Raw genomic sequence first — 500950 nt, forward strand, 5'->3', positions numbered from 1 at the left:
ATGGAGGAAAACTTCGTGTCCGCTGCAAGGGAGAAAGCGTCCGTAGAGGTGTCACAAAGGGAAAATTAAATCGCTACAATATTTCAAAAGTAGGATCAACAATTCCTGCTAATCGTTGCCCACGAGTGTAACTTCGATCAGCCAGATTATGATTTGAAGAAAAACAACAATATGGAAATTACAATGAAAGCACACTGCAACCCAAAAGACAAACCAGTTGCACGTCGCTCTCCAGCAGAGTCGCCAAAAAACTGCTCGGTGAATATTTTGTCACCAACATACTAATGACAAAATATATAATTCACACAATGCTATGCTGAGAAATTAATCTCTCCTCTCATCAAGGGGAGGTTCCCTATGAAATTTCTCCTCTAATTAATAAAAAATTAAATTTGCGAGTTGGTGTTGGGCATATAACTCTCTTTTTCAGAGTTTATGTATTCTCCCTTCACCTAGTTACAATTTCTCTACCTCTTCCGATACTTAAAGAAAAGAACTATTAATCTAACAAACTACACCAAGAGTTACTATTAAGCAGCACAAAGTCTCCTTCAAGGTAACACTAATTCACACTGATTGTTACAAATTAAACAATTATAAAATTAGCTTAAAGCTCAAAGTCTTCAATTATAGATTTCTAATCCATTAAACTACAAATAACTGCAACAATACAAAGCTTACCACAAGTTACTTAATTTATCAGCAGATTTCTCAAGTATGCTTAGAGCACAAAGTTTGATTTGCAAGATTTGAGAGCTCTCTAACCATGTAGCAATATCTTAAAGATCAAAGAAGTAAAGATAATATAGATTCAATGGACATAGGAACATTAAATTATATAAATGAGTTTCTTGATACAACACGCAGTTGCATGTCGGGCTTTAAAGTCTGACATGCAACTTATGGACAAATCACTTGCAGTCGGACTTTAAAGTCCGAACTATAGGCTAAGACAAACTGCAGTTTGGGATTTAAAGTCCGAACTGCAGAGAAGAAAACCAACAAATACGCATCAGACTTTAAAGTCTGAAGTGTATTTAGCAAAAAGAACTCTAAAGTCCGAACTGCAGGTAAAACTGCAAACTTGAAGGAACAAGGAAAACAATAAAAATGGAAAACAAGGAACAAAACAAACTAATCGACCAAGTCGATTAAGCTCTCCTGGAGACCATAAGGTACGAAACGGACCAATTTCGTAGGGTTGCCTCACGATTTTGGCCGTGCTAAAATCGAGAACAACAATATCTAACCCTTATATGAAATAAATGACAATAATACATCAGTTATTTTGGAATAGGTTAAACCTGAACCTAATTTTTTATAAACCTAATTCATCTTGTGTGATTTGGCAAAAGATTCTTTGTCTAAACCTTTTTGACCGTTTCATGATATTTGAGGTATTTAAATATTTAATGATGAATTTATTTTTATTTAAAATAAATATAAGCAAAGCAACACAAATTTATTCTAAAATTACACTTGTGTGAATGAACTTTTGGTTTGCTTGTGAAGTTAAATAATTCTTAATGAGTCCATTAGGGATCAAGGCTTCCCCAATGCAAATCTCTGACATCATCAACGATGAGATTGAGATGTTGTCTTGGACAAATTTGGAGGAATGTATACCCCTCAGTCCTTGGCTCCATCCTAAGGCTTGTGCTCCCATTTTAGGTAGCTAAAATGATTTTGTGGATGAAAAATCCTGCATTAAAAAATAAATTTATACTAGGAAACAACAATTACTCTCCCAAAAATTTGACCTCCTACCCTCCCACCTCGTCAATCAAGGGCTCCACAATGATAAAAGAGATTTTTATTTTGTAATGAAAACAATTGAATTGCATAGATAATAATGATACCAACATTTCTCCTTAATTTGTCCAAATAGATTACAACATAAAAAGTAGAAATTATCTATTGATTCAATTATCGTCAAGAAAGAAAATCCAACCTATAAAAAACAATGAATAATCCAATCAACCCAATTATATTTATCAGAAGATTTGAACCTTATAAAATGACCAAATCAATTTTTTAAAATATAAAATGGAATCTAAAACGGTCTTCAAAAGAAGTCGGTATGAGTCAGGACTGACTCATGACTGGCAATTGCAGACAGTCCGCTTTCAAATCGCTGCGAGCCGAGCGAAAATATGTTCACCTGCTAAAATGATTCGGTAAATGACAACAATGTACGTTTCTAGGCAATGGATCTGCGCCAAAATTTGAGCGGACAGTCAAAATTTCCGAAAGATTGCAATTTTTCTTTCGCGTAATCAGAACTTTGAAGGGCAGAAAAAATTCACACGGCAAGGAAAGCCAAATCTCGCATGTGATTTGAAAAGGTGTACGATTTGAGATCTTGTAGTTGAAAAAGTATTAATTTTTGACACATGTTTGACGTAAGGGCAGTGCTTCTAGAAGAGGCGTTGGTGGATTTACAGAGCTTTTAAACCCTTTCCCAGTGCTTTCTGTTTTCGTTGCAGAAGATATTTTTGGTTGGAGATTGTTGAGGTGGACCACCTACAGAGTGACAGGTGTAGTTTTATGGTTTGTTTTGATTGAAGTTATCTTTTAAATGAGGTAGGGAAGGGGAGTCCGACTAGTAGTCATTATAGCTAACTTCACACTCACAGATTTTAAACAGTACATCAAATTTTGACAAAAAGAAAATTGTTGTCTCTTAACTGCTTATAGCTATTGTGTTGGCTTCTCGGTAATAATGATGCATGCTGTGGGATCCATCATGTGCACAAGGGTCAAAAAGTAACATTTCAAAGTGTTGTCCAATAGTTATAACCATGCACTTAAAATTGGCAAAACTTGTGCACATATGCCCCACACTTAAAATTGGCAAAACTTGTGCACATATGCCCCAGTAGTCATGCACTATGAGTATGAATAAAGGTTCACAAATTGCCAATTATGGTCCAAAAATGCTAAAAAATGAGCCGCTATAGGTACATATGAAATTTATTAATAGGCTTTTAGTTATTTGTTTTCTAGTTTTTTTAAAGTTAGTAATGGGGAGGTTGGGTGTGGAAGGAATTAACGGTTATTGGAACATGAACATAACTGACACTCTTCCCCTATGAAATATTTCTTTAATGGCATAGAAGTAGATTTGATTTTTTCAACCTTTAGCAACCAACTACACTCTGTACTTCTCCATGTTACCATCATAGCCAACTATTTTTTAAAACCTGTTTTGTAGTCAATAGGCTCTATCCATCAAGAAACTTTACTTATTCCCGTGTATCGTTCTTCCTAATTCCAACCATTTGTTCATCCATGGCCAATTTTTAGGACTCACAATCATCCATTTTCATTGTTCTTTTAACTATTCTAATCTCATCAATGCTAATCAATCGATTAAATATACATCTAAAATTAGGTCGGACTATACATTTTCAACCACATGATCCCAAATCGTACACCCTTTCAAATCACTATCATAATTAATGGAGATACATCTAGTAGCCTTGTTATCCAATTTCAATTACTTCTCCAAAGCCATATTAGGACCTGTCTCACAACTAAATATACAAAAAAAACTGGAAAGCCATTTCATATCCAAATTTTAGTGGGTGTTCATCTGCAGGTGCTAGTGTAGGGGACATTTTGATCATGCAACATGTAGTAGAAAATTATTTTTCTGAAAACAATTTTAATCTAAACTCACTAAGCATACTTATCCCTTGTATCCATCTTCATCATTGTCATGTTCATGATTTCTATTGAAGGTTGCTTGAATTTGTCTTATGTCTTTCTATGTCATTCTCCTTGTAGAATTTGGTAAATTCTATAGAATGATATTCACCACCATTATTAGTTTTCAACACCTTAATCTTTCTATTGGACTAGTTTTGTAAGAGGGCCTTAAAGTGCTTAAACAAATTAAACAAATTAAATTTCCTTTTGAAAAAATAATCCATGTCCTTCTAGAATAATCATCAATAATAGTCATCTAATACAAATATTTTGGCAAGAAACATGTAAGCTTTTTATTTTCAAGATTTGTAGATCTTTCTCACAAATATTGCTCATCTACTAGTGCAACAAGATTATATTCTTAGTGGGTAACTTGTTCTTGGAAGTAAGAATATGCTTAGGTACCTGGAATGCATCACCACTAGAAATGGATACAAAAGATCTCTTTATTATATGTTTTGATGATTACAGTGTGTAATTTACATATATCTTCATCAAATATCTTGAAGAACTACTGTACTATATTAAATTTCATGCACAAAATTAGAATATAATAACAACTGAATTCCTTTTATGAGCAATATTGCTTCTTGAACCATTTTACAACCTCCATTGTCGAAGATTACCTACACACCCACATCATTCATTTTACTGGCAACTAATTTAAGGCTCATGTAAAATTAGTAATGTGAAGAACTCTAGCAATCTCTTTGATCCTGCCACCAAAGAATTGAATCGTGACTGTCAAGTGACAAACAAAGTTGAGATATCAATTATTGCTAAGGTATGCCTTGCCACCATCACAATTCTTATAATTTGAAACCACTCTAGATGGGGAGTTATATAAAAAAAAGCATTGGAGTCTATCATACATACATCCTCACATGCATGCATTTCCAAGTTTAAAATAAGAATCTCATGCATTCTCTTGAGTTGATTTATGAGAATCATCATTACATTCAATCTGTTTCTTCTTTGTCTCCTCCTTGAAGTTTCTTCATAAATGGAATGTCTTGATGTAGCTCCAACACACTTCCTTGGACTTTCCAAGAGAATTAGATTTCCCATGAGATTTAGTTTTGATCTTGTCCTTCTCCTCCATATTTTATTGCCTTTTTATTTTTACCATCCCTAAATATCCAAGGCTTCCTTGGTCAATTTAGTAGCCCTCCACCTCATCTCCTCCAATAGAAAATTAACCAAATTCTTGTCAAGTACTATTTTTTAGACAATGCTTCAAATAGTGTTTACTTGGTTGTCACATGAGTTTGTAAAAAGGATTTAGAAGAATCATGCATTGATATTTCTCTATCTTCACACCTATAGATTATAATTGGGTTATAATCACGTTAAATGCATTTGGGTTCTTAGAAATATAATTATCATCACCCATCCTCAAAGTGTACAACTTCTTCCGTAGAAAAAGTCCATTAACTGAAGATTCAGTCTTGTAAAAATATTCGCATATAGTTTTTGTGGAGGATTCTTCATAAACATTTAATAACATAATTTAATAACAAAATAATATTCACAAGGCTTCACACTTTTCTATCCAACATTTCCCAATCATTCGATGACATTGGAGCTAATTTGTATCTAGATATTACAATGTGTAGATCTCAGTCCATACATAAATTCTCCATTTTGAGCTTTCATAATTCAAAGTTAGAATCACTTGTTTTTCCCATCTCTACTCTAGATGTGCTTTCCATCTTTCCTAAAATAAAGATATTCTCTATGTACACTCCCAATAAAACCATAGTTAGTACAAAAGACATTTTGGCCACCACTAAGGACCTAAGTTAATTAGGCTTTACTACCAAATAAAAAAGAAGCAAATGTATGGAAACATTTTCTACACAAATCTAGTATGATGGATGAACATAAAATATGAATGTAAAATAATGTGTTGGAAAGAAAGTATGCAATAAAATCATTCATCGTAAGACAATAATGTATCATAGGAAACCCTTTTAGGAAAAACATAGCCTCTAAACTTTGAAACAATGTAGTAATCAACAACAATATAAGTTATAATATAGTTTCGGCAAGGATCCTTCATAGTAGACAACAACAACACTTAAATTTGAAGTGATAACGAAAATAAAATAATAAATACAAAATTAATTCTGCAAAATTTTGCCTGAGCACCTAGAAATAAAGAAATCGATATACAACACCAAAGGTGAATCATGAGACTTTGATTTAATACCATAAAAAAGTGGTGGCCATACTCCCTAGTCAAATTTCAACCCTAAATCCCAAGAAGAGTTCTCGTGTTGAATATATTATATTCCTTACACCTATCATAAGAATATGTTGAATAACATGTTAACTTTATACTACCAACTTGGGGTGCTCTAATTATCTTATTCAAACCCTTGAAAGATGCTTTATCAAAATAATAATGAAATTGCATAGGTTGGTGAATGTTCTTGGTCAACTTGTGTAATCCCTCTTACAACTCTCTTATGCATCATATATGCTCTTGCATTTTATGATGTTTGGAACCTAACTTCTAGAGGTCATAAATTTTGATATGAGAAATATATAGAGCTCACTTTTTTAATTGAAGGTCTTAGAGAGCTCTATGTCACCACAACCCACTTTAGCGTTTTCAATAATTTTTGGAGCAAAAAAAATATCTCTATACCATAGAAATTATATGTTGGTGTAGACACCTAAAGTTGCACAATCAATTAAATAAATTTTATTCATTTCTAATTCCTCCAATTAATTAAATTAAGGTTTAATCAATATCCCTATTCCTCTAATTATCCCATTAATCAAATAAAACATTTGATTCAACCCTATTCTTCTAGCCTAAAAGTTCAATTAAGTACTCTTAGCCATTTAATTGAATAAATTATATTTATTTAATTAAAATCCCTTTCCCCCTTTTTGATTAAATTCACATTTAATTAAAAATCCCCTTTACAAATAAATAAATCCATATATATTTTTGAATAGTAACCCCACTTGCAAAATCCTACATTTTCCATTATTCTTCTAAATCCCCTTCTAGAAGTCTTCTAATCCCTTCCTAATCATGTTTTATCCCTTAATCTAGTCACATCCCTAAATTTAGGGAAGTCATTTCACTAAAAATGGGGAAAGTCTTCCAAGTGTGTGGAAGACTCTACCTTTTTCAACAAGTTAACTTGTTGAGTATTCCAAGTTTGTAAGGCTATGACAAAACCACTAGACGTTTCCCTCTTTGGTCAAGTAACCTTACAAAAGCCTTCCCAAGGCATTTAATGCCTCTTGCAAGCCCACACCACCCCTTAGCCATCATAGTTGTCCCTTTGACCATTTTCCATGTTGCACAAGAGTTTACCTCTTGGGTAATAGCATGCCTCCTTGGTTACTGATAGTATCCAATGATGTCACTCCTTGAGTTTACCCCTAAATGTTTAATTAGCATATAATGTTTTCTTAGCATCCCCTCAAGCCATCTCAAGGTGACATTTGTCAACTTGGGATTGGATTGAATTCCTCCCATGGATTGATAACTTTCAATCATATCCCTTGTTGAGATTATTCAATCTCAACCATCCATTTCTCCAATTTCCCTATAAATAGAGTCCATTTCTCTCCCAATTGATCAAGTCTATTGTGCATCAAAATTATAGTCACATTGCAGGTTAAGGAGCTCTCTTTGTCATCACCAAGCATCAAAGTCTTCTTCAAGCATCCAAGCATTAGCATCAAGCATCCATCTCATAGCATTTAGACTCATTTTAGTTCATCTTTTAGCTTAATTCATTTCTTTTACAAGTCTTGCATCCTCATATTAGCTTAATTAAATCACATAGCATCCTTAGCTTTCAATTTGGAACTCATATTTGCATCCTAATCATCTAGCTTGCATCCTTCATCTTCATCTCTTCATCTTAGCATTTTTTTAGAATCTTAGTTGCATCCATTTAGATTCTAGTTGCATCTTCATAACTCGTTTCTTAGGTTGACATCTAGAGGATCAAGCTACTCTCCCAAGTGAGGGCCAACTTGAATCCAAAGATACTTAGGGATAGAAGACAATGAGGCGATTTTAGAAAGTTTTAACTCATTTCTTGTATTTTGATTTCTAACAATCTAGCGCAATGCTTCATTGGTGTGTTTGAAGTGTTTTCCTTCTTGTAGGTGGAAGACCACATTTTTCAACATACAGTTGGTATTCTCAAAATTAATATGCAATGTCGAGACACCTTTCCTAATAGGTAAAAGCCTAGTATTTAAAAGAAGTGATTGATGAAACTAAATAAATTAGATGTATAGGTACTTAGCTCTTTGATGTAGATGATCCTATCTAAATGTTAGGAATGCATTCATCAAGGTATTAAAATTTGGCTCTCTATCAAAGGTTGTAAATTTGATTATACACCTTCCTAGCTCACTTTGATGAGTGTGTAAATGAACTTTTTGTGAGTGTGTACATTATCACAATGTATGCAAACCTATAATTCCTAGTTATGATTTATTACACTTTTATAAACTAAAACCTATTCACATCAATTTCATTATCTTAATTTATGTAAGGATGCATTTACACAAACCTTTAGGGAATCTACTAGATCACGAGGATCAAATTCTATTCAATCAAACCCATAGGTGGACTTATTCAATGATAGTGAACCAACACTAAGAACAACAAACCAGCATGCAATATGCTCCTACAATGATGATGTGGAGCTAATATAATCCATCTTATCCATTTGTAACGAAATATTAAAAATGAACTTGAAAGATTTTTCTCTGTCTTATATTTTTCATTCTGATTATGGTTAGTTTTTAAATACACTAGATCATCATGTAATTCAGATTTAATTTTCACTTTAATTAGCTCATAACAGTCAAAAAGAAAAAGGTTACAATATTTTAATTTTTAAAATTTGAAATTAATCATTTTAGGGTTTTAGATCTAAATGAACATAATTAATATAAATTAGATGTGCAGTCAAACATGCAAACCAAGACTAGAAAATGAAATATTTAGGGGTTTGGATGAACTTTGGAGCATGAGGGATAACATTTTAGAATGGATAATGCTATTTTTATTCAATGAAAAATATATCATCTTAACACACCAATTAATGCATTAAAACAACCTAATTATTATAGACTTGAAAAATATGGGAAAAGGGAACGAATATGCAATTTTCATTGTCACACATAAGGAAGAGAAATTGGGTATGACTTCATGACCATGTGATGCTTACATGGAATCATGTAGGACCTATACTTTTTATATAACTCTTATCTATATGAAACTAAGGTTTGGAGGTGTGACTCATCACATAAAACTTGCCATATCAAAATGAACTTAGTGAGAGGTGTCCTCAAAATGACATTTTAAAGATATGACTAGAACTTTATTAAGGAAGACCTAATAATTGAACATAAAAGTACAATTTGTTCAAAGAACTTCATATTCTCATTTAAAATATAACTTATATGCACCAAGTTAAATGATCCCAAACTTTTTAATAGCCATCATTATTTTTACATGTCTACCCCTTTTATTTAACATAATATTTTCAAATTTCAATAATTGAACACATAAAACATCATTTGTTATTACAAAAATAACATTCTTATTAAAATATAATTAATATACAACATGAATAATCATTAAACAATTTTAATAAACTTATATATTGTTATCTCTAACCCTTATATATAAAATAAATGACAAAAATATTTTAGTTATTCTGGAATATATTAAAACTTGACCTAATTTGCATAACCCTAATTCACTCTTTGTGATTTGACAAATGATTTTCCCTCTAAATTCGATTCCTCTTTAAATTCTTCATGGTATTCAAGGTATTTACAATTAATCTAAAATAAATTATAGAAGTAAAGTGACTTTATAAGCTAATTGCAGTTGAGGTAGTTGGGAAAGTGAAGGGAGAGCTAACTGAAAGAGATATCTTGTTGTGCATTGTATAGGACTAAACATTCATTTTTCAGACTAGTTGCAGCAAATTTAATGATTATAGTCATGTTATTAGAGGATTTTGTATTTGAATTTATTTGGGAAACCAATTTTTAATTAAATTATTTGCTCTCCATTCATTGTTAGGAATTTTTTATTGTAGCTAATTGAGTATACAAAATTTAATAAGGAAACATGCTTATTCTTTTTAAGTTAGGAATCTATATATCAAATCATTTTCCATTTTTTAAGCACTAGAAAAATGAAGATGAAAATAGAGGGCAATTTTCCAATAGAATATGGTATTGCTTATCTCTTCAATCTAATATAATATCATTTTTTCTCCATATTTTAAACCTGGGATTTGTTATTGTGAGGATCCGATTATTACTGAAAAGGGGGGGATGAATCAGTAATGATAATAAACTAAAATCTTTTACCAATTTGAAAAAACCTCTCAAAAACATTACATAACCAGTATCGGTAACTGCTCAATCAATCACTTAAAACATATTTACCAAACTACTCATTCATGTGTTCATCAACATGTAAGAAATGTAATGATATCAAATCTACAAATAAACAAATCAACCACCATATGAACACAAAGTTTTTTCACATGGAAACCCAAATGGGAAAAACCACGGTGGGAATTGGTGCCCACAAAATTTGCACTTTTTCGGAATGCGCCTTGTTAAAGGCCTAGCCTAGTTAGGAGTTTTACAATACTAGCCGGTTAATAGAAGACCCTGTTAGGAGTCACCCGATGAAAGGATTTTAACCTCAACCCTGTTAGGAGCTATACCCTGTGAGGAGTAACCTTGCTAAAGGATTTAAACTCAAGTTAATGAGTCACGTGGTTAAGGGATTTTAATACTGCTGCAACTATTAGGGAACAACAGATAAATGATCTGATCAATGCACTCTCTGCTTGCTAGTATAGATCCATTTCAGCTCCATTCAACTTCTCACATGCAGACATCTCAATCTAGTTCAACACACTCTTCTTCTCTGATCACCGACACACTAACCCTTCTCAAACTTACCTAAATACACTTTACAATTAGGTCAGTTACAAAACCCTAGCAATATTCAAAATACATTGAATTTACATTGTAGATCATATCAGATCATTACAAATCATTACAGATCATTACAATAAATTTCAAGACAATTACAACTGTTAAATGATCATAACACATCACCGCACATCGATCTGATAAGTTGCCAAAGCCTTTAACACATTCTGCTAAGCACTTCGATGTTTCCCAAGAAATTCGCTCTTTGTACGTGCTTAAATGCAATTTTATCATCACACATGATTTCTGACACATCATCACTAACTTATCAACATGATAAGATTCACCGCCAAACCACAAAACATCACTGGTTAAAGATCTTATCATCGGTTCCCAAACCCTACACTGAATATACAACAGTCAATTACAAACATGACTTCTAATTCTCCAAACATGATGTGGTTCTAGTCATAGACTCATTATAATGTCATAAGAATACATTCCAAACCGCAAAACCTAACTCAACATGGATCTCTACTGCAACCATCTCCTTCTCGGCTCCTGCTTACTGGTTGACTGCAACTTAGCAGTTTTGCTGTCCAACTCAATTCATTACTGGTTAGGATATACTGAGATAACTTAGATGATATACCAAACATCAACAAACATGGTTTCCATCAATGACAACACAAATAACTGATCATAGAGCATCATATCACAATTATATCATTACCAACAACCCATCAATATATCATCACTAATAGTCTATGAATATATCATCATCATCATCATTAGTTATGCCAATATGCCAACAAGATTGTGATTCTCTGAGTTCTGGATTACTATAGTTCATATGAGTTATATTTATATTGGTGACCTTTTTTAGTTTTGAAACATTATAATGTGTTTCATGAGTAGCATACATTTTTAGTTGATTTGCATACATATTTTAGGATTCAAAGCTTTATAACATATTTTTCATAAGTAGAAAATATGTTGCTTGATTTTTCTTGGAAGATTACATCATCCTTGTGTACAAGCTATCTTAAGTTGTCTTTCATCTAGTTGGTTTTTTAATGAGTATCATACATTTTAAGTTGATCTGCATACATTCTTGGAAGATTACATTATCCTTGTCTATAAGCTATCTTAAGCTATGATAGGGAGATTGCTAGGTAAGTGCTCAAAAGGCCAATTTTGGTCAAGAAGTTACAATAGGAAACAAAAGTATTGTTTATGTCTGCTCCTTATGTTTGCAAATATCAAGTTTAGTTACAATAGTCAGACCTCCCTACAAGACTTCACCATCAACCTCCCTTTTTGGTGAAAGCTCACACCATTGCTCAAACTTACTCCAATTCCCCACTTCACCCATCTACACATTTCTCAATCCCTGGTTCTCTTGACATTCAACTTATTGTTTTTAGTGTGCATTAGGCAATTCTCACATGGTCATGTAGAGGCAACAAGGTTTTACTCAGAATTTGACAACCAACTTAGTTTAAGGCTCATAGCCATTAGCTTACTCAACTCACCAACCAAAGGTCAAAATTCCCAAATGAGGCTACACACTGTCCACGGTCTCAAATGTCACATGTTTCACTATTTTAGAGTGATCTCACAAAGTGTCATAAGTCCCAAATTCCTCCTTGCAATCGGGTTCGTGTTTTTTGACAAAAACAGTCAAAAAGGGCTACTAGCCCGTGGAGGCCTAATTGGCCTAGTTTTGCTCACCTTGCCAAACGATGGCCAAATCCTCCCACAAACTTGTCTTGGATGCTAATTTAGAGGTCTAGGCTCAAGGATTTTTTAGTTCTTAGGCTCCATCAACCAGGTTTAGTGACTGACCACAAATTTGGGCTTAAAAGTAGGGTTTTGGAGTGTAACCACTGTGTTTGCATCCATGTTCACCACTACAAGTGCCTAGATATTCATAGGACCTTTGTCATGTCTTCAAAATGTGTCCCCTACCTCTTCCATACAAACATTATGCCAAACACTTGGCAAACATCTGAGAAAAGAGGTGAAATGCCACTGTCACTGTTAAAACACTGCCCTTTTACCAGTCAACTGCTGCTACATCTTTGGACCTACATAACAAGAAGTTTGAACCGAAAATATACCTCGATGAGGTCTGCAAAACACTAATGAATCTTCCTATTACATAGCCTTCATAGTTACAAGGCTTGGTAAATGCTCTTGAAGCATTCCTTGAGATATTTGACAATGCAAATCACAAAACAGTGAACTTGCTGCCAGTTACAAAAATTGACAAAACTTGCACATTACAAACTTGTCAACTATTGAAGTTGAATCAAGCTAACTTGTAACACTTCTCAGACTCCTTGCTTGGCATCTTTAACACTCTGATGCATTTGATTACAAGAATTTGAGTTTTCAAGAAGGATATTAGTCAAGTTCCAAAACTTGTCTAATCTTCACTCAAATTTGTCCTCCAACCATAGCTCTAAAACAAAAAGAAATATATAAAAAATGTGCATGCATAAACCAACTTGAACCAATCCATTTTGTGGGATCCCAAACCTGGATTAGTCAAGTGGTGGCATTTTGAAACCTCAAACCCTTGACAGGGCAATGAGCACACAAAATGAAAGATTTTTTTATTTCTCCAACTTGTAAAAAGAAAACCAGTGCAATAATCAATTGAATAGTATTAGGAAAACAATATGTACAATTCCCAAAAGGTACAGTATGGACAAAGAGTGTTGCAATACGGATTGTTACTCCAAGGAAGGAAAAAACAGTGAGAAAAGCCAAAATTTCATGATTTCTATTAGGATTCTCTTGTTCATACAATCACCAACATTTCTTAAGGAAAAGGGAGGCCTTTTTATAGTATTTCCAATTAGTTACCAATCCCTGTACGGACATGAGGCTTCCACAATTGCATTTTTCTAGAAAAACCCAAAAATGACAACTTTGACAACTTTTGCAAGCCCAAATGACAACATTTCTTGCTCCAAAAGACATTTTTGACAACCTAACCTCATCAACATGTCTAAACACCTAAGACATGCTTAAAACCACTTAGTAAACATGTTTCAATGCTTTGGAAAGCATTTGGAGACCTTTTAGGCAATTTTACACATTTTTGCCAAAATTGTCAACTCAAAGCCTGAAAGGCAAAACTTGACCTGTTGAGCCCAAAGTGAGACCAAAACCACTAGAAAAGACACATAACAACCTAAAACAAAATTATAAACCTAACACAAGAAATTACAAACATGAAAGCATTAAATAATCAAAAAGGAGAGTTTTACTCAACTAGGTGCTCCTGCACCAAGTTATCTTTCATCTATTTATTTATTTTTATTCTTCTAAGGAGGTTCTTAAAAGCTTGTGATGTATATTTGGAAGAATATTTATATGTTTTGTTTCGTTCCCTTATCTCCATTTTTATTTCCTTTGATATTTTGGTTAGAGTTGGGTAGATGAGATCAAGATCTTCTTTTCATAAACAAATGACTTACTAATTTTAGATGATCACACCATGCACATAGTAATAGGATCCACTAAGCATAAATTTTTATAATGGACCTTGAGGTCACCTAAGCATACCAAGATCTATCGATATAAACCAATGGAAGTAATTTCCTCGTAAGAGGGAAAGATGTGTTCCAACTGAGTCGATGTGTTTAATTCAACATGCCATCAAGATGGTTATAGGCATCAAAAAGATAAATTCTTCCAAGTAAGTTGAGGGTCATAACTTACCCTTTAGCCAGGTTTAATGTATCATGAAAGAAAAGAAGATTGAAGGAGAATGAGTAAGATGCTCCATTGGAAGACTAAAAAATCATCTTTGTAAGATAAATCAATTGGCCAATGTTTTTTGTAATATAAAGGCTAGCAACATTTATTCAATTTAAATAATGCTAGAGTATATCTACACTACATTGGAATGATTGGTGGAAAAACTAGATGGGATTTTATTTATCATTTTGGATCCTAATTTATTACTTCAACTTTTTTAAAAATTGACAATATTTTTTAGGGAATTTTGACTCACACATCTGATTTGACAACACTTACTTTCATTGTTAGGATTTTAGAGGACTTGTTAAACAAGGTAAAAAATAGACACATCTCATCCTAGCTCAGACGAGACCATCCAAGTGTGCATCTATTTTTCCCTATATAAGATAGATTCGGGCACACTCTTTGTTGACAAAGAGACTTGATTGAATGCATAAATGTGAGGAGAAGGCAAAGTATCTCCAACAAAATACCTATGTTTCCACATATACCATGAAATATTAAGCATCAAAATTGGTTTTATGGTCTTGATAGGGAAAATGAATGTGACAAGGATCACTCTCAGTATAATGAACATTATTTTGATATGGTTGATAGCACAAAGTTTGGGAACATGCAAGATACTATTGCAAGCACACAAAATTTTATTGAGAACACATAGGATAGTGACATAACACTTGTTTAGTTGTGTACTATAAGAATTTTTAAGACGTTGGAATGCTACAATGTTATTTTAGGCATCTTATAAACATAATTCAAATGCACAGTTAATATCCAATTAGTCAAATTGGAGGATATTGAAAATTATTATAGTGAATATGACTGTATAAATTTTTATGTTTATTTTTTTGATGTATGAAACCATTAGTCCTCTCAAACCTACAGAAGTGATTTATGACTATATTTTATACGTGACTATATTAGCATTAGGTCTTATTTAGATATGGATTCTATACTATCACTAGGTGATATACATGTATTGTATGACAAAGGTCAAGTTTAAGGTAAGGATATAAGAGGAAATGTTTATTGATGCAAAATTGTATGTATTAAGATTGAAGGGTACTTACTTATTGATTTTGAAATACTTTAGTTGAATGATTGTTTGATCATCTAGGAAGCCTTAGAAATGTATTTATAAAAATTCTCTTACTGATGTTGTAGAGTATTTTTACTATTGTAAAGAGTTCTCTTAGTGATGTTTTGAAGAGCATTCCCACTATTGTCAATTATATTATTGATACAATTTGTATGTACAACATTCTTGAAGAAATAATCAATGTTTGTGCATATTTTTAACAACCATAATCAAAGGTTTAAAATATAAAAACTTATGGTGATATACATTTGGTTAATGTTTGGTAGCATATGTGGTTTTTTTAAATTATGGCAACATATATCTTTTAGTATATTAAAAATGTGAAAGCTAATAACTATTTTGATGCAAATGAGTAAGATACTGCATAATGCGCATGCATGGGTATCTAGTTGGTTGTCCAATTACCACAAACATCTTCCATGGAATGTCCTCCTTTGCTTAGAGGAATTGAGAAACCCTTACTGTTTGAGAGAGAAGATAGTGAATAGAAATAACAAAAATGGCGAAGGACAAGTCAAAAGGAATTAGGTTCAATTACTCTATCAGATTCAAGTTGTATCATGTAATGCCATCATTCAAGTTCTTACATGTGTGTACTACAAGATACCTAACTTGTATGCTAAGAAGTCTAATATGACTATCAAAGTGTAGGCTATTCTTTATGATAGTGATAATGAAGAGTTGTTGTACCGACATCATTGCCACACAACAATTATCAAGACTATGATGGCGTTGGAGAGGAGGAGGAGTGGTGATAGAAGGGGACATCTTGTGTGGAAGTGTTTAAAAATTGTTCATGAAATATTTTTTTGCAAATGTTTAGGAATTTTTTTTTACAATGTTTACAAAGTAATGATAAATTTGAGTTTGAAAGGATTTACAAATTTTATTGTAATAGTATTGATGGGCATGAAAATATTTTCTAATTTTGTCTGACAAATGTAATCTTTATACTTATTTATCTAAATCAAATGTTTACATATCCATGTGTCATTAACCAATATTAAACACGTATATCTAAGCTCGTTCACTATGTGCATCCCCTTGTTATATATGGGTGAACACACAAGATTTTCAAACTAAGAGTGTTGAATGTAAAGTTTGTTACGTGCATATATACATCTTGAAAGTAGATGTAAAACATGAAACTCTAATGTTGATATCTAAATATTTGTTGTGGAAAATAATATATGATAAATCCATTTTGTTCATAAGTTGCAATCAGTGAGAAAGTGTGTAATTGTGCGTTCCTCATGCTTGACGTAAGGGCAGTGCTTCTAGAAGAGGCGTCGGTGGATTTACAGAGCTTTTAAACACTTTCTTAGTGCTTTCTGTTTTGTTGCAGCAGATATTTTGAGTTGGAGGTTGTTGAGGTGGACCATCTACAGATTGGCATACGTAGGTCTAGGGTTTGTTTTAATTGAGGTTCTCTTGTTAATTAGGTATCAGATCTTTCTTTAATGGCGTGAAGGTAGATTTGATTCTGTTAAAATTAATAATAAAAATGTTCAGTGCTAGTCCTCCAATATAAGGGTAGAGGGTCATGTCCATCATTGGTTGTCTCACTTTTTAATTCAGAGACGCTTGACAGTTTCTATGGGTTCCAAGTCATTGTGAATAGCAACTTCTCATTATTTAAGATTCCTCTATGTCTAGTCATGCATAGTATTTTGTAGAGATGTAGCCAAAGATAATTGAGGAAGTTTTCTTTGATTTGGAAGGACCCAATAATGCTATTGAGAGGATGCAAATGAGTGAAGTGGGGTTAAAGATTAATCACCCTAGCAACCAACTAACAAAAGTGGTAGATGGGTCTAGTTAGAGTGTTGCCTTATGGGGATGTCAGTGGAGGAGTAGAAGCTCTTTGATGACTATGAGAATTAAAAGAATTTAGAATGGTTTTGCTTTTGGGCTAGGTAGGTGGATTTGTTATAGGGCAACGAAGAATGCAAAACTATGGTCATAGTGCAAGGGGCATTCCTCCGATGATTAAGAAGGATTTGAAGATGTTACGCCTTCAAGGTTAGTTTGCTAGCTTGATTTGAATCTATGTGAGCACATTAGGAACCACCAATGATTTGGAGTTAATAGCAAAGTTATAATCCATGATAGTATAAGAAAAAAATAGTAGAATTTTTATCTTTCCACCTACAAAAAGAATTTCCAATATAAAAGCATGCAATAGTTGGGAGAACTTTGAGTAATAGTTGGCCTCAATACAAAAAGGATAATACATCAAGTAAAGAGTTAAGGCCTTAAATATGGAAACTGATCATGGATATGTTGCTAGGTATAAATTGTGCCCCAACACAAAACTAGAAAAGATATCAGGTTTTTGGTTGCTTACAAAACAAACGTCTTAGGTTAGAAAAGCCAAGATGTATCAACCAAGTGCCACTATAAAGGCCCTAGTAAATCAAACACCATGCAAAAACAACTTTGGGTCCACGAAAATTTTCAAACTTAGCCCATATATAAGAGATCACTTGATATTAAGCTTTTGAATCATGGGAAAATGAAGCAAAATATACATGTATTCCTTCAAGTATTAGTTTAAATAGAGAAATGAACATCTATTTCTAGTAATTTCACGAAGGCTTAGTGGAATGCACAAATATTTTGTGTAGATGTTCTGAAGACACAACTTTAAGAATCATTTGGAAGGTATCTTAGTTTGCCTGGCTTAAATGAATCCTCACTTTAGCTTGGGACCAAGAGAGCTAAGTAAAACTTTCCTTGGAGTAGACATCATATTGTTGCTTAATTCCTCTTATGTAGAACTTAAGAGAGTGCATCTAAGAAGTAGAGCTAGCATCTCATCTTGAAATAAAATGATGGGAGACCACCATATAGATGAATAACATTGTAAAATCTATCCTACTTCAAAAGCAACCAACACTTAAAAATTCTGAACACCTTCCAAATGCTTTTAGCAGCAAAAGTGTCATTGAATTTACATATATCTTCATCAAATATTGTGAAGAACTATTACACTATATTAAATTTCATGCACAAAAAGAAGATAACAACAACTCAAGCCTCCTTAATGAGCACTATACCTCCTTGAACCATCTGACAACCTCCATTATCAAAGATCACCTACACACCCACATCATTCATTTTACTTATAACTAGTTTAAGGTTCATGGAAAAATATTAATGTGAAGGGCTCTAGTAATCTCTTTGATCCTTCAACCAAAGAATTGAATCTTGACTCTATCATGGCGAACAATGTTTAGATATGAAAACCACTCTAGATGGAGAGGTATATAGAAATAAGGGTTGGAGTCTATCATCCATGCATCCTCACATGCATGCATTACCAATTCTATAATAGACATCTTGTGCATTCTATTGAGTTAATATATGAGAATCATAGTTATATTCAATCTTTATTTCTTTTATTCAATTTAGACATCTTGATCTTGTCCTTCTACTCCTCAATTTTCTTGCCATTTTTATTTATTTTAACCATCCATAAATATGTAATTCTTCCTTGGTCAATTTAGTAGCCTTTCATCTCATATCCTCTAAGAGAAAAACAACCACATTCTTTTCAAGTACTATTTTTCAGACAATGATCTCAATAGTCATTACTCGATTGTCCCGTGAGTTTATAATCATGTTGAATGCATTTAGATGCTTATAACTATACAATTATCATCACCCATCCTCAAAGTGTACAACTTCCATTGAAAAGGTTGATTAACTATAGATTTCATCTAGTAAAAAAAAGTTCATACGATTTTTGTGGAGGATTCTTCACAAACATTTAATAACATAGAATTTAATAAGAAAATCTTCATAAGGCTTCTCACCTTTTTGTCTAGCATTTCCAAATCATTTGATGAAATTGTAGCTAGTTTGCATCTAGAGAATACAACTCGTAGGCATAAATCTCAATCCATAAGCAAATCCTCCATTTTGAGCTTCCACAACTGAAAGTTAATGTCACTATTTTTTTTCATCTCTAGTCTAGATGTTATTTTTGTCATCCTTAAAATAAAGATATTCTCTATTTGCATTCCTAGTAAAACGATAATCAGTACTACAAAAACCATTTTTGGTACCACCTATGACCTAAGTTGATTAGACTTTATTACCAAATAAAAAGGATGCAAAAGTATAAAAAATTTCCTACACAAATCTAATATGAGGGATGAACATAAAATATGATCTAAAATAATATGTTTGAAAGAAAGAATACAATAAAATCATTCATCATAGGATAATAATGTATCATGGGAAACCCTTTTATAAATTTAGCCTCTAAACTGAACCAGTGCAATAATCAATAACAATATAAGTTACAATATAGTTTAGGCAATGATCCTTCATAGTAGATAACATCATGAATCACAAAACCATAATTTAATACCACCAAAAAGTGTTGCCCATATTCCCTAGTCAAATGTTAAGCCTAAATCCCAAGAAGAGTTCTCATGCTAAATATAATATATTCCTTACACTTGTCATATGAATACATCATTATTATTAGTTTTATGCTCCCAATTTGGGTGCTCGGATTTGTCTTATTCAAACCCTTCAAAGATGCTTTATAAAAATCATAATGAAATTTCATAGGTTGGTGAATATTCTTGGTAAACATGTATTATCCCTCTTCCAACTCTCTTATGCATCGTAGACACTCTTACATTTATGATGCACACAACCTAATTTATGAAGGCTATAACTTTTGATATGAGAAATCTATCGAGCTCACTTCTTTTAATTGAAGGTCTCAGAGATCTTTATGCTGCCATAATACACTTTAGCCAATTAAAGTCCATTTCAATAATTTTTGGAGCAAAAATGACTTCTATAGCCTAGAAAATAAATAGTGCTCTCAATATTAATATGTGAGGTTGAGATACCTTTCCTAATAGGTAAAAGCCTAGTATTTAGGATAAGTGATTGATAAAGCTAAAAAAAATAGATGTATACATATTTAGATCTAATTTTTATGTAGAAGATCCTATCTAAATGTTAAGAACACATTCATCAAGGTATTAGAATTTTGACTCTCTATTAATAAGTTGTAAATTTGATTGTACACCTTGCTAGCTCACTATGATGAGTGTGCAAGTGATTTTTGTGAGTATGTACATGATCACAATATGTATGTGTAAACCTATAATTCCTAGTTATGATCTATTACACTTTTATAGACTGAAACCTATTTGCCTTAATTTAATTATCTAAATTTATGTAAGGATGTGTTTACAAAATCCTTTAGGGAATTACTAGATCACGAGGATAAAATTCTCTTTAGTCAAACCAATAGGTGGACTTATTGAATGATAGTGGACCATGTTACGAACAACAAATACGAATGTAATAAATGCTTCTACATGAGTGGTGTTTAACATATTTGTAGTCAATTTATTAATATTCATTATACAAATAAGATTAAAAAAGATTTTGTAAGCTTCAAATGAAACCTATAGTGGCATGCATAGGTTGTTACTTTAAATGCATCACTTGTAAACAATTTGGATTTAGAAGCAAAACATAAAAAGCTAGCATTTGGATATTATGCATCTATTTTTTAACATTTTCTTATATTTTATTGTGGATGTGGCCACCTTTTAATTTTGCATAGCACAAACACATATGATAAAATACTTCATACTAATCTATTGTCACTTCATTGAAGGCGGTTTTTTGTTTTCTTATGAAAGAGACATGTTGATAGTACATGAAAATATAAAACAATATAATTTATAACAAAAAATTTACATTTGAGATTTTATGTTTATCTGTTTAAAATATGACATTGAATACATAAATTATTTCATAGATGATCATAAATATTAATACAAAGTAACTGCAATTTATAATCAAAATACACAAATTGAATCATTAAAATATAATTAATATTCAACATGAATAATCATAAAACAAATAATTATATATCTTCTTATATCTAACCCTTATATGAAATAAATGACAAAATATATAATTTTTTTGGAATATGTTAAACCTAAACCTAATTTGTATAACCCTAATTCATCTTATGTGATTTGGCAAAAGATTCTCTTTAAATTTGATTAATCTTTGAGTGCTTCATGATATTCGAGGCAATAATTAATCTAAAATACATTGTAGAAGTAAAGTAATTGTGTAAGCTTCAATTGTAATCTATAATGACATGTGGGGTCCTCATATTTAAGATTACAGTGAATCTTTATCCCTCTTTTGTGATTAGAGAAAAACCTTACTCACTAAATTGAATTCAATTCCTCTTCAAATACTTTGTGATATTTGACATATTTGTAGTCAATTTAAGTCAATTTTAAATACATCATACAAGATAGATAAAAGAAGATTTTGTAAGCTTCAATTGAAACCTATAATGGCATGTATCAATTGTTACTTTAAATGCATCACTTGTATTTACAATTTGGATTTATAAGCTAAACAAATAAAGTTGGCATTTGGATATTATGCATCTATTTGTAACATTCTCTTAGTTTTTATTATGAATGCAGCCACCTTTTAATTTTGTATAGCACAAATACATAAGATAAAGTACTTCATACTTATCTATTGCCACTTCATTTGAAAGTGATTTTTTTGTTTAGTTATGAAAGAGATATGTTAATAGTACATGAAAATATAAAATAATACAATTTATAACAAGTTTTTGACTTTTTACTTTTTACATTTGGTATTGAATAAATAAATTATTTTCTAGATAATCATAAAAATTAATACAAAGTAACTTCAATTTATAATCATTAAAATAGAAAAAAAAACAAATCTCTTATATTTATTAATAAATATGTTTATAAGTTTTTACTTTATATTGATAAATTTTCAAAATGTAGTTGGAAGTCTAATAAAATTAAATATTTAAAGATGAATTTATTTTTATATAAAATAAATATCAATTAAGGGACATAAATTTATTCTAAAATTACACTTGTGTCAATGAATCTTTGGCCTGCTTGCGAAGTTAAATGGTTCTTAATGAGCCCATTAGGGATCAATCTTGTTGAGTGCAAGGCTGACACCATCAACGATGAGGCTGAGATTTTGCCCTTGACAAATTTGGCAGAATGGATACTCCTTATTCCTTAAGTCTTAGCCAAAGAGGGTTCAGCCTAAGGCTCGTTCTCCCATATTAGGCAGCTAAACTGATTTGGTAGATGAAAAATTTTACATTAAAAAATAAATTTATACCAAAAAACAACAATTACTCTCTCAACAATTAGACCTCTGAGGCCCACCCACCCCTAGTCAATTAGGGTCTCCTCAATGGAAGAATATGGAGTTCATCTTAATTAGGGGAAGATATTTTTATTTTTTAATGAAAACAATTGAATTCCGTAGATAGATATCAACAGCTCGTTAATTTGTCCAAATAGATTACAACATAAATAGTAGAAATTATCTATTGATTCAATTATCGTCAAGAAAGAAAATCCAACCTATAAAAACAATGTATAATCCAATTAACCTAATAATATTTATGAGAAGATTTGAACCTTAAAGTATGACCAAATCAATTTTTTTAAATATAAAATGGAATCTAAAACGGTCTGTAGAGTATGAGTCAGTCCTGAGTCACAACGCGTCATCACTGGCAATGACAGTCACTCAGTCCGCTTTCAAATCGCGGCCAGGCGAAATTTCTTCGAAAGCGAGCGAAAATATGTTCGCCTACTCAAATGATTCGGTAAAAGATAACAATGTACGTTTCTTGGTGATGGATCTGCGCGAAAATTTGAGCGGACAGTCAAAATTTCCGAAAGACTGCAATTTTTCCTGAGTCATCACTGGCAATGGCAGACAGCCCGCTTTCAAATCGCGGCGAGGCGAAACTTCTGCGAAAGCGAGCGAAAATATGTTCGCCTGCTCAAATGATTAAGTAAAAGATGGGAATATATGTTTCTAGATGATGGATCTGCGCGAAAATTTGAGCTAACAGCCAAAATTTTCTAAAGGCTGCAGTTTTTCTTTCGCTTTACCAGGACTTTGAAGGGCAGAAAAAATTGACACGACAAAGAAAGCCGAAGCACGCAGAGATTGACTGTAATATCAGTCAGAAAGTGACTTCAGAGGAGGTAATTGTGCGTTCCTCATGCTTGACGTAAGGACAGTGCTTCTAGAAGAGGCGTCGGTGAAATTACAGAGCTTTTAAACCCTTTCCTAGTGCTTTCTGTTTTGTTGCAGCAGATATTTTGAGTTGGAGGTTGTTGAGGTGGACCATCTACAGATTGGCATAAGTATCTTTAGGGTTTGTTTAAATTGAGGTTCTCTTGTAAATGAGGTATCAAGTGTTTCTTTAATGGGCCATATATTTAAACTAGTATATCTATATTTAAAAAATAGAGGTAAATTATGTCAAGAGATATCTTATAATAAAAAAAGAATCTGATAATTGCAACAATATTAGTAGTATATATGAATTTAAAAAATATGGATAATAATTTTTATTGATTATTGCCTTTCAAATATTATGGCACTCTTAAAAAAATATGGATAATAATTTTATTGATTTTTCCCTTTTAAATATTATGGCACTCTTCCACTATCATTTGAATGTAAAGGTTTCATATAGTTGGAGACAAGTGGTGAGGATTCTATTTTATTTGGAATAATAAAATAACACTTCCATAAAAACCAAAAGATGACATATTTCATGCATTTGCCCATCATTTGCATGTCAAATTGTTTCAAAATTGAATTTTTGTTTACAAACATTTTGATGTCATTATAGATGCCTCTCGACACAATTACTAGTATACTTATATTAAGAAAATATATGTCAAATATGCCGAGAGATATCTTATAATAGAAGAGAATCATTGTAAAATAAATGTTCTTCTAAAACACTAAACACCGAGAATACAAATCCATTAAACTACTGCATGCAAAAAGTTGTGAATCTAGTTGGAGACAAGTGGCAAGGGTTCTATTTTATTTGGAGTAATAAAATAACACCTCCACAAAAACTGAAACATGACATATTTCATGCATTTACCCGTCATTTGCATGTCAAATTGTTTCAAAAATGGATTTTTGTTTACAAACATTTTGATGTCATTGTAGATGCCTCTCGACATAATTAATAATAAAAATGTTTAGTTCTAGTCCTCCCAAATTCCTCCCATAAAAGGGTAGAAGGCCTTGTCCATCAGTGGTTGTCTCACTTTTTATTTCATAGATGCTTGACATTTTCTATGGGCATCAAGTCATTGTGAATAGCAACTTCTCATTCTTCAAGATTACTATATGGCTAGTCATGCATAGTCCTTTGTAGAGATGTAACCAAAGATAATTGAGGAAGTTTTCCTTGATTTGGAAGGACCCAACAATGCTATTGAGAGGATGCAAATGAGTGAAGTGGGGCCAAGGATTAATCACCTTAGCGATCAACTAACAAAGGTGATAGAGGGGTCTAGCTAGAGTGCTGCTTTAATGGGGATGGTAATGGAGGAGTAGAAGCTCTTTGATGACTATGAGGATTGAGAGGATTTAGAATGGTTGTGACTTTGGGTTGAGTACGAGGATTTGTTATAGGGCAACAAAGAATGCAAAACTATGGCCATAGTGCAAGGGGCATTCCCTTGATGATCAAGAATGATTTGAAGATGCTACACCTCCAATGTCACTTTGCTAGCTTTATTTGAATCTGTGTGAGAAAATTAGGAACCACTAATGATTTGGAGTGTAGCAAAGTTAGAATCCATGATAGTATAAGGAAAAAATAGTAGAATTTTTATCTTTCTACCTACAAAAAGAATTTCCAATATAAAAGCAAGCAATAGTTGGGAGAACTTTAAGTAAAAGTTGGCCTCAACACAAAAGAGGACATTATGTTAAGTAAAGGGTTAAGGCCCTAAATGTGGAAAACAATCATGGATATGTTGCTAGGAATTTTGTGAATAAACACAAAACTAGAAAATATATCAAGTTTTTGGTTGCTTACAAAACAAACATCTTAGGTTAGATAAGCCAATATGTATCAAGCAAGTGCTAACTATAAAGGCCCCAATAAAGCAAACTCCATACAAAAATAACTTTGGGTCCACAACAATTTTCAGCACTTAGCCCAAATATTAGAGATTACTTGATATTAAGATTTTGAACCATGGGAAAACAAAGCAAAAGCTACACGTATTCCTTCAAGTATTAGTTTAACTACAAAAAGGAACATTTAAATTTCTAGTACTTCAATGAAGGCTTAGTGGAATGCATGCATATTTTGTGTAGATAATTTGAAGACACAACCTCAATAATCACTTGGAAGGTATCTTAGTTTGCTTGACTAAAATGAATCCTCACTTTAGCTTTGGACTAAGAGAGATAAGTAAAACTATCCTTGGAGTAGACATCATGTTGGTGCTTAGTTCCTCTTATGTAGAACTTAAGCGGGTGCATCTAGAAGTAGCCACTAGCATCTTATCTTGAAATAAAATGACACGAGACCACCATATAGATGGATAACATTGAAAAATCTATCCTAATTCTAAAGCAACCAAGACTTAATAAATTTGAACACCATCCTAATTCTAAAGCAACCAATACTTAATAAATTTGAACACCTTCCAAATGCTTTTAGCAACAAAAGTGTCATTGAATTTACATATATCTTCATCAAATATCACGAAGAACTGTTACACTATATTAAATTTAATGCACAAAATTAGAAAATAATAACAACACAAGCCTCCTTAATGAGCACGATACCTCCTTGAACCACCTGACAACCTCCATTATCGATGATCACCTACACACCCACATCATTCATTTTACTTAGAACTAGTTTAAGGTTCATGGAAAATTATTAATGTGGAGGACTCTAGTGATCTCTTTGATCCTCCAAACAAAGAATTGAATCTTGACTTTGCCATGGTGAACAATGTTGAGATATGAATTATTGCTAAGGTATGCCTTGCCACCATCACACTTCTTATAATTTGAAAACCACTCTAGATGGAGAGTTATATAGAAATAAGGGTTGGAGTCTATCATCCATGCATCCTCACATGCATGCATTACCAATTTTATAATAGGCATCTTGTGCATTCTATTGAGTTAATTTATGAGAATCATCATTATATTCAATCTTTTTCTTCTTTTATATTCAATTTAGGCATCTTGATCTTGTCCTTCTACTCCTCATTTTTGTTGTCTTTTTAAATTATTTTTTTTACCATCCATAAATATGTAATGCTTCCTTGGTCAATTTAGTAGCCTTTCATCTCACGCCCTCTAAGAGAAAACCAACCACATTCTTTTCAAGTAGCATTTTTTAGACAATGATTCCAATAGTCATTATTTGGTTGTCCCATGAGTTTGTAAAAAGGTCATAGAATAATCACGTGTTGATGTTTCTCTTTCTTCTCATCTACATAGATTATAATGGGTTTATAATCATGTTGAACGCATTTAGATGCTTATAACTATAATTATCATAACCCATCCTCAAAGTGTACAACTTCCGTAGAAAAGGTTGATTAACTATAAATTTACTCTGGTAAAATAAATTTCATACAATTTTTGTGGAGGATTCTTCGCAAACATTTAATAAGAGAGAATTTTATAAGAAAATTTTCAAAAGGCTTCTCACCTTTCTGTCTAGCATTTCCAAATCATTTGATGATATTGGAGCTAGTTTGTATCTATATACTACAACTCATAGGCGTACATCTCAATCCACAAGCAAATCCTTCATTTTGAGCTTCCACAACTGAAAGTTAGTGTCTCTAATTTTTTTCATCTCTAGTCTAGATGCTCTTTTTGTCTTCCTTAAAATAAAGATATTCTCTATTTGCGTTCCTAGTAAAACCACAATTAGTACTCCATTTTTTGTTTTGCTACCACCTACGACCTTAGTTAATAAGGCTTTACTACTAAATAAAAAGGAAACATAAGTATGAAAAAATTTCCCACACAAATCTAATATGAGGGATAAACATAATATATGATCTAAAATATTATGTTGGAAAGAAAGAATACAATAAAATCATTCATCATAAGATAATAATGTATCATGGGAAACCGATTCATTATTGTGATTTAAAGTGGAGGAGCGAAATGGCGGCACTGGACGACAATAGGAGCGGCGCTGGCGAACGGAACAGGGTTACCAATCTGAGGTATTCTGGCTCCCAGTCCACGAAGGTTGTTTATTGGAGCGATGAAGCGAACATTGCTTTTCCCATTAAGATTGGTAGAATGCAACTGGTCCAGGAACCAGATAAAGAAGGGGTAACAGATACGTTTCAGGGCTCCAAATATTCCAGTCCACGGTTAAACCATGGAAATCCCTACTCAAGTGGTAATATGTGCCCTATTGACCCGCACAAGTGGAAGGGGAATGGTTTCAGTTGGAACAACAAATGCTGGTTCCGCAAGGCTAACCATCTCGTATCCAAGGGCCCCAGAAATTGGTATCCACTGCCTAAACCTAACACTTTTGATGTGCTGCTCAAGAGAGACATCCCTTATACTGACTCTTTTTTGGCTCCCCTGACTGATCATGGTAATTTCCAAAAATGGAATGGACGCTTCAGGCAAGGAAACTCAAAGGCGAATCAAGCAAGGTTTTGGAGATCTAACTTCCATCCGATTAATCGGAACCCTCGACCGAATCTAGAAAGACGCCTAGATTTTCGGAGAGCAGGCTCTCTCTCTCAGCGACCCCGTTTTCATAAACCGGTAAGTAAAACCTCAAGACCCACTATCTTTCTGGATGAGAATAAAATTAATTCTTCTCGATCAAATTTGCTTGAGTCTTGCATTTTTATCAAGTGGGATGGTGGAAAGCAGGTTAAGGACAACTTTGAATCCTGGTGTAGAGCGCAGTGGGGAAAGGATATTAATATTAATATTCTCCCGAACGATTTCTATATGATTGAATTTATGAGCAATAAGGAGCAATGGCAAGCTAAAAACAGAGGTCCATATATCCTAGATGGCATTGAAGTTCACATCATCGATTGGCAACCCAATTTCAATCCCCAGACATATGTCTTGCCAGATAGCAAGGTATGGATAAGACTGTATAATTGTCCCTCAGATTATTGGCACATTGATTTCATTAAGGACATATGCAAAAACCTTGGTACCTTTGTATCGGCTGATGATATCTTGGAAGATAAACTATGGGGAAGCTTTCTCAGAATTTGTATTAGCACAAATCAAATCAACAAGATCCCTGACGAAGTCAAAATTATTGGGGCTGGAAAGATCTGGATTGAAAAGATTGACAGGAGATCAACTTCTCCTTGGATCATACTGGTATTAGTTGTGATGTCTCGGCTACGATACAACGAAATTATTCCTATATGCAATCTCCTATTGAGGATAAACTGCAACCAAAACCTCTCATTACTGATGACTCTGAGGATGCCCTTTGCAATGATACTCTTGAGAAGGAGAATGTTACGCTAACGGAGGCAACCCCTTTGATCATAGTCCCCCCTCCTCTGGTCAAAGCAAGAGCCAACAAGATCTTCTCACACTACTAGAGAAGACCAAATCCCTATAGGCAGACATTGAATCCAAGATTGCAGACTCTCTTCCACCCTCCCCCTTTGTGCCTAGGAATCAATTGGTAATTGAAGATGGAAATCCACCCTCTCAAGATATGGAGAATGACACTATAGGGGTGCTGGGAGGGCAGACTCGCTCTCCGATAGGTATTGAACTAGAAGATGGCAAAATTGAAACCTCCTCCTCCGAAGGGGAGGAGGACTTTGAACCTGACTCAGAGCTTATAATGGAGGGTTCCTTAAAAGGTTTTGGAAAATCAGATTCGACTATTGACAAACTAATTTTTAAACCAAAAGGTGTGCGAGGGCGCAAGTCCAAAAAAGTCATGCTAGCAGTAGGTGGTGCTTCCTGTGGTCAAACCAAACTTAATTTAGGGAAGGGAAATGCCCTTCCCCAGGAGTCATGAGACTCATATCTTGGAACGTCAGGGTCATTAATGCCCCTGACAAATGGTGTTTGATTAAGCACCAGATTGATGACACCAAAGGAGATATTTGGCTACTACAGGAAACTAATTGGAGCAAGGTTGAGATTGAGGCCAAAAAGAGAGTTTGGAAACAGTGGAATGGGTTTTTTAGGCAATTGGATGGAGCTTCCGGTGGCTTGGGAATTATTTGGAACCCCATGAATGTTAAGATCTCACTTGTGGGAGAAAATAAGTATTGGCAACATTGCTTGGTCACTATTCTTGGACAAAATGAGTGTATATGGTGAAAATGGATAACAATAATAACAATATTGAAAGGCTAAATGAATTCAACCACAAAACCCTAGCCTAACAATCAACAAAGATCCACCATAACATATGAAGATTACCTAAGACAATGCAAATCACATGAAATCACAAAGATTATACCATCACATGTCCAATAGGGTTTTGATCTCCATTCTTCCTATCTCCATTGATCTTGCTTGATATATTTGCTCTCAGATTTTATATGCACAAGAGCTCAACAAAGAACGGAATGTGGTTGCAAGTAGGATCGTAGTGTAGTCAATTGATCAAGTCATTAGCTCCTTAGGGTTTGATAATGAAGGAAACATCTCCTTATATAGAAGACACAATAAGAAATGGAGGGATAAGATTGAGAGGTGTAAAAGGAGGTCGGCTATGATTAGAGGGTAGGTAAAAGAAATAATAAAATAATGAAAGGGGTAGGTAGTGTATGAATTAAGAGATGAATGACATGTGTCATGGGTAGAAAAGGTTAATGAATTAATTAAATAAATAAAGATTTATTTAATTAATAGAAGAAGTGGGATAATTTAATAAATAAGAATATTTATTTAATTTAGGAAAAAGATAATTTAAATAAATAAATGTATTTATTTAAATGAGAAATAAGGCTAGAAGAGGATAAATGAATTAATTAAATAAATAAAGATTTATTTAATTAATAGAAGAATTAAGCTTAGATAATTAAATAAATAAAATATTTATTTAATTAGACATGACAATTTTAGGTGTCTACATTTACAATGCGGCTTGTCGCGTTGTTTCAAAGAAGATAAGATGAACTAATACAGAATTGCCCCAGAATGGGAATGATATGCCCCCTTGAGAGATTGGATGAAAATGTCTGAAAAGATTGCAGACAATCTCTCGATAAGAAAGAAAGGCTAGAATGGACTGACCGGATAAAGTGACAAAGTCACGGGATAAAGAAGACTGACTCGGGAAACGAAGGCGAAGGCTAGGGGTAGTCTATAAGATAGACCACGGGGAAAATACATCCTCATTGTCATCCACACGTCCACAAGAGCATATTACAGAGCGAAAACAGAGTAGGAGCAGTCAGCAGCGATGGCCTTCATGCATAGATTCGACCGTGTTCGCCGATTTCAGAGGCCAGCAGAGGCAGGAGAGCCGGTAAGTACCACCAAACCTCCTCGTACTTTGACGCATTTAATTTTTGTCATTAATGCATGTCGAATAGGGCAATAAATGCGCTTAGAAGTAGAGTTGAAAAATGTCAAAAACCGTCTAACCGCGTCTGCGTCGGTGCCAGGCGCGTCTATGTCCGCCAGGCGCGTCTATGTCCGCCAGGGGCGTTTGTGTCGGTGCCAGGCACGTCTGTGTCTGGAACCGCATCTGCGTTGAATGCGGGCGCGTCTGCGATGTGCAGGGGCGTATGCGTAGTCTAGTCGCGTTTATGCCCGGCACAGGCACGTTTGTGTTATACAGGCGCGTCTGTGTTGTGCAGGTGCATCTGTGCAGTCTGTAGGCGCGTTTATGTAATGTAAGCGCGTTTGCTTTGAAAAATGCAAGTTTTGGTCTTCTAGGTCAAATCGGCAGTTCTGTGATGAACATATGCTGTCGATTGGATAAGCTGCTGAGAGGATACACTCAAGCAGGTCCTCTAGGAAGACTAGGATAGATCAAGGCACTTTGTGATGAACAGTGAGTACCAAGATAGAGTACTTTGTGATGAACAGGGAGTACCCAAAGTATGAGCAGCACTTTGTGATAAACAGGGAGTGCAAATGTGAATAACACTTTGTGATGAATAGTGAGTGTCACACACGTAGTACTTTGTGATGAATAGGGAGTACCATTAGGATAAATAGCAACACTTTGTGATGAACAATGAGTGTCACTAGGGTAAATAGCCATATGCATTTAGATAAAAAGTAGCATTTTGTGATAAACAGTGAATGCCACTATAACTGACATGATTGATTTGCTTGACTGCAGGAGTATTTGCCAATGCTGGAGTCATGGGAGAGATTCCCGTCGACACAGAGGTTGCGACCAGAGTTGTCGCTCGAGGACAGAGCTGCCATCGAGGAGATGGGCTTGAGACATGTACTATATGTGCCTGAGTTTCGGGCAAACATGGGTTTGCTGACTGTGCTTGCTGAGAGATGGCACTCTGAGACGTGCACGTTCCATTTGCCTATGGGTGAGATGACAGTCACCCTGGAGGATGTATACAGGATACTGAAGATACCGATCGATGGGGAGCTGATTCCGTACGATCGAGATGGCGACAGAGAGGCCCTGAGATGAGTATTCCAGGACCCTGGATTAGAGATGAGGGTAGGACACGTGGCATGGGATACCATGACAGCCACCGGGTTAGCATTGCCGACAGTGATCGGAGGAGCTATCAGTGGGTTCCTGTGTCCAGACAGGGCGACACGGGGGTTGGCTATGGGCTGGGGGGAGCACTGGAGACGCTGATGACATAGCATACCAGATATGCCTGGGGACCGTGTGTGCTGGCACACTTGTATTACGAGCTGCATTAGTTTGTTTATCACAGGTCAGTGGGATTGGGCTGCGGAGTTACATTGCTGCAGGTATGGGCTTACGAGCATCTGCCGGTTACCCGACCGATACACTTTCAAGGTAGAGGTCATGGGTGCAGCTTCATGCATTTATATGATATGATCACTTCGCAGCCACGGATTGGCAGGCTAGAGTACTGACGGCGAGTGATTAATGACATTGATGAGGTCATATGGCGACCTTATCTGGGCTACGAGCAGTGGAGGATGACGCAGTCGAGCTACCGTACACCTTTTCAGAGCAGGTACCTGATTGGGCAGACGCCCTATGTGCTAGAGAGGTAGCTGGTAGATAGGATTGGCTGATAGTTTGGTCGGATTCAGAGGATGCCGCGGGGCTCAGGCATGTATGCCCGTATCGTGAGAGATCAGACACAGTTTGGGCCGTTGCTGTCGTATGATCAGGCAGTGGCATAGCTGGTGGAGATGATACCTCTACCCTGGGACATGTGGCCAGAGATCGAGGATGCCGACATGGATGCCGAGTATACATCTTATTGGGCAGAGCATCCGTTCCCACGGTTGACAGATCCAGGAGAGGCACTGGAGGGAGATGGTGGGGGAGATGATGATGACGGTGGAGGTGATGGGGGTCGAGGCCGACGGAGGAGGAGGGGAGTAGTTGGAGAGAGGAGGGTTGCACCTCGGAGGGAGGGTGATGAGGAGAGACCGGCTCGGGTGGTGAGGGGTCGCGGTGGATTGCCGCTACAGGTACCAGCAGCACAAGGTCCCAGACAGGGACAGGCATAGGGACAAGGATAGAGACAAGGACCAGTACAGGTACCAGTACAGGTACAGGTACAAGGATAGGGGGAGCCATAGGCAGAGGCAGAGGGGGTTGACCTAGTGGAGGTTGAGCTACTGGATCTGAGGGAGATCTGCCAGGGACAGGCAGATGAGATTCAGGAGCTGGAGAGGGAGAGGGATCGGCTCAGGACGAGGCTCAGAGATACTGAGCGGGAGAGAGATCAGGCGATCCAGCGCTATACGGAGGTCGAGACAGCACTGAGGGCAGGGAGACAGGCAGCAGATGACACAGGGGCAGAATATGCATATGTCCTGCGGGTAGGAGAGGAGATAGGCTACTGGAGGGACCTCTACTATGGTGCAGTGCCAGCAGATCAACGGGCGAGGAGCTTCCATAGACCGTTGCGTATAGCGATAGCTACAAGGGGAGCCGGAGGAGACAGACATCGAGTGGTGGGGTCATGGGTCCTCCACCACCACCAGATAGAGGGGACAAGCAGGATGATCCTGGGGCGGGTCCTTCAGGGGCTCAGATTCCACCGAGGCCAGGCGGCTCTGAGGGAGGGAGTTCATCATAGCCTTAGAGGGCTCCCTTTGTATCAGTTTTGTACCATTTTGTATAATGATGTAGACACCTGCAGGTGATTGTAGCCATGTGATTTTGACATCATTGTATCATGACACTTTATATATATATATATATATATATATATATATATATATATATGAGATGATGCATCTTTGCGGCAGCTATATGCATGTGTACCTATGTGATGAGATGTTCTTATGTGATGCTTATGATATGGATGCAAATATGTATATGATGCAATGCAATATTATTATTTTTTGTTTGTTTATGTTTTATATGTGTATGCATGATGCAAATATGAATGTAAGTTGATGCTCTGCAAAAAGGATTAGAAAATCTGTTTGATGGCAACACACACAAGAGCACAAGAAACAAACGTTAGTGTTAGCAACAAAAGATTATCCTAAACAGGCATATCAAGAGAGATATTAAGCATGAAATAGAAAGCATATAAACATAAAATGAAATAGCTAATCAAGATGCTCATAGTTGCTCCTCCCTTGTTCCTCTCCTCTCCAAGTCCCAAATGAGTGTAGCTCTCAGCAGCTTTTTGCACTATGGATGCTTATGGAGGATTGAGATTTAATACTAAGCTTCAAATATGAAATGAAAAGCTAAATACTATGCTAGAGTAGATAGTGATGCTATGAAAAAGCTCTATGCTAATGCCAGTATAACAACAATACTCTAAAATGCTTCTCCTTTTGCTTGAGGAGAAGGGTTCTATTTATAGAAGAAATGGAGAAATGAAGGGTTAAGATTGAGTGGTTTAATCAAGGGCCAAGTTTGAAAGTTGGGGATCCATGTGCACAATTGGCACCAATAAAATGGTGACAAGTGTCAACATAGGATTGGGTTGAGAGAAGAGGTTGGAGGCATTAAAGGCCTGAGAAGACCTCATGGTTATCTAGAAGGTAAGGGTCAAGTCTAAATTAAGATTACCCATTGGATTAAGAGTTAATCCAAGGATAAACCTTTGTGCAAATGTTTAAGAGATAATCATGGTCAAAGCATTAATGGCCTGATGAGACCTTTGGGTTGGGTAGAGGTTGAGTCAAAACAAATGTTTTAACCATGTGGGAGGGTTGAATTAACCATTAATGGTTATTGGAGACTTTGGGGATTAAGTGGTTGAAGGTTGAAAGCTTTCAAAGGTTATCCAAGACTTTGAGGGTTAATTTGTTGAACACACAAAGCATTAATTGCTTTTCAAAGACTTTGGAGTCTTTGAGAAGTGACTCCAATTTGCTTAGGAATGTGACAATATTTAAGGGATGGATTTAGGCTAATTAGGAAGGGTTTAGAAGAATCTAGAAGGGGTTTAGGCATACAAGTGGATTTTGTAGGAAAATGCAAGTGGGAGAAATTTTGGTATTTTCAATTAAAATAAAATCATTTATTTCAATTAAATGGTGTAAGTTGAATTTGGATAAATATTTAAATAAATATTAATTTATTTAAATGAGAAAAAGAAGATAAAGCATTTAAAATGCTTGAAGACTTTGAGGGAAACCATTAAAGGCTTGAAGACTTTAAGGAAAACCATTAAAGTCTTTAAGAAGACTATAGAAGGAAGCCATCAAGTTTGAATACTTTAAGGGAAACCATTAAAGGTTTCAAGTGGGTGAGGATAAATAGGATTTTAAATAAATAATTTATTTAAAATAGTTGTGCAACTTGCTTTTGTAGGAAAATACAAGTGGGTGGAGGATAAAGGTGATTTAAATAAATGATTTATTTATTTAAATGTGAGAGGTGGGATTTTGGGGGATTTAAATAAATATTAATTTATTTAAATGTGAGAGAAGATTTAATTAAACAAATATGATTTATTTATTTAATTAATGGTATGAATTTGGTTAAGTGAATTAAATCAAATAAATTGAATAATTTATTTAATTAATAGGAGAAGAGGGTTAAGATGAATTAATTAAATATTAATTTAATTAATTATTAATTGATGGTTAAATAATCAAATAAATACTAAGTATTTATTTAATTAAGTGGACAGATTTATGTGACTACATTTGCCCCTCTTTGAGACGGTGCAGTTTATCGCATCGTTTCAAAGAAAGAAAAATAGGTGTGAAGAAATGCCCCATAAAATGTAAATTTAATGGGTGGTATGCCCCCTCGAGAGATGGGCCGAATTTTTTTGAAAAAATCGGGCGATCTCTCGAAAAAGAATGAAAAGTGGAGGGGAGGTAGAATAGAAGAAATTAGAACTAATGATGAAAGAATGGGAGAAAATGGAGTGAATATGAAGAAACAACAAGCCAGCGAGTACCCTGAGGTCATGCAAGAGATACATAGCAGATGTAGTGTGGGGTTTTGATTGATGCTATACAATTGATCAAAATTGGTTGGACAATCTGGTGCAATCGGTTTAATTGCCCCGGTCAAGTCAAAGCGTGACAGTTGATGTCAGTTGGTTGCTTGGACATGATAAAGTCTGAGTAAGTGAATCAAAGTGACCTGATGTGACTTAGACAATTGATGTAATTGCCCGATGAAGTCAAGGTATATGAAGCAAAATACTCGTTGAGACGTAGACAATTGATGTAATTGTCCGTTGGATTGTGTTTGATTGGTTGATCAATTGATAGTATGTGCGTGTGATGGATGGTTGTGGGGAATCATGGCAACCCCGTTGAGACTAGGTCATTGTGATAAATGCCTGATGTAGTCTAGGATTACCATAATCGATTACCTGTTGAGACCCGAAGATACTTGATCAGAGTATCTGTTGATAGTCTAGGTGTGTGGGAGTCGATGTATCTGTGTAGATAGAGTAACTGGCTTAATTTTGTGGATGAGTGAGGATGGGAAGCGATGAAGGGATTAGGATGATGTTGATGATCAAGATAGGGAGGGTGAGGGGGGATTTGATGTTAGATAGAAGATATGGAGGACTTATGACTCATTCCTATGGAAGAAGAGGAAAATAGAGTATGCATTATTATGACTATGTATGCATGATATGCAGCTATTATGAATGTATGGATGGGTGGAATGCAACGAAATGCAATATATACAGATGAGATGGAATGACGATCCATGGTGCTTTATTTTTCATCATTGAGCTTTAAAATGTTGTAAGAAAATACAAGCAACTTGACATAAAGATTCAAGATGACCAGAGTATTTCTTACATGGATTTTATATAGCAAGTTAATACAAGCAACTTGATATAATGGATCAAGTTGACCGAAGTATTGCTTGCGGAACAGATAAGGATTATCTCCTTTCATGCATGACTTGGAACGTCCTCCTTGATCTTAGGCTGATCATATCCTGAGACAAGTGCATACCGTAATAAGAGATAAAACCTTTATCCAGTTTGGATGAGGTAGGAGGAACCAAAGAAAGAGAATTGTACCTGCAAACAAACAATATATACATAAAGAATAAAGAATAAGGATCCTTGGTAATGGTTCATGCCCATATGGTCGAGGTATACGCTGTAGTCAGCAAGCCATAGTGATCTATGACTGCATTTTGCATAAGATCACGTAGCTTGGTGAACTTCCCACGTAGACACCATTAGTACATGCCCCAGAACTTCATCGGAAATAATGCGCAAACGATACAAAACAATGCTGAAAGATCCCGATACAGATAAACAAATGAATTACTCACGAATCAACCAAGCATTTGATAGCTTAACATAATTTTCTTGTCAAAGAAAACGTCACTTTTGTCTTTATTTTGGTAAGGAAGGATGCATCCTTGTTTTTAAAGACAGTTTCTGATTTGTTGATGTGGATTGTGTGGTCGTTTGGTAAGTGGTCATTGTGTGAGTATTTTGTCAATGTTTATTTTGTATCTGATCGGATAAATATGTACAAGGTGTTGCCATGTTTTTGTGTGATTTTTGATGGGTTTTCCGATGTTTTTTGGATTTTGTGAAACAATTTTGAATGTTTTTGGTATTTTGAGAGTCATTTTTGAATGTTTTTGGATTTTTGATGATTGTTTGAATGAAGAACTTAATGAATCATAAGACAATGTAGAATCTACTTCCATCACGAGGGTAAGGGTATTGCCCCTAGTTTGTAGACCTGACTATGAAAAGGTGGGATGCTAGACGCATGGAGTATTTTCTTAATTGCAGATCAAATAACAAGCCATGGTTTGGATGGATGGATGTATGTGTGCATGAATGTGATCGCAATGAGCCTGAAAGATACTGGAGCCATTGCCTTTACGAGTGGCACCTGTTTGCCAGGTTTTCACCATCGCACTTACCCAAGGTGCCACCGGAGTGGTTGTTCACCGTTTGGATGCATGATTTTTCTTTACTTTTTTGAATGTTTTTGTATTTTCTTCAGGACATTTTCTGAATGTTTTTGGTATTTTCTAGTATGCAGGGGACCCGGATGCTCTGTACAGCTTAGGTATAAAACCGTTTGAGGTGCATGCTGTTGATTGGATCTGCAAGCGGTTCTCCTTCTGATGTAGCCAACTGATATGCCCCGGACCCGAATACAGCAGTGACAACATATGGGCCCAGCCAGTTTGATTCAAACTTGCCTTGATGTTCTCTATTTGGTTGGTTGCGAGGATTTTCTCGAAGAACAAGATCACCTACCTCAAATGTACGAGATCTAACTCGGTGATTGTAGCTTCTACTCATGCGCTGCTGATAGGCTTTGAGGTGATTGTATGCAGCTTGTCGCTTCTCATCAAGTAACTCTAAGTCCTGAAGGCGTGAGACTCTGTATGCTTCATCATCAATGAGATTATGCAAGGAAACTCGTAATGATGGTATCTCAACCTCAATAGGTAAGATAGCTTCGGCACCATAGACCAATGAATAAGGAGTTGCACCTGTAGGGGTCCGAATGCTAGTTCGATATGCCCATAGCGCTGGATTCAATTGAACATGCCAATCACGACCGGCATCATTGACTGTCTTCTTTAGGATCCTCAATATGTTTTTATTGGATGCTTCGGCCTGACCATTGCCTTCTGGGTAATAGGGAGTGGAAAAGCGGTGTTGGATATGAAATTTCTCACAAAGCTCACGAACATCCTGATTTTTGAAAGGAAGACCGTTATCTGTGACAATGGACATGGGCACACCATACCGGCAGATGATGTAATTGAGGATGAATGAGGCGATCTGCTTGCCGGTGACTTGGGTAAGTGGAACAGCTTCGATCCACTTGGTGAAATATTCGGTGGCGGTAATAATGAATTTATGGCCATTGGATGAAGATGGATGGATTTTACCCACAAGATCAAGACCCCATTGACAAAAAGGCCATGGTGTTGTGATTGGTTGTAGTTCCTGTGCTGGTGCATGTATCAGGTCGCCATGAACTTGACATTTCTTGCATTTCCTGACAAAGTAGTAGGAATCCTTTTCCATAGATGGCCAATAATATCCAGCTCGCAAGAGTTTCTTGGCGAGTGACGGACCACTTGAATGAGTCCCGCAAATTCCTTCATGTACCTCTTCCAAAACCTTTGTTATCTCATCTTGTTCCAGACATCGAAGGAGAGTACCATCAAGACTACGTCGGTATAAGATTTCGGCAATAATGGTATATCGAGCAGTTTGGCGAATGAAGGTTTTTCGTTGGTTATTCGATTGGTTGGGAGGAAGGGTATGATCGCGAAGATAGGTGTAGAACTCACTGTACCATGGGGATTCAGAACCAACAAGGCGACATATCATTTCAGATTCAGGGATATCATAAGCGGGGATCCAAAGCTGTTCTACCAAGAACTCGTAGCGTGTTGAATTTTGTGGAAGATCTAGGAGAGATGCGATGGTAGCCATGGCATCAGCAGCTCGATTCTGATCTCTTGGTATCTGCTCAAAAGTGATAGTAGTAAATGATGCCTTTAGATTGTCCACCATTTGCTTATATGGCATGAGTTTAGCATCTTTGGTCTGATATTCATCTGTTGCTTGTCGAATGACTAGTTGGGAATCGCCATATACTTGTAGTTCTTGTAATTTCCATTGTATGGCTAATCTGAGTCCTGTGATCAAAGCCTCATACTCTGCTATGTTGTTTGTGCATGGAAATGTGAGCCTGTAAGACTTCGGGATGCTATCACCTTGAGGTGTGATAAACAGAATGCCTGCCCCCGAGCCATGCCTAGTGTATGAACCATCAAAATATAGTTTCCATGGCTGTGCTTCTGTGATCATGAATATCTCTTCATCTGGAAAATTGGAAATGAGAGGATGATCGCCTATGAGTGGTGCATCGGCCAACTGATCTGCAATAACTTGCCCTTTGATAGCCTTACGGTCCACATACTCAATATCAAATTCACTTAGAATCATCACCCATTTGGCTAAGCGACCTGTCAATGCTGCTTTGCTGAGTAAATACTTGAGTGGATCAATTTTTGCGATGAGTTGTACCTTGTGTGTTAACAGATAGTGCCTCAGTTTAGTGGCTGCCAAGATTACTGCTAGGCAAGCTCGCTCAATAGGTGTGTAATTGAGTTCATAGCCCACCAGTGTGCGAGAGATGTAGTAAATAGCACACTCTTTTCCTTCTGCATTATGTTTTGCCAGTAGTACACCCAATGCTGTACTTGTCGCTGAGATATAAAGTAACAACGGTCTACTTGGATCTGGTGGCATCAACAATGGTGGATTTATGAGATAGTCTTTAAGTTCCTGAAATGCTTGCTGGCATCTGTCATCCCACTGAAAGCGGATGTTCTTGTGTAGCAGGTGTGTGAATGGGTGACACTTATCGGCTAATTGTGCAATGAATCTGCGGATGGATTGAAGCCGTCCTTGTAGTGTCCTTAGCTGACTGATATTCCGTGGAGGTGGCATGTCCATTATTGCCTTAACCTTTGCTGGGTCGACCTCAATACCTTTGCTTGAGACAATGTATCCTAGAAGCTTCCCGGAGGTCACTCCGAAGACACATTTCTTTGGGTTGAGTCGAACATGGTATTGTTCCAGTCTATCAAAGATTTTATCTAAGATGTGAAGATGTCCTTCTCTAGTAAGTGATTTTGCTAGTAAATCATCCACATAATCTTCCATTATAGTATGCATCATGTCATGGAAGATGGTGGTCATTGCTCTTTGATAGGTCGCTCCTGCATTCTTTAGACCAAAAGGCATTACATTCCAGCAGTATGTGCCCCATGGACATGTGAAGGCTGTCTTATGTTGGTCCTCTGGTGCGATCTTTATTTGATTGTATCCTGAAAAGCCATCCATGAGTGAAAGCATGGCATGTCTTGCTGTCAAATCTACTATGATGTCGATATTTGGTAGAGGGAAGTCATCCTTAGGACATGCCTTATTCAGATCTCTGAAGTCTGTACAAATGCGGATGCCCCCTTTTGGTTTGCCAATTGGTACAATGTTGGAGATCCATTCTGCATAATCAATTGGTCTAATGAAACCAACATCCAGGAGTTTCTTGAGTTCTGTTTTGACTAGCACGGCAATCTGAGGATGCATCTTACGAAGCTTCTGCTTGACAGGTTTGGCTCCTTTTGCTACTGTGAGATGATGCATGACTAAATCAGGATCAAGCCCAGGCATGTCTGCATATGACCATGCAAAGTTGATCTGACGCTGTTGGAAGAACTCTATAAATTGAGGTTGTTCCTCTGGAGTGAGAAGAGATGCCAGATGTATGATATGAGGGTTTTCAGGAGTCCCCACATTGTATTCTTTAGTCTCCTCAATGAGAATCGTCGATCGTTCCTGTTGTGTACTAGCAGGGAGAATGTCAAACCCTTCATCCTCAAGTGCCTCAGAGAGGTTTTCACCGTTGGATACGCTCTTTCTTTTTACTTTTGTTGGATCAAACAGTGCCACAGTGTGGTTTTCACTGGAAGATCCATGTTTTAATGTTATATTTTTGCAGCTGAAGGGTTTGGCATCCGCCCCGAAGTATGCTGCGCTATTAAGTTCAATGGCGAATCCAGCTTTGTGATCCCCGCTTGGTAGATTATCCCTTAATTCCAAAAAGTCAATGATAGCCTCATCATTTTGGAAGAGGTCAAGACATGGGGGATTTGGTTGGTTCCATTCGATGAGTTCAGGGTGGATAATGGGCATTACTTCATCGATTAAGTTAAGTGCGGGAGATGTATCAGTGAGGGGTAAGACAGTGTGGTGAAGGTCGTTGATGGTACTCTCCCTGTCAGAATCAGGCGTAGGATGAGACGTAGGTTCTGTGGAAGATGTTTCTAGCTCAGGTACCCAAGTGGTCTTTATCTGTGCTTCTCCGTAAACAGGGATGTCTTTGCAGGGTGGAGGTGGTGATGTGTCTTCCTCATCTGAAGTGTTAAGTTGCACTGAATCAAATTCCCACTCATGTGAGTCGGTCTCTGAATCACTTTCTAGCATCCGATTGCTATACCATACTGGGATGTCGCTGGAGTTGAATACTGCAGGTGTGATTGGTTCATGTATCCTTGTAGTGATCGGTGTTGCAGGAATTGTGATGGGGTTTAATGGATTTGTCACTGGAAGTATCGGTAATGGTGACTCAGTGGCTTCTGCTGGAACTACTGGTGCCATAGATGTTGCTGCGGGTTCTGATACAGTTGCTGCTGCTATTGGTGTTATTGACGGGATTACTGGTTCGATTGGTGGTATGTTTGGCACTGGTGATGGTTGCGGTGGGGTTGTGAGCCTCGATGGGGCAATGGCAATATTGCTTGATGGTGCTTTGATTATGAAAGGTGTCCTCTTTACAGTAGGTGGGCAAAATGGTTTGCTAGGTTTTCCTTTAAATCTGAGTTTAGGAAGGATCTCTTTTTCAAAGCCTAGGCCTGTATTACCTTTGGGCTTGAACTCTGGCAGCAGCGGTTCATGTCGTCCTTGTTTGCAGTATCCCAAAGCACTCTGACCATCATATCCCATTCTTTGCATAATGAGGGGGCCTTTGCCATACTGTTCTGTAGGAAGTGTAACTCGCGGTTTGTCAGTGGTGATGGGATCTTTATAGATCCATTCCGCTAGGTCCTTATCTTGTGTCTCTTCCTCTTGACTCTTTCCAAGGATGAAAGGCATTAAGGCACATGCAGGCGTGTTTAGTGGTTGCTGGAGTAACTGCTGTGGTTTACCATGTGTTCTAGGAGAAGTGGGCATTTGTCCCACACAAAAGAGCTGACTCAAGTTATATTCTCCAGGACCTTCCTCTGCTACTTTCATCTTTAGCTTTTCTTGCTTGGGCATAGGGGTGTTTGAACTGGCAAGAGAGGCGGGATTTATATATGATGTGGAGGAAATGGCTTCTCTATTATTAGGAACGGTAATCTCTGGTTGATGGCTGATATTATGGCAAAATGCAAAGGGATTTGCATCGCCCAGGATTGTGATCTCGACCCCGTTATGTGGGAACTTGATACATTGATGGTAGGTAGATGGAACAGCTTGCATGGCATGTATCCAAGGTCTCCCTAATAATAGATTATATGGCAAAGGAAGGTCCAGAACCTGACAAATTATGTGTTTTACCACAGGGCCCACTCGGATGGGTAGTACCACAGCTCCTTTGGATGAACGCTCTGCATCATCATAGGCCTTGATGGTGATCTTCTTGCGAGGATCCACTGATTCTATTGCATATCCCAATGCTGTGACCAACTGTAGTGTACAGATGTTTAGGCCTGCTCCATTATCAATCAAGACTCGCTTGATCCTGTGTTGGTTGACAAAGCCTTCAATGTGGAGTGAGGCGTTATGAGGTTGCTGGAAGGAAGAGTTGTCACTTTCGGAAAAAGTGAGACAAGGTGATGACTTTAGACTTCCAACCATGGCTTGAAATTGGTCCGTGTTCAGGTTTGCAGGGACTGACGCCTCTTGGAGTGCTTGATCCAAGATAGTTTTATGAGAGGGTGACAGACGCAATAGCTCCAAAATGGATATAAGCGCAGACGTTTTGTCTAATTGTTCCACAAGATTGTACTGCTTTGGGATGGAGGTGGTGCCTTGTGGAGCTGCCTTGATGGTAACTTTGCCGCGACGCGTAACAACATTGCAATTTGAGGTGGGATTTTTGAAGGTGATAGTTGCAATTTGTTCACTGGCATCATACAGGTGATTGACAGTGTAATTATACGCAGCCTGCGTATAATCAGTGGTATCAGGACCTTGTCTGGAAGTGGAAGGACCCCTTTGATCTTGTGATGGAAGTGGATTCTTGAACATCTGATGATCATTATTGGTTGTTTTTGGGTCATGTCCTTCAATTTCAATTTCTCCTCGGTCAATAAGATCCTGAATGAGATCTTTCAATCGGTGACAATTACTTGTCTTGTGTCCTCTTCCTTGATGGAACTCACAGTGTTCAGTATCTTTCCACCATGCTGGTTTGACTTGAGGCTCATAGTTTGATAGCTTAGGTAGAGTGACCAAATTCTGAGAAATGAGTTGTCGCATCACTGTTTCAATGGGTTCCCCTAAGGGAGTGTATGTGCGTTTTTGTTTTTGTGGACGAGGTCTTGGTTCATCATGAGATGTGATGCGACCTTGATTAAGAGGAACATTTGTGTTATTTTGAGGTGGAGGATTTTTTCCTGCAAACCGAACCACAGGTTGTGCATTTTGGACAGTCCGAGCATCCACAACCCCATCGTTGACGATATTCTTATTCTTGTTCCAGAAGTTTGGTTTATCACTATTGAAGCGCGGGCGAGGACCATCTTTGGGTTCATTAAAGATTTTGATGAGTCCTTTTTTGATGAGTGCCCGTTCACACTTTATACCTTTGGTGATCATATCGTTAAAAGAATCGGTATCTTTGACATCCAGGTGAAATTCCATTTCTTCGTTTAAGTTGGAAATGAAAATTTCCACTAGTTCTCGTTCAGGTAACTGAAGAGAACGTCTGCTAGACATTTGGCGCCATCGTTGCAGGAATACTGAGAATAATTCATCTGGTTTTTGTTTGGTGTTACATAGATCAGCCATGGTGATGTCGCGTTCAATATTATAAGAGTAATGAGATAGGAACTTCTGGATGAGTTCCTCAAATGTTCTTATGCCACCTGGTAGTCGGGAAAACCATGATGTGGTTGTTCCTCCCAAGCTTTGGGGAAAAAGGCGCATTAAGTATGTGTCTTCATATGCAACTTCGAGACAAGCGGAATGAAATTCTCGGACATGATCGCGGGGATCTCCCTTTCCTCTATATTTTTCAAATTTTGGTGTTTCGAACCCGCGTGGAAAGGGTGGCATATAAAGATTCCTATCAAACGGATAGGGACAGATGTCGTTAAGTGAGAATTGATTGGTCTTAACACCACTATGAAGTTGTTGGGCGAGATTCTCGACTTGTTGCCGCAACATCTCCATTTCATTAGGAGGAGGAGGTGGTGGGTTACCTCGAGGGATGTTATATCTGATGTGATTTCTACCTCTTTCCTCCTCATGGCGACTTTGTCTTTCTGATGCTTGTCTTAATTGGGCAAGATCAAAGTCAGAGGGGAGTTTGGCTCCTTCTTGAGCGAGTCTTAAAAAGTGAGCATCCGCATTGCTCCTTAATATTTCATCAAATAATCTGTTAAAATGAGGGTTATGCTGAACCCTTTCGATTGTTGAAGGAGTGGGAGTACTTGGGTTTTCATCATTCCCATTTCCTCCAAGTGCTTCTTGAAATTCATTGAGGTTGTCCTCTTCTTCCTCAATTTCCATTTCTCGTTGCCTTGATCGTGATCGGGTTTGAGCCATTTTGTTTACAAGTTTGGTTTTGAAGTTGATTGAAGATGATAATGAGTGGTGATGAAATGAAAGATTGATTGGTTGGTGATTTGTGTTGTATGTGGATCTCTAGCACTTTAAGGTAGATGTAACCGAAATTCCTTCTTTGAATTGCTTGTTTGTTTTGAGGAGTTTGGATGTGATAAGGTGTAGAGAAATCTGAGATGTGTTACAGATTTTGACTACCTAGCAATGAGAGGATTCACTCATGAACTAGTTTTAACCTGCGTAGATGTGTCTCTTAGGATGAGCTTATCCTAGATGTAGAAACAATCTAAAAGTGATGTGATGTGTTTGATTTCAAGCAATATCTAAAAGAGAACTTGGGACAAGAACCTCTTAATGTTTTGAGAGTTTTGGGATGGATTGATGATGAAGTGATGATGTATGAGTGAGATGATAGATGTTTTTTTGTTTTCAACTTCAATCTTTCAATAAAAACTTTGTGTCACAAATGGGACAAACTCTATCTCTTCCCTTTCAGGCGTTGGTGGCACTTCTCGAGCCGTGTTGTAGGTGATACAGATGTTTGGGAAGAAGTTGGGATTAATCTTTCCTCCTTGATTTTTGTGATAACTCAGAGCTCTATATTGCATAAAAGCTCTGCGGTTCAGTGATTCTGAATCAAACTCGTTTGTTTTACCTTGAAGGTACAGACGCATGTGATGTAGAAAGACTCTATGTGAGACAAAGATTTGTCTATTGAGATAGAAAAATTTCCTTCTTTTGATCAAAGCCTTTGAGCTTAATGGTCTTCTTTTCAAGGTAATATTCTGATGATTCTTCTTCTTTCGCAAGATGTGAAGAATGGTCATAAAAGTTGTGACTCTGTGTTGTTTGCACTTTGTTTTTGGTATTTTTGGTTGTGTTGACAGATGTTGGATGAATACTTTGTTTTTGGGATTGATTTTCTGATTTTTCTTTGACAAGAAAACAAAGCAAGCACACACAAACACAAGTTTGTAGCCTCAAAGGCTCAAATGAGTATGGGTCTAGATTAACCCAATCCTTGGACTTGTTTTTGACCCTTCCTTTAGATTTATTTTAAGGTGTATTTCCAAAGCCTGAAGTCGGCTCAATTCGCACTAGGTCTGTAAAACGAACACACTTCAAACACTTTTTATCCCTAAGGTCAAATGGCCAGTTGTGATAAATTTAGCCCACATCTTGATATTTCTTCGACTTTGGTACTACATACCTTATGAATCCCGCCATGGCAGGTAAGGATGTGATATACTAAGTCTTGCACGAGCATAACAAATAGATGATCCCTATGATGGGGGAGTCACCACTTTTATCAAGCCACAAGTGACTTTTCAAAAAGCTATGTTTCTACTCAAGGAAATATGTATGGTGAGTATCTTGGGAGCAAAACCATCTATGCTCTTGCACTAAATTATACCTCAAATATCCTCAATCAATAGAACGGGCGGGCTACTACTTAAAAGTGTTTAGTCATGTTCGATGTTTTTGGACATAAGTTCATTCTGCAGTGACTCACTTAAGAGCCTTGTAACTGGTGGTGGGGCCCATTTGTCCTTTCGGCCAGTTACACTGTAGGAACAGCTATACCCAAGGCTACAGCTTTCGCTCTCACCTGATTTCTATAGCGGCTCGAAGGATTTACCGCTCGAGGTCGTTCCCAAGAGTATCGATCCCTTGGCAGGCCTCTCTTAAAAAGATAAAATGTGAGTGTTACTAACACTTTTCTCTTGCACCTAGGACCACGAAAGCCAAGGGAGAGGATAGTGTGTGTTAGAAGTAGGACCACTCGACCAACTCTTTGCACAAGTGTGCCAAGCACGAAAAACACCTGTTCTTTTTAATCTATCATTGCAATGTGATCTAACTATTTGGAGATGTTGCTCCAACAATCATGGTGTTCTTTTTAATTTTCAAAGGCAATTGTTTGAGTAAACTAGAATTTGAAAATCCTGGTCAACTTAATGAAAAACACGTTTGCATGAAGTAAAATTGCTTTGAAAATGAGACAAGTTGATTGTGAATTTTATTTGCACCAAAAATGGAAGTGTGGATTGTGAGTTTTATCTTGATGCAAGAAATAAAATTTGCCTTGTTGATTTTAAGCACCAAAACGAAGTTTGTTTCCTAACTTGCAAAAAAAATAAAGTTGTTTTTGTATAAGTTTGTGGTTCTTTTTACCTTTGAACAATGAAATTCTTTTTAAGAGCCCCAAACAAATGTGTGATTCTTTTTTAAAAGCCCAAATTTGAAATGTGAAGTTAATTTTAAACCAAAATAAAAAGTGAATTCATTTTTAAAACCAACTTCAAAAAAAACAAGTTAGTAAAAAATATAAATCTACTTTTTAATCTAATTTAAATCTGCACAAAAGAGAAAAATAGTTAGTAAAATCCGCCTATTTGGTGGGCTTCTACAAGCCTAAATTTTATTTTTATTTTTTGGTTTTTTATTTTTTTTGGTTACAAAGTGATTTGTACAACGTTTTGTTACAATAGCGCTAGTCTGCGTTTGAACAGAGGCACTATTTAACACAAACGTATTAAAAGAAAGGGAAAGACAGAGAAGGGAAAAGCACTGAAACAGGGGGAATAGCGCCAAAATAATGCCAAACGCACCAAAACAGTGTCAAAATCGCAACCTGTGTGACATTTTCAACATTCAAACATGTTATTGGTTAAAAAAAAAAAATTGATCTTTTTGGTGTTTGGATTCACGTCGGGTTCACCAAATGATGCTCTGCAAAAAGGATTAGAAAATCTGTTTGATGGCAACACACACAAGAGCACAAGAAACAAACGTTAGTGTTAGCAACAAAAGATTATCCTAAACAGGCATATCAAGAGAGATATTAAGCATGAAATAGAAAGCATATAAACATAAAATGAAATAGCTAATCAAGATGCTCATAGTTGCTCCTCCCTTGTTCCTCTCCTCTCCAAGTCCCAAATGAGTGTAGCTCTCAGCAGCTTTTTGCACTATGGATGCTTATGGAGGATTGAGATTTAATACTAAGCTTCAAATATGAAATGAAAAGCTAAATACTATGCTAGAGTAGATAGTGATGCTATGAAAAAGCTCTATGCTAATGCCAGTATAACAACAATACTCTAAAATGCTTCTCCTTTTGCTTGAGGAGAAGGGTTCTATTTATAGAAGAAATGGAGAAATGAAGGGTTAAGATTGAGTGGTTTAATCAAGGGCCAAGTTTGAAAGTTGGGGATCCATGTGCACAATTGGCACCAATAAAATGGTGACAAGTGTCAACATAGGATTGGGTTGAGAGAAGAGGTTGGAGGCATTAAAGGCCTGAGAAGACCTCATGGTTATCTAGAAGGTAAGGGTCAAGTCTAAATTAAGATTACCCATTGGATTAAGAGTTAATCCAAGGATAAACCTTTGTGCAAATGTTTAAGAGATAATCATGGTCAAAGCATTAATGGCCTGATGAGACCTTTGGGTTGGGTAGAGGTTGAGTCAAAACAAATGTTTTAACCATGTGGGAGGGTTGAATTAACCATTAATGGTTATTGGAGACTTTGGGGATTAAGTGGTTGAAGGTTGAAAGCTTTCAAAGGTTATCCAAGACTTTGAGGGTTAATTTGTTGAACACACAAAGCATTAATTGCTTTTCAAAGACTTTGGAGTCTTTGAGAAGTGACTCCAATTTGCTTAGGAATGTGACAATATTTAAGGGATGGATTTAGGCTAATTAGGAAGGGTTTAGAAGAATCTAGAAGGGGTTTAGGCATACAAGTGGATTTTGTAGGAAAATGCAAGTGGGAGAAATTTTGGTATTTTCAATTAAAATAAAATCATTTATTTCAATTAAATGGTGTAAGTTGAATTTGGATAAATATTTAAATAAATATTAATTTATTTAAATGAGAAAAAGAAGATAAAGCATTTAAAATGCTTGAAGACTTTGAGGGAAACCATTAAAGGCTTGAAGACTTTAAGGAAAACCATTAAAGTCTTTAAGAAGACTATAGAAGGAAGCCATCAAGTTTGAATACTTTAAGGGAAACCATTAAAGGTTTCAAGTGGGTGAGGATAAATAGGATTTTAAATAAATAATTTATTTAAAATAGTTGTGCAACTTGCTTTTGTAGGAAAATACAAGTGGGTGGAGGATAAAGGTGATTTAAATAAATGATTTATTTATTTAAATGTGAGAGGTGGGATTTTGGGGGATTTAAATAAATATTAATTTATTTAAATGTGAGAGAAGATTTAATTAAACAAATATGATTTATTTATTTAATTAATGGTATGAATTTGGTTAAGTGAATTAAATCAAATAAATTGAATAATTTATTTAATTAATAGGAGAAGAGGGTTAAGATGAATTAATTAAATATTAATTTAATTAATTATTAATTGATGGTTAAATAATCAAATAAATACTAAGTATTTATTTAATTAAGTGGACAGATTTATGTGACTACATAAGTAATGCAGATGAATATGATAATGCAAATTTTTATTGTGCTAACAGGTGTTGTGTGCAGGATGTGATGCAGTTGTGATATCTATATGTATGTATGAAATGCTTATATGTGGTAATGTAGGTGCAACTACATGAAATGCAAATGTTTTTGGTGTGTCATTATACTCAGTCATGTGATAGTAGGCTACGCGGACTCGAGAATGATGATGGAAGTCAATCAAGAAAGGGGGGATGAAAGATAGAAGATATGAAAGTGAAAGAGCTTCTTGTGCATTATCATCATTGAGCTTTATTATGGCAAGTAGGTTATGACAATCGAGGCATATGTTCAACCCAGAAAGTCATTGTACCTGTTTGCATGGAGATAAGACAGTCACAAACAAGGAATGCCCCAGTTCATACTAGACTCACAGTGTCCTCATATCCTTGGACAAGTCATAGCATTACTAAGAGACAATCCACAGACAAAAAATACAAATAGGTGACGATACCCCATCCTCGCCTTTCTAGTCAAAGACATCCTGGAGATAGAATCTCTAGTCAAAGACATCCCGGAAAAGCTAAAAGACATGTCACGAAAAAAGATGAAATCAAAAGAAAACCAATACTCAACACCAACATCCACTGTAGTCCTCAAGTTTAGTGTCTCTTGTCACTTGTATAAGTCATGTTTGATTGTGGTCACAATGTTTACTTTCACAGAAAGGATAGATAGCACTGAACCATAATGTTGTCTAAGTCTGTTGAAAGATTTGATTTGTTGAAGCCCATTGTTGCTGTTGTGTCTCATCTGAAACTGACTGAATCCATGAAACTGATACCTTATTGCGGAGAAGACGAAACCTTATTGCAGATTGGTGATGCAGATGCTGCTTTATTGCGAATTGTGCGCGGATAGACTGAAGGAAGCTGGAAGAAACTGTACTCCTTGAAACATGTGATGTTCTTAGTTCCACACCCATCACTAGACGTAGGATTTGCCTTAGCCACAGATAGGATCTGATTTATTATGGATGGAAAGGGATGAAAAGGAATGTTTATTATGAATGGCTAACCAATCTTGGGTAGATCAATTAACAAGCCATGATGGGAATGGGTAAGTTTATTATGAACGAATAGGTTGTGAGTGTGTGCAAAGTGAAATGATGAAAGAGAATCCTGAAGGAGGGAGGAGCAATGTCTCTACGCATGGCGCTGGTGACCCAGTTTTCACCATGGTACTTGCCCAGGGCGCCACTGAAGTGGTTTTCACCATTGGACAAAATTATTTCTCTTTACTTTTTTCGATTTTTTCAATGTTTTTTGTGTCACAAGGCGCCTGTTTGCCAGGTTTTCACCAAGTAACGATTTTTTTTGTTTTATAAATTTTTTTGTATTTTTTTATTTTTTTATTTTTTTGTGTTTTTGAATTAGGATACTCTGAAGAGCTATGTGTAAAACTTGCGAAGGTGCATGCTATTGATAGGATCCTCCAAAGGTTCACCTTCTGTAGTTGAGAGCTGATATGCACCAGATCCATATGCTGTTGTAATAATGTAGGGACCAAGCCAATTTGGTTTGAACTTGCCCTTCTTCTCTCTGTCTTGTTGATTTTTAGGATTTTCTCTGAGGACTAAGTCACCTACCTCAAATGTGTGAGGCTTGACCTTGTGATTATAGCTGCGACTCATTCGTTGTTGGTAAGCCTTGAGATAACTATAAGCAGTTTGTCTTCGTTCATCCAATAGTTCCAACTCTTGTAAGCGAGAGACCCTGTAGTCTTCATCACTGATGATGTTTTGCAAAGAGACCCGTAAAGAGGGTAACTCGACCTCGATAGGCAAGATGGCTTCAGAACCATAGAATAGTGAATAGGGTGTAGCTCCTGTAGGTGTACGGATGCTTGTGCGGTAGGCCCAAAGTGCAGGATTAAGTTGAAAATGCCAATTACGACCAGCATCGTCGACTGTCTTCTTTAGAATTTTAAGGATTGTTTTGTTAGATGCCTCAGCTTGGCCATTACCTTGGGGGTAATATGGTGTGGAGAAATGATGAGAGATATGGAAGCGGTCACAGAGTTTGCGAACATCCTGATTTTTGAAGGGACGCCCGTTATCAGTGATAATGGAAACAGGAATACCGTATCGACAAATGATATAGTTAAGGATGAAGGTAGCAATTTGTTTTCCAGTGACTTGTGTGAGAGGCACGACTTCAATCCATTTTGTAAAATACTCTGTGGCAGTGATAATGAATTTATGACCATTGGAAGAAGGAGGGTGAATCTTGCCTATGAGATCGAGTCCCCACTGACAAAAGGGCCAAGGAGACGCAAGTGGTTGAAGTTCTTGTGCTGGCGCATGTATGAGATCTCCATGAATTTGACATTGCTTACATTTCTTGACAAAATGATATGAGTCTTTCTCCATATTGGGCCAGTAATATCCAGTTCTGATGAGTTTCTTGGCCAAGGTAGGACCACTAGCATGTGGACCACATATCCCTTCATGCACTTCACGCAACGCAATCTGAGCTTCGTCGCTTTCTAGACATCTAAGAAGAGTGCCATCTATACCTTGCCGGTATAGGATATCAGCTAAAATGACATATCGAGAGGATTGGCGAATGAAGGTGCGGCGTTGGTTATTTGATAGATCAGGAGGTAGGATATTGTCACGAAGGTATGTGAAGATGGAACCGTATAACTGGGATTTAGGACCAACAACACATATCATTTCAGTAGGAGTGATCTCATATGAAGGAACCAAAAGGTTATCCACCAAGAACTCATAGCGGGTCTCATTTGGAGGTAAATCGATCAATGAAGCAATTGTAGCCATGGCATCTGCGGCGCGATTCTGCTCTCTTGGTATCTGCTCAAAATCTATCCTTGTGAAGTATTGTTTCAGATCATCCACCATTTGTTTGTAAGGCATTAATTTTTCATCTTTTGTTTGGTAATCATCAGTTGCTTGACGGATGACAAGTTGAGAATCCCCAAAAACACGAAGTTCCTGGATCTTCCATTGAACTGCAATCCGTAATCCAGTTGTTAATGCCTCATATTTCGCTATATTGTTAGTGCAAGGAAATGATAAACGGTATGATTTTGGTATAGAATCCCCTTGAGGAGTTATAAAGAGAATACCAGCTCCTGCCCCATGCTGTGTGTATGAGCCGTCAAAGTACAGTTGCCATGGCTTTGCATGTGATACTGTTAAAATGGATTCATCTGAAAATTCTGAATTTAAAGGAACATCATCAATCATGGGGGCATCTACTAACTGATCTGCGATGGCTTGTCCTTTTATTGCTTTTCTGTCCACATACTTGATGTCGAATTCACTCAGGATCATTACCCATTTGGCCAGTCGTCCAATAAGTGTTGCTTTATTGAGAAGGTATTTTAATGGATCAATTCTTGCAACCAACTTAGTCTTATGAGTGAACATGTAATGTTGTAATTTCTGTGAAGCAAAGACCATAGCAAGACATGCGCGCTCAATTGGTGTGTAGTTTAGCTCGTATCCCACCAATGTGCGACTGATATAGTATACTGCTTTTTCCTTGCCTTCAGCGATTTGTTGTGCTAAGAGTGCCCCTAGTGCTGTTGGAGTAGCTGATATGTACAGTAACAGTGGTTGATCTGGAACTGGTGGCATCAGAACTGGCGGATTTAGAAGATAATATTTGAGCATCTGGAAAGCCTGTTGACAGTTGTCATCCCATTTGAATTTGATATTTTTATGTAGCAGGTGCTGAAAAGGATTACACTTATCTGCCAGTTGTGCTATGAATCTTCGAATGGATTGGAGTCTGCCTTGTAAGGATCGAAGTTGACTGATATTTCTTGGTGGTTGCATTTCCAAGATAGCTTTGACTTTTGCTGGATCCGCTTCAATTCCTCTTTTGGATACAATGAATCCTAGGAGCTTCCCGGAGGTTACTCCAAAGACACATTTCTTAGGGTTTAATCTTACTTTGTACTTTTCCAACCGATCAAAGGCAACTGAAAGTATGTCCAAATGTGTATTTCTGTCTATTGATTTGACCAAGATATCGTCAACATAATCTTCCACAGTTACATGCATGAGATCATGAAAGATAGTAGTCACGGCTCTTTGATATGTAGCACCTGCATTTTTTAGCCCAAAAGGCATGACATTCCAGCAGAAAGTTTCCCACGGACAAGTAAATGTTGTTTTATGTTGATCCTCGGGTGCAATTCTTATCTGATTATAGCCAGAGAATCCATCCATTAATGATAGCATTTCATGACCTGCTGTGAGATCAACAATCAAGTCAATGTTTGGTAATGGGAAGTCATCCTTTGGACAAGCTTTGTTGATGTCTCTGAAATTTGTGCAAATTCTGATGCTGCGATCTGGTTTACTGACAGGTACCAAGTTAGAGATCCATTCCAGATAATCAATTGGGCGTATGAATCCGACATCGAGTAATTTCTCAAGTTCTGCTTTGACTAGTAATGCCACTTGTGGATGCATTTTTCTTAATTTCTGTTTTACTGGTTTTGCCCCCGGTTTAACTGTCAGATGATGCATTACCAAATCCAGATCCAATCCAGGCATATCAGCGTATGACCAGGCGAAGTTGATTTGTCGCTCTTTGAAGAAATTTATGAATTTTGACCTTTCAGACTCGGTCAATGATTGAGCTAGGAATATGTTGTGTGGAACCTCTTCTATACTGATGTTTGTTTTGATAGTCTCCTCTACCAACATGGATGATTTTTCTTCATATGATGATGGGAGAATGTTGAGCCTTCCATCTTCGGGTGCCTCAGAGAGGTTTTCACCCTCAGATACATCCTTTCTTTTTACTTTTTTGGGGTCAGATAGCACCACAATGTGGTTTTCGCCATAAGACCCTTGATTTGTTCTTATTTTCACATTTTTGCGACTGGAAGGTCCGACACCCTCACCAAAATATGCCACGCTATTGAGTTCTATGGTGTATCTCGCTTTATGGTCTCCAGGGGGAAGATCGTCTCGTATGCCTAGATAATCAATAAAAGCTTCATCGTTTTGGAATGTATCCAACTGTGCAAGTACTTCATGATCCCGGTCAATGAGTTGGTGGTGAACAAGGGGAAGGTCGTTAATGTCTTCGAAGTTAGCGGGGCTAAGAGTGAAGATGTGGTTATATTCGGGTATGTAAAGGTAATTATCGAGGTCATCGATGGCACTCTCCTCATCAGTCTCGATCACGAGCGAATCCAAATTATCATCACTAGTAGCGCATTCTGGAACAGGTGTTTTCATCCTATGTGATTTCCACCTAGAACCTTGAGACAAGGACTGTATAGACTCCTCATGGGTTGTTTCTTGACCAACTCTGAATTTGTTATAAAACTCCTCCTCTTCTGTGGGTTCACCTGGCTCTTTGAATGTCTCGGTGAGCTCGTAGTCACTGGACGGAACCCCATTCCCATTCGTTGGAATCTATGGAATAGCAATTCTCTTGTTGAATTTTGGCAGCTTTGATTTGTAAGGCTTCTTCTGTCCTTTGGGTGTGGACCTTGGAAGTTAAGAAACCAAGTCCTTTCGAGCGTTCCTTCTTGAAAGTCAATTTAGGTTGTAAAGGTTCAATGATGCCTTCCTTTCGTAACCCCAGAGGGCTTTTTCCATCATACCCAAATTTTTGTAGAATTTTGAAGCCTTTGCCATATTTCTCACATGGTAGATTGACATGATCTTTTTTTTCCTCTTCATTATCTCTGAAAAGTATTTGGTATAAACCTTCCTCTTCTAGTTCACCCCATCTTTGAAAGGTAGTAGGGTCCCATTTGAGCATCATGATGGAGATTTGCTTGTTAGGATGTGGTCTTCCATATTCTTTTGGGGAACTCATGACTTGTCTTAAGTACATGGTCTGATTGAAAGTATATTCCCCCATGCCTTTGTCCTGAAACTTGCCTCTAAGCTCACCTTGTTTGGATGTTGAAGGTTTTAATGACTCAGGATCAATGTATGTCGACGAAGGAACAACCTCCCGATTACTAGGAATGATGGTCTCAGTCTTTGATTTCAGGTTATTGCAATATATGAATGGATTAGGATCACCGTTAACTGTTACTTCCACTCCATTATGAGGAAATTTAATGCATTGGTGATATGTGGATGGGACTACCCTCATTTCATGAATCCAAGGACGTCCTAGCAATATGTTATAAGTGAGATTTAAATCTAGGACTTGACAAACCACATCCTTTGTAACTGGTCCCACTCTGAGAGGTAAGATGACTGTACCCTTGGATGAACGCTCTTCATCATCATATGCCTTAATGGTGATCTTGTTTGTAGAATTCATAGCTTTATCAGAATATCCCAATTGTGTGATAGTGTTTAATGTGCAAATGTTTAGACCTGCTCCTCCATCTATCAGGACTCGTTTTATTCGATGTTTGTGTATGAAGGCTTCAATGTGTAATGGTGCATTATGTGGCTGACTTACGGAGGCATCATCGGCTTCTGTGAATGTAAGGGAGTGTGGAATGGAAAGGTATCCCACCATGGCTTGAAACTGGTCCACGTTCAGATCAGTAGGAACATCAGTATCTCTCAAGATTTTATCAAGAATGGCTTTATGTGCGGGAGATATGCGTAATAGTTCAAGAATGGAAATGAGCGCGGGTGTCTTCCCTAACTGTTCTACAAGGTCATACTCAGGTTTGGTTGATGAAGAGGCAGTGTTTTTAGCTGGAGCACCTTGCAAAGTAATTTTACCTCGACAGGTTGTAACGTGACATTCAGAGGTAGGTTCAGAAGAAGATCCAACACCTTTTAGGACAATCTTGGGTCTCTGAGTAGAATTCTCAGATGCTTTGTCCTTGATGATAATAGTAGAGACGTAACTGTCCATCGAGATATTATTGATAGTTGAATCATAGTTGTAAGGTGCTCTAGTATAGTTGGCTTGGTCATCTGTGGCTTTAGCTTTTCCCTTGTCATGTTTTGGGAATGGTTCCTTAAACATCTCATGTTCTTGATTAGACGAATGTCCCTCAATCTCAATGTCACCTCTATCAATGAGATCTTGTATGATGTTCTTCAGTCTATGACAATTTCCTATCTTATGACCCTTACTCTTATGAAATTCACAATATTCATCATCATTCCACCAATTTGGTTTGACCTTTGGTTCATATGGCGGGAAATCTGGAATTGTGATCACCTTGTTTGCCACTAACTTCTTGAAAACTGACTCAAGTGGTTCTCCCAATGGGGTGTACTTCCTTCGTGATCTGGAAGTTGTTTGAGTATTCACCTGATTGTTTGTAGAATTTGATCTAGAAAAAATGAATTTGGGTCGCACTGTATTGGCATCAACAACCCCATCATTGACTGTGTTCTTGTTTTTATTCCAAAATCTTGGCTTGTCTTTTCCTTTAAAGTCATCTTTGTTTTCCTTGAATATTTTAATGACTCCTTGTTCAATTAGGACCTTTTCTGTTGCTAAGCCTTTTTCGATAAAGTCCTTGAAGGTAGACAAACAAGCTTTCCATAGATCATAGCCAATGTCTTTGTTAACATTCTGGGTGAACATCTCTACCATTTGTTTTTGTGAAATTTCACAAGAGCATCTGCTAGCTAAATTTCTCCATCTTTGTAAGAATGATGCAAAAGATTCTCCCTCTTTTTGCTTGGTGTTGCACAAAGTAGTGACTGATATGTCTGTCTCTATGTTGTAGGAGAAATGTTGAATAAATGCCTCTGCTGAGTCACCCCATGACTTAATTCCTGGTGGAAGTTGGGAGAACCATTCCATAGCTTGATCACCTAAGCTTTGTGGGAATAATCTCATCAAATATGTCTCTTCTGCTGCTACCTCAATGCAAGCTATGAAAAATTGTCTTATGTGTGCCTTAGGATCCCCTTTTCCTCTATACTTGTCAAATTTAGGCGTCAAAAAGTGTGTAGGAAAAGGAGGCATTGGAATGCTCTTGTCAATTGGATAAGGACATATGTCTCTCATTGTGTATGTTGGCTTCGGTGTATTTATGTCCTCCATTTTCTTTTGTACGTCCCTGATTTGTTGCTCCAAATTGCTCTTAGGTGGAGATCGACTTCTTGGACCATATCCTATGTTTGAGGTACCCATTGGAGGAGGTGCATGCTGCATATATGGATGATATTGATCATACACATGTTCATATGGAGGAGGTCTGTAATGATGCTGTGTATATGGACCACTTGGTATAGATTCATGTTGAGGAACACCATATCTATTTTGTGCATGTATACCATACTCTACAGGCATGTCATGTTCTATTGTATTGCCCCCAAATTTGACATGAGGTTTCCTTGTGTCCAAATTTTGAGCATGCCTTGGAATATCCCATTGCTTTGGTGGTTGATCCTTAGCATTGATATGTGATTGGGCATATTTTTCTCCATAAGACTTCCATAATGGTCTGCGAAGGTGAGTATCATATGTTTGACCATGTGTATGTGGGATCTCTGGTTTTTGAAGCAAAGTTGATGGTGATTCAGGTACCATATGTGGTGCTCTATTTCCTCCACTATTAGGTCTCCTTTGATCCATGTTGGAGTGAGGTTGTTGCAAAGGTCTATGTTCCATTATTTGAGACATGTCAAAATCATGAGGTATCTTGGCTCCACTTTGTGCCATCATTTGTAAGAAGTATTGTCTATCCCTCCTCATTATTTCCTCAACCAATCGATTGAAATAGGGATTCATGATGGATTCTTCCACATCTGCTGAATGTACTGAAAAGTTGTCCACATTGTCATTGTGTATGGCATTGTTGTTTATAGTATCCATGTTCTCAACATTTGGATTGTTTCTATAGACATCCATGTCAGGTAATGTAGTATGATCAGAATTGAAAAAGATCTCATTGTCATACTCATAAGAACTTATGTTTGCGGACTCTTGAGCCTCTTTAGTTTCTCTCCTAGATTTTTGAAGATGGGTTTCAACCATGAACTAGGTATTGACCAAGATGTGTGAGACTAGATGAAAAATGGAAAGAGTATGGAAGACCAAGAGTTGAATGGAATGTAAATGAGTCTGAAGTGTACTTGCAATGTCCAAAGTGTAAGACCAAGTATGTATGTAGTAGAGTAGGTGTGACTTCCAAAGAGAGGATAGTTTCTCTTGATGAGGTAAGTTGACCTTGACTCTAAGTAAGACCAAATGAGACCCAAAGGTAAGAAACCTTGATGAGGGACCACTTAGCAAAGTGTTGTTGTATGTAGTGTGTTGACAAAGTATGATGAGGACAAGCAAGTGACCTTTTGACTTAAGTTTAGACAAGTGTGAATGTAATGAGAGATGTAAAGCAATGATGGACTTTGTGAGACCCAAGGATAGGTTGAATGCTAAATGAAACCTTAGAGAGATGACCTAGGAAGCTCAAGATTTTCGAAACCGACTGTATTTGCTTGTTGGACTGTAACAGTTTTTCAATTCTAGACACAGACGCGACTGTATACTTCACAGACGCGTTTTCCTGACACAGACGCTACTCTGTTTAACACAGACGTGCTTATGAGATTTTCTTGTTTATGTTTGCTGGACTGTAACAGTTTTTTCAATTTTGGACACAGACGCGACTGTATACTTCACAGACGTGTTTTCCTGACACAGACGTGTTTATATTCCACACAGACGCTGTTATAAACACCGACGCTATTATGCCCTTCACAGACGCGCCTAGACAACACAGACACGGTTAAAACAAACACAGACGCGTTTCTGTAAAATTTGTGCAATTTTTTCCAATCTGTGAAGTCGTTTTGTTGTGACTCAATCTGACTGTTTGACTGATTTTCGTGACAAGAGGACACAGTGTTGATGAAGACCCAATGTTTGCAAGTGTCTAGACTCAAAATGACTCCAAGAAAAGTGTGTTGTTTGATGTAAAATTGTTTTGCATACACTTGAAGACACAAAAGACACAATGTTTTGCTGTTTGGTCTTGAATGTTTGAATGTTTAAAATAAGTCAAGCACAATTCTTATGGCTGGCCAAGACAATAGTTGTTGATCCCACATAGGGTTTTACCCTCGAGGCTACGCTATTCAGAGCGGATACTTAGATGCTTGACCTCATTGGCTCCACCCTCAGCACTCACTTCTCGGGTCAGCCAAGCATCAGTCGCCATGAAAACTCCCCATGGCGAACTTTGTATCTCTACTAAGAACCGTATGTGTGTGGGCTGCTACCAGAGGTCCGACCTCCTGCCCCAACAACTAGAAGAATTTGGGCTTTTAACACAAAAAGGTGCTAGTAAGGGCATCCGCTCGTGTGGCCATACATGTGGCACTTTCAGCTCTGTAAATACAGAAGGCTCCCAGCCGGTAGGGGTTACGCCCTACAACTGATCAAATAAATTTGATCAAACGGGTTTATGGGGAGACATAATATCGGTATGAACTAATTAGCACACGTTATTCATAGTTTTCACCATGAATACATTTGTTTATAGTGGTTCGGAAGAGGTGGGTTTTCCTCGCTACCACTTGGGTCGTTCTCTTCTCACTAGTAGTCCTAATGACCACACAGGAAGACAAGCCTCTAAAGATTAAACAAAAAGAGCCTATTGCTCAAGACACAAAAGACAATGATTCAATTTTAGTGCACCAATTGAAGTGTTTGCTAGTCTATGAAAACAAGGCACACAATAAAAATCCAAAAACCCTTGCCAAGGACCTGCAACAAAGAGTTGTTAGTAGTTTGGATTGTTTCAAATGATTACCCCATCCTGCAAGCACACAAATTAGGTAAATTTTAAACCCAAAAGACTTTGTGAAAATAGGGGCCTTCAACCAAATGATTTAGCCTTCAAGACAAGCTGCACCAATTTTGTTAGCTAGATCTGAAAATGTTAGCTCAAAATAAACTAGATCTGAAACCCTAAATGCAAAATCCGAAAACTGAATCAATAAAATTTCAAAATTTTGAAACAGGCAATACACAGACGCGATTACCCCCTACACAGATGTGACTCTGAGACACAAACGCGGTTTCGTGAGACACAGACGCGAGTGAAAATCACAGACGCTCTTTCCCAACATAGACGTGGGTAAAAATGACACAGACGCGCTTCTGTAACACAGACGCGCCTCCCTGGAACCTGCAAAATGAAATATTGACAAAACACAGACGCGGATCCAGTTGTCGCAGACACGCCTGAAAATCAAAAACGCAATCCGAAAGTGCGCAGACCCGAAAATACTGAAAATGCTGCCGAAAATGTCCGATCTGCAACTTCAAAAATACAAGATCTGCAACAAGGAGGTTAAATGCAAAGGGACAAGTGTCCCACCGGGCGTGCCAAAATGTATATGGTGAAAATGGATAACAATAATAACAATATTGAAAGGCTAAATGAATTCAACCACAAAACCCTAGCCTAACAATCAACAAAGATCCACCATAACATATGAAGATTACCTATGACAATGCAAATCACATGAAATCACAAAGATTATACCATCACATGTCCAATAGGATTTTGATCTCCATTCTTCCTATCTCCATTGATCTTGCTTGATATATTTGCTCTCAGATTTTATATGCACAAGAGCTCAACAAGGAACGGAATGTGGTTGCAAGTAGGATCGTAGTGTAGTCAATTGATCAAGTCATTAGCTCCTTAGGGTTTGATAGTGAAGGAAGCATCTCCTTATATAGAAGACACAATAAGAAATGGAGGGATAAGATTGAGAGGTGTAAAAGGAGGTCGGCTTTGATTAGAGGGTAGGTAAAAGAAATAATAAAATAATGAAAGGGGTAAGTAGTGTATGAATTAAGAGATGAATGACATGTGTCATGGGTAGAAAAGGTTAATGAATTAATTAAATAAATAAAGATTTATTTAATTAATAGAAGAAGTGGGATAATTAAATAAATAAGAATATTTATTTAATTTAAGAAAAGGATAATTTAAATAAATAAATGTATTTATTTAAATGAGAAATAAGGCTAGAAGAGGATAAATGAATTAATTAAATAAATAAAGATTTATTTAATTAATAGAAGAATTAAGCTTAGATAATTAAATAAATAAAATATTTATTTAATTAGACATGACAATTTTAGGTGTCTACAATGAGAACTTCAATCTCTTCAATGTGTACGGACCTTCTTCTACTGGTGATAAGTGGGCTCTCTGGGATCTCCTATCCATTAAGCTAAACAATATTACCGATTGTAGTAGTGTGGTAGTTGGGGATTTTAATGCGATCCTTTCTGGCACTGAGAAAAGTGGGGGTATTCAGAGGACTAGTACATCCCAAAAAGACTTCTTGGACATTGTTGAGAAGAATCACCTCTTATACATTGTCCCGAAAAATGGAATTTTTTCACTAATATTGTTGAACGGCTTGATCGGTTCCTTGTTTCTGATGATTGGCTAGGCCAAGATATAGCCTTAGAATCATTGATTCTATCACTCACCAGATCAGATCACTACCCGATCTGTCTGGAGGTCGCCTTGGCTCAAGCAGAGGGAGGTACTCTATTTCGGTTTGAGAAAATGTGGCTCAGAGTGGTTGAATTACATGATCTTATAGCAGCTTGGTGGAATGAGCCGGTATTTAGGAATCATTCGAGACTTCTCATTCTCAATAAAAAAACTCAAGTATATTAAGGTTAAGATCAAGAAATGGAATAATAACCACTTCAAGAACATTCATATGGAGAAATTAAGAATTAAGGTTGAACTGGTAGATTTAACCAACTCTGTTACGTCTTTAGGAATGAGTGAGGAGCTATTCATCAAAGAAAATTCTCTCAAATTTGACCTAAATGAAATCCTTAGATGTGAGGAAATCCACTGGCGACAAAAATAAAGGGAGTTATGGTTAAAGGAAGGAGATAAAAACACAAAATTCTTCCATCGGTCGGCCATTGCCAATTGAAATAGAAACAAAATATTGGAGATTATGAGATCAGATGGAGTCACTGTCAAGAATTACGAGGACATTGCACAAGAAGCTGTAAGATTCTTTGACTGTCTACTGAATGGTGACCATCAGATCGATCATGAAGCAAGAGCCAGAATTCTGAACTCAATCCCATCCATCATTTCTGCTAATCAAAATACAGCTCTCTGTACGCCTATTTCTATTGATGAAGTAAGGAAAACCACCCTCTAGTTGAAACCGGATAAGACTCCTGGCCCGGATGGCTTCCCTGCCGCATTCTTCCATTATTAGTGGGATATCATTGCTCAAGATTTACACCTTGCTGTAGAAGAATCAAGAAAGAAGTTGACTATGTTAGGGGCCATCAATCACACCTTTTTGACTCTAATTCCGAAGAAGTAGATCCCACAACAGATGAGTGACTTCAGGCCTATCGCTCTATGCAATACTGTATATAAGATTGTAACAAAGATCATAGCTAACAGATTGAAGTCCCTCCTTAAGCACATCATATCAGAGTAACAAAGCGGGTTTGCCCTTGGAAAATCCATTGTAGAAGGTATCATTGTTGCTCATGAAACACTCCACACAGCTAGGAAAACTAAGGACTCTTGTATGATTTTAAAATTGGACATCTTGAAAGCTTATGACATGGTGGGCATGGATTTCTTATTTGATGTTCTCAGTAAATTTGGCTTCTACAAGGAATGGCTCACTTGGGTCACGAGTTGTCTCTCTTCCCCCAAATTCTCTGTTCTGGTCAATGGTTCATCCCACGGTTTCTTCTCTTCAACAAGGGGTGTTAGACAAGGTGATCCATTATCACCCTTTTTGTTTATCATAATGGCTAAAGCTTTAGGTCGATCCATAAGAGCTCTCCAACAAGATGGTCATTGGGTTGGAGTTAATGTGGCAACAAGGGTTGAAAAAATGACTCATCTTTAGTTTGTTGACGACACCATTCTATTTGGATCGGCCTATAGGCGGGAAGCCAGATCAATCAAAACTTGCCTTGATGATTATTGTTTGGCTTCTAGACAAAAAATCAACTGGCACAAATCTGAAGTGTTTTTTGTCAACACTCCGCTCAACTTGCAAACAGTATTATCAAGGATTCTCAATTTCAGAGTTGCTAATTTCCCAGGGAAATTTCTTGGTACCCCGCTCTTCATTGGTAGTAACAGAGCTCACAATTGGAAGCACCTCATTGATAAGTGCAAATCCAAGCTTGCAACTTGGAAAGGCAAGTGGTTATCTTCTGCTGGGAAACTCACTATGATAAAGTCGATCCTTTCAGCGCTATCGATTTTTTCCATGGCTTGCCTACGATTACCAGTGGTAGTTGAAGATGAATTGATTTCTCTAATGAGAAATTTCCTTTGGAATGGGTCAGATGATAAAGGTAAATATCCCCTGATAGCTTGGAAAAAGATCTATCAACCAAAAATGGGAGGTGGTGCCGGTATTCGCCAAATATCAGTTATGAATTTAGCAATGGGTGCTAAACTGGTTTGGGAAATCTGTAGTGGCAGGAAGAAAAAATGGGCAAGGCTCCTGAAACATAAATATCTAGACTCCCTAGAACCTAAGAGGATTCTGACTATCAACAACCCTCCCAGGGGTTCGACTATCTGGAATTTCACTTTGGACAACAAGGAAATCATAAGCGATCAGGTTACTTGGGAGGTCAGGTATGGTAGGGATGCCTCCTTTTGGTTTGATTCTTGGTTGGGTGAAGCTGCCCTATGTCACAACCCCTCTCTACATCTTGTTATGGAGGAAACCTATTACCTTTGGGGGCATAATATCTGTGATTATGGTTATCCGATCCTAGAAAATGGTTTTTCTATATGGAAATGGAACTCCTTGGATGAGCTGGACTTGGATCAGTTTCAGAAGGACTTATTTACTGACATTCTCAACAAAAGGATTATTTTCCCTTCCCCTGATAAGGATATTATTAGGTGGTGTGGCTCCTCTGATGGAAAATACAAGGTATGCTTTGGCTACAAGCTGAAAGAAGCGGCTATAGACAAAAAAGACTGGTCTGTTAATCTATTTTGGCATCAACACCTCCTTCCCAAAGCGGGTTCCTTTGCCTAGTTGGCATGCCAGAGGAAAATCTTAACTCAAGAAAGGCTCCATTCAATGGGTATCAATGGACCCAGTAGATATCCTTTATGTCTAGATCAGAAAGAGACTGTAGATCATCTTCTTCTCCATTGCAAATTCTCCAGTCATTGTTGGTGGTATTTCATGGGAAAACTGAGATTATTTGGCCCCTTCCCAGCAGGGCTGGACAAATGGTTTTTGCAATGGCCTAAACCGGTAGGAAAGGCGGTTTTTTCTGATTTGCTCTTCATCCTCCCATCACTTCTGATTTAGGAAATTTGGAAAGAAAGGAACCACATAATCTTCCAGGGTAAAGATATGGGCCCTTAGTCTCTTTGTGTGAAAATTGAGAACCACCCGACTAAGCTCCTGAATGTGGTGGCCCAATCCAAAACAAGAAAAATTTGTTCACGGACTGGGATTGTAAGATTAAGATGGCTCTTCCTAACCTACTCATCCTCTGATTTTCGGTCTGGGCTCTCCGGTGGATCAGACCAATCCAAGAGCGGTGGTGATTTGGGACGCACCAGCGGTTGGGTGGAGCAAGGTAAACTTTGATGGTGCTTCTGTAGGCAATCCGGGCCAAAGTGGTATTGGTTGCATTCTGAGGGACTCTGATGGTCTCTGTATAAAATAAATCTCTGAAAAGATTGGAGTGGCTACTAATAAAGAAGCAAAATTCAGAGCGGCATTAAGAGGTCTTCAGCGACGGAAGGAGCTTTAATGGTTCTAATACTTAATGTTAAGTACAGATGCCAAGCTAATAAGATGAGAGGGGGGGGGGGTGAATCATACAACCTTAATCTTCCATAAAAACAACAGATTCAACCTCGGTAACATAAACTTTAGTAATATAACCAAAACTGCTAAACATGCAAACTCAAAAGCATATAAACATCATAACACCCATAACACCAGATTTAACATGGAAACCCAAATAGGGAAAAACCACTGTGGGATTTCGGACCCACTAAGAAATATACTCTTCTAGAGTATGCTCGGTTAAAAGAAAATCCTGTTAAAGATTACAAACACATTGCTAGATGTGACCCGGTTAAGGGATTTCCCTCAGATCTGTTAGGATCTTCACCTTGTTAGAAGTGACCTTGTTAAAGGATTTCAAACACTCAATCAGAATGTCACCTTGCTAGAGGGTTTTACAAATAAGACTGTTAAGTCCACTCGGTTAAGAGATTTTCTGTCACTTCAGAAAATAACAGTAATAAAAATCTATCTGCAACTTCACATCAAAAATGCTAAAGCAGATTCTTATTTGCTCAATACAATCTAGGACTTATCTTGTCCATCTTCTGGGCTCTATACTCTATTATTCAAGCAGGTCTTCAAGCTTCTGTGCTCGGTAATCACTATGTAGCATCCCTGTGCATACACTTGCCCGCATACATTGTTTATCAACAGTTCCTTATTTATAAACAATTCGCCAACCGCTTAATCTCCTTGATCACATATCCCATGATCAATCATAGCCATCAGATCTTCAAACTTGACCAGGTTCAATGTATCCTTCGATCTGAAAACGTTTTACCCCGCCTTGGAACTTGCATACATTTCTTGGAACTTGTGCTAGGGTATTGCGGTTCAATCTGAGTTGTAGATCTTCCTGCTGATTTTCCTTTACCATAGATTCTTTAACAAACTTCATGCACGACATACCAATCATTTAATCAGTTCCAGCTCATTAGCTTCCTTCATTAAATAATGCTTTTATTCATTCAATGCATTCTATTACTACTCGGTTGCAACTCGGTAAATACTAAACTTTACTTGGTAGACATTCTGCCTTCATTAACCGATAACGATAACCTTAGGGTTTACCGACTAGGTTCTTTGCTCGGTAACATAGTATAGTATTAACCTTACAATCAATAACATATGTAGGATACCAAAACAATCTAAACATCATGATCTCATCATTGTCTAACTCGGTAATAGTTGCCCATTGAATAACTTATTCCTCCCCTTATTCACACATTCTTTCTCTGTCTTTTACCGACATCTTTATACTCATCAAATCATACTTCTTAAGATATGGCAACATCATACTGAATTAGAAAATCAATTTCTTGACATCAATGACAAAATAATAATATTAAGACAGTAAACATCCTTAATCAGTTATATCCATAATCATCAACAACCTTCTCAATATCCTTATTAAAATGCCAACAATCTCCCTTTGTTTGTTATAATGCCAACAATCTCCCCCTTTGGCATTGATGGCAAAACCAATTGATTTGACCTAATTGATTCGGATTGCTGTGAGATTCTGAAATGCTGAAATGGCCTCCCTGTCATCAGTCTTCTCCCCCATACATTAGTCTTCTCCTCTTTTTCTTCAGTCTTCTCCCCCTTTGACAACAATGCCAAAAAGTAAAGAACTAAAACGTAATTTCTTCCTGCATGAAGTGATTTCCTGCTGTTATGTGTCAACTTAGTCTCGGTCAGAGCATTTTGTCTTCAATTCCTGTTCCCTGTATTTGTTTCCTGCACACCTTTAGAAAGCATCCTAAAGTGTGTAAATCAGCATCAACTCCTAAAAGATATTATGTAGAGTCATCGAATTGATGCTTTCACCGAACTCGGTCAGTGAATGGAAGATAGGGGTAGGACCCCTAACTTACTTCTAAGATACTCAAAAGAGTCCCTTGGCAGTGGCTTGGTGAAAATATCTACTATTTGTTCCTTTGTGCTAACATACTCCAACACCACTTTCTTCTCTTGAGATTCTTCTCTAAGATAATGATATTTGATAGAGATGTGCTTTGTCTTAGAGTGCATAACAAGATTCTTTGAAAAGTTAATGTCATTAGTATTGTCACAGAATATAGTTACTGGCTTGGTAACTTTCTCATTTATACCTTCCAACAGTTGTTTGATCCATGCTATGTTGGTACAATTCAATACTGCAGCAACACATTCAGCTTCTGCTGTTGACTGTAAAACACATCCTTGTTTCTTGCTAAGCCAACTCACTAGTCTTTCTCCTGAAAAGAAAGCTCCTCCACTTGTGCTTTTTCTGTCATCAATGTTGCCCGCCCAATCAACATCAGTATAAACTTTTAAATCAAAGTCATTTCCTTTTTGATATACTAAGCCATAATCCTCAGTGCCTTTCAAGTATCTGAAAATTATCTTGATTGCTGTCATGTGTGTTTCCTTAGGATCTGCAGAGAATCTTGCAACTATACCTATTGCATGTGCTATGTCTGGCCTGCTGTGAACAACATATTGTAGCTTTCTAATCATGGATCGGTAAAGTGTCTCATCAATAGATACAGATTCATCATTCTTTGATAGTTTACAGTTGGTAGTCATAGGAGTACTTACTGGTTTTGAATCCTCCATTCCAAATTTCTTCAAGATTTCCTTTATGTACTTGGATTGAGTAATGAAAATTTCATTTTTCATTTGCAGTATTTGTAAACCTATAAAATACTTTATCTCACCGATTAATGACATCTCAAATTCTTTGCTCATTTCATTTCCAAAGTTCTTGCATAGAGAGTCATTTCCACAAAATATAATATCATCAACAAATATGGCTGAGATCAGTATTCCATTTTCATAATTCTTCATGTACATATTGTTGTTTTCACTTGTTCTTATAAAACCAATCTTGATTAAATACGAGTGCAATCTTTGATACCATGCTCTAGGTGCTTGTTTCAGACCATATAAAGCTTTGTTCAATTTACATACCTGATCTTTATTCTTGTCTTCAACAAATCCTTTAGGTTGTTCAATAAAAACTTCTTCTTCTAATATACCATTCAGAAATGCAGATTTGACATCCATTTGATATACCTTGAAATTCTTGTAAGCATCATATGCCAACAATGTTCTTACTCCTTCAAGTCTAGCCACAGGTGCAAAAGTCTCACCATAATCAATTCCTTCTTCTTGGGCATAACCTTTGCAGACTAGTCTTGCTTTATTTCGAATGACCTCACCTTTTTCATTTAGTTTGTTTTTGAAAATCCACTTTGTATCGATCATATTTTTGTCCTTCGGTCTTGGGACCAATGTCCATGTGTCATTCTTCTTGATTTGATCAATCTCTTCTGTCATAGCATTTATCCAATATTCACTGTTAAATGCCTCTTTCACTATTCTCGGTTCAAATCCAGATATCAGACATGTGTTCTGTCTCAGTTTGTTCCTTGTCATCACTGGATCATCCTTATCTCCTATAATTTGACTTGATGCATGATGTCTTCTGACATACTTTGCTAATATAGGCTCGGTAGGCTCTGTATGATCTTCTTCATCACTCGGTAACTGGACATTCTCTTCATTTTCTTCAACAGTTCTCTCGGTAAGACTTGTTGGTTGAACATAAACAAATTCATCATAATCTTTTGGTTCTTTGGAGTTTCCTTCATCATTTCTTTCTACAAATTCATCAATTTTCACATTCACACTTTCTACTATTTTGTTAGATGATTTGATTAGACATTTAAGTGCTTTACTTCTAGAAGAATAACCTAGAAATGTTCCTTCTTCACTTTTCTGGTCAAACTTTCCATTTCTATCATCTTTGTGTACATAGCATCTACTTCCAAAGATTTTTAAGTAAGTTACATTAGGTTTCTTGTCATACCAGATTTCATATGGTGTCTTCAAAGTTCCTTTCTTCAGTTGTACTCAGTTTAGGGTGTAAACTGCTATGCTTATTGCTTCTCTCCAAAATGTTTGTGGCACTTTCTTTTCAATCATCAGGGTTCTAGCACAATCCACAATAGATCTGTTTCTTCTCACAACTATTCCATTTTGCTGTGGAGTTCTCGGTGCAGAGACTTGTCTTTTTATACCATGATCATTGCAGAATAAATTAAACTCATCAGATGTGAACTCTCCTCCTCTATCTGATATAAGACATTTTAGTTGTCTTCATGTTTCATTTTCAACTCTTGCCTTGTACCATTTAAACATTTGAAAAGCTTCTAATTTTTCTTTTAAAAATATAACTAACATCATCCTTGAGTAATCATCCACAGATAATATGAAATATTTATCACCATAATAACTTTGAACTTTCATAGGACCACAAAGATCAGTGTGCACAAGATATAAAATTCCCTTAGAAGTGTAGGACTTACTTGTAAAGCTTGATCTTGTCATTTTACCCATTTGGCATCCTTGACACATAGCATTCTTAGGTTTTTCAAGACTCGGTAGACCTCTTACTCGGCGCTTCTTGCTTATTTTGATCAGATTATCAAAATTTACATGACAAAACCTTTTATGCCATAACCAAGTATCATCTATCTTTGCATACAGACACTTATTTCGAGTTGAGTCAAGATGAAATGTATTACCTTTTGTTTGTGTCCCAGTAGCAGCTAACTTTCCATGCTTGTCATGAAATTTGACAATTCCTTTCTGAAATTCTATTCGGTAACCTGTATTGTTTAGCTGTGCTACACTCAATAAATTGTATTTCAAACCTCCAACCCAATAAACATCATTGCATCTAGCATTGTCAAGAAGTGTTATAGATCCTTTACCTTTTACTGGACATGGTGCATCATTACCAAATCTTACATAGCCTCCATCATAATCTTCTAACATAACAAACTTGTGTTTATCACCTGTCATGTGATGTGAGCATCCACTATCTATGATCCAAGAATCATTAGTATTTATGTGAGATATTAGGGCTTTTTCTTCATACCTTTCTTCATATGATCCATCTTTGATAGCCACATAAACTACTTCCTCTGTATCAGTTTCATCTGATTTATCATCATTGGATTCCTCATCGGCTATTAAGCATGACTTTCTATCTCTTCTTCTGAAGTCTCGATGTCCTTTGTAATGATTATCTTTCTGTCTGCCATCACGATAATCTCTCTTTTCATTAGAATCTTTGTCAGGACAGTTAGAAGCCATATGTCCTATCTTATCACAATTGAAACATTTCAAAGGTAGTTTTCCTTTATACTTACCTTTGCCTCTCGGTAACCTTTTGGCTAATAGTGCTTCAAACTCTTCTTGCTTTCTGATTTCCTCATACAGTTGTGTACTTCTTCCATGTTCTTGTGAAATCTTTCACTTGCTCCACTGTGATCCCCTTTAGTGTACTTACTCATTCTATCATTGTAATCATCAGATTCACCAATATGAAAAGAACTAAATGCAGACTCAACTTTATTTACCGATGACCCACTGTTATCAAAGTTACTTAACTCAAATGCATGTAGCTTACCAATAGTAGCATCTAAAGAAACTGGCATATTGGGTACAAACCTCAGTTCATTGATTGTAGAGACTCGGATTGCATACGCTGGTAGAAGGGATCTTAACAACTTACTTGTTATATCCTTTTCTTCAATAGTTCCACCTGCTTCTTTGATTTGATTGACAATCTCCTTTAGTCTTGTACTGTACTGGGTTATATTCTCACCTTCATTCATCATCATAGATTCAAGTTGTCCTCTTAGACTATCCAGTTTTTCTCTTTGAACATGTTCATCTCCACCATACACAGATATGAGCTTGTCCCCCATTGCCTTTCCATCATTGCAGCCTTCTAGATCATTAAACTCTGAGTCGGTCAATGCAAATGTTATTTCAATCATTGCTTGAATATGTTCTTGCTTTGCCTTTATCTCTTCCATTGTCAATCGATAGGTGCTCGGTGTAATGAAATCATTCTCCAAATAATATACAACATATTATCCAACTCCTGATAGGTGCAGCTTCATCCTTTTTTGCCATGTAGAGAAACTTGACTTGTTCAGCTTCGGTGCATCCCTCTTATACATCTTTGGATCTTTGCCTCAAGTACCTTTAAACTTTTCCTTCCGGAGTCCAAAGCTTTGATACCAATTGATAGTTCTGATACTTAATGTTAAGTACAGATGCCAAACTAATAAGATAAGGGGGGGGGGGGGGGGGGTGAATCATACAACCTTAATCTTCCATAAAAACAACAGATTCAACCTCGGAAACATATACTTCAGTAATATAACCAAAACTGCTAAACATGCAAACTCAAAAGCATATAAACATCATAACACTCATAACATCAGATTTAACGTGGAAACCCAAATAGGGAAAAACCACTGTGGGATTTTAGACCCACTAAGAAATATACTCTTCTAGAGTATGCTCGGTTAAAAGAAAATCCTGTTAAAGATTACAAACACATTGCTAGATGTGACCCGGTTTAGGGATTTCCCTCAGATCTGTTAGGATCTTCACCTTGTTAGAAGTGACCTTGTTAAAGGATTTCAAACACTCAATCAAAATGTCACCTTGCTAGAGGGTTTTACAAATAAGACTGTTAAGTCCACTCGGTTAAGAGATTTTCTATCACTTTAGAAAATAACAGTAATAAAAATCTATCTGCAACTTCACATCAAAAATGCTAAATCAGATTCTTATTTTCTCTATACAATCTAGGACTTATCTTGTCCATCTGTTGGGCTCTAAACTCTGTTATTCAAACAGGTCTTCAAGCTTCTGTGCTCGGTAATCACTATGTAGCATCCCTGTGCATACACTTGCCCGCATACATTGTTTATCAATAGTTCCTTATTTATAAATAATTCGCCAACCACTTAATCTCCTTGATCAAATATCCCATGTTCAATCATAGCCATCAGATCTTCAAACTTGACCAGGTTCAATGTATCCTTCGATCTAAAAATGTTTTACCCCGCCTTGGAACTTGCATACATTTCTTGGAACTTGTGCTAGGGTATTGCGGTTCAATCTAAGTTGCAGATCGTCTTGTCGATTTTCCTTTACCATAGATTCTTTAACAAACTTCATGCACGACATACCAATCATTTAATTAGTTCTAGCTCATCAACTTTCTTCATTAAATAATGCTTTTATTCATTCAATGCATTCTGTTACTACTCGGTTGCAACTCGGTAAATACTAAACTTTACTCGATAGACATTCTGCCTTCATTAACCGATAGCGATAACCTTAGGGTTTACCGACTAGGTTCTTTGCTCGGTAACATAGTATAGTATTAACCTTACAATCAATAACATATGTAGGATACCAAAACAATCTAAACATCATGATCTCATCATTGTCTAACTCGGTAATAGTTGCCCATTGAATAACTTATTCCTCCCTTTATTCATCACATTCTTTCTGTGTCTTTTACCAACATCTTTATACTCATCAAATCATACTTCTTAAGATATGGCAACATCATACTAATTAGAAAATCAATTTCTTGACATCAATGACAAAATAATAATATTAAGACAGTAAACCTCCTTAATCAATTATATCCATAATCATCAACAACCTTCTCAATATCCTTATTGAAATGCCAACAATCTCCCTTTGTCTGTTATAATGCCAACAAGCTTGGGGTGCAGAAAATTGATTTGGAGGGTGACTCATTAAATGTCATTAACGCGATCCACTGTAATAGCACCCCTTGTTGGTGCCTTAACCGGTGGCTTCAACCAATCTTGGTGCTACTAGCTACCTTTGATGAATTTCGGGTTAGCCATATCTATAGAGAAGACAATGGTGAAGCCAATAGACTTTCTAAATTGGCTATAACCGTTAGTGACCCCCCCCCTCGAAGATCCACCGATGATGTTTTCTGTTGGGCCAATTGACATGCTCTCCTCACTCATGTTGGGTTCTTTGAAATATGGCGTGTGCCGGTGGGTCTCCTGATAGGTGCGCACTCTCTATTTCTATCTGCCCCCTCCCCTCTCCACCTTTTGGTCTTGTTTTCGGTGGAAAGATCGATCGACTACCTTTTTAACCGGTTAAGGTCTCCTCTTATCATCGTGATGTGTCACATTGCCGACACTATTGATTAGTGCCAGCTTTTGGCTTGTGGCTATTAAATACAAGTGTACTTGAGTATCAAGTTACGACTGCATCCTTTCAAGATTTGTTTATGATCACTTGATTCTTAAAGTCGGTCGACATCAAGTTGAGGAGTTTTTCGGATACTGGCAGCTCACGCGTGTGGGCATTTATTGGAGACGCAGGTGCAGGGTGTCGTATTCTCTGGTTCGATTCCTTGCTTTTTAATAAAGGAATACCCCTTCTTTCCATCATATTTTGCTTTCCTTTGTTGGCAAATCGGTATGGAGACCCCAATCCTCCTCGAAGCTACTTGTTGATAGATGGCTTTCCTGGGCAAAATCACGGACATGCGTCTACAAGAGGTCCTTTTCTCTCGACATCCTCTCATTCTCTACAACTTAAAGAGGATCCTAGGAAAGGAATTTCTTATGGCTTACCACAAGTACAAAGCCAATGTTGATATTCCAGCCTTTTTTCTTGCAATATTAATCTACATGGGGACTAGTAAGCAGCAAGCAAAACTGCTAACCCAAATGATGTTCAAGCACCGCCTGTTGGGGGAAATAGATGTTGTATTGGACAATATTGATGCCAATCTCAGAATTTCGCTTCCCCAAAAGTACTATATGTCACTTAGCAATGGAGCGGAGGTGAAGAAGCTTGTGATTGTTAATTCTCTAGATTTTGAATCCTTCCAAGCAACTTGGCCCGTCATCTCCAGGAACATTGAGTTCCTTTTGAAAGCGGCTGGTATACAAAGCGGTTTCATGTCGAATTGGAGGGCAATTTTTCTCTGTGGTGAAGATCTAGCGGTGACTGATGACCTCAGGATCCTTGAGAATGGTGATCTGGTGGATGGAAACGACTGGGGGTTTGGGCTAGGTGAAGAATGGTATCCAAACGACTATTGACTCCCTAAGGAGAAGGCAAAATCAACATCTCATTTGAATTGTGGCCCTGAATGTCCCATTGTCTTAGATGTAGCCAATGCGCTCATGGATGATGCTTTTGATGGCTCTCTGTGACTCCGGTTGACTCTAAGCCCTCTGGTCTCTCTGCCTTTTGAGATTGTCTATTTTTGTCTTATGACCTCTGCGTCCTTAAGAGGTCGGTATATTGTTGTCCTCATCCAATCTTGTGTTGATTTCTCTTTTCCATTGATTAGAGCTATGGTAGGGGGTTTTCTTCCTGATTATTTCCCCCTACTGCTCTTATTGAACTAGGCCTTGTATTCTCCTTCTTGTTTAATACAAGGGTGCTGCCCCTCTGTAGCTATTTACTTATTAAAAAAAAATGTATCATGGGAAACCCTTTTAAAAACTTAGCTTCTAAACTTTGAACCAGTGTAAAAATTCAGCCTCTAAACTTTGAACAATATAAGTTACAATATAGTTTAGGCAATGATCCTTCATGGTAGACAACATCAACACCAAGATTTGAAGTTATACTAACAAAAAAATAATAACTACAAAATATATTGTGCAAATTGTTCCCTAAGCACCTAATAAATAAAGAAACCAATATATAACACCAAAGGTGAATCACCAAAACATGATTTAATGCTACCAAAAAGTGTTGCATGCCTATATTCCCAAGTCAAATGTTAAGCCTAAATCCCAAGAAGAGTTCGCATGCTGAATATAATATATTTCTTACACCTGTCATAAGAATACATCATTACATGTTAATTTTATACTTCCAGGGTGCTCTAGTTTGTCTTATTTAAACCCTTCAAAGATGATTTTTAAAAATCATAATGAAATTTCATAGGTTGGTGAATATTCTTGGTAAACATGTGCAATCCATCTTACAACTCTTTTATGCATCATAGACACTCTTACATTTATGATCTGTATGTAACCTAATTTATGAAGGCCATAAATTTTGATATGAGAAATCTATTGAGCTCACTTCTTTCAATTGAAGGTCTTAGAGATGTTTATGCCACCATAATCCACTTTAGCCAATTAAAGTCCACTTCAATAATTTTTGGAGTGAAAATGACCTCTATAGCCTAGAAATTAAATTGTATCCCAAATATTGATATACAAGGTTGAGACGCCTTTCCTAATAGGTAAAAGCCTAATATTTTGGAGAAGTGATTGATATAGCTAAAACAATAGATGTACAGGTATTTAGATCTAATTTTGATGTAGATGATCCTATCTAGAAGTTAAGAATACATTCATCAAGGTATTAGAATTTGACTCTCTATCAATAAGTTGTAAATTTGATTGTACACCTTGCTATCTCACTTTGATAAGCGAGCAACTGATTTTGCAAGTATGTGCATGATCACAATATGTACGTGAAAACCTATAATTTCAAGATATGATCTATTACACTTTTATAGACTAAAACCTGTTTGCCTCAATTTCATTATCTAAATTTATGTAAGGATGTGTTTACAAAAACCTTAGAGAATTACTAGATCATGATGATGAAATTCTCTTTAGTCAAACCTATATGTGGACTTATTGAATGATAGTGGACTAATGCTAAGAACAACAGATAAGCATGTAATATGCTCCTGCAATGGCAATGTGGTACTAATGCAATCCATCTTATCCTTTGTAACAACATTTCATAAAATGAGCTTGGAAGATTCTCCTCTATCTTATATTTCCCATTTCAATTATGGTTAGTTTTTAAATACACCACATCACCATGTAAGGAAAAAGGTTACAATATTTTAATTCTTACAAAGTGAGATTATCATTTTAGGGTTTAGATCTATAAGAACATAATTGATATAAATTAGATATGCCCTCATGTATGTAAACCAAGATTAGAAAATCAAATATTTAGGGATTTGGATGAACTTTGGGGCATGAGAGATAACATTTGAGAATTGATAATTCTTTTTCCTTCGATGTAAAATAAGCCATCTTAACACACTAGTTAATGCATTAAAAAACCCAATTATTATAGAATTAAAAAATATGGGAAAAGGGAATGAATATGCAATTTTCGCCATTACACATAGTAGGGAGAAACTAGTAGTCACATGGGTTAACTTCATCACCATGTGATGCTTACATGGAATTATGTATGACCTCAATTTTTTATAGAATATTACATTGAGTCTTATCTATAAACAACTAAGGTTTGGAGGTGTGACTCATCACATGCAACATGCCATATTAAAATGTTTAGTGATCTACATGTCCTCACAATAACCTTTTAAAGATTTGAGTAGAAGTTTATTAAGGAACACCTAATCAAAAGTACTATTTTTGTTCAAATCTAAATCTAATTTGCATTATCTTAATTGATCTTTTATGATTTGGCAAAAACATTTCTTTGTAAACTCAATTCTTCTTTGAATACTTCATGGTATTTGCAGTATTTACAATTAATCTAAAATACATTGTAGAAGTAAATAAATTTTGTAAGTTTCAATTGTAATCTATAATGACATGTAGTGTCCTCATATTTAAGATTACATTGATTCTTCGCCCCTCTTTTGTGATTAGAAATTAAACCTTACTCTAAATTAATTTCAATTCCTCTTCGAATACTTTGTGGTATTTGACATATTTATAATCAATTTAAAATACATTATACAAATAAGATTAAAAAAAAAGATTTTTTAAGTTTCAATCTAAACCTATAATGACATGCACAAATTGTTACTTTAAATGCATTACTTGTAAACAGTTTGGATTTAAAAATTAAACTTAAAATGTTGACATTTGGTTATTATGCATAGATAGATATCAACATCTCTGATTATTTTGTCCAAATAAATTATAACATAAAGAGTATAAATTATCTATCGGTAAAATCCAATGTATAAAAACAATGAATTTAGTCCAATTAACCTAATTATATTTAAAAGAAGATTTGCACCTTAATAAATGATCAATTCAATTTTTTATTAATATAAAATGGAATCTAAAACGGTCTAGAAATGAGAGTCACAACGCGTCATCAGTGGCAATGACAGTCACTCTGCTTTCAAATCGCGGTGAGGCGAAATTTCTGCGAAAGCGAGCAAAAATATGCTCGCCTGCTAAAATGATTCAGTAAAAGGTGGGAATATCTGTTTCTAGATGATGGATCTGCGCCGAAATTTGGGCAGACAGTCAAAATTTTGTAAAGACTGCAGTTTTCCTTTCGCATAAGCAGGACTTTGAAGGGCAGAAAAAATTGACACGGCAAGGAAAGCCAAAGCACGCAGAGAATGACTGTAGTATCAGTCAGAAAGTGACTTCAGAGGAGGTAATTGTGCGTTCCTCATGCTTGACGTAACGGCAGTGCTTCTAGAAGAGGCGTCGGTGGATTTACAGAGCTTTTAAACCCTTTCTTAGTGTCTTCTGTTTTGTTGCAGCAGATATTTTGAGTTGGAGGTTGTTGAGGTGGACCATCTACAGATTGGCATAAGTATCTTTAGGGTTTGTTTAAATTGAGGTTCTCTTGTAAATTGATTCTCCTTTTTTAATGGATCATATGTTTAAATTTAAAATAAAACTGTACAGTTCTATTCCTCCCAAATTTGGGTAGAGGGTCTTGTCCATCATGGTTATTTCACTTTTTTTTATTTGGTAGGTCCCTGTCAGATTGTATGGGCTCCTAGGGACCAACCCGAATAGCAACTTCTCCTTTTCCAAGAATACTAATTTATCAAGATTTTTAAATTTGTCTAGCCATGTACATAGTCTTTTGTAGAGATGTAACCAAAGATAATTTGGACACGTCTATTCTGGTTCCAAAACGGCAGTACGGATTGACTAACATGTGTGTTAGTCACGCGTTTTACATCGTCGATTTTGCAATAAACGGTTGTGATTGACTAACACGTCACTATCACGCTGTACGAAAGGTCTATTTTGGAGCCAGAATAGCTTCGGCTAGATAATTGAGGGAGTTTTCCTTTATATGGAAGGACCCACTTCTGCTACTGAGAGGATGCAAAAGAGTGAAATGGGGTCAAGGATCAATCATCCTAGCAAACAATTAATGGATGGTAGAGGGGTCTAGTTAGAGTGTTGTCTAGTTGGCAATGGTAATGGAGGAATATAAGTTCTTTGATGATTGTGAGAATTAAGAGGATTTAGAATGATTGTGCCATTCGGTTAGGTTGGAGAATTTGCTATAAGACATCAAAGAATGCAAAACTATGGCCATAGTGCAAGGGGCATTCTCCTAATGATCGAGAAAGATTTGAAGATGCAAGACCTCCAAGGCCAATTTGCTAGCTTGAATTGAATCTGTGTGAGAACATTTGAAATCACCAATGATTTGGAGTGAATAGCAAAGTTAGTATCCATGATATTGTTAAATAAATAGTAAAATTTCTATCTTTCCACATACAAAAGGAATTTCCAGTAAAAACACATACCATGGTTGTGAGAAGTTTGTGTAAAATTTAACCTCAACACTAAAAGGACATTATGTTAAGTAAAGGGTTAAGGTCTTAAATGTTGAAAATAATCATAGATTTGTTTCTAGGTATTGTGTGCATCAATACAAAACTAGAAAGGATAACAAGTTTTTGGTTGCTTACAAAACAAACATCTTAAGTTAGGTAAGCCAAGATGTATCAACCAATTGCCATTATGAAGGCCCTAGTAAAAGAAATACCATGCAAAAACAACTTTGAACTTTACAACAATTTTGAAGACTTAAACCAAATATAAGACATGGTTATAATATAGATATTTGATTAAAAATTAAAGTTACTCATGATTTTCATATATCGATCTTAAGAAAAAATCAATATTATAAGAATATCATCTTCTTCCAATTATCCAAACTAAGACATAAGATCTACAAGCCCAGAAGACAGTAAAATTTGAACCTTGATAAACCATATGTCACATTTTTAACCATCATACCATATGGGACCCAGCCTGCACATCTTAAAAATTGATGTTTTATTATTTATAGTAGAAATTGACTCCCTGCATATGTTTTAGATTTCCATTCTTCTCCTCGTGATCTTGACTAACATACACCCAATCAGTCGAATATACAGATGAGAAATACAGCCAATCAATAGAATGTACAGATAAGTAATACAGAGCATCACTAATCATTAAACTATATTTCTTTTATTTTCAGTTCTCTGGCAGTTGGAGAATTTTTGGTTTTGATCAGTACTCCACCGGTGCATACTTTTAATCAACCTACGGAATTAGAAACGTGTAAGACCAGCAAATCAATGCAAGTGCAAGGAAAGAATGCTATATTTTTCATCTTCTTAGCATGAAACTTCTTCAATTCTCTATTGGGACGGTAGAATCATTTATTGGGTATTGTAATATAAAAGGGTTTCATATAACTCTATATGATTCATCCTTTTCTCAGCACTGTACATGAATTTTATACATGGGATTCATTGATTCAATTCTACTATGTAATCATGTTGTCTGTTGGCCAAATAACTCCTTGCAGAGATTGCCCATAACTTATATGACAGGAAAAAATTGCAGCTTGAGTTTGAAGAAAAGTGTAAAACTCAGAGTAATATCAACGCAGAGAGAAAAGAGAAATCTGTATCAAGTTTTGGGGGTGAGTGAAGAGGCTAGTGTAAGGGATATAAAGAGTGCATACAGAAAGCTTGCAAAGCAGTTTCATCCTGATACTGTTTTGGATGAGTACTTGAAAAACATAAGCATTAAGCAGTTTACTGATATTAAGGAGGCATATTCTACTCTGGTGGATCCACAGAACCGTGCCCAATATGACTTCCAGCTAGGGTTGAGAATTAAAGTTGCCACTTCTGACAGGGGATGTTCCTTTAAGAAGCAAGGAAGGAATTGGGAAACAGATCAGTGTTGGTAATGGAGGTGGCTTTGAGTTTATTTTGCTATTGGGCAATATGACACAATTTCAGCTTCATCTCTTGTATCATACTTTCAAAAATTTGAACATTTATGTATGGCAATACTATTTGTTCTAAATCAATTGCGTTACAATTTCTTGATCTGAAATAATTTTAAGTGATGATTGTTTTGGAGGATTTGCCTTCAAGAGGCATACAATTGTACGCTTTTAATATACAATGGAAATAAAAATGAATAATATGTGTATTTTTTAACTTATGAAAAAATCTATGAAGAAATAAAGATATTAATGAAGGCCATCTTACAAGCATAATGCACAAAATTTAGAAGTCAAATTAAAGTGTCTAAAAGCCCCTTAACATATGTATATGCAATTGGATTGTATTTGGTTATTTTTATATTGATTAAAAATTGTTAAGTAGATTTTTCTGTTTTTCTAATAATTATCAATATGTATAATTGTCTATGTAGAAATTAAACTAGTATAGATGATTAGTGATATATGGATAGATGAATTTGATTTCATGTCTAATTAGAATGCATGGAATCCTTCAACATTTAATGTACGTATACAAGAAATTAGCTTATTTTAGTCTTAATCTCACACTAATTATAATTGTAAGTCAAGGATAATTTATAAGATATTGAATGTTCTAAAATCTTTGTTAAGAGGATAAAATGAGTATTGAGAAGTTCTTTTGTATCGATCAACTTCTTTTTATAATTATTACAAACAAATATAAACAAGATAAAAAAAATGTCATTAATGTACATTAGGAACCGCATAATGACTTAAACTTTTGCATGGCTTATTTTTCATATACACACATAAACTAAATTACTCTCATTTCTTTCTTTCTACACTATCAATCTCCTATGTGATCATGCTTTAGAACCTCCTATGCTCTATAATAAATTTGATTGTGATTTCTATATAAGAAGTTGGGTTTCTTCTTCTTTCAATTCTGCTTTTAGTTTTATTTATATTTTCTTGTTTTTCAATTTGTTGATTTTATTTTAAAACTATTCTAGCTTCTAATATAGACAACTACCTTCAACTAATCTCCACTAGAGAATATAAAAGAAATAAAAAATCTTCTAATAGGTTTGCTTGAACCTCTAACCTTCTCCGTAAAACTTCTTGAAACACAACTAAATTTTTTTATAGTGTATTGGAGAAACAATGAAACAATTTTTTGAGATTTAGGAATTGACAAATACATAGTATTGCTAATTAGCTATATCTTAGAGTCTATTTTTCCTTAGTTTTTCCAATATTGATCAAATATACAGGTCGAGGGTCTATAGTTAAGATTGTTGGGAGTTTTATGCAAGAGGATCTATCATATTATTAGGTAAAAAATAATAATACTATAAAAGGAAAATACACACCTTTTAGTAACCTAACCATCCATGCACCTTTGGCATTAAATTGCAATATTTTATTTTATTAGTGTGATCATGTAATATACTCATGGATAAAAACACAATAGTGTATCTAGAAATCAAAATTATTGGCCCATCAAAATAAATAATTTTAAATATCAAGTTTATGGAACAAATGGTGAAGAATTTAAGAAATATGTCAACTAATCAGTTGTCAATATTTCTATTTGGATTCAACTCAATAATTTTAAAAAATTAAGGAAATACTTTTCTATAGGGGTCTCTAATATGGAATTTAAATTTGTGACTCTTGGTCTTCTAATGTTAAAAAGATGTTGACATGGCTTGTAAATAGGTAGTTTTATAAGTAGTGATTTTTTTGTTTGATAAATTAAGAAATAATACATCAAATTTTACATCAGACTCAAAAAACAACAACACAAAAAAATATGATTACTATCCAAAGAGGCGGTTTCACACAACTAACAAAACAAAAGATCATGAGCTAAAATCCGTTCTCAATGGACAAACACCCACAATAAGCAAACAATCTTAGAGTCTAAGATACAAACCTTGTGCTCTTAAACAAAGGACATAACATCCATGAAACAATAAATATACAATCTTGGAGACATTACCTGCTCTACCCTCATCCATGGAAGTTTTGGAGAATTAATTCATAACTGAATTATAATTATTTCATGTACATGTCAATAATAAACAACAAATATGTCTAGTTGTCAATAGTTATAGTTTATCTATCAATTAAATTTGCTACTCTGTAAGAAGATTGTTGGATTTTTTTCACCTATAAATTTGTATTTTGTCAATGAATAAGAACAACTAGTCGAGTCTTCAGAATACCACGAGCTTCCAGAATCATCACAGGGATCAAGGGTTTCATAATCAGAATGATAAGAACCATTCCTAAACTAGATTCCATCCAAGACTTCCTTCAAAGAGTTCAGTCTTCCCTCATCGTTCTATCGTTATTCGACAGGCCTCTAAGCACCAAAGTTTATATTCTTGGGCCAAGAAAGTAGCAACAAGCGCAAATAGTATCCTTATTCCTTCAAAGAAATAGATCTTCGTTCCGCCCAACCAAGCCTCGTCATACCATCATCAGACTCCTCTTCAGCCTTGGAAAGCATGATCTCTTGCTCCATCTTCGCGACCCCTATTTAGGGGCCAAAGGGCTCTGGGTTTCAATAAGCCTTTCCCTCCATGGCAAATCCCTCCCTTTGACAACAAGGTTAAAAAATGGAATAGGAAATCCACGGGAAGCAAGTTTTTTGTGCTACCCTCAGACTCTTTAAATCCTACGATTGCCCATTTCAAAGAAAATGCCTTCTTCCCACAATGGTGTGGTAGTGGAGGGAATAACAAAGAGATTATTGCCTGATGGACTTCCTCCTTCCCAGGTTTGATCTCAACCAGATCGTTGCAAAATGATTTTTTCTTCCTAGAGTGTGTGGACTCAACACTGAAGAATGCAATCGTAAATGGCAGTCCATTATTCTTTCAAGGCTCGACCTTTCACTTCCTGGATTGGAAACCAGGCTTTGATTCGATGAAACATAGATTTGAGAAAACTCCAGTGTGGCTTTCACTAGTGGGTCTCCCATCTGAGTTCTGGTGCTCGGAGGCTCTGTTGAAGATTGGTGATGCTTTAGGATCTCTAGTTGGGATTGAGGCAGACTAATGGTCTCAAAGGGGATGTAGCTAACATATATGTTGAGATTGACCTGAAACAAGGTTTTTATAGCGAATTAGAAATCATTTCAAAAGTAGGTAGATGGAAATAGAAAGTGCTGAGAATGGGAAAGGAAATCCTTGGAAAATGTGTCCTTCGAAATCAAATAGTTAAAAATTGTTCATTGACAGCCACCATGGGAGGTCTGAACCCAACACGCCCAATATCAGAGCCAAGCATTGATGGATTAGATCAACAGAGGGTGGACAAGGGAATGGTAAGTCTTTCGGTCCCACCTATATTGGATGTTGCCCCGACAAACAAGGATGCTCCTCGACAGTCAAAAAACAGAGTCTTAGCTCCTCGGCCTGTATCTCCTGCTCTGGTAGGCTCTCAGCACCTTCACACCCCAAGACTGAATCAACTTCCAAGAGAAAAGTCAGGTAAGCTGACTCAACCACTTCCAGGTCAGGGATCTCAGCCTCTTCCAGCACCTCCCTCAAGTTGTCATCCCCTTATTTTATCTCCGATTGTCAAGATCCATCCTTAGAAGACAGCCAAGAGATTGTTTGGGCATAACAAAACTTCTTCTCTGAGAAGAGGTGCCTTCAATATTTTCTCTCAACAACCTGCAAAGGTTCCCAAAAGAAAGAACAAACTTAGGCGAAACAAACCAAGAGGAGCTCCAATGCAAATTGAGTCTAGCAAAGGTAAACCCATACCCCTTGCTAACATCTTACAGGAAGAGGAAGTTATCGCCAAAGACATTGAAGCTGATTTGGAGGAGGAAGATGAGCCACATCTATTTGAAGGTGAGATCTATCCCTTCTCAGAACTTTTTCCAGAAAAACCAAATTTTAATCTATCAATGGAAATCCCTTATCCACTCCTGTTGTCCCCCCCTTATTGCCACAAGACTTGGATTTGTCTTTGGATCAGAATGCCAAGAAAATATTCTAGGAATTCATGAAAGAGGATGAAGACTTGGACTCAGTCTTAGAAACCCCTCTAGCAGTATTGTATTCTCAGATCAAGGAGAAAAGGAAACTTGGGATGCAATAGAACCTAGAGGGTTTGGAGAAACCGAACTTTGGTTCTCCCCCCCCTAAAAAGGGCCGCAAATCCCTCATTGAAGCAAGAGCACAAGATGGAGCTGCGGAGAATCAATAAAATTACCAAACCTTTGGAAAGTAGGGAAGGGAATCCCCCTTCCTGAACAACAATGAAAATCCTATCCTGGAATGTTAGGGGTCTCAATGCCCCTAACAAACAAAGGGTCCTGATCAAAAGAAAGATTCTTTTGGTCAATGCAGACATCATCCTCCTACAAAAAACTAAATTGGATTCTCAACAATCAGTCTCTTTTGGTAATGGAATTAGCTCATTGTTCCATGCATCACTTCAATTGCTAGTGGCCTCAGAAGGGGCTTTTGAGGGCCTAATGATTATCTGGAAGCCTTCTCAAGTTCAAGTGGAGGGCATCGCTTCTAGCAGAAGTTGGCTGCTAGCCAGAATCACTCATCTTCAGTCAAATACTTCCTTTTTTGTCATCAATACTTATGGTCCAATGTCCCCACTCAAAAAGAGAATTATATGGATTTCTCTAGATGGAATCATATCTCAATTGGTCGATGAACAACTCATAATAGCAGGTGACTTTAATGCCATTTAGAAAGCATCATACAAAAGGGGAGGCATCATCCGCTTAGGCAGATCTCAGCAGGATTTTAATGATTGGATTGATAGGAATGGATTATTAGAAATAGATTCAGGGGACTCTTTAACATGGACAAATAGAAGGAAAGGCTTCAACAATATTGCAGAAAAAAATGACAAATTCTTCTAGCAGGGTGATTTTAGTTATTTTCCCTTTTCCTTTGCCTGTGCTGTCCTCCCCTACTCAGGATCAGATCACTTTCCTATTTTTATTTCTCTTCAAGGGAACCAAGCCACCTCCAGATCTCCATTTAAGTTTGAGAATATGTGGAGGAAAGACCCAAATTTTCTAACTTTGATTGAAAATTGGTGGAAGGAAGAAGTATTTGTAGGATCAAAACTCTTTTTCTTTATTTCAAAGTTGAAATTAGTAAAGCAGAAACTGCTTCAATGGAATACCCAACACTTTAAAAACATTTTTGCAACCAAAAAATCCTTTGGAAGAGCGATTGGCAGCTCTAAATGACAAGATCATCTCAGTGGGTATGGATCAAGAATCCCTTGATCAAGAAAATAATCTCCTTTTGGAATATGATGATATCCTTTCAAAAGAAGAAATCTTCTAGAAATAAAAGTCTAGAGAGAATTGTCTTAGAATGGGAGATAAAAACACTAAGTTCTTTCATAATGTTACAAAGCTTCGAAGGAGCAAGAATTGGATCTCAAAACTAGAGATAAAGCAAAATCAAACCATAGAGGATCCCGAAGAGATGAAGAAAGAGATCATCTCTTATTACTGCAACCTATTAAACAATTCTGAAGGCTCTCAATTGACTGAACAGGAAAAATTTCTGGAAGTGATCCCTAAGATTATATCAGATGAGCAGAATCAGAAACTAAATGAGGAAATCAATCTGGAGGAGGTTTTTCAAGCTCTAAATCAGCTTCCCTCAGGAAAGGCTCCTGGCCCAGATGACTTCCCTGCAAATTTTTTCAAGAAGTGTTGGAACTTACTAGGTCAAGAGCTTACTGAAGCTTTAGAATGCTCAAGAAGATCAGGCAAAATACTTAAAGAAATTAATAACACGTTTATTGCCCTCATTCCAAAAAGGAGAAAGCAATAAATCTAGGAGATTTTAGACCCATCTCTTTATGCAACACATTTTATAAAATTCTTTCAAAAGTCATGACAAACAGAATGAAGCCTCTCATGGATAGCATTATATCAGAAGAACAGATAGGATTTGTCCTAGGACGTTCAATTCTTGATGGGGTTATTGTGGCGCAAGAAGAAATCCACACTCTTTAAAGCACGAATAGATCAGGTATGATAGTTAAGTTAGATATTTCAAAAACTTATGATAATGTAGATTGGCGCTTCCTTTGCAAAGTAATGCAAGCCTTTGGCTTTGCCAAAGAGTGGATTAACTAGGTCTATGAATGCATCTCTACTCCAAAATTTTCAATTCTCATAAATGGAAAAAAAGCAGGATTCTTCTCTTCCTCTAGGGGCATCCGACAAGGAGATCCTATATCTCCTTTCCTCTACATCATAATGGGGGAAGCTCTAGGAAGGGAAATTAAAACAAGACAAGCTAATAATCTACTAGAGGGAATCAAGGTAACCTCAAATTTTGTAGTCACTCACCAACAATTTGTAGATGACAACCTCCTCTTGGGTGCAGCTAAAGTAAAGGAAGCATCTAATCTAAACCTTCTATTAGATTCTTATGGAAAGGCCTCAGGATAAATAAGAAACAAAGAAAAATCCAAAGTTTTCTTTTTCTCCACTCCAAACCACTTACAGGCTAAGATTCTAAGAATCCTGGATTGTAGAGCAGGATCTCTCCCATGTATTCATCTGGGCATCCCAATAGACCGAGGACTAAGGAATACCAAATTTTGAGACCCTCTAAAGTTAAAAATGGAACATAACTCAAACTTCTAGAAAGCGAAGTGGCTATCATGGGCTGGAAGGCTAGTAATGATTCAAGCAGTGATCTCGTCCCTACCTATCTACTTATTATCCATCTTATCTCTAACGACTAGTGCAAATTCCTTCATAATTAAGAAGATGAGAATTTGTTTTTGGCAAAACATTGAGGAAAAGCACATAATTGCCTTAATTGCTTGGGGTAAAATAATCAAACCCAAGACAATGGGGGGATTAGGTATAAAGGATCTAAAATTGCAAAACAAAGCCCTAGGGAGCAAAACTAGCCTGGAAGTTTATTAAAAACCCTAACTCAACATGGGTAAGAATGCTGGCATCCAAATATTTATCAGATCAGGATCCACTGAATTTGTTGAGAATAAACAATCATCTGAAGGGATCTAGAACTTGGAACTTTATTATCTCTTGCAGAAAACTGATTTCAGACTCAATCTCTTGGGATATCCATGATGGATCATCTAGCTTTTTTTGGGATGACTCATGGGGTGGATATCCCTCCGTTGCTAATTCTCTCAATATTCCAATAGCAGAGCACTGGTTCAAACAACAATGGGGTGATCGAGTCAGTGACTACATAGCAGTGGATAGCACATCGAATATTCAAAGTTGGAGGTGGAAACCGATGGTAGGATTGCCAATCCCAGGAGAAGAATTAGAACAACTTTTAGATCACTTAAAAGCAAGAAATATCAACCCCAGAAGAGGAAAATATACTCTAGTTTGGGCAGCCTCCAAAATAGGGCAGTATAATTCTAAAGATGGCTACAGAGTCCTAGTCAGTAATTCTAATCAAGAAAATTAGGATATCCCAACTAAGCTATTTTGGAGCAGTAATATCATCCCAAAAGCAGGGATTTTTGCGTGGTTAGCATTCCAAAAAAAATATTAATAACATAAAAGGTCACCAAAATGGGATATGAAGGGCCATCGAGATGCATAATGTGTAAAGCTCAGGCAGAGTCAGTGGATCACCTCCTCTTGAATTGCCCCTTTGCTTCTAAATGCTAGCATTGGCTCTGTGCTAAACTGGGGTGGATCATAGCTCTGTCGAATGACACTATTTCTCTTTTAAAATGTTGGCCTCTTCCAATGAAAGAAAGCACTTTAAGCCAAATAATGGAAATATCTCCATCATGCCTTGTTTGGGAAATTTGGAAAGAAAGGAATTGAAGGCTCTTTGAAAATAAAGCCAAAAGGTTTGAATCAATCCTAAACTCAATAGAAACGGAAATTGTAGACATATTAAACTGCAAAATAGCTTTCTCATTGGAGTCTCACAATATCTTCTCTTCTTGGGATAAATGCATTAAGAATAATTGGCTGGGAATTAGGATTCCCCCCTCTTTTGGGCAAAAATTCAAGTCTAGAAAGGAAGCTATCTGGTCCCCCCCAAAACCAAGCTGGTTAAAGTTAAATTTTGATGGTGCCTCTAAAGGCAATCTAGGCCCTTCAGGTGTAGGATATGTGATTAGAGACCACTCAAGCTCAATCATAGGGAAAATAGCAAAGCCAATGCCACCAGACACTGATAATATTGCAGAATTTAAAGCCTTGCAGCTAGGACTGATGGATTGCATTAAGCATTGTTTAAAAAACATCATTGTGGAAGGAGATTTAGAGATAGCAATCAATGCAATCAAAAGGAAAAAAACCCCAAATTGGTGGCTATAGGCAATCTTAGACAACATTTCAGAAAATTTTGTGAAATTGGAGCAATATGAAGAAAAGCATATCTTCAGAGAAGCAAACTTAGAAGCAAATGCCCTCTCTAAATCAACACCATAGGGAATTTTATTCATTGGTGGGCCCAGTGACTCTGGTAGCTTGGTCATCCAGGACAGGTTAAAAACTACAGATAGTGTCCCTTGGTTTTGGTGAGCAATAGGCAGGGCTACAACTATAAGTGAGTAGACCCAATAGAGGCTCTGTTTGTCAATTAAAGTTAAGGTTTATCTAATGTGCTCAACTGGGGAACAACTACATTTTTTGAATTCAAATCTTTATCTCATTTTGACAATAAAGAGGGCCCGCTAATAGTGACATCATTACTAAAGCCATCTCAAATCAAGGCTTACATTTTCCGCTTCTCCAAAACTAGCTGGATAGCAGTCATTTCGTGTTTTAAGGCATGCGTTGTCAACAGGATAACCACCATTTAGAGTCGGGGAGATTTGGCACGTTCTAAGACAAATATCCTTCGCCACCTTTGTAGGTGAATTTAATGCAGGCAACTCCTCATTATTAGGCGTTAAAGAGAGTGCCCGCCAGGCTCTTCTTTACATAGACTACAAGCCTTCAAAATTTTCTAGCTTGCTAAAATCTTATCAGTTAATCTAAATTATTTTCTCCTCCTACCCGAAGCATCTGCAATATTCAGTCATGTCTGAGAGGAATCGTATGGGTTCATCATGAGTGTTTGCCCAAGGCCTACTTCTCGCTTTGGAGCAGATACTCCTATTTCTCTATCGGCCTCGATGCGCCAAGTTTCGTTTAGGAAAATAACAGACCTAAGGTTGAAGCGACTCTTACTTATCTCAAAGCCTTCGGTCATCTTGGCAGTTAAAATGATCCTAGGCAGTGGGCATTTGATCAGGGAAGAATACTCTCGAGACAACACAAGTATATCATCCAGGTTCGTCGCCTCATTGCTGGACTTGAAAATGGCCAAACAAGCCATATGGAGCCTTACAAAGAAACTATTCCTAGAGGAAATCCTGGAAGAATTTCAAGAAATTCTTAACAAGGCGCTGCATGATTTAGGGGCCCCTCTGCCATGCGAGAGAATTATGTTTAATGTCCCCAGGGAGCTAGTAAAGTATTACCCTTTTCTACTAGATCTAAAAGGTAAGGAGCTGGACAAACATAGAGCATTTGTCGAGGTGGGGCTTAGATTGCTCAAGTTGCGCCTCATGTGCGAGAATCCAAAAGACTTAGGGAGAGAGGAAGAACTTATTTCTTTTGCAAGGTTGAACGAAATTCTACCTCCTAAAATGGAAAACAAGGAACCCCAGGTTGATCAGGGTAGGGGAGGTGGTGGCAGAAGAGTAGGTTGTGGGACTGGTCAAGGATGAGGTAGACCTCCGTATAGAGGTCGAGGTCGAGGAAGAGGAAGACCTTCGACTCCCCCTGCCGTGCCCCTGGATGAAGTTTGAAAGCTAGGTGTCATATACTGGTTATGCTTTTAGACATTTCGATGGTTTTTGATGATATTGGCGTTGTTAATGTTTTGGCTAATAGACATGTTTTAACTTTATGTTCAATTAGCGGATTGAGATTCAGCAACATAAAAACTTATATCTGATAGTTAATTTTGATCTTTGATATCATAAATGTTGATAGTCTTTTTGAAATTATGGAAGATGATGTATAGGGTTTGCTCTGTTTTGAAATCTATTCTCGACAGTGCAGAGAAGGGTTTCATTTGCATATATCTGGTTTATGATCTCTCATCTCTCATGTATGTATACACCGTTTTTATCTAAAATCAATATAATTCGGCTCTGCCTTTACTGATAAAAAAAAAAGATATTTTGTTCTTCTGCTATTTTCTTCTCTACATTTTCAGCTATTTATTTTTTTTGATTTGGTAACAGAGCGAATGAGAGTCATACCTATTTGAAAGCAAGAGTCTTTCACAAGTGTTGAAAGCTTGAAATTTTTGTTGATTCATTTAAGCACTGTTTATGAGTGTGTCATTCTTGTTGTCAAATATCCTTTGGGTCTACAATATAGATTTTTTTGAATACTGTGTGTTTGAGACCATCCAAGCTGAACAAAAAAAGAAGCAACGAATTTTTCTTCTACTAATCTATTATTTGTGTCTATTATACTATGAGAGAAAAGATTCCAATAGCAATCCCATAGGTTGAGCTTGTTTGAGAATGATATTTCTGTTGGTGAATTTATCATTAGAGGAAGTATGGTGGTCCAATGAACTTCTTGTTGCAAAGTCAAAGATTATTGTGAAGAAGATTGTTGTGATTATAAGAAAGGATGTAGTAGAGGTTAGATAGATGTTCAATAGTCTGAGGTGCTAATAGATCGAAGAAAATATATTTCATTGAGGTTATGAGATATATATGTGAAAATTGGTGTCCAATAGTTTAGAGTTGATCCGAAAATCTAGAAGTTTAGCATCATACCTTTATGAGGATGATGAGACATTATACCAACGGTTGTGTGCAGCTTGAAGAAGTCTTATGAATCCAATAGCTGTTTTCAAAGAACAATTTCTACATTATGTATTTTCTATTGTTTTGTTTTATGCTGCTAGTCAGTTTAGTCTCCAATATCTACTATGTAGATATATGTTAGATGTTCATAAAAATTTTGTTATTCATTAAGGGGTAGTGTTGGAGAATTTAATTCATATCTAAATTATAATCTATATAGATATATGTTAGGTGTCCACCAAAATTCAATTATTAATAAAGGGGGAGTGTTGGAGAATTTAATTCATAACTAAATTATAATTGTTCTGTGTACATGTCAATAAGGAGGAGATGTATCTAGTCTTCTGCAGTTTGTAATTGTCAATAATCATAGTTTAGCTATCAATTTAATTTGCTATTTTGTAGGAAGATTGTTGGATCTTTTGCACCTATAAATTTGTACTCTGTTAATGAATAATATATTGAGTTTTTCTTCTATTTTCTTCTCTACATTTGGAAAGCTGTTGTTTATTTTTCTTGATTAAAAGAAACAAATTCTTGTCTTTTCTTAAGAAAACTTCACAAGCTCTGAAGATCACCTCCCCTTGCGGGGGACGAGGCTATTGACGAGGTTGGGCCAGAAAATGTGGTCCAAGTAGTGACAGATACAACCTATGTGTGTAGAGCAACAAGGAGACTCGTTGAGCAACCTATAGACACATTTGGTGGACCCCATGTTGTGTGCATGCCATGAACAATGCACTCAAGGACATGGGGAAGATTGACTGGATTAGAGGAGTGGTCACCGATGCGAGAGATGTGCAGATGTTTATCTGCAACCACCACACTTCACATGCACTCTTTAGAACCTTCACGAAGAAGGAGTTCTTGAAACCAGTTGAGACTAGATATGCATCCTATTTCATTCTCTTGGAGAGAATGATTGATTTGCAAGAGGCATTGCAACTCATGGTTATGACTAATAAGTGGAATAGGTGGGCTGAGGCCAAGACAGAGCAGGGGAGAAGGGTGAAGGAGATAGTGAAGAGTGATGTGTTTTGGACATGCGAAATGCATTGTCTCCATCATTTCTCCAGTATTCCAAGTGATCAGATATGGGGATGGGGATGCACCTAACCTTGGAGAGGTGTATGAGTGCATTGACTCTATGCTTGGGCTGCTGTGCGAGTGAAGGACCCCTCTCTAGCATTCTACAATGAGAAAATCCGGCCTATCATTCAGAGTAGATGGGACAAGTTGAACACTCCTTTGCATAAGGCTGCCTTTGCCTTGAATCCTAAGTGGTACAAGGCTAGACCGGGTAGAATGACACCGATTCAGGATGATGAGGTGAAGGCAGGTTTCTTTAGGTGCATAGAGAAGATGTTTGATTCTAGAGATGCCGACACAATGCGCACCGAGTGGGGAAGATTTGCCACTCTTAGAGGTTATTCAGATGCGGCAAAGATGGATATAGACACTATGGCACAGGAGGACCCACTTTTGTGGTGGAATTGTCATGGCCCGAAATCTTTGACCACCACTCTAGCCATCCGTCTGCTATCCCAGGTTTCCAGTTCTTCAGCTGCTGAGAGGAACTGGTGTACATATAGCTTCATCCACTCTCTTAAGAGGAACAAACTTACCTCTAAGAGAGCAGAGAAGCTTGTGGCTGTACACAGTGCTTTGCGTCTCATAGACCGCAAGACACTCGTGTACAAGGAGAGTCCAGCAGCACGATGGGATGTAGAGCCAGAGGAGCCTTCACAAATTGATGAGGATGATCCTACCACTTCAGATTCAAGGCTAGTTGGTGTGAGCTTGAGGGACCTTGATCTTCAGGAGTCCAGCAGTTCCAGTGAGGAGGAGTTCGCAGATGATTAGAGGCCTCCATTAGCTACATTTTGTGTTTTGTCATTTTGTCTTTGACTCTAGTCTCTTTTGTAATGCTATTGCTACACGTATTTGTATTTGGCTACTCATTGTATTGATGAATCATGTAATCATCTTTATTATTATAGACTTTGCAATGGCATCAGATATTCGTATTTTCGTTTTCCTTTTTCGATATTCATATGATAGAAATGAGAAATCTCTAATTTGACAGTTTCATTTGTCAAATTTTATTTAGCATTTAGCAATTAGTATTACTAATCTAAGTAATCTTGGTATTTCCTATAGTTTCATTTGAAATCTAATTCTTATACTGTTATACATCTTTTCAAAACTAGTTTTTCAAGTACTATATGTATATGTATAAGTATATGAGCACCACCACCCCGTTGCCGTCCCGCCGCCGTCCCCAAATTTAGGCCCTTGGTCCCCCCATCCCAGAAACGCGTCCCCCCATCCCCCCGTCCCCCACGCCCGTAGAACACTGAGAAAGAGTGAGACAAGGCAGCTTGACAACAGATCTTCCAGATGTTTTTTTTATTATAACAAGGGAAATGAAAAAGGGTGGGTAAGACTGCAATAAGAGTTTTCCATAACAATTTAATATTGAATCTTAATCTTTCATAAATAATATGTTTTCTAAGAACAATCTTATATTAGTCTCTACTGTAATAAATGTATTAAATTGCAACATATATATCTTATGTTAAAAAAATTGAAATAAACAGAAATTAATTGGAAGCTCAGTTGATTCAAAGAGCCCTTGAACCTCCCACAGGTTCTTGTTCCTACAAAATTGTTTATAGATTCATTCCTTATTTTTTCAACAAAGTTAAGATTTCATTTTGAAGATTAGCCAAAAAGATGCCTATAATTTGATTTAATAGAAATTGATGAAAATTTGACTAAGTTATAATGAATAAAAGATTTGTTCCATATCTGCTTCCTACCAACAACTTCAACACAAGATGGATTTGTTCCATATCTGCTTCCTACCAACAACTTCAACACAAGGTGAACTATGTTTTAAAGGTGAAAGAAGGTGAAATATGGGCCTTTACTGTGGGACGCAGCCTGCAGGTCTTATAATTGTTTTTTTATTATTTATAGTAGAAATTGACTTGCTGCTTATTTTTAAGATTTCTATTCTTCTGTTGTGATCTATGATGCCAATCAGTAGAATGTACTAATCAGAAATACAGAGCATCACTCATTAAACTATATTTCTTTTTATTTTTAGTGCTCTGGCAGTTGGAGAATTTTTCGTTTTGATCAGGGCTCCACCGCTGCAGAATTTTAATGAACACATGGAATTGAAAACGTGTCAGAGCAGCAAATTAATGTAAGTGCAAGGAAAGAATGAACGCTGTCTGGAGTGCTATACTTTTCAATTCTCTATTGGGACAGTGGCATCCTTTAGTGGGTGTTGTAATATAAAAGGTTTCATATAGCTCTTTATGATTCATCTTTTTCTCAGCTCTGTATATGATTCTATACAACTGCAAAATCTAAATGGGATTCATTGATTCAATTCTACTTTGTAATCATGTTGTCTGTTGGCCAAATAATTCCTTGCAGAGATTGCCCATGACTGTGACAGGAAAAACTTGTAGCTCGACTTGGAAGAAAAGTCTAAACCTCAGAGTAATAGCAATGAAGAGGGAAAAGAGAAATCTATATCAAATTCTGTGGGTAAGTGAGGAGGCTAGTGTAAGGGATATAAGGAGTGCATACAGAAAGCTTGCAAAGCAGTTTCATCCTGATACTGTTTTGGATGAGTGCCTCAAAAACATAAGCAATCAGCAGTTTGTTGATATTAAGGAGGCGTATTATACTCTGGTGGATTCACAGAACCGTGCCCAATATGACATCCAGTTAGGGTTGAGAATTCAAGCTCCCACCTCTTCCAGAGGATATTCCTGTAAGAAACAAGGGAGGAGTTGGGAAACAGATCAGTGTTGGTGATGGAGGAGCCTTTGAGTTCGCCTCTACATAGGAGGTGGCATGATAGGTATTAAGAACCACATTACGATTTTATATTATCTATGAGTTTGTTTTGCTATTCAATATGGCAGTATGAGATTGAGAGGTATTCATTCTGTTAAAGTTGTCTGGGATACAATTTTGGCTTCATCCCTTGTATCATACTGTTGAAAATTTGAACCTCGATGGATGGCGATACCATTTGTTCTCAACCAATTGAATTACAACTCCTTGATCTGAAACAATTTTTGATGATTTGCCTTAGGATGCATACAATTGTATGACTAAGTGTGATATTTCTGGTGCAGTGAATCCTAGTGATGTGGATATTTTAAGAAGGTTGAGTTTCTCTGTTTAGAGGGACTAGTAATTCTATTGGTGAAAACTGTCAACAGGCTAAACAGACTAGAGGAAATTTAAGTGTGTGGGCTGATGGCTTCCTCCTCCTCAAGGAGCTCTAAAGATAAATAGTGATGGCTCATTTTTGGGGAATCTTCGTCATGGTGGTATAGGTGGGATTGGTAGGGATAGTTTTGGTGATGTGCAGTTTTTCTTTTGCATTTATAAATGGCTTCACACAAATAACTTCATGGAGGCTTTTGCCATCTTGTATGCTATGGAGAGAGGTGGTGCTCTTAGTTGGAAATGGATTATTTGTGAATCGGATTCACAATCGATGATAAATATGTTGAATGAGAAGCGATTGGATGATACTAAATGACATTTAACAGTTGTTATTAAACAAATTTTAAGTTTGAATAAGTCTTTAGAATTTGTTACCTTTTCTCACATTCCTAGGGAGTGGAATAGAGCAGTAGATTGCTTGGCCAAATGGGCATCTGAACAAGTGCAGGCTTGGAATGTTGTGGATAAGAGATATTTACCTTTGGACTTATCTCGTATGTTTGAGCAATTAGTTGTGGAGGATAGAAATGTGTAATTGGTTGACCTTTGTTGGGCCATTGGCCATTCTTGCTTTGTAACTCTCTCTTGTGATTAATAAATTTTTACCCTTTTTGGATAAAAAACTTATTAAAAAATCTATGAAGAAAAAAAGATATTATTATAAATGAATATTAATGAAGATCATCTTACAAGCATAATGCACAAAAATTAAAAGTCAATTTAAGTGCCTAAAAGCCACTTAACATATGCATACATAATTGGATTGTATTTGATTATTTTCATATTGATTACAAATTGTTCAGTGGATTTTCCTTTTTGCTAATAATTATCAATACATATAATTATATATGTAGAAATCAAACTAGTATTAGTACACATGACTAGTGATGGAGGAAGGATGAGTTTGATATTACTCTTAATCTTGCACTAGTTAGAATTAAAAGGTAAGAGGTAAGGATACTTTTTAAGATATTGGATGCTCCCAAATCTTTGTTAAGAGGATAAAGAAAGAAAACCATGTAGCAATGAGTATCGATCTTTCTTTATTACAAACAAATTCTTAGATGTTATTTTGTACTTAACAATTTTCTTTTATAATTATTACAAACAAACATAATCTAAGTAAAAAAATGTCATTAATATAAATTAGTAAATAATGACTTAAAACTTGTGCATGATCAATTTTCATGTGTACATAAACTACAGATTTTTTTTAACAACTTTCCTCCTATTTTTCTCATTCATTTCTTTTTATACTAGCACACCTAGCACTCTCCAATGTGATCATGCTTTAGATTCTTCCATGCTCTTTTGTCAATAAATTTGATTGTGATTTCTAGAAGAAGTTGGCCATCTTCTTCTTTTTCCTATTGTACTTTTAGTTTTATTTATATTTATTTGTTTTTCAATTTGTTGATTTTAATGTAAAACTATTCTAGCTTCTAATATAGACAGCTACCTTCAACCAATCTCTAATAAATAAAATAAAATAAATAAAAAAAAAAAATCTCCAAAAGAATTTGCTTGAACCTCAATGTAATGCCCCTCCCTCGATTAGACTCTGTTTAACCTAGTTTGACTTTAGTTGACTTCCCCTGTTATTTATGTGACTGGTGATACTCTCTAATGTAATGACTTTTATCGTGATTCTAGGATATGTTGTTGGTTATGCATTTTATCTCTATGGATACTTAGATGTTAGACTATATGATTAAGTACTAACCTTGGACTGACTTATCGACTTTATGTATATATATTTTATATTCATTTTCTTGTATGGGTTGGAGTTTGTATGGGGTGCGAAAGGATGATCCTCCGTCACCCACTTCGGAGGGACACAAAATGCCACGACTCTCCTCCACCGGTGTGCTTGTATATGTTGGAGAAATATATGCGTGTTTTCTCGGTGATGCAGCTACAGGTACTGAGCATCGACTCCACCTGAATCTTCAGGTTTGAGCGTGCTCTACAACCCAATGGTAAAGTGGAAGTTGGAGTATCAATCGGACCCTAGGCATAACCATCCTTCCTATGGAATGAGTCTTCTGTTAGGTATCCTTGTGGTCGTTGTTAGTTTTTGTTCATTGTTGTCGGTCATGTTAGTGTTGGCCCTGTTGGTATTTCACGTTATTAGTCTCAGTCTCTTACCCTTGTGTTTAGTTTAATGTTTTATTAACAAGGAAGTATTAATATTAATATTTTAAAGGTGATTAAATATTAAGGATTAATTAATTAATAAAATTGAAAATTGTTGCATCAATATATTAATTTAGTTTGTGGAACTAGAAGGTTTAAATTATTTAACTATTTCGAAAATGGTTATTTTAAGGGAGATAAATATTTATTTGGTATTTAATTTGTGCTCATAAAATAATCTATTAAAAAGTAATTTCTATTTAATTATTTTCAAAGTATATTTGCATGAGGGGGAGTTACAAAAGTAATTAATGAGCAAAATTAATTAAAAGTTTTCGCATGCATTGGGGAGTTACATTTTGGGGAAATTATTATAATCTTCTTTTTGAAGAAAATGGGGGAGGCTCTTGTTGGTTTTTTTTTTTTTTTTTTTTAGCGGGGTGGGTGGGGAGGGGGGAAGGGGGGGGGGGGGGGGGGTGAAATATGCAGGGAATTGCTGGTTATTGTTTTCTGAAAAAGGGGATTTTGGAAAAAATTTGGTTGGAAGAAGAAATTGGAGAACAATGGAGTTTGTCTTGGGTTTTGCTATGGATTTGGTGAAAGGGGTTTGCGGGATTTGTTGAATCTATTAGTATTGTGTGTCTACCATATTGTGTTCGATGGTCATGAATCTTCTGGAGGTCTTTGGTTCTGCCTCTGTGCATGGTTACTAGATAGTGTTTTAGAGGTAGGGTTCCAAATCCGTTTCTCGCATGTAGAATTTCTTTTAGTTTGGTTGAAATCAACTTGTTGTTTGTTTGAAAAGAGAAAATAAAATGGATTGTCTGATAATGGGGGTTATTAGGTCAATAAAAAAAATATCAATGAATCTTGAGATTTTGGATACTATGGGTTTTTGGGTTTAATCTTTGTATGCGTATAATTTTTTTTCCGCATTGTGAATTTTTTTGTCAATGCTGTGTTGCGTGCCGTGGGTTTACCCACGGAGGTGGGGAGTCCACCCATGGTGGTGGGAAACCCCACCTGCCCATGGTGGGAAAAATCTCCCCCCCCTGTCGGTTCTTTTAACGGTCTGTGATTTAATTTTATTCAATGTAGAATATTAGCCTAATAAAAAGATTTGCAGTTTATTATTATTTGAACTTGTGGAATTCGATTATATATATGTGTGTGTATGTACACACACACACACATGTATACATGTACATATACATGTATATGTATACATATATGTATATGTATATGTGTAGTCACATAAATCTGTCCATTTTAATTAAATGAATATTTTGTATTTATTTGATTAAAAATCCACTAGCCATCAATTAATTAAATTAATATTTAATTAATTCATCCCCAAACATTCTTCTATTAATTAAATAAATTATTCAATTTATTTTAATTAATTCATTAAACCAAATACAAATCAATTAAATAAATAAAATCTATTTATTTAATTAAATCCCCCTATTCCTCTTTTAAATAAATTAAATAAAACATTTATTTAAATCATTATCCCCACCCCACTTGCATTTTCCTACAAATGCAACTTGCACATATTTATTAAAATAAATGAATTTTTATTTTAATAAAATCTTATTTTCCCTCACCCACCAAATCCACTTGCAAAATCTAATCCCCTTCTAGATTCTTCTAACCCCTTCCTGATTAGCCTAATCCATCCCCTAATTATTGTCACATTCCTAAGCAAAATGGAGTCACTTCTCAAAGACTCCAAAGTCTTTGAAAAGCATTTAATGCTTTGTGTGTTCAACAAATTAACCTCCAAAGTCTTCCAAGACCACTAATGGCTCTTACATGACCATTTATGGCTCTTACATAACCATTTATGGTTATTTCAATCTTGTCTCCCCAAACATTTATTGTTTGACCATATTCATCCATTTCACATTTGCACAAGATTTTATCCATTGGATAAAAGCTTTATTCTTTGAATAAAGAGTTTATTCATTCAACCAACCTTGACTCTAAAATCCCAGAGTCATGTCAGGCATTTAATGTTTATTCCCTCTCCTCTCAACCTATCTCACATTGACACTTGTCATCTTGGGATTGGGTTGAAAGCCCTCACATGGATTTGAAATCATTCAATCCTGACCCTTGTTGAGATTACTCAATCTCAACCATCCATTGCTCCATTTTTCCTATAAATAGAGCTCATTCCTTCATAATCCAGATCCTGAAAACTTGTATGCATTTAGACTATAGACATTTTAGAGAGCATTTTAGCATAAACAATCTAAATCTTGTCTTTTTGGTAAAATACTTCATTTTAGCATTAAAATAGCTTTTTATTTCACATTTAGAGCTATTCTATAAATCTCAATCCTCCATAAGCATCCATAGTGCAAAAAGCTGCTGAGAGCTACACTATTTTGGAACTTGGAGAGGAGAGGAACAAGGGAGAAGAAGCTAGGAGTATGTTAGGAGGTATTTGGAGATGCCTCATCATGTTTGCTTTGATAGTTAAATATGCTTGCATGCTTTTAGTCTCTCTCTTGGTATGCCTTTTTAGATTAGTTTTCGATTGACTAACGCTAACTTTTTGTGTGTTTTGTGTTGATTGATCTTGGACTAATCTTGTGCCATTTAGGAGGGCATCATTTGGTGAACCCGACGTGAATCCAAGCACCAAAAACATAATCATTTTTTTTAACTAACATGTCTGAATGTTGAAATTGCCACACAGGTCGCGCTTCGGCGCTATTGAACGCGTTTTAGCGCTTTTGAAAAATCTATTTTAGCGCTATTGATACTCAAATAGCGCTATTGACAACATTGCAGCGCTATTGACGACATTTCAGCGCTATTGTTCCAGTTTCAGCGCTACTGACACTATTTTAGCGCTTTTGTTTATTCGGGATTCTGGTTTTCTTTCAGCGCTACTGTTTAAATTAGCGCTTCGGCTCACACAGACTAGCGCTATTGCATAAATCAGCGCTTCTGAAAAAATACAGAATAGCGCTATTGCGACAGAGTGTCGCCCAACTAGACTTGTAACCGAAAAATCAAAAAAAAAAATTAGGCTTGTGGAAGCCCCCCTTTGAGCACTAATTTTACTAACTTGTTTCTTTTCTTTGTGCAGGTTAACAACACAACAAAAAAAAAAATCACAATTTTTTTTTTATTTAGTGCTTAAAAAGAACTTAAAAACACAAAAAAATAGTTTCATTGTTTTTTTAGTTAGGGATACATTTTGGTTTTGGTGCTTAAAATCAACCAAACAAACTTTATTTCTTGCATCAATTGGGACTTAAAAATCACAATCCACACTTCAAATTTTTGGTGCAGTAAAAAGAACAATCCACTTGTCTTCATTTTGGCAAAAACAAATTTTCCTTCATGCAATCGTGTTTTTCATTAAGTTGACCAGGACTTTCAACTTCTAGATTACAAAACATATTGCTTTGAAGTTAAAAAGAACACCATGGCTGTTGGAGCAACATCTCCAAATAGTTAGATCACATTTGCAAATGCTGGATTAAAAGGAACAAGTGTTTTACGTGTTTGGCACGCTTGTGCACAAAAAGTCAGTCGAGTGGTCCTACTTCTAACACACACTATCCTCTCCCTTGGCTCTCGTGGTCCTAGGTGCAAGAGAAAAGTGTTAGTAACGCTCAAAATTTTATCTTTTTAAGAGAGGCCTGCCAAGGGATCGATACTCTTGGGAACGACCTCGAGCGGTAAATCCTTCGAGCCGCTATAGAAATCAGGTGAGAGCGAAAGCTGTAGCCTTGGGTATAGCTGTTCCTACAGTGTAACTGGCCGAAAGGACAAATGGGCCCCACCACCAGTTACAAGGCTCTTAAGTGAGTCACTGCAGAATGAACTTATGTCCAAAGCCATCGAACATAACTAAACACTTTTAAGTAGTAGTCCACCTGTTCTATTGATTGAGGATATTTGAGGTATAATTTAGTGCAAGAGCATAGAAGGTTTTGCTCCCAAGATACTCACCATACATATTTCCTTGAGTAGAAACATAGCTTTTTGAAAAGTCACTTGTGGCTTGATAAAAGTGGTGACTCCCCCATCATAGGGATCATCTATTTGTTATGCTCGTGCAAGACTTAGTATATCACATCCTTACCTGCCACGGCGGGATTCATAAGGTATGTAGTACCAAAGTCGAAGAAATATCAAGATGTGGGCTAAATTTATCACAACTGGCCATTTGACCTTAGGGATAAAGAGTGTTTGAAGTGTGTTCGTTTTACAGACCTAGAGCAAATTGAGCCGACTTCAGGCTTTGGAATTACACCTTAAAATACATCTAAAGGAAGGGTCAAAAACAAGTCCAAGGATTGGGTTGATCTAGACCCATACTCATTTGTGCCTTTGAGGCTACAATCTTGTGTTTGTGTGCTTGCTTTGTTTTCTTGTCAAAGAAAAATCAGAAAATCAACCCCAAAAACAAAGTATTTATCCAACATCTGTCAACACAACCAAAAACATCAAAAACAAAGTGCAAACAAACAAAGAGTCAAAAATTTATGACCATTCTTCACATCTTGCGAAAGAAGAAGTGTCATCAGAGTATCACCTTGAAAAGGAGACCACTAAGCTCAAAGGCTTTAATCAAAAGGAGGAAATTCTTCTATCTCAATAGACAAATCTTTGTCTCACATAGAGTCTTTCTACATCGCATGCGTCTATACCTTCAAGGTAAAACAAACGAGTTTGATTCCGAATCATTGAACCGCAGAGCTTTTATGCAATATAGAGCTCTGAGTTATCACAAAAATCAAGGAGGAAAGATTAACCCCAAATTCTTCCCAAACATTTGTATCACCTACAACACAGCTCAAGAAGTGCCACCAACACCCGAAAGGGAAGAGATAGAGTTTGTCCCATTTGTGACACAAAGTTTTTATTGAAGTTGAAAACAAAACATCCATCATCTTACTCATACATTATCATTCCATCATCAATCCATCCCAAAACTCTCAAAACATTAAGAGGTTCTTGTCCCCAGATTCCTTTTTAGATATTGCTTGAAATCAAAACACATCACATCACTTTTAGATTGTTTCTACATCTAGGATAAGCTCATCCTAAGAGACACATCTACGCAGGTTAAAACTAGTTCATGAGTGAATCCTCTCATTGCTAGGTAGTCAAAATCTGTAACACATCTCAGATTTCTCTACACCTTATCACATCCAAACTTATCAAACAAACAAGCAATTCAAAGAAAGGAATTTCGGTTACATCTACCTTAAAAGTGCTAGAGATCCCCATACAACACAAATCACCGACCATCAATTTTTCATTTCATCACCAACTCATCATCATCTTCAATCAACTTCAAAACCAAACTTATAAACAAAATGGCTCAAACCCGATCACGATCAAGGCAACGAGAAATGGAAATTGAGGAAGAAGAGGACAACCTCAATGAATTTCAAGAAGCACTTGGAGGAACTGGGAATGATGAAAACCCAAGTACGCCCACTCCTTCAACAATCGAAAGGGTTCAGCATAACCCTCATTTTAACAGATTATTTGATGAAATACTAAGGAGCAACGCGGATGCTCACTTTTTACGACTTGCTCAAGAAGGAGCCAAACTCCCCTCTGACTTTGATCTTACCCAATTAAGACAAGCATCAGAAAGACAAAGTCGCCATGAGGAGGAAAGGCATAGAGATCCCATCAGATATAACATCCCTCGAGGTAACCCACCACCTCCTCCTCCTAATGAAATAGAGATGTTGCGGCAACAAGTTGAGAATCTCGCCCAACAACTTCATAGTGGTGTTAAAACCAATCAATTCTCACTTAACGACATCTGTCCCTATCCGTTTGACAGGAATCTTTATATGCCACCCTTTCCACGCGAGTTCGAAACACCAAAATTCGAAAAATATAGAGGAAAGGGAGATCCCCGCGATCATGTCCGAGAATTTCATTCTGCTTGTCTTGAAGTAGCTTATGAGGACACATACTTAATGCGCCTTTTTCCCCAAAGCTTGGGAGGAACAACCACATCATGGTTTTCCCGACTACCAGGTGGCATAAGAACATTTGAGGAACTCATCCAGAAGTTCCTATCTCATTACTCTTATAATATTGAACGCGACATCACCATGGCTGATCTATGCAACACCAAACAAAAACCAGGTGAATTATTCTCAGTATTCCTGCAATGATGGCGCCAAATGTCTAGCAGACGTTCTCTTCAGTTACCTAAACGAGAACTAGTGGAAATTTTCATTTCCAACTTAAACGAAGAAATGGAATTTCACCTGGATGTCAAAGATACAGATTCTTTTAACGATATGATCACCAAGGGTATAAAATGTGAACGGGCACTCATCAAAAAAGGACTCATCAAAATCTTTAATGAAACGAAAGATGGTCCTCGCCCGCGTTTCAATAGTGATAAACCGAACTTCTGGAACAAGAATAAGAATATCGTTAACGATGGAGTGGTGGATGCTCGGACTGTCCAAAATGCACAACCTGTGGTTCGATTTGCAGGACAAAATCCTCCACCTCAAAATAACACAAATGTGCTTCCTAATCAAGGTCGCATCACATCTCAAGATGAACCAAGACCCCGTCCACAAAAACAAAAACGCACATACACTCCCTTAGGGGAACCCATTGAAACAGTGATGCGACAACTCATTTCTCAGAATTTGATCACTCTACCTAAGCTATCCAACTATGAACCTCAGGTCAAACCAGCGTGGTGGCGAGATACTGAACACTGTGAGTTTCATCAAGGAAGAGGACACAAGACAAGTAATTGTCACCGATTGAAAGATCTCATTCAAGATCTTATTGATCGAGGAGAAATTGAGATTGAAGGACATGATCCGAAAACGACCAATAATGATCATCAGATGTTCAAAAATCCACTTCCATCGCAAGATCAAAGGGGTCCTTCCACTTCCAGACGAGGTCCTGATACCACTGATTATACGCAAGCTGCGTATAACTACACTGTCAATCACCTGTATGATGCTAGTGAACAAATTGCAACTATCACCTTCAAAAATCCCACCTCAAATTGCAATGTTGTTACGCGTCGCGGCAAAGTTACCATCAAGGCAGCTCCACAAGGCACCACCTCCATCCCAAAGCAGTACAATCTTGTGGAACAATTAGACAAAACCCCTGCGCTTATATCCATCTTGGAGCTTTTGCGTCTGTCACCCTCTCATAAAACAATCTTGGATCAAGCACTCCAAGAGGCGTCAGTCCCTGCAAACCTGAACACGGACCAATTTCAAGCCATGGTTGGAAGTCTAAAGTCATCACCTTGTCTCACTTTTTCCGAAAGTGACAACTCTTTGTTCCAACAACCTCATAACGCCTCACTCCACATTGAAGGCTTTGTCAACCAACACAGGATCAAGCGAGTCTTGATCGATAATGGAGCAGGCCTAAACATTTGCACACTACAATTGGTCACAGCATTGGGATATGCAATAGAATCAGTGGATCCTCGCAAGAAGATCACCATCAAGGCCTATGATGATGCAGAACGTTCATCCAAAGGAGCTGTGGTACTACCAATCCGAGTAGGCCCCGTGGTAAAGCACATCACTTGTCAGGTTCTGGACCTTCCTCTGCCATATAATCTGTTATTAGGGAGACCTTGGATACATGCCATGCAAGCTGTTCCATCTACCTACCATCAATGTATCAAGTTCCCACATAATGGTGCAGAGATCACAATCCTGGGTGATGCAAATCCTTTTGCTTTTTGCCATAATATCAGCCATCAACCAGAGATTACTGTTCCTAATAATCGGGAAGCCATTTCCTCTACATCATATATAAGTCCCGCCTCTCTTGCCAGTTCAAACACTCCTATACCCAAGCAAGAAAAGCTTAAGATGAAAGTCGCAGAGGAAGGTCCTGGAGAATACAACTTGAGTCAGCTCTTTTGTGTGGGACAAATGCCCATTTCTCCTAGAACACATGGTAAACCCCAGCAGTTACTCCAGCAACCACTGATCACGCCCGCATGTGCTTTGACGCCTTTCATTCTTGGAAAGAGTCAAGAGGAAGAAACACAAGATGAGGACCTAGCAGACTGGATCTATAAAGATCCCATCACCACTGACATACCGCGAGTTACACTTCCTACGGAACAATATGGCAAAGGCCTCCTCATTATGCAAAGAATGGGATATGATGGTCAGAGTGCTTTGGGATACTGCAAACAAGGACGACATGAACCTCTGCTACCAGAATTCAAGCCCAAAGGTAATACAGGCCTAGGTTTTGAAAAAGAAGTCCTTCCTAAACTCAGATTCAAAGGAAAACCTAGCAAACCATATTGCCCACCTACTACAAAGAGGACACCTTTTATAATCAAAGCACCATCAAGCACTATCCCCACTGCCCCATCAAGGCTCACAACTCCACCGCAACCATCACCAGTGCCAAACATACCACCAATCGAACCAGTAATCCCATCAATAACACCAATAGTAGCAGCAACTACATTGGAACCCGCAGCAACATCTATGGCGCCAGTAGTTCTAGCAGAAGCCACTGAGTCACCATTACCAATACTTCCAGTAACAAATCCTTTAAACCCCATCACCACAAAAGTACATAAACCAATCACGCCTGCAGTATTTAACTCCAAAGACATCCCAGTATGGTATAGCAATCGGATGTTGGAAAGTGATTCAGAGACCGACTCACATGAGTGGGAATTCGATTCAGTGCAACTTAACACTTCAGATGAGGAAGACACATCACCACCTCCGCCACGCAAAGACATTCCTGTTTACGGAGAAGCACAGATAAAGACCACTTGGGTACCTGAGCTGGAAACATCTTCCACAGACCCTAAGTCTCATCCTACGCCTGATTCTGACAAGGAGAGTACCATTAACGACCTTCACCATAACGTCTTAACCCTCACTGATACCTCTAACGCACTTAACTTAATCGATGAAGTAATGCCCATTATCCACCCTGAACTCATTGAATGGAACCAACCAAATCCCCCATGTCTTGACCTCTTCCAAAATGATGAGGCTATCATTGACTTTTTGGAAATAAGGGATAATCTACCAAGCGGGGATCACAAAGCTGGATTCGCCATTCAACTTAATAGCGCAGCATACTTCGGGGCGGATGCCAAACCCTTCAGCTGCAAAAATATAACAATAAAACATGGATCTTCCAGTGAAAACCACACTGTGGCACTGTTTGATCCGACAAAAGTAAAAAGAAAGAGCGTATCCAATGGTGAAAACCTCTCTGAGGCGCCTGAGGATGAAGGGTTTGACATTCTCCCTGCAAGTACACAACAGGAACGATCGACGATCCTCATTGAGGAGACTAAAGAATACAATGTGGGGACTCCTGAAAGCCCTCATATCATACATCTGGCATCTCTTCTCACTCCCGAGGAACAGCCTCAATTTATAGAGTTCTTCCAACAACGTCAGATCAACTTTGCATGGTCATATGGAGACATGCCTGGGCTTGATCCTGATTTAGTCATGCATCATCTCACAGTAGCAGAAGGAGCCAAACCTGTTAAGCAAAAGCTTCGTAAGATGCATCCCCAGATTGCAGTGCTAGTCAAAACAGAACTCAAGAAACTCCTGGATGTTGGTTTCATTAGACCAATTGATTATGCAGAATGGATCTCCAATATTGTGCCAGTCGGCAAACCAAAAGGGGGCATCCGCATTTGTACAGACTTCAGAGATCTGAATAAGGCATGTCCTAAGGATGACTTCCCTCTACCAAATATTGATATCATAGTGGATCTAATAGCAGGACATGCCATGCTTTCACTCATGGATGGATTTTCAGGATACAATCAAATAAAGATCGCACCAGAGGATCAACATAAGACAGCCTTCACATGTCCATGGGGCACATATTGCTGGAATGTAATGCCTTTTGGTCTAAAGAATGCAGGAGCGACCTATCAAAGAGCAATGACCACCATCTTCCATGACATGATGCATACTATGATGGAAGATTATGTGGATGACTTACTAGCGAAATCACTCACAAGAGGAGGACATCTCCATATCTTAGATCAAATCTTTGATAGACTGGAACAATATCATGTTCGACTAAACCCAAAGAAATGTGTCTTTGGAGTGACCTCCGGGAAGCTTCTAGGATACATTGTCTCAAGCAAAGGCATTGAGGTCGATCCAGCAAAGGTTAAAGCAATCATGGACATGCCACCTCCAAAGAATATCAGTCAGCTAAGGACACTACAAGGACGGCTTCAATCCATCCGCAGATTCATTGCACAATTAGCCGATAAGTGTCACCCATTCACACACCTGCTACACAAGAACATCCGCTTTCAATGGGATGATAGATGCCAGCAAGCATTTCAGTCACTCAAAGACTATCTCATGAATCCACCATTGTTGATGTCACCAGATCCAAGTAGACCATTATTACTCTATATCTCGGCAACAAGTACAGCATTGGGTGTACTACTGGCACAACATAATGCAGAAGGTAAAGAGTGTGCTGTATACTACATCTCTCGCACACTGGTTGGCTATGAACTCAATTACACACCTATTGAGCGAGCTTGCTTAGCAGTAATCTTGGCAGCCACTAAATTGCGGCACTATCTATTGACACACAAGGTGCAACTCATTGCAAAGATTGATCCACTCAAGTATTTACTTAGCAAAGCAGCATTGACAGGTCGCTTAGCCAAATGGGTGATGATTCTAAGTGAATTTGATATTGAGTATGTGGACCGTAAAGCTATCAAAGGTCAGGTTATTGCAGATCAGTTAGCCGATGCACCACTCATAGGCGATCATCCCCTCATTTCCAATTTTCCCGATGAAGAGATATTCATGATCACAGAAGCACAACCATGGAAACTATATTTTGATGGTTCATACACTAGGCACGGCTCGGGGGCAGGCATTTTGTTTATCACACCTCAAGGTGATAGCATCCCGAAATCTTACAGGCTCACATTTCCATGCACAAACAACATAGCAGAGTATGAGGCCTTGATCACGGGACTCAGATTAGCCATACAATGGAAATTAAAAGAACTTCAAGTATATGGCGATTCACAACTGGTCATTCGACAAGCAACTGATGAATATCAGACCAAAGATGATAAACTCATGCCATACAAGCAAATGGTGGACACTCTAAAGGCATCATTTACTACTATCACTTTTGAGCAGATACCAAGAGATCAGAATCGAGCTGCTGATGCTATGGCTACTATCGCATCTCTCCTAGATCTTCCACAGAATTTAACACGCTACGAGTTCTTGGTAGAACAGCTTTGGATTCCCGCTTATGATATCCCCGAATCCGAAATGATATGTCGCCTTGTCGGTTCTGAATCCCCATGGTACGGTGAGTTCTACACCTATCTCCGCGATCACACCCTTCCTCCCAACCAATCAAATAACCAACGAAAAACCTTCATTCGCCAAACTGCTCGATATACCATTATTGCCGAAACCCTATACCGACGTAGTCTTGATGGTACTCTCCTTCGATGTCTGGAACAAGATGAGATAACAAAGGCTTTGGAAGAGGTACATGAAGGAATTTGCGGGACTCACTCAAGTGGTCCATCACTAGCCAAGAAGATCATGCGAGCTGGATACTATTGGCCCTCTATGGAAAAGGATTCCTACTATTTTGTCAGGAAATGCAAGAAATGTCAAGTTCACGGTGACCTAATACATGCACCAGCACAGGAACTGCAACCAATCACAACACCATGGCCTTTCTGTCAATGGGGTCTTGACCTTGTGGGTAAGATTCATCCATCTTCATCCAATGGCCATAAATTCATTATTACCGCCACCGAATATTTCACCAAGTGGATCGAAGCTGTTCCACTTACCCAAGTCACCGGCAAGCAGATTGCCTCATTCATCCTCAATTACATCATCTGCCGGTATGGTGTGCCCATGTCCATTGTCACAGATAACGGTCTTCCTTTCAAAAATCAGGATGTTCGTGAGCTTTGTGAGAAATTTCATATCCAACACCGCTTTTCCACTCCCTATTACCCACAAGGCAATGGTCAGGCCGAAGCATCTAATAAAAACATATTGAGAATCCTAAAGAAGACAGTCAATGATGCCGGTCGTGATTGGCATGTTCAATTGAATCCAGCATTATGGGCATATCGAACTAGCATTCGAACCCCTACAGGCGCAACTCCTTATTCATTAGTCTATGGTGCTGAAGCTATCTTACCCATTGAGGTCGAGATCCCATCCCTACGAGTTTCCTTGCACAATCTCATCGATGATGAAGCCTACAGAGTATCCCGTCTTCAGGACTTAGAGTTACTTGATGAGAAACGACAAGCTGCATACAATCACCTCAAAGCCTATCAGCAGCGCATGAGCAGAAGTTACAATCACCGAGTTAGATCTCGTACATTTGAGGTAGGTGATCTTGTTCTTCGAGAAAATCCTCGCAATCAACCAAACAGAGAACATCAGGGTAAGTTTGAATCAAATTGGTTGGGCCCATATGTTGTCACTGCTGTATTCGGGTCTGGGGCATATCAGTTGGCTACTTCAGAAGGAGAACCGCTCGCAGATCCAATCAATAGCATGCACCTCAAACGGTTTTATACCTAAGGTGTACAAGGCATCAGGCTCCCCTACATATCAGAAAAATACCAAAAACATTCAGAAAATGTCCTGAAGAAAATACAAAAACATTCAAAAAAGTAAAGAAAAATCATGCATCCAAATGGTGAACAACCACTCCGGTGGCACCTTGGGTAAGTGCGATGGTGAAAACCTGGCAAACAGGCACCACTTGTAAAGGCAATAGCTCCATTATCTTTCAAACTTGTTGCGATCACATTCATGCACACATACATCCATCCATCCCAACCATGGCTTGTTATTTGATCTGCAATTAAGAACGTACTCCATGCGTCTAGCATCCCACCTTTTCATAGTCAGGTCTACAAACTGGGGGCAATACCCTTACCCTCGTGATGGAAGTGGATTCTACATTGTCTTATAAATCATTACGCTCTTCATTCAGGCAATCATCAGAAAATACCAAAAACATTCAAAAAATATCTCAACACAAAATCCAAAAAACATTCAAAAATATCTCGCAAAAATACCAAAAACATTCAAAAACAATTCAAAATCCAAAAACATCGGAAAACCCATCAAAAATCACACAAAAACATGCCAACACCTTGTACATATTTATCTGATCAGATACAAAATAAACATGGACAAACTACTCACACAATGACCATTTATCAATCAAACCAACACAATCGACTTCAACAATCCAAACTGTCTTAAACAAGGATGCATCCTTCCTTACCAAAACAAAGACAAGATGACGTTTTCTTTGACAAGAAAATTATGTTAAGCTATCAAATGCTTGGTTGATTTGTGAGTTCAATTGTTTGTTTATCTGTATCGCAATCTTTTAGCATTGTTTTGTATCGTTTGCGCATTATTTCCGATGAAGTTCTGGGGCATGTACTAATGGTGTCTACGTGGGAAGTTCACTAAGCTACGTGATCTTATGCCAAATGCAGTCATAGATCACTACGGCTTGCTGACTACAGCGTATACCTCGACCATATGGGCATGAGCCATTACCAAGGATCCTTATTCTTTATTCTTTATGTAAATATGCTGTTTGGTTGCAGGTACAATGCTCATCCTTTGGTTCCTCTTCCTCCAAATTGGATAAAGGTTTTATTTTCTTAGTACGGTATGAACTTGTCTCAGGATCTGATCAAGCCTAAGATCAAGGAGGACGATCCAAGTCATGCACGAAAGGAGATAATCCTTGTCTGTTCTGCAAGCAATACTCTGGTCGACTTAACCCTTATATCAAGTCGTTTGTATTAACTTGCTATATTAAAATCCATGAAAGAAATACTCAGGTCATCTTGAATCATTGTGTCAAGATGCTTGTATTTTCTTCCAACATTTTAAAAGCTCAATGATGAAAATAGAGCACCATGGATCGTCATTCCATCTCATTTGTATATATTGCATTCTGTTGCATATCACCCATCCACTCATTCATTCATATGTAGGCTTTTACATGCAAAAATGACTAATAAAAACTGGTCTTGGATACACTCACGACCGAGTACTCTGATACATCATCAATGCATTATGTAAAGTCTTAAAACAACCTTGCATTCCTCATAATCATATCATCCTTGCATTTAGGTGCATCTTGCATTACGTCCATTCATATCATTTTTACACATAAACATTGCCTATAAGTTCATTATTGACATTAGTTGCAGTAAAATCATTTTCATCATTGCATCAATCATCAATAATTAGATCCATTCATGGGATTACATTATCTTTGATTGTATTAAATCATTTAATAAGCATTCATCTTATATCAATTATCCATTATCATTTTATTAAACTTTTCATCATTTATCCTTTGCATTCATTTCTTTATAGATAAAAGATGCATTCATTTTATCTTATAAATGTTCATTATAGGATTCATTTACATTGCATTTATTATCATTACATTAAGGTGCAGTTATTATCCCCATTAGTTATCATATCATCCCATTATCATTTGCACTTACCAACATATTTAAAACGCATTTAGAATCATTCATTTAGGCATTATCATATAAACACTTGTACTTTACATTTGTTTATCCATCTGCATTCATTTCGGCATCATCATATAAACATTTGAACTTTACCTTTTGTTTATCCACATGCATTCACTTAACATTTTGTTTATCCATATTACATTCATCTAAACACATCTAGATGCATATCCATACATAAAATCATTCATCTAACCATTGCATTGACATCATCACATAAATCATCTCATCATTACATCGCAAAAGGAAACATCATACAATCTTGTTCATCCATAAAAAACATAAGCATATATCATCCTAGTATATTTATACATAATATCATTTATTCAACCATTGCAATAAATCAGCTCATCATTACATTGCAATAGGAAACATCATCAAATCCTGTTCATACATCAAAGCATGAGCACATATCATCCTGCATTCATATGTCAGTATCTCACATCATAACTCATCATAAAATCATATCAAACCTGCATTCATATGTCAGTATCTCACATCATAACTCATCATAAAATGATATCAAACCTGCATTCATATGTCAGTATCTCACATCATAAATCATCATAAAAACATGCATGAAAGAAACATCTCATCAAATGCATACATGTACACATATACATCTAAATAATAAATCATCATCATGCATAAACATCCATACATCATCACATGCATATCATCACAAAATGGGATCTCCTCATATATATCAACTCATATATCAGAGTACAATGAAGTCTACAAAATCGGCTACCAAGAGCCATCCAAGATACAGTCCAAAACATAGACAATGATACAACACATATATGCAAAAAAATGCTCTCTCAGATGCCGCTCTGGCCAGATGCTGTACCTGCCCCACCCCTACCTGCTCCACCGCTGGTACCGGCACCACCTGATCCATCCCTCTGTGGAGGCCTCATCGAACCCCCACTCCCTCCTGCATCTCCTGATCTATCCTGCCGTAAAGGACCCATCACTCCCCCACTGCTCTGCATCCTCTGTGATCGCTCGGATCTGGCCTGCCGCATCTGGGTATAGCTGAGAGCTCGTTGGCTAATCGGTACCACCTGGTCATATAACCCACGCCAGTACTCTATCTCCGCCTGTGCTCGCCGTATCTCTCTCATAATCTCCCCTGACGGCCCCTGCGCACCAGTCCGAACTCTCTCCTGCAGCTCCGCTAAACTCTCCACCGCAGTATCTCTCTCCCGCAGCACCACTGTCAGCTCTGCCTCACGTGCAAATAGCTGCACATCTCTAGCTGCTACCTCCGCCTCTAATCTCTCTACCCGGGTCTGCAAATAACCTATCATGTGCTCCCGCAGATCCCCTGCACCACACTCCCCTATATCCATGGCTGCTGCACCTGTATCACCCCCTCCACTAGGTCCCTCCTCTGCACCACACTCCCCTGCACCACCCTCTCCTGCACCTGTATCCATCGGGATCTCTCTCTCCATCCCCCTCCCACTCAGCTGCACTCCTCCCTGCATCAACGGTCCCTGTGATATCTGCAGAGGTAGTCCCCCTCTCCCTCTCCGCTGTCTCGGCATCCCCATCCCTCCTCCACCTCCTCCACCACCACCACCTCCTCCTCCTCCTCCTCCTCCTCCTCCTCCACCACCACCTCCTCCTCGACCTCCTCCTCTCCGTCCTCGTCCCCTCTCATCCTCAAACGCTGGGATCGGCTCCGCTGGATCTGATATCCGTCGGATCGGGTGCGCCGCCCGATACTGTGTATACTCTGCTGTAACCCCTGCATCAACGACCCTCGATCGTAGATCCCATGGCCTCGCCTGCAGTGTACGGAACTCTGCCAATGCCTGATCATACGGTAGCACTGGACTCCATGCATACCGCTCTCGAATCACTCGAGCATACTCTCCCGATCCGCTCGGCAGACCCTGCTGCCGTCCAAACTGCCTCATCACCCGTCCTGGCACCTGTCTCTCTACGTGATAAGAGGTCCTCCCAATGAGGAATCGGGTCATGAAGACATAAGGTAGTGCCTCCGCATCATCCTCCCATGGCTCACACTCCAAGTATGGCCGCCAGATCACTGCATCTAGGTCATCCAATGCTCGCCTCCACCACTCTAGCTTCCCCAAGTGGGGCTGGCTCATCATACCACTATACATAAACATATAGGGCTAGTCCACGGCTCGAAATCTCAGACTCACTGGTCGAGTCACTGGTAGGTGCTCCCATGCCCACACATGCAGCAACGTCATGCCCACTGCTAGAGACCCCCGCCCTCTGTACACTACCTCGTGTAACTCCTGATACATGTGCGCTAATACGCACGGCCCCCAGGCATATCGGGTCCCCTCTGTCACCATCATCTCAATAACCTGTCCCCATCCGACCGCCAATCCATGTGACTGCCTATTTGGACACGGAAGCCCTCCCACGATCCCTGACAATACTGCTGGCAGGGGCTCATATAGTGCCGCTATATCCTCCCAGGCAATCGACCCATCATTAATGAATACGTCCTCATCAAAAATCCTCTGGCAAGACACTGTCCCCCAGGATCGATCATACGTCACCAGCTGCCCTCGAATCGGAATCCGAAGAATACGCCACACGTCCTCCAAAGTCACCGTCATCTCGCCCTGAGCCAGATGGAACGTGCATGTCTCACTATGCCATCGCTCTGCTAAAGCTGTAATCAGGCCGTGATTCATCCGAATCACGGGCATATGCATCACCTCATAGAGCCCAGTAGCCGCAATACAATCTATCTCGATCTGAGTCAAACGATCTCGCAACCCCTGTGTCGCAGGGTGACGCTCGCGTAACTGCAAAACGCGTAGATCCTCCTGCACATAGACGTTCATCCAAACACCATCAGTTGTTTTGTTATCAAACTTTCTTAAGTTTAAACCTAGGCTATCATCAGATACTTTGATCAAGTATCTTCGAGTCTCAACAGGTAAGCAATCATGGCCGCCTAGACTTCAACAGGCATTTCTCCTAACAAATGACCTAAGTCTCATCGGGCTGCTATGGTTCAAAACAACTCCCACTTCACCTCGTCATCCATCAATCGTTAAGGTATCAGGAGATTTGTTTTGTCCGAAACTGGGGCATCTTGTACCCTAAAGCAAAAGCGCTATTTAACCTACAAAAGCACTCATTATGAACAATAGCGCTACAACAATGTCAATAGCGCTCAAACAGCCCTCCAATAGCGCTACAAAAACGAAAGCGCTAAAACCACTCCACAATAGCGCTATTAAAAGACAATAGCGCTCAATTAGCTACACCATAGCGCTACATAAACAAAGGCGCTAAAAACACTCTACAATAGCGCTATTACACATCAATAGCGCTCAATTGACCCCACAGTAGCGCTAATTTATCAACAGCGCTCAAACTTGCCTACCAAAGCGCTAAAACCATTCAAAAGCGCTACAACTAGCCTACAAAAGCGCTATTGCGGCACAATGGCGCTAATTTATGGAGCAAAAGCGCTAAAAACATAGTTCCAGCGCTCTTGCTCCGACTTGACTTGGACTTAGCTAAAAACATACCAAAAATGCATAAAAAGTGAGTTTTCGAATTTGCGTACCGCTGGTCCATAGTCGGCTGGGCGCTGGTACCGGCGGACTCGCTCAAATCGGTGCTCGGTGATCGGAAACGGCATCGTCGCTCCTCCTTGCTCCTCCAAATGTCACTGTCAGAGCTATAGTTTTCAACTGGTCGCGGTCACAAATGATCCTATTTTACCCCCTTTCACCCCATTTATACCCCCCGCCGTCACCGTCACTTCGCCCCGCTCATCGCCGTGGTCCCCGTGAACTTCCCGAGCCCCCCATTTCTCCATGCTTCCCCCGATTTCTTCTATTTTTAACCAGTATACCTAACTTCTTCTCTTCTATCACCTCGCCAATTTTCATTCTTTTTCGAGAGATCGCCCGATTTTTCAAAAATTTCCGGCCCATCTCTCGAGGGGGCATACCACCCATTAAATTTACATTTTATGGGGCATTTCTTCACACCAGTTTTTCTTTCTTTGAAACGATGCGATAAACTGCACCGTCTCAAAGAGGGGCAAATGTAGTCACATAAATCTGTCCATTTTAATTAAATGAATATTTTGTATTTATTTGATTAAAAATCCACTAGCCATCAATTAATTAAATTAATATTTAATTAATTCATCCCCAAACATTCTTCTATTAATTAAATAAATTATTCAATTTATTTTAATTAATTCATTAAACCAAATACAAATCAATTAAATAAATAAAATCTATTTATTTAATTAAATCCCCCTATTCCTCTTTTAAATAAATTAAATAAAACATTTATTTAAATCATTATCCCCACCCCACTTGCATTTTCCTACAAATGCAACTTGCACATATTTATTAAAATAAATGAATTTTTATTTTAATAAAATCTTATTTTCCCTCACCCACCAAATCCACTTGCAAAATCTAATCCCCTTCTAGATTCTTCTAACCCCTTCCTGATTAGCCTAATCCATCCCCTAATTATTGTCACATTCCTAAGCAAAATGGAGTCACTTCTCAAAGACTCCAAAGTCTTTGAAAAGCATTTAATGCTTTGTGTGTTCAACAAATTAACCTCCAAAGTCTTCCAAGACCACTAATGGCTCTTACATGACCATTTATGGCTCTTACATAACCATTTATGGTTATTTCAATCTTGTCTCCCCAAACATTTATTGTTTGACCATATTCATCCATTTCACATTTGCACAAGATTTTATCCATTGGATAAAAGCTTTATTCTTTGAATAAAGAGTTTATTCATTCAACCAACCTTGACTCTAAAATCCCAGAGTCATGTCAGGCATTTAATGTTTATTCCCTCTCCTCTCAACCTATCTCACATTGACACTTGTCATCTTGGGATTGGGTTGAAAGCCCTCACATGGATTTGAAATCATTCAATCCTGACCCTTGTTGAGATTACTCAATCTCAACCATCCATTGCTCCATTTTTCCTATAAATAGAGCTCATTCCTTCATAATCCAGATCCTGAAAACTTGTATGCATTTAGACTATAGACATTTTAGAGAGCATTTTAGCATAAACAATCTAAATCTTGTCTTTTTGGTAAAATACTTCATTTTAGCATTAAAATAGCTTTTTATTTCACATTTAGAGCTATTCTATAAATCTCAATCCTCCATAAGCATCCATAGTGCAAAAAGCTGCTGAGAGCTACACTATTTTGGAACTTGGAGAGGAGAGGAACAAGGGAGAAGAAGCTAGGAGTATGTTAGGAGGTATTTGGAGATGCCTCATCATGTTTGCTTTGATAGTTAAATATGCTTGCATGCTTTTAGTCTCTCTCTTGGTATGCCTTTTTAGATTAGTTTTCGATTGACTAACGCTAACTTTTTGTGTGTTTTGTGTTGATTGATCTTGGACTAATCTTGTGCCATTTAGGAGGGCATCAATATGTATATGTAGATATCATATATATCTATATATACATATGTATATATCTATGTGTATGTGTATACACACACACACACATATACATGTGTGTGTGTGTGTGTGTGTGTGTGTGTGTGTGTGTGTGTGCATATACATACACACACACACATATACACATATACACACACATACACACATACATATACATATATGTATGTATATGTATACACACACACATTCTGACCAATTCTTTATTATTTACATGTTAATACATTTGTGTATGCATATTGATGTTGGTCATATATATATGAATGACCAACATATGTATATGTATGTGTGTCTGTGTGTATATATGTATATGTATGTGTGTGTATATATATACATATGTATACACACACACATACATATACACACACACATACATATACATATACATATACATATACATATACATATATATGTGTGTGTGTGTGTGTGTGTGTGTGTGTGTGTGTGTACATATACATATACATATACACGCATATATGTATATGTACACACACACACACACACATTCTGATCAATTCTTTATTATTTAAATGTTAATACATTTGTGTATGCATATTGATGTTGGACTTACATCAATATGCATACACAAATGTATTAACATTTAAATAATAAAGAATTGATCAGAATGTGTGTGTGTGTGTACATATACATATATGCGTGTATATGTATATGTATATGTACACACGCACACACGCACACACACACACACACACACACACACATTCTAATCAATTCTTTATTATTTTAATGTTAATACATTTGTGTATGCATATTGATGTTGGTCAATTTTATATATATATATATATATATATATATATATATATATATATATATATATATATATATATATATATATATATATAAAATTTGGAAAATGTTGTTTATCTTGATAAGCTAGTATAATCGATAAATATAGTTATAGTTTAAACAAATATAGCTAGGCATTGATAAAGATAGAATAAATTATTAAATTAGATATTTTCAAATTCATAGATTTGAGTGCAGAGTTACATTTTGTGAATAAAAATAAATACGTATATTGATATATTTGGGAATTAGTTATATTTTTGAGAAAAGTATAAATGTTATTTCATATAATCAATCAATTAATCATGTGGTTGAGTTTTGTTTAGGATTAGTTATATGTATATATGTTTTCATATGTACCTGGGTAATCTCCTTTTAGTTTGTCGTTGAACAAATATAATGAAAGCAAATTTGTAGGAATGGATTACTATGTTTGTCAAATAATATGATGTCAGTAAATTGAGCTAATGGCACTAATACATTTGGGGTCAAATTCCGACGGACAAGGAGCATTGTGTGAAAATTTGATTTTAAAAAAAAAAATGCCCGTGTTCGTCGGAATTCCGACAACCATGGACATTTTATTAAAAAAAAAACACAACGCCATTTTCATTTTGAAAGCAAACCGAAGCAAGCGGCGACAGTCTTGCCTCCCTGCCCCCCCCCCCCCCCCGCCAGAGCAATCTCTGCACAAGCAAGGTAAGGTTTTTGGCTCGCTTTTGTCCAGGTGAATTTTCTATCAAGGGTTTAGAATGTTTTTGGCCGCAGTAGAGCGATCAATTCTCAATTTTGTTTGGTAAATCATCTTCGATTTGCACGCAAAGGGCGCGTTGAATACTTGTATAAGCTGTAATGGAGGTTATAGAAACTTGTATGAAGCGTCTGTTTCTTCCTGAGTTTCTTCCTCTCTGTCTGTAGATGATTTTTGTGCTTGTATTGAAGTTTCTGCAGTGAAGCTATCTATATTAAGAACTCCTCTACATATTTCAATCTGTCACAAGTTTCCTTGTGTCCTGTCATTCGAACTTGACTAACATTTAAAATGGACGTCTTTCGGCTTTGATACTCAGTGGTCCACTTTCCTAGAACATAAAGAACACAAAGGAGTAGAGGTAGTTAAACTGACAACAATCTATCATTAAATGTTGATTTCATCAAGCAGGGTGTTCGAAGGATAAAGGCCATTAAAGGCATTTTGTCCTTTTAGCTTTGATCGTATCATGAACTTCTACGATCTCCTCATTCTCCTGCATTAGGGTATAATACTTTGGTTTCAACTTAATTTTGATTAAAGCTGCGTCTTGAAGTGCTTATATGCACATCTTTCACAGAGTAAACATGCAACATACACTACATGTAAAGGTCACTCAAAAAGGATGGAGTACCATATCTCATCAAATGCAACTCAATGGGAAAGAGGACTAGATTCTAGAGAGGTGGTAAAGAGTTTTATTGCAATGGCCTAAAGTATTGTCGAAGATGAATCAATTACACCCCTCACAGAAGATGAGGTTACTCAACCATACAAGTCTTAGTGCTCCAAGAGCGAGCATGTCTTCCACACTCATACCAAGTCCATATGAGCACTCCAAATATAATAGTGCACCGTTATCTTGGTTCATTTTAATTTCTCATGTCTTTCTTTAGTTATCACTTAGTTAAGAGATTTCTACACAAGATATCCTTAGGCCCCTTTGTGCCCGAGCAAATGTAGGAAGCTATTACATACTTCTCTCTAACACCTATGTCCTTACTTCATACTCACAACATCAAGTGTGGCACAAAAAACAAGGCAAGAATTAAAATAAATCAAGTGTGGCACAAATTTGGATCAATAATTTTTTCAATAGTCTTAAAAGGCATATTATGAAAAATCATGGAGTCTTCAAATAAAACATTCAAAAACATTCAAATTCAATTGCAAAATTCAAATTTTCTTAGATTTTTTCCAAACGTAAAAACCAAAAATTTTATGCAAACTTTATTAATGAAGGTCAAATTTTCTCAAATTTTGAAATTCGAAATACAAAGTGTCCCTTTGGTTAAAATGTGAACATCTAATTCAAGCAATAAACTTTGAATTTCAATCATTTTAAAAAAAATTGTCATGGTGAGGGCACAAAATGTCATTTTTTTAAAATTTAAATAAATTAAATCCTACTCTATTTTCTTCAAATTTCATTCTAAGAAATAATTCCAATGTTTCCTTAAGGGTGAGCATGGCATCCATTATGCAAAAGGACTCAAATACAAAGATAAAGAATACAATTACCCTCATTTTCAAATCTGAAAAAATGGCTTTCTTGTAATTTCCTCAAAATGGATGAAGTTGAATCCACGCACATATCAAGCAATCCTTTGTCATCCTCAATCCAATTCACTCCCAAGCTTTTACAATTGAATTGAGTCAAATCTCTCAAAATTTTAAATTTTCAAATGAACGCTTTTGAATAGCATTTTTCTTTAAAACCTCTATAGCCAAGTGGAGAAATAACCATGTACCTATAACTACTCAATGCACATGTCAAGAATACCTATTCAATACATATATAGTTGAAGCACATCATAAACACCCAACAAGACCAACATCATAAAAATATAATTCAATGCATCAAGATATCATATAATCAACGAACAAATTTAGTAAAACATAAATAATTTTATGCACATTTATGAACTAAAGCATTCAAATAAACGAGGCATATAAACATAACATAGCCACCTCAAATCATATTGAACACCAACAATCGACATGTTAAGGAACCTCATCTTGAAACATGGGGATGGTCCAAACACACCATTCAAAGCAAGGACAACAACCACAACTAAAACTCACAAAAAACAATGAAGCTAAAACATCGTTCAACACCCAAGACAAAAAACACAAGAACAACATATGCATCCCCTAATACATAGTTGAAGTCTAGTGATGTTGAGATCTACATCTCAACAATAGAAATGGGGTGTTACAATTATAATGTATAATGGTTGATATATATGCTAACATGTGGTACACATCCCCCAAGGTAGTTATATTCTTATGCTTTGTAAGTCATCCCACTAGCAAATTAGATTAAAACTATGTATCCCACGTGTGGGGGAAGTGGTAATGGTAGTGTTAGTTATTTGAGTGTTATATATTGTGGGGCTCAGGAAAGAGAAGGGAAGTGAAAAGTATTTGTGTTTAGGATCTCATGATTTTTATTAAAGCTAAATAGGTTTTAGGTTATAGACTCCTAAAACCCAATTTAATCAAAATATCAATAAAATAGCCACTAACCAATAGCAAAAAATCAAACTAGATGATTTGAAAGGGCCTAGAGTCTTGTCAATGTCATTTCCAACCTAAAAAATGTCATTTCCTTTTTTTCAATACGCACACCCTTAGCTTGACAATGGGATTTTGAAACAACTCTTTGAACAACCATCCAAGACACCATTTTCAAGTTCCTTTGATCAAGGAGACTGGAGGGAATCCTCAACCAAAGTCACTTCATGCAATGAGGAAGAATGCCTACCCAAAGATGTTGTATGTTGTATCAATTCCATAGACTAGGTGAGTGCATGACTGCTTGCACACTCTTCTACCATGGTAATAGCTCGTCGATTAAGTCCACTACCCATCCTCAACCATCAAGACAACATCCTCATTAGTGGTGCAGGGGCACCTCATGACAAAGGAAATCATGACAAAGACCATGAAGTTTTAAAGGAATAATGATGTGATTCATCCATATTTGCAATAAGATAGGTTATTTTGTTGATTTTTGTAATAAACCCCACCTTGTTACCCAATGTCATGGATTTGGCAGGATGATAAGCCACCATAGGCATATGGGCCTAGGGGTATTGAATTGATTATTTTAGGTGTCTTAGGATGTTTTAGACATGTTTTAATGACACTAATACCATTGGATTCAATAGGTGTCAAATTTGGTTAAAATATGTCAAAATTATAAAAATTGTCAAAGTTGCTAATAACCATTTTTGGTTAAAAAGTGCAAATTCTTTCCAAATGGTTCCCATAGTTCAAAAATTGGTTGATGACTGATGGAAAGGATATAAATCATGATTCCAACCACCTTTTGGGGGTTGTTGACTCGTTTGTAATGATTTGGCATCAAAAAAGCAATAAAATTATGTGATTTTCCTATAATTTTGCTGCTATAATCATTGTACCGTAATGTACGGCCTTGATAGAAGCATAAAAATGGTAGGATGTGTTAGAGGAGTGAATCACATTTCAAATGAGACTATTCTGAGGTCTTTATTCATTCTTGAAGTGGAGATATCTGTAATTTACTGGAAGTTGCTGGGTTAGGACAACGTTCCCTAGGTTTTGGCATTAAATGATCAGAAATAAGTCAGAGAATTAAATATTTTAATCTTTAATTAATTTTTGTTCTCATATAAATGTAATAACCTTTCAATACCGGATTGTCTTTTCGACTTCCGATGTAAACATAAATGTGGTGGCTGTTCAGCTTCTTTGAAAGCTTATAAATAAGCCCAATTCAAATCCAATTGCAAGGAGTTGGAGAGTTATGGAGTTACAAAGTTATAGGCATACGCTCCTTCGCAAGATTACCTAAATTGTACAGGCTCAGGCATACAACTCTCTTTTACAGAGTTTGCCCAAATTGGATACATTCCAGGCATACAACTCTCTTTTACAGAGTTTGCCCAAATGGGATAAATTCAAGGGCACACAACTCTCTTTCACAAAGTTTGCCAAAAATTGTATGGTTCTTACAAATTTTCAATGAAATGAAATTTTATATGATTTGTTATGTGTTTACAATACCACAAATTCTGCTTTGGGTATTGTCCTTTGAATTGACAAAATAATTCAGATCAGTGGTATCAGAGCGGGAACGCTCCTTTATGCCAATTTACACAAGGTCTTCCTACCAAAGATTAGGATTGGATACACAAGATTTGTCAAAATACCCACCTTTGAGACGCACACAATCGAAGATGTCAGACAATGATGTTAAGAAGTTGGTCGAGGAAGCTTTAAATAAGCAATGAGAGGAGATGATGAGTCAATTTTCATACCTCCTACAGAAGCAAAAACCCTCTGAATCTGAAACACCATTTCGTGGAAATACCCCTTTCAAAGTGCAGGTCAATTTCGACATCCCAAATTTTGAAGGAAAGGTCGATGCTGAAGCTGTTGATAACTGGTTATCAAAGTTGGATAGGTACTTTTCTGTAAATAATTTCTCAGATGCTGAAAAGATAACATTTGCTCTCCTCAAAGCTGAAACCCATGTGAAATTAGCATGGGAAACCAAAGTAGCAAATAAAGAACAAGAATCAGTTGCTGAAGATGGTTTTATACTATCTCTTGATAAGAAGCCCACATGGGGAGAATTTGTGGAATATATCAAAGAAGCCTACCTCCCGGAGGATGTATATGAACAAAAATACATAGAATGGCAGCTTCTTCGCCAAAGGAGGGATCAGTCTGTGCAAGATTACACCAATACATTCCATTCACTTTCAGCAAAACTCGGTATTAATGATTCAGAGAAGCATAGAATTTTGAAATATCGGAGTGGACTTCACAGGTATATTCAAACAGAGATGGATTTTTTAAATATTGAGACATTGGCAACTGCCTATAAATATGCTACAAAAATTGAAGAAAAATCCAAGCAAAGAGGGAAGAGGGACTACTTTGCAAACAACAAGCCAAGGGTTGAAGGTGGCAATAAATTTGCAGGGAAACAGATGACCAAGGAACCTCATTCAAATTCACCCAAGAACACATGGTGGTCTACTAAAAAGACAGACACAAGCATGTGGTGCGAGATGCATAGGTCCCCAACCCATAATACAAAGGATTGTCGAAGTATTAAAAATTTGATGACAGAAATACGAGGGGAGGAAGCTGAACCTGAATCGTCACCAATAGATAATTCTAAGAAAGAGGAGAATGATTCCATCATAGAAGCAAACCCATATGCCGTAGTTGGAACTGCTAAAGTATTTCCCCGTGAAGATGAAGAGAGACTTTTTCATTCACAGATGTGGGTTGATGGAAAGCCTCTACATTTTATTGTTGACAGTGGGAGTCAAAAGAATTTGATCTCTAGGGAGGCAGTCAAAAGATTAAATTTGAAAGTAACAAGACACCCACAACCATACTCTATGGGATGGGTGAATGAGGGACAAGATATTCAAATCAATCAACAATGTCGTTTGCCATATTCAATCAAGCCTTTCAAGGATGAAGTGATATGTGATGTAGCACCATTGGATGTATGCGATGTCTTGCTGGGGCAGCCATACATGTATCAGAGGCATGGGGTGTATGAGTCAAGGCCACGTAGTGTTACAATCAAGCTTGGTGATAAGAGGTACCGAATACCAGAGGTATGTCCAACACAAACTACATCTTTAATTAGTGCTAAACAATGTAAACGCTTGATTGCTCAAACTGGAGCTTTTATTGTACTCATGATTCGCCTTGAACAAACAAAGTCAGTTGTTCTTAATACACATGCTAAGGTAACAGAGAATCAACAAAATCAAATAGATATAATTTTGAAAGAATATCACAGTGTGTTTACACCACCAGTGGGAGTACCAACACACTGTCAAGTCAGGCACTCTATTGATTTAATTCCAGGCACACTGCTACCACATGAGCCAATATATAGGAGGTCAGTTTTGGAAAATAATGAGATTAAGAGACAAATTCAGGAGTTGTATGCCATTGTTCAGGCTTGCAAACAATGGAAACACTATATACTGGGAAAAGAAACTGTTATACATACAGACCATAAACCACTCCAATTCTTGCAAACACAAGGAAAGCTACAGAATGATAGACATCAACGGTGGTCAGTCTATTTACAACAATTTCACCTCAACATTCGTCATAAAAAAGGAAGCAGTAACAAGGTGGCAGATTGTTTGAGTAGGCCTCCAATTGCAGGTTTGACAATAGTGTTGGATTCATGCGGTCATCAATCATCCACTTGGGAACAACTATATAGTACTGACCCTGATTTTGCTAACATCTATAGTAATTTGGTAGAAGGAAAATCTGTCTCTGATTTTCACTTGCAGGATGGGTTTCTTTGCCATAATGGTCACATATGTGTACCCACCGAAGAACGGAAGAAAATGATATGGGAAGCTCACTACAGTCGTGTTGCAGGACATTTTGGTATTGGTAAGACTACTGCTATCCTTCAAAAGTATTTCTATTGGCCAAAAATGAAGCAAGATGCCATTTCACATATACAAGCTTGTGCAGCCTGTGCGATTGCAAAACCAGCAAACCGTAAGTTGGGTCTATGCTTACCATTACCTATTCCTGATAAGCCATGGCAGTCTATTTCAATGGATTTTATGTCTGGGCTTCCAACTACCAGGCGGGGGCATGATTGTGTATATGTTGTGGTAGATAGGTTTTCTAAAATGGCTATCATGGTGGCATGTAAAAAGATGATTTCTGCAGAAGATACTGCCAAGCTATTTTTTGAACATGTGTGGGTTCATTTTGGTTTGCCAAAAACCATTATTTCTGATAGGGATAGCAGGTTCATCAACAAATTTTGGTCTGCACTATGGGCTAAAATGGACACGAAACTGACAAAGTCCACAGCATTCCATCCCCAAACAGATGGGCAGACAGAAGTGGTGAATCGAATGATTATTCATATTTTACGGATGTATCATTCAAAACATCCTCACACGTGGGATGAAAGCTTACCCTATGTGCAACACAGCTACAACCGTGCACTCCATAGTACTATAGGGCACAGTCCATTTGAGGTTTCTCTTGGGTACCAGCCATTGGCACCTATGGATGTAGCAATACCATCTCTACAGTCTAGTAGTCCATTGAATGGTGACAAGGAGGTAGATAAAGCAGAAAAATTCATTGATAACATTAGACACCTACAACAACAAGTTTATGAGATATTGGAGCAGAGTAATCAGAAGTATAAGGAAAGACATGATAAACATAGAACTCCCCATCAGTTTCAGGTTGGTGACAAGGTATGGTTACATCTTCAGAAAGAGCGCCTGCATGGACCAAATAGGAAGCTTCGACCTCTTCGTTATGGATCATACACTATTGTGAAACAAGTTGGTGAGAATGCTTTTGAACTTAATTTGCCATCCTTTTTGGGACTGCATCCAGTTTTCAATGTGGAGTTGTTGAGACCCTATTTTCCTCCTTTATTGGATATCTCCCAAGCTACTGAATACATTCAAGCTGCAGAGTTAAACCCCTCTACTACTGCTCCAGTCCAGTGTGACCATGTTACTGAAGCCATTTTAAAGACTTTGAGAAATCAGAAAATCCCTTTGTATCGGGTGGTTCGAGCTGGTCAACATTCTCATCAAGGCAAGTGGCTTACTAAGGAACAAATTGAAGAACAATTTCCTCATCTGTTGCAGCAGATTAGTGCAATGGGACCCATTGCCTCTTAAGGGGGGAGGAATGATCAGGATTAAATTGGGAAAATATTGAAATCTAATTTTTCCAAAATTTTATATGTTTTAGTAAATTGCAATTTTGAGGGTCTTCGGTGCATTTTTGGACAAATATGGTGCCCGGAAACATGATGAGACATCATTGATGTTTCCGAAACATGATGAGACATCATTCATGTTTCCAAAATTTGGTTCTAGATTATTTGAGTACCTTTCCAACGCATCAAACGGTTTGTAATTCGGAGCTAGGATGAGAAAGTTATGCCTTCTCAAAGTGGACTGAAATTTTATATTTAGTTTTTTTGATAATTTTGATAGTTTTAATAGTTTAATTGTAATAAACATTATGATGACTCTTCATTTCAAATTCCAAGGGATTTGTGTGACCCTTGGGATACATTCGACTTGTATAAACTCCAATTTTGAATAGAATGGAGACAGTTTTTGGTTTGCAATCTTCTTGTTGTCAATTTCTTTTTTTTGTGTTGAAATCTACAATACCGCAAGTATCACACTAGGTATTGTAATCTGGTTTTCATAAATCAGATCAGAAATAAGTCAGAGAATTAAATATTTTAATCTTTAATTAATTTTTGTTCTCATATAAATGTAATAACCTTTCAATATCGGATTGTCTTTTCGACTTCCGATGTAAACATAAATGTGGTGGCTGTTCAGCTTCTTTGAAAGCTTATAAATAAGCCCAATTCAAATCCAATTGCAAGGAGTTGGAGAGTTATGGAGTTACAGAGTTATAGGCATACGCTCCTTCGCAAGATTGCCTAAATTGTACAGGCTCAGGCATACAACTCTCTTTTACAGAGTTTGCCCAAATTGGATACATTCCAGGCATACAACTCTCTTTTACAGAGTTTGCCCAAATGGGATAAATTCAAGGGCACACAACTCTCTTTCACAGAGTTTGCCAAAAATTGTATGGTTCTTACAAATTTTCAATGAAATGAAATTTTATATGATTTGTTATGTGTTTACAATACCACAAATTCTGCTTTGGGTATTGTCCTTTGAATTGACAAAATAATTCAGTTCAATGGTATCAGAGCCATTTTCGATCGCTGCAGGTGCATCTACAGTCAATGAGCCGCTGCCTATACTACGCCAAACTCTTCCTTGTCTTTGTCTTTAGTAGAAGGAAACGAGGAAGCTATTGCAACATCTACCAAGGAACCAGTAGCTGCTACGCCTCAAGCTGACCAGGCTCCTGTGCTATAGCAGATCTAGAAGAAGTGATTATTCTCTCAAGAGTCTCATTAGCACTTTCAAGTTACATGGCAGAATTTTATTTGGAAGATGATCGAGCAATGGGGCCCATTGCCTTTCAAAAAAGGAGTAATGATCAGAAATAAGTCAGAGAATTAAATATTTTAATCTTTAATTAATTTTTGTTCTCATATAAATGTAATAACCTTTCAATACCGGATTGTCTTTTCGACTTCCGATGTAAACATAAATGTGGTGGTTGTTCAGCTTCTTTGAAAGCTTATAAATAAGCCCAATTCAAATCCAATTGCAAGGAGTTGGAGAGTTATGGAGTTACAGAGTTATAGGCATACGCTCCTTCGCAAGATTGCCTAAATTGTACAGGCTCAGGCATACAACTCTCTTTTACAGAGTTTGCCCAAATTGGATACATTCCAGGCATACAACTCTCTTTTACAGAGTTTGCCCAAATGGGATAAATTCAAGGGCACACAACTCTCTTTCACAAAGTTTGCCAAAAATTGTATGGTTCTTACAAATTTTCAATGAAATGAAATTTTATATGATTTGTTATGTGTTTACAATACCACAAATTTTGCTTTGGGTATTGTCCTTTGAATTGACAAAATAATTCAGATCATTAAAATGGTGAAAACTTGCTAATCCTTCTTATTCACTCAATGGCCTTGGAGGAGAAGCAAGGTTTAACAATTTAATTTAATATTTTGAAATACTTTTTCAGGTTTGGAGTGGAAATGAGAAAGGGTTTGATGCACTAAGGTGGGCAACTCCATGTGGCCACCTAGTGAAGGCATACAAGAAGGTTCCATATCTGGAGTTTGGGGTGTCACCAAGGTCTGAAACCTGGTAGTTTGTAGTTTTTCCATGTAATTGAGAGTTACATATGATTAATTTTCTTTGGCAGCACTTTTGAAGGGTACTTGCTTTGTAAAATAGACCTAATTGGGGCTATTAGGCCTACTAGCCAAGGGTAGGGTTAGGTCCTTTGCATAATTGATCAGACTGAACCCTTGGGATATGTGTTAGTACTCAATGGTAGGGGTATAAATCCATTTTAATCCTCAGGTTTCCTTTGGCATGATTGGGAGAAAAACAACAATTCTGGTCTGGCAGGGCTACGAGGGCTTGTAAGCCTCTAAAACAACAACTTTGCAAAATTACCTTAAGGGAATCAATCCAAGCCTGGGATAAGGTCTCTCTAACCTTGAAACCTTCAAATCATACCATTTTTAGTCACATTTTCATTGGGAAGAGCTCCAACCATAGTTGGACCAATTTGACCTAGTGAGTCTCTTGCAGCCATTGGGAGCTTTGGGGGGATAGAACCCTGCATAGAAGCAAACAGGTTGGAAGTGATATGGAACCTATATATCCAAGTATTGAACACCCCATGAAGTTAGTTTGAAGTGCCAGGGTCCTTTGTTGGAGGTTTGAGTAGAAGAACCTATTCCACACCTTGCCTTGGGCTCTGCATCAATTAGAGTCTTGGAAATCTCAATGTCCACCAAGATATAGGCAAAAGTAGAGTGGTTGGTATCAAAGGTTGTGGAATCTACCTTCAAAAAATAACCAATAACATTGTTGATATCTTTATAATAGAAAGCATCTCATAAATGAAAGAGAAGGTTAGGCACCCTCACCAAAGTGACATTATATTGAGAGATTTTCATCAAAAGAATGGAAAACTCAAGAAGCTATGGTGACATATTGTGGCATTAGTAGGGATTATCTCTATTGACCACACCTTTCAAAGATAGTATCCCCTAGTTCTCCTCATAGAATGGACCATTGGATGGCTCATAGTGGTATCCTATCCTACATTTATCTTGATGGCATTGCTGATAGTTGGTATGTGGTTCTTGTTACGGGTTTCCTCTTACCCTATTATCTTATTTATATCTTTGTTCCAACATGTGGAGATTGATTTTTTTCATGCTATGATTATTTTCATGTTTGCATGTGTTTTGACATTATGCAAATAGGATTGTGAAGTTTCCTTCAATTATTGATGATCTCTCATCTTTGTTGCATGGGCCAACAATTTTATTTTATCTTGTTTGAATTAGTTTAATCACTATTGTGAGTTTTCTCTATTGTGTAGTTATTGTGGCTATGTTTGATTTGCTATTGGAATTGAACACATTTATTTGACTTATTATTGGTACTATTTTTTCTTTCTTTCAATATTTATGATCTTTGGTAGTTTAGTGAAACTCTTGCTATTTTTAAATGTTGCCTTCTTTGTTGTGATGTGATTCCTCACCAAGATCGACGTAGATAACCTTGGATGAGTGTATATAAGGAATCAAACATTGGGAAAATTTTAGGATAGGGGTAAGTGTTTGTTGTATGGGTAGCTACGATCCACTTGTACATTCTTAGTGATTATTGACGGCTATGTCTTGGAGGCTAATCCCATTAAACAAACAAGGGGGAAGTCATACATAATCGTATGGATCCTCCCTAGTTGTGTGTGGATTCAAGACCATCATTTCATATGGTTCTTGGTTACTTTGTGAGACCATGGCATCCTCTTAGACCAATATGTGAGCCTTGTATTGTTATCCCTACAATGTGGATGAATAAGTGTATGTTAAAATAAATGCTTTGCTTAGAATACTAAAAAATGTCTCTCAGAAAGTCTGCAACAGGCAAGCTTTTAGTAAGAATTTGCAGACACAATGCTCAGAAATTCACACAATCAGCTACATTAAATACGTTCTCTATTAGGTTCAATGTTTTAAGATGAAAAAGAAGAGTTAAATGGTTTTGGTTCGATTTGCAATTTTTGTGAAGCGTTTGCACTGAAGTTTCCATAGGCTGATTTTTTTGCCTGTGAAGAAAGACCATGTCAGATAATATCAGCAAAGAACAAAATAAGGAGACAATTGCTAGATTATGGTCTAACTTGAAAAGAAAAGGTGATGGGAAATGTTATTGTCCCTGCACAATTTGTAAGGGCTTAAAGACTAGAAGACTTCTAATCAAAACAACTAAGAAACATTGTAGGTAGCATGGTCACATTGAAGGGGGGCATGATTATCATCCACTAGTAAGTTGTTCATTATATCGTTTTAACAATTTATATAAATAAGAAATCACTTGATAATGAGATCATGATCACGGTTTATTTATGTATATCAATTTTATATAGGTGGAGCACCCTGGAGCACATGGTATGGATAAACAAAACCCTGAGAATATGGTTTTCGAAGTGGAGGAACATGGAGGTGTGAATATCCAAACTGAAGATAATGATCCCATGGAAGATGACGATCATGTACCAGAAAACACAATTGAAGATGATGGTACAAATACATTGATCCATGACACATTTAGTACTGGCACAGCTGATCATGATGATCAGGATGACCTTGATGTTCATGATTTACCTCTTCTTGAGAAGGCATATGAGCCCCTTTACAAAGGCTCCCAAACAACTCTTCTCTCTGTTGTATTGTTGTTGGTGAACTTGAAGGTTATGAATGGTTTATCCAACATAACAATCTCACGTATGTTAAGGTGTGTCATACATGTCATTACAGTTAATAAATGGTGAATCATGTACCATTAATATTCTTTATATTAACACTTCAAACTTTTTTTTTTGCTATAGATTGATAGGTGAGTTTTTCTTACCACCATCAAATATTCTACCTCGCTCATATCGAGAATTATCTGCCATTATGAAAGATATTGGAATGGAGTATCAAACAATAGATGCTTGTCCCAATGATCATATTATATAGCATAAACAACATGAATTTGGAACAGAATGTCCTGAATGTCATATCAGTAGATATCGAACAGATCAAATAACAAAAAAGGTGCCTCGCAAGGTTCTTCGTTATATTCCCATTATTCCACGTATGCAACGATTATTTAGGTGCACTAGCTTGGCACAATTTATGGATTACCATGCATGCAATAGAAGTTGAGATGACATTATTCGAATGCCTACGGATGGTTCAACATTTATGGACATAGAGGAAAAGTGGCCACACTTTAAAGAAGAACCTCGTAATCTCAGGCTTTCATTGGCAACGGACGGTGTCAATCCATTTGGAGAGTTGAGATCTGTTTACTTGGTGTGGCCTATTTTTGTTATCAACAATAATATTCCTCCATGGATGTCAATAAAGAGGGAGCACATAATGTTGGCAATGATTGTTCCAGGTATTTTATCATTTAATAGTCATCTACATTTAATTATAAATATTGCAGTAACATGGTCATAATAATTATGTAATGTTTTTGTTCATTCCACTAGGCAAGTACCAAGTTAAAGATATGAATGTATATATTGAGCCTCTTATCGACGAGTTGCTGGAGTTATGGAATGGTGTGACCATGTATGACATCTCTAGACCAATAGGACAAAGACAATTTCAATTCCATGCAATGCTTGTATGGACAATACATGATGCCCCAGGGCTAACACATTTTTGTGGTACATTATAGTGTTCAAGTTGCGCATGATAATTATAATTATAAAAATTAACAAATTTAATATAATTATACATTATCTTGTAGGTCTTCAAACAAAGGGAAAATTTGCATGTCCAGTTTGTGTTCCAAAGATGAAATCCCGTCATTCAAAAAGTTTAGGAAAGCAGGTGTTTGATGAGTATAGGCACTTCCTTCACAAAAATCATAAGTACCGGAATACTGAAAAACATCTTTTCAATGGGAAAGAAGAGACTACATCAAAGCCACGAAGAATGACTCCTCACTTATGGAAGTTGGAATATAATAGAATTAATCGTCAAGGTAATGTCATTCCATCTAATGGTTTATGTTTGGAATTTGAATTTTTCTATTGTGTTTTGTTTACTGATGATGTAATTGATGATATTGAAGGTCGTCAAGGCATGGATGGCCACCTTCCAAAGGGACTAAAAAGTTATCCCAGATAATTCAGTAGGTTGCCTTACTACGAGCAGCTACAAATTGTGCATTTGTTTGATACAATGCATATTGGAAAGAATATAACAAAGACATTATGGAAAATATTGGATGGAAGGCGTGACAAAGAAAAAATTGTCAAAATTTGTAGTAACATTGTGGAATCCAATCATGCAATGAAAAATGTCATTCAATCAAATAGAAATGGAGATCAGATTAATATAAGTGCCCTTCCTTGGTTATTAACGGAGCAACAAAGCAATTCTATAAAAGAAGTCATACGAAAAATTCGATTTCCCATAGGATTTGCTACGAACATAAACAATCTCATATCAAAGAAGAGTGAATTTGGGCAGGGATGAAAATGCATGATTGGCATACCTTCATTAAGGTAATTTGTGTTCTTGTGTATTTACTATATATTTGTATACTGCGCATGTACTTTTCATTGTATTATGTTAGAAAACAATGAAAAGATCATTTTATGATTGTTGCAGTACGTTCTACCTCTATCTCTCCTAGACCACTTCGACAATAATATCAAGCAAGCCATATATGATCTTGGAAAATACATGAGGTAAGTAGTGATGTTTGTTCAATTTGTTGTATAGATATTATATTTGCCATTTGTTTTACTTGTTATGCAATATATTGTATATTATTTTGTAAAGTCTCGTTTATATATTTTTGCGTCTTCAATCTCTTTTAGGTGGTTGTCATCTAAAGAAATCCACAAGGAAGATATAAAATATTGGAAGAGAAAAATCCCTCATCTAATGTGTGAAATGCAAAAGTGTCTACCTTCAACTTTTTTCAATGTACAAGAACACTACCTCATACACCAAGTTGAGGAGATCGAATTGTGTGGACCTGTACACACTAGGTCAATGTGGATGGTTGAGAGGCACTTGAAATTTTTGAAGGCTTTGGTTCGACAAAGAGCACATCCCGAGGGTTCTATGGTGGAGGGATATATGCTATACCAAACTATGGTGTACATTACTAAATATCTTCCTAAGTTTGCAACAAAAATCCACGTAGATCGCATTTGGGATCCCAACCCCATTACTAAATTCGAAGCGGAGCACTTGATGGGGAAAGGTAGATTGAAGAAAGTGAGAGGTAATTATAAGATGTTATTGTAGTAAATTAATTCTTCATCTTCTAAATAAATCAATTGTAAGTGGTCTATTAATTATTTGTACAGTTGGTCAGGAGTGGGATGCACTACATTTGTATATTGCAAACAATCTTGATTGGATGACGGTGTGGATTGAACGATGTCAACATTCTGGTCGCACATTAACATGGGATGGTGTCGCTTCATTGGTTAAAGAAGCTCATCGTAATGGAGATTCCAATGTTACACAAAGGGAAATTGATTTAGCATATGGTTTAAGAGATCAACAGGTACGTATAATTTTATTAATCACCCGTATGTTTATCAACTCATGATGCAATAATTTTAATATTTTAGACATATTGCGGGTCAAACACCACAAGGCTATGTGCTGCAATGGTCATAAATTTCACATCAAATAGCTGGATGACACGAAGAAAACTTGTGATTCTGGGATAACTGCAGTCTTTGAGGTGACCAATATTTCATCTCGAAACGACATACATCCTCAAGTGTCTCAAAATCGATACTATGGCATTTTGGATGATATACTTGAGTGTGACTTTAATTCCTTCAAATTAGTTCTATTCGTCGTCAAATGGTATAGGCTACGACTGAATAAAAATGATCCTGATAGAACTGTTATCGAACATGATAATGGATTTGTAATGGTTAATACAAGGTCGTTTGAATGAGTTAGGGATGGGCCCTATGTTCTTCCAAGTCAATGTGAGTAGGTATTTTACTCGGAGGTTCCACATAAACCGGGTTGGTCATTTGTTGTTAGACATGATCCAAGAGGAAGGCTGATAATGTATAATGTGATGGAAGAAGAAGATACCGAAGAAGTAGAAGATGATATAGATGATGATCACGATCGATAGTTACTCGATGATGTTCCTGATGGAAATGTACACGAAGAAGAAGCTGATGATGATGATGGTGCTACTGCTGATGGTGATGGTGATGGTGATGGTGATGGTGATGGTGATGGTGATGGTGTCGATGATGGTGATGACGATGATGATGACGATGACGAACACAATGACGACGACGATGACAACGACGACGACGACGACGATGATGATCATCATGATGGTCATGATGATGAGTTGGATGAAGAAGAAGATCAATGACATGAATGAAATGTATGAGATGCGATTATTATATTATCTATTTAATATTGATATCTTGATAGAAATTGATTTGACTTATATGGTTACATAAATAATTCATATGTTTTGAATTCTAATGCCATTACTTAATTAATTCATGATGCACCTCTAGCTATGTGATAGATGGTGATTTAAAATACATATGTGATGGATTACATGCTTATGATGATACATGTGACATTTTTTGAACTTTGTGTTTATTTATAGAATGTGGACTACTTATTAGCTATGTGATGGATGGTGATTTATGATACGTATGTGATGGATTACATGTTTATGATGATACATATGTGATTCTTATGATGCTCAATTACATATATGATGATACATATGTGATGCTTATGATGCTTATGATACTGCAGTATTTATTGTTTATCAAATTACAAATGTAATGCTTATGATGCTCAATTGTTGGTGCAGGAACCTAAACCCCTTTGATGAGGATCCTGCACAGTCTCATGGATCGACAGGTATAAGTCAATACACCTTATAGAAATAATATATTTTTTAAAAATTACAAGAAAAACAAACTTCCTCAGTTTTTCAAATCTCAACATTAGTAGCAAATCTAATATAGTTATCAACACTTGAGGCCCCAGTTGGACTTACTCAAATTTTAATCTCAACATCAACTTTATGGCCGACTTCTTCATCAATATTACCCTCATTTGCAAAATATCTCTCTCATTACCAACTAACTCTCTCATTTGATGGTGCACAAGTATCACCAAATAGGTATTTGTCAGATGTGTCTTCCTTGAGTGAGGGAAATGCAGGAATAAAAGAGGAAAGTGAGACATGTAGTAGATCTCAAATAGGGAGATCAACTAGAGGTCAAAAGATTAGAAGAAAATTCAATAAACGCATGGAATTTTTTCTTGCTCAAGGGGGGTCATGTTCTTATGATGATGAGACCAAAGGCGACATTGAGGTGCCCTTGAGGTACAAACATCTACTGAAACAATGTGTACCCAAGGAACTTCCTCCAATAAACACTGATTTTTGTGTTAATGAGAGGATATATCACATAGCACCTTCGTCGTTACATGGTTTGGGCCTATTTTCCATGGACAACATAAAGGTCTGTTACAACAAAGTTGCTGAATTGATGGAGTTTGTTGGACCTTGTTACAATTATAATGATTGGATGCAGATTGTTCGATATAAAAAAAGTATGCGTAGGTATGCACTGTCAGCCAATTATATACAACAAAAAGATAATGATCAAAGTAAATGAGTGGTTGTATACATTGATGGAAGGCCAAAAGCGACAGGGAATATTGTAGGTTTTATAAATAGTACACCACTTGGGTCAACTAATAAGCAACCCAATTGCATATTTGAGGCACGTGAGGGAAATTGTATGTTTGTATGTGCGATAAAATCAATAAGTTCAGGGGAAGAGCTGCTAATCGATTACAATTTGAATCATATAGATACAAACAAAGTTACTATCATGGGGGTGGTACGTACTATATATATACCATTTAAGCCAACTTCCAATTAATGAATCCAATAAACCATTGTATTATTAAGTTTTTTTGCTAAGTCTATTGGTTTCATTTCGCTAATGTTTTTATATTTTTTCTCTGTCACAGGGCCACATGGATCCACCACATAGCACAAATAGGGGTGTAGGTCCCCACACTTCTACGGAGCAGGTAAACCTCATTGTAACTGTACAAATTAGATAGAAGAAAACTATTACATTATGATCTTTTCTTGAGTGTTTTGAAGTAATTTTGATAGTGTTAATTATATTCTTGTCACAAACAGATGTTCGGGATAAGGGAAAGAAACCTGCAGTACCTCAGCACCTCCATAGGGATGTGGGGCGCTCGACAGTGTTATGTGTTGATGACATCGCGCTTAGCACAAACTCTATGCAATTTGTACAAAAGAATATTAGAATAAATAGGCAAGAGATTGTTGATTTGGCAACCATAAGCCCTCAGATTGATGAGATAACAAAGAGGATGCAACTATTGTTGACGACAATGGAAAACTTGCAAGTAAGCAGTAATGAAAGCTTTAATCATAACAAAAGTTCAATAATGGTTTATATTTTTTTCTCTTTTATGTCATTAACTAAAATATGTATGTGTTGTTTTTACAAAAATTTATAGGGCCTCATCATCCTGGTGGCGATGACTAGGGTATTGCGAGTAGTTCAGGTGATGACCATGTTCTATATATTAAAACCACTCCTTTGGACTTGTGAACTTGCTTTTTTAATGTTTTACATATTTAATGTATTACTCTTCAGGTGCTAACATGGGTCTGAGGTCGAGCCCAACCATACCACCGACTGCAATGTCGGCAACACATAGCATGCAGACATCGTTTGTTGCACCGGCTCGTGTTGACCCGCCCACTGGTGGTAGATCTCTCTTTTTCTCTCTCTTTCGTTATGTGTTTATTACCCTTGAAGTGTTCTATCTTGGAGGCATTTCATAGTGGATTCATTTACTGTGGCAGGAGATGCACATGAGGATGCGCTAGAGGCAAGTACTACTGATAACATACCATCATTTCTTGGATCTTCCCATATTGCTAGTACGGGAACGTTGCAGGCCACATTGGTGGTGAGCGATGAAGAATTGATTCCCTTGAAGATACAGAAGGTTCCAAGTACTTTAAAAATATTATTATATATAGTCTAATTGTAATTTACTTACTGATCACTCATTTTGGACTAATGATCCCATGTTTTTTTTGCAGGAAATCATATTTTTTATAAACTCTTAATGACATTACATTGCAGATATTTGGGCCCACCATACGTAAAAGGTGGAACATCATATGTGAACTAACCCTTATCCACTATTTTGATTTCATATCATTGCTAGAATAGTTTTCCTTTTATCCATTTCTTGAACTATATCAAAGGTAGCTTCAGTTTCTTTCTAAATCTAACAGGTTTGTTTTTGCTTTAAAGGTGGAATGACCAAGAAAAAAAGTTAAAAGATGAACTCACAAACCGTATGGTAGGGTTGTTTGGAAATGACACATTTGACAAGACTAAGCTCCTGGAAAAAGCTGGCACATATCTAAAGTATGTGAGGGACCAATACAAGACACATTTAGAGAAGAACGTAAAGTATGAGCGTCCCCCCATGATTCCAGAGAGGGAGTGGAAGGACCTGATTTTGGATGCAAAGGAGAGAATTGAAAGGAAAAAAGGAAATACACCACCAGATGCCAGAAGAAGGTATGTGATACTATTAAGAATGTGAATATGTACTAATTATTCATTATATTTATATAATCTAACATATTTCAAACTTTTCATAGATTGAGTGACACGTCAAAGGCAACCAAGGCAAGACAAGAAAAGCATGGGCAACACAAACTCAGCTCTGGTGGTTATATGAAACTTGCCGCACGAATTGTAAGAATCAGTAAATTAAGTATCACATCAAAATATTTATAAATTGTAAACAATTTTTTTTTGATCAAACAATACAAGCAAAATTCACAATACTAAGCAAAAATGCAAGGCTCTGCATTCAATAGAGCGCCCACGGAAGATGACAAGAGAATTGGCTACCAGCAAGGCTATATAGTCGTGGCTGAACGGCTACAAGAATTGAGTGGGCAAACACGAGATTCTGATGCATCTGTCACAACGGTAATTAAGCTAAATGAAAATTATTTCAAATTGAATACTTAACCAATAATCTATTTGATGTTAAGTTTCAACATAAAGTGACTATATTTTTTTTAAATAAGCAAGCAATGATAACACTATGCGTGACATTGGAATGCAACATGATAATCGTGGAACAAAACCTGTACATGAAGGTTTGGATGTGCATCCTAGTAGTGGAGGTATTCTTTTGCTATTCAATTTTTTTATGTAATTATTAATACAATTAAACATCTTAAATTGAAAATTAGTGTAGTAATTAATGCAACCTTTATTGTTAATATTTTAGAGCATGTAGTCGGTGGTGACCAAGTGGAGCATGATCCGGGTAGACAACATCAGGAACGTGATGTTCCCCAATTAGGTAAAGAGGACCACTGTTATTCCTTTAAACAAATTTAATTGCAATTGGTGTATTGATTAATGTAACATTTCGTATTTCAACTCCAGAGGATCTAGAGGGTGCTCAACATGTCGAGGTTGAGGCTAGACAAAATGATGTGAAAGATGATGTGGCCCCATCAGGTAAAGAGTGTAACGGTTGTGTTCTTTAAATTAATGAAATACTTGTAACAATAACAAAAAAATGTTTTGAATTTAACCCAATTCTTTGTTATTGCAGAGGACCCCCCTTTGGTTCAACATCCTCGTCCTTTGTATAGGACTAGGCATACATCAAGAGCACGAGAAGAGGGTAGAACATCCGAAGATGGGGGAAATGATGAAGAAACCGATGTTCCACTTAGTCTTTTCATAGCTTCAAAGAAAAAACAAAGAAAGAAATGATTGTAATCTAACTTATTTGATAACGACTGGTTTTTATGTGTTAATGAATGTAATTATGTGCTAATGAATGTTCATGAATGATATGTGTTGATGATTATTGATGAATGTTGCGTTTTAATGAAAGTTAATGAATTTTATGTGTTAATGAACGTTATGTGATAATGAATGAATGTTATATTTTAATAATGGATGAAAGAATGAATGAAAGAATGAATGAATGTTAGATGTTAACGGGGAATTTAGAGTGATCTTGGGGGGGGGGGAGGGGCCAAATGAGCTTCCACCTTCACGTGGTTGGCCCTGTTAAGTAGAGAATATTAAACTATTCTCGAAACAAAGAGAAGCTCGATAAGATGTGAAATGTTTGAAAGGTGAGAGTCCACAAACAGATGTGAAATGTTTAAGTGGGCCTCCCAATGAAGTGGATCTCATAGACGCGAAGAATCCTATATAGAGAATCATTGAGAGCCCTTGAAGAAGCAAATTTGAACTTCGATGAAGCAATACATGATGGAGGAATATCTTGCAAGAGGAAATCAAAGTCATTATGGTGTCATCTAGATCTGAAATGTGGTCTACTTTTCAAAAAAGTAAAGATGCTTGATATGAATGTGTCCTAGTGGGGTGAATCTAGAAGACATATAATCCTATTGCAAAGAATCATGGAAAGTTCTAGAAGAAGCAACTTTTAATTATGAAGTAGCAACGTGTACAAGAGATGTTCTCATTTGTAGATGGAGTATCAAGAGGAGGATCACTAGTCCATGGACCATGTCATTGTTGTTAAATACCTACGCTTTTGTTCATAGTCACTTGGTGTAGGAATGAATTCAACGAGATAGGGTAGGAGATCCTACATAATGTAATTTTTCACTATCCCTTGTTTCGAGTACAAATGGTTCTCTGAATTTATCTTGACAATAGAATGTTGGAATTTAATACCATAATCCATGATGAAAACTGCCAAAAATGGAAATTTATCTTAGTTCGCAATTACAAGATGCTTTTGTATAGGCCTCTCGAAGATTAAGTACATCAAATTGAGACTTTATAAATTGAGTGTATGTATTAGCAATCTCCCAAATTGTTCAATGGTCTCCAAACCTTGTGAATTTTTATTTTTATTTTAACTCAAATATGTATGGTATAAGCATATCATTGGTTGTGTGATTTTTTTTTCCTTAAATGCTTCTACGACCAAAAGAGACAAGTTTTAGATGAAAATGGGGTCTTATGGGCCTTTTTGACACAATGGTAGGTTCTTTAGACTTGAAAATTACATCTGCATCAAGGAAAGTAGTTCAATCAACATCAGCACTCATAAGAGCAGATCAACTCCTAATATATATATCAGCAATCAGGCAAACAGATCAGATATGAAATTATTGTTTACTGCAGGCAATAGTAATCTTACTCCATTTTTGGTATGCAACATAATAGTACTCTTATGATTAATTATTCTTATATAGACATAGATAATAATATGCAATGCAATATTATACTTGATACATAACCTCCCCTACATTGGATATGAGAAATAATATTGAATATCTGATTCTTAAATTGCTGCAATCAATCATGAGGTGGTTAATAGGGGAATACAAGGAGGGGAAACTGTGACGAGGTCCTCTTCTAAGTACACTACCCCATGGTGGATGACTGATGTGTCTGCCACATGTGGGCCAAGGGGGGCAAAGGTGTATCCTGCCCTTGGGCTTAGAAGGGATGGATGCTCAAGACACCCTATTGTGGTTTCCCCATCAACCTCTACCATTGTGATTAAAGGGGTCTCAATCATAGAAGGGTGGATAAGGTAGCATGGATAGGGAGGGCATGTACAAGTTTACCCACTAAGCACACCACCTCATATGGATGGTAGACTGCCACATGGGGCCAAGAGGGATGGTATATCCGCTCTTGGGCTTAGCATGTGGACAGCTTCGGGTGCCCAATCATGTTTCTCATCCAAGCCCTATTATGGTTTAACTCCAATTATGCATTATAGATATTGTGTAGTTCACATAAAATTGAAATATTTATGAATATATGCTATCTAAACCTAGTTGAAATGGTTGCTCTATGAATTATACTTTCAATACTTGTCTAACATGATTGCAGGTTTTATCTTGATGAAAACATTTTATTGATAAAAATCTGAACGAGGTGAAGCACACCAGCTAGAGGAATATGTGGACTGAAGAAACAAACCTGTGGATAAATCCAAACATAGCGGAATCCTTGCTGCAGCTTTTGTTCTCTGTAAACATTCAGAAAAAATGTTGAATTTGTGATCTATAATTTACGTGTTTCTCAATTTGGTTGACATTTTCAAAATAGACTCAAAAACTTATTTTTAGTACTGTGTGTTATTATACTTACCTTTTAATGTTCTTTAAAAAAAGAATGGTTGCAAATAGCTAAGTTCCTTGCAAATAGAAGAAGCTTGGTTTTGCTTTTGTGACTTTGTCTGTTATGTCTAATTGTCAACAAAATACAGAGACATATTGAAGATGATTATGGTTCGTGGTTGTTTTTTTAGTTGAAACCATTATTATGAATTTTATGAATTTTTGTTTTAACATTGACATGGTCAAAGCCTTAACTATGCATGCTGTTCTCTTCAGATTATTATCTTACTCCACCTTTTCCATTTTAATTCATTTTAGTTTGATTCAATCTTTTAGTCAAGTTTAATGATAGTTTCTATTATGCCTTTTTAATAACAAAGATTAGATGTAGACATTTGCTTGTCCTTCTATGTTAGTGTGTTCTTACGAGGTCAATTCTTTCTTATCTCAAGAAACCTCATTGACCTACAAATTCTTATACTACGCTACTTACTACCACTGATATCTTAACAAAAGTACACAAACATGTAAGGTAAAACTCTCTCCAGAGAAGCTTGAGAAACACTGTAACTAAAATGCCTTGACCTCTTGCCAAGCATTCGATATTTAAAAGTCTTAAATACTGTCCAAATCATAGGATAGACATTCAAATCCTAAGATCATTAATTCCCCTAACAAATGGAGCCATGGTAGAAGCCTATAGAAAATGTGTTCCACAACATAAAGGCAGATTCAAATTCAATTTTGACATTGCTCCAAAGGACAACCCATGTATTGCAAGAAGTGGAGGACTCATTATGGATAGTGAATGTAAAGCCCTTCGCATTATTAAGCTTTAGCCCTCCACTTTGGCATTAGGGGACTAGAGATAGAAGAATGCTCACTCCTTGTGATCAAAGGAATGCAAAAGAAGGGAGTGACCAGCAGGAGGCTATATAATATTAGAACAGTATCAGTGCTAAGCACAGACATAACTTTTGCACATTGTTATGAATAGGCAAAGTTGGCAAACAAACCAGCAGAACTCCTCGTCTCCAGAGGAACCCTTTGAAGCAATCAAATAATTTACTAATGTCATTACAGAACTATCCAAAAGCAAACACTGGATTTCACTTATAAGACAAATACTTTCAATAATTTGAGCAAACAGTCGTCTGACATCCCATGTTTAAACCTTTCCCGCTAGCATGCAAATATGTAAACTAAGCTCTAAGGATCGGGAAAATAAACAACTATAAGCAATATGTTCTGTACAATAGAAAACTAGGATCATATAGAACCTATGTTTTTGTTCTAATTAATCAGCCCTGAACAAATAAAAGAATGTGATAACATAGAACCTATTGTTTTATGCTCAGAAATGACAGTGGAATTCAACATGCAATACCGTTATTTCCAGAGTTTACAAAAATTCTTCCTGACTTGTTTAGATTTTGATGTTCATGAAATATGCAGGGTTGGGTGTTATTAACAGTACAAGCACATTTTCCTTCACTAAAGCCTTTGGCATGTGACATGGGAAGTGCATACAAAGCTGGGATTTGCAAGCAGGTGGAAGGTGGACAAACTATAATACTCTACACTGGTCTGTATGTGATGGCTCTTGGTGTTGGAGGCATTAAGGGCTCTTTGCTTGTTCATGGGGTAGAACAATTCGATGAGAATGATGGAAAGGAGAGAAAGCTGATATCAAATTTCTTCAACTAGTTTTTGTACAGTATAAGCATTGCACTTGTATTAGCTTTCTTTCTATCATATACACTATATGCAAAATTAACTTGTTGCCTCAGATCAAATAACAGTTTGTTTGCATGATGACATTTCATAATGTACAATAATGGATTTATGCTTTCATCAGGCTTTAATTATTAGCCATTTTTCTACAAAACCTTCTTTCTGCAATCATTGACATATTTTTAATGTTTATTGTAAAATTTGCATAGTGTGGCAAAGTTTTATTTACAGTTGTTTTACTTATTCTATACACATCCTTTTATAATTAATTTTTTAAGTTGTATATATATTTGCATCCCACCCCGCCCCCTTCGTCATCCCCCTGTCGTCCCCAAACTTAAGCCCTTGGTATGTTAAGATATGAAAGCTCACAATAGTTTCATTTGATATGTTAATTGAGGAAAAACCTACAATATATAGCTTCCAAGATTCCAAATCCATGAGGATCATGAAGAGGTAGAAAACCAAAAAAAGAAATTGCTTATCCAAGTTTCCAAATTTGTGACAAGGAAAAAGTAGAATCTCAATCAAAGAAGGAGAATGTGCAACTCATTATCTTATTCTACCTAAGTAAAAATATTACCTAATTAAGCTTTTTAATAGTGGAGTATCACACTTAGGATAAAACATATCCAAGGTAAATAAAATATTACATTGATAGGCTTCTTTGGTTGCTCTAAAAGTGGTGCCTTATGAATTATGTTCTTGGATACTAAAGTTTCCAAATTCTAGGCACTCTTGATAGCTTCTCGTAGAGATTGTGATTCGAAGGCTTTAACCAAACCTTTCAATGGTTTCTGTTGACGTGTTTTTTATGCACTATGCAGCACAAAATAAAATACTAAGTATTCTATCCTCTTGAACAAAATCCTCTCAAGTGCTAAACTACGTGATCAAATGGGATGACTCCAAGATTCCAATAGTCAGGTCTTGACTTTATATTGCAGATAGACTCAATGATTGTGATGTGATATCTGCTAGAATCACAAGGGGGACTTATGTTGCTTGGGTCAAGACCTATCCATTCTCATGTTTCATGACTGATTTACACTCCATGATTTAGGTCGTCCTTGAGCAACATCTCGACTTAGCCAAATTTTGTTTTTTGTACCCTAATTCTTTAATTTTGACCCCTTACTAGCATTGCCTTAGGTTTTATTGGAATTCTTGCTTCTCTAGCATGGGCACATTTCTAGGGTTCATTCACACAAATTGCTCTTGATGAGCAAGCTAGTATCATGACCATGACTTAAACAAAATTTTAACTTAGTCAAATTATCTCCTCCAAACTTCTATGAGTTCATCGCTTTCATTCTTCATCATTTTGGTGTCTTTTGTACATTGGAAGGTAATTCTTGACCACCATACCTCAATCTTGACCTATGCTACCATAAAACCCTACAACCTAGTCATGTTTACAATTGAGATCTTGGTGACTTGATCACTTAATACAACTTAATCATGCAGGTCTCATCTAACTCCGACTCCAACACTTAAGCAAATCAACCCTAGCAACCAAGTACTTTGGGAAATATCTTGCAACTTGACAACATGGGTAATGGTGGAGGAATGGAAGGTGAGACCTATAGATGTGAGAGAGAGAGAGGGTGAGAGGAAGAGATAATGACCTGGAGAGGGTAGAGAAAGAGAAGTAGAGAGGGAGCGAAGAAGAGAGGGATGGAGAAAGAGACCTAGAGAGGGGAGAGAGAAGAGAGATAGTAGAGAAGGATAGAGAAGAGAGATAGAAGAGAGATACCAATGTCAATCTTTTTCTATAATTTTTTTTTTTCCAAAAAATTGGCCTACTGTCGGAATTCCGACATCAAAGGGTAAAAATTCCAACAGAGGAGTGCCGTCAGATGCACAACATCCTTGTCGGAACTCTACTGGAGGCCGTCGTAATTCTGATACAAAAGGGTTAAAATTACAAGGCCTCCAGGAGAGTTCCGACGAGGATGCTTTGCATCCGACGACACTCCTCTGTCGGAATTTTTACCCTTTGATGTTGGAATTCCGACGATAGGCCAAGATCGCGACGATATTCTTTCTGGGTATGAGCATCCATGGCGGCCGTCAGAAAGGTTGGAGCTGATGTTGGAATTGCAACGACCACAAGGATAGTCAGAACTTCTGACAAAAAGTTTTCGACGACTTTTTTTGTCGGTAGTGTGACGAAATTGCGTCGGAATTCTGACGATTTGTCGTCGAAATTTTGGACCAAATGTACTAGTGTGGATTAATGGAATCAATGTTGATTTGGAACTTTTTTATGTATAAGTGTTATTGTGGTCTCTTTGGTAGATTTGAATGCACTCTCTTATTTTTGCTTTTGGATCTTGTCTTTCATTGTGGGGATACTCAGACCTGTGGTTTTATGTGTATGAATTCTAGAGGCTTATAAAGGGAGTTTGTGGATTTTTTATTGTATAGTCATGCTTCTCTTTTGATGACAATTGTTCAAGTCTTGTATGATTATGATGTTGGATGGTGTTTTCCTAGCCTACTTTGGATACTTCATGTATGCTATCTTGTTCTAGCAAGCCAACTACCCTTGCTATGGTAGAGGGGTCTAGACTCTTGGTGTTTTTTTGGGTGTTTCAGACCTTGTGATGTATTTTGAATTCCTAGGTGCAAGTCAAGGGGAAGTGGCTCTCATTGGGGGTTGAGACCCAAAGTGGTCGCTAGGGTAACTCAATGAGAGTTTTGTAATCAAGTGAAAACCTAATTAATGAAACTTGGGTGGGTAGTTAGTTCACATTAATAAAGATTAATTGTTGCCTCTTTTACTCACAAATGCTTGTTTAGGTTTGGGGTAAGTAGAGAAGGCCTGGAATGGCATCCGCTAATCTTGTCCCTTTGAAAGGTTGGTGTGGTCAACTAGTGTTTGTATGGGGGCCGAGACCTAGTGAAGACCTACCAGGGTAACTCATGACAACCTAGTGATGACACTCTTCCCTATTGCATACCTAGTGGTAACTTATGTCTTTTATCCTCTTGTGGGTTGCTTCGGCCTCTGGAATGTGGTTGATTTGTTTATGAGTCTCTTGTGGTTATAGCCTTGTGAGTCTCTCATGTGTCAACAGTCTTGTGATCCTCTTGTGAGTACAATCTTGTTGGTTCTCTTGTGAGTCATGATGGTACCCTTATTTGCTTGTCTCCGTCTTGTGGGTCTGACTGATGCCTCCTAGCATGGGGGTGGACCTTATGGTACCACATGGTTGGGTGGAATGCTATTCGCACCCATTGGGTTTTTGTTCGTGAGGAGATTGAAGACCTTCATTATGTATCGGATTTATGTATTCACTCCATTGCTTGTACTCTTGGAGATTATGTCCTTACAGATACCTTGGTAACCGATGATCTTATGTATATTCTCATGGCAATGTATTACGTACCATGTACTATGTACATGATAGTGTTTTTTTATTTGTAAAAGTTTCATTGTTCTTGTATGTAAAGTTATGTTATTTTGAGTAACATCGTTTTGGGGCCTTGATGACTCTTGTTTGATATTAAATGTTCTTTTTATCATTATCTTGTATCATCATGATACTCATTACACTTGTATGGTTTAATTCTTTTATAAAAATTTTTTATTTTGTCACGAATCGATTTAGATCCTAGTTAGATTTACTTTGATATGCCAGATATTGATACTATTGACATTTTGCACGTGATGACTTGATTAGCTTTTTTAACGATGTTAGATGGTATTTTGTTGTTTAATGACATTAATGATGGTTAGTTGTTTTTATGATGATGTATAATGTTATAGTGTTGTTATTTAATGATGATTTATGTTGTTTAGTTATGATGTTTAATGATATTAATGCTTTTATTAGACTTTAAATGTGATAATGCATTTTATTTATCGATATCTTACAACTTTTCACTGAGCAAGAGGTGGTTGCAGGTTGACCGTCAAAGGTAGACATATGACCGAGGATGAGTTTTTCTAGCTTGTTGGCAGTGACCTACAGAATGAGACCCTATGCAAAAAACACAAATAAGATAATAATTAGGAAATTAAACCTTGAAATTTAAAATAAACAAACCAATGTTACAAATTAATTGAACAATTAAAATATAATAATTATTCGATAGTTAAATTTATAAAAAATAATAATAAACAAATATTAGTTAAGAGATGAGGTATTTAATAATTAAAATATTATATTGGAGAGTTAAAATTTAATAGATAAGAATAATCAATTTATTTAGTAGAATAATGGTAAAATTATAAAATTGATATGCATAATAATTAAATCAATAGATAATCAACAAATGGAATGTAAGGGAGCTATCCCCTTTTGATAGCACTTTAAAAAAAATAAAAAATAAAATCAATAGATAAATAAATTATTTAAAGAGTTAAATGGGTAAAATATAAAATCGATTTCAAGACTTTTAACTTACAAATTTTAAAGATTATAAATTGCATGCGTAGTATAAATAAATAAAATATATTAATTAATTTATTCAAAGGTTGAGTTATTAAATAATAATAATAAATAAAATTGAATTTGGATTATAGATTATAATATTGCATGCATGAGTTAAGAAAATAAGTTGAGGAAATTGTAATACAAACATGCAGAGTAACAATTAAATAAAGCAATTATTGGAAATTAAAAATATAATCATGCGAAATTAATCTATTTTTTAAAAAAAACCCAATGCATGAGATATGCAATTGATAAAAAAAATTGCAATTCAATTTGTAATTTAATTAGAATTTAATTAGCCATATTCTATATTAGGACTCAATATTTCTTAATTTTTAAAATGAAATAATAACATCCATTCTTCATGCATCATCTTCAAAACTTAGCCTTATAGTTTATAAATATAGGATGAATTCTCATATTTCAATCAACCAAGAACTGGCTGGTAGTAATACTAGCATATATACCTTAAATTTTAATTTAACCTATATAAAATACGCCGAGAGATATCCTTCTCGAGGCGCCTATTTGACTTTAAGGTGTAAATTAAAAAAAAAAGGATTAGGCGCCTTGACAAGGATATCTCTCGACGTATTTTATATAGATTAAATTAAAATTTAAGGTATATATGATAGTGGCAGTCGTGCGCAGTGCAACATGGAAAACATAAAAGAAATCAATATATAATTATATAGTATCTTTTTATTAAAATAAATAATATTATTATATTATTACAAGAGATATGAAATTTTACATCTATTTAGACTATTTTCAATACTATATATGTGTTGCAAGACCAAAGCAAATACTAAAATCTAAGATATATTAAACTTTATTTAATGGTAAGTATTATGGTTATGGTTAGAGTTAGGGTTAAGGTTACTGTTATGGTTAGGGATTTAGGGTTAGAATTAGGGTTATGGTTCAATTATATTAAGGTTAGGGTTGAATTAGTATTAGAATTCAATTAGGATTAGGGTTCGAGATGGATTAAGGTTAGGAATTTAGATCAGGATTAAAGTTAAATTCGGGTTAGGGCTATGTTTAAGGTAGGATTATTGTTATGGTTAGGGTCATAGTTAGGATTATGGATAGGGTTAGGGTTTACATCATACCTAGGGTTAGGATAAAGGTTAGGGTTAGGGTTAGGGTTAGGTTCATGATTAAGATCATGGTTAGGGTTAGGTTTAGGCTTATAGGTAGTATTTATATCATACTTAGGGTTAGGGCGAGGATTACAGTTGGGGTTACGATATAAGATTAAGGTTAGGGTTGGGGTTTACAATTAGGATAAGAATTATGGATATGATGTAATCTTAGGGTTAGGGATAGGTTTTGAGTTATGGTTAGGGTTAGGATTATGATTAGGATTAGATTTTATGGTTAGGGCTAAGGATTATTATTGGGCTTAGGGTTTATGGTTATGGTTAGGTTAGGGTTAAGGTCTAGAGTTATGGTTAGGGTTATGGTTTACACCATGGCTAGTGTTGGAGTTAGGGTTAGGTTTATGGCTAAGCTTAGGGTTACAATTATGGTTAGGATAATGGCTAGGGTTAGGGTTTACATCATGGTTAGGGTTAGGATTAATGTTAGTCTTTATATAATGGTTATGGTTATAGTTAGGGTTAGGGTTAGAGTTATTTCTTGGGTTAGGGTTATAGTTAGGTTTAAGGTTATAATTATGAATATGGTTAGGGTTAGGATTAGGATTTACATCGTGGTTAGGATTAGGGTTTACATCATGGTTAGGATTAGGGTTTACATCGTGGTTAGAATTATGGATAGGGTTAGGGTGTACATCATGGTTAGGGTTAGGTTTAGGGTTATTTTTAGGGAAATAACTATCTAGCCCTTAGGATGCACCAAGATAATAATACCCTTCATATATTATTAATATATTGTGATAGATGATTGGTGCATCCTAAGGGTTATAGAGTCATTTCCTAGTTTTAGGGTTAGGGTTTAGGCTTATGATTAGGTTAGGTTAGGTTTACGGTTAGCGTTATTATTAGGGTAATGGGTTAGAGTCGTGGTTAGGACTATGGTAAAGGTTATTGTTTACATCATGGTTTAGGTTAGGGTTAGGGTTAACATTAGTATTATAGCTAGGGTTATGGTTTACATCATTGTTAGGGTTAGGGTTAAGGGTTTAGGGTTTAGGGTGGAGGAAGATACCGTAATATTCTAAGTGAGCGATGGTGATTAAACTCAGTAGCGAGATTTAATCTGACGACGAATAAAACTTTATGACGGATGACTGCCATTGTAGTGTTACGCCTCTCGACGTAATTATCTTTTCTCAGTAATCTCAGAGGTCTGAAAATCATTTAGGTCGAATTCCTGTTAAAGGCTTGGTTTCCTTTGAAGTGCTAATTTTATTATCTCTTTCTTACTTTCTGTTTACCATCCACATATGTATTTTTTCTTGTATCAATCTGCATAATTAATTAGATTGAGGATGAATGTCAGGAAAGTCTTTTGCTTTTATTTACCTCTAATATGCAAGAATTAGATGACGTGTTTCTCACAACCAAGAGGCAAGGTTTTACCCACAACCAAGAGACAAGGTTTTGTTGTTCGACTGAGTAAAGCAATTTGGTAGGGAGAAAGGAATGACGATGTTACTAGTTTAGCTATCACACCCTCTTTGTTATTCATTTCCTTCATCTCCGTGCCCCTTCGTGGTTTGTCGATACTGAGATTTGAACAAAAGCAACAATGGTTTATTTATTTATTTTGTTGAAGATTGTTTAAGAAAAACCTAGGTGACTGTTTCCAAATTGGTTTGCATGATAAGTAGTGTGAAGTTACTATTGTTGACTAGTATTAGTTCACCTTTGAAGTAAATATAATAGAAATTATTAATTGACTCAAATCTAGATATAATATGGGAGTTTGAGGTTTATTTTAAAACTCAAAATTGTGGAATAGGATTTGATTAACTAGGATCTTTTATTGAAATAAGGAAATTAATTTTTGCTGGAAAAGGAAAATTAAGAAAATTAAAAATATAATAAATATTATTTCTTATATTAATTTGGGAGGGGTTAATTTTTTTGTCTATGAGGGATGTTTATGGAATAGGGTGCTTGTTATGGGCTAACCAGGGAAGGGTGATTGTTCTTCACCTCCCCAATAGGGTAATGATGGCCATCAATTTTATTTATTTTTTACATGAATCCATATGGTTCCATTCTCGCCAGTTGGTATTGGCTTGCTAGGGAACTCCGTCGTAAGAGACGGGAGCTTATGGGCATCTGGGAAGCGTAAGCTTCATTTGGTTGGGCAAATAAAACACCTGGGTCATATGTCCATCATCCAATTTGCAGATGGAAGTTTGTCCAGGGCAACAGAGACGACACATCCAGAGACAGAGAATCAGAGATTCTAGATAAATTTTATGTAATTATATTGTATCTTATTGCAAAAGACCAAAATGGTCACATGTAAAAGTTATGTAAAAGATCTATAAGGTCTATGATGTAATAGAAAGAAAAGAGAGAAAAAACTACTAACATGCTAACCCACTAACATGCATGATTTATTTTCCGTAGATTAGATTTCCTTTTCGCATGCATGCATGTTCATATTTAATTTTTAATTACATGATTTAATTATGCTTTTTGCATGCTAATTTAACTCGTAATAACTCATGCACATGATTTACTTCTATGCATGCGCGCTTAACTCGATATCGTAAATAATTATGATTTATGCATTTTATCTATTCATCATGCACTCATACACTTTACTTTTGTTACTTTAACTGCATGCATATTTAGTTCCACATGTTAGACATGAATTGCATGGATGTTAAATTTCACTTATTATTTGCATATCAGTTAACATAAACATCGCATGTGCATTAATGATAATCTAACTTTATCCGTGAGTTATTAAGATGGTTAAACTAGGGTCAGGACAAGCGGGCCCTTACATATTCACATTTTTGTTGTTTATTATGTTTTTGTCCTCTGGGCCTCATAGCGGGGCATTACACTCAACCTTCCCAAAGAACTCCTTCAAACACAACTCAATTTTTTAGTGTATTGAAAAAATGAATTTTTGAGAATTAGGAATGGACATGTACCTTTATAGATTTTATATCCACAAATACATAGCATTGTCAATTAGCTATATCCTAAGTCTATTTTTGCTTAGATTGGCTCCAATATTAACCAAATATATAGGTTGAGGCTAGGCTTGTTGAGAGTTTAATGCAAGAGGATCTATCATATTATTAGGTAAATAATAATAATAATAATAATAATAATAATAAAAAAAGAAAAAATATATCCTATTTAGTAATCCAACAATCCATGCAACTTTAGCATTAAACTATAATATTTTATTTTATTAGTGTAATCATGTAATACTCATGGATACAGATACAATAATGCATCTAAAAATCAAAATTATTGTCCCATCAAAATAAATAATTTCAAATATCAAGTTTATGGAACAAATGGTGAAGAATTTAAGAAATATGTAAACTAATGAGTTGTCAATTTTTCTATTTGGATTCAATTCATAATTTTAAAAAATAAGGAAATACTATTTTTCCTTTTTTTTTTTAATTGATCAAAGCTGAAAAAATACAATATAAATAAATAGCATTCCAAAAGGACTACGCACTAAAGGAAAGAATAAGGACAACAAGACAATACCACTATTTTAACCAATTATACAACTAGTAAGAGCTACAATATATTAAAAACTTTATAATCAACTGATCTAAAACAACACATGAAACATAAGAGTATAATAAGTATTAACTTTGAAATTTGAAAAGGTTTTGCAGTTGTCTAGTGCATTTTATATCTCCTTCATGTAGTTGTGAAAAATGGTATTTGATCCAAACACTTGTTGTATTGTCCTTTCTTTAGTTGCAAACATAAAAACATGAATTGAAACAAAATGTCACAATAAAACTTTAGAATATCTGCTTCCTTATATAAAAAATGATTAGAAAACAATTCACCAATCACATTCTTATGAAGTCTGAAATAAAAAATCACTTCTTCTTATTGTAAAGCATAATAAAAAATAAAAGAAAATAACTGTATATAATATCCCATTTCTTGTTTAGCTCTCAAACAATCTTAGAAAATATATTTTAAACTTTTCTATAAGGGTTTCTAATAAGAAATTTTAATTTGTGACCTTGGTCTTCTAATGTTAACATGGCTTATAAATAGGTAGATTTATAAGTATTGAATCTTGGTCTTTCATAGATAATATGTTTTCTTAAAACAATCTGGTAATTGCCTCTACTATAATAAATATATTAAATTACAACTCGTGTATCCTGTGATATCCTATGTTAAAATATATGAAATAAACATACATTAATTAAAGGTTCATTGGTTCAAAGAGCCATTAAAACCTCCCACAAGCTCAAGAGGAGTTAAAAAGATGCCTATGCTTTGAGTCTGATAGAAATTGATGAAAATCTAACCAAGTTATAATGAATAAAACATTACCACCAACAACTTCAATAGGAGGTGAACTTTGTTTTAGGGTGAAAGAAGGTGGAATATCGACCTTTACTATGGGACCCAACTTGCATGTTTTAAAATTGATGTTTTATAATTTCTAATAAAAATTGAATAGCTGCTAATGTTTTAGATTTCTTTTCTTCTTGATGTGATCTTTAATTCTCTCTTGAATAAAATACAACTAATTAGTAGAATGTACAGATTAGATATATAGAGCAACACTCATTAAATTATTATTTTTTAGTGCTCTGACAGTTGGAGAACTTTTTGTTTTGATCAGTGCTTCGCCGGTGCATACTTTTTAATCGACCTATGAAATTAACGGTCCAACCTTAAACCACACACACTAAGCAACGCATAAAGCCTAGAGAATGTTAGTCAAACTCTGAGTGTAACATTTTTAAGCCCAAAAGTGTATTCTTAGTGTGACCACACACCTTGAGCAACATATTAAGCCTAGAAAATGTCAATTAACTCTAAGTGTAAAATACTTTTAAGCCTAAAAGTGTAAGCTTAGTGTGCGTGATTTAAGTTGTTCTGAATTAACGTCGTGTAAGACCAACAAATTAACATAAGTGCAAGGAAGGAACGATGGTTGCCTAGAATGCTATATTTTTCATGTTCTTAGCGTGAATCTTCTTCTTTTCTCTATTGGGATGATGGCATCATTTATTGGGTATTGTAATATAAAATGTTTTCATATAGCTCTATATGATTCATCTTTTCCTTAGCTTTGAATATGAGTTTGTACAACTTCATAATATAAATGGGTTTCATTGATTCAATTCTACTTTGTAATCATGTTGCCTTGTGGCCAAATAATTCCTTTAAGAGATTGCCCATAACTTTAATAGGAAAAAAAATGCAGCTTGAGTTGGAAGAAATGTATAAAGCTCAAGAGTAATAGTAATGTAGAGAGAGAAGAGAAATCTTTATCAAGTTTTGGGTGTGAGTGAAGAAGCTAGTGTAATGAAAATAAAGAGTGCATACAAAGAACTTACAAAGCAATTTCATGCTAATATTGTTTGGGCTTTGGAATGTGTATCAAGAACCATCTTTATCTATGGTTGTGAAGTAATTTTTTTATGGAGGATTTTATATTATCTGAGTTTGTTTTGCTATTAAATATGAGAGCATGAGATTGAGGGATATTCATTTTGTCAAAATTGTCTAGGACACAATTTCTGCTTCATCCCTTATATCGTACCTTCTAGAATTTGAACCTATGAATGGAATAATAAGGAACATACCATCACCCTTATCAATTATCCTCAACTAGTTGAATTACAACTCCTTGATCTGAAACAATTTTTTAGTGATGATTGTTTTTGAGGATTTGAATGACATTCTCTCGTTCAACATCCCATTCTCAGTATTGCATTCACATAGATATCACCACTATTTAACTTTGAAAAATTGAAGTTGGTTATAGCAAAATGGTTTGATCAAAGAACAATTATCGCTCTCAATAATTTAATTAATTTTATCATGTTGATCATGGATCATATCACTTAGTCCAATCTATATTTTATCCATTAAATCTACTACATTACCCATGAAATATTAAATCTAAATCTATTTTATTGAAAAAATTGGGTATTATAAATTGATACCTAAATTAATTTCCCAAATGTGAGGGGCCTGTTGATAGGATATAAAATCTTCTACATAAATAGATTTTTTGACTAATCTGAATGCTACACCATAGAGCTTAGAAAAAATAAATCATTTTATAATGCAAAAAGCAAAAAAAAACTTTAAAGATAAAAATAAATGTTTTTTCATTTTAAAAATATTTTTAAAAAACTGTCATAAATATTTTTTAAATATGGATTTAAAAACTTAATTTAATAATGTTGAGAGACATTCTACACTAACAATGCAAAGTGGATGTATGTAAAATCTATTTTTAGGAAGAATATATTATCCATTGAATGATAATTTTATTATTTAATATTTTAAAGAGAATTTGTTTTTGTGGGAAGGATATCTTTATCCAAATTATTCATAGTCTTTTACATAGCTCAATAATGATAAAATAATATAACATAATTTTTAAAATATTGATAAAATATTTACAATTTAAATGAACTTGAGGCAAAAATCTATGAACATTTATAAACATATTATCATATGCAAAAAAAAATAAAAGTCAAATTAAAGTGCCCAAACGCTACTTAACATATATATACATAATTGAATTGTATTTGTTTATTTTCATATTGATTAGAAGTTGTTAAGTGGGTTTTATGGCTTTCTAATTATTATTAATAAGTATATATAAATAAAAACTAGTATTAGTATAGATATGAATGTAAAATCATTCAACATTAACACATTTACACAAGATCGATTTATATTAGATTTAATTTGGCACTAATTAGAATCGTAAGATAACAATAATTTATAAGATATTGAATGCTCCAAAATATTTGACACTAATTAGAATCATAAGATAACAATAATTTATAAGATATTGAATACTCCAAAATCTTTATCAAGAAGATAAAGGAAGAAAAATCCATAGTAGTGAGTATTGATTCTTCCTCATTACTAACAAATGCTTAGTTCATTTATACTAAGCGAGTTCCTTTTATAATTATTATCAATATATACAAACAAGGTAACAACATGCCATTAGTAAAAATTAATGACAATAGAATGACAAACTTTTGCATGGCCAAATTTTTAGATATGTACATCACTTTGTTTTCTTCCTATTATTCATATCTTTTTACATTTGCATTCTTGTATGTAATCTTGCTTCAAAACCTCCCATGCTCTACTACCAATAAATTTTTAATTTTATTTATATTTTCTTGTTTTTCTATTTTGAAATTATCTTCAACCAATCTACACTAGAAAATATAAAAGAATAAATAAAAAAATCCAAATGCCTTCACTCTAACCTTTAACCTTCCAAAAAAACTCTCAAACACAACATTTTTAATGCATTGGTAAAACAATTTTTTGAGATTTAAGAATAGTAAACTGTAGTACCCCTTTTCGATCGGACTTATTAGACTGACTTTGTGTTGCAGTTTACTATTCAGTTGACACTTTATTGCTCGACATTTTGCAGACGTATTTGATATTATTTCATGTTTATCTGGATATTGGATGCATGAGTTATTTTCAGTATTTCAGTATTGGTGATTTCTAGTATTTCATGGATTATTGCTTGTACTGACATCTTACTTTATCTAGGCGATGTGTCATATATATGTTGCGTGTTTGCTATTGTATTGGATGCAAGGGGACGATTTTCCTTCACTCGTTTCGATGAGACAGGGAACGTCGCGATTCTCCTTCATCGGTGTGCGTGCCGTGTATTCTATATTTATATGCATGTATGTGTGCTTCAATGATGCAGGATATTGCAGGTACAAGTACTGGGTAGGTACGGGGTATCGTCTCCACCTGGCTTCACAGGTCTGAGCGTGCCTTATATGTCCGATGGGAGTGGAGGAGATAGCTTTTGACCCTAGTCCTTACCTCAGTCTATTATTGTGAGTGCCGTCAGTCGGTCGTTCATCCCTTTTGTTCGAAATTCGAGTCTTTTTGCTTTTCCTCGATTTACGTGCCATAGTGGTTCGGTTATTTATTTAAAGTATAAGTTGTCATTATTTGTTGGCTTGAGCGATTTATTCCTTATTATGTCTTTATGTCTTGAATCAAGCTTAATTGATTAGTTTATTAGATTTTAACTTTTAGTTGTTTATTTTGGAAAAGTAATCGTGTTTAGATCCAACGGAAGAAGTAGAATAAATAGAGCTAATTGCTTTTAATATATGCAAATAAAGCTAACTCATTGTTTTCCTATTTAGTTGAAAAGTTGATTTAATCGCTATATATGAAAAATGTAATTTTCAAAAAAAGGAAATTCTCATTTATTTGTTTAGAGGAATATGAAAAAAAAAAGAAAAAAAAAAAAAACAAAGTCAATTGTTGGATTTTAATGTTTTTTTTTAATAGAAAATTTTGCAACCTAGAAAATTAGGTTAAAAGATTGTCTTACTAATTTACCTTGGAGGAGATTTTGGGGGTTATGCTTGTTTTGGAGGAGGAAAAAGAAATTCTGGAAAAATTGCTTGAAGGGTGGATTTGGGTTTTGAACTAGCTGGGAATTCTGCTGAAGCATACCACTCCTTCTTGGAAATCTTAGAGGTTGGTTGAATCCTTGTTTATTTCAACAAAAAAATCCTTGCTTTCTTCCAATTCTCTGTTATTTGTTTAAAAGCTTGATTTATGAATTTTGGGTGTTGAGTGTTTGCTTGTCATGGGTTTGTGGAAAAAGGATTCTATCAATTTGTTATCAAATTCAAACTTAAGCTCTCTCCAAGTAGTTTCATAACTTAATTTATGTTGTTTCATTTTTCCTTGTGCAAGAAATTCTTGGTTTGTTTTGCTGTTTGTAATTGGAAATATTGTTGGGTTTTAGTAGTGTTATGCTGGCAAAATTTTGCCAAGCATTCATAAAATACCTCTCCCTCGTAATTTCCAATTTTAAAATGATGATTATGAGTTAATTTTTTCTTGTTCATGCTTGTTGGGAGCAAATAAATTCAATTGGGGATTGGGGATTAAGTTTATTCCCATTTAATTTAATTTTTAGAGTGAACTGGGCTGATTTGGATGAAAATTTTATTGCCCCTGTTTTGTCTCAGAAGATTTGTATTTGCTGGTAAAATTGGCATTACCAGTGACTTTTATAATTTATCTTTTTGGTTGTATGTTTGTTAAAAATATGGTGTGGCTGGGGAATTATTTGTTAATTTTGTTCTAACAGAGATTTCCACCTCTGTCTCTGTTAATAACTTCTTTTATTTTGTCTCAGACGTTTTTTTTTTAAAATGAAATTTAAATTGTTATTAAAACAAAAAAAATTGAAAACAAAAAGTAAATTTATTGGTGTTTGGGATTGGGGGCGGTGGCGGGGAGCTGGGCTCAACCCAGCCCACGCAACTCCCCTCTCCCTGTAGCCTCGCTGCATTCCCCAGCTTGGGGTTAGCAGCAAGCGCTGCTTTCCCCAAGTCTGAGGATGCAGCAAGCGCTGCATTCCCCAATTTGGGAACAACAGCACTCGCTGCCGTGGGTGCTTTGGGCCCCACGTTGGTGGTTTAAAATTTGTTTTTTTTTTATATTTTTTTTTTAGTTTTAAAAAAAGAAAATAATAGTATAATTTTGTTAGTGGTTTAAATAAAATCCATAAGTGTTATTTTGTGTTTAATATTAAGTGATAATATATTGTTATTTAAACAATAATAACAATATGTTATTATTTAATATTAAATAATAATAATATGTTAATTGTAGTTTATAATGATGTTAGATTAATTAATAATTTTTCGATTTAGTGATGAGGATTATTTGCCTGGTATTGTGAAAATAAATAAAATGATTTAGAGGTTAGTATTAATGTTTGGAATAAAGGAAAGATTAGGTTAAATTTGATATTAGTGTTTGTTGTCCAAGTATTGTAAAATAATCGTATGATGATTGTATCCGACGAATAGGTGTTTTATTGGAATCATTCTATATTAGCCGATATATATATTTGTTTAAATTGATTTAGATGTTGACTTGGTCATAGTCGGTTTGAGTAAATTGTAATTTTATCATCATCAACTGGTTGGGAGTTTAAAATTGTAAATGTGGTTCCAGTTCAACCTTTTTAGACATGTGACTGCATCATTTCTTTATGTTAAATAGATGCGATGTCTTTCATTCCAGAAATTCTTATTGCGAGCATTTTATGCTGTTTACTGCTTAAAGAAAGATTGCTTGTGTAGGATCTTGTGTTTTAATAATTGCAGTCTAGTTGTTTTAATGTCGTCGCATTATGTTTAAAATTGTCATTATGTTGTCGATGTTTACCCTTGGTCAGGTGTCGATGTTTAAACCTTAAGGAAGTGAGCTATTATGTGTTATGTCCCTAATGGTCAACTCTGGGTTTGTGACTGTGAGTCCTCCACCGGTGTTATGTCTGGATAATTTATGGTTGTCAGCCCCACCATAGAGTTCTCATAGATAGTCTTATCCAGTTAGTGACCTAGTAGAGAGAGTGGCTTTCGGGCGGGGGCCGCACCCGAAGTGGATGGCAGGATAACCCCTCGAAAGTCAGCTATTAAGTGATAACCTAATAATTTGTTTAGGGGGTGGGTAGTTATTAATTTAATTAAGATAATGTACCCCGTACACGGTTGAGTGCTTGTATAGGCTCAAGGTGTTTGGGAAGGCCTGGAATGGCAAACCTATCACCTTGTCCTCACGAAAGGATGGTAGGGTCCGCATGATGCTTAGATGGAGCCGGGGGTTCGGGAGAGGTTACCAGGATAACCCAAGATGGGGGCCGGGACCTATGGAGACCTACCTAGGGTAACCATCTTAAGCCATGTGATGACACTCTCTCTCTAGGGTCGCTAGTGTTTTGTGAGTCGAGTCACTTGTGTACTGCGGAGTCATGTGTACTGTTGTACTTTTCTTGCTTGCTTGAGGGTCTTCTGCTATCTCCTAGCACGGTGGGGTGGTTCCATTATGGGATCACATGGTCGGGTGGTAGTGCCACTTCCCATCGGATATCTTGTTCCTACCTTCACGCGAGGATTGGCTTCGCCGGTGCATCTTGGTTCTTGCTTCGTGTAGCACTTATGTTCTTGATTTTGTACCTTTGAGGCCCGTGTGGTCATTGTATCTACAACTTGTAACCTTTGTATTTTATTGTTCTATGGAAGCCATGTAATTTATGGAATATTGTAATTTAAGTTCATGGGATATATGTTGTTTCAATTATCTTTCTTATTATGTATAAATGAATCATTGGAAGTATATATATTGTAATTCTTTAAAACTATCTTTTGGAGATCAATTTATGAATGTGAGTCATTTAATCATTATTGACTTTCCTTAATTTAAATGGATGATTGGATTAATATTGTGATGTAGTTTTTTTCTAGAAGTAATCTTCGTTGGTAACCCTTTAGGATGTAAATGTTAGTCTTCCGCTTATGTTAATTATTGTGCAAAGTTATGATTAATTCATTTAATCTTTAAAAAAAAAATTATTGCGCCCTTTAGTTGCCTTGTTGTGTTGCTATCCTTTAGGGTTCCTGGCGGGGCATTACATAAACACAACATTTTTAGTGCACTGGAAAACAATTTTTTGAAATTTAAGAATAATAAACACATTTATAGACCTCATATCTTCAAATACACAATAATTATATCCTAGAAACTTTTTTCTTCTTCTTAGATTGGCTCTAATATTAACCAAATATATAGGTGGAGGGCCCATAGGTAGGCTTGTAAGGAGTTTTATACAAGATGATTTATCAAATTTTTAGGTAAAAAAATCATAATATTATAAAAAGAAAATATGCTCTATAGCGACAAAAAATCTATGATTCTTTTACATTGAATTGCCATATTTTATTCTATTGGTGTAATCATATAATACTTATGGGTAAAGATACAATAACGTTTCTAAAAATCAAGACTATTGGGCCATCAAACCAAACAATTTAATTATCAATTCTATCGAACAAATTGTAAAGAATTTAAAGATGATGTAAACTAATGAGTTGTCAAATTTTCTATTTGGATTCAATTCATATTTTATTTTATTTTAAAAAAGGTAAATTTGTCTAGGACTTTCTAATGTGAAATTCTAATTTGTGACTCTTGGTCTTCTAATGTAACCAGGTAAATTTGTAAGTAACGAATCTTGGTATTCCATAAATAATTTTTTTCCTTAGAACAATCCTGTGTTAGTCTCTAATAACTTCTTACAACGTGGACTTAAGTTGGTGTCATGTTGATGCTTATATAAGTAGAATATATGTAAATACTTTATATGATGATGAGAGTAAATTCTATTAATTGTAAGTAGGAACGAGCAATTTTTAATTGTTTTAGAACATATTTTAATGTAGGACACCATAGTGTTCTTTCGCTAAGGTTGTCTTCTAACATTTTCAAGTAACTCATCTCGTATAGTGGTACCCTTTGCATAATTTTCTTAAAGATAGAGTTGTAACATTATTAAATATGGCTATAATAAATTGGTGCTATTTCCTTGAAGTTTAGTGATCTAAGGTGATTTACTTGTTGAGAGAAGAGATTCTCATTGAATGATGGATTGCACATACATATATGTTGTTGATGTTTCTATCTTCCAAATGGTGCTAAGTACATATAATTTAATATTAAATTATGTGTTTGTTTAACTCTTGTCTTGTTTGTTTAGTGAATGAAAACCATTTGGATTAAGTTCTCCATTGATAAGATAGTAGATAGTAGACATTGGGATTTCAACTTTAGGGTTAATGTACACCAATCCTTATAAGTTTATAACTTATTCAAATAAAATTATTTATATAATTATGGGTTTCTTTAATTTTTGTTATAAGAATCTTATTTCATCTTGTTTTATGTTATATTTTCTATATTAAAAAATATGTTGTCATTATGTCATTTTTTTATATGATAGAATTCAACTCCATTGATTACCTCTAGCCCATCACGTGGGTCACTCCTAGGTGTTTTTTTTCTTTTTAAATCGACAAAATCGACAATTAACAAAGATGAAACTATATTTGAAATATATTATCTCTTATTTGAAATTTTATGATTTCCTTATAAAAAAGTTATTTTATTTGATTATACATGGGTTATTTAATTTGGCCTAATAAATAGATGTGTCATCTCTTTCGGCATACACATCCAACAATCCAAACCTATGAACACGATAGCCTAGCTGAGGAACATGGCTCATGAGCACACCAACCCAATGAGGGTATGGAGCAAATGCATGAACACCTACAAAGCACTAGCCCAATGAGGGTATCGAGCACAAGAATGTCAAATAACATCAACACTGAGACTCAAACCCATGAGCACATTGGATCAATGAAGGCACAAGCTTGTGATCACAATAGCCTAGTGGGGGTTTGAATCTTGGTGGCCACAACAACACTACTACTTAACCATCACATTATGGGATGAACACCAAAAAAAGAATATTATTTATTTAAATATAAGGATAGTTATCTACCATTTGAAGTGTAGAAAGTTTAAAACTTAGAAGATGAGGAATGAGTCAAAGGTAAAGATGTTATATGACATATTACCAAGTAAGTTTTTGATGATCATTTCAAAATTATCACTTATGTGACTTTTAAAGTGCTTATGTATGTTGGGTGTTGGTTGGTTTCTGGTATATCTATGTTTAATATTTGTTTTTTAAATTAAAATATTAAAAAAATGATAGTTATATTTTATATTTAATTTTTATCATTTTATTACAAAATATATTAATAGTTTAATATTAAACTTTATATACTTCACATTTCATGCTAAGAATAGAGAAAAGTTTCTCTAGTCTACAATATGGGATGTTAAAGAGGTGTTGAAGGTTATGATAAGGTTTTCATTACATTTTTCACAATCTTCCACATGTTAAATAAGTTTTTTTTTTTTTTTTTTTTTTAATTTTAATTTTTTTTTTCTTCTTTCTTCATATAATGCTCTATTAATGAAGTTATTCAATAGAACAACTCTAAAGAAATTTGGTAACTTTTGGTTGGGTGAGAAAAAATTATGTGTAAATGTATATTTTTCAAGTAAGATAATTTTTGAGCAATCAGCAAATGCCCTTCTTAATTATGTGAATACCCTTTTGTAGCTTTCTTAAATGCAATTTAGGGAGTAGCTAAAACATCTAAATGTAAATGCATCAAATGCAAAAGATGGGTCTCGACAACTAGGCCTAATGAGGCACACACGTACAAATGACAAATCTCTCACAATTAGAGATGAGAAAAATCTCATGAGAAAAAACTTGTATCCCAAAAAAGAGAAACACAAGTAAACTAAGAAGCCTCAAAAAAACAAAGGAAAACAATCTAATAGTCAAACATATAGATTTGACATGAATATGTAAGAGTGATCCCCATGACACTACTCAACAAGCAAAGGAGCAAGAAAAACATATAGGTGCCAATAATATAAAGAAATAGCTTAACTAATGATGGAAGATCACTTCTACAAAAATAGGCATGCAAAAGTGTCTATAGCAAGTTCATTTCATCAGAATGCAGGGGTAGCCAAACAACTGCATCAACCTACTACATAAAAATAGATATGAGATACATAGTTCACTCTAGTGCACAACCAAGGAAGCAATAGCATCAATAGTATTAACCCTCCATATTGTGAACAAGGGAGAGGCATGGCAAGTCTATTGAAGTTATGTGTCACCATGTAGTGCATTAAGGTGAAGAAAGAACATCTAAATGTGTACATGAAAGTACCTATAATTGAAAAGGGTTGTGCAAACCAAGGCACACATGTCATGGCTGTGATTGCAAATAAAGCAAACCTCAATGGTGCTTTATAAATCAATGGGTACAAAATAATGCACAACATGGTGTGAAAAATCCCAAAACAACATACGCAAGATTGACACTATCTTAGTGCATCTACAAATGAGAAATTACATTCAAAAGAGGACTATAATGCCTAAAAAGGACAACAAATTGAAAATAAACATAAACTAGCTCAAATGACGTCATCTCATAAAAACAAAATGGTTTAGGTACCAAAACATCCAAGTAATCAACCACATTGTTAAAACATGACAAACTAAATAAAATGTACCTGAGAAAATTATAGAAAATGTGCATGAATATCTTTGAAGAGATCTGAAAGAAGTTTTCAAAATTACAAGAATCACAAAAAAACGAAGGAAATGGCCAAAAGATATGAGCTTGGGAGATGAAAAAGAAAATCTAACTTTGATAAACAATAAAATGAACTTGCAACAAAATTTGAGAAAAAATATCATCACTGACAATCAAATGTCCAATGAGACCCCATTTACCAAACTTTAGTATTGTATGCCCAAGTTATACCAAAAATTAAAAATAAACTTCTTTAGGGAAAAACTAGTGTTAGGGGCAAGGATCTAGGATCTGTGTACTGCTCACATCAATGTGATGTCATGTTGACATCATCAAACGATCTATGCGATAAGCAAATGGTTTATTCCTTGCATCAATGTTCGATAGACAAAATATTCTGTTGTGCCTAAAAAAGCACAAGTTGCTAGAAAATATCAAAAATTAAAGAGAAGTGCTGAAAATTTTGTGAAGGTAGAATACAAATCAATAGTCGCTTGAATGATTGAGAAAAGGATGGAGTTAAAAATTTGCAAAAATTGGATTTCATTGGCGTGGAGATAAAAGAGACTCTTGTCTATGCAACAATCACACTACACATTCGATCGTATTTATTAATTAACTAAAAATAAAAAAGCCATTGTTTTTTAATTAATTAATAAGGTGAAATGTGCAATCTGATGGCTGCATAGATGTTGCCATAAAAGAGCCATCTGGTAGCAAAAGGGATGTTGATTGGTAACATAAGCTTGATGCAATTAAAAAGTGGTCTACAAATAATAAATTGCCTCTCGTAGAGTGTAGATCCCTCATGAAACAAAAGAGATCCGACTGTTTGATTATGAAGAGCGAGTAAATGAAAAATGAAAGTGCAGAAAAACAGAAAGGAAGAAAGAATGAATAAAGACACAACACAAGATTTTATCGTGGTTCACCCAAATTGGCTACGTCCACATTAACAGGGGAATTCTCTATTAATCTCTGTTCTCTTGTTACATTTTAATAATACACAGCAGCAAACATATATAATGGCTCCAATACATAAGGCTCAGGAAGCTGAACAGCCAAGTGAATTGGAGGGAAGAAGACTATTGGTGTTTCATATTCCACAATCTCCCACTTGAAACCCAATCGCTGCTGCAGAGATTCCCCTACTTGCCCTGCTATCAGAGTTTGACAAGGCCGAGAGAAGTCCGACAGAACTCGAACTTCGCCCTTGTCACAGCTTTCGTGAGTGCATCAGCTGGATTCACCTTTGTATCAATCTTAGCAACCTGTAGCTTGCCTTCTTCAACTACATGGCGAATGAAATGTTCCTATATATCAATGTGTTTAGAACGACGATGAGATGAATGATTATGAGCCATAAAAATGGCACTGCTACTGTCACAAAAAAGAACATAATCATTCTGTTTACATCCCAGCTCACTCAATAAGCGCTGCAACCAAATCATTTCTTTGGCCCCTTCGGATAGAGCCATATACTCGGCCTCAGCAGAAGAAAGAGCAACTGACTTTTGTAATCTAGAGGCCCAACTGATTGCTGCTCCGGCAAATTTGAAAACATATGCTGATGTAGATCGGCGTGTGTCCAGATCACCACCCAAATCTGAATCAACATAACCCTGTAGCTGAAGTTTACCTCCACCAAAACATAAAGAATAATTGGAAGTTCCTTTCAAGTACCTCATAATCCACTTAACAGCATCCCAATGAGCCTTGCCGGGATTGCTCATAAATCTGCTAACAACTCCCACTGCATGAGAGATATCTGGTCGGGTGCAAATCATGGCATACATAAGGCTACCAACTGCAGATGAATAAGGAATACATTTCATAAAGTCTTGATCTTCTTGTGTCTTAGGACACATATCGGAAGATAGACGAAAATGATTAGGTAGAGGAGTGACAACAGGCTTAAGATCCTTTATACCAAATCTGTCCAAAACTTGATTGATATATTTTTCTTGAGACAACCTGATTTCTTTGTTCTTCCTATCCCTGATTATATTCATTCCAAGTATACGTTTCGCAGCCCCAAGATCTTTCATGGCAAAATTGCGAGCTAATAGTTGTTTCAAATCACAAATAGTTTTCATGCTAGAACCTGTAACCAGCATATCATCAACATAAAGTAGTAATAAAACAAATTCACCGGAATCAAGCTTCTTGTAGTAGACACAAGGATCAGCCTCACAACGAGTGAATTGATGCTCAGCCATGAAACGATCGAACTTACGATACCACTGTCGTGGGGCTTGTTTGAGCCCATACAAACTTCGTTTCAGTTTACAGTATAAGTGTTCCTGACCCTTTTTGATGAAACCTTCGGGCTGTTCCATATAGAGTTCTTCTTCAATATCGCCATGAAGAAAGGCGGTTTTAACATCCAACTGTTCAAGCTCAAGATCATTGGCTGCGACTAAACCCAACACAGCACGAATGGAAGTCATTCTCACAACTGGAGAGAAAATTTCATTGAAGTCTATCCCTTTTTTCTGATCATAACCCTTTACAACTAGCCTAGCCCTGTAACGTTTCTTACCGCCTTCTTCTTCCTTTAATCGATACACCCATCGATTTTTCAAAGCTCGTTTATGAGGAGGAAGTGACACCAAATCCCAAGTTAAATTGGTCTGCAGGGAATCCATTTCATCTCGCATTGCCTCCATCCATTTTTCACTGTAGGGATCATGACAAGCTTGTTTAAAGGTAACTGGCTCTGTCTGATCAGTGAATAATAATTTTGGACATTTAGTTAGCAATAATTCATAATCTTTAAATTTTTCTGGAAGTCTCCTCTGCCTGGTGGATCTTCTTAACCCAGTAGTTGAATTTAAATTTTGAGACAAATTTCCATTTCCCTGTCCATTGTCAACATTGTTTGACAAAGAATTCTTTTCATTAGTGCAGGTATGTTTCTGGTTCAAATCCACAGAACCCTCCTGCATTATCTCTGACAAACCACGATCTGGGAGTGTCTGTTCAAAACCGCCCCCTGTGCTTGAAGACAAATCTGTTGGCTGGGGCAAATTCGCTGGAGGAGGCAGAGGGCGTTGCATTTTATTACCTCCCACGCTAATATCCTTAGAATCTGCGCTGCGTGAGACTGGAGGCAGAGGACGTTGCACTGTATGACATCCCACGCTAATGTCCTCAGACCCTGCGCTGCGTGGGAGTGATGATCTGCGCGATGATGAAGACGCAGGCAGAGGACGTTTACCTTTATTACATTCCACGCTAAGTTCCTCAGAACCTGCGCTGCGTGAGATTGGTGACCTGCGCGATGGTGAAGATAAAACATCCTCGCTAAAATTCCTTTCTAAACCTGCGCGGGAGGAGGCAGAGTCATCTGCGTTTTGCTGTGATGTTTGAAACCCCACGCTGCCAGAGACTTGGCGTGAGGAGCATGGCAAAGATTGTGAGTTTGCAACTAGGCACCATGGAAAATTTCCAGTCTCAGGTAAAACTTCATAATCTCCTTGTAAAGGGTGTATAACTGTTCTCAAAGATTGAGATTTTTCTTGTGAAGTGACTTCATTAAGCTGGGAATTATCAATCCCAAAGGAATCAGATTCATTCTGACTGGAGACATGTGATGAAGAAACAGGTCCAGACCCCAAGACAGAAGTTGGAGAAGTAATCGAGGTAGGAGACGATCTCAAGGGCTCCTGTGAAACATTGTTATCAAAAACAGAGAGGGGAACATATTCTGTAGTATCAATGGGCTGTGCTAGCATTGCTGGAAAACAGTGTTCATTAAACACCACATCTCGACTTCGAATTATCTTTCTTTCAAGCGGATCCCATAACCGAAAACCATATTGGTTTTCACCATAACCAACAAAGATACATCGTCTTGATTTGGAATCAAGCTTGGAACGCTTTTCCTTAGGAATGAGAGCAAATGCTTCACAACCAAAAATTCTGAGATAATGATAACTAATTTTCTTACCCAACCAAGTCTCCTCTGGAATGTCAAAGTTCAAACGAGATGAAGGCGCTCGATTAATCAAATATACTGCTGTATTACAGGCTTCAGCCCAAAATTCCTTACCCAATCCAGCATTCGAGAGCATGCAACGAGCTCTCTCAAGAATTGTACGATTGAGTCTTTCAGCTGCACCGTTCTCTTGAGGAGTAAAGGGAACAACTTTAATCCGACGAATACCATTGTCAGCACAAAAACTATCGAACTCCGAGGAGCAAAATTCTCCTCCATTATCTATTTGCAAACACTTAATTTTGTGGCCACTTTGATTTTCAGCGAAAGCTTTAAATAGCTTAAATTTTGAAAATACTTCAGATTTTCTTGATAACATGTAAATCCAAACTTTCCTTGTGCAGTCATCAAGGAAAGTTACAAAATAATTAGCACCTCCAAGTGATGTTACCTCCGTGGGACCGAAGACATCAGAATGAATCAACTCCAAGGGCACGCTCTTCTTCTCATGACCAGTCCTTAAGAAGCTAACCCGCTTTTGCTTGCCATAGAGACAATGTTGGCAAAAATCCAAGTCAATTGATCTTAGACCTGGTAGTTGTTCTCTCTTAAGCATAATGGAGAGTCCCTTTTTACTCATGTGACCGAGTCTTTTGTGCCAAAGTGCAGTCCTGCTGTCTTCAATTGTCATAGCAGCTCCCACTTGATCATGATTATTAAAGACATATAAACGACCAACTTTATTTCCCTTTGCTACCACAAAGGCCCCTTTAGTTATTTTCCAAGAATCAGAAGTAAAAAATACATGACAGCCTTGATCATAAAGTTGACTTACAGAAATTAAGTTCCTCTTGAGTTTAGGAACATAACGAACATCTTTCAAGAGCCATTTGCTTCCATCTGCCAGCTGCAACAAAATATTACCTTTCCCAATAATTTCACATGCTTTATTGTCGCCTAAGAACACTCTTCCAAACTGCCCTTTTTCATAATTAGTGAAGGCTTCTATGCAAGAAGTGGCATGAAAAGAGGCTCCGGAATCAAGTACCCATGAGTTTGATGTAGTGTCGGTTGTAGAAAGAATTAAAATACTATCATCTTTATCATAAACTGCATTAAGTTCGCTGTCCCGCACTTTTTCTTGTGCTTTCTTGTAAGACCGGCAATTCCTTTTTGTGTGTCCAGTCTTACCACAAAACCAACATTCGCCATCATGACCTCTAGATTTCGATCTCTTTGCAGATTTAGATCTATTTCTGTTATTATACTTGCCTCTTTCTTGAGGCCTTCCTCTTTCTTGATGCCTTTTAGTGCTTACTACCGTCAAAGCTTCTCCGGAAGAAGGCTCTTGATTCTTTCTTCTCATATCTTCACTGAGAAGAGTACCTGCAACATCATCAGAATTCAACTTGTTTTGGGCTGCCACCGAAGTGCTGACAGCCATTACAACGCCTTCCCAGCTATTAGGTAGCGAACATAATAACAAAATTGCCTTAATTTCATCATCTAAAGTGATGCCAACTGAATTTAATTGATTCACTAAGGTGTTGAATTCATTCAAATGGTTTGACATAATTCCACCTTCTTTCATTTTCAGATTATAAAGTTTTTTCATAATATATACCTTATTAGATGCTGAAGCCATCTCATACATTGATGAAAGTTTATCCCACAAATCTTTAGAGGTTTTCTGCGATGAGACATTAAACAACACATTGCTGGACAATGAAAGAAAGATCGTGGCTCTTGCCTTTTTGTCCATTTTTTCCCATTCTGGGTCAGATAGAGTGCCTTGTCCTTTGGCCTTTCCTTCCAATGCTAATGCAAGATCCTGCTTAATCAGCAGTGACTCCATCTGCACCTTCCAAAGTCCGAAATTCTGGCCTGCGAATTTCTCAATTTTCCACTTGTCCGCTTCTTCCATAATTCTGGAAATTTACACCGAATTTCCCAACCAGCTTCACCACCGAGCTCTGATACCAATTGTTTGATTATGAAGAGTGAGTAAATGAAAAATGAAAGTGCAGAAAAACAGAAAGGAAGAAAGAATGAATAAAGACACAACACAGGATTTTATCGTGGTTCACCCAAATTGGCTACGTCCACATTAACAGGGGAATTCTCTATTAATCTCTGTTCTCTTGTTACATTTTAATAATACACAGCAGCAAACATATATAATGGCTCCAATACATAAGGCTCAGGAAGCTGAACAGCCAAGTGAATTGGAGAGAAGAAGACTATTGGTGTTTCATATTCCACACCGACCACCATAAATATTACAAACTAGCAAAAATAAAATGTTTACCTCCAAATAAAGAATCGTCGAAATCGATAAACCTACAGTAGCCCAACAAAATGCAACTACCCAAGAAACATGTAGAAGTTTGAATAAATTGCCAAAGGCAAAGATGACCAGGGAAAGTTTGACCAAAACAAATTCATCTTAGAGTTTAAAAGACACCAACTACAAAAACAATTGATGGGAAACATGAGGGTTGCAAAAACAGCACCCTACAATAAAAAATCATTGGGTAAACCACGAAGAAGCTACTTCCTAAAATAAACATCGAACACCAAAAAAAGAAGCACCAACCAAAACCGCTGAAAAATCATCGGAAAAACAATTAAAGTCACTATTAAAAAACACAGACCGTTGAAATTGTACATTGAGTAATGATTAATACAAATCAAAATAAATGAAAACCATTAGTGTTTTCTTATACCTGGGAATATTTCTTAGACATTGATGATTAAAAGAATGGCCATGACATCAAAGATACCTACCATGATACTATATATAGTGAACTTTAAAGATATGTAGTTACATTAAACAATTGAATAATACATTTTAAAAGCCCTTGAAACAAATTTGATTTGAAAGATCTTAAAAGTCATCATCATCGTTGTCACCATCATCATCAGTTCTTTCTTTCTATACACTAGAAATGAAGGAATATAGGTCACAAGCCTATACTGCTGACATTGGGATGTTTGCAAAGTGAGGAGATCAAGCAAAAAGGAATTTTCCTTTAGACAGATTGAGAAGACAGAGAATCATGGAAATCAGGGCGCTCTGAATTTTAGAGTTAGTGGCTCCAAGCTGCCTCTTAAGATTAGAGAATGAAGACCATATTTTGATTTTTGTGTTCTCTTTGGTCTATTATTTCTTTTTTTTTATCTCTGTTTCTTGAATCCTCTTGCTATCCTTTTGCTGTTATTTGGTATCTTTTGCTGATGGCTTTCAGCCTTTGTGAAGTTGAGCTCTTTGATATGCTCCTGTTTGTTGTATCTCTATAGCTGCTTGTGCTTTATTATTGTATCACTGTTTGTATAAAGTATCAGGCCCTTTCAAAAAAACCCTTTTGTCTTCTAATAAATGATATTATAGGGTACCGGTAAATAACCTCAGTAATCTAAAATGAAATCATAATATTACAATGAATGCGAATATTAGTGAAATTAAATTTATTTATAAACATTACTTATGATATGATTTTTGCATTCTACCACAAATTCTGATACCGGAGAATCTCCATTTCTGACTTTTCAAGAATAATATTACAATGAATGCGAATACTAGTGAAATTAGATTTATTTATAAAAATTATTTATGATATGATTTTTGCATTATACCACAAATTCTGATACGGGAGAATCTCCATTTCTGACTCTTCATAGGTACATAAAATACAACACATTTGTATATTCTCATTGAAGATCATGAACCGTGCACCTGAAGCATATGGTGTAAAATCAAGGCTAAAGAAAATTTGGAAAAAACGGCTTTAGGATTAAAAATGAGGCAATGAGAATTTTACAGAAACCTCATCGAACCTTGGAGGAGATTAAACACATATTCTTTCTTTCCAATGCAAACTTCGACTCTATAAAATCATGAGCAAACACCCAACGCTAAGGTTTCATGTTTCCCAAGCATACGTATTTTACCTGCAAAAACAAAATGGTGAGCATATGCATGTAAAGAAAATGAGATCCATCATAACTAGCCTTATGTTAGTTGCATTTTCTTCGTTCAATATTATTCATCAACGTTACATACAGTAGGTGTTACGAACCAAGTTATAAACCCCTGAATTGGATCAGAGATTTAAAATTTAATTAGTGAAAGAACCAGAAATCTGGAAATATAGAACCAAAAAGAATTGTGTCTGTATGATCAAAAAGCCAAATCTTAAAGGTATCACACTCTCAATTTCATGATGTTTAACCTTCCAGGTTTTTTTTTCATTCAAAATTTTATGAAAAGAAAAATCCCATTCAATATACTTAACTTTGTCCACTTCCCACCTTATTAGAATATAGGAATTGATCTAGGATCTATCGGCGGATCTAGGATCGGGAGGCGGATCGCCCCGGTTATATAGAGAAGCTCACCTCCTTAAAACATCCTAAGCTATCTTTGGCCTTGCATGGCTACTTTATTTTTAAATTCTATCTGCTTAGTTTGCTTCCACGAGACTTGTGTTATCTAATAACTTAGATAAGAACATGTAATTATGAGTAAAATCCAGCTTGTTAACTAAACTAGGACAAATTCTATCTCTATATCATGTTAATTGTGCCAATAATGGCATAGTGTGATGGCCAAATTGTGGTGGTGCGATTCTTGCCACCAAGGTTCAAACCTCTACTCGGGTGTTATTGCTGATTGTTCTTATTGGGATGAGGTCCCCTGTATGTGGCCTCACCCGTTCATAGCTCCAGTCAAAAGTGTTTACCCTCAATTTTTTGTTAAAAAGTTATCCTTCATTTGCAAAGATCTTATCTCTAATAACTGTATTCTTTTCTGCAAGGCTATAATCACTAATGCCCTTTACTTTTTTCTCTGTAGATATTGATAGGTCCCTAACCTAGTAAATGATGAAGGATGTTGATGTGTGTCAGGTCCCTCCCACAAAGTATAATCCATGAAATATTTTCATTAACCAAATAGTCTCTAAGAACCTAGTCCCTTAACCTTCTATCTCTAATTGCCAGATACCCTCATGTACTAAAATAAACTTCCATTCCTCATCCATAGGAGGCAATGCCTGTGGAGATATCGAAATTCAACCAAGTGCCTTTTAAAATTAGAGAAATGGAAGTGTTAAGTGTAAGTACCCCTGTCCTTTCTGCACTTATTTTTTCAGTTTGTGTGGTTTGACATTTTGTCAAACACTTGGCATGTATTCTTCTTAGGACTGATTTCTGAGTTTTGATTGTATTTGATGTATGTTTACAATGCCAACATAGAAGAACATACAAAATTGAAAACACAAAGTGCATAAACCAAAACAACAATTTATCACTATCAACTCCACTTTATTATCATCATATCAGATCTGAGTACAATGTTTATCAGGTCTGTTACAATAATTTTTAGACATATAAAAACTATCGAAATGTGTCAACAACATGCAAATGCATTACATAGATGGATCATCAACATACCCAAAGTTCAATGTGTCCTTTAGGCACAATTTGATGACATGAATGGCTGAAGATAATGTCTGAAACTCCTTATGTAGGTCTGATATTTTCTGCCCTTTGTCTGAAGATTATGACAGCTAAAAATAATCCCACTCCTCCAAAGATATGTGTCCAAACCTAGGAATAGGGTGCCGAAACCCTAGATGCAAGATGTGTCAATGAAGTGCCAAGTAGATCATCAAAATCTTGTGGACAACAAACTGATGTGTCACTGTAGCAACACAATTCACATCACTGTTCATGGCACTGTAGCACCCAACAATGTCCAACATGCAGCTCAACGAGTTTGGCATCCAAACTCTTTCACAATATTCAAACCCTAGCAAAATGAATAGTAGAAACAGAAAAGGTACCTTACAACAGCAGTACCTTCATTTCCAGAAATTTGAAACACAAGTGAGATACCTAAATGATATCGCCAAGTGACAATGGGTTTTCGTCCACTGCCTCCAAGCTCGAGGGTTTCCGTCCTACCTACTGAGAGCCAAAGCTCCCAAATTCTCCAAGAGAAAATAATAAACCAAGCATACTAAAAATGAACTTTCAAGAGTCTTTTATAACTTTCTTGGGAGAGCTCACACACTTTTCTAGCCAATGTGGGATGAATAAATATACTTTTGTTTTAACTATTCAAGTCTCCAAGTACTTTAGTGAAATGGAACTTTTAATTTTTAAATAACTTTTCCCTTTACTTAAGTTCCCGCATTAATAAAGTTAAATATTTAATTTACCTTTATAACTTGACTTTATTGTTAAATAAATTAATAATTGCAAGCGATTATTAAAATCTCTAGTCAAAATCAACACTATCATCAATAGGATATTATTCATGAGTTCTTTATCGATCCAAACCTGGCCCAGCTGACTTATTATAAATAGTAAGTATCCCAAAAGCACACCAAAACACCTCAGAATCACTTGCAACTAAAACTGTTTAGGCCAAATATTCTCAAGATCCCTTAAATGTCCCGGTTAGCCTACAGGACTATGGAGAAATAGGCTAATGACAACCTCATACAATATGTGCTATAAAGGGGACATTACATCATGCACCTAGAAACAAGTGGGTAATTCTAGTTTATAGCCTACAAGTCCAACTTGTTAAAAAAAGGCAAATGGATCATAACTCCTAGGAGAGTTTTCTCCAATGCCTTCTGAAGAAGAATAGTTTGCCTCAGATGCCTTGAAGAATGGTTTGTGTATACCACTACAACTGAAGCAAAAATTGGTATCCAATTGCAAATTCCCTTTTTGAGAAATGCTAAACTGCTTCTTATTTCACCTATCTTTAGCTGTTTTAAGACTATCCTTTAAAACTTGTGAGATCTATTGACTTTTCATAATGAAATCTTGAATTGCTGTTACTTTGGTGTTATAGATATCTTGTTCCTAGATGAAGGTGGTTTAAACCCACAAAGCTGGCGTCATTCCTATTCACATGAGATTGATGGTCCTAAATCAATTTTCTGGTAGGTGCAAACAGCAAAAGCTTGTAATTTTCTACATAGTTCAGTAAATAACCATCCAAGGTCTTGTTCAGAATTTACTTTTCGTATTACGTTGACATTGGTAGATACTAGTAAAAGATTAAGAGGCCAGAAAACTCAAAAAGTTTATTCCATAAATTGCTAGTGAAATTTGGATCCTTATCACTCACAATTGTATTGGAAGTCCATGAAACTAACAAATGTTTTTAACAACACAACTGCAATTTGATGGGATTTATGAGTGTTATCAATAGGAATGAAGTAAGCATACCTGGTTAAGCAACAAAAAAACCATAGCGCTACAATAATTTTCACTTCTTTACTGAGAGCTGTGATAAAGTCCATTTTGATATTCCCACTTATCACTGGGGATGGGTATCAATAGAATAGTTTAGTTGAGAAAAGGAACCATAGAATCAAGGAGATGGCCCAATGCATGTTGGAGAACCAAAGTATTCCAAAGAAATTTTGGGAAGAGGAAGTTACGCTGCAATGTACCTTCTCACTAGACTCCAAGAGTCAAAAGTTGATGCTCACAAGTTACAATGACAATCATATAACCTACTGGTTGAATGATGTTGACACTGACTGTTTGACATTCGACAGGGATGCAGTGATGGATGAAGAAGTTGGGCCTTTTCAGCTCTCTTCTGACATCAAGAGTACTGATGATCAACTTCTGAAGGCTAATGATTTAGGTGTCCAATTTCCATAACCTACACGTAAAAGAGGGGTTCTGATGATTCTAAACAAGTGGAATCTCCCAAGCAAGTACCAATACCTATAGCAAAAGATTTTCTTTAGAAGAACTTGGATAAACATATAGATGATTTAGTACCAAGCAGCCCAAGTCATGATGCCCAAGCAGAATAGACTCAAAGGTGATTAATGAGTCAACATTCAAGCAACTAGTGGGCAGCCTTATCTATCTTACAACCACTCGACCTAACTTAGGCTATGTTGTGAGTTACATTTTTAGATTCATGACAACACCTAAGGCAGAACATTGGGTTGCAGCAAAAAGGGTGCTGAGATATGTGAAAGGGGACACTCAACTTTGGCATTTTGTATAGCAAAAGATAAGATTTTAGGCTAGTCGGATTCACAAATTTAGATTGGGAAGCTTTTGTTGATGATATGAAGTCCACTTTTGGGTTTGTTTTAGTCTTGGTATGGCTGTAGTCACATGGATCAATAAGAAGCAACAACTAGTAGCTCTTTCCTCCACAAAAGTAGAGTATTGGGGAACAGTCAAAGCAACATGTGAGGTAGTATGGCTATGGAGGATACTTTTAGACATGCAAATGTCTCAAGCAAGGCCTTCACCCTTGCTTTGTGGTGATCAAAACATATGGAGCTTCATTGTCGGTTCATACAACAACTTGTAGAAGATGAATGAGTGATGTTGAAGTACATTCCAATTGAGGACTAGATTGCAGACATTCTTACCAAGTCCTTTAGTCTTGACAAATTTGTAAAATTTTAGGATAGGTTTGGTGTAGTTCACAGATTGGCCATTAAGGGAGGGCATTAAAATAATATTATTGTACTTAGTTATAATGGTCAATTAAGTTGTTAGGATTGGCTTTAGGAATATTCTTTATTATTTAGTTGTCATCTGCTTTTCTTAGTTGGCAATCTTATTCTTATTAGATAAATCATTTATATCTCTTATTTAAGGAGACTTTCACTCCTTCGTTAATATTGAATATCTTGGCAATCATTCTCTATGTCATTTATTCGTGTAATAAATAAATGGGGAAATTACAATCAGGGTTTGTTGGTGGTGATCAAAATTGACCATAATTGGAAAATATAATCTCTATTGAAAATAAAAAGGCAAAAATATATAAGTGATCTGAGGAATCAAGGAATAACTGACAAAAAAGCATTCTTTGAATTCCACCAATTCAAATTATATAGAATGGTGGCCAAAGAAGAGTGATCAAGGCCCCTTGGAGCTAAATGATGTTGAAGTACTTCCAATTGAGGACCAGATTGCAGACATTCTTACCAAGTCCTTGAGTCTAACAAATTTGTAGCACTTTGGGATGTCTGATGTAGTTCACAGATTGATCATTAAGGGGGGGTATTAAAATAATATTGTTGTACTTAGTTATAATGGTCAATTAAGTTGTTAGGATAGGCTTTAGGAATATTCTTTGGTATTTTAGTTGTCATCTGCTTTTCTTAGTTGGGGATCTTATTCTTATGAGATAAATTATTTATCTCTTATTTAAGGATACTTTCACTCCTTTGTTAATATCAAATATCTTGGCAATCATTTTCTATGTCATTAATTTGTGTAATAAATAAATGGAGAAATTGTGGTTAGGGTTTGTTGGTGGCAACCAAAATTGACCATAATTGGAAAATATACTCTCTATTGAAAATAAAAAGGCAAAAATATATAATTGATTTGAGGAACCAAGGAATAACTAACGAAGAAGCTTCTTTGAATTCCACCAATTCAAATGATATACAATGGTGGCCAAAGAAGAGTGATCAACGCCCCTTGGAGCCAAATGTCAAAAGAAACTTGGGACTGAATCTGTGTTCTAAAGATGAAACAAGTCACCCTAGTCTTTTCTATTGGAAAATGGATCACCAATGGGTGTCCCAGCCTGGTTTACTTTGTGGATATCAAGGAAATATAAAAAGATGAGGGGAAGAAGCATTATGACTCTATAGGATCTGCAATACCAAGCTCAGAAGGATTGTTGTACATGCATCCTAGTTATCCTCTAAAATTTATAGAGAACATGGTGGGTGATGCCAAACTAGATGAGACACATGTATCAAATTGGTAGCATTAAAGACATGAAATACAAGGATCTATCCACCATCAAAGAACCCACAACTGGGCAACCATGTTTAGCCTTCTAGGGAGTCCATTGTACACTCTGATTGTCTGATAAATTGCTTGTACAGTCCACAACAATTGATTCAGATTGTACGGTTATTGGAAATTACATTCAGCATACATCCTCCGAAAAACTCCACATTCAACACAATGAAATCAGCAACTTCCCTTTCTTTTCCAGCTGAACAATTTTTTTTGGCTAATTCTGTTCTGGCTGAGCACAAGAAAAAATCAGCAAGTAGGATCAGCTTCCTCTTCTATAGTGTCACAAAAATATGGAAAAGTTTCCTTAATATTACATGATATGACTCATTTTGTTCTTTGCTTGGTGGCTAGGAATTCAACTTTTCTTAATTTGTTCCAACTATTATGTTAGTTCCTTGTTGGCTTTTGATAGTTGTTAAGGGACTATTGTTAAGTGGTTGACAACAGTTGTGGTCTAACAAGCAGCTGTCCACACTTAAAATAGAATTCTCATAATCAAGGAAGACAGTCTGATATATGCATAGTCCTCCATGTTCTACATGATTGTATCAAACACCACCTTGAAATAAAGCAATTACTGTTATTCATCTGCAATCAATTGGTATGTTCAGTTACGTTTTGTTTATATAATGCAATTGGTATTGTAATAATTTAGCAGTAAACAGTATTTTTGTCTGATTCGTTTCTCTTTGTAAGTTTGTTACTTGTTTGAGTATTCCTTATCTTTCTAATCTGTATCCCTCTTAACTAATTAGTCTTAGAAAAAGGATTAGCAATTGATTCCCTTGTATTTAGATATAATTGTAACAAAAACATGTCATGTCCTCCCATCAAGCCCAATGTTTAGTAAATGACTGGATCCTTAAAAGAGTTTGGACCAAATAATGTAATGCATATCATCATTGACAATGTAGCAAATAATGTTTTGATAAGGAAGATGATTGAGGATGAACATCTCAGAATGATTTGGACAACTTTTGCAAGACACTACATAATTATACTGCTTAAGAATGTGTACAGAATTTCTTTGATCAAGCACATGATCTAGAGTACTAAAAATGTTTCAATTTACTACCACTCATTATATATTTCACGTAATACACAAAAAAACAGTCTTCATGCCCCCGCCATGACACCAGTATTCGCACCATCCCTAAGTGAATTAAGGCACACCCTAAAATAATGCTATGCGTTGATAAACAGAAAATGGTCTTATTAATAAGACTTCACCTTTTTCTATTTTCCTAAATCAATCACTACACAATCAAGCCCTCTCCCTAATCGGCAATTTGTGAGGTTAACAAACCACTTAACTAGATCGGTTTCCAGAGGCCACGTAAGGAAATGGCATAAGATGCAGCGATTACCTTGAAGAGACACAATGTTTTGGTGAAAGGGTAAGGGAGATGTCTATTCATCTTCCTTAAAGGATATTTAAGGAGAAGTTTTATTTGGACGAAGGCACTGAAGAAGAAAGGATTTCTCATATGCTAATATATCTGAGTATAAACAGCAGATCAGATTGATATAAGGCAAACAGAAGACTTGTGCATTGACAAGTATTTGGTATGCAACAGGGATAATGTTATTATGCATCTAATAACATGCAATAGGGATAATGTTATTTTGTTTGTAGAGGCAGCTTGATTGTTTGGCCTCTTTCTATGACCTAAGGCAATTGACAGTTAATCTAGGGAAAACTAAGGTGATGGTCTTTAATAGTCTCAAGACCTCTCATCTTCAGTTCTCCTTTGGTGGTTCCAATATCGAGATCGTCTCCTTATATGTATACCTGGGGGTAAAGTTCTCAGGCCCTCGTTTCAGCATGAGACCTGCCATCTAGCCGTGCATCAACAAAGGGTATGGTTCTTTGGCCCTTCTTGAGAGAGAATGCTTCCGCCATCACTTCCAGGACACCTCGTCCAAGATGACTCTTTTGGACACTCTCATCCGACCTACTGTACTTTATGGTTCTGTGGTTTGGGAGCCCTCCCTTTTGGAGTTTGATTGGATTTGTATCAAGCGGGTCTAGATCCTTCTCCTTCGGCGCATCATCAGGTGTAAGCAGTCCACCCCCCACAATATCATTTTGGCTGAGTTCGGTGCCCGCCCCTTCAGATTGAGGCCATCTTTGATCTTATCTGGTTTATTCACCATATTTGTGGCTTCGCAAACTCCACTGGGCGCCACAGGTACCTCTACCTTGTCTACTGCTCCTCAAAGGCTATTGCTTCTTCGTCCTCTTCTGGGAGGACTCGCTGTTGGTTTGTTGGGGCTTCGGCCCTCCTTGGCTCTATCGGGATCGAAATTGATCGTCTCCCCCCCTTCTAGTATTCTCTTGATGCCCCTCTCCAACTTCTCCCTTCTAGGCAAAAGTTGAACAGATGCATCCGAGACGACATTTACAGACAATACATTCATACCACTCCGGTCAACCCCCACGGGGGCCTTCGCCCCAAGATGGCATTCTATGCGGAGCATTTTCTCGAGATGTAGGACAAACTCATTGTTCGTCCCTCTTACATTTCACGCCATTGGTCTCACTCCCTCCGGATCCCCCTCGGTTCTTTCAAGGTGGGGTCACACCGGCTTCGAGTCGATGTTGATCACCAGTTGGACAAGATTGAGAGAGTTTGCCGTCTTTGCAACACCGGTGAGATGGAATTGGAGGAACACTTTATCTTCCGATGCCCTATTTACTATGAGATCAGAGGGAGGTTCTACTACCTTTTTAGAGAGACTCAGACTCTCTCCTCCTCCTTCAGGTTCACTGATCAGAGATGCCTCGCTCTCTACTTACAGGAGACTCTTAGACTCCGAGATCATTTGATGCAATGCCCCCCGCGCCCTCCATCCTGCCAACTTATCACCTCCTTCTCCGGGCTTCACCCTGCTCGCGGTACCAAAAGACAGTTAGCTACCTCTCCTAGTCACTCCAGATCGGTGAAGCATCGCAGAATGACCATGCATCGTTCCCCTTCCTCCAGTCAAACTCGGATCACTCAGAGGCATCGCCCTTATCCCTCAGTGTTGAGGTTTTTCTCCTATGCTGCAACCCCCTAGGGTTGCTCGGCTGGTCTCTGCTCTCGGTGTTGTGATTGGTTAGCTTTTATTGTGTTTTTTGCAGGCACCGTTTGGTGCCCTTGCTGGTGGCTGCTTTCCTCGTTTATAACCTCCAGTCCCTTTGACCCGTTTGTGGTCTTCTATTGGACATTAATAAATTTATCTTATCTTATCTATATTCTTTAATATACCTTCTACCAAGATACTAGTAAAGTTTGTAAATTTATTATGTTTCTTTAATTAATAAATAAGTTTATCTATTCTTTATTCCCACAAGTAATCATATGGGAAAGGAAGGAAATATGTTAGGGAGAGGCAATAGACTGGTTCCCTCGAATTAAGTAGGCCACCCCAGGTGGATGGAATTGTCTTAGTTGGATGTTCTTGCCATTTGTGGGCCAAGGGGCGAGTTGTCTTAGCCAATTGGATGTTGTGCGCTCTTGGGCTTAATTGGGCTGGACAATCTTCCTCAATAACCTGGGTTCCCTCGAATCCAGTAGGCCACCCAAGTGATGGAATTGTCTTAGTTGGATGTTCCTACCATTTGTGGGCCAAGGGGCAAGTTGTCTCAGATGGATGCTGCATGCTCTTGGGCTTAATTGGGCTGAACAATCTTAGGGTACCTTTTGTGGTTTTCCTCTCCAAACCCTACTATGGTTGACTATGGGAAATGGAACTATTGATGCTTATTTTCTAAAGTTCAAAAGGCTTTTGCATGATTTATCTAAATAAATTAAGATGATTATTGATATATACACACTTATATTTGTTGTTGGGTCCCTAACCCTAATAGAAATATTTGGTCTTATGAATTATATTGCAAATATTGTCTAACATGATTGCAGGACCTAAACCAGGATTTATCTTGATAAAGAAATTTTATTAATTAAGAAGTGATTCTAACTATATTACATTTCTTATTTTAATTGAACTTGTGATTTTAGGGCAAAATTCAGGATCATCCCAAAAAGGGGACATGACAATTAGTATCAAAGCATAGTTCTTGCCAGCCTAAGGGACGAAAGATAGTTGATGTAACATAGCCAAAGAGCTCAAAGGGCCTGGGAGAGAGAAAAGAAGAAATTTGCATCCACCAATAACTCCACTCAGAACAATACAATGAGTGAACAATTGAGAAATGAACTAAGGGCCTTCATGGAGCGCAACGAACAAACAACTCAAGCTCTCAGAGAGAAAAATGAGAAAACAACACAACTACTTCTTCAAACCCTCCAAAATATGAACAATGCTTTCAGTAATCTTCGAACCAACCTAACTAATGGGAGGGATGACACCTCTAATCATTCTGCAAATGATAGAATTCTGCTAGGGTCAACACCAAGAATAACTAGACCCTCCTTCATACCTAGAGAAGGGTCAACTAGAGAAGAAGAAATTAATGCACCAAATCATAACTTAGAGTAACTTGCCAAATCATATTCAAGAGTTGACCCTAAAATTAGGAGAAACATTCCATTAAGAGAATTTTGTGAGGCCAAATCAAGAATTAACCCTAGAAGAGAAAGGTGTCAACCTAATAAAATCTTACATCATATATTAGGCAAAATAACTCTTCCTAATTTTGATGGGGCAGGGAAGGTCATCGCTCATTCATGGATCAAAAAATTGGACACCTACGTATCTCTTAACCCCATGATAGAAAAAGATGTCATCAAATTCGTATCTTACATTTAAAAGGGGTTGCACAAGATTGGTGGCAGCACCATGGCTTGATTACTCAAGGCCATCAAAACATAACATCTTATGATGATTTCACTGGAAAGCTCATTGAAAGATTTGACCAAAAGCCCCCCAAAGAGGTAATTCAAAGAATTAACTCAATTAAGGCAAAATGGACTGTTGAGGATTATATAGCAGAATTCCAAAGGATTTTCATCATGATTCTCGATATTACCAAAAAAAGACTCACCTGCCTATTTATAGAGGGACTATCAAAATCTATTTGTGGCCTAGTGGGTGCCTTTGATCCTACCACCCTCCAAGATGCAAGCTTAAAAGCCATATGATTGGATTCCACTAAAACAAGGGATAAAAGCTACTCTAAAAATATGACATCAAAAGGTAAACCCTTCTATGAGAAAGATGAGCATAAAACTTCGAAGGAAAAATTTGTGTTTCAAATGCAAGGAAAAATGGGAGCATGGACATGTGTGTTAGCAAGAAAAGCTTCAAAAGAACGATTTGTGCTTCAAGTGCAAGGAGAAATGAAAGCCAGGACATATATGTGGGAAAAGATGCCAAGTACACAATATAGAGGCATTATCCAACAAAGAAACATGGGAAGAAGAAAAAGAAAACCCAAGCAAAAGAAAGTGTGATAAAGAAAAAATATGAAATCCCAACAAAGTAGTAACAAATCTTTTAATTTGGCTGCTATTTCAAATGTCTGACTCCATCCATAAATTGCTAACATCACCTCCAACTAGATTCAATCCCATGCTATCTCTAAATTTGACAAAAGTCATCTCTACCAAGTGAGTTAGTCATGTATTTTCAACATGTCCCTTGAAGAAGACAATATCTTCATTATTTACTGGCTTATGGATATAATAGTGATGAATTTCAATACACTCGATGGGCATGATAGACAAGATTCTTCAACATTTTGTGGACCATTTTAAATTTAGCAAGGAATGGAGTCATTGAAACAATGTGTGTTTTATTATTCTCCTAATAAGAAAAAAGACAGCTATATAATCTCATTTGCCATGAAATTACTCTTGGTCATATCGCCTTATAGACATTTAATCCAACCCAACTAAAGTTAAAATAATTATATACCCGAATGGTATGGAATTTGGAAAACATTAACTAAAGTTGCCAAAGGTAAGTGTTCCTTTGACATATTGAAGAACAAGTTTTGAAAATTGTCAATAATTCCTCTTGAGGCTTGGACATGAACATGAAGGGCTATATAGATGCCAAACAAATAAATCAGACTTGTCCATACATAACTAAGAGACAAAATTTGGATTTTTCAATTGAATGACAAGCCTCAGTCAAGATTATCCTACCATGGTAACATGACTAATCTAATACAAGATCTATCACACCCTTGTCAAATCCAATCAGGCAAGCAGACAATATTGTGAAATGAAAATACAGTTCTCAAACCCTTCATGACAAAGAACATGGCATACATATGTGTCATGCTTCTAATCCTCATCTTGATATGCAAGTCCTTGCCTTAACATTAAGAGATATCTACAATATTGTGCAAACGTTGGGACAACCTAATCGGTTCTTTACATTTACAAAGTGGTGCGAAATAAGGATGAGAGATACTTACGAACCTAGCCAACTCTAGATTCTGTTATCATGAGTTTAGATCAAATTTGCAACTAGGGTAATATTATAGTTGAGCAGCAGAAGCTAATTACACCATAAACTCTAAGGGTTGATTTGGGGATCAACATAGTAACAAAATATTCAATGAAAACTAACTTTTCTTGAGGACAAGCAATCTCAGGAAGGACGGATTGTCATTCCACCACCATGACACCAATATTCGCATCATCCTTGAGTGAATTAAGGCACACCCTAAAATAATAAAATAATGCTATGCTTTGATAAACATAAAATGGTCTTACTAATAAGACTTCACCTTTTTCTATTTTCCTAAACCAATCACTGCACAATCAAGTCCTCTCCCTAATCGGAGATTTGTGAGGTTAACAAACCACTGAACCAGATCAGTTTCCAAAGTCCATGTAAGAAAAAGGCATGAGGTCAAATGGTAAGAGGCAGCGATTACCTTGAAGAGACACAATGTTTTGGTGAAAGGGTAAGGGAGATGTCTATTCATCGTCCTTGAAGGATATATAAGGAGAAGCTTTATTTAGAGGAAAGCATCGTAGAAAAGAGGATTTGAATTTCTCATACACTAATATATCTGAGTACAAATAACAGATCGGACTGATAGAAGGCAAACAACAAACTTGTTCATTAACAAGTATTTGGTATGCAATAGGGATAATGTTACTATGCATCTATACTCTTTAATATACCTTCTACCAAGATATTAATAAACTTTGTAAATTTATTATGTTTCTTTAATTAAGTAGGCCACCCCAAGTGGTGGAGTTGTCTTAGTTGGATATTCCTGTCATTTGTGGGCCAAGGGGCGAGTTGTCTTAGTTAGATATTGCACACTATTGGGCTTAATTGAGCTTAACAGTAACCAGGTACCCTTTGTGGTTTTCCTCTCCAACCCTACTATGGTCGAATATGGGAAATGGAACTATTGATGCTTTTATTTTAAAGTTCAAAAGGCTATTGCATGATTTATCTAAATAGATTAAGATGATTATTGATATATATATATGCAGTTATATTTGTTGTTGGTTCCCTAACCCTAATGGAAATAATCGGTCTTATGAATTATATTCCAAATATTGTCTAACATGATTGTACGACCTAAACCAAGATTTATCTTGCTAAATACATTCTATTGGTAAAGATGTAATTCTAACTATATTATCGTTGTCATTTAAAGACACCCTTGGTCCATCAGTGAAAATCGGTCAGAGATATGTTCCATGGACTAGTGCTACCCCAGTTGATCAAGGACAAAACCAATGGAATCATGAAGTGTTAAGTGTTGTCTTGTCAGGAGGCGAGGTTACCTCGGGATCCCATAATTCCTAGGTTCCAAGCCTTTTTCTTCTTGAACCTGGAATCTTGGAATTCCAGGGTTCCAAGCCTTTTTCTTCTTGAACCCGAAATCCTAGAATTCCCAATTTCCAAGTCTTTTCCTCCTTGAACCCAAAATCTTGGAATTCTTGGGTTCCAAGCCTTTTCCTTCTTGAACCCGAAATCCTGGAATTCTCGGGTTCCAACCCTTTTCCTTTTTGTACCCGAAATCTTGAGATTCCGAGGTTCCAAGCCTTTTCCTTCTTGAACCCGAAATATTGAAATTTCGGGGTTCCAAGCCCTTTCCTTCTTGAACCTGGAATCTCGGAATTTCAGGGTTCCAAGCCTTTTTCTTCTTGAACCCAAATCTCAAAAATTCCAAGGTTTCTTGATCCTAGTTTCCAAGCCTATTCCTTCTTGAACCTGAAATCTCGAAATTCCAGGGTATTAAGCCTTTTCCTTCTTGAACCCGGAATCCCGAAATTTTTCTTTTCCTTCTTGAACCCGAAATCTTGGAATTTCTGGGTTCCAAGCCTTTTTATTCTTGAACCTGGAATTCCCAGTTTCCAAGCCTTTTCCTTCTTGAACCCGGAATCTCGGAATTCCCAGGTTCCAAGCCTTTTTCTTCTTGAACCCAGAATCCCGAAACTCTGGGATTCCCAACTCTTCTTCCCTTGCAATAGGGCCTGACGTCTTCCTTCCAATGACTTGCGACACTTCTAGATGGCATGATCAACACTCAAGGTTCTTAATGCTCCAACGCCCTTGCAATTGGTCTACTTTCATTTATGGAGCTACAAGGGCGCATTTAATGCTTTTTGCAAGATTGACATCAAGTGGAGTCCAGGGCCATGCTTATTTATCGTTACTTGATAGCCTTCATGTTAGGTCTGCATGCCCTGACCTTGGAATGTCAGACACTCCACCTTACAGAGGTACTTTTCTTCTTGGGATTGCCTTGTCAAGGTATGGCCAGGTTGCTTGCATCCACACCATGTTAGGTTTGTGCACTTCCCTACCTTCCCTGACTTACATTCCTTTGTGCATGCCAGGGTCAAGGTTTCCTCTCCTTGACCATTGGTCTCTCCTCTACGACCAATTTGCTATATATAGGTTGTTAAGCCTCATTGTAAAGGGTTCTCTCCCTGCTGGCTTGAGCTACCTTATGCTCTTTCACTTCTTTTGAAGATATATATATTTTCTTGCATTTTTGCAATAGTAAGTTTGGCCATTGGCTTGAGAATGAATTGAAATTATCATTCTGGCCTTCCTTTAACTTATGCATGTTGTGTAGTATTTTCTTACCTTCATTGTAAGTGTATGTTTTGTGGCTTTCTCTCACGTATATGCTATATTAACTTGTTTCTAGGTGTGACTTGTGGGAAATCTTGTCCCCTTTGACATTCAACAAATTCTAACCTCCATACATGTGTTTGGGGTCATTCCTGCAATTGAAGTTTGTGCATCTCCAAGGTATTTCGATTGATTCTTTGTGTCATTTCAGGGTGGCGAGAGGAACGCATCTTATCTTGGTGTGTCACCTCCTTTCATTTTAGCATTTCCTTCTTCCCTTTGACTCTGCAAGCTGTTAGGATAGGTTTAGAAGTAGAATTTGGAGTGTTGAGTTGGTTCAACACCTACACTTGGATTGAGAAGGAAGCCAGCCTTCTTTGGAGATTCAGGCCCTTTGCGCAAGGTCCCACACTTTGGGGTTGTTTCCATGTTTCACGAGGTTGCTGAGTTGATAGCTCAGCAAGGGTGCAAACTTTTGTGACAACAATTACATTTCTTATTTTGATTGAACTTGTGATTTTAGGGAAAGATTCAAGATCATCCCATAAAGGGGACATTACATAGTCTTTGCAACTGCTTAGTTGGCAATAGACAAATTTAGCTTTTATTTTTATCATTATGATTTATTTTTGAAAGTGGAGCTAATAGTTTGGGGCCAATAGTAGTGTCTAATTATTGGGAGACATGAGGAACCAACCATGTACTGGCAATGCACCAAGTGAGAAGATTGATCTCATTACTAGAAAAAACAATTTCTTTTGAAAACATACTCAAGACTCTATGAAACTCAGTAAAACATTACAAAGGTTCTTTAGTATGATAGTGACAATCCATTTATTGGGAATATTACATCATTCTTGTAGTTGTTACTGCAAAAATCATTAATTGTGGAGTGTTTGTTTGAGTTGTTAAAAGTTAAACAACTCCTATACATAGGGGAGTTATTATAGGAGATTTCCTAGGATATAGGAGATGAAACTCCTATAAATATGTAATATGAATGAACGAATATGTGAGACAATATAATATTATTTTGTGTGTTAATCTGTTCATAATTCTCTCATGGTATTGGAGCAAATGAGATTTTGAATCTGAAGGAGTTTGGCATTTTTTTTTGTTTATTTGATGCTCAAGCAAAGGAAGTTTATGTAACCATAGATCATATTCATGAATGTGGAGATGTTTCATATTGTAAAGAGGGTCACCTATAATCTCATATCACAATTGTGAGCCTAAAAGCATAGGAAAATTCTATCCATATGACATTAAAAAAAGCTATATGCAGCATGACCAGCTAGGAGTTCAAGTTTTCTGCCTCTTCACAAGTTAGTTTTGTTGAGAATACCATAGTTTCAATTCCAAAGGCAAATGGTCATGTCTATGTCACATCGCACGCAGAAATCTCTATGAGAATTGCATTAAGGTGAGTGAGATTAAAAGGTGCCTTGGGCATAGAAACTCATTTGACTCCTCAACCACTATTCTACACACTCAAATCTTGAATAATTGAATAGAGAATGTGATTTGGCATTGTGTTAAAACTTGTGTTTGCATCCACATTGGAGTATACTATCATAATGGAATTGATAAGACTTGAACCTTGCAACTACTTCAACACGCAAATTAGTACTTTCTTGTGGGACAAACCTTGTAACTACTTCAAGATGAAAAATGCCAGTCCATAATTTCTTGTGAAGCTTCTTCACTACAATTCTCCATCACCAAGGTTTGAGAGTGTTTTCATGCTAGAGGAAGAATGTAAAAGACAAAAAATTCAAAAGCATTAGAAAATTCATTGCAAAGGTGAAATTTTGTTTGGTTCATCGACATCCCAAATAAGGCATTAGGTTTGTCAAGCTATATTCATTAACATCACGTGATCTGTTCCATTGGTCATCACAACATTATTTGAATTATGTGGTGTGTTATGCTATGTCTATAGAGAGATCCACGAGGCACTTGATGTCCACAATGGCACTAAAATCATTTTCAAATCAAATGTGATGTAGCAAACCTCAGCCAAATTCCCTTTTTACTATGGCATAGGTACTTCAAAAGCATTCAACATTTTAAAATATTTGGTGGGGGTTTAATTAGAAAGTTCTTATTGGTAATTTTATATTTGCTTAAGGATTAATGTCAATATCAAGATATAATAGGATATATGTGTATTAAAAAGAGGAAGGTTTATGTGTTCAATTTTGTAGTAATGATCAAATATAGATGGGTTATTGCCTTATTGGTGGAGCCTTCCATCTTATTTGGATTATAGATGGGTCATACACTTCTAATATGGAGAAAAATAACACATTTATTTAGAAGTTTGAAGATAAAGACTTCCACACATGTAATGTCCCCTTTTTGGGATGATATGGTTTATGATTGGATTAGCCTATTATTGGCCCTCATAGGCTAAGACTAATGGTTAGAGGGTCCCAGTTGGCAGTGCAGGAAGCTTATTCCCATTCCGGAGGTCAGAAGTGTTCAGGATTGCTCTTCGTTTGGTTCAGTTTGGCACACTTACTATTTATAGTAAGAGACTATTTCAGGAAAGTCAGGGTTACTATTTATAGCAAGGCACCTGAATAGGGTATTGTTGTCCTCATTTTTGGATTTTCAAAAATGTGACAACCCCTACAAATTTTTGCTTAAAATGTGTCAATTTTGTTTCCAAGGCACATTTTACGAGTGCAAAACTCACATTTGTTAGTGTCAAATTATTGGGGGGTTGTCTTTGCCATCATTGTCCAAATTTTGGTGAGTTTTGGTCTTCTTTTTCCTATCTTTTTGTGCAAATTCGAGTTTCAAAGCAGTCACTGCAGGTTGAGATTTTACTCTTAAGGCACACTTCCCGAGGCAAAAAATTGTTTTAGTTGAACTGGACTGATCTTCGGTCCATCCTTGATTCATGTTTCAAATTTCATCACGTTTCGAGTTCATTTGCTATGTTTTTTCTTCAATTTTGGGTTTTTTTCTTCCTGACTGCAGGTGGAAAATTTTCCTTTGATTGCAAGTTTTATTTTTCTCTTGTTTTAGTGTTGTAGGGAAATTTTAAAACAATTACAAGTGCACTTTATTTAAAACTTGTCACTTGTAACTTACTTTTTATTTCCCTCTTGGTTTTTATGTCTTTTAAGTCATTGAAGGAACTTTTTGGACAAATTACAAGTGAATTTAAAATTATAAGTTTAAGAAGAACTTGTAATTTCTTTTAAAAGTTTTTATTTCCCTATTACATGTTTTATGTCGTTTAAGTCATTTTAAACTTGTAAAGGGGATTTTATTTCCCTATTACAAGTTATTTTGACATGTCTTTTTGTTCTTTCTTCCCTAAAACCCGAATTTGCCTAAGTGATGAAAAGTGAAAGATTTAAAACTTGTAGAAGGGTTTTTAAAACCCAATTACATGTCTTTTGCAAAGCATTTTAAACTTGTAGTTTCTTGCCAAGAACTCGACTTGCCTTTCCTTCCAAGGAGTTCAATTTTGGAAGAGTTTGACTCCAATTTTTGTGGGAGAATCCATGAAATGAGGGAGGCGTGTCATCTTTGAAGCGTTTTTGTTGTATCTTGGGCCACACTTTTTGCCAAATGGAAGGCATTTTGCTGTTCATTTGCCACATTTTTGCCTCCTTTCAATCCGTTTTTACAGCATGTATGGAGGCATTTTTGGTTTCCTAACCTAGGCAATTCATCTCTTTGCTTCCATACGTGGGTTTGCTGGGCATATTGATCTGTTCTTTCTCCTCCTTGGATGTCATTTTTGAAGGAGGTTGGATGAAAATCCATTTTTGGCTGCCAAGGGTTTTCAACATGTCTATTTATTGAGCATTTCAGTTCTTCCCAAGCTCATTTGTTTTGCTCTAGGGCCTTTTTGACCAAGCAAGGATTTGGGTTTCTAAGTGATCTTCCCAAATGGATAAGTTCTTTGAATGCAATTTGTAAATTTGCATGATTTTCCCCTCTTTCAGATTTTTCCCATTCATTTGATTTCGGGTTTTACAAATTTGATTGCAAACGAGAGTTTTTCCCATTTTCCAAGTTTGCCATTACCGGTTGGTAACATTCTTTCCATTTTCCCCTCATGTCAAGACCCCATTTCATCCATTTATTTCACCTTCATTCATTTTTCCCATTTAAAGTCTACTTGCAGTCAACCTTCCACTTGAAAATGAGTCTCTAGTGTCCAATTACAAGTGCAAACTTGTATTTTCCCATTACACATATGAAGTTGCATGTTTGTTCTCCACAATCGCAAGTTAATGCTCTTGTTTTTCCACACATGTAATGCAGTTTCTAGAACCTGAAATTGAGCTTTGACCCCACTTTTGCAGTCCCTTTGTTTCACCCATGTCAGTCCTGTTTGCACACATGACCTACCAAATCAATAAATTAAGGCATGGGCCTTATTTTGCAAGCAGATTTCAAGATTGGAGGATGATACAAAGAAGAGATACAACAACAATTCATGGATGCAAATTATAGAATGCTTTCAAGATAGAGATGGTCATGACATGAAAAGAGCAAGGCAGCCCTTTCCCTCTTGAATGAATGGTACTACCCCAAGCAAGAAAATAAGATTGAAGTTCGTTGGCGAAAGACTAAAGACTATCAAGGGTGCAAGTTCTTGTTCCGATTTGAGATGTCTTCGCCGATCCAGAATACTTCAAGTTCTAACATCTTGTAGCAGCATGAAGATTGTCACAGACAAAGGATGATGTAGTTAGAGTTGTGTCTTCGGACACAAAATAATTTCAATTATGCATTTGTAATTTTGTTTTGACAAGTTACATTTAAAAAAAAACTACTTTGTAATTGCAAGTTAACTCATCACTTGCACTTTTGTAATTACATGTAAAGCAACTACAAGTTGAGTCCAATTAGGACTATAGTTAGAATAAGTCATGGTGGTTGAGAGAATTTCTCAAGTTAGTTAGGATCCTCCCACCTTTTCCTCAAGGCTCCTCTCCTATAAATACTTGAGGGGGTCTATTGTAATTGATATCTTTTGGCAATGCAACAAAATTCTACCAATTTGTATGTGCACTCTAAGACTTTGAGCTTAGATGTAAATGAAATTGCTTTCAATAAAAGAGGCAAGTTGTGTTGAGACTTTGTACCAATTCAAGTTGTTATGTGACGACATTTTCTGAAGTTGATTGTGATTTTTTGTTCTATTGTTCAAGAGGGATTTAAATTCAATCTTGCAGACTTTGAGCTGCTAATTGTATTTAGAGTTATATGTTTGGTTTTCAAACTTAGTCTTGCAGACTTTGATCTGCTTATCATATTTGAAGCTAATGTGGAAAGCTCAAGTGGGAAGATAGCTTGTAGACTTTGCGCTGCTTCTATTTTCAAGACTTGTGCATGAAAGCTGAAGTGCATCATATAGACAAACTTTGAGCTGCTGTGTGTTGTACATTGTTATCATTTTGAGAAGATTGATAGGACAGTGGAAGTGCTAAAGACTTTGTGCTTTCATTTCTGTTTTCCCATCCCGGGGAAGTGACAAAGGTCTTTGTGCTTTCATGGAAACTTTGCTTCCCTTTATGTTCCAAAAATCCTACAAAAAAGTCTCATTTCTGTATTTGCTGTTATTTATTTCCAATTGCTATTACTTTTCTAGTGAAGAGAAAAGAGTAGAGTTTTTCTTGAAAGAAGAAGAAAGACTGTTGTCCCACCTATATTAGATTAGTTTAGTTTGTAGATAGGGGGAGCCTTGCCTAAATTAGGAGAGTATCATATTCACACACTGTGGTTGAAACCACAATTTTGCACATCCCCTAGGTGTACAAAATTTTCAACCAACAACCATGATTGCAACGCACAGTTGGTTTGATTAGATAATGAGGGATTTACTATTTATAGTAAGTTAATGGTTGATAGAGAGGCACCCTTACTATTTTTAGTAAGGCAGTTGGGTACACAGTGGACATAACGGTTAACTCCCAGGTTCAAACGGAATTGAGAAATAATGATTATTTGTGGAGTTATGTTATTTAATTATTAATAAAGTGATTACTTTATTAATAATTATTTATAAAGTGCAATTATAATGTTTTAAGTTCACTTTATATTCAATGGGGCCATGACCCTTCATTTAAGTGACTTAAAGTGCAATTAATGGATTATATTTTGGAGGCCAAATATTAAAGTATTTTATATAAAGTCAATGTGCAAACATTTAATATTATTTTAAATGATATTAAATAATTAATAAGTCTCTAGAAGGGATCAACCAGCTTTGAGAATGCTATAAAAGCCTTAAAGCAAATCGAACTCATTATGGTTGTTGATCATTTTGAATAGTCTTTTGGGGATTTGTGTCTGTGGAAGAGAAACCAAGGGTTTCAGCATTTAATGCTTTGAAGAACAAAAACTCTTCACTGTAATTGCAATCTTGAGGCTGAGAGATCAGCTGAATCATTGCCATAGTGTGGGATTCATCCAAGAGTCCAATCTGAGCATAAGGAGCAGATTTGTGCAAGGGTTTGAAGCATATTTGAAGTCTCATCTATTGCAGACTTGTAGCTTTATCATTTCAGCCATTGTTGATCAGATTTCAAGGTTTTTTCTTGCTGCTACAATAACACGTGAACAGTGAAACGCTATGGTACATCAGCTGAAAGGTTTTATTGAAGTATATATTAAATTCATCATTTGCTGTTAAAGTTTGAGCAGATTGAAGGAAATCACCAAGGGTTTCAGGCATTCATTTGCAGCAGATCGAGCCCTTCTACCATTCATATTTATCACTGCAGCACCCAGAATTTTGATATCAGAAATTCTCTTCATATCCGGGTATGCCCCTTTGTTGTAATAGGCAGATTAACGTTGTTTATTAAGAATAAATGAAAGTCCATTTCTATTTGTCACTTGCAGCTATATTATTCTCAAAGTCTTTGGTTATTTCCTTCCTACATTTGTTATTCCTTAGCTTTCTTTATACTTGGCATCAAATTGTGAAAATTCAAAGAAAATTCAAAAATTCATATAACTATCAAATTTCAAGACAAACATATCATTTGCACAGAAAATCAGTGGGTTGGTGAAGTTAGAACCTATTGGGGTTTAGCACAGTGGTATCAGAGCGGTTCCCTGCCAGCCTGTGATATCAGAGAGTTTCATGAGTGAGGGTAAAGAATTTGTAGTTTATACCAGAGATAGAGGTCAGTGGCAACCTCCAGTTTTGGGTGAAGGTGAAACCGTTTCAGGTGTTCTAGGTTTACACAAGAGTTCATCTTCCCTTTCCATTAGTGACAGTGAGAGCACTCTGGGTACCATGGCTAATAAAGACAAGTCACGAGCATGTTCAGTTAGCCCTAACATGGAGGCTAAGTGGAGGTTTGATAATATGATGGATATGATGTCACAATTGATGGGCACTATGAGATAGTTTGTTCCACCGCAACAAACAGTTAATTAGGGACAGTCTAGTGGAACCCAGAGTATAGAGCAGCCTAGAGCAGTTGTACAACAGGATTTTCCCTTTGTGGGTTCAGTACTTAGGCCTAATCAACCTACCTTCCTTCCCAGAGAGGAGCCACAGGTGCAACCAAAACCATAGGTGCAAGGGCCAGATCCACATGTTGTGACTACAGGATACATCACTAGACACTATGTTGAGTATATGACATTGGCTTCTGAGATTAGGGAACTACTGACTCTCAATCAGTTTCTGGATCAGAAGAGGCCTAGAAGTGGCGGTGCATGTAGCGCAGATTACAAGGTGCACCAAGCGCCACAAGCAACACAAGATTTCCAGCATGCTTTGATGGCAATGATAGATGCACGGCTAGAGCATGGGTCCAGAAATTGGACAACCACCTTTCGTTGAGGCCGATGAGGGAGGATGAGGCAATGAAGTTTGCCACATTACACTTGGATGGATTAGCGCATGACTGGTGGCATCACGACATGCTTACCCTCCAGCATAGGTTGATAGAACGATTTGATCGCAAGGATCCTGAGTTATATTTCAAAGAGTTATCTCAACTTAGACATGTGGGTAGCTTGGAGACATACATTGGTGAGTTTCAAAGGCTTGTAGAGATGGTGCCTAGCATTACTGAGAGGAGACTTGCCATTTTGTTCATAGAGGGATTATTGGAGCCATTGAGAGGAAGGATCAAAGCTTTTGATCCCCCTTCGATTCAAGAAGCTATGAGGAAGGCCAGAAGCATGGAGTTTACAGCCCCGAAAAGCAAGCCTACTCCTAAAGATGTTACTTCTTCTAGATATGAGAGTCCTCAACAATTTGCCGATAAGAAAAAGAAATCAGCAACCATGGTCAATGAGGAGACATAGGAGTTAAGGAAAAAGAAATTGTGTTTCTGGTGCAAGGAGCCTTACAGCAAAGAGCACGATTGTCATTTGAGGCCTAAGGGCAAGACAAATTCTAAAATGTGGGCATATTATGAGGATTCCGATTCTAAAATTTCAGATCAGCCAGCTGCTTCAGAGGTTGATTAGGGTGGAAAAGCCTCTGCAGAGTTTGAGCCTGATGGGAATCTATCCCCTATGGCATTATTTGCTAACATGCAGGATGAGATTTCATTTCGATTCAGGGGAACAATCAACAGACAGCATTGCATTGCTATGCTTGACACTGGAGCAATGCATAATTTTATCGATGAGGTTTGTAACCAAATGTAGACTTCAGTCAGAGGACTTCAATGGGCTTAAATCTTAAGCATGATAGGAGCCAGAAAAAGGCATGCTTGTAGACTTGAGCCCAGAAATTTGAATGTCACCATAGGGAAAGAGCCTTCAAAGCCTGAGCTGAGAGTTAAATTCCAAAGCCTTCCCAAATTTTGGAAGATGTCCTAAGAAATTAAACCCAGGCAAAGATGTGAAAAGTTCGGTGAAATCCATGGTGCACTTGGCTTATTTTCTTATCAAACTCCCCCCCAAGCACTGAGATAGTACCCAAGTCATTGCCTTAGAGCATTTAAAAAGATAACCTCTGAAACATGACTCCATTATTTGGTGACAGAAGGCAAAAAAAATGAAAATGTTTCATTGATAGCATGGTTGAAAACGCCTAGCAAAATATAGAAATAATGCCGAACTTCATCTTTAGGCATTCAAAAGTTCAAATTCTAAACATGACTCAAAATTCAGTATTTCTCCAACAAGAGATGAAAATGTCTTATTGCCAAAGTTTTGGCAAATGCCAATAAAAACACCAAGTCTCGTTTTAAGGCATTTAAAAATCTCAGTTTTAAAATATATGAGCTTAAGCTCAGCTTCAACAAGCACTTAAGTCATTGTGTTTTTCGACCTCCCTAGGTCCTTGAAAATGCCGAAAAAAGCCTCGAAATTAGTTCTAAAACATTTAAATTTTCGAAAAAAAAGCGGTCAAACCAAATTTGGCTATCATTACCCAATAGACAAAGCGCTTTGTTTCCAAAGTAGTGGAAAATGCCAAAAAGAATCTCGAATTCCAATTTAAGTCAAAAAAATTTAAAAGTTTGCAGCCTAAGTTTAAAACGAAAGCCCAAATTCGGCTTTATCAAACGACTTGAAACATTTTTGTTTCCCCGCCTTCCTTGCAAATGCCAAGGTTCATTTTTTTCAAACATTGAAAAGGTCATAGTCTCAAAAGACATAAGCAAAATGAAATTGCTTTTTTAATGCCCTTGCAAAGCCCGATAAAACACCAAGTGTAGTCCAAGTCATCTAGAGTGGAAACTTTTAAAAAGTAGATTCGCCATTTTTCTATCAAATGGCGAAGTAAAATCATTTTTTTGCTTCCCCTCGACCTTTGAAAATGTCGATAAAAAGCCCAAACTTCATCTTAGGGCGAGCAAAATCAAAATTTAAAAAAAATAGAAACTCCAAGCAAAGTTGGCATTAACCAAAGTGAGAGAGTAAGACGTTTCTTGACTTGCCAAACACCGATAGAAGTACCAAAGCTTGCATTTAAAAACGAAGACACTACTAGCTCGAAGCCCATTCACCAAAACACATCACCAAGGAGAATCACGCCATGAGAAAGGGTAAAAGTGTTGCAGAGGCATTGCTAAAAGGGAGGAACAAAACAGAAATCACTCTTAGATGACGTATTTTCCATCATTTCTTCTAAGCTATGCCCTAGCTGAAGCTACACATTGTAGAGGTTAGCAGCATTCAAATCGTTGCTAAAGGGAGAAACAAAAACAAAAAATGGTTCCAGCAAAAACGCTTTCAACTTATTCGTAACACAACCTCCCAAAAATCGCAACAGTAAGGGCATTATAGAGAAAGTGGGGAAGAGTCATTGCAAAAAGAGGAGCAATTGTTGTAAAGGAGCAAAACGTTTTCAGCAAAGAGTAAACAAGGCACCACATCAACCCTCCCAAGTTTGTTTTTGTTTTTTGTCCTTTGGTTGTCTTGGCAAAGCAGTTTATAGTTTGTGTTTAAATTGATGATGAAATGTCGCTATCAAACCCTAGGTAGAGAAATCAGCACCTGTGGTTTACATCTTTTAGAAATTTTTATTCAAAACTAACCTAGGTTAAACACAAACAAATCAGTCACTGAAAACAAAATTAGAAAGAAACACCTCACCAACACAAATTCGGGAATTGAACAAAAAGTGAAATTAGGGCTCCCACAAAACCTGCCAACTCCAAACTTTTTCCCATGTTTCATCAAATTCAGGGTTTTATATTGTAATGCATATTAGACTCTATTTTAGAATTTTGCTTAAGTCCTAGAATGTACCCAAAACCAGAAACTAATAATTGTTGTCTGTCAATTAAATGCTTAAAAATGTCTCTTTGCATTTGCATGCTTTAAATTGAATCGTTTTCATCATTGCGCTAACGCTTGTATGCTAATGTCGTCTTTAGCAAAGCTGACCCCTACTCTTATTCATCGAAAAATCCATCGTAATTCACATCCATGTGTGCAAGGTAAATGCCTCCTAAGGCAACCAGCTATTCCAAGGCACTCGAAGCACAAGGTACCTCCCAGACGTCTAAAGAAGAGAATTCCCACAAGCTAGATAAAATGAAGTACGAGTACCAAGGAGTGTTGTAGGACTCTAAAATTCTGAGTAAGTGGGAGAATGTTGGGGATACAAATTTTGGGCAAATCGACATCCAACAATTCAAGGATAGGATGTATGGATCGAATCCAACTTGGAGGGCACAAATGATGGTACAGAGTGGGATAGCACAAGTTGCAGGTTTTCCGTAGGCTATCCAAAACTATGAATTGATCGTGGAGTGCGGTAGGCACTACAAACCATTAGAAAGGGTGGTCTTCGTCAACAAGATGGTGATAGCTGATTTTACTCGCCAGGCTCTCACAGAGGTCTTTGGCATCCTTGTGCATCAGGATGCGATAGTCGTGCATATGGATGAGGCCCAAGCATTGTATGACCAAAACCCAACCAAGTGCAAAAATAAAATGAATGATAATTGGTTCAAGAAGAAGAGGCCCCACAACTCCAAGATCCTCAAAAAGATCTACAGAAGTGAGTTCAACAAGGAATATGGGGATATGGTCACCCTCCTCAGTTAGGTCATGGGATTACCCCACTCGAACTTGTTCAAGGAGTGGATGTTCTACTATGCAAAGGAGGTCTTTGGGGGCAAGCTCATGTTAGCCTGGGCTCAAATGATTAGTGATAACATCCATGAGCAGCTGGTGTTGTTACCAAAGAAGAAGATGTTCACCATGTCTTCTTATGTGGTGTACATGCTAGCTCGGCATTCCAGGCTAATGGGGCTGATCTGCCTTGGTGATATCGGAAACGGGGAAAGGCAAATGAAGGTGCATGGTTGCTACCCCAGCTGCATTATCACAACATAGGCCAAAGAGAAAGGAACAACGTAGCATATGCAGTGGGCCAGTATGCAAGGGTGAATGATGCCTTTACCATGCGGATGGTTAGGATAATGCAAGAAGGGCTGCAACAAAGGTTGTCCAAACAAGCGATAGCATTGGTGAAGCAACACAGAGCCTAGTTTATATAGTTTCCCAGATTCTCTTGAGAATTTTTGGATTTGAGGGCTCACCGTATAGTCTCCCTTTGTATCCCACAAACAAATTGGTCCTACTAGAGGTGGCCAGACAGGCAAGTGCAATAAGGAAGATCCTTAGAGAAAAGGTCACAGGGGTGTCCTTTCTAGTGGCCATTGGGGACAATGATGTGTATTTGAAAACTGCTACCTAAGTAGATCAGTCGACAAAGGAGTTGGCAGCATATGGTTTACAAGAGCACACTAGTAGGAAAAGCTTTGATCCTACTGGGCTGGGACGAAAGGCCTACGAGAGGCATTATAGGCATAAGGTAAACATAGAAGATGATTGGGCTAACTACAACGATGACTTCGAGGTCCAAAGAAGGGAGTGTTCTTAGTTAAGCCTGTACCAAATCAAGATATATGAATATGCTCGAGTTCTTGATCAGATGGATGATGATGGGGATTGCCTACATCACCATGTCTATGATTCTATCAAGGATTGCCCACAGGCCTTAATCAATTGGTCTCAAGATCCTATCACTGGTTTGGAGGTGATAATGAGAGAACCCAAAAAATTCACCGACACATGGATACAATAGCGAACCGAAGAGCTAGTATGTGACAGTGTGAAGTTTACATATAATTTGATGGAAGGTATTGAGTCACAATCCTCTAAAAGTGAAGAGAAAGCACCAACTGTAGCTCAAGGGGATGAAGTGAACGAAGATAGTGAAGTAGAGCCTCAAAGGAAAAATAAGTGGAAAAAGGCCAGCAGAGAGCCGAAGGCATCCAAGAAGTCCAGAAGGAAGAAGAATTCGTCATCTAAGGCCCCTACCTGCAAGAAACTAAAGGTGACCTACTGCAACCACCTCTCAAGAGGACTCTACTATTGTAGGAGATGCGACTGACATAGAACGCCTATCCACTCCTCCCATGCTGCAAATGGAGTCAGTCTTCATAGAGACAACCACCCTAGAGGAGTTGAATTTCCAACAAGAAGGGATACAAATTATTGATTTAGAAGTTCTTGCAAATCAAATTGAGGAAGGAAAAATCTTGCTTGTAGGGTCGGATGATAAAGAGGAGTTATACAGAGGTGCAAAACAGAAAGAAACCAAGGTACATCAACAACCACTAAGTGAAATTGGACAAAGCTCAACCAGAGGAAAGGAGCAAGATACTGTTGAGGACCAACCTCTTTCTATAGGTGGGCAAGAGGATGTGAAAATTGGATCAGTTGCAGCTTCTGAAGAGAAGGGGAAGGAAATCGTAGTCACTTCCCGCCAGCTTGCACCTCCTATATGGTTGCAAACTCGAATAGAAAAGAAAACAGCAGTAAGGGCATCCCTAAGTCTTGAGGACTTATTTGCTAGAGTAGGACAACCTCAAACCAAGGAGAGGAAGAAGCCTAGAACCTACTCAAGGATAACTAGGGATGCACAACAAAACAGGGTCATGTATGTTGCTGTTCCACCATCAGACAAATCAGCTGAAGATGCGACCCCTGCTGATTACCAAATTTTATCAATAGAAATGGGGAAAGCAACCAAAGAGCAAGAATTTGAAGAATTTAGGGACTCCTCCGAGGCAATATTGAGAAGGTTGGAGAAGGAAACTGAGGAGAAAGAGATATATAAAGCCAAGTTGAACAGGCTGAGAAATACACCGCTCACTTGCTCAGGCTATTACAATAGGAAGAAGAATCGAATGTCCCTCATGTCATACTTGCACAAAGATCAACATTCGACTTTGAAAAGATAAGAGCTTGTGCCAAGGCAATCAGAACATGGTTCCAGAAACTAACTGCAAAAGGAAATGATGTGCTCAAGGGATTGATGATGCTACAACAAGGGATGGATCGAAATCTTCAGTCAATGCAAAATCTCAGGGACCATTATGATCATATCACCAAATCAATCAATGTGGCACTTCCTCTTTTGACCAATTTGGTCAGAACCTTCATTAAGATTCCCACTAGTAGGCATATCATAGAGCTGCATGAATTCAACACCATCATGGAGTGGTTTCAGACTCTAACATTCAAGAGGGATGTTATTGTCACTATTAATCACGACTGGGAATTATGTGAGGATGCCATTGAATATGTCAAGGAGAGTTGATCCTTACTCCTAGAGAAGATGATTGGTGATAAGAACCGACAAATGGACAATGAAAATTTGAGCTCTAAGATGACAAGGGCCCATTCTCTATGACCAAAATGGAAACTACCAATAGACTGCGCACAGCAATGAGAACATATGAATCGAACAAGCTAGATTGGAACAGAGAACTCATGAAGGTGGATAACAAAATTGAGGCCAATAAATTCTAGTTCAATAACATTATTGTACCCTCTAATCAGGAGCTCATGGCAGTCTAGTGAAAAATCTAGAAATATATATAGGCAGAGCGGGCAGTGGACTGAGATATTTGGAAAAACTATTTGGATGGTGATAAAGATTTTACATTGTAAAAGAAATATCTATTTTGGGCAAAAATAGAGATAAAACACGATGTCCAAACATAGTTATTTCCTCAACAAGAAAATCACCTTTTTCTATCTTGAGCTCCACGCAGTTCACTTTTTGAAGTGAATTAATTGTTGGTAGTTGTAGAATCAGCTGGGATGTGAAATGTATCCTTTACTAGGTATGGGGGATGTTTTTGGGGATGAATTTGGGCCATTTAATGGATTAAATCCTGGCCATTCATCCCATTTTCAAAATCTATAAAAGGGAGCTTGCTCTCTCCCATTTTTGTAAGAAGCTTAAGGATTGTTGCTGAAACTCAGCCAAAATTAGTATAGAGATTGTTTGCAGAATAGTCTATGTATGAATTTCATGTGAGTGCATGGTTCTCCTTCTTCCCATTTATTTATTTTTGTTTATGCATGTTAATATGGAATGGTTTTCTTGAGTTAGTATCTAATAGAATCTTTTGTTCATACCATTAGGAATTAGTTGAGTGTTATTTCTTGTGCATGGTTAGGCTGAACATTTATGAATCTTAGTTCGATTGCTGGATGTTGTATTGGAAATGCTATGTATCTTTGGAATTCAATGTATGCATTGTAGAGATTTGAAAATCTTTTTTAATCCCTTGAATATTGCACCAGCCTTTGTTGAGTTGTGTCAAAAACTAGCAAAGCAAGGCTTGTTTCCTAAAGACTCTATCTACAAACTTGAAAGTTGTTTCATCTAGGATATATTAATCTCTTTAACCCTTTTGCTATTTATTTTCAAAATCTGTTATAAAGTATCTAACATAGCATCATGAACATTGAATATTTGGTGGATGTAAGGCCTATGAAGTCGTAAAGCTGCCTGCATAACATGTTTTGAAAGTCTATCCTTACAGCAGGCATAAGTCCCTTCATGTTTACCAGCAAAACACAGCAACACTGAGTTTTCTTTAGCAAGTCAAGACTTGATGACATGAGCCTTGAGGTTATCTCCTGTGATCAACCCAAATAGCACTAGGGATATCCTTATTCAAGAGAGAGTAGGATACGCTCAACATTCTATTTTGTATTGATTGAAAGTGCAAGCTTTCGCCATCAACAGTATCCCCACTTGGAGAATAATGTAATACAAGGGGGTAATGGGAATGTTACATCATTCCCATAGTTCTAAGTACAAAAATTATTAATTGAGGAATGTTTGTTTGAGTTGTTAAAACAACTTAGTCTACATAGGGGAGTTGTTATAGGGGTTTTCCTAGAATATAGGTGATGAAACTGTAATGTCCCCTTTTTAGCGCAACATGATATGGGGTGTCGTTAGCCTATTCTGACACGATCCCGAAGTCTAACAAGGACATTGGTGGGATCCTGAGGTGTTTTGGCCTAGGTGTTTTCAGTTTCAGGCCAATCGGTGCTGCTTTGACAGGGTTTCTAGACACTTACTATTTATAGTAAGTTAGTCTCCAAGCAGTGACTTGGAATTTTTAGTGTTTCCCTGGTTGGCATAATTATCAGTAGAAAATATTTGAAGGCGACAATGATTTAAAGGGATTATCAACAAGGTTTTAATATTTAACGATAAAGTGTAAAGTTAAATTAAATATTTAACTTTATCGTTATATTATAAGGTTGGGAATATAAAGTAATGTTAAAAATATTAAAAGTTCCCTTTAATGTGTACATTGTGGGAAATAATATTTTATTCTAAAATGTATTATCCCACATTGAGGAAATGAAGTGTTTGCATCCAGGAAGAAGATATAAATGGAGGTTGAGAGCTCTCTTTTGGGATATGCTGGGATGAATTAATGTTATGCTGTTGGATTTCGTAGAGATCTGATTATTGGGCTTGGAGGACGGAATCCCTCTTTGCTAGCATTCTCTTCGCTGTTGAAAGACACAGTCAGGAGGATTAATGGTGTTTTCATTCAGGAAACACATTGGGCTTCATTTGGTGCTCTCGCATGACGTTTTACAGGGGTTTGAAAGTGCAGATTTGAAAATAGTGTTTTTGCTACAGTACCGCATGAATAGTGTTTTTGCTACAGTACCGCGTGAATAGTGTTTTTGCTACAATGCCGCGTGAATAGTGTTTTGCTACAGTGTAATGTCCCCAGCTAAGTTTAGGTCTGTTTTAACCATAATTAATCCATTTGAATATATTTATGACTCAAAATAAATATATTAGGAGACAATTCCACCTTGACATGGATCAAATCAGTGATAACATAAACTTCTTTCAAATATTGAATTGATAATCCAACTTGATTTATAATCTCAGCTTTACTTGTTCTTTCAAATTACTATTTCCATATATATATATATATATATATATATAATCTTATTGATATTACATCTATTATCCTTACTCTAATTTATTTCCATATTTATTAATTATTGGTTATATGAATTATTATATATTATTGCAGAACAGTTTCTAAAAGATATTATAATAATTATAATAATTATATTAATATCTATTATTATATCACTATCTATATTTATAACCATTATATTAATATCCATATTTATATTATTAATTAAATTCTGCATACGATCATTATTGGGCTTCAAATCTTAATCATCATAATGAGCACATCACCGTGCATACTACCAGGAAAAAGGATACTGCCTGTCACTTAATAACAGTCATGTTCTGAGCTGTTCGATTCCCTTCAAGCTCTTCCCGACTGGGGTAAAGGAACAATATCTAATATCCTCCTTAATTCTGAAAACTGTATTCTCACATGTGTATTCCTCTTTTGACAATCTTCTACTTAATGAGTCTGCTGATAATCTTCTTATATTCATGTAAGAGTCTGATATAATTCTCTTCTCAGCATATACTCTCTTTTCTGAATTATTTTCTCTGCCTTTTTTCCCCATCAACCTCTGATTGGTTCCTTTATACATATATCTCACTTAACCTTTCATAGAAAGGTTGTATCCAATCAACCATTGAATGTGACTTTTGTTTAATTAGACCATAAACATATGATTTCTTCATAACCTTAATTATTATAAGGAGTAAGACAAATCGGTTTTTATTATAGAAAGCATTTTGAAAAGTCAGCCCCTTTGGTTATCACAGTATGTCTTAACAAGTCATAATGAATCGTATTTTGAAAACAAAATATTCCTTAATGAAGATTGCACCATTTGGAGAGCATGCGACTGTTTTTCTTCTAATCATACCCGTTTCCTTAACAAAACATATTAATTATATATTAACATTCTATAATGTAATATGATCATCATCGTATTAGTTTGCTATCGTTTCTGATAAAAATCGTTGGTTACTGCTGCCACCTGGGTGTAGATCGATGCTAGTTGTTTTAATCAAATTGCTGCTTGACTTATGAGTCTTCCATGTGGAGTCTTGCTGCACTCTTTCATATCTTCATCGTTGACTTCTTCAGGATGTAAATCGTAGTCCAATCATGATGCCAAAACTCAAACAGATTCCACCATTCCACGAGAATCTGATTCTGTTTATCAATAATCTTTATAATAAAATCGTGCCACTTGTTAACTGCTGTACATTGTCTTTCAATCACTGCTTGTGTATATGTGAGTTATCGCTGCTCTTTAATAAGGGAGTATAACATCAGTTAGCAATATTAAGTGTATAAATTATGTTTATAATAAAATAGTAATTTATTTTTATTTAAATAATGATATTTAATAAATTAATAAATTTCAAATAATCATTCGTTGGTAAATAATAATTTCTTTATTTACAATATATATACGATCAAGGGGGCAACATGACAATCTTATTATAATATTAATATTATTTTTATATTAATGAATGATTAATATTACTATTAATATTATTGATTACATAATGAATGATAATTTATTATTATGATGAAGAATCACAAAATCTATTATTGATTACATCACCAGGATGTGGGGTTATGACAACCCTCTCACTTTAGAGGAAAATTGTGAAGTCTCATAAATGAGACGATTTTCCCATATTATTAAATGTTAATTAATAAATGTTTTAATTATCGTATACAATAATCTAATGTCCAAAGAGGGGTTATGACATACAGTACCGCGTGAACAGTGTTTTGCTACAATACCGCGTGAACAGTGTTTTGCTACAGTACCGCGTGAATAGTAAAAATGCTACAGGGCCGTGAATAGTGCAGCTACAGTGCGTGAACAGTGTTTTCAGCAGGTTCTATACTTGTGGAGTCCAGGTTTGAACTTGTTTATTATCTTATGGTCTGTAATATTCTTCAAATCTGATTTGTATGCTTGGAGTGGAATTAAATAAATACCATCAGCATTAATCCTCTTGTTTTGGCATTTGATATGTCTGGTTATTTTTATATTGAATAAAATTTGAAAGCTTTACAATAAATATCAGTTTACCAAATTTATCCTATAGCAAAACAAGAACCAAAAAAATCCAGTAGTCAGCTTGCACGCCAACTGTTTGACAAAATTACACTAAGTAAAAAGGACATAAATTTAGTACCGAACAGGGGGTGCCCATTACAGTGGTATCAGAGCAGAAGATTCTGCCATCTTGTGGGAAACTTTCACCAAAACATATTGCAGAAATAAAACAGGTCCAGAATGTATGATTGAGCATGCGACAGGGGCATTATAATTTTCGCAATACCAGGGCCAGACAAAATAGAAATCCGGATAGTCAGAGTGAGCAGTCTAGTTCATCCGTGCAGGTGGACATAGAATCCAGTCATACAGACATAGAGGAAATATTCTTCGATCAGGACAGCAGTATGGGTGACCGAGATGAGAGGAATATCGTTCCAGATCAGGGGGAGGTGATGTTCAGACAGTTGCTGGGTACGTTAGAGCAGGGGCAACGTATGCAGCAGGAGCAGAATAGGCGAATGGACATGATGTTGCAGCTTATGGCTAGACAGATGGGCATCAATATTAATCCAGGTGATGCCAACAATGGAAACAATAACAATGGGGGAAACGATAACAATAGGGAAGATGATAATAATGGAGGCCGTGGCAACAACAATGGCCCTGAGAATAATATTAATGGTAATAATGGACATGGCAACAATGGGAATGAGGCGGATAACTTTAGACACGTTGCACGCCCAGCTCGAACAGCGAGCTCGAGACCTCTTCTACCCACCTTCCCACCTAGGGATCCGGTTCAACCAGTGAATGAACCGCAGATTACTGAGTTACAGGGTCAGTTCAGGAGGGACTGGGAGGCCAGTGGACCCGAGTTTCAGGCAGATATTTCCCTCAGAGATTATATGGACTTGAGGATGAGACATATGCCTAGAGCAGGAGGGAGGAATCAGAATTTTGAGCTAAGAAAGAAAGTTGGAAAACTTTCCTTGCCTTATTATGATGCTTCAGGGAAGATGACTGCACGAGCTTGGGTGCAGAAGATAGATACATACTTGCAGCTAAATCCTATGCCTGAGGATGAGGCTATCAAGTATGCGGCTATGCATTTGGACGGCGTTGCGCATGAATGGTGGCATCATGGCATGGTGACTCTGGGGCATAATCAGATTACATCCTATGAGGAATTCACAGAAAGATTGATCGAGAGATTTGACACTAGGGATCCCGAGTTACATTTCAAGGAGCTAGAACAGTTAAAACAGTCAGGTTCAGTGGATGCTTACATCGCCGAGTTTCAGCGTTTGTCTATACTTGTTACTGATATCTCTCCTAGGAGATTGGTGGTGTTATTTTGTGATGGGCTTGCTGATCCGTTACGTGGTTGGGTGAAGGGACATGATCCACTCACCTTAGCAGAAGCAACTAAAAAGGCACGAGATTTAGCCCCTTCGGTATACAAAGGAAAATACCATTCAACAGATTCTCCCTACCGCAAGGACAAAGACAAAAAACCATTTCAGAAAGAGTATAACAAACCCAAAGAAGGATCAAAAGGACTAGACAGTGAAACCTTGAATGAACTACGAAAGAAAAAACTATGCTTCCAGTGTAGAGAGCCTTGGGACTTATCTCATAAATGCCCTCTCAAGGCTAAGGCAAATCAAATGGAGTATTTTTCAGCAGAGGAGTCAGAGTCAGAGGGGGAGGATCAGCACTCCGATTCAGATGAGGGTAACACGATAGAGGAGAGCAGCATTCCTAAGGATGATAGATCGTTGGCACGCTTGACAGGGGCCCAAAAGGCAATCACGTTTAAGGTCAGGGGTACTATCCAGGGGCAGAAAGTGATATCTCTCATTGACACTGGGGCTACACATAACTTTATAGATACACAGTTGGTAGCCAGGAGAGGTTTACAGACAGAGGAGCATGATGGTTTTAGAGTCATGGTGGCTAATGGCCAAAAGCTATTATGTACTCAGAAGGTTTCAAATCTTCACATTAGATTTGGAGATGGCTATGAGTTGGAGGATGATTTCTATGTTGTGGACATGGGAGATTACGACGTCATCCTCGGTATGACATGGATGGCATCGCTGGTTGAGTTCACTTTCAACCTAGCGAAGTTGGAAATGAGGTTTCAGCATGAGGGTAGGACTGTTGTACTCAGGGGACTTTCAGATGGGAGTTGCAGGGTAGTCTCTTTGAGGAGAATGGAGAAACTTTTTCGACATAATGACATAGAGTGGGCAACAGAGTGCTTAGTTATGCCAACTTCACCAGAGCCTCGAGTGAAGAGTCATCCATCAGATATACAGGAGATTCTTGACAGACATGCCAAGGTATTCAGTGATATCCCTCATGGGGTTCCTCCTGACAGGGGTGCAGAGCATGTTATTGAGCTCGAGGAGGGAGCCAAACCAGTGATGATCACTCCCTATCGTCATCCTAAGAAACATAAAGATGAGATAGAGAAGGCAATTAAGGAATTGTTGGAAATGAGGCACATCAGGCCTAGCAAAAGCCCCTTTGCTTCAGCTGTAGTTCTGGTAAAGAAGAAGGATGGGACAATGCGCATGTGCATCGATTATAGGGCATTGAATAAGAAAACAATAAAAAACAGGTATCCCATTCCTAGGATTGATGAGCTGATTGATGAGTTGCATGGGGCATGTTTCTTCACCAAAATTGATTTGCGATCCAGATACCATCAGATCAGGATGAGAGCAGAGGACATTGAGAAAACAGCCTTCCGATGCCACTATGGCCACTTTGAGTTTATGGTTATGCCATTTGGACTAACCAATGCACCCGCTACATTTCAGAGTTGTATGAACCAGGTATTCAGGGAGCAGTTGAGGAGATTTGTTTTGATCTTCTTTGATGACATCTTGGTCTTCAGTAAGACCTGGGAGGAACATTCACAGCATCTGGAGGAGGTATTATCTATCTTAGAGAGAGTCTTTATATGCCAAGGAGTCTAAGTGTGAGTTTGGTATGGCAGAATTACTATACCTTGGGCATATTATTAGTGCAGATGGAGTTCGAGTAGACCCTGAAAAGATTAGAGCTATAGTAGATTGGCCTACTCCCACGAACCTCACACAGCTTAAGGGGTTCTTTGGTTTATGCGGGTTTTACAGGAGGTTTGTTAAGGGGTTTTCACAGACGGCAGCACCTTTGACAGACCTCACTAAAAAGGGAGCCTTCGTATGGACAGAAGCAGCGCAACGATGTTTTGACCACTTCAAACAAGTGATGTCATCTTGTCCGGTTTTAGCTCTACCAGATTTCACGAAGCCATTTGAACTTCAGTGTGATGCTTCAGGTGATGGGATAGGGGCAGTATTGATGCAGGAGAAACATCCCATTGCATTCGAGAGTAGGAAGCTCCGAGGTGTTGAGAGGAGCTATTCTATCTATGACAGGGAGATGTTGGCCATAATGCATGCATTGGCCAAATTCCGATCATATTTGGTAGGTGGGCGTTTTGTGATCAAAACTGATCACAACAGTATTAAATATTTCATGAACCAGCGCGATCTTAATGACCGACAACAGAAATGGGTTACTAAATTGCAGGCTTATGACTTTGACATAGAGTTTGTCAAAGGTAAGAAAAACGTGGTGGCTGATGCCTTATCTCGGAGACCTCACTTATGTGCCCTGGAAGAGATTTCAGGAGATTGGAGAGATCAGATTATAGCAGAGTATGTCGGAGATGCTTGGGCTTCTGGATTGATTTCAGGTACTATACAGGATGATCACTATGAGGTGATAGATGGATTGATCAGAGTTCAGGACAGGGTTTATTTGATTCCGTCATCACATTTGAGAGAGGTGATACTTAAGGCATTTCATGATGCACCCACAGCTGGGCATCCGGGGATCTTCAAGACCTACAGGCAGATCCGAGAGCGGTTCACATGGAGAGGGCTCAAGGATGATGTTCAGAGGTATGTCAGGGAGTGTGCGGTTTGTCAACAGAATAAGGGAGAGCACACATTTCCTGTAGGTTTATTACAGCCCTTGCCCATTCCAGATAGGAAATGGGAAAGTATTTCGATGGACTTCATCACTGGTTTACCACGAGTGCAGGGAAGGGACTGCATCTATGTGGTGGTGGACCGCTTGACGAAGTTCGCTCACTTCTTTGCTATTCCGTCCATTTACACAGCAGCACAGGTGGCAGATCTTTTCTTTAGAGAGATATTCAGGTTACATGGGTTGCCCAGATTCATTGTCAGTGATCGGGATTGTAAGTTTATGAGTGTTTTTTGGCAGGAGTTGTTTAGGTTGTGTGGTACAGATCTTACACCTAGTACTAGTTATCATCCGCAGACAGATGGGCAAACAGAGATTGTGAATAAATGGGTGGAGGGATATTTGAGGAACTATGTAACTGCACAACAAAAGGCTTGGGTCAGATGGTTGCATATGGGAGAGTATTGTTATAACACCACTTATCATATGTCCATCAGGATGACTCCTTTCATGGCACTCTATGGTTATGACGCACCTAGCTTCATGGATTTAGTTTTGGGGGACAGCAGAGTGCCCAAAGCCAAAAACTTATTGCAGGATAGTCAGGACATCCTGAAAGTGCTCAAGGAGAATATACAGCAGGCCCAGAATCAACAGAAATTGTATGCTGATCAGCACCGAATAGAGCGCAGTTTCGAGGTAGGGGATATGGTTTACTTGAAGCTACAACCATATAGACAGTCATCACTCAAGAAGAGCGGAGCTGAAAAATTGAAGCCTACATTTTATGGTCCCTACAGGGTGATTCGCAAAGTGGGCGAAGTCGCCTATGAGCTTGAGCTTCCAGAGGGCAGTTGGGTGCACAATGTGTTTCATGTGTCTAGGCTTAAGAAAGCCATTGGTCAAAGTGTAGTGCCTTCTGCAGATTTACCCCCTTGGATGAGGAGGGGAAGCTTGTGTTAGTACCCGAAGCTATTCTGGATGTCAGGGAAAGGACACTCAGGAACAGAATCGTTAAGGAATACTTGGTGAAATGGAGAGACCTGCCAGATGAGGATGCTACATGGGAGAATGAACAGGTATTGCAACATTCAGGACTGAATTTGCTTGAGGACAAGCAATTTCAAGGGGGGCGGACTGTAATGTCCCCTTTTTAGCGCAACATGATATGGGGTGTCGTTAGCCTATTCTGACACGATCCCGAAGGCTAACAAGGACATTGGTGGGATCCTGAGGTGTTTTGGCCTAGGTGTTTTCAGTTTCAGGCCAATCGGTGCTGCTTTGACAGGGTTTCTAGACACTTACTATTTATAGTAAGTTAGTCTCCAAGCAGTGACTTGGAATTTTTAGTGTTTCCCTGGTTGGCATAATTATCAGTAGAAAATATTTGAAGGCGACAATGATTTAAAGGGATTATCAACAAGGTTTTAATATTTAACGATAAAGTGTAAAGTTAAATTAAATATTTAACTTTATCGTTATATTATAAGGTTGGGAATATAAAGTAATGTTAAAAATATTAAAAGTTCCCTTTAATGTGTACATTGTGGGAAATAATATTTTATTCTAAAATGTATTATCCCACATTGAGGAAATGAAGTGTTTGCATCCAGGAAGAAGATATAAATGGAGGTTGAGAGCTCTCTTTTGGGATATGCTGGGATGAATTAATGTTATGCTGTTGGATTTCGTAGAGATCTGATTATTGGGCTTGGAGGACGGAATCCCTCTTTGCTAGCATTCTCTTCGCTGTTGAAAGACACAGTCAGGAGGATTAATGGTGTTTTCATTCAGGAAACACATTGGGCTTCATTTGGTGCTCTCGCATGACGTTTTTACAGGGGTTTGAAAGTGCAGATTTGAAAATAGTGTTTTTGCTACAGTACCGCATGAATAGTGTTTTTGCTACAGTACCGCGTGAATAGTGTTTTTGCTACAGTGCCGCGTGAATAGTGTTTTGCTACAGTACCGCGTGAACAGTGTTTTGCTACCGCGTGAATAGTAAAAATGCTACAGTGCCGTGAATAGTGCAGCTACAGTGCGTGAACAGTGTTTTCAGCAGGTTCTATACTTGTGGAGTCCAGGTTTGAACTTGTTTATTATCTTATGGTCTGTAATATTCTTCAAATCTGATTTGTATGCTTGGAGTGGAATTAAATAAATACCATCAGCATTAATCCTCTTGTTTTGGCATTTGATATGTCTGGTTATTTTTATATTGAATAAACTTTGAAAGCTTTACAATAAATATCAGTTTACCAAATTTATCCTATAGCAAAACAAGAACCAAAAAAATCCAGTAGTCAGCTTGCACGCCAACTGTTTGACAAAATTACACTAAGTAAAAAGGACATAAATTTAGTACCGAACAGGGGGTGCCCATTACAGAAACTACGATAAATATGTAATATGACTAACAAATATGCAAGAGAAAATATAGTATCATTTTCTGTTATATTTGCTCATAATTCTTCACCATTATCAAGGTTGTCTTTGAGAGCTTTGTCCAAATAGGTGAGAGACTAGACAAGACGATTAAAGTTTGGAATGCCTTTAAATGATGAGAGAAAAATGATTTCCTAGACTATTCTATCTCAGACGTTATAGATGCTCCTCATGCCAATTTTTGCTTGTTTCAAAACAGTTCCATAAAATACCATTGATATATGTAAAAAGTCGTAATCATATTTCCCATTCCTCATTTTTGGCAACATAAACTCTATCCCACTAATCAAGAAGAACAATTTTCTCATGTTTTTCAGCACCATCCCCTTGGAAATTTCTTTGGATTTGTGCCATAATTTTCTTTTTGTTTGTTTGTATCTTTAGAATGGAAATTAAATAAATTCATACATGAGAGTTAGGGACTTCGAGGGGATACCCCCTTTTTCAGGACATGATAGCCTGCTACATTTGGTGCATGGAAAAGTTAAAAATATAGCTTTTTAATACAGCACATTGTACTTAATTTTTAAAATTACCATTACAAATGGAATCAATTGTATTAATTGGAATCAACATCATCCATCTCACTCAAATCAAAATACTCACTAATTCATTGTATTTGATGTTTGGAGAAGAAAACTTAAGCCACTGTAGTAGTGGCAGTTTGGTGGCTTTTCCTCATCATTATATTCACCATCAAGAAGGAGATTAAAGGTTACTTCGAGTTTCATCAATGCTTTTTCCCAACAGTATATGAGGTCCAAAAACACACAAATGCAGTGAATTGCTTTCAATGCCCACAAGCCTTGTTTTTTAATTAGTTGCAAAACTGACCAGTACTTGTTCACATTTGCACGCCAGCACAAGATCCATTTGGACTCACCATTATGATCATTCTTGTGTAGGTTATCAATCTTTAAGTCACGAATATTAAAATCTATCATATTTTACCAGCAAGTCACAGCTCTTCAACAGATCTACAAACTTTGATCAAGAAATAGCATTTTGCACATATAATGACCTTCCAAAACAACACATCAAGGACAGGTGGACAATTTTTTTCATATAATAGAAACAAACACATTACTAACACATTAGATGGTAAGGTATAAAATTTTACACATTGAAAAATACTAAAAAACAGAGAATTTGTTTTGGCACCTTTATTATATTTAAATACATTAAATGGTCATTTTATTACAAATCTTATTTGATATAATAGAAACATACACATTACTAACACATTAGAAAACCAATATGGTAAGGTATAAATTTTTATAGATTGAAAAATACCAAAAACAAAGAAAAATTCTTGGCACTTTTAGATTATTTAAATTCGTTAAATGATCATTTTAATACAAATCTTATACAGTGCACAAGTAAATAACAGACCTCTAAATACTCATCTATGCCATATTTCGAACCCTCGCGCCCAACACCCGACTCCTTGACACCTCCAAATGGTGCTACCTACATCAAGACAAGGAAACACAAAGGTTACTAGCATACTACATTTCAAATGAAACAATGAAAACAATTGAGAAATACACCTCACTGAAAAATAGGAAATAAATAATTATCAAAACCTAGCTAACAACGTTTTGACCAGTGCAATACTTGTTAGAAATATCTAAAAATGAATAAAAAGGTATGTATAAGGTAATAAGTTGTAGTGCTTTATAGTAACTATTCTTAACTAATATCAATTATGTATAGAGCATGTTATCATGTGTTGGAAAGTGTTATAAACCTAATTAATCTTGTTTAAGTTTTGATGGTCGCTACTAAGAGATATGACCTATCACCTTGATGAGATGCATGATATCAAATACACCCCTTATATAAATTAGCTTGTCACCCTATTCCTCGTAGACATATCTACTATCATATTCCTATTCTACATCCATTATGTAGATATTATATATTTTTATCGTATATGTTCTTGATAGATACATGATAGGTAGTATCAAAGCTAACTTTTTTGGAACACATGGTTTGGAAGAATGCTATTGACTTTTCATATGGATCATTTCAGTCCACAAACAATTTTGCATCACGAAAACATGTTTGTTTCTAGGTTTTGGTTGTTTATCTAGTAGACATTTAATGTTAAACATGCATGCTTAAAATGCAATTATAGGTTGCCTACACATCACGTAATATTTTACTCTAAGACCACAAATATACCTATAAATATGGTACAAGTCTATTCTAAGTTGCTATAGGTCTTGAGTTTTGGCACCAAAAGGTTTAAAATCTCTTTAAGGTTGTGTTGATGTGCTTTTTATGCACCTCGAACACAATAAAATACCAAGGTATTCTATCCTCTCTTAAACAAAGAAACTTTGAATGCTAAACAATGTGATCAATCAAAGCAACTCCAAGGTTTACAATGCGAACTTTTTGACTTAAATATTGTAGATAGACTAAGTGATATGATGTAATTTTGTTGGAATCACAAGGGGGACTTAAGTTTTGCTTGAACTCTGTTGGAACATGGACTCTAACTTAACTTACTTGAAACATACAGATAAAAGAGACAAGGGTTTAGAGATCCTATGCTAATCCTAAGAATGCAAGAAATGATTGTTGACTTGGTGCAACCAAACCAAGCTTTGCTTCGCCATGTGGGAACAACTACACAAAGAAGGTGCAATCTCCTAAGTATAAGCAGATGATTTTCATATCACACATGCACACCAACATTATGGACAATGAGCATACAATGATTGAAGTTAAGCTTTTAATCAAGTTCACTTTGACCACGCACTGCAATTTGCAATCAACAAACTCCAAGTGCTATGAACATAGGTTCACCATTCATCAGCAATAATGTCTTCCATTCATCTAATTAAGATCTTCGCTATGAGAAATAGCGACCATGTGACAAGTTGAAATAGCACACCAAATTCACAATAACTTCAATGAAGAAACTATTTTATTACAAGTCTTGGCGACAATCTCCTTTTCTCCTACTCTACTCTACTTTTAATTTCTAACTATCTACTATTAACCTTTACAATGAGATATTCAAGCCTTATATAGAGGACACTACATTCCAATGGCTCATAGTGATACACAATCAACGACCGAGTTCTTACAATAAAACCCTAATTAGGGTTTGTTACAACTAATCCACTCCAGCCAATGAGAAGATTACAGTTAGATTGGACATATGTCCAACAACTCTCTCTTGTCAATGCAGAATAGAATGCTAAGTATCCTATCCTCTCTTGAATAAGGAAATACCTAATGCTATTTTAAATTATCAATGGGGACAACCTCAAGGTTCCAAATGTCAGGTCTTGACTGCAGGATAACTCAACGGTTTGATGTGTTTTGCTGGTAACACAAGGTGGCTTACGTTCACAACAAGCTGGCCTGTATCCAACGATGTTGCGATTCTCGGATTGCGGAAAAATAAACGCAAAAGGAAGGGTTTAGGAAACCTAAGTACAGTGGTGGTAATGGCTGGTGCTGCGAGTAGACAGATTTCAAATAACTAATCCTTGTTTCGCCAGACACACCCTCACAAATCAACAAGAACAGCGCAAGCTCCAAAGGATAAATTGATTTTCAGACTATGGGGATTCATCCAGGCACCCAATTCTGGCGTAGCCTGAGACAAATACCCACAGTTGAACTAAGCATAGTTTTGGGTTCAGACTAACCATACACGGTGACTTGCAATCAGCAGGCCCCCAATGGTATGAACCAGAAACCTCATTAAATACCCTCACACTTTGCTATTAAAACCATTGAACTCTAACTCCTAAAAACCTAACAAATTCTAACCACTAAAATCTAACCTTTTACAAAAGACAGGTACTGCCTTTTATAGATTTTACATTTCAGATTAATGGCTAGGATTGAATCGATCCAATGGCTCTGATTGGCCCTCTAGAAGTCTGGCAGCTTTAACCCATACCTAGTAATTTTCAGTTGTCCTCCCAACCACCTCCTCAGCTACCGACAACTATTTGACATTAAATCGGTCAATTAGGTAGTTGAGGCATAACTGACCTGTGTCCCCTTGTTTTAAATGCATTAATGGGGACCCACACGTAGTTGTTTACATTAAAATAGTTCAGTTTTTATAAGAAAAACCACTTTTTGGAATTTTTTGCTGTCTAATTTCTGAGTGTGCGTGCCTGCAACATTCTGAGTGTTGCAACTGTCTTCAATCTTGCTGGGGGATTTCAACTTGTTGTCCGGTGGTGACGCGTATCTCCGTGCTTTGATTGTGATCATGTCTTCAACTTGGGCTTTAAGTTTTTCATCGTGATTCCTTGCAGTGGCATCGATCTACAAAAATGAATTCAAATTGAATCAATCACCTTGAAAAATTAAAGCAATTTTGATAAATATTAAATGTTTTGAAGGCAATGCTGGGCTTCGAAAATGAAAGATGTTTTCTTTTGAAACAATTTGAATCCCTTTTCCCTCATTTTACTTTTTGATTTAAAATCACGCCACTTAAAGGGAAAAGTTAGGCTTTGAGAGGCAAAATGCGAAAGACACTTAGCAACTTTTTAAATGCCTTTTAGCCCTTTGTTGAAGAAACTCGGCTTTGCAAGCCAAATTGCGAATTTGAACACCCTTTTATTTTCTTTTTCGCCCCACCATTTCTTCATTTCATCTTTTCACTTGTTTGGGAACTAAGGGAGAATGAGCGAATTTAACTTTAGAAAACATCTCCTTGCAATTTCACTTTTCACGCCCTACTTAAACTTTACTCATCACTTCATTACTTGGTCACTAAGGGAAAATTTCGGCTTTTTAGAGAAATTGTGAAAAGTCGACTCCCTCTTTTCTTCTTTTTCTTAGCCGATTCGAAAAAAGGGGGGAACTCGGCTTTGTGAGGTAAACTGTAAACATGAGCCCTTGCGTTTTAAAACGCTTTTCCTCTTTATCTTTTAACTTGCTACTTAGCCATTGAACAATTTATTTTACTTGGCTCACCTTTCACGCTTTGAAGGGGAAATGCCAGCATTTCAAAAAATAATTGTGAAGTTCACCAAAGTGCTCTTCCTCTTTTCATACTTTATCGATTCCCCCCTTTCTTTTGTTTTATACTTATCTCAATGGGTAAAAGTTCGGTATTTTTTCGCCCGATTTGGAGGGCATAATAGCAAAGTGATTTTGGCCTTTAAATACCCGAGCTTTTCTCTTGTATTGGCCTTTCACAAACCCAAATTTGTTTTACTTTGATATTTTTTTGGCTTTGACCCAGCTTTCGTATTACACGATGGTCACTTCAGGAATTTTTCGGTGATTAGAGGCTTGATTCTTGACAAATTTTCGGCCTTTGGGGCGAAAAATGAAATAAGCAAATTTCATCAGACTTAAAAATGCCAAGTTTGGGACTCATATTATGCGTGATATCCATCAAACCTTATCCCGGATGGATTCGGCCTTTGTTCGGCATTTGTGAAGGGGATTTCTGTCCGCGAATGTGAGAAAAAAAAATCGCGATTTTTCCCTTTGCGTTTTGACGCCTTGGGGATTTCACACATGATCACTATGCATTTTCAGGTTATTGGCGACTAAAGGAGTCAAGGGTTATTTTCGGCAAATTTGGGGACAATTTTCGGCCTTTGAAGGCTCGATAACCAGGCAACACCCACATTTGTAGAGTCGCGACCTCACCCTTTGCGTATTTGCCCTAAGTATTTTGTGCATGAATATCTTGCTCGGGGCCTCTATCAAAAGTTGGAAGGCGTATGAAAGGTTGGGAATAATTTCATTCAACGAAATACCCGCGTTTTGATATATATTTCAACCTCTCACTGCGTGAGCCTTCTACTCCTTTCTCTACACGGGCTGGCAAACATGGGGTCCCTTGTCTCAAACAGGGTGTGGCGTACATCGCACAACAGGTATCTCGAACTTTGTGCCTCCATAGGATGAGTCAGGTTCATTGGACTTGGTCATTTTAACTTGGAACCCTTTGATTGGTTGAAAGATGACTAGGATGCCACTTCAACTTGCATTGTAGACTTGATACTTCATCATGAAGGAGTGTTGATACCTTGGGCAATATCTCTTGATACTCTAACATCTCCAAGCCCAGTGTGATGTGATGATGATCATATTTCCAAATTGCATCATCTTGAGAAAATCGATCTTGGTTGTCCAGCTTGCCTTGCTCCACTGAATCTTTCACCTTGAAGCTTTTCACCTCAATGAGAGGTCTTGGTATTGTCCTTCATGATGTTGAGACCCTCAAAATATAGTTCTTGTTGACCATTTAACCTCGATCCTAGCCTCCTTGGTATCCTAGTGCTTGTTGGTGAAGTCTTCCTCTTGAATTTGTTTGATGATATGGATCTTGCAATCTTCTTTCTTTGCTCCCTCAATGTAAGAACCCACACCTGGTGGACTCTAACCAACCACAATTTTCTGCCTTTGTTTGATTTTTCAATGTTTTCAGTGTTTGGGTTTTGCATGAGTTTTCAATGATGTTTCACCAAGGAATAAAGAAAGTGCAAATAACATATGCTGCAAACTAGAGTATGGAAATGAGAGCTACAGCCATAAGCATTTTATCGAACATTTGCCATGCAATTCCTATTACAAAATGTTGACTTTCAGCTAGGGACATTAAGACAAACAGTTATCTTGCAAACTGAAATAAATAATACAAATATATCATATGCAACTCCTTTTTATTGATGTCCCAATTACCACAGATATGAAAGGGCCAAGACTCTTGGCTGACAGCTGAATATGATATGAAACAAAATACCCAGGTCTGAGTACAATGGCAGCATACAACCAACTTCGAATGTCTATTAAATACTGAAATTAAATGCAAGAGAACCTGATCCAATGAAGCGCCTACGTTGTGGGTAATGTAGCAACTCAAATACCATGTAAATTGTGAAGCAACATGTGTGGCTGCTGCTGCTATAGTACGACCTCCAACAATTATAAATTCTGCCCAAATTCCAATGTCATGACAGCAGCAACTAATCTGGAAATGAGCAGCAATTAAAACCCTTGAAGAACCCTTGAGTAGACTCAACTAAGATGCAATATACTGTAGCGATTTTACTATTCACGTATCACTGTAGCGTTTCACTATTCACGAGTTACTGTTCATGTGCACTGTTCACAGCACTGTAGCAGTGGATGAAATAACTTGCAATCTGCTCTTAAAACCTTGAATAACTTGTTGATAATCTCTCCCAACAAGAATGATATAACTCCATGTGCCAAAGAAGGATGATTCACAACCAACTATAAATGTTCTTCAACAATAAACTTCAAACCCTTGTAGAAAACTTCACCAATTTGCAAAAATGAAAGAACTGAAGTATTCTTTCCCACAATTGCAATAATTCAGGTGTTATTTCACACCTTCAAAATTGCTATCAATAGGAAGTTTTCGTTTCCTATGATCAAAGAAGAAAATTGCGAAAGCCCTAGGCTCCACAATAAAAATCAATCAAAATACCATTCATCAACTGGATGCCGAGAATGAACTCTTGCCTTTCCTTTTATTCTTTCCTTAAGAGAGCTCAAACACCTTCCTAGCCAATGTGGGATAAAAGATTTATTCCACATTAAATTATTCACTTAACGCACTTTATTATATTAAAGTGACTTTATTATTATAAAGTTACTTTAGAACTTTATAATAATATTAAAATATTAAATAAATCACTTAAGTCACTTAAACTTTAATATCTCTTGATGTACTTGTCTGATTGCTAAACCGTCTGAGCCAGGAGTCGACTCTCCCTGTTCTCCATGTGATTGGATGCCTGTCTAAAAATAGAAACCCTGAATAGTGACTTACTATAAATAGTAAGTATGTGGAACTGAGTCTAGAAATAGCTGCAAAGGCCCAATCAAGGTCGACACTGCCAATAAGCTTTGCTCAGGTGTCTTTCCATTAATAGGAACCCTGACTCTCCCAAAATAGTAACTTACTATAAATAGTAAGTGTGCCAATCTGAGTCAAAAAAACCTGTGCAAAGGCCAAAACCTGAATCCAGCTGAAGAGTAATGTCTCTAATCACCAAGTAACTGCCACACGAGGCCCTCTATCAATAATTATTAGCCTACGAGGGTCAAATGATAGGCTAATTCTTACAAACTCTGATGCTCGCAAAATGGGGACATTACACTCAAGATGTTGTTTGCAACCTGCCCTTTTCACTTTCTACCTTAATCATTGTTGTGACCATTTCACACATCGCCCCATTCCAAATGGGGACCCCTGCTTTTTTGCTTTTTAGGGTTTGTTTTCTAGGTCTTTTAGGGTTTTGTCTGTTAGCCTTTAGCTTTCGAGTGTCGCCAAGGGGATCACCTGGATAGCAGGTTTTGCTTGAGTTAGGTCAAGTTGGTGAGTGATGAAGTCTGAAAGTCCTGATCCTGAAATTTGGCTAAGTCTGAAAGTCCTAATCCTGAAATTTGGCTAAGTCTGGAATGTCCTGATCCTAAAATTTGACTAAGTCTGGAAACTGAAAATCCTCTAAAAACAAGATTTTGCAATATAACTCCTGGAGGTTTGAAACCACTCTCAAACATCCTGAAAGTATATATGGAATATAACTTAAAGTATAAGAATCTTTCTTCTTTCTTATACTTAAATGTTATATTCCATAAAATTATCCTGACGGAAAGTTCAAAAAGTCAAATTTCGCTCCTGACCCTTGCTGAGGATCCAGAGCGAATTTCGCTCCTGACCCTCTCAGGAGGTCCAAAAAGAATCTCGCCCCTGACCCTTGCCGAGGGTCCAAGGCGAAAATCAACCTAGGACTCATTTCTAGCCTTATTCGACCAAATTTTGACTTACAAGGCATTTTGTCTGGACTTTGGAGTTGATTGAAAACCTTGAAGAAAATGATGAATTTTGGCCAAGATTAGGAATTTCGCTCCCGACCCTTCCTGAGGGTCCAGAGCGAAATTCATTATGGGCTTCATTTGCCACCTCGCTTGAATTTGAAACCTTGTTCCTAGCCTTGAAAATGATCTTACCTCGCCCTGTGAAGTGGTTTGAAACTAAAAGATTGAGCAATTTACCCTAGATTGTAAATTTCGCTCCTGACCCTTGCTGAGGGTCCAGGGCGAAAATGTTGTTCAAGTTTATTTCTCGCTAATTTTGGCTAACTTGTTTTGTGCAGGGTTTCCCGGAGAGAAGATTGGACGTTACTGGATGCATTTGAAAGTTTGAAAAATGGTGAATTTTGGGCAACAAAGAGAAAATCGCTCCTGACCCTCTCTGAAGGCCCAGGGCGAAAAACCTAATATCCAACCTTTTTCTCCAAAATTGAGCAAAGCTAAGCTTAGGCACAAGTTAGAAACAGTGTTTGAAATGCCTTGAAGTGGAATTGAGATGCTGAGAGTGCAAATTTTGATGACAATAGGGAAAATCGCTCCTGACCCTCTCCAAGGGTCCAGGGCGAAATTTCCAAGAGTTCTCACTTCCCTTGTATTTCGAGATAGTATTTTAGTTTCCAAGACTCAAAATGGAGTTAAGAATGATATTCTACGCCTTGAGGGTAATTTGAAGTTGAAGTGATCAAGAATTTGTGCAAAAAGACTCAAAATCGCTCCTGACCCTCATTGAAGGCCCAGGGCAAAATTTGTAAAACCAACAACTTCCCTTCAAGATTGTGCTAAGGCAAGGTTGTGCTAAGGTGGAGAGGTCCTCCAAAACATGATGAACAAGGATTTACCTCCAAAACTTGATGATCCTAGCCTAAATTGCAAAAGTCGCTCCTAACCCTCACTGAAGGCACAGAGTGAAAATCTTTGAAGCCCCTATTTTGCATTGCAAAAGCAAATCAAGCATGCATGGAACGAGTAAAGGAAATCATTGCTTACCCCACAAGGAGAATTGACAATTAAAAGATGAAGGATTAAGAGCAAAATTGAAAAATCGCTCCTGACCCTCTCTGAGGGTCCAGGGCGAAAAAGTCCTAATAGTACTTTCCTCCTACAGATCAAATGAAATCAAACTCAAAACTCCAGTTAAAAATGCCATTTAAATGTCTAGATGAAGTTTTGGGCGAAAAAAGGGAGGTATGCAAGGTCTAGATTGAAAAATCGCTCCTGACCCTCACCAAGGGTCCAGGGCGAAATTGGTGATATCCTTCATTTTTACATTGTTTGAGCATTGATATTCTTAAAATTCACCAAATTTGCTCACTTCAAAGCCTTTGGAAGATTAAATCAAATTCACATTAAATTAAAGGCATTTCATTTTAATAAATTAATTTTGTACCTTGAAATAATCAAAATAAACATCTTAGAGGTATTAAAATTAATTTAAATAATTAAAAGATTAAAGGTTGAGCGCACAAGGCATTATTTTGTCTTTATTTATCAAGTCGGCCTTCTTCTTGGTGGTTTTTTATTTTATTTTAAGGCTTAATTGCTAGGTCGGCCTCAACAAGAATCAGGGTAAGCGCTCTATATAATGGGAGAAGTTCTCTAGCAAATTCAAATCATTCTTGCATTATCTCTCATGTGAACTTGAAGAGCATATTTTGAGGAGCGAAATCCAGAAGATTGAAGGTGAAATTAAGGAAGTTTGAAGGTGAATTTCCAGATTTTGGAGAAGCTAGTGGAAGGTGAAGCTCTTTTGAAGGCTAAAGGAAGCGTACTTCATCCAAGGGAGGACTATAAATCTTGCCCAACAAAATCCAGTCTTCTTCCTTCATTTTTCAAGGTTTTGTAGTTAAGTACTCAAGGGAAGGTATGAAGAATTACTTTTTTCAAGATCTCATTCAAGACTTATTGTGATCCCATTGCAATTTTGTAAAATCTAAGTCTTGAAAATCCAATTTCCATTCATGATTAATTTGAAAATGTATAATTCTTGATTTATCATGACTTTTTTCAAATTAATATCTTAAGTTTTACCTTTGAAAGGTCTTAAATTTCATGCTTTGAGGTTTGATGCTCAAAAGACTAACTTCAATATTTTGTGTAGGCATCAAATGGAGATCCCGGAGTTGGAAGATCAAGCAAGGATAAGGGCGACCTCCTCCAGTCTAGCATCGACAAGGACGGCCTTCTTCGGTCAAGCATCATCAGGAATAACTTCTTCCAATCCAGCATTCCAAGGCGAGGTACATCATCATCTTGCACATCAAAGACAAAATAAGTCAGAGCAAGGGTTCGTTGAAGAAGCAGATAGTTTCAGAAGAGTTAATTAAAGCTAGCTTCTCAAAATCATCGAATTGGCATCAACCAAGTGTCAAGCGAGGTGGCATCCCAATCATCACTTCTCCAGTCGGTGTGGTCCACCTCAGCGTGTCCAGATTCAATGTACCTAACTCATGGGAGGTGGCACAAACTTCGATGTACCTACCCCAGTTATCCATTGGTCGAATTTTTCAGAGAAGACATGTGTCCTAAAGATGTAATTTTATCATTGGTCAAGCATTAAATGTTATGTAATGGTTGTAACAAACCCTAATTAGCGTTTTCATTATTGAATCTTGGCCATTGATCTCAAATTGATCTTAGCCATCGAATTGTATTAAGGACACTATATAAGCCCCGACTCTTCATTTTGTAAAGGCAGTTAGAGAGGAGTTAGTGAATAGAGAATAGTTAGAAGGTGATTAGTCAGTTGATAGAATAGCAATTAGAGTAGAGTAGAGAGAGAAGGCAAAGATTGTTGCCAAGATGTTGTTGTAAAAGACTTGTAAAACTTCATTGAAGAAATGGTGAAATTTATGGATCGATTCAACAATTTGCATGGTCTCTATACTTCTCATATTTGATTTCATGTTATTCGATGAGTGGAAGAAATGTGCTTGATTGATGGTGAAATTCGTATATCCATACTACTAGCAGTTTGTTGATTGCAGACTTGCCTTGTGTAGTCAACTGGAATCATTCAGCTTAAGCTTAACTTCAATTGTCGCTTCTTCATTGATATGCATCAGCCTGATGGTGTCTATGCCTGTAGTGATGATTTGAACATCATAAAGCTTTCCTTCGAAGATCGCACTAACCTTGTGGAGATGGTCCTGGGATGTCAAAACAAGACTTAGTTAGAATTTCATCAAAGATCATTCATTGCTCTTACATTCTTAGTGTTAGGATTAGATCCTTTCCTTGCCCTCGTCTTTTTTCCTTTTTTTTAACATCTAAGGCAGTAAAAACCTGTGTTCCAGCAATATTCAAAGCAAATCAGACGTTCAGTCATCAAGTGTAAGTCCCCTTGTGATTCCAGCAAATCACATCATACCACAGAGAGCTTATCCACACGTAGAGATCCTACAGCAAAGAGCCTTGAAGTCACCCTGATTGATCCTTTTCGCGATATCTTCAGCATTCAGAGACTTTATTCAAGAGAGGATAAGGTACCCTTGGGTATTTTATTCTGTGTTTGATAGTGTACAAAATACACGTCAACAATCACCTACAAGACAACAAGGAAAGGATCAAACATACAAGATATATTATTTACTAATTTTACAACTCTTTTCATCTCTAAGTTCTCCAATTTATGTCTGATCAAACATACATGCTCAAAATGTTCTTATAGGTTGCCTACACATCACCCACACGTGTTTTATTGGGCGGATATAGGTTGCTGCAAGTATTGAGTTTTGGGACCAAATGATTTAAAACCTCTTGAAGGTTCTTTTCCTTGACTTCCTACTAGTTTTTGGGGTACCATTCTTCTGATAGGGTCATGATTGGGAGGATTTAAACTGCTTTCAACAATTGACAAGTCACTTGGGGAAAAACATGGAATTTCTTATAAGCAAATGAATATTCTTGTCTTGATGAGTTTGCTCCTTTTGTGCTAATGTGGTGACAGTGGTACTTCCTTTTTCCTTGGCAAGATCATTATGCTTTCTTCTTGGTGGCCAGTTTGATCTCTTCATAGGCCTTATTTTATTCCTTTCCTAACTCGATGGTGTTTAGAGAATTTAATCATTTCCATTGGGACAGTTGTTCACTATCCTACTTCCAGCTGTCTGCCTCGTTTCCTTCATTGAGAACTGTTCCTATTTTCTTCAGGTGATTTGGAGGGGTGGGACATAGTTGTCACTTCTTGCTTGGGCACTGTTAGCTGTTCAAGGCACTGTTAGCTGTTCAACATTCCTGAGTAGGTATTCTGTCGGTTGCTTAGAGGTGGCAATTATTGTTTATGATGGGGCAGCAGGATTTCCTAGTCTTATCAAAGTAACCATCCCTCTTTCAATAGGGATCCTTATTTAGCAAGGCAAAGTTGTTTCCTTTGAGGGGAGGACGTGAAGAAGGAAAATATAGGGGCTGACTGGCTTCGAAAAGAAAGGAATAACAAAGGAGATAATTTTTACTCTCTAGGGAGAGAAGAGGGCAAAGGAAAAAAGATGTTTCCCAAGCAGAACAAGGGGAGATGAAGGATATGAATTGATCTTCTAGGACAAAGAAATAGTCTTGTAGTTCATTCCTACCTATTCTAGGCAGAATTTGCAATTTAATTCAACTAGTGTTTTTGTATTTTCTGTCATTGGATATATGCACCTGCTAGCAAGTGTTAGGCTGCTAGGTTTATGCTGTCCTTCATTGGACCCCATACCTAAAATGCATCACTTTTGTCCTTGAGCTGCAAACTTATGGTTTGGCAAAATTTTGAATCTAAAACTTCAAAAAAAAAAATCTTGCTTGTGACCAATTTCTTGGTGTTTCATTAAAGTTTTAAAACATAATAAAAAAAAGTTAAAAAACATACAATTCAAAAAAAAAAAAAAAACTTATCCTAACTGTGAGAATTATAAAAATTAAAACATTAAAAATATAAAAAACCAAATACAGAGTAGAAAAACATGCTTATTTTTTATTAAAGAAGAAACACTTAACAAGACAATATTAAACTTTTAAAAATATCATTTCCTCAAGATGTGTTCCTAGAAAAAATGGGTTGTTTCACAGAACAAGGATGCCCCAAGAACATGTCATGTCCCCTCTTTAGTATGACATGACACTTTACGTGGATTTGCCTATTCCAGACTCTCGTAGGCAGATGGTTGTGATGAGAGAGTCATTTTGGCGTTTATTTGGTGATTGGATGGTTCATTATGCTCTTGGAGACATTATATTTATTATATTTTATTATTACTTTTTATTTGGGGCCAAAATGTTATTGAGGTGCACTTTTTATTTTATGAAGTTACTTTTTATCTAAAAAGTGCAATGAAGTTTTAAAAGACTATTATGGATACTTCTAGAAAGCTAAGAGGCTTCTAGAAGATTCTATTATGGATACTTCTAGAAAGACTAAGAGGCTTCTAGAAGATTCTATTATGGATACTTCTAGAAAGTTATGGATACTTCTAGAGGAAGATTCTAAAAAGTGTATAAATAGACCCCATGGGTCTCTCATTTGGTATCGAAGTCTATTTTCTCTAGTGCATCTACTTGAGCATTTGTGGAGCTTGAAGGTCTGCAAATATCATTGATCTTTGGGAACGATAACTCCCTTAGATTAGCATAACTGAGGAAGTGAAATATCTTCTGAAGGGTTGCGTTATTGGAGATGGTACTCAGCCATTTCATGTTGGATTTCAATTGAAGGTTGATTTGAGGGCTTGTATTTGGTGAATAAGGGTTTTGAATTCATCCCAGCTCAAAATTTGGTACTGCAGCCGCACAGTATGACCCAGGTACGGCTTGCAGCAGGGACAGTATGGTAGTGACAGCAGGGCATTCTTGGGACAGTCCAGTCCTCCTTTCATCAGCATTTCATAATCGGAGTTCAAGGAGCGATTACCAGGTTCCATTGCATGGTTTTGTTGTCAATTTTTATGATAGAAGTGCACAGTTGTAACAGTCATATATGTATTCAGAAAACAGTCCATTGTAATCAGACATTGCTATCTTGTCGTTGGATTGATATAGTAGAGAAGGTGCATTGCAAGGTCATTGTTCATGTGTGATAGTTTGTACATTCTCTTGTCATAAATTTAGTGCTCATGTGTAAGAGTTTGTAACAGTCATACATTTTTAGAAAATTAGTCTACTGAACAATGCAATCAGAATTTGGGAAATTCATGATATATTAGCATTGAAGTCCTTGCATGAATATTTAGAGTTTCATTATTGTTTATTGTGTTACATTTCAATATTGGTATTGTTATCTCAATTGTACTTGATGCTCAAAACAACTATCATATTGAAACACTACATCACAAACAAAACAATTCAGTGCATGCCAAGTGTTTGACAAATTGTCTCAGTTCAGATTTGGGGTTTATTAGTGGCCTTTATAGTAAGGGTCATTACAGTGGTATCAGAGCCAAGTTCTTGCCATCCTGCTGGGTAAGAAACATTTATGCATCCATCAGCATTGGGGCATTACAGGTACTACACACGCAGAAGAGCAGCACTAGAGGGTGAATAGGAGTACAGAAACATTCTTACCATGGGTGAGAGACAGTCACAGAGTCCACCTAGAGTTCCCAGGAATGAGGATGATGAGGCTAGGGACTTTTTCAGAACCATGGCTACTGGACAGCAGGAGATAGTCCAGTCATTGCGTGCTTTGACCACTATGATGGAGAGAGTGGTTCAGCCCAGAGTTCAGGAGCAGGGTAGAGTTACACCTGATCATGACAATAGGAGTGTAGCAGGTTCACAGGGTGCTCCTAGGCACAGGTCTTGGACAGCGGATAGACCTACTCGTCCTACTTTCCTTAGAGAGGAGGCTCAGGAGGCAGGAGAGGGCGATGTACAAGATGAGTTTCAAGATGATCTTAGAGCTGCTACTGCAGAGTGGCAGGCATTACCACCACATGTACGTGAGTTACTTAATTTTGATCGTTACCTGAATCAGAGGAGAGAGCACATGAGGAGTACTCAGCAGAACAGGAGACCTAGAGGCCATGACAGTGAGTTGCAGCGAGCCGCTAGCAAGCTCACTTTACCTTCCTTTGATGGTAGTGGACGGATGACAGCACAGGCATGGATACATAAGTTGGATACCTTCTTAGCATTGAGGCCCATGTCAGAGATAGATGCCATCAAATACGCCACCTTGCATTTGGAGGGCGTAGCTCATGACTGGTGGTCACATGGTATGGTTACTTTACAGCACAACCAGGTGACTTCATACCAGGATTTTGTAGACAGATTGGTGGAGCGTTTTGATAGGAAGGATCCTGAGATATTCTTTCGTGATCTTGCACAGTTGAGACAGATAGGCAGCTTGGAGATGTATATCAGTGAGTTTCAACGGTTGTCAGTTATGGTACAGGATGTATCAGAAAGATGGTTGGTCATACTATTCACTGAGGGATTGTCTGAACCCTCAAGGGTTGGATCAAGGCATTTGAACCATCGACATTACAGGAGGCCATGAGGAAAGCTCGCAGTATGGAGCTTACAGCACCTTCTAGCAAATTCACCCCTAGGAGTTCTACTTCTTTTAGAGATAATAAGAAGTTTGATAAGGAGAAGGGGAGGAAGGTTGATACCAAGGGGAAATCCACCACACCCTTGGATACTGAGGCACTTAATGACCTACGCAGGAAGAAGCTATGCTTCTATTGCAAAGGTCCTTATGACAGGGATCATGACTGTCCGTTGAAGCCTAAGGGGAAGGCCAATAGTGTTATGTGGGCATACTATGAGGACTTAGATTCAGATAGCACAGTACATGAGGATGATCACAGTGACACAGAGCCGGAGGTAGAGGCAGAGGCTACAGAGCCTAAGGATGAGCCGGAGCTACATTTGCAGCAGGCACGCTTGTCTAGTATTCAGCAGGAGGGGTCCTTTAGATTGCATGGAGTTCTAGCAGGACAGAAGGTGATTACCCTAGTTGACACAGGTGCTACACACAATTTCATTGATGCACGATTGGTTGAGCGCCGTGGCATTGAGACAGAGAAGTTTGAGGGTCTCCGAGTACAGGTTGCTGATGGTTACACTCTTAAGTGTAACAGGATGATTAGAAACATGCCTCTATGCTTGAACAATTATGAGTTCAAAGCGGATTACCATGTAGTTAACATGGGTGACCTAGACATTGTATTGGGGATGACTTGGTTACATTCATTGGGTGAGGTCACTCTCAGACTCAGAGACATGGAGAATAAGTTTGAGGTTGATGGGAGACAGCATGTATTGAGGGCTATCAGAAATAGTGATGTTAGAACTATTTCTTTCAGGCGCATGGAGAGGTTGGTTAGACACGATGGGATTGGATGGGCAGCCATGTGTACTCTCATGCCTACACAGGAGGAGCATCAGAAGGCAGAGTATCACCCTGACATTTAGAGATTGAGAGAACGGTATGATAGGGTGTTCAGTGATATTCCACCTGGTGCACCACCTGACAGGGGAATAGAGCACATCATTTAGTTAGAGGAGGGTGCTAAACCCGTGATGATCACACCATACAGGCATCCTAAGAGACTCAAGGATGAGATTGAGAAAACCATCAAGGAGCTGCTTGAGATGGGGCATATTAGACCGAGCAAGTCTCCTTTTGCTTCTTCAGTAGTGTTGGTGAAGAAGAAGGATGGCTCGTTACGTATGTGCATTGACTATCGGGTGTTGAACAAGAGGACTAATAAGAAAAGATACCCTATCCCACGAATTGATGAGCTGATAGATGAGCTTCATGGGGCATGCTACTTCAGCAAGATAGATTTGAGATCAGGATATCATCAGATCAAAGTTAGAGAGCAGGATGTGGAGAAGACGGCATTTAGATGTCATTGTGGAAACTTTGAGTTTGTGGTCATGCCATTTGGGTTGACCAATGCACCAGCTACTTTTCAGTCTACGATGAATAAGGTCTTCCATCATCAGTTGAGGAGATTTGTATTGGTTTTCTTCGATGACATTTTGGTATACAGCAGATCATGGCAGGAACATCTTGAGCATCTGGAGACAGTATTGAGCATATTGCAGAAGGAGTCCTTGTATGCCAAGGAGTCCAAGTGTGATTTGGGTATGACTGAGCTCTTGTATTTGGGACATATTATCGGTGCAGAGGGAGTAAGGATGGATCCTGATAAGATTCGTGCTATAGTAGAGTGGCCTATTCCTAAGAACTTGACACAGTTGAGAGGGTTCCTGGCCCTATGTGGCTTCTACCGCAGATTCGTTAGTGGATACTCATGACATGCAGCCACTATGACAGATTTGCTGAAGAAGGGGGCCTTTGTTTGGACACCGGAGACACAGGCTTGCTTTGACAGGTTCAAGGAGATCATGACCTCATGCCCGGTGTTAGCCTTGCCTGATTTCTCGAAGCCCTTTGAGCTTCAATGTGATGCATCCGACGATGGTATAGGTGCTATGTTGATGTAGGACAAGCACCCTATTGCATATGAGAGCAGGAAACTCCGTGGTCCAGAGAGATCTTTCAGCATCTATGACAAGGAGATGTTAGCCATCATGCACGCATTGGCTAAGTTTAGACAGTATCTAGTGGGTGGTAAGTTTTGTATTAAAACTGACCACAACAGTTTGAGGCATTTCCTTAGTCAGAGAGATCTCAACGATAGACAGCAGAAGTGGGTGAGTAAGCTACAAGCTTACGATTTTGACATATCATATGTGAGAGGGACTCAGAATGTGGTAGTGGATGCATTGTCACGTAGACCACATCTCAGTGCATTGATTGAAATATCAGAGGATTGGAGACATATGATAGTGGCAGAGTATGCTAGAGACCCATGGGCGTCAGGGATAGTTGATGGGTCAGTTATTGATACCCGGTATACACTTGTAGATGATTTGATTATCTACAAGAGCAAGATATTTCTAGTCCCAGGATCGAAGGTGAAGCAATCTATATTGAGGGCTCTTCATGATTCAACTACAGTTGGTCACCCCGGGTACTTCAAGACATATAGACAGGTTCGGGAGTTCACTTGGAAAGGGCTTAAGTCAGATGTTTTGCAGTATGTTTGTGAGTGCCCTGTTTGTCAGTAGAACAAACAAGAGCACACCTTTCCAGCTGGGGTCCTACAGCCACTTCCCATTCCAGATTAGAAGTGGGAATGCATATCTATGGATTTCATTACGGGCTTGTCCAAGGCTCAAGGGCATGATTGCATCTACGTAGTAGTGGATAGACTGACGAAGTATGCACACTTCTTTCCCATCACTACTACTTACACAGCAGTACAGGTAGCTGAGGTCTTCTTCAGAGAGGTCTTCAGATTGCATGGGATACCTCGCAGCATAGTGAGTGACAGGGATAGTAGATTTTTGAGTCACTTTTGGCAGGAGTTATTCAGACTTTGTGGCACTGAGCTTACACCTAGCACTAGTTATCACCCACAGACGGATGGACAGATGGAGATAGTGAACAAGTGGGTGGAAGGTTATTTGAGGAATTACGTGGTTGGTCAGCAGAGGGCATGGGTGAGATGGATTCATTTGTGTGAGTATTCTCACAATACCACATTCCACATGTCGATTCAGATGACACCTTTCAGAGCTCTATATGGGTATGATGCGCCTAACTTCATTGATTTGCTGATGTCTGATGTTAGAGTTCCACGTGCTGGGGATTTGCTTCAGGAGAGCAAGGACATTGTTGATGCTCTCAAGGATACCATGGCCAGGGCACAGAATCAGTACAAGCAGTACGCAGATCAAAAGCGGATTGAGAGGAGTTTTGAGGTTGGTGATATGGTTTACCTCATGCTTCAGCCCTACAGACAGTCTACTCTTAAGAAGAGTGGGTCAGAAAAGCTTAAGCCGCGTTATTATGGGCCTTTTAGGATTATCAGGCGGGTAGGAGAGTTGGCTTATGAGCTTGAGCTTCCAGCAGATAGCAGGGTGTACAATGTGTTCCATGTGTCACACCTCAAGAAGGCATTAGGACAGCATGTTGTGCCTTCCACAGTGCTACCACCCTTGGATGATGAGGGGAAGTTGATATTGGTGCCAGAGTCTATTTTGGATAGCAGGGAGAAACAGCTCCGCAGGAGAGTTATCAGGGAGTATTTGGTGAAGTGGAGAGATCTACGCTTGAACAATTATGAGTTCAAAGCGGATTACCATGTAGTTAACATGGGTGACCTAGACATTGTATTGGGGATGACTTGGTTACATTCATTGGGTGAGGTCACTCTTAGACTCAGAGACATGGAGATTAAGTTTGAGGTTGATGGGAGACAGCATGTATTGAGGGCTATCAGAAATAGTGATGTTAGAACTATTTCTTTCAGGCGCATGGAGAGGTTGGTTAGACACGATGGGATTGGATGGGCAGCCATGTGTACTCTCATGCCTACAAAGGAGGAGCATCAGAAGGCGGAGTATCACCCTGACATTCAGAGATTGAGAGAACGGTATGATAGGGTGTTCAGTGATATTCCACCTGGTGCACCACCTGACAGGGGAATAGAGCACATCATTGAGTTAGAGGAGGGTGCTAAACCCGTGATGATCACACCATACGGGCATCCTAAGAGACTCAAGGATGAGATTGAGAAAACCATCAAGGAGCTGCTTGAGATGGGGCATATTAGACCGAGCAAGTCTCCTTTTGCTTCTTCAGTAGTGTTGGTGAAGAAGAAGGATGGCTCGTTACGTATGTGCATTGACTATCGGGTGTTGAACAAGAGGACTATTAAGAATGGATACCCTATCCCACGGATTGATGAGCTGATAGATGAGCTTCATGGGGCATGCTACTTCAGCAAGATAGATTTGAGATCAGGATATCATCAGATCAAAGTTAGAGAGCAGGATGTGGAGAAGAGGGCATTTAAATGTCATTGTGGACACTTTGAGTTTGTGGTCATGCCATTTGGGTTGACCAATGCACCAGCTACTTTTCAGTCTACGATGAATAAGGTCTTCCATCATCAGTTGAGGAGATTTGTATTGGTTTTCTTCGATGACATTTTGGTATACAGCAGATCATGGCAGGAACATCTTGAGCATCTGGAGAAAGTATTGAGCATATTGCAGAAGGAGTCCTTGTATGCCAAGGAGTCCAAGTGTGATTTGGGTATGACTGAGCTCTTGTATTTGGGACATATTATCCGTGCAGAGGGAGTAAGGATGGATCCTGATAAGATCCGTGCTATAGTAGAGTGGCCTATTCCTGAGAACTTGACACAGTTGAGAGGGTTCCTGGCCCTATGTGGCTTCTACCGCAAATTCGTTAGTGGATACTCACGACATGCAGCCCCTATGATAGATTTGCTGAAGAAGGGGGCCTTTGTTTGGACACCGGAGGCATAGGCTTGCTTTGACATGTTCAGGGAGATCATGACCTCATGCCCGGTGTTAGCCTTGCCTGATTTCTCGAAGCCCTTTGAGCTTCAATGTGATGCATCCGACGATGGTATAGGTGCTGTGTTGATGTAGGACAAGCACCCTATTGCATATGAGAGCAGGAAACTCCGTGGTCCAGAGAGATCTTTCAGCATCTATGACAAGGAGATGTTAGCCATCATGCACGCATTGGCTAAGTTTAGACAGTATCTAGTGGGTGGTAAGTTTTGTATTAAAACTGACCACAACAGTTTGAGGCATTTCCTTAGTCAGAGAGATCTCAACGATAGACAGCAGAAGTGGGTGAGTAAGCTACAAGCTTACGATTTTGACATATCATATGTGAGAGGGACTCAGAATGTGGTAGTGGATGCATTGTCACGTAGACCACATCTCAGTGCATTGATTGAAATATCAGAGGATTGGAGACATACGATAGTTGCAGAGTATGCTAGAGACCCATGGGCGTCAGGGATAGTTGATGGGTCAGTTATTGATACCCGATATACACTTGTAGATGATTTGATTATCTACAAGAGCAAGATATTTCTAGTCCCAGGATCGAAGGTGAAGCAATCTATATTGAGGGCTCTTCATGATTCACCTACAGTTGGTCACCCTGGGTACTTCAAGACATATAGACAAGTTCGGGAGCGGTTCACTTGGAAAGGGCTTAAGTCAGATGTTTTGCAGTATGTTCGTGAGTGCCCTGTTTGTCAGCAGAACAAACAAGAGCACACCTTTCCAGCTGGGCTCCTACAGCCCCTTCCCATTCCAGATCAGAAGTGGGAATGCATATCTATGGACTTCATTACGGGCTTGCCCAAGGCTCAAGGGCATGATTGCATCTACGTAGTAGTGGATAGACTGACGAAGTATGCACACTTCTTTCCCATCACTACTACTTACACAGCAGTACAGGTAGCTGAGGTCTTCTTCAGAGAGGTCTTCAGATTGCATGGGATACCCCGCAGCATAGTGAGTGACAAGGACAGTAGATTTTTGAGTCACTTTTGGCAGGAGGTATTCAGACTTTGTGGCACTAAGCTTACACCTAGCACTAGTTATCACCCACAGACGGATGGACAGACGGAGATAGTGAACAAGTGGGTGGAAGGTTATTTGAGGAATTACGTGGTTGGTCAACAGAGGGCATGGGTGAGATGGATCCATTTGTGTGAGTATTGTTACAATACCACATTCCACATGTCGATTCAGATGACACCTTTCAGAGCTCTATATAGGTATGACGCGCCTAACTTCATTGATTTGCTGATGTCTGATGTTAGAGTTCCACGTGCCGGGGATTTGCTTCAGGAGAGCAAGGACATTGTTGATGCTCTCAAGGATAATATGGCCAGGGCACAGAATTAGTACAAGCAGTACGCAGATTAGAAGCGGATTGAGAGGAGTTTTGAGGTTGGTGATATGGTTTACCTCATGCTTCAGCCCTACAGACAGTCTAATCTTAAGAAGAGTGGGTCAGAAAAGCCTAAGCCGCGCTATTATGGGCCTTTCAGGATTATCAGGCGGGTAGGAGAGTTGGCTTATGAGCTTGAGCTTCCAGCAGATAGCAGGGTGCACAATGTGTTCCATGTGTCGTGCCTCAAGAAGGCATTAGGACAGCATGTTGTGCCTTCCACAGTGCTACCACCCTTGGATGATGAGGGGAAGTTGATATTGGTGCCAGAGTCTATTTTGGATAGTAGGGAGAAACAGCTCCGCAGGAGAGTTATCAGGGAGTATTTGGTGAAGTGGAGAGATCTTCCTGTTGAGGATGCCACTTGGGAGACTGAAGCCATTCTGCAGCATCCTGCATTGAGATTGCTTGAGGCCAAGCAATTTCAGGAAGGGCGGACTGTCATGTCCCCTCTTTAGTATGACATGACACTTTACGTGGATTTGCCTATTCCAGACTCTCGTAGGCAGATGGTTGTGATGAGAGAGTCATTTTGGCGTTTATTTGGTGATTGGATGGCTCATTATGCTCTTGGAGACATTATATTTATTATATTTTATTATTACTTTTTATTTGGGGCCAAAATGTTATTGAGGTGCACTTTTTATTTTATGAAGTTACTTTTTATCTAAAAAGTGCAATGAAGTTTTAAAAGACTATTATGGATACTTCTAGAAAGCTAAGAGGCTTCTAGAAGATTCTATTATGGATACTTCTAGAAAGACTAAGAGGCTTCTAGAAGATTCTATTATGGATACTTCTAGAAAGTTATGGATACTTCTAGAGGAAGATTCTAAAAAGTGTATAAATAGACCCCATGGGTCTCTCATTTGGTATCGAAGTCTATTTTCTCTAGTGCATCTACTTGAGCATTTGTGGAGCTTGAAGGTCTGGAAATATCATTGATCTTTGGGAACGATAACTCCCTTAGATTAGCATAATTGAGGAAGTGAAATATCTTCTGAAGGGTTGCGTTATTGGAGATGGTACTCAGCCATTTCATGTTGGATTTCAATTGAAGGTTGATTTGAGGGCTTGTATTTGGTGAATAAGGGTTTTGAATTCATCCCAACTCAAAATTTGGTACTGCAGCCGCACAATACGACCCAGGTACGGCCTGCAGCAGGGACAATACGGTAGTGACAGCAGGGCATTCTTGGGACAGTCCAGTCCTCCTTTCATCAGCATTTCATAATCGGAGTTCAAGGAGCGATTACCAGGTTCCATTGCATGGTTTTGTTGTCAATTTTTATGATAGAAGTGCACAGTTGTAACAGTCATATATGTATTCAGAAATCAGTCCATTGTAATCAGACATTGCTATCTTGTAGTTGGATTGATATAGTAGAGAAGGTGCATTGCAAGGTCATTGTTCATGTGTGATAGTTTGTACTTTCTCTTGTCATAAATTCAGTGCTCATGTGTAAGAGTTTGTAACAGTCATACATTTTCAGAAAATTAGTCTACTGAACAATGCAATCAGAATTTGGGAAATTCATGATATATTAGCATTGAAGTCCTTGCATGAATATTTAGAGTTTCATTATTGTTTATTGTGTTACATTTCAATATTGGTATTGTTATCTCAATTGTACTTGATGCTCAAAACAACTATCATATTGAAACACTACATCACAAACAAAACAATTCAGTGCATGCCAAGTGTTTGATAAATTGTCTCAGTTCAGATTTGGGGTTTATCAGTGGCCTTTATAGTAAGGGTCATTACGGAACAATAGTGTTGATGTGGCTAAAGTCGTGTTACCAACTCTCCGATCAACACAGAATAGAATGCTATGTATCCTATCCTCTCTTGAATAAGGAAATCCCTAATGCTATTTTAGATGATCAAAGGGGACGACCTAAGGGTTCCAACTATCGGGTCTTGACGGCTTAGGATAACTTTGTGGTTTGATGTGTTTTGTTGGTAACACAAGGGGGCTTACGTGTGCAAATGCGTTAATTCCCCTCAACAAGACAATCATGGTCTTCAGGTTCCCCTGTGATAAGCTACGTAGTTCGTCTAAACTCCAAAAGCATCCTGGATAGAGCCTCGCTGCCAGTCGGACGTCCATAGTCCCGACGAGGTTATCGCCGCAAGCTCACGAACATTGCTCCATTGCCAGTCAGGCGTCTATAGCCCCGATGGAGTTACTCGTAAATTCCCTTTAGCCAATTTTGATATTTCTTTTTAGCTCATCTTCTTTTCTTTCGATTTTTTTTTTTTTTTTTTCATCTTTTCTTTTGATATTGCTTTTCAGTTTCGTCAATTCTTTGGCTCGTGAGTAGTGAAACTCACTAGGGTTTGAGGATTGCAGTGGCGCTGAAGCTAGACTTTAGATTTTTCACTGATTACAGCTTCGCCTGTAAACCATAATGACTCGGAGATTATAAGTGTGAGAAAATATAATAACTGAAGGACAAAATACGCGAGTTCAATAAGCTAATCTACTTCAATGCAAATACATCCTGACTCAAAGCTTCATCAAAAGAAACTCCCTTTGTAATTCCAAAAGACCTCATGATTTTCCAAATGCAACCAACAATCTAGTGGGAAGTCAGAGCGTTACATAACAAAATCACCCAATGCCAAATGGATACCCCTCAGGACAAAACAACTAACCTAAAACAAAACACCTAAACTAAGGACGAAAACAAAAGGCAAACCAAAGCGAGAAAAACAAACAAACGGAAAACAACGAAAGCAAACTAAACTAACTATGTACAAGGGAAGGCCTTGGGCATTTTAGGATTGGAAATAATGTTTGAGATATCTCCCATTGACAGGCAACGGGATGTCCTCTCCAGTTAAAGTCTGCAACCTAAATGCGTTTTCTCCCAATATCTCTGAAATTTGATAAGGGCCCTTCCAGAGCTTATCAAACTTATCATGTTCTCCTCTTTTCTCATGTGCTTTGTCCCAATACAGGACGAGGTCTGAGATTCGGAACGCCTTGACTCTTGCTTGTCAATCAAACCATCTCTTCACCACTCCTTGGTGTTTAGCAAAGTTCTCTAGTGCTTGATCTCTCTTTTCTTCTAGGTTCATCAACTGTGTCAATCTGGCCTGCACTGCATCAGTGTCTTCCATGTACTCCTGAATGAATCTCAAGGTCGGAATCCTGAGTTGCATGGGGAAGACTGGGTCTTGGCCATAAACTAGAAAATAAGGCGAAATGCCTAATGCGTTCTTTGTTCTGATTCTGTCTGCCCATAAAGCAAATCTCAATTGGGTGTGCCATTCTCTTGGACTTCTCTCTAATAATTTCTTGATGACGCTGAGCAAATTTTTGTTTGTGGATTCTGCTAACCCATTACCCTGAGGATAATAATTTGATGAAAACTTGAGGGTTACTCCGTACTCAAAAGCCCAATTTGAGAATCTTAATGATGTGAATGCCGATCCATTGTCGCAAACCAACGCATAAGGGCATCCAAACCTTGTGATTATGTTCTCCTCTAGAAACTTGATTACAACTTCAGTAGAACAAACCTTAAGTGCTTGTGCCTCTGACCATCTGGTACAATAATCTGTAGCTGTAATGATGTACTTGTGTTGTGCTGAGGATGCGGGGTTGATGACACCAATAAAGTCCATTCCCCATTTGGCGAATGGTCTGGCTTCAATCACTGGTTTCAGTGGCATGGCAGGATTTCTTTCTCTAAAAGCTGCGACTTGACATGTGTGGCAAGTCTTAATGTGATTGAATGTATCTTTGAAAAGCGTAGGCCAATAATATCCTGCTCTTAGAATCTGGTGTGCTGTGGCGAGGTTGGCTCCATGTCCGGTTCCAAACTTGGAATGGAAATGTTCAATTATCTGCTTTGCTTCGTCTTTGCCAACACATCTCAGGTATACTCCTTCATAGTTTTTGCGGTATAAAACAGATCCTTGAAGCATGTAATGTTGACACTTTAATCTTAATGCTCTCTTTTGTGTAGGTGTCATATGAGCAGGACATCTGTGATTAAGCAAATATGTCACAATATCTTTGTACCATTCATCATGAGTGACATCCTCTAATTCATAAATTTGTTGAACTAATCCTGGCCCATCTATTGCCAATGTCTGCGCCAAAGCTTGTCCTCGGACAAGTTTCATGGGCTGGATCTCAATATCAAATTCTTGGATAATGGCGACCCACTTTCCTCTTCTTTCTCCTAATTCATTTTGCATGAGAAGAGTCTTGACGGCTGCATCGGGCACTATTGCATAAATTTTGGCTCTCAGGAGGTAATGTCTGAATTTCTTCACTGCCTTTACTAATGCGTATGCTTGCTTTTCAACATTTGGATATCTCAGTTCTGCATCTTTCAACGGAGTGCTCATGAAAGCAATTGGGTTTTCGTCCCTCTCTTCACTTCTTTGGGTGAGAATGGCGGCACAAGTGTAATCGGAGGCGAAAGAATATAAATAAAAAGATTTGAGATAATCTGGACTGATCAACACTGGTGCTTCTGAAATTGCAGTCTTTATTTCTTCAAATGCCCTTCTGGCTTGCGGAGTCCATTCAACCTTTGCATCTTTCTTTAACATTTCATTCAATGGTCTGACAATCTCGGCAAATCCGGTAATGAACTTTCGGACGAAGTTGATCTTGCCGAAAAATGACTTGAGCTCTTTCTTGCTTGCTGGTAGATTGATAGTAGATATGGCCTTCACTCTTTCAGGATCGATAGATATTCCTTTTTCTGAAATGACATGTCCTAAAAGCTTTCCTTCTGTGACTCCAAATATGCATTTCTTTGGATTGAGGGAGACACCGTATCTTCTGCATCTTTGGAAGACTGTTCTCAAGTCGTCCACATGATCTTCTCTCTGTCTGGAGAAAACTGTGATATCATCCATATATATAATAATGCATTTACCAATTAAATCTCTGAAGGCGATATCCATAGCTCTCTGGAATGTGGCCCCGGCGTTTATGAGTCCAAAAGGCATTCTTTTATAGGCAAACGTTCCCCATTTGGTAGTGAAAGCAGTCTTCAGTCGATCTTCAGGTTCGACTAGGACTTGATTGTATCCTGAATATCCATCTAAAAAGGACATCATCTGTGATCCATTGACGATCTGCAATACTTCATCTAATGATGGGAGCGGATAATTATCTTTCTCTGACGCTCTGTTGAGATTTCTAAAATCAACACACAATCTGATCTCTCCATTTTTCTTTCTAACAGGTACCAGGTTGGCGACCCACGTTGAATGTCTTACTGGGAAGATGATTTTAGCTGTGAGTAACTTCTTCACTTCTTGGTATATCAGTGGTTCCAACAAAGGATTAACTGGTCTTTGTCTTTGCCTGAATGGCTTGCTTCCTGGCTTCAACGGGATTGTGTGAGTGATAATTGCAGTGTCGTAGGTCTTGAGATCTTCATAGCTCCATGCGATGACATCTGGGAAGTCCCTCATGTTTTTCAGGATTCCATCTCTTTCAGTCGCTGTGCAGGACTTTCCAATGAAGACATTTTTAACTTGTGTCTCATCACCTAGATTGATTGCATCACACATATTGCCTTCTACATTGTGATTTTTCTTTTCTTTTAGCTTGTCAGGATCAAAAATCCTTTCCAATTCTACCATTCCTTTTGGAATAGTGTTTGTCTTTAAATTCAAGACACCTTCAGCGTCAAACTCTGCTTCACCTACCTCTTCTTCATCTATGATCTGTGTTAAGAAGACGTCCGTGTTGGTTAGGAAGTCCAGAATATGCTTGTCATCTTCGAAGACTTGGAAGTTGGTAATGTTGTCTGGGACTGAAGGAACTGATATTAACTCGATTGTAAACTTCTTCAATCCATCCATGGCCAATGGTATCAATGAACTGGCGGCCTGTGCAAGTGAATTGGCCACTTGATTCTGATGTCTATAAATTGAATTGATATTGAAAGCATCAAAACTTTCAATTAGATCCCAGACTCGATTCCTGTACTTGGTTAATCTTTTATCATGGCAAACATATTGCTTTCTGATTTGCCTTATTGCAATTTCTGAGTCTCCATATACTTGCAGTATCTTCGCCCCCTTTTGGATGGCTAATAGTAATCCATGAACCAAAGATTCATATTCTGCTACGTTGTTGGTGCAAGGGAACTGCAATCTGTGAGCGGCAAGGTATGTTTCTCCTTTTGGACTAATCAATTCATAACCAGCTCCAGATCCTTGTTTGGATTTAGATCCGTCGAATCTTAATGTCCATATTTGATTTTCTTGATTATCTGTTTCTGGACTTTCACGACTTTCATTTGATGTGTCGGACGAAACTTCATCTTCTACAGAACTCTCAGTCTCAGTAGAGCTTTCATTCTCTGAATCTTGAATTTCTTCTACAAGTAGTGTCTGTGGGACTCTTTTGTTTACTTGCTCTAATGCGGTCTGGCATAAAGCACAAGATAATTCTGAGTGGACGGCATTGTGAATTCTACACCAATTCGGAAGAAGCAAATCTCGGACGGAGGTTAGGTTGCCAAGTTGCACACTTTGCTGGATGTTTCTTTGTACGAACCTTCTGAAGTTTTCAAACATGCCTTCGTCCTCTTGATCAGATCCTTGATCACTTTCAATGACGACCTCTGTTGATTCCATGGCCTCTTGCTGGGTATCTTCATCTTGTACATTTTGTATCATCAAGACTTCCTCCACTTTGGGCTTGTACGTTCCCAGGTCGGATTCTAAAAATAGGACTTCATTGTCTTCCCCATATTCAGTTATCATCAACCTCAACCTTGGAGTGCTATCAATCTTAATCTGGTTCGGGACTCCTCTCCATGGTAGCCACATGTGTGCGAAATCGGTCGATACATATCCATTCAATTTTCAGGACCAATCTCGACTTAGGAGCATTCCATATGAATCTGGAATATCCACCACTGATATATCTATGAAATTTTGGACTCTTGGATCTGCGGCCAATTGCATATGTATGTTGTTTAATTCACCCATGACTGGAACTTCTGTCTTATCAAGCTGAGTGACTTTTCTCTTGGTAGGAGCGGGAGTTATGCCTAGTCTTTGACAAACAGCCAGGGGCATCACGTTACTGGAAGCTCCGGAATCATAAAGGCAATTGTGGAGTAGCTTTCCAAATATCCTGACTGATAGCAGGAACGGGGCTGGTTCGTCCTTTCCTTGAGAAGGGACTGAAGTTTCCTCACTTAATTCTTGATGTTTGACTTGATTAATCTTTGAATGATCATCCTTTGCTGGGCTCTCCTCTTTCGAGTGACTGGCTTTGCTTGTAGATTTTCCTTTTTTAACCACATCTTTCTTGATTGCGACTTCCTTTTCGGGAAGAACCAAGTTAGTGGTGAGGTTCTCTTTGACTGTAGGCTGAGCTTTCCTGGTCTCGCCCCTTTTGAGTAATACTTTTCCTTCCAACATATCTTCCTTTTTAGCTGGGAAGGTTATAGTTTGAACCATGCACTCATTTTGTTCGGATTGTTCTTGGGAGTCGGCTTCCTCTTGAGTCACATTGATAGTGGCTTGAACATTTGACCTTGTTGTACTAGGTTCACTCAAACTATTGATCACTGCATCTTTGATTTCTGACACTTTGAGCAACTCGTAGAGTGGTAGACTTACTTTGACTTTCTTGAGTTCATCCAACACAAAGGCGGCCAATCTTTTCATTTCATTTCCTGCGGGAGGTGTAATATTTCCTTGTCTGTATTCTTGAGTGTTTTGCGGATACTCTGGAACGTTACTAGCTTGGGGATCCGGCGGAGTTGAGAAATTGTTTGGAGGGATCGACGTTGTTAAAGGTTCAGGATTCCTCTGATTCCTGTGATAAACTCTTTGGTTCATTCCTCCTGATGATTGGTGGAATACCTCCTTTATTCCTTCTACTAGGACACTGTCGTTCAATGGTGGGAAATAGTACTCTGAACCCTCTACAGGTCCGTTTGCCGATGCTGGCGGAAACTGAGATCCTGGTGGTACCATCGGTCCATTGGCTGACTCTGGAGGAAATCTCCCATTTTGCACTTGACTAATTTCTTTTTGTGAATATCTGCAGGTTTCAACGATCATGGCTTGACCATATTGCGTGGTTGGAACAATTTCATATCCTGTGGTGGGAGGATTTTCAGGTGGATTAGAGGTACGCATCTCTTGTTGGAAAATGTCGGCTGCAATCTTGAACTCAGGACACTGCAACTCGGAATGTTGGTTTGTGTTGTGGAGTCTGCACCAACTGGACAAGGCTGCTTCGGCTAAAAACACTTTGCTTGAAGAGGGGTTCTCTTGACTTTGCGCATTTGGTGGATTGTCCAAAGGCGTCACCACATTTCCATTGTTCGGAGCTGTATTCCATGGTCTTCTTTGGAAGCCTTGGCTGTTATTTCCTTGATAATTGTTTCTAAATCCTTGATTATTGTTTCCTTGGAAATTTTGGTTGTGATTGATTCTTTGCATGCTTTGGAGTTGATTATTCTAGTTCCTTAGGTGAGTGACCTCAGTTGATAGCTTCTTGACTTGTTCGATCAACTCTTTCATTTCATCCTTTTCCTCTTGTGTCCTTGACGAATTTGTGGCATTTTGCAGGTACACAGGTTGAGCGGGTGGGGCTTGAGAAATTGGAGCTCCTGGGTGAAGGACCAATTGATTCGTCGGCTGTACGCTTGGATATGTCGCTTGCGGGATTGGGTTCATGACTGGAGTTTGGTTGGCCAAGGCCGTGCCAACTGCCTACATCTGGTTCGGTGCTGCGACAGGTCCCATGTGTAACAGTGGTCCGGTGATATTTTGACCCATGTGCTTACTCACTTCGATGGCCTTTGCATAGGCCGCATTTAGATCATTCGGAGTTGGATGCGTCCTTACGAACATAGCTGTGAGATGGTCTAAAGCACCATAGTAAATTTCTCTTGGATCTGCAATAAGATAAGGAGGACGTAGCATTGTGTATGCTCGGTGAAATCTGTTGTTGAAGGAAGTAATAGGTTCATGCTCTCTCCTTCGAACTTCAACAAATTGTCTGTACAACTCTGCTGGTGTAGTTGGGATGCCAAATTTGGCAATGAATGCGTCTTTCATCGCGTCCCAAGTCCTGATGGACCCTGTAGGCAAGTGAATAAACCAAAAGTATGCCTCTTCTCCCAATGAGTAAGGAAAAAGCCTACATGCCACATCTCCATATTCAATTTGTCTGTTACGAAGAAGGTCTTCGAACATCTTGATGTGATCTTCTGCCGTGCGATGGAAATCACTAACATTGAACTTGGAACAAAAGTGTTCTGGATTCTTCGGCATATCATGATAAACTGCAAATTCCAACGGTGACGGATTGTTGACTAGCCACGTTGCACCATTAAGTATATGAGGAGGAGGAGGAGGAGGTGGAACACGTTGAGCCATTGTACTCTTTGAAGCTGAACTTGATGAACTAGCTTGGCCCTTTGTTTGTGAAATTGCCTGGATACTAGATTGGATCGCCGCTTGAACTTGTTCTTGAAGAACTTGTGATGACTCAGGAGATCCTTCCAACCTTAGTTCGAACTCTTTGGGAGTGTCCTCTTTTTTAGCTCGCTTCGCCTTAGAAGTAAATTGAAGTTCACTTAGATTCTTGACGCTTGGTGTCGACCTCAACAACCTTTGATGTTTCTCGGGCGAGAAAGAACCAATGCGATCCAGCGTGAAGTCTTGCAAGGATTATTGTGGGTTCCTTTGATTGCGAAGATCTCTAGCTATGACCCTTTGATGTTCTTCGGCTCTATCTTCCTCTTGCTCTAAGATGATCCTGACTCTGTTATATTCGACTTGACTTCTCCTTGCGTTCCAAGCTACTTGATTCAATTCGGAAATGATGTCCTCTTGGGTATTGCCTACTTGCAAATTGGGTTGCACTACTTGATTCAATCCTTCATTCGGCAACACCATTGTACTTCATGATCATGCTTGCAATGTATTTCTCTTTTCAAAATCTTCGGACTTCGAACTTTCGGAAACTAAGAGCCCTCCTTCTAGCGCCAATTTTGTTGACGTGTATTTTGTACACCATCATACACAGAATAAAATACCAATAGGCATCTTATCCTCTCTTGAGAAAATAGTCTCTAACTGCTGAAGATCTGCAAAAAGGATCAGTTAGGTAGACTCCAAGGTTCTTTTAGTAGGGTCTCTACGTGTGGACAAGCTTTTTAGTGGTATGATGTGATTTGCTGTTTCCTCCAAGGGGTCTTACGCATTCTAAAGCTCGAAGATTTTACTAAACTAAAAGGAACTTTCAAAAAATAGCAAAAAGATAGGGTTTAAAGAGGTCTAATCTAGCCTAACCCTATGAATGACTTAGTATAGACGAGATTTGGCAAGACTCAACCAACTTCAATTTTGCCATAAGATAACAACTCAATTGAAATTAGTGCGATCTTCTAAGGTAATATAATGGTGTTCAATGCATCAAAGATCAAGGACACTACTACGAAGGTACATATCCAAGACACAATGATAATTGAAGATTAAGGACTCAAAGTGTTCTCCAGTCGACCACACAAGGCGTTCCTACAATCAGCAAGAAGCTAGTGGTTTGGATTACGAATCCTACCAAATATCAAATCTCACACTTAGTCTTTCAAATTAACAAACTACTTCGATTGAGCACGATTCAAGTGTATCAAACAACCATGAAGATAACTCAAGAAATTTGCAATAAAACACCATAACTTCAATATTTTATTGATTTCCAAGTCATCATGTACAACAATTGCTTGAATTTCTCTCTTCAAGACTCAATCTTGCTACAAAATAAAATTGCTTCTAACTCTAATCTCTCTTACATCAACTATTGACTATTATCTGACTATTACTCTATTATCTATTACCCAATGAAATGAAAAATGGGGGTATAAATAGCATCCCCAGTTACAATGAAAGGTCCAGATTGAAAGTAAATCAACGGACAAGATCATGACACCTAAACCCTAATTAGGGTTTGTTACAAATGACCTCCTTTTTACTGAACAATATTAAATACATAGCCAAATATTAAATTCGGCACAAAAACCTAGGAGGTATCAACCAATGAGAAATAAGATGTCATGTCATCTGTAACAACCTTTCATCTAGAATCTTATTCCCTTTCCAATTCTCTTTCTTAGCATATGCAATGAATTTTGTCACGATTCCTTCGATTTCTGTGATTGGAATCTCGGGAAGATTCTTGATACTCTCTTCTAAGTGGATGACCTGATCGAATGCATCTAGAAGAGCTGCGTCCCAAGTAGGTTCAAGTTCCTTCGTTCTATCAATCAGGAGCATGGTGGCAAACATCTGATCATACTACTCATCTGTAACATCTGCGTCCTTGCGAAAGATGATCTTGATTCTATCCTCAAATTCCTGCATATCCACATCTGTCTCGAACTCGATCCTTCTGCCAAGAATGGTACGAAGTACCTCAAATACTCTGTCCTGGATCGGATTGATCACCTCCTCAACTTGACCACATCTAACACTGATGTCCTCGAAGAGAACACTCTTTATATGGAGTAAGGTTGACCACTGAAATAAACTGTGAGAATCACCTTCCAAGATCCTCTCCTGCGCTAAAATTCTTCTAGATGTATGTCTTATTACTTTCAAGACAGGGATGATAACGTCCTTGGTATGGGCAAATGCAGCTACTGTTACCATCAATCTGTGGATTATCTCAAGAACTTGGATAGCCTGATGAATAATCTTCGTTATCCTTGTAACAAACTCTATGGCCACTGTATGAGATCTATCCATCCAACTACATGTACGCTGGACCAGGTTCCTGAATCTTTCTGCTTCATTGATCGATTGAAGGGGCAATGCCTGCACTGGTGATCTAACTGGATCCTGACGTCCCAAAGGTTCATTGATGTGATTGAAATATGTCCTCCATGCACCGACCTCTCTCTCAAGCTTTCTATTCTTTTCCACTTCTTCTCTAAGCTTGTCCTTCAATGCCTCAAATGTGTCGGTGGCATCATCTAAAGTCTGCTCTGCTGTGGATGGTCCTAACTCAATAGTCTGTATATCATAATCCTCTGCTAGGATCTCACCCTCATATTTATCTGCTGCCGGTGTAGCTATCTGCAATTTCCTAGATCCAGTCTCATCTCGAATCATCTTGGACATCTTGGTAGCCTTCTTCTTCTCTGTTATCACATGTGAACGTCCAACAAGGCTCTCTAAATCAATTGCATTGTCCTCGTCCTCAACTACGATCACCCTAGTCAATCTTTCCTTCAACCAATCTGGGATATTCGATCTTGTCTCTTGAACTTGAATTTCTTTATGTACTATTTCTTCTTGTCTGGGAGGAGATGTTATTTCATTATCTTCTTCTAAATCATAGTCTTGGAGAGATCCATCTGATGAAACATGCTGTGCCTGTCCTTCCTCCTGCCTGTCATTCTGTACCATCGACTCCATGGACTCTTCCACTCGAATTGTTCTATCCTCTGGTCTGGAAGAAGTACCTGGTGTTTGATCTTTGTTGGCACCTTGCTTTTTCTTGGAAGGCTCTTTCTTTTCTGATCTTTCCTTTCTCTTCGAACCTCTCGGATGGAGATTGCCCTCACTGGCACATCGAAGGTTACCTTCACCTGAATTCCTAGGATTAGGATTGCCTTCACTCACACTTGCTCCACCTTCGGCTGGTTTCTCTTCCAAAGTAAAAGACATAGCTATGCCTTGTTCTCTCAACTTCTGATGCTGAACGTCTACCCATCTGCGAGTACAAGACAAGACTGGTGCCATCAAATCATCTAAATCCACGACCTCGGGCTCATTCCAATCCAACCTTATTGTTTTGCTTTCTCTATCATAGGAAGACTGGATGTGCCTGCCATTGTCCTGAGCTTGGTCGGCCACTCTGTAAATCCTGCATTTCCTGATGAAATCCAAAGGCAATCTAGAATGTATCTTTCGTTTCACTTCAAGATCATCTAGGAGGTTCATCATAAAATCTTCAATTTGGTGCTCATGTTTAAATCTTCTACCGACCGTCTCCTCTAAATGTCCATGTGGATCAAAACTATTTCTCCAAGCAAAAGATGAAAAAGAATACAAGGCTAACTCCTTCTCTGCGTCATCCATGGCTAAGACATTAGGACATACCTCAACTGAATTACCCAAAATAATAGGTACCTGAACTCCATTCTGATGTCTGTGTCTGAATGCCTTCACATATGCCGCCAACTGCCTTGTTACCTCAAGTAACACAATTCTGTCTGTCGGATACCTCGGCAACATGTATGGAGGTAAAGGACATCCATGCACTCTAATGAAAGTGAACTTGGGAAACTGAATGAACCAAGCACCGTACCTTTTGATGAATTCCTGGGCATCCTGAGATAATCTATTGTGAATCCGTCCTTGCAACGTCCTTGTGATGTTCATCGTGAAAGTATCATTAACTAACTTATAGTTTTTCCCTGGCGGATGATGCAAGTAGGCATAGGAATCACAAGCTCTGACCTCGCCGGGTCCTCTTCCAATCATTCCTCTGTGAGGTAGTCCTGCGTACTCAACACTCCTGATCAAAGCATAGATGACGTATGAACTCATGTGGAAGGACTTAGTAGCCCTGAGTCTCCTCAACTGTACGTCTAAGCAATGGCTAATCATCCTAGCCCAATGTATCGTACCCTTTCCTTGAACAATCACCTGGATGAAGTAAAACATCCACTTCTCAAAATAGAAGGCATGAGGTGCTCCTGTAACTCGGTTGAGCATAGTAATCAAATCTCTGTACTCCTCCTGGAAATCAATCCGGTGCGGTGTGTTCGGTACCTTGCTTAGACGGGGACGACTCTTGAGTAGCCAGTTCTTGTTGATTATGCTTAGGCAAGCATCTAGATCATCATCGTACACTGATCTGACTCCTTCAATGCTCTTATATATCATGTCCCTGTGCTCTGGAAGATGGAAAGCTTCACTTATAGCTTCCTCTGAAAGGTACGCCAAAGTGTTTCCCTCATTGGACACAATTGTCCTGGACTGTGGATTGTAGTGATGGGCACACTCGATCATCAACTCGTGGCACTGAATAGCTGGAGAAAAACCGGCCGCCTTGATGATGCCACTCTCTATTATTCTCCGGGCGACAGGTGATGGCTTGCCAATGTAGGGGACCTCTCGAAACTTCTTCGTGCTAAAGTTCCCCAAGTTTGTATCTCCAATGTTGCTCCATTTCGACACGATCTTGGTCTCCACTTCTTCGGTCTTCTGATCTTCTTTCATGAGAGCTGAGCGACTGGTGGATGCTCCCGCCTTTGGGGTCGCCATACCTACACAACATTTCATTATGAGAACCATATTTTGCAATGAATAACGTTGATTAGAGAGATAAAGTTTTTAGGAAACCTCATGATAAGTCTCTAGAGTTATCATTTCCTAAAAACAAAAGATTGAGCAATGAAATTCAAAATTCAAAACTTCAAAACTTAAAATATGACGATGAATAAATAAAGCAATAAAATCAAATCGCCATACCTCAATAGAGAGCTAGCTCTAGAATGCAAAAAGACAAAAGATCGCCTAGGCAAAATTGATGTATAAATGATCTTCAAAGTTATCTCCTCAAAAGATCAACTTCGCCACCTTTGGATTGAACGTGATCTTCAAATTCACCTTTAACGTGGTCTTCAACTCTTATCAAATTCGCTCAAATGAAGGTCTTTAAGTATCGCACCACCTTTGATGTAATAGCGCCACCTTGGATTTGAATGGAATTCGCACCCCACACTTCGCACTTCCTTCCTTCTCCTTAATTCGCATGTAGAGGGATAAAAATAATGATGTGAAAACAATAGTTTTCACCCTCCATATATAGCGCTTGCACCTCTCCATGCCCTTAGGCCGACTTGGAGATAAAACAATTTTTTAAAATGATTTTTTAATTAAATAGCAAGGCCGACCTCCATATATGAGCGCTCAAATTCGATTTTTTATTAATTAATTGATGATTAATTAAATGCCTTTCGTTTTAATTTATAAATTTCGATTTTTTAATAAAGGCAAAATAATTAATAAATGATCAACGCCATATTAAATGCTAATTTAAATAGGATTTTCAATTTTATCGAACTTAGCATTTAAGGAAAATTTGAAATGTTTATTTGGCGCCAAAATTATGAAAACGAAAGGGACGTACCTCATCGCCCTGGTCCCTTGGAGAGGAACAGGAGCGATCCATGATTTTATCATGTTTTCAACGTTCATCTCCTTCCTTTCCACGTTCAATATCGATCATTTTGATGGGTCCTTCGAATTTGATTGCCTTGCATGTGCGCATAAGTGCCTTTGGGTGTTCATCGCCCTGGTCCTTGTCCAAAGGACATGAGCGATCTCCATGTTTTCACGTAGACCTTGCATTTTTGATCTTCGATCCTTCATTGTAGAGCGAATAACATCTTTGTTCGTTCTTTCTATGCTCGTTCCATTTGTTTGCATGTGGTGTTTGGACATTTAGAGGGATCATCGCCCTTGTCCCTTGGAGAGGGACAGGAGCGAACTATGTCTTTCTCCATAATCTTAGCAACTTTAAACTTCAATCTTCGTTGTGATGTCTTCCAAACGCCGTCCTTTACCTTGTTCATCTTCGCCTTGCCTTGACTGTGAAGGATTATGAGTGCTTTTGATGGGATCGCCTTGGTCCTTGTTCAAAGGACAGCAGCGATGTGAGCATTTTAGCATGTTTGACGATGTTTGGACGTTCAAGACTCTTGCATGTGATCTTCAAACGATGTCTCGAACCTTGTATGATCTTGTGGAGTATTTGACTTGGCATGAACTCGAAACAAAACGAAGAGTCCAAGGCAAATCGCCCTGGTCCCTTGGAGAGGGACAGGAGCGATATGGTCCCTATGTACATCTTGGTGATCATTTTACGTTCAAAATCTTTGTGTATTACCTTCAAAAGGCACCATGGACCCTCTAAGACCTTGCAAACCCTTGATCTTACGTAAATCTTGCATGGAATGGCCAATATATCCAACATCGCCCTAGTCCCTTCCTGAGGGACAGGAGCGAACTAGGTCTTAGGGTGCAAATTTCTTCATTGTGATGACCTTTAAGTGCTTGTGCTCGATGAAGATGCCTTAAGATGTTCTTGCCACCCTTCGTCTTGACTTAGATCGATTTCAAACTTAAGTAAAAGGCAATATAACCATTGTATCGCCCTGGTCCCTTGGAGAGGGACAGGAGCGATCCATCTCTTGTGGCCTTCATTTCATTTTGTCAGGTTCCAAATTTATATTCAACGGATTCGTCATGCTCTACTCCATTCATCCATGCCTTGATATCGTCTGCAACTTGGCAAGAAAATTAATTATAACAAAAATCGCTCTGGTCCCTTCCTGAGGGACAGGAGCGAACTGGACATTTTGGGACCCTTGTGGACGTTTAAAAATCTTCAATTCGTATTCAATGAGTTCATCTCACGCTCTTCCTTGCCTTTGGACGTAAACTTGTCTTGATTTTTGCCTGGATTTTGCCCAATGAAGGACATCGCTCTGGTCCCTGGGAGAGGGACGGGAGCTATAAGGTACTTCGCCCTGGTCCCCTGGAGAGGGACAGGAGCGAACTTTGCATTCTGGACCATTCTCCTTTGTGTTAGCACTTCAAATTATATTCATTTGGTAAAGCATCTTCCTTTGGACCTCTTCAAATCATCAAGTCGTCGAAATTTGACAAGGACAAGGCAAAATTTGATTTGTAGCTCCGGTCCTTCACTGAGGGACAGGAGCGATTTTCCTCCTGGAGGCGTTTCGGTGCTCATGAAAATCTTCAATTTATATTCAATGGAAAGATTTCGCCGTTCTCCATCACTTCCAATTTGAAATTCGTCTTGACTCTGCAGGAATAGTGAGATATTTGAAAATGAGCTCCCGTCCTTCACTGAGGGACAGGAGCGATTTTGCTCCTACAGGCCAAAATAACATGATTTTTCACATTTTAACACTTCACAAGGCAAAAACAAATCATTTCCAATGCCCAGGATCAAAAATCAAAAAGGTCAAAATTTAGTCAAAATATTCAATCGGACAAAAGTTCACACTTCACTCTCAACACTTGGACAAATTTAAGCTCTGCATCAACATTCCAATTGAACATTAGACCATTCTGGCGAACTCATTGCATTCAAAATTTGCATCCTAGAAAAGGAAGCTCAAAAGCTCTTAAAAACGACTGGATTTTGGCCTGAAAAGACAAAAATAAAAACCCTAAGGCTTGACCCTAAATCCAGACAAGTAACTGACTAACAAAATCCTAAAGACGAAAGCGAAAACGAACAAAAGACAAGCAAAAAGAGGGGGTCCCCATTTGCGATGGGGCGATGTGTGAAATGGTCACAACAGGCCCGCAGGTAGTTAATTTACAATAATGCAATTCAGTTTTTACAAACTGATTTTCTGAAATTTTTTGCTATGCATCTCGAGTGTTCCGTTGATGCCTTTCAGAGACTCACATTAGCATCATTTTTGTCCACACTTTATGGCGCGTTGTTCAATCTCGGTGGTTACCATTTTGATTTTGTGCGCTACATCTTCATCCTCCGGCTACGATTGCGATCATGTCTTCAATCTGCGTTTTAGGTTCCCTTCTGACTCCTTGCAGTGACATCGACCTACAAAAGTGAGTTCAAAATGAATCAATCACCTCAAAAAAATGAAGTCATTTTGACAAATATTAAATGTTGTCAAGGCAACGCTAGGCTTTGTTTCGGCGAATAGGAGGGGAAAATGAAAGATGTTTACTTTTTAAAACAATCCAAACCTCCTTTCTTCATTTCACTTTTGACTTAAAATCACGCCACTTTAAAGGGAAAAGTTAGGCAATTTAGAACAAAAGTGCCACAAAATTCCCTTATTTTAAAATTTTACATTTCACCATTTAAGGGGAAACTTCGGCTTTGAGAGGCAAAAATGCAAGTAGACGTTTTGATCTTTTAAGTGCTTTTTCACCTGAATTTCCCTAATTTTCCCCTTTCTTTCGTTTTGCACTTCGCCTAATAAGGAAAAACTTAGACATTTTGAAGGCAAAATTGCGAATATAAACCCTTTACAATTTAAAATGCCTCCCCCCCTTTCATTTCACTTAATTTAATGTTTCATCATTTGGGGGAGAAGTTAGCCATTTAGAGGCAAAAGTGCCCAAAAATGTCCCTTAAAAACTTCACTTGATGTTTTCCTTTTTAGGGAAAACTTCGGCGATTTGGACCAATTTGTAGAAATGCTTTTCACTTTTACCATTCTTTTAACTTAACATTTCGCACTTAAGGGGATTTTTAGGCAATTTTAGGTGAAAGTGCAGAAAAAGGCGATTGTGAAGTTTTGTCTTTTTGAAGCCTACAAACTTATCGAACTCTCCTCCTTGGCTTTGTCTTGACATTTTAATAAACCACCTTTGGCTTCTTATCGGCATTTCCCTATGAAGTGATAAAAAAGAACCACCTTTGGCTTCTTATCGGCATTTCCCTATGAAGTGATAAAAAAGAAGAAAGCTCGAATTTAATACTTTTGCCTTGCCTTGATTTAACATCAGTATTTTATCGGCGAATGAAGGCATGATTAAAAAAAAGGCGCTTTGTTTTTAAACATTTCAAATTGTTGGCTGAAAATTTTGTACACCTCAACAGTTGTACAAAATTGTGGATTTCAGCCATAGCGTGTGAGTAAATACTCTCCTAATTCCAAGGGAAGGTTCCCCCTATCTAAACTAATTTAATACAAACAGGACAACGTTTTTCCTTCTTCTTTCAAGAAAAACTATATTCTTTCCTCTTCACAAAAGAGAATAGCAATTAAAAGCAAATATCAATAATAACTTGTACCATAAAATGAAAAAGAGGAAATGAAGTTTCCTGAAAACCCAAAGATTTCCATCACTTCCTCTGGGACGGGAAAACAATATCAAGCTCAAAGTCTAGAATATCTGCGATCCTATCAACCTTTTGTAATAATAACTTTCAGAACCAAATTCAATATACAACAGCACAAAGTCTGCAAATAGAATGCACTCTAAAACTAATCTATATGAGAATTTATCACAAACACAAAGTCTTGAGATACTTCTCAACTTTAATTGTAATTCTTAAACTAATTCCACTCCCAATAGCTGCAACACAAAGTCTGCAATTAGATGAAGTGAAACTCTCTTTAGCAGCCTTCTACAATCTTCAAAGTAAGCACAAAGTTATACCCCAAAATGACATAAGAACACAAAGGGACAAAGCAAGACTTCAACACAAAGTCTGAAATTCCTCACTTCTTTTGTATTACTCAAAGATGACAAATTTACAACTATAAAGCTCAAAGTCTTTATGAGTAGAAAATCCTGCAAAGTTTTCTTGTTTTCCAAAAAGATAAAAGATACAATAGACCCCCTCAAGTATTTTTTATAGGAGAGAGGTCTTGAGAAAAAGGTGGGAGGATCCCAACTAACTTGAGAAATTCTCTCAACCACCATGACTTATTCCAACTACTAACTAAGACTTATTCAAGATTACAAGTCCTATTCTAAATTGTAATCAGCTTACTTGTAATTACAAAAGTACAAGTGATCAACTTGCAATTACAAAAGTGTTTCTACAAGTAAACTTGACAAAAGAAAAACTACAATTCTGAAATTACAATTCTAAAATATAAACTAAGTGTTGAAAACACCTATACAGTAGCATGTTTGGCCATGTATTCTTCAAACTTCTGAATAATACCTTATAGCTCATTAGGTTTTAGCTCATGAGTGTTCTTAGCAACAACCATTGTTTTGACAATGGTATCACTACAACTAAGAATCGTAGAATTATGTTTCTAAAGAGTAGCCTGGATTTCCTATAGAAAGATTTGGTACTTCACCAAGGCTTGGATTGATGCAAATGAAAATTGTTCATCCTGCCATTCCTGTTGAATCTTCCTTCTCAAATCTAAAGGAACATCTTCTTTTGGAAACAACTCTACATTCTGATTTACAATTTTGCAAGAAACTTTCTCACAATGAGAAACAATATCTTGCAACACTTCCATGCGCAATCCCAAAGCATCCTCAATTTCTTCATTAAGTGATTTCAAGACAAGGGACTTATTTTCTAGAAGTTCTCCAAATTCTAGATATATGGTTCTAGTAGGAAGGATGTCATTCTCCTGTAGAACATTCAACTTTTTCTGTGGCATCCTGTGCCAAACTTTCAAGTCACCTTCAACCTTCTCCAGATTCTGTTTGAACATTGCAGAAGTCTGATTCAATTTCTCTTTGATCATTTCCAGCTTGACCATCACCAGGAAAACCTCCTCCAAGACTTGAATACATAGATTAGTAATTTGATCTACCCAAGAATCTAGTGCTTGCCCTTTCTAAACAACTCTTTCAATTTCCTGAACTGATTCTTTGGTATTGAAAGAAGTGGAAGAATTTGTCTCTTCTTCAGAACACTTGATGATCTTCTGAATAACTGAGATGAGCTACAAATTCTCTTCCTCTAGCTTGTCTTTCTTCGTTAGGAGCTCATCATATCATTGCACCAATGAAGTCACCGGATGCTGAGCATCATGCATGACAACTGCATGTGTTTGTTTACCAAGCTCAACCCTGGTGATTTTGTAGTCAGAAGCTTGCATCTCTTCATGTGGCTTATCTACCATTGGTTCAACAATCTCTGCAACTTTCATCTTGTTGCTGTCAACTGTCACTCTAGAAACTGCCTTATCTCTTTTAGCAACGTTGGATTTAGTTTGTTTGAGCTGCTAAAAATCAAAGATGTCAGGAGAAATCTACTGCTTCTTTCTTTTAGGAGTGAAAGAGCTCAGCCATGGAGGTCAGGCCATTGAATTTGCTTCAGAAGCAGCTAAAGGTTGGAAAGAAGCAGTTTTTGTTTGAGCTATAGTGGTCACCCTGGTAAAGGTTTTTATCTGAACAACAACCATGGCCCATTTAGTCACTGGAGGATGAGATGCCTACAACATAAATTTATCAAAATCAGATGTAGAAGATCAATCTCCAATAATGACAAGCCAGGCAAAGAGACATGGGTAGGATTATTCTCAAAGATATTCAGCAAATCCTCCTGTGTGTGATCAAGAGATGGTTCTGCTGCTGAAATTGGAATGACACTCTCTGCATTCATATTTCAAGGAATAGGATAAATGTGGATGGTGGAAAAAGAATCCACATTTGTGTCAAATGGATTTGAGGAGGAACTTCGTGAAGTGACTCTGAAGTTGTGGACCTAGGAGCATCATCTTCTTGCGGCTCTTCTTCTGGATCTCCTAGATCAATGACGTGAATATGAAGTCGTGGTTTCTTCTTCCCTTTCACTGTCACTTCTTCGGGAGGAATTACCATTGCTCTGTTGACTCTCAATTTGATCCTTGTAGTCGAAGAGGAAGCACCTTCCTTGTTATCAACTCTGATTTCAAACTTGCATCCGATAGCTCCTGTAGAATCATCTTCTTTTCCAATATTGATTTTAATGAGTCTAACGCCATTGCTTTTGAGCCAAGCATTGGTGTTAGCTAAGACAGGCTGAAATCTATCAAGAATGGAAGAGCATTCCTTCTATGACCATTGAACCGATGGAAGTGGTGCTTCATTGACTCTTTTTTCAACATACTCGGAATCGACTACATTCCCATCATCAACCATTCCTTCAAGAATACTAGCAAGATTCAAATCAACAATTTGCTCAAGAGTGAGCCTGCAATAGACCATCCAACGGATCTCCTCTTCTGTGCGAAGATCAATCCAGATGTCCTCTATGCGATGCACATGGATAAAGGATCTTTTAATCTTTTCCTTCATGCCCCTGTAATCAAAATCTGCTCTCGCTTTGAACCTTTTGAGTTTGATCTCCTGCATCTCAGTCTCCATTGCTTTGGCCTTCGTGGATGTCATGAGAGAATATCGACCAATCTGCAATGGGTTGTTAGAAGATATCCCCATCTCAGCCCTATGTCCATTTGATTGTTGTGCATGAACTGCTATGAGTTGTCTTCCCAATTCCATAAGAATGATTTGGTCAGTAGGATATCTTGGAAGCATGTATGGTTGCCCACTATAGCATCCAACTCTCAAATAAGTAAATGTTGGGAATTGAAGGAAAAGACACCCATAGTCATTTACTTTCTCCCATGCAGCATTTGACACTCTTTTGTTCTTCAATGTTCTATCAAATAGACACATGTAGTGGCCATAGAAAGCATCTTGGACTCTCCTGTAATGTAATCTGCTAGGTCTCAAAGGTAGCTGATCATAGTAATCCCACACAGGCACAAGCGAGCGATCACCCTTGGTAGAAAGATCGGGAAAGTGTCTGAGTGATGCGTCTATATACACCAAGTATGAGTTCATGTAGAACGCCAAAGTGGTGGGAACTCTAGCAAGCTGCTCACACAAAGCATCACTAATAATTTCACCCCAAAAGATGTGCTGAGACTGTCTAATAAGTACGATGAACTAGTACATCCATGGTTCAAAGACATTTGAATGCTCTAAACCCATGATTCTTCTCAAAAGGGTAATTGTATCACTAATCTCCTCTTTAAAATCACAGCGAAACAACTTAGCCCATCGAGTAAGACATTTTTTTGGTTCCTTGTAAAATCCCTTAATTATTATTAGACATCTGCCCAATTTATATAGCAAAAATTCCCCGATATAACTAGTGAGATGTGACGAGACAAGGATTCACATACAAACAATAATATTTCTCATTCATAGAAATGCAATTCCCTTCCTATTTGTTGTTATTCCAGTAATTGAAAGAACTTAGGCAAAGTATATGTAGTGCATTTACAAATAAATACTTTTACAGAATGCACCTGTTATCTGTTCTACTATCGTTGCCACTATGCATGTGTCGTTGATCTTCAAAGAATGATTCGCTGAACATAAGAGGAGACCAGCCTTCTTAGCCGTGTGTTGTCAGCAACAGCCCCTACTGCGATTTCAACACTCCTGATATGCAGTCGAGAATAATCGATCCACTATATTGAAACACGTTCCACTTCTCTACATCCTTGGTTACGTTGCCAACACGATTTACAAGGGGAGATGTATGCACACCCGATATTGGGTCTTGACCTGGTATTAACGGAAGAAGTTCGTGTTTGACTTTTCACCCGATATCGGGCTTTTGGAAGGAATATTTGTTGAAGTCTTCCCGCTATACTCCGGATTAGCTTGTGCTTGGGATTACAAAGGAACCGATGACATGAAGAGTTCACGTGTTCCTGTTGCGTCGTGTTACAACACCCTCCACATTTTCAACCCCTATGCATTCCATAATGTGGCATCTGAATCCGTAGTTAAGCATTCTCCATTCCGCTCCAGATATCATCGGAACTTCATTCTGAGACAACTTGTGATTTCCTCTTCCGCAGTGTATGACCAATAGGCCAGTCTAAGAGACTGACGAAAGGTTGAGAAATTCTGGGTTGTGTTTTTCACACACATAGACTTCCACTAAACTTTTCCACAAATTGCTTTATTCCAAAAACTATATATCTCTTTGGGTGTCACCCCTCCTTTTATTGTCATCAATTAGTTGAGAATCCCGTAATAGTTAGAGTTAATTATGGTTGTAAGCAAATACATGAAAATATTAATTATTTATATAAATGAAAATGGGGGAATTTATATAAACTAATTAATATATTCTATACTTTCATTATTAATATATTAGGGGGACATGACATTCTTGAATCTACTTGTTGATATGACACTTACATTCCTTCTCCCTCTTCATGTAGTATTCTGTTGCACTTTCCTTTGAAATTTCTACATAAACAGGAGCTATGGGTATTTTGAAAATCTTTTCAATAGTTTCAACGTCAAGACGGATAACTACCTCACCCTCGTCACCCTAATAGTTCTGGTTTCCTAATCAAAGTGAGCGGCACAAGCAAGAACGAATTCTGGCTCTAGGGCAGCCACTGGGAATGAAGAGGCAAGATGAACATGACTATCCAGCAAGCGCTGCATGCTATGATCCACTAGATTTTTAACCCTCTTGAGAAAGGCTGACATATCCACGCGCCCAATCTCTATATCTTTTATCTCATCCAATGAAGAAGAGACTTGAGAAGGAGGGATCTCGTTCTGATACTTGACGTATTTGTATTTCATCTTCTTTTGGGAAGATGATGCTGGCAAATCAGTCATCGAACATGAACTTGTAACACTGCGATGAAAATCCAAAAGTGTTAATACAACATCACGATCCGCTGCAAGAGACATATGATCTTCTTGAAAGGGGAAAAACTCAACTCTAACCCTAAAGCTTTTGAAGATGGAAGGATGGATAGACAAGAGGTTTTAAAGACTGAGCTTTTGACCAATTTCGGATCTTGGGAGACGTATTGCAAGTATGAAAAACGGAAAAACTTGTGGAAAGACATAACTGCAATCGGGTTTTAAAATCCGGACTACAAGTAGACTTGAAATGGAAAAAATGAGTGAATGTGCGATAAATGGTAAAAATGGGGTTTTGATATGAGGGAAAATAAAGTTTATGACCAAGTGATGCAGAGCATCCAACAATCTCAACCAATTAGGGAGATTTATTTCTACCAACTTACCTAATCAAATAGGTGATTACTCTTCACAAGTGACAGGAGCCTGACAAGGTTACTAGCCCCTCTAGTGGCTTCAATGTCCCAAAGTCACTTCCATGCTCATCTACATGTTTCCAACTATTGACACAAATCATCCTAGGCACATTCATCTTGCCAAATTCATCTTGAGATCTTTCAACCCTTGAATCACACCAACTCACAAAATCTCATCCCCACAAGTCCTTGTCCAATTAGGAATCTTAGTTGCTTGTAGACACAACTCCCAATACCAATTAGGCACACACCAACCCAAGGGTATTCAAGGACACATCAATGTCTCTCTCTCCCATAGCCAAAACACAAATCTTAACCCTCCCATCCACCCTAGAAGGCAACATAACACCCTTCTGTCTCAACACTGTTCACAGAGACAAAAAAACAACTTTAGGACAGTCTTACTTCCATGTATCAATCCTTCTTCAAGACCCTTCCAAACATTAGCACTGATGACGGTGAACCTTCCTAACCCCCTTTCCAAAACCAAACTCAACAACACACCCCCTCCTAAGGCTTGCAATGTGCAGTGTCCTTTTCACTGTCAAACTGTGAACACACCCCCTCCTAAGGCTTGCAATGTGCAGTGTCCTTTTCACTGTCAAACTGTGACAGCCAAGCATCAGATTTTAGGACAGTCAAGGGTATTAAGTTTCTTTAGCTTGTTCCCGGTTACCAATGTTGGGAACATGTCATTAGACTCTCCATACACCCTTCTATACCTTCACTACCCTTCCAAGTCCCTCACTTTGCATTCACCCCCCCTGCCACAACTTCAAATTGCTGTCAATCACAGTCTGAGACACAAAATCAGACTTGTGTCATCCTCAACACGTGCCAAAACCTTCATGGAGTCCTGCAACCATTAAGATAGGAAAGAACATGGTATTTTACAAGTTTTCACCCTTTGGTGAGATTATTCAACTTGGAAATAAAACAAAAATCATATTAGCACAGTCTCGGCTTACCCTAGTTTAGGTTATTGACAGTTTTTACTAGATCTTCTCTAACTTTGTCAACAATGAATGAAAATGAAGGAAACCAAATGGAAATGACAGAGAATCCTCTCATCTAACACATCCAATGGATTTGTGACTTCAATGTGTAAATTTAAGCACCGAAACACTCAAAATAACAGGCTGCACGTTGAATAGAACAGTAAATGTTACAGAAAACTCCAATTTTATTGATCTCCTTCACAATACAGCGGCCATCAACCCCGCCACCGAGGTTTGACAGGCTTTTATAGACCCAAAAAACCACCATAACCATACAAACTGAATTTCAAACTCCTCATGACCGTTGGAGGCATAATTACACTTTTCCTTGTGTGTTATTGACATTTCGACAACTTTTAATGATAACTTTTGCATTTTGATATATAATGACTCCAAACTTTGCACAGATGCTTCAAATGACTTGAACAAGATTAAAACATGAAAACCACCTTTACTACATCAACAATAATGCCATAGAAGGCCTATTACATCTTGGAGTCCTGATGACAACATAAGTAGGACTTTTGACAATTGTTGGACTAATGACACCAAATGACTTCCAAACACACAAACCTAACTCAAACCCATTAGAAATGGTTTATTACACCTTATTCATGACCTTACTACATATCCAAAGCATGAAAGACTCAACTTGGCCTCATTGAGGCATAGAACCAATTAAGTGCTCCTGCACCACCAAGGATGGTAACCATGAATGACTATGAATGGAATTTGGAAGAATATTCTCATTTTGACCACATGTGAAATGGGAAGAACTTAACTTGGAATCAGGTTTATAAACCCCGATTTTGAATGGGTAGGCTTTTAAAACAACTTTTTTATTTTGCAAGTTTGGCAAAAGAGTGTTAAGTCTTTTCAACCAAAGGGGAAAAACCAACTTCTCAACTTACTTGCAATCGGATTTTAAAAACCCGAATGCAAGTAGATGGAAATAATACAAAGGGGAAAAACATTACAATCTCCAAATTGCATTCAAGATTTGGGTAAAATGGGAAGAACTCTCACAAACCCGAATTCAAGCAAGATAAAGATACATACAAAGCAAAAGCAAAATAGAAAAACAAAAACAAAACTGAAAATCACATACCTTGCTTGATTAAAAAGCCCTTCAAAGAGATTAATAAGCTTGGGAAGAATCAATCAGCTCTATAAATAGAAGATGAAGGAAACACGTTGAAAACCTTTTTTTACATTCAAAACAAATTGATTTTCAACCTCCAAGCACCCAAAACGGCATGGAGAAGAAGAATGTTTAGTCCTTATTGTGGGTTGGTAAACCTCATAGATAACACAGTGTTTTCCACACGTACCAATTATTCATGTACCAGTACATTCATATATTCACAGCATAAGTAATAATGATAAACAACTAGACCAGAAGAGTTATATCTTTATTGATTTATCTAGAATATATCCACACATAATCCCCCCCTTGCTGAGGTTCCATCCAAACAATATATAGACCCGACGATTGGCCAAGTTGCCAACCGTCACCAACTCCCAACTACCCGACGGGAACCTCTCGATGACCAAACATAACCACAAACACAACATAAACACACTTATAAATATTATTCTTACTAACATACGTTATTTACCCCTAACATTAGCCCCCCCAAAAACTTAGTCGTCTTCCAGACGACTAAGACAATAAGAGCTGAAATATAAAACATAAACTAGGATTGAGAAGAGGGAGGAGGCATCCCTGTAGTGGTCGGAGAAGAAGGTTGTTGTCTGGTGTGAAGTCTTAGGTTCTTTTCTGCCAGCAGCTGCCATTCCCGTGCCTTCTTTACCATGTGAGCAGCTTCCAAGAGTTTCTTATCTTTTTGCTCCATCTGCGAGGTGAGCTCTGCTAGTGATCTTTCTGGCCCGCTGCTCTTTTGGTCCTACCCGCCACTTCCTGGGGCCTGATGCTCTCGGTCAACAAACATCCCCTCATCCTGGTCTGAGATACTAATAGTTATTTCCGGTGTCAGGCACGCCTCAATGGCCATGTTGTGTGGTGCAGGGGAGGGGGGAAGGTGCGGAGTGAGTGCGAACTGCCCCAACCATCCATCCAGCGAGGCATCTATATCTTCGTCCGTGAGTGTCTCCAGTGCTGCCAACGCCTCCAAGCCATCCCCAGTCATCAATACATCCCCTGCCTCATCCTTCTCCGCTAGTACCCTACTAGCACCTAGCATACTAGTACCTATTGGTACCGTACCAATTCCTGTTGGTACCATACCAGTGCTCGTCGTACCAGTTCTTGCTGGTACCGTGCTAGTAACTTTTGGTACCGTACCAGTTCTTGATGTACCAGTTCCTCTTGGAGTCATACCAGTACTTGTCGTACTAGTTCATGTTGGTATCGTACCAGTACATGTTGGAACCGTACCAGTATATGTTGGAGATGTACCAGTACCTACTGATGTTGTACAAGTACCTATTGGAGTCGTACCAATACATGTTGGAGATGTACCAGTACCTGTTGGAACTGTACCAGTACACACTGACACTGTACCAATACATGTTGGTACCGTACCAATACCTAATGATGTACCAGTACCTATTGGTACCGTTCCAATGTCTGTCGTACCAATTCCCTGCTCGGCCATTGTGTCTTTTCCTGGTACGGCCTCCCCTGCCACTGTTTGGTCTACCGTACTGGTACCCTCTATGGCTTCTGCTGCAAGTACAACCAAGCTGATTTGTGGTAATGATACCCGCCGCTGTGCTGGTGGTTCCCCTTTGTTTATTTTTCGGAACAACACCCCTACTAGTCGTATGTCTCCCACAGGGCTGGCTACCGTAAGCGCTTCCTGCGGTACCAAGTGTGTCCAGGATAATTTAGGAGATGTGATCTTTACCCTCGTACTCTTCCATTGTTCCTCTTTGAGGTCATCCCTGCATACCGAATCCATCAACCATTTCTTTTTTTCCTTGGTGAGTTCCTTGGTTGGTTTTGCTGCAAATGCCCCCTTCTCCGGTATGCCAAATACCCTCCTGAAGTCCTCTGGTTTAAAAGAAACTCGCATCGTGCACCCCTGAAACTAAATGATGGAAGCTCATCCCTGCGGGTTGTATCCGGACACCATGGTCCGCAGTACTAGCTCAAAATCCTTGATGCTGAATGTGGGCATTTGGATGGCATGGTTTGCCTAGGCCTTCATGGGGGAATCCTTTATCACATGGTCCGGGGGAGTTTCTACCAACCGGGTATGACATTCACTGCCGGTCACGCTCTCAAATGCTACATTCTCTGCCTTGATTCCCTCTGAATCCTTCTATACCTTTGGCCTAGTTCTGACTTTCTTGCTACTGTTGGTCGGCTCTGTGGTAGTCATGGTTGTACTGTAAATATTTTGCTCTGTTCTCCTACCTCTATCCCGTCCTTGGTTGTTATTATAACCGTCCGAAAGTGTGGCTCGCCAATTGGTACGAACCATTAGATCAAGTGCCACTTCTCTAGCATATTAACTAGCTTGTATACTTCCTTCCCCTGACCCTTCAACCGTTTTTATGCACGTTGATTCCAATTCCGTACGGATAGTACAAGAGGCCTCCTTTAGCGCTGCTTGCTGTGTACGGAATACCGTACGTGTTGTTATGTAGCTTTCTTCCAATACCGTACGGAATTCGTACAGTGTCCAGTATGTTCCATATGGTGTACTCTTTCCTCTTCCTTCCGTACCTTCCTTGACCGTATGGTAATTGCACTATCAATGTTGGCACCCTGTACGAGGTGCGTACAGAATTCCGGTCTGACTATCGTTTCTGTACAACCCTTGGATTTCGTACGGTATCTCTTGTTGGTGTGTGCTTGTGTACCGTAGGAGCACACCATATAGTTTTGCTTGGAGATGTAATCATACAGGCCATATGGCTCCACCGTACGACTTGTCCTGAGGTAATGGGTTCTGTACAGATCTCCCGTACGCTTTGCAAACTTCGTCGTACGGCTTACTTCGACCTTTGTATGGCCCACTTTGTGACGCCTTCTGACTTGTGATCCGTATGTTGTACGGTTTTTCCCTTGTTGTGCCTTCATCTGAGTTTGCTTCCTGCCTCTGTTGTCCCCTGTCCAATCTTGCCTGTGAGCTGTATGGAAATGAACTTCGAGGGGGTTTTTATAACCATTCACTCTTTTCAGGGTTAGACTCAAATACTTTATTAATTTTTTACAAAATAATTATCTTTTTATCAGTGGTAGTTTTTCCTTATTTATTTCCCTTTTGCCTGGTACTTAAATTTTTTAATATTTGTTGACCCTGGCCTTTTTCTCCTTTCCATATTTTTCCCTTAACCTTTTCCACACCCCTTTCCTCGTAGTTGATGGGTTTGTCTCGTTCAAACTGGTGGGCTAGCGTGTCATCCACTCGTGCCATTCCCTCCTGGTACCTGCCATACTCTGGTGGAAATGACTGTTCCTCCATACCGCAACTTGATTCCCCAATCTCGCATATTTGCAACATGTGGCGCTCCGGGTGGAAGACCTCGTAGTCCTCCATCTACCAATGGAAGAGTCCAGCCAACGAACTAGTTCCATCCTCAGAGCATCCGTCTAGTTCCAATACTCCCTCCTCGTTGGGTTCCCTTCCTCTGTTTCCTTCGGAGCCCCACTCCCATCTATTTGAGTCTTCCGAGTCGGAGTCAGACGACGCAAGCTCTTCACTGACGAACTGATTCCTCAGGTCAATCACATACTTATCGCCTTCGCTTTCGATTGAGACTGTATTCTTCTTCCAATTATGATTGGCTCTAGCCATGATCAGCCATCCCCTTCCCAAGAGAGCGTCGTACGATTTTCTTCCCAGTGGGATGACTACGAAGTCCAGAAGGAATTGTTGTGTCCCAATCACTACCTTTTGTGGCATGAGAGTACCGAGAGGTTTGATACCATGTTGATCCGCACCGACCAGATGAAATGTTGGTGGCCGGAGAGTAGGCTTTACAAGGCTTCTCCATGTTTCCTCCTGTAGTATGTTGACTCCGGACCCGCCATCCACAATAGTGTTTGTGAGCTTTTGTCCCATTATGTCCATCTCCACCACGACAGGTTTCCGTCCAATGCTTACTGTGAGTAGCATAGGGTCCATGCCGTCCGTACCAGGGTCCTTCATCGGAGTCGTACTATGTGGTTTTGTCATCGCTCGGTGTTCCTGGCCGATGGTGGTGTCACCGGTTGCATTCGTCAAAGCCATCCTCAACTGTGGCATGGTCTGTAGGAGGTCGGATACCCGTACAGGTATTGTGGTCTGTAACATCTACTTAATGATAGTTTTCTCCGATCCTGACCGGAGTGGTATACTGGCAGCCGGGTGCGAGGCCCTCCGCTCTTCTGCCATCGCATGCTCGATATCTACCCTAGCTTCCTGGAGTCTTTCCTTTTCCGTGCGAGGGTCAGGGTACATGGCTTTTTTGTTTTGCAATCTTGTGATTGCCGATATGGCTTCCCTCGGTCCTTCCACTTCCAGCATATTTACCCCTTTTTGCCTTGGGCAGTCTATGTACTCATGATTCCTTGGACCGCGCCATTTGCACAACAAACTTCCTGCGTCACCCCCGTTTTGACATTCCCGCGCAAAGTGACCCCATTCGTTGCACTTTCTGCATTGAATCATGGGTTGTCCCTTCGCGTTGTATTGAATTCTGCTCCTTGGTGTGTTATAATTGGACCTGTTGTTACCTCGCCGATTGTTTTTGTATCCTCCAGGAGAGGCGTCAAAGTTTGATGTCGGCTTCAGAGGTGTCGTTGGCGGTGTGACTTGGTCGGGTTGGGCGTAGAGCACTTGTGTGCTCCGTGTTTTCAAGTTGTACGGGCATTCCTTAATGGAATGTCCCATTACTTGGCAGATGTCACAGAAGGCCTTGCAGGGACAACTCCCCTTAGTGTGTCCTTTCGTCTTGCAGCCGGTGCACCATAGCTCTTTTCATTCCCTACCACCTTCTTTGTCAACCTTTAGTTCTTTCATCATTCTCATCATATCCCTTCGGAGTGCTTGCACGGTTTTGGACTCTCCATCACTGTCTTCATCCGTACTATCACCATCGCTCACCTGTCGCTTCCCTCAAGATGTCTTATTTTCGCTTTCAATATCCATGACACGGTTATATGCTTCATCATACGAGGGCGGGGGAACCACCTTCATCTTTCGTCTAAGGGATGGTACCAATCCTTCAACAAACCACCTCCTTTTGAGGCCATCAGCTGGTTGGTTCTCCATTTTATTGAGCAGCTCCCTCAGCCTTCTACTATATGCCCGCACACTTTCACTTTTTCCCTGTTTGGTATTGTAAATCTCCGCCACAATTTCATTGTCGTCCCTTAGGAGTTTGGACTCCTCTTCGAAAGCCTTCTTCAGACTGTTCTAGGGCGTTTTATACTGGGCATCCAGGTTTGTATACCAGTCAATGGCTATTCCTCGCAGAGTGGCTGGAAATGCCTTCAACCAGTAATCCCGATCGTCCTAGCCATTTGCCTCCCAAATGGTCACGCATGTCTTACAATGTCGTACAGGGTCCTCCGACTCGTCGCCCATCAATCTTGGAAGCTTTTGTTTCTCCGAGGTGTGTGCCATTGTTCTTGCCTGGAGGGTTTTATGTAGCGCTTGGAAATGACTATATGCCGGAAAGGTATTCTGTGTTCGGGAGGTACCGTACGCTCTTGGTCTGGTTGGGCCCTTTCCGCAGGGCTTTGGTCACCCTCGCTCCTATAGTCCCTCCTTCCCAGGGTTTCTGGATCTAACCCTCCTATTTTGATACCCTCTGACAAGGACAAATTCCTAATGCCAGATAATGTTGTTTCAAAAATAGTGGCGATCTCTTCATGCAGGTCTTGTACCGCCTCCTCTCCTTGTTTAGAATATTCTGACGGGTTGCTCTGTGACTCAGCTCCGGAGTCCTCTTCACTTGACGTCGAGTGTGGGGCCTGGTCAGCGAGATCTCCCTCCGCTACGTCTGGAAGTGGCAGGTTCTTGGCGACCTTAGCCAACTCCTTCCACGTACACGGCCTTTGTCTCTCCTGACTACGACTCCGACTCACACTCCGACTTCTGCTATGTTTCTCCGGACTCTTCGAGTCAACAACCTCCCTTAGCCGTCATCTCCTTTCAGCCTGTTCTTTTATGCGGAGAGATCTCCGTACAGTTCCCTCGTCTACTCCTTTGGTGGCAGTGGTACGTTTGTCTTTGTTTGGCCATAGGGGCATCAAGTGCCAGAGGTACGGCGTCAACTAGCCTCCCTCTCCTCTTCCTCCCTACGGCTCCCCTCCTTGTATTTGCGGAGTACTTGTTGTCGACGAAGTTCTCGTGCAGTTTCCTCCCTTCGGCCTTGAAGTGTAATCAAATTTCTGGCAAGTAACCTTGGAATACTTCCGAGCAGGTCAAAGACGAGGTGCTGACGGTGAGTTCACCACGTACCGTGCCTTCCGAGACGGCTCTCTCCCGAGCCTCTCTCTGCACGTACTGCGTGACCGACACGTCCCACAACTCTACCAAGTCTATCGTCAACTGATCCTCTCGTGCCTCTTCCGCGGTACTTTCTTCATGCATATCGCTGTCCACGACAATTAACTGTTGGTTAAATGGTCGGCCCATAAATTCCTTCCGCCTATCGCCATAGTTATCTCCAAGCTTGTTCAGGCAACGGCGCCAAAATGTTTAGTCCTTATTGTGGGTTGGTAAAACTCACAGATAACACAGTGTTTTCCACACGTACCAATTATTCATGTACTAGTACATTCATATATTCACAGCAAAAGTAATAATGATAAACAACTAGACCAGAAGAGTTATATCTTTATTGATTTATCTAGAATATATCCACACATAATCCCCCCCTTGTCGAGGTTCCATCCAAACAATATATAGACCCGACGATTGGCCAAGTTGCCAACCGTCACCAACTCCCAACTACCCGACGGGAACCTCTTGGCGACCAAACATAACCATAAACACAACATAAACACACTTCTAAATATTATTCTTACTATCATACGTTATTTACCCCTAACAAAGAAGAAAAAGCGTACTAAGCACATTTAACCTCCACGTTTGAGAGAATGGAGGAAACGCGTCCAGCCAAGAGAATCAAAACGTGGCAATAACCAAAAAAAGACATATTTCAAAAACGTCTTTAAAACGCCTTCAAAAATGCAAAACGTGCTTGCCCAACTCAATTTTGGTGAAACACGTGGCAACAAACATTCATTCCCAACGATTTTGCATGAATGTAGGATAGATTTAGGGGAGAAATGTGACAAACGGATTTGGGAGAGCAAATGTGCAGGTTGGGTTCTTCATTTGCAAATACAAGTAGCAAATGCCTTCAAAAAAGATGCAATCGGGTTTTTGAAACCCCTTTGCAAGTTTTAGTTACTTCACTTTTCTCTTCCTTGGGCAAATTTGGGTTTTTAGGGAAGAAGAGCACAAACATAAAGAGCAAATCGACTTGTAATTGGAAAATAAAACACCCATTACAACTAAAAGGAATAAAAAATTAAAAACTTGCAATACGGAAATAAAATTCCCATTACAAGTAAACATAAGACATAAAATCACTTTAAAAACTTTAAAAAGACTTGTAATATGGAAATAAAACCCCTATTACAACTAAAAGCACAAAGTAGGAACTTTTATGAGAATTTACAAGTTCTCATTAAACTTCTAATTTTAAATTCACTTGCAATTTGTCCAAAAAGTTCCTACAAACAACTTAAAAGACAAAAAGGGAAAAGGGAAAATAAAAAGCAAGTTAGAAGTTAGAAGTTTTTAAATAAAGTGCACTTGATGAAGAAGAAGAAAAATAAATTATTTTAACGTCCACGAGGCTAAGTATAGCCTATGGGACAGACCCCTTCAGAAATCAACTTCTGCATTAAACCTCTTTTCTTGTGCAACGTAATGATGAGAGTCCCTAGCTTCTCCACACACCCCTCATTGAATAAATTATCCCAAAAGCAGTCCACAAGAGTGGTTTCATAACTGTCTCTGCTGTCCTTGAAAGCATCACATACTAGAATGAAGTGTTTTTCTGTTTCAACCTTACCCGAAGTGCAGAAAATGCATACTCTTTTCTCCCAATTTTCTTTTGGTCTTTCCCAACACCCAATTTCGCATCCATATTGGGCAGTCCGTATTGGGCTTTGACTTAATTAACTGCCTCCATGCATAGAGAGCAGATGAACTTTGAGAGTGGGATGCGGTGAATTCTACACCACCAAGGTGACAACACGCTTTCTAAGCATAATTCTTCTTTGAGACCAAACCGGTTCTCAATCCGGTCCTTAAATTGTGTAAACTCATCAGTGCTGGATAGAGGACTGGGGATATCCAGCTGTATGAACTCTTCTAACTTGGGGATATCCCAAAAGAATATCTTCCCCTGCAATGCTAACTCAACTCTTGACAAAAATGTCAAACAGTTCAACTCCTTGTGCTTTGCTATGCCATGAATCCTGCAGTGACTTGCTAATGTGAATTCGGATAACTGCTTGGGATATAGATGCAAACTCAGCCTTCGCTGGATTTGGAAAATGTCGGACTGCAGATAGTCTTCATGAAGCGGCAGACCTGACATTTTGACTAAGAAATATTTTGGTATTTTTAGATTTTCTGATTTTTTGGGGGGTTTTCTAGTTTAACAGGGATCTTGCATATCCCAAATATAACATTGAAAATGGCATAATAAACTAACTTGCTGCAAGGAACCTAATAGGAGGAGGGAGGCAGGGGGCCTCCTTCTAGCATAAATTATGTTGAGTGTGGGGAGGGTAAAAAGGCTATAAGGTTACTCCTCACAAATATGGATTGATATGATTTGGGTTTAGTTGTTTAGACATTCATCATATCATGCCCTCCTTCTAGCGCCAATTCTATTGACGTGGCTAAAATCATATCATTACAACTCTATCCGGCCAACACAGAATAGAATTTACTCACTGAGTATCCTATCCTCTTGAAGTATCTCAGACCAATTTTTTCAATTTTTCAATTACAAAAAGTAATGCAACACACATTCGTTAGGGTTAGCACTTAAACCAAAACGATGCGGAATACAACTCTAACCTAGAATGTACACTAGGATCCCCGATTGGGCAAGGCGTGAGCATATGGTCAGAGGGTCTTAAAGCATTTTGAAAGTGACTCTAACCAAGAATGTGCCCAAAATGGACTAACATATGGTCAGAGGATCTTAGTGCATGCTGAAAGCAACTCTAACCAAGAATGTGCCCAAGATGGACTAACATATGGTCAGAGGATCTTTACAATTACAACTGCTGAAAGGAAAACTCGACACCAAGCATGTGCTTTCAAACCCAGGGTGGGAATGGAACTACCATATGGCGGAGATGCTAAGAACTTAGAAATGGAATTAAATGTAAATAACAAGCGTGAAATGAAAATGAGAAGAAATGCTGCCAGTACTACTGTTCAGCTTACAATTTGATAGTGAATGCTTGCCAAGATCATAAGATTAAGACTATACAATGCTACAACAATATAGAAGACGCTCCCGGGCTTAACAAAAATGATAAGTCCAAAAAATTCTTCTTAAGGATCAATCTTAATATTCTGATTTATGATAGACCTGCACTTGAAATGCTTAATCAGCAACACCATGGAATCACTAAAATGCTCATTACTCTCTCAATACTAGTCCGAATGACCCAAAACCAAAAGCAATGGCTTCCTATGAAGGAGGCGACCAAACCAATACCAAGAAATTAGACATTAACCCAACAGATTATTTAACACGAACCCCAAGGCAATTCCCAGCAGTGATGCCAGGCAAGAATGGCGATTCTTCTCTATAAAATAAAACACTTCATATTAGAATCTGCAAATTTGCACAAAGGAGCGCCCAGCCAAAACAAAAGGAAATATGCAATACCCAGAATGAATATGTTTTTGTTTTGAAATATATGAGTGAAACTACAAATCTGCCTTACTAACCGCGACTCCCGAAAATGAAATGATATGCAAATAACTGAACTTCCAGCACAACTCAAGCTACAATGCAATCCTCACTACAAACTCTCACAACTACACTAAATCACCACTAGTTGCTATATTTCAAGCAAGAAGCAATGCCAAGGCTAGGAGGCATTCATTCCTCGAAGCAACCCCAATACCATTCCGGCAGAGTAACATTATAATAGACATAAGATGCCCAAATGAAGGGAAGAGGCCTCCATTTATAAGCTTAACAAGGAATCCCAAGAGGCTTCTAGAAAGTGCGCCCTAATTTCACATTTGAATTTCCCTCCAAGAGATGGCGCCACTTTTAAAAGCTTTAATTAACCTTTATTTTAATTCACTTCTCTTCATAAAGTTGGCACCCCCTTTTCATAAGCAAGATTTTAGACCTTAGGAAATATTAAATCCCTTCCATGATGCGTCCACCCTTGAAGACCACCTTTTAAAACAACTTGAAGTGATGAAGCTAGGCCAAGGGATCAACTTTAAAATATAACATTAAAACATAACATTATTTAAATGAAATGAACTTATCTCTCCAAAAACATCCCAAGGCCAAAAGTGACGAAGCCAACTGAACCAACTGAAGAAGAGAACCAACTGTGCCGAAATAATCAGGACAACTCCAAGAAATAGAATTTACTAAAAATAGTAAATTCCAAAAAGTGCTCGGAACGCAAAGCCGGACATACCACTGTGAAGCCCTCTGAAAACCCAGAAAGAATCCGTGATCCAAACTCTAATTCATGAGCAACAACAACCTCCAAAACTGGAAACCCTAATTTCACCCATTGAGTAGCCTACGGGTCTCCGAAATAGGCCATCGGTCAACTGAAACATCATGCCTGAGAAGGGGACATTACACCTCTCTTGTATAAGGAAGCTCTAATGTTGTTTTTAATCGATCAAAGGGGACAACCTCAAGGTTTCAAATGTCAGTTCTTGATTGCGGGATAACTCAACGGTTAATGTGTTTTGCTGGGAGCACAAGGGGCCTTACGTTCGCAACAAGATGGTCTGCTGCGATTCTCAGACTGGGGAATAAAAGCAAAGGAGAAGGGTTAAGAGACATAAAATTAACAAGGCTGGTGTGTGCGTAGACGGATTCAACATAACCAATCCTTGGTTGGCCAAAATAACTCACAACCTCACAAGAATGGTGCAATCTTCAAGGGGACTTGGAAGATTTTTAGACTGCAGGTGCATACCTAAGCACCCAATTTTGGCACAGCTCACACAGACATCTACAATTGAACTAAACACAATTTTAAAGGCTTAGATTAACCATACACAGGGATACACAATCAGCATATCCCCAATGGTATGAACCCGAATCCATCAAATACCTACACACCAAAAAGGATCTATCTAAACCTGTTGAACGAAACCATGCAAACAAAAGAAAACAAAGATAACAAACACCATTCTTCAATGTTCATATATTGATTTTGGCTGCATTACAACAATTTCTGCAACAGTTCTACTCTATTCCTAACTACTAAAATTTAACTTTCTAACAATCTAACTATCTACAAAAACTCACCCTTTAAAACAGAAAGACTCCTGCCTTTTATAGATTTTATAAATTTGAACCAAAGGCCAGGATTGACTGCATCCAATAGTCCCGATCTGCCTTCTAGAACTTGGTAGCTTTAACCCATGCCTATTCAATCCTCAGTTATCCCCCCCAGCCATATTATCAACTACCGACCACTATTTGACATCAATTCAGTCAATCAGGTAGTTGGAAATAACTGACCTGTGTCCCTTTGTTCTGAATACATTAGGTAGGGCACACAAGCAGTTATGTACAATAAATTATTTCAGTTTTTAAACTGATTTTCTGGAATTACTTCCAGCCTTGCATTTCTAACTTTGCACATTTTGAGTGTTCTTTTATTTTCAGTCTTGCTGGGACTTCAACTTGCGATTCAGGTGGCGTGCTTTTCCATGCTTATCGTTTTATGTTCTGCAACGCACTCTTCATTAGCAACGCCTGGCTTTGTCGTTTTGATCCTACGCTCCACATTTTCGCTTCTCGACGTCAATCGCCATCTGCAAACAATCAATTTTGACTTGAACCAATTATTTTTGAAAAAATAAATAAATTATTTTAACAAATATTAAAATTTTCAAAGTTCAAAGGGAAAAAATATCCACTTTCAAACAAATCTCGAATCCCCTCTTTTAAATTAGGCTTCTAGGAATAAAATGCGACTTCTAGACAAATATGTCAAGATTTGTTTTAAACGTCCCTTTGTCACACGTTGAAAACCTTGGCCATTTCACTTAAAAGTGCAATTTTGATTTTTTTTAATTTTAAGTGCCTAACCTCGTCCACTTTGGAAACTTCGGCCATATTCACTCCAAAATACGCGACTTCACGTGACTTTGCACTGAAACTCGGCACCTTTCAAAATGCGTGATTTTCTTATGCTTAGCAAACTCGGCATAATCATCCAAAATGTGCGAACTTGATGTTTGATTTTCGGCCTTACTAAGGCAAACTAAGCGAACTTCAATCTTCCTTTCTCATTTTCGGTTCATGGGCTTATTATGCGAACCTTAGGCTATTATGTAATTTCGGCTAAATGAACCTTTTTGCTAACTTTTAAGTTTTTCGGCCTATGAGCCGATTTTGTGAACTTGGACTTTATGATTTTCAGCCTAATGAGTCATTACGTGCAATTTGAATCCATTGATCATTTTTGGCTTATTCTTCTTTTTGTGCGCTTTACCTCCTTTTCGGCCCTTTTGGAGATTTCGCATGAATATGATTTGTTGAAGCCTTTTCAGCCTAAGAGCTCTTTATGCGAATTTACCCCTCCTTTTCACTTTTTCGAGCAAATAGGGCGAATTGCATGATTTTGATCTATTAAGTTTTCGGCCAAATGAAGGAAAATGCACGATTTTGAGAGTCGAAGGCCGACAAAACTATCGATGTCCGGCAATAAAGAAAGATCATCACGCCATGATTAGGGTTCATTTCGAGCATTTGACACAATTTTGAACTTCGCGATTTTGGTTTGTTTTGACTCGGGCCTATAGAGGAAAATGCGAGTTCGGGGTGTATTTTGGCCTACTCAAAGTGATGGCTTTTGGACGCAACGTAGGGGCTTTTCTCGGCATTTTGAGAGGTCTTGAGAGAAGTTGCAATGTTATTCGGCTTTGCAAGGCGATTTGAGAGGAATTAACAAGATCATAAAAACGCATTTTATTGCAAAATGCTGAACTTTTGTCTGAACTTTGCCTTGAGCGGCTCCGAGTTCGTGAATCTTGATACAACTTCAACAAACCTTGGGTTTATTTGCCATTCACGATTTGCGACTTTGACGAGATTTTTGTTTCTTCTTCATCCTTGTCAAACATTCCTATTTTTCTTATCGTTGTCATTGTTTGTCAGGGTTCCTTACGTGTTTGATTGCATCAACTAAAAATGCAACCCCATCCCAGGATTTTGATGACTTATAGAGGATGCTAGCAGAAGTGACTTTGGACTGGTCCCTCCCTTCCTCATTCTCTCACGCAAATCAAGCAAACTTCAAAAATGACGAGGGTCCCCTGAAACAGGGGTGTGTGTGCAATAAGCACAACAGGAACCCTTGTTGAATGATGCTCTTGAAAGTTTTGTGATGTGAGGCGCAAGAATATCCATACCCCACTTTAGATACTCCGCTTGAAGTTCAACTAAGTATTTTACTTTACCAACACCTAACTTCTTGATACCCATTTTGATCTCTTGAACAGTGAAAAGCTTAATGGTGGTGTTGACCAAAGGGGTGGAGGCAACCTGTGAATCCTACTCATAAAGCTGCTTTGCATAATCGAGCCATTGAGATGAAGTAATAGTGTTTTCAGCTTGCCTCTTCTTCGATTGAAGCTCCTTCCAAAAAAGTTTGGGGTTCCTTTTTCCAAGGAAGATTAACGCTTCTCTCGTTATGACCATGAAATCAACTTTTTTCTTTCTTAAAATCTGCTTATAAACTTTGAGATTAATACGTTTATTATTTCTCCTTTCTCCTTCAAAGTTCTCCTTGCCTTTTTGCATTCTTCATCAAACCAAGCATTGAACGGAAAGCAATTTGTTTGCGCTTTTCTATTATTAGCTCTTTTACATTCTGCAAGTGCTCCATGGATTATATTTATAAGCTCATGACTACGAAGCCCATGAATAGGAATGTTCTCCTTCTTGACAACTCTTTCAAGCGCTATTTGGAAGGTGTTACAATTTTTTTGAGTTAACAAAATTATGCCCTTTAGAGGAGATTGCGGAATACACGTGAAATTCTTCCCAAGCTGCACGTTTTCAATCCAAGAGAATCTTAAATAAAACAGTTTATGATCATAATTTAAATCCCAGAGTTGTTCACTAGTCAAAACTTCCTCCATTTTGTCACACAAGCTATGTGAGCAAATGGCATAATCCACTACACTTGCACCATTATATGTATTACAAGTGAAATTGTCAGACCTCTCCCATCTAGCCAAACCATTTCAAATGACTAAATTGAAAGACCCACACAAAGTAAGCAGCTGCTCTCCAAAAACATTCTAACCTTTAATGTCTTATGAGACCCTTGTCCACTGATGAAAACTTTCTTCTATGAGTCACATGGGATTGCAATCTTCTTCAAAACAAGGAATGTTGGCTTGTTCACTTGTTGTCCTAGCATTAAAATCCCCCACCAAAAGAACTTCACCAAGTTGAGAATATTTTGCTATATCCTTTTTTAAAGCTGCAAAAGGATCCTTGTGGTCAAGGCGACTATTCTTGTAAGGTTTTGAAACTTGCGGAGCAAAGTAGCATGCTGCAATACGAATGAGATTACCATTTTCTTCGATTTTGAGCCAAATGAATTGTTTATTTGTGTCTTCTCTTTCAAGCTGAATCAAATGGCCTTCTTTTTCCTTCACTAAAATCATGATACCCTTCAAAGATGTCACCCTTCATGCTCATGAGTTTCAATGAGACAAATAATGTCTCGATCTTCCGCAATAGGCCCTAACCCAGGTCTACGTCTCCACGGGTAACCTCTACAATTCCAACAAACTAAACTTAGGAAAACTTGGGTAGGACTTGATTGCTATTTGTGTTGACATGTAAGGCTCAAAGATGAGTCTAGCTCCTCATTAGCCCATATTGATTTGCTGGTACACTTTCTACTAAAGAATTTGCTGCCACTTCCTTACTACAAACTTGTTGTTCTACTTTGAAATGAGGCCCAAAAGAGGTTGTGATGTCCCCGATATAATTAAATAATAAATTTAAATACTTTATTGTAAGGCCCAAATTTAATAACACATCTTTCGGGCCCTTTATTTAATTAGATTAGTCAAGTCTTAGTTTGGTCGTGTCGGCCCGTTTGTAACCCTTCGGGAAAGTTCCCGGAGCCCATATTTATGGCCGAGTCTGTCATTTGTGTTGTATGCGAATTTTGGTATTTTTTCTCTATCGTGCGAATTCCTGTTGGAGTTCTGGTATCCCCCGTTTTGGAGGTGAAAGACCCTCCCTATTTCGTATTTGCAGTTTCGGTGAGATTCACCCCTCACCCTATTTTGTTTTGTGTACTTGTTCCGGATCTGGCAAATCTTGAATATCATCATTGTTTACTTTCTCCAGTTGCATATTTGTTAATCTGATTTACATGCATAAAGGATTCCTAATATTTGGAATTCATTACTTGATACGCTTGCGAGAGACCAACCCCTTCACAGGTTGAAGTCCACCATACCCCCCCTTCCTTCACTGTACGGTCACACTCTCTCCTCACCACCGTACGACCTGCTTCCCACACAACCATACGACCCAGCCTCACACTACCGTACGACCTTCTTGACACTACCATACGACCCTCTCTTGACAACCGTATGGCCCAGTCTCACATCCACCGTACGGCCTCTGCTCAACACCGTACGACCATGCCTCATACTACCATACAGCCTTTGCTCAACACCCTGTACGGCCTTGCCTCACACCCACGTACGGTCCTGCTCCAACACCACCGTACACCCTTGCCTCCCTCGCCAGTACGGTCAGGGAACATTACAGAGGTAATAATTGCTTTGCCTTTGTATAGCCAAACTTTTTTGTCCTCATCTCTAGCTACTCTAACTATTGACATTTCCACCCTCCTCTCTTCTAGTTGCCTGATAGTTCAATCTTCATCTAAAAAATAGCGAGAGCCCCTTAGAAGTTGTTTCTTATTTAGAAAGACTTCCTTGTCCCATAGGTTTGACAAGATGATTCTAATGGGTCTTGCTCTTTCAGCACTAAGCTTACCCACTCTCCATGCCTGGCATATTTGCCCTTGCCAACTCAACTTGTCTTTTAAGAAATCGCTAACCAGCTCAAGAGTGCGTTCATTTCTCCCATAGTCCTTCACCCCTTGAATGATTAAGTTTGCTGCTCTAACTTGCCTTTCTTTGGCTTCTTTGTATTGCATACTGTCAACCCGAGTGTTTGTCTCTACTACTTTATCATTGGAATTGCTAATAACTTTTAATTGCTTGAAAAAACCCCTACAATCTGAATGAAAGAAAGATTTTAATGACATCCACGAGACTAAACAGTCTATGGGACCAAGGTATCCAACTTTAATTTCTCTTGAAACTCTGCTCTATGTCGGATCTCTTGCTATTAATCTTAACTAGTAGGTTGGCTGTCTGATTAATCCTATCTTCTTCAAAAAGTTGATGCATGTTGTCAACCTTCAAACTATCTTTGTACTGATTACGAATATCCTCATAAGTCGTGCATTCCAAGATGAAATGCCATTCCGTTTCCACTGCTCCCTTATTGCAGAAAATGCAAACTCTTTCTTCCCAAGTTTCTTTGGGCATCTTCCACCTACCGGTTTCACATCTAAGATGATGTGATCCCGTCCTCAATTGTGCAAACAACAACCTCGCTTTCCCTTTAATAGCTGGCCCTAGATATGTTTTTTCACCATGATCTTTTGTTGGGTTAAACTCTTTGATATAGTATGTTTTTTTCCGCCCAATCTAATTTGTCCACATGGCAGTCCTAAATTTATCAATAACATAACTTTTTATTCCATCATTAGTGTTAGGACATTCTTGCAAATTGACGCCCCACTTGTTCATCCATTTGTTGTTCTGCTTCATCCACTTTTTTTCCAACTTAGCACCCCTTCCATAACCATTTTGGGCCAGCGATGGTTATCCATGTTTTCAACCTTCTTTAAATAGCTTATTAGCCGAATTATTGCCGATGCCTCCAATGGGAAAGTTCCTGCTTCAGCCAAAAGGATTTCATATGGAACTATGGATTAAACTTTGAGATTGTTGGTTATTAGATGCTTTCGGATTCTTTCTAGTTGTCTCCAACAGCAGTTTGACATGCTGCTTCCCCACACTTCACAACCATAAAGGACAACCGGTCTAACTAGCAAACCAAAAAGAATTTTCTTGGTCTTCCAATCCCAAAGCTCACCTTTTCTGCACATACTTTGGAGTAAGTATGAGGCTTTCCAACCTCCTTATATCCTTTTTGTTCTACAAGTCTCCCAATTGAGCTTATAGTGGAAGTCAATCCCAAGATAATTGCATTCTTTTACAGTTTCTAGTGGGTTGTCTTCAAAGATAAAGGTAATTTGATTATCTTTTCTACAATAGTGAGAAAATCATGATTTTGGTCTTGGAGATGTTCACTTGCATCCCAACCTCCTGACAAAAGTGTTCTAAGGCTTTCAGATGTTCTCTCAACCCATGAGTTGTTTTTGAGATTAGGATAAGATCATCTGCATATAGGAGTAGTTTCACCACATAACTACCAAATGAATACCATCTCAATTTGTTTTGTTTAACCACGCTTCCAACTTATCAATAGAAAGACCAAAGAGTGTAGGAGATAGAGGGCAACCTTGCTTAACTCCAATGTCACCACCAAAGCATTCTGACATACCTTCACATGTTCTGATTTTCACACTAACCTTCTCATATAGCCTATGGACAGCCGCTCTATAGTCATCTAGAACACCTAATTCTTCCATTCTATGCCATAGTTTGTCTCTAGGTACCATGTCAAAAGCTTTCTTAAAGTCTACAAAACAGCAATAAGCTTCTTCACCTTGACTATCCCAAAAAATTTCTATCAAGTGTCTAAGGGTGATGCAGTGGTCAATAGTAGAATGTCTAGACATAAAGCCAGCTTGTCCTTTTGCCCTTTTTCCTTCATTTTCTGCCCAATTGCTGATCCTTCGTTCTATCATGCTCCCAAAGAGCTTGCCAAAGAGGGGATTAACCATAATTGTGCGATAGTTAGATGGATCATTAATATCCCCACTTTTGAAGAGCGGGATAACCACACTGGTTGTCCACTCCTTTGGAAAACCAACTTGATTGACATCATTGAAAATTCTTTTTATGTGAGAGGCAAGAGTTTCGCTCCCCCATTTTAAAAATTCAGCCTGTAAGCCATCGATGTTTTGTGCTTTACCACTCGCTAAATTTTTTATTCCCTGCTTAATATCATCAACCATGAAAAGATCCATGGATGTGTTAACCACAGGTGAGAGGTTCTTCTCATGAATCCGTTCATAAAGGAGCCTAGCATACTCTAACCATTTGGCATCTGCGATATTGTTTTCAATTTTCTTTATCTTTTCCTGCAATTCCTTCCAAAAACCTTTGGGATCATGTTTCCCAAGAGAGATTAGTTCTTTCCTTCTTTCATTTACAAATTCTGCTTTTATAGACTGCACCAATTTTTCATATTTTTTCTTGTGTTCCTTGTCCATTCCACTGTCTTTTAGCGATCTCTTGGTTGCTTTACATTCTTCATCATAACACGGATTTGCTGGAAAAGTGTTTGCAACCCCCTGCTTGGGGTGAGACCTTTTGCATGCAATTAGAGTCTTATGAATTATCGGGATTAGCAAACTGCTATGAATGTGGACACTCACCCCATCGATTGCTTTATCCTCTATGTTCTTAGTTAGATAATTGAAATGTTGCTTAAGGGCAGTGCTAAAGATTTCTCTATTCTCTTGATTTATGATGACTTTACCCTTGGGAAGGATCTTCTTTTGCATGTCTTGAGCTCCTTTATTGTGTTGACTGCTTGAAGAAATGCTTAGTTTAACACGAAGAGGTAAATGATCAGATTTCATCTCAATAGGGATGTCCCCAAAATCAAACTCCAGCACTCTAGATATAAAACTTTGGGAGCAAATCACATAATCTACCACACTTTGACCATTATGAGTTTTGCACGTGATACCCCCTAACCTTGACCAAACTCTTATGCCATTGCATATAACCATGTCAAACAAACTACAAAGCCCCAATAATTCTGCCCCAAAATGATTTACATTGCCAATACCATCTTGTGAAGTTCTTTCCCAATGACCACCACCTTCCTCCGACCACAGAGGGTCGTTTTCCCCTCTTTCTTGATTGTTCAACTGGAGGGACTGATTATTAGTTGTTATTGCATTAAAGTCACCCATTAGCACAATGTCTCCAAGTGTGCTAAAAATAGAGATATCATTTTTTAATGAAGCACATGGATCTTCGTTATCTAAATTCCTTTTCCTATAAAACTGAGAATTTTTCGGAGCAAAGTAGCAGGCAGCCAATCTAAAAGTTACCCTATTTTCTATGATTTGCAGCCATATGTATTGTTTATCTGCATCTTCTTTTCAACTCTTACTATTCCATGCCACTTCTCATCTATTAGAACCGTAACCCCCCCTTGACTTTTGTCTGTATTGCTTCCTTTGTTCCATACTGATACTTTTTTATATCCTTCGAAATCTGGAACTTTGCAACCATCATGTTCATGCGTTTCTGTAAGAATGATAATGTCTTTTCCTTTTGGTATGGGCCCCAATCTAGGTCCTTTTCTCCATGGATATCCTCTGCAATTCCAACTTACAATATGTAAGTATTCCTGTGGGGCCCCTAATCCCTATTTCTTGTTTGAAAAACGATTGTTGATTTGGGCTTTCCCATTTTTCAGCCATGCCCACTTTCCCTCGTTTCAAAGGAAAAGAGAGGTTGTTGGTTGCACAACTAAGGACAGGGTCACATCATCTTAGATATGAGACCGGTAGGTGGAAAATACCCAAGGAAACTTGGGAAGAAAGAGTTTACACGTTTTGCAACAAGGAGGCAGTGGAAACGGAATGGTACTACATAATGGAATGCTTTGCCTATGAGGATATTCGTACCCAATACAAACATAGTAAAAAAATGGACAACATACACCAGTTATTTGAGGAAGACAAGATTAACCAGACAGAGAGCCTTCTCGTCAAAATCAGCAGTAGGAGATCGGACATTGAAAGGAATCTGAAGATAATTTAGGGTGTTCATCTTGGTCCCATAGACTGTTTAGTCTCGTGGACATCATTAAAATCTTTCATTTCATCTTTTCACCTCCTTTTAGGATTATTTGAAATGCTATCAAGTTTGATCAAAGCCAAAATTCGGCAATATTTCGACGAATGAAAGGATTCAAGAGAAATAAAAACGATTTGCTTTGCCATAAGAAATACCGAGGTTGGAATCGCGTTGCTCTGCAAGGAGGATACTCGACATTTTAAGATGTGAACTTCGGCTTTGATTCATGCCCTAAGTGCTTCGGTTTTTGGCATTTTCATAGGGAAACAAGGAGACACTGCATTCACCATTCACCTGAGCATTTCGAGATTTTATTGGCAAAAATAGGGGCTTTTACAAGTCATGCGAATTTCATATTGTACCTTGAAATATTTGAACCCCCCTTTCTCAGGATTTACTCTGATAATTTCAAAGCGAAAATAAGATGAAATGCACAACTATGGGCAACAAAATGCTGAACTTCGGCCTCTGCGATTTTCGTTTTCGCCCTATGCATTCACTCTGACCTCTTTGTTTTGCATGGGCATTTCGGGATTGCAGTTGGCTTTCACAAGTGGGGCTCTCTCTTTCACCAGCAGACTACACAAAAATGAGGGTCCTATTACAAACAAACGGGGTGTGTGTGCAATAAGCACAACAAATAGGACTGACAAAATGCTAATAAGTTGTATTCATTGAGTATGGGCTTTGTATTTGGCCCTAGTGAGTCAATATAAGGGTCCCCACCTAGGTCTAGCTTGGTTTTGTCCATGGCACGATCTAGGAAGCCCAAGTACCCTCGAGTACATCTCAAGCACACCCCTAGACTGCCCAAGCCATTCCCTAGGTGAACCTAGCAAGGACCCACAACAATTAAAAAAAATCTTTTATTAAAAGACTTTTTCGTAAAAAACAACTAAAATTGAGATTTAAAACCTTGATTCAACCTAACATGCCTCAAAAGCCTTCATTTCATAAACACAAAACATATGCTAACATTCCAACTTACCATTTTTCATTCTTCAAGCTTGCTGATTTTTTTCTTAGTGGTGAAGGATTGTGAAGGTTTAAAGTGTACTTGTTAAGTGCTAAGGGATACAACCAGTTTCAACAAATGAAATTTATCAATCAAAGATAAGTTTGTTTTGAGTTCTTTCCAAGTTTTCCAAGTTTTTTTCTGACTTTTTCTCAAATTCTTTTCCAAGCTTTCGAGTGCTTATAAAAACATGTTGAATGTTTTATTTTGTAATTTTTAACCATTTTTATTATACTTAAATGTATTGTAGGGCTGTATTGTTGTTCTTGTTTTGTTTGCTTTTTATTTTTTCTCAGTTCATGTATCCTAAGGTTACATTTTCTTTTCTTTTTTATTTTCATTCTCCTTATAATAGTAATCCAAAAAAAAAAAAGGTAAAAGTTCTAGTTCAATGGACCTAGGGACAGATACGCCATTGAAAATTGATCAACCATCACCTCTATGGATATATGTTATGATAATTAAGCAACTTCCTAGAGACGGAGGTTTTCTTTGACCTTGAAGTCAATGGCACAATGGATATAGGCGCTCATATAATCAAGTGAAAGCTCACATATGTGCTATGACCAGCAATGGAATTAGAGTTTGTTAACCACAATTCATATGCGAAAATCTCTTTGGGTGTTAACCACAATTAGCAATTTCTTAGGATCAACGCTATCTAGGTGTTTTTTTTGTACGGTCTTTGCCTAGTGCATATTAGATTTGGAATACATACCACATACCAACTTAGCAGCAAGAGCCATATTCTATATTTTGTTGTCGTGTAATCATGCCCCACCATCTATCTTTGGTTCACATACAAAATCCCAAGCAATCAAAGGGAAGCATCTATGCTCATTGTTTCCCTACCATAAGAAAATTCTATTTTTGCACAGATCCACTAGGGGGTCCCACAAGACTAATTTGTTTGTATCAACAAATAGGGGCACTCCCCAAATGTTTGTTTGGCAGCCTACCATTTTTTAATCCCAACACGTTGGTGATTAGTTGCCAAGCTCTTGATCGACCATTGAAGAAAAATATATCAAATTTACAAGTGTTTACGATTTGTCCCAAGGCGTTGAAAAAGGTAGAGAAGATGCTCTTCCTTTGATTTGCCTCACCAAGTGTGGCTTCCCCAAAAGGACTACATTGTCTACAAATTGTTAGTGAGTTATAGCATTGACACCTTTTGTGATTTTTACTAGCATTGACACCTTTTGTGATTTTTGCTAGCAAGCCTATTGACCCTTGCCATCAAAATAAAAAAGGGAATAGTGGGTCCCCTTGCCTTAAACTTCTTGATGGTACAAAAACACCTATGAGAGCACCATTAATTATTACTAAGAAGTAGTGGCTTCACATGCACTAAAAAACTCGATTCAGCCAATCTTTGCAAAATCCCAGTTTTTCCTTTATTTTTTTATCAAGATCTCCAGTCAACCCAATCATAAGCCTTGCTTATGTCCAAATATATTTATTATTAATATATATAAATATATATTATTTATTATACATTATAGTTTAATAATTTACTAGTAATTATATTAAAATATTTAATATTATTCCAAAAGTCCATGAAATTATGTTATTGAGCCTCCATATCAGAACCCGAACTGATAACTTTGATTATATTTATTTAACTTGTCTCCATTTCAATTTCATTTACAATAAAATGTTCAACATTTGTTTAATTTCCTTATCGTCAAAATAAACTTATCAATAATCATTTGACTGTCAACCAACATCATTTCATGTTTTCACAAGCTATTTTTCTATAGCTTCAAATATGTATCTTGATTTAAAAGAGATTCACTGTGATTTCAGCATCTTTTATAAATAAAAGTTCATTTAAAATGTGTGCTTTCTTTTTATTAATTTAAACATTTAATTAAGAAATTGTAACATGTGTCTAACAAAAGTGTCTTAAATTCTTAATAAGGGAATGCACGTCTGACAAAAGTATGTGCTTTCCTCTTATGAGTCCTAAGCATGAGTTCATCCATTAATACTTTGTCTTATAAATAGTTTAGTCTGATGTAAAATATATGTATATATACATATACACGTCAATATTTTACTAAAATATGGCTTTACTAAAAAAAATTGAACAAGGACATTTTCCTTGGAAATACAATAATATTTTTCCTAATAATAATAAAATATATTTCTACAATGACAAAGTATCAAGAGATGAACAAGCAACAAGATTCTTCAATATTTGAAACTTCTCATTTAGAAAATTTACCTCAGTTGATATGATCCCCTCATTGATACCAACCAATCCATATTCTAAAGCTTCTGCCACACGCCAAGCTTGTGACACATTTTCTGTGAATAAATATGAAGCTAGTCCTGCAAAATGTTGAAAATAAGAAATGAGTAACATCTTCACATTTCCATACTCTTCATTTTCAAAGTGATAATTGTTAATTTAAGAATCACAACTATAAAATTTTAATATGTCACATCAATATGCATTTTAAGGAAAGGGGTTTAAGGGACTACATATCCTTCTAACAAATTATCACCTCAGACTAAATTTGAACTTAAGGATACATGTGAATGATATGTCTTATAAAAGCAAAGCAAAAAAATTGAGAGCTTACATGCCAATCATAATTTTAACAAAATGTTAAAATTTCTTTGCTAGAAGAATTTGGCTTTATATTTTCTCCATTTATAGAGCATGGTGGTAGCATTATCAATAAAAAAAAAGGAATGCATAAATTGATGAACTATGGGTCAATAAAGATTTACTAAAAAACTATACAGTTGAATCCCGAAGAAAAAAACAAATATCTTGACACACTAAAAACACACTCCTACTTCAAAACGCACAAATTGATTTAAAAAATCATGTCAATGAATCATTGGTCTACATCATAGTTACAAGGAGACGTGTACCCTGACTGTCAGGGAGACCTCTATTACCTGCACTTTCTGTTTCCTAAGTCCTCGCAATTTATTTTTGCTTTGTGTTCATGATAATTACTTTTGGTTTATCTAAGTGTATTGTAGGAAGTTGAGCTGTCGAGGGATAGCTATCCTTTCGTAGTAGTTCACTTTTCCCACTCTAAAAGTACCTACAATCTCAAGCTTGAAGAGATCTAATGAGTGCATCGATAGCAGGTTTGGTCATATGAAAGCTAGTGATTTATGATAGAGAGCTCACACTGCCATTCCATCATGGCCATATTCATCACATCACCCCTTTAAACATGGCTGAATATGCAATGAATCCCAGATATTTCATGGAGAGGCATAGGCAAGTCATTACTAGTGATGATGGGGAAGTGAAGGGCTTTAGGAAGGCCCTCAAGAAACTATATATGTAATGTGCCCTGCTCCTTAGTTTGCTGACATTCGTGGGATTGGCCTATCATTTGACCCTCGTAGGCCAAGGAGATTGATTAGGGGGTCAACTCGGCAGTGATTTGTGGCTTCACATTTTATGTCTACTTGATTTTATGGTGTAATAAGGAGATTACACATATGACAAGACGTGTGCACTTTAATTATAATGTATTAAATTATTAATATTCTAAAGTGCAATTAAATTAATTAATGTGTAAAAAAATAATAAAGTGTATGAGAAGAATCTTCTAGAAGGAACCAATTGATTGGAGGAGAAAAGAATAAATAGAGGAGGTTGGTTCATTGTTCATCATTGGTTGTTTGGATATCTTCTCTTGTGTAGACTTGTGGAGCCAAGGGTTTTTGCAGACTAATCATTTGGGAACGAAAACTCCCTATGATTTGCATAACTGAGGAGGTGAAAGATCTTCTAAGGGGTTGCAGCTGAGAGTGGGAGATAACTCAGTCTTCCATATTGTGCCTATTGAGCTTGTTGCATTTTCATGGTGGTTGGGGTTTCATGGTGTTTTCAGCTTATCATTTTGAATGTCCTAAGTGCATCGATTTTCATTAGAGGAGAAAGGCGATTTATTTGGAAATCATTTGAAGGAGGAAATTGGGAGATAGCTGCCCTTATTGCAGGTCTGAGAGAAATCGAACTTCATCCTTCATACACTCGATTTTGCTAGTATCTCCTAGTTGAAGCATCAAGGTGAACATTGGAGGACAGCGCTAGCCTTGGAAGCATAAGGCGATCCTTTTAGGAGTATTTTGAAGGAGCAATAAGAATAAATCAGTGTCCAAATCAGGTCTGAGGAACAAGTCGTACCAGTCTGATGCATCCCCATGATTTTGCTCTTAGTCCCCATTCTTGGCATCGAACTTATCATTTAGTAATGGCGATTTGATTGGGATATGACAGAGATCATTTTAGGAGATGAGGAGAGGAGTTTGATGCTGGAAATCAATATTAATCAGACTCTAATAACAGCAGCAGGGGCGATTTGGAGAGGAGGACGATTTAGTTCATTGGAGGCTTCATAATTCATGATATTGCTTGCTTCTTCAATTATCCAGCTAGGTGATTCCCTTCAGGTTCTTTTGGCACCATTTTTCATGTACTTTTCAGATAATCGGTTAATGTTCATGGCTGTCTAATGTCCTCAGAATTTCTGAGAAGTGTACGTTAGAAGATTGGTCAATTGTGAGAATATTGTATGAACTTATTTGATCATTATCTTTTGAAATAAAGGAGAAATAAGGTTGCATTTCAATTGTTTATGAATGTCTGAAGGTTTCATGGCAAATGTATGATGAAATGACAGCAAGCTGTAGGAATATGTTTATGAATGTAATGGCTTTATAAACTAGTTCCATCATCATCCTAGGCAATAATTCTATCCATTAGAAGTCATTTGTAATTATTCATTAATTGGAATATGTGATTGATAACTCCTACACAAGTCTGAAAATTCTGAGACAACAAATCAGCATAACACGCAAATTAAATAAACTGCATAACATGCAGTTGACAACCAAATATTCCTTGCACATTCAGTCTATCTATCGCAGGGGATATTTCAATATAGTGTGGAGGATGCTAAAAACATTTGGCATCTATAGACCAAATCTACTTGTCAACAATGCTACAAGACTTCACATATCACTATGGCACAATGATACTTGATAAAATAGTAACAGCTATATGGCAGATTTTCATTGCTGCAAACAAGTACCATTTGCCTGCTTTCACACATTTCTACTTCCTCTATGTTGAGACAAAATGGTCTACAAAATTTTTATCCACTATGCTAAGAGAAATACTTAGACAAAGATCCCAAGGGACCTAAATAGGTTAATGAGAACCAAGGTGTGCAGCAACTATTAATTGAAGTCCTACTGCCAAGTCCAAATGAGTCCAATAGTTACAATGACAAAAAGCAACATAAAGGATTTCCATATGATGATTACAGTTCAGCTAAGTACTGTCATTCTGGCAGTTTGAATTTCCATGTACAAGTTGTAGCTTCAGATTTAGAGGTTATAACCAATTATTCAATTCTCATTATTATTCATTTTCATTGCCACAGATGGTCATTGGTATGATTTTAAATTACAATACTGTATTTGAATTTTACTCTTGGACTTCCAGTCCTATGTATGCTAGGTCATGGATGCTATTTATTCCAGCTTCTTTCAGTTTGTTTGAATTATGTATTCTTGTTTTGTTTTTTATATTTTCTGGTATTTGTCGCAATTTGCTTTCAAACATTATTTTATATACATTTTGGTCACCATCCCCTGCTATCCCCATAATCCAGTTTTTTGCCCTTCCCAGAAATAAATCCCGCCATACTAGAAACTCGAAGAAACATTGGTTGCAAGATGGCAGTACATTGTAGTAGTTAGACAGGTCCTCTTGAACATGTCCCTCCTGCAAAACTGACAATGACATGAAACTTTTTTGGCCTTAATGCACAGAACTCTTGTATCTTGACCTCTTACCCATAGTCTGCCATGGATTTTATGCTAAAATTGAAGTTGTACTTGCACATAAAATTAAAATCTAAACATATTTTCATGGTTTATTTGTATTCACAGTTTTCGCATTGGTGGTATTCATAAAATTTTTATGTGAATAATGCCAAATGCTGGCTAGAGTTGGCAGGGGCAAGTGTTGCGCCATTTGGCATAAAGCCCTTTTGAGCAATTTATGTATCAATGCAAGATGACAGGTATCAATAAATTCAGACTTTGCCAAAGCTGGCTGGTGGTCTCTGTTGTGAGTTATGCACACCTCGCCCCTTTGCTTTGCAGGGGACCCTCATGTTATGTGTTTGTCTGCCCCAATGGAAGAAATAAGTTCACGTATCCTCAGTTTGAATCCCAAGTTTGGTCGTAAAACTTCAAAATCGGCCTAATTACCCGAATTGCAAGATTAAAACTCTCAAACCTGACCTCTACAAATGCCTCCCAAAGCCCGAAGTCCATCAATTGAGGGGGAATTTAAATGAAGTTAATATAACCTAGAAGGCCAAAATGAAAGTTCCAAAAGTTCACAAATTGGTAAAGAGGGCCGAAGTGTAAGGAGAAGGAGAGAATCTCGCAAAACCTTCAGTTACCCCAAAATCCAAAACAAAGGCATTTTAATGCAATATGAAAATCACGCAATAGAGGTCTTTTGGCCGAAAATGGCCAATCTCGCGAAGTTTCACAAAGCCGAAAAGACTCAAAACCTTTCAAAATAACCTTATACATAGAAACTCATAAAATCACACAAAGTCTTCATCAGCTGCAAATCACTTAAAGCTGTCAACAAAGCCTTTAGAATTCCAAACACGCAATTCATTCAAAAGCTCACGAAATGAGTCAAGGAGCCGAAAAACACTAGATTCGCACAAAATGAACTTTGAAGCCGAAACTGTGAAGATCTCACAAAAAGACTTAAAAACGCGAAGTGAAGAAGCTCACAAAATGAATTGAAATGCCGAAATCGCGCGATTTTATTAAAAATCCCGAACTTCATCCACGGGGTCGAACACCAAAACTAAGTCGCACATTTCGGGTCAATGTGCCGAAAAAGATAAAAATCCAATCTCGCAAAATGGCTCCAAAGGCCAAAATTCACAAATTCGGCCTTTAAGCCGAAAAATTAGAAGGCAAAGGAAAGCTCACATGTACGCTTTGAGCCAAAAATCATTCAAACAACCTAATCTCGCAAAAGAAGCCTTTCGGCCGAAAACCAAGCCATTAAGTGAAAATCGCTCATTTCAGGGTTTAGGGCCGAAATTCATTAAAGCTCGCAAAATAACCTCTAGGGCTGAGAAACACAGAGGCCATTTGACCCGAAAGTAGAATGAAGAGAAAATCGGCTAATATGCCAAAAATAACAAAGGGAGCCATTTTGAAATGACTTAAACTCTCAAAATCTTCATCTAAGCCGAAAATCAAATTCCCAAGGCAGATCTCACATTTCGGCCAAAGGGCCCGAAATTCATTAAGGACGTTTTAACTGGAATTCAAAATCTTGCCAAAGGCCTCTACGGCCTGAAAATTGAGTAGGCAAACATTGCGATTTTAAATAAACCTTGAATTTCACCTGTTCAACCCGAAATTGCCAAAAGGAAGGTTAAAACTTAAGAGGTAAATCTTTCAAAGCCTCCAGTATTCCCGAAATTCCAGGACTTAGGTGATTAAAAGGTGAAATCACACGAAATTTCACAAGGATGGCGTTAAAATGGAAAGCCAAAATCTCACATTTTAGGTAAAGCGTTCGAGAAGCATTTAAAAGATACATCTCACAAAGAGCTTCTCAAACCTGAACTTCACCAAAACGAAGGAGCCTGACATCGTTGAAAGTCAAATTTAATATTTGTCAAATTAATTAATTTTTCAAATGATTAATGCGAGTTAAAATTGATTGTTCGCAGGTCAAAGGCATCGTCCGGAAGAACTAGGCGAAAGCCTGAAACGACAAAGCCGGGCGCTGAAAGATGTAGGAACACAGTGCAAAAGCACGAGATCGGAACCATGCATTGGGAAGCGTGTCACTGAACAATAAGCTAAAGTCCACCACTGGGACCAAAGAACACTCTAAATGTTGCAAGTCTATGCATTCTCGAGAAATGCACAGCTGGATTTAATTCCAGAAATTCAGCTCTAAAAACTGAAATTGTTTTAAATGTAAAACTACCTGTGGGTCCCACTCAAGATATTTTAAAACAGAGGGCACACAGGTCAGTTATGTTCAACTACCAGATAGACCTAAATTAAAGCCAAATAGTGGTAGGCAGTTGAGATAGTGGTTGGATAGATAACTAAGAATTAAGTGGGCATGGGTTAAAGCTGCCAGCTTCTAGAAGGCAGGTTGCAACCCTTGGATGCAATCAATCCTAGCCACCGGTTCGACATGTAAAATCTATAAAAGGCAAAGAGAGGCCTTTCTTTTGTAAAGAGTTAGGATAGGTTAGATTTTAGGCATAGCATAGAGATGCTGCAGAAATTGTTGTAAGGGCAGCTGAAGCAAATATATGAACATTGAAATATGGTGTTCATTGTCTTTGTTTTAGTCTGTTTGTATGGTTTCTTTCAGCTAGTTAATTTTAGAGTGTAGGGATTTTAATGGTGAAGTGTAGAGGGGTATTTGATGCATTTCTAGTTCATAACATTAGGGGTTTGTTGATTGTAGGTCACCGTGCATAGTTAGTCTGAACCCAAACTGTGCTTAGTTCCACTACAGGTGTTCGTCTTAGGTTGTGCCAGAATTGGATGCATAAAACGAGTGTCTCCGGACTGAAAATCCTTCATCCCTTGGAGCTTGCACCGTTCTTGTCTAGTTGTGAAGGTGTCTCTAGCAAAACAAGAACTGGTTTATCGAAATTTGTCTACCCTCTGCATCAACTGTTATCATCCTTGTCCTTAGGTCTCCTAAACCCTTCCCTTTTGCTTCTATTTCCCAGTTCGAGAATCACAACAGACCAGCTTGTTGCAAAACGTAAGACCCCTTGTGCTCCTAGCAAATCACATCGAGTGTTGAGCAATCCTGCAGTCAAGACCTGAAAATCGAAACCTTGAGGTCGTCCCCCATTGATCAATTAAAAACAACATTAGGGATTTCCTTATCTCAAGAGAGGATAGGATACTCAGCGAGTACATTTTATTCTGCGTTGACCGGATAGAGTCGTAGTTCCACGACATTAGACACGTCAACAGTCTCCTTGGAAGGTTTAACATAAGCGCATTAGGAGGCTTTCAGCCAAATAGTTGTGTTTCCCTTAAGTAAGCTTGCATTGCTTTTCCCTTGTGTTTGCATTTCACTCTTCCTATAATGAAAGCTTCAATCCATAGTTGAAAAATTTGGACTCAGCAAAAACTTGGCAAGGCCCGAAAATGTGACTATGCAAAAATTTGGCAAAAACTCCGCAAAAATCTTGGCAACTTAAACAATTTATTAAATTTCATTAGAAACACATTTTTTTTGCAAAACTCAATGAGGAGATGCATCCAATGAGTACATAAAAGAAACAAGATAAATCTAGTTATATTTGATTGATTTAAATGCAAAATGGGTACAGAATGGCATCCTCATGTCAAATGTTGATGGCCGATAGTCTAAAACAAAATGAACATAGAAAATTGTTTTTGTAAAACTAAAAGTAAATACTACATCAAAACATTTTACATCTTCCTCTCCCCAGTTCTAGTGAAAACTAGGGAAGAGGTAGAACTAGAGGGTCTAGTCCTAGGAGTCTGTTGTGGCTCCTCCACCTCACCAAAACGAGGTTGGGGGAAGCACCCCTCATGGGAGTCTGAGGCTGTGAAAGAGAGAGAGGTAGAGAGATAGGTCTAGATCTTTAGGGAGAGAAGAGAGAGTGAGATAGAGAGCAGTAGAGACAGAGGATACACGAAGAGTGTGTCATAACCCCTCTTTGGACATGGGATTAAATAAAGACGATAATTAAAACATTTATTAATTAACATTTAATAATATTGGAAAATCATCTCATTTATGAGACTTCACGATTTTCCTTTAATATATGATTATTAATATTTATTATTTGTTATGATTATTATTTATTATTATTGTTTTATTTTAATGTAACGTTCATATTTCAATTATTAATATTATATTAGCTATTAAAGAAGTTTTACCATTAAAACATAAAATAGATATATTGAATATATTACACTGACCGAGTCAACTTAGTTCACTAATTAATATACATTGTATTATGTATATGAATCAACTATTATATGATTCGATTCTATGAGGTAATTAATATGAATCGATTAATATATGAATCGATTCTATGTAATGCTTAATATATATGACTTGGTTAATAGATAAATCAGTTCTATGTTATGATTAGTAAGTCAACAATGGTTACCATAACTATTAATTTAATAAGGAAATACATAATTGTTACCATTACAGGTCTTAACGATGTCCCAAGGGATGCGACTAATAGTTGTATAAAAAAAAGTATTAACGGACATGGGACATGTCTCTTACTAACGGGTTCATCATTCCAAACACATTATATAAGAAGGGGACCCCTTCACTCATTCAGAAGGGGAGGAAAAAAATAAAAATAAAATATTACCTCTTGTCTTCCCATCCTTTGGCTAGCCTATCGGCTTTATTGGTGCAAGTAGTATAGAGACGGCATCTAAGGAATCATACACTCTAGATTGTGCATCAGATAGAGCATCCATTGAAGTGCAAGTATTTACTGACAACCAGACACTGTGCCAATCGCTTCAAGCAAGGACGTTCCATTGCTTAATTTCATTGATATACTAGATGCCGTAGCATTGCTATAAGCAAAGGACATAACAGGAACACACGGTTAACTAACAAAGAAGACGATCAAAAAATGACAGACATCTTTCATGTGTGTTTATTCACACAATCCTAGAGATTACATTTTGAAAACAACGGCTGTGTATATATAACCCAGTCACTCCTTCATAAACAAATTATATTTCTGGTCTAATCCATTATAGTTGTACTAAAAGAGGATAGGTTCGCAGCAACACCTGGTAGATTTATATCATACCATTAGTATTTATATCAGACTTCTTAATTGCCGAGTTCCTAACAATCTTATAAGGTTTAGAGGTAGTACTATAAGCTTCTTTACTAAAACTTTCTAATTGACAATCAGAGAAAGAACATAATATATATTTCATATATCAATACGTTTCAGATCAGATCAGAACCATTATTATTAAGTTACAGGCAGTAACATCCTTGTCCTTAGAGATAAGCATAGGGACGTGCTTAGATGGTATGCATGGAGAGGTCTTTAATAAGAATGCTTACTATATTAAGCTTGATAATGTTTATGCAGAATTTAATATTACTGTAGACTGCAATATGTATGACAGTCATTCCTAATATCATATGTAGTGGCAGACCAGATTCTGACGCATGTTAGATCTGTCTGCCCTTACAACCATTAAAAATAATTAATACCTTTAGGCAATAAGGTTTTAATAATTTATATAATAGAACTGAATATGATATAAGAAAGAGAATTATATGAAGATAGTGGAAGTAATCAGATGATATATATATATACACCAAACTGAAAACTAATCTATAAGAAGATCATATATACCAACAATTTATTAAATCGAGGCATATATTTTAAGTATACAAATCAGAGGAACCTATCGAGGGTTAAATAAAGGAAATTCCCAGATAGGCAAATTACATAATATTAGCATAAGAGTGAAATATATGTAAAGCCAATATATAAGAACATAAGAATGGCAGACCAGATCTGTTATGTGTCAGATCTGTCTGCCACATTACTATATTTACTTATTTATGTATCTATATGATTAGAATGATCAATGGGGATAACATAAAGTTGGATAATAATAAATATTAAAATAATAGTTATAGTTAATATTAATATTAATATAATAAAAAGTAATTATTAATGAGTAAATTAATAAATATTTATTAAATCACCAAAACAAAGTATTTATTAATTGATTGATAATAATAAGTATTTATTAATTAAAAATTAATAAATGCGTAAATGATTTATAAATCAAAAATAGGATTAATTATTTAGTATGGTGAGATAGCTAGTACTTGATGGACTTAAGGAAAGGTAGAACATCCTAGGTTGGATTCATGTTAAGATAGTTTTGTCTCTTAATCGATTTAGTTAAGTTATAAATATATTGGAAATCAATTAATTACAGTTAAAACTGTCTTGAATCAAGTAGGGGACATTACAGGGTGATAGGGAAAGAGATAAGTCTAGAATCCAAGGCAGATAAAGTGAGTGAGATAGAGAGAGCGAGAGGGTCTGTTGTGGCTCCTCCACCTCACCAAAACGAGGTTGGGGGAAGCACCCCTCACGGGAGTCTGAGGGTGTGAAAGAGAGAGAGGTAGAGAGATAGGCATAATCTTTAGGGAGAGAAGAGAGAGTGAGATAGAGAGCAGTAGAGATAGGGGATACATGAAGAGTGATAGGGAGATAGATAAGTCTAGAATCCAGGGCAGATAAAGTGAGTGAGATAGAGAGAGCGAGAGGATGCTGATAGGAGCCTACTGATTACTGAAATTTGACTAAGTCTGAAAAATTATAAGATCTTCTAAAACCAAGAATTTGCATTATACGTTATAACTCCTAGAGATCAGAAACCACTCTCAAACATCCTACCAATATATAAATGAAATATAACTTAAAGTATACTTAAATTTAGATACTTTTTTGATGCATCTAGGCCTCTTTTCTCTATGCAACCAAGTTGTTGCTATAGACTCACCAAGTCTATGTGAAGAACTTACCAAAAACTCAGAGAGCTTCTCTGCAAGTTTTTAGCTGGAAAATTCGTACCGAGTAATCTGAGTCTTGCATCTATGCTTCAATTTATGTTTCAGGTTGCACAGACTGATCTTCTCATAGTAAGGGCAGCAGATGTGAATAATGGGCACGTCTGTTGAATGTTTAAAGAAAAAACTGAACATGAAACTCTGATGACAGCTTGCAAGTGTGCATCAGTCTATTGTAATTTATAGGTTCTAGTGTCTAGATCCACATCTGAAACGTCAACATTGGTAGATATAAAAAAAGGTCCTTGTCTATTGAGAGGCTTGCATGAGATTGTTTATCGACTCACTCCTAATAGAATTTCTAATCTCTTCCCTGGTATTTATAGTTGGTTATTTAGTTTTCACTTGAATATAAAAATTAATATATGCCCCAAGTTCCAATGAGACATTAGTAGCATTTATGATGAGAAAGTGGAAACAATTATTCAAATCTAAAAGTATTAAAGAAACAATCCAACATCGTCTAACAGAAACTAATATCCCTATAGAAAACAAGAAGATAGTAGAAGCATCTTATTTGATTAGTCTATTTTACATTTTAGAACTGCAAAATGTAAGAGCTTCACTCTCATAGGCATACATACATATTGACACTTTCACCAATTATAGCAAGCTTCTGAACCATAACCTGAGAAGTTGTCTGTTTAATTAAACTAGGCACATGAGAGTTTCTTTCATTTTCATTCTAGTGAAGAAAATTTTAAATGTTTTCCAAAATGTATTTCAGTTAAAGTGTCGATGTAATTAAAGAAAAGGTCTAAAGCTCGCAATTTTGATCAGGTGAAAGTTCAAATTAAAAAGTCAAATCCATTAAACATTACTAAGATGAATATGCTGATTAATTTAGATTTAAAAAAGGAACATTTTAGTCATCAAAACATTTCAAAAATATTCCATGTAGTTTAATCATAAAAGAACATATCGATAAAAGCCTCATATTATCAGCAAAAGGAAATAGTACCAAATTGTGTATCATTTGCAATTTGGATAGCTTCATCCTCAGTCTTGAAACGGAAAAGTGGTGCAACAGGACCAAAAACCTCCTCCCTGAGGTGTAATCATTTTTTTTTACCAGCCAAGGAATAAGGCAAATGTATTAGTATAAAAATTATTGCAGTCAATATTTATATAATGCAGCAATTCATTCTTAAATTTCTCATCAACAATTACCTGGAGATCAGCATGCTAGAATTTGCATCTCCCAGAACTGTAGGCTCATAAAATGTGTAGCCAAGGTTATGTTGTTTACCACCAACTAATAGCTTTGCTCCCTTTAGCATTGCAACAAAATAATACTTATCATTGATTTTAATATAATCACAAAATTTTCAATCAAGTTTATGATAAATTTGGCATGTAATCTATCTCTATACATAAAGAAGTATTAAAGATCCATCTATTAAATTAGCAATGTGTTAAAAGAAACTCCTGCCACTTTTAAGTAATTAAAAAAATTCCAATGCGTTCAAAGAAATTCCTGCTACTTTCAAGAAATACAAAAATTTCAACATGTTAAAAGAAACTCCTGCTACTTTCAAGAAATACAAAAATTTCAACATGTTAAAAGAAACTCCTGCCACTTTTAAGTAATAAAAAAATCCAATGTGTTAAAAGAAACTCCTGCCACTTTTAAGTAATAACTCTTTTTTTTTTCAATGCAACTAGAATTTTCCTTTTGATGAGATTGATAAGATGTCACAATGTGTGCGTTGAAGTAAATAATTAACCAAAAACATGTCAGTTTATGGAACCTCTTCAGAAAAATTAATTCTATTAACTGAAATACTGGAAAATGTATCCTCAGTTCAAAGTGTTTTGAAAATGATATTATTAATCAGGAATATGCCCCTGAAGACTTCAGTTTATTTTTTAATAGAACTTATTGTTCAACAGCAACCTCCACAATTTCCCAGACAAATGACATCTTTAGCTACTTCCTTTTAATTTACTAGGTTGGGGTGAGTTAAGGCCCCATTAGACATGCATAGTTGGATGGTGGAACCACTTTATAGTTACACCCAAACAACTACCTTTAAAAAGAACATTACAATCCCTCCTATCCCTCTTCCCTACAACACATTGTATGTCAAGTACATGCGTACACTAGCATTCATACCTACACATGCATACACCCAACATAAAATAAAGACAGAGTATTCTTGATGTTTTTTTCTTTTCAAACTCCTCAATAAATGTAATTAGAGATATTGATCTCGTTTTGCATGATAGAGCTAGCTTGTCAAAGCTATGTTCCATCAACTTTCTAGGACAGGGACAGCAGGGGATGAGAAGACAAGTTTCAAGGATGGATTGTTTTGAGGCCATTTTAGGGGATGACAAAGGGAATGGCTAGTAAAAAATAGTGAGAATTTAAAAAATATAGGAAAATTTCAAATCTTGATATGATTAGATTGATAAAGCCATAGTTCGCAAACTTGGCAAGTCGTTGTGTACTCACAAGTGTTTTTGGTCTTGAAGTACTGACTTTTTGTAATGTCCCCTCCTTAGTCCTCTCAGATTTTTGGTGGAGGTTGACCTACTTTTGGGGTCCCGTAGGTCAGCAAGGTAGTTTGGGACCCAACCCAGGGTTGTGGAATCCAGTTTGGGAGCTTCGCAAGTCTTCCAGATGGTTGTGGGGAGTTATTTCTATGGTTAAAATTGAAATATTAAAGTTGGCTTTATGTGAATAGTAAAAGATGAAGAGTAACAGAGAAACATAAGGATGAATAGTGAAAAGTGACCCCCCCTACCTAGTAACTCAAGTTGTTTTTAAAAGGGGGCCATTTTGTCAATGAGAAATAGACCCTCAAACTCAATTTTAAGTTTTTAAGGCCAAAAAGAACCCCTCTCATGGATCAAACTTCTTGGACAGTTATTGAAAGTGAATTTCATAACATTTGGGCTCATTCTTACCTCTTCATTTTTCAGAACAGCAGCTTGCATGAGAACTTCAGCAGCTTGGGCTTCCAGGAACGCCAACTCTTGGGAGAATTGAGGGATTTGGACGAAAACCCATTTCCCCAGTGTCAGTTTCCATCATAATACAGCTTTAGTGTGCATATGGAAGCCTCTTTTGGGAATCTTTGAGCAGATTTATCAGTTAGAAGGCAAGGTTTCTTCAATCAGTTGCACGGCTGACCTTTTAGAGCTCATTTCCATCTTTTTCCAGCTCTATTTCAGCTTGCCGCTCTATTTTGGGTAGAAGGATTTCAAACCGTAGCATGTACTTAGGGTTTTGACATTAATCGGAGCTGATTTCCATTTTTCTATGGGCTGGAAGCTTGCATCAGACTTATGAGTTCATATTAATGGTATGTATACTAAACTTTTAAGCAAATGACAATCACTTATTGACCTTCCTTGTATGTTATGCAATGTATTAGTTTAAATCAGCAATCTTTTTATGTTATATTCAAGAACCTTGCATAAAAAACTTCAAACCCACTCAAACAAAAACAAAAACCAGTCAAACCCCATGCAAATATACATTGGCCAAAGATTTATCAGCAAATAAACACTGCACATAAAATCCTAATTTGGGTAAAATTTGGAGTAGGGATCTTTCAATGGTATCAAAGCCATGACCCTGCCAGCCTGAGGGTCTTGTGGCTTCTTACATGCAGCATAGACAGTTTGGTTCTTACAGATAATACACCCGCAGGAGAGGACCCTATCATTTGGCCATTAATTTCGATGTCCCAGCAGGTGTAGAGATGGGTGATCATCAGGAGGGTAGTAGGAGCCCTAATCACAGACAGAATCGTCCAAATCCTGATGCACTACTAGGAACTCTTGTCGAGTCTCAGCCTAGGATTGTGCAGGCACTTGACAGGTTACAGGACACATTCGACAGATTGGACTTGGGGTGCAATAGGGATAGGCGTGACACGCATGACAGATTGGTATCTGCAGCTGGCAGTCATTGTACTAGTAGAGCCCCATCATCATTTGACAGTGCACGTGGTTCACATAGATATGAGACGGCTCACACTCGGACAGTAGATAGACCCCTGCAGCCTTAGTTCCCTCCTAGAGATGAGCCGCATGAGGGCATTGCATTTCAGGATATGGTGATGGTGGTCAGTGATGAGTGGACCCGCCTACCTGCTCATGTGAGAGAGGCATTCCCTCTTCCCCAGTATTGTTCACAGCGCAGAGACAGCATGAGGAGGGATAATAGACATCCTCATCAGTAGGGTAACGGTGACCTACAGAGGGCTACCAACAAGTTCTCTTTATCTACCTTTGAGGGCAGTGTGACGATGAGTGCACGAGCTTGGGTGCACAAGTTGGATATATACTTGTCACTCAAGCCTATGCTCGAGGACGAGGCCATACAGTTCGCAGTGTTGCATCTTGAGCGCGTGGCCTATGATAGGTGGCACCATGGTTTGGTCACCCAAAACCATGGAATTATACACTCCTATACTGAGCTTACCGAGCGACTGATTTCTAGATTTGACCGCAAGGATGTGGAGTTATATTACAGGGATCTAGCACTATTGAGACAGACAGGCCACGTTGAAACTTACATCAATAAGTTTCAATGCATTGCAGTGATGGTTCCTAAGATGCTAGTTAGACATGTGGTGATGTTATTTGTGGAGGGATTACATGACAGACTACAGGGATTAGTCAAGGCTCTTAAGCCTAGCACCCTTCAGGAGGCCATACAGATCACCTTGGACCTAGACACCACACCACCACCCACTTCTCATCACTTGGATAGGAAGTTTTCCAGAGGCTCTAAGCCTACTCGGCAGTCTTCTTCTTAGCATAGAGGTGCTCCACCTCCTCCTAGGATGGATCAGGAGACGTGGAATGAGTTGAGGAGGAAGAAGCTTTGCAACTCATGTAAGGAACCTTGGGAGCCCAGTCACAAATGCTTTGGGAAAAGCAAAGCACATCTCATAGAGGTTTATTCAGATGTGGATGATGAGCATGCACAGGACACAGCATCCGAGGGCAGCCACAGTGAGGATGAGCAGGAGGTTCCACAGGTTGAGATTGGAGAGGATGAGGCTTTAGATACGTCCAAGGTCACTATTGCCACCCTTTCAAGAGTCCCTAGGATCCATCCCTTTCGTTTGAAAGGAGTGATTAAGGGACAGCATGTGATTTGCCTCATGGATAGTGGTGCCACTCATAATTTTGTTGAGGGGTTGGTTGCTAAGCGTGGGCTACAGGCAGAAGATTTTTCGGGTTTTAGTGTGACAGTGGCAGATGGATTTTCTATGCATTGCACTAGGAGGGTCCCACAGCTCAGTATTCAGATGGGTGATTACACTTTGACCGATAACTTCTATGTGGTGGGTCTTGGTGAGATTGACACAATGCTTGGTATCCAGTGGCTTCAATCGCTTGGCAAATATGTTCAGGATTTTAGGCGGATGGAGTTGGACTTTGTAGCAGATGGCAAGAAGGTTGTGCTGAAAGCTCTCTCTGATGGTGGACCTATTGTAGTTTCAGCACACAGGATGGAGTCTATCTTCAGGCATGGAGATGTTGCTTGGGCGACACAGTGTTTCATTTCGTCCAAGTCACCTTCTTCAGATGATAGACCAGCAGTGCATGGAGATGTTCAGATGACATTAGACAGACACAGCATAATGTTTGGAGACCTTCCTTCGGGTAGACCTCTTGACCGTGGGTTTGAGCATGTGATAGAGTTAGAGGAGGGCGCCAAGCCTGTGATTACCGTCCCTTATCATCATCCTAAGGCATTTAAGGATGAGATAGAGAAGACCATCCAGGAATTACTGGACATGGGATTCATCAAGCCTAGTTCTAGCCCCTTTGCTTCTTTTGTGGTGTTGGTGAAGAAGAAGGATGGCACCATGCATATGTGCATTGATTGTCGTGCACTCAATAAGAAAACAATTAAGAACAGGTATCTAATCCCGTGCATAGATGAGTTACTAGATGAGCTCTATGCGGCAATGTATTTTTCGAAGATTGATCTTCGGTTAGGATACCATTAGATCCGTATTCGTGAGGACATCCATAACACCGCATTCAGATGCCACTACGGACATTGTGAGTTTTTTAGTGATGCCATTCGGTCTCACTAACGCATCTGCTACGTTTCAGTCATGCATGAATCATGTATTCAATAAGCAGTTGTGTAAGTCTGTGCTTGTATTCTTTGATGACATCCTGATATACAATAGAACCTGGGAGGAGCACATGAGACATTTGGACGAGGTTCTTGGTATTATGGAAACTCGGTCTTTGTTTGCCAAAATGTCCAAATGTGAATTTGGACTTGCAGAGATATTATACTCGGGTCACGTGATTGGTGCAAATGGAGTGAAGGTTCACTAGGAAAAGATATAAGCAATGCTAGATTGGCCGCCACCTAGGAATGTTTCAGAGTTGCGGGGTTTCCTTGGATTATGTGCATATTACAGGAGGTTTGTGAAGTGGTATTCACTGTTTAAGCCCCTCTAACAGATCTTACACGAAAGGGTTCTTTTTGCTGGATAGATGAGGCTCAGGGTGTATTTGATAAGCTTAAGCAAGTTATGAGCACATGTCTCCTCCTAGCTCTTCTGGATTTCTCTCAGCCCTTTGTTCTAGAGTGTGACGCTTCAGGAGGTGGTATAGGGGTGATACTTATGCAGAACCGCCATCCCACTGCATATGAGAGCAGGGAATTGAGGGGCAAGGAGAGACTGTAAGCCACCTACGATAAGTAGATGCTCACCATCATGCATGCTTTGGCAAAGTCTCGGCAGTATTTAGTGGGTGGGAAGTCTGTGGTGAGAACCGACCACAACAACTTGAAATACTTCCTGGAACAGAAAGAACTCAATGAGAGCCAGTAGAAATGGGTCAACAAGATTTAGGCATATGATTTCGACATTGAGTTTGTCAAAGGGAAGAAAAATGTTGTTGTCGATGCACTTTCCAGGAACCCTTCAGTTCCTGCCCTTTGTTCCATAAGTGAGATTTCAGTGATTGGAAGTCTCAACTTTCAGCTGAGTATTCCAAAAATCAGTTTGCATGTGAGATTATAGATGGACAAGTCCAGGATGACAGGTATGTGGTGATTGATGATGTGATATACTATAAGAATAGAATCTACTTAGTTCCTGGATCAAAGTTGAAGGAAAAGATTCTACGTGCCATTCATGATACTCCACTAGCAGGACATCCTGGGTACTTTAAAACTTACAGGCAGGTTCGCAAGAGATTTCCATGGAAAGGACTCAAGGATGATGTCCTACGCTATGTTCACGAGTGTGTCACTTGTTAGCAGAACAAGTCAGAGCATACTTTCCAGCTGGACTTCTACACCCATTGCCTATTCTAGAACAGAAGTGGGAAGGTATATCGATGGATTTCATTACAGGTCTTCTAAGGGTTTAGGGAAAGGACTGCATATTTGTGCATTATCAACAATGTCTGCTCCATCTAAACCAGTTGCTTCCTAGATTCGGTGCTACCCTCCCCATAACATAATTCAAGGATTTACATAGCTTTAAACAAAACGTATTTAAAACAAAACATGACCAAATTAAAAAGTGCTCTGTATTCATGAAACAGAGACTATCTCCTTGCCTTTACCACTAGATGCCTCGGCCTACTCAATCTCTTCTTCCTCTTCATCGATGTCGTCATCGTTTTCCTTGGGAGGAAACCCAATCCACAGTGTGCATCTGGTCTATCTTTTCCTTACCTTCCTCAATCGTCCCCTTTTGCGCTTGGTTGGAATGGAGCTTCCCGATTGGGAGGGTTTGAACTCAACACCTCCCCACTTTGACATTTCCATCCTCAATTCTTGCTTCACCCATGACCTTAGAAATTCCTTGACACCATGCAGCCTTATCTGTGCAGCGGCACGTCTGTCCTCCTTGTTACAATTTGCACTCCACAAGAAATAAAGGCGCAGTGGAGGTTTGAGGTCGCTTGCAAATAGCCAAGCATCATTCGGACATACAAATCCCACGCCATCCTGGTCATTCGTAGAAAGCTATCCAGGCCACCACACCATTCTTCTCGCACACACACCCGAATTATCCACTCGACCTGCTCTTTACTCTCCAATTTCAAACACCAAGCAACGAACATGGAAGCGACCTCAACGTTCGTCTGATATTTGAACTCACCCCGCATATACTCATCTCCAAACACAATCTTCACACGCGTAAGAAAAGTTTGTTCTTTGAAGAGGAAGATGTTAGTCAGCCTCCCATCTGAAATTGGCCCCCAAAACGCCATCACCGATCTGTTGCTCTGAGAGAAAAGTTGGGCTCCATGATACAATCTTTGCTTCCAATTTGCTAGAGATATGTTCATGATGAGTGAATTCTCATCTTCCTTCAAGTGTCTCTTTTAAGTTAGGCTTGCCAAAGAAGCTAACCCAACCACCTTCGTATTCTATCAAGGCAATTGAATGCAATGTTGCCTTCAGGCTGGCAGAAATAAATGTCAGAGACGTCTTCTCCCGCATGTGTGAGTAGGTGAGCATCGCCACCACCTTCTTGCTTAACCTACTCAGTTTAAAACTACCACCAAAATCAATGCTGGTTTGAGGCGATATCGTATTTGCTCACGTCCAAATTGGCCATCTTTCGTCCTTTGTATTGATGGTTTCTGCACACCCGCCTTTCCATGTCATTCTTACCATTTGAGTTGGTAAGGTTGAAAAGACATTGACATTTTCCACCCATTGGGAGGGAGTACATCCCACTTGACCTTGCCAACTTGGAGTTCAATGGCTCGGTTGGCACATTCGTCAGCTTCCATGTTCCCTTCTCTTAGAGTAAGGGAAATTTTGAAACTTTGGATGTCATTGAGAAGGCTTCTAATCCACTTGATCTCCTTGTCTATTCTCCAATTCTGAGCTTCACCTCGGATTAGAGCTTGCGTGATGATTTGGGAGTCACCTCCCAAGTGAAGCCTCTCAACCCCTAATCTTTTCCCTACTTCAACTACCAAAGAAGCATCTTTTACCTCCGCTTCATTGTTTGTGCCTTGAATTAAACATTGTGTGCATCTAACCAGTAGCACTCCATTACAATCTTTGGCAACACACCCCGCACTAGGTGGTCCCAGATTACCCCAAGATGTGCCATCAAAGTTGATCTTGATCCATCCCGATTCAGGTGGAAGACAGATAGCAAGATTTGTTGACAATTGGGAAGGATTGACCCTTAATGATCCATTAATGGCAAAGAATACGAAAATTGAATCTCTAATAGTTGGTAACAAAAAAAATCAAGTGTTATAAAAGATGGAGAAGAGAAGGCCGCCTTGAAATCTGAAATCAAACTTTGAGGGTTTATAACACATCTTTTGCAAAGAAGATTTCAGCAATTAATTACGAAAGTTCAACAGGTGGATAATACGTAAAATTTGGCAAAGATCATAGTTCATAATCAAAATGAGAAAAAAAATAGAGAATTTTTGGATATTGACTTTAAAGGTTGAGCACATTTTTCAAACACAAATTGCTCAATCGGATTCAGTATTTGTGCACGGAGAAGCTAAGGTCGATTAGTTTCTTCAGAGTCTTTAGAAAGGTGCTTCAAAATCAAGGAAATCTACTGGGGTTGTGTTTCTTCAAAGTCTTTAGAGAGGTGTTTCAAAATCAAGGAAATCTACTGGGGTTGTTGAATAGCTATTGTTAGCTATCTCTAATTTTATTCTAGTGCACTTTTGAAGAAACACTAATTTTAAGATAAGTATATTTATAGATTTCTTTACACGCAAGAGATGTTAACTCTAGAAAATCTTTTGATAACTTTGTAGTATTTTGTATCAATAGTCTAACTAAAAATCACGTGTTCAATTTTAGAATTAGTGGATAGGAATTTCTAATGAAGAATGCATTGCATACAATCAAGTTATTCCTAGAATATAAGTGTAGTTAGTTCCTTTAATTTATTTTCATATAATATTTAGTAAACCTTATAAATAGATGTCATTTTGCACTTATATTCTTAATAGTGATTTCCATGCCTACTTGTTGCAGAATTTCTTATTCATTGAGTTATTGGCTTCCATATGAATTTTTTTGTGAATTTAGTAAATCTAATAACTAACACAAATTTTATATTGCAGATTTTGTTAGAGGAGGTGTTACGGCTTTGTATGGAAGTTTTCTACTTCATAGCCCTTTGTATTTATATTCTTCAATCCCATCCCATTTTACTTATAATTTTCACTCAACATTTAATTGGAAAGTGTAAGCATTGATTATTTGTGTTAAATCTTTTTATGAAATAGATAGTCATGAAGTGCAAAATCTTGTCTCATGCAAAAATGCTGAACTCCATTGTGCCCTAGCTTTAGAACAAAATGATAGGTTTTAATTTTATTCTGTTTGTATTGCATACTTGAAATCCTTAAGTTATAGGTTGAAAAAGGAGCTTCCCTCATAATTTGGAGAGCAATTTTACTGTACATCTATTATGTTTTGTGTCACATTGAAATCTGTGAATTAAAATGCTAACATGTATTAAGATCTAGGACGGACACTGTTACAACTAGGCTTCTATGACATCATTCTAATCATGGATTGACTCCATTAGCACCAAATTTTGGTTGATCGGTGATGCAGGTACACACATTTCCTAAAATGTGTACTTTAAAGATATTTTTAGGATTGTCTCTTTACTGTTAATAGTTTTTGGTCCCATAAACAATTGTCCAATTCTCACGAAAAATCAAAGTGAGTTTCAACAATGACAAAAATGTCAAAAAGAGTAAAGCAGCAAGTAGAATATTTTCAGACAGTATAGCCCTACACAGCAACTCTGAACAACCAAGGGACATAAGATATCAACTTGAGTCTGATTTCCTATAATCTCTTTAATAGACTTTTTTGAGACATTTAGAAACAATCAATAAATGCGATGAGATGCTTTATTATCCATAAAGACAAAGATAGTTGTATTTGGAAAATCTCCTGTTAGCATGAAGTAATAACAATTTACCTTGGACACTGCATCTTGTATGTGTTTTTCCACCTGCAAAGGATAAGTGCAAAATATAAGATCTGCCCATGGTCCAATAAGGGAAACCAATAATTTCACAAGAATTAAGTGTTCACCTAAATAAAAGAGAAGTAATATAGATTACTAGGATACAGGGAAATAAAAGGGTATCCATAAACAGTTAGTACCTTTTGCACTGCAGCATGGGTAATCAATGGCCCCTGTTTGCAAGATGGAAAATCAAACTTTGAAAAAATATAGAATTAAAAAAATAAAAGCAATCTTAAACTCTGGTTCTTCAATATAGTTCTATAGGGGAGGAAATATTTAGATTTCCTCAAGAGGTGTAATTAGATGTAGAGATACCTCATAATATCTTAAGTTTTCTTCTGCTGAAAAACTTTGGAGTATGTTAATGATAAAAATAGTAAAACTGCATCACTAATTTCAACCAAGAGATTCCTGATAGTGATTACAAATAAAATAATGTGAATTGACCATTCCAATGACTTGTTTCTAACACACATACAAAAATTCAAAATTCAACAGCTATTAATTAACTTCAAAACAAATTTCCTTTGTACAAAACAATCAATTATTTTACAACATTAAATAATTGTCTCTGAATACGCAAATGTTAAACACTGAAGATCTCGTTCCAAATTAGAAATATCTATGTAGTGACGCTTGTTTGTTTTAGAAAGTAAAATGCATTCTATTTAAAAGTCCAACTCGTAGATCACCTGCAGAACACCTTCCTCTAAACCATTTCCAACTCTCAATTCCTGTACTGCTGTACTAAACAGCTTTGCAAATTTTTCATAGATACCTGCACACAAAGATAGAATTGAGCCAGGTAATATTAGATGCTGAGCTGGTAAAAATTCAGAAAATAACCTACAGGTGATTTTGATCGGTACTAGAAATCACATGTAATATATAAAACCACTTCCATATGGCAATGTAGAACTCTAGTCAATTTTTCAAATCTTCAACCTCAGGTAGCAAAATCAGTTTAACCTTTGGATACAACATCAACTTCAAGAGAAGATATCTATTTCAAACCTAATGAAGTAATCAAGAACATAAACCTAACAGTATAAATTTAATTTTGGACAAAAACATTTAATGTGTATTATATCATCTGCTGCAACAGCAAAGAGCTTGTACAGGCCAGTTGTATGTCCATAGAAAGAAGGGAATTATTTAAAGATAACCAATCATAAATTCCTTTGTCAAATTGTGGTCTTTGATCTCCAAAACAGTGCTTTAAACAATAAAAAGGATAAATTAAGGAAATAAATAAATGTTGTGCCTGTATGTGGCCATGTGGACCTTGACAAGGAGCCTGATATTGATGGTTAATTGCATGAAACCTTAGATAGAATGGCACACTTTCCAACAATGGGAATTAGAGACCATGAAACCTGTCGATATCCCTCCAAGACGTCAGTTATTCATCATCAGTTCACAGTTTTGCATTAGTTCATGTTGTAGCCTCCTCTTAGAATTAGTAATTTCTCTTTTTGTATGGGTAACCAGTCTGATGTTTCCTTCACAGGTTCAATATTTATTAGATAAGATGAAGCTATACAGACCAATATAACAGTAATATCTTACTAGACTACTCAGAATAAATCTCCATCAACTCTCTAGTGATGCTCGATGAAATATCTAACGGCTGATTTTATTAGATTCCAAAGAATTGTTATTTTCTTTGCTCAGTTGATTGGCTTTGTGCATGCATTTGTTTTTTCCGTATTTTCATTTTTGCTTCTTCCAAAACATGTTTCTTAATCCTTACAACTTGAAGTTGCAAGACAACTTTACTTTGATCTATTTTCTTTTAAAAATAACTTTCTTTCTTGACTGAACATTACTCTCTCATATTCCAGGATACTCATTTCAGTTCTGCTTTCCATTTTTGTAATGTTACAATGCTTGCTGCAATTTCAAATCTCATCACACTCCTTTGAAATTTGTCTAATGCGTTAGAGTTTGTGTACATTTCAGAGGACCACTATTGCAGCCAGCTCCATGTTTTCAATTTTTCTAGGTTTTTATTTGTTCACACATACAATAAATTGCGTCTGGTTCTGGTTAGTTCTTCCTTACATTACAAATCTTTATCCTGATTTCTTTTTCATTTTAACAAAATGCTGATCTTGTTTCATTTCAATTGGATTTTCATCTTCCACGTGTGCTTACTTATTCTAAAATAGAATATGGTTTCAACTTCAAATTGCATTCTTTGGCTGTAGAGGTCCTGCATTTTCTGTTGTATGCTTGTGTTTGATTGTCCACATTCTGTTTTCCAGCTGACGCATAGTTTTTTCTTCCTCTTGGATCATATTGTCTCTGCTCTCCTCTTTTTCTTCCTTTTTTTTTCATGTTCGATTTCTACATTGCCATTTCTTCTTAGTTGCAGCATAGGGTATCCTTTGACCAGACATCCATTTTGATGGCAGCTTCTAAATCTTAAGGCTATAAAATCAATGTTTAATGGCTGTTCTCATGTCATTTCAACTAGTTTTAGTTCAATCTCACATGCAGAAGCTTTTTTTAATTCTTTATTAGCACAAACCTTTGCATGGTTCAAAACTTACTGCTTAGAAGTTAATACTGAAGCTGTCATCTACTCTCCAATTAATTAAAGTAAACCTGGTAAGAAATGATGGTGTACCATACTGATAGTCCTTATGGTAATTATCTTGAGGGGTTGAAGATGAAACCCAATGCTTCATGAGCAATTTAAATGTAAACATGAATATTGGCCCACGCCAACAGACTGCATTATTTCAGATTGTGTGGAGAACACAACCGTAAAGTGTTCTCTTATGATTGTCATGACTCATTATATCTGTTGGTCCTGATGGTTTCCAGTATGTCTATCGGTATCCACTTCTTGAGAGTTTTATAACCCTAGAAATGAACTCAGAAATATACATGTTCTCTAGTTCTACTTTATTTCCTTGAATTAAATTCTCAAATAAATTCATATCACTTCTAACATTTGAACAGTGTAATGTCCCCACTTTGAAATAGAATTTAATAATAAATAATAATAATAAAATTAAAATAATCAACAACATCATTGTGGGATGGCATGTGAGGAGGTTCGCTGCAGGGTCGCAGAGCAGAGGAGAGATCTCCAATGGGTACCGGAGCAAAGACTCGACAATGGCAGGAATGATCCAGGCCAGGAGCAAGGTCGATCAAAGAAGTGGGGTGACGCAATGGAGCGGGAGATTCCTCTGCAAGTATTCAGTAGCAAGGTCTCCAATGGCTGGAATGCATATGGATTCCAGGGAGATGTTGTGTTGATTCATTCCAGGCCGCAATGGGTGTACGAATCAAGAAGGTGGATCGATAAGGCCAAGAGCAATCTACCCAGGCAACTTAGGCAATTCAATCCCTCGAGAAGCGGGAACAGGAGCTACCCTAATCACCATTATAAAAATAACCAGCGTTTCGGCATCTGCAGCAAACTCAGAAACCCTAGGCGCAACAATAGATAGTATGGGCAGTACGGGCAAAATTCGGACTCTTCAAACAATTGGCGGGAAAAAAATCAACCAAGGCCAAAACATCAAAATTGTAACCCTTGGATCCCCAAACCCGCGGAAGTATCAGAGCAGATGGAGCAACTGGATAATCAAGCGTTGCCTGCCCTGCCAAAGTGTGTTCCGATTAAGCTTAGATTAAGCTTAGGCAGGTACACATCAAACACTCAATCGACAAATTCCACGACACTGGGCTAATCTTGAAATGGGGTGGGGGGAAAATCGAATTGCGCAAACTGAGCAACTGGTTGAACACGAAATGGGGTTTCGACATCCAGCTCCATAAACTGTCAAATAACTTCTTCTTGTGGAATTTACCTTCTACGCTTAAAAGAGAAGAAATCTTAAGCCAAGGAAGTCAAAGTGTAGATGGCCATCCGCTTTGGCTGGATAAATGGGTACCGAATTTCAATCCTTGGAAATTCGAATTTTGCAAGAAAGCAGTGTGGATCAGATTATACAAATTACCGACTGAATACTGGGATAGAGAAGTGCTGAAAGAAATCGCCAAAGGGCTACGTGAATTGCAAGAGATCGATTGTATAGTTGCAAATCAAGCGTGGGGAGACTATGCCAGATTTTGCATCAGGATCCCCCCCTTTGACCTAATCCCGCGATCAATTGAGATACAGTCGGATTGGGGAACATGGACTTAAAGAGTCTGCCAAGAAAAAATGACAAGTGCCCAATCAGACGGGTCAAAGAGTCCAGAGGCAAATCCAGTGAGGATGGATAATCCGAACATGGGGCCTGTTTCCACCAAGGAAACCTTGAATGGGGAAGCTTGAGACATTTGCATGTCTAAAAGCATCCCTTGAAACCATGTTGAGTCAGATGTTTGTTTGCCCTCTCGGGTGAATAACTTAAGACATAAAGAACATAACGCAGAATAATGTCGTAATTATCAGACAAAGTATATTAGATGTTCCATTCATAATAAGTGTCTGCTACAAGTTACATTCCGAAGTATAAAAGGGTACGGAGGGGGTGCAAGCGCCAACCGTCGCACCACAACTTCCACCCCTCGGTTGCCAACTAACCAAAACAATTACACATAATTAACTAATATTATTCCCGTGTACAATAATCCTGCCAACATCATCCCCCCCAAAAAGAAAAGTCGTCTCCAGGCGACTTACAAAAATGAAGATAATGCAACCTATACAATATATCTAAAAGACTAGGGAGGGGGCTGAGAAAGCGTCCCTGAAGCAAAAGTGTGAGATGTCGGTGTCTGGGTCGCCAAGCGGGCACGGAGCTCATACACCTGCTGAGTACGTGCAGCCACATCCCGTTCCGCCACCAGTACCTTCTCTAAAGTTGTCTTCACCATGTGTGCGGCTTCCAGCAACTCCTCCTCTTTTGTATCCACTGCCTCCATCGCGCAGACCAACCGTGTCTGCTCGGCTGCCAGGCGGGTCTCTACCTCGGCCTTCGCTGTCCGGATCTCAGCCGTCTCTGTGCGGGCCATCTCTAGCTGTGCCAAAAACTACGCCCTCTCAGCTACCCATGAGGCCTGCTGACTGGCCACCTCTCTCTCCAACGCTACTCGGGCAGCCTCCCTGACTGCAGACTCCTGCTGTGTACGCCTCAATGTATAATAGGCATCCCGGTAGACCTGCTCGATCTCGCGGACAACTGCCGTCACTAGACTCTCCACAACGAGCTGACGAAGCCTCCAAGCCAGGAGCATCTCCTCTGTCTCCGCAGTCGGCCACCCCTGAGACTCAAAGCAGGTAGCAAAGGCTATCGGGCAGCCCACCCGCATAAACTGTAGGACCTGCTCTAGCTCCACCACCACCTGCTGCAATGCTTGCGTCTGGGCGGCGGCCACCACCCGCCTACCCCTTGTTACCATATCAGCCATGTCAGCGAGATAGGTCTCCACATCCTCCCTCGTCTGTGCCGAAGACTGGGAAATCCCTGGTGGAACGGTCACTGCTATATCCTGCTGTGAAGGTACCGCCTCCGCCACCGAAGGTGCACCATCTCCTGGTGCCTGCCCAGCAAAGGCGACCTCTCCTGCCTCGTTCCCAACTATGAGTCCATGTGCCTCCCCTGATGAGTCATCCAAGTCGACTACCTTTGCTCTAGTCTCTCGACACAGTGAGAATACAATAGCTCCCTCCGGCTGTGCCAGTGTCATCTGAAACCGCTGTGTGAGCCAACTCTGCATAGCCTCGAGGTCAGCCTGCATCTCCGTGACCGAGGGATGGTTCACTGTCGTCGGCTCCTCCAACAACGAAGCAGAAACAGTCACCACAGCGTCACTACCCACGACGTCCAACCGCACGTGAGGCTCAGTCTCCTCCACCTCCGTCGGCCCCTGCTCCTCAACGACCACTACCCGATGCGATGACTCCTTCGTCCCTGACTCTGCCATGTCCTTGTAGGTGCCGCTGTGGTTGGGCCCGATGGTGCTCCCTGGTGCTCGTGCTGGAGGGGATCAAGTGTAACAGGCGTATGGCTCTGCCCGAAGGCCGGAATACAGGTGCCGCCTACTCTAGATGCTGGCACAGTCGAGCCCATCGGTAACAGAGGTGGGGCAAACCGGACTCATACAGGCTCCTCCATTGCCTGACTGCTACCGTCCTCCTCATCTTCCGCCTCCGAATCCTCCGTGTTGCTGGAATCCCTCCCGCTGTCAGGCTCCCCTGAGGCCGAGGCCCTATCCACCGCCCGTTTCCGCTTCGCGGAAGAGTGCCCAATGTCCAAGTGCCTCCAATAATGTATTGGAGGCTCTCCCGCTGTCAACGGTCCCTGCGGCCGTACCTCCAACTCGTCCTCCGGCACTACTTCCCGCGTGGCCTCCAAGAATAACCCTATAGCGTAATGAGGCATATAAATGTGCGATGCTGGAGCGTCAAAAACTCATACATACGCTCTGCCAGTAACGCGGCCCAGTCATATACGATGCCATTCATCAGCCCATTCATCAGCATAATCTGAGGGAGGGCAATGTCCGACGCCCTACCCGACCCTGTCAATCTGCTCTTGATGACATCCATAATGCATCTCCAGTGGCCCTCCGCAACAAAAGTCTTACGGATTCCACGACTCTTCGTGGCTCTAGCCACGCTGTCCAACTCCGCCGTCGTCAAATTCCGGGAGACTAATTTAATCCACCGCTCCTCCTCCTCCTGTGTCATCTTTTTGGCCTTCAAGTCTATTTTCTTTCCCTGGCTGCCCGGAATGCCGAATACCCTCGTGAAATCCCCTACTTTGAAGGATATAGTGACATCCCTCCGGAGGTATTCAAACGTGCTGGTGCATGTATGCCTGTCGAAGGTGTCCACCATGAAGCGTAGGGCACCCTCATACTCTCGGATAGGGAACACGGGCATCCGAATAGCCCACTCTACTTGTGCCTTCCGGAGGTTTTGCTTTACCAGGTCATTATCAGGGGTGTCCTGCCACCATTTTCGGCATTCCAATCCATTCAGGCCTTCAAAAGTAACATTCTGTGGCGTCACTGTGTTTTTCGCACTTGCGGCAGCCTGTGGTGCTTTCTATTTTTGTTTTTGTCGGGCACTGGCATCCATGGTGCCGCCTGCAACACGTACTCCTAAAGCTAAAATCCTGATATTGCTACCCCTATCCCTCTGGCTGCTACTGGAAGAAGCGTGCAGCTGTTTCTTCCAACTCCTCTTCCCTACTGAATCCATCGATCTCCCTGTAACTGATTTGTTTAGAAAAAATCTACCCTTCGTAACGGCCCTCTCTTTTTCTTGGCTGCCGCCGTGCGGCGGCTTCTTCTTTTTCTCCCCTATGCGTGGCCTGTGTGGTGTCTTTTGGCATGGTTGCGTGGGGTTGTGCAGGGCTTGGTCTGGCCGTGCGCTGCTTGGTGGTCGGCCCGTGCGGTGCTTGGTGGTGCGACTGCTGCGCGTGTTGATTGGGCCGTGCGGTGCGCGACGCCTCTCCCTTTACCCTTCGCGTCGCGTGGTGATGTGCCTTAGGCGGTGTCCGGTGTCTTCTTCCTCCGCGGGGTTTTATTGCCAGGGTCGAGCTGTGCGGTGTGCGGTGTGGTGTCTTCTTCCTTTCCTCGGCGGTGTGTGGTGTGGTGTCTTCTTCCTTTCCTCGGCGGTGTTTTAATCTTCCGCAGCTGCTTGGTGACCACCTTCGGTGGCCCCACCGTCGGTGTGATCACCGCACGGTGGTTCCACCGCACGGTGGTTCCACCGCACGGTGGTTCCACCGCACGATGGTTCCACCGCACGGTGGTCCCACCGTCGGTGGTCCCACCGCACGATGGTTCCACCGCACGATGGTTCCATTGTACGGTGATGCCACCTTCGGTGGTCCCACCGTACGGTGGCCACTTTCTTTTTCCCCACCGTACGGTGGCCACTTTTTCTTCTTTTTCTTTTTTCTTTTTTTCAAATTTTCTTTTATATTTTTTTTTTTGTCAATTTTTCAATTTTTTAGCGGGCTGACTGACTGGGGGGTCTCGGTTCCCTCCGTTCGTGATAGATCTTTAACTTCGACCCATTGACTGCGTCTGGTATCTCCTTCCCGTCCAGCATCCACAACTTTATCGCCCCGTTCGTATTGACCTCACGTATCTGGAAGGGCCGTAACCAGCGGACTTTGAATTTCCCAGGTTTAATTTCGTTTTTCCCATTGAATTTTAACACCAGCTGTCCGAGAGTAAAATTCATTCGCCGGAGATGCTTGTCGTGCCACATCTTCCGTCTTTGTTGGGCTGTTTCTGTCGCCCACTGAGCCATCATCCTTCGTTCGTCCAATTTGTTCAACGCGTACAGCCTCTCCCTCAAGCTTTCCATGTCGCCAAGGCGATTATCGATGGCAACCCGTAGACTCGGCACCATGAATTCAACTGGCACCATGGCTTCTTGTCCATACATTAGCTGGAAGGGAGTCTATCCAGTAGTTACCTTGTAAGTTGTTCGGTATGCCCAAAGTACTGACGGTAGGCGCTCCTCCCAATCATCCCTCTCCACTCCACAAGACTTATATACCACCGACATTGTTATTTTATTTGTGGCCTTCGCCTGGCCATTGGCACGTGGGTAGTACGGACTTGAGAATGAGTGAAAAATCTTGAAGTCTGATGTCAACCGGCGTATGACATGGTTCACGAAGTGGCCTCCCCGGTCACTGGTCAACTGCATAGGTATACCATATCGCGTAATGATTTGTTCATAAATAAATTTCGTTGTGCTTACTGCCGAATTATCCTGGAGAGACCTTGCCTCCACCCACTTGGTTAAGTATTCTGTCGCCACTATAATGTACCGGCACCGTCGTGTGCGGCTGGCCTTAAGAGGACCCACAAAGTTGAGTCCCCATCGCTCAAAGAGTTCTTGTGCATGCGACAGGTTGAGGGGCATGAAGTCCCACTTCAGAGGTTTGCCCGCCTGTTGGCAAGTGTCACATCTCACGACCCACTCCCTGGCGTCGTGATGTACCGTTGGCCACCATAGTCCTGCGAGGAGCACCTTTCAGGTTGTGGTGTCTGGACCCATATGTCCACCTGCGGGCCCTTCGTGTGCCTCCCTTAGTACACTCGAGACTTCTTCCTCCATGACACAACGCCTTAATATCTGGTCCGGCCCCATTTTGTAGAGTGACCCGTTAATGAGCGAAAAAGTCCTGCTCCTTGATACGAGCTTTCTTCGTTCCCCTGGAGGCATACCCTCCAGAAATCGGGACGTCGATAGGTACTCTCCAATCTTCCTGTACCACGCAGGGAGTACGGCTATTTGGAACAAGTGTGCATCCGAAAAATCGTCATTTACTCCCTCTGGAGGTTCCCCCGACTTAATCCGGGACAGGTGGTCGGCGATGACATGGCTTCGCCCTGGTCTTACCACAATTAAAAATGTGAACTCCTGTAGTAGCAATAGCCAACGACTTATCCTCCCCTGGATAATGGGCTTATTTACTAAATACATGAGTGCCTGGTGGTCTACGTAAAATGTGAATGGTGTGGCCAAGAGGTAATGACGGAATTTCTGTACGGCATAGACCATACCAAGTGCTTCACATTCTGTGGTACTGTAGTTCTTTTCCGCCTTCGAGAGCAACCTGCTGGCAAAATAAACGGGGTGGTCCAGCCCGTGTCCTCCTACTTGGGCTAATGTAGCCCCGATGGCATAGTTTGAGGCATCCACGTGAACGTGGAATTCCTTATCCCAGTTCGGGTATGCCAGTATGGGCGCTCCCATCAACCTTGTCTTCAGCTCTTCGAAGGCCTTGCTCTGTGGCTCTGCCCAAATGTATGGTTCCCCTTTCCTTGTCAACTTATCCAACGGGTGGGACACCTCAACGAAGTTCTTGATGAACCTCCTGTAGTACCCCACATGACCAAGGAAGGACTTTACCCCCGTGACGTCCGTAGGAGGTTCCATTTCTACTATTACCCGAATCTTGTCCGGGTCCGTTTTCAATCCTTCTTTACACACAATGTGTCCTAGCAATCTTCCCTGTGGTACCATGAATCTACATTTCTTCGGGTTGAGGGCCAATCGTGCCCTCCGACACCTCTCCAGGCACTCTCCGAGAGTTTTCAAGTGGATGTCCTGTTCGCTGTAAATAGACCAATCATCCAGGAATGCTTTGAAGTTCCCCACAGACATCTTGTCGAAGATGTGCAAGATGATGCGCTGAAAGGTGGCAGGCGCATTGCATAGACCGAAGGGCATTCGGTTGTATGCGTACACACCGTCCTCCACCACGAAGGTTGTTTTCAGCTTATCTTCCTCCGCGATGGATATCTGGTTGTAACCAGAGAACCCATCCATGAAGGAATAGATTTCATGTCCAGCTAGTTCCTCCAAGATGCTGTCTCTGAAGGGTATGGGAAACGGGTCTTTAACAGTGACAGCGTTTAGGCACCGGAAGTTTACACAGATCCGGATCTGATTGGCCTCTTTCTTGAGGGAAATCACAATGGGGGACACCCATTCGCTCGTCTGCACTCTAAAGATTATGCCCGCTTCCAACATCCGCTCAATTTCGTCGTTCACTCGTACAGCATAATTTTTGTTCATTCAGTACGACCGCTTCCTCACTGGCTGGGCTCCCGGTACCAATGTTATTCGGTGCACACATAGCTCTGGGGGTACGCCCTTCAAATCCTTGTATGTCCATGCAAAGACATCCTTGTATTCAAGGAAAATTTTGAAGCCTACGGCCTTCAACACTGGATTCCAGTCATCTCTAACAAGGATGATCTTGGGGTCACTTGTCTCCCCGAGATTCATTTCCTTTAACTTGGCTTCCTGATACTTAATAGGCTCCCCCTTCAGGAATTGGTGTGCCGGCGTCTCATTCACTGCTGCCTCCCCTTCCTTATACTCGCCATATTCTGGAGGAAATATATCTGGTTCTTCTTCGATGCTCAATACGTTGCACGAGGGTGTAAATAGTTCATAATCTCCCATTTGCCAATGGAAGAGGCTATTCAAGGAGTCCCCATCGTCCCCTGAGCATGCCTCCAGTTCTAGTACCCCTTCGTCACTAGGCTCCATGCGGCATCCATTTCCACCCTCCACTAACTGGTTTCCCTCAGATTACGTACTTCCTCCTGATATTTTCCAAAGAAAGGGTATTCCGCTTCCAGTTATGGTTCGCTTTTGCTGCAATGAGCCACCCCCGCCCCAGGATGGCATCATATCCTTTTTGCTTCAGGGGGATTACCACAAAATCCAGCACGAATGGCTGCGTGTCGACCATCACCTGTTGGCCCATGAGGGTACCAAGGGGTTTAATCCCATGTTGGTCTGCCCCTAGCAGGTTGAATGTAGGGGGCCACAACGTAGGCTTTCCCAATTTTTTCCATGTCGCTTCTGGAAGTACATTTACTCCTGACCCACCGTCCACAATAGTGTCTGTTAAGGTGGTCCCTAGTATACCCATTTCTACCACCGCCGGGTGGCATCCACTGTTGACTACCAACAACATGGGGTCGACCGCGGGGCTCACGATCTCCCTAAACCCGGGGTTGGTTGTGGGGCTCACGACCTCCCTCGTTTTTACTTGTGGGGGTACAGAGTTTAAAATAGCCGTTTTTAGCTGCGGCATAGTCTCCAGGAGGTCTTGAATTCTCACGGGTACCTCTACCTGCAATATTTGCCGTAAGATTTCCTCTTCTCCCTTCGTCCGTGGTGGACTTGCTGTCTGGTGCCTGTTCTGTCCTTGTGAGGCCATTTCCTTTGTGATCTCGTCTCTGGCCTCCCGCACTCTCTCGGTCTCCGTGTGGGGATTTGGGTAGGCAATCTTTTTAGCCTGTGCCCTTGTGATTGCCAATACTTCTGCCTTCGTAGGTTCTATGTTTAGAAGGTGTACACCAAGCTTCGGGCAATTTGCGTCCTCATGGTCGCCTGGCCTGCACCATCGACAGAGGTGCTGAGGGTCGGCTTCCTTCGTGCAATCGCGGGCAAAGTGTCCCCACTGATTGCAGGCCCTACATTGAATCATCGGCCGGCCCTTGGCATTGTACTGGATCCGGTTTTTGTTGTTGTTATTATTATTATTTCTTCCGCCGCGGCGTCTATTATCCCGGTATCCTCCAAATGATGTCGTTGTGTTAGTCTGCTGGTGCGGATGTTGTGGCCTGCTCCATGAACAACACCTGGTTCATGCTTCGAGTTTTCATATTGTATGGGCACTCCTTGGTGGAGTGTCCCATCATTTGGCAAATCTCACAGAATGCCTTCTTCGGGCAAGTACCCTTTGTGTGTCCGTCACTCCTACAGTCTATACACCACACTTCATTTTCTTCCGTCTTACTTGTACTCCCTTTCATGGCTTTGAATTCTCTCAGCATTCGTTCCATGTCCTTCTCGAGCGCGTGCACCTTTTTACTCGATTCGCCACTGCTACTGCTCTCTCCGTCAGAATCTTCATCATCGTCAGATGAATATTTATTACTTTTCTTCTTCCTTGATGTTTTATATTCGCTTTCTAGATCCATCGCCCTGTTATAGGCATCGTCATATGACGTCGGGGGTACAATCTTCATTTTTTTCCATAGGGAGGATTTCAATCCTTCCACAAACCATCGTTTTTTTAATCCCTTAGCCGGCTGGCTCTCCATTTTACCCAACAATTCCTTTAGTCTCCTGCTGTATGCCCGTATTGTCTCCTTAGTACCTTGCTTGGTACTGTATATCTCTATTACAATTTCGTTGTCATCACGGAGCAACCGAAACTCCTCCGTGAATTCCTTCTGTAGGTTAGCCCATGTGGCCACTTTTTGCTTATCTACATCGAAGTACCAATCTATGGCGACTCCACCTAACGTGGCTGGAAACTGCTGTACCCAATCATCCTGGTCTGTTACTCCGTTGGCAAACCAAATGGTTTCACATGTACGGCAGTGCCGTAAGGGGTCTTCCTTGCCGTCCCCTGTGAACTTTGGTAATTTTTGTTTGCTCGCCATCCCTGGTCGTCTTCCTGGAGGCGGTTGTGTCTGTGTTTGTGGCCCTGCGCTGCTACCTCCGGTAGTGTTGGTGGTGTGTCCTGGAGGTACGGTGTTTTGCCTGTCGCGTGTGGCACCTACACCCGTACTGTTGCCCTCCCCTTCGTTCTGACACGCTCCTACTCTTGCTTCCCGTTGGTGATCTTCACTCCATGGCGTAAGGGATAAGTTCCTAAACTGATCCCGAGTCTCCTCAACTAGATTTCGCCGTAACCTTGTTTCTTCTAGAAATTCTTCGTGGCTCCGCGTCCTACGATGATCTGGCGACACGTAGAAATTTCCGTCGTCCTCTGCACCTTCCGTGACACCTCCTTGGTTCCCCTCGGGCCCCCCTTCGACAAGTCGTCCTTCGGCAAGTTGCCTCAGCCTCCGTTGACGTTCTACTTGCTGCTCCAAAATCAAAGCCCTCTGCGCGGCCTCCCACTCATTCGTTTCCGGTTTTCTATTCCTATCTTTATTCAATAGGTTTGGCATTAATTGTCGCACATTTCCATAACTCTCAATTCTTAAATCAAAACATGTCTTTATTAATTCATCTGCTCAAGTACAACTCATGTCAATGACACTTTTATTTGAAAATAAGTTCACGGTTCAATTCCCTCCTGGCCTGGCGCCATCTCTTTTCGTGTCCCGTCGGCTGTTCTCTTCGTAGCATTGCAGGATTTGTTGTCGTCGCTCTTCCTGGGCAATCTCCTCCAGGTGGGCCCGCTGTGCCAGCGATGCTTGTGCAAGCAACCGGGGGAGGTGGTTCATTAACCGGTTTCTTGCCGGGCTAACCTCCAGCGCTTTCCACACGGCACTTGGTGGGATTTCTACCTCCGCCGCTTCTCGTCGAACGTATGTCTGAATGGCTACCTGGAGCAAAATTGAAAATTCTCGCGTTGCCGTGTCTTCTCCTGTATAAAGTTCTGTCCGCACGTCGTCGGCCTCCGGGTTTACTTCACCAACGGGTAGGCCCATTGTGTCTGTGCGCCATCTGTGTCTTCCGTTCCCGAGTTCATCTAGGCAACGACGCCAAATGTTTGCCCTCTCGGGTGAATAACTTAAGACATAAAGAACATAACGCAGAATAATGCCGTAGTTATCAGACAAAGTATATCAGATGTTCCATTCATAATCAGTGTCTGTTACAAGTTACATTCCGAAGTATAAAAGGGTACCGAGGGGGTGTGAACGCCAACCGTCGCACCGCAACTTCCACCCCTCGGTTGCCAACTAACCAAAACAATTACACATAATTAACTAATATTATTCCCGTGTACAATAATGCCGCCAACAATGTTCCTTTTACTATTCAGTATTCCTTGCCTGTTGCTTCTTGCCGGTCCATGTGACTCCACCCCAAGACTAAAAACAAATCCAAAAGTTGAATTTTTGTCATTAATAGAACCTACCCAATCTGAATCTATGAGCACAACCAACCTAGGATATTTGCTTCTGCTATAAAGAATGTCAAAGTCAAGTGCCCTTTCACATATCACAACACCCACTTTGTTGCAACCAAATGTTTTGCCTTTGGTGCTTTCATGAAATGGAAAATGTAACTCACAACATAGCTCAATCAAGTCTAGTGGCCTTAGAATAGATAAGGCTTCCCACTACTTGCCTTACCTTTTGAGTTTGTTTTGACTGAAAGCTTCAACCCTTTCTCAATAGCTGTAGACAAAATTTTGCAATCATCATTCTAAACTTGTCAAGCAAACTCCTAGCACATTTAGATTGAGAAATAAAAATACCACCACCTGTTTTCCAAACTTCTACACCTAGGCAATAATGTAGAAGACCTATGTCAGTCATGTCAAATGCCTTACTCAAATTACATTTGAATTATCAATCAAATGTGCCTCACTACTTGTAAACATGATATCATCTATATAAAGGACTAGTAGAATAATCTCATTAGCTATGCTTTTGATGTACAAATTTCGATATGAAGGACTTCTCTAAAATCCTTGTTGAACCAAATGCCTATCAGTTTTAATGTACCATTCCCTGGGCACCTACTTCAAGCCACATAGAGCTTTAATCAATCAGCATGCCTAGTGCTCCTTACATGCAACCTAAAAACCCTAAGGCGGAGTCATGTACACTTCTTCCTGTTGTCCTCATTTTTGTAAATCAAAATTGAGAGCAACCCCTTTGAATTTTTGTTAAAATTCATCTTTTAGTCTTTTGGCACACTTCCCAAGGTTGAAGTTCATTTCAAATCTTGCCTATTTTGGGTGTGTGCCTCTTTTCGATCTTTCTTGGTTAGTTTTCTTTTGTTTTTAGTCTTCTTTTTTGCACTTTTTGTGCAAAGTCGGGTTTCAGGCATAGCATTGCAAGTTGGGGGTTTTCTTAGTTGCATTACAAGTGAAAACATCACTTGTAGTCAGGGGTTAGAAACCTAGCTACAAGTATATGGTATTATTTCCAAGTTTTTTTTTGTTTTTTTTAACTTATAATTGAGTTTGTGAACCTCGATTACAAGTCTTTAGGTGCTTTTTCTTTTTAAGTCACTTGTAGTCGGGGGTTAGACACCCGACTACAAGTTTGTCATTTTGGTTTTATTTGCACTTGTAGTGCTTGTGGCAAAACCCGACTTTCCCTCTCTCTCAGCATGACTTCAAATTTTCGGCGCTTTCTTTGGGAGCATTCAAGGCGATAAGGATTTGGAATAGGAGTCTTTTCATTGCATCTTTTTAAGTCTCCTCTTGAGGTTTTTCTTGTGCTATTTCAAGCTTCTTTCATCTTGGGATTGTGGCGATTTTGCATAAGGGTTTCCTTAGCTGTTTCAAGAGTTTTTATTGGTAGGTATTTCTATCTTTCTCCGTTTTTGTTCATGCTTTTGTAGATGTAAAGAAAATCACTCTTATGGTTTTTCATGTATGAATATGATATTTGAGAGCTTGTCTCTTGCAAAATCGAGTTTTTGAGAGTCCTTTATGCCTTGCGTGTTCATCTCATCTCATATCCGTCTTTCTATTTTTGCAAGTCATGTCTTGTTTATGCATCTTGTGGTTTTCATATCAATCTTCCCTAAAAGTTTGTGGTCAGATTTTGCCAAGCCAAGTGACAAATATGTGAGTTCAAGTTCGCCTTTGAGTCTTTCTAAATCCGATGTTTGAATAACTCATGACTAACAAGTCATTGGTCATCAAGGAACTCATCAAAGATGTTCAGGTTACACTCGAAATGAGTAATGAAGTTGAAGAGGACATTCTCTCCAATTTTGACAAAGTATCTTGCAAAATCCTAAGTCATGATGGAGAGCTGCTCACTGAAAATATGATCCTGGAGGACTTAGTGACAAGCCTTCGTCAAGAGTTAGAGTCGGAGCAGTTTGTTGTAGCTTCGATTCACAAGTTTGTGAATTACCAGGTGTTCTTTGATAAAATGCAAACCACTCTCGAAGAACACAGAAAAGCAACAATGAGGTATTTTGATGTCATCATCAAGACTGTCGCGGTTGCCAGAAATGCAGTAGGTCCAGATCCGGATGAATTGTAGAGATCCATTAGGAATTTCCACTCTTTTAGGGTTGGGAATGTAAAGGAATAAAAAGTATCTCATGACACTTACTTTTTGTTTTATGTTTTTTTGTTTTTGACAAGTTACATGTAAAGACAAATTTTGGAATTGCAAGTGTTACTTTTACTTGCATTCTTGTAAAATGTAATTACATGTAAAGCAACTACAAGTTGAGTTAGATTAGGACTGTAGTTGGAATAAGTCATGGTGGTTGAGAGAATTTCTCAAGTTAGTTAGGATCCTCCCATCTTTTTCTCAAAGCCCCTCTCCTATATATATTCGAGGGTGCTCTATGTAATTTTTATCTTTTTGCAAGCAAGTAAATTCTGCAGGATTTCATATTCATAAAGACTTTGAGCTTTATAGTTGTAAGTTGTCATCTTTTGAGTAATATAAAGAAGTGTGGGATTTCAGACTTTGTGTTGAAATATTGTTTTGTTCCCATTGTGTTCTTGTGTCATTTTGGGATATATCTTCGTGCTTACTTGAGATTGTGGAAGGCTGTTGAAAAAAGCTTCACTCCAAATAATTGCAGACTTTGTGTTGCAGATATTGAGGGTGAAATTAGTTTTAGTTTGCAATTTGAAGTTGAGAAGTGTTGCAAGACTTTGTGCTTGTAATAATTCTCATATAAAGTAGTTTTAGAGTGCATTATATTTGCAGACTTTGCGCTGCTATACACTGCACTTGTTCTTAAAGTTATCATTATAAAAGGGTAGATAGGATTGCGGATATTCAAGACTTTGCGCTTGATATTGTTTTCCCATTCTAGAGGAGGTGACGGAAATCTTTGTGTTTTCAGGAAACTTCATTTCCTCTCTCATTTTGCTTTATAAGTAGTTGTTGTTATTTATTTACAATTGCTATTACTTTTCTATGAAGAGAAAAGAATAAAGTCTTTCTTGAAAGAAAAGGAAAGATTGTTGTCCTACCCATATTAGATTAGATTAGTTAATAGATAGGGGGAGCCTTCCCTAAATTAGGAGAGTATTATATTCACACATTGTGGTTGAAACCACAATTTTGCACATCCTCGCGGGTATACAAAATTTTCAACCAACACTTCCCACAAGTCACCCTTGAGGAAGGCCCTCTATACGTCCATTTGATTGACTTTCTAACCAAATTGTGTTGCCATAGCCAAAACTAGCCAAATAGTGCTCACCTTTGTTTGTAATGTCCAATTACCAAAATCCAATAACTTTACCTAAAAGCATAAATTACATAAATTAGGGTTAGGGTAACTCACCAAACAATATCTTGCTTCATAAAATGAACTCTTATTTGTAGATCCCACACACAAGCCTAGAACATCTATGAATATACATATATATTTATCTCATCATTAGGGTTAGGTGAAATGCATAATTAAACTACTATTAATGCTACAACATATTAGAGTTGGGGAAGAAGATAGGAAGGGCTTTCTTAGAGCCATTTCTACACCAAGCCAAGAGAGGTTGCCTCTTTCAACCCTATTGTTCCACTTGGCAGCTCATGCTAGCTTACCCCTCAAATCCTCTTATCTGATGCTCACAAGTCTTAAGTTTAGGAAGAGATTGTACCTGGGTTAGATGACTCCTCAAGGTAAGGGCCCTCAAGGTCCTAGATGCCACTTTGGGTCATTCTAGAATGGCCTACTTACGAGTCACTCAATCACCCCTCCATTACAACTCATAACCCTTCCCTCTCAACTAAGCATCTCTATAAACACTCTTAGTCATCTTTGGAAAATACACAGCATACATTCATAATAAATGGAGCATGTTTTAATATAGACATATCTGAATCATATTTAACTATCCTAAGACAATCATTCATGATTAGATTGCATAATTACTTGCTAATCCAATGATAAAGGCTGATTCTTCATGTTATATTTGAAGTATTATTGCTGAGATAAATAAGAATAATATGGCAGTCATATGTAAATTGAATGATACTTAAGTTAGGAAAATCAGATAACCATGAAATGATACAGTGATATAAGTCTTATCAGCAATAAATCTTTGAAGATAATTTCCTGATTGTAGCTTACCCAAAGGTGTCCAAAGTCCAATCTATGTGGCCTGATCCAATGGGATATGCTGACAATATAGCCCGCTGACTCTGTGTGTTTTCCTTTTTGTCTGATCGTAATTAATCTTATTGCCCTTTTCTGTTCAATGATAATGCTCAGATCAGATCCTACAAATTCTCTGCTTTATTTCCTGACTTGCTTCTTCACTTCATGTGTGGTCTGCGATTTCTACTCCTTTATTTCTTCACTTGATGATCGATGCTGCTGTTCCTGATCTGACTATGTGAGCTTACAGCAATAGTGGTGCTCCCTCTAATATTGATCCTGAAGTATAGACAACAGGTTCTTGACACTTAAGCCAAAAATGCTCAATCAAGCTATCCAAATAGTATATGTTTTCTGAGATAAAAGATTTGATGATTGTCCCCTTCATCTTATACCTTGCATGTTGGAATGGTTCGTTCAAAAAGGACATGTCTTTCCTTAATTATACCTTCCCATAATTAGATTGCATCTCTTCATAACAAGGTAAATCGATTCCTTGACTTAATCACACTCTTTCTCTAATTAGTGATTGCTAGCAACTTTAATTAATCTTCCTTAAAGGTGGCGACTCTAGTATTTCTTAAGCCATTAACATCTTTATTGTTGTTAAATTAGTTGTTACCGCTGCTATTAATAATGGTTCGTAATTACAAATTTGTATATTATCGACTAATCATTATGAACTAAGTCTCTTTATGAACCTTATGCCATGATCATATGTCTTCCCTTAGTCGATATCCTTGAGTCTGCATATGTGATCGATCTTCATAGATCTTCCTCAGCGATAATATTATTGGGCTCGATTCCATGATTGTCTAAGTCTTCCTTCTTGCTCATACTGTTTCCTTTCCATGAACGAACCAAGCTCCTCTATAGTGCAAGAATTAATTCGAACCTCCATAATGTTTGATGTTTATATTAGCCATCGTAAAGGTATTGCAGTAACATATATATCACCGACATTCTAATGCCCAATATTTTGCAGCTTTGTCATTTGTCGCAGAAACCATATGATTTGCTCCATATATTCTTTTGACCGGTCCATGATAACAATATATATATTACAATTGAGTCCATTCTAAACAGTGTCTAAGCAGAAAGCTACTTTGTGAATCTCCTTAGAGTGCTCAACCAATAAAAAAGCCTCTTCCCTCTGCAAGGATTGCATATGGAGATCTCCACCACGATAATACAAGGCCCGTTATGTCTTTCATCATGATCGCTGTCTATATGATTATTGCTATTATCAGCAATGCTTAATATTAATATTGTAACACTAACAATTGATTGATTGTATTGATGGTGTAATTAATATGGATAGCCTTCATATATGAAGGGTATATATAAGAGTATGATTGTGATATATCATTCACCTCTTTGGCATACATCCTCGATAATAACATGATTGTAATTGCTGCATATGATACTCCATGAATTGCTGTTTTCTTCTTATAGAGTCATTACATTGTGATAATCCCTGTCGGCTATATGAGTTGTTGTCTTAATAAGGTTGACTCCTTAACATTTCAATATTAGTAGTTCTTCGAGTATGGTGGGCTAGCACAGTCCGAAGTTGTTCTTTTATCACTAGACAACGTTCTACTCTTCAAATCGTTGTCATTAAGGACTCAGTCATTGTTCTACTGATCACTAGCTGTCTTGGTAAAATCCTGCCTTACTTGAAATACCCATTATGGATTATTGCACATAACAAATTATTCATATTCTTTAATTGCTTCTTATCTGCACTTTTATCGTCCTTTCTCATCCTTGCTTTATTAAGTCTTCCATTTGCTATCTATAAACATAGTTATCTTTCCTTATGCGATCACCTATATTCTTCATTGTCCTTTGTTGTATGGCCTTTGAATGCTAATATCATTTATAAAGATAAGACAAGAAGCTTTCTCAAGACTATTGCCATATATCAGAAATACTGAAGACATACCTATCTAATTATTGTTTTTGCTATTAGTCTGCCCTGCTTGGACCGCACCATGTTTGGTATTAAAATTGGGGACAAGACATTGTTCTAGGAGCAAAGATCTCCTCATAGTCAACACTCTTTGAGAGAACCCTTTCTGACCAACCATGCTTTGTACTTGCCAAGTGTACCAACAGGTTTGTACTTGACTTTGTACACCCATTTGCAGCCAATGTTTGTCTTCCTAGTGGAAGATCTGAAAGAGCCCAACTCTTATTTTTCATAACATTCTTATGTTTGATTTCCATGGCCTTTTCTCATTCAAGTTTGCCTTTTTCCTCTACAAATTCATAGAGCTCATACACTCCCTAAAGATTGGCCATAAGAGTGAAGTTAACTATGTTCTTGCTCTTGCCTTTAGATGATCTAGCCTCAATCATTACATCATCCCGAACATCACCAATAGTGATTTCCCATCCCTCAGGACTCTTTTTAGAAACCTCTTCATCCAAATCAGCATTGTCATCATGACTTGGGCTATCTATTTCTATTGCATCTAGTTGCTGATCCAAGTTCTCAAGAATATCTTTTGAAACTAGTACTTGCCTGGGAGACTACACATGTTCAGAATCCTCAAAGTCACCCCTAAGCTTGATAGACTGTGCTTCAATAAGCTTGATGTCAGTAGAGAATTAGAAGGGCCCGACTTCTTCATCGATCACAACATCCTTGCTGAAAGTTAAGCAATTAGTGTCAACATTAATGAGCCTGTAGGATTTATGATTGTCATTGTACCCTATAAGCATCAACTTCTAGCTCTTCGAGTCCAATTTGGTTCTCTTTGCATCTGAAATAAAAACAGATACAGTAGAACTAAAGACCTTAAGATGGGTCACTTTTGGTTTCCTCCCACACCAAGCTTCCTCTAGGATCAAATGCTTCACTACCTATGTCGAACACCTGTTGAGAAGATAAATTGTAGTGTAAACTACCTCAACAAAACTTCTTGGGAACACTCCTATTCTCCAACATACACCAGACCATCTCCCTAATAGTACAATTCCTTCTCTCACCTACTCCATTCTGCTGTGGAGTATAGGGTGTTGTGTATTGCCTCTTGATTTTGTTTCTAGCACAAAAGTTATTGAATCTGTTTGAAAAGAATTAACCTCCATTATCAAATCAAAGAGTTACAATGTCACATCCTGACTCTTTCTCTATTCATGATTTTAACTTTTGAAATTCCTTAAACACGTCTAATTTTGACTTCAAAAAACACCCACATTTTTTAACTAAAAACATCAACAAACAAGAGAAAATACATGGCACCAATGACCAATGCCATATTTATTGGTCCACAAAAATTTGCATGAACAGCTATAGGATTCACGAGGCTCTCCAAGCCTATTTGTTTGGAAAAAGAATTTTGTGTTGCTTCCTTGTTTGGCAAGCTCTACAAGCAACCTGTATTTGTTGTTGTACATAAGGTAAACCCTCTACCAAATTCTCTCACACCAACTAAGAGAGGTAAGTTAAGTTGAGGTTCCCATACCATTGATGCCATAGTGTACTGGTATCTGATGCACTCTTGGCTACCAATGCACGCTCCTAAACCTCTTTAATATCAACAAGTCGATACCAACCATGATCTTCAATACCTACAACAATGGATTTCTTAGATTCCTTGTTCACAGTATCGCAATTGTGTTCACTAAATATGACATCCAAATTGGGACAATGGTTCATTATCTAACTCACTAATAGTGAACTAAGATCCATTTCCCATACATAGTACACATTGAAGAAAATAAGATTTTTGAATTTTTCCCTCTAGAAGATGTCCACACATTCCCTCTACCAACAATTGTGTACACACCACCATCGAATGTCAATGAATCTAAGAAAGTCATGTACTCTATAAACCAATATTTCATGTGGGTGAAATGTTGACATGCTCCAGAATCAACATACCATGCAAAAGACATTGATTGGTCTGTTGGTCTTTTGGCCATGAAAGAATAGAAGGTCCAATCTTTCTCGGGAAGCTCTACAACATGAGCCTTTGGTGCAAGCCCTCCCAAGTTGGATTTCCTATCACTCAACCTCTTTCTACAATGCATCTTCATATGACCAAGTTTACCACAATAGTGACATGTGATATTTTTTAGATATTTGCCTTTGCCCTTGTCCTTGGCTACAGAGGCATGTTCCACACAACATATCACTGCTGCTACTAAATTGATTCTTCCATTTGTCCTACTACAAGAGCTTGTTGCACAACACTTCAAACTTCAAGTTAACATTGGTAGATGTGATGTTGAGTGTCTCAATGAAATGTTCGTAGGTCCATTGAAAGCTTTTCAACATTATAACCACCATATCTTCTTCCATCTTGCGACCTATGGCCTACAATTGATCGTGTCTTTGATATTCACCAAATGCTCCTACAAAGACATCTTCTCATCCATCATTATTAAGAAAAGCATATTTTAAGGAAGAAGGCCCTACCTTTATCTGAAATTTCATGTAAATCTCACAAGCTCTTCCAAATCTCAGCAAAGGTTTTGTATGTCTGAACCTCAGCAAGCATTTCATCTATAACTGATAACTTCATCAGCATGATAGCTTCTTGATCACACTCAACAAACTTGTCTTGGTCTTTACCTAGAATGAAGCCATCCTCCCCAAAATTTGAGATTATGTAAAACATCAAGAAACCCTTTTGTTGTTTGAAATAAGACCAAAAAAATTTTGGTAAACTTTGTGAAACACCCACTACCTTGAAAGATCGCAAAAATTATTAAAAAAAATAGAAAACCCTAGGTAGCAAACAACACCCACAATTTTTGCAAAAAAAAAAAGTTTTAAAAATGGCAAACCTTATGCCTTGGCCATGGACATAAAACTAATGAAAATTTTGAGGCGAACTTCGCTAACGTTTGGAAACCCTAGCCAGCTCCAAAGACCCATGATTTGTTTTTTAAAATCACCATAAATCTCTTCACGAATACCATTGTGCGCCAAAAACATGTCGAGCAGGTCTATGAATCACCAAAAAAACCCATGATTTTTCAATTGCAGAAGACCCTAGCAGCTGCAATTTCTACCCAAAAAATGGTATGATTTTCAACCAAAGAACACCCATGGCTTTGCACAAAAAAGTGATGTGATTTTCATGAGAAAATATGACACGATTTGCTCCCAAAATTGGCACAATCAGCAAACAAAAATAAAAGTTGCAATTTTTAGCCATAAAAAATCCACGATTTCCACTTAAAATGGCACAATTTTCCTGAACCGTGTCGTGCAAAATTTCTGGCCTTAACAATTTTGTACAAACTCTTTTGGATCTTTTTGTGTCACATACATGGGATTCATCACTACTGACAACAATCCATAGAACTCCACGTGTTCTTAGATCCTGAAACTTGACTTGGGCTCTAATACCATATTATGAAAAGTTGAACATAAAATGATTACCAAGATATTCAATATCAATAAAGAAGCAAAAGACTCCTAAATAAGAATTACAAAAGATCTATCCACAAAGGATAAGATCCAAAACTAATAAAGCAAATAAAAAATTAACTAAAATAATAAAAGAATATTCCTAAAGTCTATCCTAAAGACTTAATTGACCATTATAAACTAAATATTACTTTAATACCTCCACCTTTTGCGCTTTCGTATGCACAAAAATTTGTTGTAGTACAAGAATATTCTAAAAATTTCATAATTCCACAAATTTTGGAAAGGCGGGGAGGGTTTTGGGATGGCGGGCTAAGGATGTAAATTTAGAGATGGCGGTGCACACAATATATAGTAATAATAAGTATTTCAATATAATTAATAATGAATTATAATGTATAATATATGATATTTATTTATTTTTATTTTTATGAGTAAATTATGGTCTTACAGATCATTCCCTTTATATTATATTTAACAATAAAAACTACTCATTTTAGTTTTTTAGCAGTTATGGATTATAACAAAAACCCAAAAAACATGTAAAATGGTGCAAGATTACAAAAAATACCTGATAAAGAGGGTAGATATTCTAAGGCTGGAGCACTTAGAGTGGATCTAGAGACCGATGTGCATGGAGGCTCCTCCGCACTAGGGCACAACAGATCGTTGGGTGGAGGAGGTCATGCCTCCTCCACATGGTTGGTTCTTGGGTGTAAGTGCCCCGTGTTCCTAGTAGATTATCCTATCATTATTGCCTTCAATTGCCTTGTGTTTTGCCTATGTGATATGCTTGGCGGGAATGTTGCTTGGTCTTCTACGTTTGTACTTTGACAGACACTAGATTCTAGAGGAAAGATGGACAACGGTATAGACCCCCCGTCGGCCCTACAAATGGGCAAAATGAGGTTAATTTGGTTCAAACTACGTCAAAACAATTCACCTAATTGCCAAAGTCCATCTTGATTTACAATTCCCACATTAGCTATTAGAGTCTCCAAGGGATTTCTAAGCCACGAGATGCACTAACAGATTCCAACAACATATTTATCTTCATTTGCCCCATAGCCTCCCCATCCTTAATGCAATGGCCCCACTTTGAAATAGAATTTAATGGTAAATAATAATAAAATTAAAATTCAAAAGAAGAAAAATAAAATTAAAATTAATATATAAAAGAATATTGTAATGTCCCCTACTAGGTTTAGTCTTGTTTTAACCATAATTAATCCATATCAATGTACTTATGATTAAAACCAAATTGATTAGGAGACAAAACTATTTTAAACATTACATTTTTTTAAGAGACTGATAGTCATAACAAAGAAACATAACCTTCTAGTTGATATCAAATTGATAATTCCATCTGATTTATAATCTTATATTTACTTACTCATTCAATTTCTATATATATATATATATTTATATAAGTATATTTATTATTTGTTATTTATTTTCAATTAACATTAATATATATATTCAACTAGAGAACATCCCTTATAAAATATTATAATAGTTACAACCATTATATTATTCTCCATAATTATATTATTACTTATTTTAAATAGTATTGTAATATACATTGTAATTCAGAGCAGTTCTTATAAACTATGATAATAATTATAATATTATTATTATTATAATTATATTATTATTTTTATCTAAATTTATACCATTATTAATTCTGCGTAAGAATGTTATGGGATTTCATATATTAACATTCATATTAGGTTATGTTAGCAGTGTTAATATTAACAAAGTCAGATTTATTATTAGTGTTAATTATATTCTTAATACCAAGCAGAATTAACAGTCCCATATATTCATACTTATCAGTCCGTATAGCTGCTGCATTAATAGTATTATATTTTATTAATAGTATGATATTATGTTAACAGCATCATAATGTCCTTCAGTTGAATTGATGTTAAGCAGTCTTAATTACTTATCGTTATTTATAACCATTGCTTCCTTCATCAATCAAAACGTTACCATCATTATATATCCTATTTCTAACCGTGATAATCTTTTTCTCCTCTAAAGGAGTCAACGAATCCGTGTCATGAATTACCTTAAGGTTTGTTGTTAGCAGGCATACGTTGTAACTCCTATTACTTATATTGCCCGTGTTGTTGGTCAACTATCATATGACTATGTAAGTCGGCTTCAAAAATCATCTGATCAATGTTGCTAAGGCTTTTGTAGCAGTGTTGATTTCACGCTTTGTTTTATTGATGTTTCTTCAAGTATATATTATTCTCCTTATGATAGATTCACACCCTTCATAATGATCGATTCCCCCTTTTTTTTTTAATCCCTCTCTTATACCATCCAAGAGAGGTATTTGTTCCTTTACAAGACATACCTCTTCAAAAACTCTTCATTACACCTCTCTTTCGATAATTAGAGATCGCTGTCTTATGGGTTTCATAATGCATCCCTCCGCATAGTGTTTGGTTGCCATTTCCCTAACATATACGAATAGCATAGATCACCCCCTTTTTGGATAGTCTACAATGGTTATAGTCCTTTTGAAACTTATTATCCATTTCTTAATCGTCTCCTCATATAATTGTCTCGCTGCCTATTACTAATTACTATGCCAGGAGTATTTTAAGAACAATAGTAGAATTATGAAATGTAAACAATAATATTATTAATAATATAATATTATAACATTGTTTTAATAATAATATTTTTATTAATATGTAATGCTTATAATGATAATATTGTTTTCCTCTATTTGAATATTTTCAGAATATTATTATTAATGAATACTAATTAAATAATGGTATCTAATAAATAAACAACTATTTAATAATTTCAATTAATCTTTCATTAATAAATATTAAATTAATAATAATTATTTAATTCAGGTTTTATATTCGCTCTTCTTAAGTGTGGTTTAAGGAGAGCATAAATAATTTATATTGTATATCGGTTCTATTAATGGCATTGTATTAATACGATATTATTCCAAATAATACTTATAATGTATTTTGACAATTCATGTTCATATTTTATATTTATTAAATAACACATTATATGGTAAGTGTACTATATTCAATTTATCTATTTTATGTTTTAATAGTATTTTATGGTAAAACTTCTTTAATAGTTAATATAATATTAATAATTGAAATATGAACGTTACATTAAAATAAAACAATAATAATAAATAATAATCATAACAAATAATAAACATTAATAATCATATATTAGAGGAGAATCGTGAAGTCTCATAAATGAGACGATTTTCCAATATCATTAAATGTTAATTAATAAATGTTTTAATTATCGTATTTATTTAATCCAATGTCCAAAGAGGGGTTATGACAAATATAATTAATTTTAATTAAAATTTAATTAAGTTATTGAATGGTCAAAAGAAATGGAATGAAAAGTTGCAACTCCCTCAAACATGAGATATAAGAAGGGAGAAGAGAACCTCATTTGAAGGGGGATAATTTGGGAATCATAAGTGTAGATCTGATTTAAATAAGAAGTGCAGGTCTGATCATGAAAGGTTGTGTCCCTTTCAAAGGGCAGAAATAATGAGGAGTTGCACCCTTTGAAAGGGTGTGTCTCTTGCCAAAGGGTATACATGATGAAGAGGTGTAACCTCTCCTTCACATTGAGAGATATAAAGAAAAGGAATCAAAGCATCCAGTGACATCACCATGGATCAGATCAGATCAGAATTGTTATTAAGTAATAGGCAGTCACATCCTTGTTCTTGGTGGTATGCATGGGGATGTGTTTAATATGTATGCTTAATATATGAAACCTGATAATGTTCTTATGCAGAATGTAATAGTTATATTAATACAGACTGCAATATGTATGACATTTATACTTAATTTCATATATATTCATAATACATGAGAAGTTAGTATACTTATAGTCTAGTTCTTGTTGCTACTGTCAGTATCTAAGAAGAAGAGACTGAATTGTTTCCAGAGAGGGGTGGTCTAAATTCAATCAATAGGATGATTCCCAAGATAGGGTAAGGTTCAGCATCCCGTAAATTTTGAGGGCATGGTCCCAAGATAGGATAAGGGCTTGGATCCATAAATTTTGAGGAAGCCTATTGTATTTTGGTCTCTAAGCGCTTTGGTAACAAAGGCATCCTCTTCTTCCTTAGAACTGAAGTAGTAACAAAGGTTGACACTTGCATTAAATTAATTATCTAGTATGGTAGATGAACAATTTACTTATTAATAATTGATAAATTAATTGAACTATGGAATATCACAGATTTGATTCATGTTAAGATAGATTTGTCTCCTAATCAATTTAGTTTAAGTCACAAGTATATTGAAATAGATTAATTATGGTTAAAACAAGCCTAAACCTAGTAGGGGACATTACACTTAATGAGCAGTTCCTTGTTAGTTATCCTTCTTTTTCAACTATGTTGACCTCGCTAGTTATCTATGAGTCATATTTGAAGTGGGCTATTTGTTGGCGGCAATATTGTACACGGAAATAAAACTAGTTAATTAAGTTGTAATTGTGTTGGTTAGTTGGCAGCCGAGGGGTGGTAGTTGCAGTGCGACAGTTGGCACTCTCACCCCCTCAGCATCTTTATATACTTCCGAATGTAACTTGTGGACAACAACGACGACTTATGAATGGAATAACATCTGATATATTGCATCTGGTATCTATGGCATTATTATTATGCATTATGTGTTTTATCTGTGTGCTTTAAGTTATTCACCCGAGAGGGCAAACACTATTTTCTATTATTGCCAATTCTTTTTCTTTAGATGTTTCCTTATTTCTATTTTCCTATTGATCTCCATTCTCCTTTTCCTTGGGAGAAGGAAAGTTCTTGATATCATTTTTTATTCCAAATAGATCCAATGTATTATCAAAGGCTCGCTAGTTACCCATCAATCATATTTGAAGCAGGCTATTTTCTATTATTGCCAATTCTTTTTCTTTGAATGTTTCCTTATTTATATTTTCCTATTGATCTCCATTCTCCTTGTCCTTGGGGGAAGGAAATTTCTTGATATCATTTTTTATTCCAAATAGATCCAATGTAATATCAAAGGCATTGATTTTCTAGGAATTCCATGGATGATCCTCACAAGGTATATGTAGGAGTTGATTGCTGACTCCTCAACAACCCCAAGAACCCTATAAGACCAAAATAACTTCCACAAGAGAGAGAGAATGGCAACAATAGCTTGCTTCATTATGAATCAAGAATGGGCATGAAAATGTACATGAGAGGCCTTGCTTATAAAGGTAAGGTGAGAGATAGCATTAGAAAGGATTGTGACATGTCTTAATCCTATACAATAAGACAACTAAAGTGGGGACCTAGGTAGCTAAAAGCAGTTGTCAAAAGATAAGATGAGATCATGTGACAACTAACCACTCTTCTAGGACACCTAGGACCTAAGTAAACCAATGTTCCACGGAGTTTCCTGACTAGGGGACATGGGGATGCAGGGACGGGTTTCGGGGACGAGGGGACCAAGGGCCTAAATTTGGGGACGGCAAAGAGACAGTGGGGGGACGGTGGCGGAGTGGTGGTGGGGGGAGGTGGTGCTGATATAAAAAATAGAGGTGAATTGAAATTTTCAAGGCAAAATCTGCAATATAACATCTCTATGAGTGCCCCATGAAAGGCCAACTAGTTTTCACAAAGTTAAAGGTTGCAATCAATATGTAACGGCAGGTAACATATAGCAAGGGACCCAACAGTGTCCCTGCCAAAGGTGGCGAAGGTAGCAGAAGTGGTGGTGTTGTGGGGGGACGTTTCCCCCAAGTCCCCAAGTCTCGGAAACGTCCCCCTACAGGAGACGCAGGTTTTTTTGAGGGGGACGCTTCTCCGTGGAACACCGAAGTAAACTTAAGTCATGAAAATAAGTCCCCTGCTAGGAACTAGCAAAAACACTAGGTACAAGACCTTTACTAAGTCCAAAACCTTATTCCCACCAACAAAATACTCATGTTCTTCCCATACTTCATTTCTATCAAATTATCCTTTGTATTTTGTGGAGTATGTTCTTTGTTCATAGGAGTAGGTTCCTCATTAGGGATTGGTATATCAATCACTTTATTCTTCTTTTCTTTAGATTGTTCCTTTGAATACCCATAACTGGGGAAAAAATTGAGGGCCCCTCAACATCTATTGTTTGGCTTCTTACCTCTTCTTTAGTTTGGGTATTAATTGAGGAAGGAAAATGTTTAGCTTGATTTAGATAAACACATATACACACACATAATCTAAATTTATTTTCTATTGTATTTCACCTAGTAATGTGAAGGTCCCAATGAAATTACTAATGTCCTTTACTATCTTAGGGCTCAAATATTTTAAAGGAAAATTATAAAACCTTATCCACATCAGGGTTGTGTAAATTTTATGTTCCATAGAATAAAAATCCATCTCCCAATCCTTAATTTAGAAGCCTACTCCATCCGTAAGCTAGGGACCTCCATTAAAAAAGTCTCCTTTCTTTTCTTTGGATTCGTATTCAATTTGGAAAAACACTCTACATAAGTTTTAAATTTTAATTGTCTAACCCCAATTTTCCTTTCACCATTTTTGAATGTGTTCCCTTGTAGAGAAAGGATTTGCCCACTTCAAGAAGAAGGTGGTGTTCTATAATGTCCTCTTCTTTTTCATGATCACATGAGAGGCAAGATTAGCCCATTTCCACATTCCCATGGGTTGATTTGGTGCTTGGGAATGTGTTTTTGGCTTAAGGAGATTTTATGAAGGATTATTTTGATCATCTATGAAAATTTATTTTATAGGTTACTTTATTTAATATGTCAACTTTATAAAGCAACTTTATAAAATAAGTTTATATTTTAAAAGTGAGTGGGGGGAAAGTCAATGAAGTGAGATTATTATGATTTCTCCTTGCTAGCCTTTGGTGGTCCCCATATTTGGAGTCCGAATATATTTTTCTTATCAAATTTTATGCTTGGGATTTTGGGATTGAAGCCTTTGCACCCTTTTATCATTGATGGGGTTCACATTTTGATCATTATGTGATATTATTTTCATGAAAACGGAGTTTGGTGACTTTCTTCTTCAAGGACAAAACCCCTTTGGGATGTGCAAAGATTGGACAAAAGCCTAATCTTCTGGATGAGGCCGATTCACTCACAATTCGTGCTGTGCTAATTGCAGAAGTATGGTTCAATATTAAAGTCTAACAGCAGTGCTGGAGATATTTGTATATACAATTTATTGGGGTCCTCTTCTGAAATTTGAGTGGCAGCCATAGCAGATTTCATACTGATTCCAAGGCAAAGCACTGGTCACGTGAGGAACTCCAACAATCACAGTTCATCGCCTTGGACGAATTCCATATGTATTTGGTCGTGGAGGCTATTCATTACGAAGTATTCAGTAGCTACTAATCAGACTGCCATAAAAGCTTGGGTTATGTTTGCAAACCCCGTGGCTTCCTTCCTGTCCAAGTTTCCTTTCGGGTTTAAATATCGAGGTGCTGTGTGTGCTTTTTCTTTGGTAACACTATGCAGTGCAAACAGGTTTCAGTCCCTACAGAAACAGTGAAATGAAACGGCTCCTATCAGAGACCTCTTATTCACATGAATAGAAGCATGGAATTAAGGCTGCGTGATAAGCTCTAAAACTCTCTGTCTGAAAATATTTCCAGAATTATATGTTACTTTGTGCTCTGTATAAAACATAAATTCATGTGTAGATATAAAGGGCGTGCTTGTTGATATTTTGGTAAAAATCATAAGTATGGTATGTTCTTTCAGCACTGGTGAACCTTGTTTCTATTAAAAGCATTTGTTTATATTTTGGCATTGAAGACAAACAACACACAAACACAAAAATCAGAAAATCAGAAATCAGAATTCAGACCATTAAATAGCCAGGTGTGTGACAAAATTTCTCATAATCAAAATCAATAACAAAACAAACAAAAAATCTATATCAGTTTTGGTAAGGATTCTTACATGTTCTTCAAATGCAATTTTGATTTTCCCAATTCCAACTTATTTTGAGTTGTTAATGCCCTATGATTTTCCTCCTTGACTATTTGACTTCCTAATGGTATTCAATTTTCCCTTGTGACAAAAGATGGTAGCACCTTTTTTCTTCATCCCTAATTGTATTTTCTTGCCACATTTCGTATTGAGGATGAGACTGATTTGATTGTAGGTTATTTCCCTAATTCATTGGTCCCTATTTTCTTGTGGTTTTTAGAAAATAACTTCTTGCCTACTATAACCCAGCGGCAGGGATAAAAGCATACTACCACACAGAGTCATTTTTATTTCCCCCTACCAAAACAATCGCCTTTCTTTTATTCTACCTCTGTTTTTCCTGCTCCTTTCTTCTTCCTTCTTCCTTCTTCCTATATTCATCTCACATTGTCCAATGAATCAGCCCGAAATTTCTTGCTTGTTTTGTGTTTCTACTAGTATTCATTTAATTAGAACTTAAATATTCTATTTCAATTTTTTTATTAATTACTCATTGATCTTTGGATAATATATAATATTTATTTTTATATATATTAAGAGGGTATTTTTAGCCTTGTGGACATATATTCTTTTCTGTTCTATATTATTAGTTATAAGAAATTTAAAATTTTGATTCATAATTTAAAATTTAATATATCTTATGACTCCTTGTCTCAATAAAATTATATATGGACAAAAGGATCCTCATACTATAATAAAGCATCATTTCATCAGCATTGTATCTTGTTTCCAGCTGCTACAGTTGAAATAAATTCAATTTCAGGGGTTTCGTATTGCTGTTATAGTTAATTGTGAGTATATTTGGCAGCCTAAGTTTTATATCACTCATAATCAACAATTGTATTTCATGTATCTTGACTTAAACAATTCAAATTTTCCAATAATTGATGTACGTGATGTTGTTTGTCAATATTTGAGGGTTTGATATGAAGATTCCAGCTTGTAGTTGTCGTCAACATAAATTTCCACTTTCAGTTTTGTTGTTACAGTCTATGCTCCTTGGGGATGTGTCCTCTTCCCTAAATGCCCCCATCCCCTATAGGGATTATTCTGGGGATGCTGGGAAGGGCACGACACGTCCCCTCCCCATACCCCTTTTTCTACAAAATCAAGAAACGTAAAAAAGAAGGGGACAGCTAGTTGTCCCCAAGACAGCTTGCGAATGTCCAAACTGTTCCAGGGATGGCTAGCTGTCCCTTGACGTGACCAAGCACTTTTTTTGTCTTTAAAACAAAACACAATTTCGATTCAAAAAAGGGGATGAGTGGGGTCATGAAGGTTAGTGTGGTTTTGAAGGTCTTCATTTGGGCTTGGTGCTACCTCTTGACCCGGTTGGGGGTGTTTCCCCTAGACCAATGATTAATCATGATCACAAAATCTACAAAATGAAAATACATATCCCCTGTTGCAGATCTCTACATCTTCACAATCAAAGTCACAACCAAGGATTAAATTGTACATTGGACAACTTGTTCAGTATACAAGGACTATCACAAACAAAGTCAGCATGCTATAGTCATTATACTGCTGAATACAAGTTACATCATGGTCGATAAGAAATGCCACTTTCATATTGCAAAACTGTATCAATCATGCTCTGTACAAACAACTCCTAGAATAATCCCATCTATTAGTATCCCAAATGAGGTCAAACTAGAATATAACCAATTATCATTTTACTTAATTTTTCCTCTTTGTTAATGAGTTTGACAACATAACATGTAGTTTTGAAAGTGTCATGAAAACATCAATAATATATCCCACATGAATATACACATGCACAACAACCAGGCATGTCTTTGTTAACTCTGCTAATATATATATATAAAGAACATCATGATTCCTATTCAATTACCCGTGCTCACAAAGGTTCTTTAATGTCTATGATGAATGCCTTATCTATCTTACAATAAGAATATTTGAAATTTCCCTATGTTATCATTTTACTTAACTGTTTTTGTTTGTTAATGAGTTTGAGTACATAATGTGTAGTCTTGAAGGCTTCAGGGAAAATTCAATAATAAATCCCACCTAAATGTACACACCAGCCAGGCATGTCTTTATTAACTCGTGCTTATATATATATATATATTGAGAGAGAGAGAGAGAGAGAGAGAGAGAGAGACATAATTCTTATTCATTTACCCATGTTCACAGAGGTTCTATAATGTCTATGATGAATAATTGATCATTGTTATCATATGAATATTTGAATTTCCTTATATTTAAATTTTTCCCTTGATTTTTAATAGTCGTCCTCTAAAAAATGGCCTTGCAGAAATCCATCTCAGAAACACATCCACCCATTCCCTATTGCCCCAATCCCAAAAACTTGGAGGTGCATAGGTTACAATTCATTTTGTTTCAAATAAATCAGATATTTCCAAAAATTCTAAAAGGGGGGCATTACATGATCCCTCAGCATGCTTAATAAAATCTCATTGCGGTAGCATAGCTTACACATTCACAAGGGATAGAACTTTCTGCTCTGCAAAACAGTAGACCTTTGCAACAGGGCTGCCGGATTCATTTTTTCAAAAGTTGAGAATCATAAAATATAGTTATACTTGGATTGTCTGCATACTGCATACATCAGATCAATGTTCAATTATTTTTGGACCTATCTACATAAAGGATTCACCATTACGCCATTACCAAGTGAGAAACTATAATCATAAGAGATCATAAGATGTTATATTGTTTCCTACAATAGTATAAACTATCATTCAAATAGAAGATGTATTGAATTTATAACAAATCAAGAAAAAGTTGAGACTGGAATGTCATACCTTCTTGTACTAATATTCTATTTACACAAACACAAGTTTGTCCAGCATTACGAAATTTAGCTGCCAGCTGTATAGCACAATTAAAGGTATTAAAATGTTAAGAAAAAAATATTACAGAGTCAGTGAACATTAATTAAAATTACAAAACAAAGTACATTAACTTATTATTTATAACTGTAATGCTCCCATTCCACCTATGATGCTTTAAAATTCAAGATCTTCCCCAGAGTTTTCAGAAATTCTATAATTTATATGGTCAACGTTTCCTTAATAAAAGATGAAATATAATGATATAGGAAAATTAAAGTTACGAAACATCAAAACCCAGCAACATCACTAGAAGATTGAAATAGGTAAAGCTGAATACAGAATATCATATTATACATGTTGCGTAATAGTCATCCAAGTAAAGAAGTTAGAAGAAACCAACCGGAATAGCAAGATAATGAAATAAAAACTAACAATGCTGATGAGCAGGTATTAGGATAGTGTTGGTAACTATGTTCCTATAATATCCCTTGCCCAAACTGACTGATTTTGGCTCAAGGAATATTGTCAAACACTTTGTATGCTGTCTTTCTCTATTCTGATTTTTGTATTTCAGATTGTTTGATACACTTTGAAAGTTGCCAAGAAATTTAGGAAGTTCACCAATGATGTTGACAATACCTCTTACAATGAACTAGTATGCGAGTGCAGTTCTTTTTGGTATTTTCAATGCATATACATGAAAACTAGATATGGAATGCATACCTACAGCCAACTGACATTTCGACAAACAACTGGCATGCAACTATTATGCTGATCATATATGCTATTAAAAGGACATTTCGTCAAACAAATGGTATGCAACATATATCTTCTTTATTGAATTCATCCCTAAGTACAATGCTGCTATGGATTTGCCAAGACTAATTGGCTTACAAAATGACTACAGCAATGCCAAATCTGATTTTAAGTTATCACTTACAACAGCAAAATTATATGCCTAAGATTTCAATACTAGCTACTAATAGTTGCAAGAGGAAGCTGATAATAGTGATGCTCGATGATGGAGATGAAAGTTGCAATCGGAATCAAGCACAAATACTATAGCGCGGCACTGTTCACGCGCACTGTTCATGCGCACTGTTCATGGGTACTGTTCATGTGCACTGTAGCAGCAAGAACAAACTTTAAAAAGAACAATTACTAATGGCTGCCAATGAATCTTCAGGTCTGCACTCGATAGTCCTCAATATTCTTCAAACCCTTTCTGTTATTCCTTTACTTTAAGCACAAATAGAACTCCAAAGTGAAGCTCTCCTGAAATGCCAAATTCAGTGGATATTTCACCACCTCAAATGGTTGCAACACTGAAGAATTGACGTTCTCCAATGGCTAACTGAAATCAGAAACCCTTGGCTTCTTCTCCCAATTTCATATCAAATGCAATTGACAATAATCCGATGATAAGAAAGAACCTCTCATGTTAATTTATTCTTTCCTTGTAGGAGCTCACTTACTTTTCTTCCCAATGTGGGATAAAAGATTTTCTTATATTTGCACCTTATAATATTAAAGTGACTTTATTATTATAAGTTACTTTATAACTTTATTATAACATTAAAATATTTAAATAAATCACTTAAGTCACTTAAACTTTAATATCTCTTGAAATACTTGTCAGATTGCTATGCCGTCTGAAATAGGAATCTCTCCTCATAATTCCCCGTGTGACCAAACACACTTTCTAAAAATAGAAAGGGTCCATCTCTATTACCCCTGACTTACTATACATAGTAAGTATGGCAAATGGAGTCCAAATGATATCGAACAAAGGCCAATTCCCTGAATGTTGGAGAAGAAACAATCCTCAGAAGACCCTCTAACCATCCACATTAGCCTACGAGGGTCCAATTATAGGCTAATCATTGGCTAGCATGATGTCACTAGCTAGAAGGGGACATCACAGTTCCCTTTGGAGTTTAATAGTTTTGAGATTCATCTGAGAATAATGTAAAAAAGACTGGACTGCGTATTTCAGAATCAACAGTGATATATACGAAAAACTAACAGTGCTAATGACCAGGTGCTACAATATTGTTTGTAATTTTATGCAAAAACGACTGCAGATTTCAGAACCAACAGTGATCATAAACTAAAAACTAACCATAATAATGAGCAGTATTAGGATAGTGTTTGTAACTTAGTTCCCTTCAAGGTTTAATGGTTTTGAGATTCATCTGAGAACAATGCAAAAAAAAACTGCAGGATTCAGAATCAACAGTGTAATAAACTAATAACTAACTGTACTAATGAGCAGGTATGTAGATAGTATGTTTTACTTTGTTCCCTTTGGAGTTCTATAGTTTTCAGATTCATCTAAGGACAATGCATAAAAGACTGTAGATTTTAGAATCAACAATGAAAGTAAACCAAAAACTAACAGTACTAATGAGCAATTATTAGGATAGTATTTCTAACTTTGTTTCCTTTGGAGTTTAAAATTTTTGAGATTCATCTGAGAACAATGCAAAAAATACTATGCAGATTTCAGACTCGGGATTTTTAGGGTAATTTTACAACAAGAGAAATCTTGTCAGCATAAAGTATTGCTATTATGAATCATTGACAGTTCTGCAGAACCAGAACCACTGTTTCAGCTTATCGTTGTATCTTTCTCAACATAGCATGTCCAATCACTTGTGGGAGACTCAGGTTGTGGGTGATGAATCTGCTGTGAGTTTTCTTCCCCATGCTGAAGCACTGGGGCAGGTTGGTAGGTGTCAGTGTTGTGTCTTGTAAAGGACAGCATGTTCTCGCCCCTTTCCTGGATAATCTCAGTATAACTTCTCTTGCCAGCATCCTTGTAGACGATATCTTCAATGGCAGCCACTTGATGCTGCTGATATTGATTACAAGCCATTAACAATTCATTGCTAGAAACCAGATACAAATGTAAAACAGTAAAAGCACAACCCATCAATCTGTTTTACTTATTGTCCTTTGGCATACCATTAATTGTGTTACCAAATTCTTATTACCTAAAATATAGCTTTTGAGTGTGCAAAGGATCAATTTCCTGAAATGAGAGTGAGCAAATAAAGTTTCCTGAAAGCACAAAGACTTCTGTCACATCCTTCGGGACGGGAAAACAATATCAAGCGCAAAGTCTTGAATATTTGAAATCCTATCTACCCTTTTATAACAATAATTTTTAAGAACAAGTGCAAGGTACAGCAGCACAAAGTCTGCAAATATAATGCGCTTCTAAGACTAAAATGAAAATTATCAAAAGCTCAAAGCCTTGTAATGCCTTCTCAACTTCAAATTGCGAACTAAAACTAATTTCACCCTCAATATCTGCAACACAAAGTCTGCAATTATTTGGGGTGAAGCTATTTTCAATAGCCTTCCACAACCTCAAGTAAGCACAAAGATATATCCCAAAATGACACAAGAAAACAATGGGAACAAAGCAAGATTTCAACACAAAGTTTGAAATCCTACACTTCTTTATATTACTCAAAAGATGACAACTTGCAACTATAAAGCTCAAAGTCTTTATGAGTATAAAATCCTATAGAATTTAATTGCTTGTAAAAAAAAAAAATATACAATAGACTCCCTCAAGTATATATAGGAGAGGGAGTTTGAGAAAAAGGTGGGAGGATCCTAACTAACTTGAAATATTCTCTCAACCACCATGACTTATTCCAACTCCAATCCTAATCTAACTCAACTTGTAGTTGCTCTACACATAATTACATTTTACAAAAGTGCAAGTGAAAAGTACGCTTGCAATCACAAAAATTGTCTTTATATATAACTTGTTAGAAGCAAAATACATAAAACAAAAACCAAGTGTCATGGGACACTCTTTATTCCTTCTCATTCGCAGACATGAAAGACTAGAAACTGCTGATTGGCCTTTGCAATCTTTCTGGATCACGCCCTGAAGTATTCTTGGCAACTGCAATAGTCTTGATAATCACATCATAATACCTCACCATTGCTTCCTTATGTTCTTCAAGAACAGTTTGCATCTTATCATAAAATACTTGACAACTCACAAATTTATGGATTGAATCCACAGTAAACTGTTCTGCTTCTAGTTCCTTACGGAGTCTTGAAACCATCTCTACAAGTACCTCATCTGCTACAAGTAACTCTCCATCTGAATTTAGAATCTTACAAGACATTTTATCAAAATTAGAAAGTATTTCTTGTTCAACCTCACCACTCATCTCAAGTGTTACCTGAACATCTTTGATGAGTTCTTTGACAACCAATGATTTGTTTGTCAAAAGTTCATCAAATTCTATGTACTGTTTTTTGTCAAATATAATCATATGGTTGCACAGTACCTCTAACTTAAACTGATCCATTTGATGCTAGATCTTCAAATCTTCTTCAATTGAGCTAAGACTTTGCTCAAAAACTTCCAAATTCTCATTCAATTTGGTTTTTGCTGCTCTAACGCTGCTCAAAACATGCAACACCTTTTTCACTACTTGGGTAATTTGATCAATCAAATGATCAACCCAAGTATCAACTGCTCTGGCTTTCTGAACAACCTTTTCGAATCATTTAACAGATTCCTCAAAAGTAGAAGAAGTCAATGGGTCAACTTGCTCTAAAGAATTCGTTATTTTCTGAATTATTGTAATGAGTTGTGAATTCTTCTCTTTAAGCTCATTCTTCTTCGTCAGTAATTCATCATAATTCTGGACCAAGAGGGCTATTGAATCCGTGGCATCATGCTCACCTCTATGCATCTACTTACCAAGTTCTATCCTGGTAAGCCTGGAATCTGACAGTTGCATCTCTTCCGGTGGCTTTTCAACTAGTGGCTCTGCTACTTCTGCATACTTTATCTTATCCTTATCCACCACCACCCGCGAAACTGTCTTTGCTTTCTTCACGGCTCTGGGCTTAAGTTTTGTAACTTGCCGAAAATCAAAGATATCAGGAGAAATTTCCTGCTTCTTCCTCTTTGGTGTGATCAAACTCAGCCAAGGGGGTAGGTCTAATCAACTCATATTTGAGACAACAACTATGGTTTCTGAAGGAACAGGCTCTACCTGTACCACAGTTGTGACTCGAGGAGAATTTTTTGTTTGAACAGCAACAATTCTTTGCTCATGTGATAACGCACTACTTGCCTCTATCATGAACTTCTCAAAGTTCAAAGCAGAAGTATCAACCTCCGAAAGAGAAACACTGGACATGGCCACATAAGGATTTATCTCAAAAACATTTTGAAGGCTGCCATGAGACGTTTCAGCGGATAATCCTGTGTTAATACCAGCAGATATACTCGGTTCCACAGGATTTACATATACAGTGGAAAATGAATCCAAATCTGTGTCAACTGGAGACATCGGAACATCCAATGACAGTTGTGGAATAGTCGTATGAGAAGAATTTGAACCAACTAAAGGGGGTAATTCTGCAGCATTCTCATCATGGGTTTCATCCTCAGCATCAACAACATGGATCTGCACCTGTGCTTTCTCCTTCCCTTTTAATGACACTTCTGATGGAGGAATAACCAAGGCCCTACTCACTCGCAGCTTGATCATTGTGCCAAAAGAAGAAGCACCTTCCTTAGATTTGATCCTAACTTCAGATCTTCGCCCAGCAAGCCCAACCAAGTTACTTTCATTCTCCACCTTTATCTTTATAGTCTTGACCCTATCATCCTTCAGCCAAGCATTTGTATTTGCAAGGATGGGCTGAAACGTATCAATGATAGAGTCACATTCCTTCTTTGAATATTGTGGAGAAGGAAGTGGAGCTTCTGTAACTCTTTGCTCGACATAGTCAGGATCGAGGATCTTTCCATCATCTACCATGCCCTCTGGAATTCTAGTTAAATCAAGATCCACAATCTGCTCCAGAGTCAACCTACTGTAGTCTATTCTCCTGATTTCTTCTTCAGTGCGGAGATCAACCTAGATGTCTTCCAAACGATAGACATGGGTGAAGGGCCTTTTGATCTTGTCTTTCATGCCTCGATAGTCAAAATCTTTTCTGGCTATAAACTTCCTCAACTTGATTTCTTGAAGTTTTGTCTCCATTGCCTTGGCCCTCGCTAAGGTATTCAATGAATATCGACCAATCTGCAGTGGATTATGTGAGGAAATTTTTATACCAAGTTTATGATTAGCAAGTTGTACTGCATGAGTTGCCATCAACTGTCTTGCCAATTCCATCAGGAGAACTTTATTTGTAGGATATCGAGGTAACATGTATGGTTGTCCCTCAAAACATCCAACCCTCATATATGTGAAGGTTGGGAACTGCAAAAACAAACATCCATACTCACTTAACTTCTTCCATGCAGCCTCAAAAACCCTCCTATTCTTGAGCGTCTTATCAAAGAGACACATGAAATGACCAAAAAATGCGTCCTGCACTCTTCTGTAATGGGCCTCAAAGTCAACTGATCATAATATTTCCATACTGGCACTCAAGATTTGTCACCCTTGGTAGAAAGACCAAGAAACTGTCTAAGTGACGCTGCAATATAAACCAAGTAGGAATTCATATAGAAAGTGGGAGTGTTATGAACTTGTGACATCTGATCACACAAGTTGTCACTGATAATCTCTCCCCAGAAGATGTGAGATGCATTCTTCCTCATGACCACGATGTACTTGTACATCTAGATTTCGAATACATTGGAATGTTTCAAACCCATGATCCTGCTAGGAAGCGTGACCATGTCACCCACTTCTTCAATGAAGTCACATCTATACAACTTAGGCCATCTCGAGAAACAGGTCCGAGGAGTTTTCAGCCATTTTGCATTAATGTGCCTAATACATTTTGATCTCCTCTGATTATAATGATCCAAGGCACTCTTCATGGTTATGTCAACATACACAGGAGATACGGGAACTTTGAAGATTTTATCTATTGTTTTTGCATCCAACCTGATAATTACATTCCCATCTTCATCTCTGATTGTTCTCGTTTCTCAATCAAAATGAGAAGCACATCCGAGAACGAACTCAAGTTCTAAGGCAGGCTACTGGAAATGAAGACACTAGATGAATATGACTATTCAGAAGCAGCTGCATCACATGTGTTGGTGAACACTCGGTTCTTTCCAAAAACTCAGACATGTCAACGTGTCCAATCTCTGTATCCCAAATCTCATCAATTAGAGAGACCATCTGTGTGAGGGTAACCTCATTCTGGTACTTGTCATATTTGTATTTCATCTTCTTGTTTGGTGGTAGATTAAGAAGACTTCAAACGCATATCATCCGCTTGACTTGGCAAAACCCAATTTTAGGGAACATTAATATGAAAACCAAGGCGTGACTTGAAGTATGCAAAGGGCAATATGATATAAGATGGACATTCAAACTTGACTTTGCAAGACACAAGCTTTCAAACAATTCATCCATATATGGAAAACCAAAAGAACGAACTTCTATTCAAAACATCCACAAATGCATGAACAAAAATGATGAAAAGGAAGTACCTATCAAAGGAAACCCTTGAGAGAGAGAGCAAAACACCAGAGTGACTTGAATGAGATTTCAAAAACCCTCTCAAGGAACATAATAGGCGATCCAAAAGATGGACACTCCTTGAAATCAAAGACTAAAACATAAATGAATCCCTTGGAAAACGTGGAGAAAGAAAGAAGAATCGGGTTGTTTGAAGCTCAATACAAGTTCAAAGAAGAACAATGATGCTTGAACGCCCAATAACACTTGAAGTCGGGTTGCTATTTCCCAATTGCAAGTGTTTTAAAGACTTGAGGTTGGGTTATTTTTCCCCGATGACAACTGTTTTAAAAAAACTCATGATATAATCCCCGACTACAAGTGACTTATGATCAAAAGAAAAGGGCTTTATGTGTAATCGGTTCCTAGAGACCCAATTGCACATGTCAAAACAACTAAAGACCCTATCCTACTTGTAATCGGGGAATTTTTAACCACATTGCAAGTGAAACTAGTCCACTTGTAATCGGGTCCTAGAGACCCGACTACAAGTGGACTAGTTTCACTTGCAATGTGGTTAAAAATTCCCCCAGCTTGCAATATAGTCTTTGAAACCCAATTTTGCACTAAAAGTGCAAAAAAGAAGACTAAAAACAATTGAAAATTAACCAAAGAAGATTGAAAAGAGGCACAAACCCAAAATAAAGAAGATTTGAAACAAATTTTAACCTTGGAAAGTGTGCCAAAAGACACAAAGGATGAATTTTAACAAAAACTTCTTATCTGACTGATAAGAAGTGGGTGGTGGTGTAGTCTCAAGGTCCAGGGTAGTCTGAATAGCCTCATGAAGGGTCCTAAGCTTAAGAGCCTTAACCAATCCCTGTAACCTGTCATGAAGAGCCTCAATAAATAACATCACTGCATGTCTGTCTGGCATCTAAGTTTCAACGTGTCTAGTCTGTCCCAACAGTGCAAGATCTCTATAGTACAACTCAACATCCTTACGGTTGAATCTAGCAATCAGCCGCTCAGTAAACTCAGTGTAAGAATGTATGAGTCCATGCTTTTGGATGACCAAACCATGGTGCCACTAGTCATAAGCCACGCTCTCTAGTGAGTCTGCTAGTGGTGGCTCATCTCTCGGAGGGAAACAGGGCTGCATAGGTTTGTCAGTTGTCCGTGTATGAGCCATGTCACGCCTAGGAGAAATAGATGCACTATCCAATGATGAAGGAGTCCTGCTACTACCACGGCTCCCAGCTACAAAAACAGACCTGTCATGTCTGCCACGCCTATCCTTGTGACGAGTCAAGTCCAACATATCCAGTGTATCCTAAAGTCTATCTAGTGCCTACAAATCTTAGGCTGAGAATTAGCTAGAGTTCTCAACACTTCATCTAGATCAGGAGGATGTTGCCTCTCCTCCTACCAAGGACTCCTATTATCCAAGGACTCCTATTATCCTCAAGTCTATCACCCATGTCAAAGTCCAAATGTCCCTGTGCTCTTCTGCATGCAGAGTATCTATAAGGTCCTGTTATTCCAGGATGCATAGAAATAATCAAAGGACCCTCAGGCTGGCAGGATCATTGCTCTGATACCACTGAAAGATCCCCAACCAAGATTTTCGAAATATTTTCTGATTTTTATGATGCTGGTTGCTTACTGATTGGTGGTTTAAGATTTTTTTAATTTTTTTTGGCTTTTGCTTGGTTTTGATACCAATAGTTGTATGAAGGTTTGATCATGCAAGAATGCCAATGTAGCAATACTTTTCAACTTAAAATACTGAAATATAATTGACTGATAATAAAACTCAAAATTCTGAATTTTGGAGCAGCAAAATGATAATTTCACAATGAAGAAATCTATTTCACTAGGACAATAGAATTGCACACCAAGAGTCCCATGCCATGCCTGGAATGCGTTTTATTAAAGAAACTGAAGCAAAATACAATCTAAGAACACCCAAATGCTGGAAGTGGCTCCAATGAGCTTTATTTGACAACAATAATTACCAAAAAACAATTCTTGGAGAACTATTGAATTCCACGCCTAGCTCCAAGGTAGGATTATTCCATCTATTAGCAAAATCAATAAATGAATGAGAAATGTACTCCTTCCGCCTGTTGAATTTATTGATATACTGATGTATAGTGCTGCTAACCATAATTCCATGAAAGCTAAACCCTCAATAGGCTGAATCGAACAAGTGTAGCAATCTGGGGGGTTGCAAATGGTACGGCTGCCTGTGGAAGTTCTACGGCTGCTGCAAATGAGGTTATGGCTGCCTTCTGAAGTCTCCAAACCCTCTCCAATCTGCAAATAATTCTCTGAAACTGCTGAAACAAGTCTGAATTGAAGCACAATTAGGAATTCTAAATGAATCCCTCCATTCTGTGAATTGGGGTATCGTCCAAATCCACTTGTCTTCAAGGAGTTTTCGTTCCTCAAAGCTGCCATGCTGCTGAAATGAGTTGCAAAGAACAATTCCCAAAAAGCTGATTGTAAAAATGATTGAAAGATGCCAAAATAAATCCACCTTCGTTCTTTTAATGACCTCCAACCCTAGCAATACCAAATAGGGTTTCTTTTATTAAATTTCATTGAGTTTATTAAAATAAACTCTCATTTAAAGAGTTTGACCCTTTGAGGGTCTTATTCCTCATTAAATAAGAAAAACCACCTTTTTAAAACAACATTAAGTTGTCTAGGTGGGCGCCAAGGGGGTACTTTATGTTTTAGTTTGACTTTATAATTCTTCCTTATAAACTCACTTTATAATATTTCTATTTTTAGCATAAAAGTGACTTTATGATAAAATAACATAAAGTACTGATAAAATAAGCCATCCAGGCCTAGAAAATGGCTAGGTGTAAAACCCCTTGCTAGCGCTGACATCTCCTAACCACAAGATTTGTCTACGGAGATGGAAATAGACAAATATCTGCAACTGACTGATCATCTAGGAAAGAGGGGGCATTACAGTGGTTTTACTTTTAAAGAAGATATTGATCAATCTAGTAAAATTTTAGGTGTTAAAGTTCTACTAGAGAGTAAGCATAGTTTTTTGTGATGTTTATTGAAATTTTGATACAAAAGCATTAGTTAAATATAGAGCTTCTAGTTTTTGTATGGTTCTAAACAATGTATTTTACCTAGCATGGATGTTATGTGATATTATATGTGTGGCTTCAGTTTTAACTATACTTATATATGCATATAGGTTACAAAAATGTAACTCTCGCTAACAACATACAATTAGGTGCCATAAAGTTGGGACCAGGGCCTATTATAGGAACAATTGATAGGAGGTAATCAATTCCCTTGATTGACCATAACAATGATCCTTATATTTTTTGCTCATTTTAAAATTAACACTAATTTATGGCCATGAGAAGTCATAATTAAGTTTGAGTACTTCACATATCTAGTGCTGCTATCATGAGGCTTATTTATTACCACAGCTGTTATGGATCATCCCTTTTTGATACCTGCACCAAACAACAAAATACCAGAGCTTGCAAAACCTATTAAAAAAAATTTAGGGAAGTCCTTGACATCCTTCACCATTATGACCATCAGCCTACCATATGCATGCAAGAAAGTCACTTGGCACTCTTCACCATTATGGCTCCCCAATCTGGACTCCAACCAACTTCTCTCAATAAATTAACGTTAAGGGTACTCGAAAGCTTTAAGAACCTTAAGTTTATGGCCAGAATATTAGTTAAAATCTGTTTTGCATTCTTTAGCTTAACCATGGCTTTGTCTCAAGCAAGTGCCCTAGTCATTAAATTCTCATTTGAGGGATTTTGTCCTAAGGTAAAGACAAGAATAAATGCATCACTGACCTAAGAAGGGAATTTGTTCCAAGTAAAAAATATTTTCAGACCTTGACCATAACAAACAATAAGCTTCATCTGAAGTTGAAAGTTAGTTAAATAAATTTGCATACAGTAGTAACAAGGAAATAAACTATATCGACGGCCACAAATAACCAAAGTAAATCAATGACACTCAAAGGTACAACAATTACAATAGCTGAATGGTGTAGAAAAATCTCTAGCACCTGAAAAATAACTTCACTGTAATGATTGTTTAGGTATGGAAGCATGACTACTCATTTGATGTTGGGCTGCCTAGTAATGCACAAAGATTAGCTTTCAAAGCATGGTTGAGCATTGTGTGTATTGCAGACACTTTATGCACTACGTATAAGAAAGTGGAGACAATAAATCATGTCTTCCAGAATTTCTCAACCAGTATAGGGTTTAAGGGATGCTTACGAGATGAACCCAGTTTCCTCTTTTCTGTCCCTTTCTCTCAGGAAAGAGCTCTTCCAAGGGATTGTTGAATGATCATGGACAGTTGCAAGAGCCCATGGCATATATTCAGCTGATAAGGATCATTTTCTTTAGGAGGACAAGATAGAAGCTACTTTTCAAGAAGATACATCCCCACTTGATATTGGAATGTTGGGGATTTTTCAACAAGATTTGGCTTTTAGCTTTGACAAGATTTGGATTTGATATGGAAAGGTTAAGAATTTTTCAGCAATTAATAGCATACACCTTTAGATGCATATTAACTTTTTTTTTATACTTCGCAAGTTCAGTGGAAATTGAATTCATACACATCATGAGATATTATTGAAACATAACATCAGCATGATCAAGATAAATTGTTTATATTAAGATTTACTTACAGTGCCTTTTACTGCAACTTCAAGGTTTGCATCATCAAAGATTATACAAGGTGCATTACCACCAAGCTCCAATGACACCTGCAGACACAGAAAAATGATCATGTTTGATAGAAGATTATAATCAGATGAAATTATCCTCTAAGACTATACCATGTTGATTGATAACACTAGTCCAGGAAAAGTTTGTTATCCAAGACAAATTCAAGGAAGAATCCAAAATTATAGACTAGACAATTTAAGGATTTCAAGGCAAATGACTACCAAGAGTTCAGTATCTCATTGAAGATGTGTGCTGTTCACAATTTTCACAGATGAGTGAAAATATTAAAAAAAGTCAACATTCTGTATGAAAATCAAGGGACCAACATATACAAAAGGCTTCAGATGTAATCTGCGGATTAAATTTATTATTTACATAACAATCAAAACATCAAGTCCATTTGTTTAAACACTTGGCAACCAATTGAACAGAGTTCCATAAATCAATTCTAGAAGAACATGATTTGATGAAAGTTTGGAAATAGATTCTCTTTCATGTAAGACACATTCCACAATTTATAAATATATACATGGGAGTTTAAAAAAAAGAAACTATAATAGATCTTGATATACAATCACACTCACAGAAAGAAAAAAGAAACAAAAGAGTGAATATTAACACAAAAATAGATCATGATCTCTTCATTGATTTAAAAGAGAAAGGATGACTATTGGAAGGATAAGACCAAGCACGTGCAGAGTACTCAAAAACTACACATGAAAGATTCACCTCATTCACCTACGAATGGACTTAGAAAGGCTAAATACTCATACAAGCATACAAGGATGTTGAATGGTCGTTATAGAAAATGATTCCCCTCAATAGTTGTTGGATTATAAGCAATGGTTTGCTTCTTTCTAGTGGTGCAAGTCCACAAACTCAAGCAAAATATATTTTTGTTAATGGTGATCAAAATTCAATTATTGTAGCCTTGAGATTACTGATGGGAATCTCCAAGTCAGATAGCTCATGTAGATTGAAATTATCAAGCTAAAAGATATGTTACCGAATTCCTTGCATTTAGGTGCCATTGTAGGACTGAATGGAGTGGTTCCAAAGTGGGGTCAAGAGCGTGGATAGGACAGTTTGGTCATGGTCTTGCCACCCCAAGCACTCTATGGTTACGTCCCAGACATAACCACAAAATAGTTGAGCATATAGGAGCATGCTCAAGCCCTTTCTTGTGTATTTTCATTTTGTGACTCTTGTATGCCCTAAAAAACAGCTCAAACTCCCCCTCATGACTATAAATTCATGTTTTTGCCCTTCACAACATTGGGAAAATGTGTCTCCAATAGTAAATGAAATCATGGAGTTGTTTGCAACTACAAAATGCAAATTCAAAGAGATTTTTCCTGACTACATTCATACAAGCCTTCAAAAACACAGAAAAAATTGTATGCTTCACATAGCCTTCAATGGACAAAAAAAGCAGCTCTGCTTTTTCACACTAGTTTGGACACTTTATTATTTTATTGTATTTATTAGCACTTGCAATGGAAAGAGGTGCAATGGTTACACCGATTGCAATTTACATAGAATAATGTGTAGAAATGTAAACTTTCCTCAAAATATAAAGGATCTAAGATGTCATATCTATGTAGTTCAGTTATTCTATCAAAAAAAAAATCAACATACTACTAGAATTAATTATGGTATCCTATAACTTTGACATACTATTAGAAATAATTGTGATATCCTATGGATAAAAAAACATAATTTTTAATATTTATATTATAAAAACAAAAAGCTATCGTGATTTAGGAGTGATAGGTTACAATGAATATATAAAATAGCTGGTGTAAACGGGACTCGGACTCGGACTCGGGACTCGAAGTCAAACTCGGCTTCAGACTCAGCTGGACTCAGGAAAGTGAAAAATATCAAGAAATTTAGAGATTTTTAAAGATTTAAAACTTGTTTCATGCACCCTTTATTGAATACACCTTAAAGACACAATAACATCATCAAACTTGGCTCATTTGATTACATACACAAGTATACATCAATCACATAAGCATAAACGCAAATTGTAGCTCAAGGAAATAACAAACATAGATATATAAATATTGTCAAATGTATACAATATTACAAAACTCATGGAATAAAAAATCCATGTCATCATATGATCATCATAAAATGTTCCATACAAATACCAAAGCTAAATACAACTACAAGCCTATGGCTCAGAGCAGCGTGCATCCTCTGGCCCTAGCCCCCTGCAAAGGCATCTAAGGTAGGTCCTGGATGATTCAGCAGCAATAGCCGCTCCCCCTGACACCATGCCATGCTCACCAACATCAGGAACATCTGTGTCGCTATCTGTCTTTGAATCTCCTATCTCTGCTCATGCTCTCTGCTCCTCCTCTGCCATGGCTACAGCCTCAGCCTCTATATCTACCTAGTCGATCCAATCAGTGTCATCATCACTAAAGACAGCCACAGGATCTGTCTCAGTGGCCCACTCTGCATCGGGATCAATCTCATCTAGAATGATAGGAGAGATGTCAGTTAATGCATTCTTTCTCATTCTCAAGCGGAGGTTGTAGCGAACAAAGACGAGATCATTCATCTTCTCCACGAATGATCTATTGAGCCTCTTGGAGTGTATGTGCTCAAACATACTCCAATTGTGCTCACAACCAAATGCATTGCATGGTTGGCTCAAGATGCCAATGGCCAACTTCTGAAGATTTGGTGTCATTGGGCCAAAAAAGCTCCACCAATTATCTGAGTTTGAAATGAGAAAAATAAATAAAATCGATCTCACTCATAAATTCAATTAACAATATACAATAAAACTAAAATTAAGCCTTACAATTTATTTTTACCTGGCATCATAGTTGTCCTACTTTCTTTGGCGATAGGACGAGAGAAGGTCTCCCCTTGTGCATTTGAGAACAACTATAGCTCTCGAATAAGCTCTGTCTAAGTAGAACCAACAGGTGCCATCTTCTCTATGATTGAGTATAGCCCATTAAGGACCTCCACATCAGCCTTGAAAGTAGGCTAAACTGGAATGTCGGATTCAGATAATAGGTTGCTGCATGGATGGGCCTATGAAGCTGATGATGTCATCTCCTATCAATGATCTCCCAAATGGGACCATACTTTCTCTCATCTCCTCCATAGACGGATTTGATGCCCTCCTTCACTCTATCCATCCCCTCATATATATAGCCCATTGCGGGCTTTTCTCCATCCGCAACTCACAACAAAACCACCAAGGGCTTAACAAACTGCAAAATTGAAAATAGTGTAATTTAGAAAAATGAGCAAATAAGAGAATATGATGAATAAGTTATAAAACAAAAAGTTAAATTGTTGAATTTATAAAAAAATTTACCTTCACTGTCTCATCACAAGGGATCCAAAAGTCTCGCTCATCAAAAATGCAGTCTGCCATATCTTTCCTTGCAGGGGTGGCAGCATAGGATGAGGAAGACCACTACTTATCAACAATCATACGTCTCAAGGCCGACTTACAACGAAGCATGGACTGCAATGTGATGAAGTTTGTGGCAAATCTTGTGATTCCTGGAGGAGCTAACTCCTGCTTTGTGCATTGTCTCATAGGAGCCAACACCCATGAATGTTTATATACAAATTTGCACACATTTCTCACCCTTTCTACACATCTCTTGACCCATGGGAGCTTTCCAATATCCTCCAACATGAGGTCAATGCAATGGGAGGCACATGGAGTCCAAACTATAGATGGGTGCCTCTCCATCAATAGTCTACCTGCATCAACATAATTTGTTGCATTGTAATTAATGAAGTTACAAAATAGTAATTAATTTGCAAACAAAATTAGTTTGTAATCAAAAGTTTACCTGCAGCAACATAATTTGTTGCATTGTCAGTCACCACCTGTACCATTGTTGCATACGGACCATTAGTGAGGAAATGGGGTAGAGCAATGAGGTCAGCAGATGTTAGGCCTTTGTCAGGTACATCAACCGCTATGGCGATTGTAGGTCTACCATTAGTGAGGCCAAGTGGGAGTATTGTAGGTCTGCCATTAGTGAGGCCAAGGGGGAGTAAACCACTCTTGGGCCTGATAAGCGCTACGGGCATCTCATTGCGTCTAAATCCTTTTGATCTCACTGAGGAAGTGAATACGGAGAAGGCTAATGCATACACAAATATTTATTGAAATTACAAGTCATTATTGAATTGCATTATTAATGTGATTTCAAGATGACAAGGATTAGTCCCATAAAGAAACCATGGATTAATTAATAAGTAATGATGAATGGATAAATTGCATACCCAAACCCAGTAAGATACAAGGGAATAGGGCCATGGGATAGCAGGAACTAGGCCTCTGTCAGGTAGGCAACCCACTGTGGATGACTAAAGATCTGCCACAAGTTGGGCCAAGGGGGAGTGTACCGCTCTTGGGCCTAATAAGCACTACGGGCATCCTATTGCACCTACTTCTCCTTGGTCTCACTAGGGAATGAGTATGGAATTATCTCATTGATAATAGTATAATCTTAAAGAAATTGACTAATAATAGATGTATACTTCGCATTCAACACTAGTGTGGGAGAGAGATAGAGCAATGAGGTCAGCAGAAACTAGGCCTCTGTCAGATAAGCAACCCGCTGTGGATGACTGAAAGTCTGCCATCAGTTGGGCCAAGGGGGAGTGTACCGCTCTTGGGCCTGATAAGCGCTACGAGCATCTCTTTGTGTCTAAATCTTTTCTCTTTCATTAATGGCGAATAGGGAGTTAAGCCATGTCCATTTAATTAATACTTGAGGAAAGTATCCAAACATTGTGCTATCTATCCTCTTTGTCCATATGGCTAATCAAACTCATTATATTTACTCCATTTGAAATTCTTAAATACTCTACTTGAGATCACAAACTAGATTGAGTGTTTATGTTTTTTTCATCAAGCTGGTGTTGATTTGTGTTTCTACTCATAACAAGAAAGAAATTTCACAATGTGTGTATTCACATGTATACTCCGTGTTTGCATATATGTATGCTTCGTGTTTTCCATGTGCATGCTTTGTGCCTTCCACGTGTATGCTTCGTGTTTCCCATGTATATGCTCTGTGTTGTTTAACTCATGTTGGTAGATGACTTAGTTGAGGAAATTAAAATAAACATTTGCTTGAGGACAAGCAAATTCGGGAAGGACGGACTGTCATGTCCCCTCCTTGATCATTATTTATAATCTAAATGAAACAATTATTATTATAAATTAATATAATCAACAAATGATTATTTGAAATTATTAATATTTAATTATTAAATATTATTATTATTATTCACAAATTAATATTAAAAATTATTATACACAAATTATTTATTAATATGTGAATCACATTTTATTATTAATAGAATTATTCAGGATTTATTAATGTGTGCATTACTTATATCAAAATTTGTTTATTCGGAAAGCACCGATCAAATTACCAATGCATTAGGCTGTGTTTAAGAATAACAAATTTTAATCAGAAAAGGCACGACTCAATGGGGAGTCATATTCTTTAGGAAGGGTCATAACCAGTCAAAGAAATTAAATACCTTTGACCACCTTCCTCCAAACGGGATACACACAGAAGAATAAGAGAAAAGAGAGTACGGAGGAAGAGAGGAAATAAGGGAAGTAAGAAAAGAGGAGACAGAAGGATTGGAAAAGGAGAATACGAAGGGAAAAAGAGAATAAGAGGTGTATACGGGACAAATTAAGTGGTATCAGCAGCACCTTGTCTGGTAATCATTACGGGTATGAGGAATATTGATAATATATCATGCTACTATTAATGCAGTTTAACTTCACTAATACAACCATTAGTTTGGATATAATTTAATATTGTTAATGCAATTAAATACAATTAAAACTAATGATACAATTTGATATTATCATTAATACAACTAAAACAACAGTCATTAACAATCAATTCTAAATTTATATAAGAGACTCAAGAATATAAAAACCTGGATGTACTACTTAATTAAGGAAAACATAAGGAAAGACATCAGCAATCATTGCCTGAGAAATACGTACAGTATAAATATGGGAATATAAGATTGTTGTCAATACAATATGATGCTATTAATATAATATGATATCATTAATACAATATACTGCTATTAATATAATATAATATTGTTAATATAATAAGCTGCTGTTAATATAATAGTATTGTTAATACAATATGATGCTGATAATATAATATAATATAATATTATTAATTCAATATAATTAATATGACATGGGGGGATAATTTGGGAATGGGAAGTGCAGATCTGATTGTGATGGTTGTGCCCCTTTCAAAGGGCAGAGCTGCAGGAATAATGAAGAGTTGCACTCTTTCAAAGGGTGTGTCTCTTGCCAATGGGTATACATGATGAAGAGGTGTGTCCTCTCCCGCACATTGAGAGATAAAAAGGAAAGGAATCAAAAGCATCCAGGGACATCACCATGGATCAAATCAGATCAGAACTGTTATTAAGTTACAGGCAGTAACATCCTTGTTCTTGGTGGTATGCATGGGGATGTATGCTTAATATATGAAGCCCAATAATGTTCTTATGCAGAATAAATAGTAATATTAATATGGACTGCAATATGTATGACAGTCATACTTAATTTCATATATATATTCATAATACATAAGAAATTAGTATACGTATAGTCTAAAACATGTTATTACTATCAGTATTTAAGAAGTGGGGAAGGAGATGTTCCTAAAAGGGGACATTACAATTGGTCTGATACTTACATTAAGAACTAGGGATGTTTGATGGACGAATAATTTATTTATGAATATTTAATTGATTGATTTGCGAAATATCATTGATTTCATGCATGTTAAGGTGGAGTTGTCTCCTAATATATTCAGTCTGAGTCATAAGTATCATGAAATTGATTAATTATGGCTAAAGCATCCCTAAACCCATAAGGGGACATTACACACTCCCACTACCACTAGCAGTGCTAGGAACATGAGTAGTGGCACTTGCAGAAGATGGAGGCATGGAAGAAGGCCCTCCAACACAACCTAAAGTTGTCCCACTTCCAATGGCCGCGAGATTATCCTTTTGCTTCTTTTTGTTTTCAATTGCTTCAACCATTACATAGCACTCGCGTATGGCCTCAGTTGTTGCTTCAATGCATCGGTCGGCATCATGCCCACGCACACCAGCAATATGGTATTTCAATCTATATATGCCTCCATGGAATATTGTTTTGCAAAAAAACACTGTCTGCCCCTTTTTTTGCCCTGGAAAATCCTCATGAAATTTCCAAGTAGGGTCTTTTTAAATGGGGGGTCTAGAAGAACTAGAAGACATTGTATGATAGTTATGTGAAACTTGAGGCAAATAAGAAAGTGAAGGTTGCTGCAATAAAACATTACAAATACAAAAAGAAATTAATACGTTCATTCTTTGTTGTGCATTCATTCTCATTGAACATTTTTTCAAAAAAACTATGGTAGGGTTTGTAAATTTTTTTTTAAAAATGTAGGGTTTGTCAAACCCTACTTTTTTTTAAAAAAAATTGCAAACCCTACATAGTAAAATACAAATGATTTTGGAAGAAAATGTAAAACTTTCAAAATAAATGAATAGAAAATGGAATTTTTGCATACAAGAAACAAAAAAACCTCAAAAAAAACAATCTTATTTCTTACAACAAGCTTGAGTTGAGCTGCAAACTCTTCCTATCCAACTCTTGATGCACCAAATCCAAACACAATGCAGCCCCAATGTCATAAATGGAAGCAATCTTGAGCTTCCTTGCTGGTTTGTTTGTCTTCAATGCACCCTTGTTATTCTTCACAACTCACTTTACTCCTCCTATTTTTGCAAGTGAATGAAATAAAGTTCACTTTTAGGGGCTAAGGATAAATAACAAAAAAAAAAAAGTTGAAAAAACTTTTTAAAATGTTTTTTTTTTGTCATTTTGTTTAACCCAGCCGGCGGCCGAGTTTCGGGCATGGGACTCACTGAGTCTGGCGATTTTAGGCCACCAACTCGGCAAGTCTGGCGAATTTGCCTCTTGGACTCGGCCGAGTGCGAGCTCTGCAGACTCAGGAGGCATGACTCGGACCCGAACTTGCCGAGTTTGGGCGAGTCCGGCCGATTGTCGTTTCTCTAATATAGTGTGACAGATATTTTTCATTAATATATGTATCATAATTAAATCTGCATGATATTGCATGATTACAATCTACAACTGATAAATTTTTATAATGATATTCCATTATTTCAATCTACTACTGTCTAATATATTATACCCATGGATCATGAAAAATAATCTTAAATTTTAATATTAAAAATCTACCACACAATTTGTATTAAAATCTGTAGAACTCATTTTAAAAAAATATATTGACATAAATACATGCATTCCAACTTAAACCTTCTCACTCACAAAGATGATTAGGACAAGGAACGGGCAAAAGTTGTGGGGTGTAGAATCAGATCGAACTGACTTTGATCTTTCTTTTGATGCACAGTCTTCAGTTTTTGAGGAGTTGAGTAGCCAACATACCTTTAGTCCATGTGGTAATGAGGTTCCATCATCTCATGTTAATATCGATGGTGATTTTGGTCTTGATGATGACCCATATGATGCTAACTAATGAAGTGATTACTAATTGTATTATTTAAATGTTAAACAGAAATTATCTATTATGGCATTCAAGTTTGATCCTTTTGATATTGAATGTTGAATATAAACGTACCCCTCATACCCACACCCAGTTCGCCAACTTAGCTTATAATAAATCGAAAAAAAATAATGAAAAAATCCTTTTCTGATATATATATATATATTCAAAAACCCTAAGCCCTTTTTTCTATACGATTTTCTAGGTGAATTGGAATGATTGTTTTAGATTTTCTTAAAGTTTGCCAAATTTCAAACTTCAAAGATTAAAATCGAAGAACCCTGTGGCATAGCTTGTACACATACCCGAGAACAAACATATAGACAATTTCTTTAGTTTGTTGCAATATGTGCTCAAAACCCAAAGATTTAACATGTACATACTCGAGAAAGAAAGAGGTTGTTTCCTTAACTTTTAGGGTTCAGTATAGCTTTTAGTTAGAAGGGACCTCTCCCTTCTAACTTGAAGAAAGCTTTGTCCTTACATGCTGTTCCGTTCTGAGTTATTCTCAAAGGGGCAAACTAAAACACTAACAATGTGCATACACAACTTCATCTTTGTCAAGTACCATTCCCTAATGCACATTTGAAGCAAATAAAAGACTAACAAAGTGAATGTAACTTTAGTAGGTAAAAACAACATAACATATATTTCAAATCATATCACTTAAGAAAGTTACTGTATTGATCATCTATGTAAATTTAAACACATACATTACGATTGTATGCATGTATTAAAATTTGAGTTCAAGAATCAAAATATAAAGCAAAGCAATTTCAAAAAATAATCTGCAAAAGTAACCATCTCCTGTGATGACAATTTTCTAAAGCTACTACTTATACAGCTACATTCTAATTTTTAGTTATAAAATTAAGTGCTTCAACATAATGGCTGGTCAATTTTATCTCTCATAAACATAATGTACGGCATCACTGTTAGGGGTAAATAACGTATGTCAGTAAGAATAATATTTATAAGTGTATTATGTTGTGTTAATGATTATGTTTGTCGTTGAGAGGTTCCCGTCGGGTAGTTGGGAGTTGGTGACGATTGGCAACTTGACCAACCGTCAGGTAGTTGGGAGTTGGTGACGGTTGGCAACTTGACCAACCGTCAGGTCTATATATTGTTTGGTTGGAACCATGGCAGGGGGATTATGTATGGACATTCTGGACATTTGAATAAAGATATAACTCTTTTGGTCTAACTGGTATCATTGTTATTTATGTTGTGATGTATGACTGTTTTGTTACATGAGTATTTGGTACGTGTGGAAAACACTGTGTTATCTGTTCATTCACCAACCATACATTAAGGACTAAACATTCTGGCGTCATTGCCTGAACGAACCTGGAGATAACTATGGCGGCAGGCGGAAGCAATTAATGGACCGGCCATTCAAACAGGAATTAATTGTCGTGGACAGAGACACGCACGAAGAGAGTACCGCGGAAGAGGAACGAGAGGATCGGTTGACGGCAGACTTGGTGGAGTTGTGGGACGTGTCAGTCACGTAGTACGTGCAAAGAGAGGCTGTTGACGGGAATAATCATTATGTTATGTTGGTATATTATGTTTATGTTGTCGTCAGTAATAATGAGTTACGGCGGTCAGTTAGTTAGCCGATGGGTAGGTAGTTGGAGTCGCGACGGTTGTGTCGCACCCCTTCGGCTGTCATATATTGTACCACCTCCGGGTGTTGGAGGACATGTAATATTGACGACAGATTATAATATGAACATCTTTTGACATTTATGGCAACCTTATTCTGGTACTTCTTTTGTATTTGCATTGTGCATTGCTGTTCGATTGTTGTATTCTTCCTGTTAACCCAGTGAGGTAAACATTTGGCGCCGTTGCCGAAATTATTTCGGGAGGGATGGGAATATACTACATGGCACAGGGATAATGGGACAACCATTGCCCGAGGGGACGAGCAGTAACCCTGACGAAGATCACCAAGAACTGTTCAAAGGAGAACAAGCACTCACAAAAGATTTCTCTTGCATCCTTCAGGCGGCCATCGAAACACACGTACGGAGGGAAGCCACCATTGAGGCTGTTCCAGAGGATGCTGTGTGGAGCACGCTTGGTGTAAGCCCAGCGGTGAATCGGTTGATGAGCAGTTTGCCTAACCTTCTGGCTCAAGCATTTTTGGCTCTTCAAAACCGCAGAGAAGACACCTACCGTGAGAACCGACGACAACAAATCTTACAAGAATTTCATGAGCGCCAGGATGACGGACGTAGGGAAGACCGACGAAGGACAAATAATCCTTAAATTGTGAAGGGAGAGAAATAAAGAACACTATTAGAAACAGAAGAATTATGTTGATTGTATACAAAAGAATGAATTAATAAAGACGTGTTGTGTTTTGATTTATGTGTTGTGAAACATGAAATTGTACCACAATTAATGCCCAATTTACTGAATAAAGACAGAAATAAGAAATTAGAAACCGACGAGTGGGAGGCTGCGCAGAAGGCTTTGATTCTGGAACAACGTGTAGAACGTAGACGGAGGCTGAGGCAACTTGCCGAAGGACGACCTGCCGAAGGGTTGCCCGAAGGGAACCAAGGAGGTGTCACGGAAGGTGCAGAAGCCGAGGGGAATTTCTACGCGTCCCCAGACTACGGTAGAGCGAGAAGCCTCGAAGAGTTTCTGAAGGAAACTAGGTTACGGAGAGAACTAGTTGAAGAGACTCGAGATCGGTTCAAAAACTTATCTCTCACGTCACAGAGGGAGGATCACCGAAGGGAGCCGAGCACGAGTGACGGCGAAGGGAGAGTTAACCGCACGGTAGTCACTCTCACGCCACAAAGGGAGGATCACCGAAGGGAGCCGGGCACGGGTGACGGCGAAGGGGAAGCTAACCGCACAGTAGTCGCTCTCACGCCACAAAGGGAGGATCACCGAAGGGAGCCGGGCACGGGTGATGACGACGAAGGGGAAGCTAACCGCACGGTAGGTACAAGGCAAAACACCGTACCTTTGGTCACCACCACAAGAGACATCAGCGGCATCGGAGGGAGCAGCGCCGGAGGGCAGACACGGCCACAACCACCTCCAAGTGGACGACTCCCATCAATGGCGACCAAACAGAAGTTGCCCAAATTCAACGGGGATAGCAAAGATGATCCCGCATGGCATTGCCGTACCTGCGAAACCATCTAGACAGCCAACGCGGTGACTGACCAGGATGAATGGATGAAGCAGTTCCCCGCCACACTGAGAGGAGTGGCTATTGACTGGTATTCAGACTTGGATAAAACCGGGGTAACTACGTGGGATGAACTGAAGAAAGCATTCGAGAAGGAATTTCGGCTTCTCCGAGATGATAATGAGATAGTCTCGGAAATCTATGGAACAAAGCAAGGAAAGAAGGAGACCGTACGGGCATATGGCCGCCGGCTAAAAGAATTAGTCGGAAAGATGGAAAGCCAACCGGCTGATGGCTTAAAGAAGCGGTGGTTTGTCGAGGGTCTGAACTCTAAGCTACGACGAAAGATGAAAATTGTGCCTCCGACATCCTACGATGATGCATACAACCGGGCCATGGACTTGGAAAGTGAAAATAAGACGGCCAAAAAGAAGAAGAATAGATCTTCGTCATCCTCTGAAGATGATACGACGGAAGAAGAGAGTAGCAGTGATGAGAAGCCGAAGAAGAAAGTCACGACCCTTCAAAAGGATATGGAACGGATGTTAAAAAAGTTTAAAACAATGAAGGGGACCACAGGCAAGGATGATAAACTGTGGTGCACGGATTGTAAGTAGAGCGGCCACACAAAGGGTGCCTGTCCCAAGAAGGTATTTTGTGACATATGCCAGATCATGGGACATTCTATGAAGGAATGCCCATATAATCTGAAGGCACGTAACCAACAAGTGCTCTTTGCACATGAGCAGCCCTCCACATCGGATTCAAACAATAATGCATCTTCCGGAGGCTACCGAGGAAACCAACGAGGCGGACGGGGGAATAATAATAATTCCACCAAAAACAGGGTCCAATACGACGCGAAGGGACGCCCGATGATTCAATGTAGGGCTTGCAAGCAATGGGGTCATTACGCACGAGAGTGTAATAACAATGACACCGCTCAAAAGCTATGTCGGTGGTGTGGCCCCGGTGACCATGAAGATGCCGATTGTCCGAAGTCTGGCGTAGGGGCCAATCCGATTGATATCGAAGGCAACACACGAGGTAAAGAAGCCATCCTTGCTCTTACCCGAGGGCAGGCAAAGGAAGCCCGATACCCCCATCCCCGCACCGAGAAGCAGAGAATGACGGAGGCAAGGGAGGAAATAGAAAGGGCCATGAAAGCCCAACGGGGAGAGACACACGAGTCATCTGGACCCTACTGCACAGACGCGGAGAGGAACATTGTACGACAGATGCTCCAAATGGAGGTACCTGTGAAACTGGAAGACCTCCTACACACCATACCGCAATTGGGGACAGTGTTGTTGGGCACAAAGGCTGATAAACCCAAACCGCGAGACATGGACGCTCCCATACTAGGAAGCTCAGCAACAAATCCAGTTGTACTTACCGTCAACAATGGCCAACACCCAGCCGTGGTGGAGATGGGTATCCTCGGCACCATCCTGACGGATACTATACTAGACGGCGGTTCCGGAGTAAATGTCCTTCCGGAGAACACATGGAAAAAGCTAGGAAAGCCCACTCTGTGGCCACCTACGTTTAATCTGCTAGGTGCAGACCAGCACTGGATTAAACCCCTCGGCATGTTGATGGCACAGCAAGTCACCGTGGGTGCACAACCTTTTGTACTCGACTTCGTGGTCATTCCATTGAAACAGAAAGGGTATGACGCCATACTTGGAAGAGGATGGTTGGTGGCAGCGAAAGCAAACCACAACTGGAAACGAAATACACTCTCGATGGAGAGCGGAGGCAAGAAATTCACTATTGATCTCCGGACGCAGTTGGTGAGCGAGGAACTTGCCTCTTCCTCGGGATCTGAATCCGAGAGGGAAAATGACCCACGAGACGAAGGGAGAGAGGGGATGGACCCAGATGCCGAAGGCATATTAAAAATCGGAGGTTGCTGTTCGGAGGATGACACAGATTCACTAAATGGATTGTTCCACTGGCAGCAGGAGGACTATGAGATGTTCTCACCCTCCTGTAACGTATTAAGTGTCGAAGTAGAGGAACCAGAGCAACCAATAGAGGTGTACTTGCCAGAATACAAAGAATATTGGAAGGGAGACGCCCCAAACCCTGGCGACGTAGATAATCCGAAGAGTGTTGGCAACGATTGGAACCCTATGTGGAAGACCGCAGTCTTCAAAATCTTCATTATTCTTCTTCTTCTTATGTACGGGAAGGAGACCATGGTTCTTGTAGAATTTGTAGTTCCAGGTCTTCGGATGGCCATGGAAAATAAACTTGCCACCGATAGGTTCAAATTGAAACCCTACCACGAGAAGCACGTAGGGGACCCGAGAGGCCGGAAGGACACCCGGGAGTCCGGAGGGGGACCCGAGAGGATGGAAGGGGACCCGAGAGGCCCGGCAGGCGACTCGCCAGGCACAGGACCAAAACGGGAGACTCTCGGGCGAGGCAAACCGAGAAGGATGAAGGGCGATCCCAGAGACAGGGGACCCGAGCCGAAGACTCTCTAGACAACTAAATTAGAAAATCGAAAAGAAAAAGAAAAAGAAACAAAAAAAAAAAGAGAGAGAGAGTACCGTATGGCCGTACGAATCAGTACGGCAGGTGACCGTACGGCTGAAAAGTTATATAAAAAAAATTTTAAAAAAGAAAGTGGCCACTGTACGGTGGGACCACCGTACGGTGGAACCACCGACGATGGCACCACCGACGGTGGAACCACCGTGCGGTAGGACCACCGACGGTGACACCACCGTGCAGTGGACCCACCGACGGTGGAACCATCGTGCGGTGGTCACACCGACGGTGGGGCCACCGAAGGTGGTCATCACAAGCAGTCGCGAAACATTAAAACACCGCCGACGAAGGATAAAACACCCCCGCGCAACATAGAAGCCGCACAACGCCAAACACCGTCGAAGGCACATCACCGCACAGCAAGGGATAAAGGAGGAGGAAGACGCACCGCACGGCCCGATCAGGGAGGTTGTATGGCCGGGGTGCCATCGGGGATATTACAGTGCAAAAAAAAGAAAAAAAAAAAACGACGTGGACCAGATTTAAAATGATTCGTTGGAGTTTGAAGCCAATTTCCTGAAATTCAGAGTGGAGAAGAAGGGTTTTTGGCATCTTAAAATATCACAGAAATGTTGTGCGCCATGGACTTTCGTATGGTTCTGAGTGCTGGCCCCAGACCCCCAGTTTATTTTGAGCTACAAAAGACCACGGGAAGTGTTGTGGTTGTCCGTATTGTGCGAAAGAAGCCCACAGCTAAGCATTGGCAGGGAAGCCATAAGCCGTAGAGGGAGACGGTTTGGAGGTTGCGAACAAACAGAGTTTGAGGGAAGGCATTGCAGGTCCGCGCAGTTGTATGACACCAGGGAGTTATTCAGTTCAGTTTTTAGCCTTTGGGGAGTGTGATGGAGGATTTGAGGTGGCTCCTAGCATTTGTGCCAACGGATTGTGGCCACCTCCAGGCATGACTGGTACGCTTTGAGGAACTCGGAGTATGTCTCGGCTGGACGTGAGGTTGCCTTGGTGGATGCACAGAGGGCTCGGGAGGAGCTGACCACCAGGTTGGAGGCAATAGTCGCGTGAGACTTAGTTCAGCGTACCCAGGAGTTGGATGCCGAGAGAGCAGCACGGGTGGCTATCGAGGACAAATTGGCTAGGGAGATAGAATCATTTGAGTAGCAGTTGGTGGAAGCTGAGACTGAAAAACGTGTTTTGCAGACAAGTTTGGGTTAGGCCCAGGAGAATTGTGATGGCAAAGGAAGCAATATTGGTGAAATCCGCACTTGAGCATCGGATGGTAGCAGAAAAGGGTTTTCAGGCGAGGACGCAGGAAGTGTATAAGATCCGGGCCCGACAGGCGTCAGTAGTTCCTGCCGTTCATCTCTATTTTGTATTAAGTCGTCAGAGTCGACTTCTTTTCTTGGGGGGGATGATGTTGACGGGAATAATCATTATGTTATGTTGGTATATTATGTTTATGTTGTCGTCAGTAATAATGAGTTACGGCGGTCAGTTAGTTAGCCGACGGGTAGGTAGTTGGAGTCGCGACAGTTGTGTCGCACCCCTTCGGCTGTCATATATTGTACCACCTCCGGGTGTTGGAGGACATGTAATATTGACGACGGATTATAATATGAACATCTTTTGACATTTATGGCAAGCTTATTCTGGTACTTCTTTTGTATTTGCATTGTGCATTGCTGTTCGATTGTTGTATTCTTCCTGTTTACCCAGTGAGGTAAACAGAGGCTCAAGAGAGAGTCGTCTTGGAAGGCACGTTACGTGGTGAACTCACCATCAGCACCCCCATCTTTGACCTACTCAGAAGTATTCCATAGTTACTCGCCAGAAATCTGATATCACTCCAAGACCGAAGGGAGGAGATGGCACAGGAACTTCGGCGGCAACAAGTACTCCGAAGGCACAAGGAGCGGAGCCACAGAGAGGAAGAGGAGAGGGAGGCTAGTCGGCGTCGTACCTCTGGCACTTGATGCCCCTACGGCCAAATAAAGACAAGCGTACCACTACCATCGAAGGAGTAGACGAGGGAACTGTATGGAGATCTCTCCGCATAAAAGAACAGGCCGAAAGGAGACGGCGGCTAAGGGAGGTTGCCAACTCGAAGAGTCCAAAGAAACACAGCAGAAGTTGGGGTGTAAGTCGGAGTCGTAGTCGGGAGAGGCAAAAGCCGTGTACGCAGAAGTAGTAGGCCAAGGTCCCCAGGAACCTGCCACTTCCAGACGCAGCGAAGGAAGATCTCGCCAACCAGGCCCCACACTCGATGTCAAGTGAAGAGGAATCCGAAGCCGAGACGCAAAGCAACCCATCGGTATATTTTGAACAAGGAGAGGAGGTGGTACAAGACCTGCACGAAGAGATCGCCACTATTTTTGAAGCAACATTATCTGGCATTAAGAATTTGTCCTTGTCAGAGGGTATCAAAATAGGAGGGTCGGATCCAAAAACCCCGAGAAGGAGGGACTATAGGAGTGAGGGTGACCAAAGCCCTGCTGACAGGGGCCCAACAAGACCAAGACCGTACGGTACCTCCCGGACACTTAATACCTTCCCGGCATATAGCCATTTCCAAGCATTGCATAAAACCATCCAGACAAGAACAATGGCACACACCCCAGAGAAGCAAAAACTTCCAAAATTCATGGGTGATGAGTCAGAGGAGCCCGTACGGCACTATAAGACATGCATGACCATTTGGGAGGCAAATGGCCAGGATGACCGGGATTACTGGTTGAAGGCATTTCTAGCCACTCTGCGAGGAATAGCCATTGACTGGTATATGGACCTCGATGCCCAGTATAAGACATCCTAGAGCAATCTGAAGAAGGCCTTCGAGGAAGAGTTCAAACTTCTACGGGATGACAACGAAATTGTGGCGGAGATTTACAATACCAAACAAGGAAAAAATGAAAGCGTACGCGCATATAACAGAAGGCTAAGGGAACTACTTAATAAAATGGACAACCAGTCGCAAATGGCCTCAAGAAGCGATGGTTTGTGGAAAGATTGGTACCGTCCCTCAGACGGACGATGAAAGTGGTCCCTCCGCCATCGTATGATGAAGCATACAACCATGCGATGGATATTTAAAGCGAAAACAAGACATCCCAGGGGAAGCAATGGGTGAGCGACAGTGACAGTACGGATGAAGACAGCAATGGGGGGTCCAAAACTGTGCAAGCACTCCAGAAGGATATGATGAGGATGATGAAGGAATTAAAGGGTGACAATGAAAGTGGCAGGGAAGGAAAAGAACTATGGTGCACCGACTACAAGATGGAAGGACACACTAAAGGAAGTTGTCCCCGCAAAGTTTTCTATGACATCTGCCAAGTAATGGGACATTCGACTAAGGAATGCCCGTACAACTTGAAAGCACGGAGCACACAAGTGCTCTACGCCCAACCCGACCAAACCACACTGCCGGCGACACCCCCGAAGCCAACAACAAACTCTGACGCCTCCCCTGGAGGGTACAGAAACAATCGGCGGGGTAACAATAGATCCAATAATAACACACCAAGGAGTAGAATTCAATACGACGCGAAGGGGCGACCCATGATCCAATGCAGGAAGTGCAACGAATGGGGTCACTTTGCGCTGGAATGCCAAAATGGGGGTGATGCAGAAAGTTTGTTGTGCAGATGGTGCGGCCTAGGGAACCACGAGGACATAGATTGCCCAAAGCAAAAAGGGGTGAATATGCTGGACGTGGAAGGACCGGGAGAAGACGTATTGGCAATCACAAGATTGCAAAACAAGAAAGCCATGTATCCTGACCCCCACACGGAAAAGGAAAGCCTTCAGGAAGCCACGGCGGATATCGAGCAAGCAATGGCAGAAGAGCGAAGGGCCTCGCACCTGACTGCTTGTACACCACTCCGGTCAAGACCAGAGAAAACTATCATCAAGCAAATGTTACAAACCACGGTACCCGTACGGGTATCCGACCTTCTGCAGACCATGCCACAGTTGAGGATGGCTTTGACAAATGTAACCGGGGACACTACTCTCGGCCAAGAACACCAAACAATGACGGAACCATGTAGTACGGACCCGGTGAAGGGACTTGGTACGAACGCCAATGCTACTCGCGGTAAGCGTTGGACGAAAGCCGACAGTGGTAGAGATGGATATAATGGGACAAAAGCTCACAAACACCATTGTAGATGGTGGGTCCGGAGTCAACGTACTACTGGAGGAAACTTAGCAAAGCCTCGGCAAGCCTACACTCTGGCCACCAACCTTTCACCTGGTCGGTGCAGATCAACACAGTATCAAACCCCTCGGTACCCTCATGGCACAAAAGGTGGTAATCACGACGCAGCAATTCCTACTGGATTTCGTAGTCATCCCACTGGAAAGAAAAGGGTACAACGCCCTCCTGGGAAGGGGATGGCTGATCATGGCTAGAGCTAATCATAACTGGGAAAAGAATACGCTCTCAATCAAGTGTGACGATCATAAGTATGTAATCTATCTAAGGAACCAGTCCGTCAGTGAAGAGCTCACGTCATCCGACTCTGACTCAAAAGATTCAAATAGATGGGAGTGGGGTTCTGAAGGAGATAGAGGAGGGAAAGAGCCCGACGAGGAAGGAGTGTTGGAACTGGACGGATGTTCCGAAGATGGAAATAGTTCACTGGCCGGACTCTTTCAATGGCAAATGGAGGACTAGAAGGTCTTCCACCCGGAGTGTCACATGTTGCAAACATGTGAGACAGGAGAATCAAGTGGCGGGATGGAAGAACAATCCTTTCCCCTGGAGTAAGGTAGGTACCAGGAGGGAATGGCGCGGATGGACAACACGCCAGCCCACCAGTTTGAACGAGATAAACCCATCAAGTACGAGGAAAGAGGTGTAGAGAAGGTTAATCTCGGCAATGAGGAAGAACCACAGATGATACTTGTAGGGGATGACTGGAACCCCGTGCTAAAGGCAGCAGCCTTCAAGATATTCTTGGAATATAAGGACATCTTTGCCTGGACTTACAAGGACTTGAAGGGGGTATCGCCGGAGCTATGCGTACATCGCATAACCCTCGTACCAGGAGCCCAACCGGTACGAAGGAGGCCATACAGGATGAACAAAAACTACGCAGCCAAAGTAAATGAGGAGATCAATAAAATGCTAGAAGCAGGGATCATATTCAAAGTGGAAACTAGTGACAAGGTATCCCTAATAGTCATCTCTCTTAAGAAGGAAGCCAATCAGATAAGGATATGCGTGGACTTCAGGTACCTGAATGCAGTAACCATCAAAGACCCATTCCCGATCCCATTCATTGACAGCATCCTGGAAGAAGTCGTCGGGCATGAGATATACACATTCCTGGATGGATTCAACGTGTACAACCAGATAAGTATTTACAGAAGAAGACAAGCTGAAGACCACATTCGTGGTGGAGGAAGGGGTGTATGCCTATAATCGCATAGCCTTCGGACTGTGCAATGCACCTACAACCTTCCAGGGAATAATTTTGCACATTTTTGACAAGATGTCCATAGGAAACTTCAGGGCATTCCTGGATGACTGGTCGATTTTTAGCGATCGGGACACCCATTTTAAGGCTCTGGGGGAGAGCATTGAAAGATGTCGGAAGGCTAGGTTAGCCCTGAACCCAAGGAAATGCAGGTTTATGGTACCACAAGGGAAGCTTCTGGGCCACATCGTTTGTAAGGAAGGTCTGAAGATAGACCCAGACAAGATAGGAGTGATTGTCAACATGGAGAGCCCAACAAACGTGATAGGGGTGAAATCATTCCTCGGCCATGTCAGCTACTACCGGAGATTCATCAAAGGCTTTGCGCAGGTGTCGTGGCCCTTAGATAAGCTGACAAGGAAGGGAGAGTCGTTCGTGTGGGGTACGGAACTGGAAGAAGCCTTCAAAGAATTGAAAGATCGGCTGGTGAGTACACCGATATTGGTATACCTAGACTGGAAAAAAAGAATTTCACATACACGTCGATGCCTCCAACTTAGCAATTGGTGCTACCCTCGTGCAGGTAAGGGCACAAGAACTAAACCATTCCATCTTTTTCGCAAGCCGACTCCTGTCAAGGGCTTAACGGCACTACAACACAACGAAGCGAGAGGCACTAGGGATGGTGTACGCTGTACAAAAGTTCCGGCACTACCTGTTGGCTATACCGTTCACATTTTATGTGGACCATCAAGCACTAATGTACCTGGTAAATAAGCCAATCATCCAAGGTAGGGTAAGTCGATGGCTACTACTCCTGCAAGAATTCACCTTCACCATTATCGTACGGCCAGGAAAGTCCCATGTAATAGTCGATCAACTCTCAAGGATCAGATCAAGGGAACCAGCCGAGGGAGTGAACGAAAACTTTCCAGATGCACACTTGTTCCAAATTGCAATACTACCAGCCTGGTATGAAAAGATAGGCCAGCACCTATCTACCTCCACATTTCCAAGAGAGATGCCTTCAGGGGAACGGAGGAAGCTGGCACTGAAGAGCAAGACCTTCCAACTAATTAATGGGCTTCTATATAAAATGGGTCCCGACCAAATCCTAAGGAGGTGTGTCACGAAGGAGGAAATTCACGGCGTATTGAAGGAGGCACACGATGGATTAGCAGGCGAACATATGGGACCAGATACAACTGCCAGGAAAGTGCTTATGGCTGGTCTATGGTGGCCAACTCTACACATCGACGCTCGAGAGTGGGTGATTGGGTGTGACACTTGCCAACGGGCGGGAAAACCACTTAAGAGGGACTTCATGCCTCTCTTTCCTTCGCAGCCACAGGAGTTATTCGAACGGTGGGGTCTGGACTTTGTGGGACCTTTGAAGCCAAGTAACATGCACAGGTGTAAATTTATTGTAGTAGCCACGGAATACCTCACCAAGTGGGGAGAAGCTAGGGCCTTGCCGGACAACACGGCTCTGAGTATGGCACGATTCTTGTACGAACAGATTGTCACAAGGTACAGGATACCCCTTCAAATCACCAGCGACAAGGAAGTGCACTTTGTCAATCAAGTAATTTCTACCATGACCGTAGAATTTAAAATATTTCATAACCTATCTAGTTCGTACTATCCTCAAGCTAATGGACAAGCAGAAGCAACCAACACGGTGTTGGTATCAATAATCTACAAATCGTGTGGGATGGAACAGGAAGACTAGGAGGAAAGACTACCAGTCGTGCTATGGGTGTACCGTACAACATACAAAGTCACTACCGGGCATACCCCGTTCCAACTCATGTACGGGTAGGAGGCAGTGGTACCAACTGAGTACATCGTACCGAGCCTTCGGCTAGCGGTGGGGAACAAACTCGGGGACAAAGAAAGCTTGAATGCAAGGCTTGGTGGCTTGATAAAACTGGATTAACGAAGACTGATGGCACAATGGGCAACGGAGGTGGCGCAACGCCGACAGAAGCATTGGCATGACCAGCATCTACGGAGGGCCAACTTCCAACCCGGGCAGTTGGTTTTGAAGTATAACGACCGGAACGAACTTTGATTAGGGAAGTTCAAGGTCCGTTGGCTCAGACCCTATAAGATCAGAGAGGTCGGTAGGAACGGGGCAATAAAGCTTTCAACTCTGGACAACAATCCGATCAAAGACCCAGTAAACGGTTCCAAGCTGAAAATCTACAAAGAACGAAATAAACCTGTGATTGAGATTAACATGTTGGGATACGCCACCAGAGGGCATTGGACTATTGGCCAGAGCAAGGAAGTCGAAGAAGACCCGATGGTGAAAGGAGAACCCTACCGGAGAGATGACGACTAGGCGAAGCCTTTGGCGGCCGTGGAAGAACAACTTGTACCGAAAAGGGTGGAAGGTGTGGCAGTTCCCAAGATCCACAAGCACCTCACGAATGCATATTTTGGGGACCAAACTGTGTGGGTGCGGGTTTCAGGACATTGGAGGAAGCGGGCCTCATACGAAGGACTTCGGGAAGCATACGTAGCATATGATATTGATGAAGAAGCAGAAGCCCGGAGGAGAGCAGAGAACACAAATAAAGAGGAGGAACCGGTGGACCTGGAGAAGGAGCTCGACTTAGAGGTATATGGGGCAACCCTAGGTCCCTGTTTAAAAATGGTGTTGAAAACATAAGATCTATTTGTCATCACTTCCGAGACAAGCGAGATAGAAGACGGATCCAATTCATTGTACTGAGTAATCCCTAACCCCGCTGGACCACCGGAGGTTGACGGAGAGAGAGTAAAATGGTACCAACAATACGAGGATCGCTACATTGACAGTCGATACAAGGGTGTGGGACCCGCTCCATTGGTGGACAAGATATGGGATCTGGAGTACGTAGGGACGTGTTGTGCACAAGAATGTTATAGGAGACTCCCACACGTATGTATGTGGTTGCACAACTCAGAGATAAGAATGAAGACGTCGAACGATGCCTCAGGGGTGAAGAGGAACAACAGTGGGGGTGAAGACTCCGAACAGGAACCAAACAAGAAATGGAAGGAAGACAGGACGAAGAACAAAGGAACGGTGAAGAAGGTGAAAAAGAAGCATGGTATCTGGCCAACAAGGAGAAAACAAAGGAGGTAGAAAGATCATTCAGCAGCAAGGGCAGACGAAATAAACTGGCCAATGGCCCCCAAAAGACCAATTAGAAGGCACAACCTGACCAAGGGATACCTGGGTAAATTAAAGGTACGGAGACTGATATTTAAAAAAGCCTTGTCAGATAAAGGAAGTAAAACGATTGTTAAAAAAGGGGGTCCTAAAGCGTAAGGAAGAGAAATACGGAGAGAAAGAAAAAAGTCTGAGTTGGCGAGTATTAAAAAATTGGAATGCCAGGCAAATATAAGCAAAATCATTAGGGAAAAATTACGACTCCTATAAAGGCATTTATTTTAAATCAAGTTAATAAAACATTTGCACCTAACCCTAACCCTGACAAGGATAAGTGATTATAAAAACCCTCAAGAGACCCCATTATGCACAGAGCAGGGAAGGCAGCAAAGTGAACCCGACAGCCAAGCGGAATTGAGAAGACGGAGGCAGATAACTGTACAGCTAAGCAGAGGAAGGAACTACAGCCAGTACACTGTACGAAAGCAAAGTCGGGTAGAGAAGTAGTGACAAGTCCGTATGGCGTACGGATTGCATGAGCAGGGAAGCAAGAGCATCGGAGGTCTACACCGTACAGCATACAGCCTACACATACCAACGCGCCAGAGGAAGACGGACTATTGCATAACCCGTACGATGTACGGTGCACGAGAAGCAGAGCAGTGTCTATACCGTACGACATACGACCTACGCGTACGGACACAACAAGAAGAAGCCACCTATCGAATAAACCGTACGGTCTATGGTATAAGGGGAGCATATGGAGGGAAGGTGTGCGGCATACGGTGGTCGTACTTGGTCCGTACTATGGGTACCAAGGTCGACGGAGTATCTCATACGGCAGGCAACCTCAGCACCAAATTCCGTATGGAGCTCAACACATACCGTACAGTCAGCAAGGAGAAGGAAGTTGTACGAACAGGAAAACAAGTACCGTATGAAGACCAGTATGCAAAAGTCTGTGCAAGCAGGCAGCAAGCAGATATAAGAAGCAAGTGGGTCGTCTGGCAAAACACATTAGGGAAGTTGTACGGCAAGAAAACTGTGGGTGGTACAATGGGCCGTACAAACTGGCGAGACACTCTTTCCGACAGTTATAATAATGACCAAGGATGAGGCAAGGGAAGAAGAATAGAACAAGGTAGTTGCAGTGCAGCCATGACTGCCATAGAGCCAACCAGCAGCAAGAAAACTAGGAATAGGCCAAAGGTACAGAAGGATTCAGAGGGAATCACGGCGGAGAATGTAGCATTTGAGAGTGTGACCGGCAACGAATGTCGTACCTGGTGGGAAGAAACCCCTCCAGACCAAGTGACAAAGGATTCTCTCAAGAAGGCCCAGGTCAACCATGCCATCCAAATGCCCACATTCAGCATTAAGGATTTCGAACCAGTTCTGCGTACCATGGTATCTGGATACAACCCACAAGAACGAGCTTCAATGATTCAGTTTCAAGGGTGCACAGTGCGAGTTTCATTTAAACCAGAGGATTTTAGGAGGGTATTTGGTATACCCGAGAAAGGGGCATCCGCGGCCAAACCAACCAAAAAACTCACCAAGGAAAAAAAGAAATAGTTGATGGATTTGGTATGCAGAGACGATCTCACGGAGGAACAATGGAAAAGTGCCTGGGCCGACGGCAGAGGAATGAAGCGTGCGTTTATCGCACTAGGAGAATGGAGGATGTTAATGGACCTAGTCAAAAGTCACCTTACCGGAGCCAGCCGAGCATCCAACATAGCTATCTGGATGATAGGATTAATGAATGGGATTAAATGCAGAAAGGTGTACAATTGGGGGCAACTCCTGGCAAAACGAATCCATGATTTCCTAAGACTAGAACACAAGACGTTCTACATGTGCCATCATGCTATCAGCTTATTCCTGGATGTCGTACGCCTACAAGTACCACCAGAAATATGGGGAACATTTGAACCACGCGGACGGGTGGAACCGAATAAACCCACTATGTACGACTATATCCATTTGGACACACTAGGTAACACCGCGCAGCCGACCAAAAAGAGAAGGAAACTGGACACATCCATTGAGGTCAAAGATGTCAGTAGCGCAGAAGATTCGGAGCAGGAGGTGGAAGAGACTGAAGAGCAGGAAAGTGGTGATGAGGGGTTCCATCTGGCAGGACACAGCTATAGAGGAGGAAGGGGAAACAGAGTCGCAGCAGCAGGAAGAGGAGGAACAACATGGAGGGTTACGGGCCCAATGGAAAAGTATGAGGGTAAAGTTCACACCTTCGAAACTATCCTCGGCACACTTGGTACCACAGGAAGCGCTTGCAGTGGCCAGCCCCATGGGAGACGTACGACCAGTAGGGGTGTTATTCTGAAAAATCAACGAAAGGGAACAACCAACACAATGACAGGTATCACTACCACATATCAGCTTGGTCGTACTTGCAACAAAAACCACAGAGGGTACAACAAACATGGGTATGGCAAACACTGGTACGGCAAATATCGGTATGGTACCAACAGGTACTTGTACAACATTGGCAAGTACTGGTATGGTACCAGCATGAGCAGGTACCGATACGATCCTAGCAGGAACTGGTACGGTACCAACAAGTACATGCACTGGTACATGTTCATCAGATATTGGTACGACCCCAGCAGGTACTAGTACGGCTCCACAAGGGAAGGAGACAGGGAATATACGGATGATTAAGGGTGACTTGGAGGCAATGGCAGCACTGGATACTCTCACGGACAAAGATATAGACGCTTCGCTGGATGGATGGCTAGGGCAATTCGCACTCGCCCTGCACCTTCCCCCCTCCCCCGCACCGCATAACATGGCCATTGAGGTGCGCATGACTCCAGACAAAGATATTACTATCTCAGACCTGGACAGAGGGAAACCCGCTGACCGAGAGCATCAGAACCCAGGGAGTGACAAGCAGAGCAGTGGACCGGATGAAGCACTCGCAGGACTCCACATCACCCCACCAGATCCGAGTGATCCAGCTGGCTGAATCCGACGATTCTTGGGAGAGCTACAAGGGCTCTCCGATGTTGCACGTAGCATGGCACAGCTTACTGGACAAATGGAGGCCGGCAATTCAGCCGACGCTGCATAGCTATGTCACTTCATGACTATGGGGTGTACAGAGGAGTTCGCACGCCACTTCGAGCAGCAAGGGTGGTCGGACCATAGTACACCAGAGATGATTTAGAATTGGACCTACAGGCACTTGGTGGGAGGCACAGGCACCTTGGGCACCACCTTCTGCAACATAGAGAGGGCCTTCCGGGATGTGTACTTACAGATGCGGCAGCACCAGGTGGAGCAAGAAGCTCAGCATATGTACATAACAACACTAGAGAAGGAAGGCGAGAAGCAGGCACAATTAGCTACAGTGGAAAGGAACCTGAGGAAGGAGATGGAAATGAAGATGACCACCTATGAGGCCCGTTGCAGCATACAGGAGAAGGAGGCGCAAGCACTAGCAGCCCAAGTGGCAGAGCTCACCTCACAGCTAGAACAAAAAGATAAAAAGCTACTGAAAGTTGCTCACATGGTAAAGAAAGCACGGGAACGGCAGCTGCTAGCAGAAAAGAACCTGAAACTTAATGCCGGACAGCAACCTCCTCCTGTGGCCACTACAAGGACGCCTCCTCCCTCTTCTCGGTCCTAGTTATGTTTTATATATTTCAGCTTTTCTTGTCTTAGTCATCTGGAAGACAACTACGTTTTTGGGGGGGCTAATGTTAGGGGTAAATAACGTATGTTAGTAAGAATAATCCCCCAATGTTAGGGGTAAATAACGTATGTTAGTAAGAATAATATTTATAAGTGTGTTATGTTGTGTTTATGATTATGTTTGTCGCCGAGAGGTTCCCGTCGGGTAGTTGGGAGTTAGTGATGGTTGGCAACTTGACCAACCGTCAGGTCTATATATTGTTTGGTTGGAACCTCGGCAGGGGGATTATGTATGGACATTCTAGACATTTGAATAAAGATATAACTCTTCTGGTCTAACTGGTATCATTGTTATTTATGTTGTGATGTATGACTGTTCTGTTACATGAGTATTTGGTACATGTGGAAAACACTGTGTTATCTGTTCATTCACCAACCATACATTAAGGACTAAACAATCACAAAAGAAAACATGCTTATCAAACAAGCATTACAATCAGAAAGTGATTTTCTTCTTGAGCAAATTTCACATACCTTTTTCACAGTTCCTGCAGCAGCAGCCATTAGCTTTTTTCCAACTGCTGTCGATCCAGTAAATGATATTTTCTTCACCTATAGGTGTAATGACTCAATACTAGGAAATATGTTCAACAAAATTCAAAATGACACAGTAAATTATCCATATAACCTAATTCCTACAGGAAATTATTATTGTTCAAAGCCAATTTGCTCCACTAAGAAAACAGAAATAAACCTGAGAAGATGCAAGCAACGTGTCTCCTATCTGTGAAGCATTGCCCATGACAACGTTTAGAACACCCTGCATAAAATCGATTGCTAATAGCATAAGTAGCCTAACGAACTGACTTAATAATACAGACTCTAAAGCTTATTGTATATTTGGATTTTGTTAGATGATGAACTGGTTTAATCAGACCAACTATAAAGCTTATTGTATATTTGGATTTTGTGATATGAAAAATATCCATTTTGATATCTTCAAAGCAGATTTTTTCTATTATGAGCCAAGAAATGCTTGAGAAACATAGCAATATGCTTTTTCTTTTATACTTTAAGAAGGAAAAGAATATACAGTTCTGGAAAAAACAAACGCCAAGAGGCAAGAGGATGGTAATAAGCGTTATAACTTCATGCACAAGATAATGTCATGAATAAAGTGCACAGAAAAACCTTTTCAAACACACAATCACATTCACATTTGTTCACATCATTTCTATTTAGTAAAATAAAAATTTCATAAGATTAAGAGCCACAGAATTTTTCCATATCCTTGGATATACCAATATGATGAAAAATTCATTGTGATCAATCTTGCCAACTGGACCATCATACTATAGAGTATGCACTAACGACATTGCTCCAGGTGCTTGGTGTTCAATCTCAAAATGCCATGAGACCACTACTCAAGAATCACAGAGCTCATTCCTTTCTTGAAAGGAAATTGAGAATCTCCCCAAGGTCTCTGGGGCACCAAGTCTTGGTGACTAGATGACTTAAAGAAAGAAATATTTTCTATTAAACAAGGGACTTTGTGAGAATTTCCTATGTAAGTTTTGCGAAGGTCAGGGTCAAACCTAAGCTTAAGGGGTCTTTTACACATCTGATCGGTTCTCTTAAGTATAGCATTTATTTTTCATAGTCATCAAACATTCATTGCTCTAAAAAATCACAATATAGCTCATAAATCAGCAATTATTGCACTTGTACATATGATATTTCAACTTTACGACAACAAGATGCAAGTTTTCAGTTTTAAACCACTCCTACCCTAATCACATGTACCAAAAAAATTGCAAAAGAAAGATAAGGGATTGAGTAGAAAGGGCTGAGCTGCTTATGAAGGGATGACAAGCTTGCTCCAGCACGAAGAAATCATCTCCCCTTTGAAACCAATCCCTGTGTAGCAAGCATACACTCAACCATGCAAACAAGAACAGTGCAGAAGTCTGAGGTTAACCAACAAAAGGGATGATTCATTAACTACCATGTACATGCGCAAGTTACATACAATCAACCCTCACAGACTGAAATGCTAAAAATATTTCATGAAAATCTTGTACAAATTGATTAACATTCATGTGAACAGCAGGAATCCATCAAAACATAGCAGCCATGTTCTGGAAACAGAGGAGAACCAGAAAGAAAACAGGGCAAATGTCTATAATTTTATCGAAACCAAGAGTTTCTTATAACTGATTCCCAACTGAATTTCCAACCATTATAAAGGCTTCATTCTTCCTATTTATAGAGGAAAGCCTCAAAGACAATCCCTTTACACGAGTTACAAATCTACTTGACTGGGTGGAGGTTGCATGGGTGTTTGAAAGTCAATAAATGATATCAGTCAGCATGTTCATCTCTGGGTGAATTACCCCTTTCGATCAGTCGAACAGCCCTATGGGATGGAGAGAACACCTTCAAGTGCCAATTTGTAGTCTAGACAAAGCAGGTCATCTATCAATGGTGGATACGCTTCATGTCCTTCACAAATGCATGCCCTAGCACTTCAATCCACGCTTTTGAGGAACCCACGCCTACCAACAAGCTTTTGAGTGTTTCTCCCAAGCCGGATCACTTTCCAACGAGAACATTAATGGCGTCTATGTACATGCAGGGGAGTAGGCACTAACCATTCCTCAAATGGAAGAGAATCAAAGTTGAGGTGCAACTAGGGTTGCACATGTGCATGAGAAGTCGAAAATTCTGCAGCATAAACTTGGCAAGGATTGGAATTTAGCGTGCATCAGAAATTCGCAATGGGTGTCAAAAGTCCAAACAGCATGGATAGAGTGAAATGACGAATATGCAAAGGGTAAGCTGAAGTTAGTTGCTATGAAGAGTGTTGGTATTTTTCCTATTACTCAGCATAGTCTTGGAACACAAATTATGTCCTCTACTCCTATGTTACCTTCTCCTACTTCTCCTCCTTATACATCCCCTTATCCATTACCTATTAGACGGTGTTCTCCTAACATACTTATGGATGTTGCTTTACCATCCATATAACAAGAATCTCATTTCCTCCTCCCATTTCATCTCCACCTCATTCCCGAATTCCACCATCTCCTATTAATACTATTCCTATTTCCCAATATTACTCAGCATAATCTTGGAGCACAAATTATGTCCTGTACTCCTATGTTTCCTTCTCTTAATTCTCCTCCTTCTACATCCCCTTCTCCATTACCTATTAGACAATGTTCTACTAACAGACTTATGGATGTCGCTTTACCATCCATCTAACAGGAATCTCATTTCCTCCTCCCAGATCATCTCTGCCTCATTCCCGAATTCCACTATCTCCCATTCATACCATTTCTTTTCCCTGATTACCCACTACCATTAATATCCCTTCCTGCAATAGAAATTCCCCAAGAATGCAAGATAAAAGAAAGGAAGCTACAAAGGGTGAAATCAATGGTTACCAAAAAAAGCAAAATATCACCTTCTTATCAAATCAATTTTGCCAAAGTCTCTTCCATCATTTTAGCATCAGCTCACCAAAGAACTTGAAGAGATAGTGTAGGATGATAACGACTACACATGGTCATTGCTTATAGAGACTCTTATTCCTCCACAAGGGAAAAATCCACAAGATATTGCTCCAACAGATATTTTGATGGCCAATGCTGACTTTGGGGGTTAGTACACCCCATAGTGATGTGAATATGTTGGAAGTAGTCACCACAAAAAATCAAGGTCCACAAGGACGGAGAAGACAAGGCAACCTTTAATGCTGAAACCAAAACAACTCATAAGGTTTATTGCTCACCTCTTACAGCCTATTCCTATCCCTATAGGATTCGTGCTTCAAATTGTAGAGTGTGAATGAGTAGAGGCAACCAGATCAACTAGTTGCACATGACAAAAACACTAAGCAATAGATTTAGAAGATATATCAGCAAGGTACTAGGCTGTTGGGAAAGTTATCTGCTTTGATAGTCAAAGCAAAGTAAATAAAATACGAAATCATAAAAATGGAAGAAGTGTTGCTAGTCATATTTCAATTTATGAACAGATTGTAGAAAAGTTTAAGCCTACCAACACCCTAAGAGTAACTAAGTTACAAGAAAAACAGGCTTTAACATGAAAAGGGCAACACAAATTTTATATGAGGATGGTTGATGAGGCCATTTCTAATTTTGCATAGACAGAAAAACAAATTGACTGGCATAGAAGAGCTATTCCTTGTAATCATTTTGATGAGGATGGCATGATAGTTGGTTTAGGTTAGGTATAGGAAGATTTTAGCGATAAGTGAAGGACAAATCTGGAAGTGCACATGTGAGTAACATGTATGAATCAGCAAAATTTGCTGTAGACATCTAGCAAGGCCATGAATAATCAGAAAAATTGGAGGCATCAGTGTCAAAAGTTGGATATACACTACAAATACAGATTGTGCAGATGAATTCAGTTGTAGTGCTTGATGAATCTAGAGTTGATAAGTTGCTTCCAAGTATCCAAGTTGTCGTTTTTGTACCAGGACCATTGAGTTGGATTATCGGTGTAATGTCCGATTTTAGGACTTTTAGGAAATATATGATTTTTTTTTATTTTCTGAATTATAATAAGATATGAAATTCAAACCCCATGCTAACGTTGAACAATGATATGTAATTTCAGACTGAATCTTAGTTGATACTGAATATAAACTACTAAAATAATGCTGGTTTGCAATAGGGATGTAAGCATGTGATTTTAATTTGTTCTAAGATGTGATATCTAAACTGGAAATGAAAGGATATGCTGCTGATACCAGTAAACTAGATCTCAGTTATCAATTGCTGTCTAACATAAGGTGATGCTAGATTGGATCAGTTATAGAATATGCAAGTCACTGAAGGAAAACTTATTAATTTTCATCACCCAAATATTAATGGAGGTACTAAAACCAATACAATAGTGAACAGCAAAAACAAATATCCAGTGACCTAATAATCAGGAGAATGAATATAAAACAAACAGAAGTAACAATTGAGGTGCCAAATATAGAACATTAATCATAAAAATTGCAATATAAGTTGTTGACTGTAAAGTAGTGGGTACGGCAGAAATGGCTCAGCAAAACAATGATCATTTACTTGCTTCACAAAGCTGATGACAACAGGTGTAGCAATGAGACAAATGCAGATTTGCTTGCAAATGATGATCATTTCTGGCACAATTATGATTCATGTGTAGAATCCCCCAATTAGAGATGGGGGTTTTCATTCCCTTATCTAAGATCCTTCCAAGAGGGGTATCCCCCTCTAAAATGGCCAGCCAAAAGTTTCTTCCTTGAGAACTTTAATTTTGAGATTCAAATTTGAGATGCCTATAATAGATGTTGACTATAAATCAAAAAAACAAAAGTAACAATTGAGGCACTAAATATTTAACATTAATCATGAAAATTGCAATATATGTTGTTGACCATACAATAGCACATACAGCAGAAATAGCACAGGAAAACAATGGTCATGAACTTGCTTCACAAGGCTGATGAGAACAGGCATAGCAAAGGGAGAAATGCAGATTCGCTTGAAAATGACAATCAATTCTAGCACAATCGTGATTCATGTGTAGAATCACCCAATTAAAACTGGGGTTTCCATCCCAACATCTGAGATCCTCCCAAGAGGGGTCTCATCCTCTAGAAATAGCCAACCAGGGGTTTCCGTCCTTGAGAGCTCTAATCTTAAGATTTGAATTTGAAATGCTGATGATAGATGCTTTGCCTTGAGAACTTGCTTTGCATTTATAGGCATACTCATTCATGCCCTCAATTACATTTACCTGTCCAACTAATGTTCAAATAAAACTGTTAGAACATAATGTTATTAGGGGTCACATCCTCATAACATTTATATATAATGTTCTAATATAAGGTTATAAAACCTTATAGATTATATGATTTATAAGTATATCCCATTTGAAATAATTATAATCTAATAACTATTAGATTATTAATTATTTTTGAATTGGGGTTATTTAAAAGGTATGACTAGTGAAGAAGTCACCCTTCCTCCAATATTTAAGGAGGTTCTCTCTCATTTGAGAGGTGAGTAAATTTGGAGATTTATAGTGAGTTACATCACTATGCACAAGAGGTATTATTGGCCATGTGGAAGTATTGGAGGAGTATCCTCAAGTTCAAGTCTATTTTACAAAGTTGCATGGACACAGATACAGTATTGGATACGGATATGGCCATTTTTTAAGACCCCGAATATGGATACAGCTGGATACGACATTCATAAAAAACATATACACATATACATAACACAATTTTCTAAGTTATTAGAGGAGACTTTAATTACTCAAAAAGTAATATAGACACATAGTTGCTACATAAATAATTATAAATTGATTTGACGATTTACAATATGCAAAAATAATAGAGTTGCACTGAAAGATAACCCAAATAAATGGTTTGCGGAAATAGAAAAAATTCCATTTGTCTTTCTCTTTTCGTGTAGGTTTTGTTTGCACCAATTTTTTTTTTAAATTGCATGAATGAAGGTTTTTTAAATTATTATAAAGATTTACGTCAAATTTTTAAAAAATCAAATCACATGGTATCTGGCATGGTTGGAAAATCAAGGTTTTTCGGGCACAAGTGGGTACAGTATCTGACGTGTATCCCAGTCGTATCCGATAAGTATATGTTTCGGATACAGGGATACGCGCACCTAGGGAGGGACAAAGGAGTATCCAGCTACTTGGCAATTTTATGATAGACTATATTTGTAAGTGTTTTAATAAAATGATGCTTTAGGAGGTTTTTTACCCAAAATGGTTTTCCCCTGTATATCTTGCATAATGTGTACATTTGTGCATGTATGATTCTCATTTCATTTACTTTATAATCTTGTTAATAATGATTAGTATCCTAAGATCCTAATTTCTAACCAAAAAACTGTTATAAAATAAAATATTACATAAACCTTATAATTTTCTCGTTTAAACAACCAACAACAATAACATTAAATCGCCATTTTTATGATTTTGTCCCTTAGCCTATGGAAATAAAAATAGGCTACAGGTCTTGAATTAACTCTTATTTTTTAGAATAGGACATGACAGCCGGATAGCTACTTCTTCTTGCTGCTATTTTTCGACCAGATGTGCTTTTAAAGATTTTTGAGTTTCTCCTATTCTTGGGATCCTATTTTTAGATCTTTTATTTCAAGATATGAAGTTTCAAATTAATATCTAGAGATAGTTATCAAAATTTTATTTCTGATTTTATAGTGCTTTTCTAATTAGATAAAGTTGTATCATAGGTTTGCTTTGTGTGCAAGTAAACTATTCCTACCTTAAAAGTTCTAGTTAGCATTTTATTTGTTTCATATAATATTTTGTGAACATTGTAAATGAGGTCATTTGCACTTAAATTTTCAATAGTAATTTTTATGTCTACTTGCTGCTGAAAATGTTATTCAAAGATTTCTAGCAATTTTTATCATCTTTGTGAGTTAAGTATAATTTAATAGTTATTAGAAACATTGTATTGTAATTTTATTAAAAGAAAAAATGTAACTTTATAAGCAAATCTTAATGGCTATTTGTATTGTTGTCCTCATTTTTGGAATCCAAAAATGAAGGCAACCCCTATGAAATTTCTCAAAGAATTTCATATTATTTCTTCTCTAATGCACGTTTTTCAAGGTCAAAATTCGTCTTGAGTGAGGTCTAGTCGCTTGGGCGAGTTTTGGTCCTCCTTGTTCAAGTTTTGGTCTTTTCTGGTTGACTTTCCTTTTCTTTTTAGAGCAATTTCGGGTTTGGAGACTTAAGTTGCAAGTGGGAGGAAGCTAGCAAGTAATTTCACTTACTTGTAATCGGGTCTTGAAGACCCGATTACAAGTAAAGTGATGTTTTTTATCACTTTGATGTCTTTCTAGACATGTGGTCAGGTCTTTAAGACCCGATTACATGTATGATGCACTTTTTATATTTTAAAGTATCTTACTTGTTATCGGGTTTTAAGAACCTAATTACAAGTGTGTGAGTCAAAGTTCAAAAAAAAAAACACTTTCTTGTCTCCTATGTCGGGTTCCTGAGAGTTCGGTTCATCTCCAAGTCTCATCAATGAAGGGCATCATGCACTTCATTGCATTAATGATGCAGTGATTGTGTTATGAAAGGAATTCTCTTTGCAAGTCACTTATATGAGCCTTTGGGGAGTTCGTTCTTAGCTTTCTTTTGTCTCTGTGGAGTTATTTCTCAGAGAGTGGGTGGTTTTCATCTTTTTCAGGTATGTGTTTCTGCATTTTATTCTCTATTCTTCCAAAGATGCTTAGTTGTGTCTTTTGTTTTCCATTGCTTTGTGTGGTAGGTTTTCTTCATGCGAATGTCATCTTTAAACACCATTTTTGTTTTTTACCCAAGTGTATTGTGCTTCCCATTCATCCTTGTGCATATTTAAAGTCGGGATTCACGGCTTGTGTTTCATCCTTGTGCTTCAAATAAGTTTCTTGCAATCGGGTATTGATGACCCGATTGCAAGTCTCTTTCCCTTCTAAATTGTGTTGGTGAAGATTTACATTTGTATCACCAAGATGCGGCTGTAAGTTTGACATATTAAAAGTGCAAGTTGTATCTTACTTGAAATAGGGTCTTTTAGACCCAATTACAAGCTTATTCATGAGCAAGTTCTTCCCCATTTCACTTAAAGTGATTATCAGGTCTTCCTTGCATAAATGCAATTCTTACTGTTCTCAATGCAAATAGACTCACTTGTAGTCAGGTCTTCAAGACCCGATTACAAGTGGTTCGTTTACATATTAACTCCCCAAAGCCGTTGATCTAAGGTGAGCTATCAAGCTTTACTACGTTTTACAAATACCTTTTACTTGCAGTCAGGTCTTCAAGACCTGACTACAAGTATAAATTGAATCATTCTACCCTCTTTGCACACTTGCAATCGGGTCTTCAAGACCCGACTGCAAGTAGAAGTTTATCACTACATCTCAACTTGGCAAATATATTCCATTTACAGTCATATCTCTCAATACTCAAATGTTTTCCAAGTAGTTATATTGCATTTTGGTTACTTGTAATCAGGCCTTCAAGACCCAACTACAAGCATTCATCACCACTTGCTCTCAATCTTTACACTCACACTTGCAGTCGGCTCTTGAGGACCTGATTACAAGTGCGAGTTGGGATGGTTCCCTTGCTCGCAGTCAACTCCCCGAGATCCGATTCCTCTTCCTATCGCTGTCCAAGCTTATCCACAAAGCATCTTTGGGTCAGTTCAAGTTGTTCATGATAAAACCCACCCAAGTCTTGGTGTGAGCATTGGTTTTCAAAGGTTTGGGCATAATGGAACCCCCAATAGCTGCTGAAGATGTCTTACTCTTTTGAGTTTTCACCACAATGTTGCAAATTCTTGTTCGATGACAGAAGAGCCGGCATCACCTTCAAACAAGAAGATGAAGTATAAGTACGATAAAAACCAAAATGAGATTGCTCCCACTCAGGTGGTTTCTCTCATTGATGAAATCTAAGACACAGAGATCGGACATGTTGACATGTTTGAGTTCTTGGAAAGAATAGAGGGATCACCAACTCATGGCATACAGTTGCTCTTGAACAGCCATATCCATTTGGTCTCTTCTTTCCCAGTGGCTGCCGTGGAACTTGAGTTTGTGCTTGCATGTGCCTCTCATTTTGATAAGGAAACTAGAACAATCAGGGATGATGAGGGGAACGTCATAATCAGGTTAGATGCAGAAACCATTGACAAGATCTTCAAACTTCCTGCAGCTCCTGTGTATGCAAATATCACTATGAAGATTGCTCTGGAGTATTACAACCAGAGAAGGTCAGACTGCATTAGACACATCAATGCTAAATGGCTTAACACTCCCAGAACTTGTTTTCAAGATGGCCTAAGTTGCATCGTTGTGACTTCATTGAAGAAGTTGGCGATATGATCACTCTTCTCAGTAGGATAATAGGTTTGAGACACTCTAACGTGTTTGAAATTTGGATGTACAAGCATATTGTGATCATGAGGAAAGGGCAATCTCGCATTTTCCAGGGAAAAGTTTTCAGTGATAACCTATGTGAGCAGTTGTCACAAGTCCCCACTACCCTCACTTTCTACATGAATTCATACTTGGTGTACATCGCAGCGTCACTTAGACAATTTCCCGGTCTTTCTACCAAGGGTGACAAGTCGGTGGTGCCAGTATGGAAGTACTATGAGCAACTTACTCTAAGGCCCAGCAAAATTCATTATAGAAGAGTGTGGGATGCATTCTTTGGCCATTTCAAGTTCCTTTTTGACAAAACACTCAAGAATAGAAGGGTCTCTGAGGCAGCTTGGAGGAAAGTGAATGAGTACGGGTGTTTATTTCTACAATTCCCAACTTTCACTTATATGAGAGTTGGATGCTTTGAGGGCCAACCATACATGTTACCTAGGTACCCTACTGACAAAATCATCCTGATGGAGTTGGCCCAGCAGCTGATGGTTGTTCATGCAATACAACTTGCCAATCACAAGCTAGGTATCAATATTTCCTCTCATAATCCATTGCAGATTGGTCAGTATTCTTTGACCACCTCAGCAAGGGCCAACGCAATGGAAACCGAACTTCAATAAATTAAATGGAGGAAGTTCAAGGAGAGAAAAGATTTGAATATTGAGGGATGAAGGACAAAATCAAGCGGGCATTCGCTCATGTTCATCACCTTGAAGATATATGGGTTGATCTTTGTACTAAAGAAGATATCAGAAGAATGGATTACAACAGGCTTACCCTAAAGCAGATAGTAGATCTTGATTTGACCAAGATCCTAGAAGGAATGGTGGATGATGGGAAGGTCCTTGACCCAGAGTACATAGAACAAAGAGTTGCAAATGCTCCTCTTCCTTCTCCTCAATGGTCAAAGGAGTGTGATTCTATCTTTGACAAAATTCAACCCATTCTTGCGAACAGCAATGCTTGGCTGAAGAACAATAATGTCAAGATCATAAAGATTAAAGGTGGAGTGGAAGGTGATTCAGCTGGACCTATTGGGCAAAGATCTGAGGTCAAATCAAGTCCAAAAAAGGTGCTTCCTCTTCTGGAACTAGAATCAACTTAAGAGTCAACAGGGCTTTGGTTATTCCTCCACCAAAATTGTCACTGAAAGGGAAGGAGAAACCGCAGGTGCAAATTCATGTGATTAATGTTGAGAATGACATTCATGAGGAGAATATAGCAGGATCACCCCCTTCTATAGGCTTAGATTCTCCTCAAACAGTTGTTCCCCAACTATCATTGGATGTACTCATGTCTCTAATTGATAGTGGACTCTTTCTCCACCGTTCATGTGGACCCTGTGAAACTAAGCACATCTGCTTGTGCTAGCATGGAAGTACCTATTGAGACCTCTCATGGTGGTTTGGAGAATGTTTTCGAGGTGAATCCCTCATATGCCATCTTGTCCAGTGTATCTTTTCCTGAGGTTGATACTTCTGATATGAGTTTTGATAAGTTCATGACAGAAGCTAGTCATGATTTGTTGTCCGAACAGACGCTTGTCGCTGTCCAAACAGAGACTCCTCCTAGAGTGACAATTGTGGTACATGCTGAACCTGTTTCTTCACAAACAACGGTTGCGATCTCAAATGTGAACAAATTAAAACTACCCCCTTGGTTGAGTTCAATCACGCCCAAAAGGAAGAAGCAGGAGATCTCTCCCGACATATTTGATTTTCAGCAGCTTAGGAGACCTAAGCCAAGGGGTAGTAAGAAGGCGAAGACAGTCTCACAGGTGGTGGTAGATAGCAACAAAATGAAATATGTAGAAGTGGCAGAGCCTCTAGTTGAAAAACCGCCAGAAGAAATGCAATTGTCGGATTACAGACTCACAAGGGTAGAGCTTGGGAAACAAACACATTCTGGTCTCATGCATGATGCTTAGGATTCGGTGGCTTTGCTGGTCCAAAGTTATGATGAGTTACTAGCAAATAAAAACGAGCTCAAAGAGAAGAATTCACATCTTATCACGATGATCCAAAAGATCACAAATTCTTCAGAACAAGTTGATCCTTTAACCTCCTCCACATCTGAAGAATCTATCAAGCAATTGGAGAAAGTTGCTCAAAAGACCAAGGCAGTTGATTCTTGGGTCGATCAGTTGATTGATCAGAGTACTCAAGTGGTAAAGAAAGCATTGCATGTAATGAGCAATGTAAGAGCAGCAAAATTGAAGCTGAATCAAACCTTAGAAACTTTCAACCAAAGTCTAGTTTCAGTCGAGAAAGATTTGAAGATGTAGCATGAGATGGACCAAATCAAACTGGAAATTCTACGTAAAAAATGGTAATTTGAAGCAGGGAGAGATACATAGAATTTGAAGAGCTTATGACAAATAAGTCCTTGGTCATCAAAGATGTGCAAGCCACTCTTGAAATGAGTGATGAAGCTGAGTAGGATATCCTCTCTAGTTTTGACAAAATGTCTTGCATGATTTTAAGCCATGATGGAGAGTTGCTCACTGAAAATTTGATACTTGTTGACTTAGTGTCGAGCCTTCGCCTAGAACTAGAATCAGAGCAGTTTGTTGTAGCTTCGATTCACAAGTTCGTGAATTACCAAGTGTTCGTTGATAAGATGCAAACCACTCTTGAGGAACACAGAGAGGCAACAGTAAGATATTTCAATGTTATCATTAAGACTGTTGCAGTTGCCAGGAATACAACGGGTCCTGATCCTGATGAGTTGCAAAAATCCATCAACAGTTTCAAGTCCCTCATGGCCACAGATGGAAAAGAATAAAAAGTGTCTTTTAACACTTACATTTTGTTTATGCATTTTGTTTTCGACAAATTACATGTAATGTCAAGATTCATGATTGCAAGTGAATTTTCACTTGTAACTTTGTAAATTGCAATTACATGTAAGCAAATTACAAGTTGGTTAGCAATAGAACTGTAATTTGAATAAGTCACAATTAGTTAGTTAGTTGTGGAAAAGGTCCTAGTTAGCTAGACTTCCCACATTTTACTCTTAGCCCCTCTCCTATATATACAGGAGGGTGCTCTATGTATTTTTTATCTTTTTGGCAAGCAAGAAAACTCTGCAAAATTTTGCATTCATAAAGAATTTGAGCTTTATAGTTGTAAATTGTTTTCTCTCGAGTAATATCAAAGAGTTTGGAATTTCAGACTTTGTGTTGAAGCCATACTTTGTGTCCATTGTGTTCTTATGTCATATTGGAACATTTCTTTGTATTTGCTTGAAGTTGTGGAAAGTTGTTAAGAAGAGCTTCACTCTAAATATCTGCAGACTTTGAGCTGCTAATATGGAAGATTGAACTTGTTTAGTTAGTGGTTAAAATTTGAAAATCGTTGCAAGACTTTGTGCTTGTGGTAATTCCCATTTAAAATGGTTTGAAGGTGCATCATACTAGCAGACTTTGTGCTGCCATATGCTGCATATCGTTTGTATTTTATCATTCTTAAAAGGGTAGATAGGATTGTGGGAACTAAAGACTTTGTTCTTAGTTGTTGTTTTCCCGTCCCGGAGAAGGTAACGGAAGTCTTTGTGCTTTCAGGAAACTACATTTCCTCTCTTGGTTTCGTTGTTGTTATTATCTCTTAAAAAATTGTCGTTTTCTTTTCTATGAAGAGAAAAGAATATAATCTTTTCTGAAAAAAGAGGAAACGTTGTTGTCTTACCCAAATTTGATTAAGTATTTAGTTAGTATTAGTAGTAAAGGGGGAGCCTTCCCTAAATTAGGAGAGATACTCACATGCTATGGTTGAAACCACAATTTTGCACATCCTCCCGGGTGTACAAAATTTTTAACCAACATGTATATATGTTTTATTCAATCCAATATTGTTTCTCATAATTTTCAATCTATGCAAGTAGCTAAAAAATGTGAGCATTAATTAGCTATTATAGTATTTTTCCTCAATAAATAGAAAATACACAATATTTTGTCTATTGCAGAAGTGTTGAATCACCTTGTGCCCTAGCCCAAGAACAAAAAAGTTTGTAGGTTTGTATTGCATACTTAAAATCTACACAAGTTCTACATTATTATAAATTTTGATGTTAAGAAACATATCACTTCCTTCACTCTTCTGAAAGGGGAGCTTTCCCTCCCAATTCAAAGAAAGGTTTTCCCTTACATGTTGCTCTATTTGTGTTGTACAAAAAGGTGCCAATTAAAATTCTGACGTATGAGCGAGTTAGTATTTCCATCTACTGTCATGATATTAGTAAAAAATTCTCTATTCAATCATACTTCCAAAATGATGAGTAATATTCTGAATTCTTTTATTATTATGTTTTATCATTTGTCTTCACGCAACTAGTCATTTATAATGTCATTCCTTCTCACCACCCAGCATATCTAATCATTTCAATCAACACTAGCTTAGTTGAATATTTTCCCCTCTTAAATAAATGGCCATAAGAAACCACAAAATGCTTCACCATGTCTACTAAAATCAACATACCAAATGCTGCCAAGTTAAATAAAGCAGTCCAACCAAAAAAAAGTTAGATTTTCCTTAAACTTCCTCACGTTATTGAAAAAGAATAAATCCTAATCACTCTAGCATCAATTTTGGGGGAAGTGATTCCGTTCCACCTGTCCTTTATGTGAATATGTGTAACTTATTTTTGTATATTTTAATATAGAAATGCACTTTTCATCATAAAATTTGTTTCATGGCACAAGAAATTTTACATAACATAAATTTAGGATTCTGAAATCATTAACTGAAGCCTTATTGATCATAGGAACATTAAACAAATACAAAAAAAACTGAAGATTTTTTAAATCTTACTGATGGAACTCCAGCTTGAAGTGCAAGCTCAGCAGCTGCCAGCGCTGTCAGAGGAGTCAACTCGGATGGTTTGACCACAACTGTACAACCACAAGCAAGAGCTGGGGCAACCTGGAGATCACAAGAGGACATAGTAAAGCAGATTATAATGTCCTCTCAAGAATTACAAGCCAAGAAACATATTCGTTACATAAATAATTCTGAAATATTCTCTAAACATAATATCAAACAATGAAACCAGAGCATCAGCATTTGTTGAGCATTGTATTTCAATTGTTAGTCTATTTTCCTTTTACCTAGAAAAACATTGAAGCAATCTCACACGCACACAAACACACACAGGTAATTCAGTATGTACCAATGAAATCTACAGTCTGAATTACCTGTAGATTTCACAATAAATAAACCCAAGAAATTCAAAGATTTGAAACAATTTTAAACTTCTTTCATGCATTTTTTAATAAATGAACATTAAAGACACAATAATCTCATCAAATAGAAGCACATACACAAGTTTACATCAATCACATAAGTATAAATGCAAATTTTAGGCTTGCACTGAAGGAAATAAGCTAAACTAAATAACACATTAGAAATATAGATAGTGTCAAATGTCTAAAAAATTCACGGACTATGAAATCCATGTCATCAAAAGTTCAAAACATATATCAAGTTCAACATAACAACTAGAGCCTAGAAGTCTAAGGCTTAGAGGAGCCAATATCAGTCAACCCCGCAACTGTCCTACGTGTGCATCTAAGATAGGTCCTAGAATGTTCTGTAGCCATGATCTCTTCCTGTGTCCGAGGCTCAGGCTCACGCTCAGTGACATCCATATCCTCATCCACATCATCCTCGAGGTCCTCCAATGGGTCTCCTCGTGCTCTAGACCCTTTTTTTCATTTAAAACTAATATTTTAACTTTTTTTAACTTACTATTTTCTGCTTGCGCGGCAGAGTCTGACCCACGAGACTCGGCAAGTCTGCCAAAACTCGACCAGACTCGAGCAAGTCTGAGTCCAAAGGCCATGGACCTCGGCAAGGGCGACCCGCCTCTGGACTATGCAAATCTTGCCAAGACTCGTAGAGTCTTGTAACACTACTGAAAATAGAGGATTTTTCTGTAATGTCCCTGGAGGGAGTTGTCTATTTGAAGCTTAAGACCTGTAAATCAACGTTAGTACTTCTAAAAAGAATATGCATGATAAGTAAACATGTGTGTTATTTATACAAGTAGTAAAGATATATATATCTATTATTTTACTTATTCAACAATTAAATGCTCATTGATTGGTTGCTATACAAAATGGAAACATTCCTTAGGTTGATCTTACCTTGACTGACCCAACCCTCTATTGAGAATTCTTTCTTGGTTAGGACAACCCAAGTAATATCTGCCTAAGGTCTCTATGGGATCCCTGTTAATGAGTAATCTCATCCATGCTCTCATAACCTGGCAGAGATCCCACCTCTATCCAAGTTTCCCTATCTCTGACATATGCATATGGTTAACCTCTACAATATATATATATTGTCTCTAAGGGTTTCGTTATGAATCCCCCCTCTGGATCACGCTCGTTATATTTGTCGGGTATACTCAATACCAAACCCAATATAACACTAACTTTTGATCCCTCATATTGAATTTATCTTAAAATTAGGATTATAATCTCGCACTAGCCATTATTATAATAGTGCTAAGGGTTTTGTAAAAATTAACATTTAAAATGTATTTAATTTGTTTTAACTTATCTATATGTATATGTGTAAGACCATTGCATTAAAATTAAAAACATCTCAAATATAATAATTTATTAACACTAAATTACCTATGGATCCCGTAGACTGCGTATACCCTCTGCTCTGGGCGTCCGCACTGGGGTCTCTTTCTCTGTCGTCTATCGTGCAGGGGCAAGGCGTTGCAATGGCACCGCCCTTCCTATTTGCCTGTGCGCGGGGGTTACACAGGCGTCCGAACCCGACGGTGACTGCTTGCAGCGTGGTCAATCCTCTATGTTCGCGCTTCCTTATACTCCTCCGCCCTCTCCTTTCTCTGTCCTCCCTTTTTCGTGTCTTCCAAACGCACCATTTATATGCCGCGTGGGGTGCTTCTTCGGCAGCCATGACTCCTAGACATGTCCCTTGGTTTACACGCATATCCCTTCTATGCGTTTATACGCCTTTCAATTTGTTTTATTTTCCATTCACTACTTTTATTATTATTATTATTATTATTATTTTTATTTTATTTTCCTATTTAACTTTAATTTACATTTTAGTATTTAATTTTTCTATTTATTCATTAGTTACTCTTATTTAAAAGAAACTTGATTTATAACAATAAGTATTATTTGTCATTTTTTTATTTATCTCTAAATAACAATTTATGATCAATGCTTTATTATTTATTTACTTGATAATAATTTATTGTTTATCAATTATTATTATTTATAAATAACAATTCATAATTAATGATTTATTATTTTTAATTGGTCAATGATCCATGAGTTTGACAATTTAAGTACCAGGGTCTATATATTCATTAATCGGGGGTTATTGCATTTTCATGATTGTGTGTAGACTCAAAATTAAAGGATTGGTGCGGATTCAAATAAGCATACAATGAATAAAGCCTAGACTCCAAAACATAAGTGGGACATGTTCTTGCGTGTTGTATGACACACCGAACACAGAATAAAGATGCCCAAAAGACACTCTATCTGTTGACGGCAATATTGTATAAAACTAGTAAATTAAGTTGTATTTGTCTTTATTAGTTCGGTAACCGAGGGATGGTAGTTACGGTGCGACGGTTGGCACTCGCACCCCCTCGGTACCTTTATATACCTCGGAGGTAACTTGTACAGACATGATTATGAATGGAATAGCATCTCTTATGTTTTATCTGATATCTATGGTATTATTATTCTGCATTAAGTGTTCTATCTATATGTTCTAAATTGTTCACCGCATATGCTAAGCCTACAAAGAAGATCATATGGCAATTCCAATGTTTTTACTGCAAACTAGCGACTTTAGTGTTGGATATAGCTTGTTTGGTGGTGTATGCTAGTAATCCAAGGGGAACTTGAGAATTTCATTAACAATGAAAATTTTCAGCTATGAGAACTCTTTATTATTTTTTGGATTTTCGATTTTGGACTTTAAAAAAAGATAAAAAAAGAAAAGGATTCAGGAATTCTATACTATTCCTAAGAATTTAGTAGACGGTGGTGATTGGGTAAATCCAAACCACGCTTTGGTTCGCCAACTTAAACGACTAGACAAAGTGGGTGCAATCTTCAAGGGTTGTGCTTATAATTTTCATCCTATGAATAATACCATCAAAATGAACAATATTTATTCAAAGTCGAAGCTAAACATCCACAGAATATGCTCAGGCTAACTTTGCACAACGAACAAAAATCATTTGTTCATTAAAAATATGAGCAATGATTTCACCAACCACTACTATCAAATCTTGCATTCATTTAACAACTTATAGAGCAAACTCTATTTTATGTTGAAGAAAATATGAAACCATGCAACCACAAGATAACATAGAAATTCAAGGCAATGCAAATGAACTTTATTATCTTAGTAATCTTAAGCAACAATTTCACCAATCTCTCCCATACAAATGAGAGTAGTGAGGTTTATATAGAGTTTTCAAAATAGATGAAATGTCTAGATCAAACATAGATCAAAGGCTGAGATTAAAAGATAAATATCCCAACTAGGGCTTGCAATAGTTATCCAACAAGAGCAAATAAAAGAAAGACAAGTGTCACAGAGAACTTTCTTCTAGAAGAATGCATCCTTATCCTCTTTCTGTGGCATCATATTCGATGAACCTGGACACAAGAGGATTAACCTCTTCCATCATGACATGTGGCAGCATCTTTATCTTGAATTCCATCATGTCCAAGTCATCAGCATAGGTGGCAAAAGCATTCTCCAAATCCAATTCCTATTTATGAAAGGCATCCCTCATGGAAAAGAAGTTTGATGCCTTAGTCAAATTTTGTTTAAGGATTGGCCATGTGACAATGAAGAAATTCTCTTGAGCTTTGATTTTTAGATTTTCCACGTGCATTTCATTTTCTTGAATTGTTTCCTTCCCAAGTACATCAGCAGCCACAAGAAAAATCTTATTCTGAATTTCTTGAATCAGCTCCTCAATTTTGACACTGTCAACCTTTACCTTTTCAAGAACTTCATTTCTTGCTATTAATGCCCAATACCATGTGCTGAAATCATATACATCCCCAGCTGCAATTACCTATCCATCTATTAATTCTTGCTTGGGAATTCCTTTCAACACTTTTAAGCATGGGATTACTTTGTCCTGAATATCTTGAAGATCCTCCCACACTTCTGCCATATCCTGAATTCTAGAGAGTAATGAAGAAGTTTGCCCATATGCTAACATCAATTTTTCCACGAATGTGACAGCTTCCTTACTGTTGTTTGCTATCCATACTTTAGTCATTCCAATTGTCACTTTCCCTTCTTCAAAGTCTCCAACTATTTCCTATGGAGGAGTCAAGAGTGGAGGAGCCGGTGCATCTCCTTGATCAATGGGTTTAATCAAGTGTTGGATATATTTGTTCAACTACTCGTTTTCTTTCTTGAACTCTTCTTTCTTTCTTATTTCTTTCTCCAATCTTGCCTTGATGGAAGTGATTGAATTATCCAACTCCTCAACTTCCTACCCCTTGGTGGCTGCCCAAGTTTATAGTTGTTATTTCATACTCCAAGGAGTAATATCTTCTTTTGCCTTATCAACTTTTGGCACACTATTTGAACTGAACAACAATCTGCTTCGTCGATTTGAATCAATAAAAACCTCTTGGTTGTTTTCTTCCAGACCAAGAAATCTGTCGTATCATCTTCTTGCTAAACTTCCATAAGTGTTTTTACTTGCATTCTCTCCTTTAACCAATGAGGAATTGTGAGTTGCTCAATACCTTCTTCCTCTTGATTATTTTCGTCCCCTGGATTATCCTCAACTCCCCGAAGAGCAGAAATCATTCCCTCGTGGAATCCTCCATCAAGGATATCCATCTAATCATTTTCTAATTCTATTATCTCTGTATTTGAGCAGATGGTTGTTCTTGAACTTCCTATGGAATTGATTCCACAATTCTTTCTTCATGAATTGGGGAAGGGATTTTCATTTCGCCTAATGGTTTATCCTCAAGAATTGATGTATTGTTTACATTTCTAGATGTGGCACTAATGGAGGAATGAGATGGCCCTGATTTTTGTTTCTTTCCAGCAGCTCCTTCATTTACAATTCTCTTTCCTTTTGATTTTGTGTTTACCTCACTGGGTAAACAGGAAGAATACAGAAACTAAACAGCAATGCACAATGCAATTACAAAGGATGTAGCTTTCCATTAATGTCAAAAGATGTTCATATTATAATCTGTCGTCAACATTCCATGTCTTCCAACACCCGGAGGTGGTACAATATATGACAGCCGAAGGGGTGCGACACAACCGTCGCGACTCCAACTACCTACCCGTCGGCTAACTAACTGACCGCCGTAACTCATTATTACCGACGACAACATAAACATAACAACATAACATAATGATTATTCCCGATAACATCATCCCCCCCAAAAAAGAAGTCGACTCCGACGACTTAATACAAAATAGAGATGAACGGCAGGAACTACTGACCCCAGTCAAGCCCGGATCTTATACACTTGCTGCGTCCTCACCTGAAAACCCTTTTCTACTACCATCCGATGCTCAAGTGCGGATTTCACCAATATTGCTTCCTTTGCCATCACAGTCCTCCTGTGCCGAACCCAAACTTGTGTGCAAAACACGTTTTTTCAGCTTCCACCAACTGCTACTCAAATGATTCTGTCTCCCTAGCCAATTTGTCCTCGATAGCTGCTCTCTCGGCATCCAACTCCTGGGTACGCTGAACTAAGTTTCACGCGACTAGTGCCTCCAACTTGGTGGTCAGCTCCTCCCGAGCCCTCTGTGCATCCACCACGGCGACCTCACGTCTAGCCGAGACATCCTCCGAGTTCCTCAAAGCGTACCAGTCATGCCTGGAGGTGGCCACAATCCGCTGGCACAAATACTAGGAGACACCTCAAATCCTCCATCACACTCCCCAAAGGCTAAAAACTTAACTGAATAACTCCCTGGTGTCATACAACTGCGCAGACTTGCAATGCCTTCCCTCAAACTCTGTTTGTTCGCAACCTCCAAATCCGTCTCCCTCTACGGCTTATTTCTTCCCCGCCAATGCTTAGTTGCAGGCTTCTTTCTCACAGTACGGACAAGCACAACACTTCCCGTGGTATTCTATAGCTCAAAAATAAACTGGGGGTCTGGGGGCAACGCCCCCAGCGGGGTCGAGGGGCAGCGCCCCCGCGGGGTTTGGGGCAGCGCCCCAGTGGGGTCGAGGGGCAGCACCAATTTACAACCTTCAGAACTTCACGAAAGTCCATGGCGCACTGCATTTCTGTGATATTTCAAGATATCAAAACCCTTCTTCTACACTCCAATATTTTCAGTGTCTAAGCTCCAGATGTCATCGAATCATTTTTCAATCCGTCGTCCTTTTTTTTTTTTTTTTTTTAACCACACGCTGTTCTTCCTTCTACCGCACGGTAGCTCCTTCTTCGCCCAAAATTCGACTTCCTTCCTTCTATCGCACGGTAGCTTCTTTCTCTTATGCTATTCGGCTGGTACATCGGATTGGGTTCACCTTCTGTTCGCCCATACAAGTAATTAATCCTTCATTTCAATTTTTTTGGCGTTTGACTTCCTTCATTCCCCCGCGGCATCTCCTTCGTGCGGCGTTCTTATCGTGCGGTGTCGTCTTCCACGCCTTTATCTCCCACGGCCTTCGGTTTCCACCGCACGGTGGCTTCTTCTTCTTTTTGGCCATCTTATTTTCACTTTCCAGGTCCATGGCCCGGTTGTATGCGTTGTCGTAGGATGTTGGAGGCACAATTTTCATCTTCCGTCGTAGCTTAGGGTTCAAACCCTCGACAAACCACCTCTTCTTCAAGCCATCGGCCGGTTGGCTTTCCATTTTCCCGACTAACTCTTTTAGTCGGCGCCCGTACGCCCGTACGGTCTCCTTCTTTCCTTGCTTTGTTCCGTAGATTTCGGAAACTATCTCGTTATCATCCCGGAGAAGCCGGAATTCCTTCTCGAATGCTTTCTTCAATTCATCCCACGTAGTTACACTGGTTTTATCCAAGTCTGCATACCAGTCAATAGCCACTCCTCTCAGTGTGGCGGGGAACTGCTTCATCCATTCACCCTGGTCAGTCACCCCGTTGGCTGTCCAGATGGTTTCGCATGTACCGCAATGTCGTGCGGGATCATCTTTGCTATCCCCGTTGAATTTGGGTAACTTCTGTTTGGTCGCCATTGATGGAAATCGTCTACTTGGAGGTGGTTGTGGCTGTGTCTGCCCTCCGGTGCTGCTCCCTCCGATGCCGCTGATGCCTCCTGTGGTGGTGACCAAAGGTACGGTGTTCTGCCTTGTACCTACCGTGCGGTTACTTCCTCCGATGCCGCTGATGTCTCCTGTGGTGGTGACCGAAGGTACGGTGTTCTGCCTTATACCTACCGTGCGGTTAACTTCCCCTTTGTCGTGACCCGTGCTAGGCTCCCTTCGGTGATCCTCCCTTTGTGGCGCTTCGTCGTCACCCGTGCCCGGCTCCCTTCGGTGATCCTCCCTTTGTGGCGTGAGAGATAAGTTTTTGAACCGATCTCGAGTCTCTTCAACTAGTTCTCTCCGTAACCTAGTTTCCTCCAGAAACTCTTCAAGGCTTCTCGCTCTACCGTAGTCTGGCGACGCGTAGAAATTCCCCTCGGCTTCTGCACCTTCCGTGACACCTCCTTGGTTCCCTTCGGGCAACCCTTCGGCAGGTCGTCCTTCGGCAAGTTGCCTCAGCCTCCGTCTACGTTCTACACGTTGTTCCAGAATCAAAGCCTTCTGCGCAGCCTCCCACTCGTCGGTTTCTAATTTCTTATTTCTGTCTTTATTCAGTAAATTGGGCATTAATTGTGATACAATTTCATGTTTCTCAACACATAAATCAAAACACAACACGTCTTTATTAATTCATTCTTTTGTATACAATCAACATAATTCTTCTGCTTCTAACAGTGTTCTTTATTTCTCTCCTTTCACAATTTAAGGATTATTTGTCCTTCGTCGGTCTTCCCTACGTCTGTCATCCTAGCGCTCATGAAATTCTCGTAAAATTTGTTGTCGTCGGTTCTCCGGGTTTACTTCACCAACGGGTAGGCCCATTGTGTCTGTGCGCCATCCGTGTCTTCCGTTCCTGAGTTCGTCTAGGCAACGGCACCAAATGTTTACCTCACTGGGTAAACAGGAAGAATACAGAAACTAAACAGCAATGCACAATGCAATTACAAAGGATGTAGCTTTCCATTAATGTCAAAAGATGTTCATATTATAATCTGTCGTCAACATTCCATGTCTTCCAACACCCGGAGGTGGTACAATATATGACAGCCGAAGGGGTGCGACACAACCGTCGCGACTCCAACTACCTACCCGTCGGCTAACTAACTGACCGCCGTAACTCATTATTACCGACGACAACATAAACATAACAACATAACATAATGATTATTCCCGATAACATTTTGCAGAACTCTCAGTTGTTTCCTTTCTCTTCCTAGAATTTATACTTTCTAGTGGCTCAGCACTTTGGGATGCTTCATCATTATTGGAAGAATATCACTCCATAAGGCCCATCAAATTGTAAGTAAGAGGCATATTTCTTCGTTTCAGCTCTTGGACTTGTTGATCAGCCCACCATTGTGTATATTTAACAACTGGCCTCATCAGGGTGGCCAAATCTACTAGATCAGGATCAGACTATCTCATTGTGGAGAGTGGTTTGTTTTCATCATATCTTGGTTGTGTGTACTCTCCATCATCTTTTAATTGGTCAGGCACACGGAAAAGCTCAATTGTTCTGATTAGATTTATAGGTAATCTTGACCACAACCTTTTCTTGATGTAAAATTCGTCTATTGCATTAGCCCAAAAGTCTCCAAGATCCATCATGTGCTTGTTTTTTTCTCCATTCACCAATCCAATATGATTATGGGGTTCGAAGTTAACTCTGGATCGGTAGAAGATAAATGGATAACACTGCATTTCCAACCTTGCACCTTCAGTTGCTTGTGTTGTCGAACGGGATTCTAGCATTTTTCCAATGAAAAATGGAAAAGAAATTCTAGTCGTGCATTGCTCTCTCGAAGCCTTCATATGTTTCTAATTGCCTCAAAACTTCAAGCAGTACCATTTTGTTGGTGGGATAAATTCGAAGTCTGTAAGGACATCCAATAAATCACTACACCCTCAAATATGTGAATCTTGGATATTGAATGAACCAAGATCCAAATCTGCCTATCAAGCCTTTAACTTCTTGAGTCAGTCTCTGATGAGTTCCTTCCTGCAATATTCTAGTGATATACATTAAAAATGCATCATTTATTTGCTTGAAATGAGACTTCTCTTGGAGCTGCAACTGTGGGTAACAATCATATGCCTTGAATTCATTTTCACCATTTCCCACTATACCTCTACAAATTAATCCTATGTATCTATAATTTCTGGCCAGTAGATAAATCATGTAAGAACACATGTAGAAAGATTTCGTTTTCTCCAAGTTTCTCAATTGTTCATCTAGGGTATTGCTGATTATCTTTGCCCGATTGAACATCTTAACTCCTGAAGTAATTTCATCAATAAAATAATACATTCAGGCCTCAAATGGCGCACCCTAAGGGCTGCCCATTACTCTATTAAGTAGCAAGATAATATCTCTATGATCTTCTTTGAAATCAGTGCAAAGAAGGTTCTTTGGCATCCTCTTATAGGTAGGCCTGGGCTTTTCCAGCCATAGTTTGTTGATATTTGTTGCACAAGGTTCAAGTTGTTCTTCATAAATCCTTGTGGTTTCTTCCTTGATTTTGAATGTGGTTTTGTTGTAGTTTGGAATCCCAAATGCCTCTTGGATAGCAGTTTCTCCAAGATATGCCAATACTCTCCCATCAAGTGCAATAATCTACCTTTCTTGGACATTGTAGTGTATGGTACATTCTACAATTAGCTCACTACACCATGCTACTAGTGGAAATCCGGTTGCCTGGACAATACCATTCATCATCATCCTTCAAGCAATTGTTGTTGGTAAATATCCTTCATGCCCATACATTCTTCTTCTGAAGTCTTTGAAATCAACATGGCCAAGGTTCGTGTATCCAATCTTCTTCCATTTCAAAGTAATTTTGGATTTTGGCTGTGTACCCTTGTTGGCAAACTTCATTTAGGTTTTTCTTTAAAGTCCTTGAGTGGTCATCAGTCACCTAAAGAAGACAAATAAATCAAATTAATATCACTTTCAATGTTTGAATTCTAAGTCTTATGGGATTTTATTCCTGATTTCAACTTCTTTTGTCTCAACTTTTCACCTTCAGCCTGTCATGAATTTAAAATTCTGTGAAAAATCAAACTATGTAAGAAGAGAATCTGCTCAACACTAAGTAAAAAATTGTGAAAAATTAGTCCTTGAGACAGAAAACTGATGAAAAATCAGTCTATTGCTCAAATTCTGGACTGAAAATTATACTTTAACTCCAAAATTTGATGGAAAATCTGTCTCTTCTTCTGAAAGAAGATGAAAACCTTTGACCAATTCATCACAAAACTCAAAAATTTCTAGTTTTCTTTAAAAATCTTCTTTCTTCTTGAACTTGATGGAGAGAGCTGACAAACTACTAGTTGCCTGTGAAAACAATGATGGAGTAATATCGTGAGTCAAATCACAACTCTTTGGTGAATCTCGCAGTGTCACAGTAGAACACTGTACTGTATCTGTCGCTGATGATGTCTGTGCCACTCTCAATCTATCAAAAAGCTCCTCCAATCTGGAGTTGGCTTCCTGAAGGGACAACTGGGTATCCTCCCATGCAACAACAGTCGCCTCAAGCTCCTGAGAGAGGATATCAACTTCCTCCTCTTCCCTCAACAAAGCACCATAACTAATAAAATCCCTCTGAAGGAGATAATCTCGGTCAGCCACTAACTATAAATTATCATGCTTCAGTATCCCAATGGCTCCATAAAGAGCATGAAACTCTGGTAAGGAAAAATCACTGCTGCCCTGCTCATTAATCATGAGGGTGCTCCAACTATGTGTAGCCAACAACTGGCGAGCGACATTGAAATGCTCAATAACTGTGTCTATACTCCTGTCATCAACCTTGAGTTGTCCAATCAAGTGATGAGGAGTCCGAGAATGTTGGCTCTCCTGTAACTGTACAAACTCAAAATCTACATTGTGGAAAGAAGTTGTATCTGTATCTTGTACCTCTCTGTAGTCAACATCATGTATGCACTCGGCCATGGATACAACCTCATCCAAAGTACTGTTGCTCTGTGCCTCTGAGAACACCACATCCGTCAATGATGATACTGCTGAAAATGCACTGTCATCACTCTCTTCTGCATCCCATGTGTCCGCACAACCCACTGGCTCACGATCCTGGGGTCCAGTGCTACTAAGAGAACATACTGGGCTGGATTCTAAGGTCTGATCTATAAAATCAGAATCATCATGATATGAGTTCTCAACATTCAAAGCATCATTGGTACCCGAATTTTGAATACCTTCATGTGACAGCCCATTGGCACCATCTTGTACAAGTGTAGACATTGATACCTCAAGCTGATGCAAAGGTATTTCACTGCTATCATGAAAATCAGAATTGCTAACCTCTAAATCAGTTGCCTCTTGGGAAATTCCCTGCACAGAAGGTGAGGACAATTCATTATCCAAAGCTGTCCTAATGTCTCCTTGAGTTGAATCCACATGTCTAACAAAACCATCACATAAATTCTTGTCCCACTCATCGGAACTTCAGGGCACCAAAACATTCTTATGTAGAGGTATATTACCCCTAAATGAAAGTTCTCTGTCCGTTCCTAATTCCTGCACCCTTGATTCTTCTTTCCTTCTTTGCCACTGATCTGAACTTGTAGCTACCAAGTTATCTTCGTAAGACTGATGATAGCTACTCATAACTGTATCATTAAATATCTTGGCAGGAGGCATCCTACTTTTACGTGTTGGAGAAGATGAAACTTTTAAGTGCCCAATTTTAGTTCTAGCCATGGTATTTAACTGTAAATAAACTGATATCCCAATGGATCCCGGAGGTCGAAATAAAGTTTGTTCTCCACAATTTTGGGACTTTGGCCAAAGTATTGTCTTACCAGCTGTCAACTATAAGCATAAATGTGTACGCTGACAACTACCCAGTTGCTGATATGAATTATCAAATACCCAGATGCTAGAATGAATTATCAAAACTTTTTATCAACTACCCAGATGCCGAAATGAATTATCAAAACCTTTTATCCAGTACCCAGATGCTGAAATGAATTATCAAAACTTTTTATCCAGTACCCAGATGTGACAATTTCTCATAAACCCTACAGGCTGGCAGGATGTAGGCTCTGATACCACTGAAAGATCCTTGATGGATCCCCTTGCTGATCTGCTGTAATTTTTAAAATAATAAACTATATTTTTCCTGTGATTTTGCTGATGGTCTTAAAGACTAGAGAGAAGTTGCAGAATGTTTGGTTTCTTTTTGTATTTTTTTGAATATATAAGCAAGTAATGAATAAAGAACAACAAATAAGGAAGGAAGCTGAAACAAGTAAGAACATTCAATTAAATCAGAATTGATACAAATCATACCAGGCAGATTTCTGATTTATAACATCCAGATTATTCCCAACGCACTAGGGATGCGCTTACATCCAATAATGGTGCCAACTGAAGCGTAGATGATAAACAAAAACCAAGAACACCAGCTATGGCTGAATGAAAGTCTTCACCACTTCCAGCGTAAAGTGTACCTGCTGTAATGGTGGTATCAAGCTGACACAATCACGCCCCAACTGGGAAATTCAACCACCCTGCTGAAACCCTCACCAAGCAATCTGAATATCCACAAGGAATAGCGCATACACTCTGACCAATAATGCCAATGCCAAAAGAATCCACTACCAATCAATAGCTGAGGGCTATGTCCCAGCCAGTACCAATCATGGGGTTTGCGTCCCAGATTGAAGAATTACTCTACCAGAGCAATATCGCACTGTAATGTCCCCTTCTCAAGCGTAATGTTTCAGTTGACCGATGGCCTATTTCGAAGACCCGTCGGCTACTCAATGGGTGAAATTAGGGTTTCCAATTTTGGAGTTTGTTGTTGCTCGTGAATTAGAGTTTGGATCGCGAATTCTTTCTGGGTTTACAAAGGGCTTTGCAGTGGTATGTCCGGCTTTGTGTTCCGAGCACTTTTTGGAATTTACTATTTCTGGCAGTGCTCCTGATTATTTCGACACAGTTGGTTCTCTTCTTCAGTTGGTTCAGTTGGCTTCATCACTTTTGGCCTTGGGATGTTTTTGGAGAGATAAGTTCATTTCATTTAAATAATGTTATGTTTTAATGTTATATTTTAAAACTGACCCTTTGGCCTAGCTTCATCACTTCAAGTTGTTTTAAAAGGTGGTCTTCAAAGGTGGTCTTCAAGGGTGGACGCATCATGGAAGGGATTTAATATTTCCTAAGGTCTAAAATCTTGCTTATGAAAAGGGGTGCCAACTTTATGAAGAGAAGTGAATTAAAATAAAGGTTAATTAAGCTTTTAAAAGTGGCGCCATCTATTGGAGGAAAATTCAAATGTGAAATTAGGGCGCACTTTCTAGAAGCCTCTAGAGATCCCTTGTTAAGCTTATAAATAGAGGCCTCTTCCCTTCATTTGGATCTGATGTCTATTGTAATGTTACTCTGTTGGATGGTATTGGGGTTGCTTCGAGGAATGAATGCCTCCTAGCCTTGGCATTGCTTCTAGCTTGAAAGATAGCTACTAGTGGTGATTTAATGTACTTGTGAGAGTTTTTAGTGGGTATTGCATTGTAGCTTGAGTTGTGCTTGAAGTTCAGTTATTTGCATTTCATTTCATTTTTGGGAGTCGCGGTTAGCAGGGCAGATTTGTAGTTTCACTCATATATTTCAAAATAAAAACATATTCATTCTGGGTTTGCATATTTCCTCTTGTTTTGGCTGCGCGCTCCTTTGTGCAAATTTGCAGATTCTAATATGAAGTGTTTTATTTTATAGAGAAGAATAGCCATTCTTGCCTTGCGTCACTGCTGGGAATTGCCTTGGGGTTCATGATAAATAATCTGTTGGGTTAATGTCTGATTTCTTGGTATTGGTTGGGTCGCCTCCTTCATAGGAAGCCATTGCTTTTGGTTTTGGGTCATTCAAACTAGTATTGAGAGAGTAATGAGCATTTTAGTGATTCCATGTGTTGCTGATTAAGCATTTCCCGTGCAGGTCTGTCATAAATCAGAATATTAAGATTGATCCTTGAGTAGAATTTCTTGGACTTATCATTTTTGTTAAGCCCGGGAGAGCCTTCTATATTGTTACAGCATTGTATAGTCTTGTTGACGTGGATGAAATCGCATTGCTGCAAACTCCATACGGCCAACGCAGAATAGAATAGCCGACTGATTATCCTACTCTCTCTTGAGATAAGGAAGTCTCTAATGCTGTTTTTTAAGTTTGATCAAAGGAGACTACCTCAAGGTTTCTTTTGTCAGGTCTTGACTGCGGGATCTCTCAGTGGCTTGATGTGTTTATGCTGGAAACACAAGGGGACTTACGTTTGATTGGCAATTCCATGTATAAATTCCCGGGGACCTTTTACGGTTTTCTTTTAGGTAACATTGGTTAATTTGAAGCTGATTTAGCAGGACCGCAGATTTCTAAAAAAGGGGATAAAATTGGGAGGAAAGAAAGGAAGGATAGGGAGAGAGAGAACTGTAAATTCTAACTAGGACAACAGATTCACTCAAGCAGACAGACACCTCCAGGAAACCAAATTAAGCATCATCAGTCATTCGGACACAATGTTTGCATAAACTTAGTGCAATCTTCAAAGGAGAAACCAGATTTTCATATTACCAAATACAATATTAGAACTTCTACATTCATGATATGTATATATTTGATAATCGAACTGAATCATAAAATAGCCCGAATTAACCATGCAGAAAGGAAAAAAGCAATCAGCTATCCTCTAATGGTATGGACTGTGGAGGTTCTATCAGATGCTTGGTAAAAACTGTTGTGCAAAATAAACAGACATAATTAAAAGCTTTCTAAATTAAATGAAGAAGGAGACCATGCACTCACAAGGAAACTTGAAGGTAATTTTAATCCATTGTATTAGTTCCTGCAAAATTCCTTCAGAGCTTTCGCAACAATCCAAGAACTTCCTCCTAAGTGAGGGAAAACAGTCCCCTTAAAAAGGTTTCCAAAAATGGATGAATGGCCAAGATCTAATCTAGACAAGCGGCCCAGATTCATCCTTACAAAAAGGGGGACCCACAGCCATAAATGGGGGGGTAAATATCAACAACCACCCCAAAGGGAGCAATAACTACCAAAAAAGGATAATTACAACAATTGGAATAATCCAAAAAAGGAGGTGTACAAAAAACTTTACAATATGTTGACCAGAAGTCAACTGTCACCTTTTTGGGACAAAAGTGCACCTTTTAAGACTTGGAGGGAAAAAGGCATTTTTGAGAAACTACTTTCTCTATTTTGGTTTCACATTCTTTCTATAGAAACTGGTCTTCGCCATGCAGGTATTCTCGCCATAAATCACGACCTGCTGCCCGTTCCTTGCGGACATATTCCTGAAACTTGATGCATAATTGGAAGAGGGGACTAAAAGGTGGCATGGGAGGGTGGCGAATTTTGTACTGCATGCCTTCGAGATACTGGTCCACGTGCCTTAAACCGTCCTTCCAGCTGGAGCGATTACGCTCGAAGCACAATATGTCTGAATGGAACTGACCAGCAAAACTCAGGTCTTCAATGGAATAAGAAACCTTATCTGCTCCCAACCTTTCCTCCCAATCCGGCTGGATTACACTGTCGGATAGGTCATTTATCCACCCTGAAACCATTGATCGGAGGATGGTCTTGCCTAGTTCTTGCATGTTCCCCAGAATTGCCTCACATGCGTCATTTTCTTTGTCAATAATTTCCTGGGCGTCGTTCTTCATGGTGACGGTCCAGTACCATTCCTTGAGAACACTGATGCCATGGGGATCTAGGATGTCAGGCAGTGTGGGAATCTGTGTATGTGTCCAGAAAAGAGCTCTTAGGAGGGGAAGGGTAGAGGCCGCTACTTCATGCATGTGAAGGGATTCCCTCTTTACTTCCAACAGCCTGACTAGAGTGAGCTCTCGATGGAGAGCCATTTCCTTTACTTCTCTAAGGATCTGTTCTCCCTTTTTCTTGATGTCCTGCACCCATTCCTTGACGGCCTTTGCGGTATCCCGAATTCCTTCAAATTCAGTTGTGGTCCTTTGCGCCAATGCTATTGGGGGAATATGGGATTCAGAGGGGTTGTGTAATGGCCGCAGGAGCTTATCGATGTATCCCTCGGCCTGTTCAGCACGGGCCCGATACATATCCTTTTCGGCAGTGATTTCCTCGAGCTGTCTAAGTATGTTCTGCACTGAGTCCTTAAATTCCTCCTTTTCTTGCTCTTTTGTAGCTCGTCCGATGGGGACAGTCGTGATGCTATAATCTGCCAGTGTTATTTGATCTGCTGGCTTGTTCGCGGGCGGGGTGGCAATATGAAGAGTGCGGTTCCTTTGCTCATCCCTGGTTATCTTAGAGTATGTTCTTGGTTTCTTCTTCCCTTTCGCTTTTGCTTGATCCATTCGTGAGAAGATGTCCTCTAGATCGATGGGTGCCTTAGTGGCGGCCCTGCGCTGAGCTCTGGCGATCAGCCACTCTTGAGGCACCGTCTGGGTTGAGGATAGGGTTAAGTTGGCACCTTGTTCTCCCATGCTCTCAACCGGCTGATCACAAATTAGCAGCTGTCCCGCCATCGGAGGGGTGAAAGAAGGAGGAAGCTCCTTGTTTGCATCTGAGTTCTCCCCTATTTCACTGAACAATTGTCTGACATTTTCCTGTGACGGTGGCTCCTTGGTTCCCTCGAGCTCATGAATCTCGTCTGTTCTTTGTTCCCCTTCGACAGTCGAGTCGTCCTTGGCTGCATGGAGGAGTAGCAATTCGTGACGGCTCTGCTGGGTAAGTTCATGCACTTCGATCTCCTGGGTGGATGGGATTTCTCTTTCCTTTATTTGATCACCCGGCTTGGTCGAATTGGGACCCTTTTGCTCGATGTCCGGCATATCTGGAGCAGGAGGATCATTGGCTTGGAATGCCTCTATGTCACTCTGGGAAGGCGGGGGAGGTATGCAATCCAAATCTATGGCGTCGTCGGATGAACTGGGGTCCTTTGAAGATGAAGTGGTCTCTGGCCTCCTTATGGGAATCTTCTCCCTTCTTGTTCTTTTGGACGTCCGAGTCCCTCTGCAAGCCTTAGCTTTCTTCCTTTTCTCTGGTTTTTCAGCTGATGACCTTTCGTCTTTGGAAGACTGAGAGTCGAAATTGCCCATCAGATGGTAAGTAAACTGGACCCCCTCATGGACTAGCCTCTCGATCTGGTGATGTAACCATTGATCTGTGTATCTTGCCGGGGCTGCCATAACTGCTTCGAAATCCGTGATTGGGTCTTGAGACCAATCAACGCCTGGCAAGAGGTGCCTTACTGCCTCGAATTCTCAGACTTGGAGGCAATTCCCCGAGTCTGTGAGCTGATCCGGGACCTGACGGTACTCAAAGAGTCGCATTTGCTGCACACTCAATCTAGAATATTCCCGTCGCCTGACTTCGTAGTCATCGGAGCAATTTTTCCAATAATCTTCAATTGACTCCTTTGCTCTGTAGTGCCTACCATAAGCTCTCTTTGCCAAATTGTCATGATCAAAACATTTCCTTGGGAAATGTTCCTGTAGGCCATAAGAGGCTAGCTCTGCAAGGGACTCCTCTGCTAGGGTGGGGGTTCTTAATTGGACATCATGGCTGTCTATGATCATTGGAAATGCGAATCCAGCCTGCTTGCTCTCTCGTAGTAATACGCCAGAAGGGCGTGATTGTCTTGCCACCTCCATGAGGACTACTTTATCGGTTGGGTACCGCGGAAGTCGAAGGGGGGCACCTTCGAACCAGCTATTCGGATGTAGGAGAACCTTGGGAACTGAATGAACCAGGCCCCATACCTCTGCACTAAAATGGTAGCTTGCTCCGAGAGCCTTATGTGTAACCCTCCCTGCATTAGCCTGACTAGGCGCATTGTGAAGGCGTCGTTGACGCGTTCGTACTGTCCAACCGCGTAAGCCGGGCTACTCTTTTCCCTTTGAGCTATATCCTGGTAATGCAGCTGCGGGTAGCAATCATAAACCTTTACCTGACCAGGCCCATTCCCGATCTCACCTTTCATTAGTAATCCTGGTAGTGGCTGGTTCTTTGCGAACATATAGACCAAATAGGAGGTCATGGTGAAATACTTCTTTGTCTCGAGCTCAATCAGCTGAGCGTGGATGTTATCACTTATGATTTGGGCTCAGTCAAACTTAGACTTTCCGGTAAAGACCTGCTCTGTAAAATAGAACATCCACTCTTCAAATTAGCTGGACTTAGGAAATCCCATGACTCGGCTAAGTAAGGTGACCATGTCCCCATGTTCATTATGAAAGTCACTCCTGGGGGTCTTTTTCACAATCCTGGTGCTTGAAGACCTTTTCTCCTTGAACCATTCTTCGTTAATCAATGCCCTGCATCGGGCCGGGTTCATATCATATGCCCCTTGTGCCTCGTCCATTGTTGTAGCTATGGGATTATTTGGAAAGGGGATATCGAATGCATCACCAATAGCCTTAGGGGAGAAGTCGGCGATGGTCATATCTTCCAGAAGCACTAATCTGGACTTTGGTTCGTAATGCCTAGCAGCCTCCACTACTAATTCATAGTTCTGGATTGCTGGAGGAAAACCTGCTGCTTGGGCGATGCCACTTTCCACCATTTGCCTAGGCCTGCCATATGCGTTGGGTGAGAAGACCCGATCCCTGAAATCCTGAATATCAATGTGGCCAAGGTCGGTGTCACCAATGTTATCCCAGACGCTCTGGACCTTTGACTCTCTTAATCCTCCCCTCTGATATTGATACTTCATTCTTTCAACTTTCCGCGGGATGTCTGATTTGGATGCTCGTGAGGTTTCGGCTGCAGCGGGTGTTTTTGATGATTCTGCCGCCGATTTAGGCATTTATCCTGCACAGCCAGACACGGATTACAAGGTGATACAAGAACGATAATGCGGGTTAGATAATAACAGAAGTGCTTCAACAGACCGGGATTAGTTTAAACATCATTTTGGCTAACAATTTGATTAACTCTAACAGCATCATATTCCTGAAGATTTATGACTATGCATTCTCACTTTCGAATTTTTGAATTAATTTTCAACAGGGGCAAAACATGAGAAATTTGAATTTGAAAAGAGATGCAGTTTCTGGCTAAACCTCGGGAATGAATCTTAAATTTCGGATGTTCGAATAACGTTTTATAAAAAGGAGATGCGGACTCCAAGCATGTCAAATTTTGCGCATTTGCCTATTTGATTTACACATTTTAAATGACCATACGCGTTAAAGCGTACTTACCTGATGGGAGCGAATGACGAGAGATTGCCCAACCTCGTTGCGCGAAGCGAACGGACGATCCTGCAAAATTTGAATCCCAACGGTTATCCTTCCTATTTAAATTTTCGCGGTTTGGAGGATGAAAGAAGATTTATCAATTTCACATGGCTCTATCCCTAGCAATCTGAATTTTAAATGGTTGACGGGAGGGTACTGCGGCGTCTTACCTCCTTGTTTTCGGATTTGAGAGCTCTTTCAAATTTTGAATTGCATTCTTTCTAACTTCGAATTTTGACAAAATTGGAGGCTTCGGATTTAACCTTCGCGGACTTCGGACCTAGGGTAAAGGGTGTGGTTTGCGCTGAAGGCTGGGTTTTGCGTTAAAACTGTGCCTTCGTTGAAGCTTTGGCTCTCTGTTACAAACTGCGTTAAAACCTTCCGGCTTCGGTTTTAACCTCGGACCTCAAGTTGGAAATAAGTTCTGCGATATAACTGTTATCTTTGTTTTTAAAACTTCGGACCTCAAGTTGGAAATAAGAAACTCGGACTTTCGGACCTCAAGTTGGAAAAGATGAGCGCCTTCGGTTGTAAACTTCGCTGTTTAAAAGAACTTCGGACCTCCAGCCCGAAAGTGAGCGCATTATATTCAACTTTACCTTTGCGTTTTCTTCGTGTTTCCGCGTTAAAACTGGCTTCGCGTTTTAACCTTGCCCTGGCCTCTGCGTTTTTCCCTTTGCTCTCTGCGTTTTAGAACTTAGGAGCTTAGCGTCGAAAGTGATTGCCTTGGCCTCCGCGTTTTCGTTTTAACCTGCCAAAGTTTGCGTTTTAACTCGCCGAAGTTCGGAGCTTAAGCCCGAAAGGTAGATCGTGTTACGTTTTAAACTTTCAACTTGACTTTCGCCAAGTTCGGAGCTTTAGGTCCGAAAAGTGTGATCGCGCTATGTTTTAAACTTTCAACTTGACTTTCGCCAAGTTCGGAGCTTTAGGTCCGAAAAGTGTGATCGCGCCTTCGGTTTTGACTTGCCTTTATGTTTTGACTTTGCCTTCGCAAAGTTCGGACCTGGAGTCCGAAAAGGAGCGCGTGAGGTTTTTAAAACTTCCACTTCGGACGAAGTTCGGACGTGGGGTCCGAAAAATGAGATTGCATTCGGTTTAAACTTTCACTTTGGACGAAGTTCGGACGTGGGGTCCGAAAAATGAGATTGCATTCGGTTTAAACTTTCACTTTGGACGAAGTTCGGACGTGGGGTCCGAAAAATGAGATTGCATTCGGTTTAAACTTTCACTTTGGACGAAGTTCGGACGTGGGGTCCGAAAAATGAGATTGCATTCGGTTTAAACTCCGCTTCTTTTATCTTCGTTTTTTAAAGTTCGGAGCTTAACGCGTTAACAAGACACCGCAACCTCGGACCTAAGCGTCTTTTCGGGCTTTCGGACCCTATGCATCCTTTTCAGAACATTCCGCCTTCATCAAAAATTTCGGACCTGGGGTCCGAAAATCGTTCTCCTATATTGGTGATCTCGGGGGAGGGGGAATCTGTTCCTTAGAGAAAATTTGGAAACTTACACAGAATGTCGGACCTCCCAGCAACTTCGCCAGACTCCACAAATTTGGACTTGGGAGGCATCAAAATACCCAGGCGCTGGGCCGAGCAATTTGATTCTTTAGGAGGCAAAAATCGTCTTTTGCCCGTTCTTCGCAAGGGTCGAGTAGCAAACTTTATGCAACTGGCCTTATAGCTCTGGGTTGGCGGGGTCTGTTGGTTCTTACCATCTTACGCCTATCCAAGGCAATCTTTCAAAATTTTGGAACAAAGCTTTCGGCATTTACGCTCGAAAGCCAGATCAGTCAGGAGGACTCATTGGTTCATTATTCCAACGTCGATCAGCTTATGGACTGGTCACGAACTCGCTCGAGGAGACACGAGAAACTCTGCTTGGATCCTCGGGATAACGATCAAAAAACTCAAAACAGGAAAGGGGGACCCTGTCGGCGACAGGGAGCGTGTGCAACGCACAACAAGTCTTAATCCTATGATCTTGGCAAGCATTTACTATCATATTGTAAGTTGAACAGTAGTACTAGCAGCATTTCTTCTCATTTTCATTTCACGCTTGTTATTTACATTTAATTCCATTTCTAAGTTCTTAGCATCTCCGCCATATGGTAGCTCCATTCCCACCTTGGGTTTGAAAGCACATGCTTGGTGTCGAGTTTTCCTTTCAGCAGTTGTAATTGTAAAGATCCTCTGACCATATGTTAGTCCATTTTGGGCACATTCTTGGTTAGAGTTGCTTTCAGCATGCACCAAGATCCTTTGACCACATGTTAGTCCATCTTGGGCACATTCTTGGTTAGAGTTACTTTCAAAATGCTTTAAGACCCTCTGACCATATGCTCATGCCTTGCCCAACCCAGGATCCTGGTGTACATTCTTGCTTAGAGTTGTTTTCCGCATCATTTTGGTTTAAGTGCTAACCCTAACGGATGTGTGTTGCATTACTCTTTGTAATTGAAAAATTGGAAAAAATTGGTTTGGGATATTTCAGTGGTATCAGAGCCTCGCATCCTGCCATCCTGTGAAACAAACCTTCTATGAGTGACAGAGAAAGAAGATACTTAGCGAGGGAAGATAAGAAGGCTGCAAGTCAGTTTCAGTTTCAGTGGTATCAGGTTCCTGAAGGTCAGACAGCATCAGAGCTTTTGAGGGCTCATTGGGAGTCTTCTCCGGAAACAGAAATGGGGGACAGTGAAAGGCCAGTGGGTGGTACTGACAGGTTTACAAGCAGTCGGGATGAAAGTGGAAAAGGAAGGGAAAGAACACCAAGTCCGGGAAGGAGGTTCCAGAGGAAGATGGATGCCTTATTGGATATGGTATCTCTCATGATGGGGAAAATGGGTCAGAGTTCTAATTCACAGAACAATCAAGGGCACATCGGAGAACACAGCAGCTCCAACCAGCATAGTGAACATGCTGCTCCGCATACCTCAAATAGAACAAACATTTCTTCCAGGCCTTTTAAACCCACCTTCTTGGCACCAGTAAACCCTCAACCCGATCTGGGAGAGAATGCATCATTTGTGGAACAGTTGAGACTTCATCGTGCTGAGTATGAGTCTCTTCCTGATGAAATCAAGTTAGACATGTCTTACAATGATTTCGTGGACCATAAAAGGAAGAATAAAGGACATGGGAGACATCGTGAACATAGGGAAGCAACAATACAGAGGGATTTGCATCAAGCAATCAACAAGGTTATGCTTCCACATTTTAACGGGAGTGACAGTAGTTCAGCTAGAGCTTGGATACAGAAGTTAGACAACTATCTAGCTCTTAGACCCATGACAGAAGAGGAGGCAATCAAGTTTGCTACACTTCATTTAGATGGGGTAGCACACGAATGGTGGTACCATGGTCTAGTCACCTTGGGGCATCGGTCGATCACTACCTATGATGAGTTCACCAATAGGCTCATAGAGAGATTCGAGAAAAAGGATCCAGAAGTGCATTTCAGAGAATTAGCACAACTTAGACAACATGGCATAGTCGATGCTTACATAGCTGAATTTCAAAGGCTTTCAGTAATGGTCACGGGAATCACCGAGAGGCGGTTGGTGATCCTATTCAGTGAAGGGCTTATGGAACCACTCAAGGGTTGGATTAAAGCTTTCGATCCACCCTCCGTACAAGAGGCAATGAAAAAAGCAAGAAATATGGAGTGGGCTGCTCCTAAGGCAAAAATTCAATCCAAGCCATTATTTCACAAAAAGGATAAAGGAAAGGGACCTCACCATAAGGAGTTCAAACATCATAACACTCATGTCACAAGGTTGGATCCAGAGACACTTAAATAACTCCGAAGAAAGGGGTTATGTTTCCGATGTAGAGAAAAATGGTCCCAAGATCATATTTGCCCAAAGGGAGTCAAAATTCATCAAATTGAATACTATTCAGCTGGAGAAAGCGATTTTGATTCTTCAGACCAGCAATCAGATTGTGATGACAGCGAAGTGGAAAGAGTTCCTGAAGAATCTGAAGGTGAAAAAGGAAGTGGGGGTACCTTGGCTCAACTTTCGAGCTTTCAAAAAAATGAATCCTTCAAGGTTTGAGGGATGATTAAGGAGCAGCGAATAGTTGCTTTGATTGATACTGGAGCAACACATAACTTCATTGATGAAGTGGTGGTGGCAAAGAAAGGGCTGCAAACAGAAGATTTTGAAGGCTTCAAGGTTATGGTTGCTGATGGGTTTCACATTTCTTGCACCAAGAAGATCCCAAATATGTCTATGCAATTGGGCAACTACGAAGTCAAGGATGACTTCTATGTAGTCAACATTGGAGATACGGATGTCGTCCTAGGCATTCAATGGCTACGTTCACTTGGAGAGATCTCCCTAAATCTATAAACCATGGAGCTCAAGTTTCAATCCGATGGGAAGAAGGTGGTGTTAAAAGGAATGTCTAACGGTGGACCTCGGATCGTGTCATTCAAGCGAATGGCAAAGTTGATTCGGCATGATCAAGTTGAGTGGGCTGCGGAATGTATGATTCTCCCAGCTAGTCCGGTTGAAACAAAGAGGGACTACCCTCCTGATATCCAGTCCTTACTCACCAAGAAGAGTAAAGTGTTTGCTGATTTACCTCCTGTGCCACCTCCCGAACGAGGCTCAGAGCATGTCATAGAGCTCAAGGAAGGGGCTAAACCAATTATCACAACTCCATATCGGTACCCTAAGAAGCAAAAGGATGAGATTGAGAAAAACATTAAGGAACTCTTGGAGATGGGCTTCATTCGTCCAAGTAAGAGTCATTTCGCTTCAGCAGTTGTTCTTGTGAAGAAGAAGGATGGTACCATTCGCATGTGTGTGGATTATCGTGCTTTGAATCAAAGTACCATCAAAAATCGATACCCCATTCCAAGGATAGATGAGCTCATAGATGAGCTACATAGAGCCAAGTTCTTCTCAAAGATTGATCTGAGGTTGGGCTACTACCAAATTCGGATGAGAGGGTCTGATGTTGAGAAGACAGCATTTAGATGTCACTATGGTCACTTCGAGTTTTTAGTCATGCCATTTGGGTTGACTAATGCTCCTACTACCTTCCAATCTTGTATGAACAGAGTCTTTCAGAAGCAATTGAGGAACTTCGTGTTAATCTTTTTTTATGACATTCTGATCTACAACAGGACATGGGAAGAACACCTCAAGCACGTAAAGGAAGTGCTTAGCATCCTTGAATCAGAAAGTTTGTTTGCCAAAGAATCCAAATGTGAATTTGGAATGAAGGAGCTACTTTACCTTGGTCACATAATCAGTGTTGGTGGAGTGAAGGTTGATCCCAAAAAGATCAAGGCAATAGTTGATTGGCCACCCCCAGAGAACTTGACTCATTTGAAAGGGTTCTTGGGTCTTTGTGGTTTTTACAAAAAATTTGTGAAGGGCTGTTCACGGAATGCTTCTCCTCTTACTGACCTCACGAAAAAGGGAGCTTTTTGTTGGACAGAAAAGGCTCAAACTACTTTTGATAAGTTTAAGAAGATCATGAGCTCTTGTCCAGTTTTGGCAACTCCAGATTTCTCCAAGCCCTTCGAGCTACAGTGTGATGCATTTGGAGAAGGTGTTGGGGCTGTTTTGATGCAAGACAAGCATCCCATTGTGTTTGACAGCAGAAAATTAAGAGGTGTTGAAAGGACCTACTCCATCTATGACAAGGAAATGCTTGCAATCATGCATGCATTAGCTAAGTTCAGACAGTATTTGGTGGGGAGGAAATTTGTGGTCAAGACTGACCACAATAGTCTCAAGCACTTCATGCATCAGAAGGATTTGAACGAGAGACAACAAAAGTGGGTGAGTAAGCTTCAAGCTTACGATTTTGACATTGAGTATGTCAAAGGGAAAAACAATATTGTGGCTGATGCTCTATCTAGGAAAATTCATCTGAGTTCATTGTGTGAGCTCACTGCTGATTGGAAGGACATGTTGCTCGCTGATTATGCCAAAAATCAGTTGGCAATCAGCATCATTGAAGGTACTTTTCATGATGAAAGGTACAAGGTGGTTGACGGGCTGATACACTACAAGGGTAGAATCTTTGTGGTGGCTGATTCTAAGCTAAGAAAGAAGATTTTGATGACATTCCATGACATTCCACTTGCTGGTCATTAGGGTTTCTTCAAGACATATAGGCAGACTCGGGAAAGATTTGCTTGGAAAGGGCTGAAAGGGGAAGTTCAACGCTACATCCAGGAATGTCCTACTTGTCAGATGAACAAGAATGAGCACACTCTACCTACTGGTCTGCTACAACCTCTTCCCATTCCCAACCAAAAATGGGAAAGCATATCAATGGACTTCATCACTAGGTTGCCAAAGGCCCAAGGCAAAGATTGTATCTATGTTGTAGTGGACAGATTGACAAAGTTTGCTCACTTCTTTGCCATCACGAGCTCTTTTTCAGCAGCTCAAGTTGCAGATTTGTTTTTTCATGAGGTGTTTAGATTGCATGGGTTGCCGAAAAACATTGTGAGTGATAGGGACAGCAAGTTCCTAAGCACCTTTTGGCAAGAAGTCTTCAGAATGAGTGGTACGGTGCTTACTCCAAGCACTAGTTATCACCCCCAAACAGATGGACAAACAGAGATAGTGAACAAGTGGTTGGTAGGCTATCTGAGAAACTATGTTTCGGAGCAGCAAAGAGCATGGGTGAAATGGCTCCACATAGGTGAGTATTGTTACAATTCTTCCTTTCACATGTCAATAAGGATGTATCTCTTCATCGCTCTCTATGGTTATGAGGCTCCTAGCTTTGCTGATTTGGTGTTTGGTGATAGCAAAGCCCCTCAAGCCAAGGATTTGTTGCAGCAAAGTCAAGACATCTTGAAATCTTTGAAGAACAACTTGCAGATTGCTCAGAATCAGCAGAAGATGTACGCTGATCAACGACGCATTGAGCGCTCTTTTGAGGTTGGAGATATGGTTTATCTTCGACTACAACCATACAGACAGTCTACTCTCAAGAAGACTGGAGCTGAGAAGCTCAAGGCTCGTTTCTATGGGCCATTCCAAGTCATCAGAAAGGTTGGAGCAGTAGCTTATGAGTTGGAGCTACCTTCGAGTAGTAAAGTGCACAATGTCTTCCACGTGTCTCGCCTCAAAAAGGCACTTGGACATAATGTTATTGCTTCTTCACAATTACCACCTTTGGACGAAGAAGGGCAGTTGATTTTGATTCCGGAGGAGATTATTGATTCCAGAGAGCGTTCTTTGAGAAGGACAATCAAGGAATACTTGGTGAGGTGGAAGAATTTGCCCTTGGAGGATGCAACTTGGGAGAATGAGGAGATTTTGCAGCATCCAAACTTGCAATTGCTTGAGGACAAGCAATCTTGGGGAGGGCGGACTGTAATGTCCTCTTCTCAAGCGTAATGTTTTAGTTGACCGATGGCCTATTTCGGAGACCCGTAGGCTACTCAATGGGTGAAATTAGGGTTTCCAATTTTGGAGTTTGTTGTTGCTCATGAATTAGAGTTTGGATTGCGGATTCTTTCTGGGTTTTCAAAGGGCTTCACAGTGGTATGTCCGGCTTTGCGTTCCGAGCACTTTTTGGAATTTACTATTTTTAGTAAATTCTATTTCTGGCAGTGGTCCTAATTATTTCGACACAGTTGGTTCTCTTCTTCGGTTGGTTCAGTTGGCTTCGTCACTTTTGGCCTTGGGATGTTTTTGGAGAAATAAGTTCATTTCATTTAAATAATGTTATGTTTTAATGTTATATTTTAAAGTTGACCCTTTGGCCTAGCTTCATCACTTCAAGTTGTTTTAAAAGGTGGTCTTCAAGGGTGGACGCATCATGGAAGGGATTTAATATTTCCTAAGGTCTAAAATCTTGCTTATGAAAAGGGGTGCCAACTTTAAGAAGAGAAGTGAATTAAAATAAAGGTTAATTAAGCTTTTAAAAGTGGCGCCATCTCTTGTAGGAAAATTCAAATGTGAAATTAGGGCGCACTTTCTAGAAGCCTCTAGAGATCCCTTGTTAAGCTTATAAATTGAGGCCTCTTCCCTTCATTTGGATCTGATGTCTATTGTAATGTTACTCTGCCGAATGGTATTGGGGTTGTTTCGAGGAATGAATACCTCCTAGCCTTGGCATTGCTTCTAGCTTGAAAGATAGCTAGTAGTGGTGATTTAATGTAGTTGTGAGAGTTTGTAGTGGGGATTGCATTGTAGCTTGAGTTGTGCTTGAAGTTCAGTTATTTGCATTTCATTTCATTTTCGGGAGTCGCAGTTAGCAGGGCAGATTTGTAGTTTCACTCATATATTTCAAAATAAAAACATATTCATTCTGGGTATTGCATATTTCCTCTTGTTTTGGCTGCGCGCTCCTTTGTGCAAATTTGCAGATTCTAATATGAAGTGTTTTATTTTATAGAGAAGAATCGCCATTCTTGCTTAGCGTCACTGCTGGGAATTGCCTTGGGGTTCGTGATAAATAATCTGTTGGGTTAATGTCTGATTTCTTGGTATTGGTTGGGTCGCCTCCTTCATAGGAAGCCATTGCTTTTGGTTTTGGGTCATTTGGACTAGTATTGAGAGAGTAATGAGCATTTTAGTGATTCCATGTGTTGCTGATTAAGCATTTCGCGTGCAGGTCTGTCATAAATCAGAATATTAAGATTGATCCTTGAGTAGAATTTCTTGGACTTATCATTTTTGTTAAGCCCGGGAGAGCCTTCTATATTGTTACAGCATTGTATAGTCTTAATCCTATGATCTTGGCAAGCATTTACTATCATATTGTAAGCTGAACAGTAGTACTGGCAGCATTTCTTCTCATTTTCATTTCACGCTTGTTATTTACATTTAATTCCATTTCTAAGTTCTTAGCATCTTCGCCATATGGTAGCTCCATTCCCACCCTGAGTTTGAAAGCACATGCTTGGTGTCGAGTTTTCCTTTCAGCAATTGTAATTGTAAAGATCCTCTGACCATATGTTAGTCCATCTTGGGCACATTCTTGGTTAGAGTTGCTTTCAGCATGCACCAAGATCCTCTGACCATATGTTAGTCCATCTTGGGCACATTCTGGGTTAGAGTTACTTTCAGAATGCTTTAAGACCCTCTGACCATATGCTCACGCCTTGCCCAACTCGGGATCCTGGTGTACATTCTTGGTTAGAGTTGTTTTCCGCATCGTTTTGGTTTAAGTGCTAACCCTAACAAATGTGTTTTGCATTACTCTTTGTAATTGAAAAATTGGAAAAAATTGGTCTGGGATATTTCACGCACCAAACAAGTTTTCAATATGTAAAAGATAATGAGAAATTAGGTTTCCTTCTCCTTATATCTCTTTCCTTCCAAATCGAACCCTAAAGATATATGCTTTAATATAAAGTCATATTTCCCAATATTGGGCGCCCAAGTATAGAAAAAACACCACTTTTTCAATATAAAATAACTCCAAGTGCCAAAAGGACCCTAGCAAACGAAAATCATTTAGAAAAGTTCAAGACCTTTCCAACGAGCTATAACACATGGGCATACAAATCCAAATGAAGCCAAAAACCCTTTATTACTCCGAAATGGCTATAGACAGCCTTATTTAAAATATTAAAATGCTAACTTAGGAAATATTTAAATATATTAAAAATATAACCCAAATAGCTATAGAAAGCTCGAAACACACTAAAAGCCTGAAACTGAACCTGTCAGCTATCTGTGACTGATGTCGGAAATCATGGATCAACTGGCAATCTCATCCCTAAAATCTAGGGATGCTCCTAAAAATTAGGAAACACACCCAAATCTCCTAAAACTGAAACTATCTGAAAGGTCATGAATAACCTCACGACTCGCAACTGTCACGACCTCCTAAAATTTAGGGATATCCCCTAAAATCTAGGAACTGCTCCAAACTGGCTCCAAACTGCCTGCAAAGCCAAAATCCAGTCACTATATGCACTGAATGAGTCCCAATCAACCTCTGCTAGCCTACGAGACTCCAATGATAGGCCAACTCCTCCGTCTCTGATGTCCACTCTAGAAAGGGGACATGACAAATATCCCCTAAAATCTAGGAACTGCTCCAAACTGGCTCCAAACTACCTGTAAAGCTAAAATCCAATCACTATATGTACTGAATGAGTCCCAATCAACCTCTGCTAGCCTAAGAGACTCCAATGATAGGCCAACTCCTCCATCTCTGATGTCCACTCTAGAAAGGGGACATATGTTGGGTGGAGTTCATGATGTCTCAGGACGTTGCTTTCTCCATGATGGGCGGACTTCAGCATGGCACAAGACATTGCCTTCTCCTTGATAGGTAGACTTCAACATGGCACAAGGCATTGCCTTCTCCTTGATAGGTGGACTTCAGCATGGCACAAGACATTGCTTTCTCCATTTAGAAATTTTCTCTTTGCCATAAACACTTAGTGGATTTTCTTGCTCATCATCATGTTCATCTGGAACTTTCTAGATCAACGTCTTGTATGGAGATTTTTTCCTTGCTTTTCATACTTGGAGCTAAAAACTTTTCATTTCGAAGACAAGAACCTTTTTGCCATGACCCAAGTGACCCAATCCTAGGTCAACTTTCAAAAAAGCTGAAAAAAAAAAGCAAAAAGCAAAAAGCAAAAGAGCAAGTGAAAAAGCTACTTCTTGGATTGGTCCCAAAGTGCCAAAAATAAAAAAGCAAAAAAACAGAATCCCACAAAAATAGGAAGTTGTCAAAATTAGCCCTAAGTAGTTGCGTTTTTCGTCCTTTGGTTTGCCTTAGCACTTTTGTAATGTCCCCTTTCTAGGAGTCAGACAAATGAGCATGGTTGACCTACTATTTAGGGTTCCCGTAGGTCAACAGATTGGTTAGGGAACCCATTCAGGAGTCATGGAGCCTTGTAGGGGGCTTTGTGAGCTGATTCAGACATTCACTCGTTAGTTCCTAGTTTTTAGGAGGGATCCCTATTTCATAGGGAATGACTCAGAGTTGGTCTCGAGGTGCCTGGGAACCATTCTGGATCATTTGAGACCATCTCCTAAATTTAGGGAGGGGTCCTATTTTTTAGGGAGGACTACCAGTTGACTAGTTGACCACCCGGAGGGCCACAGAGAAGAGCAGGATCGCTTTTGAGCATTCTCGGATGTTTGGAGACTGTTTCCTACTTTCTAGGGGGATTCCTACTTTTTAGGGGATCACTGTCAGTTCACCTGCGGCATTGGGGTAACATCCTCGGTCAAGTATCTTCAGTCAGATTTCAGTTCTGAGACCTGAGGAGCATTTTATGAATTACTTGGGAAATATTTAATATTTCCTAAGTTGGATCTTAGTAAATAAATTAAATAATAATAAAGTGAATTATTATAATCACTTTATACTTTATAATAAAATATAACGAAGTATCCCTTGGGCACACTTCCCTAGGAGTTATAACTTAAAAAGTGTTCTTTTATGCCATGAGGATAATACCCTCAATTTGATCGAACTTCATAGAGGGGGAATATTAATGAAATAAAACATTCTAATTTGCTAATGTGCATACAAAGCCTCATGAAGTCGATTTATTGAAGGGGAATGAAATTGATTAAAGTTTATTAAATTTTATAACTTGGTGCCCTAAATTGGTCGAACCATTTTGGAGATGAATAAAAAGAGAATAAGACTTTATTTTTTATTCATTCATTCGATCATTCTTTCCATTTGGCTTCAGTGTCTGGGTTTGAGCTCTCTGAAGGGTTTGAGCAGCAGTTTTGGCTTCCAGGAACGGAAACTCTTGGGAGAATAGGAAGTTGGACGAAATCGTAGCTTGCCTGGTTACAAATTTTACCACAGGTCAGAAGGATTTAATCAGATTGACAGAAAATTTTGGTGATCATTCTTAGTTTCAGATTGGCAGAGAACAATTGTTTTGTACAGAATTGCAGATCAGAAAGATTTGGCAGCACATTCTACACATTTCTAACACCAAATCCCAGTCGTATCACTTCCAGCAAGGAAGACGTCTTTTCCAGCTAGGCGTGAGGGTTTTATAAGGGCTGATTTCATCAAATTTGGAAATTCTGAGACACCATCAGCAGATCAGCAACCACTGGGCATAGATACAGAGGACAGCAGGTTGGAAGAGTCCCATTTTGGAGTTGTTAACTATGTCTCAAACTGTACAGCCTGGTACGGGTATGTTGGAGAATTATCCTGAATAAAAGTAAGCAAATCAGAATTTATTTCCATTTCATGATCTATTGTGTGTGTATTTGTATATTTCCTTTCAATGTTCTTTCAATTCATGTATTGCAAATTCATTATCAGCAAAAACCCCCCAAAAAATTCTAAAAAGTCAAAAAACCAAAAAATACAAGCAAACAAGAAACCTCCTTATTACCTGGTCAAAGAGAAATCAGTAAAACAAAAAAATCAGAAGTTGAGTCAGAATCAACAGAAATTGGGTAGATATATGGCAGGGATATTACAACTTCTGAGATGTCAAATTGCCCATATGATCATAAGTGGTCCAATTGAACCAAGGACTCTTTAGAAAAACTCTTTGAATACCCCTAACTCTATACTTGCGAAGATTGGCGGCTTAAAACCCTACAAAACAAAAAACTGGGGGTCCCCATTTGCAATGGGGCGATGTGTGAAAAAAGGTCACAACAAGACCCAAATAAACAAAAGAGATAGTTCTGATCATAGCTCGCAAACTCAAATTTGATTCAGACTTGGTAGACCAAAAATTTCCAACACAGCAATCTAATGTCCCCTTTTGGAATGATCTTGTATCTTGCCTAGAATCGCAAATTCAATTGAAATAAGGAATGTAATATGGTTATCATCATAAATCCTGGTTTATGTCCTGCAACCATGTTAGGTAATATTTGAAATATAATTCATAAGACTATTCATTTCTGTTAGGGTTAGGAATCCAACAACAAATATAAATGCATATGTATGTCAATAATCATCTTAACCCACTTAGATAAACCATGCAACTTGCTGATCTTAGAAATCAAGCATCAATAGCCCAATCCCCTTAATCAACCATAGTAGGGTTTGGAGAGGAAAGCCATAAAGGGTGGCCGGTTACTATTCAGCCCAATTAAGCCCAAGAGCATGCAGCATCCAAATAAGAGAACTTGCCCCTTGGCCCACAAGCAGCAAGCTTTTGATGATTCCATCCCTTGGGGTGGCCTTCTTAATTCGAGGGAACCCAAGTCATTGAGGAAGAATATTCAGCCCAATTAAGCCCAAGAGCATGCAGCATCCAACTAAGACAACTTGTCCCTTGGCCCACAAGCGGCAGGAACATCCATCCTTGATGATTCCATCCCTTGGGGTGGCCTACTTAATTCGGGGAAACCCTGTCTACTACCTCTCCCCTAATCCATTTCCCTCCATTCCTGTAATGATTGATTATAGGAATAAAGAATAGACAAACAAACTTGTTAATTAAGAAACATAATAAATTTACAAGGCTTACTAATATCTTGTTAAAAGATTTATTAAATAAATAAGAACATCACTATCTATATTGCATACCAACACTTGTTAACGCACAAGACTTCTCTTTGCCTTAAGACAACTTGATCAGCTGCTTATGCTCAGGTATATCTGCCTATGAGAAAATCCTTATTCTTTGATTTTCTTCTTTCATGCCTTCCTCATGAGTAGACCTGCCCTACTTATAACCCTCATAAAGGAACAAAGAGTCACAAGTCTGCAACTCTTTACAAGGGATACAAACCCTGCGAGAGAAGTGTCCCTCCTTAATCATTCCTTTTCCAAACTCAATTCATGCCCTTTTCAATTATGTTCCACCTTTTCTTGATGAGTAGCTGCCCTAAACCTGTCATGTCCCCATCTTTGACCCAAAAAGATAACAAACAAAGAACAACTGTGGGATCAAGACTGGTAACCTTGGTAGCGTTTTCAAATGGTTAAAGTAATAAGTTACATACTATCAATAATAGATGAAAGGGAAAGTTTAAAATATCTTATCCAATTAACATCCATATGGTTACAGAAGACAAGTGATTCATTGAAGTGATTAATCTCTTATATTTATATGAGAACACGAAGGTGACAGCTTGATCAATAAAGATAGCAATGATATTAATTTGGATGCAGATTGGAGACTTCCTTAATGGACAGCCGACTTCATTAAGAAGCTATCAGACTTTCGCTAATCACCGAACCATTTATTTAGAACAGAAATTATTATTAAGAGCGACGATTGTATGAAAGAGGCAATGATTTAATTATAGATGATGGAAGCGACTTTATAAGCAGCGGATAGAATTCATCATGATCAGTTACCTACAGGGATATGATGTATTGATCAGATCTTAGTGGCAACATGTTAAGAAACAGAGATTCATTATATGTATGGATTGATTGGTGGCAGTGATATGGATTACTGAAGAAGAATAGAAGTCAGCGATATTGGAGAGTGGCGATTAACATTATACAATGACAATCGATTAACACTACTCAGCAATCAACATAATATCATTAATAGATCACTGCCTTGAAGACGTGCTATAGATTAATTGATAATAGAGGTGTGATTAACTTCAAGGAGCCCAAGGCTATATAATGTGATTTGCTTTGGTGAGGAGGATTAAAAGACAGCACTTGATTACACTACCAATATACAAAGGGATGATGTGAATTAAGAGCTTGAGAAAAGTGTGATGTCACATAAGGAAAGAGCACGATTTGTTATACATATCAATCATTCTTATAACAAGTGCAACTATAGTTTTGAGAAAATGCTTTTAAAAAAAACCACAACCATCCGATAACTTAAAGAAACGTGACTTTTGTGAAAGGACACACAAGAGATATAAAGGAGATTAAGTTCATTGTTTACAGGGGAATTAGGAAAAGGCTACTGTAGATATACATGTCCAATACATAATCAGATTTAATTATTCTATTTGACTCAAGCAGCACTCAGAAAACATATATTAATTCAGCATCATTTGTAATTATCTTGTAATGTGGAAGCAGATTATAAAGGAAGGAACTCCACGCGAGGGGTCTTTGATCTGACTTAGGTATCAGAGTTAAAAAAAGAGGACTTCAGCAGAAATTCAGATTTTTTAGTTTTAGAATAACTTGCCAAAGTGCTTTGTGGGCCCCACACAATTTATTCAGAAGAGGATCCTCAAACAGTGATTGCAGCAATTAGAAAAGGTTTTGGAGATTTCCAATTATTGTTGTGTTTTTTGCAGCAGCTCCACTAAAGAGAATGGAACCCACTTGGAAGACTTTGAAATATTGGTTGTGGTTTTTATTTCAGCCTCACCTAAGCCTTGCAGATTATTGATTGTGATTTGAACAATCATCATTACCAAAAGGTCAATGATGGTCTAAGAGGAGTCAACAAAATGTTGAAGATTGAAGATTTTGTTTGGGAAAATTATTTGTGTTTTTACCCATTCTCCACTAATTGTGAGATATCAATCAGATGGCCTAAGGTGATGTTTACAATTTAGATACATATATCTCAAATCAAAGAATCTATCAAGATAAGTACTACTTTTCCAAAATAGCCTTAAAAATTTAAGTCGAATATTATAATGTACTATTGACAAAATTATATTTATTAATATATTACCACTCTCATATTAAGTTGGAATTATTGTCTCAGGAATAAATATCAGCAAATCCCAAAAGGGGACATTACAAAACCTTTCATTGCTTAGCTTGCTAAACCTTCACATGTGTTTCTGCTCTAAACCTGCTTTGCATCTGCTCTCAATGTGCCCTTTATGTCTACTCTAAATAGAATTCTATTGTCTTGTGTCACCTGCTGTTCTTACCACATTTTATCTCCTTTCTACCACATCAAAAGGGTACAATTTCTCCAAGAGAGGCGACCTCTTTAGGAGGGATTGGCCTTAGAGACAAATGTTTGATTTATTTAAGTGAGTCAACCCTAGGAAATTAATCTTCAGTCGACCTCTTGTATTTTATTAAACTACATCGCCTAGGGTTATTGGGAGGTCGGCCTCCTTTGAGTTTCAATTGATATTTTTGCGTAAAATTTATTTATTAAAGCTGCAATTTGATTCACAGGAGAAGGGCATGACAAGCAACTTCAACAAGGACTTAAATTTCTTTAAAAACACAATATTTTTGCAAAATTGAGTTATAGAATGTACTACATGAACCTAAAAAATCATGAGTAACTGTTTTCTATTAGATTTGAATACAAATAGAGTACAAATTGCATCATCATGTGAATACAATAGCTAGCTGAGAACTATTATGAAATTATTGTATTTGAAAATCATCATAGTAAATTGCACATCTAGCCAAGATACAAATTACAAGTTTTTACAATTTTCTCTTCCCTGTTAGATTGTAAAATTGTGGGAGAAAGGGTGCAATCTTTGCACATGACTACAACTCCTTGCTTGCCCTACAAGGTTGTGCCTTCGGCCCCACCCTACTACTAGATGACAATGACTCCTCTGCCACAGCAATGTCATCCTAAGCAAAAAGCATTAATTCAAAAAAGCAATGAAAAAGAAAAAAAAATCCTCTCCTAAAATATCTCTAAAAAGGTTATAAAAGGAGGTTGGGTTGAGATGAAGGGTTATTGAGTTAATTTTCATTTTCATTTGCTCCGAGCAAGAACTTGAGTTCATATCTCTCGAGGATGAAAAGCTTGTTGAAATTCGAGTTTTGGGGATAAAAACCCTCCTAGCTAGATGTGGCGATTTCACCGTGTGATCACATCGGTCATGCAATTTGAGTTCTCCATATAATTGGTAAAATGGAAATATTTGATGTATTTTGATGGAGTTTTAGTTTCTAAAGTTACTAATGCAATTTTGTTGAAAATTATAACATGTTCTAACAGAATGTTTGAGGTGTAAGAACCCTGTTGGTTCTAACTCTCCTGTGATGCTATTACTGATTTTTTTGTGTGTGTTTTTCAAAGGATTTGAATTATTTTAAATAAAAAATAACGAGTATGCCAGGCAAGAAATGCACATTAAATTGAATAGATAAGTAAGGATCAACTGCAACTATATTAAGAGTCTGGTAAGTGCCGCAAATAAATCTAATACAAATAACATACATGGAGGTCCTCAGCTTATTTTAAATAAAGAATTCTGGAGTTTGCCAGCCAAAACTAGGAAACTGACCAAACAAGGCGTACAAGTCCAGAATCTATAATATCCCCACTTCTCTAGTTGCTATCCAGATACTTAAATTCACCTATCACCCATCTCCACAGGTGAAGTTCGGTGTTGGGAGATGATGGGTTAGCCAAAGGGGACTTATACTAGGAAAAATTTTGCTTTGGTGGGCCTTAATAATAAAACTTTATAATATTAAGCTATAAAGTTACTTTTTCAAAATTTGGAAAAAGTATATAAAAGTGACTTATAAGTTACTTTATCTTTTAATAAATGACTTTATATTAAAAGTCCCTTGCACACTTCCCTAGATGATAAAACCTTTTTTAAAAGTGGGCCATGTTTAATGAGGAATCAACCCTCGGGCAATTCGAACTTATGAGGAGAGAAAAGATCCCAACGGAATCTTCCTACGATGCCCAAGGTGGATCGAATTAGGGCAAGAAGCATAAAAGAAGACTTGGAGGCTCACTTTTGCATTGTGTGATTGAGAATTTTTGAGAAGAAAACTATTTTGCATGGTCTGCAACGAATTTTGCAGGTGTGTGGATTGGAATTGGGGACGTAGACCTCCATTTCTGAGAGAAAAGACGAAAACCCTCTCATATTTTGTCAATTTGGAATGCTGGGAATTCTTATATCTATCCACAAGGGGATTAATCAGAAGAATTTTGACAATTACAGCAGCAATTGAATATGAGAGTCAGATCTGAGCAGATAGAGGGCAGATTTTGGTGAAATAATGCAATTTGTGGCCAGCCATGCCTCTCCTAACCTAGTCGTACACTTCTAGCTTGCCTGGGGTTTCAATAAAAATAATTTGGAGGGTTTACATTTGGTTTTTTTGTGCAAATTTCATTGTCAGCATTAGGAATAAAGAATAAAATCATTCTTTCAAGTTTATGATGTCCTTGGAGTGAGTTATGAACAAATCAGTGGGGAAAATTGGTCGTTTTCAGTGAAGTCTCTTGGGAGCCTGAAGGAAATAGCAGCAGTTTCATCTATTCATGCAAGATTTGTTTTTGATAATTATTAGTTAGGAGAATAAAACTCATTGGAGCAGTTAGGACTCATTGGAAGCTCCTATAGCAACATATGGATTCATTTAAGTCAATAAAGCAGCCCTCCGAGCAAGGTGTTGGACTCCTGGTAGGCCAATTTTGGCATATCATTGTTGAATTCCACTATCTATTGGCATTTATTAATTATTGTTAGAAAATCAGTCAATCTGAAATTTATTTCCAGTCATTAATTTATGCTTTTGTTGCAAGGTGTGCGCCCTTGGTCTCCTTGTGTTGTGCATCGCAGCACTGGGGTTTGTGACATGGCTTAACCGCCTCATGTGGATTCTATAAGTATAGTGGTTGTATTGGGCATTAACAGGTCGATCTTTTGGTGCAACGGCAACCACACTTGTAACAAGTGGTATCAGAGCTTGGTCACAGGTTCAAACCCCTCGCTTGCGCAAGGGGGGGGGGATTGTTGCAAAGAGTGCACCCTTGGTCTCCTTGTTTTGTGCAACACAGCACTCGGGTTTGTGACATGGCTTAACCGCCTCCTATGGATTCCATAAGTCTAGTGGTTGTATCAGGCATTAACAGGTTGTAATGTCCCCATTTTGCGAGCATCAGAGTTTGTAAGAATTAGCCTATCATTTGACCCTCGTAGGCTAACAATTATTGATAGAGGGCCTCGTGTGGCAGTTACTTGGTGATTAGAGACATTACTCTTCAGCTGGATTCAGGTTTTGGCCTTTGCACAGGTTTTTTGACTCAGATTGGCACACTTACTATTTATAGTAAGTTACTATTTTGGGAGAGTCAGGGATCCTATTAATAGAAAGACACCTGAGCAGAGCTTATTGGCAGTGTCAACCTTGATTGGGCCTTTGCAGCTATTTCTAGACTTAGTTCCACATACTTACTATTTATAGTAAGTCACTATTCAGGGTTTCTATTTTTAGACAGGCATCCAATCACATGGAGAACAGGGAGAGTCGACTCTTGGCTCAGACGGTTTAGCAATCAGACAAGTACATCAAGAGATATTAAAGTTTAAGTGACTTAAGTGATTTATTTAATATTTTAATATTATTATAAAGTTCTAAAGTAACTTTATAATAATAAAGTCACTTTAATATAATAAAGTTACTTTAATATAATAAAGTGCGTTAAGTAAATAATTTAATGTGGGAATAAATCTTTTATCCCACATTGGGCAGGAAGGTGTTTGAGCTCTCTTAAGGAAAGAATAAAAGGAAAGGCAAGAGTTCATTCTCGGCATCCAGTTGATGAATAGTATTTTGATTGATTTTTATTGTGCAGCCTAGGGCTTTCGCAATTTTCTTCTTTGATCATAGGAAACGAAAACTTCCTATTGATAGTAATTTTGAAGGTGTGAAATAACACCTGAATTATTGCAGTTGTGGGAAAGAATACTTCAGTTCTTTCATTTGTGCAAATTGGTGAATTTTTCTACAAGGGTTTGAAGTTTATTGTTGGAGAACATTTATAATTGGTTGTGAATCGTCCTTCTTTGGCACATGGAGTTATATCATTCTTGTTGGGAGAGATTATCAACAAATTATTCAGGGTTTTAAGAGCAGATTGCAAGTTTGTTCTTGCTGCTACAGTGCGCATGAACAGTGTGCATGAACAGTGCGCATGAACAGTGCCGCGCTACAGTATTTTGCTTGATTCCGATTGCAACTTTCATCTCCATCATTAAGCATCACTATTATCAGGTTCCTCTTGCAACTATTAGTAGCTAGTATTGAAATATTAGGCATATAATTTTGCTGTTGTAAGTGATAACTTAGAATCAGATTTGGCATTGATGTAGTCTTTTTGTAAGCCAATTAGTCTTGGCAAATCCATAGCAGCATTGTACCTAGGAATGAATTCAATAAAGAAGATATATGTTGCATACCGTTTGTTTGACGAAATGTCCTTTTAATAGCATATATGATCAGCATAATAGTTGCATGCCAGTTGTTTGTCGAAATGTCAGTTGGCTGTAGGTATGCATTCCATATCTAGTTTTCATGTATATGCATTAAAAATACCAAAAAGAACTGCACGCATACTAGTTCATTGTAAGAGGTATTGTCAACATCATTGGTGAACTTCCTAAATTTCTTGGCAACTTTCAAAGTGTATCAAACAATCTGAAATACAAAAATCAGAATAGAGAAAGACAGCATACAAAGTGTTTGACAATATTCCTTGAGCCGAAATCAGTCAGTTTGGGCAAGGGATATTACACAGGTTGATCTTTTGGTGCAATGGCAACCACACTTGTAACAGTTTTATCATTGTTATTCAATTGCATTGTCAAAATTACAAGGCATATATATTGCAAAAAACACAAAAAAAGCATAAAACCACAAAAACAAACATATGAAACCAAATTTCCCTACCGCTGGCCAAAGAAATCAGAATCAGAAAACTAAATCAGATTGCTACATTCAGTAGTGGGCATCTTTCATAATGCTAATTGTCCAAGCCAGAAAAGACATAATATAGCCTGAATATGCTAGGCATTGAAGATGAGGCAACCAGAATGCAAAATGGGAAGGCGTTTCAACCCTCCAGGTCAAACGCCCTTCTTCAAGTCCACATGTACCAGGAAAAGGTTGTACGGCCAGCAAGGAGAAATAGTACGGCTGCTTTATTGAATGAAAATTGCTACTAATAAAGGTGTCTAAAACAGAAAGCCCTTCCCTTACTGAAAAATCTGCAAATAACTGAATGAATAAACCTCTAATGAAGCATAGTAAGACTCCTGAATGAAGCCCTCTCAGTTGCAATAATTTAACTGATCTTTCACAGCCTCAAAATCATAGATCCATGAAGAATTATCGTTCTTCAATAGAAAACCCTCTGAAACCCTTGTCTTAGAAAATCCATAGAGCAAAAACCAAGCAATGTCAAATAATCAATAAATGTTAATGATTTTGACTTGCTTTGCCTAATATCCCAAAAAAGGCACGAATTCCAAGAAAGTACGCCCAATTGCAATTTTAAATACATCAATAATGTATTTAACTTGCTTTTCCATAGTTATAAATCAACTTGGGCACACTTTATGATTTAAGTGATTTAAAATCACTTTATAACATTTAAGTGGCTTTTCAATTTTTATAAAGTCACTTTATGACTTTATAATATTCATATAAGTTAATTAAATAACTTAACCACTAAAATATTAATATGTCCATCAATATTCAGTCTTTTGACGTGTTGTCTGAAGCTGGGGTCAACGATGTATAACTCCCATGTGTCTAGATGCCCTGACTAAAAATAGCACCACTGCCAAATAAACTTACTATAAATAGTAAGTCCCACAACTAGCCCATATACTGACTCCAAAAGCCTGGAACTGAACCCAAGACTGAACTGAAGAAGTGGAACTGCCACTGAGACTCTCTATCCAAACATGTTAGCCTACGAGAGTCCAAATAATAGGCTAACCCATCAGTCACTGATACTGACTAGAGTGAGGACATTACATGAGGTTTTTGTGGGTTGTACCTGTTGTTCCAGCAGCATTAATCACTATTTCAGACCTCCAGCAGTATACTATGTCTTATTAGTTTGATCCACATCAATTCTAAGGAGAAATAAGAATGTTTTCAGTAGTAATTCAGTTTGGTTGCATTGGTGTACATCCAGGTAGCGGCTACAGTTGTATGGGTTGTATTTCTACAGTGTTATCAGTAATGTATCAATCTTACTTTTGTGACAGCAGTGTTCTAATAAGCATATATTCATCTTTGTTTGGCATTGCAGAATTCCATTGCCCATTGTGAGCTTGTATTTCATTGTTATATGGTTTTTTAAACTGACTGAATGTATTGCAGCAGTGTTTATTTATGATCAAACCTGATATTATAGTTGATTACAGCAGTTTCCTAACTTTGTCACATCATAATGCATTTCCTATTCACTTTGTAAACTTCAGATGATAATACCACTGAAGGGTTATCGTTTGCATGCATTTCATATTGTAGGATTGGTCAATTTACCACCAATTATTATAGCACTATCATTCAACCCGTTTTGACATTGAGCAAGCTGGCATTATCAACCATTTTAGTCCAAGTCAAACTTAGACATTCTATTAGTAGCTTACATCGCATTCACACAATCTGCCGAAGAGGTGTTGATTAGGCCGGCTCAGCCACTTGTATAATCTGGTAAACTTGCTGCCATTGAAGCACTATATGCTCTCACCTTACCCATTCTAAGATCTAGGTGATCAAAAAATGTGGAGGCATTGCATTTGCATTTCTATATTGCTAAAAAAATTAAGTAGGGTTGATAGTTATGTAATCCCTACAGATAATCACATTAGGGCAGCAGGGTCACAGCCTCTAGGGGGATTAGTTCCAACAAGACAACTTCCACTTGCAAAGTCAAAAACATCCAAAACTAACACAAAGCAAGATGCCATTGTATACTAATTTGCAATGTTAATAAAAACATAAAATAGTGCTTAAGAAAATATAGTGATTTGAATAAAAAAAAATATAATGATGTAAAATTTAAATGCATTTGAAAAATTGAAACACAATACACTAATATGGTAATTTAGTCAAATTGAATTAATGAATGACAAAAATAATATGTTCTTTCGCTAAAATGTAAACCCTGTGATCAAAGAAAACAATTGATTGATATAAATTTGTGTAAATCAACAAAAATAATTTACATAAAATCAATTCAATGCAATAAATTTGCAAATTTTACATGCTACTAAATTATAAATATTTTATACTCTTGAAAAGAAAAAAGAACTAACCTACAAATCTGAAAATTTAGAAAATCGCTCTTTGAATCCCTTTTATAAAATCCTTCCAATATGCTCTACAATGTTGTAATGCTTGTGTGTTTTTCTACATGGGCGAATAGGACTTATAAAGCCATAAAAACACATTTTTTCAGCATTTTGCACATTTGGCACATGGGAGGATAGGGCTTATAAAGCCACAAAACACATTTTTTCAGCGTTTTTGACACCTTTAGCACATGGGTGAGTCAAACCCTCGCACTTGCTGAATATTCGGCAAACAAAGTTGCACAAACTCACCAAAAACTCTGTGATTTTACTTAAGCAAAATTCAAGATGTGAAAAAAATGGCAAGTACTTGACGATTCATTGAGCACTTGGTGACCTTGCAATCTATGGTTTTGATTGTAACTAGTCACAAAAGAAATATAAAAGATTTATATCTTAACTGAAAATCCAAATTGTTCATTGTGAATACACAAATAAAGGATGTTACCTAGGCCACATTAATAGAGGCAACAGTATTTTCAAATAATGGTCAAAAGACACAAAACATATATTAATAAGAGTATTACATCAGGGCTAGTTTTTTAAATAAAACTCAAAAGAACCAGTGTTGATTATGACTAGACCGACAAATAAGAGGGCCAGAGCTGACTGTGCCTGGACTAGAAATCATTCCAGAATCTATTAAAGGATACTCAATGATGACAAATTATCAAGAATACCACATTAGGAAGGTAAACAGTAATGTTAGTAAAGGGTACTAATTATGTCCTTTTGGATGAGATTGTTCTTTCCTGACTTTTGTTAGTGTTAGGAACTTTCATATTACTATTCATTGTTATTCTAATAGATTTTATATAAAATCTACTACGACAGCCTCAAATAATTGCAATAATCATTCAACAGCAATGTGATGATGGTCTGTAGATGGGTTTGGTGATGGTCAGTCTCTATCATGTTTGATTTAATTTTTATTCTATGAATTGATGCAGTCAAGGATAGGCAATCAAATTAATAACAGCCTTCTCCTGGCAGACAAACCCAGAAACCACAAAATACGTCATTATTTTCTGCAAAGATTATTGAGGAACAACACCAAACTCAGATTTTATTGCTGCTGTAAAACTAACAAACAAAAATTACAGGCACATTTTTATTGCTAACGAACAAAGAATGTGATACAAACCAAGGTTTTATTGCTGCAAATTTAAAGTTACAGGCAGAATGAGCAGAACACCACAGATAAGATATGATGCAAAACAGACACTAAAAGCTGCTCAATTTTTCTAAATTTAAAACAAACAGATAGCTACTGACAACTACAATACTTACTACCATGGCTATGGAGCATACTACCTTCAGCCATGGAACCTGTTGTTAGTGCTACAGAACCTACTACAACATCTACAAGTCATTTTACTCTTTTTTCCTTAGCGAATAAACACCCTTAGATGATTCCAAGAGCCAATGTAATGATTTGGCTTTCAGTGTTGGATATGTGACTATCCATTTTCTATTTTAACCTTTCATATCATGCTGACTTCTCAGTTGTCTTCAATTTCTGAAGTGCAATGGCTGTAAAGCTCTCCATTCAAGTAATGATGAGCACTCAGACTGTAAGTTCCTCTTTTTGTCTTTTCTATGCCATCATTACCCTATCCACAGCACTTTCATGATGCTAACCTATTGGAAGGGAGAGAGTTTTGCATGACTGACTTTTCTGCAGAAATTGTGTAATTGCGGCAAATGACTTTCTGTAGCAGCTTTGCAACTGCTGCAAACAATTTTCGAAGTGTGCTGGTCTAATTTTCCCTACATTTTGATAAATATTTGACACAATGCCGCTTCTAGTACTGTGGTATTTATTTTTGTTCCTTGTGAGTTTGTTTCATCAAATGTTTGACAGAATGTTCAATAAACAAAAATACAAAAAAAGAGTTGTTGCTCAACCAAGAACCACAAATAAATCACTATTGACAGGTCTTTACAAATACTCGGCATATGATTTTTAAACATTCATAGTTATGACTACAAATACATGGATAAAGTAATAAATGTCTGACCTTTGATTGGCTACAGCTGTATATTGCATTTTACATTCCATTTACAATAAAATTCTGGTCGTTATGTTTTTCCAATGCCAAGGTGCTGAATCTGCCATTTGGACAACATCACACCCCTTACAAGGCAGCTCGAACCCTCCCTTTCTGGTCAATACTGACACCTAGGTTTCATTCCCAGGCTGGTGTCCAGATCTGCAGGTGGCAACTGGGGTCTTTTTGCATTAAATACCTAATTTAATGTGCTGGGATACCCTGTTAATTCCTCACACTTTCAAAACTCGCCCAGCAGATGAATATAGCCAATGGCATCAATAAACACCTTCTTTTCAACAGAAACTGTTATTGAACTTCCCACATTCCCCTACAGTTTTCCCGGCAAAGAATATATGATAAAAATATTAATAACAATTTTTTCTTCAATACAAATCAGTGTTACATTTCCCATGACTTCTTAGTTCTTCCCAACACCCTCAGCAACAAATACTTAATCGCTGAACCTTTTAAATGGCACAGCCAACTTGATTATTGGTAAGGCTGGTACCATTTATTCATTCTTGAAAATAAAATACTAATTCTGGATTGTTCAAATAGCAATGATCCCTGCAATAAAATATAAATAAATATTTTTATTTTTATTTCAGATCTCCACACATTCCTGAATCAGCACAAATTTGACCTCTGATTGAAGCCAACAATGAGAACCAGAAGGTCTCTATCTTCCGATTCCTGAATAAACTGAGAGAGTTCTCATCCTTAGGGTAAAAGCAGCACCAAAGCTAATGCTCTCCAAAATGAGGGTTTCTAGAAATTGATAAAGAATAGAATATCTTCTTTTTTCCCAATAATTCTCTTCTATCATTTTACATCCAAACCCTATAGGTGATTAACATTTCTTTTAAGTAAATATTCTCTTTTTTCCTCCAAACTTAAATAATTACCTTTTAAATAATTGATTATAAGTTAGTCTTTTAATTTTCCACTTCACGAAAACTTAAATATCTAAACATTTGATCACTTAATTATTTTCCACACAACCTTCAAAGTTACAGAAAATATTAATAAGGCCATGAATTCTGACCACACCACCAATTCCTTAAGTGCATATGAAATCAGTCTATATGAAGTCTGGTGTTCTCCCAAAATGACAAAATTCTATGAAAGTGTGGAGTGCTCCCAAAATGCCGGGCCCGAAGACAAAAAGTACCATTGCACTGATCTTGGCTCCAAGAACTCTACCATTGTCAAAATGCCTTTCCGATGAAGTTGTTCCTCTCCAAGAAAGTTGGAGTTTCCAAGAATGTTGGAATGTACCAAAAAAGGGACATTAAATTTTCCAACAGCTATACCATGGGTACAACTAAATTTTTGCAGTAACTGTGTGAAATGTTGTAAATGGTTTTCCACAACAATTGTAGAACTGTTGCAAGCAACTTTCCCCAACAATTGGATAGCTATTGCAGGCAACTCTTTTGCAGAAACTATAAGGTTACTATAAAAGGATTTTCCATAGCTACAATCAATGCCATGGAATTAGGGCAATCAAGCGATGGATGCATGCACCAATCAGGCTTTTGATCTCCAAGATGGTAAAACACGTGTATTTATTTGGCCCTATCGGTCAATTTGTTGAAGAGTTTTGAATGCAAAAGGATCTTTGGAGTAGGCTTGATTTTTTGATTTGTAAGGGGTTCGAGAATATTCTCTTCCTTCATTACTCTGCTTGATTTCTCAAGCAAATCCCACTACAATCTCTTGTAGTACATGCAACAATGAATGGTTTGGTTGCCCAAGATGGAATGACGGAGCTCTCCACTAATGGTGTACGAAGTGCAGTCGGTAGAGGTTTTTGATTGGCCGTCTTTGGAACTTGCTTGTCCAGATATGTCATGTCCATTAATGGACCTCGACAAGCTGGAATTTACGGTCTCGGCTGAGTTGGAACTTTATTTCCATGTGTTTTGGCATTATTTTCTCGGGTGGCAGAATGTACGCTATGCTTAGCGTCCTTAAGAAGATGTTAATCGAGTTTTTTGGTGCTGCATCAAGGCGAAGTCTGAGAATTCCCACAGAGATGAACATCCATCAACTTCGCACTTATGGAGTCGAACTTTTCACTGACGGCATCGAAGCCGATGGTTGCATTTTGGGGGGCGATTTCTAATGAGAGGCTCTCCAAAATTTTCAGTTTCGAAGACAAAGATTTCTTGACCCGCGTGAATATCGTTTTTGGAGACAAATACTTGAAATCCCCGTTCAAGTATAGATGCAACGCAGACGTGGCCTCCATGTTTGTGGCCTGGTGTTTTGATTTGGAGAAGAAGGAAATTGTATAGTGGTTGGTGGATAATTGCCTTAAAGAGGAGTGGTGGGGGGTTTTGAGAGTTTGATGGCAATGGTGCATGAAGGGGAAGGTTTTATCTGCACGGGGGGTGCGTGGCTAAAGGTGAGTGAATTCACTCCACCCCGGTGCCCCTTCCTTATCTGGAGCGCAAACTGTAACAAGGAGGTTTGAAGAGCCTCAGCTCAGGTGGGCATGACGGGAATCAAAGAGTATTTGAAGGCCGTGGACGCAAGGAGACTACGGTGGGAGCTGGAGAAATGGGGTCCTCGTGAAGAATATTCACCCCCTGCTTCAGGTGCCTCCTCTTCGCATTGTAAACGGGGCAGGCCGAGGGGTTCTAAGAAGAAATCGGGCAGAACCTTATGGATTGGTTTCCCACCGGAGCAGAGCGTGGAAGCAAGGTCACCCGTGGCAAAGAACGAGCAAGCGGAGTCCCCTCGTGGCAAAGGCAAGGATATTGTGTTAGCAGACTGAATTTTGTTGATGTTATTCAGCTTGCTTTACATGCCATAATCGCTTATGTAAAGATGGTTGTATATGCGAAGGTGTATATCATTGTATATGTTTTAGTCTAGAAATTTTGGGGTGCTGTATCGACAAATAGTTGGCGGGATAGGGATGCATAGGTATAGTTCCTTTTTGCTTCTGATGAACTGATGGGAGAGGTTTAGATTCTTTTTGCTCCCGAAACAATTTTTAAATGCTTTTCCTTATCAATACAAATATCACATTTACCGATCAAAAAAAATCAGTGCCATGGAAAAATGTCACCCTTAGTCACTTCTACAAAGTTTATCAATGCCTTTGCTTGTGACTCACTAATTTTTGTGGTGATGCAAGATTGTTGTTTAACCCAAAAATGCTCCTACATCATGTATACCATCAAATTGTATTTGTGTTTTGTATGTATTTTCAGGAACAAGAAATGGAGAAACGGGATGATCTACAGCAATAGGCCATGAGTTGTACCGAAGAGCTATACCTACAAAGTAGGCCTCTAAATAGCTTCCACCACACTCTCCTTAAAACGAATATTCAAGGAATGTATCCCATTTATAAAATAATTTCACTAGAGCACAACTTGTTTGATGTCGAAATTTAAGTATTGCAAACAAGGTAAATTTTGCTCAAGGCCAAACAAGACAAGAAAAATTAAAATATTTCTTTAGAACTTCAATTATGTAAATCACATAGGACATGTATATGACATAAAGTTACAAACATTACTAAGCTTTGCAAAACGTTAAAAGGGATTAAAATAACATATGAAAAACAAGTTGGTCTATTTCTATGCAAACAGCCTAGCACTCAATTTCAACACTTCAAGCTAATCAGTACCTCTTTGTGACGTTCTCTAATGCTGGCATTTACTACATACTACAATAGTAATAGCAGAAAAAAATTGTTATATCCAATAAAATTAAATTTTAATTAACTAGCTATTGTATGTTTCCAGTTCAAACAGTATGCATTTACAAATTAAAGAAACAAATACACTCAAGACTCCTGCAATGTACCTTGCGTGTGATCATGGCAAGTGGGAAGTTCCATGGAGTAATGGCACCAACAACACCTACAGGCTGTGTATGAACTAATTTTAGTAAACAGCAAAACAAAGTTTATGAATTTACAGAAACTATACCTTTCACATCTCAATTTTTCCATGAAAATGCACCTTTAACAGCTATTATTCACACCCAGATGTCTTAATGATAAGAAACGAAAAATACATCTCAGGCTCCAAAGCAATTCTTCAATCAATCCATCTATTAAATAAGAGCTAGGCCTTTTCATTCCACGACTATAAATTAAATATAAAAAATTTCGAACATTGAGCTTTTACAAACCAGAAAAAAATGATTGGTTCAGTACACGATAATAATAAATGTTGAAGAGCTAATCCTTGTATCTAAAACTATGCATTAAGACCGTTACTAACACTTCTTGGAACCATGTCTTTCAATGAATGAAGTACAAGCCCCTTGAGGAGCAAGAGCACTAACCTAGGGCAGGTTTAATGAGCATATAGCACGAATGATGTCACCAAATAGGTTGGCTTGATTGTAAAAGGACGGATGTGGTACATCATGAGTCAACCCTACTAAGGATTAGGCCATGGATACAAGACTTGCCCAAACATGGCAAGTCCCAAGGTGGGCAGACCCAAAAGAGTCCCAAGGGCTCGTGACTTAGGTACCCATCAAGCCTACAGAACATGCCAGAGCCAACAAGTCTTGCTAGGAGACTCAATCAAGTTAGGGAAAATCGAACAAAAATAAAGAGAATAAATAATTGAAAACATAAAAGCATGAAAATCAGGTATTTTTTGAAGGGTTTGGAGGACCTTTGAAGGTTGGTTAAAGGCGATAAAATTATGAAAAAAAGGCATGAAATTCAAGCATTTTTGAAGGGTTTGGAGGACTTTTGAAGGTTGATTAAAGGTGATAAAATTATGAAAAAAAAAGCATGAAATTCAAGCATTTTTTAAGGGTTTGGAGGACTTTTGAAGGTTGGTTAAATGCGATAAAATTATGAAAAAGAAAAGCATGAAATTCAAGCATTTTTTGAAGAATTTGGAGGACTTTTGATGGTTGCTTAAAGGTGATAAAATTATGAAAAATGGCATGTGCCATGAGGATTTGTTGCCCCTTGAATCCACTAGGGGTGCTACCCACAAACCCTCACTCTAGTTAAAAAGAAAAAAATTAAAATCATTTTAGGCCATGCTAGATGTAAAAGCAACATTTTTTTCATTTTTTCAACTTTTCCCCAATTAAATACCAAGTAAAAGATTTAAATATATACTTCTCAGTTGCTCAATCAGTCCCTATCCTAAGTGATGCTCCCATGTTTGTCGCGGCCTTTGCAAACTTGTCTAAGATACAAGTTGCATGTGCCATGACTTCACATAGAGTTAGCAATGTCAAGCAAGTAATACTCTACCATAGTTCATGATTCCATATTGTGACTTTTGTTTTTGATGCCAAGGATAGCATAATCAATGATGTTTGTAATCCTAAAACACGTGACAATATTTATATATTTAAAAATGTTGTTTCCATTAGAAAATTCGCTTTTATATTCATGTGATTGTTGTATACTTGCGTATGTGATCAAGGTAGCTTTTATTTGATTAATTGATTATATTTTTAAAGTTTATTTATATAAGGGTGCATGACAAAAGTTTTAAAATCCTAAAAAATCTCTATAACTCGTGGTATTTTCAATTTATCGAGTCTTGGCAAAGTCTCAACACCAAGTCTAAGTTCAGGCCAAAAATCAACTTACTAAGTCTGAACTGAGTCCCAGTCTTGTAACACTAGGTTAGGCAACTATTTTAGCTCTTAAGGGTTCAAAGGATGGCACTATGCATATAACTTAGGAACTTCTTGTCCTCTCTCCATCTAGAGCACATTTCAAATCAAATAGTGAAGTAGACAATCAAAGTATTTGAAGAAGTTCATCATTATTATCAACATAACGTTTCGTATTTTCTAAAACCTTGGGTTAATATTAATTTATAGCAGTAAATTAACGGTGGATAACCACCTAAGTTACCTCTATATGTTAATTGGCCCCTCAACAATATAGAGGTTCCAATGACTTATTGTCTTTACCTTCACTACTCATTATAATTTTTACATACCTTTCTTTCCAAATTTCTATAATTTCAGACACAACTTATCAATTTCACCTATCCAAGTTATCCTCCCTCCCTCATAAAATATTATTCACACTAATTATTTGCTTGCTCAACCCTTTTCATGTTGGGAAGTCAGTATGCACTCCATCAAAAACAAAACATTTAAGGGAATGTTAGCTCAATGGTAAAGCATTACGCACACCGATGAGTGTTAGGAGGTTTCAGTCCTAGCAGATCCATACTTTTTAATATTTTACTCATGGCATCTAAGCCAAGCTAGGTGAATCAAGCCAATAAGTTACTTTAAGGGGACTTGTTAAAAGGTCAATCCACACTCCACAATCATAGAACTAGGTTCAAGTCCTAGCAAATCGTTGTGTTTCAATAATTCTATTAAATGGTGACAAGGTGAAATTTAAAGTTAATGCACATTTATAACTCCATTTGCAAGAGGTCCCTTACATTCATAGATATATCTTCTTAATTGCCTTCACTTTCATCCCTAGCTACAAATGCCCTTGGTAGCATCTCCTACTAATATTAAGCTTTGGCCCTTCAACTTAATTTCATTGCTCTTTAACTCCCTAGTCCCTACCCTTTTGTATTTTTTTAACGTTGTATATTCCTTACTTCACACCTCAACATGTGCTAGCTACCACATTTGCATATGTAACCCTTCCCATGATATTCTTTTGTAAAGAGATTAATTGTGCGTTATGTTTCTTTATTGTTAGCATTTTTATTCACTGTTGAACACACAGATTAATTATAAATAGCATCAACTAATTAATTATAAACAGATTAATTTGGGCATCAAAACAGATTAATTATAAACAGCATCAACTAACCTAGCAATAACACATTAATCAACAACACATAAGCATCAACCATCAACACATGAACATCAGATCTACATGAAAAACCCAAACAGGGAAAATCGACGGTGAAAATCTAACTCACAATATGAATAAGCATGATTACAAAGTTTTAGGCTCACTACCAAGGAGCAATGGCACCTGAAAGACTTGCAAAGCTAAGGCATACTACCTTAGGGCAAGATACAAGGACTTGCACAACCAAGGCTCACTGCTTCAAGGCAAGATACACATTGTTGCCAAAGGACTCACTGTCAATCAGCAACAAAGGATATAGCTGAATTGAAACTGAGAAGGATTCTCCTGAACATGAAATTGTCCTTGAACAACTAGATCAAGCGGCCAACAACATGGAAAACATCTCTGATAACCACTACTATCACAACATACTATCTTGCTGAATATATCACCTTCAAAGCTCTGTCTTTCTCACTTCTGCAATCTCAAATCTGGTTGCATATCATTCGCATACACTTCTCATCAATTCACACATACTCCACTTCATGTCACATACCACAGTACCATGTCACATTCAACTCATACATTCACACTTCTTAAATATGAGATAAATCAATGAAAACTTAATTTGGGGTTGGCCAAAACAGAATAAGCAATATTACACAAAATAAGCCACCCGAACCAAAAATCCTCAAAGTGGTCCACTCCGAGAGAAAGGGGGAACCAAAACATATTACAATACGTCCTCCCAAGATTAATCCAATGATCTGCACACACTAATACATTCTCCAAAGTCATCGTCAAACGTAACGTGTAGATATAGCAATCAATCGGCCACAAAACATCTTTCAATGCAAAATACTTCATGCGGATCTCCAGACACCATGGTGAGACCCATAACATCTCAATACAACTTCCAACTCATATCCAAACCAAAAGAATATGATCCAATTAAGATAATTTAATCAGACACACCGAGTCATAACATAACTGAATATCTCAAACATAAATCAGCAAAGCTCTCTTCCAGAACTTCAGTACAGCAAGATGTTGTTGCAACGTATTTTGCTTCTGCAGTAGATAATGACATTGATTCTTGCTTCTTATCCATGAAACCAATCTATCTCCCAAAAAGAATGCACCACCACTAGTACTTTTCCTGTCATTAATGCTTTCGGCCCAATCAAAATCTATATATGCTTTCAACATGAAATCTCCATGCTTCTTGTGATCCTAAGTCCCTTTTAGATACCTAAAAAACCTCTTCATTGCTTGTTCATGAGTTTGCTTTGGACTAGCCTGAAATATCACAACTAAGCGTACAACCTGCGGTATTTGGTCTAGAGGCAGTTAGATATAGCAGTCCTCCAATCACAGATTTGTACTTATCTGATCAACATTTGGAGATGTATCATCTTTGCCTAATTTGCAACCAACAACTAAAGGGGTAGTAACTAATTTACAATTCTCCATATCAAACTTCTTTAACATTTCTTTGACATATTTAACTTGAGAAATAAACATTTCATCATCCAGCTGAGTAATTTGTAGACCATGAAAGAATGACATCTCTCCAAACATAGACATTTCAAATCCCTTTTGCATCTCCTATGCAAATTATTAACAAAGACCATGGCTTCCTCCAAATATAATATCAACATAAACAACAATCAACAACTTATTACTTTCAACCTTAAAATAAAGATTGTTGTCTGCAGTACCTTTCCTAAAGTTTTGTTGTAACAAATATCTATCCAATCTAGCATACCAATCTCTAAGTGCTTGTTTGAGTCCATACAATGCCTTCTTTAACCTACAAACCATACCCGGATCCTCTAACAATCTAAATCCATTTGGTTGCATAATGTACACTTCTTCCAGTTCTCCATTCAGAAATGTTCACTTGACATCCATTTGATATACCTTGAAATTCAATCTCACCTGGTTCCTTGTAACATGTCCTTGTCCATTCAGTTTGTTACGGAACACCCACTTAGTTCCTATCACATTTTTGTCTACTAGTCTGGGTACCAGCTCCCAAGTCTGATTCTTTTGTATCTAATTCAATTCTTCTTCCATTGCTTTTACCCAACTTTCTTCTTTGCTTGCTTCTTCATATGATTTAGGTTCTATTAGTGAAAGAAAACAATAATTTGCTTGCTCATTTACCTCTGCAATACTTCTTGTTTGAACTCCACTGTTTTTGTCTGCAATTATCTGGTCTTCTGAATGATTCCTTTGCACATATTTTGTTGGGGTCTTGATCACTTGCTCTTGTTCTTCTTCTTCCTGTTCAATTTCATCGGTCTCTTTCTCATTGTTGTCTTCCAAAACTGTCTTTTCTTTTGTAGCAACAGGAATGATCTCAAATTTAGTCTCTTGTACGGGTTCAAGGGCAATTTGATCCCATGTCTCACATACTTTCACATTTGTGCTTTCTACTATCTTGTTTAGTCTCTTATTGTAACGCCAGTAGGCTTTTGTTGTTTGTAGCATATCCCAAGAATATTCCTTAATCTGCTATGGTATCAAACTTTCCAAGATCATCTTCATCTCTTCTAATCTAACACTTACTCCCAAAGATTCTAAAATACTTCACATTAAGAGGTCTTCCATTCTACGGATCATAAGGTGTCTTAGTATGATTTACTCTTATTTGTACCCTGTTAAGAAAATAAACAGCAATATGCATGGCTTCTTTCCAATACACATTAGCCACATTAGCATCCTTCATCATAGTTTTAGCCATCTCATAACAGTCTTATTCTTTCTTTCTACCACACCATTCTATTGAGGGGTTCTTGGAGCAGAAAAATGTCTTATGCTACCATATTTCTCACAAAAATTGCCAAATTCATTTGAGGTAAATTCTCCACCTCTATCAGATCTCAAATATTTGATTTTAGCATCAACTTGATTTTCTACCATTCACTTGAAAACTTTAAATCTTTCAAAAGCTTCAGATTTTCTTTAAAAAATGTAACCCATGTCATCCTAGAATAATCATCAATAAGTAACATGCAATAACTTTCTACATAAAGTCATTTTGTTCTTGTAGGTCAACACAGATCTGTATGAATCATATCCAACGTATATGAAGTAGAATACTCCTAATTGACATTCCCTGCACACAGTATCAGTAGGCTTGATAATCTTTGGTAAATCTCTCACTGCTTTAGTATTTTTGATCTTCATCATGTTATCAAAGTTAACATGTCCCATCCTTTTATGCCATAACCACCATTCACTGCTTTGAGTCAAAAAGCATCTTCCTCCACTATTGTCTTTAATGTAATAAGCATTTCCATTTGTTCTAAAACCTTTTGCTACCATTCTTCTGGTATTTCCTTTTGATGCAGTCAAGGTGGGGAGGTCCAATGAAGAACAGCCCTGCCTTGCAGCCTAAAACACAAACACCATGAATAATAGAGGGACCGGTTTACACAACACAAGGTACAACCGGAGAAAACAAGGAAAAGGAGCAATCTTTAAAATAATTTGATGAATTACATATGCCCTGAGGCTTTATAGATGCTAGGCCGCAGCCCAAGATAACACAATGGTTCAAACAACTCAATTTCTTGATCCAGTAGATCATCTGCCACCAATTCTGTCTTCTACTATCTGCTAATCCGGACCTCAGTCTGCCAAACCAAAACAACTCTGCGCCTCCGAAATCTACATCTTTTCTGATTCTTATCTTCCGCGGCTCCTCCCCCCTTCAAGTCAATCTCCATACTTCCCCTTTATACCATTCACAAGCCTCAACAACTTAATCAAGTCGACCAAAATGCTTCGGTTTATGAAGAAACATGTAAACACAAGCTCGTCGGCCAAATCACTAAGAACACCTCCAAAAATGTTTAGAACTTCGAGCGGATCTCCAAGAACATCAGCCATGTCCAAAACAACATCTCCAAATGATCCGCAAGTCACGGAAACAATCTGCAACCCAATTCACACTCTGCCAGCTCAACACAGAAAGAACAAGCCAATCTGGACCAATACAAGAATCAATATCTCACCGAAATCAAATCCAAATGCCATGAATCTCGAATATGTCTAAGTCAGCGACCTCAAGATGCCAAATCCAAAACTGCAGCTCTGAATTCACAACTATGAAGAAACGCAACAATCTCCAAGGTCACCTCCTCGGTCTTCAACAACTTCACTGCTAACAGCTCCAATCGGATGAATTACTCAGATGCCCCTGCATCACCTTTATTGATTATACATCCTGTCTTACTGAACACAACTTCATAACCCATGTTGCACATCCGACTAACATTCAACAAACAATGTCTCAAACCTTCTACATAATAAACATCGTCAATTTTATGCTTACCATCAACTAAGATGCTTCCTATTCCACAAATAGGTGCACCTTCCTCTCCTGCAAACTCTATTGATCCACCATCATACTTCTTGAGATTAATGAACTTGTTTTTATCCCCTGTCATGTGATTTGAACATCCGAAGTCAATGATCTAAGATCTTGGTTCAACCTAGCATGCAGTGCAGTCTTCTCTTCCGGTCTTCCAAACCTATCTTGATTCTTCTCTACTATTGCCAAAAATAAAGATTCTTCATTCGAGTCATCACCATCTTCATCCTCAGATGAATGTGTCTCCATAGAACAAAAGTTCTTTTTCCCTTTATCTCTAAAATTTATCATTTTTTTAAGTTCATATCTTCAATATCTACTTTTCTTTTCATCATCATCAATTTTTTTGTAGTCTTCTTTACATACACATTTAGAAGCATAATGACCAATTCTTCCACAATTAAAGCATTTTAGGGCAACTTACCTTTGTACTTTCCGATTCCTCTCTTCAGTCTTCTTACAAAGTTCGCCTCCATCTCATCCAGGTTTTCACTTGTTTCCGGTTCATCTCCTCATATCCTTGAAACATTAAATGCAGCTTCTTTCCGATAGGTTTTTATGTCATCCATCTTTCTAATTTCGTAGGCAAATAGTAGTGAAAAAATTCAGTTCAGACTGGTTGGGGATCTTTCCAGTTGAGGTATTTGATCATTCTCTTGATGGTGATAGTAGTGAAAAAATTCAGTTCAGACTGGTTGGGGATCTTTCAGCCTGAACTGAATTTTTTCTTGTTTCCAAGTTGCCGTAATGATGCTTTATGACTGTTTTGCTGAGAGTTTTTGCTTGGGTTCGTTTTCAGTAGTTTGCATAGTGTCTATTCAAGATCAAATGCCAATAAACCAACACTAGGAAAGCAAGATGCAAGAATACAATTGACTGATTTTTAATTTCAGAATTCCAATTTTAAGAACAGCAGAAGAATAATTTTCAGAATTAAGAATTCTAATCCACCAGGACAGTAGAATGGCATACCAGGTGTCCAACGCCCAAACTGGGGAAAGCTTTATTGAAGAATTTGGTGCAAAATAAAATCTAAGAGCACCCAAAAGCTGGAAATGGCTCTAATGAGCTTTATTTGTCTCAACAATAATTACTGAAAACAAATATACTGAAACTGCTAAGAAATGTGCCTGGCCTCCAAGCCAAATTATTGAATTTCCTGAATTTTCCACAAAGAAGCCTTGATCTAGATCCCAATTGACATCTATAGCCTGTAGAATGCATCAAACCCTTGTAGGAAAGTGTTGACAATGAAGATGATAACAATTTTCAGCCTTCAACTGAATCGTATGGCCAAAATGGAGAAGCCAGAGGGCTGCAAGTACAACTAGCACAAGAAATTGCACGGCTGCCTTTGGGGGTCTCCAAATCTTCCTAAATCTGCAATACAAAGTCTGAATCTGCTGATAATATTCTGAGTATGCTGGTATAACTCTCAATTGAAGCACAAACAGGAATCCTGTATGAATTCCCCACAATTATGAACTGGGTGGACATCCAATTCATTGATCCCCAAGGAGTTTTCATTCCATGGAGGCTTGTCTGCTGCTGAAATCTATTTGCAGAGCTCAAATTCCAAATAGCTCGTGTAAAAAATGAAGAATGAATCCCCAAAGAATGCCCGAGAAGTCACTTTATTTGCCTCCAACCCTAAATGTACCTTTTAGGGTTTCCATGCTTTATTTTAAAAAACTTTATAATGTTCTATTAAAATACTTTTGAAACTCAACGCCACATTCTAATTTTCATTAAATTTTCTTTCCCCTCCAAAAGTGGTGTCGAAGTCTAGGAATTATTATAATTGCACTTTATTACATATTTCCTTAGTTTATTTGTGCAATTAACTTTATAATGAAATATTATAAAGAAACTTTATATCTCAACTTTATAAAGCCATAACTTGCATTTTATTAATAAAATCTCCTCTATTATAGAAGTTCGATCCAATAAGGGTCTTATTCATCATTAATAAAGTGGCCCCCTTTTAAAACAAACTTATATCTATCTAGGAAGGCGTGCCATGGGGTCTTTTATGACACTTTATTACATTATTAGAAAGTTATATTATAATCACTTCACTCCATTTTAACTAAATATTAAAGTCAAAACTTTAATATTTAATTTAATTCAAATTCCAACACCTAGCCTCCCCCAAACTGAAAACTGAATGCTGTCACCTATCCAAGGATGATGACTGGATGTGGTAGTGCAACTGGTAGTCTCCTTCTAAAAAGTAGGAACTGCCACCAAAGTTCCCAAAATGATCCTAGAGGTTCTCTGATGTGTCCTGGTCAACTCCCAGTCAACCCCTAAAAACTAGAGACCCCTCCTAAAAACTAGGAAACTGTCACAAACTGCTCACAAAGTCCCTGCAAAGCTCCATGACCCCTAGATGAATCTCCTAACCACTCTGCTGACCTACGGGAACCCAGATAGTAGGCCAACCATGCTCATTTGCCTGTCTCCTAGAAAGGGGACATTACAAAAGCCCACATCTAAGTCTTTTGTTAGGACTCAAAATTGATATTCACACTTATAGAGGGATCAATAAAATTCAAGGCTAAAGAAATGTCGTTCTTGGAGGGTGGATAGATCGAATAATCAACAAAGAGTGCCAATTGCTAAGAGTGGATAATCTCTCCTTCACTTTATAATCAACTGGACTTAGAAGGGTGTTCCTAGAGGTAATCTTTGACAACAGTTAATCACAGCTAAAAATAATAAATATACAAACTGAAACAGCTGCTATACTATCCAAACACTTAGTTCCAAAAGTTATCACTAGACCGAGGACTAACCTACTCTACACATAACCTCTATTGAGTTGATGAAGACGTCATTGCAAAATTACAAGATGTACGATTCTCTTAGGTAAAATCCTTTCAAGTTCGCTATAAATGTTTTCTTGGAAAATCATGAAGTGCATACAAACTACTTTTACTCATAAAATACTTCTTAAAGATATTGTTCATTTTAAGGTGCATGGAGGGTCAAGTACTTCTAGGACTAGTGCCTATTTAGAGGTTTGCAGAGTCATAGTTACTAGAAGACACAACACATAGAAATGACAAGAGATATGATATCAATAACTGAAGATACTTAAGCATACCTCTCCAAACTTCAAAAATCCATATTAAGCAAATTTCACTAACATTCTTATACCAACTTGTGATTCCTGAGGGAGAGAGAGACACACAGAGAGAGAGAGAGAGAGAGAGAGAGAGAGAATGTTGAGGTATAAACATCAACCCTTTAAACAATGATTTGAGTTTGGTAAGAAAGAAAAAAATTTATGGTTAAAAGGCTTAGTATTTATTAGGTTGTTATGATTTGTGTCTTTACTCATTGATGTATGGCAGATCTGATGTAGCATGAAAAGGGGCATTAGGAAGCAACGAGTTCAGGCTGACTCATCTTTGCTAGAATAATAGCTGCATGACCGAAAATAATACTCACACGGAATGTTGAAGTCCCTGCAATTGAACTAAGTCAAAAACTAGGAGGTTTAAGTTTAGCGACCTATATGATATAGAATTGTAAAATATTTCTAATTGTATTTGAGAAAAAAATTACAAATCAAAAGCAGCATGTTGTAGATATTGTATTAGACATGATGATGTAAATTGGAAGAAAGCAAAATTTACAATCTGCAAATATAGTCAATAAAGCATTTATCTTGCCTGTTTTAGAACAAACAGTCGACGATCTCCTAAAGGAGGAGGAATTATATCACCATACACCCGCTTGGCTTCTTCAGCATAAAATTCCACAAAACTCGCACCATACACAACCTGGCCCAACATTTTCAGTAAGTGATAGGCATTATGTGTATGTCACACCTGAATGTCTTACTAAGGGGAAAATTACAGTTTATTTCTGTTTCTGAGTCTATGAGTAGTTTGTCACGTCTCAAGATAATCATAAAAAGAGAAAGAAAGATGTATGATAAAGGAATTAAAAAATTGTACAGAATTTCATTACCTCTCCCAAACCCTCTTTCAGAGGTTTACCATTTTCCAAAGTCATAAGCTGCCCCAGCTCTTCTTTGTGTGCCATCAATAATTCATACCTAGATAAATAATTCACCTTGCCCAATTCAAAAATTCATACCTAGAAACAGAATATTCTAGCAACCCCTGATTCAGGTAGTTCTTCTCATAGTTATCATATATGAAAAGCCACCTATCAAAGACTATTGGAAGTCACCAGTGACGTTTATCATGTAGGAAAATTCTCACAAAACCTTCTTATCCATTGACTACTGCATAGTCTGCCAAGCCCTTACTACATATATGCCATTTGTATCTTCATTGCAATCTTTTATTGAAATAAGAACTAAATAGTAAAAGAAACAAATAAATGTTATGTACTAACCGATATGAAATTATAATGTATCTAGGTTAACGGAGATGCTATATAGTATATACAATATAATATCATATTGGTTGGTACATAAAATTAAACACGATAATTGTGAAAAATCCTCCACTAGGCATTTTACAAACTTTTCAATACATAATGAATTGTTTAAATTATTAACATGTGAAAAGGAAAAATGTAATTGCTAATATTTCTTTTCTCAACAACAGCAGAAGAGAGAAAGAACTCAGTAAGTTCTAAAAAGCTAATGGTAACTAAGGAAAGGTAAACATTAACAGCATCAAAATTCAAAACACCAATACAAACAGCCAAACATGGAAGACACCACCGCCCACGTGTTAACCCCTGCACAAAAATTCCTACCCCATGCATTAGATTCATTGGATATGCTTGATCAGCTAAAGTGCTAGTTTCAAGCTAATTTAGAGTTTAGTAATACCACTGACTCAAAGTCCCATGAATTCATAGCTTTGGCTTATGGCGTCCTCCAGTAACACCATGCAAGGATTTATGCTAATATATTACTAGCAAATGAATTTTAATATGTGCATCACTAAAAGATAAAAAGGTACACAACGACGTGTCCAGTGGAGGGTGCATGCATATTGAGGAGAAGTCTATATATACATACAGAAGCATCTTTGTGTACACATTCATTGTGTTCTGGAGGATTTTAAATGGCAGCTGTAAAAGGAGTGGTGGTAGTGACTTTCAGCTTGCTCTCTTTCTCTCCACGTGTTGCGGATTTATTACTAAATTGAGCTCTATGTATTGTGTTGTGCATGCGTTGGTTTCCAGACTGTGTTGTATATTTATGCTTTAACCTTCATTAATGGTTCTTGCAAGAGTTTCCTGGTAAACCTGGTTTTTATGTTTAATTTTGGTAAACATTTGAGTAAAATCTGTGGCAGATTTTCCGTAGGTTAATAGGTAATTTCTGATGTATTTATGGATTTATTAAGTCAATAAGTTTGTATGCAGCTTACACTGAGCTGTGTGCACCCTGACACTGTTAACTAAACAAAGACAACTAAACCCATATTGTCTTGTGTAAATTCAGCTAACGAGGGTTTCCTGGTAAACCCAGTTTTATGTTTGATTTTTGGTATACATTTGAGTAAAATCTGTGACAGGATGTTCTGTAGGTTAATAGTTAATTTCTGATGTATTTATGTATTTAATAGTAAAAATAAGTCAATATATTTGTATGCAGCTTACACTGAACTGTGTGCACCCTGACGCCATTAACTAAACAAAGCCAACTAAACGCATATTGTCTTGTGTAAATTCAGTGATTCACCTAACTAGTTGTTGCAAAGAGGTAAGGACATTGGAATCAATTCAATCTGGGATTGTTGAATAAGGCAAGTGAAAAATTTATTATTGCTATTGATGAAAACCAATACTTGTTCAAAGACAGATCAAGAGAATTGAGGCAAGAGATTTCAAAAGCAAATGCCTACAATAATTAATAATTCCCAGGAGCAACTTAAAAGCAACCTGTCAATTCAACCAAATAGTTGTGACACAAGAGGTAACAACATTTGAATTAAGTGAAATTCAATCTTAGATTGGTGGATAAGCACAGCACAGATTGCGGTTTACCTCCTATTAGGGAAGAATGCAAAGTTTGTAAACATTTCATAGGAGGCAAACAAAATATGTTGAGCTTGGTAATAATAATATGATAATGTCCAAGGAGTTGAGCTCAAGTGGTTAAAGCATTGTCTTTCGTTCAAATCCCCAAAGTGAGATCTAAGAAGGAAATTTCAGTGATGGCTTTTGGTCTTCCATTATTTGGCTTATGGTAGGAAATTCAAAGTTGTTATCTAAATGTTAATGCTCTTAATGAGCTAAGTATTGTATTGCTCATAAGGAGCTAAGTATCAGTATCAAATGGCTCAGATGCTAGTTTAAGCTATAATTTTAGACTATCAGAAATATAAATGTTAATAATATTACTTAACCAAACTGGGACTCGATTTAATTCATGGCCATGTGCATGGACCAACATAAACATACCTTTTGATGATTCAAAATATTATGTACCTTCCATTGATGATTTTTTTTTTAAAACATGGGTGCGTTTTTATATACTAAATGCCAAGATTTTTAAGTTTACAAGACATTCAAAGCTAGGGTGGAAAAGGAGGCTGTCAAAAGCAGCAAGATATTGCATACTTGAATGCTCCAAAAGACAAATATTACATCTTTATATACCTCAAAATCTACCTTGGATGGATCATTCTTGATTTTATGACCCCATTCTGTAGAAAGTCATCATGATCTTCTAGGATAGTGTCTTTTAACTGCACTTTAAGGTTGAAGCCTCTCCAACAACCAGTGCATTTTATATACCTAACTAATTACTATCAGTAGTATCCATATAGGTACTTGACCTATCGTACATGTCCCTTGGCTTATACTTTCATTTATCTATTCATCCTATTCACAACTTAGTGATAAATTTCTATTATGTATGTCATATATAGCGAATATTAATTCTTTCAGTATACAATACTACCCTTTTGATTGCATTACAGCCTAAGGATACTCTTTGCTGTTCAACTCTGAATGGGCAATATACCATAGGTGCAGACACGATAAAGGGAAAACTATACAACACAGATTAATCTAATCAATGAAAATAAGTTAATCCTAAATGTTATATGCCAGTCATATTTGGACACTAAATAACATTTGGCACCTTCAACTTATTCTTGCTTTATTGCATTCCTCAATATGTTCTAAGCAATAAGAATGTTTTCAAATATTTTGTTGATCATTGTCGATCACCTTGAAGCACAAACTGATTTTTTCTAATATTGAAATACAGTGAAGAACAAAGTTTTCAGAGAGATGAGAAATAACAAAGTGTTTTTCAGAGCTCAATGTGGCAGGTTGTCCATCTGAAAGATGCTTCTACCAATAACAATGCACTAGTTATGTATAGATAGCGGATCACTTTTATATAGGCAGTTGTATTTCTTCTTTCCATGTGGACTAGAATCTATCCTTGACTTGCCTTACTCATAAAAAACACATAGATATCATATAAAGGAACTGATAAAAAGTGTATCTAAACAACAAGGAACGTAGCACTTTAAAGCTACATTAAAATTAATCAAAATAAAACCAACCAACAAGCATAGGAATAAATTTAATCATCAGCACTTATCACACTTCACAATTGCCAATTGTAATAATACTAGTAAACCATGATACCATTTACGAAGGATTTTGCTTCTCTCTGCAGCAGTAAGAATGCTCCAAGCTGTTAACATTAACATAAAATAAAAAGACAATATTTTTGTCAGCTTCAGCACATCTTTTGAATGAAAAATCAAGAGAAAAGTGTTTGTATATAAAATTGATGGAAAATTGGCTATCTATCATGGCCCCAAACAATTAAGAAAGAAAGAAAAAGTGTTTTTATATAAAAATGCTGGAAAGATTGTTCTCTCGTGGCCACATTCAATGAATTTAACTGAATTGTCAAGGTAATTTAAGAGAAACATAATTCCACACACTAGAATTGACACTAACTAAAGATAGCAATTCAGTACTCGATTTCATGTGTATTTTTTTTAAAAAAGAGACTTCACAAATATTATTTCTGGCATTGCAATCAAATCTGCAGCTGGAAATAGATCTTTTTCCTTAACTTTGGAAGGAGAGATTAAAAATTTAAAACTTGTCTCATTGTTACCTAGCTTGAAAATCAAGTAATTATTACCATACCTATCAATTTTTTGAAACTTATGGTTAACATCTAAAACATTTTTTTCCTATGTATCATACGAATCTACTGCTCACTGGGCTCTTTAATACGGTAGAAAATAGAGTATAACAGATAACCCTTTTAGAATCTTACTTAGATGGTCTTGTTCATCGTTCGTGTTTCAGAATCAGAATGCATTGTCATTAGAGACCAACATGTTTGGGAGTTGTTTCTGGCCATTCTTGAAAGACAATGATATTTAGAAAGCTGAGAACAGGAACGTTTTATGCATTTTCTTCTGTTTTTAAAACCCATCTGTCTTCAGTTGGAGAAAGACATTTTCTTGAGATCCCTCCCATTTGTTCTCCAAAGAAACAAGGATCCTTATAAGAAGAACATGAATGCAATGAGCAGGAATCAACCAATTGAATTTATATTCTTGTGCTAAACCTAGTGTATACTTCTTTAGAGATAGACTTTCTACATTATAGCTTTCATTCTAAAGTTTATTGAAGTTTATCTCAAACTATATTGTTCTTATTTATTTAAATTAATTCTTTTGTTTACAGATTATTGTCAGTGTTTATGTTCGTATTTTATAAGAATCCTTATTGGCAGTATGTTGATCCTCATCAGGGTTAACATATGCACCATCAGCCAGAGTAAATTGCTAGCATCCAATGGCTAAGCGCTAGTGTTTGTAGAGGTATAACAATCAATATTAGTTTTGAATAATAGGTTAAGTGGCTCTATTCAAAGATGACAGATTTCTATCTGAAATTTGAAAACAACAAAAAGGAATTACTAATTTTTAGCACCTTCTCATCTGCAAACCACATTTACTTACAATAAAAGGCATTATTTGCAGATGTAATTGCTTCCTTTGTCTCTTTTCCACCCACGCAAGCGACATTGGCTAGAAGCTCTTGGGTTGCTGGATTATATACCTGAAATAAGACATGACTTCATTATCTCCTAAAATCATTCCTTGAAAAGTTTCAAGACGGAATACAAAACACTCTATACTCTGCATTCATCATTGAGCAATTAACAGATTCTAATCTCCCCAAAAAAGATAAATGAATATCATTTTAGATTTGACCATGCATCCACTTGGAGAGATAAAAGATATTGTTTGTCTAAGCTTAGCTCCATCATGTCAGGTTCTACCTGTAGATGGAAAATGAGTTCATCACTACCCTGATGTATGTACTAGAGTAGCAGTTTGGGAAATACTTCGGCACCCCAAAGCAAGGAATGAGGAAAGACTTTGGTGGCAGAAACACTTTTTCAGATTTAATTTTTCTGAGTTTTTCTGCAAAAGTCTATTTTCAGCCTTTTGACTTATTGCTTTTCAGTTCTTCGGTATTTTATTTACCTGCCTCTTTACGACCTCCCTCAGCAGCAGGTTATGTTGAGTTTGCACTAGTCAAACCCTGCTCTATTAAAGATATTTTCAAGCAAGGAAGAACTTTGTCATTCCAAGTGAACTGTGGCATTCTCTCTAGGATTGAAAAAACCTAAGCACAAAAACTTACATTGCTGAAAAATACCAAGAAACTGGATTCATCTCAACCAGATGATTAATTGCATGCATATATGTTGGAATGCCATCATCAACCCACTCATTAGTCTCAAGGGAGAGGTGCCATCAACAATAGCAACCCTAAAACTTTAATCATCTCACATTACAACAGCAACCAAAACTGGTGGAAAAAGTGTTTGTACCACTTGCGACAATCATTTATGTTATGCCATATCAAATCTTCTTAAGTTCCAATATTTGTAACAAGAGATGGAAGGACCACCAACTAGCAACTATCACTCCCTTATTCATCTCACCACAACTTGAAAAATGACAGAAAAGCTGTTTGTGCCACCACTGCAATAAGTATCCTAACTCCTACGGTACAAACTTGTATGGACAAGTTCCCCATGATCCTCGAAAAAGCAGTCATCAGAAAATTTGACGAGGAAGAAAAAGCTAGAAAAGTCTCCTCAAACTAAAATTTCTTTAAAAAAGAAAAATTACCAAAATTGATCAATCGATATGGTTGGGAAAACAGCCTCCCTATCATTCATGTCTTACGGATGCTATTAAAAAAGAAATAAAAACTCAAATATTCTCAAGAATTACCAACGTGGCATAAAATTGTTTTATTGGTTTTGGGAACTAGTTTAGAGAACGGACCCCAAGAGTTCAGATTGTCCTAGTGCTAATTTTCTCAAACATTATTATGTTAAACTCAAAATTGTAATCGGACAACATGCTTTATTGATTCAGATTGTATGGGTGCTAATAAAAAGGCTCTTAAAAGGCCCAAATTTCTTTGAAAATGCCAAGGTAGCAATAAAGAGTAATTTAGATAATGCAATGGTATTAAAACAGCCATAAACAGTAATTTAGATTATATGGGTGCTATCATACAGCAGTAAACAGTAACTTAGATTATATGGGTGCTATTAAACAGCAGTAAACAGTAATTTAGATGATATGGCTGCTTAAAACAGCAATGTAAAATAACTAAGATTATATATTGCTATTAAACCGGTATTAGACAGTAATTTAATCATTTTAGAGCTATTCAAATAGCAATAAGAAGTAATTTAGATGAAACAAGTGCTATTAAATTGCAATAAAAGGCAATTTAGTGTATAGGTACTCTTAAAACAGCAATAAAAGGTAATGGAGATAATGTAGTTGTGTTAAAGCAGCCACAAATAGAATTCAAATAATATGAATGCTATTGAACAGCACCAAACAATATTTAGATGATATGGGCGATATTAAACCAGGAATAGAAAGCAATTTAGATTACATGGATGCTATGAAAACAGTAATAAACCGTAGTTTAATGAAATGGGTGCTATTAAAACGGCGATAATCAGTAGAAATGAGAATCAGAGTACTGACTGGTAAGGTAGTGCCATCCTCAGCATCAACCCATTTTCCTGCAATGAAAGCTTGTGATCTCAGTAAACCCTTCTCTTTCAGCCTCCCTAATATTGCCTCGCTGCTCATCTGCATTACATGTCATCAGCCCAATATCGTTAACTGAAAGTAAGTAGTTGTTGTCAAACAGTGCAGACAATAGGGTTAACAAGAATAATGCCTGGCGCTGCAGATGAGCAGCATAGGGAATGCCAATCCTACTCAAGTTTCGTAAGTGGGTACGGAGGCTTAGTTTTAGCATCGCCGTTGGGATCGCCATTTCTAGTAACTGATCATAAAAGTGGTGGAATAAATTAGAATAGTCACGATCGAAGCGAGATTGTGGCGATGGCTCTTTATCGGGTGTTTCTAAATTCAGTTGATTTTATAGCAAACGAGAGAGTTCATGTACAACATTCTGTAAAATGTACTCGATCAATGATATGTCCTGGCGATGGTATTTCACGGAGTGTGTCTGCGCTAACCCAATTTCATTAATTAAAATTAAACCTCGGCGGCATTCTCGTATGTTAAAATCCTAAATCTTAAGGATTAGGCCGTTTAGTGGGCTAGATTAATAAACTTATACATTTAGTTTTGTATTAGTTGTGTCCTTTTATGTTTAAATGCATGCGGGATCTTTATGTTTAATTATTTTTTTGGTTTTTAATTTTTTTTAAAGAGAAGATTGAATTCAGTATCATTCAGGTTTACACCTTATACATTTTGTTAGTTCCTGCCTATGGTAGGAATATTTATGCATCCACCATGGTCTTAAATGGTTATTAGTGATTGTCCTTGACAACCAATCAAATTTTTAAATTTTTCAATCTAAAATAAATTTTTAACTTTTTAAAAGTCAACATGTAAAATTTTTAACAAAAAATATTTACAAAAAGATTTATTTATCATTTGATTGGTCTATGCTAAAAGCATAAAATATAATTTTCCTTAACAAAAAATATAGAATTTCTGCACAATCAAATCAACATTAATGCACAATCAAATTATTACAAACATTAATTACTATATAGCATGCGGTTTAGAGTGGTTTTTACTCAAAACCTGTCTCACGTGGGAAAGCTGGAAATCCATCTTGTACCTGGTAAATTCAGTGGGAAATCCATCTTGTTATACAATCTTTTTCTCTCTTCAACTACTTGCATACAATCTTTTGTGGGACACGCCATCAGCCGAGAGCTTAGGAATAGGCTATGGACATCCATCAAGCACGTGTCGACTATTTGACACGATTGCAGGATATTTCTACATAAACAAGGCACGTAAGTATGGTAGGAAACGAAAGTTTGTCAAAATACCCATTATTTATTTAGGAAGCTAATGTGATGTTAGAATACTACATGTAGGGACTAGAGTATATTATTTAAATCATTAATTTTTTTAGATTAAAAAATGATATTGTATGTACTGAACATATGTTTTTATGTAATATTAGTCTTACATCTTAATTAATTTGCTCGAATGGGAATTAACTACTATTACATGAGTCTATTTGTTCCAGACATCTATCTTAAATTATTAATTAATACAAAATAATGTAAGCTCTATCATTTAACGGGGACTATTTGCTCTCTAAATATTTTATATATTGTATTCATTTCATGGTTAAAAGAATGAATGTAATATTTTTTTCAAATAATTGAAATGTTATGTAAATATTTTATATATTTATTAATTCTATGGTAAAAAATGAATGTAAGTAATAATTTTTTTAATAATTAGAATATCATGTAAATATTTTAATATTGTATTAATTTCATGGTAAAACATGAATGTAAGAAATACGTTTTTTAATAATTAGAATATTGTGTAAATATTTGAATATTGTATTAATTTCATGATAAAAAATGAATGCAAGTAATAATTATGTCTAATAATTGTAATGGATTACACTTACTTTTCAAATATTAGCACTTTAATTTTACAGTTTGGTCAATTTATTTTATTTTATATTATTTATAAAAGTGTTTTAATAAATTAAATATTTTTTATGTATGATTTTACTATATAATTTGATTATTTCAATGTACTTATTTTGTTTTTAATAATTTGTAAAAGTATTTTAATAAAATAAATATTTTTAATGTATAATTTTATTATTTCAATGTACTTATTTGATTTGATATATTTATCTAGTATTTTGTTATGTTACATCATTTTTTTTAGAATGTGTTGAGCATCTTATTAGTCTATCTATTTTGAATTGGATAATGCTTGTGATTGTCTCCTAGACTAAATCATGGACACGATTGTGTCATTTTTACTAAAATTTAATTTCGTAATTTCAAGACCAACAATATCAAGATTTACTTGTTACTAGTCAATTTGACACCAAAAGTTTGATTTGTGCATATGGGATTTATGTATAGATACATGTATATAAAAATAAAATGGATTTTGGAGATCAATTAATATTATATAGTAGTTACTATTAGTTGGGTGCATATGTTTTGTAAGTTATCCCACTAGTTAGTTAGAATAAAGTTTATATCTCATATGTATGGGATAGTGGCAACATTGTCTTTAGGAAAAATATGTATTGTAATAACTTTCAAGTGGAAAGTGTGAACATATAAAATTAGAACAAATAAAAATTGAAATTGTATTTAAAAACTTATTATTATAATTTAACAACATCTACCTTTCCAACTAATTTGATGAATTTATTAGTTGATCCCACTCCCTATATACTCATCTACCTATCTCTCTTTTTCTCTATCTCTCTATATTTATCTCCCCCTCTACCTCTTCCTCTCTATCTATCTATCTATCTATCTATCTCCTTATCTCTCTCTCTTTCTATTTTTATCTTTTCCTCTACCTTTCTCTATCTCTCTATGTATTTCTCTCCATCTTCCTCTCCCTATATCTTTATCTCTATTTTTATTTACTCTAAACTAATCATACTAATGGAGGAACTTGACGCTTTGCGTCCTTGTTTTATACTGAAATTCATGTTAGATCATATAAGTTTTTTTTTAAATATTTAGAAGAGTGAACTTAGTAGGTGTTTACAATATGGATTTTGTCATTAAACAAAATGCTCTTCAACAATCACATCTCATAAGTTTATGGGAAAGTTAGTTTTGTCTTTTTTATCTTTTATATTTCAAATAAATACTAGCACTTCTACCCAAACCGGTTACGTCGATAGTAGAATATATTTGATAATATATTGAAAGATACAAATCACGTATGTAAAAGGTCCATTACAAATATCAAATTTGAATTATAAATGAACTTTAGGGAGACTTGACTTTTATATTAAAATATTGAATAATCGCAATATAATAAATTATTATAATATTACTATTATTATATTTTAATTATATTATTTGTTAATCATGAATGTATTGTCCAAGGGGTTGTGTTCTATTGGTTAAAGCATTGAGTTCTCATTGTAGAGATCAAAGTTCAAATCCCAAAGGGACATCTAATATGGAATTCAAAGTTGTGACTCTTAGTCTTCCATCATGGTTGTGGTTGTTCGATGTGAACAAATATTAGTGTCATGTAATGGTCTCAAGTTGATGCTCGTATGAGCAAAAATATTTGTAAACGATCTGGAATATAAAAAAAATCATGAACGTATTATTTTGATATTTTGATATTTATTTTTCTTGGTCGGTAACGTATTTTTATTAATAATATTTAAAAATGTACAATAAAGTATAATTGCTTCGGCTTCATACCAGCGCTGTGAAGGAAAATATCATAGCCATAACCTACCATCTACCCCACCAATCCATAGTACTCTGTACAAAGCAAGTATCGGACAGAACAAAAAAATTCCCTGGTTCATACATCAATGGCCTTAAGCCATTAACCACGATTCAACCATTAACACCCGCTACAAAATTTGTCACATAAGTGACCCCCATATCACCTAACCCTATTACATACTCGACAATACAGAGACAGAGCTTCATTTACAAACACCATATTGCAACCAAAAAGGAAATTCACAGCCCAAACAGAGGAAGACATACAAAAAGGCACCTTGCCATGCCATCCCCTACACCACCCACCACTCAGTGCTTCCTCAGCTTCCTTCCTCACCACTTCCTTTTCTACCTCCCGTCATTTTCACCACCCACGCCATCCACCACCACCAATGCACCACTGCCAACCGCCTCCCTCTACCTAAGGAGATTCTTCAAAGAATCCCAAGTGATGAGGGCTTCTACACGACTTTCATCACGGTTAAAACCAGTCGACCACCTCATGAAAGGGACGAGCTTGTGTAATTCTGCCATCATCGGGTCCTCAAAACCCTCACTCACATCAAAGACCGCACCAAGAACTGCCCATTCAAGCACAAAGTTTAAACCCACCAACCATTCATCATCAATAATCGACCTCACCACCCATAACACATTGCCCATGGTATTCCCCAATTGCAGTCCCCACGCAACCACCATAGTAACAATGTCTATATTCATTCGGTATCTATGTTTTGCATCTAGAAAAACCTCCCCCGATAGCATTTCCATCAATCGTATGAATTCGCCATCCCCCTATTTGAAATGTCGATTCATTCTCTACAGCGTAACCATCCCAAATAAAGCAGCTTGGGGTCTAGATGTAATTAAGGGGAAATTTGCCTCCATAATGGCTCTGCCACCCAAGATTACTGCAGAAAAACTCAGAGAATGACACGATTGAGCGACAAACCACCGATTTATTACCACTCCCACATTCCCAGTCACCATCCTTACGCCTCATAAATGTCATTATTATTGAACTGAATGCCAACGCATTTAATCATCGAAGGGAATGTTGTGAAAATCTTCAAATTGTACTTCCCTGATCACCTCAAAATTAACTGCCCATTTTCACAGGGTGTCAGCCACATCATTCACGAAACGCCTCACATGATTGACTTGATAGCATCATACTGATGCCAACTCACTACAAATTGTCGATATAACCTTCTACAGATGTCACGTCCGAGTTTCACCTGAGATGATAGCATTGACAATAATTAATGAGACCCCTTCCAAGTACATTTTAGCAATACCCAATCTCTTGCCAAATCGGATTATATTCAAAGTCGCCAACGTCTCCGCTACATTGTTTGTCCCATCATCAATTCACTGAGCTCCAATTGCCATCACATTCCCTCTCCAATCCTGTGCAACGAAACCAATTCCTCAAGGCTCGGGATTTCCCTTTGACACAAAGTCAAAGTTAATTTTCACCCATCCTTCCTCCAGACTAAACCAAACATCCCTCTTTGATCTATCAACATTCGGATTCACCCGATGAAGCCCATGCATGAGCCGATATTTTATATTTTAATTATTATTGCATTATTACTTTCTTATTCTATTAATTTTATTATTATATTTTTTAATATCATTATTATTTATGGGGTTCACTTCACAATGTGATGATTGCCACGAGCCCTACTGAGGGCAGTTCCTTGTTTGAATCTCGTCATCGACAGCTTTTGACAGTTGCAGGTTCTCTCGTGTTCTGATGGTGGTGTGCGGTCTTTCGGTCAGCAGCTGATGATGGTGGTGTTTATACTGATTGTTTGATGCTGACTCAACGTGTGTTATTCGCCCTACCCACACCCCCTCATTTGATTGTTCCGAAGTTAGGCCCTACAAATGGCCCCATATAATTGTAGGGATTAACTGCAGGCTGGCTTCAAAGCCCCCTACTATTCTAAAGGATGCCCATAGAGTTATAGGGTGTGTTCTTAAATAAGAAGCTCATTCATCATCATCATTACTTAATACAACTCAAGTAAAGTGCCTTAAACCTACCTACCAGCCCATAGAGGGAAGCCAATCCTAGCCCCAAGGTCTGGATTCAGTGTGTGGTTAAAAGAGTGTAAGGAAGAGGTCTGGGTTGTGGGCCGACAGGTCTGGATTTGGACTCTCCTCTCTCCCACCCGAAAGGGACTGGTTGTGCTAGAGGAGAGCTCCTCTTGCTTCTGTTGGAAGAAAGGCCTCTCCGTAATGGGTGCATAAATGGTTGGTAATATCCACTATTGCTAGGAAATGGTAGGTATGGCACAAATGGCTAATCAATAGGCCACATACACTCCAGGAACATCCATTGATGAAAAGGAACTAGAGAAAGAATGAAGGTTGTGAGGGGAAGCACCCACGCAGTGTCTAAAGAACATAGTGATGGGAGTTTGAATTGATCGCAGGAATTGACTGATGTTTGAGGTTCATGGTCGACGGTGTTTATACCCTCGTCGATTGGTGGCAGGTTGTGTCTAACTCGCACACAGCCCGTGGTGACGCTCGGGAGCTTACACATTGGAAGGTGATGGCCCGAACAAGGCGGAGCAGAGTTGAATGTGTGGAGTGATAAGGAGAAAATGGAGAGATAAGGTGAGTTTGGAGTGATAAGGAGAGGAAAAAATGGAGAGATAAGGAGAGCTAGCAGAGTGATAAGGTGTGGAGAGATAAGGTGTGCTTTCAGAGATAGGTCAAAGATGATAGGACTAATGCTTAGAGGTGTTCATACCTCAGATATATGTTTGGGGATGAGGCCCCCCGGTTTGTGGCCTCATTTGGCGATTAGACCAAGCTAAAAATCCATGTCACTGATCGAAAAAATATATATCATTTTATTTATAATATTTGTATTATTATATTATATCAATATTATCTCCAATGATAATCCTAACTTCAAATTTAGCAATGACTTATTATATATCTATAAAAAGAGAGAGTGCTTAATGAAATATATTTATTTACAAATATAACATTTGGACTAACAAATGTTGAAAATTTTGCTTCGAATCTAGAAGCCCAATCTCAATATCTTTATTATAATATTAATATTACTATTGTATCTTTATTATTATTATTTTTTATCAATAACAGGTTAAGTTTTAAATTGCTTGAAAGGAAAATATACATCCCTTCAGTTGCTCTGCAACTTTCCACATAATGGGGTCTCGCCCCTACAATAACAAAAAGAATCTGAGACAGAAACCACACCAACAAAGCCTACCATTCAGGATACGATCCTTACAATAGGGACTCCCCCCAAAAAACCAACGACCTACAAGAAACCAACCTACCCGAACCAGCCAAGGGCTTCCTCCCTGGAGAAGTTGGGGATGGCCTGACTAGGTCTTGCCTCGAACAACGCCATCCCAACACATGTCATGGTTCCCGATCGTCTGCCTCGTAGGTCACTATGTTCCACTACTTTCGCACTCTTCCGCTGGATTTGCTGACCCACCAGCGGCCGCCCATCTTCACCAATCGAAGCCTGCGACTTCACCGGGGTCTGCTTGCCACACAATTTCTCTCTCTCCATCGGTCCCAACATCCACACAAAGTCCAAAATTTCCTGCCACCCATTCCTTGCATCCTCCAACTGTGGTTCAACCGAGCGAGAAGCCGACCACACCACTAGAGGTTGCACTGCATCATTCCGCCCGCCTAAGCACCTCCATGACCCTTGCTCCATTCTCAGACACATTCCAATCTCCGCGCATGCCACCACCTCCGCCAAGCCGCCCGACCATTTTGGTCTCAGCACTAGCGATGCCACCTGCAACACCTCCTCCTTTAAACTTCCCACCATCAGAGCTAGAGCCACGAATAGGGATGAAACATCCAAATTTGTTCACGGGCGACAGTCAATGTCTAGGAATTCATCCCCAAACATCAGGCGAACAACCCTCCAGAAATCTTCCTCATCCACTCTAAAAACATTCTTCAGGTAGTTGCTTGAAATTGTGCCTCAAAATGTAGGCATTTGGCCCTATGTAAGAATCAAAAAAATTTCTTCCATCCTTCCCCTATCACACAGCGAAAACACAACACTCACAAGATCAAATGCAATCCTTTGCACAGTGCCAAAAAGAAAACGAGGACCTAAATAAACAATCTGCAGCCACCCCATCCATTTATTTCATCGCACGCACCACCTCATACCACATATCACCAGCGATCCAAAATTCCATACACTAACATCATTGCACCTACGCCGCCATTACGCAACTTGCTGCCATTGTGATGAACACAAACCACGTGAGCCATCCCCACCCCTCATTCATGCGTATCTAAAACGGTTCACGCAAATATCAACACCACGTCTCAGGTTCCCCTTTCAAACTCAAATCACCTTCATCCAAAATCTAAGGGACCCAAATCCCTTAAGTCTTCAAAGAAATTAAAATGTTCGGCCAAGGAACCATTTGCACCTACGTTCAATAACATATCAGCCTCAACATTCGCTTCCCTTAGAACATGCGATACTTTAAAATCCTTGAACCCATTCAAAAGGTTATTCATTCTTCTGATATGTTTATCCAAGTGCCAAGCCTCCATCCCACCCCTAGCAATGTCATTCACCACTAGCTAGGAGTCCCCTTCAAGATGTACTTTTTTCACCTCCAATTGTTTTGCCAAAAGAATTGCTTCAATTGCCGCCTGACACTCAACTTCGTTGTTAGTAGCATCCACCAATCTTTTTGCTCCAAGAGCAAGAATACTACCTTTCTCATCACGAGCTATGACTCCTGCACCGGAGATCCCGAGATTCACCCTTGATGCCTCGTCAAAGTTGATCTTGATCCATCCCCTGTCTGGCAGAATCCACACATGACTTTTATCGCCAACCCTAGGAGGATAAGCCCTCAAAATCCCATTAGCACGTTGTATCTTTATTATTTTATTCCTACAGTAATTTTTGTTATTAATTTTATATTACTATATTATTATTATTTATATTATATTAATCAAAAAATCTAAAATCCGATTTCTACAGTTAAAACTATATTTGTAACCTGCATTTCTATTCCTTGTAGAAAAATTGGCACAAACACACCTCAAAAAAAGGTAGAGAGATTACCAAGAATAAAAATATGAAAATTTGATTCTTCACTAATTGAATTTCAAAACTCAAGGTGAATATTAACTTTATTCCATGGTTAGTAGATAGACTGGTAGATTTTGAGGGTGAGCGATTATGAACAACGAAAATAGAATTTTTTATATTTATCATGGTTTGGACCCCATATTCGTTGCTTTTTCTGAAGTTCGAACTTAGGGGCATGCTTGTTATGTTTCGTTGTCTATGGGATAAACATAAACTTAAGATGATTCAGATGCTTCCAAAGGAGAAACCCATCTTATTTTCCCAAAAATTAATTTTAGTTTTTTTTTATTGGTTAATGTCGATTTGTATTAATAGATAGCAAAAAAATACATTCATCGACATCATTCATAGTCTCATACGCATACTCCAACCCAAAAAGTTAGTAACATGACACTTAAACCTCTCTATGAAGTTCGCCATCCCAACACAAAATACAGTCCAACCAGTAATACAGATATACAAAGTCTAAGTAAGTAGAAGAAATGGTAATCATAAAGCAAAACACCAAATCAACTCGCAACTGCGAGTTCCTTGCCTCTCCCTTCATCGTTATGGTCATCATCATGTGGTTCGTCAAGGTCATCCAGGTCATAATTGTCCTCCGGAGGGAAGTCAAGTCATGGGGTGCGTTTCACCAATCGCTTCTTCCAGCCCCTTGGTCGCTCCCGCTTCCGTTTGGAGGATGAGGCAAATCCTTCTTTTGTATATTTATGGTCAATGGGGCCCCATTTTTCCAACTTACGACTGATATATTGTCTCTCCCAAGCCCTTAGATATCCTGTTATCTCGTGTTTACCAATTTGTGCTGACACCCAACACACCTCCTTATTGCAATTCACACTCTAGAGAAGGTAAGGGCGTAATGGGGGTAGACCTCGCTCACATGGAGCCAAACACCATCCAGACAGATGAAGCCAAGTCTGTCACGAGACATTTGCATGAAACTCTTGAACCCACCGCACCACTCCTCTTTCATGCAGCTCATAACAATCCATATCACCTTTTCCTTTCTTACTACTTCAAAGCACCAGGTTGTGAACATAGAGGCTATGTCTGCGTTCGTACGGTATTTTTACTACTCTCTCAAATATTTGTCTCCCAAAACTATCTTCACCTTGGTAAGGAAACTTCGTCTCTTCAAATCGAAAGACGTTTGAGAGTCTTTCATCTGATATATGACCCCAAAAGGCCACCATCAGTCTAGAAGCCTGCAAGGAAAAGTTTGCCTCCATTATCCGCACGTCACAAAGGCTGATACTCACACACAAAGTTGGAAACTCCTCAAAACCCGATCTCAGAAGTAGAAACTTTGCCCACCTCGATTAGCTCCAAGCATTTGGCTTGTTGAAAATCTAAGAACGATACAAGTAGCGGGAGATTCACGTATAATATTAATGAAGCTCAGATAGCCAAGGTGGCAAACATGTGTGAAGGTTAAATGGCATTAATATCCTTGCGTCTGGTACATTGTCTTTGATGGTTGCCGCCACCTTTGCCAAAAAATGAACGGCCATCCACTGTAAAACATTCCCACCTAGATATGGTTAAATATTTCTTTGATATGCGTGGTACTTGGGTTACGTATTCATACACCCAAATGACAAAGAATTTAAGGCTCTTTGCCTAATCCCAAACATCACCCCTTACTCCCCCAACGACAAGATTTGCATCTATTCAAGTTTGGGCTTTGACCACTATCCCTTAATTTAGATGGAGCTATTAGGCAAGTCAAATTCAAATTTGATTTCGCCAACTTGTAGTTCTAAAGCTTCGTTGGCACATAGGTCCACTTCCATATTGCCCTCCCTTATTACATGAGAAATTTTAAAGCTATGGAAGGAAGATAATAGTTCTTTTATGTCTCATATTTCCTTGTCAATTTTCCAATTTTTTGCTCCACCCTGAATAATGACATGAGTAATGACTTGAGAGTCTCCTTCTAAGTTTATTTTTGTTATCCCAATCCTTCTCTCCAATTGAACTACCACCAGAGCCTCTTTCACTTCGGCTTCATTATTTGTTCCTGAAGGTTGATGTTGCTTACCTTTTGCAATAACTTTATCATAGCAATCCTTAGCCACACAACCCGCACTTAAGAGGCCTGGGTTACCCTGTTCTACTCCATCAAAATTAATTTTGATCCAACCAAGTTCCAAGGCAATCCAAGTAGATATCCTTTCCTGAGCATGCCTAGGATTAACCCTTATAGACCCATTAACGGATTGGTATTTGATAAGAGGCCAATGTGCCTGAGTTTTACTATCCCAGTTGTTATAGGGATATTTATGCACATTAACTTTCCTTGCTATTGTGATTACCAATTCTGATATTGAACTCTCAATTCTTCTCCATAGACGCAATTCACTTTCTTTGGTTCCTTGGAAAATGTGCCTATTGCGCTCCTTCCGGATTTCCCATACTAGAGTTGATGGGGTGATGCACCAAATGCTAGAGTATACTAATTTTGATTCCCTTGTCCTCTAGCTTTGCAGCCAATCTTTGAGATCTATCATGATTGGGGCATGCCATTCCATTTTGCCCAAAAATTTCCTCGAACACTCACTTGCTATTGGGCATTGGAGAAGAAGGTGGTCAATTATCTCTTCTTCCATTTTGCACATCATGCATCTGAATGGGCCCGTGAAACCCATCTATTTCAGTTGATCTCCAATCAAAATTTTTGCTCTCAAGGCTAGCAACATGAATGATCCTGCTTTTGGGAGACACTTCCCATTCGACCACAGATGTGTCAGCCAATTCTCCTCTGAGAACTATGCATCCAACATGCCATAACCATTTTTTAACCGAATACTTTCCTCTCTTCACACCACACCAAATAACTTTATCTTCTACATTTGAAAGTTTAATTGTTCTACGTTCTAACGTTTCTCTCATCCTTTTTTCTAGATCAGGAGGCAAATTAAGGTCCTTTGGGTCACGCCATAACCAATTCACTACTCCCTGGGTATCTTTCTTCACGACATAATTATGCCACTTTAGAGCCCCGAATGCTCTCCACCTTTCTTCTAATTTTCTGCCATGAATCATCCTCACTTAGTATAGAGTGACCATCCCATGAATCAATCCAAAATTTGTCTTTCAGCCCATTTCCCACTTTCCAGAAGATATGGTCCACAACTATCTTCCTGCGCTCCAGCATTAAGTTCTAAATCATTGACCCTTTACAGGGATTTCTGATTGTTAGGATCCTTTCCTCATTCTAATTGTCAATGTATTTTTGGGAGAGAATCTTCACCCATTTTTTATTTGGGTGACTATACATTTGCCAAATAAGTTTAGCACCCATAGCTATGTTCATAAGACTCCAATTTTGAATTCATGCCCCTCCTATTGATTTAGATTTGCATACTTTGTTCCATGCAAGCAAAAGAATTTTATCCTTCTCCTGGGTTCTGTTCCAAAAGAACTTTTTCATTCCCTTCTCAATAATATTCAAGATTTTGGGCGAAATCTTTAAACATTGCATAGAGCAAACGGAATGGCTGAGATTACGGATTTAAGCATGACAATTCTCCTAGCCAAGAAGAGCCATTTCCCTTTCCAACTTTCCATTCTGCTCATACAGTTGTCCATAATTCTATTCCAGAAAGTGGGTTTATTGAACTCTTCAAAGAGTGGAATGCCAAGGAATCTTCTTGGAATTTTTCCCAGATTGATACCTAGAATTCTTGAGATGTCTCTTTGAATCTCCAGAGAAGTGTTAAAGCAAAACATCTCTGATTTGCTCCGATTAACAGCTTGTCCTAAGATTCAACAATATTTATCTAGGACTAATTTAATGACTCTTGCTTCATGGATAGTTGCCTCACTCATTAACAAGGTATCATTGGCGAATTGAGTGTGGGTTATATCATCGACACCCCTCGAGATTTTGATAGCTTTCCAACAACCTTCAATCCTGCTCCTATTAATCATGTGTTTTAGTGCTTCTACAATAATGATGAATAGGAAAGGTGATAGTGGGTCTCCTTGGCGGATACCTCTGGAAGTGGAGAAGAAGCCTTGAGGAGAGCCATTAACCAACATCGAGCAATAAGGCGTGGAGGTACAACTCCAAATCCAACTTATCCAATTAGGATGAAACCCAGATTTCTCCAAGACTTTTAAGAGGAAGGATCTATTAACATGATCGTAGGCTTTCTTCACATCAATTTTAACCAAAATTATATTTGTTTTTGCAAACCTTACTGAGTGGATCACCACATGAGCTATGATAATTCCTTTTGTAATGGATCTATTGAGAGTGAAACCACTCTACTCTTCTGATATGATCATTGGAAGGGTACCTTTTAATCTGTTGGCTAAGACTCTGGGAACAATTTTATACGTTGTGTTGTAAAGTGAAATCGGTCTCAAATCATTAAAAGAATGAACCTCCTCTTTCTCTTCCTGGCCAGTACAATGAACATGTTATTTATCTCCTTAGACATATATATCTTCTCTCTTGATTCCTCTACCATAGCCAGTGGATCATCTCTCAATATAGCCCAAAAGTTCTGGAAGAATAGAGGTGGAAATCCATCTGGGTCTGGTACCTTGTCTCCTACCATAAAAAATAAAGCTACTTTAACTTCTTCAAGGGATATCTTTTGCAACAGTCAGTCATTTTGGTTCTTTGTAATGGTTCTTGGGATGAAGTCTATGTTTTCAACCACCTCGAGAGCATTGTTATTATATTCATTGAGTAGATTAGTGAAATAGGTTACCGCTACCCTATTAATATCCTCAATCTCGAAAACCATATGGCTCTAGATACTCCTAATATGATGAATTCTATTATAACATCTCCTAGATTTAACTGATTTATGGAAGAAACTTGTGTTGTGATCTCCTGCCCTAAGCCAACATTCCCGAGACTTTTGTCTCCATAAGACTTCTTCCCTTGCCAGTATCTCAGATAATTTTGGGTGCAACACTTTCTCTTGATGGAACTTCATCTCTAACATGCCTTTCTCCATCACTTAGCCATTAAAATTTTCCAACTCTGATTCTACTTTGTTTCTTTCTATGAAAATGTTCCCAAAATGGGTTCTATTCCATTCTTTCAGTTTCTCCTTGTTATACTACAATTTACATACCACAATCACGACTTTTGTAGTTATTGGAAAATAAGGTTCCTTCCACCATGTTTTGACTAAGGCATGCAGGATTTCATCCCTAAGCCACATCTTCTTGAAATTGAAAGGACATCTAATTGGAACAAAGTCACGTTGGAGAGTCAAGGAGATCAGGAAGTGATCTGAGCTTGTGAAAGGAACGATGACAACTTCCCATAAAATCTACACATTGTTCCAATTATCAGATAACAAAAAGTGGTCCAGTTTTTGGGATATGCATTTATTGTCACTTTGTCGATTTGACCAAGTGTAGAGACCATTTTTTAAGCTAACATCAATAATATTGTTACTTGAAATAAAATTTTCAAAGGCAATGTTCATCCGGTTGTAACCTCCTTGTAGCATTGAAATCCCCTCCAAGGATCACAAATTCATCGTTTAAAGATAATATAAAGGATGAAATTCGATACCATACCTCGTCTTTTTCCTTATGATTTGTGGGACCGTAAACATTCGGGATAAAAAATATCTTCCTTTCTAACAAAGCATTCGCCTTGGTTGCTATCTAGAACCTGCTCTTCGCAACCAGCTCCCCTTTAACACATTAGGATTTCCACGTGATTCCTAGGCCTCCAGATGCACCCTCTACCTTCATAAAGACTATGTCCCATCTTGACCAAGACTATCTAAAGTTTGATATGTCATTCCCTTCAAATTTAGTTTCTTCAAGCATGATAATTTTCGGTTTCACTTGACAAACTCCTCGTTTAATCGGGTGTTTTTGTTAGGGGCATTGTAGCCCTTGACGTTCCATGAGAGGATCTCCATTATGCTCCAAGAAAGGTAACGCCCTTCCTAGATCTTAGCTTTCTCCATCCTTTGGCACTACCTACCACAAGGAGTAATTCTTTGTTAGACCTTTTCCCTTTCTTTTTTTTCTCTCCATTTAGGGGCTTAGTGGTTAAGGATTCAGATTGTTCAATTGTCCTTTTCTCAATAATATCATCCTCATCTTCCTTGTCAAAGGGATCTTCCTCCTTTTCTGCATTGTTGGGGCTCTCAAAGTTGATCCTTTTGGGTGATTTACCTCTCATAGTTGTTTTGAAGTTTTCATCTTCTGGAGACTCAAAGATCACTCCTCCATTTTCCTAACTTTTCCTTGTTTCAGAGTGGCTTTGCTTCAGAGGGGATCTTCTGTGTTTCTAGGTTCTCATCTACCTTACCGGAACCGGTCTCCATTACAGTTGCAAGGGTGACCCCCATGAACGAGCTATCAAGGATCATCCCCATGTTATTTGTTCTCTCTAGACTACTAATGTCATTGATCAAGAACACATCTTTACCCGCCTCTAAGATGTTGACTTTCAGTACTTCCCCATTTACTAAATTGTTTCGTATATAGGTATTCCCATTGTCCTCTTCGTTCTTATCCAGGGCCTGAGTCTCTTGTATTATTTCCATTATACCAATCACCTCTCGATTCTTCACTGTATCTTTGATAATTTCTTTGGCTAGTAGCTCTTGAGAGTTCCACGAAGATTCATTAGCTAGGTCCAGGGGGAAAGGGGCAGATGGGAACTCATCTCACCCATCTTTTGTTTTCCTTTCCCATCTCTCAAACATTCTTCAACCAAGCGACCATATCTCTTACAAACTTTTTAGGTTTCAATAGTAGACTCAACTTCTACCTTTTGTATCCAAACTCCTTCGTTTGTGATAAGCTCCATCTCTTGTGAAAATGGAGGGATGAGTCTCCACAAAATGCATATTTTTGTATACACACTGGAATCCATTCAGTTCATTACTTAGTCAAATTTAATGTAACTTCCAGGGTGTCCTCTTCCCAATACTCCCTGGAAAGGTTGTAAAGACTTATCTAGATCGGGAACTCATCTACCTTAGCTAACAGGGGATCAAAGTTTGGCTCCCAACTTTTAATATACACCCCCCTTCCGCCCATAATATAAGGTCCTCCATTCAGAATATCCTCCTTCATTTTGTTGTCTCTATAAATGACCAAAAAGAAGGCATTAGGGAGGGATTTAACAATGCATCCGTGTCCCCATACATCTTCACACCACTTTATGACTTTCGGTAGAGCTGGCCAGTCCCCGACCCATTTGACAAAGATGCTTCTCTCTCTAAGATTTTCTACCGCCAGCTTCCATTCCTCATCCTCTATATTAAAAGAGACTCTTCTGCTAGCCTCAGTTTTCACCTTAATGATTTTTTTTTTATCCCATTTCGGTTTCCATACTTTCTGGGTAGTGCGATTTGCATGCTCTCCTTTTCGTGGTAACCGGTCTAGGGTTTTTCGTCTGTTACCTTGTACTCTTCTCCTATTGAAATTTTCCAGGCGTCTCCATCTATTCTCAGCAAAGACTGAGCGAGGAGGCATATCCTCCCAAACCCTTTGGGGTGGTCGCCATGGAAGGAAACGTCCTTTCTGCAACCCTCTACCACGGCCTTGAAAGGATGAACGTTGCAGTCTTCGACTCTCCATTTCTTAAGGTGAATGAACAAGTTCCAAAAATTAAATTTTATTTGATAGAAATGTAATTTCTATATCCGTTCTTTGAAAAAGTACATTGAAATAACATTGATGCTCTTGATGAGTGAAATCATTCAATTGGTGAAAGTCACTTAAAAATTTAAAAGATAAATAAGCAAATGTTTCTTATCTACACCAATTAACTTAGCATAGAAAGCAACAAGAGATGAAATGAACTGGAGTACACTACAAGATGAGCTATGTGAAGCCTACAGTTGTCTTCAAACTTCTTTAAATGTTGAAGAGCTTGACATTAACTTTAGACTGCCTCTAAGAGGGAGAATCGTTGTGTATTATTATTGACACCATAACAATGTCAAAATGTCAACCAAATTACCATGAAAAGTTGCAACTTTGTAGCTTTTCAATACTTGTAGAAGCAAAGCTATGGCCTTAAGACCTATTTTTCAAGAGACGTGTATAAACCAATAAAAAATGCCTAGGAAACATTTTAGAAACATCCAAAAAAAAATGGAAATTCTTTGGAGAAAATTTAGAACCTATTGAGTAGAAATAATGAATATGAACATTTCTTGAAACACTTAACTGAAGCTTCTTTATTTTCTTTTATTTATGTTATGAGAAATCATTTTGAAGTTATGCCTTTGTAACTTGAAACACAATGAGATTGTGAATGGTGAAAGAATGCGATAGTGAAAAATAGAAAAATCGTTGTTGCAAGATTCACTTTTTGAGAGGATGAAGTTATTCCTTTATTTTCTATGTAAAAATCAACCTAAGTGTTTAAGTATTTTTTCTTCTTGATGAAGCTCTAAGATGTTTGGAAAAGCCACGAGCATTGTTTCAAAATGCCAAGATAACTTTGTGGATCACATATCAAAATGTCATTTGTCATCCCCTTAATTTGATCGCCAGTAGTTATTTTATTTTTTATTTTATTTAACAAGGACATCCAACATAAACAAGGGGAAAGATATCATTATAGAACAAATAAAACATTAATAGAAAGAAATGTAGTTATTGTATTTATGGAACATGCAATATGGCATGTCATGAACCTGAAGACATTCTCAAGTTCTTCAAATTACATAAAACAGACTCAAGATACTACCCTGCTTTGGACACTTCACCACCCTGATATTGCATTCAAATTGTTAACAATTGTCATTTAAAATAAATAAGGGACCATAAATAGATTATGTGTCATACAAATACAGACATAAATACTGCCAAATCACTTACAACTACAAGTAATTATAATGAAAAAAATCAATTTATTTGAAAATTTTCCATTGTACATTCTATAAGAAATACTTGAATGAAAAACACCAACAAACAAATCATATTATATTGCAATAAAACTACCCTGGAATCCTCAATAAATAAATATTTTTATCAATGAAAAAAATGTATTATTATATCATTAAACCATATTATCAATTTATCAAAACCACCATTCAACAAATAAAACTCACTTTGTCAAAAATAAAAACCCATGGGAATGGATTAAGAATTTTGCAGTTCAAGACCTAAGTAGTCATACTCTCTAGACTTTAATTGCATACTTTCTCATACCTAAGTAGTCATACTCTCTAGACTTTAATTGCATACTTTCTCATAGGGAAATACTTGTCCTTTTTTTTTTCTCTTTGTTTTCAATTGAGCATGAAACAAAAATTTAAGAAAAATTAAATTAATCTATTTTAACAAAAATGCATACTAAATGTAACTAAGTCATAAATAAAAAAATTAAAAACTATTAAATGTACATTTAAACAAACAAGGATAGCCATGTGTATTTAATAATAAAAAATTATTAATTGGAAATAAAGGAAAATAAAATGATAATATAGTAAACATAACATGTATTAATGAAAATGGAATACACCTTACCTAATCCTACGCACCATTCATTTCCAACTCACACACATAACTTGCATGCCATTACTTCTGGTTGCATCGAAGAGGAGAAACATCAAATCGACAGAGGGGAAATGCCTAATCTACACGCCTTTATTCTACCTTACCTGGAAAGTTGAAGGAGAGACAACAACACTGTATATCATACCCATTTTTGTGGGAGGTTCCCAACAGTGTAGAGGCATCCAAAAGGGTGCAAAATGCCATGACAAGACCCGTCTTACTTCCTATGAATAAGCAAACATCTCTATTTTTTTCAACATCATATTGTTATATTTTATTTTTCTATGTTTTCTATTTTATACTTACATATATATACACATACACATACACATACACATACACACATGTGCATGTGTATATATGTGTGTGTGGGCACACACACACACACACACACACACACATATATGTATATATGCATGCATATGTATACGGATGTGTATATATATATTATATGTATGTATGCATGTAAATATGTATGTATGTATGCATGCATATATATGTGTGTGTATGTATATACATATATATGTGTGTGTGTGTGTATATATATATATATATATATATATATATATATATATATATATATATATATATATATATATATACGTGTATATATATATATACATACATGTATATATATGTATATACATACATGTATATATATACACACACACACACACATATATACATACATATGTGTTGTATGCTTAAATTGGAAATAAGGAAAATCACGAATTCCTTAACTATTCAAGCAATCCAAACATAAACCAATGAAATAATGCAAATAAAGAAATAAAGATGTAAAATATTAATCAAAACTACTTATTCCATGATTGCACATGACTTCCATTGTTCTTCTCTTCTTTGTGGTATGATAGCTCTCAGATACTGTACTGGTAACCTGCAATTGACACAAAGATTCAAAGTTCGTGATTGTTGAAAATGGAGAATTGATCCTGAATTTATAGATTTTTGGGTGAGATTGAATGAGAGGTGGAACTCAAGTGAGCTCACATGCTGATTGATAGTTGAACTGCTGATTTGGAGGTGGAACTCAACTGATTGAATAAATAAATGAGTTAACTAATTGAGAAAAAAGCCAGTTGAAAGATGAAAAAGAATGATTGGAGGAGAATTAAAGAATGATGTAATTAATCAATTAATTGAAATAATCAATTAAAATAGATTGAATTGTTAACTAATTGATGATTGATTGAGAGATTTTTGGAAAAAAGCAAAGTGGAAGATAGAAATAGAGATTGGAAAGATAATTGATTTAATTAATCAATGAATTGAATTGATTAATTTAACATATGCTTGAACTTGATTTGGATTTTCAATTTTATCTTTGCATGAGATTTAATTCAAATATTGAATTTACTTTAAATTCAATTTATTATTTGAATATATTTAGGAGTTGACTTCGATTTTCAATTTGATTTTTGAAATCATACACATGTATTTGAAATTAGAAGAAATTGGGAGAATGTGAATTTGAATTTGAATTTGGAGAATTAATAAATTTAAATGAAATTAGAAGAATTAATGAAATTAAATGAAATTAGAATTTGGAGATTTGGAATTGGAAGAATTAATTAGCTAATTAAATTGTAGTCACACAAATCTGTCCAACTTAATTAAATAAATATTCGCTATTTATTTGATTAAAAATCCACTAGCCATCAATTAATTAAATTAATATTTAATTAATTCATCTCCAAACATTCTTCTATTAATTAAATAAATTATTCAATTTATTTTAATTAATTCATTAAATCAAATTCAAATCAATTAAATAAATAAAATCTATTTATTTAATTAAAATCCTCTTTTCCTCTTTTAAATAAATTAAATAAAACATTTATTTAAATCATTATCCCCACCCCACTTGCATTTTCCTACAAATGCAACTTGCACACATTTATTAAAATAAATGAATTTTTATTTTAAATAAAATCCTATTTTCCTTCAACCACCAAATCCACTTGCAAAAATCTAATCCCCTTCTAGATTCTTCTAACCCCTTCCTAATTAGCCTAATCCATCCCCTAATTATTGTCACATTCCTAAGCAAAATGGAGTCACTTCTCAAAGACTCCAAAGTCTTTGAAAAGCATTTAATGCTTTGTGTGTTCAACAAATTAACCCCCAAAGTCTTCCAAGACCACTAATGGCTCTTACATGACCATTTATGGCTCTTACATAACCATTTATGGTTATTTCAAACTTATCTCCCCAAACATATATTGTTTTGACTATATTCATCCATTTCACATTTGCACAAGAGTTTATCCATTGGATAAAAGCTTTATTCTTTGAATAAAGAGTTTATTCATTCAACCAACCTTGACTTTAGCTCACAAGGTCATATCAAGCATTTAATGCTTATTCCCTCCCCTCTCAACCTATCTCACATTGACACTTGTCATCCTAGGATTGGGTTGAAAGCCTTCACATGGATTTGAAATCATTCAATCCTGACCCTTGTTGAGATTACTCAATCTCAACCATCCATTGCTCCATTTTTTCTATAAATAGAGCCCATTTCTTCATAATCTAGATCCTGAAAACTTGTATGCATTTAAGCTATAGGCATTTTAAGAGAGCATTGTTAGCATAATTAACTAATATCTTGTCTTTTTGATAAAATCAATCATTTTTAGCATCAATAGCATAGTATTAGCTTTTCATTTCACATTTGAAGCACAATACTACAATCTCAATCCTCCATAAGCATCCATAGTGCAAAAAGCTGCTGAGAGCTACACTATTTTGGAACTTGGAGAGGAGAGGAACAAGGGAGAAGAAGCCAAGAGCATGTTAGGAGGCATTTGGAGATGCCTCATCGTATTTACCTTCCTAGTTAGACATTCTATCATGCTTTTGGTATCTCTTTTGATATGTTTGTGTAGGAAAGTATTTTGTTTATGATTTCTAACACTAACAACTTGGCTTTTCTTCTTATTTGTGTTTTGTTATCATAGACTAACCTTCCCTTTTTGCAGAGCATCATAAATAATTTAAAGAAACTATTTAATTATTTAGAAATTGAATTTAATTAAATAATATCTTGATTATTCAATTAAAGGATTAAAATCATAATTAATTAAATAATAAATATTTAATTAATATTTAGAAAAGGGTTGAATGATCAATTGATTAGAATAGAAATTGAAATAGGATAATTAGTAAGATGATGAAGAAATATGAATTTAGACGAATAAAATTAATTAAATTAATTAAAGAATTATTTAATCAATTAGAGGAGTTGTCTTCTTACATGTAGTGTTGCGGTTAAAACACTTCGTTGGTGAAGCGGCCACCAAGGTTCAAACCCCTGCTGGGCCATTGTGCGTGCATGCCTTGTGTCTTCGTTGGATCGTTGTGCTCGCGGGTTTGAACAAGTGAAGTGTGGGGATGAGGTCCCCCGGTTGTGGCCTCACCAATTCATAGCTCCGCGTCAAAAGCATTTCACGTGGAGCCGAAGGGTGTGTCATGCCAGCGTCGCCGGTCACGTTAAAAAGTTTACCAAGAATTATTTGAAAAAAAAACCATTTAGAGGAATAATTAGTACATGATCAATGAGACATTTTTAGGTGTCTACATTTGCCCCTCTTTGATACAATATCAGAATGACGTTGTTTCAAAGAAAAAGAAAAATTTCTATCGTGGTTTGCCCCAGTGACGCTTAGGATGTAATGCCCCCTCGAGATATTGTTTATGGATTAAAGGTATGAAGATCCCTCAAAAGAAGAAGAATGTGAGATAAAGAATAGTTAGTTAATTAGAGATAGAGATAGGCGATGTGAAGATGATATTGAAACAAAATTAGAGAAAGATAACATGAGAAAATGAAAAGATTGATGATGATTGATATGGGATCATAGATTTATAATGATAGACTGAAAAATGAAGATGATGGTTTTCATGAACTTTTGTGCATTTATTCACAGCACAATATATATTCATCACTGAGCCTTATTATGTAACAATGGAGTCTTGCACACCAGGGTATAAGGAACCAAGTTGTAAAGATATCTCATTGAAGAAACAAACATGTAGCAAACAAGGAGTGAACCCTTCATCCTGGGAATAATGCTAGGAGTTGAGGTATGTGTGGCATTTCAAAATATTAAAGCTCTTATCACAGATACCCATAACACCTATCCCAGAACTTCATTGGTTCACACCACAAACAACAAACAAAGAAAAATATAATGCCCATCATGACTCCTCTAGTCACTTGTGGACATCCTTGAGTAGCATAGGAACATAATTTGTCACCAAATGATATAAGATAGAGACTGACTAGGACAAAATTCAGTAGCTATACTGATATGTGCCTTCGTTCTCGGTTGCTTGATGTGATGGTTGATAATGTCTGATCTCAGAAAGTGCAGACCTTGTTTAAGACTGACTTGTCTGATTTTGAGTGTATCCATTTCTGTTTAAAACAAGATAATGATCACTTGATATGGATATGATACGATTGATAAGACAACTTGATCAGTTGATTGCACATGTTTGATTAGATAGTTGTATCCTTTGTTAACTTCGTGCGAAGTGTTTGCTAGATATCTGTTAGGGTGTTTGATTCTTGGGAGACATTTTATTGCAAGTTTTTTTGATTGATTTTTGATTGTTTTTATATTTTGTTGATTGATATTCGAATGTTTTTTGATTTATTTTTTTAGGACTTTATATGATTTTTCTGGTTGATTTTTTTAGGACTTTATCTGATTTTTAGGATTTTTATGTTTTTCAATGTTTTTGGATTGAATTTTTAATGACTTTATATGATTTTTAGGATTTCTATGTTTTTCAATGTTTTTGAATTGAATTTTTTAGGACTTTATATGATTTTTTGGATTTTTTTATGTTTTTCATTATTTTTGGATTGATTTTTTTCATGACTTTATATGATTTTAAGGATTTTTTTAACTATGCCCCCAGTGTGTAGGTTTATGATATGATGATCAACAAAATGCATGTGGAGACAATGAATTTTGACATGACCTTTATTAATGCAATATGCATGATGAAGATGCATTTCCTATTTCGACAAGGATGACTGTGTTTGCTTAGCATTTTGTAATACACCAATTGAATTGGAGGTGCAAAACATTTCATAGATAAGTGGTCGATCGATCCTTAAGATCCCTTGGAACATACAAATTAACACACTTAGTGACTATGATTTACCAATAGGGATGCGGAAAACTTCCCCATTGATTCTCAAAACTTTGATCTTCTTTTGCCCATGTGTGTGCAAATGAGTTAATTCTCTCTCTTGGGTTCACTAAAGATCCTTGACATCCTATATGACTAGCTACATGGATTATTCTAACTTCAAAAGCATCTCGGATAGAGCCTCACTGCCAACAAGCCTTTAGAGCTCCGATGAGGTTATACATTGTAATCTCTAATATTGCTCCATTGCCAACAAGTGTCCATAGCCCTGATGGAGTTATTCGCATGTTCCCATAGTCAAGCTTTTTGTCGCACTTGTTTGCGTGATATTTCAGTTATATATCATTTTTCTTTTGCCTTGAGATGGATATTGGCATAACACTTTTTCTTTTTATTTTCTTGCCTTGACTTGTAAGTGATGAAACCCACATGGGTATGACAATTACAACAACACTGAAGTAGAATATTGGATTTTTCACTAGTCATATGATCAACTAGGTGTCTGGAATGAATTAGAGATTTTGTTAATGTGTTTGAAATATAGTAATTGATGAATTTTGGGTTACCAAGTCTCAATCAGTGAAATATCTACCCAACCAAAAGTAAATTGTTGTCACAAGGTGATGTTGAAAATAAATGACCTTAGGATCTCAAAGACTTCATGTCTAAATATCTAAGAAAGGAGACGACCCTCATTTCTCTTGAATGCAAACAGATGATAAACTTGGACAACTGTCTTGTTTTATTGATGTTGCTCTATGCTAATGTAGTAACTTTGTGAATGCGATGCATTTGAAAAAGAAACTATATGTGATGCACTACTTTTAAGAAAATAATATGCAATGTGGAAAGTAAAACCTAAACTAACCCAACCCTTAGATGTAGTATTGTTTGAGGTGCATGTTGTTCATAGGGTTGGGAAGTGGATATCCCTCCATGGTAGCCAAGTTATATGCTTTGTTTCCTATGACCCTTGTTATGATAAAATGAAGCAGTCACCGGTGAGGAGGGACCTCAAAGAGACCAATCTGAACCGGTCAGCAAGAGTAAACACAATGGAAACACAAAGATATGACGGAGGCAATGCAGAATAGATTGTTTTATTGCATGAAAATTGATTACATCCAATCGGTAACAACCGGGTTACAGCATACCGACTCACAGGTCTGGTAGAACATACAAAATAGGTCACAACCAGGACCTTGAATCTTGAGATCTATCTTCTACGCACAGTCTAGCTACTTGATTTTATGATTGATTACATTCCAATGTGCAATTACAATTATGTATATATCGATCCAAAGGATCCAGTTGGCCCAAAAGGGATCAAAAACAAAAAACAAGACTTAACGTGTAAAAATAACAAGGTCGGCCTTCGCCAAGAGATTCCTCCGAAAAATCCAAAGGATGAAACGTAGATCACAAGATAAGGTCAGGCACACACCAAGGAACATCAGAATCAACACCCAAGGCTCCACAAGCTTCGGAAGGGGTTCGAGTAGATTACCAAAATAGTTCCAAGCAACCGGTAACAAGAACTGCCAACCGGTAACAGAAATTGTCAAGGAAACCGATAGTGATATCTTGTCGGAAAATGATCCAAATATGATGCGGTCTGGAAGCATGAAAGATGATCAAGTCTTCAATTAGAATCCAACTCCATAGGATCCGATGAGCCAAAACTGGGACACATAGAAATGGAATGATTAAGTAAATTTACTCTCTTGAATTATTAGGCATAAAAAAAAGCCTAATTTCAATATTTTGAGGCAAGTGATGCAACTTAAAATTTGTGATGTTCCTTCTTTAGAATAAATGTATCATGTACATGCAAATTGTAGATGTGATATAAGTGTGATATGTGTTTAAAATAATTACATTGAGAGGTCTATTACATTGATTGAAAAACTTTTGTAAATAAAAATTCCATGTCATTTAAATTGACGTCTATTTTTTTATATATATATAAATAATTTTAGTCATCTATTTATTTTAAATTATAAATATTTTATCAATATTAAAAAAATATATATATTTTTTAAAATATAAGAATAATATGGATGAAGATATGCTTTAAAAAATGCACTTTTATTTAATTTTTTTTTTTTTTGCTCGATAATAATATGATTTTATTAATATTCAAAAAGATATACAAAAGTCTAAAGTCCAGATTTCATCAGTCCAAAACAACCAAAAATATCAATGGGATACATCCTCATCCGATCCAACTAACCCGTAAACGATATGTTTTACATTACAAACTACAAAATTCATATCAAAATCAAACCCCCGACCAAACAGTATAACGACCATAACAAAATTACTAAAAAAACTAACAAAGACACCATCGACAAAAAACACTGGAAGTAAAAAACAGCTACATATTCCAGACAACACTAACACTTCTTCGAGGAACTCGCTTCGCCACTCAACTTGGTACACGCTCTCGGCTTCCTCAGACGCAAAATCCTCCTCCCTACACCCTTTGCTTCGACCTTAGCTCTTTCAATTATTGCATCCAATTCTTTAATCTGCACCAAGAGCTTCAGGGCATCCCATCCATTTTGCGCCTCTACCCTACAATGGAGTTTACATTGTCCTCACATCCATCTCACAAACAGGATTGTCACTTCCTTAATCCCCTGCTCTTCTTATTCCACACCTTCACCAATATTGAATCCCTCCCTTGGTACCGCCCATTCTAGAAAGGTCTCCATTTCACCCAAATACTTATTTGGAACCAGAGCCTCCATTACCCATCTCATTGTTCTAGTGTCTTCACCAACCTCCAAGCCCCACACGATTATCAAAGAATAAACATCCATCCTTGTCTTGTATCGGTGCTTTATCCTATCAAAATCTTTACCCGCGATGAGGTAAATGCATGGTGCAAGATGTTCATCCCAAAATTTGAATTTTTTTTGCACACTCTTCATAGTTAAATCCCCGTAGAAGGGGCATAATTGCTTCCAAGTTCACAGGGTGAAATTCGCCTCCATTTCACCACCCTGCGCACTGAAACCACCTTCAAACTTGCAAAATATTTTGAACACTCTTCGCTACACTTCTCCATCATCGTTTTAGATTGAACATCAAACAATGAGAAAATGAAATGACCGACAATTTAATTCGGCTCCTCTCGGCTCTCTCTTCATTAATGAACCTGCACAACATAATTACCTTGCACCAAAAAAGACCACACATCTTCATTGCTTGTACTCAAAGTGTACCAAACAAAGACTACTCAATCTTCGGTAGTTTCTAAAAATTTTAAAACTCCTCAATACTTATATGTTGAAGGTCCTCAAATCTCAATTCACCTATCTCATTAAAGGTTAATGCCCATTTAGAGAGAATGTTCGCCTCCACATTTCCCGACCTTTTGACATGACTCACTTTGAATTCTTCAGTTATTTAACTCTTCCACAATACTGAGAATTGAATTATGTAGATGCCATGCCTCAATCGTTCCCTTCATTATTGCTTGAATGATGATCAAAGAATCCCCCTCCAAATGCAACTATCTAACACCTATCTTCCTACAAAATCTGACTGCGATCAATGCAGCTAAAGCTTCAACGACATTATTAGTTCTTGGGTCAAGTTTTTGAGCTCCCAAAGTCGTGCCACATCCCCTTTCCAATCTCAGACAATGAATTTCGCACCAGATGGTCCAAGATTCCCTTTAGATGCACCATCAAAGTTAAATCTTCTACCACCCCTTCAAAGGTCGCTGCCAAATATCCTTAGATTGAGAATAAAAGCTAGATTTAACCCAAACTTGCCCATTAACGGGCCTTAGCAGGATGTCCGACTATCGAGCTTGAATGATTTTGTCTTCTTGAGTAAAAGGGATCTTCGGATTGAAAAGCTAAGATGTTGTTGCTTCGACTGTTTCCTCTATTGCATGATTTATTCGGTATTTCAGTCGATCAAGGGGCTCCATCTTATCTAAAAAGATACGTTGGTTTCTCTCTTTCCATATCTCCCAAATGATAAGAGACGGACAAATTTTCCATATACAAGATAGAGTCAATTTTTTATAGCCCTTCAACCAACTTTCGAGTCCCTGCTTCAAAGTTTCTTGCATTGAACTCTGTCACTCTAACAAATTTCTAACCATCTCCCAACATGAAGAGACAACTTTGCAATTTAAAAGTAAATGATCTGTAGATTCTTCTACACCTTCACACTAGACATTTTAAAGGCTTGTAGATCCCAACCTCTTCCTTCTCTCCCCTGTGAGAATTCGTCCTCTATATGCCAACCAAGTAAAGGCTCCCACTTTCGACAACACTTCCTTCCCCCTAAATAAATCCACATGCCAATCTTCTCCTTCGATCCAGCCTCCAAGAAATTGTACCCCAATTTAACCGAATACTTACAATCCACTGCCCCACACCAAACAACTTTGTCCTCCTGATTAACTTTATAAATGCGCCTTGAACTGAAAATACCCTTCATCACACCTTTTTACTGATCTAATAAATCCATATCTTGTAAAGATTTCCACGTTCAAGAGCCACCAAAAACCCCCTCTTGATAAGAAAGGTAATCACTAGTCTTATCACCCCAATGTTGGAGAAACCGAAATTCTTAAATTCAGAAACTCAAGATTGTCTTTAAGGGCCTAGAGACCGTTCCATGAGTCATCCCAGAATTTGCCTTTCAATCCATTGCCAACTTGCCACGTTATATGCTTCACAATTACCTTATGACAAGATATAATACAATTCTAGATAGCAGACCTACATGGAGGATTTCAAATAGTAAAGATCCTACAGTCATCCTGCGAATCCAAATACTTAGCTTTTAAAATTCTAACCCAAAGCTGAGAGGGTTGTGAATAAATACTCCAAACTTGTTTCGCTCCCAGTGCCTCATTCATGATACTACAATCCCTCAAGCCTACTCCCCCTTTATCTTTTGCTAAACAAATATTTTTCCATGATAGCAAAGGAATCTTATCTTGCTCACTTGCTCCATTCCAAAAAAACTTCCTCATATGTTGACCAATCACATTAAATCTTTTTTTGGGGATCTTGAGGCACATCGTAGAAAAAATTGGAATAGTTGAAACAACCAATTTTAACATAAGAATCCTCCCAACTAAAGTTAACCATTTGCTTTTCCAACCATCCAATCTTTTTAAACAACTCTCCACCAAACCCTTGCATACATTAGATCTACAAGCACCACCAAAGAGAGGAATACCCAGATATTTCCCTGGAAGAACACCCTATTTCATACCTAAAATTGAACAAATCTCCCTTTGCTTCTGCAAGCTATTATTAAAGAAAAAACCCTCTGATTTTCTCCAATTGATATATTGCCTTGAGATGCAACTGTATCTATCAAGTACCCCTTTCATCACCCTTGCTTCCCTAAAGAAATCCTCCCCTAACATTAGTGTGTCATCAAAAAATTGTAAATGAGAAATATTATCAACACCATCTGCCACCTTCAATCCTTTCCACACCCCATCCCGCCTCTTCTTCGAGATCAGTCTCCTTAAAGTCTCTGCCATGATGATAAAAAGAAAAGGGGAGATGGGGTCACCCTGCCTTAACCCTTTTTCAAACTCAAAAAAACCTTGGGGACTTCCATTAATTAGAACTGAGAAGCGTGGAGTTTTAATACAACTTTCCACCTAATTCACCCAACCATTGCAAAACCCAAGTTTTCTAAGCACATCAAGAAGAAAGTCTCTGTTAACCTCATCATAAGCTTTTCTAATATTAAGTTTTACCAACATTTTCTCAGCTCGAGAGGTCTGGATCGTACGAATAACCTCATGTGCAACTATTACACCCTCAAAAATAGATCGATTGGGGGAGAATCCACTCTATTCGATGGAGATAACTAAGTCCAAAGTCACCTTTAACCTATTCGCCATGACTTTAGAGATGATTTTGTAAATCGTGTTACGGAGTGAGATTGGTCTAAAGTCACCAAAAGTTTTAACTTCCTCCTTTTTAGGAATCAAGGCAATAAAGGTATTGTTAAAGTCCTTTAACATAAAACCCCCTACCCTCGACTCTTCCACCACCTCTACAAGCTCGTTTGCAAGTACTTCCAACATACGTTGAAAGAAGAGAGTTGGGAACCCGTCTGGCCTAGGTGCATTATCAACAACCAGACTAAAGAGAGCAATTCTGACTTCCTCCAAACAAACTTTCCTTGTTAGAAAATCATTCTGTTCATCAAACACCAAGCCAGGAATCACATTCAAAAGGTCCTCCCTTTGAGAGTTAGTGAACTCACAATGCTAGTTCCCACTTTTTCGTACATCCTGATTTTTGTTGAAATCATACATTTTTTAGAAAATATAATGATTTAAACTTTAACAAGTCCCATTCGAAGTAATTAATTGAAGAGAGTTAGATCAAAGGCTCTTAGATCAATTTTTTTTAGATAGAACCTTTCTACTTCTAAATCATACTTGCAATAGAGCCTCCTTTGCATCTATCAGATGTTGATAAAAACCCAATTTTACATTAGCTTTTGGGGGGTCAAATGAATTCATTTAGAAGTTTTGTTTTTTTAAGTATTTAGCCCTTATTATAAGCGTTCCAAATAGTATAATTTTTCATATATTTAATTTCATTAACATATTTTTATTTTATTTCTTATGAATGTAGGGTTTTCACCAAACATAAACTTCTTTGTTCAATGCTTATGAAAAAATAATAAACGTCACCCAAAAAATTCTAAAAAATATTTACACATTAAGTATTGAAGTCCTCTTTCCAACAATTTTTATTTTATTTTAGTTACATATACAACAAGTTATGTAATATCAAATGAACATATGTCAAAATTACAGTTAACCCGACTTCAAATCTTAATAAAATATGAAATATTGAAGATAATGTTACAAAACCATTCGCAAACACTAAATATGGATGTTACAAAACCAAATTCGAAAGAATCACATTCATATCGATTATAGAAAAAAGTTATGCTATACCGAGTGAGTATCACTCTTTAAAAATGTTATTTTTTGAAAAAAACTAGTTTTCGAGGGAGATAGAAAAATGGAAGCAAATTGATTCCAAAAATTATCAAAAAAATATTTTCAGAATCTATATACAAATTGACACAAATCACTAGTTCACATCATCTACGAATTCCTTACGGCTTAGAAGTAATAGGTGTTTGAATATGAAGTTTTTTTTGAAAATGAATATTGCAGTGTCAAAGTTGGCAAAAAAGTGTAACCCACTATTGTGGGTTCACCCTCGTCATACATAGTATTATTAAATGAACCTGAGAAAAATCGTACAACCTCATTTCATATTTCCACCTTATCGTTAAGAACATCACCATTTGTCATTTGAATGGAAAAGATTTTGTTGTTGGCTCTCCTTGCCTTGATTGGGTTATGAATTTTTTTTGTATTCCTATCCCCTTCTTTCAACCATGTTTCTCTAGATTTATGTCTCCAAAATACTTCTTCTCTAGCTAAAACCTCTAAGTACTCCTTGTTTAGATTGTTTTCCTTCTAAAACTCCTCAGATCCCATTCCATTATCAATAAGTTTTTGGCACATTTCCCCTAACTCTTTTTCCAATCGCAGTTTCTCAGTAAAGATGTTCTTAAAAATTTCCCCGTTCCACTATTTTATCTTCTCCTTAATGATCTGTAATTTTTTAAAGAAAATGAATGCCTTGTTTCCATACCTTTGAGGTGCCTCGACCCACCATTCTACTACATGATCCAAGAATCTTTCCTCCCTCAACCATATTTTTTAAAATTTAAATGGGCATCATTTCAGAGCCGCATCCTCATGAATCCTAACACAGATCATATAATGATCTAAGCCTGTGATGGGAAGGATTTACGCCTGCATAATCCATCTCCTTATAATAATTATCATTCTCCTTAGCTTCTTCCAGAGAAATTTCTAAATTCCTTGTTGGCAATATTGGTATGTCCTTAAAAAAGACCTTAGAAACCTTGCCTCCTCCAGTTACCTAATCATTACACTCTGGCAGTTCTTGGTCTCGATCTAATCAGCTTTTTGAAGACTCCTCCTCATGTTTCTCCCCCTTGGCAAAAATATATTGGGATCTGTTTATTAAGGGTATGTTGCTTGACGTATTCCCTGCACTTTCAAAGCAGGTTTCTTGACTATTGTTTCCCAAAACTCCTTTCTTTGATTCCAAACCAAAATCCTTTGAACTAAGACTAACAACATTTACCATACATCTGCTCTGATCCATAACCAGGTTATCAACACGATGGGGCCTTGAATCTTCATAAGAAACCTGCTTCTCCCTCTCCGCCTCCCGAGTTGAGCTTCCTTCCGGAGAGACCGTTTTCAACCCTAGTGTACTTTCCTCAAACCCTATTGTCCGACGATGGTTAACCCCCGTTGCTGAATCCCCTCTCTGGCCATAGAATTCGTCTTTTTCCACCGACCATAACTCCACGAACAACGCATCAACCTTGACATCCCTATCCATCTTAAAAGGTTGGTCACTTCTCCAAATCACAGTTTCCAAAAAACTTGAATCCTTGGTTGAAAAAGAATCCTCCTTGTTCAGAAACAGATCTGTAAGAAGTTCATGTGCCAATCCCTTTCCTTTCTCCAGTTCTGAACATTCCTTATCTAGGTGTCCAAGCCCTTTGCAATTCTTACACATTTCAATATGTTCGTCAACTTCTGTTGATTGTTTCGAGACACCTTTTCCTGATCTTAGTTCCACTGTATTAGGAAGCGGGTGTGTTGCCTGCCAGAGAATACAAATACGAGCATACATACCGTAGTCATTACTTGTTATAGCCTCATTTGCTTTAATAAAGGTTCCCAACTTATTTCCAATTTGTGCTAGGGTTTCACAATCCCAACACTCATGTGGTAAGTTTTATAGACTGATCCACATTGGAACCTCTGTAATAGTTTCTTCCTTAGGATTAAAATTCGGAGTCCAATCTTTAATATATAGAAACCCTTCCCCCCCATAAGAAAGTGACCACTATTAATGATCCATTCCTTGCCCTTGGAGATTGAAAATATTACCAAATAAAAGCCATTTGGTAACATTTTTAGCATCATTGAAGTCCCCCAGTGCTCATTAACCCAAATCCTCACTCTTTTGAACGTCGGCCAAGGACCACTCCATTTCATAAAGAAATATTTTTCCTTAAGATTACTAACTGATTCATTCCAGGCTTGTCCTTCTATCAATAAGGAAACTACTATTGCGTGTTCTAGATTAGGGCTTACCTTTTCTTGAAGTTGTGAATCAGTGAGCGATTTTGGCTTCCGGAATTTTTTCTTTATTTTGTGGAAATCAAAGGGTCCATTCAACCTTAAATCCGCAAAACCCCATTTGTTACTCTCTACCAAATCATGTCTGAAGGGTTTCTCAGAGTCATTTCCTCCCACACTCTTGTGGAAAGTTTCTTAGAGCCTTCCATGCTTTCTGGGGAGGTCGCCATGTCCTATTCTGATTATGAGGATGACTACCAAACCTCCTTTTTAGCGGCCAAGATCTTTGACCTCTTCCTGTCCAACGATCTTGTGGTTTGTGAAACCCTAACAGCTTCCTCCGCTCCACCATTTCTTCATTCAATTTTATTTAAAATATTAATAAATAATAAATTATCATAAATGAATAGGGATACTATTTTTAAAATTAATTAAAGTAAGTTTCTAAATTTATATTTTAAAAACATTTTTGACAAATTTTTAAAATATTTATTTCTATCTTTAAAAGGTGTATTACACACATAAAATCCCCGTCCATGCAAATTAAATTGACACCCATTTGCTTTTAAAATATAAATAATTTTAGTCATCTATTTATTTTAAATTAAGTATTTTAATTTTTAAATTCTTTTTTTTTTTTTTTTTGATTGGTAATATTTATGATTTTATTAAATATAACTAAAACAATACATCAACAGGAAAAAACCACCCACAGTCTAATAAACCACCCTACACAAAATATAATATTCTCAGACCAGTATCTTGCACAAACCCTACCGCACAACTAGAATGAAATTGTCTATATACATCAAGCCAAACTTAATTGGCATATACTGTTCAAACATAAATTAACTGAAATCTACGATTTTCAAAAAAATAACAAAAAAGAGAGTGGTACCAACAGGTACCCTTGTCTGCCATGTCTTCATCTTTCTTTCATCACTCTGCAACAGTCGGTGCACTCAGAGCGTCCCCCTCCGTGTATGCTCCACTAACCGCTCTGATATCCAGCTCATTTTGTCTTGCCAATTTCGCTAAAAGGCGTCTGGTAATCAACCACTTCCTCTGCACCTCATCCACCATCCTAGCTTCCACCCTTGCCTGCCTGATAATTTCCTCCAACTCCACAAATTGAACATAAATTGTCAATCCTTCCCACCCTCTCTTTGCATCATCACATAACCTGGCTTTAACCTCTTCACGGTGTCACAGGAAGGGAATCTTCATGTGTCTACCCCGAAGCTCTACTTGCTCCTCTGGAATGCCTTTAGAAACGTTAAAACCCCACCCTGAGACCTCCCACTCCAGTAGAGATTCCAAATTGAGAAGGTAGACACTCGGTACTATCATCAACATCATCTTTCTGACCACCTCACAGGAATAGCCCAAATTAAGCCCCCACGCCATAATTAGAGAGTATATGTCCACCCTCAAATGGTATCTGTGGCTAATGACGACCACCTCCTTGCTAAGAACCAGTTGAATAGCTCTAAAAAACATGGGTCTCTTGCCAAGAACATGTTTTCTAGCCGTTTAACATGAAGTGGACCCCAAAAGGCAGGCATTAACTTAGAAGATTTGACGGTGAAATTAGCTTCCATTCTGAAAGCCACACAAAACCGTTGAACTCTACAGAAAATTTGTTATCACCACCACCAAATACACTCATCCACCAAATTGAAAGAACATAAATTCCTTTTCTAACTATTAATAAGGCTCGCACAACATTCGACGCTATTGCAGAGACATTCGACATTAATTGTCCGTAAAGCTCGATCCAACCTCGACACATTATCATAGGTGTAAACCGCATTTCACACATTTCTAGTATGCAATGATACTGTACTTAGCAGACCGTCTTAACTCCATTGAACACTGCTGTCATTACCATCCCACCACCTCACCTCTCCCTTGGAAAGCTCACATGCCACGTTAGACAAGCCTTCAACAACGACATTTCCACTTCTCCTTACATGAGAAATATAAAAGTCTTGAAAATAATTTAATTTTGCACAGATTAGGGTGATGAACTTATTCAATTTCCAGCTCAGGGTAACACCTTTCATAATAGCATTAACCACCACTTGGGAATCTCCCTCCAAGTGGATTTTCAAAGTTCATATTCACTGCCAAATTAGTTGCTAACAAGGCCGCTTGCACCTCTGCGTCATTGTTAGTGCCATCTTGTAGTCTTTTTGCACCTTTGAAGAGAACCTTCCCTTCATCATCATAGGCCACACATCTCACTCCAGAGGTACTCAGGTTACCCTTAGAAGCCCCATCAAAATTAATCTTAACCCAACCCTGCTCAGGTTTTGAGTAAGTCTCCTCCTCAATACCTAGATCATTGCAGAAAGGATTAACCCTAGGGAACCCATGAATGGGTCAAATTCTAAATATTTTATCAATATTAAAAAGACTATATATTTTTTTAAAAACATAAGAATAATATGGATGAAGATATGCTTTAAAAAAATGAAATTTTATTTAAAATATTAAATCATAAATTATCAAAAATATTTTTTTAAATTTATATTTAAAAAACATTTTTGATAATTTTTAAAAATATTTAAAAAATAAAAAAAATATTTATTTCTATCTTTACAAATAATAAATTAATAAATTTATAATAAATATGATATATTTTTCGATTGGCACCACCTCTCTCTCTCTCTCTCTCTCTCTCTCTCTCTCTCTCTCTCTCTCTCTCTCTCTCTCTCTCTCTCTCTCTCTCTCTCTCTCTCTCTCTCTCTCTCTCTCTCTCTCTCTCTCTCTCTCTCTCTCTCTCTCTCTCTCTCGGTGCTTACAGGATGAAAAGCATTTGTTTTGAACTTGTAACCACCCTAGGGTCATTTCCTATAAATTATATATATTTCTTAAGTGGATTAGTGGAAAATTAAATTATTATATTATTATCCTTATCTTTCACTTGATTGTCCCTAAAAAAATCTATAAACAAATGCCACGTATTGACAAGTACTTGTTTATAATTAAATTTTATAAAATTAATGATTAAAAATAATTATGATTTTCAAAAAGTATTGAGAAAAAATAGAATGATTTTTTTTTTCTATTAGCTAGAAGGAGTACCAAAAAAGGACAATACGGTTCACCGAGAATCAAGACCGAGGCAAAGCCTCACACCAAAACCAAAATAACGATTGTACAAGTATAATGGACCATGTACATCATATGAACAATACAAGATGTGACATAAAAACTAGTGAAGAACATCAGGGAACGTATCCACCCACGCAGTCCAACCTTGTGGGCCTTCCATCCAAACTATATTCTTCCTCTCCTGGATCTAGGCCAGCATAAAGGTCTCCTCCTTCCTGGAAATCTGGTTCCGCTTTATCACCTGGTTAAGTCTCCAACAAGTGCTTTCAAATATTCTCAAATCATCCAGAGACCTACGCCATTGGTAACCATACTTGAGCTCATACAAAAAGAAGGTGGCTTGACCATCTTTGAGAAATTTCCCCAGCTTTTCCTTCTCCATTATCATGGTGGTTTGAATCTGCAAGAAAATTTTGATAAATGTGAGTTTACGAAAACACTCAGTAAGATCTCTTGGCTTACCTTGATATTTTTCCTCATTCCTGCATTTCCAGATCTGCCAAAGAATGTTAGAGGAAAGAATATTCCAAAAAACATTAGCATCTTTACTAATACCATTAATGTAACCAGTAACAATCTGAAGAATATTGACATTAATAGGATAAACAATGCCAAAAAGTCTCCATATTTCTTTAGCAAAAAGACAATCAAATAAAATGTGTTTACCTGTATCAGGCAATTTGCAAATATTACAAATATCAGCAGACTGATTATCTCTTTTAATCGGAAGTCTGTCAAGCAAAACCAGCCACTTAAAACATTGAATCTTGGGCTCAACAGGGCTTTTCCAAATATAATTCAACAGCTTATTCCAAGTTTTACCATCAAAAGAACAATACCAAACATTGTTAACATGCATAAGGATATCTTCATTATGATCAATAATTCTGTAAATATACTTAGCTTTCAGCTTGTCTAAAACTATACCATCTGACCACTTGCACTTCAGGTGTCTGTGAGAGTCCACCTGACAAGTGGTAGGGATATCTTTAGAAGCATATAAAATCAAATTATAAGTCTTCTTTTGAGTATCAGGTAAATTAAATTTGCATTTAAGATCATCCCAAGGAATAAGCTTATCATGCTCAAAAATATCAACAAATTGAGTGATACTAGATCTAGCCCAAGACTTAGTAGAGCAACCCTAGTAGAGGGCTAGAGGCTTATCATTTCTGCTCAAGTTCCACCAAATGGACCTTTCACCATGGAGATAATTATCATTATAGAACTCCTTATTGGTAATAAAAACTCGGACATGCTCCTAGGCACGCCAAATGGATTTGAAGATGACAAAACCTTGAACAACCACTGGAAAATTACCAACAATAAGGTCTCCGAGAGGGAGGTTCTTCCAAGAACAAGCTTTCTTGGGAAAACCTCTCTCAATATTATGTCTAATAAGCACTTTCCAGGGACTGTCACCCTCCAGAGAGTGAAAAACCCACTTGGTGGCAAGAGCAGTGCCTTGAAGCTTAAGATCTTTAAGCCCTAGCCCTCCGAGGGTCTTATTCGTATGACACCATTTCCAATTAACACTATGAAATTTCCTATTACCTTTGCCATCAGACCAGAGAAACATTCTAATAGCCTTTTGAATTTCAAGAATTTGATAATTGCTAAACATCCACGCTGATGAATAATAAATATTATACGAAGATAACAACTTTTGGCAAACTTGAATTCTCCCAGTAGGAGACAAAGATTTGTTATGCCATTTATTGAGTTTATTCATAATCTTAGCCTTAACCCAATCCCACATGTCCTTAAGAGAAGGATCAACCGAGTAGGGTATACCGAGATACCTAACAATCTTATTAGGACCTCCCCATTGATAATTATATTGAGATAACCAATCCGGAGGTTGATCATCCCACCCCAAACAAATAGACTTAGCCTGAGAAATACGAGCACCAGAAATGGTGCAAAACATGTTCAGCTTAGTTTGCAGATTCAAGAAATTGCTATCAGAGATCTCAAAGAAAAGGGCAGTATCATTAGCAAATTGGCTATTTATAAGCTCGTCATTGTTAGGAAGGTAAACCCCTCTAACTTCAGGGGACAAAGTGCTATCCTTAAGGATATAATACAAGCTTCAGTAGAAATGACAAAAAGAGCGGGAGCCAATGGGCATCCTTGCCTGATGGAACACCCAAGGGGGAAAGGTTCAGAAAGAGAACCATTAACTTCAACTTGCGCAAAAGCATCGCTGAGGAGAATTTGAACAGCATTGCAGAATTAAGGAGGAAAGCCAAAAGATTGGAGCATCATAAAGATAAAATTCCACTCGACCCTATCGTAAGCTTTTTCGAAGTCAAGAAGCAGAAGAGCCACGTTTTGATGAGAGCATTTAGCCCAATCCATGGCTTCCCAGGCAGTAATAAGATTCTCTAATATATACTTGCCTTTAATGAAGCCCGTTTGAGTAGCACTAACAATTTTAGGGAGAATGTGCACCAATCTAATAGCAAGAATTTTAGCCAAAATTTTATAAGACACATTAAGGAGGGTAATAAGCCTCCAATTCCTAATAAGAGTCTTATCTCCATCCTTAGGAAGAAGCTTAATAATACCCCTGTTAATCTCAGAACTGAGAGTACCAACCCTCATGGCTTCATTATAAATATCCAAAAGGTCTTTACTAATCCAACTAATATTAGCTTTGTAGAACTCGACAGAAAAGCCATTAGGCCCAGGGGCCTTATCGTCCTTAAGGGACTTTATAGCCCCAATAATCTCATCAACAGAAATCGGCTTAGAAAGGAAAGAGAATCAGCTGAATCCAATTTATTAGGTATAAGAGCCTTGCATTGCATTTTAACAGCTTCAGCTTCCTTAGTCTCTTCAGAAGAAAACAGGTTACTATAATAATCAACAAAAGCCAAGGTAATACACACAGGATCAGAAATCTCCTGATTGTTAAAAACCAATCTATC

The 500950-nt window shown here is 38.0% G+C and overlaps 2 protein-coding genes and 1 long non-coding RNA gene across 4 annotated transcripts; 1 reads left to right on the forward strand and 2 right to left on the reverse strand.

Annotated features, from left to right (window-relative positions):
• Positions 1–79906: 79906 nt before the first annotated feature.
• On the forward strand, positions 79907–80528 carry LOC131042516 (chaperone protein dnaJ 11, chloroplastic-like). Its single transcript, XM_057975830.2, has one exon. It carries the CDS (start codon positions 79984–79986, stop codon positions 80437–80439), a length of 456 nt encoding a protein of 151 aa, XP_057831813.2. The 5' UTR covers positions 79907–79983; the 3' UTR covers positions 80440–80528.
• A 91615-nt stretch (positions 80529–172143) lies between these two features.
• On the reverse strand, positions 172144–462633 carry LOC131042430 (succinate-semialdehyde dehydrogenase, mitochondrial). Of its 2 annotated transcripts, XR_009105256.2 has the most exons (21): positions 462279–462633; positions 462080–462187; positions 460013–460112; positions 458670–458718; positions 455046–455133; positions 454745–454855; positions 443722–443784; positions 395172–395282; positions 381120–381185; positions 380900–380977; positions 353761–353838; positions 341605–341671; positions 307589–307674; positions 307034–307066; positions 306846–306878; positions 297073–297173; positions 296864–296949; positions 285436–285542; positions 213996–214073; positions 172401–172514; positions 172144–172299 (listed from the first exon to the last, which is right to left on the reverse strand). XR_009105256.2 is itself a non-coding variant. In XM_057975696.2 (20 exons), the coding sequence occupies exons 1-20, from the start codon at positions 462375–462377 to the stop codon at positions 172479–172481; spliced, it is 1578 nt and encodes a 525-aa protein (XP_057831679.2). In that variant the 5' UTR covers positions 462378–462633; the 3' UTR covers positions 172144–172478. The 2 variants fall into 2 exon arrangements, 1 of the variants encoding a protein (XP_057831679.2); XM_057975696.2 differs by having other exon boundaries at positions 172144–172514.
• LOC131042431 (uncharacterized) lies at positions 355924–357538 on the reverse strand. The gene is made up of 3 exons (XR_009105257.2): positions 357147–357538; positions 356632–357039; positions 355924–356530 (listed from the first exon to the last, which is right to left on the reverse strand). It is a non-coding gene; the product is annotated as an uncharacterized LOC131042431 (long non-coding RNA).
• Positions 462634–500950: the final 38317 nt, after the last annotated feature.

This window comes from Cryptomeria japonica, chromosome 1 (genome assembly GCF_030272615.1).
Source record: "Cryptomeria japonica chromosome 1, Sugi_1.0, whole genome shotgun sequence".
In the NCBI taxonomy this organism is placed as follows: Eukaryota; Viridiplantae; Streptophyta; class Pinopsida; order Cupressales; family Cupressaceae; genus Cryptomeria; species Cryptomeria japonica.

Bases quoted from the DNA above. Each gene is read 5' to 3' on its own strand.
- LOC131042430 (XM_057975696.2), bottom strand. From the start codon at position 462,377: ATGGCGATCCCAACGGCGATGCTAAAACTAAGCCTCCGTACCCACTTA. The intron at 460,113-462,079 runs GTCAGTACTCTG...GTCTTATTTCAG, and splicing joins AGGATGGCACTACCTTACCA to GTATATAATCCAGCAACCCA. The intron at 455,134-458,669 runs GTATCATGGTTT...TTATTTATCTAG, and splicing joins AGCAAAATCCTTCGTAAATG to GTATGAATTATTGATGGCAC.
- LOC131042516 (XM_057975830.2), top strand. From the start codon at position 79,984: ATGGGATTCATTGATTCAATTCTACTATGTAATCATGTTGTCTGTTGG.